The sequence below is a fragment of the Stegostoma tigrinum genome, chromosome 31, assembly GCF_030684315.1.
Source record: "Stegostoma tigrinum isolate sSteTig4 chromosome 31, sSteTig4.hap1, whole genome shotgun sequence".
Lineage (NCBI taxonomy): Eukaryota > Metazoa > Chordata > Chondrichthyes > Orectolobiformes > Stegostomatidae > Stegostoma > Stegostoma tigrinum.
Genome location: NC_081384.1, coordinates 32,061,148 through 32,631,484, shown reverse-complemented (window position 1 = coordinate 32,631,484; position 570,337 = coordinate 32,061,148). Strand labels below are relative to the sequence as shown.

The 570,337-nt window shown below is 43.4% G+C and overlaps 3 protein-coding genes across 15 annotated transcripts in view; all 3 read left to right on the top strand.

Moving 5' to 3' along the window:
- LOC125466446 (myosin light chain kinase, smooth muscle-like) overlaps window positions 1-67,567 on the top strand; it is a 94,596-nt gene extending 27,029 nt beyond the window's left edge. The window contains exons 2-17 of one of the 5 annotated variants that reach the window (XM_048560963.2): window positions 18,721-18,837; window positions 21,701-21,853; window positions 24,800-25,000; window positions 28,158-28,196; window positions 29,693-29,817; window positions 32,022-32,175; window positions 33,364-33,669; window positions 39,041-39,134; window positions 44,909-45,112; window positions 46,095-46,312; window positions 51,928-52,051; window positions 54,003-54,155; window positions 58,121-58,241; window positions 61,692-61,788; window positions 63,518-63,655; window positions 64,597-67,567. In XM_048560963.2, the coding sequence (XP_048416920.2) occupies window positions 18,721-18,837; window positions 21,701-21,853; window positions 24,800-25,000; window positions 28,158-28,196; window positions 29,693-29,817; window positions 32,022-32,175; window positions 33,364-33,669; window positions 39,041-39,134; window positions 44,909-45,112; window positions 46,095-46,312; window positions 51,928-52,051; window positions 54,003-54,155; window positions 58,121-58,241; window positions 61,692-61,788; window positions 63,518-63,655; window positions 64,597-64,823 (2,471 nt within the window). In that variant the 3' untranslated portion in view covers window positions 64,824-67,567. Of the gene's footprint in view, window positions 1-18,720; window positions 18,838-21,700; window positions 21,854-24,799; window positions 25,001-28,157; window positions 28,197-29,689; window positions 29,818-32,021; window positions 32,176-33,363; window positions 33,670-39,040; window positions 39,135-44,908; window positions 45,113-46,094; window positions 46,313-51,927; window positions 52,052-54,002; window positions 54,156-58,120; window positions 58,242-61,691; window positions 61,789-63,517; window positions 63,656-64,596 lie in introns of all 5 variants that reach the window. The other 4 variants (XM_048560962.2, XM_048560965.2, XM_048560964.2 and 1 more) reach the window with 4 other exon arrangements.
- A 73,106-nt stretch (window positions 67,568-140,673) lies between these two features.
- On the top strand, window positions 140,674-426,792 carry fmnl1a (formin-like 1a). 9 transcript variants are annotated; one of them, XR_007250442.2, is made up of 29 exons: window positions 140,674-141,218; window positions 238,846-238,929; window positions 301,684-301,764; window positions 302,849-302,922; window positions 308,403-308,486; window positions 323,399-323,452; window positions 323,956-324,099; window positions 333,584-333,689; window positions 348,274-348,350; window positions 350,044-350,137; window positions 363,588-363,662; window positions 365,700-365,810; window positions 366,510-366,659; window positions 368,969-369,070; window positions 370,700-370,937; window positions 372,039-372,389; window positions 379,239-379,363; window positions 379,809-380,011; window positions 382,006-382,240; window positions 384,755-384,823; window positions 390,946-391,026; window positions 391,846-391,975; window positions 392,883-393,046; window positions 398,437-398,538; window positions 401,924-402,028; window positions 405,829-405,952; window positions 407,277-407,389; window positions 416,545-416,796; window positions 422,531-422,639. XR_007250442.2 is itself a non-coding variant. In XM_048560767.2 (28 exons), the coding sequence occupies exons 1-27, from the start codon at window positions 141,090-141,092 to the stop codon at window positions 407,366-407,368; spliced, it is 3,384 nt and encodes a 1,127-aa protein (XP_048416724.1). In that variant the 5' UTR covers window positions 140,674-141,089; the 3' UTR covers window positions 407,369-407,389; window positions 422,531-422,643. The 9 variants fall into 9 exon arrangements, 7 of the variants coding, with proteins under 7 accessions (XP_048416724.1, XP_048416727.1, XP_048416726.1 ...); XR_007250443.2 differs by lacking the exon at window positions 323,399-323,452; XM_048560767.2 differs by lacking the exon at window positions 416,545-416,796 and having other exon boundaries at window positions 422,531-422,643.
- A 116,859-nt stretch (window positions 426,793-543,651) lies between these two features.
- The window catches only part of LOC125466374 (supervillin-like), a 137,050-nt gene continuing 110,364 nt past the window's right edge, over window positions 543,652-570,337 (top strand). The window contains exons 1-4 of the mRNA XM_048560794.2: window positions 543,652-543,708; window positions 544,345-544,490; window positions 559,878-560,124; window positions 567,783-568,266. Coding sequence (XP_048416751.2) covers window positions 543,658-543,708; window positions 544,345-544,490; window positions 559,878-560,124; window positions 567,783-568,266 — 928 coding nt within the window. The 5' untranslated portion in view covers window positions 543,652-543,657. The remainder of the gene's footprint in view (window positions 543,709-544,344; window positions 544,491-559,877; window positions 560,125-567,782; window positions 568,267-570,337) is intronic.

The following is a 570,337-nucleotide window of genomic DNA, read 5'->3' as shown; positions in this document are numbered from 1 at the left end:
GGGGCCTCAGTAAGATGCTGTTGTATTTGTTAAATAAAGTTAAGGTTTTGTTTACATCAGCTATTAATATTCTCCGGTGCAATAATTCTAGAATATTGACAGCTGATAACTGCAAAATACCATTTTAAATGGGATGCAGGATCAGAGAGCACTTGGAGTCCGTGTCAAAAAAGAAATTGAGGTTTGCAAGCCTAATGCCACGTTGTAGTATTGCTGGATATTTTTGATCACTATATCCCAGTTGATAAGTTTATGACCACTTGTGGCTTACCATCAGAGACAGATCAAACCAATACTTTAAATTGTCTCATTCTCCTGTCCTGCAAGAGTAAGGAGCAATGTTACAGATGTTACCACAGGCCAGCCTTGCAAGTTCAGAGAAATGGAGGTTTGGGAACAGGCCACTTGTTCACCATCTTATAACTGAGAAACATCACAGATATAGGAAGCCAGCAGGCAAACACAGGGAAGTGTTTTAAAATTAACCTTTTGCAATCAAGTGGTTTACGTGAAAGTTCCTGATTTTGCTAACTCTGGCTTTTTTTTTAAACTTTGCTTGCTGGAAACTGTTAGAAAAGGTGTTTTGAGTAACTCACTTTTGCAGTTACTGATTCAGTAAACAGTGTGGGTTTTTTAAATTTTGCAGCAGTTCATTGTGATTTCTGACCAATTCGATTTGTGTTACAATTATGAAAGGTGTAAAACAAAGCTGAATTAGCAAAACCAAACTTTCAACTTCAGAGTCAATGAAGAATAATTCAAGGAGTTGCTTTCAATATCGAAGAACAATTGGGAAGCTTCAGACTGTGAACAATGTTTGCCATTTAAAATATCAAGTAATTAACAGGTTGGTGCCTTTGCAATATAACAAGAACTCAAAGCTTGTTTTCTCTTAAAAAGAAAATTGCATTGGACATAGCATTTTGTCACTTGCAGAATTTATTAATTATAGGAAGTACAAAACAGACTTGCTGGTCTAAATTCTATTCAACACAAATGTTGAGTTAAAAGTGGATATTTTGAATTTAGTTGACTTGATTTAGTTTTCATCTTGATCAATTGGGTCAGTGGGCTGAGGAGTGGCAGCTTGAGGTTAATTTAGATCAATGCCAAATATTACATTTTAATAAAACAAAGGACAAGACTAGTACAGTTAATGGTAGGGCTTTGGTTATCGTTGTAGAACAGAGAAACCTAGGGTTTTGGGTATATAATTCTTGAAGTTTGCATCACACATAGATAAGGTGATTTGAGGAGGTGTTTAGCACACTTTCCTTCATTGCTCAGACTACATACAGCCTCTCCCTGTAGAACAACCCCAGCAACATCCTTTTGTAAATCTTTACTGCTCCCTTTTTTCTTAAAAGAAGTGAAGTATGTTTCACCCAGCATGTTCTTTGTTGTAGTGGGATGGTTGTAGATTCTTGATTAGCAATGGATCCAAAGGTTACCAAGGACAGGCAGGAGTGTAAATTAAAAACATGGAGGTACCCTTTTTAAGCTAAGACTTCAGGCTTGGTCTGTTTGTTCAGTGAAAGTAAAAGAATGTGAGATGAACTGAAAGAAGCATAGCAGAGTCCTTCTGGTCCAAAAGCAAGACATAGTGGATGTTGCAGTAAAAGCTACTGAAAAGCCTCAGCAGGGCAGGCAGCAGCTGTGTTCAGAGAAACACAGTTCATGTTTCAAAAGTTTCATCAAAACTTTGGAAAAGTGTGTTTCCAGCATTTGTTTTTTCTGTTTTGAGCTTGTGTCCTGACACAGTTGTCACTGGATAAATTTTACTTGTGCTACAAAGTAAATTTTTTTCCAAGTTTGCTGATTTGCAAGCTGTTGGTTTGAGGTTTTTTAATAGACTTTTTATTCTTGTAAAAACTTTAACGTACCCTGTCAGTCTTTAGCTTTGCACTGCATTCATAATGTATCAGCTCATGGGACAACATGATTAAATACAATCAAGACTCTGTGGGATACTTTGCTCCCTTACATTACAAATTACATCTGTTTACAGTACACACTGATGTTCACAGCCTTGTGTTCATTTTCTAGGAGTAGGGAGAAGAAAAATCCACAAGGGTCCATTAATGCCTTGCTCAGCTCTGACATTTGCTGAATCGTCCAGGCTGGCAATCTGGTTGAAGTGCCTCCCATTGATAACAGGAGTGTAATGAATTCCTTTGGGATAGTAAGAACTGCTGATGCTGGAGTCAGAACCGTGTAGAGCTGGAGGAACACAGCAGGCCAGGCAGCATCTTAGGAGCACAAAAGCTGACGTTTCGAGCCTAGACCCTTCAGCTCTGAAGGGTCTAGGCCCGAAATGTCAGCTTTTGTGCTCCTAAGATGCTGCCTGGCCTGCTGTGTTCATCCAGCTCCACACTTTGATGTTGTTTAGGACGACGATGACGCTGAAGTTTAAAATATTTGCTTAATTACGCCATCCATTGAGGTAAACATTACAGTTTACACTTTAAATGGAAAAATTGCATGCTCCTTTAGGTCACCATCAATTATCTAAACATAAACTTGCAAATTGGGAGTTGTGAAATAGCAGTGAGGTTCAATACGCAGCACATTGGTGTAAAAGGAACACTGTGTGCATGCCCTTTCACCTGATGATGAAGTTTGCAAACTCTGTGGTGTAATCAGTCGTGAAAGTAGCTTTTGGAAATGTTCAGCAGATTGGGCAACATCTGTGCTGGGAGAAGTGAGTTTAAATTTCAGGTCAATGATCTTTTGTATCAGAACTGCAAGATATTTGTGATGTAGGTGGTGGATTGGCCATGCTAAATTGTCCATGATGTCCAGAGATGTGTAGGCTAGGTGGATTAACCATATAAATGTGGGTTATCAGGAATAGGATCAGGGGCTGGGTCTGGGTGGGATGCTGTTCAGAGGGTTGGTATAGACTTGATGGGCCAAATGGCCTGTTTCCCCCTCGGTAGGGATTCTTTTTATTCTAAAGCATTACAGAAACAGGCTCTTGATGGTATATGTACAAAAATCTTAGCCAAGTTGAGAAGGCTTTCACTTAAAAGCATAATGAGATTCTTGGCATGGGTTGCAGTGGCACATCTCTTTGCTAACACTCTGCTACAACCTCAGCTGGAATACTGGTGTTTATCCTTGGCACTTCTTTGTAAAATGAACATCCATCAGAAAGGGATGCTAAGATTTGCTAGATGGAACCAGGCCTACAGTAACCCTGTTACAGGGAGAGATTGAACAAGTTAGAGTTGCTCTCCTTTTTACAGTGATGCAGATTAAGGGGAGATTTGATAGAGCTGATCAAGTAGCAACAATAGCATGAGGTGGCAATTGCATTAGGGGTGGTCAGTTGAGAAGTTACCAAGGCATAAAATGAGATTTTACTCAATCTCTCACTTCCTGGGGAAGTTTTCAGTTGTCTGCTGCCGAAATATCCAAGCTCTGACATGATCTCTGTTGGAGACTTCCCCAAAAGATCCTGGGAGCTGTAGAATTCTTCACTGAAAGTGGAAACATTCCAGGCAATTTCCATCAGGGCTGCTTCAGGGTCACAACTCACATCTTCAATTCTATCCTGGAGCTCTGATGTTTTGACCCCCGGAAGATTTGAACAATATGATTGGCAGAAGAACCACCAAGTGACACTAGGGAAAATTCCAACATGAGTATTGATCTAAAATGTCATATCTAGTTGTCTCCACAGATACAACCAGATCTGCTGAATATTTAACGTCTTTTTCCTTTTGCAATGTCAGGAACTTCTTTTTAGAGTGAGTTGTGAGCTGAAATTTTATGCAGAAATACAAAATTAAGTGGTGAAATTATTATAACCTGGGATGCAATACCTGACAGGGTGATGGATACACTAGCTCTGAGCAATGTGGCCTGGGTTCATGATCCACTACTTCAGAGCTATGCAATAACATCGCTGAACAGGTTGATTTTAGAAAGTACCACTAATGGGAACTGGATAAATGAATTAAAGAAAAGAGCCCTATGAGGAAAAAATATTTGGACAGCTTGACTTGTGTTGTCCTGGGCCATATGGCCTCTTGTTGTAGCATTCTTTCCTTTTTTCAAAAAGCTTTGAAGTGAATAATAATAGTTTACTTAAACAGTTTATTCATATGACTCTGTCACACTAAATGTGAATGATAGGGAAGAAAGATTGTTGGAGCCAGTAAAGTCTTTACATTGAACAAGGTTCTCAATAATTATATAGAGATATTGGAAGACGCATGGTCAGATTTTTCTTGCAGTTGAATCCGTTCTTTTGAAAATTGCCAGACAGCTGGATTTAAGTGAAGATAAAATCTATAAGAAGATCAGGAAGTGGAATGTTCCATTGAATGGTCAACTCTGTGCTGCAGTTTTTGTATTTTCTTCAATGTGTTTATTTAGATTTGTGCTCGTTTCTGTTAGTGTTTCATCTGGCTGATTTTTTGTTTGACTAGTTATTATCAATGTGACTCCTTGTATTGGAACCTCGTCCATAAATACTGTCCCTTCTCTTTCTCCAACTCACTTCAAGCATGTTGTTGAACTCTTTTGCTGTTTATTGTATTAATTTTGCAGAAATTGGGTATTTTGATTGCATGGCATAGGTTAGTCTTACAGCGTGGAAAAATACCCTTTTGGTCCAACCAGTCCATGCTGTACACAATCCCAAATTAAACTAGTTCCACCTGCCTGCTCCTGGCCCACATTCCACCAAACATTTTCTCTTCATTCACTTATCCAAATGTCTTTTCAAAGTTGTAACTGTGCTCAAATCCACCACTTACTCCGGAAGCTAATTCCACACATGAACTACATTTTTTAGAAGGAAAACAGACTTGCCCCTCATGGTTTTCTTTAAAGACTTTCCTCTCTCCTTTAAATATGTGCCCCACCATCAGTCTTGAATGTCCACGTCCTAGGGAATAGATATTACTATAACTTTTTTTTAAATCTACGCCCCTCATTATTTTATAAGGTCAGCTATCAACCTTCTATGCTCTAGTGAAAAATGTCCCACACTATCCAGCCTTTCTTTGTAATTCGAACCCTCCATTCTCAGCAGAATCCTGGTGAATCTCTTCTGAACCCTCTCCGGTTTAATAATATCTTTCCTATAACTGGCAGTTGTGTGTGTGTTTTTTTAATTTGTTTTATTTATTCATGGGAGGTGTGTATTGCTGTCTCTTGTCTGATATTCTTCATACATAATCATTCACTTAACCTCACTTGCAAGAATGTTGGTGTTGAAGTTTTGCCTTGCTAATAAGTTGTAGCATTGCTACATTTTGTCTTTCTGCCACTATAGTTATAGTGCAGACAGAACATGGATTGGAGGTCAGTCCCTGGCCTTGCATTACTCTTAAGGCCTTGACACCAGTACCCCAGATAAGCGTCAGTACAAAGTCCTTTGTGTTGGGATGACTGTGTGCATTGATGTCCCTGGGCTAGTAATCCCAAACCATAGGCTCATAGTGTAGGAAATATGGGGTTCAAACCCCACTGTGGGGAAACTGATGAAATTTCAATTCCATGAGGAAAATCAGGAGCTGACAGCTAGATCATGAAGCCGTTAGCAAATGTTCTAACTTTCCAGTTGGTTCAGTAGTATGGAGGGAAGGACATCGGCTGTCCTTACCTGGCCTGGCCTATGTAAGAACGTAGACGTAGGCCATTCAGCCCATCAAATCAGTTCTGCCAATCAATTTGATCATGCCCAATTCATCTGTTTATCATGGCAGATTTCAGGTCCACAGCAAGGTGTAGTTAGGTCCTTCTCAATGGCCAAGCAGGGCAATAGGAAATGGCAACATATGCAAAGCCTTTTCACTTTAAAGAAAAGCATACTAATGCCAAGCAGGACGAAGCCCATTTGCACCATCCGTCTACTCTCCATTGGCAAAATCTACTGCAAGAGCAGCTTGGTTGCACTTGCACTCGATATTAACCTGCTCTTTCAGATTGGGCAGCACAGTGGCGCAGTGGTTAACACTGCTGTTTCACAGCACCCGGGGCCTGGGTTCATTTCCAGCCGGCCAGGTGGATTGGCCATGCTAAATTGCCTGTAGTGGTCAGGGAGGTGTAGGTTAGGTGGGTTGTGGGTGGGATGCTGTGAGGTTCAGTGTGGACTGGTTGGGCCGAAGGGCCTGTTTCCATACTGTAGAGATTCTGATTGGGTTCTGCCTGGCCCACTCAGCTCCTGACCTTTGTCCCGAACAAAGCTGCTCTTTTAAAAGCAAGGTAAAGGAGCCCATTCCCAGAGCTGTAGTGAAAATGGAATGCTCTTGATGTCACAGTCCAACAAATGCTGCATGAGTAAAACTCACTCTGGGCCAGTAAGATGTGCTGGTTCAGGAGATTATATACCTCAGCAAGCTGTAGACAGGGTTCTTTAGTAGTGATCAGAGATAATGGGAACTGCAGATGCTGGAGAATCCAAGATAACAAAGTGTGGAGCTGGATGAATACAACAGGCGAAGCAGCATCTTAGGAGCACAAAAGCTGATTTTTCGGGCCTAGACCCTTCTTCAGAGAGGGGGATGGGGAGGGGAACTGGAATAAATAGGGAGAGAGGGGGAGGTGGACTGAAGATGGATAGAGGAGAAGATACGTGGAGAGGAGAGTATAAGTGGGGAGGGGATAGGTCCGTCCAGGGAGGATGGACAGGTGAAGGAGGTGGGATGAGGTTGGTAGGTGGGAAATGGGAGTGTGGCTTGAGGTGGGAGGAGGGGATAAGTGAGAGGAAGAACAGGTTAGGGAGGCGGGGACAAGCTGGGCTGCTTTTGGGATGCAGTGGGGGAGGGGGAGATTTTGAAGCTTGTGAAGTCCACATTGATACCATTGGGCTGCAGGATTCCCAAGCGAGGTGCAGTTGTTCATAGCAAACCGAGCAGAGGTGTTCTGCAAAGCGGTCCCCAAGCCTCCGCTTGGTTTCCCCAATGTAGAGGAAGCCACACCGGGTACAGTGGATACAGTATACTACATCGGCAGATGTGCAGGTGAACATCTGCTTAATATGGAAAGTCATCTTGGGGCCTGGGATAGGGGTGAGGGAGGTGGTGTGGGGGCAAGTGTAGCACTTCCTGCAGTTGCAGAGGAAGGTGCTGGGTGTGGTGGGGTTGGAGGGGAGTGTGGAGCGGACAAGGGAGTCAGAGACCACTCTCTCCGGAAGGCAGTCAAGGGTGGGGATGAAAAAATTCTTGGGTGGCGGCGTTGGATTGTAGATGGCGGAAGTGTCGGAGGATGATGCATTGTATCCGAAGGTTGGTGAGTGGTATGTGAGGACAAGGGGGATTCCCTTAGGGCGGTTATTGGGGGTGGGGGTGGGGTGTGAGGGATGTGTTGCGGGAAATGCGGGAGACACCGGTCAAGTGCGTTCTCGACCACTGCGTGGAGGGTTGGGGGGTGGGGAAGTTGCGGTCCTTGAAGAACACGGACATCTGGGATGTGCGGGAGTGGAATGCCTCATCCTGGGAGCCGATGTAGCGGAGGCAAAGGAATTGGGAATAGCGGGTGGAATTTTTGCAGGGGGGTGGGTAGGAGGAGGTGTATTCTAGGTAGCTGTGGACATCTGTTTCTAGCTGGTTGCCTGAGATGGAGACTGAGAGGCCCAGGAAGGTGAGGGATGTGTTGGAGATGGCCCAGGTGAACTGAAGGTTGGGGTGGAAGGTGTTGGTGAAGTGGATGAACTGTTCGAGCTCCTCTTGGGAGCAAGAGGCGGCGCAGATACAGTCATCAATGTAACGGAGGAAGAGATTGGGTTGTCTCACCGCTCCCTCCGCTCCAACCCCAACCTCACCTCAAACTAGCAGACAAGGGAGGCGCAGTGGTAGTATGGCGCAGTGACCTCTACATCGCCGAGGCCAAACGCCAACTCTCCGACACCACCACCTATTGCCCCCTTGGTCATAACCCCACCCCTGAGCACCAAACCATCATCTCCAATACCATCCATGACTTCATCACCTCAGGTGACCTCCCACCCACAGCCTCCAATCTCATTGTTCCCCAACCCCGCACAGCCCGTTTCTATCTCCTTCCCAAATCCACAAACCTGCCTGCCCTGGCCGACCTATTGTCTCCGCCTGCTCCTGCCCCACCGAACTCATCTCCACCTATCTGGACTCCATTTTCTCCCCCTTGGTCCAAGAACTCCCCACCTATGTTCGTGACACCACCCACGCCCTCCACCTCCTCCAGAACATCCAATTCCCTGGCCCTCAACACCTCATTTTCACCATGGACGTCCAGTCCCTATACACCTGCGTTCGTCATGCAGATGGCCTTAAGACCCTCCGCTTCTTCCTGTCCCGCAGGCCCGACCAGTCCCCCTCCACCGACACACTCATCCGCCTAGCCGAACTCGTCCTCATCCTCAGCAACTTCTCTTTCAATTCCTCCCACTTCCGACAGACAAAGGGGGTGGCCATGGGTACCCACATGGGCCCCCATCTATGCCTGCCTTTTTGTAGGTTACGTGGAACAGTCCCTCTTCTGCACCTACACTGGCCCGAAACCCCACCTCTTCCTCCGTTACATTGATGACTGTATCGGCGCCGCCTCTTGCTCCCAAGAGGAGCTCGAACAGTTCATCCACCTCACCAGCACCTTCCACCCCGACCTCAAGTTCACCTGGGCCATCTCCAACACATACCTCCCCTTCCTTGACCTCTCTGTCTCCATCTCAGGCAACCAGCTTGTAACTGATGCCCACTTCAACCCCACCAACTCCCACAGCTACCTAGAATACACCACCTCCCACCCACCATCCTGCAAAAATTCCATCCCTTATTCCCAATTCCATCGCCTCCGCCACATCTGCTCCCGGGATGAGGCATTCCACTCATGCACATCCCAGATGTCCGCGTTCTTCAAGGACCGCAACCTCCACCACACCCCCACCCCCGCAGTGGTCGATTTAATGCCCTTGACCATGTTTCCCGCAACACATCCCTCACACCCCGCCCCCACAACAACCACCCTAAGAGAATCCCCCTTGTCCTCACATACCACCCCACCAACCTCCGGATACAACGCATCATCCTCTGACACTTCCGCCATCTACAATCCAATGCACCACCCAAGAATTTTTCCATCCCCACCCTTGACTGCCTTCCGGAGAGACCACACTCTCCACGACTCTCTTGTCCGCTCCACACTCTCCTCCAACCCCACCACACCCGGCACCTTCCCCTGCAACCGCAGGAAATGCTGCACTTGCCCCCACACCACCTCCCTCACTCCCATCCCAGGCCCCAAGATGACTTTCCATATTAAGCAGATGTTCACCTGCACATCTGCCAAGGTAGTATACAGTATCCACTGTACCCGGTGTGGCTTCTTCTATATTGGGGGAAACCAAGCGGAGGCTTGGGGACCGCTTCGCAGAACACCTCCGCTTGATTCGCTATAAACAATTGCACCTCCCAGTCGCGAACCATTTTAACTCCCCCCTCCCATTCCTCAGACGACATGTCCATCATGGGCCTCCTGCAGTGCCACAACGATGCCACCCGAAGGTTGCAGAAGCAGCAACTGATATTCCGCTGGGGAACCCTGCAGCCCAATGGTATCAATGTGGACTTCACAAGCTTCAAAACTTCCCCCTCCCCCACTGCATCCCAAACCAGCCCAGCTCATCCCCTCCCCCCACTGCATCATTAAACCAGCCCAGCTTGTCCCCGCCTCCCTAACCTGTTCTTCCTCTCACCTATTCCCCCCCCCTCCCACCTCAAGCCGCACCTCCATTTCCGACCTACCAACCTCATTCCGCCTCCTTGACATGTCCGTCCTCCCTGGACTGACCTACCCCTTCTCCCCCCCCGCCCCCCCCCCCCCCCCCCCCCCTCCCCACCTATCCTCTCCACCTATTTTCTCCTCTATCCATCTTCGGTCCGCCTCCCCCTCTCTCCCTATTTATTAAAATTAGCACCGCTTCAATAATTATAGAATCCCTACAGTGTGGAAACAGGGCCTTCGGCCCAACAGTCCACACCGATCCTTGGAGCATCCCAACCAGATCCAGCACCCTAAAACCTACACACCCCGAACATTATGGGCAATTTAGCATGGCCATTAAACCTAGCCCACACATCTTTGGATGGTGGGAGGAAACTGGAGAACCTGGAGGAAACCCACACAGACATGGGGAGAATTTGCAAACTCCACCCAGACAGTCGCCCAAGGCTGGAATTGAACCCAGGTCCCTGGTGCAGTGAGGCAGCAGTGCTAAACACTGAGCCAACTCTGATTATCTTGATTCCAATTAATATTACTTTAGCTGTGTATGCCATCAATAAATTCAGTAAATAACTAATTAAATTTAGTTAGAAATGGCAGGGCGGTGCAGCATGTGGGAATCTGCAGAATGCAGCAATCTGGGAAAACTAAGCTGCACAATCATGGAAATTGTTGAGCTGGAATCTGGGTTGTAGCGATTCAGGAGGGAACACATTACCTGAACAGTTTATTCTTTTAATTTGGCAGATCTTTAGAGGTGGCCAGTGGTTGGGAAGAAGTGCAATCAGGCAGGTATGGGGAGAGGTAATTCTCCCCCGACGGTTGTGATGGACTTTAGGGGAGCCTCCGATTTGGTTCCCCATATGTGGGTCTTTCTTGATTCCCTTACTGATTTTAATTTTTGTTTTAAAAGAAACCTGAATAAACTGCAGATGCTTTAAATCAGGAACAAAAACAAAGTTGCTGGAAAAGCTCAGCTGGTCTGGTGGCATCTGTGCCGGAACAAGGAAAAACCGTCAGTGTTTCAGGTCTGGTGACCCTTCCTCAGAACTGTTCTGACCTGAAACATTGTCGGTTTTTCCTTTTTCCGGCACAGATGCCACCAGACCAGCTGAGCTTTTCCAGCAACTTTGTTTTTGTTCCTGAAATAGAAATCTGCCTGTCTTAGCCTTGAATATATTTTGCAGCCCAGCCTCTACGGCCCTCTGTTAAAGAATTCTATACTCCTGACAAATATCGGAGAGAAGCAATTCCTCATCTTGTGCCCTTACTCCGATTCCGACTTGTGGTCCTTGACACTTCTTCACAGGAAATTGCCTCTCCACATCTACCCCGTCAAATTCTTAAGAGTCTTGGATGTTTCAATCCAGTCTTTTCTCATTGCTCTAAATTCCAATGAGTACAGGCCCGACCTACTCCTCATGCCTCGATACTCAGAATCAATCTTGTGTGAACTTTCTCTTGACTGCCACCACTGTCTGTATGTTTTGTTTTTGTTAGCTGAGGAGACCCAGCACTGTTAGGTGTTCCAGCTGTGGTCTGACTAACATAGTTTTAGCAAGAATGCCGCCCCCGCCACACACACACACACACACCCCCCCCCCCCCCATTTTATACTTCATTCCCTTTTGCCCATTACCTGATGAGCTTACAGGCTACCGTTTTTATGCATGAGGATCCCAAAAATTCTCTTCAACCTGCATCTTCTCGCAGTCTTTATCTCTAGTTAAATAGTACTAATTTTCCTTTGCGCACTTTAGCAGGAAGCACAGCACCCCATCTCCAAGGAGGTGGCCCATGTGGGAACCAGCAACTGAAGATAGATTTAGAAACCAGATTCCCAATAGAACCAGGAATGGTTTCCCAGAAGAGATCATTAAAGTGTTTGGGTGCAAATTAAAACTCGGAACATCAAAGCTGATCAGCTTTAGATTGTTTGTTTATATGCTGATTGGGGCCAAGCAGATAAGTGAGTAAAACATCGCACTCAAAGCATTATGTAGGAAGAGGGGATTTCGATTTGTAGGATTTTGCCATCAGTACTTGGAGGAGTGAGCTGCTTTGAGGTTAGGTTCCACTTGTACTGTGCTGAGGCTAGTCTCCTGGCCAAGTGTGTATATGTGTAGGTGGCTGATGCACCTAGGTGAGGAATGACCACAGTTGCCTTCATTTTACTTTTAAATTTGCTCTGTTTTTTAAAATTTTAATCTTAGCCAAGTTTTAAAAAGTGCAAAAGCTAAAAGATCAAAACTAAAAGGGAGCCAATTCCCATTTTCTCGGTTAAAGGAGATTGGCGTTCCAATAACCAGTATCCTTAAAATGCAACATCGAGTGAGCAATTAGGAACTTGTCGTTGAAGAAGGCAAAGACTAATGCTTTTGCAGATCTGGAGTGCCAGAATGAAAGGACCTGTGTCTGAATGTTTAACCGTTTTCCTGCTTATTTGTCAGTGTACATATCTTGAGTTTTCCACGAATGTACATTTTGTTCCCCCCACCCCAAGTTGCTTTCTCTCTCCTCTCCCTTTGCTCAAAGGCTCCTGTTGATTCTCTGTTAGTTTTCTCCTCTGCGGATTCCGGTGGCTCTCCTTGTTTCATTTCAAACTGAACTGTTGTAGGCAACCTTTCACCCCTGTGGATGTAGACTCAGTATGAGTAAAACAAGAGACCTTGGCACTGTGCCGAGTTTCACTGCCCCTTGCTTGATTGAAAGGATATTCCAAGGCAACTGGCTTTCAATATTTCTTGTGGATCAAATAACCATGGGAAGTATTTTGGATCAGACATATCTTTATTCCATGAATTCTCAGGTATTCACAACAAGTGATAAAAGTTGAATATTGGTAGTTTGTTTTGAATATGTGCATTACATGGTTTTAATGCAGGTTGGGATGGGGGTGGGTGAGTGTGGACAAGAGTTGGGGCAGCACGGTGATACTGTGGATAGCGTTGTTGCCTCAGTCCCAGAGACCCAGGTTCAACCCTACCCTCGGGCAACTGTCCTTTGACTCGTTCACAGGATGCAGGCATTACTGGCCAGACAGCATTGATTGCCCAGAAGGCAGTTGGGAGTTAACCACATTGCTGTGGGTCTGGAGTCTCATGTGGGCCAGACCAGGTAAGGATGGTAGTTTCCTTCCCTAAAGGACGTTAGTGAACCAGATGGGTTATTCCCCTGACAATTGCCAATGGATTTCTGATCATCGTTCGACTCTTAATTCTAGATATTCATTGAATTCAAATTCCACCATCTGTGGGATTTCAACCCAAGTGCCCAGTGTGTTATCTGGGTCTCTGGATTAACAGCCCAGTGACAATACCACCAGGCCATCGCCTCATCTGTCTGACTGTTGCATTGACATGCTTTCCCATGTCTGTGTGGGCTCCCTCCCACAGTCCAAAGATGTGAGAGTTTGGGTGGATTGGCTGTGTTAAATTGCCCAAGTGTCCAGGGGGGTGCAGGCTGTGTGGGTTAGCCATGGGAAATGCAGGGTTACAGAGATAGGTTTGGAGAGTGGTAAAGGGTGGGATGTTGTTCAGAGAATCAGTGTGGACTCAACAGGCTGAATGATCTGCTTCCACACTGTCGGGTTTCTCTTTATTTGAAATCAATAAAGAAAGATTGGCATATTGGTAAAGTACAGTGATATGGATAAAACTAAGAAAAGCTGGATAGGAAGGATAAAGGAATTGTCTTTGAAAAATATACAATAGCATACTGGTCATCACAGGAAATGTAAGTCTTTAAAAACAATTTAGAGTTTCTTTATTTGAATGCATGAGGCACCTGGTGAGAAGATAAATGTATCAATGACACAAACAGAAATAATGGTTTCTATCTAATCTCCATTACATAAACATGGTTCCAGGTGATCGAGGGTAGGACATATTTCAGGGACTGACAAAAGGACAAAGCGGGGTGTGCAACTTCTGATTGTTACAGATCACATTTGCAAGAAAGGATCACATTTTGGAAAGCTATGGAATTGAAATTATGAATAGCAAGATTCAAAGGCTCCAGGTTTGAGGTTCTGTAAATTCCTCTGTGCTGCAGCTTCCTGCAGATAACTTCTATTTAGCCTGAGATCAGCCGTCATTATTTTGAATAGGCAAGCAGCCTGTACAGGCCAGAATGCCTACTCCTGCTCCTATTTCTTGTCTAGTCAGTGGGAAAACTCCTCTCTACTGGGTGGAGTCCTATCTAGTACGAAGGATGATTTGGTCTCCAACAGTCACAATCATCCCTCTTGCAGGACATCTCTGGAGTTCCTTAGGATGGTGTCCTAGGCCCAAGCATCATCTGCTTCATCACTGAGCTACATTCCATCATGTGATCAAAAGTGTGGGACATTTGCTGATAATTGCATCAGATTTAGTGTTACTTGCAACTCCTCCGATGCTGATGTACATATGCAGGAAACCCAGGACTCGATCCAGGTTTGGGATTAAAAGGTAGCAAGTGACAGCTGTGCAACAAAACTACCAGGCAATGACCATCTTAAACAACCAAGAATGTAACTATTGCTCCGGACTTTACTGACATTAATTACAGGAGTTTCAGTAATTGTAACATTCTAGAAGTTGCCTTTGACCTGTACCTGGAACTGAAACAGCTATACAAGTATTGTGGCTACAAGAAAACATCAGAGGCTGAGAACTGTGGTCAGTAACTTGCCCTCCTGTCTTAAAGCTTTTCCACCATCTACAAGCCAACAATGTGTTTATTAGTGTGTACTTCTCAAACAATAATCATGTAGCTTGATTCCATTCAGGACATAACCATCCATTTGAGTTGATATCCCATCCGTCACCTCTAACATATACTGTCTTTGCCACTCAAACTCAGTGGCAGTAGTGTGTGCTGCCTGAAAGATGAATGGCAGAACTCAATAAGACTGCTTAGATAGCAGTGTGAGATTCCAATCCCATTGCCTCCACCATCTCAAGCACAAGTCGATGGTCAGGAACACCACTACCACCTGTGAATTCTCCTTCAAACCACACCCCATCTGGATGAGGAACAATATCACTGCTCCTTCACTATTATTGGTTCAAAATTCTGGCACTCCATCCCAAACAGGTATGAAAAACCGCAGCTGAAAAAGTTGGCTCACCTCTTTGAGGACGGTTAAGGATGGGAAATAAATGCTGGCCCAGTCAGTGACACCCCTAACTAAACAATGCGAATGCAGGCAATGCAAAACATTGAAATGTGGTCAGTTTCAACAATAGCTTCAAATCCGTGTCAAGCAATTCCATGCTGGTGGAATACACAGCATAGCTTCAGTATGCAGCATCTGCGCGGTGGCTGTGGAGTTGTAGAGATTGTTGCACATCTCCTGCTGGAATGTGCCTTTGCATCTCTCTCTAGACTACCTTTGCAGTGGTTTTTGTCGAGGTTCATCCCAAGCAGTTCTGTGATGTGGGAATCTGCTCTTATGGTCTATTTCCTCCAGATGCACACCAAGATAAGCATCAACTGCCCCTGGAGGGGCATCACCTTAGTGAAAGCTGCTCTTTTGTCTGCCTGTAGCCTGCTGGTGGTGTACAGCAAGGTCGTGCTGTAGACTGGCACGTTCCAAGGTCCAGGACTACATGCTGAGGGGCACGTTAAAGCTTGGGGCAGCTGCTGCCAAGGGGCAATTTGGACCCTCTTGGTGCCTCAAATATATGAAAATTTGTGTATAAGTCAGAAATTCCTTTTGGTTTATTTGATAGAGTAAAATTCCAGTGTTTGTTTCTTTAGCTACTGTACAGAACTGAACTGCTTCAGTGACTGTCTATATTTTTATGAATAACATTTATATTTTTAAATAATAAAATCTGGGTCAACTAATGTTTAAAGTGGAACTTCTGTAGTGCTGTTTGAGCTCTTCCTAGTTGTGTATGTTTATCTACATACATGCAACTCATTCATTGTATGTTCAAGTTAACACCGTTCATTAACAGCATGTATAAGGCTGTTCAGTTGTCCAGCAAAACCTGACGTAATGAATATCTCCACTGCACTCACACCCCTTGTAACTAATATGCACACTAATTTTTGAGGTGGAGGTCATGTCGCTCATGGTTGGGATTTGTTTTCTTATCCATTCCAGGTGGGAGTGTTGCCATCTTTGGTCTCCCTCTTCTGTTCAGTCTGCAATAATATCCAAATTGTTCAGGTTGAATTCCCAAGATAGCGCACATTGCCAGAGATTGTAGAAGTTGCACAGGACTTCCTTTTATTGTATCTGGTTTGCTCTGACAGTAGAGGCATACAGTAGATGAGGTAGCCATTCAGCCCATTGTACCTAGGTGAGCTGTGAAAGTTGTATCCGATTGCTTCTATTCTGGAGACACAGCCCAGTTCAGATTTGAAAGCATTGAGGTTTCAGGGCAGGCAAACAATTGTGCAGCAGCTACATAAAACAATATATCAGGAATATCACCGATTTGAAGGAAACTCCTTTTAAATAGCATAGTTGCTCAAGAGGGTAGCCAAGCACACTGTTGCAGATGGAGAGCAAAGTTGTAAAATATATCAATGAAAGTCGACTGTTTATTGAAGGTGTATCCAAATACTCACCCAAGAACAAGCAAGAAAATTACACACGGCAGAGGTCAAAATTATCCCTGGATGGTGTACCAGGTTTATTACAAGAAATAGTTTTTGTACTGCATGAGAAAAGAGTTGCAGTGGGAGAGATCCCCTGAGGTTTGTCCAGAGGGAGGAGGGGAACTTCTTCAGGTCAGGCATCCCTGGAAGAGGCTTTGCGGTGAGGTTAATATTGTAGCAGAGATGATGGGAACTGCAGATGCTGGAGAATCCGAGATAACTAAGTGTGGAGCTGGATGAACACAGCAGGCCAAGCAGCATCTTAGGAACACAAAAGCTGACGACGTTTTGGGCCCCACTGCAACTCTCGTAATCTTTTTGGTCTTGATCTTCTCTGAAGGAGGGCCTAGGCCTTGAAACGTCAGCTTTTGTGCTCCTAAGATGCTGTTTGGCCTGCTGTGTTCATCCAGCTCCACACTGTTATCTCGGATTCTCCAGCATCTGCAGTTCCCATTATGTCTAAACATTTTTTCATCTCGTTTTCTGGGGGTGGGGGGGTGGCGGTGACAGTCTCTAATTTGTTGATGCTATAACAAAGAATGACACTTCTATCCATCCAAAATTTGACTTGTGTAAAAGTTGGTGACTGATTTTTGGACCAAACATGTCACCTTGGAAACTCGCCAGATGCTTTTACTGTGTTTCTATGTAAGTAATGTTTATTTATTAAATATCAAATCATTTTCTTAAAGATTTGGGCTTTTTTTTCTCTGTTTAGTGGCTCACAGGAGCCAAAATTCTCAAGCACACTGGATCCAACTGTGATAAGCCAATTGCAGTAATGCTGGCAAAGTGCCAACTGTTCTAACATTGAGGAACGTACCTAGCCAGTGCCAACTTAGCATTGGTGCTAAATGCACCTGTTACTCTTGTGTGCATCTTCACCCCCCATTTTATCTGTCTACAGCTGATTTTTGCTGTTTTCCCTTGCTCCCAAGTAGGATCAAGAAGATTTCTAAATGATAGGGGCATTTTTGCCATTTTTGAGCTTTTTAACTTGGAAGGCTTGAACGTAACAGTTATTGTAAAACTGCAGTGTGTTGTATAAGATGCACAATGGTCTAATCCAGTCCATGGGTCATGCCTTTTTGCTACTAAGTCCTTTTTTTTGTTAAAGCTCTAAATCCCTCTTCCCCTCCCCACCCCACCCACCCCGATTCCACCTTCAAGATCCTTCATTAGGAGAAGGTGATGGTTTAGTGGTATTATTGCTGAACTCTCTATCTAGAAACTCAGCTCATGTTATGGGGATCTATTAGAATCCCACCAAGAGATTCATTTTCTTGAAAAAAAAACAGAATTAAAAATCTGATGACCAATCATTTATCAGCTTTCGTTCGAAAAATCCATTTGGTTCACCTGATGTCCTCACCCACATGTGACTCCATATGCACAGCAATGTCATGGACTCTCAATTGCCCTCTGAAATGGCCTAGCAAGCTGCTCAGTTATATCGGTTGCTATAAAGTCTCCACAAAACAACGAAACTGGATGGACCACCTACCATCAGCCTAAGCATGAGAAAAGATACAACAGTAGAAACATGTGAGGCCTCTCTGATGGGTCTAGGCCCGAAACGTCAGCTTTTGTGCTCCTGAGATGCTGCTTGGCCTGCTGTGTTCATCCAGCCTCACGTTTTATTATCTTGGATTCTCCAGCATCTGCAGTTCCCATTATCTCCAACAGTAGAAACAGCCCTGTTGACACTGACACTTCCAAATTCCTGCTCACTAACATCTTGGCGAGTGTGAAAATTGGGAGAGCAAGTCTCAAACCAGTCAAGCAACAGTCTAATAAAGTCATTCTCCGAATCCTGCCTTACAGGTGATGATCCGGTAAAACCCGCTCCATCCCTGGATATGTGCTGTCCCACTTGCAGGACAGACCCAGAGGTGATAGCACAGTGGCATATAATCAGGAGGGAGTTGCCCTTGAAGTCTACATCCCACAAATGAATCAGATTTAAACTTTTTTTTAACTTGGGTTTTTGCTTTTGAACATCTGCCCAGACATCTTGTGGCTTAGTATTAACTTTTTTGCTTTATTTCACACCTAAAAGGTGTTGACAAGTTTCATGTAATGAAGTGACCTAATACGGTTTTGTTGAAGGAAAAATACTTCGTGGAAATTCAGGATGGGGCTAGTGGGTTAGTTATGTTGAGAAATGTGTAAACATGTGCAGTGCTGTTTGGATGGAAGTCATGTCTGGCTAAGTGATTGTATATGTCAGGAAGTGGGTTTGAAATGCATTTGGCTGTTTGTCATAATTTTTAGCCTGGGCCCACAGTACAAATGGTCATTTGCACTCCACTGCACTAACAAAAAAAGTCAACATTTTAATGTGTTTAATGTAAAGTTTAATGGATTATTGTATTTTTGACTGACCCATTTGTCTATTATGTACAGAGTGCCCTGTATTCACACAACCCCTAACAGATGTCACTGTGGATGAAAGCAGCACCATCACGCTACAGGCAAAAGTTACTGGATCTTCTCCAATCACTATCACTTGGTATCTAAATGGTGAGGATAAATTCTGGTGATTTCTTTTTTTCCCTTCAAGCCTGCATGTTGGAGGCTGATCTCGAGCCTGTCCAATCTAAAAGGATGTCCACTTCTGCTGTACAGGAGTGCAGAAGAATCAGACGTTGGCTGTATAAATAAAATTGCACAAATAATATAATATTTTACCATTTCGGTTGAAACCTACCCTTTCTCATTAGCTCATGACCACTTGATTGACATTTTCCATCAATTTCAACCCCTAAGAAGTTGTGCAAAAGGGGCTCAAATATTTGTTTTTATTTATTAATGAATTGTAAATACTTTGCAGACCAGATATTTAATTTCTTGGCATTAAATTCATTTTTTAAAAAATTTCTCAAAAACAAAATGTAAGGAACAAAGATTTTTAGGGGCTAACTTCAAATCTGAGTGACCGGGTTTAGAGAGGAAATGTCTCTACCCAGCGAACAATTTGAATGCTGTAAAAGTATGAACTAACATTGGAATGTTGTTTTGATGGACTGACTGTTGTTGATTGTTAATGCATTACAAAGTTGAATGTCCTTGATGTCAAGATGATCTTCATATGATAGCCTTTCCTTCATTGACTTCAGAATATTGGAGCGCTCTTTGTGTGAATCCATCAATTATTGTACCAAATCAGCTTCATTAATCATGTATCATGCCTACCCATGATACCAAAATTAATTATTGACTTCATCACTGTCAAACACTTTCTGACAGTTGAATCATACCTTCTTTCCATTTTGTTTTCATCCGTGGGTGTCCAGCCTACAGATTTCTGACATGAATACTCATGCTTACAAATGTTAATACCATATTACCATTAGTTTTTAGGACTTTCATGCAAATATTATCTTATACTCCGGTATTTTGTATCATGTGTTCTGATTTGTGTACAGATCTGTTTGAGTACATTTGTAAGGTGAACGTGTATATAACCTGTGGACTGCCGTTACTTAGATATGAGCATATGAATTAGGAACTGGTACACATTTATTGCAAATTTGTATTCTGTTTACTGAATAATTCTTTTTTATTTTTGAGGTACAGGTTACAACCACTGTTCAGAGACATGAAAGTGAAATGTTTTGTCTTCTATTCTTCAGGACTGAAATACAAAGCAACAAATTAAAAAGGAACAACAATTTTTAGACATAAGAGGCTACTGATGGATGGCATTGAGATGTAGTGAGAAATTTTAATTTTACTTTAGATTAAATTCAAATCAGGCATGTTTGTTGTGATTGGCTGAGGCTTAGCGTGGAGATGCAACAAATGTGATTAATGGGTAGATATGTAGTGAAAAGTTCACTATCAGTTAAGTAACTGAAGTCTCAGTTTCTTTTTGGTGACACTTGAATGAACTCCAATTAATATAGATTCAATATCTGCTCATGAGTGACTAATTTTCTGACGGAGCCTTTTGACACCAGTTAAGCCACTAATTTCTATAATCAAAGGACCTGATGCCTGTTTTTAAGAATGCCCCTGAGGTGACGAGTAAATGTAGCAGTGGGACCAACACTGAAATTGATTTGGGAGCAGGAGCCTCCATTGGTAATGTAGCATAACTCATGCCTATTTTACTCCCAAAAAACATTTGGTTGCACATAAAGGAAACAGTTGTGTCATGGTTTCAATTCCTGCAGAATTCTCAAAGTTTGTGGGGTGTTTTGATGGTCACTGTGTGACCAATAACGCTGTTGAACATGGTGCAAAATGAAGTCTCTATCAGCATTGAGGTGATCAGTGCTGAACAGCATCTATTAAAAATAGTTGTGATTTCTTGGTGACAATTGATATTTTTTTCTGCTTATTTACTTGTGTTATTACACATGTCCTGGAACAGATGGCACTTGGGCAAGGGCTCTTGCCTCAAAGATGGAGATGCTATCGCTGTGCCTCAAAAGCCCAAAGTTCTTGGTTGTAATACGTGTCTGAAATAAGAGGCAGGTTTGAAGTTTCTGCAGGCACAGTCATGACACTTAAAAGACTTAATTCCATGAATAAGAGGTTTGGAGGGATATGGGCCAAGCACAGGCAAGTGGGGCTAGTTTAGTTTGGGATAATGTTTGGCAAGGACTGGTTGGACCAAAGGGTCTGTTTCCATGCTGTATGACCCTGACTTGGGTAGTTGCACTGATTTTTATTTTATTTTTTTAAAACCCATCCCAGTGAAATGAGGAATATATCAATGAGTTATTTTTAAAGAAAAAAAACTGTAAACCAGTGCTTCTCAAGCAAATTTAACATAGAATAATGTGATTCCTGATCCCAGCAGAAAATAAACATCAATGCAGCGTGGTATTGTTCAGTTTATCGTTCTTGGTATTTGTGCATTATGCATCAACTTTTAATACAACACAAATCTACACTTCAGCTTGTCTTCTAAAATCCTGATTTATTTCATGCACCTTCAGGAGTTTCAGTTAAGGATTTGACAACGTCCCTCTTTTCCTCGTCCTTTGCTTGTGCAGGATGGCTTTGCACATTATCTACTGTACTGGGCCCATATAGAATTTAGCAGCCATAAATCTGGGCAGGTCACTTTTTTTTGTTTGGAGACATTTGGCAATTGCTGCTCAACTTGAGATTAACCCAATACCCACTTCTTGCCTTGCATTTTTGTATCTGTAATATTGAGGTCTCCCCAGGGCCCGAGTCTCATTACTCACCCTGCCTGCTTTTTCAATCCCACTGGGACACTGTGACCCACACTTTAGGAAGTGCTGCTGTAAAGCTTCAATGTACACAGTGAAGTAAGTAATGTAATTTATTCATCTAACTTGGTTGGAATGCACAAATTGTTGGCCAGTCTATTTTACTGACGCCAGTGCTTGAACACCTCTGGTTTCAGGTCAAACAGCAAAGTTCGGCAAGTCTTCTTTCAGCAATGGAGTCGCTCAGTGGGTGGTTGAGGACTGTTTGCCAGAGGATGCTGGAATATATGGATGTGTTGCAGAAAATGTTGCAGGGAGAACTTGCTGCAGTGCTACAGTGACAGTCCGAGGTGAGTGAGGACAATTGACAGCTCTATTGCATGTACAGTGATTGAAACTAAATAAAAATCCTAGACTCGTGGGGAGGCGTTGGGCTAGTGGTATTATCGCTGGGCTGTTAATCCAAAGACCCGGATAACATTTTGAGTTCAAATCCCACCACAGCAGATGGTGGAATTTGACTTCAATAAGATACCCGGAATTAAGAATCTAATGCTGACCACGAACCCATTTGTCAATTGTCAGGAAAAACCCATCTGGCTCACTAATCTCCCTTTGGAGAAGGAAACTGCCATCCTTACCAGGTATGGCCTACATGTGACTCCAGACCCACAGTAAAGTGGTTGATGCTGAACTGCCTTCCTGGGGTAATTAGGGATGGGGTAATAAATGCTGCCTAGCTAGTGAAGCCCTCATCCTGTTAATGAATACTCCTTTTGTAGGTCACAAAATACTGTTGATCATTACACATGGAACCTGAAATGAATTCTGGCCACAATTTATTTTAAGTCAAATTAACTTCTTTCTTTGATTTCAGATCATTAAATATTGTATATGGAAATAGATCAGGACAACATGGGAAATGAGGAAAATGACATTACATTTTTACTTTCCAAGCAGTTCTTAAAATCCTCATTTACAGATGCTGTTTTTCACCCTCTGTGTTCTGTTTGCCCGTATTACTACTTTCACACAAACAACACGTTTCCACCGCTCCAATTTTATTTCATTCCTTATGTTTCTGTTTCTTGTACTGAAATTTATTTGTACCTTTTTTTTTGTTTGTTTATTACCAGACTGAAACCTTGTCATGTTCAGCTGGCTAGACTCTGTTCCCCCACCTTCCTCAATCTTTGCTCCTCTAACATTCTGCACTAATCCGATTACACATTAAGCCACGACCATCCATCACACCTGCTGTCCCTAACTTGCATTGGCTCTTGGTGTCTAGTACCTCAAACAATCAATTCTCACTATATGTCGATCCTTTCATGATTTTTGCTTCCCATCTTTTCTCTAATACTGTAAAATCTCCTGTATTTGCTATTGTTCTGAATCTGGCTTCTCCCTGTTGATCTCCTACCATTTCCCTCACTCCCCCTCATGATCTGTCACCCACCGTGATGATGCCAATCTTTGAATAGAAGGAAATTTCACTTTTTTCTAGCTATTCTTCCTTTTTTGAGCCAAGGTTTAGCTGACTCCCATCCTCTTATCACATCCTTTATTCCTTATTCCTCTGGGAAGTACCTTTTAAGGACACAAGATTTGGGAGCAGGAGTAGGCCACTCAGCCCTCCAAGCCTGCTTCACATTTGATGAAGTGATACCTGATGTGGTTGCAGCCTCTATTCCCCACCTTTTTTTTCTTTCTTGTGTTTTTTTTCATCCATTTCTTAAGTCCTTGAACAGAGTTCCCTAAATCCATCCTCATCATAGGATGTTGGGATGTCATGTTGCAGTTGAACAGGACATGGCTTAGACCACTTTTGGAATATCGCATTCGATTCTGCTCTCCCTGCTATAGGAAAGATGTTGTGAAATTTGAAATGGTTCAGAAAAGATTTACATGGATGTTGCTGGGGTTGGAGTGTTTGAACTGCAGGGTGTGGCTGAATAGGCTGGGACTATTTTCCTTGGCATGTTGGAGGCTGAGGGGTGACCTTCTAGAGGTTTATGAAGTCGTGAGGGCCATGGCTAGGGTGAATAGTCAAGGTCTTTATCCCAGGGTAAGAGAGCCCAAAACTAGAGGACATAAGTTCGTGGTGAGAAGGGAAAGATGTATCTAAAGGGGGAACTCTTTCTCACACGGGGTGGTGCATGCATGGAATGAGCTGCCTGAGAAAGTGGAGGCTGGTACAATTTCCTTTAAAAGGCATCTGGATGGGTATATGTATAGGAAGGATTTATAGGGATGTGGGCCAAATGCTGGCAAGTGGGACTAGATTAATTTTGGATATCTGGTCAGCATGGAAGAGCTGGACCACAGGGTTAGTTTCTGTACGATATAACACTGACTTTATTTCCCCACAAGTCATGTTCTGATCTGTCCGGTGAGTTTGTTGTTCCAGCCACAGCAAAGAATTATCCTTAGTTTTCAGGTTCCCTTGCCTGACCGCCACCTGCAGCAGCTAAGAACATTCACACGAGGATTTGACACTACATTGGGATTATAAGTCTTCAACAGATTTGGGATGAAGGATGCTGAGGTGGGGACAAGGGCAGGGGAAAACTGTCAATGATTTGATAAGATGGCCATTGTAAGATTGTGACCTCCTTCACAACGTGGGGCATCTGACAGGTACACCCCTAAATTCATTTTGCTGCAGGCCATCTGTGAATTGAGTTTATTTGTATTGAGACATTAGCTTTGGCCATACTATTCACATGTGTTGGATTTCTTTTTTTTTTGTGTGCCCCTCTCTCCCTCTTAGCCATTGCTGCAATATTCCTTCATGCCTGTGTAGGTTTCCTCTGGGTTTCATTCCACCATCCAAAGATTTTCGGGTTAGGTGGATTAGCCATGGGAAATGCAGCATTACAGTAATCGGGCTGGGTTTGGGCAGGATGCTCTTTGGAGAGTCAGTTTGGACTCGATGGGCTGAGTGGCCTGATTCCACACTAGGCATTCTATGATTATGTGCTTGTTCCTTTTGGATATAGCCCAGCTCTGCTTTCTGTTTCAAGCAGCATTTGCTGCTGCCCTAATGAGAGCAAAACAAACTCACTAATCTTTTAATCTTTCGGCATGTGACCTCCTCAAATGAATAACTGGTTCATTTAATCCACACAGTAATATGAAAAAAGATAATCCAATAATGCCAGTAAAGGAACAGTGCATAAAGCAGTGGCACAATAGTCTTTAGATGTTGATGGCCAGATTAATTCATTCTGCTGAAGGTTTTCAATTAGAACAGCACAAGATAGGTACTAAGGGCACATCCTCTGTTTTAATAGACTTTGAAACTCTTCAGCGACTCCATTTGCCCAAGGAAATGAGAAACACTAACTGTGACGGTAGAATCAGTGACAGTCAGACTATATTTGAAGAAAACCATCATGGTGCTGGAGCCAAGGCTGAGATGGCCCAGTTTTCAACCCTCAACTTCAATATTCAAGGTGACCAACAGAGTCCAAAGAACAGAAATCTTCCTAAAGGTAATGTTCAGGATTTGTATTAAAATATATCCATTTTATACTGTATTTTTCATAATAACAGTGCAAGGAGATGTCTATTCCTTTTTGTGCACCTACAGCTGGTCAAATGCACCTTCGTCCAGCTTCTCCCTCTTGCTCTTGATTCTTTCTTCACCAGTTTTATGCTCAATTCTTTCTGACCACGCTTCCCTACTTTTGGGTTACAGCTCTAAAAATGCCAATATTCTTCGAAGGCAACATCTGAGTTACCAATCTTCAGTAAGGCAGAATGATTGGTAAGCCATAGAGGGCAACCTTATCAATAGACATTGCCAATTGTTGTCTCAGAGTCATACAGCACAGAGACAGCGAAAAACAGCTGGTCACAGTCATACAGTCAGGAAACGGACCTTTTTTTTTTAGGTTGAACCAGTCCATGCTGATCATAATCCCAAACTAAACTGGTCACACCTGGGTTTGGCCCAAATCTTTCATTGAATTCTTACAGCATGGAAACAGGCCCATCAGTCTAGCAAGTCCATCATCAAAGCGTCCCACCCGGACCCATTTCCACTCTTCTCCACCTTCTCCCTCCCCCCCCCCCCCCCCCCCAACCCACCCACCAACCCACCTAATCTACACAATCCTGAATACCATGGGCAACTTAGCATGGCCAATTCAACTAACTCCCACATCTTTGGACTGTGGGAGGAAACCGGAACATCTGGTGGAAACCCACGCAGACACTGGGAGAATGTGCAAACTCCACACACAGTCCCCTGAGGGTGGAACCGAACCTGGGTTCTTGGTGCTATGTGGCAGCAGTGCTAACCGCTGAGCCACCGTGCTGCCCTATCTGTCCAAACCTTTTCAAATCGTGAACTCCTCCAAATATCTTGACTGTTGTAACTCTCCCTGCATCCACCACCTCCTCTGGAAGTTCATTCTACACATGTACCACTCTGTCTTTGGGTGGAAAAAGAAAGTTGCCACCATGTCGTTTTCTAAATCACTCTTACCCCTTTCACCTTTTTAAAAATATGCCTCCTAGTCTTGAGATTCTGCCACCCTAGGGAAAATACACCTCCCATTCACCTTCATCTATATCCCTCCTGCACTGGCATAGGTGTTGGTGGCATTCAAAAATTACCAATGCTCATTGATTGGAATACATGTCATTGCCTGTGCATTGCACATTTAAATAGTGCACGACTGTAATGCACGAAGTAAAGTCTGTTGATAAGCTAATAAAATGTGAGGCTGGATGAACACAGCAGGCCAAGCAGTATCTCAGGAGCACAAAAGCTGACGTTTCGGGCCTAGACACTTCATCAGAGAGGGCTCTCTGATGAAGGGTCTAGGCCCGAAACGTCAGCTTTTGTGCTCCTGAGATGCTGCTGGGCCTGCTGTGTTCATCCAGCCTCACATTTTACTATCTTGGAATTCTCCAGCATCTGCAGTTCCCATTATCTCTGTTGATGAGCTGTTGGCTTCCTTATCAATTGCACGCACAAAGTGTATAGAAAATTTACAGCATTGAAAGGGTCTGTTGAGTCTGTGCCAGCTGAAACAAAAGCTACCCAGCTCAGTCACACTTTCTACTCGATCCATAGTACTGTAAACTGCAGCTCTTTGGAAATGTTTGGTTATGTATTCAATATGCCATGAGAATTTCTTCCTGAACACACATTCAGGTGGTGAGTTCTATAGCCTAGGATCATCCAGGTGGTAAAAAAAAATCTCCTTGGTTACTGTTGAATCCTTTTCATAATTCTGATAATCAATTATCTTTATTTTACAGAAAAATCTATTGTGGAATATTAAAATAATTTACAAGCTGATATGGTGTGCATTTTGTTTACGTGGCATTTAATCAGGACCAAATTGGCTTCCTGTGCTACCTTTCCATTTTTTGTCCTAAACTGGTTTGGAATTCACATCCTTATATAAAAATGAAGATAGTAACAGCAGGATTTTTAAAAGGAGAATTACGAATGGCTGTTTCTTTTAAAAGATTTTTTTGTAGCATTGTTAGTATAGATTTCAGTTTGTTCTGTACAGACTGGATGAAATGCCAACTGTCTGTGTAGAGTTTGCACGTTCTCCCTGTGTCTGTGTGGGTTTCCTCCAGGTGCTCTGGTTTCTTCCCATGGTCTGAAGATGTGCAGACTCGCTGGATTATAGGGGAATGGGTCTAGGTGGGATGCTTTGAGGGTCAGTGTGGACTTGTTGGGCCAAAGGCCTGTTTCCACACTGTAGGGATTCTGTGGATTGAAGACTTGCTTTCAAATTCTTGATTTGGGAATATTACAGGATCAAACCCTGCCCTGTCCCCATTTCGGTGTCACATTTTGGGATGGGAATCACAGCCCCAGCTGCTGAAGTCTTCAAGACTCCTTTTTAGGTTCTTTCCATTTATCAGCTTTCTTCATCAAGACTATTGCAGATACTGGTCTGTCATGTCAACGCAATGCAGAAGAGATTGGTGCTCATTACATCATTTGATAGAGGATGTTTTGCACCAGTTTGTGGGCAAAGCTGGAAGAGCCTCAGGGCAGACGGACTCTACGTTGAGCACGCTGAGTTATTTTGAGGAAGGAATCAATCAATTAAGACCACCCTGAACCATCTTTGCAAATCTGGAATCTTACAGGGAGGCTGCATGTTGCTCAGGTCAAGGTATAGTTGCATTGAAGTTTGAGTCTGGCTTCCTAGACAATGGAGAAGGTTACAAGCCCTAAATAAAGCAGAAGCAAGACTTGCAATGTTAGTTTTAAAGGACTAAATTTGAGGAAAAAGCAATGAACAATTGGAATTCTTCTACCATTTTTTTAGATGAGGCAAGGGAGTGAACCTGAGAGTTAAGTAAGATATTAAGTTTTTTTTGAGTTTTTAAGAAAAGACAGGAGTTACGAGAGGTAATTAGATGTGATTGGGGAAAGCTGTGAAATGTATGGTTAACCATTCAGAACATTTTTATCCAAAAACTGCTTAAACTCAAAGGGTTAACTGTTTGTCTGCAAGAGTATATGTGATATTTTGTATTTAAATAATTTTTCAGTAAATGTTTGAGTCAATACATTCACTTACTCCTTCGGTCTGGTATCAAACTCTTCAATGGTGTTCCTCTTTGTCATATCCTCTTCAATCTTCTTTTTAAATGTTATTTATGTTTCAGATTCATCCCCTTCAAGGAAGAAGCTGTCTTCTAAACCAGGTGATTTTTGGTTTCCCTGTATTTGTGCTGGTGGGTTTGTGACTGCATGTTTATAGGTGGGCCCACTGTGCTGGCTACAGTTTCTCAGGTACAGTGACCTCTGAGGTTTGCTCAAGGGGTTTTAACAGAATGAATGAGCTCCTCATGAAGCTCTTCGCATTTGTGGAGAGAAAGCAGAGTCAGCATATACAGGCCCAGTGACCGGCCTTCGGAACGGAGATGGAAAAGATCACTCCAGTGGAGAGGCTACTGGACTGAAATGTTATCTCTGACTTATCACCACAGATGCTGCCCCTCCTGAGTCTTTTTTTCAGCAATTTTTTTTTTCCTCTGATTTCCAGCATCTGCAGTTCTTATGCTTATGTTCTTATGATCAGTACTTGGGACTCCACTGTTTGCAGTCCCTGTAAATCACCCAGATGAGGAGGCTACATGTGATGTTTCCACGTTTGCTAAAACTTCTTTTTAAAAAAAAATAGTTGGGAAGCTAAGCTGTAGAGGCTAAAGGACCTGTTAAGTGATGGAGCATTGAGTGGATAGTGTGAAATTATCCACTACTTCAGAGGAAGAATAGAAACAAGATTCAACTTTTTTTGTTTTTGAAAGTGAGCGGCTGGTAACTATTTGTGTTTGAAGAAATTTATGGGGTCTTTTACATAAAATGCAATAAACGTTTTGGTATTGCAAGTGGTTTGAGAAAAACAGGAACAAATCTTGCTTCAACTATAATTTTAAAAGCTGGTAAAGTTGCCACAGTCTTACTAGGCCATGGGGCTGCACTGTCATTACAGAGAGATATAATTGGGGGTCGCCACATCTCATAGAATCTGAGCATTTCCTATAGTGTGGAAACAGGCCCTTTGGCCCAACAAATCCACCAACCTACCTACCTAATCTCCACATCCCTGAACACTACAGGCAATTTAGCATGGCTAATCCACCTAGCCTGCACATTTTGGATAGTGGGATGAAACCCATGCACACATGGTGGGGCGGGGGGGGCAAGAAATGTGCAAACTCCACACAGACAGTCATCCAAGGGTGGACTGGAACCTGGATCCCTGGTGATGAGGTTGCAGTGCTAACCACTGTGCCACCATACCACCCAGGCAGGAGGTGACGTTGAGAAGGAGAGTTCTCCATGGTGACTTCAGCTTGTGCTGGAATTGAACCCACACTGCTGGGATCACTCTGCATTGCAAACCAGCTGTCCAGCCAACTGAGCTAAACTGATCTCCTGCACAATTGCAAAGGCTTTAGTGGTATCTGTCAGACGTCAGTTCTGATATCCTTACCTAGGATGATATCCAGTTTGATTTCAAGGAGGCGCAACAAAGGCGCACTAGGAATATTTTGAGATAGGAGGGCCCTCTTATGAGGAGAGATGTGGCCAGTTTTATTATGCATCTTGTGAACAAGTGTCTTCTTGACATGATTTTGTAAGTGAAACAGTTTGAGGGAGTTTGATCTTTGTTTGTCTTTTTATGTTACAGCAGAGCCGCCTCAGTTAATGGATCCCCAGACGTACTCTGAGGTAAAGGCAGGACAGCAAGCAGAGCTGTATGTTGGGGTTGTAGGAACTCCACCCATTGCTGCTATATGGCTGAAACAGAAAGATCAGGTACTTAAAAATTGAGTCCTTGAGCTACTGGTTTACATTGACATACAGTCTAGTAGTTGCTGTAGAACTTGGAGGAAGACCAGTGCATTCAACTGCTCAAACCTTCTTTTTCCTTGGATCATATAATTGTAGAATCTGTGCCAGCAGCTGTTTATTCCTGCAGTCACTCTTGACTCCAGCTTGCTGTCAATTATTGCTTCAATCAATTTAACAATCTATTTCACAATCAACTTCATGTTTCTGGTTTGTTTGGTTTGGTCACGTTTACCTAAGTACAGTGAATAGCTTTGTTTTGCGAGCAGCACAACCAGATTATAGCAGACAAGAACACCCTGATTATAGGGTGCTTAGACACAGTGAAGCATACAGGTTACTGCAACACAGGAGATGCACAGAGCAAGATCAACATTATTTGAAGTTAGAGAGTCCAATCATCAGTCTAATAACGGCAGGGAAGTAAGTTGTTCTTGAATTTGTTGGTGAGTGTTCAAGCTTCTGTATCTTCTGTCTGATGGAAAATTGAAGGCCACCCAAAATATCAAGGTTTTTTCGTGCTCTCTCGTGCTTGCTCTTGCATGTGCGCACACACCCACACCTGTACACATGCCCCATCTCATGCACAAACACAAATGGCTTAGATTCAAATAAGCCTCACTGTTACAGGGAAAAGACACAAGCTTGGCAGCAAGTTAAAATGCAGAGAGAGCTGGTAGCCTCCTATATTAGAAAAGCGTGCATCTCAGAATTATTATTCACATTTTCTCTCAGCCAGTGCAATCTCCCACCATTTTTTGGTATGGTCACGTCAGTGCTTTCTTAAATTACTTTTTCATCCCCTTTCATGATCAAGTCTTCCTTCAGCACTACAGTCCTTTCACTGCCATTCAAATCATTCTTTCCCTACAATCGAGGAATTCTGTAATTCCTCACCCCTGCTTGTTTTTTTTTTACAATCGTGAAGACGGTGAGCTTGATTCCTGCTTCACTTCTGTTTTTTTTTGATCTTTCTGCTTCAGTTAAAGATCTGAATGGGTGTTAATGGCAGGGTGTGAAAATTCCAACAAGGAATTCTGACTGGAACCCAATCTCAAGAACTGGAGTAGGCCAGTCGGCCCATCTAACCTCTTCCATTATTTAATGAGGTTGTGGCTGATCCGTGGCCCAATTGCATATACCTGCCTTTGGTCCCATGTCTCTTAATTTTTAAAAAAAATTTTTGTTAAGTGACAAGTTAACAACTGATCCAGCATTGACAGCTGTTTGTGGAAAGAGTTTTAAACATCTACCACCCTTCTGTGTAAAAGTGTTTCATAACTTCACTCCTGAATGGTCTGGTCTGGCCCTAATTCTCAGACTATACCCGTACTTCTAGAGATCCCAGTAAGTGAAAATAATTTCTTTATCTACCCTGTCTTTTCCTGTTAATATCTTGACATTGTCAATCAGATTACCCCTTAACCCCTCAATTCTAGAGAAAACAGGCCAGTGTTGTATAGTCCGTCCTCCATAACTTAACCCCTAAAGCACAAGTAACATTCTTGTAAACTACAGTCAGTTCCCTCTAAGGTCAACATATCCTTCCGAAGGTGTGGTGCCCAGGTCTGCGCTCGGGACTCCAAGTAGGATCAAAGCAGGTTTTGTATAACTGCAACATAACTTCTGAACCATTGTACTCCTGGCATCTAGATATAAAGGCCAGCACTCCATTAACTTTCTTCGTTTATTTTCTGCACCATGGATGGCATTTTAAAGGGCTATGCACTTATACAACACTTGAATTAGAATCATAGAATCCCGACAGTGTGAAGTAGGCCATTTGGTCCAAATAGATTCCACACCAACCCTTCAAACAGCATCACGCCCAGGCCCAGCCCCCCTACCCTATCACCATCATCATAACTCTGCATTTCCCATGGCCAATCCACCTAACTTGTACTTTAGAGGAAACTCATGCAGACTCTGGTAGAATGTGCAAACTCCACACAGACAATTGTCCAAAGCTGGAATCGAACCCAGATCCCTGGTGCTGTGAGGCAGCAGTGCTAACCACTGTGTCATATGTCACCAGACATTTATACAACCCTTCAGCTGTTTTGTTGAAGGTGCGTGTGTGTGTGCTGTTGAAATGCTCTTTTAGGTCGTGTTACTTTTTTTTAAAAATCAGGACTATTTCACCATCTGTTCCTCTTGTCCACTAATTTTAGATCCTGAACAGTTCTCGAACTTCTGTAGACACAACAGACACTGGGACCAAACTGGTGATAAAAGATGTGCAAATGGACGATGCTGGAAATTACACACTGGTGGTGAAGGATCGAAATGGGAGTGTGCAGCATCAGATCAGCCTGGCTGTTGTAGGTAAGTGGAACATTTCACATTCTTCTGAGGAGGATCATTCTTTTCCCCCCTTTAATCATACACAGGATGAGGGCATCACTGATCAGGCAGCATTTATTGCTCAGAGGGCAGTTATGAGTCAACCACATTGCTGTGGATGTGGAGTCACATGTAGGCCAGACCAGGAAAGGATGGCAGTTTCCTTCTCTAAAAGGCATTAGTGAACCAGATGGGCTTTTCCCCAACAATCGACAATGGATTCGCAGTCATCGTTTCGATACTTAATTCCAGATATTTTATTGCATTTAAAGTCTACCATCTGCCATGGTGGGATTTGAACCTGGGTCCCCAGAATGTTATCTGAGTCACTGGATTAACAGTCCAGTGAAAATACCACTTGGCCATCACCTTTCATATTATCTTGAGATAAAGCAAAGCAATGCACTGTTATAGAAACATGCAGCATGAAAACAGATCCATGGTCCATGATGTTTCCACCTGCCTGCATTTGGCCCACGTCCCTCTAAATCTTTCCTGTTTTCTTTGAAAATGTTGTAGCTGTCCCTGCATTTACCAGTTTCTCTGGCAGTTTTTCATACATGAACCACCCTGTTTGTGGGGAAAAAACTGGCCCCTCAAGTTCCTTTCTTTTTATTTAGATCTTTCTCCTCTCTTACCTGAAAATTATGCCCTCTAGTTTTGAACTCCCAAGCCTAGCGAAAAGTCCCCTCACAAATTTTATACACCTCCTAAAAGGTCACTCCTCAACCTCCTACGCTGTAGTGGAAAGAGGTCCGAGCCTATCCAGCGCCTCCTTATAAATCAATCCCTCCATTCCCAATAACATCCTGGTAAATCTTTTCTGAACCATCTCAAATTTTATAATATACTTCTAGTAACAGGGTTACCAAAATTGTACATAGTGCTCCAGAAGATTAACATCTTGTACAACATCAACATGATGTCCCAACTCCTGTACTCATTGAATCTGCCAGCTTGTTGTACAGGAATGGGAGGCATGTTTATTTTTGTGTGTAAGCACAGTCAAGGTCAACTCACCGTTTGATTGCATGCGTACACATTGTGCATGATTGCAGCTTGACTAGGGCAAATGTGATAGAACAATTCAAAAGACAACTGAACACCTCTGTAATGATGGTGGAACAAATGCCAAATCATGTTTAAAGTGCAGTTTCCCAATTCCCTCAGACAGGCCAGAGCCTCCGTCTGGAAGACCCCGTGTTTCGGAGATCTGTGGGAGCTCTCTCTCGCTGTCCTGGTCTGGTCCATGTTACGATGGTGGGAGCGCTATCCAGTCCTATATCATTGAGATAAAGCAGACTGGAGAGTCGGAGTGGAGAAGATTGACTGATTCGTGTAGTAGCACCTCCTATCAAGTGAACGGTCTGAAGCTGGACAGAGAGTACAGTTTTCGTATATACGCAATGAACTCTTGTGGCATTAGTGAAGTGGGGGAGGAATCCAAACCTGTCAAGTTGATTGAGGATATCAAAGGTAAGAATTTGAGTCCAAAGAAATTTCCTTTCATCCAACTGGACTGAACTGTTCAAATTTTTAAATGTACACATTTCAATGAAAATTTGATGTGGAAAAAGATTTTAACTCCACAGCATTTTCCAAATAGATGGGATTAGGAATAAAACTGTGTGGCAATTATATCTAGAGTTATACAGCATGGAAACAGACCCTTCGGTTTGACCAATCCGTGCTGACCGTAATCCCAAACTAAATTTGTCTCACCTGTCTGTGCCTGACCCACATCCCTCCAATAATTTCTTACTTACTTATGTACTGATCTAAATGTTTTAAACGTAACTGTGCTCACATCCGCCACTTCCCCTGGAAGTTCATTCCACACACTAATCTCTCTTTTTTTCAAACAAAAACCTCCTCATCTCTTGTTTTAAATCTTCCTCCTCACACCTTTTTTAGAAATAAGGCCTCTAGTCATGAAATTCCCCACCCTAGGGAAAAGACCCCTCTCATTCACTCACCTTTTTTACTCATTTCATGGCATTGTTGGCTGGACCAGCAGTTTATTGCCCAGAGGGCAGTTAAGAGTCAACCTTCTTGGTCTGGAGTCACATGTAGGCCAGACCAGGTAAGGATGGTCGATTTCCTTCCCTAGAAGACATTAATGAACCAGACAGGTTTTTCCTGAAAATCGGCGATTGGTTTCATGGTCATCATTAGATTCGTAATTCCAGATATTATTGAATTCAAATTCCACCATCTGCCGGATTCAAACCCAGGTCCCCAGAACATTAGGAACAGGAACAGAAGTTGCTGGAAAAGTTGAGCAAGTCTGGCAGCATCTATGAATTTTTTTTTACAAAATGAATTAATGTTTTGGATCCAGTGACACTTCCTTGGAGCTGGACCCAAAATGTTAACATTTTTTCTTCATGGATGTTGAGCTTTTCCAGTAACTTCTGTTTTTGTTCTTGGTTTACACCATCTGCAGTTCTTTCGGTTTTTCCCAGAACATTACCTGGGTCTCTGGATTAAGTCTAGTAATACCACTAGCCCATCACCTACCCATTTCACTCGTTATTTAATGAACCTCTAAGGTCACTTCTCAACTTGCTGTGCTCCAGTGGAAAAAAAAGTCCTAGCCTATCCAGGTAACAAGATTCTCCAGCATCTGCAGTTCCCATTATCTCCAGCCTCCCCAGCGCCTCCTTTATAACTCAACCACCATCCTGCAAGATCTCTTCTGAATCTCTCCAGCTTAATATCCTCCCTATAACAGGGAGACCTGTCTGAGGAAAGCAGTAAATTGTGTTTTAAACGTGATTTGGCATTTGTACCACCATCTGTTACAATTGTGTTTGGTTGCCTTTTCAATTGTTCAGTCGAAATTTTCCCCAGTGAAGCTGCGGCCCTACACAGTAGGCCAGAAGAGACCCCAGAAGTGTCCTGTACAAGTTCAATGTTACATATCCACTCCTGTCCTCCAAATTCATTCTTCTGCTTCATCGCTGGTGGTCCCTATGAATGAATCACAGCATCATGATGGTGTAGAAGCAAGTTATTTCAGCCCACCATGGTCTCACCAGCTCTAATATGAAGTGCTAGTCTCCTACTTTTTTAACACCTACTCCTGCACACCATTCGTATCCAGATAAACTTCCAATAATCTTAACTTTTATAACCAGAATGAAGATGTGGAAATCTTTTTAATGCAAGAAAACTTCAAAGTTGCAGCTATCACACAGTACTGGTTGGCCAGGAAATGCTCCTGCTCTTGCTGTCTGTCATCGGTTTATTGGAAGGATTTGATAGTGGTTGATCAGTTTCTTTGGCCAGGCCACAACCATTCTCCCATGTGTCTGCATGACTTTCCTCCAGGAGCTCTGGTTTTCTGCTCACAGTCCTCCTGCAGACTAGGCAATTGGCTGTGTTAAAATGCCCATTGTGACCAGGGATATGCAGGCTAGAAGGATCAGCCATGGGAAATATAGGATGGAGGGGTGGTGGATGGGTCTGGGTGAGAAGCTTTTTGGAGGATCGGTGTGAACTTGATGGGCTGAATGCTTCAACACTGTAGGGATACTAAGATTAAAAATGTCGTGGAGTGGGATAGAAACCGAGTTTCTGGCTTGAAGGAAGGCACGCTACTGCTGTGTCACCAACCTTCATTCATACAGCCCTCAGTCACCTGAGTGTTGAATCAGAATTGAGTTGCTGGTTGCGGTACCTGTCTGGGTCATCTGTTTTGACTCTATTCATTAATCTAAAGTAGCAATAACGGATCTGACTAGGAATAGCTACATCCAGAAAAACAGGGATAACAAGGTGTAGAGCTGGATGAACACAGCAGGCCAAGCAGCATCATAGGAGCAGGAAAGCTGACATTTCAGGCCAAGACCCTTCATCAGAAATGGGGGAGGGGGAGAGGGTTCTGAAATAATAGGGAGAGAGGGGGAGGCGGATTGAAGATGGATAGAGGAGAAGATAGGTGGAGAGGAGACAGGCAGGGATCAAGCCAGTAGAGGTAAGTGTAGATAGGTCAGTCCAGGGAGGACAGACAGTTCAAGGGGGCGGGATGAGGTTAGTAGGTAGGAAATGGAGGTGCGGCTTGAGGTGGGAGGAGGGGATAGGTAGAGGAAGAACAGGTTAGGGAGGCGGGGACGAGTTGGGCTGGTTTTGGGATGCAGTGGGGGGAGGGCAGATTTTGAAGCTGGTGAAATCCACATTGATACCATTGAGCTGTAGGGCTCCCAAGCGGAATGAGTTGCTGTTCCCGCAACCTTCGGGTGGCATTGTTATGGCACTGTAGGAGGCCCAGGGTGGACATGTCGTCTGAAGAATGGGAGAGGGAGTTGAAATGGTTCGTGACTGGGAGGTGGAGCTGTTTATTGCAAACAGTGTAGGTGTTCTGCAAAGCGGTGCCCAAGCCTCTGCTTTGTTTTCCCGATGTAGAGGCGGGAACAACGGATGCATTATGCCACATTGGCAGATGTGCAGGTGCACATCTGCTTGATGTGGAAAGTTGTCTTGGGGCCTGGGATAGGTGTGGGTGCAGGTGTAGCACTTCCTGCAGGGCAAAGTGCTGGGTGTGGTGGGGTTGGAGGGGAGTGTGGACCAGACAAGGGAGTCATGGAGAGAATGGTCCCTCTGGAAAGCAGACAAGGGTGGGAAGGGGAAAAATGTCTTTGGTGGTAAGTTTGGATTGCAGATGGCGGATGTGTCGGAGAATGATGCGTTGGATCTGGAGCTTGGTGGGGTAGTATGTGAGGACAAGGGGAGTCTCTTTTGGTTGTTATTGCGGGGACGGGGTGTGAGGGATGAGTTGCAGGAAATGCGGGAGACACAGTTGAGGGCATTCTCGACCACTGCGGGTGATTGGCGGGGGGTTATACTGCGGTCCTTGGAAAACAAAGAAATCTGCGATGTACAGGAGTGCCTCATCCTGGGAGCAGAACGAGGCAGTGCCAATACAGTCGTCAGTGTAACGGAGGAAGAGGTGGGGTTTAGGGCCGGTGTAGGTGCGGAAGAGGGATTACTCCACATAACCTACAAAGAGGCAGGCATAGCTGGGGCCCATGCGGGTACCCATGGCCACCCCCTTAGTCTGTAGGAAGTGGAAGGAATTGAGAGAGAAGTTGTTGAGGGTGAGGATGAGTTCGGCTAGGTGGATGGGGGTGTCAGTGGAGGGGGACTGGTCGGGCAAGCGGGACAAGCAGAAGCGGAGAGCCTTTAGGCCATCTGAATGGGGAATACAGGTGTATAGGGACTGGACGTCCATGGTGAAAATGAGGTGTTGGGGACTGGGGAATTGGAAGTTCCGGAGGAGGTGGCGGGCATGGGTGGTGTCACAGACGTAGGTGGGGTGTTCCTGGACCACGGGGGAGAAAATGGAGTGCAGATAGGCGGAGATGAGTTCAGTGGGGCAGGAGCAGGCGGAGACAATGGGTCAACCAGGGCAGGCAGTCACGAACCATTTCAACTGTCCCTCCCATTCCCCTGACAACATGTCCATCTTGGGCCTCCTGCAGTGCCACAACGATGCCACCCGAAAGAACAGCAACTCACATTATGTTTGGTAACCCTGCAGCCCAATTGGGTCAATGTGGACTTCTCAAGCTTCAAAATCTCCCTTACCTTACGGCATCCCAAAACCAGCCCAGCTCGTCCCCGCCCCCCCCAACCTGTTCTTCCTCTTACCTATCCTCCCCCTCCCACCTCAAGGCGCCTCCCCCCTTCCTACCTACTAACCTCATCCCACCCCCTTGACCTGTCCGTCCTCCCTGGACTCACCAACTTTCACCATGACTCCCCACCTTTACTGGCTCCATCCCCACCTCTTCGATCTGTCTGTCTCCTCTCCACCTACCTTCTCCTCTATCCATCTTCAATCCACCTCCCCCCTCTCCCTATTTATTTCAGAGCCCTCTTCCCCACCACCATTTCTGAAGAAGGGTCTAGGCCCTAATCTGCTGCTTGGCCTGCTGTGTTCATCCAGCTCTACACCTTGTTATCTCGGATTCTCCAGCATCTGCAGTTCCTATTATCTCCAGAAAAATGGGCATGGGCTTTCTCAGTGCAGATGGTCAGACATCTACATATCATGTTTTTGTTAGTAGCTCTCTATCGCAGCCTCCGAATGCAATCAACCTCCCTAAAAGCTAGGAGAAGGCATCTCCGAAATACTCAGTGTTGACTAGTAAATGCAGGAAGGCTGCTTTCCATCTCTCTGTAATTCCTGCTCCTCTTCCTCCAATGAAACTGGGAAGATAGGAGTGCTGTTAGTGGTGGTGGGTGTTGAAAACAAATCTCCAAATTATTGCCATAAAATGTTCATGAGCATGTCAATGACAACTTGTCGAAAATGATCAATGGAATTGGTTCAGAAATGGAATGTTGAATGAATGTTCTTTTAAAAAGTCCGTTTTAAAACTTGTTTGCAATTACTTCTCAGTATCCAGTAACAGCCCGTAAATTGCTGAAGAGTTTTTTTAACTTCTGATGAAATTTCTCCAGAATGAAATAAAATGACTTCTTGGCTCATGCCTTCAAGATGGAATTCCCTCTACCTGTTTCTCAAAGTCAGAGTCTATCACAATAAAGCATTGTATAATTATCAGCTAATATATTGTCTTGTGGGGCATACAGATTAAAGTCTGGGTTACAGTATTCAGGTTATCCTTAAGTTGAATGTAGGCAGTTCTGGCTGATTTTGTAAGGAAAACAAGTGACAGCAATAGTAGGAAAAGCATTGGAAGCATAAAGGTTAGTGACCATATCACTCCCAAATGGTCCTTTTTCCCAAGCCTGTGTTGCATGGAGGACCGTGTGGGATGTTACAAGTTGTTGCCACCTTGCTGTTATTTTAATGCCTTTTTTTGGCCTCTTTTTGAAGAGAAAGAAGAAAAAGAGGAGTTAGGCACTCATGTGACAATAAATACAACTCAGAAGCTGACTGATCTCTACATACAGCAGGAATGTCTTGGAGTGTGAGTATCAACACTGCCAGTCTGTGCATATCTTATTTTTTGTTTTTAAAGTGACCAGTAATACTTCATACACTGTGTGTGCGTGTGTAATAGATATATAGAACTGATAAAACATTGTGCAGCAGTCATTATAAAAATAGTTTCACTTAACTAAATATTGTATCTTCCATGTGTTCACTTTGCTTCCAACTATCTCAAACTGTTCGGAGATGCAAACAATATACCTCATGCAGATTTTTTTTTCCACTGAAGCATCTTTGTCTTGGGGTTTTTTAATGATTTCCACCTTTCATTGATATTGGAAGGGGAAGGTGCTTATGTTGCACTGTACTTTTTCCTAAATGCCACAATGAAGATTTTCAAGGGCTAAGTATACCCAAACCCTGCCAGACCGGTTGACTTTCTCCAGCAATGTGTTATTTTTTATTTCAGATTTCCAGCATCTTTGGTTCTTTTGTTTTTATATATATCTTGGAAATGCTTGTCTCCTCAAATCACTTTGCCCATCGCAAAAGCAGGAGCTGGGGTTATAGAGAGAGAGAGAGATGGTATAAACTGATGGAGGGAGAGGTATGATGAAACATAGAACTGTATAGCACAGGAATGTCCATTAAGCCCATGCTGTTGTGCTGAACATGATGCTAAATTAAACTAATCCCTTCTGCCTGCCCTTGGTCCATTTCCCTCCATTTCTTGCACATCCATGTGCTTACCTAAAAGCTTCTTAAATGCCCCTAATCATATCTGCTTCCACCACTATCCCTGGTAGCACTTTCCATGCTCCCCCTACTGACTGTGTTAAAAGTAAAATAAAAATGCCCCTTGCATCTCCTTCTGAATTTGCCCCCGTCACCCCCCCACCTTAAATGCACATCTCGTAGTTTAGACATTTCAAATCTGAGAAAAAGGATTCTATCAATCCTGTCTCTGGATCTCTCAATTTTATATAATTCTATCAAGCCTCCCGTCAGCCTCCGCTAACAGAAAATAACCAGAGATTTTCTAGCCTCTCCTTTTATGTTTCATACCCTCGCATCCAGGCAGCATCCTGGTAAACCTCGTCTGCACCCTCTCCAAAGCCTCCACACCCATCCTGTAATGTGGGGACCAGAACTGAATGCAGTACTGTGAGGCCTAACCAAAATCTTGTAAAGCTGTTACATTTCTGATGGTGTAATGTACTGACGGAGGGAGAGACCAACAGAGACTCGATGATGGTGTTTGGTGTTGAGAAAGAAACTGTGTGGCCCTGTAACCTCGTGCTGTGTTTTCTTACATTATAAAGTCACTGTGTTCGATTGAATGATGCCTTACTGATCTTCTGCAGCGGCCCACAATTAAGTGGCGAGTTGGATTAAAAGCCTGAATGACATGATGAGCTGAATGACCTCTTTCTGTACAGCAACTTTTTTTTGTCTTTTCTATGATTCTTCGTCTGATTTCTGGACAACTGTTACCTCAGTGCTCCAGATTTCTGGACTGCAGACAGGACAATCCCTCTCTTTCCTCTCCCCCCCCCCACCCAAGTTGAATATAACAACAATGCTATGATTTACTGCAAATACTAATGTTTCATAAAACTTGTCTGTCATTACAACTACCTCTTGTTGATTGCAAGATTTGTTTTGGGGTGGAGTGATTTGAAGAATGACAATATTGTTAGAATTACTATCACTTCAGTGGTCTATTGGAAGAAGTAAACAAATTGCATTCATAGAACACCTTTTTTTTGCAGCTTCTGGATGTCCCAAAGGGCTTCACAGCCAATTAAGTACATTGTCATGTCTTCAACAACCAATTTATGCACAGCAAGCTCCCACACAATGGTGGTGGCCAAATCTATTTTTTAATGTTATTGATGACAACATCTACCCCTCCCCAATCCAAATGTGCCTTTTTAAAAACATGGTACTCCCTGACAGTCAGACATAACACAAAGGATAAGGGATAAATGGGGCGGCATGGTGGCTCAGTGGCTAGCACTGCAGCCTCACAGCGCCAGGGACCCGGGTTCGATTCCAGCCTCTGGCGACTGTCTGTCTGTGTGGAGTTTGCACATTCTCCCCGTGTCTGCGTGGGTTTCCTCTGGATGCTCCAGTTTCCTCCCACAGTCCAAAGATGTGCTAGGTGGATTGGCCATGCTAAATTGCCCGTAGTGTTATAGGGGGATGGGTTTGGGTGGGATGCTCCAAGGGGCGGAGTGGACTTGTTGGGCCAAAGGGCCTGTTTCCACACTCTGGGAATCTAATATTAATCTAATCTAATTTAATCTAATCTAAATGTTGACTAGGAGAGATTCCCTGGTTGGTTTTTTAATACGTCTGCCCAAAAGGACAGACAGTGAGCATCTCCAGGTTAACACCCTCTTGGTGTTGCTCTGAACTTGCAGCTTAGTTCATGTCCTGCAATCTCTAGGGTGGGACTCCAATTTACAACATTTCAGACTCCGGCAAGACCAGGCCACCATGACACGGTGTCTGAAGAGGGGGAAAAAGTTGCTGGATAACGTAGGACTGACAAATACTTTTTTATTTGGTCACTTGGAATTTCCTTGCAGAAAAATATAGTTTAAATTTGTCTACCTATTCACTAATTGGAAGGAAAAGTACATAGTGCACTTTTCACAAAGAGGCCACTCATGTACGTCATTTTAGAATTATGCGTCCAATGTGAAAATTGCCTTCAGATCATCTACAGGAAATGCCCACATCCATATCGGAAAGTTGTTCAGTCTCTGCTTTTATATCCAAGAGAAAGGTAACTCTCTCACGGAGGACTGTAATCTGACATTCGACATCAAGGAAACCCCTTCAGCAAATAGACTTGTTTCTCTTGCGTCTGTCAAGAAGTTGATTTAATCATCAGCATGGTGGTGGGGAGGGGCAAGGAAATATCATGGTCCAGGACATTGCACGTTACTGCCACCTGTTAATATTGGTGCTGGGGACTGCTGATAAGCTTTCATATCTAGGCTCTACATTCCACAGATATGTCACTTGATGCGCAAAAACCACAGCTATTCTGCTGGGCAGTGAATCAAATTTTGAATCTGACTCAACACTGAACTGCAAATCTACCAACCTTGTGTCTTCAGCACCCTGCTGTACAGACGTGAGCCCTGAGCAACATACATTAGTGAGGCAAAAAGTTTTTAGGGGAGAAATGCAGGGAAGATTAGTTTTCTCACCCAGCAAGTGATGGCTGCCTGGAATGTGCTGCCAGTGGATGTGGCGGAAGCAGAAATGTTAGCAATGGTTGAAACATGTCTTGGTAGACACCAGGATGGGAGGCAAACAGAAACCACACATGGCCCATAAATAGCAGGCCTAGGTAAGGATCAGGAATCAGTGCAGGCTCGGTGGGCCGAAGGCCTGTTCCTGTCCTATATAGAATTGTATGGTGTTGCATATTGATTGCTGAGGCAATGATGCCTGTCCTGGCTTGGTCATGCTTGTTGATGGTTGATGCACAGACTTTTCCTATAGTGACCTGGCCATTGGGTCATGACCTCCTCGGTATCCATGCATCTAGTACAAGGGCACCTACAAGCAAAATATGAAGACCACGCGCTGACAACTGGGACACAGATGCTAACAAGCTTTGAAGGCTAAATGCAAAATATTGTGGATGCTAGAAATCTGAAAGCAACACGCGAAAAAACAGAGTATTCTTTCATTTCTAAAAACTGCAAATAGTGGATGCTGTAAGTCAGGGACAAAGACAAAGTTTGCTGGAAAAGCTCAGCAGGCCTGGCAGCATCTGAAGGAAAACAATGTTTTGAGTCCGATGACCCTCTACTGTTCTGAGGAAAGGTCACTGGACTTGAACCGCTAACTGTTTTTTCCTTCACGGATGCTGCCGGACCTGCTGAGCTTTTCCAGCAGCTTTGTTTTTGAACCTTTTTTGCCTGACACTTGTACTACAGTATAGAAGTACAGTGAAATGTTTCTACAATGGCTGCCATGCTTGGGTACAAGTACTAGGTACAAATCATAGTTTTTTTTTAAAAAGTGGCCTTACACAAAGACGATTAAAAGCGAGTATGAGCATTACTTCGAGGTGGTTACAATGTAGTGTAATGCTGGAGAAACTCAGCGGATCAGAGTGGCAACTGTGGAGTGAAAGGCCAGTAACATACTGGACTTAAAATGTTAACCTTTTTTTGGAGTCCGATTGGGAAAGCATTGTTTTCTTCTCCAAACAAAATGACTTGGCAGGCAGTAAAGAGAGCTGAGAGAAAGAGGCCTGCTGTCTTCCTCTGCAGAAAATGTGACCGACTACCGAGCCACAGCAGATCAGGTTTATCAGAGTTGATAGCACAATGTAAGTTGTCATCTCCCCAGAGAGAGGGTCACCTGACTAGAGATAATGGGAACTGCAGATGCTGGAGATTTCAAGATAATAAAATGTGAGGCTGGATGAACACAGCAGGCCAAGCAGCATCTCAGGAGCACAAAAGCTGACGTTTCGGGCCTAGACCCTTCATCAGAGAGGGGGATGGGGGGAGGGAACTGGAATAAATAGGGAGAGAGGGGGAGGTGGACCGAAGATGGAGAGTAAAGAAGATAGGTGGAGAGAGTGTAGGTGGGGAGGTAGGGAGGGGATAGGTCAGTCCAGGGAAGAAGTCCAACCTGTCTCTGCCTCCCTAACCGGTTCTTCCTCTCACCCATCCCTTCCTCCCACCCCAAGCCGCACCCCCCGCTACCTACTAACCTCATCCCACCTCCTTGACCTGTCCGTCTTCCCTGGACTGACCTATCCCCTCCCTACCTCCCCCACCTATACTCTCTCCACCTATCTTCTTTACTCTCCATCTTCGGTCCGCCTCCCCCTCTCTCCCTATTTATTCCAGTTCCCTCCCCCCATCCCCCTCTCTGATGAAGGGTCTAGGCCCGAAACGTCAGCTTTTGTGCTCCTGAGATGCTGCTTGGCCTGCTGTGTTCATCCAGCCTCACATTTTATTATCTTGGGTCACCTGACTATCTATCTTTTGTAGGAGTTATTCATTACCTGTTAATCGAGGTGACTGTGTTTTAGGCTGCCTTTTCCATTTGGAAGCTGATGTCACTGAGTTGGACCAATCCAACTCCTGATTTAATAACAAAAGAGCAAAGGGGGAGTGTGGAGCATCAAGAATAGTTCAAAGATGATTCAGGAAAATCTCCGAACCATGATGTTGATTTAATCCACCAGTATCCAATTTTAGTGAGCAGTTTGGCAATCCAATTGTACCTATCATGGGATAAGTACCACATTACATACAGCAACCCAGCTGTCAGTGAGAATCACAGAATCCCTACGGTGTGGAAGCAGGCCACAGTCCATTGAATTCACACTGACCCTCCTAAAGAGGGTCCTACCCTGCCCCCTGTAACTAACCCACCCACCCTGCACACCTCTGGCCACTCTCTATGGGGCAATTTAACGTGGACAGTCCACCTACCCTGCAGATCTTTGGACTGTGGGAGGAAACCCACACAGACACGCAGAGAATGTATAAACTCCACACAGTCACCAGAGTGTGGAATTGAACCCGGGTCCCTGGCACTGAGACAGCTGTGCTAACCATGGAGCCATCCTGTCTCCTTTATCGACTTGGGGATGTTTGAACAGACAACATCTAAGCCACCTCAAATTATCAATTTTTAGATTGCTCACCACAGCCAAAGGATCATGTCTGTAAGTCCACAATACAGGATTTGAGATCAGATTGATATGTTATGACTACTTTTTTCAACCTGTCTCTAACCAAGCTATTCTTGATCATATTTCAGAGGGACATTTGGAAAAGTTTACAAACTGTTGCAAAAATCCACAGGAAAAACTCGAGCAGGCAAGTTTTACAAAGCTCGTACGATTAAAGATAAGAAGAGTGCACGTGATGAGATTGAGATAATGAACTGTCTGCACCACCCAAAGCTGGTTCAGTGCCTGGATGCGTTTGAGAGTCGGACTGAGATTGTCATGGTGATGGAATAGTAAGTTATCCTTGTGCAAATCTATCAAAGTAATAAGAGACGCTCCTAACCACAACAAAAGAATGAAAATAGCTGCATTAATCCCTGTTCAAATAGAAACATCTTTGGAAGTGAATGGCCAGATTTTATACTGGTTTACAAACCTGTTCCTTTTCAGACTAGCTGTTAATAGCAGCAGCAGCTCTGGAACATAGGAGCAGGAGTAAATCCATTCAACTCAACATTCAAGAAGATCATGTCTAACTTGTCCCTTTACTCCATTTGATCCCATTGTTGATCCCTATGCCTCGGTCCCCTCAACCAATTAAACATATCAGAATCAGACTTGAAATTTTGTATTGACTGAGCATCAATAGCACCTTGTGTTGCATTTCTGCTACCCTAGAGTGGGAAAAAACATCCTGTTTTCAGTTGGAAAGAGTTAGATTACTAATGGAGCCTTCGAGGAAGTGATTATTGCTTTGTAGATAACTGTCCAAATTGGTTTGAAATGTTGTTAATTCCAATTATGTTGTTGCATCTCATTTGAAAGGACAAAGTAACAGCATTGTAATGTAATTTTTTTAAAAAAGTGTTTGGAGGGTTTCTTTTAAAAACAAATTTAAACTGTCTTAAATGTAAGAGACTAAATCAAAACCCAAACCTGTCAGGATTGCATAACAGCTCTGTCAACCTCTAAGTCTTGGAGTGGGACTTAACTCAGAGTCCAAACTTTGCCTTTTTAACTGCTATCACTGAGCCAAGACAGATGTGATGTGGTCACACCTTACTTCATCTACAAAGTCCAGTGTAGATCCTGACCACAAGTTCAAATGGATTTGCTAGTTGCAATTTTGAGGGCAAAATTAATCTCTACAAAAGCAGGTGGGCAACTTTAGACTTGATGTCAGAGAAGTAAGGCATTTTATATCTTTTTTTGGTCTGCACATTCTATGATTTTAGTTGTTGCTGACCTCTAATACAACTGTGTGATATTGTACAGTATTTCTGGAGGCGAGCTCTTTGAACGTATTGTGGATGAGGATTTTGAGCTAACTGAGCCTACCTGTGTCCTGTATGTCCGCCAAATCCTTGCTGGCTTGCAGTTCATGCACCAACAAAGCATTGTGCACCTGGACCTCAAGCCAGAGAATATCGTGTGTGTCGACAAGAATGGCACGCTCATTAAAATAATTGACTTTGGACTGGCACGAAAACTTGGTGAGTGAAGCAACACCTTTTTTATTTGTCTATTCAGCCACTTCATGCTGACTTCTTACTCGAGCATCCTTTTAATCTCGAGCATTGCACATGTAAGTGGTGTGAGCAGAGAATCAGGCCTACAATGTTGTAGTCTCAATTCTCTAACTCTAGCTACACACACACACACACACACACACACACACACACACACACACACACACACACACACACACACACACACACACACACACACACACAAAACTCCCTCCATTGGCTGTTCACCAGTGATTATCACAGTGCCTTACTGGCCTTAAGGTAATCATTTACGATTCTGTAACTTCTTGATTTACATTCCCACAGACATTACCATGACGGGTTTAGAGTCACAATTAACAACAATTTTGAGCTAGTTTTGCATTCCCAATCTTCTCTCATAAGCAGGGAAGACAGGTCTGAATTGAACAGTTTCCACTTTGATATTTGGGTTTATGATCACACTTTAATTACCACATGCAGTAATAAATTTGTAGCATTTTCTTGATAGTTTGTGTGTTTAGGATATATCCATGAATTAGACAAAAATATGACTGTATGTACCAATTAGAGACAGTTCACTGATACCAGAGGGGAAAATGGGCTGTTGATTATAGAATGTGTCAATCTCATTAGAGTTTATGAAGGCAGCATCCTGTTCTCCAGCTAAGATGTTAGCAAACTCTTCCCTAGATCTTCATCCTTTTCTTCTAATCCATCTCCCACCAAGAGAAAGCAGCTGCTTGAGGACTGTCCTCTGTCCCTGAGCATTGGTTGATTACAAGCAATGTCTAGGGGCTGATAGTTTTAAGTTGTGTCAATTGTCTGAATTATTTTGGCCAATGACCATGGAGCAGCTCTTCATGATGTTGGATGACCAATGTCTCCTTGTCCATCTCCTGTTGAAAGTTAGTTTCCTTCCTTCTTTGAACAAAGCCTTCTTTTCACCAACACCAGATTAGTAATAGAGTAACTGAAGACACACATGCCAAGGCACTGTGTTTCATCACCCTTGCTGGGTAACATTGTCAGTATGCCACCGGTGAAGTGTTGGTGTTCTGTCCTGCCTGTTATTTAGATGGCTCAGTTTGGGATGTTTGGTACTACTTCTGGTAAATAACAAGCAGATAGAACACCAACGCTTCACTGGAGGTGCATTGACAATGTTACCAAGCAAGGTGATGAAATGTCTGCAGCCAAACCCCCTGGCTCAGTGAGCAGGTCTGCAACCTCATCCGCAACCCAAGCTACAAATCTTCTCCAAAAGTAATAGAATAGTGCTCTACCTGAAATCTTTTTGGCTACCTTTTTGGAACAAGGTTATTTGCTACCGTTTCAAGAGATTCCACACTTAAAGCTGAAAGAACTCTGTTTAAAAAGGGTCCTCGTTTTCCCACAACTTCACAAGTTGCAGCCTGATCTCCCTTAGCTATTGAAGTTCAGCTGATTGGTAAAACCTCGCAGTTAAACTGGACACGCTCACTATGATTGGAGTCTTCTTTCAGATTTGGTCAAATTATTTTCCTTCAACCAAACCCAATGAGTGGATCAGAATGCTTGTGAAAGCTTGATTACTACCTCATTTAAAAAATTAGATCAAGAATAATTGAAGTCAAGGCATTTCATGGCTCACTATTGGGTGTTAATTTTGGCCATATCCTGGGGGGAAGAGGTGCAAGTTCTGATGTAAACTAACATGTTCCATCTCACAGTCAATATTGGGAGAATGCGTTGTCAGCCTTTTATCTCTTCAGCCATATAAACAGGCTCATAGTTCAACATCAGTCACTCCAGAAGATACAATCCTGAAGGGTTACAACTTGTAGTTGTACAGAAATGAAGTAATTGAAGCGGAGTGCTATGCCTGACTTTTGCCATAGGATCGGTGCTGATTCAGTACTTACCATCTTGTTTTGTGTAACCAGGTTCTTCAAGCTTCAGTACCTTTTTGCTTGTTTCACCACAATGTTGTGTGCTGCAAGCTACTGGAAATGGTGTGATGTGTTTGTGTGTGAAGCAATGAGTGTTATTACCTTAGCTTGTGTTTTCCTGAATAGGTGGGTTTGAGGTGTGATCCAATCCAAGTGTTTAAGCTTTTAAATAAATAAAAACTATTTTTATGAGTAGAGGAGTCAGGGTTTCTCCTTCAGGAGTGAAATAAAGAAGCATCTTACAAGCGAAAATAGTGATTTACAGGATAATAAAGTGTGAAGCTGGATGAACACAGCAGGCCAAGCAGCATCTCAGGAGCACAAAAGCTGACGTTTCGGGCCTAGACCCTTCATCGGATGCTGCTTGGCTTGCTGTATTCATCCAGCTTCACACTTTATTATCTTGGATTCTCCAGCATCTGCATTTCCCATTATCTCTGATACAATAGTGATTTACAGTTGGCTTTCTAAGGCTTGGGTGTTTTAGATTAATATTAGGTGAGGTATCAAGGAATATGGAACCATCTCATGCAAGGTCTGTGATTGAAACACGTTTTAAAAGCACTCATTTTAAAGCTTGAATTTTGAACTAGTGGTACGAGTTTGGTCTGTGTTTGAGATAATGGGAACTGCAGATGCTGGAGAATCCGAGATAACAAAGTGTGGAGCTGGATGAACACAGGCCAAGCAGCATCTTAGGAGCACAAAAGCTGACGATGAAGGGTCTAGGCCTGAAATGTCAGCTTTTGTGCTCCTAAGATGCTGCTTGGCCTGCTGTGTTCATCCAGCTCCACACTTTGATATCCACAGCATTGCATGCATGTCTTTCAGTGAAAGACCACCTTGTTCAATTTCTTTCAACATTATCAAGCCACATTTTTGCCAATTTGTCCAGTAATATCAGCAGTTGGGATCTGAATGAATTGTTTTTCTTTTTTTTGGGGGGGGGGGGGTGGTGTTACGTGCAGGTGTTTGAATAGCCAACTTCTCTTGATCCTAACAGAACCTGGTGCAAAAAATTAAATTGCTGACTTTTAAAGTCTGTATGACCAGTTCCACCTCCAGCACAACTACCAATCAGCAGGCTAATTGATCTATCAAGAGTAATCTAGAGAGATTAGCATTAGCAATTCCCATCATCCCACTACATAATTCTGTACCATTTTGATTTTAATGAAGCCACTGGATTTCAAAAACACCAGACTCCCCTGCCATTCTCAATTAACATTAGCAGTTGTGCTTTCTTCATTAAATAGCAAAAATCATTGAACCTGTTTGCTCAAGTAGTAAGCATTCCTTACATAACAAACTTAATATCCTGGAGTGAGCTAAACTGGGTGAGTTTGTACATTCCTAGTTTATGATGAAGGTGGCAAAGCAGGTTTTTAAAAAGCAGATTCTTTTGATCAGAAACTGTTTGTGTTGACACTGCTTAATCGCCACATCCATAGCACAAACCCCACCTCTTCCTCCGTTATATTGATGACTGTATTGGCGCCGCCTCTTGCTCCCCAGAGGAGCTCGAACAGTTCATCCACTTCACCAACACCTTCCACCCCAACCTTCAGTTCACCTGGGCCATCTCCAGCACATCCCTCACCTTCCTGGACCTCTCAGTCTCCATCTCAGGCAACCAGCTTGTAACTGATGTCCATTTCAAGCCCACCGACTCCCACAGCTACCTAGAATACACCTCCTCCCACCCACCCTCCTGCAAAAATTCCATCCCCTATTCCCAATTCCTCCGCCTCCGCTGCATCTGCTCCCATGATGAGGCATTCCACTCCCGCACATCCCAGATGTCCAAGTTCTTCAAGGACCGCAACTTTCCCCCCACAGTGATCGAGAACGCCTTTGACTGCGTTTCCCGCAACACATCCCTCACACCCCGCCCCCGCCACAACCGCCCAAAGAGGATCCCCCTCGTTCTGTCACACCACCCCACCAACCTCCGGATACAACGCGTCATCCCCCGACACTTCCGCCATCTACAATCCGTCCCCACCACCCAAGACATTTTTCCATCCCCACCCTGTCTGCTTTCCAGAGAGACCACTCTCTCCGTGACTCCCTTGTTCGCTCCACACTCCCCTCCAACCCCACCACACCCGGCACCTTCCCCTGCAACCACAAGAAGTGCTACACTTGCCCCCACACCTTCTCCCTCACCCCTATCCCAGGCCCCAAGATGACTTTCCATATTAAGCAGAGGTTCACCTGCACATCTGCCAATGTGGTATACTGTATCCATTGCACCCGGTGTGGCTTCCTCTACATTGGGGAAACCAAGCGGAGGCTTGGGGACCGCTTTGCAGAACACCTCCGCTCAGTTCGCAATAAACAATTGCACCTCCCAGTCGCGAACCATTTCCACTCCCCCTCTGATTCTTTAGATGACATGTCCATCATGGGCCTCCTGCACTGCCACAATGATGCCACCCGAAGGTTGCAGGAACAGCAACTCATTCCGCTTGGGAACCTTGCAGCCCAATGGCATCAATGTGGACTTCACCAGCTTCAAAATCTCCCCTTCCCCCACCGCATCCCAAAACCAGCCCAGTCCGTCCCCTCCCCCTTCTGCACCACACAACCAGCCCAGCTCTTCCCCTCCACCCACTGCATCCCAAAACCAGTCCAACCTGTCTCTGCCTCCCTAACCGGTTCTTCCTCTCACCCATCCCTTCCTCCCACCCCAAGCCGCACCTCCATCTCCTACCTACTAACCTCATCCCACCTCCTTGACCTGTCCGTCTTCCCTGGACTGACCTATCCCCTCCCCACCTATACTCTCCTCTCCACCTATCTTCTTTACTCTCCATCTTCGGTCCGCCTCCCCCTCTCTCCCTATTTATTCCAGAACCCTCACCCCATCCCCCTCTCTGATGAAGGGTCTAGGCCCAAAACGTCAGCTTTTGTGCTCCTGAGATGCTGCTTGGCCTGCTGTGTTCATCCAGCCTCACATTTTATTATCTTGGATTCTCCAGCATCTGCAGTTCCCATTATCACATCCATAGCACTATCTAGATTGAGAATAAGAGTAAGGCACAGGGGAATTTGGAAAGTTTTTTCTTTGACCAGGCTGCTGTTGTCACTCTTCAGCAGCTACTCAGTAGTACGGTGTATCACTGCTGATGTTAGTAATCGTTGGGCGACGTAAGGAAGCAGACTCGCATTGGCACCTTTGGATCTTTGCCAAACCATTTAGGCTGGGCCTGACCTGGACTTGCTGAGGCAGGACCAATCCTTTCAATTTTAAGGGTTAAGCACTTCCAAATAAAACAAGTAAACTGCTCAAAGTAGAACCTGGCCAGGAGACAAACTGTTGGAAAACCACAGAATCCACTTTAAAAATGGGTGAACGGCCTCCTATTTGAACTCCTGGATTGGATTGAAGCCTGAACGAAGCGGTCTGTGGGCCCACCATGGGGATACAGCATATATTTCTCGTTTGGAATTTCCTGATCTTTTGATCTGGATTTTGTTAATATTCACATGCTCAAATCTACCCCCTAATTAGTACCCAATATGTTGACCAGCTGAGCCACACTAAGATCATTCCTTTTCTATGTCCTTAGCACTAATCCCGTGGCACCACCTGCTGGTTTTGTACAGTATTGCTAGCTTCATTCCTGTTGCCTTCCCTCATTGTCTCTGTCTCTTTCTCAACAGATTGTAATGGCTCAATGAAAGTAATGTTCGGAACACCAGAGTTTGTTGCACCAGAAGTGATCAATTATGACCCAATAGGGTTCACTACAGATACTTGGAGCATTGGAGTTATCTGCTACATCCTGTGAGTGAATCTGATCATGAGGGAAATGACAATTAAGTCAAATTCAAAGTCTTGCTGCCTGTTCTTTTATTGCAATTTTGATTACCTTCGATTTTAATCTCTTTCTGTTGTACATTTAAACGCAATTGAGAACAAAAACAAAAGTAAACTAAAAACAAGGCTTCTGTTTTTGTTCCTGATTTACAACATCTGCAGTTCTTTTGAGTTTTTTAATTCTTATGGTGAAGAATGTTGGAATTGAAGATGAAACTGCTTCTGATTTCAAATAATTGATTTGAACTGTTGAGTGAGTGAAGATCTCTTTGGGCAGACGAGCAATATAGGACATGAAGGAGAGCCTCTTTGAGTTTGGGGCTGAGGCATTGAACTGCTGGAAAATTTCTGTAGCTGTTGCACCCAAAGGGCTCTGGTGTTGGCAGTGGGTAGTGCTCTCGCTGTCACTCAAAATACTGGCTCAGGGTCAAATCCCACTCCAGCACATTGACTTAAACTGGCACTGGTTGGGGTGCTGAGGGGAGTGCTGCATTGTTAGAGATTGTGTTTGAAACACAATGTTAAAATGCCATGCCAACTGCCCTCTAAGGATGTGTAAGATCCACTGGCCCTGCATTTAGAAAAGGGCACCTAGCTGAAGGGAGAGACATTGAGCTTAGATGGTTGGTCTTGAAAAGCACCAACGTCTGAAAGTGCTTTACAGCCAGTTCATTACTTGTTTGGAGTTGTCACTCATTTAAGAAACATTGCTGTTTATGGGAATTTGCTGTCATGTGATAATGAGACCAAGTAATTGGCTTATGTGATGTGTTGGAGGACCAGCTTTCACTTTTTAATATGCTGCAGCTCAGGAATGGGATTTGAACCCAGAGCTTTGTGACCCAGCAGCCGCAGGAGACGTGTGGGTGGCAGTGGGTAGGGGGTTGTCGTTGCAGAGCATGGTGGAGTGATGGTGTCCCTATGTGGCAGCTGCCTTTGTCCTTCCAGGTGGAGGTCTTGGCTTTGGGAAGTGCTGATGGAACAAGTCTTGGCACATTGCTGGGCACCTTTTTGTTGATAATACATATTTGGCAGCCACTGAAAGCTGGTGGTAAAGGGAGAAGTTAATTTGAGGCAGTGAAGGTGGCACTGATCAACAGTCTGCTTCACTTTTTTGCCCTGGATGCTGATGAACTTCTCAAGTGTTGTTTGAGTTAAACTCCTGTCTTTTCCAGGCTACTAAAGCACATTATTCACTAGCTTTTCCTAGAATCCCTACAGTGCAGAAACAGACCCTTAGAGCATGCACCATGATGACCCCATTTCCCCCCCACTCCCCCCCGCCAATCTGGGCATCCCTGAACACTACGGGCAATTTAGCATGGCCAATCCACCTAGCCTGCACATCCCTGGACTGTGGGAACAAACTGGAGCACCCAGAGGAAACCCACACAGACACGGGGGGGAATGTGCGAACTCAACACACAGTTGCTGGAGGGTGGAATGGAACTTGGGTCCCTGTTGCCCATGTGTGATGACCTCTTGCAATCCCCACAATGTGGAAGTGAGCCATCTGACCAGCACATCTTTGGACTGAGAGAAAACCAGAGCACCTGGTGGTACCCCACATAGACATGGGGAGAATCTGCAAATTCCACGGACAATCCTCCTGAGGGTGGAATCAAACCTGGATCCCTGGCACTGAGGCAGCGGTGCTAACTGCTGAGCTGCCATGCTGCCCAACTTGAAAATAGTCTTTTGAAGATTATCCAAAAGCATGGAGTCATGATGGAGTGCTCACTACAGAATTCCCAGCCTTTGACCTGCCTTTTGTAACCACAATATTTGTAAGAATGGTCTGGTTCTGTTTCTGTTTCTGTTTTTACATTAAAAAGTAATTGCCTGTCACAAGTGCTACATTGGGTGTACAGTGCTCTGGAATATCCTAATTTTGAATCTAATTCATGGACCGTTGCAGGTTGAGTGGATTGTCTCCGTTTCAAGGGGACTCTGACACAGAGACCCTGACCAATGTCACCGCTGTTTCTTGGGAGTTTGATGAGGAAGCATTTGCTGAAATCTCTGAAAATGCAAAGAATTTCATCAGCTCTTTGCTACAGAAGAACATGAGGTAAAGAAACTGTTGATCCTTTCTAACTCAACTAAAGTTTTTTCGACTTTTCAAGTCCTATTTCAAGGAAATTACATTTTTTCCTTTTAACTTCTACCTCCTCTCCTTCAAATTCTTTTACTTAATGAATGGCTGTTTGCAGATTAGTCATTGGACATTTTAATTTTGGAAAGCATTGGTAAAATTCTAGTGTAGAGGAGACCACCATTGTGAGCAGCGAATGCGGTGACTAGATTCTGGGAAGTGCAGTTGCAGTGTTGCTTCACCTGGAAGCTATGTTTGGGCCCTTGGATATTGGGGAGGGAGGAGGTAAATGAGCAGGTGTTGTACCTTCGGTTACAGGGGAAGGAGCCGTGGGGGTGAAATTATTTTTAGTTTGTTCTCTTCCTCAAAAAAAAAATGGGCAAACAGCTGGAATGGCTACGTGTAGGTGTTACTTAAGCTCCCTCTTAACATAAGGGAGAGTGATTAAAGGAGATGTCCCCACAGAGTCTGATTTTAGATTTACCAGCTTCCACTGTGAACTGAAATTGCTCCACTGATCTCTAAGCTGATTTGGGATATTCCTAAAGTTGGATCCATGTCTCCTAATTCCAGAATTGAGCCCAAATCAAGTCACTACTTCAAGTTCTGTTCTGGCTTTGAAGAGAGGAGTACTGTATTATGGTGTTTCAAAGAAACACCAAACGGTTTAGACTGCAGTATTTGTGTTTATAGCACTATGTCAAGAGCCTCAGATCCAATTGATGTGTAAATTTTTTATGATTTAATGTTCATCATATGGACATAGGAAATGGGAGCTTGAGCTGCTGTCAGGCCTGCTGTGTCATTGAGCAAGACTGTGGTTTGCCTTTACACTTGACTGCAGCCTCCTAGAGTACCAGCATGTTCCTTGATTTCCCCCAACAATTTCAAAAATCAATTAACTGTGTTGAATATACTCATCGACTCGGGTTCCTGTGGCGAAGTGGTAGCGTACCTACCTCCTGAGCCAGGAGGCCCATGTTCAAGTCCCACCTGCTCCAGCAATGTGTAATAACGTCGCCAAATACATTGACTAGAAAATCTACACATATTGGCTGAGCATCCAGAACTTTCTGGGTAGATGGACAACTTCACAGATTCTCAATCCTCTGTGTAAAGAACTTTCTCTGCAGTCTGTGATTAAATTGTAATTATTGCTGTATTCCGAGACAATGCTCCCACTATGAACTCTCCAGCCTCCCGGTTCTAACCCCCTTAAGAACTTTACGTTTTAAAGAGGGCCTGTTTCAGGAATGTTGGCCTAGTTTGGACAATCGCCTTGCTCCAGAAATCAGTCCTAGTGAACCTTAATTGCACTTAACCCAAAGACAACTTCGTGCTCTCTCTCTCTCTCTCTCTCTCTCTCTTTTTTTGAGGAAGAGAACAAACTAAAAATAATTTCACCCCCACAGCTCCTTCCCCTGTAACCGACAAAGGTGCAATGCCTGCCCATTTACCTCCCCTCTCCCCAGTATCCAAGGGCCCAAACATACCTTCTAGATGAAGCAATACTTCACCCGCACTTCACAGAATCTAGTCTACTGCATCTGCTGCTCACAATGTGGTCTCCTCTACACTAGGGAAATGAAGCATGACTGCTTTGCAGAACATCTACATTCTGCTCGCAAAAAAGACCCTGAGCTACCCCGTTCCCTGACCACCGTCTCTGTCTCAGGCTTGCTGCAGTGTTCCAGCAAAGCCCAACGCATGCTGGAAGCACAACACCTCATTTTCCATTTGGGGACCCTGCATCTCTCCAGACTCTGTATCGAGTTCACTAATGCTAGGGCCTAAACTCCCATGTCCCAGCCCCCTTACTACACACCAGGCCTTGTTACCATATAGTCTGCCATTACACAGCCCCTATTAGCCACTAAGAGTCCCCATTCACAACTATTCACCCTCTCAGCAGATAGTTATCAACTCCTTTGTCTATCCAACTGCTCTCTCTCTCTCTCGCGTGCGCGCTCAGATACTGCCACGCCTGATCTTTTTCAGCAATTTCTGTTTTTTGTTCCTGATTTACAGTATCCGCAGCCACCATCCCAAAATAAGTTTTTTAAAATCTTGCAAATGATATTCGATATGACTGTGTCACATTGAGGAAGTCACCCTCAATCATAAATAAAAACCAAAAGAACTGCGGATGCTGTAAATCAGGAACAAAAACAAAGTTGCTGGAAAAGCTCAGCAGGTCTGGCAGCGTCTGTGAAGGAAAAAACAGTTAACGTTTCAGGTCTAGTGACCCTTCCTCAGAACTTCACAGATGCTGCCAGACCTGCTGAGCTTTTCCAGCAACTTTGTTTTTATTGCCCTCAGCCGTCTTGTCCTGTTTGTAGCCTTTGCCACACTATCGTTTTACAACTCCTCCACTGCAGTCCCTGGCTGCTGGAAATTCAACGGGTTCTGTTTTGAACTCTGGTCCTAGCTGGAAAGTTACCTTCAGTAGCTTCTCCTGTCACACCGCTTCCTCTGGTATCCTTCAAGGATCTCTACTTGTCCCTTTCCTATTTCTCTTCGCCTGCTGCGTCTTGGTGTCATCTCAACTAGCTCTGTTTCCATGTGCATTTTAACACCATCTGGTCCTTTCTAACCTCCTTCACTGCCTTTTTAAGTGATCCGACTGCATTGCTTGCCAAGTCCTGGATGAGCAGAAATGTCTTCCTTGTGCATATTGTGAAAAATCAATTGGATCCTTGCCCCAGATTCATCTAGCCCCCCATGACCTCCATTCTCCTGTCTGCAAAGTGCCCAATGCTGAATCAGGTGGGGTTGCCAACCTTGGTGTCATATTTGACCCTGAGAAAAGCATCCAACCATACATCTCTGCCATCAATAAAGGTGTCTACTCCCGCATGGTGTCCAAATCAACCCTTGTCTTGGCTCATTTGCTACTGAAACTTTTTTGTTTTTTAATGCCATCGCTCCCATTTGGCCCATTCCTGGTTAGTCTCCATAGATTTACCATCGTCTACATCTTGGTTACCATGTCTCAACTCCTATCAAAAATTGCTTCAACTTTCACCCCTGTACACTGACCTGCATTGGCACTCTGCCAAGCAGAGCTTCCATTGTAAAATTCTCCTTTGTTGGTTTTCAAATCCCTCCATGGTCTTTATAGTCTCCTTTGACCACACAGCCTTCTGAGATATTTGCACTTGTCCAGTTCTTGCCTCATGACCAGCCTGATCTTAATCACTCCATGATTGCCTTCGATCGCCTTGGCCACAAGTCCTTAACACTAGAGTTCCCTGGTCACTTTGATCTATTGAAGCTGGCTCTCATAGCCTCTAATTACCTTCCTCAACACCTTCCTATCTGTGTCTGTATCATATTTTGTCTGACCACCTTATGAAGCGCTGCAGAAAATTGTTGCAACTGCCTGCTGCACCTCTACGTTAACTGCATATGATGCATGGGATAACAGTGTGGAGCTGGAGGAACACAGCAGGCTAAGCAGCATCAGAGAAGCAGGAAGACTCCTGAAGAAGGGTCAGCTTTCCTGCTCCTCTGCCTGACCTGCTGTGTTCCTCCAGTTTCGCACTGTTATCTCTGACTCCAGCATTGGCAGTTCTTACTATCTCTGAGTTTGATTGATAGATGGGATAGTAGCCACCTTTTGATACTGACACTGTCATCTCCTCATTATTAAACAAAAAAACTTGTGCTTTTTTTTTAGTTTTCCTACCATTTTGGATAACTTTACCTTTCTACATGTAGCAGCTGGAATATAATGTCCCTGCTCGCTTAACCTGTGCAAGGCCCTCTGTCCTATACATTGTTTACATGCCATCTTCATTCTGTATAGTCAGTGAACTGGGATGGATCACAGTCAGATCCTCATTAATGTTGGCAGTAAATAGCTGAAACCTATTCAGTGCCACATCATTTATGGTTAAAGGTATTTTTTATAGGCTTACTTTGTTTTTGCCTGCATTTAGGAGACGGTTAACCTGTGAGGACTGCCTCAACCATCCGTGGCTACAAAGCACAGAGCAGGGAGTTGCTAAGACGCTGTCAAAAGAGAGAATGAAACGGTTCCTAGCCAAGCAGAAATGGAAGGTAAGGACTGCGCCAGTCAAGTCAAGATTGTTTGGCTTCTCCTCATTGTTTGAAGGCTCACTATATTTCAATGAGGTATTCCCTGGCCTGTCAACTCCACTCACTTGTTGTATAAACCAGAAGTAGAGTCTACAATCATCAATAATAAATGAGAAGAGGTTCAGAAAGAACTTGAATAGTGAGGGCATTGAACTTGCACACCCATGAGGGGGAGGGCATGATGCAGAATAACCTGGGAGGAGGTTGGTTCTGAACGTAAGCGTGACTTATAAAGTTGCTGTCGAGTTGCCTGTTCCTGTGTTGTCATCAAATGCTAAATAGTAATAACGATGGAACAAAATGGAGACCTACGGTCGGAATCTGAAACTTAAGTTCTGGGAAAGCAGTTAGCAGCTGAGTCTTTCTTTGCAAGAGATTTTAATATGACCAATTTAAGTTTTCACTAAACTGATGAAGATAAACTGCAAACTCTGAAGGACTGAAAAGAAAGAAAATACAAGGTTTTAATAAATGTGAGGTGATGCATTTTGGAAGGTCGAATTTGAAAGCTGAGTACAGGATTAAGGATAGGATTCTTGGCAGCGTGGAGGAACAGAGGGATCTTGGTGTGCAGATACATAGATCCCTTAAAATGGCCACCCAAGTGGACAGGGTTGTTAAGAAAGCATATGGTGTTTTGGCTTTCATTAACAGGGGGATTGAGTTTAAGAGTCGTGAGATCTTGTTGCAGCTCTATAAAACTTTGGTTAGACCGCACTTGGAATACTGCGTCCAGTTCTGGGCGCCCTATTATAGGAAAGATGTGGATGCTTTGGAGAGGGTTCAGAGGAGGTTTACCAGGATGCTGCCTGGACTGGAGGGCTTATCTTATGAAGAGAGGTTGACTGAGCTCGGTCTCTTTTCATTGGAGAAAAGGAGGAGGAGAGGGGACCTAATTGAGGTATACAAGATAATGAGAGGCATAGATAGAGTTGATAGCCAGAGACTATTTCCCAGGGCAGAAATGGCTAGCACGAGGGGTCATAGTTTTAAGCTGGTTGGTGGAAAGTATAGAGGGGATGTCAGAGGCATGTTCTTTACGCAGAGAGTTGTGAGAGCATGGAATGCGTTGCCAGCAGCAGTTGTGGAAGCAAGGTCATTGGGGTCATTTAAGAGACTGCTGGACATGTATATGGTCACAGAAATTTGAGGGTCATACATGAGGATCAATGGTCGGCACAACATTGTGGGCTGAAGGGCCTGTTCTGTGCTGTATTGTTCTATGTTCTAATAAAAAACCTGAAGTAAGGAGGTAGGTTAGGGATTTTATTCATGTGGTAGCATACACATATAATGAACAGGTTATGTGGGTACTCTGTGTGATTGCTTCTGGTTCGAGACACACATTCCAAGGGAAACATTTCAACTTCTACCTGTCAAGCCTCTGAAGTGTCTTCTCCCTTTTTTCTAAACTTGACTGAGTACAAGACCGACCCACTCTCTCAACATTAGACAAACCCTCCATAACCTGGAAATGACCTAGTGACCTTTTTCCGCTCTGTCTCCAACAGGAGTATTTCTTACATAAGGTAACCAAAAGTGTTCTCAGAATTCTAGGTTGTAGTTTTATTTTGCCTTGTATAGTCTTTAGCAAAGACTTTGTATTTAATTGTGCTCCTTTTCTGTTGAAATAAAGGCTGTCAGCCCATTTGCCTTCCTCATTACCCGCTGAACTTCAGTAATTTCTCGACATTCATGCATGAGGCTCTCCAAATGCCTCTGTGCTGCAGCTTTCTGCGGTCTTTTCCTATTTAACTAATATTCATCTCTTCTAATCTTCCTGCCAACGTATATAACTTCACACTTTCTCACAATATGTTCTATCTGCCAAGTTTTTTGCCCATTCACTTAACCTGCCTTTTATATCTCTGTAGGCTCTGTTACCCTCCCCTTCCCACCTATTTTTGTGTCATCTGCAAACTTGGTGGTAGTCCATTCATCCAAATCATGAAATCTATTGTAAATAACTGTGGTTGCAGTACTGATGTGGCACTGTTACTTACAGGTTGCCATCCTGAAAGTATCCCCTTCCTCCCAATTTTCCATCTTCCATTTAATTAGTCAATCCTGTATCCATGCTAATGCACTAGTTCCATCATCATGGACTCTCTTACCTTGAGTAGCTTGACATGTGGTACCTTTCATCAGTTGCTGAACAAACAGACCTTGGAGTGAAGGTTCATAGTTCCTTGAAAGTGGAATCACAGGTAGACAGGATAGTGATGAAGGCATTTGGTACGCTTGCCTTTATTGGTTGTGCATTGAGTATAGGAGTTTGGATGTCATGTTGCAGCTGTACAGGACACTGGTTAAGTCACTTCTAGAATTCTGTGTGCAATTCTGGTCTCCCTGTTGTAGGAAGGATGTTGTGAGACTTGAAAAGGGTTCAGAAAAGATTTATAAGAATGTTGCCGTGGCTGGAGGGTTTGAGTTATAGGGAGAGGCTGAATAAGCTACAGCTGTTTTCCCTGTAGTGCTGGAGGCTGAGGGGTGACCCTGTGGAAGTTTTATAAAATCATGAGGGGTATGGATAAGGTAAATAAACAAGGTGGTTTTCTAACAGGACGGAGGGAAGGAGGAGAGAGTACAAAACTAGATGGTATTGCTTTACAGTGAGAGGGGAAAGATTTAAAAGGAATCTATGGGGCAGCTTTTTCATGCAGAAGGTGGTGCACATGTGAAATGAGCTGCAATAGGGTGTGGTAGAAGCAGGTACAATTGCAACATTTTAAAAAGTATCTGGTTGGGTAGATGAATAGGAAGGGTTTAGAGGGATAAAATCCAAATGCTAGCAAATGGGACTAGATTAATTTAGGATAGGTTGGCATGGATGAGTTCGACCAAAGGATCTATTTCTGTATATCTCTGACTCCAAGAACGCTTTTTGCCATACTAAATATATGATATCTACTTGGTTCTATTTAATCGACCCTACTTATGTACTGTTTGAATTAAAATTTGATCACACAATTAATCACTCTATGCTGGGTATTGATCAAAATGCATAGAAAAGCTTTCTACCCAGGCAGGACAGTTGATAATTAAACATGACGACAGGTTTAAGATATTTAGCAAAAGTGCAAGAGGAGGAGAAAAATGTGTTTTCTTGGCTAAGAACAGGAAGGCACTGCCAAAAAGACAATGGAGTGGATTTAATGGTAAATTTCAAAGATATTGAATGACCATTAAAAAGGACAAAAATTGGAGGGTTTGGACAAAGTAGGGCAGTGAGAGCAACTGGGTCGTTCTATCAAGCTCACACAAGCACAAAAAGGCAAGTGCTCACTTGCTGTACTGAGATTTTCTGGTTCTGTTTTATTTCAAATTGGATCTGCTTGTGCTCCTGTAGTGATTTTTTAAAAAACTTTCTTGTAGAGAAAGTGTCTAAAATTATTTTGTTTTAAATTTTAGAAAGCTGGGAAGGCACTTCTTGCCCTCAAGAGACTAGCCTTGCCATTGAACAAACCAGACAATGCAGAATCTGCACCCACTTCTCAAGACAAAAATGGTAAGCCATTGAGCTCCTCTTCTCGGAAAGAGCAGTTACTTTTTCCTACACAACCATAGTTCCACTGAAGATCAGCAGATCCATCTGGATGGCACTCGGTATCAGGAGAGAGTACATTCCAAATCCTAGTCTTTGGTGTAAAGATAACAAAGTGTGGAGCGGAATGAACACAGCAGGCCAAGTAGCATCTTAGGAGCACAAAAGCTGACGTTTCGGGCCGAGACCCTTCATCAGAAAAAGCTTTTTCTGATGAAGGGTCTAGGTCCAAAACGTCAGCTTTTGTGCTCCTAAGATGCTGCTTGGCCTGCTGTGTTCATCCAGCCCCACACTTTGTTATCTCGGATTCTCCAGCATCTGCAGTTCCCATTATCTTTGGTGTAAAGGTGTTTTCTTTCCCCCTCTCATTTCCCCTAATGGTTCTTCTGGCAATCAACACAAATTAAGTTTAACCTGGGCCATCTTTCTTTTTTGTTTGTTTTCTTTTGCACTTCAGCCCCTGTAAAGTGTTTGTTTATTCTATATAAACACTTAATTTTTTTTACACATCTCCATCATATCTCCTCACTACCTTGGCTGTAAGGGGAAACAACGTCAGTGGCTGAGTAATTGTTCAGCCTTGGAGCTGGTCTCCTAATTTCTAAACTCTTCTATAAAGCCTTCCTATCCTTCTGGTGTCCAGAATTTGAAGCCATGTTTAGTGTTTTATGTTCAGCAAAAAATAACTTTCTTCTGTACTTTATGCCACCATTTATAAAGATGATTTTAAAAAAGTCAGGCTTCAGTACGATATACATTACAACCAGTGCCTGAGGACAAAGGTCTGAGATAACACTGTGTGGAGCTGGAGGAACACAGGCCAGGAGCATCAGAGGAGCAGGAAAGCTGACATTTAGGGTCGGGACCCTTCAGAAATGGGGAGGGGGAAGGGAAAGCAACTAAAAGTAGAGAGGGGTGGGGCTGGAAAAGGTATGTGGGATGGTGCAAGGTGATTGGTGGGGATGGGTCAGTGAAATAGGATAGGTGGGAGAGAAGTTGGACAGGTTGTTAGGTCAAGGAGATGGGGTGAGAGGGTTGGTCATGGAATGAGGTCGGTTGGGAGGAGCGGCAGGGAGGTTTTAAAACTGGTAAATTCCATGCTTAGGCTGACACTGTTTTGTCATTCAATTACTCATTTGGTCATTCAGATAATACAAACCATTACACTTGTATGAATATGGCCTTGTATATAATTTTTTTGAGGTACTCCTGAGATTTGTTCCTTCCCCCAACGTGACACGTGGGTCTGGCTCCTGGACACTTCCTGTGGGCCTCAATCCCAGCGAGTTTCATTCAACACAGCCTGACGGCCTGTTCCTATCACCTCTCTTCCAGCTGTTTTTCACTTGCGCTCTCTCTCTCTCTCTCTCTCTCTCTCTCTCTCTCTCTCTCTCAAGAACTCTGTTTTCCAATGCAACTCCATCAGTCTGTCTACCTCTCCTGTACAGGGATGACCTTGCTGGCATTGAGGGAGTATGCACACCACAAGGACTGCAGTGGTACAATAAGGCAGCTCACCAACATCACCTCCCCAGGGCAATGAGGATGGGAAAGCAGCAAACGGTGTTTGTATATCATGAACAGAATGTGAGTGGGGGTGGAAAATCAACTTTAAAGGGATAGACTGGAGTTCTTGGCTGTTGTTGTTGATATCCACTGTACAATCATGTTCTTTATTGTTCTCCTTTCCCAGTATTGAGCCCAACTCACCAACAGGAGGTGCTCTCCTCCCTGGATGAGCAAATTCAGAGGAAACCATTTTTCAGTAAAGGTTTGACGGACTTGGAGGAACTGGAAGGCAGTGCATCCTGTCTGCAGTGTCACATTGAAGGTGAGCAACATTGGGAGTGTTGGTCAACAATAATTAGAGACCAAGCCATTAGCTTGACCTTGCTCATTAGTGAGGAGGTTAAGCATCATTTCAATACTTTGCACAGGTAGCTTGGTGATTTTAAAGGGGAAATATACTTGCTTTGAAGTTTGCTATCATTCCTGTTGCTCCAAGTTCCCAGCCCATGATAATAACAGATGAGCACCAAGAAATTCTCTGAAATGATCACGTTTATTCCCCACAACCTACATCAAATACTAAACTCCAACTGTTGTTTGTGGGGCATTAATCACCTCACTTCGAGAGAAATTCGTTGCGAAGCATTTTCAAATGGTTCTGAAACAAAGTGCTATGCAAAAGCAAATGACTGTCATCTTGGGCTGCAACATGCAATTGTAGAATCATAGAATTTTACAGTACAGAAGGAGGCCATTCAATCCATCATTTCTGTACCAGCTTCTGAAAGAGCTACCTAGCTAGTCCCATTCTCTAGCTCTGTCTCCTTTTGCCCTCTTAAATTCATCACTTTCAAATATATATCCAACTCTCTCCTTCAACCTCCCATGGAATCTGCCTCCACCACTCTCCCAGGCAGCACATTCCAAATCCTAACAACTGAGTAAAAGTTTCTTCTCATCTCACTCCTAACTCTCTCTTGCTGACAATCTTGAAATTGTAACCCCTTAATTACTGAATAATATAACATACATAACACGATAACACTTACACCAGAAATGTATCATTCCATTCAATACTCTGCTCTAGCTTTACAAATGATGAGTGACGGGGAGCAGAGCCATTTATATACAGAGTGCTTAACTGGCATACTTCAATGATCTCTGAAACTAAAGCACTATCCTTTTACACTTGACCTGGGAAAAATAGATTCCTTTTTGAATTCTGTTGTCAACCTGTATTTTTTTTTTGTTCCACTGACACAGGTTACCCTGACCCTGAAGTGATTTGGTATAAAAATGAGGATCCAATCACAGAGTCTTCACACTTCCAGATCGACTACCAAGAGGATGGGAGCTGCTCACTAATAATTATGAATGTCACTCAGGTGGACTCAGGGTATTATACATGCAAGGCGATGAATGCACTGGGGGAGGAGACCTCTTCAGCCACACTGACTGTTTACTCACTAGATGTGACCCAATGCAGTTGAGTGTTGATCCAGTCTGTTTGCTCCCTGGACCCTAACCTCCAATATTGTGATGGAAATAGAGACGTCAAGCAAATTTGTTGATGAATCTTGCTCTGTGAGTGGAGATGAGTGCTCAAATTCTATTAGTTGGAATTTCTGATCAAGGAGAGAGTTCTGAATATTTTTGGGAAGACACTGAAATGCTGAAAATCCTGCACGTTCACACTGCATAATTATGCAAGTAGTCAAGGTATTGAGGTTTATACTCCTCATGGTTTGGTCCCTCAGTCCGTCCTCTTCAGTTACTAGTCACTGCAATGAAGACTAATTACTAAGGTGTCTCTAATCTGGAGCGTAGAGCCCATTTATAGTCAAGGTATAGAGACAATAAACCATTATACTTGCCTTTCTCCTTTTAGGGCCAATTGATCAACAAGAGGCGTGTTGCATTTGATTTGCAGAATGAAAAGCAGTTTGATTTAAATGTTTGCAGTTACACTTCTAGTAGTTTCACAGAAAAGTTGTAGGTGTTGCTGCATAAGACAGTATAACAGAAACAATGCGTTAGTGATCTAACTGTATGTGTTTGAGGATTGCTAAGCACAGCAATCTCTCATTTGAAAATGTGAGGATTAGCATTTCCAACTGAATTTTTTAACTTTTTTATTTGTGAAAATTTAATGTGATTCTGAGTGGATTGAACCATGATTAAGCCCCAGTGAACATTGTTTTTAAAATAATTCAAGGTGAGCTGAGAAGCTTGGAGCCAGATCCCAGAGAAATGAAACAGTGCCCACAGGTAGTTTGTTGGTGGTTATCTTTAGTGGGTGTTCTGTGCCCCAACTCTGGACAACACATTGCAAGGGAATATTTCAGCCTCGGGAAGAAACAGATAAATTTACTGGGAAATCTTACTTGATAGTTTTTTTGCAAATAATTCTTGTTTTGCCACAAGGAAGTGCCTAAACATTCAGCCCACATTGATTATCTTCATCTCCGTTTAGCCAGTACCAAATGCTGTGAGCTTGATTCTGATTGTTGCACCACCCCAGAGAATTATCTGTTGTGAACAACTTTAACTTGGGCTTGAAATCCGTTCACATCAACACCAACACATGCTGAAGTATTGACAAGTAGACTGGAGCATACTTTGGGGTAAAGATTGTCAATAAGCAACTGAAGATAAGCGGTTATTCTTCGTGTTCTTTTTCTTTCAAAGAAACCTGTTTATGTCGTTGCAGATCTATCCTTTCCTTGATAGCTGCATATCGCAATCTCTCTGGATCTTCGGTACTATCCATACAATGCCAACATTCTCTGGTCTCATACTCACTCTCTCTCTTTAATTTCACATCTGTTAGTTTGTGTTCCTGCAAACCTGTTCATGTGATCTTCCTTGCAAACATATCCCCCCCAAAAAAAATTTGCAATTCATCTGTTATCTTTTTCTCTTTTGAAATAAGACACCTTAGTGATAAAAGCTATGCTTTTAATGTAACTAAATCACTTATTAAGTCTCGTGTCAATAAAATTCTTGCTTTTAGGTCACTTATGTGAATATGAAGTGGTGTTTCACAGTGAAGGGTTTCTGCACTTGTTAATTAGAAATCCTGTTTCTAATACGTAAAGACGCCTCGTATAAACATTTCAGAAAATGTAAATATGATAGCACTTAATATCCACTAATTGTCGAGTCAACATTGTATGACTGCCCTCATTAATATCTGAGCATTATAAAATGGATTTTGTCAAATTTTAGACATTGAAACTTGTATTAAACTCCTGACGTTTTTAAATTTTATTGCATCAGACAAATAATGACCTTTAACTGTACTACCCTTTGCTCTCCAGTTAGGAAAGCTGCTTACTTTCTAATCCAGTGTGAATCTTCATTATCCAATGGACATTCTGTTGAATATAAAATGTGTTACTTTAAACATTTTAACAGACCTATAAAGTATTAAATCTTGTGCAGGACATAACACATTTTGCCCACATACTTAACTTGCTTGGAGCTGTTTTTTTGCTTAAAATTTTGTACCAACATTTTAAAATTGCAAGGTGAATATTTGCTATTTTGTTTCATGTCAACTGCAGGGTCCAGGCATAAGGTCACTCTGGAACAACTTTGTTACTTTCCATGAGACAGATTCATTCACTAAATGACTGTGGGCAACATCACATTTTACTCCATATTCATCACAAAAGTGATGTTTTGGAACAAGGTTGAGGTCAATGGACTTTCTTCACCTTTTTGGCTGGTATGCCTAAAGTTAACTGATAACCACAATCTCCCTAAAATGAGGAATGTTGATATAATTGGTACAAAGATAAATTTAATCAAATGGGACTTTGAAGCTGCAGGGTATTGTTGCAATGTAATGATTTCACTGTCAAGGATTACCTGGCAGGAATTTGGGTTGCAAGCTCTCTGAACCACTGTTTAAACCTCGACACATTATACAAAATGAGCTTCACTACCTCCTTGAGTGCATGGAGGAAAATGTCACAAATGTCTTCTGATTGAAGCTATCTGTTGCCACTTCGAATTTGAGAAACATTTGTAAGAGGCTGGGGTTGGTATCCCCTTTTGAGGGATCTGAAGGATTAATGAAAGCTCGTGGGAATATACTTTGGGGATGAACCCTGTGAAGTATAGTTGGTTTATATGTAAGATGTCCAACATTTTTAAGATGCTTGAGATAATCGATTATTCAATTCAGTGGATTACATGTAAACATTTAACTGTATTCCTCAATTAAATATTCAGCCTTTTTAAAAATGTGTGCAATTCTTGATTTAGAATGAATTATATTCCTGGGTTCCATGTTAAGATTGCTGTCACCTAATTCACTGATCGAGTCATTAAGCAGAGAATTAATGAGCTTGGATTATCATTGATTCATTCGCCTCACTGGGACTTCAGTTGATGATAATTGTGTAAAATATCAAACTGTTGTTCAAATTTGACTGCTATTATTTTCAGAAAAGCATAAGGTAACATAACTGAAAACAGTCTCCGTAATTACAGCTTGGGCTAATCAGTATGATATTCCAATTGAAGTCAGCGCTGTGATCAAAACAGGTCAATGGCTGAGGTATGTCAGATAGTGTTTTTTTTTCAAAATAGTTCAGTTTGTATTGCACAGCTATTGGGGGGCCTCAGTAATCCCTGACCTGTTAACTCACTTAGTTAACAGTGTTTGGTACTCCGAATCCACAACACTTTGGACTGAGGTGGTGTCTCCTGATAATGAAGATCAGAACAGTGTCACTGAACTCCCATCTCATCATTGATTTAAAGGCTGCCAGCCCTGAATTACTGATGTCTGCCTACTTTCGCTGAAACTTCCTTTCAGGAGTTGTGGGCATCCTGGATAAGGCCTGTATTTATGGCTCATCCAGATTTGCCAATGAACTGAGGGGCTTGTTTGGCTATTTCAGAGGCAGTCACAAGTCAATCTGGAATCACATGTAGATCAAACTGGGTCAGGATGGGAGATTCCTTTCCTTTTTATTTAAGCACATCTGTGAATCCATAAGTTTTTATACCACAATCAGCAAGTTTTTCATGACCACCATTACTGAGGCTGACTTTCAATTTCAGATTGATTGATTTGGATTTAAATGCAACAGCCACGGGTGGGATTTGAACCAACATCCTCAGAGCATTAGCTGGGGATTCCTAGCCTAGTGATAAGCTGAGTTGTCTTCCTCCCTGTGATTTCTTATCCAATTCCTTTTAAACAACAACTAAGTCCATTGAAATGCTGGAGAGTGACCAATTGCAGCGTAGGAGTGGAAGTTGTTTTTCTCATTCGCATTTAAATCTACCCCCTCTAGTTCTTGACCAATCAAATAATAGGACCAGTTTCTATGTATCCACTCTGAGCTCCTTCAGGAATTTTGAGGTTACCTGTTGCCCAGGATTGGAGGATTTAAAATCTGACTCCAAACTTCTGAACAGCTACACTCCTGTATTGTCTGATCTGTCGCCTTTCATTCTTTGAACATCTCAGTGACTGAGAGACCCTTTTTATGGGATGTTAGATAAGGTAGGAGGGAGGAATAGGGGACAGGCTCATGCTAGGCAGAGGTAGTGTATCTCTGGGATCAGGAGGCCTGGGTACAAGTCTCACCTGTTCTGGAGGTGGGTAATAACACCTCTAAACAGAAAATCTCTAAGACAATGGTCCTGGAAGGGTTAATGTTGGAGACTGCAATTAAGCTCCAGCTCATCTAACAATGTCATAAAGCTCGTGGGAGAAGCATGGCTGGTGTGGGTGAGTCTAGCTTGAGGTCTCTGGTGGCCGGTGTATCATCCCTAACTCCTGATGGGCTAGGTAGACAATAATTGAAACTCGTGCTAAAATGCCATGAACAGTATTAGATATGAAGACTTACCTGCAGTTTATCCTCTACCATTGTTAGCAAAATGTGCCTTGGGCTCAGTTTAAAAATGAGAATTGTTGTCCATGCTTTACCCCAATCATTAATGGATTCTGATGTGCTTTGTTGCACACAAAACATGGGGTCATTTATGAAACACCATTTCAGAGTTCATGCACGTCTCATCAACCATATTATCCTCTTTAAATCGTTCTGCTACTTCATCAAAAAAAAACTCTAAGATAGGATAGCATGTTTTGCCTTGAGAATCTGAGCTTGCTTGTGTTCATTCCAGTAAATATGCCCAAATAATGATTTTGAATTTTAAAATCTAAAATCCAATACAGTTTGTCAAAAATCAAATGTATTTAACAAGGTAGCGCAGTGATGGAAAGCTTTTAATGGGTGCATGTCTGTCACTTGGAGCATTGAAACATGATGCAGTGAGAAGGGAATTTTAATATTGGTCATGTTTTTGTAACAATTAGCATAAACAAGGATATTAGAAGAAGTGCAGGATTATAACCTCCTTCAGCTTGATTCTGAAACATCATTCAATGCTGGATGGACGTGGATAGGACATTGTGATGAATTGGTAAAAACATCACACCAAACCCATCAATGAAAAAGAAAACTTGCAAATTGATTTCTTTGAATTCAGTTGTGTTCTTGTCTTATCAGTTCTCTATTATAAAGCTGACTCTTTCTATACCTTTGTCCCCCTACAACCACACATCAACGAATACCAGTCACGGTTGGACATAGAGCAGTTTTTCCGCCGTCTTCGCCTCCATGCTCCTTCTTTAACCGGGAACCCAACCCTCCTTCCACTGACCCCTTCACCCGCTTCCAACACAAGTCCTCCTCCTGGACACCACCCCCAGGCCTCCTACCCTCCCTCGACCTCTTCATCTCCAACTGCCGTCGAGACATTAACCGCCTCAACCTCTCCACCCCTCTCACCCACTCCAACCTTTCCCCCGCAGAACGGGCAGCCCTCCGCTCCAACCCCAACCTCACCATCAAACCCGCAGACAAGGGTGGCGCAGTGGTAGTATGGCGCACTGACCTCTACATCGCCGAGGCCAGATGCCAACTCTCCGACACCACCTCCTACCGCCTCCTCGATCATGACCCCACACCCGAGCACCAAACCATCATCTCCAACACCATTCACGACCTCATCACCACAGGGGACCTCCCACCCACAGCCTCCAACCTCATTGTTCCCCAACCCCGCACGGCCCGTTTCTATCTTCTTCCCAAAATCCACAAACCTGCCTGCCCTGGTCGACCCATCGTCTCAGCCTGCTCCTGCCCCACCGAACTCATCTCCACCTATCTGGACTCCATTTTCTCCCCTTTGGTCCAGGAACTCCCCACCTACGTCCGTGACACCACCCACGCCCTCCACCTCCTCCAGGACTTCCAATTCCCTGGCCCCCAACACCTCATATTCACCATGGACGTCCAGTCCCTGTACACCTGCATTCCGCATGGAGATGGCCTCAAGGCCCTCCGCTTCTTCCTGTCCCGCAGGCCCGACCAGTTCCCCCTCCACCGACACTCTCATCCGCCTAGCTGAACTCGTCCTCACACTCAACAACTTCTCTTTTGACTCCTCCCACTTCCTACAGACTAAGGGGGTGGCCATGGGCACCCGCATGGGCCCCAGCTATGCCTGCCTCTTTGTAGGTTACGTGGAACAGTCCCTCTTCCGCACCTACACAGGCCCCAAACCCCACCTCTTCCTCCGGTACATTGATGACTGTATCGGCGCCGCCTCTTACTCCCCAGAGGAGCTCGAACAGTTCATCCACTTCACCAACACCTTCCACCCCAACCTTCAGTTCACCTGGGCCATCTCCAGCACATCCCTCACCTTCCTGGACCTCTCAGTCTCCATCTCAGGCAACCAGGTTGTAACTGATGTCCATTTCAAGTCCACCGACTCCCACAGCTACCTGGAATACACCTCCTCCCACCCACCCTCCTGCAAAAATTCCATCCCCTATTCCCAATTCCTCCGCATCTGCTCCCACGATAAGACATTCCACTCCCGCACATCCCAGATGTCCAAGTTCTTCAAGGACTGCAACTTTCCCCCCACAGTGATCGAGAACGCCCTTGACCGCGTCTCCCATATTTCCCGCAACACATCCCTCACACCCCGCCCCCGCCACAAACGCCCCAAGAGGATCCCCCTCGTTCTCACACACCACCCTACCAACCTCCGGATACAACGCATTATCCTCCGACACTTCCGCCATTTACAATCCGACCCCACCACACAAGACATTTTTCCATCCCCACCCTGTGTCTGCTTTCCAGAGAGACCACTCTCTCCGTGACTCCCTTGTTCGCTCCACACTGCCCTCCAACCCCACCACACCCGGCACCTTCCCCTGCAACCGCAGGAAATGCTACACTTGTCCCCACACCTCCTCCCTCACCCCCATCCCAGGCCCCAAGATGACATTCCACATTAAGCAGAGGTTCACCTGCACATCTGCCAATGTGGTATACTGCATCCACTGTACCCGGTGCGGCTTCCTCTACATTGGGGAAACCAAGCGGAGGCTTGGGGACCGCTTCGCAGAACACCTCCGCTCAGTCCGCAACAAACAACTGCACCTCCCAGTCGCAAACCATTTCCACTCCCCCTCCCATTCTCTAGATGACATGTCCATCATGGGCCTCCTGCAGTGCCACAATGATGCTACCCGAAGGTTGCAGGAACAGCAACTCATATTCCGCCTGGGAACCCTGCAGCCATATGGTATCAATGTGGATTTCACCAGTTTCAAAATCTCCCCTTCTCCTACTGCATCCCTAAATCAGCCCAGTTCGTCCCCTCCCCCCACTGCACCACACAACCAGCCCAGCTCTTCCCCCCCACCCACTGCATCCCAAAACCAGTCCAACCTGTCTCTGCCTCCCTAACCGGTTCTCCCTCTCACCCATCCCTTCCTCCCACCCCAAGCCGCACCCCCAGCTACCTACTAACCTCATCCCACCTCCTTGACCTGTCCATCTTCCCTGGACTGACCTATCCCCTCCCTACCTCCCCACCTACACTCTCTCCACCTATCTTCTTTACTCTCCATCTTCGGTCCGCCTCCCCCTCTCTCCCTATTTATTCCAGTTCCCTCCCCCCATCCCCCTCTCTGATGAAGGGTCTGGGCCCGAAACGTCAAAAAGCATTTGTGCTCCTGAGATGCTGCTTGGCCTGCTGTGTTCATCCAGCCTCACATTTTATTATCTTGGAATTCTCCAGCATCTGCAGTTCCCATTATCTCTTTCTAATCCGTTTTGTGTTTTCATCTCTGAGCAACAGGATCACTGTCCCCTTTCATTCTAGCTCCTTGGTTTTATTCTACTTGGAAATGTAAATATGAAGACTTTTACTCCTGTTGTCTGGACAATGCTGACAAGGCTGAGTCTTTCCTAATCCCCAGCTTTGCCCTCAATCTTTAACCAACAAAAACCATCTCTCTCACTCAGATCTTCTATAAGTCAAACTTAAAAGCCTCTCTCCTCCATTGCAGTGAGTGAAATTTTCACTCAACTGGGAGGCTAAAGCCTGGATCTGTATTCTCGAGAGTTTTGAAGAATGAAAAAATGATCGCATTGAATCTTAAAGGGCATTACAGGACACATTTAGACAGGATGTTTCCCCTGACTGTAGAGTAAGGGGACAAAAATCTCAGAATAGGCAGTAGCCCATTTAAAACAAAGATGAGGAATTTCTTCACACCGAGATGATAAATCTTTTGAAATTCTCCACCCAGACTGCTGTAGAATGGAATGCATTCAGCAGGTTCAACCCAGAAATCAGAGATAATGGGAACTGCAGATGCTGGAGAATCCAAGATAATAAAATGTGAGGCTGGATGAACACAACAGGACAAGCAGCATCTCAGGAGCCCTCTCTGATGAAGGGTCTAGGCCCGAAACATCAGCTTTTGTGCTCCTGAGATGCTGCTTGGCCTGCTGTGTTCATCCAGCCTCACATTTTATTATCAAGCCAGAAATCAGTAGGTGTTTCCTGGAGATCATTCACATTTACAGATCTGAAAAGAGTGTAGCAAAGGTGGTCAGTCACAGAACAGAGAATGGTACAGCTCAGGAACAGGCCCTTCAGCCCACCACATCTGCGCCACCCATGATGCCATGATCTAGAATAGTGGAACAGGCTTTATGGGATGAATGGCAACCTCCCATTCATATATTCCTAAAAGGGTCACATGTTCCCTGAATGATGATCTCGATACCCTGTCCTTTTCTCATATACTGAACGTTACTGGGTTGCTTTATTGTTTTGTATTTGTTGCATCTAGGATCATGTTGATTTTCAAGTTAAGAAATGTAGATGACTTGGAAAATTGAACATCCTGGAAATGCTATCTAATTAGTTCCCTTACATCCTACGTGTGCACCATATACACATGATCTTGCATTTAAATGTTTCAAATTAACACCTCATGGTACAACTGATGTTGATACTAATATTATCCCAAGCCAAAGAATTTCCATGTTTTTCTTCGACCACATTTTAGGTCATGGGGCACTTTTCTTCCTTACTTTTCTCTTGCTGCTTCTGCTATTCTAGTGTAGCCTTTTGCACTTCTTCCGCCTGGACCAATCCTTTGTTTCATAGTTTTGTGCCATTGTCACTCCTTTGGTCTTAACAGCAGCAGCATTTTTACCATTTGATCACTCCTGCCCTCCACCTGAAATACTATCTCTATTACTTTTTTTTTACAGATGCTGCCTTTTCCATTTTTATACCAAACTAACTGGGACCTGCTTGTAGGAGGTTAGCAATTCTCCTGAAGTCCAGCATTTCCAATTCTGTATTAAACTGCTCGACTGTCGCTATTGTTTATTTTCCACAAAGGCTGCATATTGATTGTCCAGCAATGCCATCGAGTTCCAGCAGATGGCGATGCTGTACCACTGATACAGATCCAGCTTTAAAAAAGACCAATCAGAACATGTTTGCACATTTTTTTTAAACAGGTCGCCCAGACAATATTAATCAAACTGAATTCCCAGGCAAACAAGTTTTCATAACACTCCATTCGTTTCAACCATCTCTTTTGTTTCTGTACCCAATTGACGTATCAAGCTGCTCATCCGTCAATAACAATTAAATCAGCATAAATGTTCTCCAATTAAACATTGGGAACACTGAAGTTATTGTCTGTGGTCCACACTCCCAACTTCGTTCCCTACATACCAACATCAGTTTTGCCCCTGACAATACGAAACAGTCTGTTCATGTTCTTGTTGTCGCATTGACTCCCAAGATCACACTCTGACCTGTTCTGTGCCAGAGAGATAGCATTTCCTGCACTTCTACCCTTAAACACCCTCCCTCCGACAACAAGGATAGAGTCCCCCCTGACCCTCACATACCACCCTACCAACCTCCAAATCCAATAAACTTTCACCACCTGCAATCAGGCACCCACCACCGAAAGGATATTCCTCTCCCCTCCCCATCTACTTCCAGTAGGGACCACACTCTCCAAATCCCCCTCGCCCTTCCACACTCTACATTCCCCACCACACCTGGCACCTTCCCCTACAACTGCAGGGAGTGCTACACCTGCCCCTATTCCTTCCCCTCTCACGTCCCTCCCCAAACAATCATTTCGTATCCAACAGGGATTCACCTGTACGTCTGCTAGCCTGCTTCCATTGCTCCCGATGTGATCTCCTCTACGTCGGAGAGACCAAGTGCAGACTCAGGGATTGATTTGCAGAGCATCTACGGTTGGTGTGCTCCAGTTAACACCACCTTCCAGTTGTCAGCCATTTCAACCCCTCTTCCCACTCCCTTGGCGACATGTCCATCCTAGGCCTCATCCAATGTCACAATGAGACCACACAAAAATTGGAGAAACAACACATTATATTCTGCGATAATGGGAACTGCAGATGCTGGAGAATCCAAGATAACAAAGTGTGGAGCTGGATGAACACAGCAGGCCAAGAAGCTTCAATGTAGAATTCACCAGCTTCAAATTCTCCCCACCCGCAGACATATCCCACGTCCAACCCTCCCTCTCATCCCCACCTCCTTGACCTGACACAACCTGTCCATCTTCCTTCTCACCTCCCCACCCCACCTTTCCCATTGACCAATCTCCACAACCTCCTGCCTATTACCACCCCACTCACCTTACCCCAAACCTAAACCCCTATTTATTTCTGAGCTCCTTTCCCCCTCCCGAACCCTGATGTAGGGTGTAAATCCGAAATATTGACTTTCTTGGTCCTCTGTTGCTGTGTTGCTCCAGCTCCACGCCGTATCAACTGTTCAGTCTGTATTCTGTGGTTTGGTTGGAGAGCGAGATGCGTACATATAGCAGGATTCTTTCAATGTAGGGCCAATCATTACCTTTCAATTTGAACACAGTGAACGCCAGCCACTACAAATCAAGACAGCCATGGGGCTGTTGGAAAGAATGATCTCCTCTTAATCATGCCATCTTGCTTCACTTCCTAACAATGGTGCAAGCTATCTTATTAGCATATTCACATTAACTCTGTAGAATACAGCCTCCCACATTCTACCCTCTATAAACCTGAGATAATTGAAACAACTCCACAGAGCCTGGTATTCTGTCACCCCCCTTACAAATGAACAGTTCTTGGCTATAGTACTACCTCAATACACTCACCCTTTTTATCTGTCAGTCAGGGCCCCAGGTTAATTGGAGCAGGTTAACAGCCCCAAACAGGGCATGCATATTTCATGACATTCATGTGGCAGACCTTGTTACAATCACTGTTACAGTCAGAGCAAGTTCTGCTGCTCATGTCTTAGCTCCCTCCAAATACTATTCACGTGTCACTCCTCTGTCACCTATCCAAGTAAGTTCCTGGTCAAGTATTGATTGTAAAATTCTCAGCCTTGTTTTCAATCCCTCCTTAGCCTCCTGCCCTCGTGCCTGTGTGATCTTCTGCAGCTCGATGGCTGTCAGAAATAGCTGCACTCTTTTAATTCTGGCTTCCTGAGCGCCCTTGATTTTAATCACTCCACCAAGTGTCAGATGTACTCTAGAATTAGAATCAGGTTTATTGTTACATGTACTCAAGTACCAGAGTACAGCGAAGCATTTACAGTGTCACCCCTCATGGCACCATTTTAAGTACAAAGTACCTAGTACAAATATTAGATACAAAATAAAGAAAAAAAAGTTATATTACCATACAGTTATGCATTTTCGAAGTTAGAAAAATAAGAAATAGAGTTAGAAAGATAAACATCACATTATCTAAGGGCATGGAATACCCTGCCTGTAACAGTAGCAGATTCGCCAACTTTAAAGGCATTTAAATGGTCATTGGATAAACATATGGATGGCAATGGAATAGTGTAGGTTAGATGGGCTACAGATTGGTTTCACAGGTTGGCACAACATCGTGGGCCAAAGGGTCTGTACAGCATTGTAATGATCCATGTTCTATCTTTCTAAATACAATTGTTGCTATTGCTGTTTTGGGAGGGATGGCGGGATGGTTATTTCTGATGATTGTTTAACCACTAACTGTACTGTGAAGACTGTAGGCCATGATTAGTGAAGGTGTTGGACAGTGTGGGATGACCACTGTCTTCCTATGGAGGCCATGAGTGATAATGTCAGTAAGAGAGTGTGGGCATGAATAACCGTCGTTAGTGACGTGAAAACCGGGAGACACAGCTCTGCCTGAGTTGAGAACAATTATTACACCGTGAAAGGGGCTTCAATGTCCATTGATGTTGGGTGCACCTTTAGAGTGAATATTGACCACTGACTGGGTGGAGGGGGAGAAGGTGCAGGCAATGATGGACGTGGGTGACTGCTGGGTGCTTGGGGAAAGAGATTGACATTTATTGAGAGTGTCAGAAAATGAGAGAGATCTCTGACTAGGGATGAGAGATGGAGGCTTTTAAGCATAAATTGAGCATGTTATTTACTGCCATCCTGAAATCTTGGTAACTTTTGAAAATGCTCCCTGAAGATTCTTTCCTTTGGATCTCTATATATATTTCCTGTCATTTCTTTTCATAGTGTTTTCTTCAAAGGAACTTGCAACAATCCATCACTATCACCCGACCTAGTCGTTTATCACTGCCTCATACCAGAAAGAGTCTTAATCAGCAGCGGGGGAATCCAAGTTTGACTGAAAGTATGAATAATATTTAGCAGAGTGCACACTGTTCTTGCATCGGCCGGTTCCTGTCAGGTGACCAGATCGTACATTTTGTTTGCCAGCCCCTCAAATACCATATGAAGTTCAAATGTGCATGACAAGTGATTTGTGTTACCTGATTATGAAGATGTAGCGAAAAGGTGGAAGCCATTTTACACCAGATCAAAACACCAACTGAAGCCTCCAACAGGAGAAGCTCACCAAAGTAAATTGTATCAGGTTGAATTTATCTGTAACAAGTAATGAAAATAACCTGACAAATTTCCAGTTTCCAACATTCTTTCAAAGGAGCCTCAGCTATCAGGGTGCATTTGTTGCGATACATATTGGAAAATGTAAATGGAATAACAAATTCTCGGAAATGAGTACATATAAAATTATGATTAGCTGCAGAATTTGTTTGAATTCATTCTTACAGGGGTGAAACTGACAAGGATCAGCATTAGTCATTCCTGCCTCGTTACTCAGTATGTGTTATTCTTGAACCACTGCAGTGTGCAATATCCAGTTCTGGTCTCCCTGTTATAAAAAGGATATTATTATGCTGGAGATGGTTCTGAAGAAATTTACCAGGGTGTTGTCAGGAATGGAGAGGGTTTGAGTTACAAGAGAGGCTGGATAGGCTGGGACATTTTTCACTGGCGTGTAGAAGGCTGACAGGTGAGCTTATAAAATCATGAGAGGCATAAATAAGGTGAATAGCAGTTGTCTTTTCCCCTAGAGTGGGGGATTTCAACACCAGGAAGCATTTTTTAAGAAGAGAGGAGAAAAATTTAAAGAAGACAAGGGACAATTTTCTTACAATGTGAACAGTTTGTGTATGGAATGAACTTCCAGAGATAGAGGTGGATGTAGGTACAGGTGCAATGTTTAAAAGGCATTTAGTTGGGGACATGATTAGGTAATGTTTGGTTTGGGCCATGTGCAGGCAGGTGGGACTAGTTTAGATTGTGGTTTATGATCAACATGGACATAGTGGACTGAAGGGTCTGTTTCTATGCAGTATGACTCTATGGCTCAGTCCTAACCTTGGACAGTAAAGGTTACAAAAGGAGTAATGCACACACTGGAGCTCACACATGAGCTAAGATTTTCACAAGGGCACACCTCTCCATTCTTCAGCAGCCAGTTCTATTTAAATGGGTTGCATTTTTGCTAAACCATGGAAGAGATTGATTTTAGACAAATCCATTAAAGATCTAATTTCAAGGCTTACGTAAGACAGTGTATAACATACCTAGCCATGTGACCAATTTAAGTAGTACAGGAGCAGCTTTCACTTCCTACAGAACAAGCCAAGGTCAAAATTCAACATGGCAGCATTCCAACAGCTCAACACCAATTCCCAAAGACAATTCCAGAAGATACAAGACAAGGGCTGGGAAGAGAAAGCCTGACAGATCCAGCAATATGTTGGTTATCCAGAAATGCTGAGATGTTTTGGAAGTTCACAGGGCCATCTCTTGATCAAGGTTAAGTGGTCAAATTCCCCTTCACATATTGGGGGGTGGGGGCGGGGGGTAACTTCATTTCTTTAAGACTATGATATTGTCAGTCAATGCTAGAAAAGAGATTTTCAACAAAGCCCCAACCATGAATCCACAGTGACTGCTGTCTATCTCCAGACTACAGACACAGCATGGGTCTGCTTTATGAAGGGCTCAGGTGATGAGTTCCAACTGGGCAAGACATTGCCTGTTACCAAGGGAACTCATACTCAGTGAGCTCCACAAGGAGATTAATTAGTGATTCGTCATAGGCCTTGAAGGGGTTATCACACACCTTAATTAGTAATAAATCTATCGGCATTTCCTCACTGTTTAGACTGATCTTAAAAACTTGTTAAGTATTTGAAACTCAGAAGTAGATTTATTGTGAGTTTTGATGCAATTAGTTCTGTGTATACATTAAAAACCTGTTGGATGATAATTTAACGCAATATTTATTCAGTGGCCAAATTCACTAACTTCTGAATATTTGGTCTGTCCACTATTAGATTGGACATAGTTGTCCAAATATCCTGTTGTTAAAATATCCAGCATCTGGCTTCCAGTTATGATCATCATCATTAGCAGTCCCTCGCAGATGAAGGTGGCTTGGGACTAGATTAGTTTAGGATACCTGGTCAGCGTGGGCAACTCAAAGACTCCACGACTCGCTTCCACTCTGAGGATGAGTCCATGGGTGGCTGTACGGACCAAAGCGACTTTCGCGGGCTCTGCCATACTTGGAGCAGGTGGTGGTCAGGGGAAGGGGGGTGGGGTGTTGGTGTGGCAATGCGCTCCTTTCACTGTCATAGCCCAACTTCAATTCTTACCTGACAGCAAGTCTCGAAGTGCTCGACCCATTCCTGGATGCTGACTGATCGAGGATGCTGCTGTGGGTGCATCTTTCTTCCCAGCAGATTCGCAGGATCTTGCACAGACAGCATTAGTGGTGCCGCTCCAGGGTCTTGCGGTGTCTGCTGCTGACTGCCCATCTTTCAGAGCCAGGTAGGAGGGCAGGAGCCCCCACAGCTCTATAAACCATGAGCTTTGTATCAGACCTGATGTTGTTGCCCTCAAGCACCCTTTTCCTCTGGCAGCTGAAGGCTGTGCTTGCACACTGGGCATGGTGCTGGATTTCTTCATCAATAACTGCTTTGCTGACAGGACACTCTTGTGGTATTGGAAGTGGTCAATGTTCATTAAGGCCTCACCGTGGACCTTGACATTTGGCAGTTCATTTCACAATGCAGGGTCAGGTTGGTGGAGGTCCTTCATTTTGCAGATGTTCTGGGTGAGACTCATGCTCTCAGTACCTCTGTAAAGGTGCTGATGATGGTTTGGAGTGCATCCTATGAGATTGTGCATACGCAGGCATCAGCTGCGCACTGCAGCTCGATGACATTGCTTGGCACAATTTTGGTTTAGCTTGAAGGCATCGAAGGTTGTATAATTTCCTGCTGGTTCTATAGGTTAATCCCACTCCCATGTGGAGCTTGTCAACAGTGAGGTGAAGCATTGCAGCAAGTAGATAGAGAAGAGTGTTGGGGTAATGATGGAATGCTGATGGACACCAGCCTGAACAGGGAATGGATCAGTGGTAAAGCCATTTGTCATAACCACAACTTCCATGTCGTTGTGGAGCAGGTGAAGGATGGTGACAATCTTCATGGTCAACCAAAGCGGAGAAGCATGCCTCATAATGCTCCCCGTTGACAGATAAGACAATGCTATTCACTAACATGAGTTTAAGGACCACCTAAAGCAACATGCTCTATATCGTGGATTAATGGGCTGTGCCAAACCACAATTCTTCATTCAGTAAGCTCTTAATTTGGAATGTGCCAGTTTGGAGTTCTTTGAGAAGGTGACCAAACAGGTGGATGAGGGTAAAGTGGTTGATGTGGTGTGTATGGATTTCAGTAAAGCATTTGATAAGGTTTCCCCCGGTAGGCTATTTTAGAAAACACGGAGGCATGGCATTGAGGGCAATTTAGCAGCTTGGATCAGAAATTGGCTAGCTGTAGGAAGACAGAGGGTGGTGATTGATGGGAAGGATCTGCTTTGGGGCTACAACTGTTTGTCATTTTTATAAATGACCTGGATGAGGGTGTAGAAGGATGAGTTAATAAATTTGCAGATGACACTAAAGTCAGTGGAGTTGTGGATAGTGCGGAAGGATGTTGTGGGTCACAGAGAGACATAGATAAGCTGCAGAGCTGGGCTGAGAGATGGGAAATGGAGTTTAATGTGGAAAAGTGTGAAGTGATTCACTTTGAAAGGAGTAACAGGATTACAGAGTACTGGGCTAATGGTAAGATCCTTGGTAGTGTAGATGAGCAGAGAGATCTCAGTGTCCATGTGCATAGGTCCCTGAAAGTTGTCACCCAGGTTGATAGGGTTGTTAAGAAGGCGTACGGTGTGTTAGGTTTTATTGGTAGAGGGATTGAGTTTCCGAGCCATGAGGTCATGTTGAGGCTGTACAAAACTCTGGTGTGGCTGCACTTGGAGTATTATGTACAGTTCTGGTTGACACATTATAGGAAGGATATAGAAGCATTGGAAAGGGTGCAGAGGAGATTTACCAGGATGTGGCCCGGTATGAAGGGAAGGTCTTATGAGGAAAGGCTCAGGGGCTTGAGGCTGTTTTCACTAGAGAGGTGAAGGCTAAGAGGTGACTTAATGGAGACATACAAGATGATCAGAGGATTAGATAGGGTGGACAGTGAGAGCCTTTTTCTTCGGATGGTGATGGCTAGCATGAGGGGACATAGCTTTAAATTGAGGGGTGATAGATATGGGACAGATGTCAGAGGTAGGTTCTTTACTCACAGAATAGTAAGGGCGTGGGATGCCCTGCCTGCAACAGTAGTAGACTCGCCAACTTTAAGGGCATTTAAATGGTCATTGGATAGACATATGGATGATAATGAAATAGTGTAGGTTAGATGGGCTTCAGATTGATCTCACAGGGTCGGCACAACATCGAGAGCCAAAGGGCCTGTACTGCACTGTAATGTTCTATGTTCTATGGAAGTTGTTGAATGGCGCACAAGCTGATGTAGGAAAGAATGATGGAACTTGTCAACAACCTATTAGAATTAATTAGATTCTTTCATTTGCTGCTCTAAGGGTCTTTCTCTGTTCTGTGAGTGGAGAAACAGGTGCTTTCAAGCAACATTCTCAGCTGGGGGGGGGGGGGGCCTGTTTTGTTTGCGCAATTGTGTAAAAAGGTGACATTGACATTTATTTTTCTGAAGAAGGGTCTAGGCCTGAAACAGCAGCCTTCCTGCTCCTCTGATGCTGCTTCGCCTGCTGTATTCATCCGTCTCTGCACCTTGTTATCTAACATTGAACCAGTCATCCATTTGTTTCAGTCACTATCATTCACTGTTCAAACCAAATCCTCTCAGCAGACAGCAGAATGTTTGATTAAGTAGAGTCAGAATTCCAATCTGAAACACTCACAAACTGCTTAAGGACCCACTTGTATGAAGTGAGCACAGACATTGATACAGTACTTGCCCATACCTAAAGCTTTGTATTTCCGGAAGCTATAAACCAAAAAACAGCTTCTTCTATTGACTTTGCATAATATAGTAAGGTAAGTTGAGGTCTTGTGATGCAGTGATTGTGTTCCTATGTCTGAGCCAGGAGGTCCAAATTCAAATGTCATCTGCTCCAAGCATGTGCACTAATATCCATGAACTGGTTGATTAAAAATATTTAGACTGAGAGTAATTTTTTTATTATTCATTCATAAGGCATGGACATCACTGGCTCAGCAAGCATTTATTGTCCAGCCCTACTTGCCCAGAGGGCAGCTCAGAGTCAACCACATTTCTGTGGGTCTGGAGACACACGTAGGCCAGACCAGGTAAGGATGGCAGTTTCCTTCCCTAAAGGGCATGAGTGACTGAAATGGGTTTTTCTGACAACCGAGAATGGATTCACTGTCATCATTAGACTCTTATTTCCCGATTTTTATTAGATTCAATTATCGCCATCTGCCACGGTGTCGTTTGAATCCAGATTTCTGGTACATTGCCTTGATCTCTGGATTAATAGTTCAGCGATAATACCACTCAGATATCGCCTCCCCACTACGTACCTAAGTTTAAAAAAGTGAAGCACATTTTTTCTTTGGAAAGGCATCTTTTCTGGTGGGTGGAAGAGATAAGGAATTAGACATGCAGCATTTTCCCCTCCAGTCTTTAGCCAAACCAGTTCACTTCTTGTGATGTCAAACAAATTGCTCAGCACACTGAAGCCTAAAGACCCCATCAACACTTTGGCTATGTCACTGAAGGTTTATAGTCCAGCATTATCTTGGCTTTTTACCAAGGTGTTCCAGTTCACCTACATCATTGACACCAACCTGACAAAGTAGAACATTGCTCAAATATGCCTTAACAGCAAAATGCAGAACAAATCTAATCCAGGCAATTATAGACACATCAGCCTCTTCCCAATTATCAGTACAAATGATGGGAAGCGTGGCCGACAGTGTTGTTAAGCAGTGCATACTCATTAATAAACAGCTCCCCAGTGTTCAGCTTGGGTTCTGTCAGGACTACTCAGCTCTGGGCCATATTACAACTTTGTCCAAGCATTGATGAAAGAGTAGAATTCCAGATATAAAATGAGAGCGATTGCTGTTGATAGCAATTAGGCAGCGTTTGATGGAATGTGCTATTAAAAGTGCTTATCACATTGAAGTTACTTATTGAAGTCACTTAAAAGTTCTGTCTAGCTAAAAGGAAAGTTTGTGACTGTTAAGACCATCTCTGTCCCAGGACATCATTGCATGAGTTCCTTAGGGTAATGTCATAGCTTCAACCATCCTTAGCTGCTTCATTAACAATGTTCCTTGGCATTCACCACATGAGGTCAGAAGTAGGAATTTTTGTTGGTAATTGCAAAGTATTCAGTTCCATGTTGCAGGACAATGAAGCAGCCTACACCTACATACTAAACCCGGATTACATTCAGGGTTGGGCTGATAAATGGCAAGTAACATTTGCCATTACACAAACAGGCAATGATGTGGCAACAGGAAAGACTGTAATCATCATCCCTTGACATTCATTAGCATTATTGTTGTTGACTTCTACACCATCATTCAGTTCCCATTTCTAAATATCCTTGAGAAGATGGTAGTGAGCTACCATCTTCTATGGTGTGGCTTAGGTACATCACATGAATGATATGTGGTTGATCTTCTGGGTTGATGGTAATGGCAGAATGGGGGATATGCCAGGCCAGGGCTTATAGCTTGTGGGTGTACTGCTGATGATAGCACACAGATCTCGAATAGATGACTCACTTTGAGTTGCTAGATTTGTTCAAAATCTATCTCACTTAGCATTGTAGTAGTCACACACCACACTACTGTATCCATGGCCTATGGGTCATCTCCATAAAGTTTGAGTGGTGGTCCATCTGGTCAATACTGTCACAAACAGATAAACCTGTGGCAGATAGATTGCTGAGGAGCAGGTCAGGTCAACACCTGCCATAGAGTGGTCCAGCAGCTAAGTTCTTTACCACATGGCCATTGTGATCAATATTGGTGTTGCCAGGTCAATCTGACACTCTTACATAATTCTTTAATGCTATGAAGAAGCTGAGATGGTTAGAAAGCTGTATTTGAAATGAAACACTAAGCACTTCCTCATACTATGTAAACATCATAAGTTTCCATCAGAGACCCCCTGTTGACAAATTTATATCAACCGATGTATCATCACCGGTCCACAGCAGCACAAGAGCTTGTTTGAAACCACCACATCCGCTCAACTTCCTCCATTGTCTCAGTTCCCACTGAGTTAAAATAAACAGTGTACATATTCTCATCATTAGGTTAAATGACATTTTACTTGAGCATACACAGAATGCAGCATGAGCAGCCATTTAATGCAGCTTTGAGTTCCACCTAGAGCAGACCTCTTCTGGAGTCCATTGAACCCTAAACCAAGTAACTGATGTCTTTGTGAAACTAGCTTTCTCTCTGAAGGCAGGCAGCATGCCTGTATTGTATTCAACACTGGGAACTGTCTAGGTATACCATACATTGGGGATTCCCAAACTGGGAATTGGGATCCCAAGTGGGTTACCAGCTGAAATGTGGCAGTTACAGCATCCCACCTTATTCCCAACCCCACTACTGCCATGCTTCCGTTGTTCTCATTGAGGAGTCACAATAATGGTAAAGGCTTGCAAAACAGAGGAAGAAAGATTGGAAGCAGTAACATTGAGGTTTACAGCTCAGAGATCATATCTGCTTGGCTCATTACTGCAGCAACAGAACTGCTACAAGCACTTGTATCTATGTAATGCCCTTAACATCATAATGTTCCAAGGCACTTCATGAGATCTTTACAAAGCCAATTTAGATGCTGAACCACAGAGGCCTATTTTAGATCGGATGTCCAAAAGCTTCGTCGATGTGATCTGTTTTAATGTAGAAATAAAGCACATTCTGTTTTCCCATTCTCGGATATCTTACAGCCACCTTGAGATTAGGTATTACATCTGGCATGGTGATGCAGAATGAGCACTTAATGGCGGTCAGTAAATGTCAATGGTCTATATCAGATTGAATATGCACAGTAGAGACATTTCATTAAGAACCATGACCTGAATGTTTCATTTGAACAACTAGTATGAGGCAGCCTGCTCCAAGGAGCAAATCTAATAATAAAGGCAAATGCTCAGATAATAGAGGATACACTGTAATGATACTTTTAAACTCCATAAAGTTAATTCAACCTTAGATTTGTTAAGAAAAACGCTAAACATTATATTCTGTCAGCTGTAACACTGAGGTGGCTGGTGAGAAGTGGGAGAGAAGATTATGGAAGAATGAAAGGTGTTTGTATGAAGCACAAACCCTGAGCTGACCCATTGAACCAAACTGACTTTTTTCTGTATTTGCTGTGCAACAGTTTGAGTTGTTTGTAAGAACAATCATTGATGACAAATAATAGGGGAAATGTTTAGTTATAAAGAAGAATACATTCTCATTATTTAAAGGAAAGAGTGTAAATACATTTCATTTGTAGGTGCCCCTTTCTTTAGCAAAAGTAATCAATGCAGTTCCGAACAGCTCTGCCTAACAAGTGAGAGTACAACTGCAATACAGTCCAGATGGCTTGTGCAAATTAACAAATGTCCACAAGTAACATTAAGTAACTTGGCAGGTTGTGTCAATGAAGCAATTAATGTCCTGGGGTGCCCATCAATTATGGAAAGCATCAAGCAAACTGGTGGACAATTGTGTGATGCTATTCTGTGGTCATTCAGCCGTACAGCAGAGACTGAACTGAGGGCCAAACTGTCAAGTGGACGATCCCCATGAGAGTCAGCATTTCCAGAATCTGTGCCAAGCACATATCACTGAGCAAACCCATAGGATCTCCCTGACAAAGTGTCCTGTTTTGTTCCGAACTCTACTGAATAACTGTTCTCCGCCAAAGCAAAATACCACTAATTGCAAATAGAAATTTAGCTGGCACTCTGGAAATTTAAGGTTGTGTAACAATTAATATCCTGTAGTACCCACTGAGTAACATGGTACTTCAAGCAATCTAATGGGCATGTCGTAATAGCCCATACTTACCTATAAACATACCAAAGAGGCAAACATGGTCAAGCTAGGCCCTGATGCAAGACCCAGGGGATAGTTCTCAGGCCTGCTCCTTGCTATCTTTGTTCATCTACAATCCAATCAATCAGCATCCTCGCCTTCTGCTGTATAAGTTGTTCTTTACTTTCTAAAGTTGTTTTCTTGCATTGATGAATGCAAGACAAAAAACATTGACTCCATTTGTCTTTTTAACAGTAACGGCCATTTCACACTCACTATTCATTCATTCTTTTTCAACTCCCTTCTTAAGATAATTTGGCTCTGAATTTGCTCAAGCTGAGGTCACAGCAGTTGTTGCTGGGGTTATTCCCAATCGTGTCCCCCAGTACAGATGATACCATGCATAGTTGGATCAATGGGGAGAGCACCTTATTAGCATTGCACAGTCACAATTACCATATGGCTTGTTCTACAGGGTGTCTGCTTCTGCTAGTCTGGCAAATTATCCTCTTGCAACCTCACAGAAGGCAGACTTATGAATGCTGTTTAAATGTTAATGCTTCAGAATGGCGAACCTGAAGCCTATTAGCAAGAGCTACATACCACACATATCTCGGCCTTCGTTCATTGCACACATCATGTGCCTGTCCTTAACTGTGCATCAGGATGGGAAACCTCCAGCTTTGGTCATTATATCCTGTGCATCCTGCACTATTTCAAAAGACGCTCTTCCCTGATGAGGCAGTGGGAGAACTCCCAGAAGTTAGATCACTGCTGATTCCTCAGGGATGGTGCAGATCTTCCATTGAAGTTGATTCTACCGAGTTTCACTGCCAATCCCCGCCACCGCCCCCCCCCATTATTTCTAACTGTAACAATGAAGAAGGCTGTATAAGCAATGCATGCAGATATTTGATAAAATTCTCGCCTGTTTCGAAACTAGCCTAATTCTCACTTTCCTCATTATACTTTTCATTCCCCCGAGCCTTTCCCGAAAGACAGACATCGTTGCTGGCCCTGCCACTGTTTGCCTGAGGCACTCGTAAAAATCTGATACCTTCGTCTTCATCAACTTCATAAGGTTCCATCTTAAATTGCCCAATCAATTTTTAACATTTCTTTGAAATCTATTTCTAGAAACTTTTATGCTATTGAGTCCATGGAATAAAATCTTTTTTCAGAATGTAAGTCAGCTATGTCAGTAGGCTCCCCTGACTCATGCTAATTCTTACAACTTAAATTAGATAGTTATCAAAATTTTCACATACAGGCTGTGTGTGTCATTCTTAAGATCAGGTATGAAGACCTAGAGGAGGTTATTTTGCCCCCCAGTTGGGCATCAGAAAGATTGGCATTGATAATTGCTACCTCAAGCACCACTTCGCAAACTATCAGGAATCCAGAGTTCCAAATGTTAACCTGCCCTATTGAATAAACCGTGAGTCCCCTGCCAAAACAGCAGGGTCCTCTGTACAGGAGGATGACATTATTAGAACCTGGTTGCAATTTTAACTGAATGATCTGAGTTGAAAATCATTATGGATTTCCCAATGAGCTGAAGGCAGCAGGAAGATGAATGAGGGCCAGATGAGGCCCAGTGAGATTTTTATTTCGAAAACCACAGACTGCAAATGCTGGAGATCGAAAGTGAAAACAGCAAGTGCTGAAGAGAAAGAATTCTGAAGAAAAGTCAGAATGCCATCTCTGTTTCTCTCTCCATATGTGCTGTCGGAGCTGTTAACCTTTTCTCTCTACTTGGCTTTTAAGATCTTCCAAGGAAGCTCTTCACTGCCTGACAATGAAAGCTTGAATCTGGCCCATCAGGGACCCAGAACATCACAAACACAGACAGCCCCAGATGACAAGTCTGAAATTTTGTAATAGTGGACAACCTCTTGGCTACTTGACTTAATTTCACTTCTCATTGATATCCTGCCTGAAGTGGGAAGTTAGCCATTGTTTCAATGAGGCTCAGGTATTAAAATAGCCAAGACCTCATTTCTGGATCAGTGGCTGAGTTTTCAATTCATTTCACTTCCCTAAATACATCAGAAGTTAACAGTGAGGCCACCGGTGGGCAAAATCGCGCAGACTTAGATTTTAAATATGGGCCAGGGCCATTTCCATGTCCCAATCCTGATAGCATCTAAGGTCCATCCGTTTTTGAGATCTTGCCAGAGGCTGTCCATTAAGATGCCCACTCTGGGAGCTCTGTCCCAGTAAGGACGGCGACAGGGCTGTACAGATGGGAGGCTCACTGTGAGTGCCAAGGGTCTAGAAGGAGCAGCCTCACTGCAGGAAATGGGTGCTGCCACTGCTGAGTATAGCAAAAGTGTTAACACGAAATGGAGTTACCCAATGAAAAAATATGTCATCAAAAACATACTTTGGTCACAGCTCAAAAGGGAGAAAAAAAACAATAAAAACATGGGACATAATAATCTGTCTCATCTTGTATAGTCTAAAATGTAGGTATTTTGGTTCAGCAATTAGCACTGCTGCCTTGTAGCACTAGGGACCTGGGTTCAATTCCAGTCATAGGTGACTGTCTGTGGAGGTAGCAATTCTCCCTGTGTCTGTTTGGATTTCCACCAAATGCTCCAGTTTCCCTCCACAGTCCAAAGATGTGCAGGGAAGGTGGACTAGCCATGCTAAATTGCTCCATAGTGTCCAGTGATCTGTAGGCTGGGTGGATTTGCTGGGGTAAATGTGGAGCTAAGGCGATATGGTAAGGGCCTGGATAGGATGCTCTTTAGTGGATCTAAATAAGCTCCTTCCACACTGCAGGGATTCTATGAAGCCAAGAGTGACCAGTGTGTTCATTTCTAAATTTTATAATTTCTTTCTCCGTGGGAGGTGCCAAGTCTTCATTGTGGATGGACAGCCCCTCTATCACACAATTGTTGAGGGAGAGGAAAATGAAAGGAAACTTTATGGATTTTTCCCTCAGCTGGGAGCTCCTCTACCAATGGGAAAATCCCAACAATGTCACCGTGTAAGAACTTTATTTACAGTGCTTTAAAATGTCCATTGCATGTTTCCAGCTGTTCCCTCAGTTTGTTCACTTCTCTTTGAGTACACAGCCAGGCTCAACCAATCAAGCAAACAGAGCCCTATAATCAACCACAGAACAATTGAACAACATAGCCATCGACTTTCAACTAGTGTGGGGGCTTAATTGCTGATAATTAACTTCCTGATGCCAGTGGGTGGGTAACTGATGCCAATCTCATCCCAACCCTGGAAAGATCACTTGGAAGTGGCAGCCCATTGGGTAGTAGAACTGAATGTTTTGCGATAATTTCCTGGAGACTATGTTTGTCTCATTTATGACTGTCCTGTTCCAGTTTCTGCCTAAGGTATTGATTGGAGCAGTTGGGAGGTTAGCATCCTCTAGAGAAAGAAGCTTCCCAGCTCAGCTGATAATAAAATGTGAGGCTGGATGAACACAGCAGGCCCAGCAGCATCTCAGGAGCACAAAAGCTGACGTTTCGGGCCTAGACCCTTCATCAGAGAGGAAGCTTCCCAGCTCAGCTGTTCTGTTTCTAAGGAAAAACCTTTCTTGTGAGTCCAACACAGTACCTGGAATGCTGTTCTGGCTGTTATTGTTTGAGAAGTCCATCAAAGAGTTTATCAATGTTAATTGATCATATTAGAATGCAATTGCATTTACGTAGTAACCCATGGAACAAAGAGAAACAGTGCACTCCACCCATTTTGTATAACACTGTTAATTTGGTTTACACTTCTGGTGAAATGCAAACATGAAAAATTAATGGACAGAAAAGGACCAGTTTGTCTCTTGATCCTGAGCTAGGCAATCATTGTGTGTCCGAGCATTAGGATCTTACCATACTCGTCACTCCCACTAACAGCCACGTGATCTCCAGAGAGAGGTACAATAATGATCAAGAAAGATGATAAGACCAAGGTGAAGGATGGTGAACGCGATAAACTTGGTGTGGATGCTGCCGTTGAACATTGAAGGAGTTAGTTGGACATGGTCATTATGATTACTACCCATTGTTTGTCAGCCTAGATTTAAATATTGTCCGAGCGTTGTTTAATCATTGAAGAGGGTATTAGCAGAACTGAACCCTGTGAAACCGTTAGTAAACAGTCTTATGTCTGTCATCATGATGGAAGTAATGTCATTGATAAAGTTTCTGAAATGCCCACCCTTGTATCAAGTATGACTCCTGCCACTGGAGTTTTTGTCCTAATACAACCCTTTGACATCACTTTTGCTGTGGTTGCTTGCCAACATATCATACTGAATGCTGCCTTTGTGTCCAGAGTACATTAAATTTGTCATTTAACTTGTATAACCATATCTCAATCAAGTCTCAACGCATCTCTGGGCATAGAACGTTCAGGCACTTGTAGGAGTGTTCAACACTGTCATGCCCAAGACAATTTTTAACTTAGTTCCACATCTAGTGACAACATTTGTCATTGCGAATGAAACTGCTACGCCAAAGTACAGACTATATAATGTAATATTCATAAATGACCTTTACTTGGTAAGACATCCTAATATTCAACCATAAGGGATTAAGAAATTTTAATATAATTTAAAGAGATACACTCATGAACCAGGCCATGCTGTTGAAATTCTGGGGGGAGCTTTTGCTGTAGATTTTAAAAGATTTGGAAACAAACACATCTGGATGATTTCCAGTGTTTGCATTGCCAATGAGAAGTCTCACCTCTTTGCTGCACATTGGGAAATCACATAGGTCTATATTCCACGGCGAATCACAGGCAGCTTAGTCAGTATTTTGCCGTCGAGATGGACCACAGACACAGCATCCCATTGACAGTGGAAACCCGTTCTGCACTGATATTCTGCACATAGTGTTTAATTTAACTGCAGTGAGCTATGGCTTTAAACTCATTATAGGCGCTAATAATAGACAGAATAAACTCATCTTCATTAATTAATGATGAGGAAATATTTAGCACTCAAAGCTGTTGGGTTAAAAGCACTTAACTAAAGGCTAGTCTACTTCATTCTCACTCAAATGTACTTAAGCAATAGATCAGATTACAATGAATCAACTGTAGGACAAAGTGCACTTTAACAGGAAAGTACATGATCTTGACAAATACATATGTCAGTTTAAAAATATTTGATATTGTTTTCCTCTACTGGTTTAGACTCATGCGCAAGTTTTATCGAAAGAAAGTTCTGGTTGTCACGCCCTGTTTATGAACCTATTTTAGTTCTAAATCTGAAGGTTTTGAAAATCACCAGTACAACGATGGTGTACATGACTGGAAGAGATACAATAAACCTAGTAAATGAAGTAAACAAGTAAATAGCGGAATTGCAAATGCTGCTCAGTAAGTAGCTCTGATGCCTGTGAGTCAGTATATTGTGGGTTTAATTTCCACATTAGGGACTTGAACACTGAAACAACATTAGCTTTCAGAGAAGTGTGAAAGAAATGTTGCACTATCAGAGGTGTTGGTCCTTCGAGGAGATGGTAAACTGACATCCTGCCGGCCCTCATGAAAGGTCCTGTGACAGGATTCAAAGAACATCTGGAAAATTATTCAACATTTCCTGGTCAGTATATATCCCTCAATCAGCACCATTGAAATCATTATCTGTGATTATCACGTTGATGCTAATGAGCTTTCTGTGTGGGAATTAGCTGTCACATTGTTATACTCTAGTGATAATGGGAACCCTGCCGCATCTTCACCATCCCCCCAGACCTTCCACTGACTGAGGACGAACGGTCAGTCCTAAGCAAGGGGCTCACCTTTGTCCCCCTACAACCACACATCAACGAATACCAGTCACGGTTGGACATAGAACAGTTCTTCCGCCGCCTTCGCTTCCACGCCTACTTCTTCAACTGGGAATCTAGCCCTCCCTCCACTGACCCCTTCGCCCACCTCGAACACAAGTCCTCCTCTTGGACACCACCCCCAGGCCTCCTACCTTCCCTCGACCTCTTACATTGATGACTGTATCGGCACCGCCTCTTGCTCCCCAGAGGAGCTCGAACAGTTCATCCACTTCACCAACACCTTCCACCCCAACCTTCAGTTCACCTAGCCATCTCCAGCACATCCCTCACCTTCCTGGACCTCTCAGTCTCCATCTCAGGCAACCAGCTTGTAACTGATGTCCTTTTCAAGCCCACCGACTCCCACAGCTACCTAGAATACACCTCCTCCCACCCACACTCCTGCAAAAATTCCATCCCCTATTCCCAATTCCTCCGCCTCCGCCGCATCTGCTCCCATGATGAGACATTCCACTCCCGCACATCCCAGATGTCCAAGTTCTTCAAGGACCGCAACTTTCCCCCCACAGTGGTCGAGTACGCCCTTGACCGCGTCTCCCGCATTTCCCGCAACACATCCCTCACACCCCGCCCCCGCCACAACCGCCCAAAGAGGATCCCCCTCGTTCTCACACACCACCCCACCAACCTCCGAATACAACGCATCATCCTCCGACACTTCCGCCATCTACAATCCGACCCCACCACCCAAGAAATTTTTCCATCCCCACCCTTGTCTGCTTTCCAGGGAGACCACTCTCTCCGTGACTCCCTTGTTCGCACCACACTGCCTTCCAACCCCACCACACCTGGCACCTTCCCCTGCAACCGCAGGAAATGCTACACTTGCCCCCACACCTCCTACCTCACCCCTATCCCAGGCCCCAAGATGACTTTCCACATTAAGCAGAGGTTCACCTGCACATCTGCCAATGTGGTATACTGCATCCATTGTACCCGGTGTGGCTTCCTCTACATTGGGGAAACCAAGCGGAGGCTTGGGGACCGCTTTGCAGAACACATCCGCTCGATTTGCAATAAACAACTGCACCTCCCAGTCGCAAACCATTTCCACTCCCCCTCCCATTCTTTAGATGACATGTCCATCATGGGCCTCCTGCAGTGCCACAATGATGCCACCCGAAGGTTGCAGGAACAGCAACTCATATTCCGCTTGGGAACCCTGCAGCTCAATGGCATCAATGTGGACTTCACTAGCTTCAAAATCTCCCCTTCCCCCACCGCATCCCAAAACCAGCCCAGTTCATCCCCTCTCCCCACTGCACCACACAAGCAGCCCAGCTCTTCCCCTCCACCCACTGCATCCCAAAACCAGTCCAACCTGTCTCTGCCTCCCTAACCTGTTCTTCCTCTCACCCATCCCTTCCTCCCACCCCAAGCCGCACCTCCATCTCCTACCTACTAATCTCATCCCACCTCCTTGACCTGTCCGTCTTCCCTGGACTGACCTATTCCCCCCCGCTACCTCTCCACCTATACTCTCCTCTCCACCTATCTTCTTTTCTCTCCATCTTCGGTCCGCCTCCCCCTCTCTCCCTATTTATTCCAGAACCCCCACCCCATCCCCCTCTCTGATGAAGGGTCTAGGCTCGAAACGTAAGCTTTTGTACTCCTGAGATGCTGCTTGGCCTGCTGTGTTCATCCAGCCTCACATTTTATTATCTTGATATACTCTAACCGTGCTTATATTTTAGTAGCTCCTCATTGGTCATTATCTTTGAGAGGCCTAGAGGTGTGAAAAATGCGATCTACATGGAAGCCTTCCTTCCTTCTCATCTACATTTCAGACCCTTGATGTAAAAATATATGAAATGACTCTTAATAGACAGGATGATCATTGCTTTTGCGGCTGAGACCATTATCAAACAAACCAAATGGAAGAATGAAAGTATCAGCTTGAGGCTGTGTATTCTTTCGAGATAAAAGTCTTCACACAGCCACTGCCTGCAGCAGGAAGCCTTCATGCTAGCAAGCTCAAGCACTGCCTAACTGTCCAAGGATATTTTGTTCTGCTAGGCTTGGCACTGACCCATCACTGCCACTCTACAAAGACCAGATATTTTAAATTCAAAGCCTTTGGTAATTAAAATTAAAGAATTCAATAAAATTGGGTCCTTGTGCACAGTTTGGTGCAAATGTTTGAGGGAAAGAAACCCAAGATGCTGGAAATCAGAAACAAGATCAGAAATTTCTGGAAAAGCTGGGCAGGTCTGGCAATATCTGGGGAGAACAAGCAGAGTTAACATTTCGGGTCTCGTGACCCTTCCTTACAGCCTCTGACATGTTAATTTTGATTTCTCTCTGCAGATGCTGCCAGACCCCACCCAGTCTTTCAAGCAATTTGTGATTTTGTGTCAAATATTTGAGGATTTGGTTGCAGAACTTTCTCAAGCAAATGCCTTGATCGTGATAAATGGTGAAATACTTTATGCCCATGATCAGATTGTCAGAAAATTTCAGCAAATTTGGCTTCTTGCAGCTCAGGGTGACAATTTAAACTCACGAAATAGATACGGACAGCAGAAATAACTGCAGACTCAAAATGGGATGGAAAGCAGACGTTGATAATAATCATTGTTGAGAAATTAGAGATTGGGATGGTGCAAGCCAACATGTGACAGGATAGATATCATCTCCAATGATGAGGTCAGGAGCTGAAAATGGCACAAAATGCAAAGGGACTAAAAGGAAGTGAGAAGGGTCAGATTGTTGCACAGAGATATTAACGCGTTAGTCTCCTCTCCTGTGTCAACAATGTTGAAGGACTTTGGAGCTTTCAAGATAAAATTTTTGATTATTTTGAAGGAAAAGGAGATTAGAAATACTGAGTGATCTTTTCAGTTCAGTGACAGCCACAGTGACTGAGTGGTCAACATCGCTGCCTCACAGCACCAGGGGCCCAGGTCGCATGCCAGCCTCAGGCGACAGTCTGCATGGAACCTGCACATTCTCCCAGCAATGAGTGTAACAATGGAGAGTAGGTTTCTACAGACAGCCAACCATTTCTGACAGGGCTGCACCTGGCTGTCTGCCCACAGAGGTAGCCAGTCGGTCACATGCCTGAGGCAGCTGAAGAGGTGTCTAGGCCCGAAACGTCAGCTTTCCTGCTCCTGTGATGCTGCTTGGCCTGCTGTGTTCATCCAGCTCTACACCTTGCTATCTTGGACCACAACCATGAAGCTTTAGTCCTACACCTTGGTGCCTGTCCATGTTGCAAACTATACTCCATCTAGACTTCTCCCACTCCAGTTATACTCTCTCCCACCCTCTTCCATTGGATAGAAGGTATAAAGGTTTGAATACATGTATGAACAGATTCAAGTACAGCTTCTTCCCCCGCTGTTAGCAGAGTTTTCATCAGACCTGGCAAGTGTTCATGTTGATTGTGCTCTCGGCACCTTCTCTGTGGCTGGAACACCATACTCTGCACTCTGTTCTGTTGCCCTGATGCACTTTGTGTGGTACAATCCACCTTTATAGCACGCAAAACAACACTTTTCACTGTATCTCAGTATATGTGACGGTAACAAACCAAAGTCAAATTCAGGTTGCCCAGGGCCGCTGACAAACCTGCCTGTTGCTCCTGTAGTGCTTGTGTTTCTGTACAAAGTCATGACTTGGCAAGTCCATGGCCCTCCCTGGTTGGGGCTGAGCAGGCACCGGGTCTCTGGCAGTCCTTTGAATACCAGCACCCTTTGGCATTTGTCCCTCAGCCAGCTGCAGACAAATGGCAGTAAAGTGTTCAACAAGAGGTCTTCACCACTCCAAACGAGATAGCCTACACAGACCAAAGTATCAGTTGTTCTAGGTGCACGAGCAGCAGCAATTATTTCATGTGGTGGTCTTTGTATTGGCGTGCTGATTGGCATGTGCAGGATCTCCGAACAAGGCTGCATGGCAATGCAGCTTAGAGGGCACAATGGTGCAGGAAGGAGCTTTGCCAACGCTGCCTCTGAGGCATCTGTGCCCTCTTCCTCAGAAGTGAGGGTATGGGTATCTCTCAGAGGGTGGCTCACTTCACCAGAGTCACAGTGGGCATCTCACCTGAAACTTACAACACACAAAGCAGAGAATGTCACAATCAAAGGGTAGAGACTGGAATTTGTTGCAATTATACGTAACAAGTCTTATTGGCAAGATTCAAGAACCTCTCTCATATAAGGAACTGAAAGTTGGGCACCTTACCACTCATGCAGGCCCTTTCAGGTCCATTGTGACTCATTCTCTCACTGGAATGAGTAAAGGAGGGGATGAGTGGGCTGCACATGGATTGGATGGTGAAATAACAAAGTGTACAGCTGGATGAACACAGCAGGCCAAGCAGCATCTTAGGAGCACTAAAGCTGACGTTTCGGGCCTAGATCCTTCAACCGAAATGTCAGCTTTTGTGCTCCTGAGATGCTGCTTGGCCTGCTGTGTTCATCCAGCTCCACACTTTGTTATCTCGGATTCTCCAGCATCTGCAGTTTCTATTATCTCTCATGGGTTGTTTGGTTCTTTGTGTTGGCATAGCAGGGGTTGGCGAAGTGGTGAGTTCCTCCAGTTGAGTGAGTAGGCAGCACAGAGGCCATGCAATGTTAGGAGTGTAAGGAAGTTGCATTACAAGTGATAGAGTCATTATTGATAATGCTCACGGACCTTGAACAACTGACCCAGTACAAAGGCCATGCAGGGTTACAGTGTAAGGAGGTCAAGAGTGGGTGTTTTTTCAGACAGCTAAGATGGCACTGAGGTAATGGCAACTACTGCCCGGCCTGGCAGGCTCTGGGTCATGACATCTCCCAGTGGTCCTGTGGGTAGAGGACGGCCCTCTTTTGTACCAGCCCATCCTCCACATCTTCAGGTCCCGGTCAGCAAAGCAGAATCCCAATTAACCCTTTACCTACCATGCTGTGGAAGTACATGTGAACTGTGTAGGGCATGGCAGCTCAGGGACGTCAGCACTTAACCAAGTACACCACAGCATTTTAACATCCCAGTGCCAGGGATGTTGAGATATTAGAATGGGAAAATCGGGCCAGCAACAGCCAAAATGAGGTCCCAGATGGGTGTAGATGACAGGAATCAAGGTGAATTTGGGACAATCATACAAGAAAACTCTTTAGGTCTCATAGAGAGAAACCCTTCACCACACCTGTCAAAAATGCACTTAGCCAAAACACCGTAAGAATCCAATTTTTCTGTAAAACACTCAGTATTTTACTGACATGAAACGTGACTTAGTCATTATATGTTGCCCCTATAGTTGATTTCTCTGAAACAACGGTCAGGGTTTTCTCAGAAGGACATTGCTCCCAGTGCCGGGCCACAGCCCATGTAGACAATCATAGACTTGTCACAGAGCCCTCATAGAGTCATGAAACAGACCCTCCAAGTCTAACCAGTCCATGCCGATCATAATCCCAAACTAAACTGGTCCGACCTGCCTGTGCTTGGCCTGCAAACCTTTCAGATTTATGTACTTATCCAAAATTCTTTTAAACATTGTAACTGTACCTGCATCCTCCACTTCCTCTGGAAGCTCATTCCACACACAAACCACTCTCTGTGTTAAAAAAAGTCCCTCATTCTTTTAAATCTTTCTCCTCTCACCTTAAGAATATGCACCTTAATGTTGAAGTGCCCCACTCTAGGGTAAAGACACCTGCCTCTCACTGTATCTATGTCCCTCATGATTTTATAAGCCTCTCTAAGGTCACCCCCTCAATCTTCTGTGCTCCAGTGAAAAAAGTTCCAGCCTGTCCTTATAACTTAATCTTTCCAGTTCCAGCAGCATCCTGGCAAATCTTTTCTGAACCCTCTCTGCCTTAATAATATCCTTCCTGTAACAGGGTGTACTCCAGAAGAGGCTTCACCAAAATTCAGTACAACTTCAACATAACATCCCAACTTCTCTACTCAAAGGACTGAGCAATGAAGGCCCAGGACCTGGGTGGCTATCTCTCCAGAGGATTATCGATCACCAGTGGGCACACCAGTTACAATGTTTAAATTAAAGACAGTGAGCTGGCTCTCCAACCTCTTGGTCCAAACTGTCTTGAGTTACAGTATCTGTGGATCACAAGGGATATATAATCAATGAACTAGAATCGATTGTATGACTTTAAACAAACGCCCAAGGACAACTATTCCCTATTGCACTCTTCATAGAAATGCCTTGACCAGTTAGCATCCACTTGTAAACCAAAAAGCACTCTTTTCCCATGCAATACAAAGTGCCACTGAGACTTGGTACGCTTGCAATCCTGACCTGATGACAGCAAGGTGGAAAGCTTCATTTCTACATTTTTCTGCAATATTCGTTACATCGAACCATCTGTGAAGTCAAATTCAGTGCTTCATGGGAAGTTACTGGGTGGCATGGTGGCTCAGTGGTTAGCACTGCTGCCTCACAGTGCCAGGGACCCAGGTTCAATCCCACCCTCAGGGGACTGTCTGTGTGGAGTTTGCACATTCTCTCCTTGTCTGCATGGGTTTCCTCCAGGTGTTCCAGTTTCCTCCCACTGTCCAAAGATGTGCAGGTTAGGTGGATTGGCCATGTTAAAATGCCTGTAGTGACCAGGGATGTGTAGAATCAGGTGTGTTAGTCATGAGAAATGCAGAGTTCCAGGGAAGAGCAGGGGGTCGGGGATGGCTCTGGGTGGGATGCTCTTCGGAGGTTTGGTATGTACTTGTTAGGCTAAAAGGCCTGTTTCCATAGAGTCGATGCCTGTTTTGAAGGCCATGCTAAATCGCCTGTAGTTTCGCCGGAAATATGTAGGTTAGGTGGGTTATAAGGGTCTGAGTCTGGGTAGGATGCGCTGAGAGTCTCAAGTCCACTCTCGGAGAGGCCGAAGGGCCTGTTACCACACTGTAGAGATTCTATGATTCAAAAATAGTTAATTATACCACAAGCGCATAATGTGTCTGAAAGGAACCTCTCAGAATTCAACTTCAAGTTTGTTCAAACATCTTTTGGGGAGAAAAAGAAGGTATAAAGATAAGAAATGAATCATCACAGGATAAAGGCGTAATGCAGAAACTTACTCATATTGTTCACTGGCTCTGAAAAGTTCAGAGTGCAGGAATGTGGTTGGCAATTTCATCTGTTCTAGTGAAAAACAAACCCAAAGTGAATGAGAGACAGAGACTGTTGACAGACAGAGGGCTTGAAGTCAAAGCTTTAATTCAGGAAATTAATTATAGGAGTTGGGACATCATATTGAGGTTGTACAGGACGTTGGTGAGGTCTGTTCTGGAGTTCTGTGTCCAGTTCTGATCTCCCTGTTGTAGGAAGGATATTATTAAGCTGGAGAGGGTCCAGAAGAGATTTACCAGGATGTTGCTGTGACTGAAAAGTTTGAGTTATAAGGAGAGGCTGGATAGGCTGAGATGTTTTCTTCACTGGAGCGTAGGAGGTTAAGGTGTGATCTTAGAGAGGTTTATAAAATCATGAGGGTATAGATAAGGTAAACAGAAAGGGGTCTTTTGCCTAGTGTGGGGGATTTCAAAACTAGGAAATGTAGTTTAAAGTAAGAAGAGAAAGATTTTAAAAAGTCATGAGGAGCAGTTTTTTTCGCACAGAGAGTGGTTCGTGTGTGGAATGAACTTACAGAGGAAGTGGTGGATGCAGGTATAGTTACAACATCTAAAAAATAGTTGGATAAGTACATGAATTGGAAATGTTTGGAGAGATGTGGACCAGGCATAGGCAAATGAGATTAGTTTAGTTTGGGATTAAGGTTGGCTAGGTGGTTCAAAGGGTTTGTTTCCATGTTGTATGACTCTGACTTGAACTGAAAGATATGGGAATCAATGAGGAAACATAATCATGTTATTGCGATATTTGCTTTCAACTTTGTTTAAAGTCTTATTCAATCAAATTTCTTACCTGCTGTTAGACCATGAAACTGATGTGGTGGATCAGTCTGATTACTTCATTCTTAATCTCACTTGTACACAGTGCAGAAAGTTAGAAATCTGCCTCACCAGTGACAAGAAAAGACAAATTACACTTATCTTTCAGGAAGTGCTTTTGGGTGTTACAATCGGTGTATTTGCATTTTTTGTCATAAGTTTTTCTGATTGGCGTTAGGATGAATGTTTTTCATGGGTTTTTAACAGTTTGACATTGCTGTTCCTAGCTGCTTGTCTAGGAAAGGGGCAATCTGCAAATCCCCCCCCAAGCCACACATAGCCCTGACTTGGAAAAACATCAGTGTCCTTTCATTGGTGCTGAGTCAAAATCCTGGAACACTCTTCCTTACAGCTCTATGGGTGAACCTACACTCCAAGGACTGCAACAGTTCAATAAGGCAGCTCACTACCACCTTCCCCAAGGCATTTAGGGATGGGTATAGCCAGCAATATCACATCTCATGAACAAATTGCACGATGAACAATTGAGGGGGTGCTTTAACATGAAGATGCCCTTTCGCTAGCATCTTTAATGTTCGAGTAATGAACAAATCAAATAGTCACGCAATATCTGTGTGGAGTACATTGAGGGGGCATAGTGTTATTTCCTGTCCCTTGGCAGCTGGGGTGGATGAGCTATAGGCAAACATGGAGTGTTGGGCCCCTGGCCTCTCACTGAGATTCTTCCTTCAGGCCAGTGAGTTGTCCTGCCTGACACCTCAGGAAATTGGAGACCAACTGGAACTTCCAGTCTTTAAGTGCCCTTGATGAGACTCAGAATTAGCTCAGTTTGTATCAATCTCATACGGGTGGTGACACTCAGTCCCAATCTACCTTAGAAAAAATGGCTGCGTCTTGGAATAGTGTCACTCTGACAATGCTGATATTTTCAGGCCATATCCACCATCCAAGCTTGCCTCGATGGAGCCCAAAGCTTCAGACCTTCCTGTTTCAGACACACTTTCAATGAATTACAGCATTGCAGCAAATATTTTATGATCAGCTCTTGGAAGTGCAGCAGCGAATCAGAGGTAAAGAGAGAGGGAGATTTCTTTTAAAACTCCGCTCATGGTTTGGCCTGGCAAATGGTTCTGAACATTGTACAATCATCAGCAACATCCTGCTTCTGAACTCTTGATGGAGGGAGGGACACAGATGAGGTAGTTAAAGATGGTTGGGCCTAGGACAGTCCCTTGAGGAACTCTTGTAAAGATGTCCAAGGGCTGAGATAACTGACCTCCAACAACCACATACCTTTGTGCTGGGTATGACCCTAACCAGTGAAGTGTTTTCCCCTTCATTTCCATTGAGTCCAGTTTTGCTCAGGCTCCGCTACACTTCACTCAATCAAACGCGACCTTGATGTCACTATTAGTCTCTCTCACTCCTCTGACTAACCCTTTAGCTTTAAGACTCTGCTTGTTGCCTTTAATAGAACACGCAACATGTCTCCAAAACAATGAAAGGAGGCCCTTCATCAACATTTCTCTGAGTGAGTGTTTGGGGGTGGCACCAAAATAAGAAAAAATCCAACTCTGGTTCCTATCCCTGAGATGAAAATTCAACCCAAAATGTGTGCTTCAATGTGTCATTAGCAATCGATATAAAGAAAGATGGATATTGTCTGATGTACAAATAACTCAACTCAGACATCATTTTTCACCTTCAAATATGGCTGAAAAATAAAGAGGGCCAGTATAAAATGAGTCTTAATATTAGATAAGGCTATTCAGTTCCCTGAGCCTGTTCTTCCATTTAATTAGATCATGGGACACTCTCTTCTACAACCATACTGATTCACCTTATCTCCATATCCCCTGACATCTGAAGTTTCATTTTAGCTCCCGCATTTGCAGTGTTTTGGAGAAAGAATTCCAGACATTTATTATCCTTTACATGAAAAAATGCTTCCTGATTTCCCTCTTGACTAGCTCTAACTTTTAGATTATCATCTCTTCATACTAAATTTAAAAAAAATACAGAATTGGAGCCAGGCATCAGGAGCATCCCCATCAGTGAAATAACAAGAGACAGTCCTGCCTTGCTTCTGCTGGGGTAGGCTCACGATAAGAATACCCATGGGCACTTGACTGACCAGTTGTGGACATCCCACCCCTCCCAAGATGCCAATGCAGCCACCAGAAATTGAGCATTAATAGGTGACGGGAGTAAGGGAGGGATGTGAATTATAGGGAGGGAGCTGCTGACTGGGGACAGATGAAGGCAGAATGTGTGGGCACTTCTGTCCTGATGATGGGTCAAAATTACTGAGTGCTTTTGAATAAGGGTCCCTTACACCCCACTCCACCAGGTTTAATAGTGGTTGGACAGAGGGCCTGAGCGAGTTTTCTAATTCAACAGTAATTGGGGAGCTGTGAGATATTGTTAATACCTTCAGATCCAGCCTAGAAGTAGCCACGTATACAGAGATCCATCAACATGCAAACCTTCACAGCTATGGGGGCGCAGGTCACTCCTAACCCCTCTATCAGGTGAGAGTTGTGATTGCAATAGTTGACTGATTTCAGTAAAGCCCCCATTATTGAAACTGGTCCTCATTGACCTTCAGACAAGAGAACTGCTCCCTGAGCAAACTGCATTGAAATGGTCTTTCGCTCAGAGCCCTTTCCTCCAACTGCCTCCTCCTCCTCCTCCATCTTCGAGCAGCTTGTGTGTCTGCTATTCACTCCATCCCTCAGCCACATTTCATTGCAACATCAACGCCTCCTTGTGTATTCAGGCCTGCTACAAACTGGATTGTGCAGAAGATTCGAAGCAGCTGCCACCTGCAGGTTTATTGAAACTTGAAACAGCTACGAAAAGCATCAAGAACTTTAAGTATTATAGTATCAGTCGCCAATTAGCATGTTAGTAATTAATGATCTCTTTCAATAGCCTTGAAGGGGAATATTTTCAGAGGCTCAGCTTTTATTCAGCTGTCTTGGTGTAAGAAAAGACATTGTCTGGATTATTGAGCTGTAAAACAACTCATGTTAAACTAAAATTAAACCAAGAACTGTGGATGATGGAAATCTGAAGTAAAACCACGTATCTCTGGAGAACTCATCAGGTCTGGTAGCATCCAGAGAGAGAAAGCAGACTTAAAATTTCAAGTCCAGTGCTCCTCCTTCAAAATGACTGTTGCATACAGATTGACATCATGATTTATACCTGCTTTGAACGCATCTGGTAGAAAATCACTTCACATATTAACCCCTGCACCGAAATTAGATCTTGTGCGTTTCACATCACCAGCCTGTCCGTCTGCTGACAGATGCCTCTACAGGTCCCAATGACTAAGTACTAAGAAATCCCCAGTTTCTCAGCTGGAGTGTTTGGAAAATGGACAAATCTCACATTATTATGAAACTGCAGCCATTAGGTTATTGTTTGGAAGTGTAAAGGGAACATTAGTTCTGCAGCTGATCACAATTCAACCACTTGTGCCTCAACTGGGAACATTTCCATGGTTCAAATGTATCTGTCTGATCTGAAAGGGGATTCATTATTTTATGTAGTTTATAAAAAGACATGAAGTTATCTGTTTTTATAGAATAACAGCTTTCATTACTGCATTACTAAGAACCCAGGTTAACAGCCACTCCATAATCTGCATTGTTACCATTCTCATTAGCTATAAGCCATTACTTATAAATCTACTTTAAATAAATCACATCTTGTTCAGTAAGCGACACAAAGTTTAATCATCATTCTGTGCTAAGGGTCAGCTGTCAAATTCTAACAAAAACCCTGTTCTAAATTAATGGCTGAAGCAAATAGTATCAATGTTTCTGAGAAATTAACCAAACATACAAGGGAAAATGGAATAGAGATAACGGGAACCGAAGATGCTGGAGCGTCCGAGATAATGAAGTGTGGAGCTGGATGAACACAGCAGGCCAAGCAGCATCTTAGGAGCACAAAAGCCGACGTTTCAGGCCTAGACCCTTCCTTACCTTAGGGAAAATGGAATATACTGCTTTCCTTATAGACTTAGATGAAGATTAGTAGGAAGAGGATTGAGTGGAACATCATGTTAGAATGGACTGGTTGGGCCAAATGGCCTGTTTCTGCGCCATTTATTCCATGTAAACGTATGTAAAAAGATACTGGGGGTCTACATTTTTCGGCACTGCAAATTTTGGCATTGTGTACACAAGCATAAAGTAACTGAAGTTGGTGATTCTGTCCTTCCAGCCTATTCTACCGTTCAGTAATTGGGCATCAGTGAGCTCACTGGTCTTGTTTGTGATATAGAGAGATGGCAACAGTGTGGGATTAATTCCTGTACCAGGTGAAGCTCCTATAAAGACTCCACCTCACTTGTGGCATGGTGACCCTCAGGGTAAACATACTATCACTCATCTCTCTTGTAATGAGAGAGCAGCCCTATGCTCCTCTGGGACTATAACAACTTGACTTGATTTTTTTAAAACAACAATATAACTCTACGACTCTGTCTGTCTACGTTCCAAATTCCACATCCCCATCTACCATTGATAATCTTCTATTCCCTGGGGGAGATACTAAACTCATATTTTGAGTCAGTGTTTACTGTGGAGAAGGATATGGAAGTTAGAGAACGCAAGGAAATAAATAGTGACCTCTTGAAAAGCGTCCATGTTACGGAGGAAGAGGTGCTGGATGTCTTAAAATGCATAAAGGTGGATAAATCCTTGGAGCCTGATTAAATATAGCCTAGAACTCTGTGGGATGCTAGGGAAGTGATTGCTGAGCCCCTTCCTGAGGTATTCATCGATAGCTACAGGCAAGGTGCCAGAGAACTGGGGGTTGATTAATGTGGTACCACCACTTAAGCAAGGTATTAAGAAAAAGCCAGAGAACTATAGACTTTGGTGGGGGGCAACTTGTTGGAGGGGATTTGAGGGTCAGGATTTATATATATTTGGAAAGGCAAGGACGGATTAAGAATAGTCAAGTTGCTTCTGTGCATGGGAAATCATATCTCATGAACCTGATTGAGTGTTTTGAAGATGTATCGAAGAGGATTGGTGAAGGCAGAGTGGTGAACATAATCTATATGAACTTCATTAAGGATTTCAACAAGGTTCCTCATGGTAGAGTGGTTACCAAGGTTTTATCACATGGAATACAGGGAGAACTAGCCATTTGGATGTGCAACTGGCTTGAGGTAGAAGGCAGAGCACAGTGGTGGAGGGTTGCTTTTCCAACTGGAGGCCTGTGACCAGTGGTTTGCAGCAAGGATCGCTGCTGGGTTCACTGCTTTTTGTCATTTATATTAACGATTTGGATGTGAACGTAGGATGAATGGTTAGTAAGGTTGAAGATGACACCAAAGTAGGAGGTGTAGTGGACAGTGAGGAAGGTTAATTCAGAGTATAACAGGATCTTGATCAGATGGACCAATGGTCCGAGGAGTGGCAGGCAGAGTTTAACTTAGATAAATGTTAGGTGTTGCAATTTGATTAGGCAAATCAAGGCTAGACTTGAACAGTTAATATAGGGCCCAGGGGAGTATTTGTGAACAAAGAGACCAAAGGGTGCAGATCACAGTTCCTTGAAACTGGAGTCGGAAATAGACAGGGTTGTGAAGAAGGCGTTTGGCACTCTTACCTTCGTTTTTCAGAACACTGAGTATAGGAGGGCACGTCATGTTAGTGCCGCACAGAACATTGGTGAGACCACTTTTAGAATACTGCATACGATTCTGATTGCCCTTCTATAGAAAGGATGTTGTTAAACTTGACAGGGTGCAAAAAAGATTTGCAAGGATGCTGCTGGGACTAGAAGGTTTGAGTTACAGGGAGAGGTTAAATAGGCTGGGGCTTTTCTCCCTGGAGCGTCGAAGGCTAAGGGGTGACTTTATAAGGGTTTACACACGAGGGGCATGGATAAGGTGAATAACCAAGATATTTATCCCCAGGGTGGGAAAGTCCAAACCTAGATACCATAGGTTTAAGGTGAGAGGGGAAAGATTTGAAAAGGACCTCAGGGGTAACATTTTCACACAGAGGGCAGTGCATGAATGGAACGAGCTGCCAGAGGAAGTGGTACAGGCTGTTTCTTTTTTATTCATTCATGAGATGAGGGCATTACTGACCAGGCAGCATTCATTGCCCATCACTAATTGCCCTGAGAGCAGTTACAAGTTAACCACATTGCTGTAGGTCAGGAGTCACATGTAGGCCAGACTGGGTAAGGATGGCAGTTTCCCCAACAATCGACAATGGATTCATGGTCATCACTAGACTCGTAGTTCCAGACATTTTGTATCCGGATCTATTGAATTCAAATTCCACCATCGGCTGTGGTGGGATTTGAACCTGGGTCCCCAGAACATTATCTGAGTCTCTGGATTAACAGTCCAGCGATAATACCACTAGGTCATTGACTCCCCATGAAGCTGGTACAATTACAACATTTAAAAGGCATTTTTAAATGTATATGAATAGGAAGGGTTTAGAAGGATATGGGTCAAATGCTGGCAAATGGGATATCTGGTCGGTATGGATGAGTTGGACTGAAGGGTCTGTTTCTGTGCTGTATGACTCAATGGCTGTATCTATGATGCTAAGTGTATAAGCAGTATGTTATTATTTATCTGTGTAATCACAGGCATTGGGATAGAGAAAAAAAATACTTTTGCTGAAATTTTATACATTTTAATTCCCAATAAGAATATTTCTCTTCATCCTCTTAAGACAATTACAGAACACTACAGCAATAATCTCAAAGAGCTCTCTCATGCATCACCTAATTTTGTATGAGGTGGAGGTCCTGTAGGTGAGTTAGCAGCTTCTCTGAGGCAGCGGTCTCTGAGTGCAAACCCCACTTGGCGAAGAAGTGCTCCCTATGTGACCTATCCGTTTGTTAGTTGACAGAGAGACCTGTAGTACAGCCCCAACATTGTTACTGCACCCTTCCTGTTTCTGAGCTCTGCCCATATTGTCTCACTGCTCGAGTCCTCCATAGTCCCCTCCTTCAGCACAGCTGTGATATCCTCTTTGACCAGTAATGCAACTCCTCCACTCCTTTTACCTCTCTCTCTATCTCACCTGAAGCATCTAAATCCTGGGATATTTAGTTGCCAATCTTGCCCTTCCCTCAACTAAGTCTCAGTAATCGCAATAACAGCATACTCCCAGGTACTAATCCAAGCCCTAAGTTCATCTGCCTTACCGACTACACTTCTCGCATTAAAACAAATGCACCTCAGACCACCTGTCCCTCTGCGTTCATCGTCTACTCTGTGGCTTCCCCTTAGTCATACGACTTCATTATCTAGTTCTGCATACGCTTTAGTTACTACCTCCTTATTGTCCACTAACCTCCTCGTTTGGTTCCCATCCCCCTGCCACATTAGTTTAAACCCTCCCCAACAGCGTTAGCAAAAACAGCCCCGAAGACATTGGTTCCAGTCCTGCCCAGGTGTAGACCGCCCGATTGTAATAGTCACACCTCCCACAGAACCAGCACCAACGTCCCAAAAATTTGAACCCCTCCCTCCTGTGCCATCTCTCAAGCCATTCGTTTGTCCTGCCTATTCTTTCTGTTTCTACTGTGACTAGCGTGTGGCACTGGTAGCAATCCTGAGATTACTACTCTGAGGTCCCACTTTTTAACTTGGCTCCTAACTCCCTAAATTCTGCTTGTAGGACCTCATTCCATCTGTTACCAATATCATTGGTACCTATCTGCACCACAACAGCTGGCTGTTCACCCTCCCCCTTCAGAATGTCCCGCAGTCGATCTAAGACATCCCTGACCAGTGCACCTGGGAGGCAACATACCATTTGGGAGTCTTGTTTTTGACCCCAGAGCCACCTGTCTACTCCCCTTACAACTGAATCCCCTATGACTATGGCCCTTCCACTCTTTTTCCCGACCTTCTGTACAACAGAGCCAGCCACTGTGCCATGAACCTGGCTACTGCTGCCTTCCCCTGGTGAGCCATCTCCCCCAACAGTCTCCAAAACGGTATACCTGTTTTGGAGGGAGATGGTCGCAGGGGACACCTGCACTGCCTTCCTGCTTTTTTTCTGCCTTTTGGTCACCCATTCCCTTTCTCCCTCAGCAATCCTAATCTGCGGTGTGACCAATTTGCTGAATGTGCTATCCACAACTTCCTCAGCATCGCAGATGCTCCAGAGTGAGTCCATCCGCACCTCCAGAGCCGATCTAACAAGAGCTGCAGCTGGACGCACTTCCTGCATAAGGAGTCAGGGACATCAGCCACGTCCGAGCTCCCACATTGAGCACGAGGAGCAGAACACAGGTCTGGCATCTCCTGCCATTTTTACTTTTAACCTTAACATAGTCCTACAATAAAATCAAACACTAGATAAATGAAATTTTAAAAAATTGTACCAAAACTTTACTTACCAGCAGAGTAGGAAGGTCAGAGGAGGAGGACGGGTGGGAGACACTACACCTGTAGCATCTCAAGTGTAGCCACTGCCCAAATGTATCAGTTCACTCACTTTCTGAGAGCACAATTCGACCGCTCCCACTCAGCTCTGCTGCCGAAACGAAGAACTTACCTCCCAGCAGGCCCCTGGCCCTCGCTCTCACCGCTCCCGCTGCTGCTGCAAAAAAAATGCAGTAGCATCTCTGGATAGATCAATGCCTTGCTATGTTATTCTGATATTCTTACAATTGCAGAAGAGAGAAATGTCAATACATGTGGAAAATAAAAATCAACTGTAAGTTTGACTGCATTTGAGAGCTCATAATTCTATAACTTGAAGCTCTCTCTTTTCTATCCCATCTATGACTTTTAAAACCTCCGTCCAACTCATATTCATTATATGATTGATCACATCTTTGTTTTGCATTCTTTTTAACCTGTATTACAGGCCATAACAATTCACCCAGCTTTCCTCAGTGATGAACCCAGAAGACCTGATTCCACAAGCTGGCGTTTTATAAACTCATTCACTACCTAGGCCAGCATTTATTACCAAACTCTAATTGCCCAGTGGACAGTTAAGGGTTAACTACATTATTGTAGGTCTAGAAACCATGTCCTGAAAGACATTAGTGTATTTCCGAAACGATTAACAACACTCATTTTTAGTCTCTTAATTCCACATGTCTCTTGAATCCAAATTCCATTTTCTGCCATGGTGGAAGAGTTAAATGTAAAGGAGAGGATTTTATACATCAGTTCTGCAAGCCATTGGTGAGAACATATTTTAAGTACTGTGTGAAGTTTAGGTCTCCTTATTGAGGGATGAATGTAAATGCATTGGAGGCAGTTCAGAGAAGGTTTACCAGACTGAAGCTTGGAATGAGCAGGTTGTCCTATGAGGAAAGATTGAACAGACTGGGCGTGTTTTCACTGGAGATTAGAAGAGTAGGGGGTGAGTTGATTGAAGCTTATAAGATCCTGAATGTTGTTGACCAGGTGACCGTGCAAAGTATGCTTATTCTTGTGAACTGATTTAAAATTAGAGGCCACTCTTTCATGATAGAGATAGGAGGAACTTTTCTTTGTCTGGGGAATTGTGCAACTTTGGAATCCTCAAGAGGGAATGGAGGCATGGTTATTGAATTTTTTAAGGTGAAAATAGACAGATTTTTGTTAGGCCTGGGAATCATAGTTTATCAGGGAGAGATGGGAATGTGGAACCTGAAACAATCAGTCATGATCTTATTGATTGATGAAGCAGACTTAAAGGGCCAAATTACCTTCTGCTCCTAATTTGTATATTGGTATGTATGTTTGCATCTCCTTACAGAATACTGAATTGCCTGGACAAGGTGAATATTGGGAAGATGCTTCCATTGGCAGGAGAGACTAGGACCTGAGGGCACAGCCTTAGAGTAAAGGGAAGTCCTTTTAGAACCGACATAAGGAGAAACTTCTTCAGCTGGAGAGTGGTGAATCTATGGAATTCACTAACACAGATGGATGTGGAGGCCAGGTCATTGAGTACGTTTAAGACTGAGATAGATAGGTTCTCGATTATCGAGGGGATCAAAAGTTATGGGGAGAAAGTGGGCGAATGGCTCTGAGGAACTTATTAGCCATAATTGAATGGCGGAGCAGACTTAATGGGCCGAACAGCCTAATTTATGCTCCTATGTCTTATGGTCTTATTATGGTTCTTGTTTAGCAGTAAGCGATAGGTTATATAAATGTAGTTCAAAAATGTGATTTGTTTGTTTAAACACCTTCCACCTTTGAATGGACCTGATGCAACACAAAATCTGGAATCTACCCTGTTCTGAGAAACCAGCAGTTTCTATGTGGAGTGTGGTAAATAAAGGGATTTGTGTCATTTAGCAGCTGTAACTTATGTCAATATTAAACAAGTCTCAGTGATTATTACAATACAAGTGGCCATGCAAACATTTAAAATGTATCTCTGATATTTTAACAGTATTGTTAACCCTTTCAAGAAGACAATTCACCATCACCTCCTCAGGGGCAATTAAGGAAAAAATGGTGTTAGCCTATCCAGTGATACCCACTCATACATGTGAATGGATGAAAATCAAAGTGAAGAGATTGTTGACTCATTTAAGCAAGTAGACAGGAAATTCAGTATGTGCATTGCATGCATATATGGTAACATTACTGGAAGTGATTTCCTAGTATTGTGTACAGGACAGCTATAATGAAGTGATGATTGCTGGAAATAGTTGCGTGACTGTACACCACAATATGGAAATTACGAACAGTATTGCACATTCACTTTGTTCTCCCTCACTGTGTTGATTAGTATCTCAGTGTAGTAATGAGGGATTGCTGCCTTGCCAGAGATGTCATGCTTCAGATGAAACATTATCATCTATAAATTGCATTCTGCTTTTGCAATGAGACTTGAGCCTCACTACCCTCTGTTCCCAAAACATGGACGGCCCTGAATTTCTCTCCCTACACTTTCTGCGGAAAGCATTATAAATAACCACATGTAAAGAGAGAGAGAGAGAGAGAGAGTGTGTTCTTTAACAACGTTTAACTCTCAGCTAGAGCTGTGATGTTCTGAAGAGGGGACTAGGCCCAAAACATCAACTTTCCTGCTCCTCTGATGCTGCTTGGCCTACTGTGTACATCCAGCTCTACACCATGTTATCTCAGATTCTCCAAGATCGGCAGTTCCTACCATCTCTTGACTGGTCCTCCATCCTGTTGCTTTCTGTGTAATATGTGCTGACACTGAATGATTATCTACATGAAAGCACTCTGCGCCTTGTGCTCAGTGATACTTCAGTGATGACAATGTGTGATATAAATGCAGTGAGTAGTTAGGTTTCATTAAAAAAAAAGTCAAAATGCTGTTGCCTGAAAAGAAGCAGATTTTACTGAGCACATTAGAACAATTTCATCAAAAGCTCATGAAAATAAAATCAAAGTAACGTTACGAATGAATGAAGCAAAAGCCTCTGGGAAATAAAATGAGTTTTAGAACAAATTATTTTTGACATGCGTTGAGTTTTGTTAATATTCTATAGATAGCTTTAGTACCTTTGTTCCTTAGGAGTAATACAGTTTGATCAAACATGACAGTTTTAGGCTGTTAAGTGGAAAGTAATATACATGCCACACAAGTGCCAGTTAATGATTACTTCCACTAAGTACAAATTCAACTATTGTCCTTTTACTTTCAGTGGAATTTCCATTATTGAATCCCTATCGTAAACATTGTGAGATGTTACTGTGAATCAGAAACTTAACCCGTGTACCCTTTTGTGGCGAAAAGAACAGGTCAGGGGCTGGGAATCCTGTGGCGAGCAAGTCACCTTCTGATTTGTCTGACTATCATTTACAAGGCACAAGTCAGGATTGTGGTGGAATGCACCCCACTTGCTTGGATGAGTACGGCTCCAACCACAGTTAAGAAGTTTGGCACCATCCAGGGCAAAGCAATCCACTTGATTGGCACACTATCGAAAACCTTCAAGTTTCAACATTCATATCCCTCACCATCATATGCACATTACCCGCAGTGTGTATTAGCTACAAGCTGCACTGCAGCAACTCACTACAACTCCTTCAACATCATCTTTCTAACCCATGCCTTTACCATCTAGAAAGACAAGGTCAACAGAGACATGGGAACCAAAACAAAGTTGCTGGAAAAGCTCAGCAGGTCTGGCAGCATCAGTGGAGAAGAAAACAGAATTGACGTTTCGGGTCCGGTGACCCTTCCTCAGAACTGATGGTGGCTGGGAAAACATCAGTTTATATACAGAAAATAGGGAGGTGGTTGGGGTAGGGAGTAAACGATAGGATAGAGCCCAAAGAGAGAGAAAGACAGTTGGACAGACAAAGGAGTGGCTAACGATCAGGCTGGGAGGGTGAATAGTTGTTGATGGGGACTGTTAATGACTAACAACAGGGAGTGTGCAGTGGCAGGCTATGTGGTAACAAGGCCTGGTGTGTGGGGTGGGGGCTGGAACATGGGGGAGTTTAAAATTATTGAACTCAATATTGAGTCTGGAGGGCTGTAGGGTTCCCAAGCAGAAAATGAACTGTTGTTCCTCCAGCTTGCGCTAAGCTTCACTGGAACACTGCAGCAAGCCGGAGACAGAGATATTGGCCAGGGAGCAGGGTGGTGCATTGAAGTGGCAGGCAACAGGTAGTTCAGGTCGTTCACCCTGAAACAATCAGTCATGATCTTATTGATTGATGAAGCAGACTTAAAGAGCCAAATGACCTTCTGCTCCTAATTTGTATATTCGTATGTATGTTTGCATCTCCTTACAGAATACTGAATGGCTTGAACAGGGTGAATGTTGGGAAGATGCTTCCATTGGCAGGAGAGACTAAGACCTGAGGGCACAGCCTTAGAGTAAAGGGAAGTCCTTTTAGAATGGACATAAGGAGAAACTTCTTCAGCCAGAGAGTGGTGAATCTATGGAATTCACTATGGAGTTCAGCAGAGACATGGGAATGCTACCAACTGCAAGTTACCCTCCAAGCCTCACACCACATTGCATCACTATAAAAGAGATAACAAAGCGTGGAGCTGGATGAACACAGCAGGCCAAGCAGCATCTTAGGAGCACAAAAGCTGATGTTTCGGGCCTAGACCCTTCATCAGGAAGGCTTTCCTGGTGAAGGGTCTAGGCCCGAAATGTCAGCTTTTGTGCTCCTAAGATGCTGCTTGGCCTGCTGTGTTCATCCAGATCCATACTTTGTTATCTCAGATTCTCCAGCATCTGCAGTTCCCATTATCTCTGACCACCCTGTATCATTGTCCTTCCGCTGAGCCCAATTCCTGCACCTCCCTGTCTAAAAGCAGTGAGTATACTTGGGCTACATGAACTACAGTAATTCAAATGGGCAGTTCACCATAACTTCTCCAGAGCAATTAATGTTGAGCAATTAATGCTGAGTAATAAATTGTGGCCTCGCTGCAGAGGCCCACATCCTATGAATGAATATTTTACAAAAAGCTGGTGCCCATTTCATTGCCCAAGACACTCATGGGTTTAAAGTGGATGGAACAGTATTCACATTTTAATCTAATAATAATTCTGGATGAATTTATTTTGTGTTGTGTTGTGTTAACAGAGAGATTATGCTGGTTATTTTCACCAGTTTAACAACTTGGCTAAGGTTATAGACAGTGGAATTTCATGCTAATATTACACAGTTCAATTCAACCCATCACTATCACTGTAATGACTGTCCATCATTCTTGGCTTATCCATCATAAGTTTGTAGATAGGAATTTGCAAAGTTGACAACAAACCCATAAAGTTAGCCTGTTGTTCTCCACAGTCCTCCAGTGGTGAATTCACGCCACTGATTTCTGTGAAAATAGTTGGATGCATGGATGAGCAAAGCAAGGGTTTAGGAGCAGTTCTGTGGCATATACATAAGAACAAGGAATCAGGGACTAATGCAGAATGGAACAACACAAGCAATAACATTACAAAAAGGAGCACAGTTATGAAAAATGGTTTTGGGACCATAGGTAAAAGTTAACACGGATGGGGAGGGGTTTGAAAGCAAGATTCAGAGTTTTAACATTGAGGTATTGCCATTGGAAGAGCCCAATAGTTTAATGAACATCGGGGTTTTTGACGAAGTGTACATGGGAAAAGTTAGATTAGGGATGGTAGGTGCCAAGAAATAACATGGGCAGTCAAAAACCGATGCCTAAGAAGAGGAATGGAATCTGGTTTAAATTAACTGTGCCTGTTACGTGAATACAGATGGATAGAGAATAGCACTACACAAGATTAGCACAAGAAAAAAAGTCTTTTCAGGGATAAGTAGCACAGGCAGCCTTATTTGATTGACAGTGGATAGCTCGAGAGGAAACTAGCTCCAACACAGATATGTTTCATCTACTGAAATGTGTATGTAGTAATTGTCCCTTTTAATTAACAAGTAGAAGAAACATAATTTAAAATAACTTTATATACTGATTAAATGGTTTATACATTTGGGAGTGAATGACAGCTGTAGTTTTATTGAAAGATCCAGAGATAATTTCAAAAACCACAAAAGTGGAGCTTCAAATGACCTCTGAACATCATCGGAAACTAGAGATTAAATCATAGTCCCTTTAAGCACTGTTCTGACCAATGTAATGTTCATAACGTATTCTGTCTTGGGAGAAAAAAATGAAAGAGTTCTAATGACAGTTAAAAGCAGAGCCGATGTGACACTGATTTGAGACTGAGAGTCAATACCATCACTGCAGCCTAACACAATCAAACAACTCCCTGAATGGTCCAATAGAGAATTATTTTGGAGATGAGAAGCAGATGATAGGACTACAGGGACGATTGTCTGTATAATTATGTCAGGAAAAGAAATTACCAGGCTTTTGAGACTACACTGTAAATAATTACAATACATTGAATGCTGGAGACTTGTTACCATGCCTGTTCCTGTTGGTTTAATTAAAAGGATTTATAGAGTTTTGGAGATTTCTGTAGTGAAAGAGGCCATTCAGCCCGTTATTTATACAGAAGTGTTTTTACAACTAGACTACTCCTCCTCCTTCACTTTCCATTTATACCCCTGTGATTCTTCTTCAAATTCATGCCTATTATCTTCTTAGACAAAAACAGAATTTGTTGGAAAAGCTCAACAAGGCTAGGCAGCATTTGTGGAGAAAAATCCGAGTTAATGTTTCGGTAAGTGACCCTTCCTCAGAACTGGTTCTGAGGCAGTTCTGAATAGAGATCATTCGGCCCGAAATGTTAACTCTGATTTCTCTCCACAGATGCTGCCAGACCTGCCCAACTTTTCTAGTAGTTTCTATTTTTATCTCTGACTTACGTCATCCATAATTCGTTTGATTTTTATCTATCATCTTCTTAAATAGTATCCGAAATACAATTCCACTTGTGATAATATCTCCCAGATCCTAATGTATTTTGTTTGAAACAAGTTTTCTAAAGTCCTTTTCACTTTTCCTGTGTCAACCTTCAATTTATGCCCTTATAAGCAATTGACACGATCTCTTACTGGACTCTCTGAATCCTTTGTAACTTTGAATAGGAAGAGTTGATCCATTATTAATTTTCTGTTTCCTGCACAAAACAGGTTTTGTCTTTTGAATGTTGATATGTTTGATACTCATAGAATCCCTATAGTGTGGAAACAGTCTTTTTAGCCCATTGAGTTCATACCAACTTGCTGAAGAGCATCCCACCCTGCCCTATCCCTGTAACCCTGCATTTCCCAAGGCCAATCCACCCAGCCTGCACATCCCTTACCACTGAGCCACTGTGATTCTCATAAAATCCATCTAATTTCTTTTCAGTCACCCAGTGTATTATTTAACACTGTTGAATGGTATCACTGTTCTCTTCTTAGACACAAGGCATTATTTCTAGACAATTAATCCAGTGACCGAGCCAATTTTCTGGAGATCAGGTTTGAATCTGACCATGGCAGATCATAGAATTTGAATACATTGAAAAAAAATCTGGAATTGAATAACGAATGATGTCCATGAAATAATTGCTGTGAAAACCCATCTGGCTCACTAATGTCCTTCAGGGAAGGAAATTGCTATCCTTACCTGATCTGATCTATATGTGACTCCAGAATCAGAACAATATGGTTGACTCCTAACTGACTTCTGGCCAATTAGGAATTGGTATTAAAGCTGGCCTAGCTAGCGATGACCACATACCACATTTGAGTTGAAAACAATTTCCTTCTCTAAAGGACATTATTGAACCAAATGCGATTTGACAGCAATGGTTTCATGGTCATCATTAGACTTTCAACTATAGATTTTTTGGGTTGGGGTTTAGTCGAATCTAACCGTCTGCTTGGGTGGGACTCAAACATGGCTTTCCAGAGAATTACCATTATGGTATTGCAGTGGATATCCAGAGACTCAGGTAATATTATTGTTGTCACTATTCATTGTGTGAAAACATCTTTTTTTCCTCACACCACCCTTGCTTTGTTTGTTCATCACTTTAAATTTATGCCTTTTTGATCTTTCATAGAATCCCTACGGTGTGGAAACAGGCCCTTTGGCTCAACAAGCCCACACTGAACCTCAGATCATCCCGCCCAGACCCATCCCCCTATGACTCACCACATCACACATCCCTGAACACTGCAGGCAACTTAACATGGCCAATCCACCTAGCCTGCACATCTTTGGACTGTGAGAGGAAACCAAAGCACCTGGAAGAAATCCACGCAGAGACAGGAAAGATGTGCAAACTCCACACAGTCGCCTGAGGGTGGAACTGAACCCAGGTCACTGGCGCTGTGAGGCAGCAATGCTAAACATTGTGCCACTGTGCCACCCTTGTTCCTATTATGAGTGGGAACAGCTTCTCCCTAATTAATCTCCTCAAATCTCCTCTCCATTTTCTTCTCTGCATGGAGAACAGTCCCAACGTCAGCAATCTATCGGCATCGCTGAAGATTTCCCATTCAAGGCAGCATTTTTATAAATCCGGGCATATATCGCTATGGCTTCATTGGTGCTGGGTTTGATTCCTGGGACTCACTGCTTAACAGCATTTTGGAAGCATCTCGATAACAACAGCAGCAGTGGTTCAAGAAAATAAACACTGCCACCACCTTTTCAAAAGCAACTCGGAATGGGCAAGGATGTCAAGAATGATTTTATTGAAAAGACTATTGGATAAATGAGGGTTGTTGTTCAACGCGTGACGTTATCCTTTTTGACCACAGTGTACGGGCCATTGTAAGAATCTGAAATATCAAGCACTGCCTTGTTTCTTTATGGACCTTTGCAAATTGTCAGCATGAAGCCCCATGTTGATTTCCATTGAATTAGTTTGCACCAGTTCCGTATCTCTCAGGCAGATTAATACTCCTGATTTCACTGTGGGGTTTAGTGTAAACTGAGACGCTGAAGTTGGCTGGATGAGTGCTGAGGGAGATGGTTCATTTTATCTGAGGCCGGTGACACACTGGGTGTTAATTTACTGATAGTAACTTGAATCTCTCTGGAGACCACAAGCCTGGACCAAGTCAGATGAATTATTCACTTTATGGTTCAGGTGCTGCTACAAACCATCCTGCTGTTATTCTTGGGCTATTGCAAACACTCAAGTTTCTATCAAGCCTTCATTTGTGTTGGATTATGAGGAGATGAAAAGTAGACTACTGCATAACGAGGAACTCCAGAGAAAACCACACCAAAGCCCAATAATTTCAGTCACCCTTTGCAACCTGTAATTCAATTCAGTGCAAAATCTAAGGTCAGAATATTCAAAGAGACAGTCATTAAAAATGCTAGGAAAATAAATAAAAATAGAATTTGGTATAAGTTAGCTTTAACAATTAACTTAAAAGGGTACGGTCACAATGAGTGGACTGTTTTCGATGTACCATTCTGATCATAGAAAATAGAATTCCTGTGGTGTGGAAACAGGCCTTTTGGCCCAACAAGTCCACACTGACCCTCAGAGCACCCATCCCCCTATAGCCCACCTAGCCTGCACATCTTTGGGCTGTGGGAGGAAACCGGAGCACCCGAAGGAAACCCTTGCAGACACGGGGAGAATGTGCAAACTCCACACAGACAGTCACCCTGGAGTGGAATTGAACCTGGGTCCCTGGCGCTGTGAGGCTGCAGTGCTAACCACTGAGCCACCGTGCTGCCCTGTTGCAGGATAAAAAGTAAATAGTAAATAAAAGCTTGTACTTCAGAACAAAGCTTTGTCTCATCTCAGCAGGATCTTAAAATGCATGACACACTGTGAAAGGTTCCACAGTTCTGTCAGTATATAACATTGGGAAGTTCTATTTATGTAGCATCTTTAATCAGAGAAAATTTCGAAAGCACTTCACAGTATCAATCACAACTTGATGCTGAACCACAGAAGGAGATATTAGAACAGGTGAGCAAGAGTTAGATGAAGGAGATAGGTTTTAAGCAGCATCTTAAAGGAAGAAAGAAAGGTTACAAGACAGAGATAATGGAAACTGGCGAATCCGAGATAACAAAGTGTGGGCCTGGATGAACACAGCAGGCCAAGCAGCATCTTAGGAGCGCAAAGGCAGACGTTTTGGGCTGAGCCCCTTCATCAGAAAAAGCTTTTGTGCTCCTGAGATGCTGCTTGGCCTGCTGTGTTCATCCAGCCCCACACTTTGTTATCAAGGTTACAAGACAGGCAGGTTTGGGCGGGCATTAAAAAAAAACCTGGAGCTTAAGTGTTTAAAGGCATGGCCATCAGTTGTGGAGTGATTTAAGAAGTCAGAACTGAAGGAGCCCCCAAGGATTATAGGGTCCGAGGAGGTTATAGAGACATGGAGGAGACCATGCATGCTGGGATTTGAAAACGAGGTGATATTTTTAAAATCAGAGATAATGGGAACTGCAGATGCTGGAGAATCCAAGATAACAAAGTGTGAAGCTGGATGAACACAGCAGGCCAAGCAGCATCTCAGGAGCACAAGAGCTGACATGTCCTCCCACCTCAAGCCGCACCTCCATTTCCGACCTACCAACTTCATCCCGCCCCCTTGACCTGTCCGTCCTCCCAGGACTGACCTATCCCCTCCCTACCTCCCCACCTATACTCTCCTCTCCACCTATCTTCTCCTCTATCCATCTTCGGTCCGCCTCCCCCTCTCTCCCTATTTATTTCAGAACCCTCTCCCCATCCCCCTCTCTGATGAAAGGTCTAGGCCTGAAACATCAGCTCTTGTGCTCCTAAGATGCTGCTCGGCCTGCTGTGCTCATCCAGCTTCACACTTTGAAATTTTTAAAATTTCGATTTTACTTAACCAGGAGATAATGTGGGTCAGAAAGCAATGATGGTTTACCTGGACATGGAGCAATTTAGAATACTTAAGGTTGAGTTTTGGCTGAGTCCATCTTTATGGAACACTGTGGGAGGTTGGCTGGAAGAGCATTCAGATTGTTGAGTGTAAAGGTAATAAAGGTATGGATGAGGCCTCCACCAGTAGATAAGCTGAGACTGGGCTGGAGACAGACATTGGGAGAGTGTTGTAGATGGACAGGGAGCAGAATCTCAGCTTTAATGTTAAATAAGCGTCAAGTTTGCAAACCATCTGGTTTAACTTCAATTGAGAGAGGTGGTGATGGAGTGTACATGTGAAACGTAATACTGCATTTGTTGTGTTTATGCCAAGGATGAGAAATAAGATGGGTCAAAGGATGACTCAATAAGAGACACCAAAGATAATGGGTGGCATTGGTGGCACAGTGGCTCAGTGTTTATTACTACTGCCTCACAGTGCCAGGGGCCTGGGTTTGATACCAGGCTCAGGAGGCTGTCTGTCTGAAGTTTGAATGTTCTCCAAGTGTCTGCATGGGTTTCCTCTGGGTGCTCTGGTTTCCTCCCGCAATCCAAAAATGTACAAGTTTGGTAGATTGGCCATTCTAAATTGCCCGTAGTGTCCAGGGATGCACAGTCTAAGTGGATGGGGTGGGCCTGGGTAGGATGCTCTTCAGAGAGTCAGTGCACACTCAATGGGCTTACTGGCCAAGTTCTACATTGTAGGAATTCTATGATAATGGTGGAGGAGCAGTAAGAGTGGATAGCCAGTGTTCATCTGGCTACACCTGAGTAGATAGACTATAAACAAATTTGAGCAGAAAGATGAGAGTTGGGGGAATAGGGTGGGGTTAGGCTTTCTGTAACTTTATTATCCTGTAGGATTTGGCTTTTACTCTGCTACGTGGGAAGAAGCTAGATATTTGGTGATTACCTGTTATGTGGTTAAGTTCAGTTCTATTCCTAGGATTTAAAATGTTGGAAGCAACTGGTGGTAAGGTTAAACAAAGCCTGTAAATGAATTATACAAATAAATGAAAATAGAAAACAAATGACTGAACTAAATTAATTAACAGCAAATTGAAACATATAAAAGATAACAGGATCACAGTTGTGACATGTGTGAGCATCTGGATGCCAATGTAATCCAGGACTAACACATCTGCAGTTAGTGCTAGAGGAAGTTCAACTCAGTACTGAAGTGGAATGAGAGGCACAACTACTGCAACACGTCAGAGAAGAGAACAGTTACTTGTATATTTTATACCAGGGGCTGTCACACCACTGAGAGTACCGTCTTCATTGGAATTGATGAGAGCTCAGTGCTAGGAGAGGATGGTTGTAGCTGAGTGGAGGACATGCTGTGAGGATGTAATGTATGTTGTGGATAAACGTATTGTACTTAGATTTCCAGAAGATGTTTGAGAAGGTGCAACATTAAAGGTTATTGAGATAAATTAGAAGCTCATGATGTAGGGAATAGCATGTTGACCTGGAGAGGAGAGTAGCTAGCTAATAGGAATAAATAGGTCTCTTTTTTATTGGCCAGATGTAGGAAGTGGTATGCTATTGGGATCAGAGCTACAGCCGGAACATTTTGTACTTCACATACATGACTTGGATGCCTGCACTGTCCAAAGGTATCATTGCTCAGGTGCTGGTTTAAAAATAGGAATGAAAGTATATTGTAAAATGGACATAAAGTGGCAACAAAGATCAATAAATTGGTTAAATAAGTGAGAAAACATTTGTTAAATTTAGTCTAATGTGGGAAAATATCTAATTGTCCATTTTGATAGGAAACCTTTTTAGAAGACTAACCCAAATCATGAGAGAAATGTAGAGGAATCTCCGTGTTGTAGTGTATAAATCACAATGGTTAACATGCAAGTGCAGTATGTAATTAGAAGAGCCAATAGAATATGTTTCAGAGATAGTAGGAACTGCAGATGCTGGAGAATCTGAGATAACAAGGTGTCGAGCTGGATGAACACAACAGGCCAAGCAGCATCAGAGGAGCACGAAAGCTACATTTTTTTTCTGAATCTATATTTTCTGATTTTTTCTGAAGAAGAATCTAGGCCCAAAAGGTCAGCTTTCCTGCTCCTCTGATGCTGCTTGGCCTGCTGTGTTCATCCAGCTCTACACCTTGTTACCTTAGCCAATAGAATATTATTGTTTATTATGAAGTGAATTGAGTACAAATGTAGGGAGCTAATGCTTCAGTTATCCCTGTCTTGGTGAAACTATGTCTGAAGTATTGTGTACAGAGTTTATCTCCTTATTTAAGGATGGATGGAAACGTGCTGAAAGCAGTTCAGTGTAGGGTCACTACTGTAATACCTGGAATTCGGGATTTGTCTTAGGACAACTTGGATATGCCAGGCTTGTATCTGCTGGAGTTTAGAAGGATAACAGGAATTTGGTTGAAGCATATAAGCAGTTTGGAATGGAAGCTCAGTGGTTAACACTACTGCCTCACACTGCCAGAGATCAGCCTTGGGTGGACTGCCTGTGTGCAGGTTTGCTCATTCTCCTTGTGTCTATGTGCGTTTCCTCCCACAGTCCAAGGATGTGCAGGTTAGATGGATTGGAAAATGCAGGGATAGGTTAGTGGGGTGGGATGCTCTTTGTGGACTTGAAGGGCTGAATGGCCTGCTCCCGCACTGTAGGGATTCTAAGATCCTGGGAAGTCTTGACAAAGTGGATATTTCCTCATGGGAGAATATCACTCGGGGACCCTGTTAAAAAACAAGGGTACAAGAGAAAATGAGATAGGAAGAATTTTTTTAGGTTTTTTTTAAACTTCCATGTCAAGGAAGATATATTAATGGGCAGCTAACCTATTTAATGTGCTGGCTTGTTGGTCAAGGGAGGTAAGCTGACAGGGAGCCATGGAGAAAAGCCTGTCCCTCTTCAATCATCCACAGTCTGATTACTTGTGCATATATCCAAGGTTTATTGCTCAGTTATGCAACATACCAAAATTGGCTTAATTATGCTGAAATTTCTAAAATGTGTTTAGAATCACACCTAGCATTGCCTCGAGAGTACGCACCGAGAAAGCACAAAGTCCAATTCTTCTCATTGAGATTCATCCGTTGGGAGCACAAGTCAAGGATTTGAGCAGAGGTGAGCAGCTTGTGTAACACCTCCTAGTTATTAATATCCCTCACATAGATAGTGCTATTTTGCTCAATCATATTTTGCCTGGAATGCTTTATATTGATAGATAATGGATAGTAGAACAGCAGTTATTTTAACTAAGTATTTTATTGTTGGCTAATGATAAAACTATGTACTGGATGCACAGAGTTTTATTGCACACCTGACCTGATGGCAGACCAGCTTAAATTGATACATATGTGAGACTTGACCCCCGTTAAATGTAAGCACATCAGTATCTAATTTAACTTTGGCTAGTTTGGGTGGCTGAGTAACTTATACTGGAAAGGCAGGTCAGCCATTCTAAAACAAAATTAAACGTCCTTTCCTGACGTTTTGATACTATTTGAATTTCAGTTCAGCCAGTGGGCGTTCCTAGAGCTCAGCAATCTCAACTGAGAGAAGGAGAAGTGGGATCCAGCAGGTTTTTAGTCCCTTTCCCACTCCTACTTCACTCCCAACATAGACCACCACTTCCCTCCTCCCTCCCCAACCTCAGTGATAATGTGACAATGGATAAATAGTCATTTGTGCCTGAATCTTTGAGGTTGATGATTTTTTTATAAGCAACTATTTTCTCAGGCTGTTGAGGGCTTATTGGTCATGGTTTATGCTGCCAGTAGTTGAGAGGCTCAGAAAGCTTTCCCACAATCTCTGTGATCAGCCAGAATTCCTCTTTCGCTGTTCTCATTAAACTGCATCACAATTCTCTGAAAATCACTTTAATTTCACAAAGACAGATTTCCTTCACTGAACACTGAGAGAAGTCTTATTTGGTAGATATTGTATAATGGACATTTCAACTCATTTGTTCATTGTAGACATCGCTCTCAAAAACTTCAACTCACAACTGCAGACATAACCAGATGCAGTAAAGTGAAACTTAATCAGGAGTCTCACTCTTAGTGAAATCATAGACCAAGGAATACTGTACCAATGTATTAATCACTTATTATAAATTTTCCATATCATACTTTCATGGTTGAAGTGAATGGGATGCATTGTTTCTTTAAGACATTTCCTTTCAGTCATTGCAAAACAATTGCATCTGCCTTCTTGTGTAAAAGAGAAGTATTAAAATCCAGTTGACTGTCTAAAATGACTCACCAGTGTACCACCGTGCTGACAACAGTCAAGGAGTGATGATTACCTGACAATGAACAATCCAAGTTATGTAGGGAGCCCAATAGTAATGGATATCTGATCATGTATGCTAAGTGCTGTAATCTACTCCTGGTCTTCACAATCTGTCACTCACTATGTAAGTGAAGATCAGGCAATGCACAAACAGATTTGTAGATTTGGAATCTGGCACTAAATTACAGCTTCAAGATTCTGTTTCTAACATAAGGAGAGCTGGTTGGCTGAGTTGGTTGGATGGCTCACTTACACTGCAGAAGGACAGTGTGGGTTCAATTCCTGCACCTAGGTTACCATGAAGGACCCTTCTTCTTGACCTTGTTCCTTGCCTGAGGCATGGTGACCCTCAGGTTACAGCTGCACCAGTCTCTATCTCTATTGAGAGAGCAATCCTATGGCCTGATAAGACTTTGACTTCATCTTAATGTTAAACTGGTGGTAGCTGGTTGTATGAAAAACTATCAATGTGTTCATGTACACAACATATGATTCTCTTCATACAAGAAGAGTCACATGTGAAGTGACTACCTTAATTCTTATTAACTTGACCACAAATTTATTTATGGATTACTTATGGTTGACTATGAATAAATTTAGTGTATGCTCCACTATACAAAGAACATTGGATAATCGTGAGTGATTACAAAATAGAAATATCATTAATGGGTTCAAATTATATTATTAACCTTTATAGTAGTTTATATATCAACATAAAACTCAGCAGGAATTCAGGAGCTAAATACTTCACGATATTGTGGAGATGCTCAGCACACTGAGTAAGTACTGGTCAGTGTGTTACATCCAGCTGACTGAACTAATAGACTTCACTATGGTACTGGGATACAGTTTCAATTCCTGATTTGTTCTGCGTTGACTGATTTTGACCAGGGTATTGGTAATCCTACCTCAATTAGTAAAGCTGGGAATGGAATTTGTTGTGGGGAGGCACTGAACTTATCAAGATGTTTGCCCCAACTTCTGCCCGGTGATGGCTAGGAGACAGTGCCGACTTGGGTGCCACATACTGACAGATCAGACTGCTTGTAGCTAAAATAATTTCCCTGCACCTCTTAACCATTCAGGAATGGAAGTGCAGTGCTTGTTGAAATTGTACCCCTGCAACAGTCAGCACCTTCAGGTTAGAGGAGATGTAGATAATTTCAGTTGACATTTAAATTTGTGCATGCTAGCTTTACATTGTTCCAATCATTGAACAGAGCAGGGTATGTGACCTAATTTATCGTTCATTACTTTAGAAGGATTTAGCGTCCCTAAAGTATATAGCAAGGATCAATGGTGCTGCAGTGTTTCTGATAGCCTTTATAAATTGGTTCACTGTTACTTGTTAGAAAGTTGATGTTTTGGCTGCATCTTTAGTCCCTATAACTAAATTAAATTGAAATAAGAACTATATCTTGCTCTTAATAGTCTTGCAATTGATTTTTTTAATTTAAAACCATCACATACCCTTTAAGAGATCTCTAGAAGTTCTCTTTGCCAATTTGGGTTTTACATGTAAATCAATGATATTGCTCCTTTTTTCAGTAAGGCCACGTCCATTACCCAGCATCAACCCCAGATGTACTTCAACTATTCTGATATTCTCATCAGTGCTGTTGCCACCTCTAGACTTGAATATTACAATGCATATCCCGATGGTGTTTTACACTCTATCTTCTGGAGACTTAATGTTGTCAGAAGCTCTGTTACTGTGTCCTAAATTGCACCATGTCCCATCTACCCAACGCTCCTGTGTTCACTGAATTATATTTGGCCCTGGACCAGCAAAGCCTCAACTTTAAAATTCTTTTCCCTCTTTTCAAACTCCACTGGATTCCTACCTCTCCCCTTCACTATAACCCCCACCAACCCTGAGATGTTTGTGGGTTTTATTTCAGAATCCCTGCCTTTAATTGTAGTGCCACTCAGGCACTTGCCTGAGCCCTAACGACTTGAATGCCTTTGTCTAGCCACCCCACCTCTCTACGTCTCTTTCACCAAATAACAGCCTCCTTGAAGTCCCAATCTGTTTGATCATGGTCAGTTTCTCCCATCTCTACTTATGTGATTCGGTGTCAAAATTTTGTTTGGTAACACTGCTGTGAACGCCATGGGATGTGAATGGGATGTTTTACACTAAGAAGGTGCTATATAAATGCAGTTTGGTAAAAGGGAAACTTTGTGAGGAGCAGCCATCATTGCTTAGTTCCACAAAGTAATGTGTGTTTCACAGCCTACAGAAGTTTTCTAATAAGATGTCGGATGAGCGGTTGAGATCTCATGGTGCAGTGAACCAGAAATTCCAGGTTATAGTGCTATTCAAGGACTTGGTGACCAAAAAAGTACATCTGTACCACAACCAAACAGCTTGATTATCATCCTGTAGCAAACACTAAGAGCTGGAGGTTTTCCTAGCTCATCATGTATATGTATTTATATGGCACCCCTCAAACTATAATTCTCTGCTAACATGGCTAGCAAACTGTGCCAGGGAAGACCTAGCCTTGGAAACAGCCATAAGTATGTTATTGTGATCAGAGATAATGGGAACTGCAGACGCTTGAGAATCCAAGATAACAAAGTGTGGAGCTGGATGAACACAGCAGGCCAAGCAGCATCTCAGGAGCACAAAAGCTGACGTTTCGGGCCTCTCCCCCCCTCTCTGATGAAGGGTCTAGGCCCGAAACGTCAGCTTTTGTGCTCCTGAGATGCTACTTGGCCTGCTGTGTTCATCCAGCTTCACATTTTGTTATATAAGTATGTTATTGGTCTGCTTCAGACGTCACTACACAAGAGAAAAGAAGAAGTAAAGTGAGGCATTTAAGCAAAGCCATCTGCCTGAACTGGGCATGCAAAGTGCCCCACAGTATTATTGGACAGACAACAATCTTGTCCTGTTCTGGCCAATTCTCCCATCCTGTAAAAGAGATTAGCTGCTTGTTGCTTCATTTGCTGTTTATGGAACTATTGTGTTCAAATTGTCTACTGCATTTGCCAATAAATTGAGTGACCAATAAAAAGCAGAGAGAGATCAGGGTGGGAATAGTAACAAACTAAAGAGGGTGCAAGAGTACCAAAAGAGACAGTGATCATATGTGTGCCCTGGGATCAAAAAGGTTTATTTAAAATAATGATAACTTTGCTGTTAATAATAAAGGAAGATTGTTGTAAAGTGAAAACATCTTTTGTTGCCTGGAGAGAATTTGTGCACTTTCCCGTCTCATACTTAACCTCAGCAACCACAAGTGCAGTAGGTCAAAGAGGAAGAGAAATGCACCTCACTGCCTTTAGCGACAAATAGCAATTTAAGCACGAGTACATATAACACAATAAATGAAACAGATAACACAGAGGGAAACTTCGTAGTCGTTGCAGAGAATTCAATTCGAATTAGAAATAGACTTAGAAAAGGAGGAAGAGAAATCATATTGATGGAAAACAATGAAAGCAGTGAAAATATACAGCAGAAATAATGTAGCAGAACTAATAAAACAGCAAAAGTACAAAATGCTGGTGGGACTGATCTATGAATCTCCAATAGTAGTGTTCAAGGCATGGGGTTGGAGGGGGGAAACGGGGGTGCAGTGCAGGTTATCTGGATGTGTGATAAAAACAGACAAAATTAGGGAAACTTGTAGAAAAATCAATGATTATACTCATTGTGAACATAATTCCACATACACTGGCCTAAACTGACAAGATCAAACATGCAGCCATGTGAACTAAAAGCAGGAGTAGTCCATTTGGCCCTAAACCAGCTTCACTATTCAATAAGATTATGGAATGCTCTGTTTGTATTTTGAATTCCACATTGCCATCTTCTCCTGATAACCTTTGATTCTTTTGCCTGTAAAAATCTATCAATATCTACCTTAAATATATTCAAATATCCCACCTCCACATACTTCGGAAGTGATGCTGCAAAGTTTCACAACCCTCTGACAGAAGAAAATTCTCCTCATCTCTGCCCTAAAAGGGAGAACTTGATGTGGAAGTTCTGGTGTTGGACTGGGGAGGACAAGGTCAAAAACTCACAACATCAGGTTGTAGCCCAACAGGTTTATTTGAAGACACAAGCTTTCAGAGTTTTTAAACCATGTCCCCTACTTCTGGTGTCATCTACAAGAGGAGACATTCCACACCGATAAGACCACTGTGGAAGCTACACACTTTAATCAAACCACCCCTCACTCATCTAAATCCCAGTAAAAACAAGCCCAGGTCTGTCCATCCTGGAATTTACATCCTTCTTTCAGTAAGGAGTCCAAAGCTGTACACAGTACACTAGATGTGGCCTCACCAATACTTTGTCCAATTGAAGTATAACACCTTTACTTTTATGTTCAATTCTCCTCATAATAAAGGATAGCATCCTGTTAGCCTTTTAAAATTACTTGCTGAAATTGTATACTAACTTTCAATGACTCATGAGTCAGAACATCTAGACCTCTCTGCATGCATGCATTCTCTGCTTCAGCAATATGCTGCTTTTTACTCTTCCCGTCAAAGTGAACAACTTCACACTTTCCTCAATCATACTCCATCTGTCAGATGTTTATCCAGTCGCTCAACCTAGCTGAGATAACAAGGTGTAGAGCTGGATGAACACAGCAGGCTAAGCAGCATCAGAGGAAATGTCAGCTTTCCTGCCCCTCTGATGCTGCTTGGCCTGCTGTGTTCATCCAGCTCTACACCTTGTTATCTCAGATTCTCCAGCATCTGCAGTTCCTACTATCTCCACTCAATCTATCTATACCTGTCTGAAAATTCCTTATGTCGTCTTCACAACATGCATATCTATGTAGCTTGTTAAACAATGTTTTCATTCCCCTCATCTACCTCATTGGTAAAAATGATAAAACGTTGAGTGTCCAGATACATGTCATACTCCACGCATCATATCCTGCCAATCAGAAAAGACCCATTAATACATCATCAATGTTTTTGTCAGCCAATCTTTTATCCATGCCAATTTGTTATCTCATCCACCATATGCTGCTACTTTGTACAATGAGCTTTCATGTGGCAGCTTGTCAATTGCCTTCTGGACATACAAGCGTAGCACATCTACAGACTTCCCTTTATCCACAGCGTATGTTATTTTCTCAACGAGCTTCAATACATTATTTAAACATGGCTTCACTTTCATGAAACCATGCTCACCTTTTCTTAATCGCTGAATTTTTTAACTCCCCAGATTTAACTCCTTAATGATTGATTCTAAACCTTCCCCACCTCAGATAGCCAATGGTTTTCTTTTTTCTGCTTTCCATCCCCCCTTCTAGAGCATTTACTACCTTCCAGTTTAACAAAACCTTCCCAAAATCTAGCTTATTACGGGAAATTAACACCAGCATATTTACTATCTCATTAACCATTGCTTTTAAAGTACTAGGATGAAATTTATCAGGACCAGGACCCTTGTCAGTCTGCAGCTACATCAGTTCACTCAGTACTATTTCCCTGGTGATTGTAATTTCACAAGGTTCCTCTCTCCCTTCCACCTCCTGATTTGCTATAAATTCTTTGTATTCTTCTTGTAAATACAGAAGCAAAGGATTTATCAATTTCATTAGCCAGTTCCTTATTGTCAGCTATTAACTCCCCATTCTCAGTCTCTACATGTTCAACACTCATCTTAGCTACTCTTTCCTTTACAACTATTCGAAGAGACTCTTACAATCTGCATTCACATTTTTAGCTAACCTTTTCTTGTACTCTATTTTCTTTCTCCAGATTAACCTTTAAGCCATTGTCTGCAGTTCATTATATTCTCTTCAACTATCTTTGCACAATCACATACTTTCACCTTTCGCAAATCATAAAATCGCAACTGTGTAGAAGCAGGCCATTCAGCCCATCGAGTCCAACTGACCCTCCAAAGACCATCCCATTCAGAACCCCCCCACCTCACGTATCTCTGTGATCCTGCATTTCCCATGGTTAACCCAACCAGCCTGCAAAACCTTGGACACCATGGGCAATTTAGCACAGCCAAACCACTCTTTGGACTGTGGGTGGAAATTGGAACATTTGAAGGAAACACAGACATGGGGAGAACACGCAAACTCCACAGAGGCAGTCACCCAAGGGTGGAATTGAACGTAGGTCCCTGGTGCAGTGTGGCAGCAGTGCTAACCACTGAGCCACTGTGCCACCCTTTACTTTGATGCTCCTTAGGCTGTGGGTCTGCCCCTTAGAATTTTTTTAATAATAGAAATTTTGCTTATTCTGAGTATTCTGAAATATATCCTCAAATGTGTGCCACTGTTTTTCAATTGATCTACACTCTAAACCAGTTTCTAAGTTCGCTCTAGTTAATTCTGCTTTCATGCCCCCTTTACTTCTCTTCAATGAATTTAAAACATCGGTCTCAGATCCACTTTTCTCCATTTTGTACACGATGCAAAATTACCGTTATTGTGATATCAGTGTGACATTATGATTCATTAATACTGTAATATTATAAAATACCAAGTTTAAATTAACCCACACTTTGGTCTCTCCAGAAAATGCCACTCTAGGAAACTACCTCGAAAGCATTCCAGGAACTTCTGCCCCAAGCAACGATTGCTAATGTGATTTTTCTAGTGTGTTTGCAGATTAAATCATCCATGATTACTGCTGAATCTTTATGAATTTTTTTTTGTCTGATGTTATGGCTACTGTTAGAGGGATTCGAGACCATTTCCACTTGTGAATATTTTTGCATAATATTCTTCATCTCCGCCCAGATGTATTCTACATCCTGAAAGAGTCATAGAGTAATACATCATGGAAACAGACCCTTTGGTCCAACCAGTTCATGCCAACCATAATCTCAAACCAAACTAGTCCCGCCTGCCTGCTCCTGGCCCACATCCCTCCAAACATTTCTTATTCATGTACTTATCCAAATGTCTTTTAAACATTGCAACTATCCCCACATCCACCACTTCCTCTAGAAGTTCAGTTCATGCATGAACCGAACCACTCTCTGTGTTAAAAAAATGCCCCACATGTCTTTTTTTTCAGTTTCTCCTCTCCCTTTAACAGTATGCCCCCTAGTCTTGAAATCTCCTAATCTAGCGAAAAGATCTTCAAAAAATCACTTCTCAACCTCCTACGCTCCCGTGAAAAAAGTCTCAGCCTATCCAGCAACTCCTTATAATTCAAACCTTCCATTTCCGGCAGCATCCTGGTAAATCTTTTCTGGACCCTCTCCAGTTTAATAATATCCTTCCTATAACAGGGTGACCAGAACTGGACAGTGTACTCCAGAAGTGTTCTCGCCAATGTTCTGTACAACATCAACATGATGTTCCAACTCTGATACTCAAAGGCCTGCACGATGAAGGCAAGCGAGCTAGATACTTTCTTAATCACCCTGCCTACATGTGGTGCAAACTTCGAAGAATTATGTACGTGAACCCCTAGGTCTCTGTTCTTCAAATAATCTCCTGGACGAAGGTCTAATGCACCAATCCCTCCTTGACTAACAGTGACTCTGCAACCTTTACCTACATTTTCAAACTTCTTGAATGCCATCAATATGCGGGAGCAAATTCTTGTCACGCCTGTTTGCTGATATGTTATATCTTCAGCGTCTTTTCCTAGTAAACCTAAATTGGAAAACCAATTAAAATAGGTAATGAATCAGCTTTCAGCACTTTTCCCGTTGGAAGATTATTTTGCCAGTGCCTTACAGTTATGACTTCCTTCCAGTAATTCAGAGGAAGTGACTGTCTAATGGAAGGGTGAGATTTTGAGGCTTTTTAATGTTTATGGGCAAAACTAGTAATAAATTCCTATTATAAGATAATAAAATGTGAGGCTGGATGAACACAGCAGGCCAAGCAGCATCTCAGGAGCACAAAAGCTGACGTTTCGGGCCTAGACCCTTCATCAGAGAGGGGGATGGGGGGAGGGAACTGGAATAAATAGGGAGAGAGGGGGAGGCGGACCGAAGATGGAGAGTAAAGAAGATAGGTGGAGAGGGTGTAGGTGGGGAGGTAGGGAGGGGATAGGTCAGTCCAGGGAAGACGGACAGGTCAAGGAGGTGGGATGAGGTTAGTAGGTAGCTGGGGGTGCGGCTTGGGGTGGGAGGAAGGGATGGGTGAGAGGAAGAACCGGTTAGGGAGGCAGAGACAGGTTGGACTGGTTTTGGGATGCAGTGGGTGGGGGGGAAGAGCTGGGCTGGTTGTGTGGTGCAGTGGGGGGAGGGGATGAACTGGGCTGGTTTAGGGATGCAGTGGGGGAAGGGGAGATTTTGAAACTGGTGAAGTCCACATTGATACCATATGGCTGCAGGGTTCCCAGGCGGAATATGAGTTGCTGTTCCTGCAACCTTCGGGTGGCATCATTGTGGCAGTGCAGGAGGCCCATGATGGACATGTCATCAAGAGAATGGGAGGGGGAGTGGAAATGGTTTGCGACTGGGAGGTGCAGTTGTTTGTTGCGAACTGAGCGGAGGTGTTCTGCAAAGCGGTCCCCAAGCTTGGGGACCGCTTTGCAGAACACCTCCGCTCAGTTCGCAACAAACAACTGCACCTCCCAGTCGCAAACCATTTCCACTCCCCCTCCCATTCTCTTGATGACATGTCCATCATGGGCCTCCTGCACTGCCACAATGATGCCACCCGAAGGTTGCAGGAACAGCAACTCATATTCCGCCTGGGAACCCTGCAGCCATATGGTATCAATGTGGACTTCACCAGTTTCAAAATCTCCCCTTCCCCCACTGCATCCCTAAACCAGCCCAGTTCATCCCCTCCCCCCACTGCACCACACAACCAGCCCAGCTCTTCCCCCCCACCCACTGCATCCCAAAACCAGTCCAACCTGTCTCTGCCTCCCTAACCGGTTCTTCCTCTCACCCATCCCTTCCTCCCACCCCAAGCCGCACCCCCAGCTACCTACTAACCTCATCCCACCTCCTTGACCTGTCCGTCTTCCCTGGACTGACCTATCCCCTCCCTACCTCCCCACCTACACCCTCTCCACCTATCTTCTTTACTCTCCATCTTCGGTCCGCCTCCCCCTCTCTCCCTATTTATTCCAGTTCCCTCCCCCCATCCCCCTCTCTGATGAAGGGTCTAGGCCCGAAACGTCAGCTTTTGTGCTCCTGAGATGCTGCTTGGCCTGCTGTGTTCATCCAGCCTCACATTTTATTATCTTGGAATCTCCAGCATCTGCAGTTCCCATTATCTCTGATAATAAATTCCTATTTCTGGGTGACATTAACCATTACCTTGTTAATGATACCTTTGACATTGTTGGGGCTGAAGCAAGTGCCACCCAATCCCTGACCCACTGCATGCATTCTGCCCTTGCTGTTTACCCCTCAGCAATACTCTGCCAACACTGAGGAAACAGCCAGCTGCTCCTGCAAGGGGCAGTATTCTATCCACAGCTGGCTGCCCAAAGCTGCCCACTGCCCCTAGTCAGATGGCATGCCAGAAGATAGGTTTTTAATTGGTGATGTCAGATAAGATCACACTGCTGCTGTTAATGTGACACTGGAAAACTTTCAAAGTCCAGCACTTTCAACCTATGTGATCTCTTCACCAGATATAGTTTCCAGACAAAGCAAGTTGGGAAGGGTGGTCAGAAACGGGAAATTGTAATAAATTCACATGATTGAAGGACAATTTGCAGTCTGCTGTACAACATTCAACATTAAAATCCTCACAATAATAATTTAAAGGGACATCATTTTAAGGACAGCAAATTTGGTGGGTTTGGAAAAGACAAGTTTGTATTTTTATTCTTAACATTATTCCTTGGAGTAGGGCAGAGTAGACAAGACTGTGGCAGATAGTGCCAGATGGGTCAAGGTGAGAGGTCATCTACTTTGAATGAAAGAAAGACAAAAGTGGTTATTTCCTGAATGGTATCTACTAAGTGAGGTACAAGCACAGGTTCAAAGCACAACTGTAAATGTTACTGGAATGCTTCCTTTATCTCGAGTGCTATCGCTAACTCTGTATCGCTATGGGTATGAGAGTAAGAAAGTGCTGTTTTAGTTGTACAGAGACCCAGTCTAATCTTATTAAGAGATCCCTGCTCAGTTTTAGGTACCAAATCTCAAAAAGTATGTATTAACCTTGGAGTGGGTACGGCGCATTTTATCGAGAATTATATCAGGACATAAGGGGTTAAATGACAAGGACAGGTTGCCCAAATGTGGTCGGCGTTCTCTTAAATTTAGAAAGTCAAGAAATTATTTGATTCATTCACCAGTTCGGATGAAGGCACCCAACTCAAAATGTTGACCCTGCATTCTTTTCACAGATGCTGCCGGACCTGCTGAGTAATGCTAGCAATTTCTGTTTTTGTTAATTATCTAATTAAATGACAATGGCAAAAGGACTCAATAAGATAGATGCAGAAAAAACTGTGTGCTGTATTGAGAAAGTGCAGAGGTAGTAGGCCGAAAAGTAAATTAGACCTGAGTGATTTGGGAGTGAGATCAAGAAACACTCTCAAACAGCCATCAGCAAAACTCTACAAATTTCTCGCTTTAATGGTTATTAAGGCTCAGTCAGTTAAAATTCTCAATACTGGAAGAGGTAAGATTGATTAGTTATCAGTTTTGGGACATTTGGAGTAAAGATGAATAAACAAATTGAGGCCCAGATCAACAATTATGTAGCTCTAGAGGGCTACCCTCTCATTAGAGAGAGTCAACTGGCAGTGACTTAACCTGAGGGTCACCATACCACAATTGAGGAGGGAGGTTGTGAAGGCGGGATCTTTAGAGTAACCTGAGATAGTGTGGGAACAGAATCTAGGCTTTTGGTTTCACTGTCTGTTATAACCCAGCTATCCAGCTAACTGACCTCTACTGAGTCATACAATTGAAAGATTGAACAGATTAAGGAAGCCGAATGGCCCATTGTCATTCCTATGGTCAAATGAATCCACTTCAAAAATAATCCATTAGCTGTGAGGTGTTTTGGGATATCATGAGGATATGATATGGTGCTATAGAAATGTAGTTTGTCATCTTTTCTCTCTGTGACCCATCAGCAAATGGTGCACATGGTAAATGAAGAAAATGGCAGAATTTCATGGATTTCCTTGGGTTGATGAATGATGCTCTATATATTCTCAATAATACTGCATCCATGCTCTTAAATAATTTAGCAGTGATTATTTTTAATAATAAGGACTCCATTGCATCTATAATACATGGCTATACAATCATTGATTCTATGTACGTATGCATACGAATTTGAAGCTGCCTGTTTATCAGGATTTAACAGCATTGAAACAGTCACGAATCATAACGACAGTAGGAAACCTACAACCGCAGGAGTTTCACTAAGTTAAAGCGAAAAAAATGATCTTTTCAAGTTTGTCTGCATAATTGTTATTTCACTACAGGGTGCAGCTATTGATCGTATAATATTTAGATGTAGAATACAGCTCCGCATTTTACTTGTTGGATATACTTCTCCAGACTGAATATTGACATTGATGCAGTAGCATAATGAGGGAAAATTGTAAAGGCCAGGAATCTGAAATTAAAGACATGCAGGGAGCTGGCACGCCATCACCCATTTTACACAAAGTCAAAAACCAAACCCCTTGCCTTGAAATTTCTATTTCCAGATGTTGCCTGGTCTGCAACATATTCTGTTTTTAAAACTGGGACTAACACAGAGACTAATCTTCCCATTCAAATAATGTCACATGCGGAGATAAATATTCATAGTTGGAAACACTGTAACTGATTGCTCACTTTAAAGGGATTAGTTTGTTAATTTCATTGTTCCCGTTGTGTATTTTCCCTCACTGGGTTCACGGGAGTTACCTTTGCCTTTACTGCCTGCATTGTCACCTGGAGAAGCTGAAGAGCTGGAACCTAAGGGCAATGGAGGCAGAATTGTGTGGAGTGGGAAGAGCGGACCCTTGACTGGGGGAGGCTCAAACGATTCTGAAAAGAGGATAGCAATTTGGAGATTAATAGGAAAGTTGGTCTTTAGGAAGATTTACATTCAGTCATAGTCATAGAGATTTACAACATGGAAATAGGCTCTTCAGCCCAATTTGCCCATCCCAGTTTTCACAATTAATCCAGTCTCATTTGCTTGGATTTAGTCCTTATCCATCCATGCCTTTCCCATTGGTATACCTTACAAATTATGATTTGGAAGAAATACAAACTGTTAACCCTCAATATTGAACTTCCCACTCATTTTGAAGCAGCTTCTGTGCAATGGTTTGTAATCAAGTGAAAATTGATGGGAGGCCTGAAGCACAACAATAGCGCCAGGAACGCCGGATCGATTCCACCCTCCGGCAACTGTCTGTGTGGAGTTTGCACATTCTGTCCGTGTCTGCATGCGTTTCTTCTGGCTCCAGTTTCCTCCCACAGTCCAAAGATGTGCAGGCTAGGTGGATTGGCCATGCTAAATTGCCCCATAGTGTTCAGGAATGTGTAGACTAGGTGGATTACAGGGGAATGGGTCTGGGTGGGATGCTCTGAGGGTCAGTGTGGACTTGTTGGGCCGAAGGGCCTATTTCCACAGTGTAGGGATTCTATGACAACTCAATCTGACCCTGAAGAGGAAGCATGCATTGTCCAGCATATATTTGGATCTTTCTATATAGATCCTTCTATATCTTTCTATCTTTCTATGTGGTAGGCACCACATAATACAAAATCTGTTTTAGACACAGATAATATTATTTTGATTTATCATTGCAAGTTCTTGTTATTGTAATGAGTGTCCTTTTAAGTTACCTTGTTAATGAGTTGACAGGTGAAGGGGAGCTTATAGACATAAAACAGAAATTGCTGGAAAAACTCAGCAGTCCGGCAGCATCTGTGGAGAGAAATCAGAGTTAAGGTTTCAATTCTGAGAAAAGGTGACTGGATGCAAAAAGTTAACTCTGATTTATTTTCACAGATGCTACCAGGCCTGCTGAGCTTCTCCAGAAACTTCTGTTATTGTTTCTGATTTCCAGCATCTGCAGTTCTTGTGGTTTTTGTTTAGCTTGTAGACATGTTGCGTGACTAGTGACAGAGGGCTGTCCTTGTATCACCTTTATTGATTTTTAAAGAGTTTTTGAAATGAATGTTTGATAACATTGGAAAGGTTAACATATGTTGCAGTTCACTGCTTGTCTTAAAGTGGCAGATTGATACCATTCAGTAGCTTGCTAAGTTACAGCAGAATCATAGGGCTGAATTTTCATTGAAGACTTTGCCTTTCTGGACCATTTCTATGTGTAACCTGCCTGTAGTGCAGTGCATCTCGGAGGTTAACTCTCGGGAAAGGGATTAGTTACCTCATCCTCTCCATGTTTGGTATCCAGTTTGACGTGGTAGGAAGATGGGAGGTGAAGGAGATCTGGTCTGGGAGCTGCTGGCCTCCAGTGTTGTGGACCTTAGCGGTATATCATTGAGGCAAAAGGTTGGAACAGAGAGTCAGGTGAAAAGACTGAGGGAACCAGCAGCCATCTCTGCACATTGGATTTGGCCAATGCCTGTGTATGGTACACCTCTGCCTCCACAAACTTGCTTGTTGCAAACAGGTCACATCTTCTTTTCATTCCTCTCCAACCTCCTCTTCCACAGGCAACTACTTGGAATGGCTGAGTTTTTGACATAGTGTCGGGCCAGCGTGATGCTTTCAATATTGAATTGTCAATGGAACTCTGTTTCTAATTGCTCACTCAACAAAGATTTATTAGATACTTGCCACTATTTGGCTGGGCTCATGGTCTCTGCTCAGAGCTTCCCTTGGGAGGAGCTGGGAAGCTTGCAGAAAACCAGCACAAAGTACTTCTTTCTGACTTTCAACTCTGGTCTCTTGTGCTAAAGGAAAGATGTTGTTGAATTTGAAAGGGTGCAGATAAGATTTACAAAGATGTTGCCAGGGTTGGAGGGTTTGAGCTTTAGGGAGAAGCTGAATTGACAGGGGTTATTTTTCCTGGAGCTTAGAAGGCTAAGGGGTGACCCCATGGAGGTTTATAAAATCATGAGGGTCTGGGATAGGGCAAATAGACAAGGTCTTTTCCTGCGATGGGGGAGTCCAAAACTAGAGGGCATAGGTTTACACTGAAAGAGGAAAGATTTAAAAGGGACGTGGGGGCACCTTTTTCATGCAGAGGGTGGTGCGTATATGGAATAAGCTGCCAGAGCACATGGTGGAGGCTGGTAGAATTACAAAATTTGAAAGGCATCTGGATAGGTACATGAATAGGACGGATTCGTAGGGATTTGGGCCAAATGCTGGCATATGGGACTAGATTAATTTAGGACATCTGGTCAACGTGGATGAGTTGGACTGAACGGTCTGTTTCTATGCTGTACATCACTATGACTTCACTCACTGCCCAGACTCCACATCTGACTCTAAAGACCTGGTTACATTCCAACAAAGAGATTTACAGTGTGGAAGCATCAAGCCCATGGTATCTGTGCCAACCAACAAGAGCCAATCTGGATCATCCCAATTTCCAGCCTGAAACCTTGCAAATTAATTCAGAGTCAACCACATTCATGTGACACTGAAGTAGGATTTACGCCACAGTTCTGTTATCAAAGGAAATCAGGGAACAATCAGGATCATAAAACAATGCAAGATCTTTATGGTTACTTTTACTGGTATGTTTGAGATTTGTATTTTGTTTATTCAGGGAATCCCTAGCTGCCCTAGACAAGAAGATGTTGAGCTGCCTTCTTGAATTGGTGCAATCCATTTAGTGTAGGCAAAACCACAAAGGCATTGGGGAGGGAGTTCCACGATTTTGACCCGGCGACGGGATGGAACATCAATTTATCTCCAAGTCAGGACAGTGAATGAGTGGGAGAGGAACTTGCAGGTGGTGGTTTTCCCATGCACCTACAGCCCATGTCCTTTGAGATAGAAGTGGTCATGGATTTGGAAAGTGCTGATGGGAAATTTGTGAAGTCTGGAGTGCATCTTGTAAATGTTATATACTGCTGCTACTGAGAGTGGGAAGCGGGAAGTGGAAGGACTGAGTGTTTGTGATCATGGTGACAATCAAGTAGCTGCTTTGTCCTGGATGGTGCAAAGCTTCTCCAGTGTTATTGGACCTGCACTCATCTAAGTAAGTGAAGAGTATTCCATCATAATCCTTACTTGTACCTTGTAGACAGGCATTGTAGAGTTGCAAGGTGAGTTACTCACTGCAGGATTCCTAGCCTCTGAGCTGCTGTAGTAGCCAATGTGTTTATCTGGCTAGTCCAGTTAACACTCTGGTCAATGGTAACCCAGGAATTTGATAGCGAGGGATTGACTGATTGTACTGTAATAAAATGTTGAAAAGACAGTGGATAGATTCTCTTTTGTTGCATTGACATTGGCTGGCCTTTGCCTGGTGCAAATGCTACTAACCACTTGTCAGCCCAAGCCTGGATACTGTCCAGATCTTTGAACATATCTACTTCAGTATCTGAGGATTTGCGAATGGTGCTGAACATTGTGCAATCATCGGCAAACATCCCCACCTCTGACCTTATGATGGAGGGAAAATTATTGATGAAGCAGCTGAAGATGGTTGGGCTGGTTTTGGGATGCAGTGGGTGGAGGGGAAGAGCTGGGCTGGTTGTGTGGTGCAGTGGTGGGAGGGGATGAACTGGGCTGGTTTTGGGATGCGGTGGGGGAAGGGGAGATTTTGAAGCTGGTGAAGTCCACATTGATACCATTGGGCTGCAGGGTTCCCAAGCGGAATATGAGTTGCTGTTCCTGCAACCTTCGGGTGGCATCATTGTGGCACTGCAGGAGGCCCATGATGGACATGTCATCTAAAGAATGGGAGGGGGAGTGGAAATGGTTTGCGACTGGGAGGTGCAGTTGTTTATTGCGAATCAAGCGGAGGTGTTCTGCAAAGCGGTCCCCAAGTCTCCGCTTGGTTTCCCCAATGTAGAGGTAGCCACACCGGGTACAGTGGATGCAGTATACCACATTGGCAGATGTGCAGGTGAACCTCTGCTTAATGTGGAAAGTCATCTTGGGGCCTGGGATAGGGGTGAGGTAGGAGGTGTGGGGACAAGTGTAGCCAGTCATAGTTGGAGTGCAGAAGCTGTATCTGGTCCTGCACTGATATAACATCTTTCACGAATTTAAGGGCATCTCAGAATAATTTTAGTGCCAATTAAATATTTTTGAAGGGTAGGCTGTTGTAATGAAGGAAACACAACAGCCAATCACCACAGAACAAGATCTTGCCAACAGCAAACTGTGAATGGGAAGCAAAAGTGCTCTGTTGCAGTCTGGGCACTGTTGCGTGGCATTTGCTCCAACAGCCTTTGGTCTCACATGGAAAAGTTTTCCAGCGGTGGTTGAAAGATAACGAAGCTGTGTGCCCTCGCGTGGTGCAGGAATCTCGAGCCATAATGAACGTCCCAGCCACCAATAACAGTCATTTCTAACGGGAGCCAAGAACGGTAGGGAGGGCTCTAGGACCATGTGGACGCTCTTGTCTCTCGCACCAATGTTGCTGAGACAGGCAGCTCCTGGGCAATGGGTACAGCGAGATCCTAGTGCCCAGCCTGAGCGCAGCCCAACTGCAACCCCGGGGACAAGCTTTGCAGGGAGGGGCCACCAGGAGTTTGCAAACTGCGGTTGAGTGGGGTGGTGAGAAAGATTGGGGGGTGGGGGCAATAAACAGAAACGCTCTACCCCTCACCAGGGATCGTGCTTTGAAATCAGTGGGTGCAGCCCAGTGCAGCCGATCAGCCTGCATAGTCTGGGACGGGGCGTTTAAATGCAGCAGCTATAACAGGAGCGATCCGCATAGTGCCATGACTGGCAATGTGCAAAATAGATTAGAGACCTTGACCAGCTTCCACACTCCCTTCAACGCGCAAGGTGTCTGCAATCCAGGGCACAAGCTGAACGCAACTGCAGCAGGATCGAGACCGAGAGAGAGACAGTACAGAACAGGAACCCCAATCTGTCGCTGCTGCTGCTATTAGTAACTGTGCTGCTTGCTGCTTCATTGTGAGCCTGACTTCCTCTCTCTCTCTCTCTCTCCCCCTTTCTCTGTCTGTCGCTCTGTGTGTGTAAGACAGAATACACACTGCCGTTTCTCCTTCCTGTGGATAAGGAGGAACACTCTAAAGCCATCAAACTGATACTGCCGCTTGTGACTTCTCCAGCAGATGTGAAGACCAAGCAATGGATTTTACTGGCTGGGAAATAATACGGAATCACAGGGCTGGAGAGCAGAAAGTGGAGACTGTCTCTTTCTTAAAGGATTTTCTTTTTTAGAGTGAGCGTGTCGCTTTTGCTTTTCGTGTGATTTTTATTTCTCTCTCTGGCCCCTTCTCTCTCATTTTCGCTTTTTTTTTTGAAAAAATAACACGGACTGTCACCGGTGCTTAATCCTGGATAGTGTGAAGTTCAACGTGCTGAAGCATTTTGCCGGCTCCAGGATGGGGAATGCAGCCGGGGGGATGGATATGTCCCCGGGGAAAGAGATCAGGTGCCCGCAGGCGACTGTTCCAAAACAGCCCATGCCGGTTAACGAAGGGGAGCTGGAGGAGAGATTCTCCCATGTGTTGGTGAGTAAGACACACACTCACTCAGTCACACACACTCACAGAGACACAGGTAGAGTTGCCAGCCCTCTGCAGGATTGCTGGGATAAATTTAGGACGATTTAAAGACTATCATTTTCTTTGATTTTTTTTGCCCCAGGGATGTTGGACATGGGGATTGTATTTGGGTATGTTTTGGAGCTGCTTTGCAAGGTGAGGCAGTGAAGATGGCTCAAATGGAAATCTTCAGGAGAGCAGCTGGTCAGAGTTGGCAATTTACACAATGCACACCTGGGCTGGGGAAACAGCCTGTAAAAACCCGAAGAAAGCAGATGGATTTGCATCCCATACCTGAACTGCTTTAAGGGGAGAGGTGAAGGAGACTTCAACCCACAGTTTAATAAATTTAAACACCATCCCTTAAACACCGTGAATGCAGACTCCAATGAAGTTTAAGGTGGTCTTTAATCTTTGATTTAGTACTGTAAAGATAGGTGTATGTTGGACGGTTGGGTGTGAATCCAAAGGCTATGTCTGGGTCAAACACCTGTTCACTTCAGTTTAAATATTGAATATGTTAGAAGCATATTTAAAGCAGAGAACACCACCATTCCGAAGCCCAAGTTTACACAGAAACCTGGTATGTTCAAGTGAAACCATTTAGTGTTTATACAGTTAGTGCCTCTAACCGAGTCCTGGCCAGTTCCAGTTGCTCTTTTACAGTATTCATAGGAGAACTGTAAATGTAAACTCTATGCAACAGTTTTAAAACAGCTCCTATTTTTGTATTGATTCTTCAGTTGCTGTGTATGGGTTCCTGTTGCATCTGCTAGTGAAATCTTAACCCAACTACATGGCCCACTTAAATACTGTGATAGCATTTAAGGTCAGTCAGACACAATCCAAAAAGCATTTGTCATTATAAGAGTGGGAGAGACCAGAGGACAAAAGCAAGTTAAGCAGCTGTACAGTCGCTTTTCTGATAGACATTTCTTGGGCAGTAGTGTTCTTTGTCATACTGAGTGATAGATTTATCTGCAGGACCGACACTTTTACACGTGTAGAGATAATCCAGGATAATGAGTTCCATGCTCTGTCTGACACAGTCCCGTTACTGTGATCATAATTGAGGCACAAACTCATTTCAGTAGATGGATCCACTGCTCAAAGATCTTGTGGCTAAATTGTCTAAAGTCTGTCTTTAAGCTGTGGTCACTGTATAGACATGAATTTGAATGTTACTGTGGTAAAATAGCCCAAAGGAGAAGAATAATAATTGCTCTTTTGATTACTGGCTGACTCGTAATCTGACCCTTTTAAGTTGTTTAATTCAAGTTATCAATTTTTAAAGCATGAATTTTCAATTAGCTGGCTTATTTACAATGCTTGATTCAAATTATAAAGTGATTGTCGTTGAATAGTGAAAAATGTATTGAATTAACAAAGTCAGGCTGTATCCCTGGTTAAAATCTATGAAACAGGTTTCTCATTGGGTAAAATGCATCTTTAATAGTTATTTATCCTGTCAGAAAAGTCCAAACATATTCTGCTGTAATGTGTTGAAGATTCTAATTCTCATTTGCTAAACACTAGATACAGTATTAAGAGGTTTTAAGGTGTGCATGTCAAGGCAATGGTTATTATGAAGCAGGAAATGGTAATTCTGTCATAGGCAGGGGCATTTTTTCATCTACTTTATGTGGCCGCAGTATGCACCTGTACACACTAAAATTGCCTGTGGGCATGTTTGTCTTATATCTAAAGCAATGACCTTGTCGGGGAACAAATCATTACCAATGGTAATTGATGCGACATATCACAGTATTAAGATTAACTGTGGTGTGATGCATTTTTGTTGCAAACTCAAATGGCATGATATTAAGTTGCAGTCAAAGCAATTGTAGCAAGAATGGACATATTACAATTTTGACCCTAACGACCGCTGTCACTACAAAGGAGCCTGGGAAATTTGTCAGCTACCAAAGGCATGGATATCCTATCGCTTATTGTAACTTCCAGTCACCAGTCCTGGTTCAATAACCAATATCTATTCATTGTTATCCACCGTCCACTAAGGAAGCCTTGCATTTGCGCAGTGCCTTTTATTGCCCCAGGATCACTGGAACATGGGAGTTGGAGCAACAGTACCCCATTTAGCCCTTCAAGCCTGCTCTGCTATTCAGTTAGCTCATGATTAAACTGACTGTGATCTCAACTTCCTTTTCCTGTTCACCTCTCAACTTCATTGTCCATCTAAAATTTATCCAACCTAGTCTTGAACCGATTAAACAATGTACCTTCCAGTAGCCTCTGGAGAAGAGAATTGTGCAGACTAATGATCCTGTGAGTGGAAAACTTTCTCCTCGTCTCTGTCTTTAAAGGAAGACCTCAAAATACCGCACAGGCAGTAACTCTTAAAGCTTGTTCACTTCCCTCTACAGGCAACTTTCACACCAGTTTCCACTCACAAGTACTTATTCCTGAGAGGATTCTGTACTCTTACAATGACGCCTAGTTGCAGTAGTAGGAATGATTGATATTAATGTTTGAACTGGTACTATCACAGTTTTGCAGTATGATTTACTAAAAGTTGGGAATGACTGAAATTTAATGTTTCATTCTGGCTTTCGAAGTGATTAAAGCATTCAACATTCAGCTATTGTAACCCTTTCATTTCAATAGAAACACAGTGACCAAAATGGACAAGAAAGTATTAGTTTGTTTCTTCTTTCATTCTCTGAGTAACCTATCCTATGTAGTATCTACTGTTCCCTGACTCAGAATGCCAACAGTCCCTGTTTTTACATTTTAATCTGTTTTTGTGTTAAATCAGCTTCTGGTACATCTTGTCTTGAGTCAATTCACACTTTACTGACTTCATTCTTGCGTTCTGTCTGTTTCTGCTCAGCCTCGTCCATGGTGTGGCTGACATTGAGAAACCAGTAATGAATAGGCTGTGTCACTTTCTTGGGGAGTTTCTGCAACAACAGAAAATAAGGACATCCTTCTCTTTAAATATTGTTGAACCTGAGCTCTGAGGCATATTTGGGCTGCTCACATTGTCTGCAGTGTGAAGCACTGGATTTGGAGGACTGGCAGAAGTGTTATATTCTGATGTTGTATTGTTGCTCCATCTCCTTAAAGGCTTGTTAAAGAATAGGGTCCATCATCCAGGGTTGCTTAATGAGTGTCTTTAAGAGGTTTGAGCTAGAGCACATTCACCCAAAACAGTGACAACGCTTCAAAATTGCCTCTTTGGTTGGAAATGTTTGTAATCAAAGATAGATTTTTGATCAGCAAAGGAACGAAAGGTAATAGCGAGCGGGTGCGTAAGTGGAGCTCAAAAGATCAGCCATGATCTTCTGGAATGGCGGAACTGGTCAGATGGTCTGATTTCTTATGTTCTTCTTGTGTTCTTGTGAGAGCACCTGTGTATTATCTCAGGGACCCTTTTTTAAATTCATTTATGCAAAGTGTGTGTCACCGGCCAGGCCAGCATTTATTCTTCATCCTTAGTTGCCCAGTGGGCAGTTCCTAGTCAACCACATTTCTTGTGGGTCACATGTATCATAGAATCCCTACAGAGCAGAAGCAGGCCATTTGGCCGATCAAGTCCACGCTGACCCTCTGAAAACATCCCAACCAGACCCACCTCCCGTGCCCTATCCTTGTAACCCAACACTTTCCACGATCCAATCCACCTAACCTGCATATCTTTGGAATGGGGGAGGAAACTGGAGCACCAAGAGAATGTGCAAACTCCACACTGACAGTCACCCAAGGCTGGAATTCAACCTGGTCCCTGGCACTGTTAGGCAGCAGTGCTAACCACTGAGCCACCATACTGCCCAATAGCCATATACTGTAGGCTGTATCAGTTAAAGATAACAGATTTCCTTCTCTAAAGGAGATTAGGGAACTACCTAATGAGTTTTTAGTGACAATCAAGAATAGTTACATGATTGCCAGCATGCTAACTTTATCTAAAAGAAACTTTAGATTCTTGTTGAATTCAAAGTTCGCAGTGAGATTTGTGCCCATTTCTCAATTTGTACCCAAACATTAGGCTGGGATTCTGGATCATTAGCCCTGTGTCACTACGTTCCCCATGCCGGTTTATGTCTGAGGTTATTGGGGTCCTCTTCACAAATACTTTGAAAGCTACTTTTTTAGGTCTATGACAACAACTACAAATAACTGCACCTATCACCCTTGAAAGGAGCTGCTATCAGATACACCTGGCACCCTAATGGGTACTGGCCTGTGTAGAGCTGGCAGTATTGCACATTTCACTCTGCTTGGCACAGCCTGTGAGAAAAGTAATAACTAATTGTCACAGTTTTCAATTTCACACTTGGATGGGGAAAGGATAAAACCCAAAAATGAACAGAGAAATGTCCTTATGGGTGCAGTTAATGGAATGAGGATTATTTGTACATGCAGCTAAATGGATTCTCTCGTCACTTTGCTCGTCTGTGGGAGCTTTGCTGTTTGCAAGTGACTTGCAATTTCTACCAACACCAAGACATTGACAGATATTTGAAAGAATATAAGTACTTTTGTGTAGCTCTTTACAATAGCCTTAGCTCATGAAAGGCATATAAATGCCGGTTGTTTCTTGTCAGAGACTACTTAGCGATGGTGGCTATGAAAAAACCCAACTGGTTTATTATTGACCTTTCTATTGAAGGAACCATGCTCTCATTGTGCAGTTTGTTCTACATATGACTGTACCCCACACAGCCATAAAGTTAACTGGCCCGTTAAAATGTCCCGGCAAGTCATTCTTGGATTAAAAAACCGTTAGTGTTATTGGAGTACATTGTCAACGTGGACTGCAGTGGTTACATCACAGGGTGAATTTCCAACTAGTAGCATCCACATTAGCACTGGAAATTATTATAAAATAATAATCCAACCTCGGGATTAGCATAATAACAGAAACTGTTAGAAATACACAGCAGGACCCATGGATGGAGACAAGACAAGGTTAAATTTTAAGGTAGGTATCTTAACCTAATTTGTCCTTTTTCTGATTTAAGAGGCCCCCATTCATCTTGTGCCTTTTTTTTCAATTCCAGATTAACTTCTTTGATTCGCTTTGGCATTGTGGTTATTCTGTGCAGAAGTTTCCCTTCAAACAATGTTGTGTAAGACTTTCTTTGGGAGCTTTATTGGACAAATTAACATAAACCATGACCCTAAATTACAAGCGGCACATGGAAACTAGAAGCTTAACAGGTCACAGCCTTATTTAGGTCCATTCATTTTTATGTTATTGTGACTATCCTGGAGCTCAGAAATCTAACTGTTAAAGTTTTAAAATATAATATTTATTTTCTGTCATTTAAGTGTGTCAACTGCTGCTGGTGCTTTTTTTTTCAGAAGAATTAAAGACATCAAAGATTATTGAGAAATAATCTGTTGTCCTTGAGCAATTTCTAAAGCTGTATATATAAATATATTGTCGGCCTGTTTCCTCTAATTATCTCATTCTTTAATTGTTTCATCTCTTAAAAATACTTGATGTGCAGATTAGGCTAGATAGGTAGCAGAAGACTGATGGATGCTGAATCTGTGACATTGATCTGTAATTGAAGTGCAGATTGCACTGCAGAGTTCGGCAGCTTGGAACCACATAGGACTAATAATAAATGTGTGAATTTGTGCTGAGGTGGCCCCCTGGAGTTTAACATGTTGGAGCCAGACACCATTCAGGAACATATCATGGGACTATGACAAGTGCGCGTGGTGTGTTGCACACTTAGTCTCACGAGAGTACAGTGCTGCTGGCAGACACTGGGGGTGGTGGTTTGGTGCTTTCTTCAATGGGGGAAATTCCTGGGATGTTCACTTACTGCTAGGACTGCAGATCTGGGTTATCACAGTTTCTGATATGTATGTCATACGTGCAACTATTGCACGTTGAAGTAAGGTGGGAGGAGAGTTCAAGGACAGTCAAACTCCCAACCACGCTCCAAAGAAAATGTGCAGTTACAGGTTGTAAATAATAAAATTTGAAAGCAATTAATAGATCCCATGAACAAGCTATGAGAACAGATTTATGCTCTCTGCTTTAATTTCCTCTTTACGTGCGCCATTTCTTAGTATTCAGATTTTAACAAGCTGCAAAACAAAGCAACCTCCTCTGACTGAAGAGCATTTTGTATTTTTATGAATTGGGCAATTCTCAGTGTTAAAATCTATCCATGGCAATTTTTTTTCCCCTTTAGCTTGCTCTCAGTGCCAACCAGCATCTGGATCCAAGGCTTCTTACAGAGTTGCTGTAGCACTGAGTGAATGAGAAACAGACCCTACACCATGAGTTACTGATTTAACCAAACCATTATGCAGGCACAGTTTGGCATGCAGAGATAGGAAAATCAACTTGTTTGCACTGTAGGCCAGTGATCACAGCAATGCCCTCATCAGCATTGGTTGCCAAAATAGGTCTTGATTGGCAAGGGCAGCAAGTTTTACATAAGTCAGAAGTGAAAGGGGAGGTGGCCTGATGGACCTTAATCAGCGGAATACTGGCTGAGTGTCTCAGGTTCCTTATCCATGGTTTGGGGTAGATTTCTAACCTGCTAGGTTGACATTGCATCAGAATTTGTAGCACCTCTTGTAGTTGCATGTGAAGATTTCTTTATGTTGAGTTGTCTGCCTGGAGGCAGGTCTGGACCACAGCTCTGGGTTCTCCGCTATGGGTTGAGCGAGGAGACCAAATTCACCCCCATCCAAAGGGGAATAAAACCTTGTGATGTTGGCTCCAATCTGCTGCTATGCCAGCCATTCTTCCACCTGAGCTAACCAGTTACCCATGGAATCTGAGATGCTCGGGCAGATACATTTTTACATTGTGTTGTAGGCAGGAGCTATGCAATTTCTATTTATTTAACCCTGCTCTTGCCATCAGCATGTGTTGGTGGGAGTTTCAAATTTTAAGCTGTTTGGTCATGTTATGGATGCATCTTCCTTGACCATTAAGATCTGAAGTGAGACTTCAACTTCAGCCCCTGGCTCAGAGACAAGATGCTCTGACTGCCTCACAAGATCTGCCAATATAAAGATTCTGTGAAGCTTTAGAGTAGATTTGTAGCTTGGGCTGTGGATGTTATGGTTGGTTGGCTTCATCCACGTGGATAAGGAGAACTACCAATTCGATTGGGACAACACCAAGACCCTAGGACAAGCAAAGCAGAGACAGGCACAGGAATTCCTAGAAGCCTCGTACTCCACGAAGAAAGCCATTAACAAACACATAGAGCTCGACCCCATATACACTCCACTGCGAGGGAAAACCCAAAGTGAGGTAATCCAGCTCAACGGACTTCAGCGTTCAAATAACAGGCGGGAAAACACAACAGCATTTCATCGGAGGCTGCACTGGTAATGTTGCCCAACGAGGGAATGAAACATCTGCAGAAAAACAATGAACCAGCTCGGTGACCAACCACAATAATGATTCTGATGCTGTAATCCCAATGTTCAGCTAGTAGCACTGTCACATGCGGGTCAGAAGATTATGGATTCCATTCCTGAACTTTAAAGTTGGCATAAAATTTAGTTTGGCATTGCAGTGCCATGCTGAAGAGTGCTACACTGTCAGAGGTGCTTTCTTTTCACTGAATGATTACACTAAGACCTTGTCCTCCCTCCTATCTGTTGAAACGATTACCAGAATATATGGTTAAAATTTATCCTTCAACTATGATCTAAAGCTAGACTTTCTGGTCATTATCAAATTGCTTTACATGGGACTGAGCAGGTTACATTGCAAGTGACTACAGTTCAAAGTAGCCAGACATTTTGGGGTGGCATGGTGGCTGGGTGGTTAGCACAGCTACCTCACACTGTCAGGCACTCAGGTTTGATTCTATCCTCTAGCAACTGTCTGTGTGTGGTTTGCATATTCTCCCCGTGTCTGCATGGCTTTCCTCTGGGTGCTCCGGTTTTCTCCCACATCCAAAGATGTGCGCGTTAGGTGGATTGCCCTATGTTGCCGCATAGTCTCCAGGGATGTGCAGGCTAGGTGGATCAGCCATGGGCAATGCAGGGTTACAGGAATGGGTTGAGTCTGGGTGCGACACTCGTCAGAGGGTTGGTGTGGACTCACTGGGGTAAATGTCCTGCTTCACACTGTAGGGATTCTGTATTTTGGGATAACTTGAGGACATGAAAAGCACTATATAAGGTGGAGTCTTTTCCTTTATAATGTCCAGTAAACACATGCTGTCCTCGCTGTGTCATTCCATTCAGAAACCATGGAGACTTGAGGACCACTAGCTATTATTTCAACAATTATTCAAACAATATTCTTATATTAGGTATGAAGTTAAATGCATTTTAATGTGTAGTGGAAGGGCTGTGGAGGATGCAGTATTATGCTACACAGAGTAGTACTGAAGTGACTGAGTTACGTATATAAGGAGCGAACAAAAGCAAATTGCTCGGAAACTCATCAGGTCTGGCAGCATCTGTAGAGAGAGAAACAGAGTTATCATTCCGGATCTAATAACCCATCTGTTGTTCATTTCAGATCTCCAGAATCTGCAGGTTTTTGTTTTCATTCAGGTTTATAAGGAGGTTCATTTTGAAGATCAAAACAAATGACACTCCAAATGAGACTGGAGCATTTTAATAAGTGAATGGAAGTGATGTAGACTGTTTGTTTTGACAGAATGTGACTACAGTGAAAAAAATATTTTTTTGCACAGGATGCTTCACTACATAATGACTTCTAACTTGAGGGCGTGAATGGAATGACACACTCAACTGTTACCCACATCTACTGCCTTCTAGTTTTTAGTTTGGTCTTGAAAATGTCTGCGATATGTTTCTGGTGTGTGTGGTGAGAGTGGATTAGTTTCAAACTTTAGAACATAGAACACTACAGCGCAGTACAGGCCCTTCAGCCCTCAATGTTGCATCGATCTGTGAAACCAAACTGAAACCCATCTAACCTACACTATTCCATTATTATCCACATGTTTATGCAATGAGACACTGTCATGAAGGAGTTGGAGAAACTTCCTGTTAGTTGAAGATATGTAGTAGCTATGTGGGTAATGGTGACAAATGATACCAGGCAGCAGAACCTTTCTCGATTTGCCTTTGGGGATCAGAGAGGAAATTCTCATGGTTTTTCTTCCTTTCCTCTGCATTTTGCCTCTTGCTTCTTTTTTCCCTGAAATCCCTGTGAGACCAGGGTCGGGTATTCATAGTATACAGAGAGTCATCTTTCCACTGGGGCTGAAGGTGGGATGTTATGTGGGAGAGAAGAGGTGGTGTGGGAGAGGGAAGATACTGTGAGGGGGGGAGACGGAATGGGAGGAGGGAGGTGCTGTGAGAGAAGGAAGGCAGATTGAGAGAGGGGAGGTAGGGTGTTCGGGGGCAAGGTGATGTGGGAGGATACGTTGGTAAGTTCCTGTTTGCAGCTGATGGTGCAACATCATGCACCTTCATATTTAAAGGCTGAGTATGTTTTAACATCAGTTAATTCCTCCGCATATTGTAAATAGAGAAATGGTCTACCTAGGGTCGAGCTAAGGGGAGGTTCTAACTTGTTCTACTGTATATTACACCTTTTAGAAAATCCGCTGTTGCCTTGATATTGCACTTTAGCAAAGAGGTTGAACAGGCAGTTGTTAACAATGGATAGTCAAATTCCCTAGTTATTGTTTAAACATTACCATTGAAAGACCAGTGTTAGAAAGCCATGCTTGCAGCTACTGAATGATTTCTGGTTTATAAAACACGAAGGCAAGACCAATGACTGTTGAAGTAATTTGAAAGTTCTGTATGTTTCAGAACAATCACTTATTCTATAGAAGTAAGAAAACAAGATGTCACCAAGATGAAGCAGGGCCTATACATGACTGAGAGCTTGACAGAAGGCCTTGTCCTTGCTGATAAAGTGCAAACAAGAAGTGAGGACTGTCTTCATTTGTGCAGTGTATTTTTCATAATCCGTGACAAGATGACGTACTCAAAACTTTTACGTCATGATAGTTTGTGTAGACTGACAAAGAGTACAATTCACTGCTGCAAATATGTAACTCAGAACAGAAGAAAGATGTTTTCAAGTATTTTACATATCAGTTGCTTCAATAAGTGACAATATGTGCAGGCAAAGACAGAACATACATAGATTCTGAAACTTATAGTTGCTGAAAGAAAGAAATTCCATTTGGAATATACTTCAGGATATCCTAAAGTGTTTTACAATCAATTCAGTACTTTTCAAATATAGCCATTGTTGTAATGTTAGGATACAATAGCCCATTTACACATAAGCTCCCATAAGCAGCAACATTAAGATGGACAGTTCTTTTAAAACAATAAGAAAAACAGAAATTGCTGGAAAAACTCAGCTGGTCTGGCAGCATCTATGGAGAGAAATCACAGTTAACTCAATCTGAAATGTTAACTCTGATTTTTCTCCATAGATGCTGCCTGACCTGCTGAGTTTTTCCAGCAAATTCTGGTATTGTTTCTGATTAACAGGATCCACAGTTCTTTCAATTCTTTTTTGAAAAAAGCGAAGTTGATGGAGAGATAAATATTTAGCAGGACACTGGGGAGAATGCTTTTGTTGTTCTTTCAAACAGTGCTATAGGACATTTTACATTCTTCTGAGAGGGCAAGTTGAAACTCCATCTAAAATCTGCCAACATCTGTGACTGCTCTACTATCAGAATGTGCACCTCTGAAGTGGAATTTCAACCTGCAACTATCTGGCTGCAGGTCAGGTACATGATCTCATGTCTTGCAGTTTTATTGGGTTTGCAGAGAGCAATCTGTTCCATGTGCTGAGTTTATTGTTCTAAGTGTTATTGTTAGGTAAACTGCTGTCCCTGAATCTGAAACTTGGACTAGGTTATGTCCTGTTGTTTCCAAAACCTTTAGGAAGTAAACTGATTCTTAGACTTCTTTTGGTGACCTAATTAAAGACTAACACAATCAAGAGGAATGGCAAAGTTGGTCCAGGCTATTTTCGCCAAGAGGTAAAGGATTTAAATCTTAGGGATATGAGCTAAAAAATTGAGAACAAGAAGAAAATTCTGGTAATTATTCGTTTCTGCAAAGATGAACGCACAATGTGAAATATTAGTTTGATAACTGAGCCCCACTCCAAGCCTTGAGTAGATCATCAAGATTGACAGCTGTCTGCCTATTTGGTGATTGTTGCATTGCTAGAAGGGGAGTTTTAAATGAAATCCTAAACTTGGGACATGTTTGTCTGTTTAGTTGAATGTGAAAGATACAGAGGCGTATTTTGACCAAGGTTGTCTGAGCCTACATGTATCCCTCTGATAACACCACCAAAATAAATAATCTTCCATTGGATGAAACGTCACAGACATGAACCAGGTTTCATTCTCTACAGATATTTACTAGACCTGCTGAGCAGTAGCTACAGTCTCTTTTTTTGGTTTGGGGTTAACCCACTTTGACATCCTGCTGTGCAGCAGTAGAATTTACATGCCTAACAATAGACATTACGTTTTGGTAATTCTGTTGCTGCGAAGTGCTTTAGTTTTGTTTTCTTGTTGGAAGAGCATTGAAGCAGATGCTGTTGTGCTCTCGTTTGGTAAATGAGCCTAATCTTTGAAATGACCTGTTCCTGGGGTGAGATCTGAAATCTTTTGAAGATTCCTGAAGGAATAACCCTAAATGATTACACTCCTGAGTGAGAAGGGCTGATCGGGAAGACTTCCATTACTCAACTCCTTCTTACAGTTGGTCAGAAGGTTAATTTAGGAATGATCCCTTCCCAAATGAATACCTTTTCCCAACCTAACTGTATTTGTTTCAAAAGGAGAAAACTTAACTGGGCTTTCTTGAGACATAGAAAGTTTTTTGAGAAAACTATGCATGACATATAGATTGTGATATGCTGTAATCATTAAGATGACTGATTCTGGAAATGCTGAATTTGGGACAGTTGAGTATTTGTTCAGAGAGTCTTTATTCTGCAGCTAAAAGGAGTATGTCCAGTTTTCTTCAAAAAATGTAATAAAAGCAAAATACGCTAGATGCTGGAAATCTGAAGTGAAGACAGAGAATGATGGAGAAACTCAGTAGGTGTGTCAGCATCTGTGAAGAGAGAAACAGAGGTCACATTTTGAGTGTAGTTATGAGTCTTCTTCACAACTCTTCACCAGCAGTTTGTGAATTTGGCTTTGTTTTGAACAGAGAGGCTGTCTTTATATCTGCACACACAGGGGTGCTTAATGGAAGAAGCTCTTAGCTTCACAGCACACTTTGACAAAGTGGAACTCAAACCCCAAGTAGCACACCAGCCCACCTGCACTCTAGCACACAAAATATGGGATTATAGTTGATTTTTAACCACTTTTCTTGTGTGCTTTTGGAAAGGTAAAGTACAAAACATGTCTTTGTGGGTTATTTGCTAGAATATGATAATGAGCTGAAAGAAAGGCAGTTAGGAGTCAGAGTTTCTGCTGAGAGGGGGATTAATTGCCCCTTATTATCTCTGAAGCTACAGGAGATCACAGTTCAGTTTTCTTCAGTGTTTTCTTTCCCTTTGAAGTGCTGATATCTGAAGTACCCTTCACACTTTTTAGGTGTGGCATTCCGTGATTCATCTTAGGACTCAGTGCATTTTGCATAAGGATTTCCCAGACAGCCACTATGTGTACATCCTCTGCCATCTTTAGGCTGATGTATTGTTCTATTCAAAACACATGTTGTCTTTAAAACTGTAGTATATCCATAAGACATTTGGGGTTATGATGCATTGCCGTGACATCTTGGAGAAGAAAGAAATTAAAGGATTAAAACATAATGACAGAAACAATAACATCAGAAGTACAGAATTTGGCCCCTTGAGTCAGCACCGCCAAACTGTATGATAACCTTACTCACCTGCCTGCCACTCATCTGTTTGCAATGTAACTATGTCCCCCCATAACTAAGGTGACCAGAATTATGCAGAGTACTCTAGATGTGATCTCATCAATGCCCTGAAGTATTTTCTAATGATCTTATTCAGAGTTCTTATGGCAGACCTCTGGGACTTGAAGCCAGGCCTCCTGGCCAAGAGGGACTAGACAGCCTCAAATTTCCCTATATTCTATATCTGGCAGGAAGGGCTGAAAATCTGTCAAAATGGAACCTAATTATTGGGACTAATCAGTGATTATTTAAGTTAGGTGTAATTGTCTTAATGAATCCTAAACTGCAAGGCCCTCTTGAGACCCTGTCCTGAGAGGCAGATTTTATGCTGCATTGATGTTGTGAATGATTGGTATTTACATTACATATGTGATATTTGAGTGTCCAGGTCAAAGGGAAATCTTATTTTTAATGCTGCTGTAACACACGCAAATGGGATCTGACAATGACAAGGCTTTCTTTTAATGTGATATTTGCCTGTTGATAGCTGTTTAAGATTGGCCTCCAGCGAAGGCATTAAGTTGGCCTTTGAAGTTGATATTATTGCTTTCTGACTGAATGAAATTGTCCAGAAATGTCTAAAGTGGTAAGTAGATGCATAACGTGTAGTTTTGTTTATTATATTAAAATATCATTTTTTTAAAACTTTCTCCTGTCCTTCAATTTGGCTATTGTCAGCTCCAATCACAAGCAGGGCCCTCCAGAAGTTTAGAGATTGTTAGATGAAGAAACCCCAAGCTGAATCTGCTTCGTCTTCTTTCATTCTATTGATCATATAATACACTGATTGTGGGGTCTCTGGTGGCACTGCGGTAACGTCTCCACTTCTGCGCCAGGAGGACTGGGTTCAAATCATATCCAGTCAAGATATGTGTAATATTCTCTCTGAATAGGCTGTTTAAGGAAATATCTATAATATATCAACAGAGGAATGCTGACTAACCACAGAAATCAATCTCTGATGATTGGTCTATAATAGATCCAGATATGAGGTGGTAGACAGCAGTGGAGACCATGGGGCCTGTATTATCTGTTCCTGCCAAACATGCCACATTTACCATATCATGACTGCACTGGTCCTCACTGCCTTGTTAATTTTATATTGCTGTGTTTCTGACACTACAGCTGTCAGGCGTATTCATTATAGAGATAACAAGGTGTAGAGTTGGATGGCCACAGCAGGCCAAGCAGCATCATGGGAGCAGGAGAGCCAACACCTTGGGCCTAGACCCTGGTCTATGCCTGAAACGTCAGCTCTCCTGCTCCTCTGATGCTGCATGGCCTGCTGTGTTCATCTAGCTCTACACCTTGTTATCTCAGATTCTCCAGCATCTGCAGTTCCTACTATCTCTCAGGTGTAAAATTTCTTTGGGATAGAATACTCTGATCATTCTATGTACTCAGATCTTTCAACACTGCTTTGGCCGTGTGCAATGTCATGTTGCTGCTAGTACTTTTCAGTTTTAACCCATTGAAAATATCTCCTCTGCGAGTGCCTCATCGCTGTAAGATTGTTATTATGTTTGTCTCATCAGTATTACTACATGTGAAGGTCTTCTTTTTGCTCTGAATCCTTCTTATTAATGAAATGCTGCAGTCCAGCTTTTGAAAGTCACATGTTGTCAGTGATACAAATTAACCTAAAGCCAAAAACCTACAAGCAGTTGCATTTGCCTTTAAAATGATCAACACAATTAAATCCCGTGGCAGTAATGAGAAGGGATTGCTTTGTGTAGAAGCCTAGACTATGGTGTAGAATAAACTGAACTGCTTAGGTCAGTCATTGGCTGTGTCCTTCTGACCTGGCCTCACAAGCTGGACATAACCAAGTGTTTCCTCCCGAAAGGAGAGATCAAGAGATGCCTACCATTCTTACTGGATATGGCTCCTTACCATACAGTGATGAGAGTTAACCAGTTATTGCTATTTCAGGGGCAAGTGTTACATAATAGTGGGTAATACTTGCAACGAGAGGCAGAGACCCAGTTCACGTGTTTGATGACAGCACTGCACACTGTGCATGCTCATGACATATAGATACATTACAGCAGGCATGCTATCAGCTGAACATTAAGACACTTAGTGCTGCAGGATAATCACTTAGTAAAAGTAGAGTGAATACTTCTGGAACAATTTCTCTCTTCACTTTTCTTTTGATGTAGTGTCAAGTTGAAATTGTAAGAACATTAGAACAACAGTTCTGGGATACCACCCGAAGTTTGCAGGAACAGCAACTCATACTCCAATTGGGAACCCTGCAGCCCAATGGTATCAATGTGGACTTCACCAGCTTCAAAATCTCCCCTCCCCCACTGCATCCCAAAACCAGTCCAACCTGTCTCTGCCTCCCTAACCTGTTCTTCCTCTCACCCATCCCTTCCTCCCACCCCAAGCCGCACCTCCATTTCCTACCTACTAACCTCATCCCACCTCCTTGACCTGTCCGTCTTCCCTGGACTGACCTATGTCCTCCCTACCTCCCCACCTATACTCTCCTCTCCAACTGTCTTCTTTTCTCTCCATCTTCGGTCCGCCTCCCCCTCTCTCCCTATTTATTCCAGAACCCTCACCCCATCCCCCTCTCTGATGAAGAGTTTAGGCCCGAAACATCAGATTTTGTGCTCCTGAGATGCTGCTTGGCCTGCTGTGTTCATCCAGCTTCACACTTTATTATCTGGGATTTACTGGGAAGGGGCTCGGCAGCAAAGGACAACCTTGCCATGGATCGGGAGGATCTGCCAAATCTAATCTGATGAGGCCATTTTAATTTTCTTCTTTCCATTTCCTGGATGACACCTGGTCAAATTGAGAGGCTGATTGACAGCTGACTGGGAAATCATGGCCCCCTTGAGGAACCTTGGAGACTCTCCATGCGAATTGAGAAGGAGAGAGGTTGTGAGGAGGTCTGCTGGTTTCAGGGCTGGGAATGGGAGAGAGCACAGGTTCAGCAGGGCTTCCTCCTGAGGCTGGGGATCGAGCTCCCACTGTCCCATAAGGATACCAGGAGAAAGCACTACTTCCTTCAAAACAGGCATCAACTCAACAGGCCTTTTGGCCTAACAAATCCACACCAAACCTCCGAAGAGCATCCCACCCAGTCCTATCCCCATCCCCCTACACTTCCCTGTAACATTGGATTTCCCATGGCTAACACACCTAATTCTATACATTTTTTGACACTATGGGCAATTTAGCCTGGCCAATCCACCTAACCTGCACGTCTTTGATCTGTGTGAGGAAACTGGAGCACTCAGAGGAAACCCATGGAGACATGGGGAGAATGTGCAAACTTCATACAAACAGTCCCCCGAGGATAGAATCAAACCCAGGTCCTTGGCCCTGTGGGGCAGCAGTGCTAAGTACTGAGCCATCATTGGACTGTGAGAATTTGACTTAAGTGTATTTGTGAAGTGTTTTACCTTTCTATGATATGATATTCACATGATGTAAAACCCACTACCATTGGGGGAAGGTGGTGGTGGACTAGTAATGTCATTGAGTAGTAATCCAGAACCAATCCAATCCTCTGTCCCCAGAGGCCCAGGTTCATATTCCAGTGGGCATTTAAATTTATCTAATAAGATTCAGGATTAACGGTGACAAAGAAGCTATAATTGATTGTTGTAAGACCCATTTCATTCACAAATGTCCTTTAAAGGAGGAAATCTTCTAACTTACCAGATTTGGCCTACATTGGATAAGCATATGGATAATGATGGGATACTGTTTGGGGAGGGGCTTAGATTAGTTCACATGTCAGCGCAACATCGAGGGCTGAAGGGCCTGTTCTGCGCTGTATTGTTCTATGTTCTATGTTCTATGTGACTCCAGATTCACAGATTCAAAATGGTTGCCTCTCTTCTGAAGAATTCATACCCGAATCGAAATATTCTGTTTTTCTCTGCAGAGTTACTGCGAGACCTGTTGAGTTTTTCCAGCATTTCCTGTTTTTGTTTCCAGCATCTGTGGTGTTGTGCTTTTATCAGTGCGATTGACTCTTACCTGCCTTCTGAAATGGCCCAGCAAGCCGTTCAGTTCAAAGGTAATTAAAGATGGATAGCAAATGCTAACAGTGCTCTCATCCCATGAAATAATGCATTAAAAATGAAAAGTATTTGGTGTGCATGTTGCAGGGTTGACACTCTCCAGCTGTACATAATTTCTAATCTGCTATGATCCCTCAGTGTGGTCATTTAACGTCCAGGCCATGTATCCAATCTGCACAATGGGTGAGTTTCGCTGGACTTCTGTTTTACTGCAGACATTCAGAAACTTTGCTTTCACTCTGGGATTGGGACTGAAATCCAGGCCTCATTGTAGGCGGGAAAGAATGTTTCTCCTTTCTGACCATTAATAACGCCATTGTGAACGGCCCATAATTTGACTCATAATAAATGAGGACAGGTTGACCTGTGTATTCCGTGCAGTTATATGTGATCCCTCTCTGAATGGCCAAAACGAAAGAGCACACTGGTTACATAGAGACTATCCCTCTTAGATTGGCACTCAAGAAGTAATGATCATTCTTCTGCGCTGGTGTCCCCACACTAAAGCAGAGATACATGTACCCCAGCCCAATAACTATGTACTTGAAAGAAAAAAAAGTTAGTGGGAGAGTGAGCCTTTCCAACACAGAATTGTTGCACATTTGGAAAAATTGCAACATTTATGATGTGCAGCATCCAAAACAGATTTGTCAAGAGTAAAGGGATTAATTATTGAGCCTTTTGCAGAATACTAGCCACAGTGTTGCACAAATGTAATCACATTAGCTCCATGTGACGTCTTCACTGTGAGTGTGACGTCTGGTCTGGCCCTCCTGAAAAGAAATGGCAGCAGTTTTCATTCAGATTCGCTCTGCCCATGTTAAAGAGCAGCCCAAGGCCATTGTTCCTCTTGGCAGAGGATGTGTGTTTGTGTGTGTATGTGTGGGCAATGCGTAAAGGAACAAGCGTGTCACAAAGTGGGGAAATGCAACACGAACCATAACCAGTTGCGACAAGATCTGAAACTAAGAAGAGGAAGAGCAGCAAGTTGAGGCCCTGCTACATTGAAGGGCGGCTGCTCGTGATCTTATCTCAAACAATTTTACATGGCACCGAGTCAAACCTGATCCCCACCCGCCCCCCACCCCCCCCCCCTCCCCGCCTTGCCCCCGACTGCTTAGTGTTTAAAAAATATAAAAACAGAACAAATTAAACTGCTGTCTAATTTCCACCCACTGAGGAGCAGTGTTGACAAACAGTGGCATGCCGTTAATCCTTCCAGCCCTTTGTCCCCCATTTAATCAAACTGTGGGCTCTCTATCTCAATTCCATGTACCGATCTGCACTGCTTACTCCCCAAACTTCTTATAAGAATTATTTGATTTGAACTGTCCCAGCATCCAGGAATGTTAACTTTTCAGTGCTGACTGTGTTTTTGCATAACAAAGTGCTTCCTAATTTCACTTTTAAATTGTCTGGCTCTTATTTTGAGAGCATAGCTCCTTGCTGTGGTTTCCCCATCAGAGGAAACCGTTTGACCTTCTCCAATCCCTGGAATCAATCTTATCCTTGTAGGCACTTCAGTTAAATCCTCCTAATAGACGAGGGACACAAGTTAAGTCCATGTTGCCTTTCTTAATAATTTAACCCTTTAAGCCCTGGAGTATTTCTGGTGAATTTGCACGTAATTTCCAAGGCCAATATTTCCTGCCTGAACTGCAGTACTCCAAATGGGGGTTTACCTGGAGTCCTGTACAATGGAAGCATTACTTTATAACTCCCATTATTCCAGCCCCAATTTCAGATAGAGAATTTCGTTCCTCTGAACTTAGAGTCATAGAGATGTACGGCACAGAAACAGGCCCTTCGGTCCAAATCGTCCTTGCTGATCAGATATCCTAAATTAATCTAGTCCCATTTACCAGCATTTGGCCCATGTCCCTCTAAATCCTTCCTGTTCATGTACCCATCCAGATTCCTTTTAAATGTTGTAATTGTACCAGCCTCTACCACTTCCTCTGGCAGCTCATTCCATACATGCACCACCCTCTGCATGAAAAAGTTGCCCCTTAGGTCCCTTATAAATCTTTCCCATCTCATCTTAAACCTTTATTGTCTAATTTTGGACTCCCTTACTGTGGGGAAAATGCCTTGGCTATTTATCATATCCATGCCTCTCATGATTTTATAAACCTCTAGAAGGTCACCCCTCAGCCTCTGACGCTCCAGGGAAAATAGCCTCAGCCTATTCAGCCTCTCCCTGTAGCTCAAACCCTCCAGCAGAAAGGAGATATGGATGTGAAGGGGGGCACTTAGCTCTTGTGATTGCTTCAGTAACTCTATATTTCCCCCTGGCTTGTGAGAACAATACAGGAAGGATAAGGCAGGTAATAAAGCTTTCCAATTCGCAGAGGGCAGTCAGTGTTGGTGTGGATTGTGGGTGGTGTCATTAAAGAGTTTGACACGCTGCAAAACATCCCACCTTCAACATTAGACATCATTCTGGATTGACTCAGACGTCTGTACCGGATTACTTTAGGGATTTTTCTTTTGCATCATTCTGGAGGTGGGCTGGTTGTTATCATTCAACTGCACAAAATTCGGATGGAAACGGTAGAATGATTCATTTTGGAACAGACTCAAACAATGCAGGAGCCTCTTGAGCATCAGCATTCAGAGCAAGCGCTGGAATCGCTCAACGTTTTGCTTTGATCGATCTATTCGCTTGTGCGCACATTGTGAATCGTTTACTTTTGATTTAAGTAGTACATTTGCGTATTTTACCCTCATCTTCTGGAGGTGTTAACTGGGCCCATATAGGCAGACATATGGCTGCTCCTTATGTGTGCGCCAAGGCAGTGAGTGCCAATGGGCCATTCAACTTTAACAGTATTGTAGCTGAACTCAGTCTCACCCCCATGTTTTTGCCAAGCCTGCTAGCAGGTCTGACAGGATACTGGAATGATATAGAATTTAAAAAGCCAGAAACAGGCTGTTTGGCCCATCAGATTAAGCCTAGTTAGATGACTGACTCCAACTCCTGTTCTTTCATGTTCAGACTTAGTTCAGGCATCCTGCCTGCATTCTGCTTAAAATTGTCTGCTTTGGCAAAGGTTGGGATTGGAAGCTGGGAACTTTCTAGCCAGCCTATCTTGGTTTAACTGGATCACCATAATAAGAGAGTTTAAGAGGAACAGAATATTCCAGTGATATGAGCCTGTGCCAATCAGCATTATCAGTGTCGCAATGTAGGCTGTTGCCAGTGATTAACAATGTGACTCAGCCTCTTCACTCACCTGGTGTCACCTTTGACGCAGGATATACTTCCAATCTCCTCCTTATACCAGCAGTGACTGCCCATCTCCACATGGCCTGGTCTTAATTCATTCGCTGTCGGAACCTGCGCCCACTCCTTCATTGCTGTGATTGTGTGGACATACATGGCGACTGGTCTCCCAGATACTGCCCATCACAAACTAAAGGAAGTCCAAAATTCTGCTACCTGTGCCCTAACTCCCTTTCATCTAACACCACTGTGCTCATTGGCTTCCATTCAATCAAAATCTTGCTTTTAAAATTGTCATCCTCCTTTTCAAACCTCTGCATGGCCACAGCTGTCCTTGTCTCTGTAATCTCATCCCTTGGAGACAAATATGTCCTCTAGTGTTAGCCTCTCGTGTATGCCTATTGATAATAGCTCCATGATTGACAGCCATTAGTTGAGTAGAGCCTGGAATTCCCTTTGTACACCACTCCAAGTCGCTACCTCACTTTCCCCCTCTCAGATACTCCTCAGAACCTCCATCTTCCATTGAAGCTTTGTTCCTATGAGCTAAAAGCTCTTCACGAGGCTGTGTGTCATTTTTATTTTGTAATGCTCCTGTGAAACATCTCAGGATATTGTGTTACATTGAAGGTGCTTCCCAGTCTTAGATTGGCCATTTGTAGGAGTGTTGAAGTGAAGATTCTCCCGTGCACAATGGATGAATTGTAGAGTGAATCATCTTGAACTGCATTTCAATGAATCTCTGAGGCCAAATGCCAAACCCCTCTGCAATGGACTGGGAGCTATTGGCAAAGCTGCTAAGTGCCGTAAGGGAATTTTAAAGAGTGAAAAAGGTTATTAGCTTTCAAGACAGTGTAATGTTTGAAACAGGGATATTTCTGTGGATCTGTGGGGTAAATTCAATCTATTAAGTATAGCCAAGCAGTGCAGTGTCTTCAGAGCTATTAGCATAAATTTATGGACCACAGCTGGTGGCTCAGAGGAGCACCAGGAACTTGGGTTCGTTTCGGCCTGGGGTGCCTGTCTGTGTAGAATTTTGCGCATTTTCCCTGTGTCTGTGTGGGTTTCTTCCAGGTGATCCAGTTTCCTCCCACAGTCCTGAGATATGCACTTCAGGCAGATTGGCCATGCTAAGTTGCTCAGAGTGTCCAAGGATGTGCAGGTTAGGTGGGTTAGCCATGGTTAATATAAGGAGTGGGTGGGATGCTGTTTGAAAGGTCAGTGCAGAATCAATAGGTTGAAAGGCATCTAACTGAACTCTAGGGATTCTGTGAACCAAATGGAGTGTAAGCTGTACATTTACAATCTTCATTGTATATTAAGGACAAGATAATCAAATGAATTTTGTGTGATCTGACTGTGATACATCTCTCAAATTTCCATGGTTACTGCTGTTCAAGCACTGTTGCTTTGCATAAAGGTCATGTAAGCAGTGTAAATGTTGATTTCTTGGTGATGACCAACTACTTGTCACAAACCACTTTCCATCATCATTGTGGTGTTCATTCAATGATGCAACCAGTGGGGGTGTTTATCAATACTGATTTTAGTTAGAATTAGAATTAGGTTTTACTGTCACATGTACTCAAGTACAAAAGTACTGTAGAGTGAAGGTGTAGAATGATGCCACACACAGAGCCATGTCAGGTACGAAGTACCTAGTTACAGGTCTTAAGTACTAGGATAGATTAGGTACAAAAGTAGAGAAATGAAGGAAAAAGTTAAACATTCTACATTACAGTTTTTTATTGTATAAATTAGGAAAATAAAGGAATTAAGTTAATAGATAAATATTTCAGTCCTTCTATAGCCTGCAGTCACTTCATATTGGGCGCTTTCCACCATGCCTGGTGATCAGTTAGTAAAGAGTCAGCAATCTCCATTTACACTCCATTTGGTTCACAGAATCCCTAGATTTCAGTTAGATGCCTTTCAACCTAATGATTCTGCACAAACCTTTCAAACAGCATCCCACCCACTCCTTGTATTAACCACGGCTAACCCACCAATCACTTGAGTCTTCACGGAGTAGAAATTTAGGGATTGACATTGCCTCTTTTACAGCCAGCTTGACATTCAGTTCAATTAAGTCAGTGTCTGCAACAGCAGATACACCCCAAAATGAGTGACAGAGAACGAGAAATCGATTACTGTTTATTGTTGATTTGGAAACAGTGCATACAGGTGAATTTAAGGTCAGCATTGAATTTGACAGAAACAGAGATTGAAGCCTCATGTCTGAAATACCTCTTGAGGTTTGATGATGTGAACCGATAAATTGTATGTCAACTTTCTCATTCTTGAAATGTCCTGAAGTGATTCAGAGTAAAGGAATGATTTTTGAAGTAAAGGCACTGTTTGTAGGCAGACAATGTATCATTTAACAGCAATTTAAATAATGCTCAGTTTCATTATGTTACTTGAGGGATAAGGACTAGCCTGGACATGAGGAAGAACTGTACTACTCTTCATATGTAGTGAGTCATTTATTTCCACCTGAAAACACACAAGGGTTTTTGTTTCATGTTGTTTCGGAATCAGAACTATCCTCGTACCCCACAGGTGGCTTGGGAAACCTGGAAATCTGGCCAACATTGAGACTGATTGTGGTGTCAACCTATTTGTGTAACTAGGAGTTATTAGTGAGATAGAAAATGACAGCTACTGGAGGAATATATGAAGAGTGATTTGATGGTAAAATGGGGAAAAGTGCAAAATTTGGTGGAACATGTGAGTTTACTCAAAGGTTACAACATTTCTATTTGATTATATATTACATATTGTTGCCTGGAATGCAGTAGCTTTGGAATTGGAAAACCAAGGAATTGCAGTTGCTGGAAATCAGAAATGAAAACTGAAATTGCTGGGAAAACTCAGCAGGTCTGGCAGCATCTCAAGAGAAACCAGAGTTAATGTTTTTAATACTTCACTGGATCCAAAAGGCTAACTCTGCTTTTTCTCCATAGATGCTGAGTTTCCCAGCAATTTGTGTTTTAGCTGTGGAACTGATTGTCTTATTGCATTCCACTGTGTTCGTATAACGTTGGGTGCGAGGTATAGTGTTGTGCTGTTGGATATGTGAGATCGGAAGAATGTTATGATGAACATTGGATCAATCTGAACTGGGGTGTTGTGTCACATTCTGGACACCACCCTTTAGGAAGTGTGTGAACCCTTTAGAGAAAACCCAGAAAAGGTTTATAAAGATGGCTTCATTGATGAGGCATGTCAGTTATGTGGATCCATTGAAGAATCTGGAGTTGTGGTCCAGGAGGAGAAGGTTGGGAGGAGATTTGGCATAGGTAATCAAAGTCATAAGGAGTCTGGCTGGAGTAGATAGAGAGAAGGTGTTGCAAATATTGAAAGAAACAAGAACCAGAGGATCTCAACACAATATAGCAAGTCCTAGAACCAAGGATGACAATCGGGGAATCCTTTTAACACATAGGATGATCTAGATCTGGAATTCACTGCCTGAGAGTCTGGTGGAGACAGATATAATTGTAGTTTTCAAAGAAGAATTGAAGAGAAAACATTTTGCAAAGCCTCAGGGAAAATGTGGGCATGGAGCTGGAGCCAGTATGGTAACTGTGGGTCAGCTGTGCTCGAACCATGTAGTGATTGCTGGGCACTGGGATCTAGTCTGTTGACTGTGAAGGACAGATTTTGAGAGGAGCAATGCTTTGAAATGAGGAAGCATTTTCCATATGTAATGAAGAACATCAAGAGACTGTTCTGTCAAGAAAACGATGTTAAGAATTATGGGGAAAGAGAATAGGGAGGGGCAGCGTTCCTGAGATCTGCCCAACTTGTCCTCAGCTAACATTTATCTATTCCAGCACGTATGTTGTATGTAGTTGTTAATCATTGTGGTACTGTTCCGAGAGTCCTTCCTGGTGGTGGAGGATGGCATCTTTTAAATTTGATCAGTGACCTTCTGGAGAAGTGACACCTGATTGCGTTCTCTGTGTCAACAAAGTTAGTCGTGCAACAGTATTTCACAGGAATGTTTCCAGGGTGGCCTGTCTAATAACAATTTAGCTTTAAATTTATGAACTGAATCCATTCAGATCTGGGACCTATTTTTTGTTATTATTGCCAATTTTCTCTGCCCTCCTGATAACACCAACATCATTGGTTGGCAGAAACCCTCTGGCATCTCTCCCAAGAAAGCATTGTCCTTACGTAATAATGAGCATCTGGGTACTGTTCTATCAAGAGAAAGAGGATGGGGTTGGATAACAGGGAGGAATATTGCTATTTTATTGCCCAACTTAGCCTTAGCCTTAGCTAACATCTATCTGCTCCAGCACAGATTGCTGGTTTTAGTAGTCTGAAGTCCTAATAGCCACTGAGATCCCTGACTACTAAAGACAATGATAGTTCAACCACCTGTCTCAACAGGGATCAATTAACCTGGTACAAGCCAGAGATGGAATCTGTTTGCCAGATAAACTAACTGATCCAATTGACTGCAGGTGTATACAGCATCTGTTTATATAAGGAATCATTCAACTTCTAAAACTGGTCCCTAGGGAAAAGAAGCAGATTTTATAAATCAACATTGTTAAGTGAGCAAAATTTATTTTCTATTACAGAAGTTGCCACATTGCTGGGACCAGACTTAGTTGTATGTTCATGCCTGACATCGATGTCTGAATGTTGTTAAGGGCCAAGGTATGGACTGTGTGCAATAGTGTATAACCTATACATCGTAGAATAGAGTCCTAACCTTTGTTGTCAGTGTGGCTGTTCTACACATAACTTGGATATACTTGTTTTCTCTCTCACTCTCTCATTCTCTTTCTCTCTGCCCCACATCTGTCCTGGTATCTCACACACACTTACAGCTACATACAAGTGTTGGCCCTTGACATTGCACAGAGCCATTATAGAGGTATTTGAGAGATTTCAGCTAACAATAATTGCAAACTATCCACCTTTCCATGAGGTAACATCATAAGCCCAGCATCTGCCCAGAAGGACACAAACAAACGAGCTATCTTCGTTGCATAAAGAAAGGAATTGATCCATTCGGAGTGCAGTGAAAAATAGCACATGAAGCAAGGAAAATTATCACTTTTGAACTGTAACTTGCTGCCAATTAGTCAACACATTTCTGTACTTAGCACTAAGAGAATCCTGTGACATTAAATGTGTGCACAGTGAGACACTCACAAACTGATTCTGAATCTCCAGATGGAAGACGAGACTGTGTTAGTATTACCAGGGGACATTTGTTCCTTTCAGATACACCTGGGAGATTCTGTTAATTTTTTTTCCTCACCAAACATTTGAATGTATATTTACCAATCATCAAATTGCACACTTTTTAGAACAACAACATCAAGCCCTTTGATGAATAGTTTAAAAGAAAATAATCCTAATTGCAGGAATACTTTACCAATCGACTCATTCTAGTTCTACCCAATTATATATTTGAATGAAATTCATAATGATATTTTAGATCAGGCTATCACAGGGCTAAAGCAGTACCAGGCTGGCAAGCCCACTGAGAGAAGAGGGTGTTGCTGAGGCTGGTAAGTGAAAGCAAGAGACCTTCAACAGGGAGTTAGTTGCTTTTGGTGACATTATCAAATAAAGACGCCTGATGCAGGTAGGACCATTAGTGTTGTGTAAGGGAGTTTGGACCCTAGAGCAACCTTGTGATGATGTCACAAAACTGTGCCTTATTGGGCATAAAGAGCACATTGTGGGCGGAGTTAAGAAGTAAATGAGAAACACTTGGAGATATAGGCCGAAGCCTGGAGTCCAATCAGTTGAATGTTAGAAACATGTGCAGAGAGTTATGTGGAATAGAATGATCAGTACTAGGTGGTACAGTTTATAGAGTAGCTTTTCAATTATGGAACAGTAAAAGTAAAGCCTGATATATTTCTGAATACAAGTATTGAAGTATTCATAAAAAGAAATAGCTCCTTTGAAAGTGGAGTCGCAGCTAGACACAGTAGTTGGTCATTGCATTGACTATAGGAGTTGGGAAGTCGTGTTGAGTCTGTATAGGACATGGGATGGGCCACTTTTGGGATTCTGCATTAGTTATAGTCTCCCTGTTATAAGAAAGACGTTGCTGAACTTGAAAGAATTCAGAAAAGATTGACAAGGATATTGCCAGGGTTGGAGGGTTTGAGCTATAGGGAGAGGCTAAATATGCTGGGACTACTTTTCCTGGAGTGTCGGAGGAAGAGGGGTGACCTGATGGAGGTTTATAAAATCATGATGGTCTCTATAGGGTGAACAGCCAAGGTCTTTTCTCCAGGGTAGGAAAATCCAAAACCAGAGGGCATAGGTTTAAGGTGAGAGGGGAAAGATTTAAAAGGGACCTAAGGGTCACACAGAGGCTGATGTGTGTATGCAATGAGCTGCTTGAGGAAGTGGTGGAAGCTGGTACAATTATGACATTTAAAAGGCATCTGGATGGGTGTATGAATGGAAAGGGTTTAGAGGGGATATGGGCCAAATGCTGGCAAATGGGTCTAGATGAGTTTAGGATATTTGATTGGCATGGGAAAGTTGGACTAGACGGTCAGCTTCCATGCTATATGTCTCTGTGACTCTAAAAACAGATGCCTCAGGTAGTTGTCGCATTGCTTTTTGTTCAGGAAATGTTGGCAGTCACGGTAGCTTCTGATATTGACGCAAAACTGAAGGAACTGAGCCCTAGGTCTCTTGCCTTCCCTGAACATGTAGAGGTACTTTTGCTTTAACTCTCTCTGAAAATGTTTCCAACAAAACCATTCCCCCACAGTGTATCACTGGCCTCATAACAAACAAGAGCTTTCTGAGGAACACTGTTAATTTTGCCTTTGTTTACTGTTGCCTATTGCTTATTTGGACTTATGTTTTTTTTTGTCCGGATGACATTCAGCACCATTAGAAGAAAACGGGGAGAGACTATTCAGAAGACCAATGGAGGGTATCAGCGGGAATTAATTAATGTTGGATGAATCCTGGGTTTTGAAAGGGATTGAATGGCCCAAGGATGAGCAGAGGTTATGCAGATCACATACTCTGTGAAATAATGTTTTCTTCCTGAGTCAGATGTATTTGTGGAATTAATGAGTACAGCTGGAGAGGAAAGAATTAAGATAATTAGCAGAATGGTTTCTTTTGGAGAGATGCATGGCTTTATGATCTGGATGCACAGCTTGAAACAGTAACTGCTGGAAGGAAATTGGATAAACACTTGAAAAAACAATTGCAAGGCTTTGGATGGAGGTTGGGGAAATGGAACTCATTGGTAGTCACTTACAAAGAACAAGCACAGGCTTGAAGGGTAGAATGGCTTATATTTGTGCTGTGTTTTTGTATAATTATCCAGCATTGGATTGAATGACTGGCTGATATCCAGAAATCTCACAGTGAGAATCCTAGCAGACAACTAATTAATGCATCTCAAACTATTCTCACAATTGTTTTTGTGGAGGTTCCTCTCCATACAGCAAGGATTTCAGAAAGCAGTATTCATGTATCGCAGCCTTCGAGGTGAGAGAATCTAATCCTGCTCTTTACTAAATATCTTGTTTTCTTTATTTGCTCGTCTCTCCTGAGTGGCTTTTATTTCTGGAGTTGTTATTGTATTGGATTTATGTGCAGCAATTGATCAAAAGATGAATTCCGTTGGTGAAATGAAGTGTACTTCAGACAGACTGCGTTTTTATGGATGTTCGCCTCACTCCTTGGTGCAAGTTGGGTGTCTGCAGTAGGATTGAAGATTGGTTCTCGAAATGTAAATTGCCTGTTTTGGACTGCGAAGCTGTTTGCAATCTAACCTGTCTTTCTAAGGCCTGACCTTGAGTGGATTGAGAAAGGGTGAGTATGATGGACAGTATCAGTCTAGCCATTCTGCCAGTGCTGCAATTCAGTGTTAAATATAATTAGGTAACAAATGATTTACGAGGAGAATTTTATTCTGACCGCTTATGCTTTAGTTGTGAGAAAAAGCAAACTTGCAGTTTTGCAGAGTCTCATCATGTCCTCTGGATGTCCCTAAGCACTCTACAAATAAAGGATTATTTTAAGAAATCGTTTTAGGCAAGCACATAAACCAAGCAATTTTTGTGCAGCAAGACTCCACAGATAATAAATGAAGGAATGATTTTGTACATTGCGATAGTTTTTGTTAATGTTGGATAAGGGGTAAGTGTGAGATCCTAGACCTTTTTGGATAGAACCACGGAGAGTTTAGATCTGCATGTGTAATCAAACAGGACCTTGGGCTAAAATCCAAAATGTGACATACGCAGTTACGGAGTAAATTCTGTCCGATCCAATATCATGCCCAAATTGCTCCATTCATGACCAGCCCCTATTTTGTATCTTGATACTTGAAGGAGCCAAAGATTAATGTGAAGATCAACATAAGGCAGATAAGCCCAGGATGAATAGTATAAGTTGTAGCTGAAATTTCTTAGTCAAGATAGATTGTAAATTTGAGGTTCTAAACATTGTGTAACATTAGATTTGGTAAATGTGGAAAGGCTATTTAAGTCAACTGAGATCGGGAGGACTGTAGGAAATGCATATAAGGATGATATTAGATATCAGCAGGTATTTGAACAAGTCTCCAGAAGGGCTAGTGAGTGCACTTTCTTCAAATAATCGAAAGGGAGCTATTAAGTGTGCCCAACAGTATTGTACACCGAAGGTTGTCGGGTTATTGAATGGGGCTCTTCTGTTTACTGTGGTATCAAGGATCTTTTTTCTCGTGGATCAGAGAGGAAGTTAAGAGATTTACCTTGCTAGGTTGGCATGAGGTTTTTTTTTGTTTTCCCCATTTTTTTGCCTTTTGCGGAAGTTTATGTTGGAGGAAGGGAGGATGGGTCGGATGAGACTCCTATGTGTGTACATTGCCTGGTAACACTATGGAAACTGCCATCCTTACCTACATGTGACTCCAAACCCACAGCAATGTGGTTGACTCTTAACTGCCCTTTGGGTAATTAATGCTGGTCTGACCAGTGATACCCATATCCTGTGAGTGAATTTGAATAAAAGTATAGAAAGCAGTTTGGAAGGCAAATGATATGCTGGCTTTCATTGAAAAGAGATTGGAGTACAAAAATGAAGGCATATTCTTATAACTGTATGGGACTTTGAGACCACACGTGGACTATTATGTGCAGTTTTTATCTCCATATTTAAAGATATATTTATTCTTGCATTGGAGGCACATATTCACAAGATTGGTCCATGGAATGAAAGGATTGTTCTATGATGTGAGGTTGAATAACTCGAGTCAATGGAATTTAGAGAATGAGAGATGATCTGATTGGATTGTACAAGAATTTGAAGGGCTTGACAGAGATGAAATATGATGTTATTTCTGGAGATTGATCAATCCAGAACATGGGGGCACCATTTCAGGATAAGGAGTCAACCAACTTGGACTGAGATGAGGAGCAATTTCTTCATTCTCTACTCCAGAAGTTGGTGGACGCTCCAACACTGGATATACTTAAAGGTGGAACAGGTAGAGTTTTGGCATCTCAGGAAAATGAAGGATGTGGGAGGAGAATTGGAAAAGGAGTTCAAAACTAAAATTAGCCATAACCATACTGAATGTGAAGCACGCTCAATGGGCTCCTGCTCCTATTGTTGGTGTTCTGATACTATATTAATGTATCAAGATTGTAAATATACTTTATTGACTGCAAAACTTTTTGGGACATCGTATTATTCCAAGTCGTACAATAGACGGTAAATGCAAGATTTTTTTTCTGTTTATCCCTAATGTGTCCAAGGAAGATGCTGTCTTGTTCTGTCTTCATGATGCTCAGGGTACCTCACCCTAGTCAGCTGTGTTCCCAAATGGGTTAGCCATGGAAACTGTGTAGAATTTTTGATGATGGAAGCATCTTGGCTGAGCCCTAAGTTTGCCTTTGGAAGATACTAGGCAATGGAATCTTCCATGTGTTGCCATTTCTTTCAGATCGTTAGTGTATGCCTGTTTATCCTCCCTTACCGTCACAACAGAATTGTGGTCATGTGTAACTGTGGACAAGTGGTGTTTGTACTGGAAATGTGGGATCCTGTAGGTCCAACAGATCCAAAATGAGGAGCAATTGTAAAAGTATCTTTAATGTTACATGGATAATGAATGGAAATGAAAACTGTAACTGGTTTCTTTTCGCTCCTTGGAGAAGGTCCCTCATCGCCATATAGGTTAACAGCTGCAACAGCACAGACCCAGGATCAAATGTCAAACCAGCCTTGTGTGTATTGAATAAAGCATCTGCTGCTGGTTCATTTGTTAATGCCATTTAACATAGACTCAGTAGCCTCAATCATTTTCAGCTCCTGCACAGTGTCTTGAAATGAAGAAAACTGCTTTTGTGGGCTTCTACCCGAATCGTAAGCTAAATGCCCAAAGGCTCTTGTTCCCCTATGATGCAAAAGACAAACCTTGGCTTAGATACTGGGCATGGAATGACTGCGGCAGCAGGGCCTATCTTTGCAAAGTGACTTAGTAAAGGTAATATTCATTCAATGTGAATTCTAATGTGTGAGAAAAGCACCTCAAGGAGTTGCCTGCCTCTTGTCAATACCCATTTGGATTCAGCCAATTTGTAGTCAATGAGAGAGAAAATGTATATTTTGTAAAATTATATGACAGAATTGTTTTGAGAACTCCTTCTTCCAGCACCCCTCTCAGCCACACGCACATGACCTTAGAGAAATCAGAACTAGACTTAATCCTGCCTTACTCCAGATCCTAACCTGCGCAGTTTCCGACTAGTTTCAATAGTTCATCATTAGGAGAAACTCCCTCTACCCAACTATATCCATTAATTTTCCCACTCCTGATAGATGCTGCATTTACTCTCATATCCTACCTCACAAATCAATACAGGTGAAGTCAAGAGGGTAGGTCTAAGTCTCTGGCTGTGGTCATAATTTAGCTTTAGATTGTGACCCTAGCATGTTTTCTCTGATCTATAATTAAGATGCCTTTTCCTGGTCCTGCGTTAATAAGCCCTAGATAAACAAACTTCACACAAACAATGTTACAGTTTGTTTCCGTCAGCCACGCTCTGATTTACCTGCACTTCACTCAATCTAGTCTACTTGCTCACAATGTGGTCTCTTCTACATTGGGAGATGAAATGCAGCCTGGGCAACTGCTTTGCGTAACAGCCACGTCCTGTCTGCAAAAACGACTCCTGGTCAATGTTTCTGTCTTGGGACTGCTGTAAAGCCCAGCAAAACTCCAGCACAAGCCAGAAGAACAATTTCTCATTGTTTGCTTGGGACCATCCAGCCTTCAGGACTCAACATCGAGTTCAGTATTTTTAAGGCCAGGATGCCTCCTTCAATGTTCTTTACTCACCCTCACACCCCTGACCCTGTCATCACTTAGGCTGTTTTCATCTTAGATGACCCATTTTCACTCACTCATGGTCCCAATTAGCAGTTTTTCTTTCTTTTGGGCTCACCATTATCCATCCCTTTGTCTGCTCAACCACTGCTTTCTGTCTCTGGGGTTCATCTTGACCCACTGGCCCCTAACCCTTCTTCAACATGTATACCACTTTTACCTAGCTACAGTCAGTTATGAAGAAGGATCACTGGACCCAGCTCTGCTTTCTGTCCCCACAGGTTTTGCCAAATCTGTTGAGTCTCTTCAGCAATTTCTATCTTATCTTTTGATGTAATGGGATTAGAGGAGGATACAGAGAAGCCCTGAACTTTATTCATTTTTATGGATTTTTATTCCAGAACCTGACAGTGTGTTGTAGAAAATGAGGAAAGCTGTCAATGCACATTTGGAATGGACAATGTGGCTCAGACTCATGGTGCTTGTGACTTATCTTGCTCTTGGTCATTAATCTCTATTGGAAACGGAATTTTTTTTTAATGTAATGCTTCCAACTTCTTGACGTAAAGTATGAAGTGCAACAGACAGCTTGGGCAGAACAAGGGTCCCACAGTTGTCAGCTATTTCATGGAAATGGAGGCATGAGTGGCAAGGATTTGTTGCCCATTACATTTGACGTTGAACTGAGTGGCTTACTGGGCAATTTTAGAGGGTAGTTAGAGGTCAATCACATTGATCTCTATTGGCATCTCCTTGGCAGCTGTAACATTGTATCCTGCACTCTGTTCTATTACCCTGACGCACTTGTATAGTACGATCTGCCTGTAAAACACATAAGAAAACACTTTTCACTGCACCTCCGGTACACATGACAGCAATAAATCAAATCAAACATTGCTGTGCATCTTGAGGTATATGCCTGCTAGACAAGAATAGAATGGCAGCTTTGCTTCTCTGAAGGATAGGTATTAGTGAACTGGTCAGTATTAGATGAGCTAATCTTAAGTAAATTCAACTTTTATCATCTTCTTTGGTAGGACTTGAACCCATGATATCAGAACATTAAGCTGGGCCTCTGCACCACCATCTTTAATGATGTTGGTTAAGGAATAACAATTGATTAGGACATTGACACAAACTTAACTGTTCTTCAAATAGCATTTTGGGATCTTGTATACCCACTAGAGATGCTGGTGGACTCGTAATTTAATGTTTTGTCTAAAAAACGATCCTCAAAACAGTATTCCTTCCGGGCATTTGTGACAGTATCACAGTTTAAGCTCATCTTTTGTTGGCAGATTGAATAAATCGATACCTAATAAAACATAAAATAAAATGTCTCAGTGTTAGAGAGGACACTGGTTTTTAAGTGAACATGCAATGTCTTTGAAACAGTGTAAGTTCTAGCCATCAGTCAAGTTATCAATGATTTTACTGTGCTTCTCTCTCCACTTAATTGGGTGTCTGTCTTGGACTCTTGAGATTTTGCAATGCCTGTAGTTTCAGTGGTACCTTTTAATTGCATGCGACTGCCTGCGCATTGAGAAAATGATGATATTTTTCACTGACTATCTGTGCAGGTGAAGGAGCAGTGAACCCAGATTTGGGTTCAAGATAACGAAATGTGAGGCTGGATGAACACAGCAGGCCCAGCAGCATCTCAGGAGCACAAAAGCTGACATTTTGGGCCTAGACCCTTCATCAGAGAGGGGGATGGGGTGAGGGTTCTGGAATAAATAGGGAGAGAGGGGGAGGTGGACCGAAGATGGAGAGAAAAGAAGGTAGGTGGAGAGGAAAGTATAGGTGGGGAGGTAGGGAGGGGATAGGTCAGTCCAGAGAAGACGGACAGGTCAAGGAGTTGGGATGAGGTTAGTAGGTAGGAGATGGAGGTGCGGCTTGGGGTGGGAGGAAGGGATGGGTGAGAGGAAGAACAGGTTAGGGAGGCAGAGACAGGTTGGACTGGTTTTGGGATGCAGTGGGTGGGGGGGAAGAGCTGGGCTGGTTGTGTGGTGCACTGGGGGGAGGGGAAGAGCTGGGCTGGTTTTGGGATGCGGTGGGGGAAGGGGAGATTTTGAAGCTGGTGAAGTCCACATTGATACCATTGGGCTGCAGGGTTCCAAAGTGGAATATGAGTTGCTGTTCACAGGTTTGGGTTCACATTTTTTTGGTCCAATTTGCAAAGTGACACAGATTGGATTAGATAGATTACCTTGACTGAAAAGTGCCTTTGAACAAGATAGAGAAATAAGAAGGCATTTCCACATGATCTGAATTTATAAAATTGCATCTAAGTTTCCGTGACAGTTGCTAATTCTGTTCCATGCTGCTCTGAACTTGCAGGTTCAGGTGCACGTCTTGGACCCTTGTTTAAATGGCTTCATTGACGGACTTGCAGACATTCTCTGGAACCTAAGTTTTTTTTCAAGCTGATGTAGGGAATGACTCAGACGATGAAAGATGCACAAGTGAAAATTTATGATGGGAGGGTTGGAGTGATTTTGCAGCAATACCTAGGCAAAAGGAGTCTTGTTGAAGGTCTAAATAGATTGTGCAAAGCACAGCTGATGTGAGAGAGTAGGAAGAAAGAAAAGGGACATTGAGAAGTTATAGGATGGCAAGTTTGAATTTCAAAACCAAATTGTAGCAGGAGGGAGGAAGCAAAGTTATTTTCTTGTCGGTAAAGTATTTTGGGACATCCTTGCAATATGGAAGTTGTTAAATGAATGAACTTGTTAAAGAAATATTTTTGTTCTTTCCTCTTTCACTTGTTTTCTTTCTCTTTCATTCTATGCTTTCAGAGCGGGAAATGCCTTTTGTTTTGTTTGCACTACTGAGAAATATATGTTTTACCTAACCTTGCTTCTAAAGCCACTGTCATTTTTCCTATTTATCTGATGAAAACGACTGTTACTAATACTTGAATTTAAAATGGAGACTAATTTTTATCCTCATGCTTGATCCAATATTCCCAGCGTTACTGCTGGCTTTTCAGGAAAAGTAAAATTAGACTATTTTTTAATAATACACACCTGAGAGACGCACTAGACTCTTCATCTATGCAAAACAAGGCACCTAACAATTGGTGAAGTCTTCTCCAACATTGATTTGCGGTTAGGCAGCCAGAACCATTGAGCGTTGCACTCAAAAAATGCAGAAAAGCAATTGTTTCAGAGATAGTAGGAACTGCAGATGCTGGAGAATATGAGATAACAAGGTGTAGAGCTGGATGAACACAGCAGATCAAGCAGCATCGGAGGAGCAGGAAGGCTGACATCTCGGTCTAGGCCCAAAATGTCAGCTTTCCTGCTCCTCTGATGCTGCTTGGCCTGCTGTGTTCATCCAGCTCCACACCTTGTTATCGCAGGAAAGCAATTGCTTTGTTTCCAGGAAGACAAGTATCCAAGCTGAATATCAAATCAAGATTCCCAGGCCATTGTGATAACTTTCTGTGAGCACTGAAACAAGAGACCCTGATCTTGAGTGAGGTTAACTAGTTGCATTGAAATCTTGGTTTTTAAAATAAGACGACATTTTTCAATGAGTTATTTGTGTTGTATCTATATTCACTGGATGACAAACACTCAAAAGGCTGGAATGGTCACAGCAAAAGTTATTATAGTGACTTATGTAAAACATGTACAAACTAATATTCAAGCCACCAAATAATTGTATAGTAGTTAGGTTATCTGCCAAACAATGGGACCGTTGTCTAATTAAATTCTGCGGGGGAACCACATACCAAACCTAGCTTTTTCCCTTCTGTGGTATTATTTTCTTATTTGCACAATCAGTTTCCTATAATTTCAAGCTAGCGCTGCAAGCCCATCTTTCTATGACTCACCTGCTGCCTTTAGGTCTAATGACATCCAGCCCAGTCATTTCAAAGATGGTGAAACATCTAAGGACTCCGATAAAATCATAAGTGCTGAAATTAAACTGGCAACAGAAAACATGACCCTCACACCGCAAGATAACGAAAGAAAAAGAGAGGTTCAAGTATGAACATTTTCTTTTAGTGACTGGTTGGTCTGTTCTGTCTATGTTTTGCTATTTTTTATTTGAGTTTGTGGCCAGACAGCTCTCTTCAACTTTTACTGCGCCCAAAGATGTAACAGCTAATCAAATTCATACGTAAATCAGTCCCATCCTCCTCTGAGGTTTATCGGCTGCAAACACAATCTGAAGGAGGCTGTGGTTTGGAGAAAGGAGCATTCTGAAAAAAAATCAATTACACCTCGGGCTGGTCATCATCAGGGAAGGGGGGGGTGCGTGAGGCAGGTAGGGGAGGAAACTCTTTTAATCTTTCAGCAATTACAGTTGTTTCTGATTTCCAGCATCCACAGTTGTGGATGTGACCCAGGATGTGCAGGTTAGGGTGTTTTTGACTATTTAAAGGTTCTCCTTGCCAGCTCCACTCTTGCAAAACTTCTTCAAAAACATTAACTCATCCAGAACTCTGCTACCCATTACTCTCATTTGCACATTCTCTGGTTTCCTTCTACAGTCCAACGATGTGTGGGATAGGGAGACTTAGCCATGCTAATTTTCCCCGTAGTGTCCATAAATGTACAGGCCAGCTGGGCTAGGAAGTGCACGGTTCGGGGGACAGGGTAAGAGATTGGGTCTGGGTAAATGCTTTTTGCGCGGTTGGTGTGGATTCAATAAGCCGAATGGCCTGCTTCCACACTGTAGGGATTCTGTGATTTCTAATCTTCTTTAGTTCTTCTGCTAACCCTTTAAGTGTTGGTTAGTCTTCAGAATAAAGTTCCGATGAAAGTAGAACATATTAAGCAGGAGGACTCATATTTTCCCTTTACAAAGGCTGATGTGATTGTGTTTCTCCAGCATCTTTTAATCAGAATCCTAGCTGTTAGTTGCTATTTCCAGGGTCTCAGGACATCTGTGTGTCCCCTACCTACTACTTCTCTTACTTCCTCCAAATTGCGTACCTACGGTAACCAGCCTTTTTATCTGGTGACATGTTTGCGCGTTTTGCAATCATTTTCACATCAGGCATCACTGAGGAGATATTATCACAGATCACTACAGCACACGGTGTTTATTCATGGAGCAACGGCAATGACTGCCCTTGGAGCAGTTTACCTCGCACCAATCACCTGATTCTCCCTCAAGCCCTGTACATTCATCCTTTTCAGATAACTATCCATTTCCCTTTTGATTGCCTCAGACTAAATAGTATACCAGATGATGAGAGGCATAGACAGAGTGGATAGCCAGAGACTTTTTCCCAGGGTGGAAATGACTATTATGAGGGAGGGTAGGTTTACAGTGACTGGAGGAAGACACGGGGGAGATGTCAGAGGAAGGTTCTTCACACGGAGAGTGCAGGGTGCGTGGAATGCGCTGCCGGCAGTGATAGTGGAGTCAGATACTTTAGAGACTTAATCAACTCTTGGATAGGCACATGGATGATAGTAGAATGTAGGGTGTGCAGGGTAGGACAATAGATTGGCACAATATTGTGGGCCGAAGGGCATGTACTGTGCTGTACCTTCCTGTGTTCTATGTTATGAATTACTAAAATTAATTTGTTTGATTATAAACTGAGGAATTGCCTGATCTGCCAGCTTTGTAAGTTTTGACAGTCAAAGGCATGTAATGAGATTGTTGTTGTGTCATGTCAGGTACGCACATCTGCCCTGATATTCTGAGAAAATATTGGAGTAAAAATGGTTTGAAATAAAGTGCTCTAAGACACCCCTTGTTGTTAATCCCTAATAGTTCCCATTAACAACTATTCATTCTCCCAGCCTGATTGTTATCAACTCTTTGTCTATCCATCTGCTGTTCTCTCTCTTTTAGGATCTATCCTATCGTTTATTCCCTACCCCATTCCCTCCTCTCTTTTTCCAGCACATAAACTGATGTTTTCCCAGCCACCATCAGTTCTGAGGGAGGTCACCAGACGCAAAATGTTAACTCTTTTTTCCCGTCACAGATGCTGCCAGACCTGCTGAGCTTTTTCACACCTATCACCCCTCTAACCTCCAGATTCAATGCATCATTCTCCACCACTTTGGCCATCTGCAATCTGACCCCACTACCAAGGATATATTTCCCTCCCTACCCGTATCTGCCTTCTGTAGGGACCGCTCTCTCCGCTACTCCCTCGTCCACTCCACACTCCCCGCCAGCCCCGGCACCTTTCCCTTCAACCGCAGGAGGTGCTACACCTGCCCCTACATCTCCCCCGACACTTCCATCCAAGGACACAAAAACACTTACCACACGAGACAGATGTTCACCTGTATATCACCTAATGTGGTCTATTGTATTGGCTGCTCCCGATTGTGGCCTGTTCTACATCAGTGAGACCAAGCGGAGGCTCGGAGACCGCTTTGTAGAGCGCCTGTGCTCAGTTTGCGACAAACAACTGCACCTTCCAGTCGCAAACCACTTCAACTCTACCTCCCACTCCCTGGATGACATGTCCATCCTGGGCCTCCTCCAGCGTCACAATAACACCACCCAGAAACTGGAGGAGCGACACCTCATATTCCGCCTTGGGAGCCTACAACCCAATGGTCTCAACTTTACCAGTTTCAAAATCTCCCCACCCCTGACCTCATCCCATGACCAAACTTCCCTCTCATTCCCACCTATCTGCTCCTCCCCCCTCACTGACCAATCTCCACCACTATCTATCTGCACTTACCTATTATCACCATTCCACCTACCTACCCAGCCCTGCCCCTCCTCTCTTCTTTTATTTCAGAGCCCCCTTCCCCCTCCTCACTTTCTGAAGAAGGGTCCTGTCCCAGACCATCAGCTTTCCTGCTCCTCTGATGCTACTTGGCCTGCTGTGTTCATCCAGCTCCACACTGTGTTATCTCAGGCTCCAGCATTGGCAGTTCTTACAATCTGTCAGCTTTTCCAGCAACGTTGTTTTTGTTCCTAATTTAAAGCATCCGCAGTTCTTTTGGTTTTTATTAAGGGATTGATAACAATCTGGCCAGGATGGTGACTAGTTGTGAATGGGGATTGTTAGTGAATAACAGGAGGCAGTGTGTAATGGCAGACTATGCAATAACAAGGCCTGGTGTGTAGGGTAAGGTTTAGGACATGGGAGAGTTTAGGCCCTAAAATTATTGAACTCAATATTGAGTCCGGAGGGCTGCAGGGTCCCCAAGTGGAAAATGAGGTGTTGTTCTTCCAGCTTGCGCTGAGCTTTGCTGGAACACTGCAGCAAGCCAGAGACACAGATATTGGTCAGGGAGCAGAGTGGTGTGTTAAAGTGGCAGGCAACAGGTAGCTCAGGGCTGCTATTGAGAGCAGAATGTAGATGTTCTGCGAACCAATCACCCAATCTATGAAGCATTTTGCCACGTGTTAAAAGTAAGAATTCAGTTGTACAGGGCACTGGTGAGACCATATAGTATACCCCATATGGAAGCAGGCTATTCCCACCCAGACCCATACCTTATCCCACCTTATCCCCTTAACCCATGGCCAACCCACCTAGCCTGCACATCCCTGGGCACTATGTGCAATTTAGCATGGCCAGTCCACCTGACCTGCACATTGTTGGACTGTGGAAGGAAACCAGAGCATGCAGAAAATGTACAAATGAGAGATATGGGCAGCAGAGTTCTGGATGAGTTAATGTTTTTGAAGACTGCAAAGTTGGATCTGGCAAGGAGAGCTTTTAAATAGCTGAATCAGGGGTGGAGGGTGTATTAAAAAATGTCGGAGAACTTGAACAGCAGATAAGCTGAAGCTGTTCTCATGTCTCAAACCTGCAGAATTAAATCTTTGCATGAGTTCTCAATCAATCAAAACTCACTGCTGTATCTCACTGATTCATTCTTTCCCAAGTTCTCAACATTGTAAAATACCTTAGCTTTATAGCCCAATGTCCATGTCTGTCTCATTGCCAGTGTGTGAATATTAACAGGGAGCATTAGATCAAGGCTACATAATCACAGGGGCCATCATTGTTAAGCCCAATCCTGTTCTCGTTTGACTTTTGCATTTTTGAAATTGCCAAAGGACTCTTTAGATAATAACCAGGAGCAGAAAACCTTTGCTGGTTTTCCATAACTATTAGATCCAGAGACCAGCTCCCCATCCACAAACAACTCAGCTGTAATTGGGATTGAACTTGGGACTTTTGCTGCTTTGTGCGTTATCACTGACAGATTAAGTTGAGCTCTTCTCGGCATCTCAGCCAACTGACTCAAGAATTGTTTTTAAAAAAAAGTTGGATTAGGGACAATTCTGGAGAAAGACAATCAGTTGCAAGTTAAAGATATTGATCGTAACTGGAATAAGAATGAGCGAAGGAACTCAGGGTGTAATATCTAAGCATATAGGAGAGACAGGTTCCATATTGTGACACAGGATCCCCAAATGAAGGCCTTTTCCTTTCAAAGTACAGAGCTGGCCAGTTTATTTTCTGCCAGTTCACAAACAGAACATGTGTATTTTGATAGGAGCGAATTGCTGCATCGTTCTGTGCATAGATAAAATGGAAAATTAAAATTAAAGTGATTAGAGTACATCCATGTCTGCAGTGGTTCCTCATATCTTGTAAGGGCCTGCTGTGTGACACCTCTGCCACCTGATCCAGAAATTCAGGTCTAGGGTTTTTCTGAACTCTCAGGCAAGTTTCTGGATTGTGAATTAATGTTTACTTCATCTGGAAACTTTTAATTTGATTGTGTGCACGAGGCAAAGAATGCTGTCCTGGAAACAGTGGCGGGTGATTGGAGATGACAGCAGAAATATGAAGGGGAATGATAACAGCATTGCCAGCCTCTGCGAATGGAAATAAAGACTAATAGCAATGCCTGAAGGTCAAAAGTGGACAAAATTTAGAACTGCAACTCACCTGGAGTATTGGGAAATGCTGTAGTTCTGCCAATTTGAAGGGAAAAAAACCTGTAGAGAAGCAAGAGAAACAGTCTTGACAAGAACATCCATTGGCCTATATACATTGAACTGTGAAAATAGACTTGGTGCTTTGGGTTTGGATGAATTGAGGAGATATGGAGCTGGAGAAAGACGTGAGTCTGATTATGGAAACTCTAAAGAGTTTTGACAATATTTTAGTGGAGCGGTGCTGGGCTGGTTGGAAATAACGGTTGTGCAATTAAATTGAGCAAGCAAGGAGTGAGATTGAATGGCAGACATTTGAGTTGTTTCAGTGGCCTGTGAAATATTGGAGCTGATTATGGCAACTGACTTGTTTCAGGAAGCCTTCAGTTGCTGTTTTTTTGGGAAATAGAGAGATTTGGACAGAAGCAAGGTGTTTGGGTCATAGTCGGTAGGGTTTGATACCTACTATAGAGAGCTCATAGAATTCCTACATTGTGGAAGCAGGCCATTCGGTCCATTAAGTCCACACTAACCATTTAAAGAGCATCCCACCAGACCCACCCCAATACCTTATCCCTGTAACAGTGCTTATCCACCTAACCTACCTAGATACGATGGCCAATATATCTAACCTGCACATCTTTGGACTGTGGGAGGAAACCAGAGCACCTGGAGGAAACCCACACAAACATGGGGAGAGCGTGCAAACTCCACACAGTTGCCCAACAGTGAAATCAAACTTGGGGCCCTGGTGTTGTGAGTCAGCAGTGCTAACCACTGAACCTGTGTGTTGATGATTGTACTTATTGAAACAGAAATTTATTGAGGCAGAGTCATGATATGAAGCTTAATTTAAAAAAAAATGTTTTGTGAAGCCTTTTAAAGATCACTGATCAATTTCCTCAAATTTCCTGTTACATAGATCCTTCCACATTTTGGTGTCAGTCTTGCTTCAGTGACAGCACTCTGAACTAATTGAGTCAGAGGACCTCAGGCTGACATACTCCAGTACAGCGTGGAGAGGGAGAATGAGTCAAAGATGTGATGGCAAAAGAAGACCCCATCTACTGTTAGATGAACTCAAGATACCCCTTGGCATGGCATTGAAGGAGCTCAATTTTTATTAGTGAACAAATACTTAATAAAAAAAACACACTATCTACTCATAAATATCAGTGGTGTTTGTGTGTTAATTTGCTGTGCCTAGATTGGCTGTCATCTTTCCTTGAAGAAAACCATGATTACTTTTCAAAAATACTTCACTGGATGTAAACCACTTTGAAACATCTGATGACCATTGGAAAGTGTTACATAATGTTTCTTTTTAGTGAAATTAATAGAAGTCCAGGTCAGTCAATGTTATTGGGTTGGGAAGCCAATGGACTGTAGATCATAGGCACCATTTTTAGAATAAGTGATAGAATAATAGAATAAGCAAAAAAAACGTCGTCCATCCCGAGAATAACTCAGTCATAATATATGATTCCTGAAAGGGTTAAAAGTTACTACGACTTTATTAAATGAGTAACGTATTTGTTGAGAATTTTTTTAAAAACCCTGCTGGAGTTTCAGTCTGGGCTTCATTAACAGTTTCTCTACAGTTCGTTCTCCTTTCTGATGATTTTTATGTTACCACATCCGGGAACACACCCAGTCCTGTTTCTCTACTCTCAATATCTCTAATATGTGCTAGATATTTATTCAGCACAGCAAGTTTAAATGTTTTTTAAAATAGCCTGACACCTTTCAAATTAGGAATAATCAGCACCAGTAACTGGTAATCTCAGCACTTTCAAAATGATAAGACGCTTGCGTGTCTGTGGTGTACAAATGGGAGCAGTAGACTTGTGTTCATGAGGGGGAGATTGAACGAACTGGAATAAGACTGTAAACCTCTTCTTTATAAAATGGTTCAACATTTCTCCACCTATCAGCCAAAGAAAAAAAATTATCTCATGGTCTGTTTGATGCGATGGTAATAGGGAAGAAGGTGTTATAAACAAACATACATTTAAAACAGGAAAATACATAGGCAGATGTTTCTTTATAGTTTCTTTAATGTTGAAAATACACCAAGGAGCAATATCAAACAAAATAGACATTCAAGCCAAGTAAGAAGAGATAAGGCCAAGTTACCGAATGTTTGTCAAAAAGGTACAGGTTCTTAGAAACACCTTAGAAAAGGACAGTGAGCTAGAGAGGTTTGTTGACAACTTCCAGAGTTGGAGGAATGCAGGTTTAGCAGAGGACTCAAGATAAAGAGGTTAGGGAGGGCCAATGCCACAGGAGAGAATATAACATGAGGATGGAGAGAATATAACATGAGGATAAGAATTATAAATTTCTATCCTTGAGTGAGCAGGAGCTAATGCAGGCCATTTGAAATCAGTTTGCATCTTGGAATATGAGTTACCTCAAATACATTTCAAAAACAATTCCTATTATTTTCTGCTGTTTTAAAAGCACTGCCTCATTGATTGGGGCATGGGTACTGGGTGTTTCTTGGCCATGACTGAATGTTGAAGTATTTACTCCTTATGGAATCATAGCCAACTCTGGTCCCGTTACCATGGATGCACTGCAGAAAGGGATCAGCCAGGAGTCAGTGGGAATGAAGATGCCAACTGATTTATTTTCTGCACTCCATGATTCTGTGATGCTGAAGCTAATAGTACTTCACAGGGAGACTGAGGATACAACAGAGAAACAGGTCATTCACACCGAACATTCATTCTTTCTACACTTCCCATTCCATCTACTTTACCTCATCCGTCACCATTTCTTTCCATTCCTTTTCTCTCATCTATTCATCGGGCTTTCTGTGGAAAGCTTCTTAGGATTTTGCCTCAACCACTTCCTGTGATATTGAGTTCCACATTCCAACTGCTTCTTGTGTAAAAGAAAATCTTTAATTCCTGACTGGACTGATTAACTATCTCATGGAAACGTTTCCTCTGTGTAAGCCTGACACATCTGGAATTTTAAGGACTTTAGTTGGCTGATTCCTGAACCTCTTCTTTCTTGATAGTTGTGAACTCCAAGTTCTGGTCTGCAAGGTAATGACTATAACATCTATTTTTGTGATGTTCTTTGAACTATTAGCATTGGCCATGACACTAAGGTAACTCCATCATTGTAAGGTTTGGAGATAGTTTTTTGTGAGATGATCAGCCTGGATATCTAAATTCAAATTCAAAGAGGTTTACAGTCTTATTCCAGTTCGTTCAATTTAGCTGGATCATATGAAGCACAATTGGGTCCGCTCATACCTGCCAAAAGTCTCACCACTCGAGTAAAATCACCACAGATGATTTTACTCGAGCATTCTATTAGCCATTTTAGTCTGTCTTTGTACCCAAGAGCTATCCAGGTTAATGTCACAAGACATATAGAACATAAACCAGTATGTTTCTGTAGAGGTAATGATGTTAGTCAGATGTCATGAAGAATATCATGCTGGATACCCAACCTAGGAAGAGTAAAGATTATTCACCAGGATAATACACAGAAGAGATTCAGCCAAGACCAATCCAAGCCAAGAGAATACACAATAAATGGGAATATACTGAGAGGAGTAGATGAAGTGAGAGATCTTAGCATGCAAGTGCATAAGTCCCTACCTGTGGCAGTACAGTTAGATAAGGTGGTAAAGAAGGCTTATAGAATGCTCCCCTTCATTGACAGAGGTATAGAACACAAAAGTAGGGATGTAATGATGAACATGTGTAAGACACTAGTGAGGCTGCAGCAGGGGTACTTTGTGCAGTTCTGGTCACCACATTACAGGAAGAATGTAATTGTTACGGAGAGAGTGTAGGTATTCCAGAATGTTGCCAGGGCTGGAGAATTGTAGCTACGAGGAGAGATTGGAGAGGTTGAGGTTGTTTTCCTTGGAACATATTTGTCTGAGGGGTGACATGATTGAGGTATTAAAAATTTGCGACACTGAGAGGTAGAGTAGATAGGAGGAACCTGTCTCCCTTGGCAGAGAGTTCAAAAATTGGGACTCAGATTCAAGCTAAGGATTAGAGGGGACATGAGGGAAAACCAGAGGGTCCTGAGTGACTGAAATTTGCTGCCTGTGTTGGCTGTGGGGTCAGAGACTCTAAACTGTTTCGGTACAGATCTAAGTACTTCTTGAAAATGGTACAAACTTCAGGGCAATGGGGCATGTGTGGGAAGATGTGATTAGAAAGGGCATTTAAATGTCTTTGGGTCAGCATGGACATGATGGGCCATTGGCCCCCTTCTGTGCTGTATCATTTCTATGGTTCTTGACTGGGTAATTTTGGATTTTGCCTGACAACTGGTTTAACCATTTATCAACAGATTTAGCTGGATCATATGAAGCACAATTGGGTCCGCTCATAACTGCCAAAAGTCTCACCAACTGCAATATATCTAATGGTCTCATTTTCCTCTAAATCATTTTAAACCCCTCTTTCACCTGACTCTTCTCTGCCAATAAGTATGAGAAACTCATTAGTTCCTTTGTCACTCAGGATGACCTCACCCGTTTAGAAAGATCTCATCAACAAGTGGGAAAAACATATTTGACCTCATCCTTTGCAACCTGCCGTCTGCAGACATGTCGATGACAGTTAGAGTGACCACCACACACTACTTTTGGAGACAAAATCCCACCTTCACTTTGAGAATAATCTACATCGTCTTGTGTGCTGAATGGGACAGACTTCAAACAACTGAAGATTGGGTATCCATGCAGCGCTGTGGGCCGTCAACAGTAGCAGAACTGTTCTCCAGCACAATCTGTAACTCCATGGCCCAGCATATCCCCCACTCAATCATTACCATCAGGCCAGGGAATCAACCCTGGTTCAATAGAGAGTGCAGGTGGGCATGGCATGAGCAGCACCATGCACACCCGAAAATGAGATGTCAACCTGATGAAGCCACCAAACAGCATAAGCAGCAAGTGATAGACGGAGCTAAGCAATCTCACAGTCACTGGACCAAAATCCTGGAATACCCTCCCTAATAGCATTGTAGGTCAACCCACAGCAGGGGGACTGCAGCGGTTTAAGAAGGCAGCTCACCACCTTCTCAAGGGCATCAAGGACCTGACAACCATTTATTGTCCGTCAGCGATGCCCACATTCAACAAATTAATAAAAAAACCCTCTGTTTCTCTACCCATTGGGCCCAAACTCTTCCAAGGTCCCGAAGCACTGGCCTGAAACCTGCATCTTTCTGCAGTTTTCTCTCTGGGGAGGGAGGCAATGGCCTAGTGGTATTATCATTGGACTGTTAATCCAGAGACCCGGACAATGGTCTGGGGACCCGGGTTCGAATTCCACCGTCTGCTGTGGTGGGATTTGAATTCCATAAATATCTGGAACTAAGAATCTAACGATGACAGTGAATCGATTGTCGATTGTCGGAAAAACCCGTTTTGTTTACTAATGTCCTTTAGGGAAGGAAACTGCCATCCTTACCTGGTCTGGTCTACATGTGACTCCAGACAACAGCAATGTGGCTGCCTCTGAACTGCCCTCTGGGCAACTAGGGATGGGCAATAAATGCTGCCTCATCAGCGATACCCACGTTGTCCACAAGATCAATCATCTCTTCCATACACTCGATACCCTCTAAAATGCTGCTCTCCTAATCATACAGATTATTAAGCTCTTCACAAGACGACGTTTGGAAATACCACTGGAACCCTTAGCATGGAGACAAATCTTTGACTTTTGATAAAACATATTTATGTTGTGAAATGTGCAGAGCAAACAACTTTCTACCATGTGATGGTATGATTTTAAAAGGAATTGGCTTTAAGCTGTCATACACCTAAACAGGTAAATGTATTTTTAAAAACAAGTACTACCTCTTTGTTTCACTGTTCTATTTATTATTTCTGAATCGCTGTTTCCTGGCTCCCATCTATTAGGCTGCCATTCTCTCTTACAATTGTGAAATGTGCACACTTATTTATATTCTTGGGGGATCAGTGCCACTTTTTGTCGCTGTTTTCCAGTCCACGTGGCCCTTGCTATCCGTCCGATTATTGTGACGTTGAGTTTATTCATATCATAGATGCCTACAGCACAGAAAAAGGCCTATCAAATCCGTGTCGATCAAAAAACCCATCTAACTATTCCAGTCCAACTTGCCTGCACTCGAACCATCACCTTGCATGCCTTCTTATTGCAAGTGTACAGCTAAGTACTTCTGTAATGTTTTGAGGGTTTCAGTCTCCACCATCCCTACAGGCAGTGAATTCCAGATTCCCTCCACCCTATTCTCTAAACCTCTGCCTTCATCTCTTAAATCTATGCCCTCTGGTTTTGTTCCCTCCACAAAAGGGTAGTATTGCTTTCGGTGTACTCTGTCTATGACATTCATTATTTTAGTCCAAATTATAGTCCTCCTTAGTCTCCTCTGTTCCAAGGAAAATAACCCCAGTCTGTCCAATCGCTCCTTCATAACTCTCCTGCACAGACAACATCCTAGCAAATCTCCTCTGACCTCCCACTGCAAATTATTTTTCCCATTTCCTTTCCACTTTTCTCCCCTTTTTCCTTCCTGGGAGGGTAGAAGTTAGTGAGTGCAGACAGTTGTTCAGGACATCAGCGCCAGCAGTCATTCTTTCTGTGTGAATTTCAACAGTGATATGCAGACATTGGCTGCTGGGTGACAAGGAGAACACTGCAGTTGAGAAGTCGTCACTCAATTTCCATATCCCTTTTCTTGTCTGGAGATAGCGAAAGCCTTCAAAGCTTCTCCACCTTGCCCTAATCAGGGAGAAACCACATTGCCCTGTATTAAAGGTTTGTTCTGATCTGTACTGCTCTGCACCACATCAATAACTTGACACACATTTTCTGACTGAGCTATTGAAAATCCAGGGACCTCCACTCCTCTGACATTTTTTTCCTATCTCATTCTCATTGTTTTCTTCAAACTTTTCACCCCTCTAGTTCTGATCTCCAGCAATCTCCTCCATTATACTGACCTTTAGTTTTTTTCATTCATTCATGGGATGTGGGCATCGCTGGCTAAGCCAGCATTTATTGTCCATCTGTAATTACCCTTGAGAAGGTGGTGGGGAGCTGCCTTCTCCAATCACTGTAGTTCGTGTCATGTAGGTGTATCCATAATGCCCAAGGGAGTTCCAGGATTTTAAACCCGTGTCAGCAAAAGTGTAACAATATAGTTCCAGGTCCGGATCATGGTATTCCCATGCATCTGTAGTCCTTGCTACCTGGTTGGTCGAGGTCATGGGTTTAGAAAGTGTTACCAAAAGAGCCTTGGAGAGTTGCTGCAGTGGATCTTGTACATGCTACACACTGCTGTCATAATCATTCATTGGAGGGGGGACGGGTTGGTGGTTTGCATGTGACGGATAGGGTGCCAATCAATTGGGCTGCTTTGCCTTGGATGGTGTTAAGCTTCTTGTGTTACTTGAGCTGCATTCACCCAGGCAAGTGGAGATTATTACATCACAAACAGAAGTAGAAACAACTGGGAAAACTGAGCAGGTCTGGCAGCATCTGTGAGGAGAGAAGCAGAGCCGACGTTTTGGGTCCAGTTTCCCTTGTTCAGAACTGATTGTAGCTAGGAAAAGGTTGCTGCACATGCCAAAGATGGGATAATAAGGGGAGGAAGGGGGAGTGAACAATAAGTGGAGATGGAGCCAGACAGTGAAAGAGAGAGAGATACAGTTGAGCAGGGAAAGGAATGAGTAAATGTCAGCCTGGAAGAATGCATAGCTGCTAATGGGCTCTCTCAGGGGCTGACAGTGGGTTGTGTGTGGTGACAGCCCATGTGATCATGAGGCCGGTGTGTGGACATTGGGTCAGAACATGGAAAAAGTGCTCAAGCCCTAAAGTTGTTGAACTCAATATTGAGTCCTGAAGGCTGCACAGTTCTCAAGTGGAAAATGAGATGCTGTTATTCCAGCTTGCCCTGGGCACTACAACAAGCCTGAGACAGATGTTGGCCAGGGAACACAGTGGTGTGTTGAAGTTGCCAGCAACCAGAAAATTAGAGGTTTTTTTCATGGACAGAAAATAGGTGTCTCACCAATGTAGAGGAAATCATATTGACAGCATGTGATTCTATCACATTCCTGACTTGTGCCATGCAGAAGGTGAACATGCTTTGTTAAGACAGGCAGTGAGCAAGTCTCTGACCTATTCTTGTGACAACAGTATCTGCTTTGCATTCTGACTCAAGTACTGATGGAAAGGGCATTATCAGTGACCTGTGTAAACTTTAGAAGAAATCCTGTTGGAGAGAAGTGTCTTTGGACTGTGTGCGCCCTCTTACTTTAATATTACTGGACTGAAATTGTATAGTGGGCTTGATTGCTGCAGACATGTGATTGACAGTAACTGTTTCACTATTAAGTGATGACTCTTTGGATCTATGACCACGTCGTAAGGTTTAGAATTGGATTTATTTCCATTCCAACAACTAGATCCTTGCATTCATCCAACTGCAACTCAGTGACAATGGGTGATTCATCTTCCTTTTTTCATGCACTTCAGCACTAGCCATTTGTAGTTTGTGCCCACATATCGTGGGCAAAGGAAATGGTAATAGATGGCAAAGCACTTTAGAGAATTTAATAGCTCTGTTTCCATTGGATGTGGCCACTGTGAGACACTGAGAGTGGTTGAGAAAGAAGCTGGGAGATAGATTACATGGGAATTCAGTGATTTAGGATATTTCTGCCAAGTATGGATCATGTAAGAGTTTCAGACAACCACTGTTGTGATTAAGCCAACTGCTTAAACTGGTCACCTCATTATAAGAAGGATGTGGAAGCTTTGGAAAGGGTGCAGAGGAGATTTACTAGGATGTTGCCTGGTATGGAGGGAAGGTCTTACGAGGAAAGGCTGAGGGACTTGAGGCTGTTTTCATTAGAGAGAAGAAGGTTGAGAGGTGACTTAATTGAAACATATAAAATAATCAGAGGGTTAGATAGGGTGGATAGGGAGAGCCTTTTTCCTAGGATGGTGATGGCGAGCACGAGGGGGCATAGCTTTAAATTGAGGGGTGAAAGATATAGGACAGATGTCAGAGGTAGTTTCTTTCTCAGAGAGTAGTAAGGGAATGGAACGCTTTGCCTGCAACGGTAGTAGATTTGCCAACTTTAGGTACATTTAAGTCATTATTGGATAAGCATATGGATGTACATGGAATAGCGTAGGTGAGATGGGCTTGAGATCGGCATGACAGGTCGGCACAACATCGAGGGTTGAAGGGCCTGTATTGTGCTGTAATGTTCGATGTTCTATGCTTGGAGACCTTTCACCACGTGACCAGGCTGTGAAACAGTTGTCAATTTAGGTTCATTTTGGGATAAATCAAAGACAATCGGTGCCAATCAATGGACAGGGCATCATGGAGGAAGGCAGCCACAGTAAGCCTCTCCCCCTCCTCTAGCTTCTACACCAGCCAGCCCCTTTTCCTGTGATCACCTGAGAATCACGCTCCTTTCCCCATATCACTTACCTTGATTCTACTCCCTCTGTGATCCTGAGATTTTGGGTGTACACCTCCAGCAGAAACCATGGCCTTCTCAATGGCACTGGTGAGTTCCAGTCTTTGATTGGCTTGCAGTTCTCACTAACTAGGTGGGGCTTCCACCCCAAGGGTCCTGATTGTAGGGAAGGCCCTATAGTAGGCTTGACTGTGCCTGATTCATGCTTGGCTCTGAGATAATGGGAACTGCAGATGCTGGAGAATTCCAAGATAATAAAATGTGAGGCTGGATGAACACAGCAGGCCAAGCAGCATCTCAGGAGCACAAAAGCTGACGTTTCGGGCCTAGACCCTTCATCAGAGAAGGGGATGGGGAGAGGGAACTGGAATAAATAGGGAGAGAGGGGGAGGCGGACCGAAGATGGAGAGTAAAGAAGATAGGTGGAGAGAGTGTAGGTGGGGAGGTAGGGAGAGGATAGGTCAGTCCAGGGAAGACGGACAGGTCAAGGAGGTGGGATGAGGTTAGTAGGTAGATGGGGGTGCGGCTTGGGGTGGGAGGAAGGGATGGGTGAGAGGAAGAACCGGTTAGGGAGGCAGAGACAGGTTGGACTGGTTTTGGGATGCAGTGGGTGGGGGGGAAGAGCTGGGCTGGTTGTGTGGTGCAGTGGGGGGAGGGGACGAACTGGGCTGGTTTAGGGATGCAGTAGGGGAAGGGGAGATTTTGAAACTGGTGAAGTCCACATTGATACCATATGGCTGCAGGGTTCCCAGGCGGAATATGAGTTGCTGTTCCTGCAACCTTCGGGTGGCATCATTGTGGCAGTGCAGGAGGCCCATGATGGACATGTCATCAAGAGAATGGGAGGGGGAGTGGAAATGGTTTGCGACTGGGAGGTGCAGTTGTTTGTTGCGAACTGAGCGGAGGTGTTCTGCAAAGCGGTCCCCAAGCCTCCGCTTGGTTTTCCCAATGTAGAGGAAGCCGCACCGGGTACAGTGGATGCAGTATACCACATTGGCAGATGTGCAGGTGAACCTCTGCTTAATGTGGAATGTCATCTTGGGGCCTGGGATGGGGGTGAGGGAGGAGGTGTGGGGACAAGTGTAGCATTTCCTGCGGTTGCAGGGGAAGGTGCCGGGTGTGGTGGGGTTGGAGGGCAGTGTGGAGCGAACAAGTGAGTCACGGAGAGAGTGGTCTCTCCGGAAAGCAGACAGGGGAGGGGATGGAAAAATGTCTTGGGTGGTGGGGTCGGATTGTAAATGGCCGAAGTGTCGGAGGATAATGCGTTGTATCCGGAGGTTGGTAGGGTGGTGGTGCCCCCTCTTGCTCCCCAGAGGAGCTCGAACAGTTCATCCACTTCACCAACACCTTCCACCCCAACCTTCAGTTCACCTGGGCCATCTCCAGCACATCCCTCACCTTCCTGGACGTCTCAGTCTCCATCTCAGGCAACCAGCTTGTAACTGATGTCCATTTCAAGCCCACCGACTCCCACAGCTACCTAGAATACACCTCCTCCCACCCACCCTCCTGCAAAAATTCCATCCCCTATTCCCAATTCCTCCGCCTCCGCCGCATCTGCTCCCACGATAAGACATTCCACTCCCGCACATCCCAGATGTCCAAGTTCTTTAAGGACCGCAACTTTCCCCCCACAGTGATCGAGAACGCCCTTGACCGCGTCTCCCGCATTTCCCGCGACACATCCCTCACACCCCGCCCCCGCCACAACCGCCCCAAGAGGATCCCCCTCGTTCTCACACACCACCCTACCAACCTCCGGATACAACGCATTATCCTCCGACACTTCGGCTATTTACAATTCGACCCCACCACCCAAGACATTTTTCCATCCCCTCCCCTGTCTGCTTTCCAGAGAGACCACTCTCTCCGTGACTCACTTGTTCGCTCCACACTGCCCTCCAACCCCACCACACCCGGCACCTTCCCCTGCAACCGCAGGAAATGCTACACTTGTCCCCACACCTCCTCCCTCACCCCCATCCCAGGCCCCAAGATGACATTCCACATTAAGCAGAGGTTCACCTGCACATCTGCCAATGTGGTATACTGCATCCACTGTACCCGGTGCGGCTTCCTCTACATTGGGGAAACCAAGCGGAGGCTTGGGGACCGCTTTGCAGAACACCTCCGCTCAGTTCGCAACAAACAACTGCACCTCCCAGTCGCAAACCATTTCCACTCCCCATCCCATTCTCTTGATGACATGTCCATCATGGGCCTCCTGCACTGCCACAATGATGCCACCCGAAGGTTGCAGGAACAGCAACTCATATTCCGCCTGGGAACCCTGCAGCCATATGGTATCAATGTGGACTTCACCAGTTTCAAAATCTCCCCTTCCCCTACTGCATCCCTAAACCAGCCCAGTTCGTCCCCTCCCCCCACTGCACCACACAACCAGCCCAGCTCCTCCCCCCCACCCACTGCATCCCAAAACCAGTCCAACCTGTCTCTGCCTCCCTAACCGGTTCTTCCTCTCACCCATCCCTTCCTCCCACCCCAAGCCGCACCCCCATCTACCTACTAACCTCATCCCACCTCCTTGACCTGTCCGTCTTCCCTGGACTGACCTATCCCCTCCCTACCTCCCCACCTATACTCTCCTCTCCACCTATCTTCTTTACTCTCCATCTTTGGTCCGCCTCCCCCTCTCTCCCTATTTATTCCAGTTCCCTCTCCCCATCCCCCTCTCTGATGAAGGGTCTAGGCCCGAAACGTCAGCTTTTGTGCTCCTGAGATGCTGCTTGGCCTGCTGTGTTCATCCAGCCTCACATTTTATTATCATGCTTGGCTCTGTAGGTTTTCCTTGGAAGAGCCAGTACAGTCTCTCACCAGCTCAATACCTCAGGAAAATCGCGTCTCCTAACTCATAATGATGAAAATTGTCTAAAACACCCCACGTACTAAATAGTCAATTTGAAAATTAATTTTGATACTGATACCTCTTAATTATTCTAATACTGCTGTGGTCCTCATTCATTGAGTTTTTGTCCTTGGTTGTTCCCATCTGACAAATTTACAATCCTTTACAGTCCCCTGTCCCATGCATGCTCCTTGTGCTGAAATCAGGATTGCCTTGTGTCTTATAGAATCGTAGAATTTTACTGTGCAGAGGGAGGCCATTGCACCTATCGTGTCTGTACTATCTCCCAAAAGAGCTGCCCAGCTAGTCCCACTCTCCAGCCCTATCTTTGTATCATTCTAACTTTGTCCCTTTCAAATATACATCCAGCACCCTTCTGAAACCTCCTGTGGAATCTGCCTCTACCACTCTCCCATGCAGTGCTTTCCAAATCCTAATAATTCACTGAGTAAAGAAGTTGCTCCTCATCTCACCCCAGCTCTCTTGCTGACCATCTTGAAATTGTGACCCCTAGTTATTGACATATTAACTGTTGGAAACGAAATGTCCTTTACCCTGTGAAAATTGTTCATTATTTTTATATCTCAATAAAGTCATCCCTTAATCTACTCAGTTCCAAGAAGAATAAGCCTAACCTTTCCAATGTTGCACTGTATCTAAAATCCTTCATTCCTGGTATGATTCTTATAAATCAGCTTTGAGCTGCCTTAAGGACTTTGAGATCCTTCCTTAAGTAAACTGCCCAGAAAGGAACATAACACATCAAACGTGGTCTGACCAATGATTTGTAGATGTCCAGCATCATATCCTTGCTTTTATATTCTATACTTCTATTTCTAAACCCAAGGACCCTGTAGCTGCATTAATAACTGTTTCAACTTGTCTACTTTCATTATTTCTCAGGATTTCTGAGGAACCCCTCCCTTATTCAGTTCTTTCTCCTTTACTCCCATAACAGTGATGAGCTGAGTTTGGACGATGCAGCCAATTATCCACGTCCAATCACACTGAGTCTTAGCATGACTCCGCATAGCAATCCAACATTCTCACCTCACCAGTGTTTTACATGGTACCATTCTTTTGTTTGCTATTAGCTTGAGACCTCCTGTCTTCAAGCATGTGGCATTTGTTGCTTGACCTTTGAAACAGATGTAATGTTCAGTGATGCAGTTGACAGTGACATGTTCTGAACATGTGGACAGTGTGTAACCACTTGATTGCTACATTATCTGAGTCACAGCATTCGCTGCTTTCGCCAGTAACATCAAAATGAAGAAGGAAGTGATTACATTAGCAGACCAGCAGGACTGAAAGCCACAGCTGCATATTCCACACTCAAACAAATAACTTACTCAATAAAATCCTGGTGAAAAGGTGAAGTAATGATTGATGTCTAATAGATTTGATTCGTAAATATTCATGAAGTTGAAGAGAACTATACTTTCCAGCTCATTAAAGGCATGTTTGTATTCTTCTGTTTGGGTATTTTGGCTTCCTGTGTCTTTGAACATTTAGCTTAGATTTTGAGAATGTTACTGAGTGATTGTTGACATTATTGGTTAGTCATTTCTGAGTCAGTATGTGTTTTGGCTTTGTAATTGCTGTGAAATTCACCTGTCTAGCCTACTGCAAGGGTGAGAGGAGCCTCAAGTAAGGGTTGAGAAGTTAAATAATATCTTAAGACGAACTGATTTAAATGAATAAGATGGGAAGTCCAACAAAAATTAGACAAACCAATGTTCCATCTTCCTCCTGTATACACATGCCAGGTGTGGAAGCAGAATTCATCCCCTAATGGTCAGCTATGGTTCTGGTTTTTGTGTACTCGAGATTTCAAAATCATTTTCACTGTCAAAGCAAATCTGTTGACGGGAAAGCAAAGTGACTACAGATCACCAACCCAAAGTTCAGAATTTCATGGATTATTCTCTTCAGAAACATCAAGTGAAGACCCAGGAGTAAAATTGATACAAGGCACTTGCCATCTTACAGGCGTGTTTCAGTGTTAATTCACATTGTGCAAGTGCAATTCATCCAAGAAGTAAATCTGCAGTATGAAAATAGGCATTTGATACTTTAGCAATAATTTCAGCCTAAGAATGTAGTTTGAACTCCTGCCTATCCAAACCGGACCAGCTGAAAATTCTTCTGGCCAGCAATGGCAGGATTGCAACATTGGAAAAATTCCTGATTCCCAACTCCTGCCTCCATGACGAAAAACCCATTCTAAGTGAGAAGTCTTGCGATAGATATCAAAAAACATCAGTTGCTTTCCATTGAACACAGCAGGCCAAGCAGCATCTCAGGAGCACAAAAGCTGACGTTTCGGGCCTAAACCCTTCATCAGAGAGGGGGATGGGGTGAGGGTTCTGGAATAAATAGGGGGAGAGGGGGAGGCGGACTGAAGATGGAGAGAAAAGAAGATAGGTGGAGAGGAGAGTATAGGTGGGGAGATAGGGAGGGGATAGGTCAGTCCAGGGAAGATGGACAGGTCAAGGAGGTGGGATGAGGTTAGTAGGTAGGAAATGGAGGTGCAGCGTGGGGTGGGAGGAAGGGACGGGTGAGAGGAAGAACAGGTTAGGCTGGGCTGGTTTTGGGATGCAGTGGGGGGAGGGGAAGAGCTGGGCTGGTTGTGTGATGCAGTGGGGGGAGGGGACAAACTGGGCAGATTTTGGGATGCGGTGGGGGAAGGGGCGATTTTGAAGCTGGTGAAGTCCACATTGATACCATTGGGCTGCAGCGTTCCCAAGCGGAATATGAGTTGCTGTTCCTGCAACCTTCGGGTGGCATCATTGTGGCACTGCAGGAGGCCCATGATGGACATGTCATCTAAAGAATCGGAGGGGGAGTTGAAATGGTTTGCGACTGGGAGGTGCAGTTGTTTATTGCAAACCGAGCGGAGGTGTTCTGCAAAGCGGTCCCCAAGTCTCCGCTTGGTTTCCCCAATGTAAAGGTAGCCACACCGGGTACAATGGATACAGTATACCACATTGGCAGACGTGCAGGTGAACCTCTGCTTAATATGGAAAGTCATCTTGGGGCCTGGGATAGGGGTGAGGGAGGAGGTGTGGGGGCAAGTGTAGCACTTCCTGCAGTTGCAGGGGAAGGTGCCGGGTGTGGTGGGGTTGGAGGGGAGTGTGGAGCGAAACAGGGAGTCCCAGAGAGAGTGGTCTCTCCAGAAAGCAGACAAGGGTGGGGATGGAAAAATGTCTTGGGTGGTGGGGTCGGATTGTAGATGGCAGAAGTGTCGGAGGATGATGCGTTGTATCCGGAGTTTGGTGGGGTGGTGTGAGAGAACGAGGGGGATCCTCTTTGGGCGGTTGTGGCGGGGGCAGGGTGTGAGGGATGTGTTGCAGGAAATGCGGGAGACGCAGTCAAGTGCGTTCTTGACCTCTTGTGGGGAGAAAGTTGCGGTCCTTGAAGAACTTGGACATCTGGGATGTCCATTTCAAGCCCTCCGACTCCCACAGCTACCTAGAATACACCTCCTCCCACCCACCCTCCTGCAAAAATTCCATCCCCCATTCCCAATTCCTCCGCCTCCGCCGAATCTGCTCCCAGGATGAGGCATTCCACTCCCGCACAGTCTGCTTTCCGGAGAGACCACTCTCTCCGTGACTCCCTTGTTCGCTCCACACTGCCCTCCAACCCCACCACACCTGGCACCTTCCCCTGCAACCGCAGGAAGTGCTACACTTGCCCCCACACCTCCTTCCTCACCCCTATCCCAGGCCCCAAGATGACTTTCCATATTAAGCAGAGGTTCACCTGCACATCTGCCAATGTGGTATCCTGTATCCATTGTACCCGGTGTGGCTTTCTCTACATTGAGGAAACCAAGCGGAGGCTTGGGGACCACTTTGCAGAACACCTCCGCTCGGTTCGCAATAAACAACTGCACCAGTCGCGAACCATTTCAACTCCCCCTCCCATTCTTTAGATGACATGTCCATCATGGGCCTCCTGCAGTGCCACAATGATGCCACCCGAAGGTTGCAGGAACAGCAACTCATATTCCGCTTGGGAACCCTGCAGCCCAATGGTATCAATGTGGACTTCACCACTTCAAAATCTCCCCTTCCCCCACCGCATCCCAAAACCAGCCCAGTTCGCCCCCTCCCCCCACTGCATCACACAACCAGCCCAGCTCTTCCCCCCCCCCCACTGCATCCCAAAACCAGTCCAACCTGTCTCTGCCTCCCTAACCTATTCTTCCTCTCACCCATTCCTTCCTCCCACCCCAAGCCGCACCTCCATCTCCCTACTAACCTCATCCCACTTCCTTGACCTGTCCGTCTTCCCTGGACTGACCTATCCCCTCCCTACCTCCCCACCTATACTCTCCTCTCCACCTATCTTCTTTTCTCTCCATCTTCGGTCTGCCTCCCCCTCTCTCCCTATTTATTCCAGAACCCTCACCCCATCCCCCTCTCTGATGAAGGGTGTAGGCCCGAAACGTCAGCTTTTGTGCTCCTGAGATGCTGCTGGGCCTGCTGTGTTCATCCAGCTTCACACTTTATTATCTTGGATTCTCCAGCATCTGCAGTTCCCATTATCTCAGTTGCTTTCCATTGAATAGTTTCTCCTTCAGCTTCCTAATGCTTGAGATTCTAAGTCAAACTAAGCTGCAGAAAGGTCACCGTGCTATGCGAGTTCCAAAATCTGAATGGAACAGCAAATGAAATGCAATGAATGTCTCGCTGATGTAATTGTATGCCCTTCACATCATAGAGTTAGCCAGGTAGAATATTAACCAAGCCTGAAAAATGAATTGCTGTTTTTGAGGCTGACCGGAAAAGAAGATAAATGATGGAAGTCCTGTAAAACTGGGGTCCTGTTGTCTTGTCGACTGGTTACCACTGTACTCCCAGGGAAGTAATTCAAAAAGGAGTGGCACAGTGACTCAGTGGATCGATCTGCTGTTTCATAGCACTATTGGATCCGAGTTTGACTCCAGCCTTCAATGGCTGTCTGTGTGGAGTTTGCACTTTCTCGCTGTGTTTATATCAGTTTCCTCTGAGTGCTTTGGTTTCCTCCCATAATCCAAAGATTAGATGGAGTGGCCATGCCAAATTGTCAGGGACGTGCAGGCCAAGTGGGTTCAGTTCACTATGGTAAATGTAGGGTTAACTGGGGCTCCTCGGAGAAGTGCAGCAAAACCATCCATGAAAATTTGATGATAGAATATCCTGATATCTCCAAATTGGGAGTGCACCCAGGATTTTGACCACATAGGTTATCACAGGCATGTGTAACTGTATTCTCACCTAATGTGTCCACTCCTGGTTTATGTTCAGACACTTGTCCCACGTCTTCCTTTTCTAATCCTTAAGGATTAGTTAAGCTAGGGCCAGCTAGAGTCAACTAAGTTGAGAGCAGCTACCTCAACAGAGACTGAGCACTGAGTCTGGCACAATTTAGTCCATTTAACTTGACCATTACCAAGTGCGATAGCAACAATGTTATTTGATGATGTTGTGGTTTGTTGAGAATTTTTATTTCAGCAAGCATATTTCTCTAGTGCTACAGTATAGTTGTAAAAGGTTCAACTTTGTTCTAGGTGCTATTTTCAGAATTTGTTTCTGGAATGCCTTAAGGCCGCATGTTAGTACGGCATTTGGTTGAAGGTAAGCAGGTACAATTAATTAGGATAAATAATTTAAATGCCATTTAACTGATATTTCAAAACCCAAAACTGTGTGACTAATGCAGGGAAATGAAAGGAGTCATGCCTTGATGTATATTGTTTGATGCTAATGAAAATTCATCAAAGACCTTTATAATAACCAAACATTTTCACATTATAAAACACCTTATGGAAAGTAAAAGAAATCATTTTTAATAAAACCTCATTCTCATTTATGTTATAGGAGTTTCCAAATAATCTACTCAGGCACCAAACTGATGTCTTACCTACCCTTAACATTGAAACCCTCCAAACAGATATATTGGATAACAAGTGAAGAGGGGACTCTGTAGAGTCCAAACATGCACAACACTGCACTAACTTCACATTATTACAGTTATGCAACTCTCCATTGAGGCTTGTAACTATAGTAAAATATTTTTTAGTAAGAGCTTCCAACTCACTAAGGAAGCTTCAGGACAATCCAGGTCTAACAACCTGCTCTGACAACTCTGCTCACATTTTGACAAATTTCCCACAACAGCTGAGACAATGCACAACATTCTAAAGATATCCACAACATTTTAAATGGAACAACCTACACCAATCTCCCAAAATTAATGAATGCTTTAAAAATATTCCAGGACTGACTCTCACTGGGGTACAGGGTCCCACACACACGCTGACTCTCACTGGGGTACAATCCCACATGCACACTGACTGTCATTGGGGTATGGGCTCCCATACACACACTGACGCTCACTGGGGCACAATCCCACACACACACTGACTCTCACTGGAGCACAGGTTACCAAACACACACTGACTCTCACTGGGTCTCATTGCGAACTGTATAGTAAATGGAAAAGCCCTGGGGAAAATTGATGCACTGAGAGATCTGGGTGTTCAGGTCCATTGTACCCTGAAGATGGCAACACAGGTCGATAGGGTGGTCAAGAAGGCATACGGCATGCTTTCATTCATCGGATGAGGTATTGAGTACAAGAGTTGGCAGGTCATGTTACAGTTGTATAAGACTTTGGCTCGACCACATTTGGAAAACTGTGTACAGTTCTGATCACCACATTATCAAAAGGAAGTGGATGCTTTGGAGAGGGTGCAGAGGAGGTTCACCAAGATGTTGCCTGGTTTGGAGGGCACTAGCTATGAAGAGAGGTTGAGTAGATTAGGATTATTTACATTAAACAGTCAGAGGTTGAGGGGGGACCAGATTGAAGTAAAAACAATCATGAGAGGTATAGACAGGTTGCATAGCAAGAAGCTTGTTCCCAGAGTGGGGGACTCAGTTACTAGGGGTCACGCTTTCAAGGTGAGAGGGGAAAAGTTAAAGGGAGATATGTGTGGAAAGTTCTTTACTCAGAGTGTGGCGGGTGCCTGGAACGTGTTGCCAGCGGAAGTGGTAGAGGCGGGCACGATAGCGTCACTTCGGATGTACCTAGAAAGAAATATGAATGGACAGGGATACAGATCCTTGAAAAATAGGCGACAGGTTTAGGTAGAGAAGAACAAAGAACAAAGAAACCTACAGCACAGGAACAGTCCCTACGGCCCTCCAAGCCTGTGCCGATCAAGATCCTCTGTCTAACCTGTCATCTATTTTCTAACAGTCTGTGTGCATTTGCTCCCCGCCCATCCATTTACCTGTCCAAATATATCTTAAAAGACGCTAATGTGTCTGCGTTTACCAACGCCGCTGGCAACGTGTTCCAGGCACCCACCACCCTCTGTGTAAAGAACTTTCCATGCATACCTCCCTTAAACTTTCCTCCTCTCACTTTGAACTCATGACCCCTAGTAATTGAGTCCCCCTCTCTGGGAAAAGACTCTTTGCTATCCACCCTGTCTATACCCCTCATGATTTTGTAGACCTCAATCAGTTCCCCCCTCAATCAGTTCCCCCTCAATCTCCGTCTTTCTAATGAAAATAATCCTAATCTACTCAACCTCTCTTCATAGCTAGCACCCTCCATACCAGGCAACATCCTGGTGAACCTCCTCTGCACCTTCTCCAAAGCATTCACATCCTTTTGGTAATGCGGCGACCAGAACTGCACACAGTACTCCAAGTGTGGCCGAACCAAAGTCCTATACAACTGCAACATGAGCTGCCAACTCTTGTACTCAATACCCCGCCCAGTGAAGGAAAGCATGCCATATGCCTTTTTGACCACCCTATTGACCTGTGTTGTCACCTTCAGGGAACAATGGACCTGAACACCCAGATCTCTCTGTTCATCAATTTTCCCTAGGACTTTTCCATTTACTGTATAGTTTGCCCTTGAATTTGATCTTCCAAAATGCATCACCTCGCATTTGCCCGGATTGAACTCCATCTGCCATTTATCTGCCCAACTCTCCAGTCTATCTATATTCTGCTGTAATCTCTGACAGTCCTCTTCTCTATCAGCTACTCCACCAATCTTAGTGTCATCAACAAACTTGCTGATCAGACCACCTACACCTTCCTCCAGATCATTTACATATATCACAAACAACAGTGGTCCCAGCACAGATCCCTGTGGAACACCACTGGTCACAGGTCTCCAATTTGAGAAACTCCCTTCTACTGCTACCCTCGGTCTCCTGTTTCCCAGCCAGTTTTTTATCCATCTAGCTAGCACACCCTGGACTCTATGTGACTTCACTTTCTCCATCAGCCTGCCATGGGGAAACTTATCAAACGCCTTACTGAAGAGGATCTGGATCAGTGCAGACTTAGAGGGTCGAAGGGCCTGTTCCTGTGCTGTAATTTTCTTTGTTCTTTGATCCACATCCAGTTCTGAGTCAAATAGTCACAGAGTCTTACAGCATGGAAACAGACCCTCCTGTTCAACTTGTCCATGCTACCATGTTTCCTAAACTAAACGAATTCCATTTGCCTGCATTTGGCCCATAATCCTTCATAACCTTTCCTAACCATGTACCTGTCCAAATGTCTTTTAAATATTGTAACTATACTTGCATCTACCATTTGCCCTGGCAGTTCATTTCACATTGGAAACACCCTTTGTGTGAAAATGTTGCCCCTCAGGTCCCTTTTAAATCTTTCTTTTCTCAACTGAAAATTATGCCCTCTAGCTTTGAGCTCCGCTACCCTAGGGAAATGACCTTTGCTATTCACCTTATCTATGCTTCTCATGGTTTTTTAAACCTTTATAAGGTCACCCCTCAACTTCCTACGCTCCAGTGAAAAAGGTCCCATTCTTTCCAGGCTTTCTGATGAAGGGTCTAGGCCTGAAACGTCAGCTTTTGTGCTCCTAAGATGCTGCTTGGCCTGCTGTGTTCATCCAGCCCCACACTTTGTTATCTCCTTATAACTGAAACCCTTCTGCATCTTTGCCAAAAACCAATCAATAATTCATGGTTCATATCTTTGAACTAAGTTTTGATGAAATTCATTCACCATCTTTTGAAATATATTGTCTACTGACTGACAAAAAAAGGTGAAAACATTACTGTTGAAAACGTTATGTCTCTACCTTCATGGCAGAAGTACTTAACTTGCTGATGTACATTGCATATGTGTATGAGCTTTATATGTATAAATCTACATTCATATGGTACATATAACTTATTAAATGCCCTAAAGCACTTAATAGAAGCATAATCTGACCAACATTGATGAGCCCAAAGGAGGTTGATAAGGAGACAGGTTCAAAAATTTAGGTGTTAAGTAGGACCTTAATAATGAAGAGAGAAGTGGTAAGGATTATGGAGGGATTTCTGAGCTCAAAGGCTGAAAGCTATCATTATACACAGGATATGGACACAATATAGGGAAGCGAACACATTATATGGTAACTGCACACATCCTGCTCTACAAGTATTCTATATGAAGAAATTACTTATTAAGTAATACAAGCGGAAAAAAACTTTTGTGTCTCTGCACAAAAACAGAAGCAAGTCAAACTGCTGTCCGTTGGGTTTTAAGTTGTTTCCTTTCCCAATTCTGAAATGCTATCGGAAAGCTTTCAAAACTAATTGATACTGATTTCTCAAAAAAATCTCTGGACCTGTGTAACTTGATCAGTTTGTCTTACAAAGTTCCTCTTCTGAATCGAAAGGAACATTGCCTTCTTGAAGAAAGTAATTGGCAAACATATTTCTTTTCCTTTGTTGCTCCAAATAGCTGTACAAACAACGTCAATCCCATTGAAGCCTGTGGATGATGACTCGTGCAAGCCCAGTAGCTTATAAAGTGGCCTCTTCTGGCTCTTTGCTTCCTGTCACCATACTTCTATCCTCAACACTATATCATTTGAGAAGCATAAATAAATAACAATGAGCAAGAATATTCTGTGTTTAGTCTTTTGATTTAGGTGATGTGATTGGATAGAGAGCACCATATTCTTCTTGACTTAGAACTTTTGAAGAAATAGGTTCAAGTTATTAAAAAAGGGGTCACTACCTGATACCTTGATATAAGTTGCTTCTGATTAGGAGTGTTTTTGTCTGACGATGGTGCTGGTCTCTGATAACGCTCACTTCCTTTTTTTTGCATTCGTGCCTTATTTCCATCATCCCTTTTTTGCTTAGAGTCATGGAGTCATAGAGGTTTACAGCCTGGAAATAGTCCTTTGGCCCAGCTGGTCCATTGCCGCTCAGTTTTCACAACAGAACTAGTCTCATTTGCCCACAGAGATAGTAGGAACTGCTGATGCTGGCGAATCTGACATAACAAGGTGTAGAGCTGGATGAAAACATCAGCTTTCCTGCTCCTCTGACACTGCTTGACCTGCTGTGTTCATCCAGCTCTACATCTTGTTATCTCATTTGCCCACGTTTGGTCCACATTCCTCCATAGCTATCCTCCCCCATGTACCTGACCAAATGTTTTTTAAATGTTGAAATTGCACTCTCCCCCACCCCTACCTCTGGCAGCCAGTTCCAGACTCTCACCACCCTCTGTTTGAAAAAAAAATAATGCCCCCCCCCCGATCTTTTTGTATCTCTCCACTCTCACCTTAAACCTATGCCCTCTAGTTTTAGACTCCCTACCATGGGGAAAAGTTGTTGGCTGCCTACCTCCTCTATGCTACTCGTGATTTTATAGACCTTTATAAGGTCACTGTTCAATCTCCTACACTCCAGGAAAAAAAAGTCCCAGTCTCTCCAGCCTCTCCTTGTGATTCAAACCTTCCAGCCCAGCTTACGTCCTAGTAAATCTTGACAGTGTCTTTTTTAGATCTCCAACTATTTCTCTTTCTCTGACAGTTTCTTTATGTTAAATGCATCTATTTTGTGCCTGTCTCTCATTTACCCCACTTTCTGTCTACCTCCCTCTCTTCCCCATTTTGATCCCTCTTCCACCTTTCTCAAATCAATCTCTCTCTCTCTCTCTCTCTCTCATTTTCCTTTTACTTTTTCTTCATGCTAGTTTGTGCTTGCTGTCTGCCTATTTCCACCTGTCTGCCCAATCGGTCAACACTAAGTCCCCACAACAGAACAGAGACAGTAGGAAGAGAAAGAATCAGTATGTTTGTCTGATCTTCGATTTGAGACTAGTAATAGTGGCTGTACACAAATCTGTGGCTCAGACTGTCCCAACCAAGAAAGGATGCAAGTTAATTAGAGACAGCATTGGGGAACTTCAAAGGAGAAATTAGTTCCAAAGGGTTTATTATAATCTTGGATGAACATATTATCAGTTTTATTGTTTCAGTGTTTTTCTTTTGGCATTTAATTCTCATTTATAGAAGTAAATGACTAGTGACTGCAAATGGTTTACAGGAAAAGTTTGATCTTGTTCTTAGAGCTGTGAATTTGATTGAAAGTATTCTCATTTTGAAGAAGGTTTTTCTCATGTTTCATGAAGTAACTAAAGGGTACAACTACATGCTTATCTAGTCACAGACCCATCGACTGCTAGCACTATGCTTGTGTCAGAGATAGCCAGAAATTGAAGGGGAAATCTTGGCTTATTGTGAATGATTGTAATGATCATCCAGTTGTAGACATGCTAGGCTGAAGCAACATTCCTTCCTTGCTGTAAACCTCTAAAATTCCTGGATGAATTTTTTTTTGTATTCTTTTATGGGACGTGGGTGTCATTCGCAAGCACAGCATTAGTATCCCATCCCTAATTGCCCTTGAATGGCTTGCCAGGACTTTTCAGAGAGCAGTTAAATGTCAGCCATGTTACTGTGGGTCTGTAATCACATATAGGCCAGACCAGGTCTGTACAGCAGATTTCCTTCCCCAGAAGACATTGGTGAACCAGATGGGTTTTTCTATCGATTGGTGATAGCTTTACAATCACTATTGCAGATTTATTTGTTGAATTCACATTACAGTAGCTGCCATGATGGGATTTGAACTCCTGACAACAGCGTTTTAATCTGGGCCTTTTGTTAATTAGTCCAGTGACATTACTGCTAGGCAATTATCTCTGATCTATGAATCTTAGTTCCATACACTGAAGTATTACAGATATATTCTTGATATTCTCCTGCATGTTTCATTGAGCCATAGAGTTATACAGCATGGAAACAGACCCTTTGGTCCAATTTTTCCATGCCAACCAGACATCCCAATCTGGCTTAGTCTCATATTTGGCTCACACCCCTCTCAACCCTTCCTATTCATAGATCATCAAATCCCTACACTGTGAAAACATTGGCCCAACAAGTCCACACCGACTGTCAGAGCATCCCACCCAGACCCATCCCCCTATAACACACCTAACTTACACATCCCTGAACACTACGGGGCGATTTAGCATGGCTAATCCACCTAACCTGCACATCTTTGGGCTGTGGGAGGAAACCAGAGCACCCGGAGGAAACCCACGCAAGACACGAAGAGAATACAAACTCCACACAGACAGTCGCCCGAGGGTGGAATCAAACCTGGGTCCCTGACGCTGTGAGGCAGCAATGCTAAGCACTGTGCGTCACTATGCCACCCCTCTTCAACACTTACTCCCTCCATCCTCACTGATGTATAGTGGCAGCCGCATGTACCATTTGTACACATCTAGGTGCCTTTTAAATGTTGTAATTGTACCAGCCTCCACCACCTCCTCTGGCAGCTAGTTCCATACATGCACCACCCTCTGTGTGAAACTGTTGCCCCTGAGGTCCCTTTTAAATCTTTCCTATCTCACCTTAACTCTATGCCCTTTAGTTTTGGACTCCCCTACCCTGGGAAAAATTCCTTGGCTATTTAGCCAATAGAGGCCATCATGATTTTATAAACTTCTATAAGACCACCCCTCAGCCTCCAAAGCTGTAGCCAACATAGCCCCAGCCTATTCAGCCTCTCCCTATAGTTCGAACCCTCCAACCGAGGTGACATGCTTGCCAGTCTTTCCTGAACGTTTTCAAGTTTAACAACATATTACCTGTAGCAGACAGACCAGAATTGAATGCAGTATTCTAAACGTGGCCTAACCAATGTCCTTTACTGCCACAACTTGATTTCCCAACTCATGCACTCAATAAACTGATCAACGAAGGCATGCACGCCAAACACCTCCTTCACCAGTCTACCTGCGACTCCACTTTCAAGGAACTATGCACCTGCACCCCTAGGTCTCTTTGTTCAGCAACATTCCCCAGGATCCTACCACTATAAGTCCTGCCCTGGTTTGCCTTACCAAATGCAGCACACCTCACATTAATCTAAATTAAACTCCGTCTGCCACTCCTCAGCCCATCTGAGCAAGGCCTGTTTGTACTCTGAGATAATATTCTTCACTGTCCACGACACCGCCAATTTTAGTGTCATCTGCAAACTTACTAACCATACCTCCAATGTTCACATCCATATCACGTACATAAATGACAAAAAGCAGCGGTCCCAGCACTATGTAAATGCAAATTGATATTGATACAAAATACCATGTCAAACCAAATCATATTTATTTGTGGAACAAAACAAATGTGGATGGCATTACAGTTTGTGGATGACTCTTCAGAAATGATTTTGAGATGAAGAGTAAGTGCAGCCGGGCAGGGCAGGTGACTGATGACTATTTTGGAGCAATGTGAAGTGATTAGAGGGCAGGAGCAGGAAGTCACTTCATCGGGCTCTCATTAAAGATTAATGAGGTTGTTGCAGGAAGGTTGCAACAGTTATGCGACAGATTCTGAGGAACAGCACAGGAAGCCACACAGCACAGCCGAAAGGGTGTGATCATGAAACACAGTTGCCTTCAACCACAGAACAATCTAGAAAAAAGATTATAGCAATGTACGTTAACCTTCAAAATAATGACTGATGTAAAACAGTCAATCTCTCCTCAGGTCATGGGCCATTATCTCAGAATCAGATGCAAGGACCCCTCCATATTGGACAAATATAGCTGAGAAATGGTTGTTGGTGATGATTGTTTATTCAAAGCTTTTGACAGACTTATTAAAATGCACATTACAAGGGAAGAGGTGAGGGATAAAGGCTAGGTGGGCAGGGTGAAGCTGTACAGAATGCATCCAAGCCTACAACGTACCAGGTACTTTGGAAGCACAGATTCAACTCCAAGTAATTGACATTACAGAGGTCTGTATTGGGGGAATGGGCGGACTAGTTGCTGAATGTGTTGTATTCCTGTGTTCCTGTGATCTGACAGAAGCTGGATATGATGGAGGGTTATATAAACATGTTCTCAGATCTTTAGAAATAATTGGAAATTTGGGAAAGGATAGGGAGTGGCAATACTGTTGAAGGAATATAATTGCAACCAGAGGAAGACGGGTTTTCAGTGAGTTTGATAAGACAACAGAAACATTATAAGTCGTGTTGAATTGTTAGGTATGCCTTTGGCCGTGAAAGGGTGAGGGTACCTAAGTGAGATGTTTTGTTTAAAAAAGCAATGGTTATTCCATCATATTCAAGGAGCAGTCACACTCTCTCAATTGTGCATCATGATTCTACCAGTACAGTGTTTAAGCACCAATTTATACTGTTACAAACATCCGCTTGGCCAGTCTGTTTCATTTTGATTAAATCTTTTCACCTTACTCTCTGTTTTTGCTCTTGATCTCTGTAATCGTATCTTTGCTCTTCCTCTGATCTCACTTCTGCAGTGAGTGTAATGAGGTAAGCCACGTGGACCTTGGAGGATATGAGTTCCCTGATTGGGGCTGTTAGTCTGAATCCACTTCCATTGGAATACCCTGCAACTCATATTCTCCACCTGCTGCATTTTTCAATGATAAAGCCAGTTGTAGTGTCAGTGTGAAATCAGTTGGGCTTCAGTTCAGAGGAGCTTTTGCATAGTTACATCATTAATCTCACATCCCAAATGGTCTCTCAGCATCTTATTAAGGTTTAAACAAAAGGCACGACCAATTCCCTGGTTCTCGAATTGTTCAGTAAAACTGATAGCGTCTCAGAGGATATGTGGGATAGTAATATTCCTGAACTAAATCCATCACCTCTTGAAAGGTGTTAGTATTTGGAGGCTCCAGGAAATCTTAGGCTCCTAATAACCGAAAAAGCAGTGGGTTCGCAAGCTGTCAGGAGAATTACTTGTTGCTTTTCATCTACTCCAGTATAATTTGCCCAGATAAAATAACGCATTTTTCTAACGTACTTGGCCCAGTCTTTGATGGCAGGATTGCATGAGTCAAGCTTTCCAAATAACACACGATGCCAGAAATAACAATTGTTGGGAACAAATTTCTTCATGAGCGTGTTTTTCTCTCAGCACTGAAATAACTCCGCAGAGGCTGGTATCCCATCACCAAGTCACTTCTTATTTACACGTGGAGAGTCCTTAACATTGAACCAGCTCCCTCAGGGCCAACTCTCAGATTGAACAGATCCTCTGATACTCCTTTTGTTAACAGTCAGCCAGGCTTCTCTGATTGCGTCAGATTAACAGCCCCAGTCAAGGAACTCATATTCTTGCTGACCTCATTACAATCACTACAGTGGGATGTAACCTTTTAGTTCAAGGGTCGAAAGACAAAAGTGAGGAAATGTTGCCAGTTGTGCAGAGCGTTGATAATACTTGTAACTACAGTGAACCTCTACCTGTGGTTTTGGGCAGCTTTGCATTGATAAATGGTTTGATAGGGTCAGGATAATCAAATAACTTCTGTCTTCTGGGGACAGTCCAGAATAAAGAGCATAAAATTAGAAAAAAGACCTTCTAGGAATAAAATTAAACACAAGTCATGGAAATCTGGAACTCTTTCTTGCATTAGGCTATGGATATGAGGTTAAATGAACTTTTCAAGGTATAGTTAAACAAACTTTCGTCAGGAAGAGATTTTGAAAAATGCAACAACAGTTAAATAGAGGAGGTGCAGATCAGCCTAGATCAAAGGAAATGACAAAACAGTTTTTGAGGGGCTTCACCTACTCTGATGCCCCAACATTTTTGATAAAGAACTATCACAACAACTCATTAAGAATCTGCCATCAATACCTCAAGTACCTCTGATTCATATTTGAAATGACTAGGCAATCAGGTATTTCCCTTCACTGGCGCTGACCCTTCTTTGCAGAATTTTCCATCAGGCGCGGTACAATTTCTTGCCACAATATGTCCAGGAACATTGGCTGGCATGCAGCTGATGGAGCTGTTCAGACAACCAGAGATAGCATCTAATTCTGTCAGATGTTTTTCTGTAAGAATTCATTGAAGAATCTGTCAGAAGGTTGTTCTGTGACATCATTAGCTAGACACATTGCATTGAAACTTCAATTAGGGTGTATCTTCATGACACAACATACCTATTACAGTGAATTGCTTATCTTTGCTTTGTGGAATAAGCTTGAAGAAAGAGCTCTTGGTAAACAGTACAATGTGCTGCATTGCCCTTGTACCAACCTGATTTTATTTTGCTAAGACCTGGCTGCTGTACTGCTTCATAGTCATGGCTGATGAACATTTCCAATTTGTCAGTTTTAAGTGGTTATTGATCTCTGCTCATGACATTGACGAAGGTGAGTGGGAACAGAGCCTCTTAAAGCAGACCCTACTTCACCTAAGCAAACTCTTGCTAAGGGAGGAACACACTTTTGGCTTGCTGGTCTGCTGAAACTGAATGGATGTGAGATCCCTATTCACCTGTTTGATAAGGGGAGGCAGTGATATAGTGGTTATGGCATTAGTCCAGGCAGAACTCCAGGCTAATGTTCTGGGGATAGTAGGAACTGCTGCTGCTGGAGAATCTGAGATAACAAGGCATAGAACTGGATGAACACAGCAGGCTAAGCAGCATCGGAGGAGCAGGAAAGCTGACGTTTCGGGCCTAGACCCTCCTTCGGAAGATCTGAAGTGTCTTCGCTGCTTTCACCTATCAAAACTTGTCAAAACCTTGAAGACCATAACATTAAAGTCCATAGCATGTTCTTACTTGTAAGTTAAAGTGTGTACTTTTTTTAAAATAAGACATCATTCAGGAGATATAGGCTTTTCTGGTGAGACCAGCATTTATTGTCCATCCCTAATTGAGGTGATGGCGGTGAGCTGTCTTCTGGAACTGCTTTGGTCCATATGCTATAAGTGTATCCTCATTGTTGTCAGGGAGCAAGTTCCCCAGGATTTGACCCAATGACACTGAAGGAACTGTGATGTATTCCCAAACCAGGATGATGAGTGTCTTGGAGTGGAGCTTGCAAATGGTCATGTTCCTAAGTATCTGCTGCCCTTTTCCTTCTAGGTGCTGATGGGTTCGGAAGGAGCCTTGGTGAATTTCTGCAGTACATTCATAAATTCATTTCCCAGATATTTACTATCTTGTCAACATTTGCTGATTTTATTTGGTGGTCTAAGATCCTTACCTTAATGGGTTTCTTAAAAAAAATCCTTTCCAGTGAATATTCCATTGTTACTTCCTTCCTGCATAGACTATAGAATCATAGAATCCCTACAGTGCATAAACAGGCTATTCAGCCCAACGAGTCCACACCGACCCACCAAAGTGTATCCCACCCTGACCCATCCCCCTAATTTTTCATTCCCCATGGCAAACGCACCTAACCTAGACATCCTTGAACACTATGTCTAAGTAGCGTAGCCAATCCGCCTAACTTGCACACCTTTGGACAACATAAGGACATACCTGACCTCTGCTCCATACTTTTTAGGCCACTGGGGGTGGAGATATGGGGGAGTATTGGATCTAGATCCTTCCACCAGATGGAGCTTCCTAATGTTGTGCCACTGTATGTGCCACCATGGTACTGGCACTTCCTCAGTACCAGGTGCAAAATCTCAGTGGGTCTGGCAGCATCAATGGAGAGAGAAACAGAGTTAATGTTTTCAGACTGATGTGACTCTCCAGAAATGCTCCAATCTTTTCTGTCTTTGCTGCAGAATTACAACATCTGCTGTATTTTCCTTCTTAAGTCCAATGCTGAGGGATTATTGTACTATACCACTGCTATCTTTAAGAAAAGCACTAAACCAAGGCTAAGTTTGTCTGTTCTGGCTGACTAAAAGATCCCAAGCATATTTTGGGGGAGAAAAGCAGCTCTCCTCATCAGTATTGTTCCCTCAATCAACAAAACTGAAAATTACATTTCTGATCTTTTGTTTCGTTTGTTTACTTATCTTGCTGTGCCAATTGGTTGCCACATCTGCAACAAAGACACGGTGACTGTACTTGGTTGCAAAAGAAGCACTTTAAGGATTTTTGCGAGCTTGTCAAGTTTTCAAGAGGTTTATTAAAGTGCAAGTTCTTTTTCTCCTCATTTATTTATATTTCTGTAGATTGCAAAGAAACAGGGAATGAAGGGGCTTTTGTGAAAGGGGCGCCACCGATATATGGTAACAAAACTACTAGAAACAGTAAAGGAAGCTGAGTTAATCCGGTTAAAGTGACATTGCCAAGATTGATGAACACTTCATTCCCATGGGGCCTACCAATTTTGAAAGGCCTGGAACGTAAGAGTGAACACTATATGCTCCTTCTCCAGGAAAATCTAGGTGCAGACATAACTGTGGAAATGGACTCATCATCTGTCCATTTACCCTATTTAAGACCTCCTTGGCCAGGCCCAGCAGCACTCTCACAGTGGGACTGCACTTCTTTGACTTGCTTCACTTGTCAGCTGTCCCAAAAACGCCATGGCATTCCGTCCTGCAACCCCAGTGGGAGCTCCCTTGGTGGGATTGCTGTGTGGGAGTCTCTCATTGTCTATTGGCGGTTCGGCACTGACAGTGTTGCCAAGCAATACTCCCATACACAAGAGTTTTATTCACTAGTAGAATGTGGGTGTCGCTAGTCGGACCCAGCATTATGGCCCAGCCCTAGTTGGCCCGATGGCTGTTCAGAGTCAACCACATTGCTGTGGGTCTGGAGTCACATGGAGGCGAGACCGAGTAAGTTTGTTCAATCAATTTGTGACCTGGGGCAATCAGAGTCTCCCAGGGATATAAGCTATGCATTGTTGCTACAATGTTTCTACATTGCTAGCTGTACTTCATTCCCCTGCTCCTGATAGTTGATGCAGAATGGAGGACCTCCATGTTTATTTATAGGTACCTTATTGTAATTGGCTATCTCCAAGTGCTTGCTGCACTCCAAGTGCTGATTTCCCACACTTTGCTGTTTCCTCTTCCATCTTTAACTTCCCATACATTGCAGGGGCTGATAATCCTGCTTGAGGTGAACCTTTATGATCTGACATAATTAGATTGTTGATCGGGAACTTCATTGCAGTGTTGACCTGCTTTTGGAATCTTACAGTCTGAGCACTGTGGAACTGAAACACTTCCACAAAGGTTGCTGGTGCATTAAATGTAAATCAGCACTCAAGAGTTTAAATTTAATTTTAAAATTCAAGTTTAGATAGAGGCTGTAGACCACCTCAACCTTATTTATTCTATACCCATTTGCAAGCGATTCTGATGACTTTCAGTCTCACTGGGTTTCTATGGAAGCATTATAGTTTCTAGTGTGGGAATTTATGTCCCAGGAGTTGCCCACCTTGATCCATAACAGCACCTACTGTACCATGCAGTGATGGAGCTGGGGTAAACTCTTGGCTGTAGACATAGATGCATGTAAACTACTATTTAGCATAGTATTCTATTTCTAAGAATGTCACCTCCCCCTCCCTAAACCCTCATTACAGCCTTGAGCATTTAAACTCCTGATAAAACCATCCAGGCTGACTGCAGTAACCTTTAATTGATTACATGAAGGTTCGAGGCACCTTGCGGAACATTTTGATGTCTCCAAGCGTGCAGGGTGAGTGTGAGTGTGCTGCTCAGTGGTCCTGAGTAACTAAGCTTGAAAGGAAATAACAATATAATCGAAACCATCTATGACCTTCCAGTGGTATTGTATTCTCAGGTTGGAGATTGCTTTGACCGGTGTCTCTAATAATAGGTAAGTCAGATGGGAGGAATTTATTTTTGGAAATATGACTTCCAGCATCAAATGGTACATCTTTGACTATGTAGGTCAGCTTAAACATCATTAAATATTCAGAATTTGTCAAATCTTGAAATTGCAGTAAAGGCAGAAAAATCCTTCACTAATAAAAACATAAGTTGCTGGAAAAGCCTAGCAGGTCTGGCAGCATCTGTGAAGCAAAAGACAGAGTTAACATTTTGGGTCCAGTGACCTTTCCTCAGAAATGGTTCTGAGGAAGGGTCACCAGACCCGAAACGTTAACTCTGATTTTTCTTCTTCACAGATGCTGCCAGACCTGCTGAGCTTTTCCAGCAATTTCTGTTTTTGTTCCTGATTCACGGCATCCGCAGTTCTTTTGCGTTTTTAATTCCTTCACTAAATTTAATAAGTTATAAATAGTGGGGGATAAATGTGAGGTCACCTCCTGATCAATCAACCAGCATTATAAATAGACTGACAACAAAGCCCAAGCATCAGAGCACTGAGAACAAGCTGGATCCTTCGTGCTTGAAAGAATGCAGTTGAAAATTGGATCATCGGAGATGTTCACGACTGTTGAATGGGCATCTAAGTGATATATTCAGTTTGGATGGTTAGACAACAGCACCAGGAGGGGTTTGCAGAGGAGATATTGCTAAAACGGAAACAAAGGACTGACACTTGTAAGTTTCCCTTTCTGTTGAAATCAATCAACGGATGAACCTGACTTCAGAGTGGAGGGGATATATGTGGTATTAGCCAAAACTGAGTGAATTAGCTGACTGGAGAAAGGTTTAATAAGGGCAGGCAAACAAGTTTGTGCTATTTGGCTTCCCTCATAAGCTTCAATTTTGTGAGTGCATTTGACAATCTCTGAAAATACTGACTCATTTGGGAATGTGGCTTACAGGGAGAGCAACCATCCAATCTCTTACACCAACCACACTTGATGTGTGTTGGCATATATGTAGAGGAATCACAGCCAAGTAACCACCCTGTGCTTCACAGGAGGGAACTGTGGATAGCAGTAAAGAGTGGCTGATTTTCTTTTCATCTTCCTGTATCTCTTGAAGCTGGGATGCTGAAGCCAGATGAAACAACCTTGCTGTCATTTTTGCAATGCATTGGGGGAACCAGTGCCCTGTGGTTGTCACTAACTGTATGAGGAATCCCTTCATCGACAGAACTATGCCCCACACTGGTCACAGTTTTCAGTAGCGTGGACAAAAGCCAGAGGAAATAAAATTCAAAAGAGAACTAGCATGTGCTGTGTGCCAACTCACAATATTATTGCTGGTTTAAAGCTGTAACTGGTTTAGGTTGGGTATCAACAGCTTCTGACTAATTTATATACTGGGCCAGAAAAGACTGAATCTTCATTCAAAACACAGCTCCAAGCAGTATCTTCCTCTCAATATCTGTCGGAGCAACCAGTTCCAAAGGGCATCATTTCAACTGTGGGGCAGCTTGGTACTTATATCGCATATATTTTTGCAATGCAACCTCCATATTTTTGAAGTTTTATTATCACGTGTATTCAAATGAGCCGACTGAAAGGTTTGTAAGTCGCCACCTACAGCACCATCTTGGTACAAAGGTACCTAGGTACAGCTTCTTCAGTTTCACATTAGTTACAGCGTTAACAATGTCACCAATACTTAGCGCCATCTTAGATACAGAGAACCTAGGTACAATCCTTAGCTACAGAATAGAGAAATAAATAAAACAGTTACATCACGGCTATGCACAGCATAACCGCAGGTCAGAAAAACAGGAAGTAAAGTTAAAAAGATAAACAGCACAGTCTCTCTAAGGGCTTTCCCTAGCAAACCAGCAGTGAGGACCTCCACATGGCCTGACCACTGGCTGCTGTCATGCTCCATAATGGGCTGCTGATCATTGGCATCCCTACTCCATGTCACTGGTCACTGGTATCCCCTCCCTGGGTCAGTGGTGTCCCCTCCCTGGGTCGATGGTGTCCCCTCGCAGGGTTGATGGTGTCCCCTCTCCGGGTCAGTTGTGCCCCCTGTCCTGGTCACTGGTGTCCCCTCCCTGGGTCAGTGGTGTCCCCTCCCTGGGTCGATGGTATCCCTTCGCAGGGTCGATAGTGTCCCCTCCCTGGGTCGATGCTGTCCCCTCTCCGGGTCAGTTGTCCTCTCCCTGGTCGCTGGTGTCCCCACTTTGGAGGCTGGGGTTCAGAGGCCAGGCTGGGTGTCTGAGACCAAGAGTCTGAGAAGACAGAAGAGTCAGATATAGTCAGCAAGATCTACAGCACAGGTAGAGGCACTTTGACCCATGGAGGCTGCACCAGGATCAATCTCTGATGGAGTTGACATATTTTAAGACTTGAGCTTTTGACAAAAAGCAAAGGCTGCACAAGTAGGAGAATGTGCAATATCTTTATTCAGATACAAGAATATAACAGCGTGATTTTCATGCTGTGCACACTCTACAATCACCTAATAGGCAACTTGGGACATTGTATCTTTGGGGGTCTGAGCTGGCTTTTCAAAGGTTTCCTGAGTTTCAATAGTTTAGAACAAATTCACTTTAGACTTCAATCAACTTTCTCTGAACTGGTCATCCAGACCCTTGAGATGTCATTGACTGTTAAACCAAAGATAGCCATTTAGCTGATTGAGTCCATACCAGCCAAGTTTATTTTGGGCAGCAGCTTTGGATGTGTTGTTATCTGAAAAATTGAGATAGTGTCATAGAATCACGTGACAAATTTATTATTGAAAGATATAAAGGGCTGAACTGGCAATCTGGGTTTAATTGAGCCTGGAATACTTCAGTAAAAGTCTTCTCTTTCTACCTGTATTTGGTGTCTGATGTGAGTTGTGTCTGTGGTGAGCAATTTCAGTCCAGTTCTTAATGTTTATGGCATCCAACAGTGTAAACCCACATCTTAAAGGGGAGATGACAATGTCCCACTAGTGGGGTTTAAATTCAGTTTAAGTTAGATTGGTAGCGGGATCACTCTGATTGAAGGGAAGCAACGCTGGCAAAAGGAAGTAGAAAAGTAATCAGCAAAATTAGAAGGCAGATGAAGCGAAGCCAAATATCAAGTATTAAATTCTGAATGAACACTGCATTTGCAACAAGGTTTACAAAATAAAATAAATGGTAATTATCTAATTGCCATTACAGATATGTGAACAGGGTGACCGAGTTTGGAAATTGAATTTCCGGGGATTTTTGTTACTTAGCAAAGATAGGCAAAATGGAAGAGGAGGTGCTGTAGTGCTCTCCCTAATGAACAAGATCAGTATGGTCGAAAGAGGATTTTACATTGAAGAATCAAGATGTAGATTCAGTTTGGGTCGAGTTAAAAGACAAGAAGGGGCTGCAAACAGTCATGGGATTTGTTTATATGCCATCAAATAGTGGTGGTAATATTGGGTATGGTATAAATCAGCAAATTAACGCGCATGTAATGTGGGTAATATATTAATAACGGGCAACTACTACGCAAGTAAAGACTGAGTAAAACTTATGTTGTGGAGATAAATTCCTGGACTGCATATGAAATGAGTTCTTGGAGCAGTGCATTAAAGAAACAACTAGGACTCAGGCTGTTTTGGATTTAGTAAAATGTAATGAAGAAGATCTATTAATAACATTACTGTTATAAGGAGCCTATGGGGAAACAGTGACCATAATGAAATAGAATTTCAAGTTAGAAATAGCAAGAGCTGCAGATGCTGGAGTCTGAGATAACACAGTGTGGAGCTGGAGGAACACAGCAGGCCAGGCAGCATTGGAAGAGCAGGAAAGTTGACGTTTCGGGTCAGGACCCTTCTTCAGAAAAATTCTTCATATTTCGAGTTAAATTTGAATAGGATATTCAATCTGAAGAAAGGATACGATGAAAATATGTGGGACAAGCTGGCTTTAGTGGATTGAGAAAATACACTGAAGGCTTTGACAGCAAGCGAGAAATATCTAGTACCTAAAGAAGTACTAAATGGTCTGTAACCAGTATAAACTCCTGTAAGACACTAACACCCAGTGAGGAACGTGATAGAACTATGGCTATCAGAAGAAATTGCCTATTGAATTATACCAAAGGTAGTTTGATATAAGGCCTATATAGGTCTATAAAATTGCCAGAAAAACGAGTAAACCTGATGATTGGGAGCAATTTAGATCCTGGCAAAAGATTAGCCAGGACAAATGTGGGCCCATTATAGGTGACCACAGAGAATGCGTAGTGGAAAATAAGGAAATTGTGCAGAAATTAAGCAATTACTTTGCATCTATCTTCATGAAAAAAGGTGCAGAAAATGTCCAAGAAATGCTAGGCAACTGAGGGACTTGTAAGACTGAGAAATGAAAATAAATTAGTATTATTAAAGGGGCAATATTTGAAAAGTTAATTGGAATTAAGAGCAATAAATCCCGTAGACCACAAGCTACATTCCAGAGTGTTGAAACTGGTGACTACAGAGATAATGGAGGCATCGGTAAGTATCTTCCAAAATTCTGTCAGTTCTGGATAGAGTATCACAGACTGAATTGTGGCACATATAACCCTACAATCCAGGAGGGAGGAGAGTAGAGAATTACAGACCAGCTAGATTGATGTCAAAGGGAGGGAAAATGTTAAGACCCATTAAAACTGGCACTTACAAAATGATCATAAAATTGGGCATTGTTAACATGGATTTACATCAGGGAAATCATATATGACAAATCTATTGGGGATTTTACAGGATATCACTTGTAACGTAAGGAAAGGAGGATGTGGTCTATTTGGATTTTCAGCGAGCTTTTGATAAGGCCCCAGACAAAGATTCATGAACAAACCAACCGAAAATTCTTCAACAGGTAGGAAGCAGCGAGGAAGAATAAAACAGGTCAATCTCAGGATGTAGGCTGTTAGTCCCACTCAACTGCTCTCAAATTACACAAATGATTTGGATGAAGAAAATATATTTTTTCAAACTTTCAAACAACATAAAAATAAGTGAGAAGATATGTTGTGAGGAAGATGCAAGGAGGTTTCAAGTCAATTTGGACAGTTTATATGACTTAGCAAGAACATGGCAGATTAAATATAATGTGAAGTAAGTGTGAAGATGACCACTGTGGTAGAAACACAGCCATATCCCTGCCATTTCCCCAGTTCAACTGGCCTGTTGTCATGTAGGAGCCAGGTTTAGATTTATTCTGGACTGTTTCATTGATAAGTTTTGCTACCTGTTTGCTGTCAATGGCCCAGGTTTACCCCAGAGCAGATCCCTCTTGTTTCACCAGCATTATTTGGTCAGAATTTCAGTGGAGGGACCATATATGTGTGGAATTTCCGTTTGAGTTGTTTATCTGAGCAATGAAAATTGCAGGCCAAATAACGATATGAAATAAAATGAGCTAATTTCAAATTGCTCAGAGAGGGCAAATGTTGGCTTATGTTATAAATTAATTTTTGTCACATAGGTGAAGAGTGGTTTCGATAGGGATGCTGCACTGTTGGGGCTGAGTCAATGGGGCATGTTACAGAGCTACGTCTTGAATGCTTGATGCTGACTTTGGATGGATGACCAGAAACATCTCTAGTTTAACATTGGAAATTAAAAACCAAAGTTGTTACTACCTCTATGTATAATATTCAAGTGAGTAATTTATCTGTGATCATTGCCATTGAACCAGGAAGGGCCTAGTATGACATGGCATCGGCCTGATTCCCAAAGACTCTGTTGAGGGAGAGACATTATGTTTTGCCTTAACTTTCGGGATACTTCACACACTATATGAGTAAACATTCCCTTCCAAAGGTGGCAAGAATGGCAGATAATTGGGCGAGTTGACACTGGGATGGGACCTCCTGCTGCAGATTTCTATTTTAGTTGCCCAGCAGAAGTACAATCAGAAAAGGCTTTCTCTCCAGCTAGGCCATGGGTTCCACTTCATGAGACTTTCCACAGTTGGATTAGTCTGAAAATGGGAAATCTATATCTTGGGGAGGAAAGTTGAACAAGAACAAACGTTTAATGCAAATGGCTCTGTGTGGAATAGACGTGTCTGACTGTTCTTCTATAAGTGGAGGAACAGTTACCACTTTTTTACCTCAAAAATATTTGTGTTGTTCTTGGCAACTTGTAAGGATTCTTCTTCATTTAACTCCTTAATTCAGTTGTCACCTACTTACTGAGCTTGTTCCTTTCTACATTTACGTGCAGTGATAAAACATACCAAATGAAAATTGGGAACATTAATATGCACACAACTGCTCAGGTTTCTGTGTAAGGAATGTATTGATAAAATATACCTTAATTGATCAGAAAGGTCATTGCCAGATGGGTAAACTGACAATGTCACTAACATGGGGATCTTCAGCTTTCACAAAAGATTTTTACATGGAGTTCAATGTTGGGATCATTACACTAAAATGTCGATTTGTCATGTTAGTATAAGAAAATAAACAGGAAGAGTAGAAAGTGATTTGACCCATTGAACCTGCTTCATCATCCGCAAAGATCATGACGTTTTTATTCATTCATGGGATGTAGGGATTGTTGACTGGACCAGCATTTATTGCCCATCTCTAGTTTCCCTTGAGAAGGTGATGGTGAGCTGCCTTCTTGAACTGCTGCAATCCACTTGTTGCAGGTAGACCCACAATGCTGTAAAGATGGAATTCCATGATTTCAATGCAGCGACAGTGAAGAAACGGTGATATATTTCCAAGTTAGGACAGTGTGTGCAAGTGGTGGTGTTCCCATGTATCTGCCTCCTTTGTGCTTATAGATAGTAGTGCTGCTGAGTTTGTAAAGGGCAAGCTACGAGCTTTGATTTTCGGCAGCACATCTTGGAGGTAGCACACACTGCTGCTACTAAGCGTTGGTGGTGGAGGAAGTGGATGTTTGTGGATGCAGTGCCAATCAAAGGAGCAGTTTTGTCCTGGATGATGTCAAGCTTCTTAAGTGTTGTTGGAACTGCATTGGGCCAGGCAAATAGGGAGTATTCCATCACACTCTTGACTTGTATCTTGTCAATAGTGGATAAACACTTAGGAGTCAAGAGGTGAGCTATTCTTTACAGAATTCCTAGCCTCTAATCAGTTCCTGCAGTCACTGGTTTAGTTGGCTAATTCACTTCAGTTTCTGGTTAAATAGTAACCCCCAGGATCTTGATAGCGGGGTATTGAGTGATGGTAATGCCATTGAATCTCAAGGAGTCGTGATCTCATTGTGGCCTTGAGTCCACATTGCCACCTGTCCCCCATAACCCTCAACACCTTGTAGGTCAAAAATTGATCCAACTCAGTCTTAAATACATTCAATGACTCAGCTTCCACTTCTCTTCTGGAAATGGAATTCCAAAGATTAACCACCCTTTGAAAGGAGAAATTCCTGCCACAAACTGATTTGCAGGATCTATCAGTGGCACCACATCTCTAACTGGTTATTACTGTAACCAGGTTAGACCAGTTAATTAACTGATTGCAGACAAGGGGTAGCAGTACTCGAAGGATCCTGTAGTTCATTGGTGAAGAGTTTGCACACCACCCACTCTCAGCTTCCGGTAGAAGATAATTTCAGAAAAATGAGTGGAGAATCAACCAAATCTGCAAAACTGCTTGCATTAGGAGAGGGCATGAATGTGATAGGATGTGCCAGTTATCTCAATTGAAATAATAGGATCTGGGCCTACTTTTGTGGAGTAGGGTGTTTTGTTATGGAGGCAGAAAATCTGCCAAATGGTGACCTCTTCTCAGCATGCTATTTATCATGAGGTATCCTCCTTGAGGGGCTGAATGGCCTACTCTTGTCCACTATTTTCCTCACTACTTGTTAAACTTTCCCTAGCAGCTAAAGGTGGACTCATTGCAGATCTGCATACCAATTGTCCTTTTAGCTTTTAATGCCAAGTAGACAATGAATGTAAAGGGAGTTAAATAAGAAATACAGTGAGGACAAATCAAACTTCAAGCAGTGTGGCTGTGTTCCAAAATCAGCGTTTATCATATCCCCTCACCATTGAGGTGCTGGCACAAATTCTGGTATCAGTTGGAGAGACTTGGGTAACAACCAAATTTGAAAATATTTTGCTGACCTGAACTTACAGATTTCATTCACAAGCTGGCTAGGATAGATATTGAAATGTAAGACAAGGAATTGATTTTTTTTTCAAGAAGAGTAAGAAGCTCTATAATGCATGTGATACACAAGGTGACTCTTTCAGACTTGGAACAAAACTGAGAAGCCTTATCGTTTTCATTGCCATTTTCTTCCCTGTTATTTGTAAGGTCACCATAGCCCAGTAGTACCTCATTGAAGTCCCCACTCCTCATGTTTTAAGTCACAGGTTGAACCACTGTTGTAGCTATTTCCAAGCTTCTCATCAATGTTGTGTCGACCTCTAGTTGTATGGGTTGTGGAAGATATAAGCTTTGAGGACATTGCAATGCCTTGGAGAGGGGTAAAATAACCAGAGCTAACTGTTGAGTGCCTTGTAAGGTAAACTGAATGTTAGTGGATGCTCGCTGAAGATAGAGTAAGGGATAGCTCTGATGTCTTCCACGATCTGGCAGCGTGACTGCTTTGGTTCACAGTTAAAGGATCGCTATTTGGGTGATGACCTCAAGGACTTCCACTGTCCTAACAGTAAGAATGCCCCAGTAAAAATCAATGTTTTCGGGAACTTAGGATAGAGAATATATGTAATGCCACTTAAGGTCATTTGCTGTTCAGAGTGGCACACTAGCTGATTTTCAGATCTGAGAGAGAATGTTGTGGAAAACAATAGATGCTCCAAATTTAGGAATAAGAATAGAATGAGGCCATTTTGCTTGCTCTGATATTCCGTGACATCATGTTTGATCTTTGGTTTGACTCCATTTACTATGTTCAATCTCATATCCTTTGGTCCCCTTACCTACAAATTACCAATCTTCGTCTATGAATTTCCAACTGACCCATGAATTCTCAGACATTTTGGGAATGGGAATTCTTGACCCAAGCCACTTTGGCTGAGAAAATTGCTTCAGGATTGTGCCCTACACCACTTCATTATTGGTTTAAAAGACACGCTATTGCTTCTCGATCAGATCACTCCCCAAATTTCAGCTCATCAAATCCTGAAGCTGCAAGTGAACTGAGGTATCAGTAAGTAATTAACTCTGTTGTTGGGAGCATTTAATGCTCTTTTACAATCACGCAAATGCTATAAACGCTATGCACCAGTGCTGAACTGCTCATAAATGTATTGGATACCTCACCAGTTGCTTCTACCAAACTGTACTCTTTCCTAGTTAATAATGCGGAGGAGTCTGTTTCAGACGGGGCTGTGAGTCAGTAAACCATTTCACCTGGGCTGCCAACTCGATTGCTTTGTTCACAGTACTAGCAATGGCTCAATTGGCTGCAATCTAGTCTCTCGGGCAGAAGGTCATGGGTAAGAGGATCTCGCTTCACAGACTTGAGCACAAAATCTCATCAACCAGTCAGGCCCAGTACTGTGGGAGTGCTGCAAGTGGGAGTTGCTGTCTTCTAGCTAGGAAATTAAGCTCTTGACCTCTGTCTGTCATCTCAGGTGATTGTCAAAAATTCTCCTTGAGAAGAGGAGTGGGGAGTTATTCTCGATTTTCTGCCTGACATTTGTTCCACAGCCAACACCAAAAGCAAAGGGCGAGATGGCAATTTGGCTGCTTTTGTACATTGCAACATAGTGGCAGCTGTGCAGGTAGGATTTTTGCAGAGTTTCTAGGACTAAACAAGGCCTCACACCTAAAATGCATTGTCTGACCTGAGACGATACCTCTAGTATACTAGTAAAACCTTTAGTTATCTCGGGCCAGTGACTTGAAAGAAATTCTGGGATTTACGTAATAATCAATCGAAACCTGCATTTCGTTCCTAACTGATTAAAGATTTAATAGACATCTTAAGTTTGTTCAATACAATTGCATCAGTTCTATGACCCTTTGATCTTATAAAATCTGTGCCTGATGCCATCTCTCTCACTATCACCTGAATGAGGAACAAGACTCCGAAAGCTTGTGTTTTCACGTAAACCCGTTGATCTATAACCTAGTGTTGTGTGCTTTTTGACCACATTAAAAGAAGATTCAAGTGGGAACTGATTCCAGGATTCCTGCCCATTCCAACGGTCCCAGTTGTTGGTGATATATGATATCTGTGCAGCAAGCTGCTTTCACCACCTGGATGGCTCCATTGCATGGGTGGCATCTCTTCCCCGTTACTGTTTTTGTGGGGTTGAGTCACATCTCTGTGACTTGTGGTTCAAGGATCTCAGAGGAGTCATGAACCATAGTCTGGATTTGGGGAACTTTCTGAACAGTGACTTTGAAGGTTCTTATGCATGCCCCCTCCATGAGTCATGCTAAGTCATTCTGCCTACCCTGATGACCCCGCATACTTCCCATGACAAGTCACATGCCCCTTTCCATTCAACTAACTTGCACTTTGTTCGGACTGTATAGTAGTACTGGCATGTGTGGGTTGACTCCATGCCAAAAAAAAGTAGGATTACGCTTGTAGAACTATTTGATAACTGTATGATACTATAATAAGCTTTTATTTCTCTGATCAATTCTATGATTGACTCAATGTGTATTTGCGCAAGACAAAGAGGTGGTAGGTGTTTATAGTTCCTGTTCTTTAAGCTTTAAATTTTTTTTTGATTAATACTTACAAGGTTGTCAAAATTACTGAATTTAAAAATGTATTTCTTTTTTTAAAGCAATCTCACATATACCATTATTACTATGAGGTTCACTGATTCTAGAATACATTGGCTGTATGGGCGTTGAAAACCCATGAGTTGGTATGACGAGGGTGTGGACTCTGAAGGCAGGTGAGCAGCGAGCCCGAGGATTAGCAAACCCCAATGGGATGCTGTCCCAGAGAGATCAAGTGGGGCTTTGAAACAGCCGGCCTTAATGCTCAGCCTTTTCTCAGGCTGGTTCTGACCTATTTCTGAGACGGTGGGCTCAATTCTGTCTCTGAACCGAATATGTAAATTGAAATCTGACAGGGCATTTCTGCTGAGGTTAAATTTCCCAAATTGTGCTACGCACCTCTGTGGTGAATGTCTGTTCTTCAAAAATGCTTCTTGAGCATCATGTGCTCTGTTTTAATCTCTCGTCACCTGATGCTGTTGTCCCACTGGCCTTCAGATTGAGTCAAGTGCAGATGATCCCAACCCAGACGCGGAGATATGGAGGAGCAGTGCAGACATTACATAGTCACCTGTGACTGCTCTGCGTTTGGGTAATGGGCACATACCGATGTGAGCACCATCCTTGTCCCAAGTGATGAATTTATTGTCTAGTCAACGGGTTCACATGTGTCTTCCCTCTTTTACACCGAAAGGCGTGGAGATGTTGGGAATACAGGCTTTGTGATAGATGCAGTCAGGTGGGAGTGGGGGAGGTGGAGGAGTTTGAAAGGAGGCTGAGGTGATATCATCATTCTGTGTGGCAAACAGGAAGCAATGGAGGTTTTCGGAGGCTCGATAACATCAACTTGGTTAACTGACAGTTTCTGTCAACCACTCCATCACTGCACGGACTGTTATGACAGACCTGGCGGAGAGGGTGAAGGCAGCAGAATGGGGGAAGTGATATGGAGCTGAAGACAGGAAACAGAGAACAGAATGTCCATATGTACAGCTTCCTGACCTCAAAAGGTTCTGCTGAAAATACATTCAGATTCAGCAGATGTGTTTCTGGTGAATGATGCAAGAGGCTAGGAGGAGCTGCCCTTTAAATATAAATACAATGTGTAAGTGATGAAGGCAACATGTGACTGAGAACATTGCATTTGACAGAAGTGCTTAACTCTTCAGCATCAGGAATCCAAGGTTTCGAGAGTAACTTTTTAAATTGTGTAAACCTCTTTTTACTATCACTGAGGAACTAATTACTCATGTCCTGAGGGCCACTATTGCCTCGGAACTAAATCCAACCAGACACAGCAATATGGCGTAGTGGTATTATCACTGGATTATTAATCTAGAGACTCCGATAATGCCCTGAGGACTCAGGTTCAAATCCTGCTGTGGCAGATGGTGGAATCTGAATTCAGTTAAAATCAGGGATTAAGAGTCTAATGATGATGATGAAATTGTTGGGGGAAAATCCCATCTGGTTTGCTAATGTCCTTTAAGGAAGGAAACTGCCATCCTTACCTGGTCTGGCCTGCATATGACTCCAGACCCACAGCAATGTGTAGTTGACTCTCAACTGCACTCTGGGTTATAAATGCAGGAGCGGTCAGCGATGCCCACATCCTGTGAATAATGAATAAATTTTTAAAAAGCACCATGATGACAAATGCCGGTATAAGACCAGGAGGTTTGTAATGAGAGATCTACCTTCTGGCTTCCTGTCTACCATTAGCAAGGCCAGGAATTATCTCCTGTTGTCTAACTGACAACAACAGCTCCAAGAACCTTGATACTATCCAGGACAAAAGCAGCTGCTTGATCAGCATGCGGTCCATCACATTACACTTTGTGCCCCATTGTTTTCCATGGCACCTTTAGCAACACCTTCCAATTCAGTATCCTGTACCACCTGGAAGAATGACAGCAGCAAACCCTCAAGAACATTGCCATCTGTATCTTCCTCTTCAAGTTATATTTCATTATTCCTGAGCCGAAATCCTGGAATCCCACTGTAATGGCACTTCCAATACACAAGCTCACTAACACCTCCTGAAGCACAATTAGAGAGGGGCTGTGATAAATAAATATATCGTGGTGCTTAGCATCTTGTGAATTCATAGAGAAAAAAAGAACAAAAACTGAAGTTACTGATAAAGTTCAGAAGGTTCGGTAGCGTCTGTGAAGAAAAACAAAATCAGAGTCAACATTTCGGCTCTGGTGACTCTTCCTTAGAACTCACTGGGCCTCATACTGGACCCAAAATGTTAACTCTGATTTATTTTTCTTCATAGATGCTGCCAGACCTGCTGAGATTTTCCAACAACTTCTGTTTTTGTTCCTGATTCACAGCATCTGCAGTTCTTTTGGTTTTAATAGAAAATAAGATTGCCCCAGTGTTTGTTGATGTTGGTAGCCTTCCCTATTTCAAGCACAGCCCTCATTAAATTCCAACCAGTAACTTTAGTACTCAATGAAAACCACATCAGCATCAGTGTATGGTTGAAGACACATCACCCTGTGAATCTTACAGAACATTTCAGTAGGTCATTGCACCTCCAAATTTTCTATTGGAGACTTTCTAACAATCCTAATGAAATGAATGAGCGGCTAACCTGCCTTTGATGAGAGTGCGGAATTGAGTGGATGGAATGTTGTTCAGGAACTGAGAAGGTTTCGACTTGTCTTCGGATATTGCTGTGCGATGTGAGCGGGAGTGGTCCTGATCTTGGATTGAGACATCACAATCCTTAGCTCCTGGAAGTGAAAGGGAATGGCAGCAGTACCAAAGCCAGGGGTGGCAGGCTTGGCTGAGTCATTGTAAACAACCGAGAGGGCGCAATTGATTTGAGGCATGAGCTGTCACATCCTTGTAGGAACAGATATCAGCTAATCAGCCTCCCGAATAGGTTCAATCTGTTACATCATAGTTTAATTGGACCTCAGAAACCTATGTATCTCCCTGAACTTTACATCCTTTGATATGCCTATTTAACAAAGAAAAAAAACTATCAATCCCAGATCTGATTCCTCACTTCTGCTTTTAGGAGGACAGTTCCAGGTTCTTGTGACATTTTTCTGTGAAAAAGTATTCTGATTTGGAATGGCTGAACTCTCCATTTAAAATTCCGCCCCCTTGTTCTGGATTACCAAGCCCAAGGATTTATCCAGCCTGTTGTTTTTCTATTTAAATAGTTCGTTTGGATCACCCTTCAACCTTCCACATGCAGGGCAGTAAAACAGAGATGGCGGTATGGGGGGATGCCAGTGGATGAATAATTCAGAGCTCCAGGCTCAGTCAGGGTGGCATGGTGGCTCAGTGGCTAGCACTGCTGCCACGCAGCACCAGCGATCTAGTTTTGGATCTACCCTTCGGTGACCGTCTGTGTGGAGTTTGCACATTCTCCCTGTTTCTGCGTGCGTTTCCTCAGCGACCTCTGGTTTCATTCCATAGTCCAAAGATGTCCAGGTTGAGTGGATTGGCCACACTAAGTTGCCCATAGCATCCAGGGAGGTGCAGGCTACATGGATTAGCCATGGGAAATGTAGGGTTGCAGGAATAGGATAGGTGCAATGGGAAGCCCTTTGAAAGGTCATTGTAGACTTGATGGGCCAAATGGTCTGCTTGCACAATGTAGGGATTCAGTGCTCTCAGGGAAGAGGTTCAGAATTTAAATTCAACAAATAAAATCTGGAATTGGATGCTGATATCAGTGATGATGATGACCATGAAGCCATCATTGATCCTCGTCAAATTATCAAGTTTAATAATGTCCTTCAGTGAAGGAAATCTACTATCTTGACCTGGTCTGGTCTACATGCGACTCTAGATCCAAATCAATCATATTGACAATTAAATGATTCCGTAAGGGATAGACAACAAATGTTTACCTTGCCAGTGAAGTCTACGTCCCATGAAAGAACTTTAAAGGCAGTTCCAGCTATGTTTGTGTAACCCGCCCTCTAGACTCTGGTATCATACTGATAAATATCTAGGCTGCCTGCTCTTCAAGCCCCAGGGGATACAAATCAGATCAGGACTGAGGTAGAATCAGAAAAGGCAATGCTAAATGTGTAAATGGAGAATATTTGGAACAGTTTGACAAATGGTGAAACTGTGAGGGTCTTCACAGTTGAGATGTGAGAACGCCAGACAATGAACAAGTGAGAGAGTGTAAGGGGTTCAAGGTGATAGTCAAAGCATGCAAGTAGGGACAGAAAAGGAAGAGAGCAGAAGTGAAATGAGGATACGGAAACGTCAGAGCAAAACCTGGCTCATGATGGGACGCAGCAGGGCAGATCACTGTGGGCTCAAGTGCCCGAAATATAGAGAACTATAAGGGAGAAATGAGATGTTTCGTGAGAGGAATCAAAACAGAAGCATGAGGCCAGCTCAGAGATAGTAGTGTTGGCCTAAATTAACTAGTCAGACAATGTATTCACCAAGTCCTCAGTCTGCACTCATGGTCCATGTGTTCGAGAACTGCAAGTGCCTGAGAAGGCTCATTCTGAAACTAAGGGGATACAGGGGACTGAACTGTGCTAATTTGAAGAATGAGGTGGAAGATGCTCTATGAAGTAAATTGTAGTGTGACAGCTCGAGAGACCAAGTGTACTTGACTGAGAATTGAGGCTTTCTCATGTCTACTAATTAAGTTATACTCCTCTGTTATCACTGCAGTTTCAGGACTAGTAATCGCGATTATTGGAGTGCTGTGTACAGTTTTGATCCCCTTACTTGAGGAAGGATGTAATTGCATTGGATGCAGTTCAGAGAAGGTTCACGAGATTAATTCCGGAGATGAAAGGCTAGTTTTATGAAGAGAGATACACATTATTTCCCATCAGTTATGTTTAGAAGAATGAGAGAAAAATCTGAAATAGCCGTATAAGATGCTGAAGGAGGTTGACAAGTTAGACGCGGAGTGTGTGTTTCCCTTTTTGGGACTATCTAGAACAAGAGGTCATAGTTTCAGATGAGGAACGCAGATGTAAAACCAAGATGAGGTGATTACTTCTCTTAAAGGGTTATGAATCTGTGGAATTCACCACCTGAGAATACAGAGGATATGTGGACACTGAATAAATTGAAGGAGAAAGAAGACAGCTATTTAATTAGCAGTGGGTTGAAGGGTTATGGGGACTGGGCAGGAAAGTGGAGTAGAGATAGCAAGAACTGCCGATGTTGGAGTCAGAGACAATGCAGTGTAGAGCTGGAGGAACACAGAAGGCCAGGCAGCATCAGAGGAGCAGGCAAGGTGACGTTCCGAGTCGGGACCCTTCTTCAGAAATGGGAGAGGGGGAGGGAACTCAGAAACAAATAGAGAGGAGGGGGTGGGGCTGGGGAAGGTTGGTGGGATGGCGATAGGTGAGTGCAAGTAGGCAGTGGTGGGGATTGGTCAGTGGGATGGGTGGGAGAGAAGATGGACAGGTTGTGACAGGTCAAGGAGGCAGGGAAGAGAGGGACGGTTAGACATGGGATGCGGTCACAGGTGGGGAGATTTTAAAACTGGTGAATTCAATGTTTAGGCCATTGGGCTGCAGGTTCCCAAGGTGGACTATGAGGTGTTGCTCTTCCAGTTAGCATGTGATGTCTCACTGGAGGAGGCTGAGATGAGATCAGCCATGATTGTACCAAACTGGCAAAGCAGGCTTAAGGGTCAAATGTGTTGTGAGGTCTTATGTTCTTATATTATTAGCAGAAATGCATTGTTATGATCTGATCAAAGATCAACATCTTTGAGTATAAATTTGCTTTGGACAATGACGTATAACCTATGAACTGGTGGCCTTGAGGTCAGGGTGCTGCCAGCTGAACCACACTGACATCTCTGCTCACAGTTTTCACCCTACAATTACAAAATGATAATTAGTAGTAGTCGAGACAATGTTGAAGTCTAATCATAAAGGCTGCCACAAATTGGATAAGAATGTTCTAATTGAGCATGGCCAACATGGATTAGCGAAAGGAACATCATGTTTTACAAGTTGCTTGCGCTTTGTGAAGATGTTAGTCATAAAATTGATAAAAGGGAGTTGATGGATGTATTTGGAAAATATGTTTGGATTTTCAGAAGGCCTTTGATAAGATCTTTATAGGATATTGTTTGGCAAAATAAAAGCATATACTGTAAGAGGTACTGTACTGGCATGGATGAAGGATTGTCAAAAAGGCAGAAAATGGAGGGTAGAAATACATAGACCTTCTCATACTAGGAGGCTCTGACTGGTGGGATACTGTAAGGATCAGAACTTAGGCTCTAGCCATTCATAATATATGTTGAATGTAATGTTTTCAAATTTGCAGATGACGCAAAGCTAAGCAGGAATGTGTGTTGTGAGGAAGATGTAAAACATTCTCAGGAGGAAATGAACAGGGGTGAGTGATTGGGCCAGGAAAGGGCAGAGGAGAAATAATGTGGAAAAATGTCAGGTTACCCACTTTGCTAGGAAGAACAGGTATACAGAGTATTTCTTAAATGGTGAGAGGTTGGACAGTGTAGAGCTTCAAAGGGACCTTGGTGTTTTTGTCAATAAGTCACATGTAGGTGCAGCAAGCTATAAGGAGAGCTAATGGAATTTATTGCAGGAGGATTTGATTTGAGTACAGGAGTGGTGAGGTCTTGCTTCAATTGCGTAGAAACCTGGTGAGATCCCACCTGGAGTCTTCTGTGCAGCTTTGTTCTCCTTATCCCAGGAAAGATAGTATGGTCATACCACATCAAAGGTTCATAAGATTTCTTTCGCAGGATGACAGAACTGTCTTCCAAAGAGAACTGAGATTATATTCTGCAGAGTTTCGAAGAATTACAGGTGACCTTATTGAAACCTACACTAAGACAAAGTGTAGACGCAGGTGAGATGTACCCCTGGTTTGGCAGACTAGAACCAGGGGACACAATTTAATAATAAACATGGAAAAAAAACCTAGAAAACAGGTGCAGGAGGAATCCATTTGGCCGTTTGAGCCTGTGCCATTTAGGATGACATTTCAGACCATGATGAAATTATTTTATTCAGCATCCTTTACCACTGAGGGCTGAGAAGCTCATTTTAAGGATGTTTAAAATAGCTTCTCATATCTAGAGGAGGTGGTGGCATAGTGGTGCTGTCACTAGCCCATTAATCCTGGGAACCCAGGTTCAAATCCAGCTGTGGCTGGTGGTGGAATTTTAATACAACAAAAATCTGAAATTAAAAGTCTAATGATAACCATGATCCACAGTTAATTGTCAGAAAGACACATCTGGTTCACTAATGTCCTTTTGGGAAGGAAATAGCCATCCTTACTTTGGTCAGGACCCACAGATGTGACTCCAGATCCACGGAAATGTGATTGACTCTTAACTGCCCTCTGGGCAATTAGGGATGGGCAATAAATGCTGCCTAGCCTGCGAAGCTCTCATTCCATGAATGAATTTTTAAAAATTTTTGATTACCAATGGCATGAGGAGTTATTGGGATGCCGTTGGGTAAAAGGCATTGAGTGTTTGATCAGCAATGATAGCTATAAATAACAGAGCAGGCTCAATAGATTGAATGGCCTGCTCCTGTACCTATATATCCATGTTCCAATCTTTCACTGCCAATACAATAACATTTTCCCTTTTATGTCCAGGTATGGAACATGTGAATATTTTAAATGAATTAGCATGAAACAATTTATAAACTGCAGAGAATTGTATTTCTTGAGAAGTAGCCTAGCCTCACCTCTGCAGATCTCTCATTTGCTATCAAGCAGGTCTCTATTTGTATTGTTTTCATACAGTCAGTGCTTGAAGTGCGTTTGCTATTTACAGGATATCTGTATTTAGCATTTGATGAAAGGAAACGTTTGTATTGTGCAAAGCAGAGAGACACCAATGGACAAAGAGACAGAATCGACTCTGTTTCTACTGGATGTTATTTTTAAATTGAGGGAATATTTGGTCATGGAAGGATCTGCTGCTGATTTTTTTTTTCTTTAACATTGTGGTAGTGAAATGACTTAGTGCTCAGCCCCACTGTCGGCTGTTTGTGTTCATGATGGGAGATGGGGAGGGTCAAAGGTGTGTTCCCACGATCCTCTCTTTCCTCCTGTATAGTATTTCCCACAGGCAGATCTAGGTCCAGACACAGCCAGCAGTATTGCATTGTATCAGTAACACACTGCAGGGTGTTCACTTACAGAACAGAGTGGAGATTTTACCTCTGACAAGGAAGATGCTTCTTATAAATAAACAGAAGGTGGAGAAATGGAGAAGAACGAAGTTGCATTAATGTAGCACCTTTCACAACCTTAAGAAATCCCAGAGTAATTCACTGCCAATGAAGTACAGTACGCGAAAATAAACTCACTTTCATAAAATGGAAGTGGACAGCCAACTCTGGCTTGCAACAACAAAATACATTTCCAGGTAACAAAGTGTGGAGCTGGATGAACACAGCAGGCCAAGCAGCATCTCAGAAGCGCAAAAGCTGACGTTTTGGGCCTAGACCCTTCATCATGAAGGGCCTAGGCCCGAAACGTCAGCTTTTGTGCTCCTGAGATGCTGCTTGGCCTGCTGTGTTCATCCAGCCTCACATTTTACTGTCTTGGATTCTCCAGCATCTGCAGTTCTCATTATCACATTTCCAGATAATCTGCTTTTCTTTTAATCATTCACGGGATGAGAGCATCGTTGGCAAGGCCAGCAGTTAGTGCCTATTCCTAATTGTCCAGAAGGCAGTTGAGAGTTAGCCACATTGCTGTGGGTTGGAGTCACATATGGGCCTTCCCCAAAGGATTTCAGTGAACCAGGTGGGTTCTTCCAGCGATCAACAATGGTGATCATCGGATCTTGATTCCAGATTTATAATGAATTCAAATTCCGCCATCTACTGTGGCCGTACTTGAACCTGGATCCCCAGAACATTCCGTGGATCTCTGGATTAACAGTCCAGCGATAATACATGGGGCCATTGGTGGTGTTTGTTGAGCAGCAAATATTGGCCACAAGCCTGCGTAAAGCTCCTTTGCTTGTCTTCAAACAGTGCCATGGGATCCTCTGTCTGCCCATAAGAGACAGACAGGACTTCAGTACAGCTTCTCTTCCAACAATCAGCAATGAAGCACTTAGTCAGGGCATGATGATGTCCTCACGTGTCCCGAATGAGAATTAAATTTATAATTTTCTGACTTTAGTGAACCATTGTTCTCATTTCGAGATTGTAGTTGTGCTTCTCACATATTCAGCGCTGCTGTAGCAGAGAGTGTAACATTTTTGTTTCTTTTGCCTCAGTAATTACTGTTTTACTGACTTGCATGGCTCTCTCTGGAAAGTTCCATCACTGTACTCAGGACAGCTAGTGCTACAATATAACTGCACACTATTACAGTGGTCTTGAGAATGGTGAGGTGAGCAGTGGGAGGAAGATGAAATCTTCTCCTTTACTTTGCACATGGTCTGTGGCACATAGATACTCATGATAAGTGGACACAGGTTGGCAACAATACGTACCATCTACAAGATGCACTGCAACAATTCACCAAGGCCCCATTTGACAGCACATGCCAAACTACTAACCTCTATCACCTGGAAGGACCAGGACAGCGGATACTTGGCAACACCACTGAGGGGTGGTGTGGTGGCTCAGTGGTTAGTACTGCTGCCTCACAGTGCCAGGGATCCGGGTTCAGTTCCACCCTTGGAGGACTGTCTGTGTGGAGTTCGCACATTCTCCCAGTGCCTGTGTGGGTTTCCTCCCACAGTCCAAAGATGTTCAGGCCAGATGAATTGGCCATGCTAAATTGCCCATAGCGTTTCAGGGATGTCTAGATTAGGTGTGTTATAGGGGGATGGGTCTGGATGGGATGCTGTGATGGTTGGTGTGGACTTGTTGGGTCAAAGGGCCTGTTTCCACATTATAGAGATTCTGTGATTCTTCTTTAACCGCCATTTGCAAGTTCCCCCTCAAGCCACACACCATCTTTGTCCTTCACTTGTCACTTGGTCCAATTCTTGGAATTCCCTTCCAAACAGCATTTTGGGCATACCTGTCCCTCCCCCAACAGATTGCATTAGTTCAATTGATAGTTGACTACCACCTTCCTGTGTGACGCTTCTTATTCACTCATGGGATGTGGGTGTCGCTGACTGGCCAGCATTTATTGCCCATCCCTCGTTGCCCTTGAGAAGGTGGTGGTGGGCTGCCTTTTTGAACCGCTGCAGTCCATGTGCAATAGGTAGACTGCCTTTAGGTATAATGCCTTTAGGGAGGGAATTCTAGGATTTTGAACCAGTGACAGTGAAGTGATGGTGATATATTTCCAAGTCAGGATGATGTTTGGCTCGGAAGAGAACTTACAGAGTGTGGTGTTCCCATTGTATCTGCTGCCCTTGTCCTTTTGATGGCAGCAGTCCGTGGGTTTAGAAGGTGCTGTCTGAGGATATTTAGTGAATTCCTGCAGTGCATCTTGTAGATAGTACACACTGCGTTGGTGGTGGAGGGAGTGGATGCAGTGGCAATCAGTTGGGTTGCTTTGTCCTGGATGGTGTCGAGCTTATTTATCTCATCCAGGCAAATGGATTCCATCAAACTCCTGCCTTGTGCCTTGTAGATGGGTTGACAGGCTTTGGGGAGTCAGGAGTTGAGTTACTTATTGCAATGTTCCTAGCCTCTCTGAACTGCTCTTGTAGCCACTGTTATGTCACTGATTTGGAATGCAATGAAAGTCTAGCAGTTCACAAGATTCTGGAATGGAATACTAAACCACACATGCCCAATGAATGCAATACAAGCACAAGCTCCCTAATATGAGGCCTATTCTCTGTGCCTGGTACAACCATTTTACTAGTTAACAGTAAATGACACTGAAGACCCTGACGTTCAGGGCATTTTCTTGAATCATAGACTCCCCTACAGTGTGAAAGCAGGCCATTCAGCTTAATAAGCCCCCATTGAACCTCCAAAGACCGTCCTACCCAGACCCATCTCCCTACCATATCCCACTCACTGCATTTCCCATGTCTCATCCACCACATCCCTGGATCCTTTGGGCAATATAGCATGGCCAATCCACCTAGCCTGCACATCTTCAGAGGAAACTGGTGCACCCAGAGGGAGCCCACACAGACACGGGGAGAACATGTAAACTCCACACAGACAGTCCCCGTAAGGGTGGAGTTGAACCGGGTTTACATGGTGCTGTGAGACAGCAGTGCTAACCACTGAGCTGAACTCTTCAGTGGCATAAAACTTTGTACCGTTTCCAACAGAGACTATGGAGATCTTCTTTTCAGTTTATCAAGCGACTGCACCTGCCTTTCTTCAAAGGAGACAACAAGGTGTAGAGCTGGATGAACACAGCAGGCCAAGCAGCATCAGAGGAGCAGGAATGAAAGGACCACAAAAAGAGGCCAAGTAACTTGGGCCCACACTCTCTGCACTGTCTAACAGTGAGAGGTGATCTGATTGATTAAGGTAATGGACAGGGTAGACACCGAGAGGTTCATTCCTAACTGGAGAATCTAGAAAAGGGACTTTGTCTCAGGATAAACTGTCGAACATCTAAGACTGAGACTCAACCACCAGGTCTACATGCAAAGTTCCTCTGCCTATCTTTATCAGCTTCACTTGAATTTTGATTGTCTCCCCTGTGGATTATTCATTGTTGATTCTATTCTAGTCTGAGGTAAATAGGTTTTTGATCTCCCAGAGAATCAAGGGATAGACAGACTCAATAAGGAAATGGTAAGGAGGCAGAAAACCAGCTTAATGTGGTATTGAACAGCAGGGCAGGCTCGAAGGAATGAATAAACCTATTGCCAATTTTGAGAGTCGTATTAGATCTGTCTTTGCAACAATACCCAGAACAGGAAGTGTCTAAACACTGACTTTAAGTCAGTCAAACAGCTACGCTGATGGTGTTTGTTCTATGAAGAGCTGTAGGCAGTCTTGGACAGACAGTCAAGTAATTCAGATGTTGTTCAAATTCCTGAAAATTTTACTTTAAGAACTGATAACTGTAACAGTAATCATTGAGTTTTCAAATTGTCATAAACACCCAACTCCTTCAGAAAAGTTTTTATTTCATCCTTCCTTAGTGCAGCACATGCATCACTCCAATTCCACAACTTGTTCTCTAAGAAACCAATACATCACTTAGTATATCAAAGAATCATTTGCAGGGTTTGAAGAAGGGTGACCAATAGCGTGACAAGCCAATTAGAGAGGAGGGTGTAAATCATTCTTACCAGGAACATCCATAAGCCAAAAATAATTTTTTAAAAATTAACCTGACAAACCCATCAACACAAATATAGCATAAGATACAATTTTCACGAACTTCTCTCATTTTTTTGAGCATTTATTCGTGAGAGCTGTTATCTGAGGATTCCATTTTTGGATGTGTTTTCTCACTTTTGATATATGCAAACTCCTACAGTTAAAGAAGCTTGTATAGGCTTTTCCAAGTGGAGCTTAGCGAGGACGCCCACTTGTAAAAATCTTCTGCTTGCTCTTCACAATTGTACAATCTCCTTGTTTCTCTGGAATCTTTTGATCTCTTGAAGGAGATTGCTAGACCGAGGACACTTGGAGATTTTGTTTAATGCAATTAAACCTGGCTTGGGTAGTCCTGCATCAACTGGGGCCCGAACAGGCCCCACCAGTAAATGGAAGTATTCATAAAATTATTTTCATTGCAAAATGGTCAAAACAGTCTCAGGGCTGGAAAATACCCTAAACAGTAAAAACAATTTGAGAAGAAGCTTTGTAAAGAATGGTCTTCCATAAACATCACACAGAAATCAAAAAACTAGCATTGCGTTGTTGGTAAGTCTTGGAGTGACTTCATACCAAATGGGATGAGACTTTTATAACTGTGCATGTCAGAGTGAGGTGCTGAATGCTCAGTAATCTCTTTGTTCCATATGAATGGCATTACTTATTTAAATACCTTCTTGTTTTGAGTTGTTGGAAATTTTGTTTTCAGTGCAGTTAAACTGGAAAGGCTGCAGAAAAGATCTACTAGGATGTTACCGAGATTGGAGGTTTAAATTATGAGGAGAGGCTTAGATAGGCTGGGACTTTTTCACTGGAGCGTCGGAGGCCGAGGGGTAATCTTATAGAGGTTTGTAAAATGATGAGAGGCATGGATAAAGTGAAGAGCAAAGGCCTTTTCCCCATTATAGAGGAGTGCAAAACTTGAGGGCACAAGTTGAAGGTGAGAGGAAAAATTTAAAAGTGTCTTGAAAGGCAACTTTTTCCTACAGAGGGCAATTGCGCATATTGAACAAGCTGGCAGAAGAAGTGGTGGAGGCAGGTACAATTACAGCACTTAACAAACATTTGGACAGGTATATGAATAGGAAAGGTTTAGAGGGATAGGGGCCAAATGCAGACATGTTGGACATATTCACTTTAGGAAACTTATTCAGGATGAATGTTTTGGGTCGAAGGGCCTGTTTCCATGCTGGACACCTCTATGGCTCTATCTCAACCAGAATTGTTAGTACAGATCCGACCGTTCATCTTTGAGAGCTGTTTCACAGCTTATTAGACCTTGCTGAACTCATATAATATTTAAACCCCAAACTGTTGATTTTAACCTGCTCTTAGAAGTCTAATTTGAAATTTATGGAACAGTAGGGACAGCTCTTTACAAATCTCACGGCTTCCACTATTGAAACTGAATAAACCAGTGGGAAAGAAATTTAAACACTACAGGCGAGTTGGTTAGACTCTGCAGATTGGACCATCTATCTGTGGGCCTCAGGCTGCAGTTTGCACACTCCTGTTTGATGAAATTATAAAGGAAGAAGCCTTTGAAATTTTAAACACATAATAATAAATCAAAAATTCTATTCATAATGTAAAAGATGGCAACAGGTATGTGCTATTTGGCCTCTCAAGCCTTCTCTGTTATTTGAGAAGATCATGCCTGATCTACCTTAAATACATCTTTCTGCTCAAACCAAAAATCCCTTAGTTGCCTTAATTCCCAAAAAATCTATTGACCTGTCCAGAGACTTTCATTTAGAGTCAGAGAGATGTACAGCATGGTAACAGACCCTTCTGTACAACAAGTCCATGCCGACCCATTTCATCTAAAGCTGTGTAAATCTAAGAAATAGGAGCAGGAGGCCAAGGGGACACAAATCTGCTCTACGCTATAAAATGATGGTAGTTATCATATGCCTTGCAGCTTGTAAAGTTCAACAAAATATCCATTAGATTAAAACGACAGAGTGTGTACACAGCACCTGTGGATTTTGTACAAGTTCTGCAGACAACCTTATTCCATAATCTTAGAAAAGGGGTTACAGCTCTGTCCAGGAATCTCTCATGTTCTACAAGTTCCTCAGCCATGATTGTAACACTCCTGTCCTCCATTTCTCTGCAGAATTGTATGAACCTGCCTCCAGACAAGGTGAAGTTGCTGAGCCAGTACGACAATGAGAAGAAATGGGAACTTATCTGCGATCAGGTAACTAGAGATTAATCTGCACTCGGATTTCACTTGGATCTTACAGTGTCTTACTACATCAACTAAACAGTGATTGATTTAAATAATATAGAAAAGAGAGGTTTGTTGTCAAAATATGTCATCTTGTACTCATCAGGACAAATACAAGAATGCCAAACTTCAAATGATCGCAACAATTTCTACCACAGGAGAATATGACTGCAATTGTCTGGAATTTTGGCATCCTTAAGTTTGCCTTGATGAAAAACTTATGCGACAGTTTACAGCAATACTCATTAATGAAACACATTGCTGGGGCAAAGTTTAAATAGGTAGCAATTGAAGAATGAGATTTAGTTACATCTGACAGTTTATCAATTTGGTCTTTGCTTACATAGATTTAGATGGTCAACATTCCTTCGCAACTTCCATCAGTCTTCAATTCTTTGAGATTAATTGAAAATGTTATCAGCTCTTCTGATCTCAGATATTGAAGGTTGTCTAAGGATCCAACATCACTGATTCACTTTCCTTATCAAAGCAGCCCAAGTTCGCAAGTAATTTCCTCCACTGACAGGTCAGGAGCCAAAAAAGTTTATACATGGAAGTGGTCATTCTACACATCATGCCATTGTGCTATGTTCATGTAATGTAACACCACTCCCACTGCCCTCCTGTATTTCCTTAGCTTTATACAGCTCGGCTTCAAATGCTTAACTTCTTTCCTTGCAAAATACATTACTGTCCATTTCGTCTATTCCCTGTGGAAATGCATTCTCTGTTCCACCAACTTTCCATCTAAAACCTATTCTCCTAGCCTTCTTCTCACTGTCACATTACGATATTACTTTTGTGATCCTTTATAATCATAATTCCCTAACCAGAGATATTGTCTTCCTTGATTCACCTTTTTAAACCACTTCGTGAGTTTTCCTTTAAATCCCCATGAAACTTCCTTTCATCCATTTCTTCATCATCTTTCCAGTCCTGGCAATACATTTATGAATTCATGCTGCGTACCTCAATCTACATGAAGTGGACACATTACTCTAACTGGCTAAACATTAGCTGGTAGAAATGTATTGCCCTCTTGTCTTTACATCCTCTATTTTTAAAGCTTTTAGCATTTTTATTGTGTTTTCAGCTGCATTGGTATTTTCAAAGAAACATGTCATTGAACCCCAATGTCATCCCCCAAAAAGAAGTAGCTAGTGGGGTAGTAGAAGTTACTGTGATTGAGATCAATAAATGTTTACCGGGGCAGGATATAGAATGATATGGAGAAGCAATGGATAAATAGAGATAATGTGTAGTTCCTCAATAGTCTTCTCAAGAAGCAGAAAGGTCTGTTCCTATTCACATCTTCCTACTTATACTCATCCTTCAAATATGCTTCCTTTTCTCATTATTTCTGCAATGTACAGAACCTCATGTTCCTTTGCACCGAATTCTACCTGCAATTTGTCTGCCCATTCTTCCACCCTAACGTATCCCTTTAGATTGATCTGTTTTAGTCTTTTTTCAAGATGGGTCATGGTTTCAGACTTGGGGGTAAGAGTAGGAGTAACTTTCAGAAACCAACTCCCTGGCCCACCCCTGTCCATTCCTCTGATGAAGGGCCACTCAGCCTGAAGCATTAACTCTGCTTCTCCCAACAAATGTTGCCTTTTCTGCGAAGATTTTCCAGGCTGCTTTGCTTTTATTTCAGATCTCCTGTAGTATTTTGCTCTTCTATTAGTCATTTAGAAGTATTTTGCAGACCATCTTTTTACAAAACATCTTGAGGAGATTTTCCCCTTTCTGGAAACAGTGAGAGAGGTGGTGAGAGGGTGGGATAATGGGCTTCTTGAGCCCGCTCCCTATTTTGTATGTTATTTCCAGCGATGACGTACTTGACCTGCTACCAATCAAAGCCCATAAATGGTCAATTAATGCCTCAACTCACACTACACAACTGGTCAGAGAGAGAACACAGCGTTGTCTCTTGGAGCATTCCAAATTCAATCCTCTAATCTCAGTAACACTGATATATCTCTGTTCTTTTACTAAGCTTTTGTTTTATATATATTGTACAAGAGTGCTGTGTGGTTTTGGGAACAATGTAATGTTTACTACCATTCTGTACTTGCTGGAACTTGCATTATAGGACTGTCATTTTATATCTTTCAATGTTATTGGTTTCTACATGAATCTTCACCTTATCCTGATACATGGCAGGCAGTATCCAGGACTCTATTTGAGGCTGTATCCCTGCTTTAACCCTTCATGAGTGCTTTGAAGTGATTCACTTTTCTCCCTTTAGAAACATGTTGCTGGGTAGTGTTTTGGCTGTTTTTAAATCTGCCCTCTTCTAATTGCATAGCCAAAGACAAATAGATTAGGAGTTTTAATCCCTGGTGCCTGTTGATTTTAGTACGCTACAATAGGAACATTAAGGTTGACATTAGGATTTGCGAGTAGGAAATTAAGTAAACCACATGCCAGATCATCATCCAGTGACATCCACAGAAGCTATGTAGACATTGGATGGAAAGAACACAAACTCCACTGTGATGTGCTGTATCAGCAAAATCTGCTGGCCAATAATGGCCAGTTGGTTTGGATGACACTTAGCACCCAAGCATCTACAATGTGTCAATACCTCCAGGAAAAGATGTCAATACCTTTGCATAAAACATAAAGATTTGAAAAAGTGGAGCTAAGACATTAATACAGAACTAACTATTTAGAGTCATAGAGCCGTACAGTATGGAAACAGATCCTCGGTCCAACATATCCATGCCAACCAGATATCCTAAATTAATCTAGTCCCATTTGCTAGTATTTGGTTTGTATCCCTCTAACCCCTTTCTATTCATATACCCACCCAGATGCTTTTAAAAATGTTGTAATTGTACCAGCCTCCACCACTTCCTCTGGCAGCTCATTCCATACTCTGTGTGGAAAGGTTGGGCCCCTTAGGTCCTTATTAAATCTTTCCCTTCTCACCTTAAACCTATGCCCTCTAGTTTTGGATTTCCGTACCCTGGGGAAAACTCCTTGGCTATTCACCCTATCCATTCCCCTCATGATTTTATAAACTTCTATAAGGCCACCCCCTCATCCTGCAACCCTTCAACAAAAATAGCCCCAGTCTATTCAGCCTCCCTCTATAGCTCAAACTCTCCAACCCTGCCAACATCCTTGTAAATCTTTTCTGAACCGGTTCAAGTTTCACAACACCCTTCCTATAACAGGGAGACCAGAATTGAATGCTGTATTCCAAAAGTGGCCAAACCAATATCCTTGGAAATTCAAGACATAAAGCCCATAAATGAGGTTAAGGATGAAAATTGAATCATTATGGCAGGGCTATAAGTGGATGTCCTGTTGACCCAATTGAAAATCCTAAATGAGGTGCAGGTTTCCACTTTGGCAATGGTGCTTGGAGCAATATCAGTGTGATGAGAATGTTTATATAATCACTTTCTGCAATGCAGCACAGAATATATAAGGCCGTGAATCAGTCACATCTTCCTCCTTCTGCCCAGCATCATGTCAAAAGCCCCTTGCAGACTTCATTATGCTTTAATAACTCTTTTTTTATATACTCGACTTTTTGCAAAGGAAAATCAATTGATCCTTTTAAGCATTTGCTATCTGCAGAATTCCATCAAGCCCACTGGTGGAATTAATATATTCTCCACATAACACTGTTTCAAAAATCAGATCATTATTACTACTCAGCTGTAGCTCTGTGGGTTTTAGTAGCTGCTTGACTAATATTTGAAAATGCAAATGATAATTCTCATGTTCATATCCAGCTACAGCAAACAGAATTTATTCAAGGACGAGCTTAACCAACAAAATATTTAAAATCTAGGGTTATATCTGTGATTCTCTGCATGACAGATTCCAAAGCAAAGCTGGGACCATTACAGAGACGCACCAAAATATTATCTCAAACAAATCACTTCTGTAGATACCTGAAATAGAAAATTATCAGGATAGGGTTGAAAGATCTTCCTTTAAAGTACAATTTTTTTGCCCTCTTTTCCGAAGGAACTATGAGTTATCTTGGGCTGCAATTCCATTGCAATTTTTCAGCATCCATGTCTAGGTGGCCTTTCTTGAAGAGTGGGCTGAGACAGAGAATATCTGAGAGATAGTAGGAACTGCAGATGCTGGAGACAGCGTCAATACAGTGTGGAACTGGATGAACACAGCAGACCAAGCAGCGTCAGAGGAGCAGGAAGGCTGATGTTTCGGGCCTAGACCCTTCTTCAGGGCCTAGCCTGCCTAATGTTTCCTCACAACACAATCCACTCATTCCAGGTAGAGTCCAGTAAACCTTCTCTGAACTGCTTCCTATGCATTAAATCCTTTCTTAAGTATGGTGATCAGTATTGTACAGAGTACTTCAGATGCAGCCTCACAAACATCCTATATAATTGAAGCATAACATCAGGCAATCAATGGTTTTAACCCAAGTAGACCTGGCAGCAGGAGTGATTATTGATTGGGTGCATTCTGTATTGGGAGTCATGGCTGGAGCCCTGAAGTCAATTGGGAAGCAAACTATCTTTTTCATTAGAATATGTTCAGTAGGCCAGGACTCCTAGGATCATATAAACCCTACAGTGTGGAAGCTGGCCATTCAGCCCATTGAGTACACAACAACCTTCTGAAGTGCTTCCCACCCAGACCCACCCCCTACCCTATCCCTGTAACATTCCCCATGGCTAATCCACCGAGCCTCAACATCCCTGGATACTATGGACAATTTAGCAAGGCTGAATCCACCTAAACGTGCAAATCTCTGGACTGTGAGAGAAAACCAGAGCATGTGGGGAAGCCCATGCAAACATAGGGAGAATGTGCAGACTCCACACTAGCCATCATCCTCGGGTAGGATAGAACCTGGGAACCCAGCGCTGCGACGCAGCACAGCTAACTACTGAGCCACCATGCCAAATCAGTACACCACTGTGGAGTATGGATAGATAGTAAACATAGCTGTGTAGACAGACTGTATTGGAGATAGCAAGAACTGCCGATGCTGGAGACAGCGTCAATACACTGTGGAACTGGAGGAACGCAGCAGACCAGGCAGCATCAGGGGAGCAGGAAAGTTGATGTTTTGGTTTGGGACCTTTCATCAGTAGCGGGGAGGGGGAAGGGAGCTTGGAAATAAATAGGGGACGGAGGGGTGGAGCCGGGGGAAGGTAGGTGGGATGGTGATAGGAGAATGCAGATAGGGTTAGTAGGGAATGGTCAGTGGGATGGTGGGGTAGATAGAAGATGCACGGGTTGTGTCAGGTCAAGGAGGTGTGATGAGATAGAGGGTTGGATGTGGGACGAGGCCGGGGTGGGGAGATTTTAAAACTAGTGGATGCTATGTTAAGGCCATCAGTCTGTAGGGTCCTGAGGCGGAATATGAGGTATTGTTCCTCCAGTTCGCCTGTGGCACCACTGAGACACTGGAGAAGGCACAGGATGGACATGTGACCGAGAGAGTGGGAAGGGAATTAAAATGCTTGGCAACTGGAAGGTGGTGTTGATTATAGTATACAGAGCACAGGTGCTTCACAAATCAGTCACCGAGTCTGCACTTGGTCTCACCGATGTAGAGGAGGAGGCATCAGGAGCAACAAATGGAGTAGACCAGGGTACAGGATGCACAGGTGAATCCCTGTCAGGCTGTTTGTCTGGGGCCTTGGATGGGGGTGAGGGAGTAGGTGTAGGGGCAGGTGTAGCACCTCCTGTGGCTGCAGGGAAAGATGCCGGGTGTGGTGGGGTTGGCGGGGAATGTAGACTGGACGAGAGATTCATGGAGTGAAGTTTAATTTCTATTTATCTTTTGTATGGGGTGGTGAAAGCAAATTTAGAACTAACTTTCAAAAAGAAAGTGGATAAATAATAAAAGGGGGGGAAAAATTACATGGTTGTGGGGTTCAAGCAGAAGAACAGGGCTAATTGGTGAGCTCGGACAAGGAGTTGATACGGGCCTCAGAGATAGCAAGAACTGCAGATGCTGGAATCAGAGATAACACGGTATGGAGCTGGATGAACACAGCAGGCCAGGCAGCATCAGAGGAGCAGGAAAGCTGACGTTTCAGTTCGAGACCCTGAAACAGGCCTAATGGGCCAGATGGCCTATTGCTGTGCTGTATAATCTATTCTAATAGGGAACTGCAGACCTTTGATGAGCGTGAAACATACACGGCTGTGGATTTGTCTGGACAGTGCCTTGTGTATTCTCAACCCCTGAAGGTTAAATTGGTTGAGATCTCTAAACCATTTTGACTTCCTCCTGACTGCCATAGCCAACCAACAGCAGCTCAAATCTCTTAGCCTCCGAATGTTTTAGCATTCCCTGAGGGTTATCAGGATTGCATTTACACCTTCTGGGAAGCCAGGTAATGGAGGTGGATCTTTTGTGTGCTCTGGTTATCAGCCAGATGATGATTCCAGCCAGTGCTGTTAACCAACAAATACTGACCAAATGGCTGTGTCCTCCCTTGGCTTCCAGCATCTCAGCCTCTAGGGTGCGAAATTTCAATGTTTAAGGTAGCCTGGAAAAAGTGATGGTTTAGTTGATTGCATCAGACATTCATAAGCCAACATATTCCACTCCCTCATTACTGCAAGAGAATGGTTCCTCCATGGGTATTATTTTGAGCCAAAATTTGTAACAGTAGTTTTGGATCTTTGGCTTGGCTGAGGATCCTATAACACATTGTGAAATCCTGCAGAACTCCAAACCTCTCTGCCTCGTCCTCTTCCGTCATTATAAGGGCAACTAGGAATGGGCAATAAACATTGGCCTAGCCAGCAAAGTGACACCCTCATCAAATGCAACCAATTCTATAAACAATTAAAGTATAGCACTCTTGAACAAATGGATGAAAGTGCAAAGAAAAGGAGCATTATTCATTAATGTGTGAAGTATTTTAAAAATTAGCGCAATTTTCAAATTGTACAGAACCTTTGTGGAATCTTGAACAAAAACAAAGTTGCTGGAAAAGCTCAGCTGGTCTGGCAACATCTGTGAAGGAAAAAAACACCGTTAATGTTTCGGGTCCGGTGACCCTTCCTCAGAATCCTGATTGAGAAGCTGTGGATGGAATCTTATAGGGACTTGAATGACGTGGGCTATGGTGGGAAACATTGTAGAGTTGTTTGAGAAGTCCGACAAGGCTTATTTTGATGTTGGGGATATTTTACTGCATCTTTTAATTACATGCTGGAAGTTGAGACGAGTTTCTGATTTCAGAGTGATGAGTTGTCGTTGTGGAGGATTACAGCTTGTTAACAAATTTATTAACTACACATTCTGCCAAATTAATGATCAGTTTTCTATTGTACGTCCGCCCTGAACAAGCTATATACTAAGAATTCTTGACATGGTCAGAGCAGATTCTTGGAGACTTCCACTTACAGCTAGCTGTGAAGAACACCAGGTTTCTCTCAGGGCATGCTCCATGGGCACTGGCTACCTGGACATTAGAATCTGACACGTGCTAGCATCTAACAACCTTCCTGGCACATCTCTGGTTCACTTACAGTATGCTTCTGCCCTTCGATGCTGAACTCCAGGATGCAACTATCATTATAATGCTGCATCAATGCTAATGGGCTGAACCGAGCGGCAGCTCGAGGTTATTCACCTGCTTCTTAGCTCTTACCCACTTTGACCAGGCCTTCCTGCCTTGTCTTTTTTGTACCTTGCCTCTCTGTCAGAGTTAGGAAGTTCCTGTCGCACTGTGCCGTTTAGCACAGACATGAAGCTGGGAAGTTTGTCTTGGTTATCTCAGTCAATTCAAGAAGGATAACCTTAGGTCAGGGTTCATGTTCGGGGGCATGGCCTTTTAAAGACTGTGCCTATGCAAGGTTTCTGGTGCCAGCAGTGTGTTCTGCGTACGTCACAAGGTGGAATGGGGCCAAATCCAAAGAAGAGGGTGCTAGGGGGACGGGGTGGGACGCTAATGAGTGAAGATCGGTCAGGTGCGGTGAGAGACCTTGCCAGAGCACAGAGAAATATTCCGTGAAGCTCAACAAAACTGACACTAAGACCAAACACACTATAATAGCCCAGGTGGGTGCCTCTTGGAATCCCTGCTGACATCAGAGAAGGATATTCACCTGAATAGTAGTGGGATTTCAAAAATTTGACCCCATATTCTGTGCTTAAAAGTGTCTGCATGTTCTGCACATTAGCGAGGTTTTTCCATGGTCAACTTGGATTTGTAGTCAGTTGCAGAACCGTAATCTCTCTGAGCATAGCACAGTTGGGTGGTGAATTGTTGAGAATTGAACACTGGAAGCACAAAGCTATATGGAAACCATGTGGAGACAGGAAATGGCCTCACTATTTGCTGCATAAGGCCACAGTAACGTTACCACAGAGTCTTTGTGTCTGTTAGCTATTGTTGCATTACCTAAGGTCATTGATTTCAGATTCATTCTTGCAATTTCTATCCTCCTTCTAATGAAGTTGCATACTTACGTATTTTAACACAAGGAAACACCCAGCAGTATCCTCACTGAAACAGTAACTTTGTCACGTGTGACTGAAGGCTTTGAGTGACAGATGGCTGATTGACTATAACAGGCATCACGGCTGGGTCTCTTGCCCTCCCCTGAATGGGCATCACTGTTTACAGGCCTCTTTGACAGAGATCAGTTGAAAGCGACCAGGAGCAAGGGGCTTGGCCTCTTTTATCCCCCTGGTCTGAAGACAATGTGAAGAACGATGCAGTGCCAATCTGAGATTGAAACTGAGGGCTTGCCCTTGTGTGTTAAGTCGATGAAGTAAGCCTGTAAGCCTTTGTGGGAGTGAACGCTTGCAAAGTATGAAAACTTGAGGCACTGACCCATGTATCTCTGTGGACAGGGGAGTGCAGGGAGCTCTGAGTGAATGTAAAAGCAGGGATATGAAAGACTCTTTCCCTTCTGCTTCCCATCCTGCAGTTGATATACCATTGCCACAACTGGATAAGCCGATGGTGGAAGAATGCATTGGTTTGGGATGGAGCCTGGCAAGTGGACGGCATGGGAGGCCACAGGTCACGCCTGGGAGGAGTTGGGGTGGGGGCAGTCACCAGAGACAGGGGAGAGAATGACCACAATGGCAGACGTGAACAACTGATAAGATTTGGAGCCAGGGCCGATGCTTTTCTTTCTCTTTCTACCCTGGAGCACTGAGGCCAATTGGGAATTCAACTACCTTTCTGATTAGAATATAATCAATGGGTCAGGCATCACTGTGGCTTTGCCGAGTGTGTGTGGGTAGCGAGTGTGGATGTGGACGGAGAGTCTGTGTGTATGTTCTGTTCATTTTTTACATGAGGTGGAGAAAGAATGTTCTATCGTGACTTTCGAAAGGAAAACATGTCCTTGAGAAGCTGACTACCTCCTCCTGTCCTACGAGACACAGTTAATTTCCAGACTCAGCATCTCCTGTGTCCCTTTTGCAGTCTCCACGCGCCTGAGTCCGTTTTAAATCAGTTGCTCTGGTTTTCTTCGATCGCTCTTTTTCGAAGCTCTTGGGGAAGGTTTATTCCATAACAGGTGCTATGCAAACTCATGTTATCATAAAGCAATTAGTTGTGTTTTATATTTTGCACTTTGGGATCCTGCTTTAAATATGTTGATGGAGTGTCCATCCTGTCTGAGGCAGGGCATTCATACCACTAAAAATAGTAATGAACCTGAACACGCTGCATTGGGGATACATTGTCTGTTTTCAACCACTACTCTACCCTCCTCTGACCCCACGTCTTACCTGTTAACAGTTAACATCAGGGCGAATATTTCAAAATCATTTCCTACTCAAGATTGATCAACTACCTTCATTCATGCATCAACAAATCGTAACTTATCGTAAAGCACCAGGCCCCTGACCCAGAGTTACTGGGTCTAGCTGATGGCTGGTTTAATATGTAACACCGATCCCAGCAGCCTCTCAGAGGCAAAGAAATGCAGCCAGCAACAGAAGTATGAGGTTGTTCTTCCTTTGCTTTCGCTGTCGTTCTACCATTTAAAATCAAACTAGTAACCTGCCTGACGTTCAAAATCAACTTCACTGTTTGTGGCGCAAACAGAAATAGCTGGCAAAAGTCAGCAGATCTGGCAGCATCTGTGGAGAGATAGCAGAGTCAATGTTTCAGATCCAGTAATCCATCTCCCAGTTTCCAGCATCGCAGTTCTTTTGTGTTGTTTTATTTAGCGTTCACTCTTCATGGGCCTGGGTGAGGTGTACATCTGGCACATTTATTTTTATCTTTGCTGGCTGTTGTCATTTGCTGTGCTTTGATGCGCTCCTGGTTTTCCCAATGCATCGCCCCTCAATTTGTGTATCATTCGGTGACAATAAATGAGTTAGAAAACTGCTGAAGAAGGGTCTAGGCCCAAAACGTCAGCCTTTCTGCTGCTCCTCTGATGCTGCTTGGCCTGCTGTGTTCACCCAGCTCTACGCCTTGTTATCTCTGGCAAACTGTTGTGTTGTTTTGTATAACGGAGAGCTGGAGATCACCGAACGCAAGATCGGAGAGGGCTCAGGTTTGATCTGGAGGTACTCAAATTGCATACGTCTCAGTCATTAACTTTACTGGTGAAGTGGGAAAGTGCTCGTGCATAGATGTTCTTTGAGTACTGTCTCGGGTTTGGCTATGATGCTCCTCACTGACAGAAACATGTACATGCTGAATGGCCACTGGATTGGCAGTGACATTTGTTGGACTGCCCCACAGCAAAAAAAAGGTGTCCTGAGGAAGATTGGCAAGTGAATTCCAAGGAAGAGAATGTAGAATATAAAATACAACTAACTGTTTGACAATGATCTGAATTTACACATGGAATAAATCTTGCCCAAGCGTTTTGAAGAACAGTGATCAAAGAAAACAACGTGAAACATTGTTAGGGTTTCTCAGGCCAATGATATTCGCCCACGGGTTCAACTCCTGGCTATTCACTTTGGGACCAAGAAGGTGTAAATCCAAATATCTTTTCAGAGTTGAAGATCCAGAAACAGTGGAGTTTCTAGGAGAATTAAGGGTTGAAGTTCACAGATCTCTAAACTATTGTAATCAACTTCAAAAAACAATGGGAGAGACTGAGGGGACGATAGCCATTGTATATTATGTAAAAATACCAAGCAACGACTGTGAGAAACAGTACACAGGCCAAACTGGAAGAAAGCTGACAATAAGTATGCACGAACATCAACTAGCCACCAAGAGACATGACCAGTTCTCACCGGTCTCAATACACACGGACAAAGAAGGACACAAATTCAACTGGGACAACACATCCATAATAGCACAAGCCAAACGGGACACGCCAGGGAATTCCTGGAGGCCTGGGATTCGAACCGGAAATCCATCAAGAAATATATTGAACTGCACCTGACCTACAAACCACTGATAAACAGAACCGGAAGTGATGCCAACCAGCCCAGCAATCTGAGGCATATAAATAACAAACGGGACAGAACACCAATGCTTCATCGGATGCACGCTGATGGTGTTAACTAGCTGGGTGGTAACATGACTGCAGCCAAACCCCAACCCCCACCCCCGGCTCGGCGAGCAAGTCCACAATCTTAGTTTGGGTATGTAGACACTTCGAAGGAGTTCAATGCAGGTTCACAGAAATATTAACACCATTCCAAGGATTCAAGTATAAGTATTTATGACACAGGTTAGACTGTATGTCCCCAAAGAGGGAAGATTAAGGGGTGATTAAATTGAGTATGTTTTATGATTTTCAAAATAATTAACAGGCTAAATAGAGATAAACTTTGCCTGAGGGAGTCGAGGGCAAACTGACAGTAGGAAAGATTTTTGTCTCCTTGTGAAGGCTGGAATTGGAATACAAAAGACATTGTTAATTTTTGCCATCCAGAAAACGATTCCCTGTACCTTCCCAATGTCAGGCAGTTTGCATGCAGCTCTCTTGTTGGTCAGAAAGGACTTGGTTGCAAAATGCACGTGCATCAGTTCCTGATTTCTGAGCCTCCAATGTAAGGACCAGAGAAAAAATTACTTTCCTCCTGCACAGTGCTTTATTGTGCAGGAGCTAGCGTTGAGTGCCTCCTTGAAGAGCTCAAAACCACTGGGCAAAGTCTGCCGCAACTTTCTAAGAGGCAAGTGTAAAATGTTTTGACGTTTTCAAATGTCGCTATTGGATAGTACCTAATAAAGTATGTGGTGTTTTTAATTGAATTGCTGATATAGTGTACTGACCTACAGTTGAACATTGCATTGACTAACTTTTTGTAAGGGTTGATATGCATTAGAGTATTTTTACCAATGGAGAAAGTGCCAAAATGCATCAAAACTGTAGAGAAATATACTGGGAAAAGACCTATCACAGGATTTAGATCTATAGTTATCTTTTATCTTCGGAAAAGATGGCACTGTTTTTGAACATTAAAACAAAAATGTAATCACCTGTTACACCTCATTGATTGACAGACAGTCAACATTGAAATGGAAAAGTTACACCATCTTTTTCAATTTGATGCAATAATTGATTTCAATTGTTGTGGTTATTATGAATGCTTTTCTCTGTGCCAAAGGCTCAGAAAGGCATAGCTCAGCGGGTGGGCTATTTATTACTGATTAATAGGTTAAAGAGGGAGTGGTAATGTAACGTGTCTTTTACGCAATTGGTGATGTGCACAGAGCTGGTTGTTTGTATAATGTAGTGGCCATTTAAGAGATGAAACTTTCTTTCTGCAGGAGAATTTTTTTGAATATCAGGGACAAATTTCTGAATGAGAGCTTTATTGCATAGCCACAGGATTTTATTTTCACATCAGCAGTTCAAATAATTCCTACCACTAATTGTTGGCTCCTGGGGCTATACATAGAGCATAGTGATAATGGGAACTGCAGATGCTGGAGAATCCAAGATAACCAAGTGTGTAGCTGGATGAACACAGCAGGCCCAGCAGCATCTCAGGAGCACAAAAGCTGACGTTTCGGGCCTAGACCCTTCATCAGAGAGGGGGATAGGGTGAGGGTTCTGGAATAAATAGGGAGAGAGGGGGAGGCGGACTGAAGATGGAGAGAAAAGAAGATAGGTGGAGAGGAGAGTATAGGTGGGGAGGTAGGGAGGGGATAGGTCAGTCCAGGGAAGACGGACAGGTCAAGGAAGTGGGATGAGGTTAGTAGGTAGGAGATGGAGGTGCGGCTTGGGGTGGGAGGAAGGGATGGGTGAGAGGAAGAACAGGTTAGGGAGGCAGAGACAGGCTGGACTGGTTTTGGGATGCAGTGGGGGGAGGGGAAGAGCTGGGCTGGTTGTGTGGTGCAGTGGGGGGAGGGGACGAACTGGGCTGGTTTTGGGATGCGGTGGGGGAAGGGGAGATTTTGAAGCTGGTGAAGTCCATATTGATACCATTGGGCTGCAGGGTTCCCAAGCGGAATATGAGTTGCTGGTCCTGCACCCTTCGGGTGGCATCTTTGTGGCACTGCAGGAGGCCCATGAGGACAACTGCACCTCCCAGTCGCGAACCATTTCCACTCCCCCTCCCATTCTTTAGATGACATGTCCATCATGGGCCTCCTGCAGTGCCACAATGATGCCACCCGAAGGTTGCAGGAACAGCAACTCATATTCCACTTGGGAACCCTGCAGCCCAATGGTATCAATGTGGACTTCATCAGCTTCAAAATCTCCCCTTCCCCCACCGCATCCCAAAACCAGCCCAGATCCTCCCCTCCCCCCACTGCATCCCAAAACCAGCCCAGCCTGTCTCTGTCTCCCTAACCTGTTCTTCCTCTCACCCATCCCTTCCTCCCACCCCAAGCCGCACCTCCATTTCCTACCTACTAACCTCATCCCACCTCCTTGACCTGTCCGTCTTCCCTGGACTGACCTATCCCCTCCCTACCTCCCCACCTATACTCTCCTCTCCACCTATCTTCTTTTCTCTCCATCTTCGGTCCGCCTCCCCCTCTCTCCCTATTTATTCCAGATCCCTCAGCCCATCCCCCTCTCTGATGAAGGGTCTAGGCCCAAAACGTCAGCTTTTGTGCTCCTGAGATGCTGCTGGGCCTGCTGTGTTCATCCAGCTTCACATTTTATTATCATAGAGCATAGTGGATGAGGGTATATGGTAGTCATTGAGGTGACATGAGGTGCTGCGGGGTCCTGAAGGGACATCGACAATTATGCAGGAGATGAAAGTGGCATGAGTGATCTGAGCACACATAAGACTATGATTGGGCAAAATGAGAACATCGGAGAAAGGAGAGACACAGGCTGATATGGGGGAAATGAATGTGCATGGGTGATTTGAGAGGACATGGAGGATCTCGGCGAGCAAGGACGGGACATTAGAGTGTGTGCAGCAACACAATGATGTGAGTGAGTACAGGATTTTTTAACAATGCTGGAGGTGAACCAAAGTCTCTAAGATCTGGGCTGGGAGAGTGTTCCTTTTGGACATTTCTTTCAGACATTGTGATCCAAGTTCACTTTTGCCATACTGTCATAAAGGTTCAGCACTGAACCTTCAAGTCAAAGTCCCTGATAAGTTGTAAGAGGAGTGGGTAAACATTTCACAAAACGGGCAAAAGAAATGTTGGAAGTGCTCTGGCTAAAAGCATTAGATGATACTTTGGTTACTCTACAATTGATAGATTTCTTGTAGTTGTCAAATATATGAAAGTATGTGGAGCTAAGTCAGGCAGGTGCAGACAGAATACAGATAAACTGTGATCAGAGTGAATTGTAGAACAAGCCCAAAGCACTCACTGTCCTGCTTCTGCTCCCACATGAATCACGGCTAATGGTGAGATGTGCGTTAACTGCGAAAGTCAGATTGTCAGCTCCGAAGACTAACTGGGCTTCAATGTGAAGAGAACAGGAGGTGGGGAATATTCCAGCCCTCTGTGGAGTAGAATTCCAGCACTATCATCAGCAGCTTCTCACCCTCAGAAGGAGAACTAGGATCTGTCTCATGTTTAAATTATGATATTTGATATTTTAATTACATAAATACAGAAACCCACCTGCAATCACTTTCATATAGACTCACACACACGTGTACACTCTCTCACACACACGCTGTCACAAACTCTCTCTCTCACACACACACACTCACACACACACACACACACGCGCTGTCACACACTCTCTCTCACACACACACACATTCACTCACTCACATACGCACACAAACTCGCGCACACACATACTCATTCACACACGCACACGCATACACACAAACGCACACTCATACTCACTCACCTGCACTCACATATATTAACTCACTCACATATGTACACACTTTCACTTAAACTCACACTCACTCACTCACTGTCTCACCTGCACTCACATATACTCACTCTCTCAAATATATACACATTCTCACTTAAACTCTCACTCACTCACTCACAAACATAGATACACTCACTCTCTCACAGTCACATACGGTCAGGTTCCCATACACTAATGCTCATACACACATACACATACGCACAGACCTCACACTCACCTGCATTCACATATACTAACTCACTCACATATATACACACTGTCACTTAAACTCACCCTCACTCACTCACAAACACATATACACTCACTCTCCCACAGTCAGACGTGGTCAGGTTCCCATACACTCATGCTCCCTCTCTCTCTCTCTCACGCGCGCGCACACACACACACACACACACACACACACACACACACACAGATTTTGTGCTGCATTGTCACAGCTTGGCAAGATATCATGTGGAAAAGATGAATTTGAATTTGTCAGTGAAGGAATTAGAAAGAGCAAAGATAAATCCTTTGAAAATGAAATGTGGGGATTAGTATGTTTTTCAGCAGCCTGACTAAATATAAGATTTCCCTTTAGAGTTCCCTAATTACCAGTTGCTCCAATAAAAGCAGCAAATGCCTCAGGGGCTTGGTGAATTTACTTTGTTTAAGGATTAGACAAACACACAGACCCCGCTAGCCCTGTTGGTAGGCACTGACTCAGACTCCAGCCGCGGGTGAGTGGGTAATTCTGAGAAGGGCAGGTAACTCTCTCAGCTGGCTGTTTCGTTGCAGATTAGCCTGAATGCCATTTATTTGCTGCTATTGTGTTGTCTCCACTTGTGCCCAGTTCACTGAGTGAATTCATTTGGAAAATAGCGACATGTTGAGTCCATCTGAAATGTCAAGGACAGTGACTTTTGTAGAATTAAGAGGGACTAAGGTCACTTTTGGGATTTCCTTTCGAATGCAGACCACACCAATGGGATAAATTTCAGCTTCATGTACCCACTCTTAAAAAACACACGCACAGCCTCAGCCCCACTCATTTTTTGGTTCCAAATTGTTCACCTAATGAGGGACATGATAAACAATGGTACAGGTAGGGGGTGCTCTGTGCACCTTGGCCTCAGACAAGCTGTTGGGCAGAGCAGAAAAGAAAGAATTGCAATTTGTTTTCAAGACCCAGTCCTCAGGACAACTGCTTTTAGTAGGTACAGCTCACCTCTGAGCCAGCTGATTGTGGAGTTCAAGTTCAACTCCAGAGATTCCAATGTAAAATCTACACTGCACTCAAAAGCAGTTGAGGGATTGCTACTGTCAGACATGCTGTCCTGTGGGTTAGTCACTAAACTGAGGCCCTGCCTGCTGTCCCAGGTGAATATTAAAGATTCCTTGCCCCTATTTTGAAGCTGATGGGAGTAATTCCTAGTCTCCTAATTAATTCTTGTTCCTTAACCAAAGCCACTAAAATTGTTTTGTTTTCTTTTTGCTGTGTTTGAGACTTTGCTATTGTGCAAATTGACTAATGTGTTTCCTACATTATAACAAAGACAACGATTCAAAAGTGCTCTTCACTTTGGGATGTGCAGAGGTCGTGAAAGGTGTTGTCTAAATACAAGTCTTTGTTTCTTTTCTTCCATTGGTTACATTTTTTGGTGATTACATAAAATTGCATGTTATTTAGAGCGCAGAAACTAGTGATTTAGCCCAGCAGGACTGTGTCAGTGTTTATATTCTACTGTTATGTAGACAATGGCTTACCTTTTATACTGTGGTTATGAAGACAAGCACAACAATATTGTGCACAATGCAGTCCCATAAACATCAAATAAATTAATGATCAGCTAGTCCTATGTTTAGTAATGTTGTTTGAGAAAGGGCACTGGGAGAACAGCCCTCATTTAGTGTGTGACAGCTTGCTTTACTTTGTATCTAACAATACCCGAAGCACCTAATGCTAACAATGGCCGCCTGAAATAGGAAACTGTTCAATTTGCCTTCAATAACTGTGCTCACTTTAATGAACACTGAAAAATGCATTTTGTTCATCTGAACTCTCCACATCTCCAAGGTGTGCTCCAGCTTTAGATTGAAAGAGCGTGTAGTTAACCTGACCCTGGGCCTGGGCCCACAACTGCAGGAGTTGGTTGCTAGGTATTCTTCATGTAGCCCGTTCATATCTGAAGTTCACTCTGTGGACAAGTATTGAATTTGAGGATTTACTGTGTCAGGAATTGCAGGCAATGTGCGGCACAGCACAGCAAAGCTTGAATAGTATGCCACTGTGCTGCCTGAATTGTAAACTACGCATTAAATGGATGATAGCATTCCCCAAATAGTTGAAAACAAAACTGAAAATGCTGGAGAAACTCAGTACATCTGGTAGCAACTGTGGAGAGAGAAGCAGAGTTAAAATACTGAGTCAGACATTTATATTTCCAGTATCTGCAATATTTTATTCTCTCCAGATTTAGTAACTGTGACATATTGTACTGAATGGGACAGGAAGATTCCAAGTGTGATTCACAGCCTCTGCCCAATTACTTGATTAATTGTGTCACACTGCAACTGACTTCTGCACCTATCAGTCAGGAGATTGGAGATAAAAGGCCCAAAGTTCCAGTTTGCTCAGAAAGGCCAAGAGACTACAGGTCAGTTTGCCTGTGACTGACCTTGTTGCTAATATACTGAATGCAGATGCCTTTCATTTTGGACCAGAGTGTCTATCTTCAGCTCAGAGTGTCAATTGCCTGAATGGTAAGCTGCTTGTCTTCATGTCAGTGAGTGCTGGTGTCAACACATACCAGAAAGAAGAGCAAGAGAATACCTTGCAGCTCACTAAGCATGCTTCACCATTCATGGCTGATTCTCTGCATCACCTCCACGTTCCTCCCGGCTCCCCATTCACCAAAAATCTGATTTCCCCAGCCTTTCCCATGTTCAATGATGGAGCATTCACAGCCCTCTGGGGTAGACGATTCTGAAGATACACTGCCACCTGAATAAAGAAGTTTCTCCTCATCTCACTCCTAAATGATCAATCCCTTACATATTCTGCGTTCTCAGCCAGAGAAATAGCCTCTTTGCATCAACCCTGTGGAATCCCTTCAAGTCTTGTACACTTCAATGAGATTACCTCTCATTCTTTGACACATCAGAGACTAGAGACCAGAGACGAATTTATTCAAGCTGTCATCGTAGCACAATCCACTAATCCAACAAACTAATTTAAGTTTTGCTGTGCAGCTTCCATTGCAAGTGCATTCATTTTTAGGTACGGAGAACAAAACTGTCCGCAGTGTACTATGTGCGATCAGACCAAAGCCCTGTAAAATTGTCAAAGGATGTGCTTGTACTCTAATGTCCTTGCAGTAAAAGGTAACATTCTTTTTGCCTTCATAATGGCTGGCAGTATCTTCATGCTGACTTTGTCTTCCTTGCAGAAGTTTACATACTTTCTGAACTTCAACCTCTGAAAGTTTTGCACCTCTTCTTAAATTATACAGGTTTTCTAATCTCAATAGCAAAGTAAGATGTTGCTCCACATTGTATACCAGCTGTCACTTTGTTGCCCAATCATTTAACCTGGTTTCATCTCTTTGTACCCTCCTGCAGTTGCACTGTGGCGTACGTTGAGAATCACACTTGGAATTTACCTGTCCTATTCAATACTATATGATACAGTTACTAATTTGGGGAAAATAAAATATTGCCGATGCTGGAAATATAAAAGGAGTCATTTCTGACTCTGAATTTTAATTCTGCTTCTTTCTCCACAGATGTTGCCAGATCTGCTGAGTTTCTCCAGCATTTCCAGTTTGTTTTCAGCCATTCAGGGAACTCTATTCATTTAACATGCAGTTTAAAATTCAGGCAGCACAGTGGCATATGATTTCAGGCTTTGCTGTGTTGTGCCTACAGCTCTGATGTAGCTTTGCATCATCAGCCAACTTAAATACATTACTATCTGACTCTGTAAGTAGCTGAGGCTCCAACACTGAGCCTTTGTTGTTTAAAGTTTGCCAGCTTGAAATTGCCCATTTATTGCTATTGTGCACTTTTTGTCCATTAACCAACTCTCCATTTTTGCTAATATATTATCCTCAACTCCACGAAGCCCTGTCTTTTGTGTGATACCTTTATAGAACATGCCTTTTGGAAATGCAAGTATGCTACATCGACTTGTTCCCTTTCATTTATCTTATTAGTTACAGCCTCCAAAAAAAGTTAAGACATTTGCTCACACAATTTCCCTTTTGTGAGATTGTATTTATATTTTTCTGATTATAATATGATATTCTGAAGTGTTGACAGTTAAAGGTCCTATTGATGCCTGATGGTTTGTAGTTTCTTGGTTTCACATGCCCTGAATAATGGTGTTACATTCATTAATTCACAATCTGCAGGAACTATTCTGGGTAATTTTGGAAAAATATTACCAGTGCACCTATTATCTTTACAACAATCCCTTTTAGAACCTTAGGCTGTAGGCTTTCAGGTCCTTCTGCTATGTCAGAAGTTATTCCCTTGAACTTTTCAAATTATTTCATTCAGTTAATTACCTTGTGTTCTTTGTACAAACTAGTCCCTAGGACGACATCTATTTCTGGTGTTTTCTATTGTGCAGACAGACACAAGATAATTGTTCAAAGTCTTTGCTTTTCTTTTCTTCACTGTGATAATGTAGCCTGCCTCTGAGTCTCAGGGACCAATGCTTAATTTAGCTGCTGTCCTTTGCAAAAGCTCTTAACATCTGATTTTATATTCTCATCTAGTTTAATTGCTTTTCTTCATCTTTTTGTTAACCCTTTGCTGATGTCTAAAACTTTCCCCTTTCCTTGTGTTTCTATTATGCATTATAATCTTATAAGCCTCCTCTTTAAATCAAATTCTATCCTTATGTTCTGTAGTATGTTACAGATGGATCTTTCACCCTGGTGAGCTTGTGCAGTGGAATGTATTTTGTTGTTGCAAAAAAAAAGCCACATTATCAGAGCTTTCCATCTTATATTCATCAAGTCAGATGCAATACCAAGTTTCAAAAAGAGCACAATATATTCTGCATGACAAAGAGGTGCTGATTGGTTTCCAGTAGATTCTGATTGATCAATAATTTACCATGGGTAATGCACCATGGAACAGTTACCCAAAAGGCTTTTCTAAGTTTAAAAAACACTTTTTGTTGAATATTTTGAGTGGATTCTTTACCTTTGTTTTAACTGTTTATTTGCTGGCATCCCTTTTCATCCATTTACCTTCTCAACCCTAGCCAACCCAGTCATTCAGGGGAACAGAGGGCTGCTTGTCTACAGATCCTTGAAGTCTGGCAGGAAAGGTTAGTAGGGTGGTTAACAAGGCACATGGGACACTTGCGGACTGTGTGCGCCACTGCATGCTGCCCTTGAAGTGGCTGCAGGGGACAAGGCATAGAGACTGCCCTTCTGGAATGTGATTTTGCAAAAGAAGTCAGGAGAGAGATGCAGTGCTTCTTGTTGAGGATCACCCAGAGCAACTCCGTGATGCAGGACTACGTGGTCTACAGTCTGTACCCCAGGATGCACACTTAGACAAACATAATTATGCCTGGAGTACCGTCAACTCTATGAAAGACACTCTTTGGTCTGACCAAAACCTGTTGACATTCCATTGAAAAGAGCCGACCTTGACTGAGTTTCTCAGACTGGCACATTCCACAATCTAGGACTACATACTGAGGGATGCACTAAAAGGTCGGGGCAGCTGCTTGCAAGATTAAGTGGGGAAAGATCACTGTCTAAGATCTTTATGCCAAAGTATCATGGGGTCTCATTCAGTTTTCGGACCCTCCTGATTCCTAAAATACGTGTAAATAGTACCTTGCTTCATTAAGAAATACCTTTGAGTTTGTTGTAGCAATTGAGGAAGTCAAAACCCAATGTTTGTTTTCTTGTCTGTACTCAAAGACAGAACAGATCTGAACTGTTTTAGTAAGTGTGTATGCATATAAAGATTGCTTTGTGAGTAAAGTATACTTTGCTAAAATAAATAAACACATGTGGGACCCTTGCTTTTGTCAAGTGAGGTATAGGTTATAAGAGCAGGGAGGTTATGTTGGAGCTCTACAGAACTTTAGTTAAGCCATAGTTGGGGCATTATATGCAGTTCTGGTCACAACACTGTAGGAAAAATGTGATTGCACTGGAGGGGATGCAGAGGAGATTCACCAGAATGTTGCATGGATGGAACATTTCAGCTATGAAAAGAGGCTGGATAGGCTTGATTTGTCTCCAAAGGGGAAACCTGTTAGAGGTGTATAAGATTATGAGGGGAATGGACAGGGTGACTATTGAAGGGTCAATAACAAAGGGGCATAATTTTACAGAAACAGACAGGGGGTTTAGAGGGGATTTGAGGAAAAACATTTTCACCCAGAGGGTGGTCAGGGTCTGAAATGCCCTGCCTGGGAGGGTGGTTGAGATGGGAAACCTCACACCTTTAGTAAGTACTCGAATGAGCCCTTGAAGTGTCATAACATTCAAGGCTATGGGCCTAATGTGAGAAAGTGGGACTAGTGTGGGTAATAGTATATTTTTGGCAGGACAAACTGAACAGACTGAAGACCTTCTTCTGTATTGTATAACTCTATGAACCTCTCATAATTCAGTAATTGGCTTTGTTTAAGTTTATGATCCTTGTTTGGGACTATATTATGCCACCCTCAAGCTTAATATGTTAAAATGTATTTTTTGTCCCCAGGGGATCTTTTACTATGAGATGAATAATTAAATCAGTTTCATTACACAATATTTAATAACAAATAATTTCATTCCGAATGTGGAAGTATTCTCCAAGTTCATATTCCAGACAATCTTGGCCAATGTGATTTGTCCCATCTATATGTAGATTAAATTCAGCTGCAATTAGAACAATGTCCTTGTCCAAATCTCCAATTATTTCTTGTGTTATGTTTTGACCATGATAGTAAGTATTGACAAAGGGCCTGTAAATCGTTTCCACCAGCATTTTTAGACTTCTGCTATTTCTCATCTCCACCCATGTTGATTCTCTATCCTGTTTGACCGAGTCAAGAACATTTCTGAATACTGCCCTTATTCCTTACCAGCAGTGCTACTCTTCCTCTCTTTCTATGTTGGCTATCCCTTTCAAATTCTGTAGTTCCCAAATTTAATCACCTTGCAATCATGTCTTTGTAATGATGAATATATTAAAAATATTTATCTCTATTTAAGCCACCAATTCATTATTCTTATGAAAAATGCTTAATGAATTCAGATAAAGAGCCTTGAATTTTATTTTTATTTGCAATTCAGTAATGCAGCAGTGTTACGACATTCACTCTCCCCTTCCTTTCTCACTTTGTCTTGATCCAAACCAGTACTCTGCTGTTTGTCCTCAATATTTCTCTTTTAAGATTTCTAAATCTTCCTTCACTTGACCCTCCTCCTTACCTGACACCACTGCCCAAACATACAATTCAGCAATTTCCCGGTCTAGTTTTAAAGGACCCTATCTCCTGGTCAGTGACCCATGAATTGAACCCCTTACATGCTACACTTCAAACGTGCATTTAAGTGTCTAACCTACTTGAACCTATGCTGATTGGCAAAATAATCACTCAACAATCCAGATTTATTACCATTAATCTTGTCCATTTCAGTTGGGACTCCAACACTTTACGCTCACTCAACAGAGCATCATCTGTGATTTGGTCATGTTGATGATAACGGTCTAATAATTGATCATCTGCGAGGGATTGATTAATTCAAATGGTTAGTTTATTTAAAACAGCAAGATATTTTGCAAGTTATTACAGCAAGCTAACCAATTTCATGGGGTACAGCATGCAATCCTAAAGCAGGTTATTGAGCCAGGCAAAGTCATAACAGTGTGTACAAACATACAGCGCATGGGATTCTTAATGGTCAGCACTCTTAAAGGCTCAGTACACATGGCCCTTCCTTACTAATAGAATGTTTACCTGTTTACAATGACAAGTAAGCCTGTGGCTTGCTAATATATAGGCAACATGCACAGATCTTGTGATGGTGACTTGTTCTGGAGATGCCATTGACTGTCCCGATTGTCAGTGATATTGTCTGTCATTAAAACCAAAAGAACTGCAGATACTGTAAATCAGGAACAAAAAGAAAGTTGCTGGAGAAGCTCAGCAGGTCTGACAGTGTCTGTGAAGGAGAAAACAGAGTTAACATTTCAGGTCTGGTGCCCTCCCTCAGAACTGATGGTGACTGGGAAAACATCAGTTTATATGCAGAAAATAGGGAGGTGGGTGGGGTCGGCAGTAAATGATAGGATAGAGCCCAAAGACAGAGAAAGACAGTTGGACAGACAAAAGAGATGCTATATCAGGCTGGAAGGGGGAATAGTTGTTAAAGGGGACTGTTAGTGACTAAAAACACGTGGTGTGTATTGGCAGGCTATATGGTAACAAGGCCTGCTATGCAGGGTAGGGGTCGACGACATGGGAGAGTTTAGGCCCTAAAATTATTGAACTCAGTATTGAGTCCGGAGAGCTGTAAGGTCCCCAAGCATAAAATGGGGTGTTGTTCCTCCAGCTTGTGTTAGGCTACGCTGGAATACTGCTGCAAACCAGAGACAGATGTTGGCCAGGGAGCAAGGTGGTGCGTTGACGTTTCAGGCAACAGGTAGTTCGGGGTCTTTGTTTCAGAGTAGAACGTAGATGTTCTGTTCAGCAGCCGTCAAGTCTACACTTCATTTCCCCAATGTAGAGGAGACCAGATTTTGAGCAGTGAATGCAGTAGTCTAGATTCTGGGAAGTTATTGTCTGTTGTTTCTGTTTATGTTAAGTTTCTCTTGCAGTTCTGTTCTACTTTGTCCTTATCCTGGCACACTGCAGCCATGTTTTACTCCATACTAGTCACTTGTTCTTCAAGCTGGACTCGATGGGCCGAATGTCCTTACTTCCACTCCTATGTCTTATGGTCTTATGGTCTTAAGCTGTTTCGAGTGTGTATGTTGGCCAAAGTCAAGGTTGAGGATCCTATGTCACTGCATGATAGCTCCCCACAGCTGTCAGTGTTGCAGTCACACCATCTTGTCCCTGACTATTGACTAATGCCAAAAGTCTACATAACCTATTGGATGTGACTGACTCCTGGAGGAAAGTGTTAAAAAGATGTAGTTCTCCTGTTCCTGAGTTTCTTCATTTTATGATTCCAGCTGATGTTACCACCAGACAAGACAGATCCCAGACTAAAATTTAACTTGATGGATCATATTTTATTTTGTTTATTTAACATGGTGGTCTTTCACTGAAATACATAAACACAATGATATAGGTTTTGTTTTAACAAAATAGAACAGAAATTTATGAAACATAAGAAATGAAGATAAGTAGATGAACCAAACTATTTACATATAACACAGTTTCAAAGATTTCACAGCATACAGCAAAATAAATTCCATCACTTCCTAAAACCGTCACTTTACAGTGCTCAAATACCCAGGGAGGGAGAGATCCCTTTTCTGCCATATGTATAGGTTTGATTTAATTGTTCTGTTCAATTCCTGAACTTGAGAATTTGAAAACCATTCTCTTGATTATTCATACCACTGAGCTTAAATTTTCTTAGCTGCAAACAATCCTTCCAAGGTTCTAAGCAAACACTTCTGACCTGGAATTTTTAAACCCTGACACTGAGAGAAGCTATTTCCTAGATAGTCTGAAGTAACTCTTTTCTTCAGGAGATTCAGTTCTTTCATCTAACCAACCTCACTTGTATTGTGGATCAGAGATAATGGGAACTGCAGATGCTGGAGAATTGCAAGATAATAAAATGTGAGGCTGGATGAACACAGCAGGCCAAGCAGCATCTCAGGAGCACAAAAGCTGACGTTTCGGGCCTAGACCCTTCATCAGAGAGGGGGATGGGGAGAGGGAACTGGAATAAATAGGGAGAGAGGGGGAGGCGGACCGAAGATGGAGAGTAAAGAAGATAGGTGGAGAGAGTATAGGTGGGGAGGTAGGGAGGGGATAGGTCAGTCCAGGGAAGACGGACAGGTCAAGGAGGTGGGATGAGGTTAGTAGGTAGCTGGGGGTGCGGCTTGGGGTGGGAGGAAGGGATGGGTGAGAGGAAGAACCGGTTAGGGAGGCAGAGACAGGTTGGACTGGTTTTGGGATGCAGTGGGTGGGGGGGAAGAGCTGGGCTGGTTGTGTGGTGCAGTGGGGGGAGGGGACGAACTAGGCTGGTTTAGGGATGCAGTAGGGGAAGGGGAGATTTTGAAACTGGTGAAGTCCACAATGATACCATATGGCTGCAGGGTTCCCAGGCAGAATATGAGTTACTGTTCCTGCAACCTTCGGGTGGCATCATTGTGGCAGTGCAGGAGGCCCATGATGGACATGTCATCTGGAGAATGGGAGGGGGAGTGGAAATGGTTTGCGACTGGGAGGTGCAGTTGTTTGTTGCGAACTGAGCGGAGGTGTTCTGCAAAGCGGTCCCCAAGCCTCCGCTTGGTTTCCCCAATGTAGAGGAAGCCGCACCGGGTACAGTGGATGCAGTATACCACATTGGCAGATGTGCAGGTGAACCTCTGCTTAATGTGGAATGTCATCTTGGGGCCTGGGATAGGGGTGAGGGTGGAGGTGTGGGGACAAGTGTAGTAGGAACCATTTCCACTCCCCCTCCCATTCACCAGTTTCAAAATCCCCCCTTCCCCTACTGCATCCCTAAACCAGCCCAGTTCGTCCCCTCCCCCCACTGCACCACACAACCAGCCCAGCTCTTCCCCCCCACCCACTGCATCCCAAAACCAGTCCAACCTGTCTCTGCCTCCCTAACCGGTTCTTCCTCTCACCCATCCCTTCCTCCCACCCCAAGCCGCACCCCCAGCTACCTACTAACCTCATCCCACCTCCTTGACCTGTCCGTCTTCCCTGGACTGACCTATCCCCTCCCTACATCCCCACCTATACTCTCTCCACCTATCTTCTTTACTCTCCACCTTCGGTCCACCTCCCCCTCTCTCCCTATTTATTCCAGTTCCCTCTCCCCATCCCCCTCTCTGATGAAGGGTCTAGGCCCGAAACGTCAGCTTTTGCATTCACTTGTTTTGTGTGTGGTCTTCAGAAGCTTTTCAATCAATTCCTGATTCTCCTAAACCAAAAAGAAGCCAATGCTTTTCTATGTTTGGTCTGTCAGTACTCTTACAATACAAGCAAACTCACATTATCGCTGCAGGAGGAGCCCAGTCACCTGCTCTCTGACTTAAAAATCATAGTTCCAGAAAGACCGCCAAGATGACAGTTAAACCTTATGATAAATATAAACCAAAATTCACGTCACTCGTTCAAAATTCAAACACTAAAATAAGTAATGTTAAGGTATATATAAATCATACACCTTACATCACATCTCCTCCAAAAGAAAAGATGATGTATTTTTAACAGGAATTTTCATTATCCATTAAAAATAATCTCAATGCTATTTCTATGTCACATTAACAGTACTGATTTGTTGACATTAAACATACACAGCAATCAGATTTTTACATATGTCCATGTGCTTCACTGCACTCAGCGTCCTTATATGTTCTCTTGATAAAGCGTCTGCTATAGCATTTTCTTTTCCAGGCACTTGAGTGTTTTTCAAATTATACAGTTGGACAGTTAAACTCCACCAAAAAAACTGTAAGTTCTTGTCCTGAAATTTTTCAAATATTTCTACGATTTAAAAACCAGATCCCATGTTTACAAGGCAGGTGCTGTAACCAGGTGAACCATGTGGCTCTTAATTACATTGATCTGACCTGTAACTTTAGCACAATACTGAGGCAGTGCAGCATTTCTGTAGCTGCAATACCACAGATAAGATATAATCATTTACCACAAAGAAGAGAGAAAAGCTGTCTGGTATTCTAATCAAAACAACTACAGGCTTTTTTTTCCCATGGTACTTGTAGGTCTTTGCTTTGTTCTTTGCCACATGGTGATACTTCAATCATGTCATTCCTGCATTTTTAATATATTAAATGTGCTAATCTGTTGGTGCAAATGACTGTAATCTACCCTAATTACAAATGACTAATTTACAAATGTGGGAACTGCTCACCATTGTTAAACCAGCCTATCCTAACATTGCTGTACAACTGCATGAGAGACAACCAATGAAATTATCGATCTGTATTTAACCCCCTGAGGGGAAAGGTGCCCTCAAACTGATATGTGTGCCAATTATTGTATCAGTGATAATGGGAACTGCAGATGCTGGAGAATTCAAGATAATGTAATGTGAGGCTGGATGAACTCAGCAGGCCCAGCAGCATCTCAGGAGCACAAAAGCTGACGTTTCGGGCCTAGACCCTTCATCAGAGAGGGGGATGGGGAGAGGGTTCTGGAATAAATAGGGAGAGAGGGGGAGGCGGACCGAAGATGGAGAGAAAAGAAGATAGGTGGAGAGGAGAGTATAGGTCGGGAGGTAGGGAGAGGATAGGTCAGTCCAGGGAAGGCGGACAGGTCAAGGAGGTGGGATGAGGTTAGTAGGTAGGAAATGGAGGTGCGGCTTGGGGTGGGAGGAAGGGATGGGTGAGAGGAAGAACAGGTTAGGGAGGCAGAGACAGGTTGGACTGGTTTTGGGATGCAGTGGGGGGAGGGGAAGAGCTGGGCTGGTTGTGTGGTGCAGTGGGGGGAGGGGACGAACTGGGCTGCTTTTGGGATGCGGTGGGGGAAGGGGAGATTTTGAAGCTGGTGAAGTCCACATTGATGCCATTGGGCTGCAGGGTTCCCAAGCGGAATATGAGTTGCTGTTCCTGCAACCTTCGGGTGGCATCATTGTGGCAGTGCAGGAGGCCCATGATGGACATGTCATCAAGAGAATGGGAGGGGGAGTGGAAATGGTTTGCGACTGGGAGGTGCAGTTGTTTATTGCGAATCGAGCGGAGGTGTTCTGCAAAGCGGTTCCTAAGCCTCCGCTTGGTTTCCCCAATGAAGAGGAAGCCACACCGAGTACAGTGGATGCAGTATACCACATTGGCAGATGTGCAGGTGAACTTCTGCTTAATGTGGAAAGTCATCTTGGGGCCTGGGATAGGGGTGAGGGAGGAGGTGTGGGGGCAAGTGTAGCATTTCCTGCGGTTGCAGGGGAAGGTGCTGGGTGTGGTGGGGTTGGAGGGCAGTGTGGAGCGAACAAGTGAGTCACGGAGGGAGTGGTCTCTCCGGAAAGCAGACAGGGGTGGGGATGGAAAAATGTCTTGGGTGGTGGGGTCGGATTGTAGATGGCGGAAGTGTCGGAGAATGATGCGTTGTATCTGGAGGTTGGTGGGGTGGTATGTGAGAACAAGGGGGATCCTCTTTGGGCGGTTGTGGCGGGGGCGGGGTGTGAGGGATGTGTTGCGGCTTCCTACAGACTAAGGGGGTGGCCATGGGCACCTGCATGGGCCCCAGCTATGCCTGCCTCTTTGTAGGTTACATGGAACAGTCCCTCTTCCGCACCTACACAGGCCCCAAACCCCACCTCTTCCTCCGTTACATTGATGACTGTATCGGCGCTGCCTCTTGCTCCCCAGAGGAGCTCGAACAGTTCATCCACTTCACCAACACCTTCCACCCCAACCTTCAGTTCACCTGGGCCATCTCCAGCACATCCCTCACCTTCCTGGATCTCTCAGTCTCCATCTCAGGCAACCAGCTTGTAACTGCTGTCCATTTCAAGCCCACCGACTCCCACAGCTACCTAGAATACACCTCCTCCCACCCACCGTCCTGCAAAAATTCCATCCCCTATTCCCAATTCTTCCGCCTCCGCCGCATCTGCTCCCACGATGAGGCATTCCACTCCCGCACATCCCAGATGTCCAAGTTCTTCAAGGACCGCAAGTTTCCCCCCAGAGTGGTCGAGAACGCCCTTGACCGCGTATCCGGCATTTCCCGCAACACATCCCTCACACCCCGCCCCCGCCACAACCGCCCAAAGAGGATCCCCCTCGTTCTCACACAGCACCCCACCAACCTCTGGATACAATGCATCATCCTCCGACACTTCCTCCATCTACAATCCGACCCCACCACCCAAGACATTTTTCCATCCCCACCCCTGTCTGCTTTCCGGAGAGACCACTCTCTCAGTGACTTCCTTGTCCGCTCCACACTGCCCTCCAACCACACCACCCCCGGCACCTTCCCCTGCAACCGCAGGAAATGCTACACTTGCCCCCACACCTCATCCCTCACCCCTATCCCAGGCCCCAAGATGACTTTCCACATTAAGCAGAAGTTCACCTGCACATCTGCCAATGTGGTATACTGCATCCACTGTACCCGGTGTGGCTCCCTCTACATTTGGGGAAACCAAGCGGAGGCTTGGGGACCGCTATGCAGAACACCTCTACTCGGTTCGCAATAAACAACTACACCTTCCAGTCGCAAACCATTTCCACTCCCCCTCCCATTCTTTAGATGACATGTCCATCATGGGCCTCCTGCAGTGCCACAATGATGCCACCCGAAGGTTGCAGGAACAGCAACTCATATTCCGCTTGGGAACCCTGCAGCCCAGTGGCATCAATGTGGACTTCACCAGCTTCAAAATCTCCCCTTGCCCCACCACATCCCAAAACCTGCCCAGTTCATCCCCTCCCCCCACTGCATCCCAAAACCAGTCCAACCTGTCTCTGCCTCCCTAACCTGTTCTTCCTCTCACCCATCCCTTCCTCCCACCCCAAGCCGCACCTCCATCTCCTACCTACTAACCTCATCCCACCTCCTTGACCTGTCCGCCTTCCCTGGACTGACCTATCCCATCCCTACCTCCCCACCTATACTCTCCTCTCCACCTATCTTCTTTTCTCTCCATCTTCGGTCCGCCTCCCCCTCTCTCCCTATTTATTCCAGAACCCTCACCCCATCCCCCTCTCTGATGATGGGTCTAGGCCCGAAACGTCAGCTTTTGTGCTCCTGAGGTGCTGCTGGGCCTGCTGTGTTCATCCAGCCTCACATTTCATTATCTTGTGTGCCAATTATGATTGCTGCTGTGTTTGACCTTTTGAGGTCAATGCTAGAAATAGGTTTGCTTAGGAAACAGTTCATTGAACATTAGCCAAAAGCAGCTTATTTCTTTTCAGAGATGTCAGTATTTCATTACCAATATGTCATCAGGACTGATTCATGGCCACTTGTGTGAGGTACCAATAGGTGATCTGTGCATGAGTGTGTCAGCTATGTTACTAGATGAGTAATCCAGAGAGTATGAGTTCAAATACGACCACATAATACTTTGAGAATTGGAATTGACTCGAAAAACCTATAAAAGTGACCATGAATCTTAATTACCCTTTGATGTGATCGAGCAATCTATATCCAACTGCAAGAAGCCACATTTTTACCTTCTCAGGGCAACTAGTGATGAATGCAAGGACCAATAATGGCTGTGAGGTCCAGGTTCTGAGAATGACTTTTTTTTAAATTATTGTTTTGAGTGGTGGGAAGAAAATTGGTGTTTGATGAAAGAGAACTTTAATCTTACTTGTGAACACCTACTATCTGTTATAGTCAGCATCCTCATGCATTGTTTCCTGTGAAGATAAACCCCAGTTTAGAGGTTCAATTTGGAGTCAGGCCACTGGTTCCCGATCCTGATCTGAAAGTGCAATGAGAAACTCCGCCTGGGATTTCTAGCCACCAGGACGTTCACCATAACAATGTAAGATAACTTCTAAATAAAAAGCTGAAAGAACTGCAGATGCTGGAAATCAGAAATAAAAACAGAAATTGCTGGAACAGGTCAGCAAGTTTGGCAGCATCTGTGGAGAGAAATCAGAGTTAGCATTTCAGGTCCAGTGAGCCTTCCTCAGAACTGATAGCATAAGACAACATATCCTGCTTTTCTATTTGAAGAACTCTGTAGTTGGTGCAGTAGATGGGAATGTTAAAAAACAAGAGCAGGAGAAGGTTATTCAGTCCATTGAGTCTCCTGTACTTACTTTGCATACAGGTCACAGCTGATCATCACAGTCAAATTATTTTTCCTAGTATTCCCATATCCCTTGTTATCACTAGTATTCAGATGATTCAAGTATTTTGGGAAATGCAAGCCATTATGTTAAAAATATTCAATTTCCCTGCAGAACTGGTGCCCATGCTCATTTCAAAGAAATTTCAATCCCAAACTGCCCATTCAGCCTCATGGTGGTTGTGTTGTACATAAATCTGCATAATCTTCAATGGTCCTTTCCTACCATGTTCCAGCCTTCTGCTGTTCTTCCCCTGTTGTCTCATTCATACACTAAGTTTCCCATTAAATTCATGCATGACCTCTGCCATTGTGTGTGGCAGTGAGTTCCTCGTTTTTACCAAACTGTTCTAAAAGGTCAGTGCTGAAGGAGTGCTCCCACAGCAGGCAATCTTTGTTGTGGTTGTTCATGTTAGTGTTGGGACAATAAAAACAATTCCTTTACACTAGGCTCTTCAGGTGGATATGAAAGAAGATGTAGCATTAAATGAAGATACCAAAAGTTCTTCCTGTCTATGATTTCAATGCTCCCTTAGCTATCATCACTGAAAGCAGAGGGTCTGGCATTGCATTCATTTGCACTTCTTGCTATTTTGCCATCTGCAAGTTGACTGCTGGGTGTGGGCTCATTCTCTGTACAGGAAATCCGTCCTTGGGCGTAAGAAATGCAACGTTGAAATTTGTCGACAGCGTTTACAGCAATGTGGGAACTAGAGAAGACTTCAGGGACACAGGGGGAGATTAGTCATCTGCAGGTCCCAGATACAAATCAATGTGGAGAAGTGTAAGGTGGAGCTTTCTGTAAGAGACAAAATGTGAGAAATGCAAATGTACACCCAGTGGAAAAAGGTGAGAAGTTGTGGGTAATTGTGAGACCTAGGGATTAAGTGCACTATTTCTGAATGTGCAAGTGCAGAGATATAACTCTGTTCATTGAGGTCAGCAACATATTTCATATTCTATATACAGGAACATCAAGTCCAAACATGGGAAGTAGTAACAAATTTGTGCAAAGCTGTGGTTGGGGCTCAGTTATAGCAATGTGTCCAGTTTTAGAAGAAAGTGTAAAACAGAAAGTGCATGCAATCGTGATAAACTGGGATCACATTAAGGGTTGGAAACTATTGAACTCTGTGTGAGGAGATTGTTGAAATGCTGAGATGGAAAAAGTTCAGAAGAGCTTACAGTGAGGTTTCCAGGGTGGTACAAGCTTTTGTAGCCCATTTCCTTTGGTAGTCGAATCAGTGTGAGAGTTTGTCAATCTCAAATTGGCAGAAGGTTAATCAAGGGAGTGTTTGGGTTTGTCTTTCTGCAGGAGCTTATGGAACATGAAATACTTCTATCACAAGGAAGTGATAAGGCATGGAGCATTGCATCTTCCCAAGGAAAATTGGATACATTTCGAGAAGATATAAGGTTCTGAGGAAAGTGCAAGACAATTATTAAAAACCCAACTGGTTTGCTAATGTCCCCTTCTATAGTGGCTCTCTTGCTTTTATTAACTAGTCTGGCCTAGATGTGACTCCAAACTAACAACAATATGCTTGACTCTGAAATGTTCTGGCAAGTCCCTCTAAGGTCACCCAAACTTCACTGTGGGTATACCTACCCCAGGTGTACTGCAACAGTTGAGGAAGGTGGCTGACTACAACCTCTCAATACTGGATTATTCAGAGCCAACCACATGCCATCAACCAAGAAATAAAAACTTGGAATGGACTCTAGCTGACTTTCCCCATTCGACTGGCGAGTATTTTGTCGCATACCCAACAGATGGGTTGGGCAGTATGCCATTTCTCACAGATTGCCCAGCCTCCTCCTCTGGACTATAGTTTCTAAGTATCAGAATGCCACCACACCCTCTGGTTCACTCAACTACAGTGCCATTGTGGATGATAGGATACCCTCTTCAATGAGCCCAGTGACTGGATAAGACACAAAGAACTACACAGAAACCTGCAAACAGGAAGCAGTTGAGGCCAAAACATTGAATGTGTGCAAGAAGAAGATAGGGATAAAGGGATCAAAGTGTATGGGGCAGAAGTAGAAACAGGGTACATAAGAACATAAGAAATAGCAGCAGGAGTAGGCCATCTGCCCCTCAAACCTGCTCTTCCATTCAATCATGGCTGATTGTAGATTAGGGGCGACATGGTGGCTCAGTGGTTAGCACTGCAGCCTCACAGCGCCAGGGACCCGAGTTCAATTCCAGCCTTGGGTAACTGTCTGTGCAGAGTTTGCACATTCTCTCCGTGTCTGCGTGGGTTTCCTCTGGGTGCTCCGGTTTCCTCCCACAGTTCAAAGATGTGCAGGCTACGTGGATTGGCCATGCTAAAATTGCCCATAGTGTTCAGGGGTGTGTGGGTTACAGGGGGATGAGTCTGGGTGGGATGCTTCAAGGGGCATTGTGGACTTGTTGAGCCGAAGGGCCTGTTTCCACACTGTAGGGAATCTAATCTAATCAGCTCCACTTACCTGCCCACTCACCATAACCCTTAATTCCTTTACTGTTTAAAACCTACCTATTTTTGTCTTAAAAACATTCAATAAGTAAGCCTCAGCAGCTTCCCTGGGCAGGAATTCCACAGATTGACAACCGTTTGGGAGAGGAAGTTCCTCCCTGGCTCAGTCTTGAATCGGCTCTCCCTTATTTTGAGGCTATGCCCCCTCGTTTGAGTTTCGCTTGCCAGTGGAAACAACCTCTCTGCTTCTATCTTATCTATTCACTTCATCATTTTATATACTCCTATTTTCTGTGCTTCTGTAGAAAGTAAAGCCATGTAGTTCAATGAACATTTTAAATCAATGTTGCGTTTCAGAAATAGGTGAGCTACAAGGACAGAAAGGAAGGGTTTTTATATTGCTTGTGTTGTTTCTGGTAATTTGGGCCTGCCCAGTGCAGAATCTGCCCCTGGTACTTGGATCCTACTGGTGAGACTTCCTATATCTGGGAGAGGAATGAGGAAGCTGAATGCTTAATGACACAGTGTCAGGATTTGGCTGTATGACAAATGTGTTGAACAAGCCACATGTTTGCACTCTCCAGAGATATGTGATTAATGTAGCACAATACTAAAATATGAAAGCAAAGGAGAGTCCTTCTCATCTAGGATTCCAGGTACTTTTTGCTGTGTTAATGGTGTTAATACTGTTGAATTCAATCAAGTTTTACACATCAGTCAAGGTTATAAATATCTTGTTTATCATCCTTGGGAGGTTTACAGAGGTTTCCGGTTCTAAATGGATTATGTAGGCTCTGCATGGCTATATTGAAACTTGCAAAATGTTTGATTTATCCATTAATTCACCCACTTACCTGTTAATACAATCTTCGAACATAAGATCAAATGAATTAGGAGCAGAAGTAAGCCATTTGGTCCATCAAGCCCGTACCATCCTCTAATAAGATCACGGTGATCAGAATGCAGTCTCAACTGCATAATCTCACCTATTCCTGATAACCATTGACCTGCCTGTTAATCACAAATGTACCTCCCTTCACCGCAAGCACATTCAATGATCCAGCTGTGTCTGGGGAAATGTTCATACACCCATGGGTGTGCAGCAGGGTGAGTGGGTGAAGGGTTTAATGTTAGAAGTGAGGGAGTTAAGTATAGCTTGCAGACTGAAAAATCCTCCTATTCTGACACTATGTGCTGAATAAACAGCCTTGCTGATGACAAGAGCTTGAGAAAGTCTTCCTCCTGGCCTCCATAGCTACTTCTCCAAGGAGTCTGCCTGCCTGCATGATTATTTCTAGTCCCAGACTTATTTCTGTTCCAGCATTGACCACATCTCTCAGCGGTGCTAAGGGTCTGAAGAGCTGCCAGTCAGCCAGAGGTGGGAGGTGGCATCCTCATCCTGAAAGCACCAGGAATGTTGATGGTAGGTTGTCGAATGCCTGATTGGGCTTCCTACAAATAACCGCTGCCAGGTTATCGCTGCCTTTCTATCCAAATGTGGGGTCAGTGCTGGACACAGCCAAATGGGAGGGTCCACACCAAATGCTGAGAAACACCACTTGTCACATTCTGACAACCTGAGTATGTTCCTGTTATCCTTGTTCCGGCTCCTAACTCCCAATCAATTACCAAGCCCTCTGGAGTTACTCCTGACACTTATTTCCAAAGATGTTGTAGACTTACTCACCGAGCCGGGGGTATGGCTGCAGATGTTTTGTCACCCTGCTGGGTAACATTGTCAGTGCGCATCCGGCAAAGTGTTGGTGTTCTATCCCTTTTGTGATTTATGTGTCTCAGTTTGCTCGGGGGAGGCGGGTGTTGGCATCACTTCCAGCTCTGTCTGAAAAACAGATTGGTTTTTTAAAGCTGAAGAACATGAAATCTACAGGTCTCATTTTATGAAATGCCCACTTGGTGGAGAGACAGTAACGTTAGTGTCTTTCATTCATTGTATCTAGACTGCAGCAGAGGTGGACATTTACCATCCAGAGATTCTGCAAAGTGAATGTCCTTTCCTTGCTGTACCCAGCCTGCCTCACCTGATGTCATGCCCTTTGGCTAGTCTCCCAGCTTCAATTTATCCATAACTCTTTAACCTTCTCCTAATCATTTACTACCACACAGTAATCACTCCCATCCTTTACAAATTCCACCAGCTCTCTATACCCAAAATATTGATTTATAGAATAGTTTGGTCTTCTTTCCAATCTCTTCGTGAAGTTTTCCCTTGTTTCCTCCTACTTTAATGTTCTCACATGCACTCTTCACTGCTTTGATACTGAGGCATTTAAGAGAAATCTAAATAAGTGCATGAAGGAGAAAGGATAGTTGATTGAGTGATGCAAACTGGTGAAGGAGAAGCTCATAAGCACCCGGGTTGATCTGTTGTGTTGACTGGCCTGTTGCTATGGTGTGAAATCTCTGTAATTATATGTAATAACTCTCATCCTCAACTCCCACCCTTCGATCAGTAGCTATTGTCCATTCTGCTGCTGTCCCCTGAAATTCTCTGCTGAGCTGCCTCCACCTTCCTCACAAGAATCTACGCAAACCGTCTTCTTTGTGCTTCTCATTCATATAATAACCTGTGGGAACAAATCCCCTTTGCCTCAAATTGAGTGTCCACTGTATCCTCTGGAGGACCAGGAAGTGACCATTCACCCCATAAAACTGTTCCGACATTCCATCCATTGACCCACCGCAGTTCCCTGTATCATTTGTGCAAAAGCCTCAATTTTGAAATTTTCAAATGAACACCAAGTTCGACAGACTGTCCCAGGAAAAATGTTCTTGGACATTTCCTTGGACGAGAGAATTGAGTAATTTATATGTACATACTGTGGCTGCAGTGCTCAGGGTCTTTTTATATTGTCTGTTCCAAGTGTGACTGTGGTTGATGTTAACATAAATTAGATGTAATGAAAATTTGAGCTATCTTCTAAGACTCCGGTTGTGTTAATATTCAGTAAATTCATACCTTCGACTTGATTGGTGTTGCTGAAAAATAAAATTGATCAACCAACTTAATAATTGATTCCTGAGATAATGAACCAATTTAATTTTTGATTTGAAAGCTAGATTTTTTTGACTATTAATAATTTTTCAGACAATCTGCTGCAAAGCTTCTCACGATCAAAATTAGTATTGAGTGAATGGAACAACTAATGCGGTTCCTAACTGAGAGGATAGGTCATAGTGTTTGGCCTGCTTCTAACTGTAGCAGAAACGAAAGGAAACTCCCTGCTATGACTTTGTTATAGCCTTGCTCCTGAGAAAATAAAAACCTAAATTCAACTAAAATGATGTACGCGACTCACTATCCAACTGGAATTCTTGAGTGTGAAATGTACCGTAAATTAAATTAAGGTGAATATTCCTACTTGGTTCAATAATGATTAATCACTCCCGATCAACACTATCTGTATTCACTTAAAACAAATGAGAAAAGCTACCTGTTAACAATTGAGATTGTGCACCAGTCAGCCACCAAGATTTATTTCCAAAGTTGTCAAAAACCAGCAACTCTCCAAAAATGGACAAACAGAATTTCTCAAATAATTTATTCCTGGCTTGTTCAATGAACACATTAGTTCCTCATCTACTTGACAAGTTCTACATCTTTTATGGACAGATTTGTAAGAAGTGTATCCTAATATTAAAAAATTGGCCAAGATTCTTCAGCCTTATCCAATTTGATTGTTCTTCATGAATCCAAAATATCTTGCAATCTTTGAGAGAAAATTAATTGCTTTTATTAATAGAAGCATCAGCAATTTACTTTTTACAGAGAACACTGTATCCTCACAACTCACAAATATCATATCTTTCACACAACATTTTGTCCCCGGGAGTAAAAATTGGGTCAAAAAAAGTGTGGTGTAAACTTTCTAAAAATAGCGTAACCTGCTCATTGGGACCTCTTTACAGGTTGGCCCAAACATTGACAAAAGTATCAAATTTCAAAGGTGAGATCATAGTGTCTTCTGTTGACATCAAGGAAGCATTTGACTGAATGTAGCATCAAAGAGCCTGAGAAAAACTGGCAATGATCTTTGCATAGATTAAGGCATACCTGGTACCAAACATTTCCTGGCTAAAATGAGCTCTGAAGAAGAGTTACTGGATCTGAAATGTTAACTCTGCTCTCTCTACACAGATATTGCCAGATCTGCTGAGGTTTTCCAGCAATTTCTCTTCTTGCACTTGGGACCATCATTGACCAGGAAGTGAAGTGGACGAGCCATATAAATACTTGTCTATGAGAGTGGGCCAGAGGCTAGGAATCTGTGATGAGTAACTCACCGTCTGCCTCTCCAACACATGCCGACCATCAACAAGGCACAAAACAAGAGTGTGATGGAATTCTGTCCACTTAACTGATAGGTTCAGCTCTAACAACAATCAAGATGCTCAACACCTTCTAGGACAGAACAGCACGATCAACCATCACAATCTCTTCATTACCAGTGTGTACCATCTACAACATGCACAGCAGTAACTCACCACAACTCCTCAACAGCACCTTCCAACCCTGTGACATGCATCACTGAAAAATCAAGGGTAGCGGATGCATGGGAACACCACCATCCATCTGTTACCCTCCAAGTCACACATCATCCTGACTGGAACCATAAAATCCCTACAGTGTGGAAGTAGGCCATTCAGCCCATCAAGTCCGCACTGACCCTTAAGAACATCCCACACCGACCCACCTTCTCCTTGTATCCCATGGATAATTCACTTAGCCGACACATCCTTGGAAACTATGGGCAATTTAGCACAGCGAAACCACCTAACCTTTGGACTGTGGGAGGAAACTGAAGCATGCAGAGAAAACCCATGCAGACACATGAGAACTCCAGGCAGTTGCCCGAGGGTCGAATCAAACTGGGGCCCCTGGCGCGGTGAGGCAGCAGTGCTAACGATTGAGCCACATTGTGGCCCCCTAAAACTATATAGCTCTTCCTCCATGGTCAAGGGGCCTGAATCCTGTGCTGTGACTGTGGCTGCTCTCCAATGACTGGAGTATTTCAAGAAGGCAGCTTGTTACAACCTTCTCCAGAGCATTTTGGAATGGGCAATAAACATTGTCCCAGATAGTGATGGCCATGCCCTACATACAAATTCAATAAGAAATGTGGAGGAATTTTACCTAAAACACATTCAACCAACTCCCCTTGCTACAAAATAAAACTCTACCAGTGAAATAGAGCTTTTTCTACAACTCTATAGAGCAGTAGCTACAAACCTTCAGTGGGAGACAGGGCAGCATAGTGTGTCACTGGGTTAGTATTCCAGAATCCCAGGCAAATGCTCTCGAGGAGGTGGGTTCATATTTATTGCAAATGGCGAAAATTTTATTCACTTAAACCTGGAATAAACAGCATCCCTTATGGCAACCAAGTAACCGTTGCCAATTGTTGTAAAAACCCACCTAGTTCACTACTGCCCATCAGAGAACGAGATCTGCCATCATTACCCGGTCTGGCCTACATGTGACTCCAGAACCACAGCAATGTGGCTTTCTCTTAACTGCCCTATGGGTAATTAGGGATGGGCAATAACTGCTGGCCTAGCCATTGATGCCCACACCCTGTGAACAAATTTTTTAAGAGCGGCATGTTTTTAATTTCATGACAGTGATTCTGTATTGGTCCTGGAGGTGGTTTCCCTGCCACAGATAATGTTTGAGTACCTCATCTGTGCTGGGTTTGTGAACTCGGCCACATCAAGTTACCTGATTTCTGCTAGCACATGTTCAAGCTGGGGATCACTGAGGGGTGTGCTGATGAACAGGGTAAGCAGCATTGCTGTTATAAAACACCAAAGCTACACATTGACTTCCTTTGCATACCAAATCAGTAACTGGTCAGTTCTGCACATCCAGCTCCTGACTAATTGACTTTGCTTCAAGACTCTCAATGAAGCAAAATGAATATTTAATATTTCACTGCAAGGTGATATAGGCTGAAGGAGAAATGTGCTGCTCTGTCCTGTTTGGTGCCAGGCTGCATGCAGTCTGTCACAGTGTGATAACTGTTTACAGAAATATCCTGTTCATTGCTGAGCACAATCACTCATTGCAATAAATGACAAATTGAAGGTACCTGAAGTTAATTATCATTTAGCAGAAAGTGAAACATTCCAGAATATGTCAGAAGTGAACTTATAAGATATCGTATAATTGTCAGTTTCTAATCCTTCACTTGCGTGGGAAGCTTGGTTCACTTATTTCTTATGCACAATCTTTTCGACAGAACACATTTCATGAGGAGGCAGGAGTGAGGTTTATATCCAAACAGCAGATTGGCAAATGAGTTATATCAAGCTGCAGGAGTACAATATAAACAGTACCTGACATTTTGTCCACTTTTTTTTTGCAGCTTAATGTAAGAGAAGTTAGTATGTTCAAAGAAAAAGAAACTAGAATTCTTACCATTTTCCTTTGGCTCCCCTGAATGCATTGGCTTTCAACCATCTCCTCATACCTCAGCCAATGGAATTCTTCTTCTTGCCTAAGCCCAGATTGTCACTGCCAGTATCATTGAGAATCGAGGAAGGCTGGGGGGTTTAGGATGCTGCGTAGGCAGCTCTGATCTGGGGTGAATGGAGTTGACATATTATTTGCACCCAATTGACCACCTGTAATTGTCATCTAGTTATACCTGGAAGTTGATGGTCACTTGGTAAGTGATTGGTAAACATCACTCTTTTTTGATTCATTCACAGAATCAGGGTGCCTCTGGCTAGGCCAGAATTTATTGCTCATCCCTAATTGCCCAGAGGGCAGTTAAGAGTCACGCCACATTGCTGTGGGTCTGGAGTCACATTTAGGCCAGACCAGGTAAAGGTAGAAGATTTCCTTCCTGAAAGGACATTAGTGAACCAGATATGATTTTTCAACAATCGACAATGGATTCATGGTCATCCTTAGATTCTTAATTCCAGATTTATTGAATTCCTATTCCAGCATCTGCCATGGCAGCATTCAAACCCTCATCCCCAGTATACTCCCTGGGTCTCTGGAATAACAGTCTAGCAATAATACCGCTAGGCCATTACCTCTCCCTTATTGAATGCTGTTGTCTCCCTGGATACAGGATAAGACTTTACATGAGGCTTTGAGACAGATTCATCATCAGGTAGTTTCAGTGGTCAAGTCAACATACTTCACTGATGATGTAAGCTGACCTGTTTACATGTTAACATTAACCCTTTGCACCGCTGTTTACTGCAATGACTGATTGTATTCCTGACTTGTACCATCACCAGTTCCCACCCAACTTTGGTTATGTTTTCAGAGTTGTTATTAGATAGAGTAGATGGGACCTGAACCTCAGCCTCCTGTCTCGGAGGCAGGCACAATACCACTGCACCACAGAAGCCCTTAACAACATTTGTGGATTTCTTTTTCTTCAACCTAGGACATAGTCTTGGAACAGAAGCTACTATGTCTGCAGGCAGCAGGGGGATGTGAACCCCTCTTTTTGCAGAGAGTGGAACCTGAATATCCAGTCAATGGCAGGACCCTGAGGAGAATTGATACTCAGAGGGATCTTGGGGGCAGTCTATAGCTCCCCAAAAGTGTTTAGGGTGGTATAGAAGGCATTTGGAATGGTTGCCTTCGTCAGTCAGGACACTGAGAATGAAAGTTGGCAGGTTATGTTGCAGCTAAATGCAACCTTAGTTCAGCCACATTTGGAGTATTGTGTGCAGTCCTGGTCACCACACTACAGGAAGAATGTGATGGCTTTGGAGAAGGTGCAAAAGAGATCTCCCAGGACGTTGCACAGTTCAGAGTGTATTACCTCCAAGGAGAGGTAATGGGGGTTGGGGGGGAGGCGCAAAGGTGTGGGGGTGCCATGAAGCGGGTTTGTTATGAGGAGATGGAAAAATGGAAGTGCTTACTGTGAGAATTCCAGAAAGTGGAATCTAATTAATCATAGAAATGGAAAAAGGGAGGCCATTCAGCCCTTTGAACCTGCTCTGCCATTCATCATGGCTGATCACCCAACTCCGTCCCCCCTGCTTTCTCTCCATACTCTTTGATCCCTTGAGCCCTCGGAACTGGATACATAGATCCTTCTTTAAAGCATTCAGTATCAGTCCTAAGCAAGGGGATCACGTTTGTCCCTCTCCACCCACACAACAACGAATACCAGTCACTACTTTAACCGGGACCCTAACCCTCCCTCCAGAGTTGTGAGAGCATGGAATGCGTTGCCAGCAGCAGTTGTGGAAGCAAGGTCATTGGGGTCATTTAAGAGACTGCTGGACATGCATATGGTCACAGAAATTTGAGGGTGCATACATGAGGATCAATGGTCGGCACAACATTGTGGGCTGAAGGGCCTGTTCTGTGCTGTACTGTTCTATGTTCTATGTTCTATCTGGACTCCATTTTCTCCTCTTTGGTCCAGGAACTCCCTCCCTACACCCGTGACACCACCCACGCCCTCCACCTCCTCCAGAACTTCCAATTCCTTGGCTCCCAACACCTCATTTTCACCATGGACGTCCAGTTCCTATACACCTGTATTCCTCCTGCAGATGGCCTCAAGGCCCTCAGCTTCTTCCTGTCCCGCAGGCCCGGCCAATCCCCCTCCACCGGCACCCTCATCCGCCTAGCCGAACTCATCCTCATCCTCAACAACTTCTCTTTCAATTCCTCCCACTTCCTACAGACAAAGTGGGTGGCCACGGGTACCCGCATGGGCCCAAGCTATGCCTGCCTCTTTGTAGGTTACGTGGAACAGTCCCTCTTCCGCACCTACACAGGCCCCAAACCTCACCTCTTCCTCCGTTACATTCATGACTGTATTGGCGCCGCCTCTTGCTCCCCAGAGGAGCTCGAACAGTTCATCCACTTGACCAACACCTTCCACCCCAATCTCAAGTTTACCTGGGCCATCTCCAACACATCCCTCACCTTCCTGGACCTCTCAGTCTCCAGCTCAGGTAACCAGCTAGAAACTGATGTCCATTTCAAGCCCACTGACTCCCACAGCTACCTATAATACACGTCCTCCCACCCACCCTCCTGCAAAAATTCCATCCCCATTCCCAATTCCTCCACCTCTGCTGCACCTGCTCCCAGGATGAGGCATTCCACTCCCGCACATCCCAGATGTCCACATTCTTCAAGGACCGCAACCTTCCCCCCGTAGTGGTCGAGAACGCACTTGACCGCGTCTCCTGCATTTCCCGCAACACATCCCTCACACCCTGTCCCCACAACAACCGCCCAAAGAGGATCCCCCTCGTCCTCACATACCACCCCACCAACCTCCGGATACAATGCATTATCCTCCGACAGTTACGCCATCGACAATCATACACCACCACCAAAGACATTTTTCCATCCCCACCCTTGTCTCCCTTCCAGAGAGACCACTTTCTCCGTGATTCCCTTGTCTGCTCCACACTCCCCTCCAACCCTGGCCACTTCCCCTGCAACCGCAGGAAGTGCTACACTTGCCCCCACACCTCCTCCCTCACCCCCATCCCAGGCCTGAAGATGACCTTCCATATTAAGCAGATGTTCACCTGCACATCTGCCAATGTGGTGTACTATATCCATTGTACACGGTGTGGCTTCCTCTACATTGGGGAAATCAAGCGGAGGCTTGGGGACTGCTTTGCAGAACACCTCCGTTCGGTTCGCAATAAGCAACTGCACCTCCCAGTCGCGAACCATTTTAACTCCCCCTCCCATTCCTTAGACGACATGCTCATCATGGGCCTCCTGCAGAGCCACAATGATGCCACCCGAAGGGTGCAAGAACAGCAACTCATATTCCGCTTGGATGAACACAGCAGGCCAAGCAGCATCTCAGGAGCACAAAAGCTGACGTTTCGGGCCAATGGTATCAATGTGGACTTCACAAGCTTCAAAATCTCCCCTTCCCCCACTGCATCCTAAAAGCAGCCCAGTTCTTACCCTCCCCCCACTGCATTACAAAACCAGCCCAGCTCGTCCCCTCCCCCCACTGCATCCCAAAACCAGCCCAGCCTTTCTCCGCTTCCCTAACCTATTCTACCTCTCACCCATCCCTTCCTCCCACCTCAAGCCGCACCTCCATTTCCTACCTACTAACCTCATCCCACCTCCTTGACCGATCCGTCTTCCCTGGACTGACCTATCCCCTCCCTACCTCCCCACCTATACTCTCCTCTCCACCTATCTTCTTTTCTCTCCATCTTTGGTCCGCCTCCCCCTCTCTCCCTATTTATTCCAGAACCCTCACCCCATCCCCCTCTCTGATGATGGGTCTAGGCCCGAAACGTCAGCTTTTGTGCTCCTGAGATGCTGCTTGGCCTGCTGTGTTCATCCAGCTTCACACTTTGTTATCTTGGGTTTCACCACTTTCCGAGACAAAGAATGCCACAAGCTCGCCACTCTGGTTGAAGTCATTTTTTCTCAACTCGGTCCTAAATCGCACTCCCCAGATTTTCAGTCTATGACAGAAAGCCAAAAGAACTGTGGATGCTGGAAATCAGAAACAAAGACAGAAATTGCTGGAAAATCTCAGCAGGTCAGGCAGCATCTGTGAAGAGAAATCACAGTTAACATTTCAGTGACTATTCTTCAGAACTGATGGTAGGTTGGAAAATCTTGGTTTTTAATATCTTCTATCTTCTGCATTAAAACCAACATTTTTCTAGCTGCTCAGAGATAATGGGAACTACAGATGCTGGAGAATCCGAGATAACAGAGTGTGGAGCTGGATGAACACAGCAGGCCAAGCAGCATCTTAGGAGCTGCCTTCAGTTGTGAGGAAGGGTCGCTGGACCCGAAACATTATCTCTGATTTCTCTTCATAGATGCTGCCAGACCTGCAACTTTTGTTTTTGTTTCTTGGTCTGTGACCCCTGGCTCCTGATATATCTGCAAAAAACGGGACCACGTTTTGGGAGGAATGTAGCAGTATGAAAATCATAGATATGATATTGAGAGAGGGAGGAGTTGCTGAGGGTTCAAAGAGATTACTCTGAAAGGATCCCAGAATGCCAAGGAAGGATTCAGCCAAAAGGTTAAGAATATTAACTGTGGGAATTTGTGGCCTATGTTGATCTGTGAGGATTGGTGTGATGGATAAATGCATTGCGATAGGACCTGGGCAGTGACATTTTGAATGAGTTGAAGTTTACAGAGTGTGAAAGATGGAATTCCATTGTGGAGAGCATTAAAGTCATGACAGAGAATGAATAACCCTTGGAATGGAGCTCTAGATAGCCTGGTGGAGAAAAACAGCTGAAATAATGTCAGCAACAGTTGGTTACTGTGACCGGGGTGCAGGTCTTTCTGGATGGTTGGGTGAGATTGGATTGAATGATATCCTTCATCTGTGTCTATCTTGTAACCAAGTGAAAAGTGATCATCCAAAGGGTGTTGTCTGGAAAATGATGACTTGTGTTTGGTTGCAGGGGATTGTGTGGCTCTGTCCCTGAGCTGGAGAGATGCCTTACAGCTGTCACATGAATGAGTTATATTGCATGAGTGCACAAGCACAGTGCCAGCAGACCAAGGCAAGAGATTCCCATGTGAGTTCACAGTACCTGCAGGTAGATGATCTGATCTGGTAGAAGGCTTACCAGATTGGGATTCTATGAGCAAGTAATTCTAGATTCAGTAATTGCCATCTGTTTTGCAAAGGTTGTCTCACTGTAATAACCAAATGTGAACAATCGATGGGAGTTAATTAAGGCTAATTGACGTACCTGATCATTTTTCAACTTTTCAACCATTCATGGTTGACAAAGAAAGACTTGCAATTCTAAAACACCAACCATGACTCAGGTCATCTCAATGCACCTTACAACCACTTTTTAAAGAGTAATCGCTGCTATGATGTAGGAAAGCAGCAGGCCATTAGTGCACAGCTAGGCAACCATGAACATCAATACAATTGAGGCCAGGTAATGAAGATTCGTGTGGAGCCGTGGTAGTGCCTTTGCATCTGGGCCAGAAGGCCTGGGTTCAGGTCTTGCCTGCTCCAGAGGCGTGTCATAACGCATCTGAACAGATTGGTTAATAAATCTTAACAATTAGAAACTTTGTTACCCAGCAGACTATCATTTGTACAAGTTAAGTGATAAGATTCATGACTAGATAATGAGGGCTGTTTTAGGTATGATGGTAGCATCCCTGCCTGTGAGGGAGGAGGCCCAAATTCAAGTCCCACTTGCTTCAGAGGTGATAACATCCCTGAACAGATTGTTTAGTCAATAACTCGCGACCAACTAATCTGTGGTGCTGATTTAACCGATAAATAATTTCCAGGACAACATGAGTGATGTGTTTCAGGACCTTAAAGCAAATTTGTGACGATTAGATCATGGAGCTGTGCATCAATGGGCAAGAATACGGCCGTTTGGGTGATGTTAGAACACACTACACTGTAGTCATTGGCTGCACATCACTGGACTGTAACAAGTGAGACTGGAAGACTCACATAAGCACTTGGATATGTACAAACGTGTGGAAAATGGATTTGTCCTTATCTAATATAATCAGAGCTCGGTATATCTAGATTACCAAGTATAGCAGTACTTACTATTGATGTATAATAAATAATGTCACATTAAAGACTTATCTTGAAGACAGCCCATGACTTTGCCTTCTCGTTGACCAAATTCATAGTGTGACATCAAACCATACACTAAAAGAGCTGACTGCCTTCCTATTCATCAGAATAATGTGATGGATTTTTTTTTGTCTGCATATAAGACAATAATAATTTTCCTGAAAGATGGTTGCTCTGACTTCCTAACTACAGCATTGGATTTTCTTTTTATTATTTGATTTTTGTCTTAATTTTTTTGTCATTTATTTATTTATTTTTGCGTTCAAGGCCAGAAACAGGACTTGAACACACAACCGGTAACTGAGACTGAAGTGTCACTAACTGAGCCACAACTATAAGAGATAAGCAGTGTTGTGTACCCTGTTTCTGATAGCACTTTTATTAATGATAGCAGCAAATGTGGATTTATGTTTGTGGTTGAGAGAAAGCAAAAAATTTATGCTACAATTAGGGATATAGATGGGAGCTGTTGTCATGGTGAGAAAAACTCTCTGAGCTTGAAGATGCAGCTAAATTATTATTGTTGTTATCCCACTTCTCATCCTAACCCATCCACAACTTATGCCCTCCATGACAACTGAATTCCAGTATATGGCCCTAACTACCTTTACCTCCAAATAAAAATGGAAAGAACTGTGGATGCCGTACTTCAGGAACCAAAACAGAAGTTGCTGGAAAAGCTCAGCAGGTCTGGCAGTAGCTGTGAAGAGAAATCAGAGTTGCCTCCATCCCTGGTTCCGTGGTTCCTGAACGCAACTCACCCATACCCTGGGCAAACCTCAGAAGCCATGTGGAAATAAAAAAGAAGTAACAATGTAATATAGCTATCACTCCTACACACTTGACAGTAAACTCCAACACATGAAACCTATTCCATGCTTTTACGTTCCCTCCAGTAATTAATCACTTGTAAAACAAATTTGGTTTAGACTGCACATCAAAGCTAACCTTTAAACTGTCAGATTAAAATTTAAACTCAGAGTCCCCTTTGAGATAATTTAGTCTTTGAAACTCAGCCAGGCATTCATAATTACATAATAATTGTCCTTGTGGAAATATCTCACAGTGAGTTCAATTGAAATTGCACTAGCAGATGCTTTTCTTCCTAATCAGTGCCTTCAATCAATATAGTCCAGCAGATTTTTAAAATTTAGCTTTCACTGACAACTTTAGCCAATTATTTTTAATAATGTCTACTGTGTGTCTAACTGACAGTTTCCTGCTTTCCGTCTCCATCCTTTTATGGTTAGGGATACTGCATTTGCAGGTTTCCAATCCAACTAAGGACTTTCTCAGAATTGAGGAAAACTTTGGAAGAGGGGTGGAGTTAAAGAGGTCACATAGTCAATTAGGCCTTTACAGGTACAAACAAAAACAGAAATTGTTGGAAAAGCTAGCGGGTCTGACAGCATCTTTGGAGAGAAATTATAATTAGCATTTGATAGGAGATGTAGACTATTTTCTAAATGGGAAAAAGCTTCAGAAACCCGAAACGCAAAGGGACACTTGTGCTTCCCTTTGTTACCCTTCCTCTGACTCAGACAGATACTGCCAGACCTGGTGAGCTTTTGGAGCAATTCCTTCTTTTGTTTCTCATTCACAGCATCTGCAGTTAGTTTGACTTTTACTTCGACAAGTGATGGTTTCACAAATTTGGCCATCCACCTTCTTTTGGCTGTCAAGATTCTGAGCTCAAACTTCAGAATTTGAGTTTAGAGGGAGCATTGCGCTGCAAGAGGGCTTTATTTTGGATGCAAGATTTTAAGTATATATAATTTATAGAAGAGTCAGGAACTTTTCCAGTTATCAAAACCAAAGTTCACACCAAAACCTTACAGAAACTAATTAACTAGTCATTGATCTCATTAGCTTGAGGGATATTACGTAGTAACTAGTTGATACATTTGCTTGCATAACAATATATCTGAAAATCAAACAGCTATGATACATGCTGAGGACATGAAAGATACTGCATGTAAACACAGGTCTTTTTGCTCAAAAATAAAAACAACTGCGGATATTGGAAATCTGAAATAAAAACATAAAGCACTGACACTCAGCAAACAGCATTTGTAAAGAGAGACAGAAAAGAAACAATAATGTTTCAGCCCAGGAAGAAACAGGGTTATCACTAATGGAGCGTCATCAACCTGATAAATTAACGCTTATTTCTCAGCAAAGGTGTTCCTGGGTCAATTGAGTGTTTTATTGCTTGGTTCTGTTATCGTTGCTTTCTCTTTCATTCTCAAAATTCCATTGGAGCATTCTTGCCATGCATTTACTTTTCATGTTAAGTAACGGTTTAGTCGACTGAGTTTTATAGGTGCAGTCAAGATTTTGTGGGGGACTGTCATCAATTGTTTGCAGGCAGAGATCTCTATTGAGTGCAAGATAGCAGTTACAACTGTGAGAAATTCATTCAGTGTATTGCTGCTTCATATTAAAGGGCTAGTTGGTATGCAGACAACCACTTCAAATCGGATGGACCACTTCTGCCTCAAAGACTGATTCACAAGTGCTAATTCATCCAGCTGTTGGAAATATTTAATACTGGCTACTGAGCTGTGAAGCAGACCTGGTGCTAATTGTCTGGAGGCTGCTGACTAGGAAGGGAACATCATCAGCCTTTCTGCTATAAATCTCATCATGGGAAGGCGCCAGGCTATATTCTTGCCTTTGAATCCAACTTTGAAGAACGGTTATATTAAGTTACAGTATTCCTTTGTTTCTGTTCAAAGTTTGAGACAGGGATATGGTTTGTCCGTAATTAGTCTTTGAGTGAATCCTTGTTTTACAAGAGCGACAACAAGGTGAAGCTAGGGGAGATCTTGTCATCGTCAGTGGTCCCACACAGATTTTGCTAAATTATGGTAAGGATCAATGACCTGGTGAAAATTCCTTGTTATCTTTACTGCGATGTGGTGTTTGCTCCTTCTTCATATAGTGTAGCTTTGAACAACAACTTCAATTTATATAGCACTTTTAAAATGTTATAGGAAGGATATTATCAAGCTAAAGAGGATTCAGAAAAGATTTATCAGGATGTTTCCTCGGATGGAAGGTTTGAGTTCAAGAAATCCAAGAAATGTTGGATAGCCTGGGAGTTTTTTTCACTGGAGCGTAGGAGGTTGAGAGGTGACATTAGAGGTTTATAAAAGCATGAGAGTTATTGGTAGGGTTAATGGTGGGTGTCTTTCCCCTACAATGGGGGATTTCAAGATCGGGGGCATATTTTTAAGGTGAGAAACTTATAAAAAAACACGATGAAACAAATTTTTTACACAGAGGATGGCTTACGTGTAGAATGAACTTCTTGAGGAAGTGGCGGTTGGGGGCGCAGTTAATACATTTAAAAGGCGTTTATATCAGTACATGAATAGAAAAGGTTTGGAGGGATATAGGCCAAGAGCAGGCAAGATGGACTAGTTTAGTTTGTGATTATGTTCAGCATCAACTGGTTGGACAGAAGGGTCTATTTCCCTGCTGTAAGACTCTGTGACTTTATAACATCCCAAATATAACTGGTTAACAAAGTGTGGAGCTGGATGAACACAGCAGGCCAAGCAGCATCTTAGAAGCAGGAAAGCTGACATTTCGGGCCTAGACCCTTTTCTGATGAAGGGCCTAGGCCTGAAACGTCGGCTTTCCTGCTCCTCTGATGCTGCTTGGCCTGCTGTGTTCATCCAGCTCTACACCTTGTCATCTCGGATTCTCCAGCATATGCAGTTCCTATTATCTCAAATATAACTGGTTGTTCAGTTAACTGGGGAAATTTTAAGACAGGTAACCAAAAACTTAATGAAAGGTAAGTTTTAAGAAGTATAATAAAGGAGAGAGGCAGAAAGCTTTCGGAAGAGACTACCACAGCTGAAGATCTAGCTAGCTAAAGGCGTGACTGCCAGTGGTGGAACCCACTGCCTCATTGTCAGGATATTTGTAAGAGGCATGTTCATAATATGGTCACTGTATCATGGCACATGAGCTGCAAATATAAAGGTCTCAGAAATTGTGTTAATCTGAGTCATTGAAGCATGATATATTGTTGTAACTATGCTACTGCTTGTAACCATATTGCTTAATGTGTGCCAGTGACTATAATATTTGTACGAGCAGTGAATTGTAACTACGTCTGCTGGATCTTACCATACCACATTACCCACATCCTAGTTATTTATGTTGTGGAGATGCTGCCATTGGATTGGGGTGGGCAAGGTCAATAATTACAGGACACCAGGTTATAATGCAACAGATTTATTTGAAATTGCAAGCTTTCGGAGCTCAACTCCTTCCTCGCTGGGTATGAGAGAGGGTATAAAATAGATTTAGGAAGTAGACTACTGACTAAAATGCAAAATCCAGATTCATTTCAAGTCATTGAACTGAAATAGTTAAAAGTTTTATCAATGTATACAAGAGGTGACATCTCTGATCAAACAATGCATTTTAGATGTAAAGTCTTGCTTAGAATCTGTCTGTGTTTTAAACTGGGGTCAGATTTTATTTTTTTCGCGAAAAACAGAATGTATCTGCAATTACACAAACATCTTGGGAGACATAATTTTGTGTGTGTGTGTGTGTGTGTGTGTGTGTGTGTGTGTGTGTGTGTGTGTGTGTGTGTGTGTGTGTGTGTGTGTGTGTGTGCGCGTGCGCGTGCATGCTTGAGAGAGTGTGAGCATGAAAGTGTGTGTGAGAGATTTTGCGTGTATGTGTGAGTGTGTGTGTATGAGAGAGATGGTGTGTATAAGTATGCGTGTGTGCGTGCGCGCAGGCGTGTGTGTGTGTGTGTGTGTGTGTGTGTGTGTGTGTGTGTGTGTGTGTGTGTGTGTGTGTGTGTGCGTTTGTGTGTGTGAGAGAATATAGTATGGTGGAGTTATGATGGACACCTGAAGATGCTGAAGGATGCCCTCATAAAAGCAGGGTATGATGCTCAAATCATTGATTGCTAATTCTGTCATGCCACGGCAAAAAAATGTAATGATCTCCTCAGAAGACCGACTCAAGATATGACCGATATGGTATGCTTCATCGTGCAGGACTTCCTGAAAGCAGAGAAACTACGTCACGTTGTTTGCAGCCTTCAGAAAACTATCGACAATGATGAGTACCTCACCACAAACTCCCCCACACCTCTGCTTCTCACCTTCAAGCTATCGCCAAACCTTAAACACACCATAGTTCGCGGCAAACTACCTAGCCTTCAGGGCAACATCAACCACATCACCACACAATCCTGCCATAGCAACCTCTGCAAGACATGTTAGATCATCAACGTGGATCACACGTGGGAACATCATCCACCACATACGTGGCACATACCCATGTGACTCGGCCAGTGTTGCCTATCTCATATGCTACAGGAAAGGATGCCCCAAGGTGTGGTATATTGGCGAGATCATGTGGACATGATGACAACAGATGAATGGACAGTGAGCAACAATCACCTGCCAGGGGTATTCCCTGCCAGTGGGGGAGTGCCTCAGGAGTCAAGGACATTCAGCTTCCGATCTTAGGGTAAACATCCTCCAAGGTGGACTTCGAGATACACAACAATGCAAAATTACCAATCAGATGCTGATAGACAAGTTCCAAACCCATGAGGATGGCCTCAGTCATGATCTTGGGTTCATGCCGCATCACAGGTCCCCCCACCACACTACACACACACACACACACACACACACACACACACACACACACACACACACACACACACACACACACACACACACACACGCGCACTTTGGGGCGGAACGGTGGTTCAATGGTTAGCACTGCAGCCTCACAGCACCAGGGACCCTGGTTTGATTCCAGCCTCGGGCGACTGTGTAGAGTTTGTACATTCTCCCCGTGTCTGTGTGGGTTTTCTCCAGGTGCTCCGGTTTCCTCCCACAGTCCAAAGATGTGCAGGCTATGTGGATTGGCCATGCTAAATTTCCTGTAGTGTCCGGGGGTGTGTGGGTTATAGGTAGATGGGTGTGGGTGAGATGCTTCAAGGGGCGTGTGGACTTGTTGGGCTGAAGATCCTGTTTCCACACTGTAGAGAATCTAATCACTCTCTCTCACACACGCACGCATTAATTATTTCACCCAACATGCTTGTGTGGTTGGAGATTCACTTTGCTTTTCTTGAAACAAATTGAAATCTGACCCCAGTTTAAAACACGGACAGATTCTAAGCAAGGCCTTACTCCTAAAATGCATTGTCTGATCTGAGATGTCACCTCTTGTATACATTGATAAAATGTTTAATTATCTTGGCACAATGACTTGAAAGGGAGCTGGAGTTTGCATTTTAATCAGTATTCTCCTTCCTAACTGATTAAAGATTCAGCAAGAGGTGGCCAGTTTTGGGGTTGTTACCTTTCTGCTTATAAATTCTGTGTCTTGTACCCTCTCTCGTACGCTATGCTGAAAGAGCTGAACTTCGAAAGCTTGCATTTTCAAATAAACCTGTTGGACTATCACCTGGTGTCATGTGATTTTTGACATTATTTGTATTGTGAGTAATAATATAAACATTGCCACATCAAGTAAAGATAGCTTACTGGAGGCAAAGTAAACATCAGAGCTATTAAGATCAGCTATGCACAAGTGACTAAAGTGTAGAGATTTACAAATACTATAGGCCTGGCAGAGGTTACGGATAGAGGAAGGGAAGGAACAATATGTAGGTGTCTTGAAACAAGAGTGAAAATTGTGTGAAATAACACAGTAGAGAGCTGTATGAACACAGCAGGCCAAGCAGCATCAGAGGAGCAGGAGAGCTGACATTTCGGGTCGAGACCCTTCTTCAGAAATGAGGGAGGGGAAGGAGATTTTGAAATAAATAGGGAGAGAGGAGGAGACGGATAGAAGATGGATGAAGGAGAAGATACGTGGAGAGGAAATAGACAGGTCAAAGAGGTGGGGTTGGAGCCAGTGAAGGTGAATGCAGGTGGGGTGTTAGGGAGGGGATAGATCGGTCTAGGGAAGACGGACAGGTCAAGGAGGTGGGGTGAGGTTGGTGGGTAGGAGATGGGGGTGGGGCTTGAGATGGGAGGAATGGTTAGGGAGGCAGGGACTAGCTAGGCTGGTTTTGGGATGCAGTTGGGGAAGGGGAGATTTTGAAGCTGGTGAAATCCACATTGATACCATTGGGGCTGCAGGGTTCCCAAGCGAAATATGAGTTGCTGTGCCTGCAACCTTCGGGTGGCATCGTTGTGGCAATGCAGAAGGCCCAGGATGGACATGTCGTCCAAGGAGTGGGAGGGGGAGTTGAAATGGTTCGCAACTGGGAGGTGCAGTTGTTTATAGCGAACCGAGCGGAGGTGTTCTGCAAAGTGGTCCCCAAGCCTCCGCTTGGTTTCGCCAGTGTAAGGAGGCCACAAAGGGAACAGTGGATACAGAATACCACATTAGCAGATGTGCAGGTGAACGTCTGTTTGATGTGGAAGGTCTTCTTAGGGCTTGGGATGGGGGTGAGGGGGGAGGTGCAGGGACAGGTGTAGCACTTGCTTCGATTGCAGGGAAGAGTGCCGGGGGTGGTGGAGCTGGAGGGGAATGTGGAGCAGATAAGGGAGTCATGGAGAGAGTGGTCACTCATATTCTCCTTGGGAACCCTGCAGCACAATTGTATCAGTGTGGATTTCACCAGCTTCAAAATCTCCCCTCCCTCCCCACTGCATCCCAAAACCAGCCCAGCTGGTGGTCACTCTGGAAAGAATATAAGGGTGGGGAGGGAAGAATATCTTTGATGTTAGGGTCAGATTGCAGGTGGCGGAAGTGTCGGAGGATGATGCTTTGCATTCGGAGGTTGGTGGGGCGGTTTGTGAGGACGAGGGGGATTCTGTGTTGGTTGTTATTGCGGGGACGGGGTGTGAGGGCTGAGTTGTGGCAAATGCGGGAGACACGGTCGAGGGCATTTTCGATCACTATGGAGGGGAAGTTGCGGTCCTTGAAAAAAGAGGACATCTGGGATGTCTGGGATTGGAATGCCTCATGTCAGATTCTCCAGCAACAGCAGTTCCTTCTATCTCTAAACATTGTGTGAAGTTTATTTGTTTGAAATGTGGCTTAATAAAAGAGTCATTCATCAATTTGGAGAATTTGAGACATATGCCACTTATTGTTGCGATATTAAATACTATGTAATCAAGTGGCTAAAAGATGCGAGGAGTCATATTTATGCAAGTCTGTAACCCAACATTAGTGCACCTTTTTTTAATTGCAGATACTATTAAGGCTGAAGGTTCTTTAGCAGCATACTCACCAGTGCTGTTGCAAGGGTGCAATATGGTTGGAAGGTGAACACCAATCCTTTGCTAATGCTTTGCTCCTCAACAGCACTGCACCTGAATTTCCTGATTAAAAAAACAAGAAAAAAGCCATAGGTCTAGCAATAGGTCAGGCAGTACCTATGGAAAGCATAGAGGCAGCACAGGAACAGATGGGTCCAACCAGCCCATAATCCCACCGGCCTGTGCTTGACCCATATCCCTCCAAACACTTATTATTCTGTACTTACCCAAATCTCTTTTAAACGTTATAACTGTACACACATCCATCACTTCCACACAAAAACCACTCTCTGCGTAAAAAAAATGCCCCTCATGTCTTTTTAAAATCTTTCTCCTCTCACCTTTATTGTATGCCCCCCTAGTCTTGAGCTCTTCCACCCGAGGGAAAAGACATCTGCCATTCACCTTATATACACCCCTCTATATGGTCACCTCTCAACATCAAGTTAAAAAAAATTGGGACAGGTACATTGATGAGAAGGGTTTAGAGGGACATGGACCAAATGTGAACAGTTGGAACTGGCTGAGACGGCACCTTGGTCAGCATGGACAAGTTTGGGCCGACGGGCCAGTTTCCATGCTGTATTCCTCTATGACTCTATCATAAGTTCCAGTGAAAAAATTCCCAGCCCCTCTCTATAATTCAAACCCTCCATTCTGAGCAACATCCCAGTAAATCTCTTCTGAACCCTCTGCAGCTTAACAATAGGACAACCAGAACAGGACACAGTGTTGCAGAAGAGGCCGCACCATTGTCCCGTACAACCTCAACATAATGTTTCTGAACAATGGCTGTTGCCACAAACCATTTCTGATACTTGTGCCTTGCTGATACAAAATAAATGGAAAAAAAATTCAGAGAAGTTTGCCCTCAGATTGTTCTTTCACTGCAATGCTATTTGCATTCTCCAGGAGCAAGCTGAAAATTGCAAAGATTTTTGTATCAGAGATCTGTATTTGTGTAATGAAGGTGGGTCCCTCATGGGTTGGTACAGTTGCTGTGCTGTGAGTTAAAGGTCTCGTCTGTTTTATAAGTCAATTGATCAGGAACATGTGATCAGAGATAATGGGAACTGCAGATGTTGGAGGATCCGAGATAACAAAGTGTGGGGCTGGATGAACACAGCAGGCCAAGCAGCATCTTAGGAGCACAAAAGCTGACGTTTCAGGCCGAGACCCTTCATCAGAGAGGGAGATGGGGTGAGGGTTCTGGAATAAATAGGGAGAGAGGGGGAGGCAGACTGAAGATGGATAGAGGAGAAGATAAGTGGAGAGGAGAGTATAGGTGGGGAGGTAGGTCATCCCCGGAAACACTTTACCCTGGAACCGCAGGAAATGCTACACTTGCCCCCACACCTCCTCCCTCACCCCCACCCCAGGCCCCAAGATGACTTTCAACATCAGCAGATGTTCACCTGCACATCCGCCAATGTGGTATACTGCATCCACTGTACACGGTGTGGCTGCCTCTACATTGGGGAAACCAAGCAGAGGCTTGGGGACCACTTTGCAGAACACCTACACTCGGTTCGCAATAAACAACTGCACCTCCCAGTCACAAACCATTTTAATTCCCCCTCCCATTCCTCAGACGGCATGTCCATCCTGGGCATCCTGCAGTGCCACAATGATGCCACCCGAAGGTTGCAGGAACAGCAACTTATATTCTGCTTGGGAACCCTGCAGCCCAATGGTATCAATGTGGATTTCACCAGCTTCAAAATCTCCCCTCCCCCCACTGCATCCCAAAACCAGCCCAGCTCGTTCCTACCTCCCTAACCTGTTCTTCCCCTCACCTATCCCCTCTTCCCACCTCAAGTCGCACCTCCATTTTCTACCTCAACCTCATCCCGTCCCCTTGACTTGAACGTCCTCCCAAGACTGACCTATCCCCTCCCTACCTCCCCACCTGTACTCTTCTCTCCATCTACCCTCTCCTCTATCCATCTTCGGTCCGCCTCCCCCCCTCCCTATTTATTTCAGAATGCTCTCACCATCCCCCTTTTCTGATATAGGGTCTCGGCCCGAAGCATCAGCTTTTGTGCTCCTAAGATGCTGCTTCGCCTACTGTGTTCATCCAGCTTCACACTTTGTTATCTTTGATCAGGAACATGTTATGATCTTGATATTGATCACATGGAAGAAATCTCCCTTCTTCATTATTTCTGTTTCTTTTACACTTAAATCTCTAATGTGCTGATAGTTTACTCAATTATAGAACAAAGGACTGTCCTGATTAAGTTCCTTCAGATTCTGTCCAAGTACAAACCCTTATCTCTGTTAGTGGTACGTTTATATCTGATTTAGTGAGATACAGGTTACTTTCCATCAATATTTGGTGCTTCAATCATATTCCAGCTGAATGTGGTGACTGGAAAGTGTCCTGGAATTTTGGAACATGTCTCTCTTGTCCTAGAAAATAGGCAACAGGTACGATGTGGCTGGGGCAGTGTTCTAGTGCCAGAAATGCTGATTGCAATCTCCAAACAGGCTTCTAAATGTCACAGGATGTGATTACCTATTTTGGGAGGGAGGCTCTTTAAAATGGAGAACTGCATCACTGTAGGGGTATAGCTGGATATAGCGTGCATCAAAAACACTCACAGAATCCCTATAGTGTGGAAACAGGCTATTTGGCCCGTCAAGTTCACACCAATCCTCTGAAGAGCATTCCCACCCAGACCCACCCTCCTACCCTAGCCTGCACATCCTTGAACACTGTGGGCAATTTAGCACAGCCAATCCTCCTAACCTGCACGTCTTTGAACAATGGGAAGAAACGGGTGCACCCAGAGGAAGCCCACACGGACACAGGGAGAACATGCAAACTCTACGCAGACAAACCTGGGTCCCTGGAGTTGTGAGGCAACAGTGCTAAACATTGAGCCACCATGCGCCCAACCCCTCCCACTAATAACAAGAAAAAGGGAGAATTATGGGCAAATCTATAGTCAAAGAGATAACAAGGTGTCGAGCTGGATGAACACAGCAGGCCAAGCAGCATCAGAGGAGCAGGAAAGCTGACGTTTCGGGCCTAGATACTTCTTCAGAAATGCGGGAGGGGAAGGGGACTCTGAAATAAATAGGGAGAGAGGAGGATGCGGATAGAAGGTGGATAGAGGAGAAGATAGGTGGAGAGGTCAGACAGGTCAAGGAGGTGGGGATGAGGTTAGTGGGTAGGAGACGGGGTGGCGCTTGAGGTGGGAGGAATGGTTAGGGAGGCAGGGTCGAGCTGGGCTAGTTTTGGGATGTGGTTGGGGGAGGGGAGATTTTAAAGCTTGTGTAGGCCACATTGGTACCCTTGGGCTGCAGGGTTCCCAAGTGAAATATGAGATGCTGTTCCTGCAGCTATCGGGTAGCATCACTGTGGCAATGCAGGAGGCTCAGGATGGACACGTCGTCCAAGGAGTGGGAGGGGGAGTTGAAATTGTTCGCAGCTGGGAGGTGCAGTTGTTTGTTGCGAACCAAGCCTCCACTTGGTTTCCCTGATATAGAGGAGGCCACAACAGGTACAGCAGATACAGTATACCACATTAGCAGATGTGCAGGTGAACATCTCTCAGGCACAATCTGAGCTCCTTTTCATCATTCAAATGTTTGATGGCCAACCAGAACAATTTGATGCTGGGATCAAGCAGTGGATATGGATCTTGATTGGAGAAGCTTGATTCTTCAACTAATACGTGGAACTTTGTAGTAGGAAAGCCCTTCAGATTTCTTCAACAGGCTTTCCCATCTTGATTTTCTGTTTGTAATCCTGTCTGAAGTGGGAGGGCGAACAGCCAGTTGTCGTGGTGCATATAGGCACCAACGATATAGGCAGAAAACGGGATGAGGTCCTACAAGCAGAATTTAGGGAGTTAGGAGCCAAGTTAAAAAGTAGGACCTCAAAGGTAGTAATCTCAGGATTGCTACCAGTGCCACGTGCTAGTCAGTGCAGAAATGAAAGAATAGCTAGGATGAATGCGTGGCTTGAGAGATGGTGTAGGAGGGAGGGGTTCAGATTTTTGGGACATTGGGACCGGTTCTGGGGAAGATGGGACTATTACAAATTGGACGGTCTACACCTGAACCGGACTGGAACCAATGTCCTCGGGGGTGCTTTTTCTAACACTGTGGGGGAGGGTTTAAACTAATGTGGCAGGGGGATGGCAACCAAATATAGATTGGGAGAAACTGTTTGAAGGTAAATCCACATTTGATATGTGGGAGGCTTTTAAGGAGAGGTTGATTAGTGTGCAGGAGAGACATGTTCCTGTGAAAATGAGGAATAGAAAAGGCAAGATTAGGGAGCCATGGATGACAGGTGAAATTGTGAGACTAGCCAAGAGAAAAAAGGAAGCATACATGAGGTCTAGGCGACTGAAGACAGACGAAGCTTTGCAAGAATATCGGGAATGTAGAGCGAATCTGAAAAAAGGGATTAAGAGGGCTAAGAGAGGACATGAGATATTGCTGGCAAACATGGTTAAGGAAAATCCCAAAGCCTTTTATTCATGTATAAAGAGCAAGAGGGTAACTAGAGAAAGGATTGGCCCACTTAAGGACAAAGAAGGAAAGTTATGCGTTAAGTCAGAGAAAATGGGTGACATTTTTAACGAGTACTTTGCATCGGTATTCACCAAGGAGAGGGACATGACGGATGTTGAGGTTAGGGATAGATGTTTGCTTAGTCTAGGTCAAGTTGACATAAGGAAGGAGGAAGAGTTAGGTATCCTAAAAGACATTAAGGTGGGCAAGTCCCCAGGTCCAGATGGGATCTATCCCAGGTTGCTGAGAGAAGCGAGAGAGGAAATAGTCGGGACCGTAACAGATATCTTTGCAGTGTCCTTAGACACGGGTAAGGTCCCAGAGGATTGGAGACTTGCCAATATTGTCCCCTGAGGGATAGGATCTATTCCCATTTGGAAGAAAATGGGCTTATCAGTGATAGGCAATATGGTTTTCTGCAGGGAAGGTCATGTCTTACCAACTTAACAGAATTCTTTGAGGATGTGACAAAGTTGATTGATGAGGGAAAGGCTGTAGATGTCATCTACATGGACTTCAGTAAGGCGTTTGATAAGGTTCCCCATGGCAGGCTGATGGAGAAAGTGAAGTCACATGGGGTCCAGGGTGTGCTAGCTAGATGGATAAAAAACTGGCTGGGCAACAGGAAACAGAGGGTAGCAGTAGAAGGGAGTTTTTCAAATTGGAGACCTGTGACCAGTGGTGTTCCACAGGGATCTGTGCTGGAACCACTGTTGTTTGTGATATATGTAAATGATCTGGAGGAAGGTGTAGATGTTCTGATCAACAAGTTTGCTAATGACACTAAGATTGGTGGAGTAGCTGATAGTGAAGGGGACTGTCAGAAATTACAGCAGAATATAGATAGACTGGAGAGATGGGCAGATAAATGGCAGATGGAGTTCAATCCGGGCAAATGCGAGGTGATGCATTTTGGAAGATCAAATTCAAGGGCAAACTATACAGTAAATGGAATAGTCCTAGGGAAAATTGATGAACAGAGAGATCTGGGTGTTCAGGTCCATTGTTCCCTGAAGGTGACAACACAGGTCAATAGGGTGGTCAAAAAGGCATATGGCATGCTTTCCTTCACTGGGCGGGGTATTGAGTACAAGAGTTGGCAGGTCATGTTGCAGTTGTATAGGACTTTGGTTCGGCCACATTTGGAGTACTGTGTGCAGTTCTGGTCACCACATTACCAAAAGGATGTGGATCTTTTGGAGAAGGTGCAGTGGAGGTTCACCAGGATGGTGCCTGGTATGGAGGGCGCTAGCTATGAAGAGAGGTTGAGTAGTTTAGGATTATTTTCATTAGAAAGACAGAGATTGAGGGGGAACTGATTGAGGTCTACAAAATCATGAGGGGTATTGATTCGGTGGATAGCAAAGAGCTTTTTCCCAGAGTGGGGGACTCAATTACGAGGGGTCGTGAGTTCAAAGTGAGACGAGGAAAGTTTAAGGGAGATATGCGTGGAAAGTTCTTTACACAGAGGGTGGTGGGCACCTGGAACATGTTGCCAGCAGAGGTGGTAGATGCAGACACGTTAGCGTCTTTTAAGAGATATTTGGACAGGTACGTGGATGGGCGGGGAGCAAATGGACACAGACCGTTAGAAAATAGATGACAGGTTAGACAGAGGATCTTGATCGGCGCAGGCTTGGAGGGCCGAAGGGCCTGTTCCTGTGCTGTAGGTTTCTTTATTTCTTTGTTTGTTTCTTTTACACAGGGAGGTGTGCCGGATAATGGTGACTTTATACGCATTTCACTGTAGTCCTGTATTCATTTACTCAAGTACACATACAATAAAATCTAAATCTAACTCTAAAATCTCTTGTGAATGTAAATAAGAGGCAATTCTTATGTCTCTTTTTGAAGTGTTAATGATGTCTTAATGATGATGAGGACAAAAAAAACAGTAAAGCATGGTCCGAGAGAAATAAGATACAAGCTGTTAATTACCCAGTTGGATTTTGTACAGGGGAGAGCAGGTTTCCTGTTTAATCTTCAATAGAGCTGGTTCGCAGGTCGAGAACTGATTAGACCAGAGCAACGCAATTATTCCTTCCTCTTTCAGATTCTCTTCTAACAGGTCATAAAATGGTTAGAATTTAGATTGTTATTTTCTATTAGATAACAAAACATGGGAATTAATCTGAAAAGCAGAGAAACAGTTGCTAGGAACTTCTTAGTAGAGGTTGAAGGGTTAAAGGGTTTTTGCTCTTGGTAGACCTTCATTGCAAGGTGACACATTTCCTTGGTCAATGATAGTAAGGGGTGGGTAGAGTCATAGGAAAAAATGTTTTTTTAATTTCAAGCATATGATTTATTGATAAAAATATCTTCTGTATGTAATACGTAGTCACAAACACAGTTGGGTTCTGTTACAGTAGCATTTGAAGAAAAAAAAACAACATTGGAGTTTAACCCTATCCAACAAACAAACCAATGACATATCTTGTTTGTGTAAGATTATATTTTCATACATCTGAGGGTCCGATCATCCACTGGAAGTTGCAATGACTCTGTTGAAGTGAATGGAGCAGAGCATTGGGCAAGTTCCACTTGGATGGACAATCTATGAGTTCAGATTACCAACCAGGCAGCAACATTAAAAATTACCTTCCAGAGGGAGATTGCAAAAATGCAAAACATGTGGTGTCAACAAGTAGGATCCTGTGTAGGCGGTATTAACACAGTGTGGAGCTGGAGGAACACAGCTGGCCAGGCAGCATCAGATGAGCTGTCCATCTTCTCTCCCACCTATCTGCTCCTCCCATCCCACTGACCAATCCCCACCAGTCCCTCCCTGCAATAACCTATCACCATCCCACCTAGCCCCATCCCTTCCTCTCTGTATTTATTTCAGAGCTCAGTTCCCCTTCCCCATTTCTGAAGAAGTGTCCTGACCTGAAACATCAACTTTCCTGCTTCTCTGATGCTGCCTGACCTGCTGTATTCCTCCAGATCCACACTGTGTTATCTCTGACTCCAGCATCGGCAGTTCTTACTATCTCTGCAGATGCAGTAAGATTTGATTTGATTTGTTGTAGTCACATGTACCTAAGTACAGTGAAAAGCTTTGTTTGTGAGCATTTCGGGCAAGCAAGGACGTACAGATCATTGAGTGCTTAGACAGAATGAGGTATGCAGGTTATGGCTGCGTGGGAGGTATGTGAAACAAGATCAATATTAACAGAATCAACATTATTTGAAGTTAGAGAATTCCATTTATCAAACTAATAATGGCAGGGAAGAAGCTGTTCTTGAACCTGTTGGTGCATGTGTTCAAGTTTCCTATCTTCCGCCTGATGGGAGAAGTTGCAGGCGAGCATTACTGGAGTGGGAGGGGCCTTTGATAATGTTGGCTGCCTTTCCATGGCAACAAGAAAGGTTAATGCAGTTCATGGATGGACGGTTGGCTTCCTGTAGTTTCTTATGATCCTGGGCAGAGCAGTTGCTGTACCAGGCCATTATGCTGCCAGACAGTGTGCTTTCCATTAAGCATTTGTAAAAGTTGGTGAGAATCCTTATGGACATTTCCTCATGAATATCTTTATTACAGGTCAATTTTATCCAAATAGTTGCAGTTCAATTAATGTTCTAGTTGATCCCCAGACTGAGCAGCTAGTGTTCAGGCCAATGACAATGCTTCAATCTTCTCGCATGGTGAACAATCCCCTGACTGATGTTTCATGCATTGCAGGAACGATTCCAAGTGAAGAATCCTCCATTTGCTTACATCCAGAAACTAAGGGGATTCCTGGACCAGGGTGGGGTCAGGAAGGTAAGAACCACTTTATTTTCTTCAGGCCACAGGCTGGATCAGTCAGGGGAGCTACTGCCTGCCTTGTCGAATGGAGTGTTGGTGTTTATTCACGCAGATTGCTGCTGCACCAAACGGTGTCTCTAAAAACACATGAAAATGTTTGGAGTTCTGTCTGTCGTACCTGGAAGTGAAGTTCTTCAGATTATATATCATCTGAGCACTAATATGAGCTTGTTGCCCAGTGTGGATACATTTAGTCAGGTTTCAGACTAGGGAAATGGACCTGCGGATGATGGCAGTGGCTAAAACAATTGGGAAGTACCTCAGCTTTGCTGCATGCTCTGTCATTTATCCTGGAATAGGCGGGAGCAACTTTCGAAGCCCCCGCACAAAAGGTGAACATGAATGACGCGCACAGCTGTTCCATTGTTTTTCCTTCCTGCTTCCCCTGTTCCCTGGCCTGAGGGTTTGCCTCACACCAATGCTGTAAGCCCGAGGAGATGTTCAGTGATTGTGAGGTGCTGATTTTGCACAGACTCCTTAGACAGCGGAAGCAGGCCCTCTGGCCCTACTCGGCTATGTGACCAGCTCCTTTATGTTTTCCAGTGTAAAAGAACAGAGGGAAACAAAGCCCCAACGCCACACCAAGGTGCTGTTAGCCAACAAACCGTGAGTGAAAGAGAACTCACCAGGCAGGAGAATGAGAGGGAGAGGTTACAATGAGAGTTTTCACAGGATGTGGGGACACACTGTCTTCCTCCGCTTGGGGTCTGACACTGTTTTGATACTCCAACCCCCCACACTTCCCCTACCGACGAAGGGTTCTCCCCTCTCTCCTGGACTTTGTACAAGCTGTGCCTGCATGATCCTGCAGTCAATCACCTGTTACCCACCAATTTTGCTGCTGGAACAGACTCTGCTGTTCAGAGTGAATGATCTCTCACTATCTCACTCTCTGTGCATGAAACACACATCCTGCAGTGTTTCAATAGGAGAGGTATCATTTCAGAGCACCCTACATCTGACCGAGGAATAACGTCCTATTCCAGATACACACCATGAAGAACTTTATTGTTTCTCTTTTTCATGCTCACTGCTGCAGTTCAAGAGGCGGGTGCAAGAATCAACCCAGGTCTTGCGAGAGCTAGAGATTTCATTGCGGACCAATCACATTGGGTGAGTGACGTCTACTGACATTTTAAAAAGCTGTGGGTTTTTTTTTGGAAAAATCATTATCATTGAAATAAAACAGCGAATGATAGTGTGCAGGCCTTCATTTTTCAGAAACCTGCCCCTGGATTGTGTTCCAGCCACAGTATGTTTGTGTTGTGCCTAGTATTTCAGGTTTTCGTGATGCTAATGATGATAACCTTTGACCTTTCTCCCAAGAAGGTCAATCTGTTTTATTTCAGAGGATGTGGTCAGTACTTGGTTGTCCATCCCTAATTATTCTTGGGAAGATGGTAGTGAGCTGCCTTCTTCAACTTCTGCAATCCATACAGGTGTGGGTGGACCCCACGTTGCTTTGAGGAAAGGTTTTTGATCCCAGAGACAGTGAATGAACTGCAATATGGTTGCAAGTCAGGATGGGATACAACTTGGAAGGAGAACCTGCTCATGCTCTCATACATCATAAGAACCAGGATTAGGAGTAAGCCATCTGGCCCCTCAAACCTGCTGTGCCATTCAATGAGATTATGGCTGATCTTTTCATGGACTCAGCTCCACTTACCTGCCTCCTCAATATAATCCTTTGCTGTTCAAAACTCCATCTACCTTTGCCTTAAAAGCATTCAATGAGGTAGCCTCAACAGCTTCACTGGGCAGGGAATTCCACAGATTCCCAGATTTTTGGGTGAAAAAGTTCTTCTTCAACTCACTCCTAAATCTCCTCCCCCTTCTTTTGAGACTATGCCCCGAATTCTAGCTTTTACCTGCCAGTGGAAATAATATACCATCATGTGCCCCCGTCTTTCGAGATTATACGGGGCAAGGATTTGGAAGGTATCGTAGCGAGTGGCTGCAGTACATTTTGCACACTGCTGCGACTGAAATGAGACGTTAACTTCCAGCATCAGGTTTATAACATCCTAGAACCCTACAGTGCAAAAAGAGGACACTTGGTCCATGATGTGTGCTCCAACCCTCCAAAGAGCATCCCACCCAACCACAGCCACCTTATCCCTACAACCCCACATTTCCCATGGCTAATCCACCTCATCTGCACATCCCTGAACACCATGGAAAATTTACCATGACCAATCCCCCTAACTTGCACACCTTTAGACTATGGGAGAAAACCAGAGCACCCACAGATACAGGGCAAATGACTGTACACAGACAGACACCCATTGCAGCCAGGTCCCTGGTGCTGCGAGGCAGCAGTGCTAACCATGTGCCATGCTACTCAGAACATAGATTCCACACTTCCTGCATGCCAATTGAGCACCCCATCATCTGACCCAACCCCTCTACGTCAACATGTGACAATCAGCGTCTTCAGCATAGCACTTCCTCTCTACTGCACAACATATATTTATATCTATATTACAGAATGCCAAGCATACAAATCCACCACGAATGTCAAAAACATCGGAGAATAATCTATAAAAACCGAAAGAACTGTGAATGCTGTAAATCAGGACCAAAAGCAAAGTTGCTGGAAAAGCTCAGCAGATCTGGCAGTTCTATGAAGGAGAAAATGTAGTTAATGATTCTGGTCCGGTGACCCTTCCTCAGAAGAAGGGATTGAAATAATAATTCTGCTTTCTCTCCATAGATGCTGCCAGACCTGTTGAGTTTCTGTAGCAATTTATGTTTTTGTCTCATTTTCAACTCAATGCATGCAGGTATGGATGACTCTCCCTTTGAAAGAATGGGAGGGCCCTCTTATAAGCAGTGGTAATGTCCCTAGCCCTGGACTGAGCAGCCTGGGTTCCAATCCCAAATTCTCCAGACGTGTGTACGACATCTCTGAACAGGTTGATTAGAAAAAAACTAGGTTAAATAGCAAAAAAAAAGAGAAAGAGCTCCCCCTCACTGTTGATAGTTTGTAGTGCCCTGAACAGGAGGTGATGGCCTAGTGATGTTATTGCTGAGCAGTTAACCTGGAAATCCCAGTAGTGTTCTGGGGATACAGGTTCAAATCATGTCATGGCAGATGGCGGAATTTTAATTCAATTTAAGAAAACTCTGAAGTTAAAAAGTCTAATGATGGCCGTGAATCCGTTGTTGGTTGCCTGGAAAAACCTAGCTGGTTCATTCATGTCCTTTAGGGAAGGAAACTGCCATCCTTACCTGGTCTGGTCTACATGTGACTCCAGACCCACAGCAATGTGGTTTACTCTTAATTGCCGTCTGGGCAATATGGAGGGCTATAAATGCTGGCCTAGCCAGCGATGCCCTCATTCCATGAATGAGTAAAAAAAAATGTAAATATTGGATTGACTACATGGATGTCTTACTGATGGTTGTTACTAGTTATAAAAAAAAGTCACGGTGATTTTGATGATAGGAAAGTTATTAAGTTGTGCGTTGGAGCATAGAAAGGAAAGATAAAGAAGGGAAACAACTTAAAATGAGACATTGCTAATTCTGCCACTTCCTACAAATGAGCCCGTTGTATACTTATGTTCTCCTTTTGGCCATGGCTAATACAGACATGGGGACATTGGTGGAGGCAGTTTGCAACTGACTGTGACCAGCAGTCTGTTCATTTTTTTTTCTGGAGTACTTGAATCTAGGCCAAGGGTAGGGACACTATCATTGCACCAACTTGGCCCAGCTGTAATGCTTATTTTTGTCCTATATTTTCCCCTAAATCACTTGTAATATATATATTTTTTCAGTCAGCTTGCATCGATTGGTATTAAGAATAGCTGTAAGCTGAGGAACAGCAGTGTTAGCAACTGTACAGATGGATCTCAGAGGCTGAATGGGCATCTGCAAAGGTGCTGACACTGTAAGTAGTGCAGTGAGGCAACAGTTCTTAAAATACACACAACGATGCACAAAGGGAAAAACCCGGAGGCAAAAGGAAAAGGCAAATTATGAAAGGGTGCATGCAGAGAATAGAAACAAAAAGAGAAAGATTTGCATGTAGGTAGCACTTTTCACCACCATCAGCTGTCTCAGAGCACTTTACACCCCTTTAACTGTTCAAAATAATGTCTCCATTGTAATGTATGGAGCATTTGCAGACAAAGTGTGCACAGCAAGCTCCCACAATCTGAGTTGTAAGTGACCAGATCATGTGTATTGCAGTGTTGACTGAGGGATAAACGATCTGGGGGCTAACCATCATACTCTGCTCCGGGCCTTTTACATCCATCAAGCAGGCACATAGGCCTCAGTTTGCTTTCTCATCCAAACGAAAAAGCTATAGCAGAGATAGGAGGAACTGCAGATGCTGGAGAATCTGAGTTAACAAGGTGTAGAGCTGGATGAACACAGCAGGCCAAGCAGGATCTGAAGAAGGGCCTAGGCCCATAAGACATAGGAGTGGAAGTAAGGCCATTTGGCCCATTGAGTCCACTCTGCCATTTACTCATGGCTGATGGGCATTTCAACTCCACTTACCCACACTCTTCCTGTAGCCCTTAAACTCTTGATCTCACAAAGAATTCTCAATCTCTGCCTTGAAGACATTTAATGTCCAGGCCACAACTGCACTCCGTGGCAATGAATTCCACGGGCCCACCACTCTCTGGCTGAAGAAGTGTCTCCTCTTTTCCATTCTAAATTGACCCCCTCTAATTCTAAGGCTGTGCCCACGGGTCCTAGTCTCCCCACCTTACGGAAACAACTTCCCAGCGTCCACCCTTTCTAAGCCATGCATTATCTTGTAAGTTTCTATTAGAGCTCCCCTCAACCTTCTAACCTCTAATGAGTACAATCCCAGGATCCTTAGCCGTTCATCTTATGTTAAACCTACCATTTCAGGGATCATGCGTGTGAATCTCCGCTGGACATGCTCCAGTGGCAATATGTTCTTCCTGAGGTGTGGGGCCCAAAATTGGACACAGTATTCTAAATGGGGCCTAACTAGTGCTATATAAAGTCTCAAAAGCACATCGCTGCTTTTATATTCCAACCCTCTTGAGATAAGTGACAACATTACATTCGCTTTCTTAATCACAGACTCAACCTGCAGGTTAGCCTTTAGAGAATCCTGGACTAGCACTCCCAGATCCCTTTGTACTTTGGTTTTATGACTTTTCTCACCATTTAGAAAATAGTCCATGCCTGTATTCTTTTTTTTCCAAAGTGCAAAACCTCACATTTGCCCGAAACATAAGCTTTCCTGCTCCTCTGATGCTGCTCGGCCTGCTGTGTTCATCCAGCTCTACACCTTGTTATTTCAAAAAAACTGTAGCTGCAGTAATGCAGCACTCCATCGGTGCTGCCCTGAGAGTGCCAGCCTTAATTCATGTTCTCAATCCCTGAAATTAGATTTGAATTGGGACACCCAGAGGCGCAGCTTCCTCGAAGGTTAATACTACGGGAGTGGCATAGTAGCCCAGTTGTTGGCAATGCTGCCTTGCAGCACCCGGAACCCATGTTCAATTCTATCCTTAAGTGAACTGTATGCGTGGAGTTTGCATGTTCTCCCTGTATCTGCATGGGTTTCTGCTGGGTGCTCCAGTTTCTTCCCACAGTCAAAGATGTACAGATCGGGTGGATTAGCCATTGCTAAGTTGCCCGTAGTGTCCAGGGATATACAGGCCAGGTGGATTAGCCATGGGAAATGCAGGGTTGCAAGGATCCGGTAGGGGCCTGGGTGGGTTGCCATTCAGAGGAACGGTGTGGGCTTGATGGGCCGAATGGCCTGCTTCCACACTGTAACATTCTATGATTTCTATCAAAGGCACAGGGAAGCTCAAGTTGATATTGATGAATATAGTGTCAAAATAGAACAAAGATTACAAATGATGTTTTCTTCCTAAAGTTTAACAGGTGTCTTGACACTGCTTGGAGCTTGTCAGGGATTTTCCCAGTGTCCTGGTCAAACAACCAACAACATCAAGAATATGTCACTGATCTCATTTGCTATTTGTGTGCAAATAGGCTTGTATGTTTGTTTCAATAACAGTGGTGAGTGTTGGCTGAAGTGTGTTGTGATGTGTTCCTAAATTACACTGTAAATATTCTTCATTATGTGACTTGGCACCCACTCAAGTGAAGGGTGAGTTGCTGGTTGTGTTTCTGAAAGAATGAAATGGTTTATGAACCAAGTGGAATACAAAACCATTGAGCATAGGTCCAGAGCTACAAAATCTGTGACTTCAAATATACCAGCAGTCTCTTAAGCAAACTCTCTTCCCTACTCCCAACGCCCTGTTCCAACTTATTTGATACCTGCACCTTCAGAAAAAATGTTGGTGCGTATTACTGTTCAACTTAATGTGCGCCACATTGTATTAGATTTGTGCTGTGTAATCTGAACTGTTTCTGAGAGGTGAATTGGTGCAATTAGCTGTACTTATTAGACTACAAGAACCTATAATTCCATAATGCTGAATCTTTTGGCATTCAGATCCTAGCAATGCATAAGGAGCATATTGGCTGAATCCAGGATCATTTTTGATAACTTCTGGTTGAGGCACCATCCCAATGCACTCAAATCTGATTAACTGCTGATTTTTCCTTCTTCATAGTTGGGTGCAGGAGTTTTTGAATGAGGAGAACAAGGGATTGGACGTGCTGGTGGAGTACTTGTCCTTTGCGCAGTGTGCTGTCACGTAAGTACACTGGGATCTTCACTAAGGGTTTCAATCCACGGTGTTATAATATCTATGAAAGTTAATTGTGTTTTGTTTTTGGAAATCATTTATTGTCTGGTGTAACGTCAACCATAGTTCTTCCCCTTGGGTTGAAGGCAGGGCTGAGTCACTTACCGCTGTCACTGTGATAATGGTTTTTATTAGGAGAGCTGATCCAAAACATGCTAGCATGGAAGCTAGCAACGAGAAGGAACTTTTGAATGGTTGGCCTCAAGTGTAGAGGTGTATTCAAGAAAATTTTACTGAAATGGATTGAAAGATCAATTTGAAAAGTATTCAAACAAAGACATAATGAAGGAATAACTGGATCAGGAGTTGATCTCTGAAAACAGCGATGGCTTTTTCAAAGGACCAATGGAGAGGAGAGATAGGACAAATGCCCTCCAACAACCAACAGGCCCTTTGTAGAGCTTGTTAAGAGGCCTGTGTGTTTTCGAAAGCAATTTTCATTTATTTTGAAACAATGTACATACATCAGCGCAAATATTTCTTTACGAAATAGTGCGGATGGTGGAGGTTGGCGAGTTGGATGTTGAATGTTGCTAGGATTTGGATGAACAGCTATGGATGTGAGTTTGCTCGCGGAGCAGGAAGGTTAGTTTTCAGACGTTTCATTACCATTCTAGGTAACATCATCAGTGAGCCTCCAACAAAGTGCTGGTGTTATGTCCGGCTTTCTATTTATCTGGTTAGGTTTCTTTGGGTTGGTGATGTCATTTCCTGGGTTGGTAATGTCATTTCCTGGGTTGGTGATGTCATTTCCTGGGTTGGTGATGTCATTTCCAACCCAAAGAAACCTAACCAGATAAATAAAAAGCGGGACATAACACCAGCGCTTCGTTGGAGGCTCACTGATGATGTTACCTAGAATGGTGACGAAACGTCTGAAAACTAACCTTCCAGCTCAGCGAGCAAACTCACATCCAGAACCTCAACCTGAGCTACAAATCTTCTCAAAACTCGCATGAACAGCCATATCAGACTCGAATATGTTAACCTCCACAGATACTGCCAGACCTGCTGAGTTTCTCTAGCACTTCCTGTTTCATTTTAAAATTCCTTTAGCGGTTTGCTTTGGAACAAATCTTTAGGGTCACCTGACATGAGCATGATATCCGTCATTACCTTGTCATCCAGGGCCACTTTCTGTCTTGTTCCACCTCCATGGCCTTCGTAGGATCTCCCTGCTGTAACCAACAAGTCAGTCACATCTCCTGTGCTTGCAGACTCGTTAATTCAGCAATTCGTGCTGAGTGATACAGATCAGAGGATGATATCAAAACTCAGGCTTCGGGTTTCCTGTCCTGTTTAATCCAAGGTGGCAGCTGGGCTTGTTGAACTACAACATTGCTTCCTGCTCCCAAAGTGACTTTTCCATTACAAACTTGTGTCTTTCCTAGTTAAATTATGATTGTGTTGTTTCTTGTTTTCAGAGCTTCTAGACACACAGTCATAATGGTTGAGTGAGGATGTTTTATTCTCTGTTTTATTCCTACATTCACAGAAAATTGGATTCACTGGCCGAGCCAGCATTTAGTTACCCTTGAGAAGGTGGTCGTGAGCTAGCTCTTGAACTGCTGCAGCAGTTTTACTGTGGGTAGACCCACAACGTGTCAGGGAGGGAGTTCTAAGATTTTAACCCAGCTACACTGAAAGAGCATTGATATGTTTCCAAGTCAAGGTAGTGTGTGGCTTGGAGGGGAAATTGCAGGTGGTGGTGTTCCCATAGATCTGCCCATATCCTTTTGAATGGCATTGGCCATGGGTTTGGAAGGCATTATCGAATGAGCCTTGGTTAATTTCTGCAGTGCATCTTGCAGATGGTACATACTGCTGCTGCTGAGTGTCAGTGCTGGAGGGAGCAGATGTTTGTGAACATGGTGTTAATCAGTCAGGCAGCTTTGCCCTGCATGGTGTCAGACATCAAGTTGCCATCTCAATGGTAAAGTTTAGGTCAAGTGCTTCCTATGTACAGAGTCATAGACTTGACCCGATATCACACTGCCTGGTGAAAGTGAGTGATGTATTTGTAAAACTCACATTGTGGCATGAAGACCTTTGTGCTAATCAATGTTTGCAGAGATTTTCACTGTGATAAGTTGTTCAAAATTTCATTCAATAACACAGAGTTTCATTTGCATTGAGTGCTCAGTTTTGCTAAGGTAGTAACACTCTGATCCCTAAGTTACATCGAAATCAAGGCTGACACTTGCAAGCTGCTATTTTTCAGAGAAGATGTGACGCTGATCTACCGTCTATCTTTCAAATAGACAGCTAAAGCAATGATGGGATGACTAGGGGTTGTATTTTAGCAGTGAGATCAAAGGGCCTCTGTTTGAATCTGAGTTGCGGTCTGAGCATTGAAATGGATAGCCATAGTCATACAGCATCAAAACAGACCATTCAGTCCAACCAGTCCATGTCGACCGTAATCCCAAACTCGACTAGCCCCACCGGTGTGTGCATGGCCCAAATCCCTCCAAACATTTCCTATTCATGTACTTATCCAAATGTCTTTTAAATGTTGTAACTGTACCCTAATCCATTACTTCCTCTGGTAGTTCATTCCACACATGAACCACTCCCTGTATATAAAAAAAATGCTCTTTCTGTCTTTTCTAAATCTTTCTCTTTTCATCTTAAAAATATATCCCTGAGTCTTGAAATCCTCCACCCTAAGGAAGAGACCTTGGCTGTTCTCCTTATTTATGACCCGCATGATTTTATAAACCACCATAAGGTCACCCCTCAACCTCGCACACACCATGCTTATCTAGTCTGTCCAGACAACTCAAGCCCTCCATTCCTGGCAACATCCTGGTAAGTATCTTCTGAACTCTCTCCAGCTTAATAATATCCTTGTTGTTTTTGTTCTTGGTTGTTGGCTTTCTTGATCATCCATTTTGAAGAGATATCTCCAAAACCATTCATCAGGCATTTCTCAGGAAATGTCCGGGCTGCATTTTTAACCCACCTCCTTTTCACTTGCCTGGCAAACCAATGTTCCGTTACTTGTTTGTAATTCAGTCCTGATATACCATTGTGGTGCACAAGCTGTGGCAAGGTGGGGAGATGGAACGATGGTAGTGGTGGTTTGTGACAGTTGAAACCCAGAGATTTACATGACCCTGATAACTGGTTTTATCCATAGTTTCACCAGAATGTCTACAGTTAGGGTGAAGGCCAGCTCTCGGGTTTACAGCAGGGTTACCTTGTATTAGCTTCACCTGGAAGCACAGGCCTTCAATATTTCTAAAAAGGAAATTTTGGAAAAATTATAACCAATAGATCCAGTATCTCTGCAACTACCTGTTTTAATAGTCTAGAATGCAGGCTATTAGGTCCAAGTGACTTTATCTGTCATTGATCCCATTTGTTTGCTGAACAGTTTTTCAGAGGTGATCATGTTGTGTTAAGTTTCTCTCTCCATTTTGCCACTTGATATTCAACTAATCTTTAGATACTTCTTGTGTCTTCTGCTGTAAAGACAGAATCAAAATGATGCATTACAATGTTGTGAAATCCCTCAAATGGGCAGCACGATGGCTCTGTGCTTAGCACTGCTACCAAACAATGCCAGGAACCCAGGTTCAATTCCATGCTAAGGCAACTGTCTCTGTGCAGTTTGCATGTTCCCTTCATGTCTGCGTGGATTTCCTCTGGGTGCTCTGGTTTCTTTCCCACAGTCCAGAGATGTGTAGGCAAAGTGGACTGGCCATGCTAAATTGCCTATAGCATCCAGGGATGTGTAGGTCAGGTGGATTAGCTATGTAGAATGCAGGATAGTGGTGATAGGGTGGGATGGTCTCCAAAGGGTTGATGTGGACTCAATGGGCTGAATGACCTGCTACCATACGTTCGTGATTTCATGATACATACTAAGCAGAGAGTTCCACAAGTTTTTTTAATTGTAGCTTCAATTTTGTTCTTCCAGCAAACTGTGGTTGTGAATGATTGACTGTCAAGTCAAAACAGGCTGATAGCACCATAAGCTGATATTCATCGTTCTGCAGGCCAGGTCATTTGATTAACTAACATCAACTTGCAGTTCAGCTTTGACCTTCAGCTGAGTATTAGCCTCGGTGCCCATCAGAAAATATAGCAAGTGTCTGAATCTGAAAGTGATAGGTATGTCGAAAAGTAAGTGGCTTCATGTGGTGATAACTACTATATTAGCTGGTGTAATTTTGAAAATGGTTGTGAAATATTTGTCAGTCTTGCCAGAGAAAAATAGAGCAGGGTTGCCTCATTCTGGCAGCTACAAGGACACCTGAACGAACTGGTATAGCAGTTCCCTTCAAGCCCATGTGAAAACTCATCTCTGTTCCATGGTACCTACAGATCACCTTGGGATGCATGAGAGTTGGAGAGGATAGCGTTAGGTCTCAGGGTAACAATTGTTGGTTGAGACTTTCATCAGCTGCTGGGCTGAGACAAGGAGATGAAATGGATAACAAAAACTGAAAGAACTGCAGATGCTGTAAATCAGGAACAAAAACAAAGTTGCTGGAAAAGCTCAGCAGGTCTGGCAGCATCTGTGATGAAAAATCATGAGTTAACGTTTTGGGTCCGATGACCCAAGGACGGGTCACCAGATGAAATGGACAATTCTGCAGAGGTGGATGTGAGCCATCTTTCACAGTCGGGATATAGAGAAGTTAATTTGCAGATCAAACATTACCGCAGATTGTAAATATTCTGTTTCTGCCTGACCCAGAGGCCTGGGATAAGGCTGGAATTGCTGCCAAGGGAATATAGTTCATGGCAGTGGCCAAAGCCAGGTTTTGGGCATTTTGCTGCAATGATTTGGGGAAAAATTGGCTACTATCCAATGCTCAATGTTGGAGAACTGATTGAGAACCCTGAGGCTGTGGAGAGATTGAAAAAGGTGGTGGTCAGTTCGGAGCTACGATATATTACAGCTTATTATTGCAGGCATGCCTCATTAGCAAAAAAAACTAAACAGGAAAGAAAATCTTCCAGGATCATTGAGCTCTGAAGGTTCAAGGATGATAGTCATAGTTAACAATTGTCCCTGTAATTATGCTTGTATCAGAATCTCTCTGAGAAGGAAGGTCTGATCCCATTAGAATTGATCACTTTTCATTTCCCTCTTGCACATTACTGCATTTCTATTCTCTCATAGGTTACTCCTTGTTATGCAACTTGCAGAACCTAAGAGTGCAGGAAGTAATCTTCTCTGAAATGATACCCTTCTAGGAGGTGCTAGTGCTGAACAACTCAGATTGTTAAAATAGAAAAGCAGACAGATGTATTGTGGTTCAACCATTGGGGGTTTTGACTCTAAACCTGAAGCAGTATTACATATCCTTTTCAGTTCTCACTCACCAGCCAGCTCCCAAAGATGCAGCAATTCTGTTGAAATGCATTTTAAAAAAATATTTATGAACATATGAGACTGCTTCCCAATTCAAAAAGATCTTGTTTGATCTAATTATCTGCATTCCTGCCTCCCCCATGACAATGTTTCATCCCTTTGCTTATCAAAAATCTATCTGCCTCTGCCTTAAAATATTCAAAGATTCTGCTTCTGTCTCTGTTTGAGAAACAATTTTCCAAAGATTCACAATCATCTATTAGGAAAAAAATTCTCATCACCTTTGTCTTAATTTATTTTTAAACAGTGAGCCTTCGACTTAGATTCTCTCACAATCAGAAACATCCTTTTTAATGCAACCAGTTACCCTTATGTCTTTTGAAAGGTTGCCTGTTATGCTTCTAAGTTTCATGAGTATAAATCTAGCCTGTTTAACTTTTCTTCCTAAGACAACAGACCTATTTTACGCCTTTGTCTAGTAAATCTTCCACGAAATTGCTTCCAACATATTTAGATTCTCCTTTAAATAAGTAGACCAATACGCAATACCCCAGATGTAACCTCACCAGGATCCTCTACAGCAGAAACATAGCCTCCCTATTTTTGTATTCAATTCCCCTCTCAATAAACAATAATATTCTGTTGGCTTTCCTAATTACTCACTGTACCTGCTTAATAATCTACAATTCACACCCAGATCCCTCTGCATACAGTGCTCTGCAATCTCTCACCATTTACATCATATTTTTTTTAATTCTTCTGACAAAATGATCAATTTCACATTTTCCCATGTTAAACCCCATTTGGCAGATACTTGTCCACTCAATTAACCTATCCATATCATTTTTACCGCCTACTTAATACCCTATTCATAATGTACTTTTATAACGACTTTTGAGGAAAAGCAAATTTAGCAACTTGGCCTTCAGCCCATTTGTTCATATCAGTTATGTAAATATTGAAAAGTTGAGACCCCAGCACTGACCCCTGTGGCACATTACTCTTTACATCAGCCAGAGACAGAGACTCATTTATGCCTACTCTCTGTTTTGTGTTTGCTTAGCAATCATCTATGCATGCTAATGTGTTACCCTCTTACATCATGAGCATTTATTTCCGGATGTTACCTTTGATACAGCATCCCCTGTCAAATACCTTTTGGAGAACAAAGCCTTGCCAAAGTCTTAATTGAATTGGATGGTTTATTAGCATAGAAAACTGTTAAGCTCTCCCTTTAATCTTCCCACTTTTCTGACGTGGTGAAACAACCAAGACAATTTCCCAAAATAACTGAAGCCTGTATATTGCCTTCTTCACCCTTGGGAAGTTGCATTGAAACTATTCTGTGACTTGAATTTCTCTGTCTTCAAGTTGTGGCCTAACCAGTCTTCGTTTAGGTTTATCATCATGTCCTGATTTTGTATTTTACTCATTATATGTATTTCTATAAATAGCCAGAATCTAAGTTGCATTTTTAGTGTGTATTCAATTTGCGGTCCTGGTTCTATCTTAGCCTACATCTCTCTGTTCCTCTATATTTATTTATATTTCATACTTATCTCCCATTCTCTAACCTTTGTATCTTCTCAGAATGATAAAAGAAACTGTGTTAATGAGGCTGGACAATGAGTGTCAACAGTCACTGGGAGCAGTAATGATACCAGATTGTTCTCTCCATTGCTTACCCACCCAGTAACATAGAGGCCAAACGCCTGAAATCAGTAACTCAGACAGACTGGAACTAACCTTGAGCAATGTTACCAGTATTACCAGAGTTAGAGGTGCACCTGAGGACTGAAGTTACATGTTGTATTAATATGCTACAGTGCTTTTAAGGTGCACTATTTTCTAAATTCTGTGGAGGCTGGGCTGAACTTTTGCGGAGCCCTTTAAAAATGGTGGATGGATACTAATTATGGCATTCACATGCTCATTCACATTTCGAGCAATTTTTCACCCTATCAGTATACGGGTCTAGGTAATCAATTGGCCCACTCTTGTGAGATGTCGAGCCCTCATCCCCACAATTATAGTGTAACTGGAGCTCTTTTGTCAATACACATGGTTCCCTGCCTATATGAGGAGGTGAACTCCACTCGGAAACTCATTCTAAGTTAATGCGAATGGTGACATGTATGTAGGTGAAGGCACACACTTTTCACTGTATCTTTACATTGAATACATGTGAAAATAAATTGTTCAAATCAATTCAATTCTGAACAGAGGGAGACAATCACCCGGTCCTGAAATTCTTTAATTTAACAGGCTTTGAAATACTCAAGTAAGAGTTTTAATGCGACTCAAAAAATTGCAGATGCTGGAAATCAGAAATAAAAGCAGAAATTGCTGGAAAAACACAGCAGGCCTGGCAGCACCTGTGGAGAAAACACATTCTGAATAAATGCCACTGGACTTGAAACATCAACTCTGTGTTCTCTCCACACATGCTTCAGATCTGTTATTTTTTCCAGCAATTTCTGTTTGTATTTAAGAGTTTTAATGTTTCGGTGCAGTATTTGTAAGTTGGAAGTATTTTGCAGCTGTGACTGAGGTGTTCCTGCCCTACAAAGCTGCACTGGCAGACTGGAGGCCTGGGACCTAGTGGTGTGTCACAAGGATCGGTGCTGCATCTGCTGATTTTTATCATTTATATAAATTATTTGGATGTGAACCTAGGAGATATGATTAATAAGTTTGCAGAAGACACCGAAATTGGAGGTGTAGCGGACAGCGAAGAATGTTATCTCAGAATACAATGGGATATAGATTAAATAGGCTAATGGGCCGAGGAGTGGCAGATGATGTTTAATCCAATAAACGTAAGGGGCTGCATTTTGGGAAGGCAAATCAGGGCAGGATCTATTCACTTAATGATAAGGCCCTGGGGAGTGTTGCTGAACAGAGACCTTAGAATGCAGGTTCATGGTTCCCCATAAGTGGAGTTGCAGGGAGATAGGATAGTGAAGGTGGTGTTTGGTATGCTTGCCGTTATTGGTCAGTGCATTAGGAGTTGGGAGGTCATGTTGTGGCTGTGCAGGACATTTGTTTGGCCACTTTTGTAATTCTGCATGCAGTTCTGACCTCCCTGGTGTAGGAAAGATGGTGTGAAACTTGAAAGGGTTCAGAAAAGATTTAAAAGGATGTTGCTGGGTTTGGAGGATTTCAGCTATAGGGAATTTAGAGGGATACGGGTCAAATGCTGGCAAATGTGACTCATTTTTACTTAGCATATCTGGTTAGCATGGACGAGTTGGACCAAAGGCTTTGTTTCTGTGCTGTACATCTCTGTGACTCTATGACCATTATATTGATCAGCATTGCTCAAGTGTTGAGATGGCTTAGATAATTTTTACCATTGAAAAAAGTGCTATTGTGCATTCAATACTGAAGGAAATACTTCTTGGGATTTGTAGCATCATCAAGCTGAAGTAATTTTTATGCCCTTTCAAATTGAAAATGATGCCTTTTGACGTCTTTCACTAAAGAGAGAAAACATCAGCCATCAGCTCTTGATCTTTGATCAACAGGACTTATGGTGCAGCCATCTGAGCATTCAGTTTCATTTTGGCCATTTCCTAGCATTTATGTTGTAACATAACCTTTTATGAATTCTTGACTAAAATTTCAAACACTCCAGAACCATATATCTCAGCAGGGGACTGTGCTCACATTTTAATTGACAGTTTTCAAATGATATTGAAAAGTAAATGACCTTTAATGAATAAATATTTGTTTTTACAAATGATTGACCAATTGTATGGGTTTAGTATTGTTCTGGGTAGCTTTTATGAATAAGATTTTTTTATGAAAATGAAGTGTGCTTGAATGGCAGCTTGATTAGATTGCTGAAATTTCAAAGACATCCTGACCTCTGACCACATGAGTGACATTGAAAATATGTGAGGAACACAGAGGGTGTGTGTGGGCAGGGAAATATGAATGGGCATAGAGGGGACATGGTAACAAGAGGAGGAATATGTGAAATGAGCAGTCGTGTAAAGGACATACTAGTGTAAGGGGGCATGAGTGATATGAGGGAGTATGTGGGATTTAAGGAAGTACAGAGCGCATGTATGATGGGTACATCATATGTATGTCAAAAAAAAACAACAGGCTGATACCCCAGAGAATGGAGGCAGTTGTTCGAGTCTCCTCATCTGCCTTCTTGAGTGCCTAGAATTAAAATACGGTGAAATATAAAAGATGGGTCAGCAAAGTCACTAAGTTTCTTGAATTGACCGTTTATCAATCTTCATAAAAGTCTGGCCTGTTATCTCTCCCTTCCAACAATCTGTTCTGCCACTCTGGGGCTCAAGCTAGGGTATGGCTGCACTAGTATCTCATTGTGGCCCTCATAAATACGGCTAACAATGAGAAGGTGTCGGACTGTGTCCATCATTGCCCAATCTCTGCATAAATGCACTTACCTGGATAACAATCAGAAATGCTCCCTGCCCCTTCATGACATTATTCCCCCTTGTTTTTCTCAATCTGTATGCAGTGTTTCATCACAACATTGTCCTTCAATGCATTTACATTAATGATATAGATGAAGGCATTAAAAGTAATATGAGCAAATTTGCTGATGACACAAAGTTGGGTGGCAGTGTGAAATGTAAGGAGGATGTTATGAAAATACAGGGTGACTTGGACAGGCTAGGTGAGTGGGCAGATGCATGGCAGATGCAGTTTAATGTGGATAAACGTGTGGTTATCCACTTTGGTGGCAAGAACAGGAAGGCAGATTACTATCTAAATGGAGTCAAGTTAGGTCAAGGGGATGTACAACGAGATCTAGGTGTTCTTGTACATCAGTCAATGAAAGCAAGCATGCACGTACAGCAGGCAGTGAAGAAAGCTAATGGCATGCTAGCCTTCATAACAAGAGGAATTGAGTATAGGAGCAGAGGGGTCTTTCTGCAGCTGTACAGGGCCCTGGTGAGACCGCACCTGGAGTATTGTGTACAGTTTTGGTCTCCAAATTTGAGGAAGGTCATCCTTGCTGTTGAGGGAGTGCAGCATAGGTTCACAAGGTCAATTCCCGGAATGGCGGGACTATCATATGTTGAAAGATTGGAGCAACTGGGCTTGTATACACTTGAATTTAGAAGTATGAGAGGGGATCTGCTTGAGACATATAAGATTATTAAAGGATTGGACATTGTAGAGGCAGGAAACATGTTTCCACTGACGGGTGAGTCCAGAACCAGAGGACACAGTTTAAAAATAAGGGGTAAGCCGTTTAGAACAGAGTTGAGGAGAAACATCTTCACCCAGAGAGTGGTGGATATTTGGAATGCTCTGCCCCAGAAGGCAGTGGAGGCCAACTCTCTGGATAGTTTCAAGAAAGAGATTGATAGGGCTCTTAAAGATAGTGGAATCAAGGGTTATGGGGATAAGGCAGGAACAGGATACTGATTGCGGATGATCAGCCATGATCATATTGAATGGTGGTGCTGGATCGAAGGGCTGAATGGCCTTGTCCTGCACCTATTGTCCACTGTCTAATGTCTATTCAATGTATCAGCATCATCCAATTAGATACAACTGCAATCATTGGGTTCTGTTCTTACATTCTGCTTACTGTCCAAAAATTACTTCGTCAGTGTTTCTGACTTTGCCAGCACAGTTAAGAAGCCAGTAGTCAGAGCAACATAGTTTCCCTCCCCATTCCCTTACCATCACCTCTGTCATCTCTCAAGGATCCATTATTTACCTTCACCAATTTCCCACTTTTCTTTACCTCTTTACTCCCTACACACTGGATCAGCAGCAATTTCTTCCAAGATAAATACCAGGAAGATAAAACCATTTTCTTGGGTTCCCACTGCACTTTTTGCTTCCTCGCCAATGACTGCATTCCTCTCACTGGCGACTTTCTGAGGCGGAACCAGGCTGTTTGCAACTATGGTGTTACATTTCACCCTGATATGACATTCTGACCATATAGCTGTGCCATCATTAAGATTGCCTGTTTCCAATTGTGTAACGTTTCCCAACTCAGTATCTGCTTTAGTTCAGCTGTTGTTGAAAAGTCCTCAGCCATGCCTCCGCTCCCTCTGGAAGTGGCTGTTATAGTGAATTCCTGGCTGACCTCCATGTTCTTTCCTTTGTAAACTTGAGGTCTTCCAAATCTCAGCTGCTCATGTCCTAGCTTACACCATGAACCATTCACCTCTCACCACCCGACACACTGGTGAGAGGTCTTTGCTGGTGCTGGGTCAAAAAAAGTTTTGATTTTGAAACTTCCATCATTGTTTACAAATCACATCCTTTCCTAGCCCTGTCATTGCTTTCATTCCCACAACACTCCAAGATATCTGCGCTCATTTAATTTTTGAGCACCCCTCATTTTAATCACTGAATCATCGATAGCCGTGTCTTCAGTTGTCTATCCCTATGGGCTGGGATTCCCTCTTAATGCCTCAACACCTCATTTTGCTCCTTTAACAAAGCTCCTTTGGTAATTAGACCTAATGTCTCCATATGTGTATCGGTGTCGTTTCTGTTTGATAATGTTCCTGTGAAGAACCTTGGGATATATAGCCATGTCAAAGGTGTGATATAAACATGAAATGATGTTGCTAATACCCTCTTCAAAAGTTTCTTCTTTGACCAAACTTTTGTTTCCCTGCCTTCATATTGCCTCATAAGGCTTATCATGTTGCTATGAAGTGACCTGGGTTAGTGTAACATTCAAAATGTAGAAATACTCACTGTTAACAAAGTCTTGTGGACCCAACTGATGTAGTCCCATCAGCAATACACCTGAGATCCACGAACCAATTGCAGCTTAAGGACCGATCTAATGGCTACCATTGCCAGTTTGGTTCATGCAGGTCCCTGGGTTGCAAACAGGTACCATTCCAGAATTCTTTCGCAAGTTAATTTGTATATAGGTTGGAACTCAAATCAGGATCATGTAAAGCAGCTGTTTTCTAGTACAGGAAATGTTCAATTGTTGGGTCTTTAAAAATTGAAACCAAGTATGAATCACTTTCGTAAGTACGAGCGCTCCTAAGTCAGATGTTTGAAAAAGGGGCTCCTTGGAAACTGACCACTAACTAAACTATGAAAATGGTTGCCTCCCAGGAGATATTCTTCATGTGTGGTAGTTGAAAACTCTGCACTACAATGGACATTATAATATCCAAAAAGGAAGAAACAGTAAAACTGGAAAATGACACGTACTTGACTTGGTTTGATTTATTATTGTCACATGTACCAGGTGCAGTGAAAAGTTCCGTTTTGCTTGCAGTGTAGGCAGATCAGGCCATACAAAGTGCATCAGGGTAATAGAACAGAGCGAAGAATACAATGTTACGGCTGCAGAGAAGGTGCCCAAAGAGTGAGATCAACATTAAATTTAAAATTTGATAGGTCCATTCAGAAGTCTAACAACAGGGGGGAAGAAGCTGTTCTTAAATCTGTTAGTACATGGGTTTAAACTTTTATATCTTCTGCCTGATGGCAGAGATTGGAAGAGATTATAATTGAACTGGAAGAGGCCTTTGTATTGGCTACATTCCTGAGGCAGCGGGAAGTATTGATGCATTGAATGAGAAGTTGCCTTGCATGATGGCCTGGGCTGTATTCACAACACTTTGGTTTCTTAGAGTCCTGGGCAGAGCAGTTGCCATACCAAGCTGTGATGCATTCAAATAGAATGTTTTCTATGTTGCATCTATAAAAATTGATGAAGGTCTTTACGGACATACTGAATTGCATTAGCCTGAAATTGTCTTGTATATCTCAAAACGGGGCATCATTATGACCAGTGCAATCATTTCCAATTATTTGTGCTTGTTAATGATTTTCCCTATGATTTTCTGAAAAACAACTTTTCATATTTAGAAAAACTCTAATTGGACAGGGATTACTGTCTGTGATGTTACTATATGAGCAACTAACTCACTTAAAAGAGGAAAGTCGTATTTGCAGTTGAATTAGCATCTCTTTTTGAATGGCAAGGAGAGAAATTTAGACTGCAGTTGTTGACAATAATTCTGACACCTACAAGTGTGAGTGACGTCGAAATATGTGCTACATGAGTGAAGGAGCCATTGCAATGTACTATTAATATCAGAGAGCCACATCTATTTATTTCAGAGATTCAGAAAGTGCCCTGCAGCTTGCTCAATGTTCAGTGGTTATGAGTTATTAAGCATTGTTATTTTTCACTGCAACTGACTGCCTTATGCACGTTGAGCAAGCATTAAAATTGTATACTAAATATTTTACTGCTGGCAAAAAAAAATGAGGCAGTAAATAATCAATACATCGTAAAACCACATGAGGGCTTTTACTTCTAACATCCATCAACTACATTGTTACACTCAAACCAGTCAAATTGACACCTTTGCTAGTTAGCTGTAAGAAAACAAATTAAAAATAGTGCTGGCATATATTATGAACAAACTCGCAGCAAGCTGAAGGTCACTCATTCAATCTCTGGGTTCTGCTGGCCTTTATAAACCAATTGGACATCATTCTTCAGGTCCATGGCTTTTTAATGGCCCATTTAGGAGCTGCACTGGTATATAGTGCTCTGTAACAATCTCCAATTGAGTCAAGTTTGATTATCTTGGGTCAGCAGTGGTGCATTGAAGCCCAAACTCAAATGTGTTTGTTGGTCGTATTCTGCATTAAAAAATTCTTGTGAAATAAATTATATTTTAGCATTAGAAGAAAACAATACATCAGAAGTAAAGAAAAGTGACTTCCTTTATTCAATAATATGTACTGCAGAGAGATTTACTTTTAAAGTGGAGGAATATTTCATAGGATCTCTAATCGCAGAATTGTTGAAAGCCTGTTGTTATAGAATAGACAGGGTACCGATAATAATAAGTAAAGATTTACATGCGGAATCTACGTTAATGATTTACTTGAAAAGAGTGACATGATCTGTGGTGAATTAACTCAGATTGAATAATGTTTTGCATTGAGTGAGCCTCAATTCATTGGACTACGAGTTAGCCAGTGTCAACGCAGCGTGGAGCTGGAGGAACACAGCAGGTCAGGCAGCAGGAGTAGGAAAGTCAACATTTTGGGTTGGGACCCTTCTTCAGAACTATCTCCAAGTTAGCCACTGTTCCTCTTATTTAACCCCTGTGTTCATGTGTGGGTATTGGATGAAAGTTGAATTGGACCCTATCTTGTGGCCTCACTTCACCCACAAATTCCTCCCACCCCATTAAACAAGCCAGGCCACACTGGCGTCGTAATAGTTAACACTGAGTTGTTTTGCAGGTAAGTTCAAGGCAGGCAGCGATGCAATGGGAGAAAGAACATTGAACAGCACAGGACAAGGCCCTTTGGCCCACTACGTCCATGCTGACCATGATGCCATTCTAAACTAATCCTATCTGCCTGTGGGTGCACTTGAGCTGACAGTGGTCTGCACAATTAATATATTGCCTGCTGTCCATAATAAAAGCATTTCTTTAGCCTAGCTCAGTCTATCTATAAAGCTCAGTTTGGTGAACCGTGTACTGACATTTCAACAACCTACTCCCGTCTTGTTTTTCAGATCATTTAAAGAAACTGCATGGAATTTTGTGAGGAGTTTGAGTTATGTTGAAAGGTACTTTTGACTAATGCTCAGTGGGTGGGCTCTCAAAATACTAACTCTTTCAACGTTCTGTTCTCCATGGATGTCTCTGTATTAATACTGCTTTAAAAAATTAAATTCTGCTTCTAAAAGTATATAGTTGATAAATGCAATTCATCTATAACCATTGCTAATTTAGCATGATTGCAAAATGAAGTAAAATTTGTAGTTCGGTGTGTTTTAAGGGGTGAAAAAATTGAATCTCTTTTCAGCTGGTTACAACTGAGCAGAATGTCAGTGTATGCATAAATGAAGGAAGCTAAATTTAAACCCTTTTGCTCACCATTGTAGTGGAATACACCCAGACATGAATTATTTGAGCTGAAAGAGTTACTATTTTTCCAGTTTATTCTTTCGAGCAGTCTTGGGCAACTCATTCTGGGAGAGCTGGAATGCTAGACTCAGGACAATGGCGAAGGCTTTGTTTTCTGATCTAACCAAAGGCTCGTGCTGTTTTGCTTTTCTTCACGCCTCAGGCACGACATGGAGAGCACAGACAATGGAGGAATTGCTTCTGAAAAGAGCAAACCCTTAGACAGATCTGTGGAGGACCTCAGTAAAAGCAACTCTTCACCTACCCATGGATCGTCCAGAACTAGTAGCCGTCATCTCACTGTCAGGTGAGGAGGGAACAAGGGGTGTGGTCTCAAAGTGGTTGAAATGATCGCCGTGCCATTAGTTTTCTTGTTTGACTGGAAACATTTAATGCCAACTAGTAGTGCAGCAGGATGATTTTGAAACCAAAGCAAGCTCAACTGCCAATTACTAGGGCTCCTAACAACAATATTTTGTAAGTCAAGTTTATTCTACCATATTCTGAAAGTTTTGGGTGGTTTTATACATTTGAGTCGGTGAAACTCTGAATCTGGCATGCGTAAAGTTACGATCTGTCCTTCTGTGTTTAGTCTGTAACTTTATAACAGAACAGGAACACTTTGAAATGATGGCATGAGCTTTGGAGGGCAAGGTGGGTGTAACTTCCAGCTGCACATTTTAGATAGCGAACCAATACAGCAATTCATACACCCATCAGAGTGCAAAGGTGAATAGTTACCGCGTTAGTGCTGATATTGAGAACACAGTGGTAACTGCAGGGATAAAGCTGTCTAATCTGGTGCACAAATGATGGGTTAAAGCTACTTTTTAAGGATTGGGCCAATGTAACATTTCTTCCACCAGGGGCCCACACTGCTCAGCTTCCTGAGTCTCTGAGTGAAGCCACGGGTTTAGTAGCAGAATAGAGCACTTTGGTGCTATAGGTGCAAAACGCACTGAACATTGTTTAAGGCAAGCTGAACTCATTCTAAACCAAGCTTCACTGAAATCAGAGAGAGGAGGAAAGAGATCTTAGTCACACTGATATGCATCATATTAGAATAGAAAATAAATAGAAATTTATTGTCACATGAACTCTTGCATGAAAAATACAGTTTTATATGTTGCCGCATTGCAGCGCCTTAATCAATGACAGAAGTCTTACATCTTAATTTTTAAAAAAATAAAACTAAGACAAAGCTCATCACAATTCAGCCAATGACTCCTGAACTCAGGGAAAGCTGATTAAGGAACGACTGAATAATGTGAAGGCGCAGCCGGGATGAGGCTGTGATTCTGGGACAAGAACTCCATTCGAGGATGAGACTACTTCTCTTCAAAGAGACCACCTGCTAGGCTGCTGGAATACCTGGAAGCTGAAGATAAAGAAGACCATCATGTTGGGACAAGACCACCACGTCAGGCCTAGACACTGGGAGAGCACCACGCTGTGCCAAAACTGCCACCACTCCTCCTTCAGGCGCCCAGGCCTAGCCACAGACCCGAAGCTTCAGCCTAGCCTGCGGTTCTAGGCAGGGGACATAAGCCCAGTGCCTGTTCCTTGCTCACCAGAGATGTCAGGCTGGGATGGAGCGGCATCCAGCTCAATACTGTTGCTGTGCAGGAAGTAACAGGAAACTGTGGCAGCTCATTGCTCCCTCTGGTCCTCCAATCCAGTCTAACATGTCAGACATTGCTGGGGCGGCTCTGGAGGAATTGCTCGGTTTGGAGACAGGACGATAATTTTCCTGACAACAGATATTCTTCCAAACCTACCGGGGTCAAGGTCTCAAGATTAAAGCCGTTTGAAGGATGAGGAGAGGATTAGATGAAGACAGTTAGCACTTTGTTGGGGTCATTTTGACTTTGTGCAAAAATGGGCACCTGTTAAACAAAAGGCCATTTTATGCCTTTCCTCATTTTTCTTTTTATTTACTTCAAAGGTTTGCAACTTGGGCCTGACTTACTTTCACCTGTTTTACGTAGACACAAAGTTAACTTAACCCTGTCTATTTACATATTAGAAGGCCCTTATCACCTGGGTCCAGACTTTTGATACAAATAGACAATAGACAATAGGTGCAGGAGTAGGCCATTCGGCCCTTCGAGCCAGCACCACCATTCGTTATGGTCATGGCTGATCATCCACAATCAGTATCCTGTTCCTGCCTTATCCCCATAACCCTTGATTCCACTATCTTTAAGAGCCCTATCAATCTCTTTCTTGAAACTATCCAGAGAGATGGCCTCCACTGCCTTCTGGGGCAGAGCATTCCATATATCCACCACTCTCTGGGTGAAGAAGTTTCTCCTCAACTCTGTTCTAAATGGCTTACCTCTTATTTTTAAACTGTGTCGTCTGGTTCTGGACTCCCCCATCGACAGAAACATACTTCCTGCCTCCAGATTGTCCAATCCCTTAATAATCTTACATGTCTCAATCAGATCCCCTCTCATCCTCCTAAACTCAAGCGTATGCAAGCCTAGTTGCTCCAATCTTTCAACATATGATAGCCACGCCATTCCGGGAATTGACCTCGTGAACCTATGCTGCACTCCCTCAACAGCAAGAATAACCTTCCTCAAATTTGGAGACCAAAACTGTACACAATACTCCAGGTGCAGTCTCACCAGGGCTCTGTACAGCTGCAGAAGGACCCCTCTGCTCCTATACTCAATTCCTCTTGTTATGAAGGCTAGCATGCCATTAGCTTTCTTCACTGCCTGCTGTACCTGCATGTTTGCTTTCATTGACTCCATTTACATAGTAATCTGCCTTCCTGTTCTTGCCACCAATATGGATAACCACACATTTATCCACATTAAACTGCATCAACTGTGCATCTGTCCACTCACCTAGCCTGTCCAAGTCACCCTGTATTCTCATAACATCTTCCTCACATTTCACCCTGCCACCCAGCTTTGTGTCATCAGCAAATTTGCTAATATTACTTTTAATGCCTTCATCTATATCATTAAAGTATATTGTAAATAGCTGCGGTCCCAGCACCGAACCTTGTGCAACGCCACTGGTCACTGCCTGCCATTCCAAAAGGGACCCGTTTATCATTACTCTTTGCTTCCAGTCAGCCAGCCAAATTTCAGCCCAAGCCAGTATTTTCCCCCCAATACCATGTGCCCTAATTCTGCTCACTAATCTCCTATGTGGGACTTTATCAAAGGCTTTCTGAAAGTCCAGGTATACTACATCCACTGGTTCTCCCTTGTCCATCTTCATAGTTACATCCTCAAAAAATTCCAGAAGATTAGGCAAGCACAATTTCCCCTTCATAAATCCATGCTGACTCTGACCTATCCTGTTACTGCTATCCAAATGATTCGTAATTTCATCTTTTATAATTGACTCCAGCATCTTTCCCACCACTGACGTCAGGCTAACCGGTCTATAATTCCCTGTTTTCTCTCTCCCTCCTTTCTTAAAAAGTGGGACAACATTAGCCACCCTCCAATCCGCAGGAACTGATCCTGAATCTATAGAACATTGGAAAATAATTACCAATGCGTCCACGATTTCTTGAGCCACCTCCTTAAGTACCCTGGGATGTAGACCATCAGGTCCCAGGGACTTATCAGCCTTCAGACCTAACAATCTATCCAACACCATTTCCTACCTCATATAAATTCCCTTCAGTTCATCCATTACCCCAGGTCCTTCAGCCACTATTGCATCTGGGAGATCGCTTGTGTCTTCCCTAGTGAAGACAGATCCAAAGTACCTATTCAACTCTTCTGCCATTTCCTTGTCCCCCATAATAAATTCACCCGTTTCTGTCTTCAAGGGCCCAATTATAGTTTTAACCATTTTTTTTCCTTTCACATCCCTAAAAAAGCTTTTACTATTCTCTGTTATATTTTTGGCCAGTGTGCCTTCGTACCTCATTTTTTCTCCACATATTGCCTTTTTAGCTATCCGCTGTTGCTCTTTAAAAGCTTCCCAGTCCTCCAGCTTCCCACTCATCTTTGCTATGTTATACTTCTCTTTTATCTTTATACAGTCCTTAACTTCCCTCGTCAGCCACGGCCGCCCCTGCCTCCCCTTAGGATCTTTCTTCCTCTTTGGAATGAACTGTTCCTGCACCTTCTTCTTTATATCCAGAAATACCTGCCATTCTTGTTCCACTGCCATCCCTGCTAGGGTATTGAACCATTGAATTTTGGCCATCTCCTCCCTCATAGCTCCATAGTTCCCTTTATTCAACTGCAATACTGATTCTTCCTTCTCCCTCTCAAATTTCAGATTAAAACTTATCATATTGTGGTCACTACCTCCTAATGGCTCCTTTACTTTGAGGTCCCCGATCAAATCCGGTTCATTGCACAACACCAGATCCAGAATTGCCTCCTCCCTGGTAGGCTCCAGTACAAGCTGTTCCAAGAATCCATCTCGGAGGCACTCCACAAACTCCCTTTCTTGGGGTCCAGCACCATCCTGATTCTCCCAGTCTACCTGCATGTTGAAATCTCCCATAACAACTGTAGTGATACCTTTGTGACAGGCCAATTTCAACTCTTGATTCAACTTGCACCCCACCTCCTGACTACTGTTTGGGGGCCTGTAGATAACTCCCATTATGGTCTTTCTACCCTTAGAATTCCTCAGCTGTATCCATACTGACACTACATCTCTTGATTCTATGTCCCCCCTCGCAAGGGGCTGAATATCATTCCTCACCAACAGGGCCACCCCACCCCCTCTGCCCGTCAGTCTGTCCTTTCGATAGCATGTATAGCCTTGAATATTCATTTCCTAGGCCCTGTCTACTTGAAGCCACGTCTCAGTTATCCCCACAACATCGTACCTGCCAATCTTCAACTGAGCCTCAAGCTCATCCACCTTATTTCTCATGCTTCGTGCATTCATATGTAATATTTTTAATTTGTTACTCCCCTCACCCTTCCTATCAATCCCTATTTCACCTGACCATTCTGTATGAACCCTTCTTGAGTTTTCTGCTCGGTTGATTCTGTTGTCTTACCTAACTTCTCTTATTTTCACTTTCCCTTTAACATCCTTCTTAAATTTCCAGTATGTCCCCTCCCCTCCACTACTTAGTTTAAACACACTTGCGTTGCAGTGGCAAACCTGCCTGCCAGAATGCTGGTCCCCCAAATGTGACATAACCTCAGCCATGTGTTCCATTTCCCCACGAGTTTTGCTGAAGCAGTGAGAGGAGATGGGGACAGTTTGCTGAGACAGCAAAGACCCTTGTGCCCCTTAATTCTGTAAGAGCAAGGAGACTTCATGATGGAATTAGTGCTAACATTGTGTCAGAACTTAACAGATCACATCTGCTGATACAAATAGGTGCAGTGCAACCTCAAAGCATGGAGTCTTCCTCCAAAGAGGACGTGGCTGAAGTGGTCTGAAGGGGCAGCTGAATCCTCTTGAATCACAGGCCCAGATATGTGGTTCCTCCAGCCCTCCCTTCCACTGCTTTCCAGTCACTAATTTATCATGGTGAAACACTCTGTTTTCAGTCGTTATCCACTTGACACAGTGACAGTACAGTGTTCCCTGCTTGGCTGCACAATGAGAGACCCAACATTAAATAATGCAGATAGGCATATTGTATGATTGCAAGTATCTAATGGAGATAAATAGGCTTTTTGCCCTGAAGATATCTTCAGTTGTGAATAAAAGTAAATGAACAGCAACTTTTTGTGCCAACGTCTTATTTTGCTACCGTGGCCCACTCTGATGTTGAGCCTTTAAACATGATAGACAGCTGAATATCAAGAAATGTTGCTGTCCCCTCCTCCTATCACTGCAGTTATTTTCATCAACCTCTGCAGCAGCTGGGCCTTGACCCTGGACCTTCTGGGTGGCATGAGGCTCAGTGACCCAATGGTTAGCACTGCTGCCTCACAGCGCCAGGGACCCGGGTTCAAGTCCACCGTCGGGCTGTTTCTGTGTGGACCTGAACCCAGGTCCCTGGCGCTGTGAGGCAGCATTGTCCATGTGGAGTTTGCACATTCTCCCTGTGTCTGCATGGGTTTCCTCTGGGGGCTCCACTTTCCTTGCCCATTCCAAAGATGTGCGAGTTAGGTGGATTGGCCAGGCTAAATTGCCCATAGTGAATGTGCAAGCTGGGTGGGCTAGCCATTGGAAATGGGGGTTACAGGAATAGCGTAGTGGGTGGTGGCTCTTGGGATGCTGTTGGGAAGGTTTGTGTGGACTTGATGGGCTGAATGGTTCGCACTGTAGGGGTTCTATGATTCTGGCTCAGAGAAAGGGGCACTATCACGACACCGCAACAGCCCACCAGATGCAGAGGTGTGAGGCCTATTGCTTCCCCGAGCCATCCATTTTCAGCCATTAAAGTAAATAGGTTGGGAGACATGAAACTAATTTTCTTGCTGATCCTGCCATCTCAGACCACTGCTCCCATTGCACTCACAATCCCCAATCCCTGATCCACAAACGGGTGTGCCGTGGGGCAGCCGGCCACCCTGTTACTGCTGCAAGTATGTGAAACACACTGATATGGGTGAGGCCTCTGAAATGCCAAAAACACAGCTTGCATTAAGTAATGTGTTAATCCTTGTCACCCCAACATGCTCTTACAGAAGGCTGGGCACACATTATTGATATAACATCCGGCAGAAGCCCCATTAGAGGGTGGAGCCTGGATGGATACTAAATAGGAGGCCCAACAGATACATTTGAAACATCTGAGGTAAAAGATAATCTTGGGACACAAGTTTGGGATAACAGATCGTTCTACAAAACAAGTCAGCCCTGTGTCCAGGCTCATTAATCAATGTGCTCGGGTCTTATTCAACGAGAACGGTTCATGAGCTTCAGCAGTTGTATAGCTGATGTGTTAATATTAACCTCTTTCTGTGTTGCTTTCATGCTTCTTGGGGATGTGTCTTCTCTCGGTGGGTACATGAAGAAAAAAATCAAAAGCTAACCAGAGAGCAGTATTGCTTTAAATTCTGGAAGCCATGTAGGTTCCCTCTAAGCAATGAAATTCCCCTAAGAATCTCCATGTTTGATGTACTGCTCACCCACTGTGCTGTCCTCTTTAGCCCATGTGTAATATAATGTTCAGTCCACACAGATCTGCTGTATGACGTACTGTACAATCTGTTGACCTCCCCTCCCTCGATACACACGTAGGATAGCTAACCGGTGCAGGTGTGTGTGTGTGTGTGTGTGTGTGTGTGTGTGTGTGTGTGTGTGTGTGTGTGTGTGTGTGTGTGTGTGTGTGTGTGTGTGTGTGTGTGTGTGTGTGTGTGTGCGTGCGCGCGCGCGGGCTCACTCCACAGCAGAGTGACAGATCCTTCAAACCACAAAACTCACCATTTGCCTTCCTCAGTGCACCACATACCTGCCCGTAAATGCCTTCAAGTATGAGTCAAAGAGGCCAACCCCTTCTTGGCCAATAGCCAATCACCTGCTTTGCAGATGGTCCATGGCACCACAGAGGCAGGCTGGCTTGAACCCAGCTATGAACAATGTTGGCTCATAGCTCTGTGATTTTTTTAAAATGCTTTATCTGTACTTGTCACTCACCCTTAGGAATTTACCAGAGACATATAGAGTTCTCCAGTATGGGTGAGTAATGAATTTATCATTGCAGACGTCAGCAGAAACTATGGCTGCTCATCGTCTTGTCATTGGCCAACGAGTGAAAATATGCCAGAAATAAGACTTAAAATATCATGGCAACCATTTGACCTGTTGCCATGGTGTAAAGCTCATATACTTTGCCCCAGTGCTGTTGTACACTTATAGATTTTTCTTTTGCTTAGCTTCTACTTGCAAGTGAATGGTAACAATTAGAAAACAAAGGAATCTGCTCCACATTTAACCCGAATTCATTGTCAAATGTTCAGACAGACCAGACGTCAGCTTGGAATTATTCTCTTTCTGTGGTCTCTTTTTTGCTTGACCACAAAGATGGAAATAATGGGCAGTGCTTTAATGGGGCCTGTTCAATTGGGAAATGCGGTGGGCAGTGGAATTAATTAAGTCAGAGCTGAAATGTAGATCTCCTGACGATGAATTGGAGGGTAGAGATTAAGTCAGAGACATTATAGTATCTGTTTGGGAACTTCACTCCTGTCATCATTTGAGCTCCCTGGGACCAGCCTGTAGTATACCTGAGTCATACGGCCACATGCAATAGGAGTATTCGGCTATTCAGCCCATTGAGGCTATTCACCATTCAGATAAAATCATGGCTGCTCTTCTTGCAGCCTTAACTCTACTTTCCTGTTGCCCCCTCCATTAGCCTTACCTCCTTTACCAAATGAAAATCCCTCCAAACTCAACCTTGAATATATTTGATGGCTAACCACCAGTGTTGACTCTAAAAGAGACACTCACTAACTTCTGGGAGAAGAAGGTCGTCCTCCCCTCCACCTCAGATTTCCTGCTTTGATCTTGATCTGGAATTGGTCTGTTAACACAGACAGTGGGTCATGTCATGTGCCTTTTTCTACAGTTGCTCTCGTGACTAGTACGTTTTGAGCAACCTGCAGAAGTTTAGGAGAGTTCGGCTTGGTTTGACAACTTCTGGATCAGGCAGATGACCTCTATGAGGCGTTCCAACACTGCAGTGGAGGAGCATGCCTCTGGAGCCATCATCAAGCACACTTGTTCAAGGTGTGCTTTTGCTGCTTTGCCTGGGCCTGAGCAACTTGTGCAGTCTATGTTGTAGCACTGTGCCACCTGGCCATGCACTGTGACTGGGTGAACAGAGTGCATGAGCCATTCCTGGATGCTAGGGTCGTGGAGAGATGTGTGAGGGATACAGGGCATGATCTCTCCTGCTGTTACCTGAGAACCTGTGGGGAGGAGGCTACTGCTAGACTGAGGGGCTGACCACCATACAGGCTCAGACATAGGTGCGGTGGAGAGGGGGCTCGGATGTGCTGGGAGTGAAGTGCCCTGACTAGAAAAGTATAATGAGGTGTGGGAATGTGGGAGAATGGAGTGGTTTGAGGGGATGCAGGAGCAGGAGGCCTACAGGAAAGTTAGGCTTACACTGTGGAGTCTCTGTTTGTTCGAGAAGCTCCTTGTTGCCAAGCTGCCAAAGCATCACTTGACTGCAACATTCACCAATGAAAACACGGCCTGTCTCAATCTTACACCTCCTGTGACTGCCCACCACCCCTTCAAAGTTTAATTAGAATCACACCTGTTTAACCAGAATTAGTGCCCTGTCCGTTTCTGCTTTTAGAACCCTGCTATTAAATTCCACCTTATTTATATTCATTAACAGAATGAGGACATCACTGGCTAGGCAGCATTTATTGCCCATCCCTAATTGCCCAGAGGGCATGTTGCGATGTGTCTGGAGTCACATGTAGGCCAGATCAAGTAAGGATGGCAGTTTCCTTCCCTAAAGCACATTAGCGAACCAGATGGGTTTTTCTGACAATTGGTAATGGATTCATGATCATTATTAGATGCTTAATTCCAGATTTGTTTAAAATTGAATTCAATGGTGGGATTCAGACCTGGCCCCCAGAACATTATCTGTGTCTCTGGATTAACAGTCCACTGGTAATACCACTAGACCATCGCCTCTCCTATTTCCTGTACCTATACTCGATCAATCCACACAGATGTTTTCAAACTCCCTATTCGATCTATGTTGCTGTCCCGGGTTATTTAAAAGTCACTGATCTTCCAGCCATCAGTCTGAAGCAGATTCCACAGTCTGTTTCTCCCTGTTACCAATCGTGCATTAAAAACACAAACCCAGTCGCCTGAAACTCATAGGTCATAATGCCTGCTCATTGTGTCTGTCGCAGGCACACCATGCACAGTAGAAAAGCACTGAGGAACTCCCGGATTGTGAGCCAGAAGGACGATGTTCATGTCTGTATAATGTGTCTACGTGCCATCATGAACTACCAGGTAAGAGGAAACCATGTGGTCTGTCATGTACGAGTTTTGGCTTTAGATTGGATTGAGCTCCTGTATTTGTTCCTATCTCAGGAACTTCTACAGTGTGCTTCTGCCTGTGTCAGTGTTATCAATTTCTTGAGCATCACTCTTTTTAATGAAGAATTTATCTTTGTTTTCTAATGAAAATATAATTTGATAAATCTCCCCCTCTGAATTAGTGCGTGGGTATGCCACACACTGTAATCCCTACCTCTTCAGAACTGCCCCGATCTTAGGTGAAGCTGATCAAGTTGGATTCATGCTTCGATGACAGATTCTGACCTTGGGCTGAGAAATCTCCAAATCTTAATTCACTTTGGAAATCGAAGCGCAAAATCTAGTAAAAAGTTATCAAGTGCTTTATCTTCGAGCCGTCGATATACAATCAATTATGTTCCAGTGTGTACACATTTATTAATATAGAGAACGTTAACCCTAACCCTGACCCTGACCCTAACCCTAACACGATCAAAACATACAAATGACTACAACTTGAATGACTCACCCAAGACAGCCTCAGTGTGCCATCCAGAGTGATTTTTTTTATTCGTTCATGAATATGGACGTCATCCTGAACAGCACAGTCAGCGGCAGTATCTGAGCTTACCTTCAGCTCGGTCACAGGTTGGGTTTGGGTTTAGACAGGTTAGAAGCAAAAGAGAAGGAATGACTGAAAGCAAGATTTTCTCCAATATGTGGGTGAAAGCCACTGAAGAGACTATAAGAACTAGCAGCAGGAGTGGGCAATTCAGCCCCTTAAGTATATGGAATGATTAGATTAGATTCCCTACAGTGTGGGAACAATCCATTCGGCCCAACAAGTCCACACCGTCCCTTGGCGCATCCCACCCAGACCCATCCCCCTATAACCCACTCACCCCTGAACACTACGGGAAATTTAGCATGGCCGATGCACCTAGCCTGCACATCTTTGGACTGTGAGAGGAAACCGGAGCATCCAGAGGAAGCCCGCACAGACTCAGGGAGAATGTGCAAACTCCACACAGAGAGTCACCCGAGGGTGGAATCGAACACGGGTCCCCGGTCCTGTGAGGCTGCAGTGCTAACCACTGAGCCACTGTGCCTCCCCCCTAATGATTATGGGTGATCGCCTCTCGGCTTCAACTTCACTTTTCTACTTGCTCTTTACAACCCTTCAACCTGTAACTGATCAAAAACCTGCTTATTTCCTCCTTAAACTTACTCAATATGCCAGCAATGCACACACTCCGGTTTAGTGAATGCCACAGATTCATGACCCTTTGAGAGAAGTAATTTTTCCTCATCTCGGTTTTAAATCTGCTACCCCTTATCCTAAAACTAAGACTATCGTTCCACACTGCCCCACAAAAGGAAATTTTCTCTAATTTGTCAATCCCCATTAGCGTTATACCTCAATTGGATATCCTGTCATTCTTTTTAATTCTAGAGACTATAGGTCTAAACTGCTCAATCCTTCTTCAGAGAATAAACCCTTTACTCTGGAATCAATCACCTCCTCTGAACTGCCTCCAATGTAACTACATTCCTCCAGTAAGGAGACCAAAATTGTATAGAGTGCTCCACATCTGATCTCATTAATGCCTTGGACAGTCATGGCAATGCTTCCCTACTTGAATACTCTATTCTTTTGGCAATAAATACTAAAATTCCATTTGCCTTCCTTAATATCTGCTGTACCTGCATACCAGCTTTCTGCGAGAAATGGCAAAAATACTAATTAAAACTAATGGTTCTAAAGTTATTATAGCCTCAAAAGATTAATACAACAAAGCTGAACCATGCAGATGGCTACATGATGTACATTTTTCTAATCTTTTGTCCTGCCTTTCTTTGGGTTGACTTTGAGTAGTTTGGGGCATCCAATCCTGGAAAAGGCAGAGAGAATGTGAAATGTTACTTGCCAGGAGAGTACTTGAGATAAAAAGCTACAGCCATAAAGCAAGATCTAGGATCAATATCCCTGGTCTCCTTTATAATTCGTATCTGCCAAATCTTGCCTACATGTGTCTGGCATGCTATGATGGAATATCAAAAATGTGAAACAACAAAAGGAGGCAAAGAGGATACTTAATACAGGATTTTAAAATGATTAATGATTTTGAGGGTGATGGGAGACTATTTGCTCATTAGGGAAGTTATATTAAGGCTTGTCAGTTGAAAAAATGTAATGCTAAGGAGTGGGGATAGAAACAGTTTTGTTTTGTACAAGGTCTTGATACAGAATGGAATGCTTTAGCGCAGAGACGGGTTAAAACTGAGACTATTGTAATTTGTTTTAGCTAGGAAAGGGAAATGACAGGGGCAGAGCAAGGCACATGGCTTCGACAAAAGAATCAGCTGATGGAATTAGAGATAATGGGAACTGCAGATGCTGGAGATTCCAAGATAATAAAATGTGAGGCTGGATGAACACAGCAGGCCAAGCAGCATCTCAGGAGCACAAAAGCTGACGTTTCGGGCCTAGACCCTTCATCAGAGAGGGGGATGGGGGGAGGGAACTGGAATAAATAGGGAGAGAGGGGGAGGCGGACCGAAGATGGAGAGTAAAGAAGATAGGTGGAGAGGGTGTAGGTGGGGAGGTAGGGAGGGGATAGGTCAGTCCAGGGAAGACGGACAGGTCAAGGAGGTGGGATGAGGTTAGTAGGTAGCTGGGGGTGCGGCTTGGGGTGGGAGGAAGGGATGGGTGAGAGGAAGAACCGGTTAGGGAGGCAGAGACAGGTTGGACTGGTTTTGGGATGCAGTGGGTGGGGGGGAAGAGCTGGGCTGGTTGTGTGGTGCAGTGGGGGGAGGGGATGAACTGGGCTGGTTTAGGGATGCAGTAGGGGAAGGGGAGATTTTGAAACTGGTGAAGTCCACATTGATACCATATGGCTGCAGGGTTCCCAGGCGGAATATGAGTTGCTGTTCCTGCAACCTTCGGGTGGCATCATTGTGGCAGTGCAGGAGGCCCATGATGGACATGTCATCAAGAGAATGGGAGGGGGAGTGGAAATGCATCAAGAGAATGGGAGGGGGAGTGGAAATTTCCACTCCCCCTCCCATTCTCTTGATGACATGTCCATCATGGGCCTCCTGCACTGCCACAATGATGCCACCCGAAGGTTGCAGGAACAGCAACTCATATTCCGCCTGGGAACCCTGCAGCCATATGGTATCAATGTGGACTTCACCAGTTTCAAAATCTCCCCTTCCCCTACTGCATCCCTCAACCAGCCCAGTTCGTCCCCTCCCCCCACTGCACCACACAACCAGCCCAGCTCTTCCCCCCCACCCACTGCATCCCAAAACCAGTCCAACCTGTCTCTGCCTCCCTAACCGGTTCTTCCTCTCACCCATCCCTTCCTCCCACCCCAAGCCGCACCCCCAGCTACCTACTAACCTCATCCCACCTCCTTGACCTGTCCGTCTTCCCTGGACTGACCTATCCCCTCCCTACCTCCCCACCTACACCCTCTCCACCTATCTTCTTTACTCTCCATCTTCGGTCCGCCTCCCCCTCTCTCCCTATTTATTCCAGTTCCGTCCCCCCATCCCCCTCTCTGATGAAGGGTCTAGGCCCGAAACGTCAGCTTTTGTGCTCCTGAGATGCTGCTTGGCCTGCTGTGTTCATCCAGCCTCACATTTTATTAGCTGATGGAATTAGCCTTGGGCTGAACTAGAAAAGAGCTGTCACAGACAACTCTTTGTGCACAGTGCTAAGGGCCAGATCTCCCTCGAAATATATTAAGAAGGTAACCTAGATCCTAACTTCTTCTAATTTTAAAGTGAAGTGCTGTGCTCTAGTTGCAATTTGATTGGTCAAACTACTCGGCATTAAGATTTTTGAGAAGATTTGTAGCTTGGGTTGTGGGTGAGGTGATAGACCTGCTCCCTGGGCTGGTGTGTTTGCTTGCAGATGTTTTGTCACTTTGCTAGGCAACATCATCACTGCACCTCCGGTAGAGTGTTGGAGTTCCATCCCACTTTTTTCTATATGCTTCATTTTGGTTGGCATCACTTCCGGTTCTGTTTTCAGTGGTTTGTATATGGGGTTGAGTTCAATGTGTTTGTTGATGGAGTTCCGGTCGGAATGCGAGGCCTCCAGGAATTCCCTGGCATGTCTCTGTTTGGCTTGTGCTAATATGATTGTGTTATCCCGCTCAAATTTGTGTCCTTCTTTATCCCTGTGTATTGAGACCAGTGAGAATTGGTCATGTCTCTTGGTGCCTAGTTGGTGTTCGTGGATCCTTATTGCCAGTTTTCTTCCAGCTTGGCCTATGTAATGTTTCTCACAGTCCTTGCATTGTTTTTTGTGTATTACATAGGTTTTATTGGTTGTGAGTATGGGATCCTTTTCATTCAACAGTAGCTGGCGCAGGGTGGTTGTTGATTTTTGGGCTACCCTGATACCTAGGAGTCTGAGTATTTTTGTGAACATCTCTGATGTACAATAGGGTGACTGGTGTGTCTGGCCGTGTTGTATCTTCCTGTTGTGGTCTGTCAGCAGATGGTGCTTTTTGTGACAGGAAGACACAACATGGCCAGACACAAGCCACCCAACAGTACATTAGGGACATATCAGAGATGACCACAAGACTACTCAGATCCTTAGGTGTCAGGGTAGCCCACAAACCAACAATGACCCTGCGACACCTACTGATGAAGGTAAAAGATCTCATACCCACAGCCAATAAAACTAACCTAATGTACAAAATATCATGCAAGGGCTGTGAAAAACATTACACAGGCCAAACTGGAACAAAACTGATGATAAGCTTGCATGAGCACGAACTTGCCAACAAGAGACACAACCAATTCTCACTGGTCTCCATACTCAAAGACAAAGAACATGAATTCAACTGGGACAATACATCCATATTAGCACAAGCCAAACAGAGGCTTGGCAGGGAATTCCTGGAGGCCTGGCATTCCAACCAGAAACTCCATCAACAAACCCATTGAACAGGACCCATATATAAACCACTGAAAAACAAAACCAGAAGTGATACCAACCATCCCAGCAAAATGAGGCATACAAATAACAAGCAGGACTGAACACCAACACTTTACCAGAGGTGCACTGACAGTGTTACCGAGCTGGGTGACATAACGTCCGCATCACCAGCTTGGCAAACAAGTCTTACTTGACACTAAGCAAACAACAATTTATTCAACTGCTCTCGTTAATATACAACAAAAGAAAGAAGAAATTGGACTAACTTCACTCTATTGGAAAACCAAACAATAGTAACTATCACTAACTAACTTTTCCAATACAGTAACATGGATACAGTATACAGTAAAAGCAAACAGCAAATGCATGTTGGTGCATTGATTGCTACTTGTATGCACTGGTTCCTGGATGTTTGAATCTGGCAAGAGACAGAGCCAAAATGTGCTGCCAAATTATTAAAGAAAAGTGTCCGTATCTACAGTGGTATTCCTAACTACATGGGAGCCACTTAGGAGTAATTGGTGGTCCTTCCATTAAGCCTATAGGGTTGGGTATGTGGCATCATCCCTGTGTGTATAGCTCTTTGGACAGGTCTTGAATTTGAACATTGCTTGATGTCTTGTGAAATAAGAAAGGGCAGAAATGTAAATTGGGCATCTGGCTCACTACCAAACATTGTACACTGCTGCACAAAACCATAATCTACCCAGCCATGTGCAGCATGCATCTGTCATAGGTAAAGGTTAGTTCAGTTGTGTGGATGGCTTGTTTGCATGCGGTGTGGTGCCAACTGTGTTTGTTCAATTCCCACATCGGTTGAGATTACCATGAAGAATTGTTCTTTTCAATCCCTCCCTTTGTGTGAGGGGTGGTGACCCTGGGGTTAAATCACCATCCTTTTTCTCTCTTGAGTGAGTGAGAGAGCAGACCTGTGGTTTGATGAGGTTATTGTGACTTTACCTATTATCTTTTGCCATTATTTCAGACAAGGCATTCCAAAATGTTTAAAATTATGAAACAAATGAGAGAGTCCGGTTTCTTCTAACCAGAAGACCAGAATTTACAAGTACCTCCGAATCTACAACATTTCCTTGCCAACAGTTATGCTCTATTGGACCTCAGGAATTCCTGTTTACTACAGTTAGACTTAGTGGATGTACCAAGACAAGCCAGGTTAAACACAGCACATTACCCCAGTCCCCGACTTCAGCCACAGAATAGGACATAGTGGATTACCTGGTCCAATGCCTGTGTTTGCGCAAAAACCTAGCTATGATTTGCAGCTGGTGAAGTCCCTAGGTTAAAGATTTCCTGATTTATAAATTGCAGATTGTAAAATAAAAACAATTCTGCTCCGGTTGTATTTTCTCAGGGATGACGGTGTCACTGGTAAGATCAGCATTTATTGCCTGCCCCTAACTGTACTTGAGAAGGTTACAGGAGGGCCATTGCATCCAAGTGGTCAACACATACTCACAGCAGAGTTCGTCAGCAGTTCGGGATTTGACTTGGTGTCAGCGAACAGCTGGTGATAGCTCTGGATGACGTGGTTTGGAAGGAAATTTGGATTGAATTGAATTGAATTAACTTTATTGGCACCCGCGCTCAGATGAGTACAAGGAAAAGTTTATAGTGGCCTCATTACAGTGCCACCTTGGGTACAAAAGTGTAGATACTTCTGGTCAATTTCTTAAGAAAAAACCAAAACAAATCCCGACCTGAAACATCAGCTTTCCTGCTTCTCTGGTACTGCCTGACCTGCTGTTTCATCCAGCTCTACGCCTTGTTATCTTAAATTAGAAAAGTGCGCAGGTCTCCTCCATCCTTGTTGAGGTTACAGATTTGGAAAGTGTTATTGAACAAGCCTTGGTGAGGTGCTGCAGTGCATCTTGTAGACCGTACTCACTGCTGCAACTGTGCCGAGATGGTGGTGGCAGTGAATGCTGAAGGAGGTGGATGGAGGGCTGAATGTGCTGGCCGCACTGCTCTGCACAGTTCAAGCTCCTTGATTATTTTTTGGAGCTGCACTTATTGTATTATTTTTTCCGTTCAAATGTCACATTTTGTGTCCAATTTCCAGCTCTTTGAACAGATGTTACTCCTAGCCCATTTCCCCTGTTCTGATTGGAGATTAGTTCTCAAAGATGCTGATTAGCTAAAAGAGGCCTGCTGACTTCACTCGAACACTTAACCAATCAGTAGCTCTGGGGACCAGAATTTCCTTTCCATTTAGTAAAATGTTTTTTTCGATTACTTATTCTCACCTCACTGAATTTCAATGCTAATTCTTGTCATTTTTTTAGTGAAGCCCCTTACCCTGCCTCCCACTATCATTAACAGGCGGCACAATTGGACTCTTTGATATTCCTTCCCTAAAGCCCTGCACGCCCCTTTTAAATCTTCAAAAATCTCACAAAACCCACTGTTTTTCATCAGCCTTTTGGTGACTGGGAATCTCTCCCCTCCTCCACAGCTCAGCATCTGTTCCATTTAGCTATTTTAAATCTTTGCTTCTCCCTATCCTAGGACTCACTTGTATTGCTGAATAAATTCTTGGTGTTGGATGGCACCATTGATGAGATTAATTCAATGTCGACAATGATTCAGAACCTGCACTGAAAGAGACAGCAATCAGATGCAGAACTGGAGCACTCCAACCCTCAAACAAAAGGGCTACCTGCTGTGAGATATAGCCAGTGAAATGTGTTATTGGGCTAAACCTTATTCATTTCAGTCAAAGCTTAAAAAAGGAAAGGGAATTACTGAATGTCAGACAGCGATGTGTGAGGAGCTAAGGCGCAAATCTTGATGATGTTTAATTGGCAGCATGTTCTACTTAATGCAGCATTATCGAAGCTGGCAAATATTTGCCCTCTGGAGAGTTCAAATAGGATTTAGCAATTTCCAAACAGAGTAATTGTGCTGGAGCTGGAGATATGCTTCTGTGAGTTGGAACGAAACAATTAACACATTCCCGGCCTTTGCTGGCTCTGGTTGCTCAAAGATTTAAAATGCTGTGGAGGTTGCATTACGAACATGTGATCATTCCTTTCTCACTGTTTGCCTCTTCATTTTCATTCCAGAGGTAGGTGTGTCCATCTGTTGGACCACATAGAGCAGAACAAAAGAGCTCAATAGCTCCTTCCTGTTCCCAATCTAATTATAATTCACTTCATTATAAATTCCAATGACATTTTTAGCCTGAATATATTTGCATCTGTGATCGTGCTGAACACTTGACCTCATGTAATTTGATCTGCTTCCAGCCTTTCTTGGTCTTCATTTTGATTTGTGAGTGTGTGACAGCACAAACACATACACATGTGTAAGATAATAAAATGTGAGGCTGGACGAACACAGCAGGCCAAGCAGCATCTCAGGAGCACAAAAGCTGACGTTTCGGGCCTAGACCCGTGTAAGACCCTGTTTTGAGCCGAAATGTTCACTCACAATTGTGCATATCTGCTTGTGTTCACACCCATTCCTGTAAATTACACACACATTCACGCTCGTAGCTCCATACAAATACAAGCTCAGATATGCACATGCACATATGTAAAATGGAGAGACCTAGGTGATCAGGTGCACAATTCTTTGAAATTTGCATTACAGACAGTGTGGTTTAGCACACTTGTCTTTATTGCTCAGATCTTTGAGTACAGGATATCAGACATCGTGTTGAGGTTGTACAGAACATTGGTGAGGCCTCTTCTGGAGCACTGTATATAGCCCTAGTTATCCTATTATAGGAAGGATATTATTAAACTGGAGAGGACTCGAAAAGTTTTACCTGGATGTTGCCAGGAATAGAAATTCTGAGATGTAAAAATAGACTGGCTAGGCTGGGATTTTTTCCACTGGAGCATAGGATGTTGAGGGGTGACTTTATTGAGATTTATAAAATCATCGAGGCCATAGATAAGGTGAATGGCAGGGGTATTTTCCCTGGGGCTGGGGAATTCCAAACTAGTGGGTGTATTTTTAAGATGACAGGAGAAAGGTTTAGAAAGGACATGATGGGCAATTTCTTTAAACAGCGAATGATTCATGTGTGGAAAGAACTGCCAGAGGAAGTGGTGTTTGCAGGTATAGTTACAACGTTCAAAAGACATTTGGATAACTTCACAAATAGGAAAGATTTGGTGGGATTTGGGCCAACAGCATGCAGGGGGCTAGTTTGGTTTGGGAACATGGTCAGTGTGTGCTGGTTAGACCAAAGGATCTGTATCCATTCTGCATGACAAATAACTGTTCTTGCACGTGTCCACTCACACACACACACACGTGCGCACACGCACACACACACACACACACACACACACACACACACACACACACACATACACGTGCACACACATACACGTGCACGCACACCTACACACACTTTCACCTGCTCATGTACACACTGAGTCAGAGTCTTACAGCATGGAAACAGACCCTTCCTCCCAACTAGTCCATGCCAAACATAGTCCCAAATAGACTCGTCCCACCTGCCTGTTCCTGGCCCTCCAAATCTTTTCTATTCATGCACTTATCCAAATGTCTTTGAAATGTTGTAATTGTGCCCACATCCCCACTTCCTCAGGAGGTTAATTGCACACGCAAACCCACACTCTATATCAAAAATTTACTCCTCATGTCTTTTTTAAAATCTGTCCCCTCTCACCTTAAAAAGGTGCCCCTACGCTTGAAATCCCCCATGCTAGGCAAAAGGCAACTACCATTAACCCTATAATATCCCTCAAGATTTTATAAACTTCTATAAGGTCACCTCTCAACCTCCTATGCTCCAGTGTTAAAAGTCCTAATCTTTTCAGCCTTTCATCTCTACATTTATCACATTGGAGTGTATCCACACATGCACCGACACAAATAGATGTGCACACTCAGTCACACTTTATTTACCGACACTTACTCATATGTGTTCTTATTATGCATGTGTGTTCCACAAAACATATTGATGCTAGTTTGGCTTCTGAGAGACCAGGAACCTGCCAGCCTTTACTCAGTAAGACTGATTCAATTCCCCTGTATTCTGTACAAATTCACAGCAGTAGCCTCTCCCATCTTCAGTGGACTTCTGATACTGTCTCTGAGGAACTACAGCAATGGGGGACTGAAATTAAAGGGATGATATTGTCTGGGCCAAACTCCAGCAAGAGGGCAGAATTATCCTAAGGAGCGGAAAACTGTAGACTCGGGTTAAGTTATTCCTTTAGAACATAGAACGTTACAGCACAATACAGGCCCTTCGGCCCTCGATGTTGTGCCGACCTGTCATACCGATCTCAAGCCCATCTAACCTACACTATTCCATGTACGTCCATATGCTTGTCCAATGACTAGTTAAATGTACCTAAAGTTGGCGAATCTACTACCGTTTCAGGCAAAGCGTTCCATTCCCTTACTACTCCCTGAGTAAAGAAACTACCTCTGACATCTGTCCTATATCTTTCACCGCTCAATTTAAAGCTATGCCCCCTTATGCTCGCCGTCACCATCCTAGGAAAAAGGCTCTCCCTATCCACCCTATCCAACCCTCTGATTATCTTATATGTTCCAATTAAGTCACCCCTCAACGTTCTTCTCTCTAATGAAAACAGCCTCAAGTCCCTCAGCCTTTCCTCATAAGACCTTCCCTCCATACCAGGCAACATCCTAGTAAATCTCCTCTGCACCCTTTCCAAAGCTTCCACATCCTTCTTATAATGCGGTGACCAGAACTGTATGCAATACTCCAAGTGCGGCCACAACAGAGTTTTGTACAGCTTCACCATAACCTCTTGGTTCCGGAACTCGATCCCTCTATTAATAAAAGCTAAAACACTGTGCGCATTCATAACAGCCCTGTCAACCTGGGTGGCAACTTTCAAAGATCTGTGTACATGGACACCGAGATCTCACTGCTCATCTACTCTACTAAGAATCTTATCATTAGCCCTGTACGTTGCCTTCCGGTTACTCCTACCAAAGTGCATCACCTCACATTTGTCTGCATTAAACTACATTTGCCACCTCTCAGCCCAGCTCTGCAGCTTATCTATGTCTCTCTGCAACCTACAGCATCCTCCGTCACTATCCACAACTCCACCGACCTTAGTGTCGTCTGCAAATTTACTAACCCAACCATCTACGCCCTCATCCAGGTCATTTATAAAAATGACAAACAGCAGTGGACCCAACACCGACTCTTGCGGTACACCACTAGTAACTGGTCTCCAGGATGAACATTTCCCATCAACTACCACCCTCTGTCTTCTTTCAGAAAGCCAATTTCTGATCCAAACTGCTATATCTCCCACAATTCCATTCCTCCGCATTTTGTACAATAGCCTATTGTGGGGAATCTTATCAAACGCCTTGCTGAAATCCATATACACCACATCAACCGGTTTACTCTCATCTACCTGTTTGGTCACCTTCTCAAAGAACTCAATAGGTTTGTGAGGCACGACCTTCCCTTCACAAAACCGTGCTGACTATCCCTAATCAATTTAATCTTTTCTAGATGATTATAAATCCTATCCCTTATAACCTTTTCCAACACTTTACCAACAACTGAGGTAAAGCTCACTGGTCTATAATTACCAGGGTTGTCTCTACTCCCCTTCTTGAACAGGGGAACCACATTTGCTATCCTCCAGTCATCTGGCACTATTCCTGTAGACAATGACGAGTTAAAGATCAATGCCAAAGGCTCGGCAATCTCCTCTCTGGCTTCCCAGAGGATCCGAGGATAAATCCCATCCGACCCAGGGGACTTATCTATCTTCACCTTCTGAAGGATTTCTAATACCTCTTCCGTGTGAACCTCAATCCCACCTAGTCTAGTAGCCTGTATCTCAGTGTTCTCCTCGACAACATGGTCGTTTTCTAGAGTGAATACTGTTGAAAAATATTCATTTAGTGCTTCCCCTATCTCATCTGACTCCACACACAACTTACCACTACTATCCTTGATTGGGCCTAATCTTACTTTCGTCATTCTTTTATTCCTTAAATGCCTATAAGCCTTAGGGTTTACCCTGATCCTATCCGCCAACAACTTCTCATGTCTCCTCCTGGCTCTTCTGAGCTCTCTCTTTAGGTCTTTCCAGGCTACCTTGTAGCCCTCAAGTGCCCTAATTGAGCCTTCACATCTCATCCTAACATAAGCCTTCTTCTTCCACTTGACCATAGATTTCACCTCCTTTGTAAACCACGGCTCCCGCACTCTACAGCTTCCTCCCTGCCTGACAGGTACATATTTATCTAGGACACTCAGGAGCTTTTCCTTGAATAAGCTCCACATTTCTAATGTGCCCATCCCCTGCAGTTTCCTTCCCCATCCCATGCTCCCTAAATCTTGCCTAATCTCATCATAATTGCCTTTCCCCCAGCTATAACTCTTGCCCAGTGGTATACACCTATCCCTTTCCATCACTAAAGTAAACGTAACAGAATTGTGATCGCTATCACCAAAGTGCTCACCTACTTCCAAATCTAGCACCTGGCCAGGCTCATTTCCTAGTACCAAATCTAATGTGGCTTCGCCCCTTGTTGGCCTATCTACATACTGTGTCTGGAAGCCCTCCTGCACACTCTGGACAAAAAACTGACCCATCTATAGTATTCGAACTATAGTGTTCCCAGTCAATATTTGGAAAGTTGAAGTCCCCCATGACAACTACCCTGTTTCTCTCACTCCTATCGAGAATCGTCTTTGCTATCCTTTCCTCTACATCTCTGGAACTATTCGGAAACCTATAGAAAACTCCCAACAGGGTGACCTCTCCTTTCCTGTTTCTAACCTCAGCCCATACTACCTCATTGACAAGTCCCCAAACATCCTTTCTGCAACTGTAATACTGTCCTTGGCCAACAATGCCACACCTCCGCCCCTTTTACCATCTTCTCTGTTCTTACTGAAACATCTAAATCCCAGAACCTGCAACAACCATTCCTGTCCCTGCTCTGTCCATGTCTCCGAAATGGCCACAACATCGAAGTGCCAGGTACTAACTCATGCTACCTTCTTGACCACTCTAATCGACCTGCGTTACCACCTTCAGGGTACAATGGACCTGAATACCCAGATATCTGTGCATCAATTTTCCCCAGGGATTTTCCATTTACCGAATAGTTCGCTTTTAATTAGATTTTCCAAAATGCATTACATTTGCCTGGATTGAACTCCATCTGCCATTTCTCCGCCCAACTCTCCAATCTATCTATATTCTGCTGCATTCTCTGACAGTCCGCTTCACTATCTGCCACTCCACCAATCTTAGTGTCATCTGCAAATTTCCTAATCAGACCATCCATACCTTCCTCCAGATCATTTATGTATATCATAAACAACAGTGGTCCCAACATGAAACCCTGTGGAACATCAACGGTCACAGTTCTCCATTTTGAGAAATTCCCTTCCACTACAACTCTCTGCCTCCTTTTGTCCAGCCAGTTCTCTATCCATTTAGCTAGTACACCCTGGACCCCATATGACTTCACTTTCTTCATCAGCCTAACATGGGGAACCTTATCAAACACCTTACTGAAATGCATGTATATGACCTTCTAAGCCCTCGTCTATCAACTTTGTCACTTTCTTTGTCACTTTCTTAGAGAATTCTATCAAGTTGATAAGGTGTGATATTCCCTGCACAAAACCATGCTGCCTACCACTGATAACCCAATTTTCTTCCAAATGTAAATTGATATTATCCCCTCAGCATCTTCGACACCACTGACATTAGGCTCATCAGTCTATAAATACCTGGATTATTCTTGCTACCCTTCTTAAGCAAGGAGACAACATTAGCAATTCTCCAGTCCTCCGGGACCTCACCTGTGCTCAAGGATGCTGCTAAGGCCTATTCCACGAGTTTCTAAGCAAGATTAGTTTGTAGTCATCAGATAGGACAGGGGACAATTAGATCAGAGTTTGGAGCTGTAATAAGCCTCCATTTTAATGTCAAAAGGTTCAGCTTTAACCATGACAAATTTCTGGTGAACGTGGGTCATGTGAGCGCAAAGTTCAAAAAACCAGTTTCCACATTAAGGTGTACCACGAAGGTTGCTCTGTTGTCGGTCACTTTCTTAGATCACACCATTTTCAGTTAAAGCAATTGCATGTGATAATGAGCAGCCTCATTTTAGATCCTGAATTTCTCGAAGTGGATCAGACCTCATGCCTGTACCATTCAGACTTTTCCAGCGTGAATGTAGCCAAGTAAGTCATCATTACTCAAAACAAAATCTCTGAATTATTTACCTGTTGGTGTGACAATGGAAATAGGATCAGGAGTGAGCCATCTGGCCCATCGAGCCTGCTCTGTGACCGCAAGAGGAGCTAGAAAACTCGGGGTTACACAGCTAAATTAGGCCGTGATTAAATTCTATCCCTTTGTATTTGCATGTGAACATCTTTCCTCCTATGAAGTAAAAGGACAGTGAGCTCTTTCTTTGTGCTGTATACACTCTCTTCCCCTTTCCTCATTCTACCTGGTATGTGGATCCTTTGAAGTATATTTCTGTTTTTATTTCAGTGTCCAGTGCTGAAACTGTTTTAATATTATTGATGTTAATAAACACTGTGAATCAGCTGTTGCCACTCTCTGCTGTTTTTTTTCTTTCTAGTCTGGATTCACCTTGGTGATGGAACATGAGCAGTGTGTGAATGAGATCACACTCAGCCTCAACAATAAAAATGCAAGGTAAGACATCCAGAATAATGAGTATCAAGCATGTTCTTAATTACAGAGATTTTAGCAGTGCCAGTTTAACCCTATTTAGCTATTGATTCAGAGCCATTGTATTTCCAGGTGTCGCTTGAAGGACATCAGATGCGAGAATTTGGGCAATTTATTTAAATCCCTCCTTAGTGGGGACTTTGTGATGCAGTGATAGTGTTTCTGCTTCTGAGGCAAGAGATGAAGGTCCCATTCCTACCTGCTCCAGAAGTGTGATGTCATATCTCTGAATCAGATTGGTTAGGGGAAAAAAATAATTCCTCTTAAATGCAGAGGAATTGAGGTTAATTGTGTTGTAATAATTCAGCAGTAATTGCAATCCTGATGGAACCCAGAATCAAACCTAAAACCTATGTCCTTGTTATCAATTAGGAGCACTCTGTGCAAAGAGTAATTCAAGTGTCCTGTCCTTTGTTACCCCATTGTATATGGGGACAATTTATATTCTCACCCCTGGGCACAATTACAAAATCATTTCACCTGGCAAAACAAACCAATGGTAAGCCCAGATCCTGGCATCACAAAGGCATGAAGCCATCGATGTGACTCGTCCCAAACTTTGATTAAAAAATACCCGCTCCAACTCAGGGAACATGATACTAGTGAGGGCACATGCTCTATATGATTAACAGTCCGTCCACCACCTTAAACATAATTCCTTCACCAATAAAGTGTACTGGCTGCATCTCCAGGATGTACATCAGCAAATTGCAAGGACATCTTCTGCAGCAACTCCTAAATCTGCTCTGTCATGGATTTTCTGCAGCTTTCCCTTTATTCGAGGGCCATGAGTTTCCGCGCAGACAAACATGTGACTAAACAGGCTGATTTGCCATGTGCAGAGCTTTGGGTTCATTAACCAGGACTTTCCACAAGGTAGCCATTGCCAGAGATCAGGATTTGCTTCCTCTGCAGTTTAGGTGGAACGCCATGCTAAATTACCCTGTAGTGTCCAGGACTGAAAACAAAAAATGCTGGAAACCTCAGGGTCAGGCTGCGTCCATGGAGAGAGAGCAAGCTAACATTTTGAGTCTAGATGACTCTTCATCAGAGCTGATGTGAAGTGTAGAGGGGTCAGTATTTATGGAGTGGTGTGGGGCTGGAGTGCTTGGGGAGAAATGGTGCTGATATTGCAGATTAAGTGGTTGAAATGTGAGAATGGTAGAACAATGATGTTACTGACTGCCAAACAAGAAAGAACAGACAGTCCCATTGGAGTGAAGGGAGCAGAGAGAGGACATAGTGACATGATTCCCACTAAGCTGTGCCCATGCAGAGGAGCCTGGAAGGTACCACAAACAGGCTTTGTTTCATCTAAATGCACTCGCTCAAACAAGTGAAAAATGGACCATGTTTTGGAAAAATTGCCAAAGCACAATAATTAATTTTAAATACATTATTAACCGACGGCATGGTGGAGCTGATTTCATTAAATGTTGTTTCGCCGCCAATTTCTTTGTGAGAATACGTGTGGGTGATAAATGGCAGCTTTGCCAGGAGTGCCCACGTCCCCAGAAAAAAAACTTCTGAAAGTCCCCCCGTTATCTCCTTTGTAATGTGTCTATCCTGCTATCTGTTGAGCAGACCACTGCAACAGTCTCCTTGCTGTTTGATGGGACTGAATGTGAACTGAACACCTCATGTTTTCTTTGTGCAGGACAAAGGCACTGGTGTTGGAACTATTAGCTGCAGTGTGCTTGGTGCGAGGAGGGCATGACATCATCCTTGCAGCATTTGAGAACTTCAAAGAGGTAGCAAGCTTCACCATGTGTTTGTTGTAACGTGTGCTGAGTTGCCTGTGTGACTCAGATGTGTGAGATATTCACTAATGTAATTATCTATCAGGATTGAACCTAATTCTAGGACCTGTAATTCTCAACCTTCTTATTGCAAGTGCTGCCCAGTATTCTAAGTCAGTTGGGCAGACTCCAAAACTCCTACAATCAGTTGTGAAAACTCACTTACGTACGTTTGGTGTTGAAATATGTAGCACTGCTTCCCATAATCCACCTAAACAGACCAAAGGTTTAACATCCCATTGAAAGGATAGGACCTCCAGTGATGCAGATTCCTTCTTTATCGCACTATCGCTGCTGATCATTGTTGTGGAAGTCTTTGTAAAGATATGGATTTCACCTTTTGAATGCTTGGAGAATGAACTGCGGGGATATGGGAAAGAGAGAGAAGTGAGCTGGTGTGTTGTGTTCCATGGAGCTAACTGGCTCTAAAGAGTGGTGCAGACTTAATTCCTGATGAACGTTTCTTTTTGGTGATTCCTGCCCTGTGCCTCTTGAACAATAGCTGGCATCTGATTTTTAATTACTTTTGTGTAGTGTTGGCAAATTGCACACAGCAAGTTTCCATAAAAAGCAGTGGGAGGAGTGACAAATATTGCTTAAGAGATAAATATTGGCCAGGACACTAGGGAGAAAACTTCAGCTCCTTCTCTAGTTCCATGGAATCTTTTATATCCACTTGAATATGTTTACCATCTTGTCCAGAGGAGATGGTTTTGACTGCACTGAGTCGGTATTGCATTATCAAGCTCATTTCAGTATGGCTGAGTAATTCTTTCCAAAGAGGTTGTTTTCACCATTAATTTGCCAATAGTCCTCCACTGTGGCAAAAACAGAAACCATGCCATCTCATTGCTGTTGCTACTGTGTACAAGTTATGCCCATTGCGTGTTTCACTGCCTCCTGTCACAGAGTCACACAGCATGGAAACAAACCCTTTAGTCCAACCAGCCCATGCCGACCATAATCACAAACCAAACTGGTCCCACCTGCCTCCGCTTGGCTCATATTCCTCCGAACCTTTACCATTCACGTACTTATCCAAATGTATCTTATACACTGTAACTCTACCCATATTCATCACTTCCTCTGGAAGTCCATTCCACACTTGAACCACTCGCAGTGTTAAAAAAAAAAGTTGGCCTTTATGTCCTTTTTAAATCTTTCTCCTCCCACCCTAAAAATAACAACATAACATCCTCACTCTAAGAAAAAGACTCTTGTCATTCACCTTATCTATACTCCTTATAATTTTATAAAGCTCTCTAAGGCCACCCCTCAACCTCCTATGCTCCAGTGAAAAATGTCCTAGCCTATCCAGCCTCTCCTTATAACCTGGTGTTACCCTTGATCAGAAGTTGAACTGGAATAACCATAAAAATACCATAGAGAAGATCACTGTCTAGGGATATTGCAGCGAGTAACTCACTTCGTGACTCTCCAAAGCCTGTCACCATCTACAAGAGACAAAAGCAGAAAGAGATGGAATACTTCCCTGGATAAGTGTAGCTCCGACAACACTGAAGAAAGCAACAGTCCTTAATCACCACCTCTTGCACCACTTAAACATTTGTTCTCTATACTGCTGATGCAGCAGTGTCTACCATGTGGAAGGTGTATCCAACAACTTCACGAGGCTCCTTCAGCATTTTCCAAGCCTGCCCCTTGTAGCGCCAAGAAGGAGTGCCAGCAGATGCCTGGGAAAACCAAAGCAGCGTATTCCCCTCCAAGCTGCTCACCATTCCGACATGGGCCTGCACTGCTGTTACTTCACTGTTGTTGGGTCAAAATCTTGGTGTTCTGTCCCTCATGGCTTTGTTGGTCTACTTATACCGCATGGACTGTAGCAGTTCAGTAAGGCAGTTCACCAGCACTTTCTCAAGGGTGGCTCGGTGGTTAGCACTGTTGCTTCACAGCACCGAGGACCTGGGTTCAATTCTGCCCTTGGGCGACTGTGAGTGGAGTTTGCACATTCTCCCTGTGTCTGTGTGGGTTCCTACTGGGTCATCTAGTTCCTTCCTGCAATCCAGAGACATGCAGATTAGGTGAACTGGCCGTGGGAAATTGCCCATAGTGTCTAGGGATTTGCGGTTTAGCCATGGGAAATGTAGGGTTTTTGGGATTGGGTGCCCTTCAGAGGATTGGTATGGGCTGAATGATCTACTTCCACACTGTAGGGTTTTCTAATTAGGGATGGACAATAAATGCTGATCCAGCTAATGATACCCACATACTGTGAAAGAATTTAAAAATGTCTTTGGCTTGAACGAGTTTATTCCTTACCCCACCCCCCCGAAAATATTCCCAAGAGGGATTTTTTTAGTGAATTGTGAACTTTTCATCTGTCCGAATGCAACAATGTAAGATTGTTTTGCTGTCTTGAAACTAGCCTGAAAATGTTGGAGAGGGCAGATCGAAATGTACCAATAAGCCCCATTTCTTTGTACAGGATCTGTGGGATTTAAAAATATGTATTATCCTTTGTACATCCTGCCGGAAGTTTCAATCTGTAGATGCCAAAAAAAGAAAGAATGCAAAAATGAAGCATAGATCTCTCAGGTCTTCTGGAGCCTATTGCATATGGTTTCAGCTCATTAGTGGGTACATTGCTTTTGCACTCTCTGAGTTCCAGTTGCCCCCACTGTAGTCAGTTATTGGTTGAAATGATGAGCATCTAATCAGCTGTGGGGCTAGTGCATCAGCCACACAATGTACATTCCCATCCCTGTGCCCGGAGAGCTGACACAGGCCAGCAGGTCTCTTTTCCCTTGACGTCTGACCTCAGGAAGGAGCCTTCTGCCGACATTCGACATCTGCACATGGTCCGGTTACGTTAAAATTTGTCGCTATGAACAGGTAGGAATTCTGGGGAAGGGTTATCCCCACAGTGTCCGCAGCCAGGAAGACTGGTAATCATCCAAACTGCTCTTCTGTACCTTCAAATGGACCTCCAGCCTGGATCTGTAGCAGACATTTGCACGTTTTTACAAGGTTTCCTTTGGGGCCTCTCGCTCCTGCCTGTTACCAAGTGTGGGTCTCCATCCAGCACTCCCTACGACACAGCGACTGTGTAGGAGCTTGGGTACAGAAGTTGCTGCAACCTCCGAACTGGCTGTGTTTGAAATGTCTTTTGGCAAATAAACAAACAGCTGGCACTTTTGCGAAATGAAAAGTGAGTGTCACCAGAGATCAGAGCTGCCCACGATCCATGAACAAACCTGCGCCTGGCCAATTCCCAGATAAACTAAATAGAATGTCTTGTTTGAGTGATGCTGCTTTCACAATATCCCAATTCAGAGCTGCCACTAAATGACACTTACTGTTATACAACGTCAAATAGCCACAAACTGCTTTAAATCCATAACTAGAGCTCGCAGTGAGTGCAATGAGTTATTATTAGGTCTGTCCAGATGCCATTTTCTATGTGGCAGTATTCTCTTTTTTTTAAAATTTCTGTATTTGTTATTGGAATACAGATAAAATTGGTTATATTTGTTGACCATCCTTGACTTCCATTGAACTGAGTAACTTGCTTAGCCATTTAAAAAGGCAGTTTAGAATCAACTGCATCACTTTGGGTCCATAAACCAAGCCAGCAGATTTCCTACCCCAAAGTACGTTATAAGACGATAAGATTTTGTAGCATAATTAGGCCATTCAGTCCATTGGGCCTGCTGTGCCGTTCGATCATGTTTCTCAACACCATTCTCCTACCTTCTCCGCATAAACCATGATTCCCTTAACAATTAAGAGCCTATCCATCTCCATCTTAAATACACTCAATAACTTATTGCCACAGAATGCTGAAGAGGCTGAGTTCCACAGATTCACCATGTTATGGACCAGACCGGACCGCCTCAAAATATTTCAACAAGATACCCTGGACCCTAACTTTTCCTCATTTTTAAAGGCATACATGAAGTGCTGTGCTCCATTTGCAATGCGGCTGGTCAAACTACCTGAAGTTAAGCAAAACACATTTTGTTTAAACATTACAGTTAAAATACAAACAAAAGAATGAAAACTTAGAATAGCAGCTCTATTCGAAAATGCAACCAAATAATAGATGCAGTAACTATCGCCATTTAACTGTTCCAATGTAGTAACATCCCATTAAAACAATCTTTGGAGAAAAGGAAAATTCAGAAAAATAGATTTGTCTCACAGGCAACCCAACAGCAGAGAGAAACCCCAGCTTCTAGCTATAACCGAGAGAGGGAAAATATCACTCCTACTTTTTCAAGTCCACAGCTGCAACTGCTCAAAGCAAAGCTTAAAACTAAATGAAAAGTAGAAAGTGTGGTCTGTGAGAGCTGACCACACCCAGCCAGGCTGCCTCCATTGTTCCAACTTTTAACAGGAAAAAACAAGTCCTCACACGCTGTTTACTCTAGTGGTTTTGGTAGGTTACTCAGTATGTCCGCCTTCAAAAAAAAGGGACAAAATATCCTCTTAGAGCCACAGCATCATCACAACCACCCTCTGGCTGAAAGGATTCCTCCTCATCTCCGTTCTGAAGATTCATCCCTTTACTCCGAGTCTGTGTCCTTGGGCCATAATCTCTCCTGCTGTGGAAACATCTTCTCCACATCTACTCCATCCAGACGTCTATAAATTTCAGTCAGATCCCTCCTCATCCTTCTAAACTCCACAGAATACAGACCCAGAGTCTTCAACCATGCTCATATGGCAAACCCTTCAGCCTCTCCTGTAGACCCTTTCCAAGACCAGTACATCCTTCCTTAGATATGGGGCTCAAAACAGCTCACAACATCCCAAATACGGTCTGCCAGAGCCATGTACAGTGTCAGCAGTACATCTCTGCTCTTTGATTCAAGCCCTGTTGAAAGTAATGCGCTAATATTGCATCCTCAGTGACCTGCCTCAAATGTGGGAGCTCGAGGGCATGGCTCGTGTCTGGAGGATGATGATTTGATGACCAGGGCCTGGGGCTGGAGTCCCACATACACAGTGATGAGTTGGGTGCTAGGGAGTTGCACTGTTCAGGCCTGCACTTGAAAGTTGAATGCCTGGGTGAGGTGTAGAGCACTGACACAGCCTGTTGCTTCCACCCTAAAGGGAGCATGCACTTTCAGATGACTAGAGAGGCTGGGGTACTTTACAGAAGTCATAGACTGAAGTTTGATGAATCAACAATGCTGGACAATTGACCTGTTTCTTGTCACAGCACAAACACAAAGGAAGTGACCGCAACTGTTCTCAGTCGGCTGCCCCATTCTCTCCCAGAAACAATCAGCAAGAAGGGATTGCTGTTAAAATTTGAGATGGAGGAATGGGTATTGTAATTCAAGATGGAACAATGGCTGTTGCAAGTCAGTTCATCTCTTTTTTTCTTGTGTCTCCCATTCAGAAGTGTGCAATCAATTGAAAAAGCCATTGATGATCTTGTCTGCTGTCCACATTTGTCAATTTGTTTCAGATTATAAAAGGTGTCTGAAAACAATTCTGGAGTTTTTACTATTTCCTCAGGCTTCTCACATCAGGTGTCTGACTAAATGCAGCAAACCTCTGCCAAGTTTCCACAAACCTGTGATGCCGGAAAACTATAATGACCGAAATCTCCTGGCTCTGACAATGATATCATGACTGCCACTGAGCTCTGCATGGCTTCAATGTTGCCAGCTGATATGATTCTCAGTGTATCCAGCATGAATGTGTTACTGCACTTGTCAGAAATTCCTCTACAATAATCCATTTATGTTAAATGAGTGAACAAAGAGTGAACATTGTAACTTTATTTTGACCTGCTACCTGTTTTATAAAGTGCTGAGTTTACTGAGTGCCCACCAAACTCCACATTGTCCTGCATCCTCACATTTAGGAATCAAAGTACATTACACTAACCTAACTTCCCCTAAACCTGCCCCTACGCCCTCTCCTGTCCATCCCTCACTTGCCCAACCTGCTATGATCTAACTGCTCTCGAAATCCAATCCTGGCATTAAGGAACATCTATTCCCCTATCCCCCCATTATTCACATCTAATTCCCTTCTCCCTCTTATCCCCTTTGTCCTACCGTCTCCCACCTTGGCTTTATTCCCTTGACTGTCCACATGCCATTTTCTCCAATCAAATTATTGAAGAGGAATGTTGGTGTCCTGCAGCTAAACATATTTGTAAGAGTTATTAGTTACACAGCAGATGTAAAGGGAGTTGTGCCTGGTCACTGTGTTGGAAATGCTTGAGGCTGACAGAATAGGACTTATTCCAAACCTAGATCATGTTTCTTTTTACTAAGCAGAAGAAACCTATACAAAACCTGATACACAGAAAATATTGTGGTTTGTGATGACTCAGGCATTCCTAGACAGATTGATAGCTTTATCTTTTTTCTGTTACTGTGATGGATAATAGAACACAGTTGCATCGTAGCTTAGTCAAGGAGCTGTGAACATAAAAAATCTGTTTCGCTGTATTTTTTCATACAATAAATCAAGTCCATCTTCGCCTAATTTGAGCAATGTAAAACTGTCCCACACTTCATTGTAAGTGCTTCAGTTCCTCTGTTATTTAGAGTAAAGCACCTGTCATTTTGCTAGTTTGTTTTAGGCTGTGATATTGGGTGTTTCACATTGATAACAATATAGACACTGATGTGGAAAGCCATTTAACACATCTTAGTTAATCTGTTCCGAAAAGTTCTTCAATCCTTTTCACCTGCCAATTTTCCAAACTGATTCCTAGGTTTTTGCAAACGCTTGGTCCATTTTCTTGTTCATTCACAAGATTGTAGGTCACTTGATAGACCAGCTTGTATTGCCCATACCTAATTGCCCTTGAGAAGGGATGGTGATACCATTGAATGTTAAGGGTGATGGTTCAGTTCCGTCTTGTTGGAGATGGTCATTGCTTAGCAAGGACTTGTAATCAATATTACTGACCACTTATCAGCCCAAGCCTGAATATTGTTCAGGTCTTGTTGCATTTGGACACAGAGTGCTTTAACATCTCGGAAGTCATGAATCATTCTAAACATTGTGCAATCATCAGCAAACATCCCCACCTCTGACCGTATGATGGAGGGAATGTCATTGATGAAGCAGCTGAAAATGGTTGGGCTGAGGACACTTCCCTGAGGAGCTCCCGTAGAGATATCCCAGAGCTGAGATGACTGACCTCCAACATCCACAACCATCTTACTTTGTGCTAGGCATGACTCCGAGCAGTGGCGAGTTTTCCCCTGATTTCCATAGTTTTGCTAGGAATTCTTAATGCCACACTAGGGCAATTACTGCCTTAATATTAAGGGGAGTTGCTCTCCCTTCACCTCATGTGTTGAGCACTTTTGTCTGTGTTCGAACCAAGGCTGCAATGAGGTCAGGAGCTGAGTGACCCTGACGCAACACAAACTGGGCGTCACTGAGTAGGTTATTGCTGAGCAGGTGCTACTTGACAGCACTGTTACTGTCACCTTCCATCACTTTACTGATGATCGCGAGGAGATTGATGGGGCAGTAATTGGCAGAGTTGGATTTGTCCAGCTTTTTACATATAGGACATGGGTCTAGGTCTGAAACGTTAGCCTTCCTGCTCCTCTGATGCTGCTTGCCCTGCTGTGTTCATCCAGCTCTACACCGTGTTAGCTCAAGTTTTCACAGCGTCAGGTAGATGCTAGTGTTGTAACTGTACTGAACAGCTTGGCTAGCGGAGCAGCAAGTTCTGGAGCAGACATTTTCAGTACTACTGCTGAAATGTTGTCAGGGTCCGTAGCCTTTGCAGTATCCAGTGCTTCAGATTCATTTCAGTTATCATATAAAGTGAGTTGAATTGGTTGAGAACTGGTGTCTGTGATGCTGTTGACTGCAGAAGGGGTCTGAGATGGATCATCCACTTTGCACTTCTGGCTTAAGATGCTTTCAACTGCTTTGTCTGTTTGCACTGACGTGCTGAGCTCACCCATTATTGAGGCTGGAGATATTCATAAAGCCTTCACTTCCAGAGAATTAATTGTCCACCACCATTCACGACTGGTTGAGGCAGGACTGCAAAGCTTAGATCAGATCCAGTGAGTGGGGAGCCACTTAGCTCCGTCTATCACTATACATTTCTCACTTCAGCTCAGGACCTCTTGAAGGAGCAGGGGTTTAACATGCTGTAACTCCTGCTGCTGGGGAATATTTCCAATTGAATTCACAAGGCAGATCCCACAACCCCCCCACCCCCAATCTCCTACCCACCAACCTCATCCTGCCTCCTTCACCTGGCCATCCTCCCTGGACTGACCTATCCCCTCCCTAGCTCCCCACCTACATTCACCTTTACTGGCTCTAACCCCACCTCTTTGACCTGTCTGTCTCCTCTCACCCTATCTTCTCCTTTATCCATCTCCCCCATCTCGCGATTTGTTTCAGAATCCCCCTTCCCCTCCCCCATTTCTGAAGAAGGGTCTCGGCCTGAAACATCAAACTTTCCTGCTCCTCCGATGCTGCTTGGCCTGCTGTGTTCATCCAGCTCCACACTGTGTTATCCCACAGCAATGGCTAGCTTCAACTGCATACGTATAGCACATGTTCCCTTTTTCATGACCGTATGTAGTGTATTGGAAGTTAGATGTGGCATATTTCCAGTTAGTGAATTAGAAAATGGGTAAAAGGCATTGGGTTGATCCTGTGATCTCAATTTAATGTTTTGCATGAGGCGTGACTTTTAACTTTGTATGTATATTAGTGAAGGAATAGATTAAAACGTCACTTAGAAAATACTGATAACACAGTGTGGAACTGGAGGAACACAGCAGGCCAGGCAGCATTAAAGGACCAGGAAAGCTGACATTTTGGATCGGGACTCCCTCTCCATTTCCGAAGAAGGGTCCTGACCCGAAAGGTTATCTTTCCTGCTCCTCTGATGCTGCCTGGCCTGCTGTGTTCCTCCAGCTCCACACTATGTTATCTCAGACTCCAGCAATGGCTGTTCTTACTATCTCTTAGAAAATACTGGTAGGTTTGGGCAGTATCAACACGGATTCATGAGGGGAAATCATATCGCGAGTTTTTTGAGATGATAACTAGCAGAATAGAAGAGGGGTTGGGGAAGCTGGTGGAAACCAGTGATTGTGGTTATTTGAATTTTCAGAAAGCTTCCATTGAGGTCCCACGCAAGAGTCTAGAAGTAAAATCGATGCACATGGGATTGAGGGTAACATAGTGGCACAATGGAGAACTGGTTAACAGACCCGAAACAGAGAATAGGAATAAATGGTCATTCTTGAGTTGGCAGTCTGTGACAAGTGGGTGTAGCACGGGTCAGTGTTTGGATCAACAACTCACATGTGAGAACTGAATGTTTGCTGATGACTCAAAACTAGGTGGAAATAGAAGTTGTAAGGAGGAGGCCAAGAGGCTTCAATGGACATAGACAGGCTAAATGAGTGGGTAGGTTTGCAGGAGATGAAATATAGTGCGGATAAATGTGAAGTTTTGCATTTTGGTATGAGAAACAGAAATGCTGGGTATTTTCTTAAATAGTGAGAGATTTGGTAAGTTTCTGAACCAAAAGGGCCTGGTTGTCCTTGTTGAAAAGTCACTGACTGCTAACATGTGGATCCAGCAAATAATTAAGAATGCAAATTGTATTTTGTCCTTTATTAGAAAAGGATTTCAGAACAAGAGGTCTTGCTGCAATTGTATAAAACATTGTTGAGGCTGCACCTGAAGTATTTGGTCTCCAACTTTGTTCACCTTACCTAAAGAAGAACATACTTGCCATAGAGTAGGTGGTGCAAGGTCTCCAGACTAATTCCTGAGATGGTGTGATTGTCCCACATGGGAATAGATAAGGGAGTTCCCTGGATTAAAAGAATACAACATGACCTTGTTGAAACATGTAAAAATATTACAGGGCATGAGAGGATTAATGCACTCAGGACATCTCTGCTGCCTGGGGAATGCTGAAATGAGGAGAAATTTCTTCATTTACAGGATAGTGAACCCTTGAAATGTTCTACCCCAGGGGGCTGCAGAAACTTAGTCACTGAGTATATTCAGGACAGAGATCAGTAGATTTCTCAATATTAAAGAAATGGCATCAAGAATTAGGGTATCAGGCTGGAAGATCAGCCATGATCTAGTTGAACTGCAGAAAGGGCTGAATGGCCCACTCCTGCTCCTATTTCCCTTGTTCTCTGTGCCTAAGCAGGGAAGCTAAGTGTTTTTTCTGATTGTTGTAAGTGCTTTGTTTCCTTCATCACTGAAAGAAGCAGATGTTCAACAAGTAAATGTACGTGCGCCTGTATTGTGGGTAGAAAAATGAGAGCAGGAAGTGAAGGCATGGTCACCTTGGAAATACCAACAGCATACACTTATTAACAACAAACAATGGTGCCCTCTACTGGCAGCTCTTTGTAAAAACTGTTTTCCATCAGTGCCCAGCATCTCTGGAACAGTGACCCCTCATTTGTAAGTTCTCATTATGAATGGTATGCAAGGGAACTTGTTAAAAATGGATTAGCTACAGTAAATAATGGTGCCTAGAGGCATAATTAGTCTGAAGGTATATGAGTGCCAAGCTCTTCATTATCTCAGTCATTGTTCAGCTTGTCCAATTTAAACAAATACTTTCATGTTTATTGCTATCATTAGAATTATAACTCCATTGGTTGACTGGGTAAAATAGAAAATATTACTGAATTCATCATCTTCAGAAGAATAACATGGAATGTACAGGAAAGAGGAGGGGAGAGAGGGCAAGGCCTCATCTGTGCTTTAGGTGTCAAAATTTAGTGACTTGCACTGCTGTGGTGTTTTACTGTGCTAAATTTATAAATGCACAGTGTGGTTTAAGGCAGTGACTGGAATATTCAAAGGGAGATTCAGCCATATCTCACAACCTGCTCCCATGTTGTGTGGTACACATGGTTGTCCAAACCTGAAAAGTAGTTCCTTGTGTTAGTTATCTCTTTAACATCTCTTCCTCCTGATCCAGCCAGCTGATGATGGGCAATGATGAACGGTCAATAGCACTGCCATTCTGTGCTGACCAACGGCTGTGCCTTGTGTCTACCACCTACCCCCTGCTCAAATTCCACATTGTAGCAGGAGAGGTCCTCCACAGTCTGACTTCATTTCAAAGCTGTACGCTTGACATAACAGGAATGAGTGATAATCCTTGGGAATATGTTAAAGCAACAAATTGTAACAAAACAGTTATAAATTATTATATAAGTGACACCATAACATATAAATAACTAAGAAGAAAGAACAAAAGATAATTTTATTCAAAGGGAAGAAAGCAGGAATATAAATCAGAAAATAACACAATTTTATTCTAACACAGACTGTAACATATGCACACTAAGTCTCTGAATAAGATTTAAATGGAAGGAACCTCCACTCAGCCACTTCATCGATGTTGTTTCACTCTTTAGTCTTTAGTGGTTAGCTGTTGACCACTTGGTGGCTGCAGCAGTGAATTCTGGGAGCAGTGTGCCTTCAGGCCAAATTCCATTCCAGCCTTTCAAGTTTTCAAAGTGAAATATCTGAACTTAGCAAAACCTGCTTGCTCTGCATAAAAGAGATAATGAAGTGTGGAGCTGGATGAACACAGCAGGCCAAGCAGCAACTTAGGAGCACAAAAGCTGACGTTTCATCCCTTCATCAGGCTGTTGACTCACTGAGGAATGGGAATAATTATTCCTAAATTACCTCACCATCATCCTTCATGACTACCATATCTCCTCAAACATCTCTTCCTAAGGCAAAGGGTTTTGCATTTTTGACACTGAAAGCCTGTCAGTTCTTTTGTTTTAAGCATCTTTAGTTACAACAGCTCCAACAGAGGCTCTCGTAAGATGGTATTGAAGGGAGCTCTGTGTGAAGGATAATAAAATGTGAGGCTGGATGAACACAGCAGGCCAAGCAGCATCTCAGGAGCACAAAAGCTGACGTTTCGGGCCTAGACCCTTCATCAGAGAGCCTCAGGAGCACAAAAGCTGACGTTTCGGGCCTAGACCCTTCATCAGAGAGCTTTCAGGAGCACAAAAGCTGACGTTTCGGGCCTAGACCCTTCATCAGAGAGCTGTGTGAAGGATGTTTGGAGCCAAAGGAAGGAGGGATTAATGTCAGAGTGTGTTACTCTGTACATGGCTATCCCATCATCAGAGTTTGCACTTCTGCTTTAACTGATTCTCTCAGTTCCTGTTCTGCTTAATGCAGGTGCACAGAAAGCCGACGTCCGTAAAAAACTTCCGCACACATTAAACTCAAGAGTCGAAACACTCATCATCTCTCCACTGATTCACCTGAAATATACAGTGGGCTGAATTAACGGTTACATTTAACATTTGCTTTGTAGTTATTCCCTCTTTTTTCACAAATTATTAATATCCCCGAAATTTGTGCAGCGTACCAGTGTGCTGGAATGAGGAAGCGATGGTTTTAGTAAAAGCCTAGTACCTCACAAGCCTTTAATAAATCAATGACACCTTTCTTTTGTTCTATTCATTCATGGGATGAGGGCATCGCTGGATAGGCAGCATTTACTGCCCATCGCACAGGGAAGTTTGGAGTCAACCACATTGCTGTGGGTCTGGACTCACATGTAGACTAGACTAAGTAAGAATGGCAGTTCCTTTCCTAAAAGACGTAAGTGAACCTGATGGGTTCTTCCTTCCAATTGACAATAGTTTATTAGACTTTTAATTCCAGATTTTCTTATTGAATTCCAATTCCACCATCCGCCATGGGATGATTTGAATCCATGCCCCCAGAACATTACTTGGGCCTCTGGATTAACCTGCAATACTAATAGGCCATTGCCTCCCCTGTCAATGTCTATGTCAAAAAATACAGAAAATTCAGGAATAAAGACACATGAATAGATCTAGTTTATTAATATAAGATATGCTACTGGGGGGGGGGGGGGAGTGCTGAGATCAAGATGTTTGTCCCATGTATATATAAAACAAGACTGACTCCACTTCGAATCTGAACCATTGAACGTAAAGTCGCATGGAACATCCTGTGGATGCTAATGTAAATGTAAATAAAAACTTATTGAGCTCTTGCAAAGCGTGCAAGGAGGTGAGGAAGGGGTGTTTGAGGCAGCTCTTCATGTACTTTGGTGAGATTCAGCTTGATGGGCCAAATGGTTGCCACTCATTCCAGAGAACCTTCCGGAACTGAAGGTCTGTGTCATCTCTTGAGGAAATGTTTTCCACTCCCCTGCATTTTAACTATAATCTCGATTCCTCGTTTCTTTTGATATATTTATCCAACTCTGTTTTGCAAGTTACATTGCGGAATGTAACCACTGGCTGCATGAAAAATATTCTCCTCGTCTATAAACCCAGAGCAACCCATGTCGACAAGTTACTGAAGTATAATTGTAATTCTGAGTGAGGGGACTGTTACAGTAATGACTTTACTGACTCTCGCTGTGTTCCCCCAGGTCTGCGGAGAGAAGGTGCGATTCGAAAAACTGATGGAGTATTTCCGAAATGAGGACAACAATATTGACTTCATGGTATGAGAGTTTGGGTTGGAACTTCTCAGCAGCCAGCACAGGGTCTGATCTATAAACACAGGAGGTCACTCCTATATTATTGAATGTTGGGGCTAGTTCTGCAGGCACCTATGTCCCCAGTTAACTGGAGCCAGCCCAGCTGACCTGTGCATATTCGCTCCAAACATACTGAGCACACACGCTCTCTGATTGTACTAAAAACCTGTGTACTCGTTCTGCTCACACGAAGAAACAGCAGGCTGACCCAGATCACACCCAGAGCCTATAGATTTATACTGTTCACACGAGGAGCCTACACACTGACCAAGTTCACACGAGGAGCTTGCACACTGACTATGTTCGCACTCGGGGCCTACACACTGATCAAGTTCACACTCGGAGCCTACACACTGACTAAGTTCACACGAGGAGCTTGCACACTGACCCAGATCACACTAGGAGCCTACAAACTGACCAACTTCATACTAGAAACCTGAACACTGACCCTGTTCACACTCGGAACCTACACAGTGACCAAGTTCACATTAGAAGCCTGCACACTGACCCCGATCACTCGAGGAGCCTGCACACTGACCCAGATCACTCGAGGAGCCTGCACACTGACCCCGATCACTCGAGGAGCCTGCACACTGACCCAGATCACTCTAGAAGCTTGCACACTGACCAAGTTCACTCTAGGAGCCTTCACACTGACCAAGTTCACACTAGGAGCTTGCACACTGACCCCGATCACTCGAGAAGCCTACACACTGATCAAGTTCACACTATGAGCTTGCACACTGACCCAGATCACTCTAGGAGCCTGCACACTGACCAAGTTCACACTAGGAGCTTGAACACTGACCCAGATCACTGGAGGAGCCTGGACACTGACCCAGATCACACTAGGAGCCTGCACACTGACCAAGTTCACACTCTGAGCCTGCACACTGACCCAGATCACTCTAGGAGCTTGCACACTGACCCCAATCACTCGAGAAGCCTGCACCCTGACCCAGATCACACTAGGAGCCTGCACGCTGATCCAGATCACACGAGGAGCCTGCACGCTGGCCCAGATCACACTAGGAGCCTACACGCTGACCCAGAACACTCAAGGAGCCTGCACACTGACCCAGATCACACTAGGAGCCTGAAAACTGACCAAGTTCACACTAGGAGCCTGCAGACTGACCCTGTTCACACTCGGAACCTACACACTAGAGATGTGTACATTGATCTTGTTCATGCCTAGGGCCTTCATACTAAGTTGATCACATTAATGGCCTCTGCACTTTGCAGTTCCCCTGGTGAGCCTCTGTATACACAAGATGAAGATGGGTCCACATGACAGTTACAGTAAGGAATAATCCTTCAAAATCCAGCTGGTTGCACTCTCAAAAATCCACTGAAGGGCCATCTGACCTTTTGTGCAATGAGGCTGACCCATAATGCAGCTGGTGCACCTGAGTGACCCGTAGACATTACAACAGACAAAGGCACCATCCTTAATATCCTCCTGAATGACCCTCTCTGTTGGATTACCCAGTACACAGCTTCTAAACCCGCCCTGGCCAGCCTTTCCAATATTGACTGTGTTGGGGTCTTTTTAACCAAACAGCTTTGGAACAGTTTAGGAACAGTCAGGAGCCTGCCATAGGCCCTTTTGGACAGCCAAAGCAGCTGAATGAACCAGCCTCACATTTACATCTAACAGCACCTCCTTATGATAGTCATCTCATGTTGGTGGCCGTCTTACTAATCTACCTTTCCTGTACCTATGGCCGTTCTGTGAACTGTAACAGTCAGCACAGTCTGTGACATGTTCCGTTAAATCTCACTTTAAGCATAATGGACTTTGATTAACTTTGGCCTTTCCTTTATTTGGTGGCATCCTAGAAATACTGTCGATACAGCGACCTGTCTCCTCCATCCGCACTCACCTGGTGGGGTTTATAATCCCAATACAGTGACTTACCTTTCCTACTGTCTCTCTCTCTCCGTCTGTCTCTCACTCTCTCTCTCTCTCTCTCTCATTCTTGCTCCATCTTTCCTCAGGTTGCCTGTATGCAGTTCATTAATATTGTTGTACACTCGGTCGAGGACATGAACTTCCGTGTCCATCTCCAGTTTGAGTTCACCATGCTGGGCCTGGACGAGTATCTTAAGGTAAGAAAGCACAAAATGATAACTGGACATAGTGTCAGATGTGTGACAGTAAAGCCGTCATGGTACACGTGCCAGCCCGGGTTCACAAAAAAATACAGTTATTTCACAGAAACTAATCTTACATGAGCTCACTGGGTAAATATCAGAGTCTCGGGGCCAAATAAAAATGACTAGATTTTAAGAACAAATGGGCCCTTAACCCTTAACCCCTTAACCCAATAGAATCCCGGTGAATGTAGTTTAAGAACATCTGTTCCTTTTCCTTCAGAAATATTTCTAAACAGGCTTTGGAACTTAATTTTAGTACCTTGATGCCTACCTTAGTAATGTAAGAAGATACTTAAACAAAAAAATGCCCATTGACTTGATGAGGCAAATGGCCTATTTCTGCTCCAATTTATGGTCTTAAGTTATCTTGCTCACAGCTCAGTGAGTTCAGGATGAAAGGCTTATGTGGGCCTAATAGGCAGAGTGATTATTGTTCTACCTATTAGAGTAGAATTTGTGGACGTGACATTTCCCATCCAAATGCTTAAAAACTGGTGTGAAGTTCCTTGCTGCTATGTTCCAATACAAGCATTCCCACAAGTTAAAATACTACATTAAGGAACGTGGTACAAACATGGGAACTGTAGCCACCCTTATATCTTCTTTCCTCTTTGTGGTGTCAAATGCTAAAATTCCACGTATTGTTTGCAGAAACTAAAATCATCAGAAAGTGAGAGGTTGCAGGTGCAGATCCAGGCCTACCTGGATAATGTGTTTGATGTTGGCGCGCTGTTGGAAGATGCAGAGACCAAGAATGCAGTGTTGGAACATGTCGAAGAACTTCAGGATCAAGTAACACAGGTAGTAGGCATTCGGCCTCAGTGAAATGGAGGCGGAGGGCTGGTGCTGGCAGTTCGCAGGGTATAGCCATAAGGCATAAAAAGGGTGACACATTCCCATTCATATGAAATAATTCCACTGAGGCCGATATCCTCTCACCAGGTCACCCCTTTATTTACATGTGGGGAGTCCTTGCCACAGACCCAGGTCCCTCAGAGCCAGCTCCCCTGAGCAGAACCCCTGACACTCCTGTTTATATCTATCAGTCAGGGCTTCATAATTGGACTAGATTTACAGCCCCATTCTGAGATCCACCTGTTACAATCAGTACATCATACACAGAATCATGTGCACGCACAGACACACATTCTCACATACTCTCTCTCGCACAAGTCCATGTGAACACACGCATTTGTCTCACAGGTACACATATACTACCTCACACCAACTCATATATACATACACTCTCAGACACACACTCACACACTTTCTCACACCCACATTCACGTGTAATCACACACTCTCTTATATGGACGCACTTACCATGCACACTCTCACACACTCTCATGTATAATCTCACACTCTTGTACAGACACAGTCTCCCTTACACACTCACTCACAGTCTTTCGCGCACACACACTCTCTCCCACGGACATTTTCTTGCACACCCAGGTCGCACATTCACACTGTCTCGTACACACAATGTCAATGACACCATAGTTTTCTGCTGCCAATAGCTTTCAGTGGCCTCCCCCTAAATTGTGAGCCACTCTGTCCAGCCATGAGGGTTGATGGTCGCCTTTCACTGGCCATACAGCTCCACAGACAGAGTTTAGTGATGCAGCCTGTGAGGAACTACACATGTAGAAGCTGTTGTAATGTCGAATTAACTTAGTAGCATGAGTGGAAATGAACCTTCTATTTTCTGCAAAGTGCATCGATATCCAAACGATCCTGGACTAGTTGGATATTTGCTTTGTGATTGGGATTTGAACATTTACAGAAGGTGAAAATTTAAACAAATCAGTATCTTTTGTTTGCATTCATGGACCAATGAAGAACCTTGAGTATTTGACGCTGTTATAAATGCAATATAAAAGTTATTGTTGATAAGTCACAGAGAATTCCATTTATCTCAATCATGGAAAACAATGGTTTACCCCCATCTTTCTTCCTCAATGTTAGTAAGGAGGAATTAGTGAAAGAATGTAAATGCATGGCCTAGCTTCTATTCTAAAATTGATGGAGTCAGGAAGTCTGGACATGTGTTCCTCTCCTGTCAGGTACATCTGCCTGTATGTCTCCCTCTTCCTGTGGAAGGAGTCCATAAGGGAGGCGTGGAGATGCCCTGAAACTACAACATTACTCCCCATGTTCAGGCAGATGGCCACAGGGCTCAGTGTCTTCTTTAGTCCCCAGTTACACTGCAGTGCAGTGATGCCCAGGACTGTAAACGCAAACGTGGTTGGCTCACAATCCCAGTGGGAGTTGCCCCAAGCTCACTGGGTCAGAGGAAGAGATTCTTATTGACAAGGGGCAGTTGGATAGCAGTCTGGGTTGAGAGGATTCAATTACAAGGGAAAAGCTGCTCACGTTCCCCTGAGTGTAGAAGATTAAGGAGAAATCTCATTGAGATGTTTGGGTGGAAAACCTATAGAAGACCTCAGAAAGGTGGGCCATGAACAAACCCTTAATGGTTTGGACATACAGACTCAATGGGATTGAAAGGTCTCTGCTGTAGTCTCTGATGCTAATGGGCCTCACCAGTGTCAGGAAGTTCAGAGGACTGTACAATCCCCCACACCGACTTGAAATATTCCGATGACCAGAATGCCTCACGTGTCCATCCCCAAGGTACTGCTCATCTTGTTGCTGGAACCTCCGAATCCCTGAGGAAGTCCTGACCCTGCGTATTGGGTGGGCTAACAACTCACTGAAGCCTTGGTGTTCCCATGGCATCCTTTTTCTAGCTCAAGGACAGTGGTGCTTTGCAGGTGGGAAGAGTGTGCCAGAATCAGGGAATTACACAGAGCAGAAGGAGACCCTTCAGCCCATTGTGGAGATGCTAGCTCTTTGGAGATACACAAATTGTCCTCGAGCCCACTGTTTTCCAGCAGCCCTGCAATTCTTCCTTGAAGTACACACCTTTTTGAAGTGTACCGTTGATCTGATTCCTTTCAGGCAGTTGAGAGGAATGAGGTCCATTCTATTACCTCAGCCTTATAGTCTGGGTGCGTGAGGATTAAGGGAAGGGAAATGTTAAATGACATTTTAACAATTTTGGTGTGTTGTCCTGTTTGTAATTCAATATCCATCTTTGTGTTGTTCAGCTGACGGAGAAGCTGCAAGATGCTGAGAATGATTCCATGATGAAAATAGCAGCATTGGAGAAACAGCTTATACAGTCACATAAAGAAGTGGAGAGTCTCAAGGTAAAGGTGCTGGGTGTGAGTGAAGTTATGAGCTGTATCTCTGTGGTGTCAGAGCAGAGTGTGCTGTCTGGACATGGACTATAGTCAATATGTCTCCATGGCCAAAGTGAAATGGGGAGGCTGAGAAAGCCCCACTAGCTCGGGCCAAGCATTAGAGGCCTTTAAAATCAAATCTCAGGACTATGGACTGGGAAAATGTGCGCTGCGTGCCGAGACAAAGAACAAAAAATGTCACATGAGGCCAAAACTCAAAATTGTGAGGCAGAACCTCAAGTCTTAACTCTTGACAAAAAAAAGCCCAAAGAAATGCAGAAGCTGGAAATCAGAAGCAGAAATTGCTGGAAGAAACTCAGCAGGTCCAGTGGAGAGAAAGCAGAGTTAACGTTCTGGGTCCAGCAAGCCTCCTTCAGAATGGAACACAACCAGGTGCAAAACGCTAACTCTGCTTTCTGTCCTCGGATGCTGCTGGACCTGTTGAATTTCTCCAGCAATTTCTGTTTTTGTTTAACTCTTGCCTGCCTAGCGGTAACAGGGCCTTAGGGACTGTTAAACTAAGGGCCTTTTGTTCAGTTGACTCTCAACCTTGCCTGATGTTAACTTGTGCTCTCGAGCAAGGAAACAGGGTCATCCGCAGACACAAAGCGGGGACATTTATGAAATACGGTAATGGAATCCATACCGGAGTGTAACATTATTCAGAAGGGAGACAGTAGAAGCAGCCCACTGTCTGACCATACGTGGGGAAAGCCCTGACTGGCCCTTGTACCAGACTGTAGTAGCCTGAACCCCTCTGCTAGGCCTCACCTTCCCTCCCTCTGCTCTCCCCTCTCTGAGTGAGCAGCTTCATTCCGGCAGCAAGCAGGACTGGTTTGAACTCGACTCCAGAAGCATTTCAGGTGGAGCTTTGAGGCTACCTAGCCGTACGAAGCTCAGAGTCCACAGATCAACCTGCTTTGGGCCTCGCTACCCTGCCTATCAACACCTGCCTGCTACCTCTGATCCTATGGCCCTTTGAGAGCAGCGTTGAAGCTCAGTACAATATAAAACTGCTTCTGTTCATGTAACAGAGAACAAAGCCAAGCCCTGGGTGGTAATATCAAAGAGTGGAGGAGAGATGCTGTGCCAAACCAACGGCTGGAAAGACCAAAAAACTCAGCACAGGCCTTCAAATGAAGCTGATATAGTGCACTGCTGTCAGTGAGGTCTGTGTTAGAGTGGTAGCATGCTCCCCTCTCAACCAGAAGTCCCACCCCAGGGCACAATGTCCTTAAGGATTGTCACCATATTGCTGAATAGCAGTTGATTACCGATCTGTGAATCCTTACGATACACCGAGAGTGAGAGGTTCCTGCTCAGTAGGAGCAGTGTGGCAACTGCCACGTTAACAACCTTCCCCATTTAGAGAGGCCATGTGCTGTGCCAGGCTCATTACAGGGAACTGGCATGCAGCAGGGGTCTTGGGCGCTTATCACCTAAGCAGGAGACACCCATATCTTTATATGTAGGAACATGTTTTCTGGCCCACTCCCCATGTGAGATGCTTCTCATTCTTTCTCCTCTTGCTTTGTCGGATTTTGTGGATGGCGGGGCGTGAGTTTGATTTTTACTGTAAGGTTTCCTACCCGACAGGAGAACTTCAGCCAATCAGCAACGAAGATGCAGACTCTACAGGCGCAGATAACAGACAGAGAGCGGGTGATCCAACAGCACACAACCTTGGAGCAGAAACTCTCCCAACTGGAGCAACAAGGGCTGATCAAAATCCAGCGAGGAGAAAATGGAGATCTGGACATAGAAATCATTCCAGTAGTGGTGCACCAGACTGTCGCAACTGCGTCACCAGAACCTGGGCCCAAACCCAGCAAAGGTGCCACTTTAAACCGTCACCCCCCCCCCCCCCCCCCCCCAGTCCTTGTCCCTTATTCCCATTCCCCTGTAGGTTCAACACTTCAGATCCAGCCTTCAGGACGTTAGTCTGGCTCCTCCCAAATCTTCTCATGATGTTGGGGGCAAAAAGCTGAACTTGTTCTCATTGGAGAAATGATGGCTTAGATGGGGAGTGGGGGAGGTCAGGAAGAGGGCTTTTTGTTTATCAAAACAGTTGACAGATATACAAACGGACCATAAAATACTAGAAAATCGCAGCAGGTCAGGCAACATCTGGGGAGAGGAACAGTCGATGTTTCAGCTTGATGACCTTTGACCATAACTGAGGAGAAACAGAAAGTTAGGAATATTTAAGACAGTGGTAGTGGAAGGAGAAAATCTGCAATTGGCTTGGGATTATGCAAATAACTTAATTTGGAGAGCAAAGTCCCAGGTTTACAGCTCTCCAATCAAAGCCACCTCGAAGATGACAATCCTGTCATTACTTTTTAAGGCGGCTGCATTCACAGTGGGAATGAGGATGACTTTCCTGATTTCTCAGCCCCTTTCCCAGCCACTGAACCCAAACCTGATGGTTCACGGATCTCTGCATTCATTGAGATTCCCAAGCTTGTGTATTGAACAGCCACCTTCAGTGGCTCCTGCTTCCTGAGTCCCATCACCAGTGAGGAAGTGGCAATCGCGGTGAGGAATGGTGGGAATTTGGAGGCTGGGGGCCACGTCTGGGTCACGGCCTGGCTGAGACAAGGGACCTGACTTTTTACATTTAACACAAGAGGCCCCTTCCTTCCTGGGACCATCCCTCCCTGCTAGCTCAAACAAGAATAGTTCAGGCATAGTGGGCTGAATGGCCTCTTTCCACATCATTAAAAATCCCTGATTTTATGATTCATCTGGGGAGCTGGTGTGGTGAGATTGGAGAGACACGAGTGGAAATGCTCGTTCTCACATGGCGGGAGGGTTCAAGATGGGTCATCTCCATCCCCAGGTAGACAGGAGATGCTTCACTGGGAAGGGCATGTTGGATTGGACAGTACTTAAGGGTCAGCACTAAATTTTGTTTCTCTCCTTTCTCTGACAGATGCTCCTCCAGCTCCGACAGTCACTGAGAATGCTGTTGAAGTGACCAGGCCAAGTGCCCACCCGTCTCAAGCCCCATCGGAAAAGAGTCTCAATGTGCCCCCTCCCCCGCCCCCTCCCCCACTGCCAAACCTGGCAGAGACTGACGGCGTGCCCTCAGCGGGGGCACAACCTCCTCCACCTCCACCTCCTCCTCCTCCTCCTCCACCCCCAGGTGCTAGCGTCCTTCCTCCTCCCCCTCCACCACCCCCACCGCCAGGAGCACCACCGGCCCCAGGAGCACCGCCGCCCCCAGGAGCACCACCAGCCCCTCCTGGAGGCTCTGATGCCATGCGCATTGCAGCAACAACAGGTAGGGGGCATGAGGGTGTTGTTGAGGTTGGTTTGTGTGTGTGTGTGTGTCTGAGAGAGATGGTGTGTGTGTGTGCGTGTGTGTGTGTGTGTCTGAGAAAGAGAGAGAGAAAGTGATGGGGTCTGTGTGTGTGTGTGTGTGAGACAGAGACAGAGAGAGATGGGGTGTGTGTGAGAGAGAGAGATTGTGTGTGTGTGTGTGTGTGTGTGAGAGAGAGAGAGAGATAGAGAGATGGGGTATATGTGTGTGTGTGTGTGTGTGAGAGAGAGAGATGGGGTGTGTGTGTGTGAGGGTGTGTGTGAGAGAGATGGGATGTGTGTGTGTGTGTGTGTGTGTGTGTGTGTGTGTGTGTGTGTGTGAGAGAGATAGAGAGATGGGGTATGTGTGTGTGTGAGAGAGAGAGAGAGATGGGGTGTGTGTGCGTGTGTGAGAGAGAGAGAGATGGGGTGTGTGTGTGTGAGAAAGAGAGAGATGGGGTGTGTGTGTGTGAGAGAGAGAGAGATGCGGTGTGTGTGTGTGAGAGAGAGAGAGATGCGGTGTGTGTGTGTGTGTGTGTGTGTGAGAGAGAGATGGGGTGTGTGTGAGTGTGTGTGTGAGAGAGAGAGATGGGGTGAGTGTGTGTGTGTGTGTGTTTGCATGTGTGTGTGTGTGTGTGAGAGAGAGAAGAGAGAGATGGTGTGTGTGTGTGTGTGTGAGAGAGAGAGAGAGAGAGATGGGGTGTGTGTGTGTGAGAGAGAGATGGGGTGTGTGTGTGTGAGAGAGAGAGAGAGAGAGAGATGCGGTGTGTGTGTGTGAGAGAGAGAGAGATGCGGTGCGTGTGTGTGTGTGTGAGAGAGAGAGAGAGATGGGGTGTGTGTGAGTGTGTGTGAGAGAGAGAGAGATGGGGTGAGTGTGTGTGTGTGTGTGTGTGTGTGTGTGTGTGTGTGTGTGTGTGTTTGCATGTGTGTGTGTGTGTGTGTGTGAGAGAGAAGAGAGAGATGGGGTGTGTGTGTGAGAGAGAGATGGGATGTGTATGTGTGAGAGAGAGATGAGGTGTATGTGTGTGTGTGTGTGAGAGACAGAGATGGGGTGTGTGTGAGAGAGATGGGATGTGTGTGTGTGTGTGAGAGAGATGGGGTGTGTGTGTATGTGTGCACGAGCGAGTGTGCATGTGCGTGTGTGTGCTGTGAAGGTGCATTCCCTTTGTTTGTGTTGCTCTTTGTTTGAAATTTGTTCACCCAGAGACTGGGTGAGCCTGTGAAGTTCTGCATCGCAGCAATATTGAATGTTTCAAAAAGATGCAGTTCTAACAGCTGAAGGGATCACATTTATGGGGAGAAAGCAGGAACAGGAGCCCAAGTTGGATGATCAGCACAATCATATTGAATGGCTCAAAGAACCAAATGGCCTACCCCCCGGTCCTATTTTCTATGTGTCTATCAGGCTGAGGGATTTTTTTTCACTCCCGCAATGAAATCATCTCATCTGCATCAGGGGAGGGAGCAAAGATTCTTCATTTGATAATGGTCATAGAACTGGTGCAGTCTGTTCCTTTGCAGGACCCTCTGCTAACAATCTCCATCATTGTACAAAATGCGGAGGAATGGGATTGTGGGAGATATAGCAGTTTGGATCGGAAATTGGCTTGCTGAAAGAAGACAGAGGGTGGTAGTTGATGGGAAATGTTCATCCTGGAGACCAGTTACTAGTGGTGTACCGCAAGGGTCGGTGTTGGGTCCACTGCTGTTTGTCATTTTTATAAATGACCTGGATGTGGGCGTAGAAGGATGGGTTAGTAAATTTGCAGACGACGCTAAGGTCGGTGGAGTTGTGGATAGTGACGAAGGATGCTGTAGGTTGCAGAGAGACATAGATAAGCTGCAGAGCTGGGCTGAGAGGTGGCAAATGGAGTTTAATGCAGACAAGTGTGAGGAGATGCACTTTGGTAGGAGTAACCGGAAGGCAAAGTACAGGGCTAATGGTAAGATTCTTAGTAGTGTAGATGAGCAGAGAGATCTCAGTGTCCATGTACACAGATCCTTGAAAGTTGCCACCCAGGTTGACAGGGCTGTTAAGAAGGCATACAGTGTTTTAGCTTTTATTAATAGAGGGATCGAGTTCCGGAACCAAGAGGTTATGGTGAAGCTGTACAAAACTCTGGTGCGGCCGCACTTGGAGTATTGTGTACAGTTCTGGTCACCGCATAGAACATAGAACATAGAACAATACAGCACAGAACACGCCCTTCAGCCCACGATGTTGTGCCAACCATTGATCCTCATGTATGCACCCTCAAATTTCTGTGACCATATGCATGTCCAGCAGTCTCTTAAATGACCCCAATGACCTTGCTTCCACAACTGCTGCTGGCAATGCATTCCACGCTCTCACAACTCTCTGTGTAAAGAAAGCATTATAAAGCATTATAAGAAGGATGTGGAAGCTTTGGAAAGGGTGCAAAGGAGATTTACTAGGATGTTGCCTGGTATGGAGGGAAGGTCTTACGCGGAAAGGCTGAGGGACTTGAGGCTGTTTTCATTAGAGAGAAGAAGGTTGAGAGGTGACTTAATTGAAACATATAAAATAATCAGAGGGTTAGATAGGGTGGATAGGGAGAGCCTTTTTTCTAGGATGGTGACGGCGAGCACGAGGGGGCATAGCTTTAAATTGAGGGGTGAAAGATATAGGACAGATGTCAGAGGTAGTTTCTTTACTCAGAGAGTAGTAAGGGAATGGAACGCTTTGCCTGCAACGGTAGTAGATTCGCCAACTTTAGGTACATTTAAGTCGTCATTGAATGAGCATATGGACGTACATGGAATAGTGTAGGTTAGATGGGCTGTAGGTATGTCAGGTCGGCACAACATCGAGGGCCGAAGGGCCTGTACTGTGCTGTAATGTTCTATGTTCTATTTTAACCAGGACTCTGTCTGTCACCCAAGGGTGGGTCTGAGAAGCTGGGGATGAGCTGTCATTTTAACCATTGCTTGTGCAATGGAGTGTCTTGCTGGGCTGCTTCTGAGACAGAGTTCGAGATCAAATGGTCACAGGCCGATTGAACGCTGGCACAAACATAGCAGCATGTAGTTTCTACCCAGGGGGTTGTCTGTGGATACTCCATGCATTGGTGGAACTTGCAATATCATGACCATGTAGGAGGCCCAGGTTGGAGGTGGAAGCAAGAAAGGGTTTATTACTGCAAAGGTTGTGGGAGCAGGATGCATTATTGACAGGCCCAAAGGGGCAGGAGCACTGAAGCCATAAGGATGGGAGTGGACCTTCCCATCATGCCTTTGCTAGGACCTCTCCTCCACAGATTCATCCTATTGACACCAGAGATTCCAGCCTCGCGCGCAGGCTAAAATACAAAGGCAGAGAATGAATCAAGGACAAGCAGATGAAAAAAGCCAGCAAAATTTGTGCATGACTTGTGTTGGCCTGACACATCTTGATTCCACAAAATGGAGGTCTAACACCACCAGTATATTCATTTCTAAATGTTATTGGTTCTTTCCATCTGGGCGGAAATGTCAGGCTCATGATCCAAGACAGGAAGCGAAATTTCAGAACCACCCTGGAAAATCGGGGATGGTTGGTCACCCTGATATCTGGTGAGAAACTGGCAGCACAGGTATAGATGTTGGTTTTTTGTGACATCTACTTTCAATTGTTCCAAATTTATTTGGACAAGACTGAGTGTGTGTGTTTGTGTTTCAGTAGACTTGTCACACAATCTAACTGTCATGCTCTTGGATTTGTTTTCAGTTTGCTATGATTGGAGTATCTGTCTGTCATAAAAATACACTTATCGTTTCATTTTTACTGCAGTTGGTGACGTTTGGCTGCGCAGTTTTGCTTTCAGTATCTTTATCTATTGTGCCAAATTCTCTTCCTCCTTTGGGGATGATTTTCAGACGGTCTACAATGTTCCTATTGCATTTAAGACTGAAAGAATAGCCCTAACAGTCACAATTCTAACTTTAAGAAAGCTTTAACGGATGCTTTCTCTTACCACAGCCTACCGTAAGCACCCAGTTCAGGTGAATCTCCACTGCCATGTAGTAGAGATTGTTCCTTCGGTTCCTCATCTAGATATGCAAAGTCCCTAGTACTCAAGCCACTATGCTTCAATGGCTGTGATTGCTTTCTATCACTGATCATCTGCCACTCTTCCTACTGAGGCACAAACAGTTTAAAGCAGTGAATGGAGTAGGTCACAGGCCTCAACTTGACAGTTGCTGTCTGGAATGGCTGCTTTGAGGTACATTTAAGAAAATGGCCCTGAGTTGATTTGGGGTTCTCGGTGGCAAAATATGTACCTTATGAAGATAAGAACAGTTCGGTTCACCGTCTTGGGCTGCAGTCCTAAGGTTTGAATATAAATAAAGCAAGGTTATGATGCCTGGAATTCAAGCCATGTAACAACACTTACACAGCAGCCAAGATCTCTGTGTTACAGTCAATCTCTGCAGTATGCGCTAAAACAGGTTTACCCAGTGGCACCATAGCCCCCTCTGAGGACCCACTAAGGACTGTATTTTCATGTGCTGCATGTGTCGGTGATAGAATTGTGAAAGGGAATCCGAACCAACAGAATTATATCTAAAACCCAATCAAGTTGTGTTGCTTTGTAAAATCATGAGCAAATGTCATCAATTTTACACAGGCTGTGTCTAAGAGTCAGACAAATACCAGAATTTAGAAGTACAGATAGGTGTTGACTCATGACTTCACAAAGCTTTCGGTCTTTACCTACTGCAGTACCAATGTTTTAAACCAATCTTTATGGATTGATGTCCTGTTGTCTAGCATTAGAACAGAAACTCTTGAAATTCCCCTGCCTGTGCCTTTTTGTGGAAAGTGGTTTGTGCCTTTATGATGCTAGCAGTTCAAGAGGATTTCATACAATCCTGTTAATGCATCCTTACTGAAAACAATCATCTTCTTTCAATCTGTTGGGAACTGAGGAGCTTTTCTCACAGCCCTCTGCTCACTGCTGTTGATGGTTTTGTGCACTCTAATTTAAATTCTTCTTCATCCATTCTCTGCCCAGAGACAGAACTGAGCCCCATTGCTATGACCTCCAACCATTGCAGGTAAGGAGGCAGGTCCCAAACACACTCCATTGAGAATGAGCACCATGCTGCATACTGTTGACATTAACCTAGACTGAACTGGGCATTCAGCTGACTAAGCTAAAAAATAGCCCCAAAGCCTTCCCCCAGCTCTCAAAGATGCAGAGCTGCTGTGATAACATGCATTTTTACATACTTCTGTCATTTGGAAGATTGGGTAATGAAGGTAGAGTTTTGAATCTCTTTCCATCACATGGCTGACCAGGAATCTCTCGCGTTTTAACCGCCTTCCCCTGGCAAATTTAGGAAGGATGTGCAAGTTGATAGTAAACCTGTTTGGCTATGTTTTGAAAGGGACATACATCCTGGCTTTTGGATTCAAACCCAAAGCTTCATCCTCCGCAGGGGAGGTGATAGCCTCGTGGTATTGTTGCTGGAATGTTAATCCAGAGAGCCAGATAGTGTTTTGGGGACCTGGGTTTGAATCCCACCATGGCAGATGGTGGAATTTGAATTCAATGAATATCTGGAATTAAGAATCTAATGATGACCGTGAATCCATTGTCAATTGTCGGGAAAACCTATCTGGTTCATTAATGCCCTTTAGGGAAGGAAACTGCCATCCTTACCCTGTCTGACCTACATGTCCAGACTCACAGCAATGTGGCTGACTCTGAACTGCCCTCTGGGCAAATAGGGATGGGCAATAAATGCTGCCTGGCCAGTGACAACCTCATCCCGTGAATAGTGGAAAAGACATCTCAGCTATCAGTTTTGATGGCATCCTTCCAGCTCCATCAGGCAGCCAGGCAATTTAACCCTAACTCTAAGTTTAACCCTAAACCTACCCCAAACCCTAACCTTAACCTTAACCCATCGTTCCATCTACATAAGACATGGGGCAGGAAGCTAGTTGAACCCCAACCTTAATCCTACCCCAACCCTAACCCTAACCTTAATCCTAACCTTAGCTCAAATTCTAACCTGAACGCTCACCCTAACTGTAACCATAACAGATCAACCCTAATTGTAATCCTAACCCTAACCCTAATTCTAACCATAACGCTAATCTTAAATCTAACCCTAAATCTAATCATAACCCTCACCCTAACCCTGTTGCAAGTTAAATCCACTGGGTATGTGATAACTTCATATGGTGCACCTTTCCAGATGCCTGAAGGTACGACAAAGTGCCACATATGAAGTCATTATCAGGTGTTGTGATGGATATTGTGTTCGATGTTGGCACCTGTTGCCAAGCAGCTGTAAAAACTAATCATCAGGATGGTGTGGGCCCACAGCTGATGTCTGAGATGAGGTACAATGTCTTCACCCAGACAATGGGGAACCTGTGGAATTCTCTGCCACAGAAAGCAGTTCAGGCCAAAGCATTGAATGCTTTCAAGAAGGAGTTAGATATTGTTCCTAGATTTAATGGATTCAAAGGGTGCAGGGAGAAAGCAGGAGCAGGGGACCATGTTGGATAATCAACCATGACCATATTGAATGGCTTGAAGGCCTGAATAGGCTAGCCCTGCTCCTATTTTGTATGTTTCTATAAGTGAAGCAGTGCTCATGCTGTCTACATTGAAAAATGTAGCCAGCCTCGATGTTGTGGTAACTTGCAGCATTTTCTTTATCAAAAGTCTCTACTTTCCCACAGCTTTCAGGAAAAGACTAGGAATTAAAATAATTTCAGAGTATTAGGAGTTGTTGGGATCTGTCAGTAATTGTGAGATTTGCTTGGCTGACGTTGTTCTACAGCAATCAATTCATTGTATGTGTCTTTCTGCAGGTCTGAAGGTAAAGCAGCCAATCAAGACCAAGTTCCGAATGCCAATCTTGAATTGGGTGGCGCTGAAACCCAATCAAATCACCGGAACTGTCTTCACAGAACTGGACGACGAAAAGCTGCTGCAGGTGAGACACTGCTCCTGACGCAGAAAGTAGACCCAAACTTTTATACACTTCAGCTGCAGCGACAGAATTTGCAAGTGATCCACTTGGCTCTTTTGGAAGCACTTTGCATCAGGAGTTTAAAAGATCAACCTGATCCCATGTTAGGACCCTGGAGTAATGCCAATCTGAAACATCAACCTTTGGGTCTGCTGTTGAACCACAATCAGATAAAACATGCTGGCAGGTGAGCAGCAAGTTGTTCCTGGCCTGCATTTTCTGCCTCAATCAGAATTCCCAGAGAAACTCTCATTTCCTCTTCCTGGCACAAAATGACTGTCCCAGCCACATTGAGGGCTTCCTTATTTTAAGAAAAAATTGATGTAAATCTGATCATTGTTGAGAGCTAAAATTGGAATTGCAAAAAGATCAATTGGTTCTGCTCTTCACACTATTCACTGATTTCTAGGAGCTGAACATGGCAGAGTTTGAGGAGCGATTTAAAACTAAGGCTCAGGGCTCAGCAGTGAATATCAACACCTTAAAAATGAAGGTTACACAGAAGGTGGTGAGTAAGGTGTCACTGATTGAGTCAAACCGAGCGAAGAATCTGGCCATTACTCTGCGGAAAGGAGGCCTGAGCTCTGATGAAATCTGCATTGCCATTGACAAGTAAGTCCTTTTGTGATTGTGTGGGGAATGGAGAAAAATCAAGTGAGTTATAGTGACAAAGTATGTTTGGACGGGTAGGAGATGGAAGGATGGTAACTAAGCAGAATTTGCTTGAAACAATTTGAGCGCTTTGAATGCCTCTTATTGTGCCTTGACTACAGAAAGCTGAATTTGGGTAAGAACTTTGCAAGGTATTAGTGCCTGGTGTTAAACGTACAGATGGGATCTGGTTTAGCAGTGGAGAACAATATGAGACATCTCGCCAACTCATCTCACCCCACCACTGTTGCTGAGCTCCAGATCAAGAAAGTGGCTTTGATCTCCTGAAGATAGCCAACAAGCACCATGACAGGGCAAGATAGTGGAGGTGCCTAGGGAAACCTTCACATCACTTTGCAGGTTACGTGGGAAGCAAAGTTTGAGGTGGGCACAGAAAGATGGGCACGATATTTGCCTGATGCCCAACCTTTCCCCTTTCTAAGAATGTTACCAAAGAAATTTCAGAGCCACTGTCTGTGTGCAATATTTATGTTTGAAAAGATGGAATGTGAGATTGAAAGATAGATATTCATGCTCCTAGCAGCTTGTAGAGGTACCCATTTGAGAGTAATTGCAATCCAGCCCCATTCTAGGCTTGATGTAAACATGGAAAGAAGAGCTTAACTCATGATGGGAACGGAGAATGACTGCCCTTGACATCAAAGCAGCATTTGATATGTGTGGCATCATGGATCTCTGGGCAAAACTGCATAATATTGATTTAGTACTTCACCCATCACCTGTGGTTCCACACACGTGTGGCCACATTGATATTTAAGGGCGCCCTAGTCTCTCCCTGGTTGCTGTTTTGCCCTTAATATACTTATAGAATCTTTTTGGTTTCTCTGCAGCTCTATTTACTAAACCTATCTCATGTCCCCTTTTTGTCCCCCTAATGTACCTCTTTAGTATACTCCAACTGCATTTATACTCCTCTAGGCTTTCACTTGATCCCAGCTGCCTATACCTGATATATTTATTTGACCAGCGCCTCAGTATCTCTAGTCATCCAGCATTGCCTACACTTACCTGCCTTGCCTTTCACACTAACAGGAACATACTGGATTTACTGGAGATAGTAAGAGTTGATCTCATTTTTAAAGGCTTCCCACTTCCCAACCATCCCCCAATCAATTTTTGAAAGTTTGAGTCTAATATAATCAAAATTGGCCAAATTAGAGCTTTAACTTTTTGATCAGTTCTATCCTTTACGGTAACTATTTTAAAACAAATAGAATTATGGTCACTTATCCCAAAGTACTCCCCCATAAACACGTCCATAACTTGCCATGTCATAGTTTCCAACAGTGGGTCAAGTTTTGCTCCTTCTCTAGTAGGCACATCTGCATATTGAATATGAAAGTTCTTCAACACATTTAGCAAATTCCTCCCTTTCCAAGCCCTTAACCCTATGACAGTCCCAGTTTATGTTTGGTAAGTTAAAATCCCCAACCATTACAACCCTGTTATATTTATACATATCTGAGATCTCCCGCTTCTCAATTTCATATTGACCACTGGGGGGCTTATAGTACAATCCCAACAAGGTGAGTTCCCTTTCTCATTTCTCAGTTCCAACCAAATTAACTTCACAGGACGTTCTCCCAAGAATATCCTCCCTAAGTACAGCCGTAATGATATCCCTAACCAAAAACGCCACTCCACCTCCTCTCTTGCCTCCTTTTCTATCCTTCCTATGGCATGTATACCCCAGAACATTAAGTTGCCAATCCTGTCCATCCCTGAGCCATGTTTCTGTATGTGATAGTTATCTGTTTCTTGCATGAGTAAACAGTTCTGACCACATTCGTTTTCATTCCAGCTCTTCATCCTGCTGTGTGTGCACAAAGCGAGTTTTGTGGTGTGTGTGTGTCCGAGTCTTGCCGCATACATCTGTGGCTCTCTTCCTTCTTGTGACTAACACATGCATCATTTTTCTATCCTGTGTCGCCCAGATTTGACTTGCAGTCACTCAATCTGGATTTTATTGAGCTGCTGACTCGCTTTGTACCAACTGATTATGAGCGGAAAGTGCTGCAGCAGTATGAGGCCGATAAGAAACCGCTGGAGGATCTGGGGGAAGAGGATCGCTTCATGATCAAATTCAGCAAGATCCCACGTCTCACGGAGCGACTAAACATCATCATCTTCATGGGCAACTTCAGTGATAGCATTCAGCTACTGACGCCGGTGAGCATCTCTGCCTCTACCTGAGATTCATAGGCCATTGGAACAGAAGGAGGCCATTCAGCCCCTTAAGCCTGTTACACCATCCTTTGAAATGGTTGGTGCCCTTTGACCTTCCTCCAAATACTCTCCTTTGCCTTATCTCCCTTATTGAGTTTGGCTAACAATAATCCATCAGTCTCAGATTTTAAATTATCAGATCAACTAACTTGCATCAATTTGTCCTGCGCTGGCAATAGGTTGCCCTTGGTGGAAGAAATCTCTAAACATCTTCTATATATAGAAATGTTGTCTAATTTCACTCACATAATCTTAGGCACCCCAATGAGTAGAAATAGTTTATCTCAATGTACATTATTTGTATGTCTAAATATCTTGAATATTTTAATCAAGCCACCCCTTACCTTACTAAATTTGAAGGAATGCAGTCCTAGTTTGTTTGTCTCTCCTCATAATTTAAACATTGGCATCAAGGTTTTATTCTGGTAAAATTCCCCTAAGAATAGTTAGGTAATGTCATCATAGTCTCTGAGGGCTGCTCTCTCTTTAGAGAGAGATGACCAGTGTTAAATTTAAGCTGAGGGTCATCACACCTCAGGTGAGGCGGGAGATTGAAAAATAAGGACTGTCATGATAAGCTCACCCAGCACAATGAGTAAAACTTCACTCTTGGTGTCACACTGCATTCCATAGCAACCATCCACCCAGTTGAGCTAACCATGTTTTGTGATCAAATGGGCATTCCAACCACCCACAGGCAGCAGAGGAATTGGGAGGTATTGAGGAAATGGTTTTCATTTGTGTCCACGCGAGGAGCTAACAAGCAGGGTAGATGTAGGGGAAGCAGTGAATATAATATATTTGGATTTTCGGATAAAGTACCATACATTAGGCTATTTAGCAAGATAAGAGCCCACAGTGTTGAAGGTATTATATTGGAATGGATAGAGGATTGGCTGACTGACAGAAGACAGTGAGTTGGGATAAGCAAGGTATTTTCAATATGACAACTTGTAACTAGTGGAGTGCCACAGGGATCAGTGCAGTGGCAGTAATTATTAACAATCTATATTAGTGACTTCAGTGAAGAATGTGACTGTACTGTTGCCAAGTTTATGGATAACACATATGTAGGAAGGCAGCTGGTGAGGATAACACAGATTCTGCAAAGAGATATTGGTTAAGAGAGTGGGTAAAAACTTGGCAGGTGAAATATAATGTGGGGAAATGTGAGCTAATGCACTTTGGCAGGAAGATTAGAGGAGCTGGGTATTATTTAAATGGAGAAAGACTGCAGAAAGCTGCAGCACAGCAGGCTTTAGGAACCCTCGTCCGCAAATCACAAAAAAGCTAGCATCCAAGCTCAGTGGGGAGTAGGAAAATTGAATGGAATGTTGGCCTTTGGAGTATAAACATAGGGTGGCTTAGCGAAAAGTGTAGAAGGCACTGATCAGACCACAGCTAGAATACTGTGAACTGTTTTGTTTCCCTTATCTAAGGAAAGATATGCTGGCATTAGAGGCAGTCCAGAAAAGTTTCATTAGGCTGATACCAGGTATGGAGGGACTGTCTTATGTGGAGAAGTTGAGAAGATTGAGCATGTATCTGTTGGAATATAGAAGAATGAGAGGCAGCCTTATTGATCTATATAGGATTCTTAGCAGACTTTGCATGGTAGATGGGGGAAGGTTCTTTCACCTTGTCAGAGAGTCTCGGACCAAAGGGCGTCATCTCGGAATAAAGGATAAAACATTTAAGGCAGAGATGAGAAAGGATTTCTTATCTCAGAGGGTAGTGAATCTATGGAATTCTCAAGCTCAATCATTAAGCATATTCAAGACTGAAACAGATATTTTTAATCAGTAAGGGAATCAAGGGTTATGCAGCAAAGGCAGGAATGTTGAGTTGAGGATTATCAGATCTTCCATGATCTTATTGAATGGCAGACCAGACTTGATGGGCTGAACAGCCTACTTTTGCTCCTGTGTCTTATGGTCCCATTCTGGTTTCATGTGGAAGCTGAGCCCATGACTCCAAACGGTACTGCCAAGGAGCAGCACATAGTTGGAGAAAAGGAGTTGGCCAAGCAAGTGGGACTCCTGAAATAACCATGTGGGGACTGTAAGAGAATCTCCTGGAGATGCTCTGTCTATGATCAGAAGGTGATACTTAATAAAACTGAAGACAGCTTTGGAATTTTTAGGAAAATTTGATTTTAAACAAATGACAAGTTTTTTTTGCAAAACCTCACAAAATGCTTTTAAATGAAAATGCTACTTGCTCAAAATTAATGCAACCAAAGCTACTTCTTTATAACATGCTGCCATTAATTAATGATTCATTATATGCTGAATAAACTAATGTTTTTGCTGGCAATAACCTGATCTTCCCATACTGGAACCTGTCACCCTCCAAGATCTCCCTCTAAGAACTCCAGGTTGTACGTCTGGGTTCCAGGGGCATCATCCGTAACTCATTTAAGTTCTGAAAAGTTGATTTCATTGTTTTCTCTTGCAGCAACTGAATGCCATCATTGCTGCATCGATGTCCATCAAATCATCAGTGAAGCTGAAGAGAATTCTGGAGGTAAGATTGTATGAAGCTAAGCTTGTACACATGGTGGGAGATCACTAGTAGCATCTTGCTGATTTCACCAGCCAAGGGTCAAGTGAAGGGGAAATGGAACAGACTGCAGAACACCAAACATGACCAGTATTTTAAGAGCCGTATGTTGTACCTCCTTCTGTTGATCAATTTTAGTGTTTGAGTATGAACACTGACCTACTGCTTTCACTAATGTCAGCAAATGGAGACTCTACACCACCCTTAAGATTTAAAACCTTGCATTTAACAGCTTTGCATGAAATTGCATCATGGTTTGGCCAAAGGCACAAAGCTTTGGTGAGTTAATGCCCATTTATATTAACAGGGAAAGGAGTTTAATGTGTGAATATGTTCAAGGATTTCTACAGCATGGTTTCTACACCTTGGTGTAGCCATTAAATCCCAACCTAGTTCTGTTCCAGCCACAGACATGAAACCAAAAGTGAGCTGACCCACGTGAAAGCGGCACATGGAGGAATTTGGGAGAAACATGTTAATCAGTTGTATAGATTATCAGTTGTACTGTCTACCCTGTCGATGTATCCCATTTTGACATCAGACCAAATGTGTAAGTCTTGTGCCTGGTGTTAGTGCACCCTGTAATTATTAAAATACAGTTATTAATTTAAATTCAAAGGACTGAAATGCACTTTAATTTGATCACTGGATTCTGAACAGGATAACAGGTGGAGCATGACACAGAATATACATGCCAATCCTTTGGAACTCATCATTGTCCAAGATGGGTTTCTCAGATTCTGAGTTTGAGTCTCTATGGTCATCGCTGGGATGGTGATCTCTCAGTAATCAATTACTAAAGAGCCCAGTAATCTTTGGTTCTTCTGGTGGTGCACATTACATTGGCAGACTGCAGGTAAAGGATCCCAACTAGTGCCAAATTCCAACCATTGTAGCAGTCCGTCTAGCAAACGGATCAAAATATAAGAATCTGGGACAAGAAAAGTGATTCACTTCCTCATTAAACTGCATACTGAATAATTTCATTGCTTTCACCTCTGTTATGTTACCTGTCAATTATTCTGCACCATATGTTGTTGTACATGGGTCTGAAGGGGTTAATATTGAGGAGCACCATAAGCTCCACTAACTGTGGTATTATCATATAGGCTTGTGGACAGAACAGTTTAGGATTTCAAAGGCATGAGATCTAAGATCTGACCCTCCTCAAAGTCTCTGTAACAAGGTTTCTATTGTTACAAACACACAATAAACCATATCTTGTTAAGGTTAAAAGACTATTCTGATTAGACCAGGGAATAGTATTCCTTGACAACACCTGAACAGTCAGACTCTATAACTTCCAGAACAACAGCAGCAATCTTGATCGTGAGCAACAGCTAATACAGAATAGTGAGCTGACATGCCCGTACAAGCTAGTGTTTTTGGACTACCTAGCATTTTTGCTGTCCTATTCAGAAACATCCTGACATTTCCGTGCTCCACTGCCTTCTCATCAGTCAGAATGCTGAGTTTACAATCTTTATCTTGAATTACCAACTTCTCTATGACCTTGTCACATTTATCTTGCCATGTCTTTGAACCTTACATAAAGCAGAACCCACTCAAAATAATTTATGTCACATTATTTTCCACTTACATTGTTTGCTCCTATATTATTGAGATTTTCTGTGATCATTGACCCAGCATTATGGTATTCCATTCCTCAAGCTTTCCAACTTGGCCCTATTGGAAAGATTCCTCCAGATCTTCATCTTCAGAATGTTCACAGAATTGTGCCCAATCTTAACATCCATCTTGTTTCTTCCCTGCCCTCCTACCACCTACACAGACCCCCTGTTGACTCCCCTGCCCTCTGGAAAATAACTTGATTCATTTCACTGGACTTGTTTGTTATTTAATTTCAAGTTGTATTATTCCAAACAAAACGTTGCTTTACAATTACAAAGGAAGAGGTTGCACTTTGAATGAGATCAGGTGCAAATTGCTCTGGTTTTTTGAAGCAATTCAAGGTTCCACCCAAATACAATTACATTGTTACAAATGTTCCATCAACCAACACAATAAAATGTAACAGGGCATTCTATTTTCCTTGCATTAAAGATATACCTTGATGTGCGAACTTATGATGAGGATAAGGAATAGTCCTTTCGACCCTCGATCCTATTCCCCCATTCAATAAAATCATAGCTGAAATGATTACTCCACATTCCCACTCGTCCCTGATAACCTTTTGGCCCAAAGCTCCCCAGAAAACTATTTAGTTTATGACTTTCAATGCCATTATCACTTTGAATAACTATTTCCATCACATTTAAAAGAAGAGCGTTCCATAGACTCAGGAACCTCTTAGACAAAAAAGAATCTCCTCATCTCTGACTTAAATGATGCCTTATTTTTAAACATTGCCTCCCTCCCCAGGATCTCCCACAAGAGGAAAATCCTTCCCACATGCAACCTATCAAAAGCTTTCAGGATCTTGCGTTTCTACCAATATGACTTTTATTATTTTAAACTTTACCCAGTCTGCCCAACGTTTCCTCAGAAGACACTTGACCATTCCAGATAGATGGTCCAGTAAATCTTCTCCTTACTGTTTCCAACATGTGTATCCTTCCTTAAGTAAAGAGACAAATACTGTATGCACACTGTCTCATCAGTGCACTTTATCATGTTTTGTCTTCAATTCCCCTTGCAATAAGCAGTAACAGCCTGTTACTAAAATTAGCTGCTTTATCTGCACACTAACTGTTAGCAAATCATGCATTAGAATACCTAGATCCCTCGTGCACCTCAGAGCTGTACAATCTCTCACCATTTACATTGTATACTTATGTTTTATTCTTCTTACTAAAGTGAACAATATCACATTTTCCCTCATTATACTCTGCAAGATCTTTGCCTAATCACTTAACCTAATATGGAAGCTAGAAAACTTGGAGAAATAAATAGTGATATCTTAAGAAGTGTCCATATTACGGAGGTATTGGACATCTTAAAACACATCAAGGTGAATAAATTCCCAGGACCTGATAAAGTGTACCCCAGAACTTTGTGAGAACCTGGGGAAGCATTTGCTGGACCCCTTACTGAGATATTTGTACCATCAATAGGCATGGGTAAGCTCCAAGAAGACTGGAGGTTGGCTAGTCTGTTACTATTATTGAAGAAAGGTGGTAAGGAAAAGCCAGGGAACTATAGGCCAGTGAGCCTGGCATCATTGATGGATTAGAAGTTTGAAGGGATTCTGAGGGAAAAGATTTACATGCATTTGAAAAGACAAAGAACAATTAGGTATAGACGACACGGCTTTGTGCATTGGGAAATCATATTTCACTAACTTGATTGCGTTTTCTGAAGAAGTGACAAAGAAGATTGGTGAAAGCAAAACAGTGGATGTGATCTATATGGACTTCAGTAAGACGTTCGACAAGGTTCCTCATGGTAGACTGGTTAGCAAGGTTTTATCACGTGGAATATAGGGTGGGGGGAGCCTGCAATTTGGATACAGAACTGGCTCTAAGGTAGGAGACAGAGGGTGGTGGGGGGTTGCTATTTAGACTGGAGACCTGTGACCAGTGGTGTGTCAGAAGGATCGCTGCTGGGTCCACTGCTTTTTGTCATTTTTATTAATGATTTGGATGTGAATACAAGAGGCATGGTAATTAAGTTTGCAGGTCAACCAAAATTGATGGTGAAGTGGACAGCAAAGAAGGTTACCTCTAAGTCCAGCAGGTTCTACATCAGAGGTAGTAGGAACTGCAGATGCTGGAGAATCTGAGGTAACACAGTGTAGAGCTGGATGAACACAGCAGGCCAAGCTCCTATGATGCTGCATGGTCTGCTGTGTTCATCCAGCTCTACACCAGGCTCTACATCAGATGGACCAATGGGCCGAGGAGTGGCAGATGGCTTTTAATTTAGATGAATGTGAGGTAATAAATATATTTTGGAAAGGTAAATCAGGGCAGGACTTAATGGTAATGGTGTGGGGAGCGTTGCCAAATAGACCTTGGGGTGAGGGTTCATAGTTTTTTGAAAGTGGAATCACAGGTAGACAAGATAATGGAAGAGGCATTTGGTATGCTAGCCTTTATTGGTCAGTGCACTGAGTGTTGAAGTTGGGAGGTCATGTGACAGCTGTACAGGACATTGGTTATGGCAGTTTTGGAATACTGCGTTCAATTCTCGTCTCCCTGATGGAAGAAAGATGTTGTGAAACTTGAAGGGGCTCAGAAAAGATTTACAAGGATGTTTTGGGGCTGGGAGGGTTTGAGCTACATTGAGAGCCTGAAAATGCTGGGGCTGTTTTCCCTGGAGCATCGAAGATTGAAGTGTGGCCTAATAGAGGTTTATAAAATCAGGAGGGGCATGGATAGAGTGAAGATGCAAGGCCTTTTGCTCAGGGTGGGAGTGTCAAAACTAGAGGGCGTAGGTTTAAGGTAAGAGGGGAAAGATATAAAAGTGTCCTAAGGAGCAATGTTTTTACACAGAGGGTGGCACGTGTACGGAATGAGCTGCCAAAGAAGCTGGTGAAGGCTGGTACAATTATAACATTTAAAAGTCATCTGATTGGGTATATGAGCAGGAAGCGTTCAGAGGGAGATGGACCAAATGTTGGCAAATGGGACAAGATTAATTTAGGGTATTTATTTGGCATGGACACGTTGGACTGAACTGTTTCCGTGTTGTACACCTCTATGACTTTATAGTTCTTTCAATCCATAAAATCTCTTACAATCTGCTTTTATGTTGCTCGTTTAGTTTTCTCTCATGCACTGTCCCTTTTTCCTCTTTCTACTCTTGCAGTCAGTCCTTCTTTATTTTGACCTGCCACAAAACTTTGATAATCGCACGCTTTTATTTTAAGTGTGATCCTTTTGGTTAACCAGTGTCCTTGCCCTGGAATTTCCTTTCTCATTAGAAAGTATTTGATCTGCATATTCTGAAATATCTCCTTAAAATTCTGCTCCTGCATTGCTGATGATGATCTCTTCCCTTAATTTGTCCATTCACTTTTATTACCTCTGCTTTCATACCCTCATGTTGATCTTATTTAAGTTTAGAATGCTTGTCTTGAACCCATTACTCTCAGCATGAACCCAGCAAGGTTCAGGGGCAGACCATTCTAATGGTAAAGATTCCCCCTTTCTCAGTCCTGGCAGCTGCACCTCATGAACTGGAACATACTCCAGTGTTTGAGCCACACATTTATGTACCAGGTCTTATTTATCAGTGGCAATTTGTTGCAATTTTAAAAATATAGCTGATAATGGATTTGGCAAAAAAATCACATTAACCCACCACTTCATGGTCATTTAGTTTTAAATTACTTGATGAGAAACTGTACATCACAGAGTCACAAAACTGTTCCAGTGCAGAAGGAGGCAATTTAGCCCATTTCTCTACACTAGCTCACTATGAGCCTTCAATTCTTTAGCAGCTAAATTGTTGTATACTAGTCAGCTCCTTCGTAAAATGAAAGTGCTTTGACTTTAAAAATATGTTTTTAAAGGCTCCTGATCGCAGTTAATTTGAAGAGCCCCTCCAAAGGGTATATAGCAGAAATCTGTCGCACTCTTTATTCTGAACTGTGAGATCATAACCAGTTATTTTGAGTGGGGTTAATTCACAATACACAATGTTATTTTTTAATCAACTTACTCAGAGATGCTATTGCATACCTCTGGAGCAGGTAGAACTTGAACCCAGACCTTCAGGTCCAGTGACAGGGGCACTATCGCTGCACCACAAGAGCACACCTGCACTCCCCCCCCCCCAACCACCATGAAATGTTTTATACTGGTGAAACCAATTTTGGTGAATTGTGCCACTCAAATGAGTGGAAACCTTAGGCTGCAATGTCTCATATTCAAGTTTTCACTAATTTCCAACTAATGTCCTGTAATCCAATTTTCTTGACACATTTTGAAGCCTGTGTTTATCAGTGCAAAACTAATTAACAGAAAACGAGACTTGTCTGTACCAAAGAAAACCTATGAATTTTGTGAGATAATTGTTGTAAGATACAATATTTTACTATTCAACTTGTGAATAACAATCTATTGTAAAAGCAGACCATTAAAATTCATCGCTGATCTTGTTCTTTCTCTTGTCTCCTGCAGATCATTTTAGCATTTGGTAACTACATGAATAGCAGTAAAAAGGGAGCCGTTTATGGCTTTCGATTGCAGAGTCTTGACTTGGTAAGATTATGGGAACTGTCATGAAATTATATTTTGATGAATCTAGCGATTGGTCTGATGTATTTTGCAATGTCTGATAATCCACTGAATAGTCTAATGAATGACTGATCATAATCAGCTATCGTCTACAATATTAGTTTCACTAGTCATCATGCAACCAATTGATACTGATCAATGATTGTAATTCCATCGATGCTAGGATATCTGAAACAAACTCCCAGAATTCTGGAGAAACTCAGCAGATCTGGCAACATCCATGGAGGGGAAACCAGAGTTAACATATCAAGACAGGTACAGGACTTGAAATGTCAACTCTATTTCTGTTTCCACAGATGCTGTCAGACCTGGTGAATTTCTCCAGCATTCTCTGTGTTGTTTCAGGTTTCGAGCATTTTTGGTATTTTACATTGATACAAACACATTACTTGATGTCATTCTCACTGTTTAAAATCTGAAAGCATTTATTCTGAAAGGATGATATTGAAGAGTTTGCACAGTTGGAGATCAGATAATCCAGTTAATTAAAGCAGAGTTTAGACTGAGCAAAACCTGTGGCTGTTAGTCTGTATAGTGTGTGGGATGGCTGTATTAGTGAGTGTACGCTGTGTAAATTAAAAAGAAATTATTAACATGTTCTTGCTTGATTATTGAACGAGTTGACATTGATGTTATTGCATTATTGGCTGTAAGTTTTGAATGAGTTGGTGCACATTTAGTTAATTGGTTTGTTGGCTGGATACAAATCAGTTAAAGCAGATTATAGTTGGGAGGACATGTAACTTTGATCCCATTAATTATTGTGTCTCCGTTTGCCTTCAGCTTCTCGAAACCAAATCAACAGACAGAAAACAGACGCTAATGAACTACATTGTGGACATAATCCACACACAATATCCTGAGCTCAGCACCTTTCATACTGAGCTGCTGTTTGTCGACAAAGCTGCTGCAGGTAATAAAACCAAGTCATCTGAACAGAATGTTGACCACCTTATAGATGGAAAAGGAGTAGCTACTGATTTACAAACTGGGAGCAATTATTTAAGTACACAAGAAGGAAGAGCAGAGATGAGGACACACTAAGTCGGGGAAACAATGATGAAGGTGCACCAAGTGGGCGGGAGCAGCGACACAAGTGCACCAAGAGGGGAGGAATCATAATAAGGTACACCAAATGGGAGGAACAGTGATGAGGGTGCACCCAAAAGGGAGAACTATGATGAGAGTACACCAATACAAATGAAAGTTTGAAGCAGAGGAACTTTCAAAAGTTAGATTGTATTAATGATTAAAGCTAGATCATGTGAATATGACACTTCTGCTGTCGGGGACAGGAATGTTAGATTGTGTTGGTATTGTAGAAATGAAGGGAATGTGCTTTTGTCACCTTCTCATTGAAGGCAAAGTGATGAATTTTCACCAGTATGGTTTGTATATTTTGTTGTAGCACTGACTGTGTTAGTGCTGTCTGGTTGATGTGAATTCTTATGAAACAAAATAAGGGAAACTTCAAATGGCTGGTGGGCACAGGTGGGTGCTGTTAACAACCAGTGGCCTCAGTGCTCAGTCTTACCAAAAATAGCTGAAGACGCAAAGGCAAGAGAAGACTGTTAAGCTCAATCTCCTGCATGTTGTCCTAGAAATAAGGGACAAACAATGAAAATAAGGGATAATCCCTTAGAAAATACATAGTTGGCTGCCATGAGTGATGTTGCTAATGAGGAATCAATCTGCTTTTGTTCCTATCTTGGGCAAATCATGTTGTACTTGCCTCTCCTCTTGAACTGTTTTAGTTTCTTTGATTAGAATGTAGGTGACATTCCCAAGTGAGGTTTTCCCACTTGCTGTCTCTATCGCAGTGTCACTGGACAATGTTCTACAGGACGTGCGATCGTTACAACAGGGAATGGAACTTGTCCGGAAAGCTTTCATGGTAGAGGATACCAGTTTACTCCTGAAAGAGTTCCTGAGCAGCAACAGTGAGAAAGTGGACAACTTACAGAAGGATGGCAAAACTGCACAGGTAGGTAGCAACAAGCTCACTCAAAGGGTGGTCTGAAAGCCCATCTGGTTGGCGAGCCAATATATCCACTCGCTGAGGTCATATTGCACGATGCACATGAGTAATGCCTCAGATTGTTAGCTAGTTTTGACCATCATTATCAATATACACTAAACCACTCAATAGCTGAAAGACAGCTACAATTCTCAGCATTCAGTTACCGGAGATGAGTAAGGGAAATAGAACAGTTCCTTTCGCCAGATGTTGATGGAAAGATGCAGATGTGGAAGCAGGGATTTGGGCAGCTCCAGCTGTTAGGTTGTTCCATAACTGAAATCCCAGACACTTCTGTCACAATCCCACTTCTTTCAATAATAAACTTACAGAGTCATAGCCATAGAATCACACAACACGGAAATAGACCCTTCGGTCCAACCAGTCCATTCTGCACATAATCCCAAACTAAATTCGCCCCACCTGCCTTTGCTTGGCCCCTATCCATCCAGACCTTTCCTATTCATGAACTTATCCAAATGTCTGTTAAACATTGTATCTGCACCCATATCCACCAATTTCTCTGACAGTCATTCCACACATGAACCACTCTCTTTGTAAAGCAAATTGCCTCTAGTCTCTTTTTCAAAATCGTTTTCCTCTCATCTTAAAAATATGCCTATAGTATTGAAATTCTCCACCCCAGGGAAAATTGCCATTCACCTTATCTATATCCCTCATTGATTTTATAAACCCCTATAAGGTCATCCCTCAATCTCCCACACACCAATGAAAAAAAGTCCCAACCCATCCAGCCGCTCCTTAACACAGAACAGGCATTCCTGGCAAGATCCTGACAGTTCTCTTCTGATCCCTCTCGAACTTAATAATTCCTATCATAGGGTGCCCAGCTCGGGACACAGTACTGCAGAAGGGGCCTCACCAATGTCTTGCGCATAACATCCCAACTCCTACATTCAAACTTGTTGTCACCCAATGTGTTCACTTGTGAAGTGAAAATTTCAAATTGTCCCCGATATGATATTGATGGCTCTTGAGCCTGTGGCAATCTGTGGACAAAATTTAATTGAGCTGATGGAGGTTTTGCCCTGCCCTTACCCATTTTGGAGGCTGGTGAGATCACCACACCATCCCACTCCCACAACCGCCACCCCACCCAACCATCTGGCCTCTTTAGGAAAGGGCCAGTGTACTAAACACATCACCTCAATCAAAGTGGCAAGTGAGAGGCCTACCTCAGGATGAAACACCCCAGGGAGTGAACCCATTCCCACCACCAACCCCGCCCCAGAACTCTCCAAACCTACACCCTAACCCTACTAGCTGGTCAGGGCTGGCATTTCTCCATTGCAGGCATTGCCACCAGGTTAGATGGTAACTCTTGGTAGTACATCCAACATGGAGGCTCGTATCAGCTTTGGGGACCCAGGTAACAGGTAAATGGGGTTGGAATGGAGGTTGCTGGGTAAGGATGTAGCCCAGGACTCAGACGAAAGGGCAGAGGGTGGCCATCAGCAGACTCCCCTCTTCCTGATGCCAGCTCCCTTGATCAGGCACTGAGGACCTCTCAATAATGTGCTCCACCACTTGATAAACTGCAAGCAAACAAGACTGGGTTTGCTTCCCAGCCTGTTTCCATGGTGACTGCCCTGACTGAATGCCAGTAGCACCAATTGCTACTCCTAAGACCATAGGATGTAGAAACAGAAAATTGGCCCAACATGCCTACTCTGCAATTCAATCAAATCATGGCTGATCTCTTATTCATGCACTTTACCCTCCTGCCTAATCTCCACAACCTTTGATCCCCTTGTTGAGTAAAAGTTTGTCTATCTCCGCTTTAAATACAGTTAATGACCCAGTCCTTATAGACCTTTGTGGTAAAGAATTCAACAAATTTTCTACCCTCTGAGAGAAAAGAAAATCTCTCCTCATCTTTGTCCCACATGGGCAACCTCTTACTCTGAGATTAAGCCATCTGGTCCTAGACACTCACAAGGGGAAACAACATTTGGATCTACCCTGTCAAGGCACGTAACAATCTTGTATGTTTCAATAAGGTTGCCTGTCATTCTTCTAAGTTCCACTGTGGGGAGATCAAACTTATTCAATCTCTCCTCATAAGAAAACCCTTCCAGAAGCAACCCAGGGAACCTTCTCCAGAATATCTCCAATGCCAGTATATCTTTCCTTGGAAAAAGGGTGTATTCCAGCTGTGGTTTGACTGGTGACTTGTGTAGTTCTAGCTCCCTATTTTTGTATTGCACTCCTTTTAAGGTAAAGGCCAACATAGCTTTTTGCAATTCAGACTCCAGGATCTACTAGTCCTTCTGTGCTACAGCTTTCTGCAGTCTGTCTCCATTTAAATAATATTCAACTCCTCTATTATTCCTGATAAAGCACATAATTTCATGTTTCCCCACATTATATTCTATCTGTCAAGTTTTTGCCCCCTCACTTAACTTGCTGAAATCCCTCTACAAACCCTTTGTGTCATCTTCAGCACTTGATCTGCTGCCCACTTTGTGTATTCACAAACTTGACTATGGTACCTTCATTTTCCCCACCCAAGTCATGAATATGAATATATATTATAAATAATTATGGCCCCAGCACTGATTGCAGTGGTACCCAGTAGTTACAGGTTGCCATCTTGAAAATGACCCCTTTATCTCAGCACTTTGTCATCCTCTAGTTAACCCTGTATCCCTGCTAATAAACTACCCTGATGCCATGGGCTTGGATCTTATTAATTAGCTTTCTATGCTGTCTCTTATTGAACGCCTTTTGGAAATTCAAATGCATTGCATCTACTGGTTCCCCTTTATCAACCCTGCTTTTTACCTCCTCAAAGAAAGCTAATAAATTTTGGCAGACATGATTCCCCTTCATAACACTGCTTGATTATATCAAGTATTTCTAAATAGTCTGCTATGACATCCTTTATAATGAATTCTGTCACTTCCCAATAATAGGTCTAAAGGTCATGGCCTATTAATACATCAGCAGTTTTCTAATCCTGTAGGACTTCTCTAGAATCTAAGGATTCTTGGAAGATTACTGTCACTAATCCACTTCTTTTAAATTTCCAGGATGCAAGGTTATTAGCGTTTAGACCCATTGCTTTCCCTAGTACCTTTTCTCTAGTGATAGTTATTGTGTTTACTTCCTCACACCCCACTGCCTCCTTTCGCCCCATGAGTATATGATACTTTTGGAATACTGCTGATGTTTTCTATGGTGAAGCCCAATGCAATTTTTTCTCAACTCCTGTGCCATTTACAACCATAGAACCATAGAAATGATACAGCACAGCTCATCTGACCCAAAGACACCCAGATGCCCTCTCTAATCCCATCTTCCTGCATACTGCCAATAGCCCTGCAAGCTTACCGCATTTAAGGTGCAGATCTAGATAGTTTTTTAAATAATTTAGTGTGCCTCCATCACCAACTGATGCAGCGAATTCCAGACACCCATCAGCCACTGCGTAAAAAATTGTTCCTCATGTCCCTTCTAATCCTTGTCCCACTTGAATCTATGACCCTTGGGTTTTTGCACTCTCTGCGAAGGGAGACAGGTTTCTCCCCTCTACTCTATCTCAACCTAATTTTGTCATGTCACCCCTCAGCCTTCTCAGTTCCAAGGAAAACAACCCTAACCGCTCCAATTTCTCCTCGTAGCTACGATGCTTCAGCCCTGGCCTCATTCCAGTAAATCTTCTCTGCACTCTGTCCACAGCAATTGTGTACTTTCTCTTATGTGGCGACCAGAATTGCACACAATACTCCAACTCTGGCCTCACCAGTCTCTTATACATCTTTATCATTATATCCCTACTTTTTTAATCTATACCTCTGCCAATTCCATATGTTGTCTTTACAACCTTATCTACCTAAACTGCTACCTTTAGGAACCCTTGCATTTGCATGTCAAGATCTCTCACTTCAACTGCCCATCTCAGTAATTCCCATCGACTGTCTATTCACTTTCACTGTTTGACTTTCCTAAATATATTGCCTCACACTTATCAGAGTTGAACTCCATCGACCACTTTCATGCCAACCCCACTAACCCATCTATGTCATTTTGGAATTACAGCTATCCTCTATACTGTTCACTACACAGCCAGATTTTGTGTCGTCTGCAGATTTCCCAGTTTTGCCCCCACGTCCAAGCCCAAATCGTTATTGTATAAAACAAACAGCAGTGGTTGCAACACTGAGCCCCTCAGAAACAGTTTTCCATTTGTTTGGGCAGCCATTGACCTTAACCCTTTGTTTCCTGTTATCAAGCCAACTCTGGATTCAATTCGACACATTACCTTTTATCCCTTGGGCTTTTACTTTGCTATGTGGGACCTTGCTAAAATCCATGTAGACAACGTTCATTACACTGCCCACATTGATCCTCCTTCTCTCTTCCTCAAAGAATTCAATCAAATTTGTAAAGTATGACCATCCCTTGACAAAGCCAGGTTGGCTATCCCTTTTCTGATGAAGGGTCTAGGTCCAAAACGTCAGCTTTTCTGCTCCTCTGATGCTGCTTGGCCTGCTGTGTTCATCCAGCTCCACACCTTGTTATCCCTGATTAATCCATGCCTTTCTAAGGAACAGTTTATCCAATGTCTCAGGATTAATTCTCACAATTTGCCCACCACCAGTTTCTGGTTACCCATTATTATTATCCCAGCCTCATTCTCCAAGGAGCTGATCTTCACTTTGCCCTCTCTGTTCCCTTTTATATATTTAAACAAGTTCTTACTATGCATGTTTGCATGGTTTGCCAGTTTGCCTTGTCATTTATTGTATGTTCTACACAGCTTCTAACTAGGCCTGTAGGAATACCAATGCTGTTTAGTATAAAATGGGCAAATGGCGGAGAAACTCAGCAGCATTAACAGAGTTAATGTTTCAGCTCCAATACCTTTTGTGTCTTCTGTCTCCAGAGATGTTGTTAGACCAGCTGAGATTCTCCAGTGCTTTCTCTTTGCATTTCAAGTCTCCAGCATCTGCAGTACTTGGACTTTAATTGACTGATTTAAAATTGCACTTTGTGACAGACCCAAGCATTGCGTAAATCTGAATGACTCTTTGTGTGGTGACTCAACCAGAAAGAATGGTGTGCTGCAAATGCCTGCTATTGTAAGTGAGGCTACCGCCTATCTGCAGCCAGGAAAATTTCCATTCAGAAGAGCACAGACCCATATCTCTTCAAGGAGATAGGTGACCTTTTTGTGCAGGTGCTCAGTATCCACATTCCCCAGGAGGTGCAGGGCAGTCCCAAATCCCAAGGAATCGTGCAAGAAGGATTTACCTTTGTTCTAGTTCATTTTGATCATCACTGCCCCAGTTGCTGATTCGGACTAACTTTGTGCTCATTGTTTTCTTCCACAGGAAGCTTACCAGTCTGTCATTGAGTACTTTGGTGAAGATATTAAAACAATGCCTCCATCCATGTTCTTCCCATTCTTTTTGAGATTCATCAAGGCTTACAAGGTATAGAACTGAACAATGAAGCGATTTCTGTACGTTTAGTGGCCTAGAATGGTGTGTATAGACTTCAGTGTTTGCTTCAGAATGCGTTGCTCCTTCCTGAAGCCCACGTCTGGGCAATCCCATCATTATTCTAATGAAATTAGAATTTTTTAACTTATTGTACAGCAAATATTTTATTAGCCAGTACCTATGGAACCAGGAGTGTACCAGTTGATCAAATATTCCAGTTGATCAAGAGGTCCACATAATCATTGTAAAAACACACACTAAATAATAGAAACATAATACAGGTGGTATGCGCATCACAGTTATACTTTACTTATAGCATAAATCACTTCAATAATAATGCGACTTTGACTTAAATAGAACTTACTGGCAGAGAGCCTTCTCATTTGGCGTAATGGACTACGCCAACATTGTGATAATATGGTAAACGTCACAATATTTGAGGCATATAGTTCTGGCAGGTTCATCAAGAGTCCTGCTTCACAAGGTGCCAATTAAAGCAAAGTTTCTTGGAAATATTGTCTGCATTATCGCTATACCCTCTACAGGTGATTTTTATGTAGACCATTTGATCCTTCAAGCCCCCCTTGCCATTCAGGAAGATCATGACTGATCTGACTGTGGCCTCCACTCCATTTTCTTGCCTATCCCTGATACTGCTTGATTTCCTCTGTCCTTCAGCATTCTGGAGGAGAATGTCACAGACTGATGACTCTCTGAGAGAAATGGTTTCTTCTTAACTCCCTCATAAATGGGAGGCCTCTTATTTTTATACTGTGTCCTAGTTCTAGTCTATTCCACAATGGGAGTATAGACCACTTTGACACTGAGAAAATGTCGCATACCAGGTAATTTTACATGCCACAGTCTATGGTCAATTAAGAGAAACTCGTTTCACTGGCAGGAAAGGTAATACCAGAGGACCTACACTTATTAAAATTGAGAAAAGACCCAGACATGTAGTCACTGCTTGAAAGAGTGGCAGAATCTGATTTAGTTGTGACTTTTGAGATTACTTTCAAAATGTGCTGTTCTAAGAAACTATCAGAACACAGGTCATGTTAGGAACAAAACAAAGTTGCTGGAAAAGCTCAGCAGGTCTGGCAAATTCTGTAGAGGAGAAGACCTTGCAGGTCATATTCGACTTGGTACTGTGTAATGTGACAGGGTTAACTATCAAACTCAGAGTATTGACATCTTTGGGTAGTGGCGATCAGAAAATGATTCAATTTTACATCCACTTTGAAAGGGAGGTTGTTGTGTATAAAATTGATGTTTAATTAAGATTAAAAGATTTAAAAAGTGCAAGTATGTCAGCATGAGCTAGCTGAAATGTAGTGGGATATTAAGCGAACAGATGCATTACTACACGAGTGTTGGCAGACATTGGAAGGGATATTTCAGAATATTCAGAATAAGTACATTCCTACCATAAAGGAAAATTCCCAAAGGAGGACCTAGCATCGGTTGTTAACTAAAGACATTAAGGAGACCATCAAACTTGAGGAAAAAGTGATAAAGGTGAACAGCAGTTCAGATGACTGGTCAGAATATACAGAATGTATACAGAAAATGACAAAAGGGTTTTCAGTACAAATAAATAAGAGAATGAGCAGAAACAAGCTAGAAATAAAAGGATAGAGAGCAAGAATTTCTACAGGTATAAAAAAGGAAAAGAATAAAGTTGGTTGACTTGAGGGTGAAAATGTAGAATTTATGGTAGATAATAAAGAACTGGCAGATGTAATGAATAAATGTTTTGCTTCTGACTTCACTGGAGAGAATGCAGAAAGTATCTCAGTAATACCTTTAAATCAGGAAGTGAATGGAAGAAAGGAAGCTGGTAAATTATAATCACTAGGGAAGTGTTAGTGAGCAAATTGATACAACTGGAGGTGGGTAAGGTTCTGGATCCAGATGGACTTCATCCCAGGCTTTTTAAAAAAGGTAGCAAATGAAGTCTAAGATTTATTGGCGTTGATTTCCCAAAATCCAGAATGCATTTGACAAGGTTGCAGATAAGGGGTTATTGTACAAAGCAGGAGCTTATACTGTGATGTCCTGGTACAAATACAAGATTGGTGGGCTGGCAGAAAAATACAGAGTATGCATAAATTGGTCTTTTTCAGATTGGCAGGACATGATGAGTGGAGTCAACATAGATTACAATTTATATCAACAAATTAGATGAGATTTAAAGTATGGTGGGTAAAGTTGCAGGTGACATGTTGATAGGTCAGGAAATATGCTGGGAAGATGACATAAGCAGGTGATATCAATAGATTAAGTGAGTGGGCAAAATTCTAGCAGATGGAGTATAATATGGGAAAATAGAAACTAGTTTACTTTGACAGGAAGAATAAGAACACAGAGTATAATTTAAATGGTGAAACACTGTGGAATTCCAAGGTGCATATTGATCTAGGTGTTTCGTTGCAAAATTTAAGTATGCAGCTAAGGCAAGTGATTTAAGATGGCTCGTAGAATGTGATCTATATTACGAAAGGAATTAAACATAAAAATAATGATTTATGCTTCAGTTATACAGGGCACTAGTGAGAATACATCTCGAATATTCTGTGCAGTTTTGGCCTGCTTACTAAAGGAAAGCTGCTACTATGTTGAAGGTGATTCAGAAGATGTTTATACTCAATCAATACTTGGAATGGGCAGCTTGTCTAATGTGGGTAGACTTGGCTTTATTTCACCAGTGTTTAGGAAAGCAAGGGATGACTTGAGTTGGACTAAAGGATCTGTTTCCATGTTATTTGACTCTATCTGGTTGCTCTTAACAAGGTGGGTGTGGAAAGGATGTGTAGTCTTGTTGATGAGTCCAGAACTAAGGGAACACTGTTTAAAAGTAGGCATCACCTCTTTAAGGCAGAGATGAGAAGATTTTTCTTGCCCTCAGAGGGTTGTGCAACTTTAGTACTATCTGCCTCGGAAGCCAGTGGAAGTGATTTTTAAGAGAGACATAGATAGATTCTTGTTAGGTGAGGGAATCCAAGGTTAATGAGGATAGAGAGGAATGTGGAATTTGGAACACATACTGGACTTTAATTCATGATGGAACAGGCTTGAGGTATCAAATGCTATTTTTCTGCTCCTAATTTGTATGGACTTTGATAAACAATAAAGAAATTGTAGGAAGAATTGTCAAAAAAGGGACAGAATGATCATGTGGCATTATGTGGTTAGTCTTTTCAACCAGCTGGCACAGAAACAGTGGACCAACTGTCTTCTTTCTGAGCTGTAAGATTCTATGAAACATTGTAAATTGACATCAAAGCAGTGGTTCAAAGCCATTTTGATTGTAATTATACGAAGCCAGCAGGTTCATGGCAATACCTGACAATTCCATTTTCTTTTGCAATCTCAGCAAGCTGAGCAGGAAAATGAGAGCCGAAAGAAGCAAGAAGCAATGGCCGTTCAGAACACAGAGGACAAAGTATCATCGTCCAACAGCGACCAGCCAGATGTGAAGGTAAGGCCTCTGTCTGAGCTGAGTGGTGGATTGGTTTGTTTTACAGCGGTTTGAGAAAATATGTTCGGAGAATCATTGAATCCCTACAGTGTGGGGACAGGTCATCAGCCCATTGAGTCAATGCCGAGCCCCTGAAGAGCATCCCACCCAAACCCATCCCCGTACCCTATCCCTGTAACCCTACACTTACCATACCTAACGCACCTATACTGCACATTCCTGGACACTATGGGAAATTTAGCATGGCCTAACTTGCACATCTTTGGACTGTGGGAGGAAACCAGACCACCTAGCGGAAACCCACACAGACATGGGAGAATATGCAAAACTCCACATGGACTGATGTGCTTGAGGCTGGAATCAAACCCACATCCCTGGCACTGTGAGGCAGCAGTGCAAACCGCTGTACCGTTTCTATTCAAAGAATTTGTTAAACAAGGGGAGCAGACTCATTTCAAATGTTAAGGGCATTGAATTAGCAACTCAGCTTGAGATTGAAATTGTGTAAGAGCTACCGATGGGCCATTTGGCCTGTCTCCTGGCAACTGATTTGAGAGCTAAAATAAAGGCCTACCTGCCTTTCCCTTCATAGCCCAGGAAGATCAAAACAACTTGAAGTCTAAGGTTCCCTGTAAATTGGAATCCAGGCCCTGAAATTGTCACCTGAACTTCTGGGGTGTCTGAAATTAGTGAGTCTCTGTGAAGGGTCATTCCCATTCTATTGTCCTGACTGAGTACAGCAATACTGGTCACCATTGGCTGTGTTTCTTTTATACTTAGTTAAATCTTAGAACATTTTTTCTTTAACATGAAGCTACTGATGGTATTGTTTTACTTTAATTATTTCATGGTATGTGGGTGTCAGTGGAAAAACCAATGTTAATTACCCATCCCTAATTGCCCTTAAACTGAGTGGCTTTATCGGCCACCTCAGAGGGCATTTAAGAGTAAATCTTTTAAGTCAGACCAGATAAGAATGGAAGATTTCCTTCCCTAAAGGATATCAACGTACCAGATGGGTTTTTGCCACAATTGGCGGTAGTTCTCGCAGCCATCATTACCGAGGCCAGCTTATTATTTCAGATTTTTGTTTCTTAATTAATTCAAACTCCACAAGCTGCTGTGCTGGGATTTGAACCCGTGCTCAGCAGATCATGAGCCGGGGCTGCTGAATTGATACTGGAGAGGTATTGCCACCACTTGCCCGAGTTGTGCTGGGAACCACTATCTAGTCTAACTACCAAGACTTGATCCTTCAAAGAAGCAGAGAATGTCCCTCAAGACAGTGATCTCCTCACTAACAGAGGAAAGATTACTACTGATTGAGGCAAATTACTCAAAGCTGATTACGGAGTACAGTGGAGTGGTAGGTTGCTATGACAGCTCATACAATGACAGAAGAACACAGTTCTGTATCTACAACAGAATTACACAGTAGAGGCCCTTCAGACCATCTTGCCTGTTCTGGTTCTACGACCTAATTATGATCTCCTGCCTTTTCCCCATATCCCTGCAAAGTATTTTTATTCAGAAGGTCATACCATGCTGTTTTGAATGCATCAATTGTATCTGCCTCCACTACATTTCCAGCCAGTGCATTCCACACCCAAATTACTTGCTGAGTGAAAGAGGTTTTTTCTCACATCACCCTTACTTTGTATCACTTTAAAATATATCCACGTGACAAGGTCATTTTCATTGTTGGGAGACCAACAAAATAAGACTGCAAGTAAAGGCCTGACACCCCAGTGAGGATCAGGATCCACAGAGTAACTCACTGCCTTCCACAGACAGGTCCGGGACTGGTATTGTCAGCTACCCAGAAGTGGGTCCCATTTGCTGGGCAGCAACATAATGGAGTGGGAGCTCAAGATATAAAAAACAATACAGTCTGTCACACTTCATACACCACTCAGTTTTCTGCGTCACACTTCTAAAAATACTCAAAGAAAGTCGCCTGAGATTCACATACTGAAATCTATTGGGTAGCAGTTAATGTGCAGCAAGCTCAAAGGGTGTGGTGGGAGCTCCATGTCCCCAGCAAAGTGGCCTACACCTGGCACTGAATCAAACACAGGCCTCTGCTGAAGTCTATCGGGCCACCATGGAAATTCACCCTCTATTAGGATTGAAATTCCAAGCACCTACGTTGTCAGCAGTGACACCATGGTACATTACTCATGTGTATATCAGGTTGAAGGGGGTGCAATGTGCAAGTACGGCAAGATTGTTAAGACTGTGTAGCGATGTTGAGCATTTCTGTTGCTCCTGGCTTTGCAAGCCTTCTTTTTTATTCTAATAAATTAACAACTGTGTCCCTGGTTGAAGATTTCTGGCACTGGGCCAGCCTGTAAGTGACAAATAAGTTTCTTTGACAAGCAGGTCACCTGCACAATAAGTTCCACAAGCTTTACAGTTGGGTCAATGCATGTACAAACTTGGATTTGATTGTGCCATGAATAAGTTGGAAATAATTGTACACGGTATTTCTACCCTTGAGTTGTCAGGGGTATTTAAATCCTGATAATCAGGTGATGAAAGAATAAACGAGAACAAGCCTGTGAAAGATTTTTACCAAAGGGTGTCACAGTGGCACTGTGGTTAGCACTGCTGCCTCACAGCGCCATGGACCTGGAGCAAATCCAGCCTTTGGGTGACTGTCTGTGTGGCGTCTACACATTCGCCACCGTGTCTATATGGGTTTCTTCAGACAGTCCCAAGATGTGCAGGTCAAGTGGCTTGGCCATGTTAAATTGCCCCATAGTATCCAGGGTTTTGCAGGCTTGGTGGATTAGCTAGGGGAAATGTGGTGTCATGGGAATAGAGTGGGATGCTGTTAGGTGGGTCACTGCAGGCTCCATGGGCCAAATAGCCTCCATCTGCACTGTGAGAATTTTATGATGATAACAAAAAAAAAGGTGTATCTCTCTTGACTTCACTCTACTGCAGTAGGTATTTTCTAATCAACCCATTCAGATGTTGTAACATATGTCTGGATGTTTGATTTGATTTATTACATGTACCAAAACACAGTGAAAAGCATTGTTTTGTGTCCTGTTCAGGCAAGTCATACCTTACATAAGTACGTCAGGGTAATAGAACAGAAAACAGAATATAGGGTTACAGGTACAAAGAAGGTGCAAGAAATATCAAGTTTAATATATCAGAGGTCCATTCAAAAGTCTGGAGTAGATGAGACATGAATTCAGGCCTCCTGGCCCAGAAGCAGGGATATTACCACTGAAACACAAGACCCCCACTGTACTGGTGTATACACTTAAGGAACCACCCAGTCAAATCCTCCACCTGTATGCACTTCATACCAATTAAAACAATTAACATCGAGTTTTTCAACTAACAAACTGCATATTTCAACTAGTGTTTGCCTAACTAGGTGTAGACCTGGATAAACATAGCAGGCCAAGCAGCATCTTAGGAGCAGGAAATTGTCAGGCTCTCAATTTGTCCCTGTTTGAACTCTGTACCTAATAAACAAAGTTTGAGTTTTCAGCTCTAAAGAAGCACGCCATTCAATGTGATGAAATCATTTCAACCTAATAAGACAGCATGCCACTCATCTGAGTGCAAGTCGCTTCATAAGAGATCTGCTCTTTTATCTTACTTAAAGAGGGAATGATTTAACAGAGAAGTTTACACCCAACCCGTATGCTCTTTTCTAAAATGGTTGACTCCAAGTCTTCTTCAATTTCACAAATGATTTTATTTTCTGCTGATTGATTCTGATGAAAGTTGCAGCTTCACAGCCATAATAAGTGAATTGTTGTTTTTGTTTTCTGTAGCCTCTTCCCACGAGGAATAAAGTCCCTCACATGGATCTAATGGCTGAGCTGAAGAAGAAGCAACAGGGTAAAGAGAGAATGATGTATGAGGGCAAGGACGGAGCAATTGAGGATATTATCACAGGTAATTAATCAGAGGAGAATATCAGCTAGTTGTCATGCATGCTGACCTGGGAAAGTAAAATTCGAACACTAATCCTTAAATGGGTGGCTAGGAGGGACTGAAACTCTCTCCACACCCCAAATAGCCACACAGTGAATCCTTTTGCTGGCTCTTTCATGTCACTTCAGTGCAGAAAATGTTACTACACAGTCACAGTTTTGTGGAAATCTGCAAAAGACATGGGATGCTGAGGAACACTTGATGTTTCGGAATGAAAGATTTTTGTCAGACCAGGAATACAAGGGAATACTGGTCGATACGTGGAGGTTGATCAGCCAGAATCCATTGAATGGTGTGGCAGGGTTCGAGGGACAGAATAGCCTGCTGTTCCGTTGGCAGTGTGATAGTGCCACTCATCAAGGTGACACTTTCCAGCCAGTGGTAACTGAGCTCATTGAAGGAAGTCCCAAGTAGACCCTGAGTTAGAAAAATATGGAGAAAATACACAGTTGACTTTAAATTTGGGAGCGTTCAGATAAGTGATAACTCTTAATTCTTCTTAAACCAAGTAGGGAGGTCAAGAACGAAGTACAGGTAAAATTGTGTCTTTTGTATTTAGCTGTTACAGCACTGTAGTAAGCTCTCTGAAACCTGGATATCTTTACCGCTGTATGAGTTACTGTTGGGGTCAGTGGTTAAACTGAGAAATCCCTGAAAGTGTCGCTTGTTTCTCAGCTGTTGTAAAGTTGTAGAAAGTTAAACCTTAGTTCAAATGGCACATTGCTCTTCTAAAGGGAATTTTAGCTATTATTTTGAATTATTTCCAATATCACTTGTGTCCAAACTTGTGTTTTATTTCTGTAAAGCTGGATGAGATGAATGAAATGTGATTCTCTGGCCTCATAACCATTAAAGAAACATTAGACAGACATATCATTGCAAAAGCAAAATTTAGATTGTTTGTAAACCACTTCTATTGAAACAAAAGATTTCTTGTTTCAAATTTTGGGAGGAAGGGAAAATGTGGCTCTTTCTTAGCCATTGTTAATATGTTGAGTTGAAAACTGTCTCTATGACTCTCACTCTTTCCTTTGCTCTTCTTTATATATCCCTCCCTATCCCCTGATTTCCTTATGTCCTCTCTCCGCTCTATGTTGCTTTGCATTTGCTTGCTGTCTACGCCCTACTTTCATGATTTTAATCACATTCTCTTCTGCTTGTTCTTTATCTCCATCATGCTTGCTCCTTCATTCCTTTCTTATCATGTCAATCTCCGTACCTCTGTCCCCCTTCCTTTCGAACACTACATTGGCATCATTCTTCCTGCATGGACTCTCATGGACAGCACTGAAGACTGTCCCCTTCACTGCACGGACTGCCAAACGCTCTTCTCGACTATTCTACGATGCCTCGTTTAACGATGAAAGTCCGCCTTAGTGAGCTCTGCACTTTCTCTAGGTAACTGAACCGCAGCATTAATGTTTCATGCTTTGAAATCCATCAGGGAACATTATTACTCTCCAATACATTACAGGTTGGAGCAAAGTGCATCGTAGGTAACTTGACAATTAGTGTAGCAAATCCATATAAAGTTTCGGCTGTACCCTCAGGTAGTTTAATGGAATAATGCACGTTATCTAAAGTGCTAATTTAGAAATTAAGTGATGCAATATTAATGTGAAATAACTTTATCTAATTTAATAGACAATGCAAGCATTACAATAAATGACAAAGGTAATCTCATATGAATCATTTAAGTCTTTCACTACTAAAATCGTGCCACATAATTTGAGCTTTATGTGATGATGTCATTGGGAATGAATTCCTTTTATGTCGATGCCGTCGTATAAATTGACCTCTGAAGTTTCGAGAAACCATTCCAAAATGCAGTAGAGGCTTTGACTCATGTACTGTATAAAAGTGAACCACCAGCAGGAGGCAGTGGTCACCTTGTTTATTGTTCAGCACAAAGCTATTGTTCTGTGTGGCCATGTCTTAATCTTCTCCATGGCTTTGCAATTGTACCCAGTTACACCAGAAAGTAAAACATCAACTCTTGAGGTGAAAAGTAGAAGCAGATAACTAATGTGAGTGTAGCATGTTATGGTTATAAAGGAGGTTTGACTTCTACAGCAAGCCCATGCAAGAACACGGATTTTTGCAGCTGACAAATTAGGTCATCTGGTACACCAGAGAGACTGCATGTCATGATAGTTTAGAATTCAGCAAAGTAGGACCAAAAGCTTGATTAAGATGGGGAAAATAGAGTATGAGAGTAAGCTTATAAGGAGCATAAAAGCAGACTGTTAGAGCTTCTATACATATGCAACTAGGAAAAGATTAGTGAAGACATATCTAGGTTCCTTACAGCCTGAATGGGAGAATTGATAATGGAGAACAAACAAATGGTAGAGCTTTTATTCAGTCTTCACATAAGAAAACACCAATAACTTCCCAGAAGATGTAACAAAATAATGTCAGGCATGAGCAATTGAAAGAAATTAGTCTTAATAAAAATGTGCTGGAAAATTAATGGCCCTGATAATCTAGATCTCTGAGTACTAAAGGTGTTGGCCTTGGGAATAGTGAATGCATTCATTGTTATCTTTCAGAAATTCTATTTGTTGTGGGACAATCCTAATAAATTGGATTCTACTCTTTGAAAAAAGTAATGAGGGAGAAAGTGGGAAACTATAGACTGTTTATCCCAACATTAGTAAGAAAGAAAATGCTGGCGTCGACCATAATGTATGTGATAACAGGACCCTTAAAATACCAACTGAGCTATACAAAGTCAGCATGGCTTTTGGGAAAGGGCAATTGTGTTTGACAAACCTACTAGTGTTTTTTGAGAGTATAATTAGTAGAACAGATTGGGAAACGCTGCAGATATGCATATTTGGATTTTCAGAAAGATTTTGATCAAGTCTTAGATAAGATATCATTGTGCAAAATCAAAGCAGATGGCGTGGATTGAAAATTGGGTAGAAGGCAGAGAACAGAACAAATGGGGCACATTCAGTATGTAAGGCTGTGACAAGTGGGATATGTCAGAGCAGTGCTTGCATCCCAGCTATTCACAATATATATCAACAGTTTGGATGTGGGAATTGAGTGTAATATTTCCAAGTTTTCTGATGAGAGAAAACTAGATGGGAGTGTCAGTGGTAAGGAGGATATAAAAAGGCTTCAATGTATTTTGATCTAGTTGAGTGAGTGGGTAAATACATGGGAGACGCAGTGTAATTTGGGTAATTATGGAGTTTCCATTTCGGTTGGAAAAACAGAATAGCAGAGTATTATTTAAATTGTGAGAGATTGAGAAAGGTTGATATGCAAAGGGACCTGGGTGTCTTTTTACACCAGTCACTCCAATTAAACTTGACAGTGCAGCAAGCAGTTAGGTAGGCAAGTATATGTTGCTATTCATTGCAAGAGGGTTTGAGTACAGAAGCAAGGAAGTCTTACTGCAGGTTAGGGCCTTGGTGGGTTCACACCCAGAGTATTGTGTGTCGTTTTGGTGTCTGTCTCGAGGATTATAAAATTATAAGGAACACGGATCGGGTGAATACCCAAGGTCTTTTTTCCCCAGAGTTGGGGAGTTCAAAACTAGAGGGCTTAGGTTTAGGGTGAGAGGGGAAAGATTTAAAAAGATCTGAGGAGTAATGTTTTCAGGCAGAGGGTGTTGCGTGTATAAAACGGCCGGCCAGAGGAAATGGTGGAGGCGAATATGATTATAACATTTAAGAGGCATCTGGATGAGTACATGAATTTGAAGGATTTTGAGGGATATGGGCCAGATGCTGGCAAATGGGACTAGGTCAGATTGGGATGTCTGGTCAGTGTGGACATGTTGGGCCAAAGGGTCTGTTACTGCGCTATACGACTCTGAGACCTTACCTAAGAAAATAGGCCATTGAAGGAATGCAATGCCAATTCACCAGAAAGATTCCTGGGCTGCGGGTTTGTTGTATGAGGAGATTTTGGGCAGACTAGGCCTGTATTCACTGGAGATTAGAAGAATGACAGGGCTTCCTGTTGAAGCATATATAAAGTTCTGACAGGGCTGGAGAGACTGGATGCAGGGACGATGTCTCTTTGCCACAGCATCCAGAAAACGGGGTTACAGTCTAAAGATACACAGTGGATCATTCGGACTGAGATGAGACATTTCTTCACTTGGTGGTAGACCTGTGGAATCTCTACCATAGAAGGCTGTGGAGGCCAATTCACTGATTAGCTTTGAAATAAATAGATTTTTCAAAGCGAAAGGCGTCAAAGGATATGGGGATATAGCGGGAGTAGGATGTTGGAAAAGAGGATCAGTCATGATCCTGTTGAGTGTCAAATGGCCTGTTTCTGCTCCTTTGTTCTAGATTTCTATAGGATCTGCAGTATTTGGTCCCAGTGGTTCCTCTGTCTGGAAGTTCCCAACTCTGAACTTCATTGGTGAACCATTGTGCATTGGACACGGAATCAGTTGATGAGTCAGTGATTGCACAGTGTTTGGTGATTGTCCAGGCATTCTAACAGTTTTTATAAAAGCTGTGTTTGTAAGGAGTTTCCTTCTCAAGGAGCGCATAGAGTTTTTTACAGCACAGAAAGAAGCGCTAGTCATCAGACCTCCAGCCATTCCAGTCTCACATTCCAGCACTTGGCCAGTAGCCTTGTATGATATAGCATTTCAATGTTCATCCAAAAAGTTCTTAATTGTCTTGAGAGATTCCAAATGGACTGGCCATTCAGGCAGTGAATTCCAGGTACTCACTGATCTCTGAGTGAAAAGATTTTTCTTTACACCCTACTTAAATCTTCATCTCCTTCCCTTAAAACTGTGCCCCTGATTACTGACCTCTCTACTAATGGGACAAGTATCTCTCTCTCTGCTCCAAGAAAAACAACCCTAGCCTATCCAGTCTCTCTTCATAGCTGAATTGGCCCAGCCCAGGCAACATCCTCATGAACCTCCTCTGCACCCGCTCCTGTGTAAACACATCCTTCCGATAGAGTGGTGACTGTAACTGCACACAGTACTCCAACAATGGGCAAACTGATATCATATACAGCTCCATCATAACCACTTTGCTCTTGTATTCATTGTCTGAACTAAAAGACAAGTTTGTCATGGTGATTCTAGTGACCTGGTTTCTATGAATTAACTGATCTAAGTGTACATGGAGGGAGAGATCAGCTGTTCCTGATGGCTTTCCACTTGGGATAAGAAGACTTGTACTCATTTTCATGATTTTGGGATATTTGGAACACTTTACAGCCAATCAAGTACTTTTGAAGTTTGTAATGTCAAAAACGAAACAGCCAGTTTGTGCACAGCAACTTCCCACAAACAGTAATGCAAAAGTGGCCAGATAAGTTGTTTTGGTGATGTTGGTTAACAGAAATATTCACCAGGGCTCCAGGGATAACTCTACTGGTCTGCTGCAGAATACAGTCCTGGGATCCATGAGGGCAATGTCATCTTGCTTCAACATCTCACCTCAACGATTGTACGCCTGACAGCACATTGACAGTGCTCAGGCCTGGAGCATGCCAACTAAGTAGACAATCAACTAAGCAAGTAAAGATTTAAATGGAGGAGCAGGCTCCATAAGCACCCCATTTCTCAATCAAAGGGAAGCCCAACATATCAACGTGAAAAAAAAATTCAAGCATTTGCAAACATTTTAAGCTCAAGGTACCTGGGAATGATATGTGAGGAGCCCACTATCACAGATTCTAGCCTTAAACCATTTCAGTGAGCTGAATATAACAAAGGCTACGGGTTTCAATACATTTCGGCTGCTGTGGCAACTAAACTAGCATCTGAATGGGGTCTGTCAGCAGATAGGGATCTAGATGTTCCAGTGCATGAACTGCCAAAGGCAAGCACGCAGTTAGGAAAGCTAATAGAATATTATGGTTTATTGGAAGAGGATTTGACTACAAAAGTTGGGATATTACGCTGTTGTTGTACAGGGCATTGACAAAACCCCATCTGGAGTGTTGTGTGCATTATCTGTCTCTGAAATAACTTCACCAAGGCCAGTTTCCTATCACCAAGCCATCCGTTATTTATACGTACATTGTACATGACACTGACCCTGCTAGCTCAGAGCCGGCTCCTAGAGTGAATGGAACTCCTGACACTCCTATTTATACCTGTCAGCCAGGGCTCCCTGATTAGCCCAGGCTAACAACCCCAATAAGGGATAATGGGAACTGCAGATGCTGGAGAATCCAAGATAACAAAGTGTGGAGCTGGCTGAACATAGCAGGCCAAGCAGCATCTCAGGAGCACAAAAGCTGACGTTTCAGGCCTAGACCCTTCATAGGGAACTCATTCTATGATGTCCCCCTGGCTGACCTCATTCCAATCACTGCAATCTCCTTTATTTAAAGAAGGATGTAATGGCATTGAAAGCATTTCAGTGGTTTACTAGAATAATGCCTGATATGGGCAGGTTGTCTTTTGGGGAAGGATCGGCAGGCTGGGTTTGTACCTGCCAGAGTTTTGAAAAATGAGCTAACTTAATTGGAACTTATGAGTACCTGAGGGGTCTTGACAGGGTAGAATGGTCCCCATTTGACTCAGGGTCTTTGATACTGCACTCAACCAAATGCTGCCTCAGTGTCAAAGATAATCACTCTTACCTTAGCTAAGCAGTCCAGCTGATTTTTCCAGGTTTTAAACCAAGGAACCAGAGTGTGTTGTCCCTTGTGGAAGAATCTAGAACTAATGGTCACTATGAAAATATAGGCTGTCTAATTTAATTCGGCGATGAGGGGTTGACTGTTTTTCACAGGGTGGTGACTCTTTGGAAATGGAAGTGGTGTCTTTGAATATTTTTAAAGAAGAGGAGGCTAAGTTCTTGACAAGCAATGGAGTGGACGATAATGTTTGGCTGGCAGGAATGTGCGATAATTGGATCAGCATGATCGTATTGAATGAAATTGTAGGATAAAGGGGCCAGTGGCTCCTCATTTGTATCTACCCAACAGAATTGAAAATGGCCCCAGGTGTGTCCTACCCACATGAAGCAGACATTCACTTTGGCCAATCACAGCCTCATCAATGACCTCTCAAAGTCCTCTAACATCAGCAAAATGCTAGAAGGTGTCGTCAGACAGCACTATTGAATTCCCCTCAGCAATAACCTGACACTCGGTTTGGGTTTTAGCAGAACCACTTGGCTTCAGACCTTATTACAACCTTGGTTCAAACCTGGACAAATGAGCTGAACTGCTCAGCTCAAGTCCGAGTGACCCCCAACCCCCACCTTTGACACTGAAGCAGCATTTGCCTGATTGCAGTATCAAAGGCCCTCATATGAAATGGGAGCTAGAAACAAACTGACCACTTTCTGATCCAGTGTGAGATGAAATAGTTTGTTGTGTTGAAGGCTGATAATCTGAGCCTCACAATATCTCTGCAAAAGTTCCTCGAGGCAATGAGCTAGGCCCAACCATTTCAGCTGCTCCTTCATTGTCCTTTCCACCATTGTGAAGTTAAATGTTTGCACTGATGTTTGCACATTATTTTTCCAATTTTCAATTCCTAAGTGACTGAAATGATCGATACCTAGATGTAGAGTCAAAAACTCTATAACACAGAGAAAAACCCTTCAGCCCATCAAGTCTGTGTTGGTTAAAAACAAGCAGCCAATTATTCTAATCCAATCTTTCTGCATTTGGCCTATGGCCATGCTCATCTTGACGTTGCAAGTGTACATCGAAATACTTCTTCAATGCTATGAGGGTGTCTGCCCCTACAGTCTTTATAGGCAGTGAGTTCCAGATTCCTACTACCCTCTGGTTGAATACATTTTTCTTTACACCTCCCTCTAAACGTCCTACCCCTTACCTTAAAACAATACCCCACCATGGTCATTGATCCCTCCATCAAGGAGAAAAATTCCTTCCTGTCCACCCTGCCTATGCCCCTCAGAATTTTATATGTCTTAATGATGACCCTCCCCAGTCTCCTCTGCTCCAAGGAAAACAGCCCCAGTTGATCCAATCTCTCTTTATAACTAAAACTCCCCAGCAAAGGCATTGTCCTGGTAAATCTCCTCTGCATCCCTTTCAGTACAATCACATCCCTCCTATAATGTGGATTCCAAAACTGCACAAAGACTGAAAGACAACTTTGGCAACAAGTGGTAAGTATCACTTCATAGATGCTAGACAAATTACCTCCAATGATTCAATCCACACTGCCCTTGACATTCAACCATTGTCAGAGCCCCCAACATCTAAGTTGAAACTGGAGACGGATGAGGGAGTTGCCATTGACGATAAATTTAAATAGAACAGTCATATACATATATACTGAGAATATGAGAGCAGGTCAGAGGTTGGAAATTCTACAGCAACTAACTCACCTCCTAACTTCCCAAAGTCCCAGCACTACCCGTGAAGATGGCATCTTCACACTTGCCTGAATGAGTGCAGCTCTACAACACGACAGCTTAACTCCATTCAGAACAAAGCAACCACCTCAATCAGCAGCCCTTCAGCATTCACTCCTTACACCAGCATGGACAAGACTTCTACAACAACATCTGACAAAGCCATGCCCCCTCTAGCCTAGAAGATATATATGGTAACATACGTAGTAACATCAAAATGTACAGGTTCCCCTCATGCCATGACATCCCGACCTGGAAATATATCACCAATCCTTCACCATCATTATCAAAATCCTGGACTCCCTCCTAACTGCAACGTCAGGACAGTTACACAATGTGGACTTCATCTGTTCGATGCAGTGGCTCATTACCACCTTCTTAAGGACAATCAGGGATAGGAAATGGTGATCAGAGATAATGGGAACTGCAGCTGCTGAAGAATCCAAGATAACAAAGTGTGTGGCTGGATGAACACAGCAGGCCAAGCAGCATCTTAGGAGCACAAAAGCTGATGTTTCGGGCCTAGACCCTTCATCAGAAAAGGGGGATGGGGAGAGGATTCTGAAATAAATAAGGAGAGATGGGGAGGCAGACTGAAGATGGATAGAGGAGAAGATAGGTGAAGAGGAGACTATGGGTGGGGTGGTAGGGAGGGGATAGGTCAGTCCGGGGAGGATGGACAGGTCGGGGGTGGGATGATTTCCTAGTAGGTAGGAAATGGAGGTGCAGCTTGAGGCGGGAGGAGGAATAGGTGAGAGGAAGAACAGGTTAGGCAGGCGGAGACGAGCTGGGCTGGTTTTGGGATGCAGTGTTGGGAGGGGTGGGGGCGCAGATTTTGAAGCTGGTGAAATCCACATTGATACTATTGGGCTGCAGGGTTCCCAAGCGGAATACGAGTTGCTCTTGGGAGGGAAATGGGTCTAGTCAATGTTGCCCGTATTCCATGAAAAGAGAAACCAAAATTGCTACTGCAACTTCAACAATGTCTTAGCACCCTGCAGTCTTGACTATTCCAACTAGTCTCCATTTTACATTCTCTGTAAATTTGGGTTCTCCATCACCTATAATGCCTCTTTTTGAACTTATACCAACATCCTATTCACTCCTACTCCCTGTTCATGGTTAATTAATCCTTGGAAGTTAGCTTTTCTGGTGAAATCATTCCATCAGCAAAGAATGGAGAGCCACTTTCTTGAGCTGCTGCAGCTCACTTGATGTTGGTAAACATTATTTGGAAGAGTATTCTAGTTTTTTGATAATGTGCTCAATGATCTGTGTTAGTCCCTAGTTCAGTGCTGCCTACATTCTTATCCTCTGGTCACCTTGCCCCGGTAGCATCCTCTTTCATTAAACACTTCATGGTTTCAGTGCTTTTCCAATTCTGGTCTCCTCTGCAGCCTCCATTATAAATGCTTCAACATTGGAAACCTTGTGTTCAACTTCATGTGCTGTAAGCTCTGGAATAGCCCCCAGGAAACATTGGAACCTTTAATACCTCCTTATCCGACTCATTATCAAAATTTGTTTCCTGTGAAGCACCTTTGAACATTTAACAAAGCCCTAGAGCTCAGGAAGAGGCCCTTACACCCAACAAGACTGCACTGATACATGAGCCTGAAGCTGGATGAACACAGCAGGCCAAGCAGCATCTCAGGAGCTCCTGAGATGCTGCTTGGCCTGCTGTGTTCATCCAGCTTCACACTCTATTATCTTGGATTCTCCAGCATCTGCAGTTCCCATTATCTCTGCACTGATACATGATGTCTTTCTAAACTAAAATGTTTTGCCTGTGTGTTGTGTATATCCCTGCCTATTCATATACCTGTCAAAGGTGCCTCTAAGTTGTTGCTATTGTATCTGCCTCTACCACCTCCTCTAGCAGTGCATTCCAGGCACTTACCAAACTCTGTGCAAAAGAAAACACTAATATCTCCTTTAAGTTTACCCCCTTTCACCTTAAAAGTTTGTCTGCAGTCAAAGTACTTTATAAATACAGGTTATTTTAAAATTTGACACTCCTGTACGCGATGCTGAACAGCATTTAGCACAGCCTGTATGTTACAACAGGCAACAACTTGTACTATTCCAAAGTACTACAACGCTCAGAATCACTCATTATAGGTGTGGGACATTTAGTTACAAGGTATAAAATCATTCCATTTTACAACGTGTAACAACTTGTGCTTGTTTTCATCTGAACTGATCTAGGCCTACTTCTCTCAGTAACTTTGTGGAGTTCTCTATATGCTGTGATGTGTGCTGGCTCTCTGAGGTTTCTGCTTCTGAGTGCTGTGTTTCCGCTGCCTGATAGCTGCTCTTCATGAAGCGTGCTGCTGCTGTTGCCTAGCATCGGGGCTGCTGCTGTCGTCTGGTTTTGCTTCCTGCATTTGTGCGCTGCTTCTCTGCTTCCCTGTCCTGCTTTCCCTGCTATACACCACCTAGCAGGCATGACACTTCAAGGTAAGCCTCAAAGGTGTCTGATATCATTTTACTCAGTTTCAATGCGAGCTGAATTTTGATCAACTGACAAATAAGTTGAATCAATTAGGAGTGGTAATGTGGGGGTAAAAACAGGCAGTTTTGGGGACATGTTGTGGTACGTGATGTTGTTGGGGATAGGCAACTGGTGGGTAACAAAAAGGGTGTTCTGACCAGGAAGAGGTTCCTGAATTTCTTATGCTTCCAGATGGCAGACCCCAAACTGTTGCATTCATGGGTGAGGAGGGATGAATCATAGAGTCCATCCAGTATGAAAGCAGACCATTCAGCCCATTGAGTACATGCTGACCCCCTGGAGAGCATCCCCACCAGAAACACCCACCTGCCCAATCCCTGTAACCCTACATTTCCCATGGCTAACACAGCCAGGCTACACACCCCTGAACACTACGGGCAATTTAGCATGGCCAATCCACCTAGCCTGCACATCTTTGGACTGTGGTAGGAAACCGGAGCACCCAGAGGAAACCCACGCAGACACGGGAAGAATGTGCAAACTCCACACAGACAGTTGCCCAAAGATGGAGGCAAACCTGGTCCCTGGTGTTTTGAGGAAGCAGTGTGAACCACTGAGCCACTGTGCTATAATGACTGCCACCTCCTTCTTTATTGTCCCACCATCTCAGTTGAGTGGGAACAAGGTTAACGAGAAAAACATGTCTTCCCTTATGGATACTTTACTCTAAGACCTAAATGACTTACCCTTTAAAATGAGGCCATTTAACCAGGTCTTCTTGAAACAACAAAAAGAGTGAGTTTATTGGTTACTGAGCGTTAGTGACAGAACACACATACACTTAGAAATGAGGTAAAAAAGATAAAGGTTCAAAAAGAAAGATATGTGGGTCAGTCTCTGGATCACTCACAGAGCAGAATAGTTGAATTCTATGGCTGTGTCAGAGTGGAGGTTACTGGTAGTATTCATATCAATAATTGGTCAATTATTTTTGAGATTCTTTGTTTTGCATGCTTTCTGAAGTTCCAATATACAGGGTGAGAAAGAATCTTTTGTTTCTGTTTTAACTGGTTTGCAGCACGCTGTTAGAGAAGATCTGTACCTTGAAAAGACAGGAATGACTAGAGGACAGTTCTTTGATTTTCACAGCATCGTAATGCCTGAACCAGACCTGGTACACCCAAAAACTCTGAATCCCACTGGTTCATTCCAGTAGAGTTGAAACTGGATTTTTATCCTTTTGTTTTGTATGTTCCTGGTAAGTAAAGCAGACATTTCTGGAGGAGGTGTCTTTCTGCCAAAAGAGGAGAAATAGTCAGCTCCTCATTACTCCTGTTCAAGTCTCTCCCTGTTTGAGGTTTCCGCCCTAACAGTTTACATGTGTGCGACTGTTCAGACTTTACCAAGCAGTACTGAGTTTAAATTGCAGTTTCTTCTGCAGGAGTTCTCCTTTTAAAGATGACATTGTTTGAAGTTAGAAGTTAAGAATGTCTACAAATGCTTCAGGGTCTTATCCATTGTCATTACTGGGGTGGTGGATCATAGGGGAAAATCGGTCATGCATTAGTGGGTGTTGGGAATGAGACAAATTACGTGTCTACGTCTATATTAGCCTGTTAACATCAATTAGTATTTCTGTAATAGTCTGTTTCTATGTCTGAGAATGATATGCATTTACACCCACATTAGCTGTGCAATCCTTTTACTCTATTAACATTAGACATTAATATAAATATAGAAGTTGTTCAAATAAGATTTTGACTGGCTTGGGTGAATATAATGTAGCATCAGATCAAGAAAAAGATCAGGATCAAATTTTACCAGTACGACTCAATTTGGTTTTCAAGTGAATTTATTTTGTGGATTGATTCTCATAGTAGCTGTAGGTGAGATTAGCGTGAGATCCAATTTTTACATCTAGGTATTGTTGGAGGCTGTGTTTGTTTGTGCCACTTCGCTAGAGGGTGTGCTTTATGCAGATATGCATCTGCAATGGAGTGCCTGCAATGAAGTGGCCACTGGGCATTGTAGTCAAGGATACAGGCTACAGAAGGAGCCACCATTTCCTTCTTTCTCCAACTCGTGACTCCCAGGCGCAATAGTCAATATTTAGAGCCTTCCATGTCATGCTTTCAGAAGCAGAGCCTCTGGCACGCCCCTGGTTACCTGGCTTCGGGTACCTCACTCTACAGAAGGTCCTTAGGTATCCAACCACATTCCATTCTGCATCCACTAAAGCTGTCCCTGTACGATTCCTGTCAGCTTGCTTGGGAGCTTTGCCTTTGAACAGATTGGTGCAGTCCTGATTTTGTCCAGGAAAGTTATGCCCATAATGTGCCTTGGACATTATTGCACTGTAATCAGTATCATTGATAAATCTGTATAGTTACTTTTCACATACCATTTGATTACCATTTCATAGACCTGGTTCAAGCTCCTGAACCGGAGTCCAGGGAGGCAGTGTAAGAGAACGCTGAAAAGTGCATATAAATTCTGTCTGTAGCAATCTTTCATTGAGAACATCAGCACGTTTAATTAAACCTGGTGCACAGATGGAGTAAGCAGTGGAAAATCTAACATCTCTCCCTGCTTCTTGCAAAGTTCGAGCAATATTGAACATTTGCCATTAGGTGTTTTAATTTCTGCTAGAATAAGTGCAAGAATTTTAGAGAAGAGCTATGCTTTGTGCACAAGGGAAAGCGAAATCGCAGTTGATGATTACTGGCCAAAAATAATAAAGAGGAAGAAGGTAAACTTTAAGGGTAAATTTGCAAGTAATATCACAATAGTCAAGCAAGACACTCTTTAAAGGAGGAAGTGGGAGTGAACATGGGCCCCTTAGAGAATGAGGCTCGGGAAATTATAATGGGGAATCAGGAAATGGCATAGGAGATGAATAAATACTTAGTGTCAATCTCCACAATAGAAGACACTAATAATATTCCAAAACGTGTAAATATTCAATGAGCAAAAGGAGGAGAGTAGATGAACAGAATAACTATTACTAGAGAGCAAGCAGAAAACAGATGGGAGCTAAGGATGCTAGCACTGCTGCCACGCAGCACCGGGGACCTGGGCTCAATCGCACCCTTGGGCAACTGCCTGTGTGGTTTTCCTCTGGGTGCTCCGGTTTCCTCCCACAGTACAAAGATACGCAGGCTAGGTGGATTGGCCATGCTAAATTGCTCTTAGTGTTCAGGGAGGTGTAGATTAAGGTAGGTAATTGTAGATAATTCATCTCAGAGTAAGAGGCCACCAATTTAAGACAGAGAAGAGCATTTTTTTTCTCAGGTAGTGAATCTGTGGAATTCTTTACCACAGAGGGTAGTAGAGGCTGGGTTATTAAGTGTATTTGAGACTTAGGTAAACAGATCTTTAATCACTAAGAGAATCAAAGCCTGTGGGGAAAAGGCAGGAAAGTGGTATTGAGGATTATCAGATCAGCCATGATCCCATTCAGTAGCAGAGCAGACCCGATGGGCTGAGTGGCCTACTTTTGCTCCTCCATCAAATGGTCTTAGTGACCTCATAGAATCGTGGAATCCCTACAGTGTAGAAGCAGGCCATTCAGTCCATTGAGTCCACACCAATCCTCCAAAGAGTATTCCACCCGGATCCACTCCTATCCTATCCCTGTGACCCTACATTTCCCATGACTAATCAACCTGACCTGCATATCCCTGGACACTATGGGCAATTTAGCATGGCCAATCCACCTAACCTGCACATCTTTGGACTGAACAGGTAATATCCCTCTTAGAAAGTAAATTGCCTTGCTGTAGTGGGTAATGATTCTGAAGAAGTTAATCTTCATGTTACATTTGGTACTGCTTTTCTACTGATGGCACACACAGCCTGCGGATGGAGAAAAAGGGATTCTCCTCCAGGTTTAAGAGGAGCAGATGTATCTGTACCAGATTGTAAGGTCCCCATAATTCTGCCTGACCAAATGTAGTCACACTTAGCAATATCAAGCAATAAACCTCCTTGTTATCTAAGAACAATAACTCTTCTGGACATATTCTACAATGGTGTCTACTTTATAACTAATCATTACTTTGGTCAAAAGCAATGCAGAAACAGAAGATTGGTGATAGCAAACTATGACAAGGAACCCTTACCCAGTGCCATGTTTTCGTAAATGATAAATTCCAAGTGTGCTCATCTGGAAGGTACAATCAACATGACCATTTTAATGAGATTGATCGGTTTTATGTCAAGACTGACATGGACCCTGTAAGAAGTGATGAGCCACCAATCTTCCCGCTGTAATAACGCACTAATTCAAATGTTTCCCATCTTTGCTACAGGGCACAGCAATCAATGGGCTTCGGTGAGGCATCCTTTTACTCAATGAATTAAGTATTGTCCTCTCTTCAGAGCTGGTTTTCACTGATCTGTTTTGTTTCAAGCATAAAACCTCAGTGACCCATTTTGGTATTTGGATAAAAAATGCTGTACATCAGCCCATTTCCCAAGATTAATACCTGTATCAAAAAAGCATTGGACCTCTGCCAATATGGAGGGAAAACTTGTCCTTCTTGCAGATACAATTTTGATACAAGTTCCAAATAAAAGAATTTAATTCTTCTAATTTTTCTTATCTTGTGGCTCTTGTTTTGGTTGAAAGCACCTGATGATAACTTATCCAGTTAACACTCCTAATGACTACTTGGCTCAGTGTGGTTTCTATTGTCTTGATCTCATTTTCCCTGATATCCATATTTTCTAACAGGGATTCACACTAATGCAAAACAGAAATTACATCTGTTTTATTGTCCTCAGTATTCCAACAACATGAAGCCAATCTTAGCACCCAACAGCTTCCATGGTTAAGATCAGGGGAACACAACATTGACCAGGGATTTGAACCTGATCTGTAAAAACCACAGTCCAGCATTTAGGTAGTGCATTTTACCAAAATCCTTTACAGCCAAATATTTATAGAGCACTGTCACTGTTGTAATGTAGGAAAGATGGCAATCAATTTACGTACGATAATCTCCCACAGATAACAGGGTGATAATGACTAGACACATTCAAGAAAATCAGCCAGTGAAGGATGGTACTGGAGTCAATCTTTACTCAGTCTAGCATTTATTTACAGACTGAAACATTTCAAGCTTATACCTCAACTCTATCACACTCCAGTTTCAGTGAATTCCCTTTATAACTCATCACATTAATAAAATAGTGTGTATACATTAAGCAGGATTGTCTATTTTAGCAATGTTGGCTGCAGGACAAATATTGATCAGGGTACTGGAACTAACTTCCCTGTACTTTTTCAGAATAGTGCAGTGGGTATTTTTCTCTTTCCAGGAATGTAGTTGGGTTCTGGGTTTAATATCTCATCCATAATGCAGAACCTCTGACAGTGCAACATTCCCTCAATGCAATAGTTTCAGCGTAGAATTTATGCTAAAATCTCCGGGCTGAAATGTAATCTCATCATCTACGCACTCTGCAAAGAGTGTCACTATTTTGGTACTTACTGAATATTGGTTCCGACAGCTTTCAGTGTAGTCAGCTGTGCTATTAATTAAGTTAGCACCTCAGTTTGGTATGTCACGGTCTGAAAAAGTATTGCCATTGGACTTTTATAAAAATACTTCATTTTGGGATCAGGAAAGGGAGTTTTCATGTGGTCAAAATGAGAAACACTTGCATCTGGAAGCTACAGTTTTCCTCCTACTCTTCTCTGCTCCAGCTCATTCCAAGTTCATCTTTCTCCCGCAGATCTACGCAACCAGCCATACAGACGAGCAGACGCCATGAGGAAAAGTGTTCGGAAGAGAATGGACGAACAGACCCTTCGCGTATCCGGAGAAGTCTCGTTATAACCAGTTGCCTGACGGTCAGGGGAGGGGAGAGTCAGATAAATACCTGGGTGAAGAAGCTGGCACCGGTTGTGACTTGCAGCCATAGCTCTATACCATGCTGTAATCCCAGTGCTCCTGAGATGCTTCTTGGCCTGCTGTGTTCATCCAGCCTCACAAATTTTATTATCTTGGAATTCTCCAGCATCTGCAGTTCCCATTATCTCTTAGTAACAGACCCCTTTTGTATACACAATGTAATTCAATTGCTTGATGTAGATAATTTACCAGTGCAAATGTCTTTGAGGGCCCAAGGTGGATAGGATTAAGGATAGAAGATTCCAAACATAGCTGAAGTAACAAAGGCTGAGAATTCTTGAATATATGGGAAACTAGAGGGGGAAAATATGACTGTCACATCAACTCCATCCAGCAACACGCCCCCAGTGGGTTTCTCTTGGTTATTGACCTTAAAAACAGAACTGGACATGTTTCTTGGTTCATACGTGTTATTTACGTATCTGCACTGCTTTAGCCACCTTGCTTTGCATTTTCTGCATTTAAGACAAAAGATGTAGTAATTAAAAACTGCCCCGAAATTAACAGGAGCATTTTCACTGACACACGGACAATCACAAGGAGACTAAAAACTGAATTCAGGGTACAAGATAGGCTGGACTCTATGACATTAAGAAGTGAACGTCTTAATTCCAGTTTATAGAGATCTCCCTAATTTACGAAGGTGAAATTGCTGAAGGGTGATTAGTCGCCAATCATTCAGTGACAGACGATTGTATTTGGCTGTGTTGGTTATAGATTAGCTATTAAAAAAGGTAGCCATATGATTTTTTTCCAGAAGTCCTCTAATGCTACAAAAAATACGAGTATATAGGATGAGAATTCATTAATTGTGTAGGATGAACATCTTAGTCTGGTCAAAAGCTATGGCAGAATCGAAGAGAAACAGCTTAGAAATTCAGGGATTCTTCACCCAGAGACTGACTAATGCTCTAAAAATCTCAGACTATGTTGAGTTTGCATCCAACGTGCCACTGAAATTAGGAGTACATCTTAGTACTGGACAGTTCACAACATAGCCATTCCATATGTAGATCAATAGATCTCAGGTCTCAGTAAAAGAGTAGTTCTTTCACATTTAGTTCCAGATTAGGGCTAAGAAGAGATTTTCCAGCAAATGACAATGAAGAACTTCCAAAGGCCTTTTCCATATAGTCTCCACTGGGGCACAGAGGGGAGCTGCACTGTCCTCATCTGTGCTGTAGCTCAAACCTGCTTTTTCACACCTTTCAAGTGAGCTGGTCATACATGAGTTGGCCAGAGTAGATATCTGCATTTGCACGTGGTTTCTGCTGGGATAGGGAGGAGGATATTCAGGCCTTTCCCACTCCTAATTGAAATTATGGAGTTAAAGGGAGAAAGGTAACTAAAGTAAAAATGGGCTGTTGTGGAGAATTGGTATCAAGATAGCCTCAGAAGTTTGGAATCGCCAGCCCTGAATTCCATGGGTTCGTCTCTAGTGAAGCCCTCAGGATCTGACCATTTGCATCATCCACAACAATAATTCATCTTAACCAAACATTATGATGGAAGATCAAGAGATAAAAGCTGTTGGAGTCATGATGCACACTCTAAGATAGTCATTAGGATACACAATCCAGTCACTTTCTACCTGTGATTAAGCTAAGCACATCATTTCAAAGTCATCAGGTCCCTGATATCTAATGCACCCAACAGATAAATCTGTTTTTACTTCTCCATGTTATTAGATTTTTTATTTTTACTTTTTATAGGGTATGTTAGTAGTAGATTGCACTTGAAAAGATAAATTGTGGCATTATTTCTTGCAGCAGTAATTTCACTTGTTAAAATCTTTGCAGATCAATGTAAATCTTTTTTTTTCTAGTTGTACATGAGGTTGTAAATCTTCCTACTAAATTATCATTAAGTATTCAGTTTAGACCCATTCACATCAACACATCCTGTTTAAATGCAAAGGAGGATCAATGGAGGGGTTAGGAGCGTAACTGCGCATTTGATCTGCCTTCAGTCTGTGGGCTGCAGGTGTCAAGGCAAAAGGGAGAGTGTTTTCCTCCAGCATCTATGACAATGAGGTAAGCTGAAGGGACTCAAAGCAATGGGAACAGTAATTAAATTGGCTGTTTTCTTCTGGATTCTATGAAAATGTATCAGATTTTGTTGTTGGTAGTGCTATATAAATGCAAGTCATCAAGTGATTGTGACTTGCCATGGAGCATAGCCAAAACAGAAATGATGTTGATTGCACCTTTAGAGACAAAATGTTGGTAATTGTTGCTTCTCTGACCGGTTCTGCTCAGCCCCTGAGGATCCAAGTCCAGAAGTTGATCGATTCAACAGCAAGGCTAGGAAATTGGTACTTTTTGACTGTTAAACTAAGTCTGTATCAGTGACCTTCCTTTTATTAACGTGTGACTGTGACATGTAGACAGTGCCTCCTATCTGATTTGGCCTGTAGGTGTTTGTAACAAACACATGACTGAGGGAGGAATTGCTTAAGTAAATTGAGATGAGGCTAAAATGTACAGAGCAAAGTAACCCCGAGGGTATAGACAGTAAGAGGAAGGCTCAGGTAGAGTAACTGAGTGAATAAGAATGATTGAGATAACATATGGTGTGTGATAAAAGCATTTTTATCAGACATCTTGTACATTCTTGACATGGCATCTGCTTCAGTGGGAAGTGCCAATTGCAGTAAAAACTGAAAGAACTGTGGATGCTGTAAATCAGGAACAAAAACAGAATTTTCTGGAAAGGTTCAGCAGGTCTGGCAGCATCTGCGAAGAAAAAGAATCAGCGTCAATGTTTCAGGTTCAGTGAGCCTTCCCAAGAACAGGAAAGGTCACTGGACTCAATGTTAACTCTGACTTTTTTCTTCACAGATGCTGCCAGACCTCCTGAGCTAGTGCCAATTGCATTGTTGATCCATTGGTGTTCACAGCCCATTCAAATGGGTCCAAATTGGTTTGACAGCACATCTAGACTCTCCAGTAAAGGTCTAAGTCAGAACATTTAGCTGACCAAAATATCTGTCTTGGTGTAAGGAGAAAATCTGTGCAGACAATTGAAAGATGATGGAGATAAAAACACTGCTATACGTCACACATATAGTGAGATAGAAGGGTTTACAAGCTTTATTGAGAAACAGGACGGACCCAGGATGAGCAGGTTGTAGCTGAATTCCACTGAGGCTTTGTGCACTGTGGTTTCCTTCAGAAACATTTTGATGTTGATGATCATATAGACATTGAATATCCAAATATTGCAGATGTTTGTTGAGTTGGTAAAGAAAGGACAGTCAGTCATTGCCGTATTATAGTGGAATACCCAAAAGTTCTCAACCCATGTAATGGCCCGAAATGTCTTAAAATGGTGAAGAAATCAGTCTAATTCAGTAACGTGGTTTTTTCAAATCATCCTTTTTTTTCTGCGGCAGGAATTGAATTAAGTTGTGGCTTTTATGTAAGGCAGTTCTAAATACAAGTCAATACGGTATTTTGTAACTCACTTTGTAAATATTTTGTGTCATAGGAAGTCAAATACTGAATTCTGAAGCAGAAAAAAAATGCCTCAGCCATAGCCCACGTGAACTGAACAAAAGCAAAAATCCTTGGGATGCTAGAAATTTAAAATCGTGACAAAAAATGTTGGAGAAATTGAGCAGATGAGGCTGAAACCATGCATAGTCACAGATCTGAAGCCTCAACTCTGTTTCTGTCTTTGCGGATGCTGCCCTACCTGCTGCGTAATTCCAGTATTTTCTGTTTTTATTCCACAAGGCCTGGTAGTTAGTTTATTCTTGCAGTCCTTAACAGGCTGTACTTAGCAGCCCATCAATCCCATTGCCCTGAGTGTGTGACATAAGTAGATCATGCTTACGTTGGTCTTCGCCCTGTTTGAGCAGAAACCTTCTATGCCACTATTCTTTTTCTTTGCATCTGATAATATTCAGAACAAATTCTCCACCTGCTTGAATCCCATTCAAGACCTAAAGTGTAAACTTCAACAAGAAGAATTGTGTACAAATGGATTGTAAAAGAAATGCATACATTATATTTCAGAGATTATACAAAAAATGAATGGATAATTTTTTTATGCACTAATAATAAATGCCTGTATTTCAAAGATGTGTTGTCGATGGGATTATTTAACATTGAAGGAAGGGTTTACTTATCGTAAATGACATATTTTTAAGTCATCTTTAACATTTTGAATAAATATGAAAGATTTCTTTTTGACCTGCCTTGTTGAAAGCCCTAAATCAGTAATCTTTTGTTGCAAATCCTGGAAATTGTAGAGATATTATTGCCTCAACTTTTCTTTTTAAACATGTGTTTAAATAGAACGTATGATACAGAAGCAGGCCATTTGGCCCAGCTGTTACAAGCTGGTGTTAATGCGCCACACAAACTGTTTCCAACCCTATTTCATTCCAAGCTATCAGCAAACCCTTCTATATTTATTTGTGTCAGTAGCTTTCTTTTCTTTAAATGAGTCTGTGTGTCAACCGCTGTTTGTTCCACTGGGGAGATCATTAGATTTGTGGTAAAGTCATTGGTCACATGGTCTGGAGGCCCAGCCTAATGTCCTGGGGACATGGGTTCAAATTCCACCACAGTACCCAGAGGAATGAAAATTGAATCAATAAAATCTGGAATTGGAAACTAATTTCAGTAACTGTGGTTGTGAAATCATCATTGATTGTCATAAAAATCCATCTGGCTCATGAATATTTCCATCCTTAAATGGTTTGGCCAAATCTGTCTCTAGATCCACAGTATTGTGGCTGACTCTTAACTGCCGTCCAAAATGAAGTAGCAAGATTTTCAGTCCAAGTACATTTACAGATGGAAAATAAATGCTGACCTTGTCATCGATGCCCACATCCCATAGAAGTATATATATTTTTAACAAAAATAAAGATGTTTCTTCTGAAATCCCCATTGGATTGATCTGTATTTACTTGCTCTTGGTCCCTAATTTTGGTCTGCTTCCATAAGTGGGAACGTCTGTACGATTTAAAGTTGACTTAGTTAATATTGTTTCACTTGAACATGTTTGAAAAATAGTGGCAAATGTAAGTTTCAATTCAGCATTGTTTACCACAGCCTGTCTGCTGACAAGCCTTTTTCTTCATTCTCCTCTCTCACACTCAGCCCTGAAGTCCCCCTGTTCCTACTGCTCCGCATGGTATCTCTTCACCTTCATCCCTTGCACTCTGTTCTTACTTTTGAAGCTTGCAATGTTTGCTTCTCATGGGGCTCCGATTCTGAAAGTGCACTGAATTCCAGGCCTCCGCCTAGTGGCAAAGGCTGTATGGTGCAAGTAGTTCTGGCTAGACTGATCTGTTTCAACCACAAGGTGGAGCCTGATCAATTAAAACTTCATCAGGTAAGAGCCATTTTAACATGTATTTATAGTTCTTCATCTTATGCTACATTTTTTCCATATTTTTGAATGTACTTGATTTTAAAGGCCATTTGAACATGAATGTAGGCACACATACCATTTTAACTTAATGTTTTAAAGTTATTTTCCGCAGAGAACATTCCTGGAGTATCTAACTGTACATTGTTTATATGATGTTTAATGATTTATTTTAGTTTGCACATTGTTTCTTCTGTTAATAGAGTACTGCACATCTATGTTGGAGATATTTCAACCTGCATGTTTTTCCAAGCAAGAAATGTCTAAATGAGACTGACTGCAACTTTAACAGTCATTTCTGTTGGGGCTGGTGTTTTACTTAGTGTTTCACTTTAGGTTGTGACTTAAAAGGATCATAGTAACAACTTTAAGTGAGGGCTTGCTGACATCTCCCGAACCCCCAGCCCTTTCACAATTTTAGCAAATACAAACCTTCTATTTTCTTTAGAATAGACCCAAGCCTGTTTAATATCCCGAGTTATCCCCTCACCTCATATCACCATCTAAACCCTTTTCTTGTATCTCTTTAATATCCTCTTTGTAATATAGTGACAGTACACCAAAAGCAACCCATTCAATGTTCTATACAGCCTAACATTCCTTCTCTGGTTTAATTTTTCACCCCTGCTGAAATGGATACCAGTACTTTATTTGTTTCTTTTTTAAATAACCTCTTAAACCAGTATTGCTATCTAATTTGCTTCCTTTCTGAAGAAATGTCACTAGATCTGAAACGTTAACTCTGTTTTCACTCCTCAGATGCTGCCAGACCTGTTGAGTTTTTTCAGCAATTTCTGTTCTTGTTTCTGATTTCCACTGTTCTTTGTTCTTTTGCTTCCTAAATTCTTTTCTAAGGAGCATGCTTTTGTTTAATATTCTTCCAACCAAAATGCACCTCCTTACTAGGAACAGCTTAGAAATTCTTTAGCCAATTGCACAGCCATTCTGAGATAATGAGAACTGCAGATGCTGGAGAATTCCAAGATAATAAAATGTGAGGCTGGATGAACACAGCAGGCCAAGCAGCATCTCAGGAGCACAAAAGCTGACGTTTCGGGCCTAGACCCTTCATCAGAGAGGGGGATGGGGTGAGGGAACTGGAATAAATAGGGAGAGAGGGGGAGGCGGACCGAAGATGGAGAGAAAAGAAGATAGGTGGAGAGGAGAGTATAGGTGGGGAGGTAGGGAGGGGATAGGTCAGTCCAGGGAAGGCGGACAGGTCAAGGAGGTGGGATGAGGTTAGTAGGTAGATGGGGGTGCGGCTTGGGGTGGGAGGAAGGGATGGGTTTGAGGAAGAACCGGTTAGGGAGGCAGAGACAGGTTGGACTGGTTTTGGGATGCAGTGGGTGGGGGGGAAGAGCTGGGCTGGTTGTGTGGTGCGGTGGGGGGAGGGGACGAACTGGGCTGGTTTAGGGATGCAGTAGGGGAAGGCCTATCCCTGGCCCCAAGATGACATTCCACATTAAGCAGAGGTTCACCTGCACATCTGCCAATGTGGTATACTGCATCCATTGTACCCGGTGCGGCTTCCTCTACATTGGGGAAACCAAGCGGAGGCTTGGAGACCGCTTTGCAGAACACGTCCGCTCAGTTCGCAACAAACAACTGCACCTCCCAGTCGCAAACCATTTCCACTCCCCCTCCCATTCTCTAGATGACATGTCCATCATGGGCCTCCTGCACTGCCACAATGATGCCACCCGAAGGTTGCAGGAACAGCAACTCATATTCCGCCTGGGAACCCTGCAGCCATATGGTATCAATGTGGACTTCACCAGTTTCAAAATCTCCCCTTCCCCTACTGCATCCCTAAACCAGCCCAGTTCGTCCCCTCCCCCCACTGCACCACACAACCAGCCCAGCTCTTCCCCCCCACCCACTGCATCCCAAAACCAGTCCAACCTGTCTCTGCCTCCCTAACCTGTTCTTCCTCTCACCCATCCCTTCCTCCCACCCCAAGCCGCACCCCCATCTACCTACTAACCTCATCCCACCTCCGTGACCTGTCCGTCTTCCCTGGACTGACCTATCCCCTCCCTACCTCCCCACCTATACTCTCTCCACCTATCTTCTTTACTCTCCATCTTCAGTCCGCCTCCCCCTCTCTCCCTATTTATTCCAGTTCCCTCTCCCCATCCCCCTCTCTGATGAAGGGTCTAGGCCCGAAACGTCAGCTTTTGTGCTTCTGAGATGCTGCTTGGCCTGCTGTGTTCATCCAGCCTCACATTTTATTATCTTGCACAGCCATTCTACAAGTTTATGAATGTCATCTTTTATTTTGTTGCAGTCCTCCCTTATACTCACTACCATACGTACTCAAGCAAGACTTGATTCCTGATTTTGGTCTACAGATCCTTAATTTTTCTTAAATCTGGTGTTTGTTTTGGGAGCAGAGTTGGTGCGAACAGCCCAATGAGTGTGTTTCACGAAATGTAAGAAATACGTGCAGATTCCCTGGGAAATCCATCCACTGAATTCAGCAACCACCTGTCATTACCATTATTATCAACAGTTCCAAAGTATCAGCTCAACTTTCAACCCTCAACTCATGTAAAAGCTGAAATCTCATCTTGTGCGAAAAAGACTGAACTCAAAACTGTGGCTTTCACAACATACATAAAAATTCAGCACCTTCAACCAAATTTGTACTTGTTCTGATTCTTGATTCTACATTTTTCATTTAAATAGGAATCAAAACGTTCTGTTCTGATGAAGGAAGACAACTCTAAGCGTCATCCTGTTTTCTCTGCACAGATGCTTCTCCATCAATCTCTTTTTGTTTTGTTTCAAATCTCCAACATCTGTAGTTTTTTTGTGTTTTGTCTTTGAGATTTCTGTTCTGTTGTTCTTTATCCATTCTGTTATTGGTTCCACATACTCTGACCATCGTCCTGAGTCCACAATGTGGCACCTTACTTTTTATTTATACTCATTTAATTACAGATTCTGAAATCAAATTATTATGTAACCATTCCAGCTCAAGCAGGTTTTTAATTTCAGTACAGATTCTAATAACTCAAAATTTATTTTCCCCTTTTTAAGAACTTGTAAAAGATTTTAAATTTCTCTGATAATTGGAAGATGAAATGATTTGTACTGAATTATCTTGTGCTTTTTTAAAACAATACTTGCTTCTTGGAATGATGTATGAAAGAATTCTGCACCCACAGAGCAATCAGTGTGCTAACAGGGTTTAATTAAAACCCTGAGATAACAAGGTGTAGAGCTGGATGAACACAGCAGGCCAAGCAGCATCAGAGGAGCAGGATGGCTGACGTTTTGGGCCTAAAACCCTCTAGCATTTAATTCCTTTGCATTTGCATGTGTAAACTGGACACAAACCAACAATGTGGTGTAAACATATATAGCACTTTGGTTGTATGTGAGTTAAAAACAAAATTACAATAGCCCAAGACCCCACAATCATTATGTCAAATCCTCTAATGGTGTAAATATGTTCCAATCCCCATGACTTTTATGCTTCTTTTTAATATTGTGTTTATTCAGGGCTGTCAATATTGTGAGCAAAATCTCAACTGAAGCAGAAAAGAGAGTTACTTTTCCCATCACTTCATTGTGGTTTTTGATTTGTTTTTCCCATGTCATCACTGAGTGCTATTTGTTATTTACAGTTCATTCCAATCCATTTTGATGCCAGTTACATTAAAATTTAAGATTTTTGAGTGCAGATTCTTAAACAAAGCATGGAATTGGTCTGGACTTGTATTGCTTGCATTTTGAAATTTACCTGCGTTTTCTTGGGAACTGATTATTTTTACTAATTTATGCATATTTTGAGTTTGGATGTGTTCTAATTAAATTATGATGTGGAGGTGCTGGTAACGGACTGTGGTGGACAAGGTCGGAAATCACACAACACCCGGTTACAGTCCAACAGGTTTATTTGAAATGCCCAGTATGAAGTACCAGATAAACATTGAACTGTATCTCCAATATAGAATTTGTAGAGCACTTGACATGGTGCATGTAGAGAGGTTGTTTCTGCAGATTGGATAGCCTAGAATTTAGGGTCCACAGTCGAAAAGAGAATAGTTCCAACTTCTTCAATCAATCCTCATAACTGAGCCATCTTAGAAAAGATCTCTGCAATCGTTTTGGACTGGGATGTAGAGAACTCAGAGTTGTGAAGTTTTGGAATTCTCTATCCCAGAGGGCTGCAGTCATTGAGACTGAAATTGATAAGACTTTTGGGTAATAAGACAACTCAGTGATACAGGTGAAGGGTGAGAAAGTTGAATTGATGTCGATCATCTGACCGAATGATGTAGCAAGCTGAAGAGTGTGTATGGCTTCTTTTTTTTATGTATATATATGATTCCAAGATCTTCAGTTTTGCCTCTCGCAGTACTTCACAGAACTCTACCAAATGTACCATGTGATCTTTCCATAAATGGTTAAAAATCACTAAGTCATCTATAAAGACAGCAAAATTAGTCAATTCTGCCACAACTCTCTGTTAAGTCTTTGCAATGTGGTGGGTGTATTCTTCATTCCAAAGGGCATTACTTTAACTTGATGCAGCCCATTTGGGGTTACAAACACAGAAACTTCTTTCACTCTCTCCAGCAAAGGAACTTGCCAGTGACCATGAAGTAAATCTAACTTTGTGATGCAAGTGGCTTGTCCAACATTTTCTACACAGTCCTCCAGCTTTGGATTTAGTCATGGTGTTGACCTTCCATTAATCCACGTAGAAATGTTGAGTACCAAAAGGTTTGGGAACCAACATGATCAGCAAACTCTACTCGCTTTAACTCTGCTCAATGATGTCTTCTTGGATCGTCGCTTCCACTTACGTCTGTACCTGTGCTGCTTTGAGAGGATTAAGCTGTAGGAGTGTTGTTTTATCAGAAAAGCAGTCCTCTCCATTCTATTCTTATGTCCTCATATTGCTGCAACAAGTCTTTCAATTCAGTTCTCTCTTCCTGAGAAAGATAGCTCACTATCCTATCCCACTCTCCAAGGACTTTCTCATTATTTAATTTACTTTGAGGCATATCAAAATCCAAATCGTCTGGACTTGATTTCTCGCTCTGAGGGATAGGTACCCTGTCATAAAAAGATTTCAGCATATTCACATGACATTCCTGACAGTTTTTTTTGCCTATCTGGCATTTTTACCAGATAACTCACTTGACTCAACTTCTCAATCTGGTAAGGCCCACTAAAGCTTGTTTTGCAGGGATCTCCTACCACCGGTAGCAGCACCAATACTCTATCCCCATGGACATATGTATGAATTTCTTTTCTGCTTCTTGCTTCATTAGGTGCTGTGCCACCTTCAGATGTTGTCTAGTTAGTTCATATACTCTGTTTAATCTTTCTGTCACCTCAGATACATAATCCAACTGTGAGATCTCTTACTTCTGAACTATCAACTTTTCCTTAATTAATTTTAAAGGCCCTCTTCTCTTGTGTCTGAATATCAGTTCAAATGGAGTAAACTGAATCAATTCATTTGGAGCATCTTTAACAGCAAATAATATAAATGGGATACTTTTATCCCAATCATGTGGCTAATCCTGGCAATAAGCCCTCAGCATGTTCTTTAGGGTCTGATGCCACCTTTCCAATGCTCCCTGGGATTCAGGATGGTACGCACTTGATTTAAAGTGTTGGATGCGTAAACTATCTATGACCTCCTCAAATATTTTGACAGTAAAATTGGATCCTTGATCTGATTGAATCTCCCTGGGTAGTCCATAATGGGTAAAGAAGACAAGCAACTTCAGCACAACATTTTTTGCCCTAACATTCCTCAATGGAATTGCCTCCAGAAATCTGCTAGACACATCCATTATGCTTAGCAAATACTGATCTCCCCTTTTGCTTTTAAAGAGAGGATCTACACAATAAATTGTAACCTGCATGAAAGGTTCTTCAAATGTGGGAATTAGCATTAAAGACACTGTTTCTATCACTACCTGTGGCTTTCCGACCATCTGACAAAAGTTACCCTCCTCGCTCCAGACCAACCTCAGGGAATCTCTCTCCCATTGCAACTCTCTTGTAATCTCTTCGGCCTTGAAACTGCTCGACCATGTCCTGAAGCAAACCAGGTACCACAGCCACATCACCTTCCTCAGCACCTGCCTACGGAACCAGATCATCCCCAAGGGACTACAGTCCACATTTCAGCCTTCCCAATTTGGCCCCAACCGTGACCACCTCTACACCCAGAATATTCAGACCCTTCAGAAGCGGTTCTCCCTGCGAGTCCTGAAACAGACACTTGCAGCCATGCGCCGGCACCTCCAGGCACTGCAATCCAGCCTGCCCCAGCTCAGAGCCTCCCTCTCCCAGACCTGCAAAGGACCTCTGCTGTTTTTCATCCTCCGCAGGATCCACAGACTGAACACCCAGTTCCACTCAACTTTACTGGACACCAAAAATCGTAAGTACAACCAACTCACTGGCCCCTGCCACCCACAAGAGGATTCCTGCGCCTCCCAAATCCCGACTCTGTCTCTGCCCCTCCCCAACCATGCACCCGCCGCCATTGACCATGAGGACACGGCCGGAGACCCCACCGATGACGTCACATCCGCCTCCGCCGGCCACAGAACTTCCGGAACCGCTGCTGCAGTCACCACCTCCACGTCCAGGTACAACACCCCACACACCACCCTCACCTCAGCTGCTGCCGCCCACCCCGATCCTCCAACCGCCGACGCAAACCCGCCCACGGTCGACGCCGACGGAACCCCGCCCACGGTTGACGCCGACGGAACCCCGCCCACAGCCGACGCCGGCGAAACCCCGCCCACGGCCGACGCCGACAGAACCCCGCCCACAGCCGACGGAACCCCGCCCACAGCCGACGACCTCATCGCTCCACCCACAACCTCCACAGCCTGCAACCCCAGAGGAGACAGCCACACTGAGCCCTGCCGCATCTTCACCATCCCCCCAGACCTCCCACTGACTGAGGACGAACGGTCAGTCCTTAGCAAGGGGCTCACCTTTGTCCCCCTACAACCACACATCAACGAATACCAGTCACGGTCGGACATAGAGCAGTTTTTCCGCCGTCTTCGCCTCCATGCCTACTTCTTCAACCGGGAACCCAACCCTCCTTCCACTGACCCCTTCACCCGCTTCCAACACAAGTCCTCCTCCTGGACACCACCCCCAGGCCTCCTACCCTCCCTCGACCTCTTCATCTCCAACTGCCGTCGAGACATTAACCGCTTCAACCTCTCCACCCCTCTCACCCACTCCAACCTCTCCCCCGCAGAACGGGCAGCCCTCCACTCCCTCCGCTCCAACCCCAACCTCACCATCAAACCCGCAGACAAGAGTGGAGCAGTGGTAGTATGGCGCACTGACCTCTACATCGCCGAGGCCAGACGCCAACTCTCCGACACCACCTCCTACCGCCTCCTCGATCATGACCCCACACCCGAGCACCAAACCATCATCTCCAACACCATTCACGACCTCATCACCTCAGGCGACCTCCCACCCACAGCCTCCAACCTCATTGTTCCCCAACCCCGCACGGCCCGTTTCTATCTCCTTCCCAAAATCCACAAACCTGCCTGCCCTGGTCGACCCATCGTCTCAGCCTGCTCCTGCCCCACCGAACTCATCTCCACCTATCTGGACTCCATTTTCTCCCCTTTGGTCCAGGAACTCCCCACCTACGTCCGTGACACCACCCACGCCCTCCACCTCCTCCAGGACTTCCAATTCCCTGGCCCCCAACACCTCATATTCACCATGGACGTCCAGTCCCTGTACACCTGCATTCCGCATGGAGATGGCCTCAAGGCCCTCCGCTTCTTCCTGTCCCGCAGGCCCGACCAGGCCCTCTCCACCGACACTCTCATCCGCCTAGCTGAACTCGTCCTCACACTCAACAACTTCTCTTTTGACTCCTCCGACTTCCTACAGACTAAGGGGGTGGCCATGGGCACCCGCATGGGCCCCAGCTATGCCTGCCTCTTTGTAGGTTACGTGGAACAGTCCCTCTTCCGCACCTACACAGGCCCCAAACCCCACCTCTTCCTCCGGTACATTGATGACTGTATCGGCGCCGCCTCTTGCTCCCCAGAGGAGCTCGAACAGTTCATCCACTTCACCAACACCTTCCACCCCAACCTTCAGTTCACCTGGGCCATCTCCAGCACATCCCTCACCTTCCTGGACCTCTCAGTCTCCATCTCAGGCAACCAGCTTGTAACTGATGTCCATTTCAAGCCCACCGACTCCCACAGCGACCTAGAATACACCTCCTCCCACCCACCCTCCTGCAAAAATTCCATCCCCTATTCCCAATTCCTCCGCCTCCGCCGCATCTGCTCCCACGATAAGACATTCCACTCCCGCACATCCCAGATGTCCAAGTTCTTTAAGGACCGCAACTTTCCCCCCTCAGTGATCGAGAACGCCCTTGACCGCGTCTCCCGCATTTCCCGCGACACATCCCTCACACCCCGCCCCCGCCACAACTGCCCCAAGAGGATCCCCCTCGTTCTCACACACCACCCTACCAACCTCCGGATACAACGCATTATCCTCCGACACTTCCGCCATTTACAATCCGACCCCACCACCCAAGACATTTTTCCATCCCCTCCCCTGTCTGCTTTCCGGAGAGACCACCTCTCCGTGACTCCCTTGTTGGCTCCACACTGCCCTCCAACCCCACCACACCCGGCACCTTCCCCTGCAACCGCAGGAAATGCTACACTTGTCCCCACACCTCCTCCCTCACCCCCATCCCAGGCCCCAAGATGACATTCCACATTAAGCAGAGGTTCACCTGCACATCTGCCAATGTGGTATACTGCATCCACTGTACCCGGTGCGACTTCCTCCACATTGGGGAAACCAAGCGGAGGCTTGGGGACCGCTTTGCAGAACACCTCCGCTCAGTTCGCAACAAACAACTGCACCTCCTAGTCGCAAACCATTTCCACTCCCCCTCCCATTCTCTTGATGACATGTCCATCATGGGCCTCCTGCACTGCCACAATGATGCCACCCGAAGGTTGCAGGAACAGCAACTCATATTCCGCCTGGGAACCCTGCAGCCATATGGTATCAATGTGGACTTCACCAGTTTCAAAATCTCCCCTTCCCCTACTGCATCCCTAAACCAGCCCAGTTCGTCCCCTCCCCCCACTGCACCACACAACCAGCCCAGCTCTTCCCCCCCACCCACTGCATCCCAAAACCAGTCCAACCTGTCTCTGCCTCCCTAACCGGTTCTTCCCCTCACCCATCCCTTCCTCCCACCCCAAGCCGCACCCCCAGCTACTTACTAACCTCATCCCACCTCCTTGACCTGTCCGTCTTCCCTGGACTGAACTATCCCCTCCCTACCTCCCCACCTACACTCTCTCCACCTATCTTCTTTACTCTCCATCTTCGGTCCGCCTCCCCCTCTCTCCCTATTTATTCCAGTTCCCTCTCCCCATCCCCCTCTCTGATGAAGGGTCTAGGCCCGAAACGTCAGCTTTTGTGCTCCTGAGATGCTGCTTGGCCTGCTGTGTTCATCCAGCCTCACATTTTATTATCTTGGAATTCTCCAGCATCTGCAGTTCCCATTATCTCTGACATATATGACAGGTATGGCAAAATTCAACCACATCCTTATGTAATCCAAGCCAATAGAATTGCTTTTGTATCTTAGCCTGAGTCTTCCTCACTCCTAGATGACCTCCTACAGGTAATTCATGTGTTACTCACAATGGTTCCTGTCTGTATGCTACCGGCAACACAATCTGGTGCACATCTGCCCATTTCTCCTTTACACTAATCTGCCACAGTTTCCATTTCCACCTAGGATGCTGTCCTTAAAATAACATTTGGGAATACATTCTGATTCCTTTTACAAGAAAGCTTTATGATATAAACTATTTATTGTCTCATTTTTTTGTTGTAACTCCATTAATCTTTCAGAACTAAACACCTCTTCCTGATCCTCTAACTGTTGGGGCTTTTCTTTACCATTTCATCAAAGGATGTCAGCTAACTTGACCTCAACTCCATCTCTCACTTTGGTTATTCCTTTTTTCTGTAACTTATGTCTGTGGGATCTTTCTACCACACAGTCTGGAAAAATTCAACACTTCAGTCCCCAGGTTTTCCTTCAGCTTCTCTACTACAAGGAGCATCATTCCCACCTTTGATCCCGCTAGATTGTTTCCAAGAACAAACTGTATTCCTGGAATAGACACTCTTTTAATCACTCCCATATCACTTCCCCAGTCTTGATTGGACTTTTTCTAACCTAACCTTACATTGGGGAATGCTAAATCTCTCTCCATTTATTCCACACATTACCACTCACTCGGGTCACATTTCAGAAGGAGTGCAAATACTTTCATCTCTTACTATTAGACACTGGTTAGCTCCTGTATCTCTCAATATTTTAACTTCTTTACCTTCTCCTCTTGTTCTTCCTGAGTAAATCTTATCTGTACAGGTGAAGTCATTGTAGAGATTGGGTACTAAGTCACTATCCAGCCCGTAACTAGGCTGTGCACTGTCTTGCAGCTCCTCGACTTCTTTTGGGATTTAATTACTATATCAACTAATCCCACTGGTTTAGTCTGTTTTACCATGTCTCTTTTCCCAGTGCCTTTCTTAAACCACCAGCACTCTGACTTCATGTGTCTCACTCCGTTACAGTGAAAACACCTGAGGCCCTTCACCTCCTTTTCACTCTCGGGTTTTTTTTTTCACCTGTGATAACCTGTTCCCAGTGTGATCCACGATAACAAAGTGTGGGGCTGGATGAACACAGCAGGCCAAGCAGCATCTTAGGAGCACAAAAGCTGATGTTTCGGGCCTAGACCCTTCATCAGAAAAGGGGGATGGGGAGAGGGTTCTGAAGTAAATAGGGAGAGAGGGCGAGGCAAACCAAAGATGGATAGAGGAGAAGATGGGTGGAGAGGAGAGTATGGGTGGGGATGTAGTGGGGGGGGATAGGTCAATCAGGGGAGACAGACAGGTCAAGGGGACGGGATGAGGTTAGTAGGTAAGAAATAGGGGCTTGAGGTGGGAGGAGGGGATAGGTGAGAAGAAGAACAGGTTAGGGAGGCGGGGAAGAGCTGGGCTGGTTTTGGGATGTGGTGGGGGAAGGGGCGATTTTGAAGCTGGTGAAATCCACATTGATACCATTGGGCTGCAGGGTTCCCAAGCGGCAATCCACTTCTTGTTTTTCTTTGAAGAATCTCCCTCTTTCCCAATTTCTATCCCTCATGGAACAAAATTGCTGTCAGAAGCTAATCATTGATTTATGCCCTAATGTGCATTCATCTGCCATCTCTGCAGCTCTTCTTGCTGTTTGAACTTTCTGTTCCTCAACATGAGTTCATATCATTTCTGGAAGTTAGTTTTTAAACTCATCCAGCAGAATAATCTCTCTAAGTTCCTGAAATGTCTTTTCTATCTTTAATGCTCTCACCCATCTATCAAAGTTGCTATATTTAATTCTTTCAAACTCAACATAAGTCTGACCTGGTACCTTTCTTCTATTTCTGAACCATTACCTATACGCTTCTGATACCAACCTGTAGGCACTTGAAATAGCATGTTTCACTCCTTCATAGTCTCCTGACTCCTCATCTGTCAGCACTGCAAACACCTCTCTAGCCCTGCCTACCAAGTTAGTCTGAATTAACATTCCCAACACAGTCTCTGGCCAATTCACCTGACTAGCTGATTTCTCCAAAGGAAATAAAAGCAAACCTTCAACTTCTTTTTCATCGAATTTTGCTAATGCTTGTACATATTTGTGTATATCCCTACCAGGCTGTTGGCTATGATGAGTTTGCACATCCTCATTTCTATCTTGTACATTTTCTCCTGCTACTTGAAGTCTTTTTGCATCAAGTTCCAACTTCATCTTTTCCAACTTCCAAACATTCTTTCCCTTTCTTCTGCCCTGGCTCTTCTTTCCTTTTCTTTATCTTCTAACTCTGATTTTTTTTTTTCTAACTCCACTGCGCTTAGGTATACCTGAATGCTTGACTAACTCCTTTATAATTTCAGATGTCCTCTTCTCCCTAGTTAAACCCAATTCTAGCCTGTTTGCTAAGTCTAAGACTATATCCTACCTCTGCCTTTCTAAACTTTCTTGGCAAATTTGGGAAGCATCTTCAAATCCCAGAACCTCTTTAGCAATGCTAAGAGCCATTTCACTCACTTTTGATTTACCCAACCACAAGTAACCAAAATTAAACAGATTTTTCTCGCCTACGTTTTATTTAAAGATCTAAGACAATTATCCCAAAGTCTGTTTAAATCTGTTCAAATCTATCAGATCCTGTGTGCAAACTGGCCGGATCCTGGACTTAAGCTTCCAAACTGTTACAGAGAAGGGGAGGTTAAATGAAAGAAAATCCCTGATATTCCTGTTGTAGGTAACAAGTAATCATTTATTTATTTAACCTAACTGTGGACAAATTAACAGAACTACCAACAAACTGAACAGTTGCCCCCCAACTCCCAAATATTCCTTAACTGAATAAAATTCTACTGGTATGCTATTCCAATAAACATAAGTTCCAATTATATAACCCAAGTAATGAGAAAAAAAATTAAAACTTAGCCTCTCAAAGTCCACACAGAATGTGTCTTCCAGAATGCTGTGTCTTCTCCACTGTCTCTCCAGTCATAAACACCTTTCTTCTGTTGTTCTCAGGTCATAAATGCCTTTCTTCCACTGTCAGGGATATTTTCTCTGTGAAGACTCTTAGCTAGAAGTGTCTTGGTACCTTTTATGGATAAGATGGTTCTTTCTTAGAGAGCGTAATGATTTCTTGTGAGAGCTAGATGTTTATTTCTCAGGTGGCGGTTTGCCCTCCTCCAATTGTCAAAAACCCTCTCCTTATATACCTTGGATGACATGTTAATTTTCTTACAATAGCATTGGTCCAAGCTTGTCAAAACCATCAGATTTAAATTCAATTGGCTTTCATTCGCTAAATGCTTGGTTTAAATTAATTCGTTGATTCCAGGCCATTGCCAAAACATCAAAACAATCCTAAGGTCTCCAATCAGACAGGCAATTGATACATGTTTCTAAAATGTTTTCATTTTAGAACTTGTATATCTTCGGCTACATACTTTTACTTTTTCTTTAAATTTCTAAGCTTAGAAAAGCACTTTACCTCTTAAAGGAACCATGAACTGTTCTTCCTTATTATTTTTTACAAATGCTAGCTTCCTGCCTTCCAATTCATGATTACTCTACACAATTTCATAACAAAATCAAAAGCCTACATCCCAATCTTAAAGACATAGCTTTTAGTTTTGTGCTGTTTGTAATTTGGCTTACATTTTTGATCTATGTCAATGCTTAAATGACTGCCTATGAAGTCTCAAAATGAATCTTAAAAACTAAGAACCCTAAAAATACACAGTTGGTAGACCAAAAGATGATAGCTCAATGTTTCAGATATAATGGGAACTGCAGATGCTGGAGAATTCCAAGATAATAAAATGTGAGGCTGGATGAACACAGCAGGCCAATGCTCCTGAGATGCTGCTTGGCCTGCTGTGTTCATCCAGCCTCACATTTTATTATCTTAGCTCAATGTTTCATTGTGGTTTCCCTTCTAATGAAAACTTTATCCAGCACTTTATCCATATTTAGGGATGCAACAGCATACTATATACTTAAGTAGTTTCTTTTTTTATTTGATCACTTGTAATTCTGTTTCTGATAAAGTATGCATTCCTTACATGCCCCCTCTTAGAAATTTATACCCTGGTTTAGAAATTATACCCTGTTTACTGATAGCTCCTGTTTACCAGGTGTTTATGAAACTTCACAGTTTGCTACTCATGCCTATTCTAACTTGAAATAAATACACTCAATTCAAAGATTACTATCTTATGACATCACCTAACCACTTTCAGGATGTAATTTGCCTTGTAACCATTTCAACAGCCGTGTTTCCACCTTGTCTCTGTTAATGACAATCGCAACTCCAAACCTGCTTTGACAAATAAGTGGGTTACCATTTTCTGGCAACTGTAAACTTGAGAGTTGGTTCTGTAGGCATTGCCAACCCAAAAACAACGAATGGTCCAAATACACGGGACAATTCTCAAATAGGAGCCTGGCTATTCCTCCACAAATGCAATCTTGAAGTTGTATTAAGAATACACACTTTCAGTCACTGTCGCTGTCCAAGTATCTTACTAACTTAATTAGGCAGAAATCACACGACACCAAGTTATGGTTCAACGGGTTTATTTGAAAACTCAAGCCTTGTGAGCCTCAGTCCTCTTCAGGTATTAGTGAGAGAGGTGTAACAGACACAGAATTTATAAGTGAAAGATCAAAGGTTTACATCATTGAAGAGTGTAAATCCCCAAATTTACATATACATATTAATTAATTAAAACCTTCTAACTGATTAAGGATTTAATAGCATCTTAGATTTGTTCAGTACATCTTCATCAACGGTGTGTCTCCAGATTTGTTGAGAACATACCGGTTTAATCTCAGCTTCTTGCTGGGATGGGGAGAGAGATGCAGCCAGAAGTTAGGAAACAGCATGGGGGTTGAAAACATTGGCTTCAGCCTTCCCAATGTTTAATTAGAAAACATTTAAGACCATAACAAATAGGGCCATTTGGCGGCTTGAACCTGTTATGCCATTCAATTTGATCATGGTTGATCTCTCATTCCTCATGTCCTCTTTCTTACCCATTCCCCATAACCAATGATTCTCTGACTGATCAAGGATCTATCTTCCTCAGCTTAAATATACACAAGGACTCTACCTTCACAGCTTTCTGTGACGAGCAGTTCCAAGGACACTAAAGCTTCCTAGAAAAGAAATTCCTCCTCGGCTTAGTCTATACTGAGAATCTCCACTAAGAGGAAGCATCCTCTCAGCATTTACCCTGGATAAACCCTTTAAGATTTTATTTCTGTAAATGAGTTCAGCTCTCAATCTTCTAAATTCCAACGATTAACCTTTGTTCATAAGACAGTCCCTCCATACCAGGGGTCATCCTGAACATAATTGAACTTCCTCCAATGAGATGATATCTTTCCTTAAATAAGGGGATCAAAACTGCTCACAGTACTCCAGATGTGCTCTCACCAGAACCTTGTACAGTTGTAGTAAGACTCTGCTACTCTTATACTCCAGCCCCTTGAAATAAGGGTCAAAATTCCATTAGCTTTCCTGATTACCTGCTGAACCTGTGTACTAGCTTTCTGTGCTTCAAGTACAAGTACCCCCCAAGTAATTTCCCACAACTCAACCCTCACACCCCGTCCCCGCAATAACAACCAAAACAGAATCCCCCTCGTCCTCACGTAACACCCTAGTAACCTCCGGATCCAACGCATCATCCTCCAGCACTTCTGCCATCTGCAATCTGACCCCACCACTAAAGACATGTTCCCTCTGCACCCTTATCTGCTTTCTGGAAGGACCGCTCTCTCTGTGACTTCCTTGTCTGCTCCACACTACCCACTAGCCCCATCACCCCGGGCACCTTTCCCTGCAACTGCAGGAAGTGCTACAGCTGCCCCTACACCTCCCCCCTCACCCCCATCCCAGGACCCAAGAAAACCTTCCACATCAAACAGATGTTCACCTGGACATTGGCTAATATGGTATGCTGTATCTGCTGTTCCCGACGTGGCCTCCTCTACATTGGGGAAACCAAGCGGAGGCTTGGAGACCACTTTGTGGAACACCTACGCTGGGTTTGTGACAAACAACTGCACCTCCCAGTCAAGAACCACTTCAACTCCCCCTCCAACTCCTTGGACGACATGTCCATCCTGGGCCTCCTGCAGTGCCATAATGATGCCACCCAAAGGTTGCACAAACAGCAACTCATTTTTCGCTTGGGAACCCTGCAGCCCAATGGTATCAATGTGGACTTCACTAGCTTCAAAATCTCCCCTCCCCCAACCGCATCCCAAAACCAGCCCAGCTCATCCCCGCCTCCCTAATCTATCCATCCTTCCTCCCACCTCAAGCCCCACCCCCACCTTCCAGGTACCAGCCTCATCCCTGCCTCCTTGACCTGTCCGTCTTCCCTGGACTGACCAACCTCTGCCCTAATTCCCCATCTACACTCACCTTTACTGGCACCATCCCTGCCTCTTTGACCTGTCTGTCTCCTCTCCACCTGTGTTCTCCTCTATCCATCTTGTATCTGCCTTCCCCTCTCTCCCTATTTATTTCAGAATCCCCTTCCCCTCCCCATTTCTGAAGATGGGTCCAGACCGAAACGTCAGCTTTCCTGCTCCTCTGATGCTGCTTGGCCTACTGTGTTTATCCAGCTCTACACCTTGTTATCCCTAAGTCCTTTCACTTTGCATTTTATTCTCTGTTTAAGTAATATTCTGTTCTTTTGTTGTTGCTTCCAAAATGAACAACTTCATTTTTTTCCCACATTTGTGCTCATCCAGTACAGGATGGAGGATAAGCAAGCTGATAATCTAATAGAGCTGGTGAGGAGCTAGGTTGGGACAACAGCAGTGTAGCTAATAACCAATGCCATGCTTTAGGTGCCGTCAGTGAGGGGCAGTATATTGATGAGAACTCGGAAGAGGCCAAGGATAGATTCTGTGAACAGCAGAGGGAATGATGTGGGAGCAGGGAAAGATGTCTTTGTAACTGAAATCTGCCTCCGATTGGACAGATAAGAATGAGACCACCTGGAAGACAATGGAAAGATGTTGGCTGAGGATCGTGTGGTTAACTGTGTCAAAGGCTTTGGACCGGTGGAGAAGGAAGAGAAGAGCAAGTTTACCTTTGTTTTGGTCACATTTGAATGCGTACCTTTCTTACGTGTATGGAAGCATTAATAATATTGGTAATGTGTACAAAGTCTCCTTTTCTCTTGCACACAGCGTTCAGCCAGAGGATATGATTGAACTACCACTGTGAATCTACCAAAGTAATGTGACACAATTGCATCTTAATGACACTGAAAGCTATGAAATTTCAAAGATTGAACTGTAATTACCAATCATTTTACAAAATTGGCTTGAATTTGTTTCCAGACATTAAAGTGTCTTTATCTCAGTTACTGACTTTTTTTTCTTGTACCTCACTGGTGAATTGAAAATAGCAAAGGTAAGTTAATGTTTGTAAATTGCTCCTCAATGTCCAAACTCTCGTTTCTTTTCCAGTTCATTAAATGATCAGAAAAGACATCTTTTGCTTCTAACACTGGACACACAGGTGATATTCAAGTTCTGATTGCTGTGGTATGGTCCTTCCTCGGGGAGATTTACCTCATCAATGGACCTTTAATGACCAGTGTTTGAAATGTTCATTCACTGTAGTCAGGATCTAGCTGACCATAGCTTGCAAATGTGAGGTGAATATAAATATTTTTTCTTCAGCTCATCACAAATAAGTATCTCATCCTCAACAAAGCTATAAAACCAGAATTTTGATTTAATGCCAATGAATATAGATATTGAAATTAAACTTTTTTTTAAAAGTAGAATCATCGGATTTTACCATGCAGTTGGAGACCATTGAGCCCATCGTGTCTGTACCGGCTTCTGAAAGAGCTACCCAGTGTATATTTAATTTATTCTGTATTATAGCCTCCATCAGTTTTCCACTAATGGTTGGACTCCAGAAGTTCCTGGCCAACAATACAAATTATTTTTCTGCAAGAAATATAATGCCCTTTTGTTCAACCTCATCAACAGAATCTGTGTGTTCACATCTTCCTCTGCATCTTGTTCCCCAACCTTTCTGATCACTTTTCTTTCTATATCCTTTTACAATCCTACAATTTCATTTTGTTTAGTTGCAATCAGGACTGCATGCCATACTCTGTGTGCAGTTGTACCAAGTATTTATAACATGGCAGATTACCTCACTGTATCAAATCCATATTGTCCTTTTAATGCATTGTGACATCTGATGTGTTTTGCTCACCGCCAGCGAACATTAACTCATTAACTTCAATTTATTTTCAGTCAGGAAGCCTGAATCTGCTTCCTTTTCCATGCACATTATTATCTTACTGTTTAATGCAGAACCTATCCCTGGATTCCTTTTTGTCTCCATGTGAAGAACTATGCATTCATCTGGGTTGAATTTGATCTGCTATGTTTCTATGCAATCCCCAAGTACATTCAAATCCTCCTGTAACTTAGCCTGCTCCATTTTGATGCCTATCAGCTTCACAGTTAGAATTGTAGCCACTGTTCCTGGGACTGTAGATGCAGATCATTAATGAAGATGTTAAACACCAATGTTTAATACATACAAGTACTTAACTCGCCATTAAGAATGCACTCTGTCAACTGCAGGCTAAATTTGTGACTTGCAGCTGTTGATTTTCAAACCTCATTGGGAAATTTTCCCCAAGTATTGTTATAGAATATGCAAGATAAAGTTTGATAATGGCTCTTGGGACATGATTTAGCTCCCACAAGTGAAATGTTGTGCAACTTTTATTGATTCGGTGATATCTGGGTTGTTTAAAAGCATATTTGTTAAATTCAGTTTGCAAAGCTGATTGTTTCCTTCCCTGTATAGGGTGGCATGACAAGAGTGCTGATTTGTGATCACCTTGCCTGGCCTTGTTCAACCATCTCCTCATCTCATTTGTAGCACTCCTTCCCTCACATCTGACACATGGCTAAACACATCAAGTGAGGAATAACAGCTGAGGACAGACAGACTGATAATAGAAAATGTTCTACAGAAATTACTGTCTCATCACAGACCTCAAAACTTGTTCACCCAACTTGGGCCTTTGAAGGTGACAGAGAGCGCCTGAAGAGTGTTTCTGGACTGGCAAAAGCCTCTGTGCAAACACCCCTACATCAGCACATGCCATACCTTGTGCTTTAACTCAGGACTGCTCCCCACACTTTGAGATACTGGTCTGGAATATCTCCGACTCTGGGTGTCTGTGCATACAATGTCCTTGAGGCTGCTTGCTCCTTATCAGAAAATAATGCTCTTCCACTCCTGGTGTACTGTAACACTCATTTATTTATATCCATCTATGTAAGCTCTCAAGTATAGCTCCCCAGTGTAGTATCAAAGACCTCTCTCTCTTCTCATCCTTACTTTAGAGTGGTTTAATCACTTCTGCTGATATCATGTGATTAGGCCTGATGTGGAGGTGCCAGTGTTGGACTGGGATGAACAAGGTCAGAAATCACACGACACCAGGTTATAGTCCAACAGGTTTATTTGCAATCACAAGCTTTTGTAGCGCTGCCCCTTCATCAGGTGGAGTGGATCCACTTTAAAGGAACCCACTTTCCAGGATGAAGGAGCAACACTCCGAAAGCTTATGGTTTCAAATAAACCTGTTGGACTATAACTTGGTGTTGAATGACTTCTGATATCATGTGTTTAGTTACAACATCCTGATTTACATAAATCTTGTTATAGCAAAACTGGGGGTCCACAGGACTATCCAGACTACAGCTGTGGTGTTATCCAAACAATAACTCACATTATCGAGGGGTCTGCTACTGATAAACTTGAACATAGACTTAAAGAACCCCATATAGCCACTGAAAAGGTTATTGCTAGGTTCTGTGACTCTGTACGTTCTAAATAAAATAATTACTGCAAACTTATGAATTGTGTTGATGCTTGAATATCTTAGCTCCTTGCATGCATCACATCTGTATGTTATGTTCAGTGTTCCTTTTCATACATTCCATTCTAAAACTATATTGTGTCTCTCTTGTTCAGTGTTAAAGTAGTAGGCCTAAACTAGAACTTGCATTTCAGCAAAAACGCAGTAAAATACAGAGGGATCGAGTACTGCACTGTGAAAGGTGCTGACCATCAGATGAGCTGTTAAACCAAAATTCTATTTAGCAATTCAAGTCGATGTTGAAGACAAAAACAAAATCAGTAATTGCAGTAAAAACACAACATTTGTGGAGAGAAAGCAGAGTTAACGTTTCAGGTCCAGTGACTCTTCTTCATAACTGATGGTATTGAGGCAAAAGTTGGTATTCATGCAGAAGATTGGGTGGGAGAGGGGGTTGGAGTAAATGATAGGTGGAAATATCGCCTAAAGAAGGGAACAACAGTTGTTTGATAATGGGTTCATACCTGACAATTTTTTGTTTAGAGCACCTTCCCCCATATCATTCCCCTAACACCACACACCAGTCTTCATCATCACGTGGGCTATACTATACACTGTCAACGGCTAGCAGACCCCATTAGCAGCTATTCATTCTCCCAGACTGACCTTATGCACTTCTTTATCTGAACAACTCTTCTTTGCTTCCTTTGGGTTCTATCCCCACCCCATCTTCCACATAAATATTAACCTTATCTTAGCTACCATCAGTTATGAAGAAGAGTCACTGGACCCAAAATGTTAACTCTGCTTTCTCTTCATAGATGCTGTCAGACCTGCTGAGTTTTTACAGAAATTTCTGTTTTTGTTTCTGGTTTTATTTCTTCAACCGCAGTTCTTTTGGTTTTCGTCAAAGACATGATGCTAGTTTTCAAAGCAGAGAACTAATTTGGATGACTATGACGTTGACGGTATTCTTTCTCATTTAATATGCCGCAGCTTGTAGGATGTATCTCGTACAGACTTAGTTAGCTCAAGCTTTCTGCAGTTGTTGGGGTCAAATGATACCAGCCAATCACCAAAACTACAATGAATTGGTTTCAGGTTGCCCAAATGTGGCTTATAGGAGATTGAGTCCAAACTTGCCTTGGCTGCATCTTTTTTGACTATAGCCCCAGTGAAGCAGATCAGAGTGAGCATGATACCAGCTACAAGCCGTTCCCACTGAAATGGCATAGTTAGAGGACTTTAATTTTCATATTAGGAGGGTAATGCAGATAAGGCTTTGGGGCCTTAGAATTAGGCCTTCCAAAATGTTCAAGGGCCAACCTTTAGAGGAGATGTCAAAGAAAGATCCTAATTATCAATTCAAGGTGATGTTGAAGAACGAATGACAATTTTCAAACTGGAGAAATATTTTGAGATAACATGGTGTAGACTCTAACCCAAAACATCAGCTTTCCTTCTCCTCTGATGCTGCTTGGCCTGCTGTGTTCATCCAGCTCTACACCTTGTTGTCTCAGATTCTTCATTATCTGCGGTTCCTACAATCTCTGGAGAAATATTTTGGTTGACTTTTGCCAATTTGTCACAAAGAGCAAATGGTCAGTAAGGATTAATATTTAGGCTGGTATCACCCCATAGGCTGCAGAGCAGAGGCAAAAAGATTCTATTGAACTTTGTCAGTAAATCCTTTGAAACTTTTCAACGTGATTAAAAGTAAACAGTACCCCAAAATTTAGCACATTTTGGTGTCGATATTTTGAGTCTGTGGGCATTGGTATTTAGAGCACGTGCCCTACAACTCAATGAAGCCCATTTTGAAGATTCAGCTAGAGGGTTACAGGCACATTTCCACTCATATCTTCAGTGGTAGTATCACTGTGAAAGGGTGAAAGTGGCAGGGTGGGGGCATTCCACATTTAGCCATCTGCAATGTGTGCCTGCAGCTATTAAATCTTGAAATAGGACTTGTCAGCGCAACCAAACTGGTGACAAGTCAATTATTATTTGGAAAATGGCAACTCGTGATTTAAAAATTTCTCTTTAAACAGACTTTTCCCATCCTCCCCTTACAGCTGAAGTTTGGAGATGGTGCAATCTCCCATCCCGTGCACCTCAATGATCTCACCATCAAAATTTTGATCAGGCTCAGTACAAAGGCAGGCTGGTAGGCAAAAGATCCAATTTGGAATTCCTGCCTCAATTCAATACCTGAATAATCAGCTTAAACAAACTTAATTGGAAAGACCTTTCCTTGAAGTTTAACTGACAGATTAAAACATTCTTGTCATAGGGGGAGATAGGCACAATTAAAAATGGACTAGTGTAAACATGTTTGGTGATTGAAAGGCAATGTGACAGGTTGTTATAAATTGAGGCTGTTCACTCTCAAGCTCCATTTGCAAATCAGTCTGTACTTCCTTCTCATGACATTTCAAATGCCTTTGAATGATTTATGTGTCTCTCTCCTGCAACTCTTTTCACAGGGGATTTCCTTGGTGATTGCTTACATTCCTAGCCTAAAAATTGAGTGCTACGTTGATTGTCTTGATCTTTACTCACATCCGTCAATCAGAAATAACCGTTCTCTAAGGTGTGATTAAACTGGGTAATGTGCAGAAATAATTCCTTCACTTTATTCAACCATTCAATCAAAATGTAGACCGTACATACAGGCATTGTCACAATTCTTTGATGCCTATCTTCCTGCTACAAATATAATGGGCATCTGATATGAATTAAATGTGCTCATTTACTTGAACAGATTGTATCAAACTATAAAGAAGATTCAAAACCATTTCTATATCTTTGAGAATAATCTCAGATCTCCTGGCCCAAGTCCTCTAGCCTTTGGATCATCAGCAACTGGACATCCAGTGGGAGATGTATATTAGGGACATCTGTGAGAATTGCTCTTGGACTCTGCCTCCTGGTCTGGCTCAGATGTGCATGATTCACCAGGAGATATCAGACAGATAAGAACCTGGTCAAACACCTGAGCAAATCCAAAACTAACCCCTGTGACTACCAACATGAACTACAATTACCAACCCTGACAACAATTAACACCACTGACCACCCAGCAACTCATGCCACACTTCCTCCAACAATCATCTAATGCACCAATTGACTATTCACTGAAGTAGCCCCTGAACTTATCATAACCTTTTCCCATCCATCTTTTCATTCTGCACTCCCCCAAGCTGAACCAAGTTCAGCTCTGACTGGACTCAGTGACCCTCCAGCAATCCGACTGACTTCTGTCTCCTAACCAATAATCCCTCCCACCCATTTAGCACTCTCCAGCCAGAAGCCACAGCCAACTATCTGACTGCACCAACTGGCAGCACCTGACTATTGCTCATTACTGATTCACTCACTCACTGCCCACTTCATTCATTACCCACCTCTCTCACTGCCCACCTCACTTACGACTCACCTCACTCACCACCCAATTCACTCACTACCCATCTCACTCACTGCCTACTTCACTCACTGCCTTCCTCATTCATTACCCACCTTACAGCCCACCTCATTCACTATTCACCTCACTCACTACCCACCTCACTCAACACTCACCATTCACCTCACCCACCCACCCAACTCACACCTCTATGCAACTCATCCAATTACACACTGACTAACATAATCACTTGCCATTCTCTCATCTATTCCCAAACTCACCCTTGAAGCCTGGTCCTTTGTACTTACCTGAATATGCTCACTCATGTCATAAAATGGGGTGGGTTCTCATAGTTCCCAGTCAACTCTGCTCTACTGTAGCTCTCTGGGACACACTGTGGAAGAGCTCAGGATAAGTGTAACATTGCATCAGGTCAGGCAAATCTTCATGGGAAGAGGCAGTCACTACTAACCTGAAGATACAGTCTGATGAATTAAGTTTGCAAAAAGTGCTATGTTGGGCAGGTGCAGTAGACATTGTGCAGCATAAAGCAAGACTCAGCACTCAGATATGAGTTGGAAAGCCAATCAGTCTATAATTGATGGGATTGTTTGAGGGGGATTTATCAATCAGAGTAGCAGAAGGAAGTGCCTTTAAAAAAGGAGGGATTATGCTGGAGGAAAGGGAGAGTCCAATTGTACGTGTACATTACACATCACATTCATGAGGGGAAGCGATGGCATTGTGGTATTATTGCTGGACTCTTAGCCCAGGGAATGGTCTGGGAATCTCTGGTAATCACTGCAAATTGTGGAATTTGCAAACAATAAAAATCTGGAAATAGAAGTCTGATAATGGCCATGAATCCATTGTCAATTGTTGGGGAAAAAGAAAATATCGGTCACTAATGCCCTTAGGGAAGGAAATCTGCCATCCTTACCTGGTCTGGCCTACATGTGACTCCACAGCCACAGAAATGTGGTTGACTCTTAACAGCCCTCTGGGCGAATTAGAGATGAGCAATAAATGCTGGCCTAGCCAACAATGCCCTCATCCCATGAATGATTAAAGAAAAAAAAGTCATAACATTAGCTGAGCTGGATGTGATCAGGTAAACAGTAACTGAGGTTGTTCACTGCTTGAAATTGACATTTGATACTGCCATTGAAAGCAGGTGGGGGTGGGGACAGAGATAATAACATAATTTCAGAAATCAGCTTACCAAGGTGAGACTGTTTATTTAAGGTCATTTTCTACGTTTAATGAAAATCAGAGCAATCAGCTGAAATCAAATCCATTTGGTTTCTTTTTTTTGGCCACCAGTTTTGTCCGGACCTCTAAATCACATATTGACTTGCTGAAGGATAATTCCACAGACATTAGCAGTCCCAGGTATTGCAACCAATTTGTACAAATTTCCAGAAACATAATGTATGAATCTAAGAAATTAAAGTGATTAAACAATTCAGATAGAATCTTAGGCAATAACACAGTTGTGCAAAAGGAACAAGCAGAGTGAATGATTACATTAACCCAGCTTCAAAATTAGAGAAATGTTATTGCTATCTGAGAATGTTGGAGGCATTTTTGACTTCAGCTAAAAGTATAAAATGACTAATATTGATTTATCTCATTTTACATCTCTCTCTATTTTAATTTCCTATAACTGCAATTGAAATGAAATCAGAAGGGATATATAATGGGTGGCTGACAAAATATCTCCTGTCAAAGTCAAAATTAACCCCTTAGTATCAGTAATGTTTGATGAATGACGTGCTGGGAAATTGTATGGCACAGGGAATGAGACATTATGTTCACCTCTGGAACATGGGCTCACAGTGAATTTGACTGACTGCACTTCTCCATCTTCTGACTGTGGGGCTGTTATGAACAAAGAGTTTGACCAACCTCAAGCAAGTTCTTAGATTGCAAGCAGGGCTGTACCACAAAGTTGGTACAAATTAGCATTCGTACACATGAAGGCCAGAGGAAGGAATAATTGTGTCATGTAACAATCACAACAGTACAGTAACTAACTTTACACAGTTGCTGAATCGCATCTGCCCTCCCACCTTATTATAAGATTTCCCTTTTGTGCATTTCATTCCTCCTTCCTTCCTCTAAATTCTTACAAAAACTATTTCCATCCAGAGCCTTTTACAGTTCAGATTAAGGATTGTTGGCCTGCAGCACTAATTCTGTTTCTCTCTCCATGTATGCAGCCAGATCTGCTGAGTTTCTCCAGCATTCTCATGTTTGGCTGATGTGGAAGGAAGTGGACAGAAAAGAAAACAGGAATAAGTTGTATTTATACGGCCCCTCTCACCACCTCACTGCATCACCAAGTGTGTAACCAGTTTAGTGCTTTTTATGAAGTGCCATCATTATTTTGATGTAAGGAAACACAGCAGTTACTTTTGTGCACAACAACCTCTCACAGACAACACTGTGGGGTGGAATTCTGTGCCCCTTCAAGAGGCAGGCTGGCATTTGGGGTAGGAAGTAAAATTGGGGACAACAGTGGTACCATGCCTGCTGCTTAACTGGCCAATTTATGCCTTTATGTGACCAATTAGTTATTACCTAATGACTCCACCTTCTGCCATGCCCCGTAGTCAATTGAGGCCAGACCAGTTTCTTGTACTATCCCTTCCTATATATTGCCCCAAACTCAGCCTCCCTGTCCATTCCAATGTTGTCCCCAACAGACCACTCCATACTGAAGTCTAGATCTGAGGCATTCAAGTCAGACCCTGACCTATACAGGAAATCTAGGTATGATCTTTGCAAAGCCATCAGGGATACCAAGAGACAATACCAGCCTAAACTAGAGTCCCAAACTAATCGCACAATATAACAGGCTAAAAAGTGAAGCCGAATATAGAACGGCTGATAATCATATATCCCTCCCCAAGGAGCTTGTTCTATGCTCATTTTGAACAGAACGTCAGTGAAAATGATGCCCCAATAGCCTCGGGTGCACCTGTACCCACAGTCACCGCTGCAGATGGCAGATCAGCCTGCTTGAGGGTGAACCCAGGGAAAGCGACTGGCTGGGATGGAATCCCCAGCCGTGCACTCAGATTCTGTGTAGACCAGTTGGTGGGAGTATTTGCAGACATCTTTAACCTCTCCTTACTTTGATGTGAGATTGCCACCTGCTTCAAGATGGCCACTATCATCCTGGTGCCAAAGAAAAATCCGGCACTGTGCCTTCTCTGACATCCATCATTATGAGGTGCTTTAAGATGTTGGTTACAGCACACATCAACTCCAATCTCCCAGACTGCCTTGATCTGCTATTGTGTCAAATAGGTCTATTGGTAGACACCATTCTCTGGCCCTGCCCTCGTCCCTAGAACATCTGGACAACAGGAACACCTACATTGGACTCTTATTGATCTTGGCTCCTGCTTCAACACCATAATTCCAAACAAACTCATCTCTAAACTCTGAGATCTAGGACTCTGCTCTCCCCTCTGGAAATGGACCCTTGACAACTTGCCCCACAGACTGTAATGAGTAAGGATAGGCAACAATAGGGCAGCAGGGTGGCACAGTGGTTAGCACTGCTGCCTCACAGCACCAGGGACCCGGGTTCGATTCCACCCTCGGGTGACTGTCTGTATGGAGTTTGCAAATTCTCCCTGTGTGTGTGTGTGTGTGTGTGTGTGTGTGTGTGTGCGCGCGTGTGTGGGTTTCCATTGGGTGCTCCAATTTCCTCCCACAGTCCAAGGATGTGCAAGTTAGGTGTATTGGCCATGCTAAATTGCCTGTAGTGTCCAGGGTGTATAAATTATATGGATTAGACATGGGAAATGCAGGGAGAGGGGTGGGATGTTCTTCGGAGGGGACAATGTGGACTTGTCGGGCAGAATGGCCTGCTTCCACACTGTAGCGATTCTATGATTCTATGAACACCTCCTCCACCATAATCCTCAACACTGATGCCCCGCAAGACTGCATCCACAGGTACAGGCTTTGCTCCTTATGCAAACACATGATATGTGGCCAAATTCAGCTCTAACCCTATTTACAAATTTGCTGATGACAGCATCCTAATGGTTTGGATCTCAAACAATGACAAGACAAAGTACAGGAAAGAGATAGGCAGCTTAGGGACATGGTGTAAAGACGACAATTTCTCCCACAACATCAGCAAAACAAAGGAGCTGGTCATCGACTTCAGTAAGTGGGGTCTGTATCAATGGTGCTGAGGTCGAGGTAGTCAAGATCACCAAGTTCCTAGGAGTAAGTATCATTGACAATCTATCCTAGTCCATCCACATCAATGCAACAGTTAAGAAAGCACATCAATGCCTCTGCTTTCTCAGAAGGCGAAGGAAATTCGGCGAGTCCGCAATGGATCTTACCATTTTTTTTATAAATGTGCCATCGAAAGCACCATATCGGAGTGCAACATAACTTTGTATGGCAACCACTCTGCCTGAGACCACAAGAAGTTATAGAGGGTTGTGAATGCAGCAGCGACCATCAAGAAAACCAGCCTCCCTTCCGTCTATACTTCCCGCTGCCTCGGGAAAGCAGCCAACATAATCAAGGATCTCTCCCACCCCAGTCATACTTTCTTCCATCGAGCAGAAGACACAAAAGTTTGAAAACACGTACTAACAAATTGAAGAACAGCTTTTTCTCCGATTCGAACGTTGCGCAGAGATAGTAGGAACTGCCGATGCTGGAGAATCTTAGATAACAAGTTGTGAAGCTGGACGAACACAGCAGGCCAAGCAGCATCAGAGGAGCAGGAAATTTGACGTTTCGGGTCAAGACCCTTCTTCAGAAAATTTCCTGAAGAAGGGTCTTGACCCCAATTGTTGTGCAGTGTTGTTCTTCAAAGTTCTACTGACAAAGAATCCTGGAGTTGACTTCTTATAGTATTTTCTGTCTTTCAAGACTATGGTGTGACATTATTGATGATCCTTTAGATTCTTTCATCTAAAATATTGAGTATTCCTCTGGTGCTATCAAGTCTGTACCTTGCCACATTCGTAGAAATACCTTCCCTGTTCCTCATTACATTTTGCATCGTCTGACACAACTTTCCAGCAGTTAACTCCCTAAATTTCTCTGCAGAGAAATCGTTTATCTTGGTGGTATAAGGTAACCAGCTAGTAAACAGGTGTTAGAACAGTTTTATTTAAATAGTTTCAACTCCTTCTTTTCCCAGGCATGGCTAACTGCTTTCAATTCCTGCATAACTGTTTGTCCCTGTCCCTTAAGTTTATTCCAGACAGAGTTATTGGGGCTTCTTTCAATCCATGAGCAGTTATTAAAGTTTTGAAGTTTACAATATTGGCCACTTTTGGAGTACAGAATACAGTCTGGTCACCCTTCTATAGGAAGGATATTAATTGGAGAGAGTGCAGAAGAGATTCACCAGGGTGTTATTGGGTCTGGAGGGTTTGAGCGATCAGGAGAGGCTGGATAGGCTGGGATATTTTTCACAGAGTAGAAGGTTGAAGGGTGACCTCATAGATCACATCTATGGATCTCTCTGGTGCCACAGTAGGGGTGTATTTTATGGCATTCTGACTTTTTGCTCCCAGTGATGCCTTCTTGTGCTGGGTTTCTGACATTGCTGTGGGTATAAGGAACTGTATAAATGGTGTAGATTTCCTGTTCCAAGGCTTCTGTTCCTCTCTGAGTGTAGTTCCATTGTGCCTGAAAACTGTGTCTTGCCTTATCATCAGCTATATGGGATTCTCGAGAGAAAGATTTCAACAGACACAAATCATTTTGATAGGGATTCCCCAACAATAATACAATCTCTGATCAATTCTTTTCCAAATCTCTAGATTCACATCTTATCGCTAAACTATAAATCTAATTGATTAAATCACCTACTTATTCACCCAGATTCTGTCCAAAATCTTGTTGGATTTGAGGTTGAAATAACAGGTGAAAATTTTTAAATCTTCATCAAAACTGGCTGACGTTCTGGCACTCACATAACTGCTATCACTTCAATAGAAGAAAGAAGTGAATTGGTTTGGCATGCTTGTTTTCATCAGCCAGAGCATTGAGTACAGGAGTTGGGATGTCTTGTTGGTAAGGTTACATTTGAAGTACTGTATGCTGTTCAAGTCGCTCTTCAAGAGTGCAGAAAAGATTTACTTCAATGCTACCAGGATGGAGGGTTTAAGTTATAAGGGAAGGCTGGATAGTTTGGGAGGCTAAGGGTGATCTTATGGAAATCTATAAAATCACAAGAGGCTTAGGTAAGGTAGATAGCCAACAGTTTGTCCCCATGGTAGGGGAGTCTAAAACTAGTGGGCATAGGTTTAAGGTGAGAGAGGAAAGATACAAAAGGCTCCAGAGGGGCAATTTTTTTGCACAGGGAGTGGAGATTGTCTGGAACAGGCTGCCAGAAGTAGTGGTAGAGGAGAGTACAAATTTAAGAAATATTTGGATAGGTACATGGCTGGGTTAAGTGTGGAGAGATATGGCCCATGTGTAAACAAATGGGACTCGCTTAATTGTGAAAAATGGGTGGCATGGACATGTTGGACCAATGGGCTTGTTTCTGTGCTGTAAACCTCTATGATTCTATAATTCAACTTGCTTCAGACTTGCTGTCTAACTCTGAAGTGATTCTTCATCTTAAAAGTCTTTCCATCCACATTGCTCATTCAGCACTTTGTTTGGTTCATTCCTGTGTGTAAACTTTCCTGGCAAAGAAATATCACATCATATAGCTTCCTAATCTTGCTAGGCATTTTGATTCCTCCCTTTACACTTTGTTGCTGGAACAGAGGTTTTCCCTTGCTTCTGAGCCTTGCCACAATACATAGACACATGGAAAATAAGAGCAAGAGAAGGCCAATCAGCCCATCAAACCTGTACACCATTCGAGATAATCACAGCTGATCCTCTATCTCAATGCCATACTTTCTCTCTCTCCCCCTATTGGTCCTTGATAATTTTTGCCTCCAAAAATCTATAGATTTCCTTCTGAAATATATCCAGCAACTGGTCTCCACAGATTTTTGTGGTAGAGAAGTTGATAGTTTCACTATGCTCGAAGTTAAAATTCTCACTTCTAGACCAGATATATTAGCTTAAAGCCTTGCAAAACAGTTAAAAGTCCTATATTAAATGATTACTGTCTTTACATTTCCAAAGGAGTATTTTTGCAGCCCTTCTTTGATTTCCTCATTGGCCTCAAGCATATTCGTTCATGCGATGTGAGAGTTGCTGGCTAGGCCAGCATTATTTCACATCCCTAATTGCCCAGAACATATTTAAGAGTCAAGCATATTCCAGTTTGCCTGGGGTCACAGAGAGGCCAGACTAGCAAGCACTGCACAATTTTTTCCCCAAAGATCATTAGTGAATGAGATGGGATTTCACAACAAGTCACAATAGTTACCTAGATAATAAAATGTGAGGCTGGATGAACACAGCAGGCCAAGCAGCATCTCAGGAGCACAAAAGCCGACGTTTCGGGCCTGGACCCTTCATCACCTCTCTGATGAAGGGTCCAGGCCCGAAACGTCAGCTTTTGTGCTCCTGAGATGCTGCTTGGCCTGCTGTGTTCATCCAGCCGCACATTTTATTATCTTGGATTCTCCAGCATCTGCAGTTCCCATTATCTCTCATCTACAATAGTTACCTAGTCACTTTTATTTATTCTAGATTTATTTTTAATTAAATTCAAACTTCCTTGTCTATCACTGTGGGATTTGAACCCACTTCCTCAGAACATTATATTTTGGATTACTAGTTCAGTGACATTGCCCCACCACTCCTGCAATCCATGTGTGATGGCATCACCCAAATTCAGAGATGCAGAATTTTCCTGTTTTGAGTCTAATGATCTTGTGTCATTTGGTCAGCCAGCTCAAGGTTTTCCTCACCCAATCCTCCACCTCTGCTCAGCTCACCAGCATGAATCAGAAATTGGGTTAAGCTCACAGATTTGATGATTTGATTTGATCCAATTTAGTTTGATTTGATTTGATTCATTTTGTTACATGTACCTAGGTACAGTGAAAAGTTTTGTTTTGTAACTGTGCAGGCAGATCATACATACAAAGAACAGAGGGTGAAAGAACAGAGTGAGGAGTACAAAGATAAGGCTGCAAAGAAGGTGCATAAGAAACATGATGAATATTAGACTGAAATTTGAGAGGTCCATTCAGAGGTCTAATAATTGCAGGGAAGAAGCTGTTCTTGAATCTGTCAGCATGGGTTTCCCCCAGGTACTCCGGTTTCCTCCCACAGTCCAAAGATGTGCAGGCTAGGTGGATTAGCCATGCTAAATTGCCTGTAGTATTCAGGGGTGTGTGGGTTATAGGGGAATGGATCTGGTTGGGATGCTGTAAGGAGCAGTGTGGACTTGTTGGGCCAAAGGACCTGTTTCCACGTCATAGGGATTCTATGATTCTATGAGTACCACCTCGTATGTTGGAACCTCAGAACCTCAAAATAATCCATTTTGGTCTCCAGGAATCCATTTATTTTATAGATCGGTTCTAGAGTTCTCCCATTTCTAGCATCTCTCCCAGCTCTTCTGAAGTCGTACCTTCCGATCAGTAAATTCTTGAATGTTTTTTTCTGGACTCTTCACTTCCATTACCAGCTTCCATTAGCTATAAACATGTTGTCAGGTTTCAAATGGAAGGTCTAGTTAGCAGTGATTACTGCATGTTTTCCAAATGCTTTCCAACAGTAGGCCCATTTCAAGACTTGAAAATGATTGCAATAGTTCAGCAAAAACCATGAGATCAAAGCAGGGTTGGGGTTAGAAGACCCATGTGAGCAAACGACAAGGCAAGAATGACTGTGAGTAAGGGGGAATGAGGTAAGAGTTGTGCAATGGCCATTAGGAGTCCTGACCCTCATTTTGGGAAGCTCTGATGTAGGGGCTTCCATATCAACTCCGAATCCTGAAACAACTTGCCTAGGATCACTGTCCTCTCTAGTGGGTTATAACTATAACTCCTCTTTTATAGGGCAACCTGGAATTCCGGCTCACATCTCAGATGGATTCCTCTTTACTTTGCCTTGAGAAAGACAGATTCTCAAAATGTCAAAGGAATTGGAAGAACTGATCCACCTCTCCACAAAGTGGGAAAAAAAATCACCTCAAGATTACCCATGTCCTCGACATGGATTTCTAAAAAGGTTTCTGTCAGATTATAATGTCTCAAATATTATTAGGGTCAGTGCATAATTCCTTAGTAATGCACTCTTGCTCTCATTCTCAAAGAGAATGAAGTTGGGTCTCTAAGTTAACAATCTAGAAAACCACGCAAGACAATATAAATTTTAAAATCTGGAGATGTTTGTTAAAGAATCAAGCGTGAAATAAAGAGTTTGGCAAGAACAGCCAATCACAACATCAAATAGTTCTAAGAAAAGAAAGAAAACGCAATCTACTTTTGATTAAAGAATCTGATATTTAAATTTAATAATTATTAGAGTAAAATAATTCAAGAAGGATCTTCATCAAATACTAAAACAGCATTTACTGTCATTCACAAGTGAAGGCTCTGGAATTATTTTGATGACTCTGTTCCAATTAAGAGGAGAATTATCTTTACTGATCACTAGTAACCAAGAGTAACAATGAAGTCAATTCAGCAAGTCTGCAAATTTGATGGCTGCTCAACATAACTATTGAGTGTCCAGGGCTGCATAACTATTTTCTTATATTATCTTAATTATCATTAGGCTCAGGATTTTTATGCTCCAATTATGATTTTCATCCCCAGTAAGTATCTAATTTAGGTTCTCCTTGATTCTATGAAAGTTTATACAATTCTCTACTTTGATGTAAGGCCTGACTCTTTATGATCCTATGGAAGCCAAACTTGTGATAGCCAACTTTTCATCAGTTATGAGTCTGGGTTTTAAGATTATGATGTAACTCATGAGTTTACAAACTCAAGTTGATTATGGTCCAGGATTATCAGTATAAACTCATTTTATCACTGCGGGGTTTCCTAATGGTTTTCAATGAAAATGGACAATTCGATTGCCAGATTCCTGTGGTCAGACATTGTAAATTGGATCAAGAAATGAACTCTTTTTGATATTTCAAGTTCTTAGTTATAGAGAAATAACTTTTATAGCCATATATCCCTTCATTATGGCCAGAGTTTTTCATATGGATTCCTTCAAGGCCACCTCTTAGCCAGCACAAGTATGAGCAAAGGTCTACAGATGTAACCAAGTGATATCCACAGGCTAAATGTCAGAACTAACCAAGTGAAGTTTAAGAGTACAGGAGACAATTTCAGTACTGCAAGATTTACAGCAGTCTAAGCGTGTTCTGCAAGAATGCTTCTCTAAATCATCCCAATACCAATCTTAAGCCTCATTGAAGTTCTGGAGATGTATATGAAGCTCATAAGGCTGAGCTGTTCATGTGAGATAAGAAAGAATATTGGTGCCTGAGGAGCTAACTAAAGCTTGACATGTCTAGCGTCCTGAAAACCAGCAATCAACACATGAAGCTGCTTGGGTGGGGTGAAGTATTCAGGTGGAATACAGTGGTAGAAGATGAATTTTAAATGTCGGTCTTAGGGATGCAGCAAGCTAGTTCAATATTGTGATGAGTCACCATGCTGAAGTTTCTGTTGGAGAGAGATTACTATTTTGGAATAAAAATAAGGATGATTACCTCAATTTCAAAGGGAACTGGAATGATGTATGGGAATACACTAGAAACATTTCCAGATATGTTTGAGACAATAGCAATATCCATTCAGTAATAGATATAGTGGCAAAAGCTACCTCTGTTGTCACATCTATAACACCTTGAGCCACAGCCTGAAGTCAATCTGCAATGTGCCAAATATTATTTCATTCAGTTTAATAAAACTATGTGGGATTCTTTTAACAATTTTTAATAATTCTTTTTAACAATGGAATGGAATGTCTGAATTGCAGAGAGAGGCTGAATAGGTTGGGAACTTTTTCCACTGGCGTGCAGGAGATTGAGGGGTGACCTTATAGAGGTTTATAAAATTATGAAAGATATAGATAAGGTGAATGGCAGCTATTTTTCCCTAGGGTGGGGGATTTCAAGGCTAAACAGCATATTTTTAAGGAGAGAGGAAAAAAGTATGAGGGGCAATTTTTTTTCACACAGAAGGGTTCATGCGTGGAATGAATTTCCAGAGGAAGTAGTGGATGTGAGTATAGTTACAACGTTAAGAAGATATATAGGGAAGTGCATGAATAAGCAATGATTGGAGGAATATGGGCCAAGCGTATGGTGGTGGGACTAATCTGAGAATATGGTCGGCATTGGGTACATTTAAGACTGAAATAGGGAGGTTCATGGTTGTCAAGGGGATCAAGGGTTACGGGGTGAAAGCAGGAGAATGGGGTTGAGGAACTTATCAGCCATGATTGAATAGAGGAGCAGACTCGATTGGCCGAATTTCTGCTCCTATGTCTTATGGTCTTATGGACTGATTGGACCAAAGCATCCGAATCTGTATTGCATGACTCTATGACTCTGTAACTGAGAGCCTGGTAAAGGAAGGAATTAGTTCCATGCCCTGAAACTGGCCAAGGAACTGTACTCAATTTGCCAAACTAAACAGCAATATTGGCAACTTCAGGTGTCATCAGCAAGGTTCCTATGTGCAGACAACAGTCAGAAAACCTAGAGGCTACGATGATTACATAGGATCCACTTCCCAAAGGGAAACACTGTCCAGCTGTGCTGATTTCAAGGCACTTGTACCCATTATCTCCACCCTCTGGCATAGGGTTGAGCAATTAAACTCAGTCTTAACTATCTATGTGCAAATCTCCATGAGAACAACCCAGTCAGTTATATAAAATGTATACTTTGAGAAATATAAGCTACAACAAATCAAAGTGGTGAAAGCTAAAAACAGGAATGAAAGTCAGATCCAAAGGTGTGATGATGAATATTTATTCAGGTACAGACAAAATTCTAAAGAATAATTTTCCTGGAGAGAATAGGGCACACAAAATTACATGGAGTGATCAAAGCAATAACTTAGAAACAGTTAAAGAAAAGCCAGATGAACACATGAAGGAGAAAGAAATTGAATACGCTGAGATAGGGAGGAGGAGTTTGTGTGAAACATTAATATTGGCATGAGCCAGTTGGGCTGAATGGCCTGTTGCTGTGCTGTTCTGTGCAATCTACATATGTACCATTTACACAGGGAGTCTTGGGGCGGGGGTAGGCTGGCAGGGATGTTGCTATACACAGGGATTTAGATCAGCTGATCCTGACTTCATGCTGAGCTACTAAAGCTATTTCTGACTGGTATTCTCCAGTGTCAAGTTCTACACAGTCCTTACATGGTCAGTCAGGCCTGGAGTGCAGGTAAGACTGGCTGTTCAAGACTGAGAGGCTTTGAAGTGCGAGACACACTCAAAATGGGAGAAATGTTACCTGTTTTTCAGACGTCTTGTGTAGAATGACCCTCCCGTGGTGCATCTGTAAGTGATTCCATTATTACCACTTCTGTGCAGGGGGGAGTTTGTGAGAAACTATTACAACAGGCATCGACTGTAACAGCTAAAGGAACAGTTACTTCAAAAGTGAGCATTAAGTGTGGTTTTAATTATAGATTGGGAGATGATATCTGTTCCTCAGCAAAAGTACAATATAACAGTCATTAGGAAAGAGCAGCTAAACCTTGGTCAAACCAAATATTGTAATCGTTCTGTGTCCTCTATCAATGTTGTGGGGCTTTTTCTTTCAGAAGAAAATGTCCAGCAACTTTTGAACAGCTCCTGATAAGCATGTGCAAGGTCTGGGGAATTACTATCCACTGTGCATTGGGAGTTGTCACTCCTTCCCTGAACCAGATAGGTTGTGGTTTTTGATGCATTCCAAAGACCTGAATATACAAACAAGGCTGAAACCACCACTGAAGAAGGGTCTCGGCCCAAAACGTCAGCTTTCCTGCTCCTCTGATGCTGCTTGGCCTGCTGTGTTCATCCAGCTTTATACCTTGTTATCTGAGAGTCTCCAGCATCGGCAGTTCCTACTATCTCTGAAACCACCATTGACAGATTGCAGTGCTATTCAGGATGCTATCTTCCAGATGAAACCTAAAAATGTGGTCCAGCACTCTCTCAACTTAATATTTAACTCTCAACCATGGAATCAGTGATTGTTAGAGTTCAGAAGGAGACTATTCAGCTGCTCATGTCTGTGCTGTCTCTTTGTTTTCAGAAGCATTCACCTAGTGCCACTGAACTGCCATTCCCCATCACCCTGAAAAAGTTTTCTGTCTGCGTTCTAATGTAATGATTCACAGAAAATAGTTGTTTTTAGGATTGGAGGAGAGTAGACAGCAATATTCCCCAAGATCCACTAAGGGTAGAGAAAAGTGACATGAATTCTGGAAGGCAGTAACATTTCAAAATTTGCTGTGATATCAAACGGGGACATACAGTGAGACTGCTGAGTTGAGATTATGGAGAGGTGTAGTGCAGTGCTAATCTCACTGGACAAGTAATCGAGGGTAGTCTCCTGGGGGTGTAGGTTTAAAAACCTCAGAGCAGAGAAAGAAATTGAGGTTCAATAAAAGACTAGAATTAAACACTGGCCCAATGGCCACCATTGGCTTTGCTGTTTATCATAAAAACCCATCTGGTTCACTAATGTCCATTTGGGAAGAAAGCCTTCCATCCCTACCTGCTTTGGCCCACGAGTGACTCTAGACTCATTACGATGTGGTTAACTTTAACTGCCCTCTGAAATGGCCTTGCATACCACTCAGTTGAAGGGTAATTATGGATAAACAATAAATTCTGACCTTATCAGTGATGCCCGAAGCCTATGACTAAACAAAAAATACATAAATAGGTTAGAAAAACGGCAAATGGAAATTAATGCAGAGGAGTGTAATAACTGGAGTTTATAAAAAGTGGAGGCATATCATAGGAACCTATAAAATTCTAATAGGGTCAGACAGGGTAAATGCAGAAAGGATAGTTGTGCTGACCAGCACGACCAGAGCCAGGGATCATAATCTGAAGATTTGGGGAAAGCCATTTAGGGCTGCTATGAGAAGACATTTCTCCACCCAGAAAGTGGGGAGCCTGTGAAATTCTCTGCCACAGAAGGCAGTTGAGGATAAAATATTGAATGTTCTCAAAATTGAATTAGAAATAGTTTTTAGGGCTAAAGGGATCAAAGGATATACGAGAAAGCAGGGGCAGGGGACTGAGATGGATGATCAATCATGATCATATTAAATACTCAAAGGTCCAAATTGCCTATTCCTGCCCCTATTTTCTATATTTCTATGTGATGCACTTTGCCAAAAAGGAAAGATCAATTTCAACATCCTGACATCTATGAAAGATAGAATCCCTACTGTGTGGAAATAGGCCATTCATCCCAAAACATCCACACTGATGCTCTGAACAGCATCCCAGCCAGACTCCCCACCCCGCATGGTAAGGGCACTATAGACATGTGGAGACTGTTTAAGGAACAGTTGTTGCGAGTGATGAGTAAATATGTCCCTCTGAGACAGGCAAGAAGGGGTAAGATAAAGGAACCTTGGATGATGAGAGCGGTGGAGCTTCTTGTGAAAAGGAAGAAGGTAGCTTACATAAGGTGGAGGAAGCTAGGGTCAAGTTCAGCTAGAGAGGATTACAGGCAGGCAAGGAAGGAGCTCAAAAATGGTCTGAGGAGAGCCAGGAGGGGGCACGAGAAAGGCTTGGCAGAACGAATTAGGGAAAACACAAAGGCATTTTACACTTATGTGAGGAACAAGAGAATGGTCAAAGAAAGAGTAGGGCCGATCAGGGATAGCATAGGGAACTTGTGTGTGGAGTCTGAGGAGGTAGGGGAAGCCCTAAATGAGTTTTTTGCTTCTGTCTTTACGAAAGAAACGAACTTTGTAGTGAATGAAACCTTTGAAGAGCAGGTGTGCATGCTGGAATGGATAGAGATAGAGGAAGCTGATGTGCTGAAAATTTTGTCAAACATTAAGATTGACAAGTTGCCAGGCCCGGACAAGATTTGTCCTTGGCTGCTTTGGGAAGCGAGAAATGCAATTGCTTCTCCACGTGCAAGGATCTTTGCATCCTCGCTCTCCACTGGAGTCGTACCTGAGGACTGGAGAGAGGCAAATGTAATTCCTCTCTTCAAGGAAGGAAATAGGGAAATCCCCGGCAATTACAGACCAGTAAGTCTCACGTCTGTCGTCTGCAAGGTGTTAGAAAGGATTCTGAGGGGTAGGATTTATGACCATCTGGAAGAGCATGGCTTGATCAAATGCAGTCAACACGGCTTTGTGAGGGGCAGGACATGCCTCACAAACCTTATCGAGTTCTTTGAGGATGTGATTAGAAAAGTTGATGAGGGTCGAGCTGTGGATGTGGTGTATATGGACTTCAGTAAGGCCTTTGATAAGGCTCCCCATGGTAAGCTCATTCAGAAGGTCAGGAGTAATGGGATACAGGGGAACTTAGCTGCTTGGATACAGAACTGGCTGGCCAACAGAAGGCAGCGAGTGGTAGTAGAAGGAAAATATTCTGCCTGGAAGTCAGTGGTGAGTGGGGTTCCACAGGGCTCTGTCCTTGGGCCTCTACTGTTTGTAATTTTTATTAATGACTTGGATGAGGGGATTGAAGGATGGGTCAGCAAGTTTGCAGACGACACAAAGGTCGGAGGTGTCATTGACAGTATAGAGGGCTATTGTAGGCTGCAGCGGGACATTGACAGGATGCAGAGATGGGCTGAGAGGTGGCAGATGGAGTTCAGCCTGGATAAATGCGAGGTGATGCATTTTGGAAGGTCGAATTTGAAGGCTGAGTACAGGATTAAGGATAGGATTCTTGGCAGTGTGGAGGAACAGAGGGATCTTGGTGTGCAGATACATAGATCCCTTAAAATGGCCACCCAAGTGGACAGGGTTGTTAAGAAAGCATATGGTGTTTTGGCTTTCATTAACAGGGGGATTGAGTTTAAGAGTCGTGAGATCTTGTTGCAGCCCTATAAAACTTTGGTTAGACCGCACTTGGAATACCGCGTCCAGTTCTGGTCGCCCTATTATAGGAAAGATGTAGATGCTTTGGAGAGGGTTCAGAGGAGGTTTATCAGGATGCTGCCTGGACTGGAGGGGTTATCTTATGAAGAGAAGTTGACTGAGCTCGGACTTTTTTCATTGGAGAAAAGGAGGAGGAGAGGAGACCTAATTGAGGTATACAAGATAATGAGAAGCATAGACAGAGTTGATAGCCAGAGACTATTTCCCAGGGCAGAAATGGCTAGCATGAGGGGTCATAGTTTTAAGCTGGTTGGAGGAAAGTATAGAGGGGATGTCAGAAGCGGGTTCTTTACACAGAGAGTTGTAAGAGCATGGAATGCGTTGCCAGCAGCAGTTGTGGAAGCAAGGTCATTGGGGTCATTTAAGAGACTGCTGGACATGCATATGGTCACAGAAATTTGAGGGTGCATACATGAGGATCAATGGTCGGCACAACATCGTGGGCTGAAGGGCCTGTTCTGTGCTGTACTGTTCTATGTTCTATGTTCTATATCCCCCAGCATTTTCTACGACCAATCCACCAAACCTGCATATCTTTGGACTGTGGGAGGAAACCAGAGCACCCAGAGGGTATCCACACAGTCACAGGGAGAATGTGCAAACTCCACACAGGCAGTTGCCCAAAACTGGAATTGAACCTGTGTCCCCGGTGCTGTGAGGCGCTAGTGTTAACCTCAAAGCATTTCCCATTGTTGGATACGCAACAAATAATCCATTTTTGATGTGGTAAAATTGCATGGTGAACCTATTCTGATAGTGGTAGAGGCCAATTCTATCACAAGTGTGGCACATGAACCTAAAGGTATCCTCATGGCTGCTGTTTTCAATGTTGGAATGGGTAGCCAAGCACTCTAATTACTAACCATTGCTGCTTGTGGTACATGCCAGCTACCAGGAGGTGTCACTATTTTCCTCTAACCTCAATGAGTGATTCCCAGATATGATAATGTCACATATGTGATCAGGCCTTCATACAGACAAAATGTGTGGGTGGTGGAAATGGAGATTAGCAATGATTTCAAATAGAAATTAAATGGGCAGGCAAGGGAAATCAATTTTCAGGGTTCCAGAAATAGATTCGGTAAAATGAAACTGACTGGGCTGCTCTACAGTGAGTTGGCATAGACTCAGTAAGAAAATAAGAAATAGGAACAGGAGTAAGTCATTTGACCTCTCAAGCCGGCCCTGACATTCACCAAGATCATATGTAAACTGCCCCATGCCGCTTTCATGCCTGCTCAGTGCGTCCATTAACTTCCATGATATTTCAAAACTCTATCTACCTCCTCTTTAAATACTTCCTGTGATCTAGCCCCCACATCTCGCTGGGATAGGGAATTCCAGACATTCCTTACACTCTGAAGAGAAATTTTTTGATTTCTCAGACTTTTATGAGTGTCCCTTTATTCTGTAACAATGGCCCCAGTTTGAAACTCCCCCATCAGTGGTAACATTGTCTCAAAATCTATCCTGCAAAGGCTCCTCAGAAACTTGTCACTTTTATTTATTTTCGTATTTCTTTATTTCTATTCAATTCAATTGACTGAGTGGTCTCCTTATATGCTGTATGACTCTACAATTGCACTTTCGTTAATAATGTAACGGCTGCCATCCAGCCAATGGGTTTGCAATGTAGAACGATGCCGACAGAGTGGGTTCAATTTTGCCTGATGTTACCATGAAGGACTCTCCTTCTCAACCTCTCTCTTTGCCTGAGGTATGGTGACCCTCAGATTATACCATCATCTGTCATCTCTCTCAAATAAGCGAGCAACATTATATGCGATAAGGCTATAGCGACTTCATCTTTATGGTAATGGATGGAAATTGCTTTGGAACATCCCAATGTTGCACATTTTCTAAACATAAGTCCTGTCCTTCTTTATTAAAGTGACCATCCACCTTTAATGAAATGCCTCAGTAAATCACTCAATTTTGTGAGTTCTAGCCTGCCTTACTTATGTTTATGTGGGGGCATGGGTACAACACAAGGCCCCTAGTTCCTGTCTTCATGCCTAACCATAGAGCGTTATGGTTCATAAATAATATTTATATCCCTACCAATTGTTCATATGTCAAAACACTGATGCCAACGCTCTGGTTTAGGGTTTGTCTACCTGTGAGAAAACAGTCCTTTCCAAAATTCCTAGCCCAGGTATTTCAAACAGGACCAACGATCTACCAAGGAATTTTTGTGAGAATACAGCTGCATTGCCGCATCTTTGTAGATGGAATACAGCCCATGATCCAACAGTGGATGATGATTAGTATTTATTTTAAGAGATGGTGTCAGTGTGGTCATAGTCCATGAGTGCTGTTTTACAGGCGTGAAATAGGATTGAAAATTCATCAGTGTCAAGTGTCAACTTTACTGTTGAAAAGGGTGTCAGTAGAGATGGCATTATGGAAGAACAATCTTTGTTTCAATCAAAACTATTAATTTTTGGAACTCTGTAAAAGATACTCACACTTCATACACACACAGTGAGAATATTTCTTTGGACAAAGTAATTTGTGTTGCCTCTTCAGCACCAAGTAAGTGTTGCACCTTATGATGTCAATATAGCTGCTCCAGTGAGATAGTGTACCTAAGTATTGAAGAAAAAGAAGCAGAAATGTATTCAGGCATTCAATCTGATCATGGCTGATCTTCTTTCTGCCTTATTCAGCCATCCCCCATAGCCCTAAAATCCTTGACCTCAAGATTAGTCTCTGTCAGCATTAATGCCACTCGATAATCCACAACATTTTAAGGTAGGCAATTCCAAAGATTTACAAACCACTGAGGAAAGGAATTTCTCCATATCTCAGTACTAAATTATCAATGTCTCAAATAATAACTGAAAGAACTGCAGATGCTGTAAATCAGAAACAAAAGCAGAAGTTGTGAGAAAAGCTCAGCAGGTCTGTCAGTATGTGTGCAGCGAAATCAGAGTTAATGTTTTGGGTTTCTGTTTTTTGTTTCTGAACAATCTCACAGCTTGAAGCTGTGCTCCACGTTCTCAAGTCCAGGGCTAGTGAAAACGTATTACTGCCTACCCTGCTGACCCCATCAGAATCCTGTATGTTTCAATGAGCTTCAATCTTAAATCAAAACTCAATCTTCTAAATCACAGAAATTTTCAGCCCAATTTATTCAGTCTCTTGACGTCAGACAATTCTCTCATCTTAGAAATCAATCCAGTAAACCTCTGCTCTCACACCCTCAAGGTGCTCCATGTCTTTCCATTGATGTAGAGATCAAAACTGTGATTAGTGCTCTTGTATATTTAATATACCTCAGAGTAATGCAGTTTCTACATTTTTTAAAAGTACAATCATTTAACAGTATCTCTGCAATCACAAAGTATCTGTAGTCATGCCTGTCCTCGTCCAACTTCTGTGATATCTGTCACTTTACTCTGAGGCGACACCTAGACTGAACCAAACAAGTATATTAAATGGAAATCGGTCACCAGACTCAAATAGTCAAATACAGATAATTAAAACTATCATCCACCTATGATCTTATCAAAGCCCTGCACAAATACAAAAGATATCCTTATTTTGTGCTCCAAACACCCTGCAATTAAGGTCAACATGCAAAGTGCCTTCTTAATTGCTTTCTGTATGTAGAAGCTAACTTTTTTCAACCAAATCACTTTGAACATCAATGTTTGGAATTCTCATGTCTTTCAACAATATTCTGTTTTTCTTTCTTATTGGCAAAGTGATTAAGCATTCACTTCCCCACACTGTACACCATGTGCCACATTGTTGTCCACTTACATCTTCTTCAGCTGTCTGTTCACAGACATCTCCAACCTATAACACCATGATCTACTCCATGGGTGGGGCATGGAGGCAGGTTCTGAACCCGCACCATCTCAGACACGGATTGAATCCATGCTCATGGCACCAATCTGATGTATACTAGCCATACAGTAACTAAGCAGCTGGGAGTCAATTCAATCTCTCTGCACTCTCTCTCTCTCTGTCTTTTTCTCTCCAAGTAGCCCCCTTTGATATAAATATCCACACTCAAGGAACAATCGCCAGAAGAAGGCCATTCAGCCCATCATGTGTGCGCATGATTTCTGAATGAGTATTACAATGGAAAACCATTCTACACAAGAGGCCAATGAGGGTTACCAGTTTTGGTTGGACACATTTCTGGAGCATCTATCATGTTACCACTAGCCTCCAAACGGTCAAACACCCCTTTAGAAACACATTCAGCAATAAGTTAACAAAAGTCAACTTAAGAAATTTTCAATTTTTAAGTTTGCTATGACTTTCCTCACAGGTTGTTCTCCATAGTGGCTTGTAGTTTAATGTACAAGATTCCTGGAATATTAATGGCCACAATGTGCTGTCTTGTTAAAGGAGCTGTTTCTAGGAAATGTAATCATGAGAAATGGTCCTGAACACTTCCAAATCCAGTTTAGTTACCTGTTAACTGTACTCTATCTTGATTGTGACTGGTTGCAAACAGCAGGCCCCCAGTCAGTGCCTCATGATAAGAAGTCACATGAGTACTCTAAGCTAGGCAGCACATTGGTAAAGTATATCATTTTCATCCCAAATTTGCTCTTCGCATTCCACAGCAGAGCCTAGATGTGAATAGCGTCCCAACTCAATGGTAAAAAGGAGAGCAACACGCAAGGAGGCCTCTTTCTATCTAGCTGGGGAATGTTTCAGAATATGTTTATAACTAGCTTTCTGTCTTTATTCCTTTTGACACCTGTCCTGGGAGATCCGATTTCCTTCAGGCAAAAATCAAGCGCTAAGAGTTGTTACTTAATTCTTACCAGCTGCTGTTACTGAGCAAGCACAATGCTTCTTATTGTTCCACTCTCCAGTTCGGTTAAAAAAGTGAATAAACCTTGGTGTTTGGAAATATGGATATGACACAATGTGGTGAGTTTGGTTAGTGTTTACTGAGAGGTGCTTTCATTTAATGTAATTAGCAGAGGCCTGGGACTAACAGGCTGTAATAAATTGTGTAATGTGCCTCAGGAAGCCCAGAGGTTAAGAGGTCAGGAAAGGAAACATGCTGAGAGTTGGAGAAACAAAGCTCATCAAGGTGATTTACAATTGTATGTTTTACCAGTACGTCTCTGTCTCCAAGTAGGGAGGGGACTGGGGCAGGTTGGTGTTTAAGAGAATATTGGATTATTATGTGAAAAGGAGGAACATTCAGGCCACGTAGAAAAGGCCAGGGAATTTCACTATGGAAATTGCGCCTTCGGATAGCCCATCTGAAGATCCTTTCTGAGTCCTAGCTATTGTTTTTCCAAGGCACATCGCATAAAGGCATGGAAAAAAAAATCAAAAAACGGCAGATGCTGGAAAACAGAACTTGCTGGATAAAGCTCAGCATCTGTGGAGAGAGCACAGAGTCAACATTTCAGATCCAGCGACCATTTATCTGACAAAAGCAACTGGACCTGAAACATGAACCCCCTAGACGCTGCCAGACCTGCTGAGTTTCTATAACAATTTCTTTCCTTGCTGTCACAGATGTGCAAGCCATAAGACAAGCCCAACCTGAGCTTTCCATTACAGTCAGTAAAAGGGAACATGAAGGAAATAAACATAGGCTACAGTTGACACCCACAATGCAAACCAAATGCTAGTGTCTTGACATTGACAGTCCAGGATGGTCTTCTGCACGAGCTTGCATACATTGTAACCGAGTGTCAGTCTGAACCTGCCTGCCTTATAGAGCCCAGTGCAGCTGAGCTCTCTCATCCACACGGAGAGCTTCCTCCAGATCAATGCCCTCATCCTTCTCTTTGGAGAACTGCTCCCATTCCACTAGCACCTCAGCATCTATCCCATCACCTTGTTACCTCAGATTCCAGATTGTTACCTTAGTGATAGTACCATTATGCCACCACTCAGTCAGTAATTAAGGCAGGGAACAAGCACCACCAATCGCATGGAGATTTGTCAACCTGCAGAGTATTTTTAGGGTGAAGGGTGAAGATTGTTCATGTTGCTCAGGCTTCATCAAATCCCCAAGAACAGACAGCGCTCCCTGTGCAAGCATTTAGAAGGCGAGGGTATCAGCTGAACAAACTTCCTGTGTCTGGTTTCACTCCTAAATCACCCGATCAGATGTTTCATTGATCTCTCCAGTGGTTTCCCTGTATTTATCTCTGTGTCACACATCTTCGTATCTAAATGTGTACTCCTGGCTGTTCCAAGTGAACTTTAATGAACTCAGCCCGTGACGCAACTTTTTGATGTTTCTCAGGAATCAGTCCCTGGGTGGGTTAATTAATTACCCAAAAGCAGGACTGTTGTCTACTGATCTTAGGTCATTAGTGCTTTAATTCCTTTGAAGTTAGGAATTGCTCAACAACCAAAGACCAAAGCCCACCTTGCCCACCACCAACCACCCTGCTATTTACATAACACCTTGAGAGGGGAGTTGTTGACTCATCACAATAACCAATCTGTATTCATAGAATCACTACAGTGTGGAAACAGGCCCTTTGGCCCAACAAGTCCGCATCAACCCTCACAGCCTCCCACCCAGACCCTTCCCCTATGGCCGACCTAACTACACATCCCTGAACACTACGGGCAATTTAGCATGGCCAATGCACCTAGCCTGCACATCTTTGGACTGTGGGATGAAACTGGAGCACCCGGAGGAAACCCATGCAGACACAGGGAGAATGTGCAAACTCCACACAGACATCGCCCAAGGGTGCAATCGAACGCGGGTCAACGGTGCTGGTAGGCAGCAGTGCTAACCGCTGAGCCAGCGTGACGCCCCATATTGATTGGACAGACCAAGAGATGACAGGAGGGAAACACCAATGGAGAAACTTTTGAGAACTTATTCCTTACAAACTCTATGTGTCACCCTTCAAAATACTCAGAAGGGCCAGATAGCCTGAGAAAATGATGACGCTGTTTGCATTTGTGAATTTGGAACCATATGAGTTTTCCAGGATTTATGTAGAACTTGGGCAGTGCAGAGTGGAGCAGGATGACTTCAACTTTTTTTTACCTTCAGTCAGGGGACGTATGCATCTCTGACAAGGACAGGATTTATTGTCCATCCCTAATTGCCCATAGAAAGTCACCTTCTTGAACTACTGCAGTCCATGGAGTGCACTTACATCCACAATGTGTGAGAATGTAAATTCCAGAATATTGATCCAACCACGCTGAAGGAATGGTGATATAACTTGAAAGCAGGATGGTGTGTGGCTTGGAGGGGAACTTTGAGGCAGGGATGATTCCATGCATCTTTCTCCACCTAGATAATAGAAGTTGCAGGTTTTGAACGGACTGGAAAGGAACATGGTGAGGTGCTGCAATGCACCTTGTAGATGACATACACAGTTGCTGCTATGTGTCAGTAGCAGAGAGAGTGAATGTTGAAGACAGTGAATGGATTGCCAACAAAATTAGCTCCTTTGTCCTGGATGAGCTATCTGAGTGTAGTTGGAGCTGCACGCATGCAGGCTAGTGCAGAATATTCCATCACGCAATACTGGCAGCTCTTATAGGACATCGCCACTGAAACAAATATTTTCATTTCATTTAATATCATGTCAAACTGGGAGGACCAGAATAGCTTCTGCTAGCTCAATGGAATGAATGGAGCCTGCTGATGCACATTCCTCCTCAGGTCTTCCTTGCTCCCTGCTTGTTATAATGCACCTGTTTGCAGTAGTTTAGTACCTCGAGTTCCTTCCTGAACTCAGAGGGTTGATTTCAAAGTTCCAGTACATTAGGTAAATATGAAAGGCTGTGAGTTATACATTCAACCACACTCTAAACTGGATATTGTTATGCAGTGTGTACAGAAGGTTAATTTATTGCAAATATAGCAACCACACTGTGTCAAAACAGAACAGTAACTCTAGGAATTTGGTCTTTGACTGATTTGTTCAAGTTATAGATAAAATGCAAATCCAGATCACCAAAGTTTTGTTGCAACCAGTTTCTGAGCAGAAATTATTGAGATATGAGACATTGTACATAACATGTTCCGATCCCAGGCTAAATTTATGCTCTGATCCTAGGTGTGACTTTCCACATTTATCTTATGATATGCTTACGTATTGGCAATGTTTTTGTATAAAGTAGACATAGCTTGATACCTGAGGTACTTACTAAGAAAATAAAACTATAGCATTCAAATCTTTTGAGCAAATAAACCACACAAAGTCAGAAAGTAAAACGATCAACTAGATACCCTTCTGAATTTTTTGGAAAACTGCTTCAATGACTGATCACTTCCCTGTGGTTCAATCTCTTCTCCTGAGACTGTCTTTCATTGGACGCACAATGCTGCCCTCCTCCTTTTCACTACCAGGTTACAGTATTTTGGTAGACAGCAAGTTTAATTAAGCTGGCACCACATCTGGGTTTCTCCAAATTCCAGTCTCTTGAGCTATACTGAGAAATTAGTGACATGTAGACATTCTGGAGCCCTAAGTCCCAGCTGCACAAAATAGTTTCAAGAACATCAATGAGCACCCAAATCCTCAGAGCCTATAGCAATTCTTCAGCTGTATAGAGCTCTGTTCTCTCACTCATCTCTCTCACTAAACTTAAACTGACTATTGAATGGCCGATTTTATTGACATGAACTATTTTGAGTGACCTATTACAGGATCATTTGCCTGAAGGGAGTAAATCCAAACAAGAAGGGCTGTTCACATTTGACTGGGTTGACTGGCTTCAGAGCCTGTTTATAAAATGTTCATTTTGATTTAAATTCTCTTTGTCTGTCTCAATTTGGTTTCTATGACTTAGTCAACCCTTGGTTAAGAGATCGCTATAGTCAGTGTTTTTCATTTTTAAGACCACTTTAATCTCCGAAAGGCACTGAAATGCAATTGGAATATAAATAGTCCATATTTTATCACTAGTGTAGTTGAAAGTCCTGCGCTTCAATGGTACAATCTGCTAGTTTACACTACACAAAAATAGTGGTTAATTTTTCTGATGTATTTAATAAACACAAGAAAAGATTTTATCACAAATATGGAATAAAAGCAAAAGAAAAGAGAAAGAAAGTTATGTTAAACTTGTATAAAACATTAGGTTTGCTCAGCTGCAGTACTGCATTCAGTTCTGAATGCCACACTTTAAGAAATATCGGATCATCGCAAGGTTACAGCACAAAAAGAAACTATTCAGCCTTTTGTGTCAATTCTAATCACATTTATTAGCAGCTCATAACTGACCTCTTCGCTAGGTGAAGCAGAACTTTCTCATTCATTCTATCCAAACACCTCATAATTCTGGGCACCTGAATTATGTCCCTGGCCTTCTTCAGTTTGAAGAATAACAAGCCTTACTCTATCAAATCTTTCCTTACAGCTGCAATTTTGAAGCCCTGGTAGTGTTTCTGTAAATCTTTCCTGGACTGTCCCCAGAGCAATTATGTCCTTCCTGGAATGTGGTGAGTCGAACATGCTCCCCTGTTGGCCAATTTTAAAATTGTCCTTAACACCAGCTAAGTACCGGTTTGAAGCATCAGTTTAGAACTCAGGCTTCCGAAGTGGAAAAGGGAGTTTAACATTTCAGATTCCCAAAGTTTACACAGTTTGTGACAAATCTTCCCTCTAAAGTAACTGCTGGATTTGCCTATATAACAATTGTAACCAAAATCCATCATAATTACTCACCCTCTAGGATGTTAACATTTTAAGAGTTTTATAGTTTAGGACAGGCTGAATCATACATACAAATGCAGCCACCCAACCTTTTTTAAAAAAAAATTGGGTCTGTTTTAATTTTAGAAGCACATCTGTGAAGACCACCTCCCCCCGCCCCCAACCCCTGTGCCTTGGTCATGGTCATAAATCCTTTGATCCTCAAGGACAAGTTCACCAGTACCTGACACCCAATGCCAATCCGATTTACAATCCTTGTGCTCCATGTCTGCTGCCAAGGTGAAGTTAAAAATCTTCTAATGTTCAAAATTCAGCAAAAGCCTGCATGCATATAATGTCTTTCATGAAATAAAACATTCCAAAGTTTTTCACAAGATTGTAATCAAATGCCAATTTAACTGAAGAAGCAGCCATTCGGACAGGAAATTAAACACTCAGCTAAGGTTCAATATTTGAAGCAGAATTGATGTAGTGACTGGAACCAGTTAGATCTCATTGATTACAAGACACTTGATTGGGGTTGTTAACTTGGGCCAATCAAGGAGCTCTGGCTGACAGTATAAAGAGTGGATTAAGAAACTCCTCAGTTCAAAGACTGACTCTAGTCTGTGTATTGTGCACATGTTTTCTAAATAAAAAGGATGAAGTTTGGTGCTAGAACCATGGAAATTGCCCTGAATGGATTTGAGCTGAGCTTGATGCAAGGTCAAGTCTGTGACTTACAAAGTTATGGTTGGTGAGGCAGTCCTGAACAAATGTGTGAATTGCCTGAAAGCAGTCACTTTGCAAATGGGGCAGCAACAAAAGATACCTGAACTGTCAGAAGGCCTGTAAGAAACAATAAGTTCTCTCCTCCATATAGTGTCAAGGAAATTTCAGAGTCCAAGATTCATGCAGCCTCAATACTGTTACTGCCAGAAGAGGAGGAGGAAACTCTCCCAAAACATTCCAGATGCAAGATATGGACTATGGTCTGGTACACACTGCCTGTGTCTGAGTCCAAATCAGAGGAACTGGACTTGGGGTGGGAGTGAATATTGCACGAAAAGCTGCAAGAGAAAGACAAGGCCCACATCCCCAGACTTAGAGGATTGACTGACTGAGATCTTTGATTGGGCTCATTAACCTGGGCCAATCAGGAAGCCCTGGCTGACCAATATAAACTAGGGATTCCAAATTGCCTCAGTTCAGGGACTGACTACAAACTGGCTGTACTGTGCACATGTAAATAAGGGGTAACTTGGTGTTGCGATATCAGAATCTGTGCAGTTCTTTCAATCTTTAAGGAGGATAGTCAGGTAGAGAGGAGGGATCTTGAATAAGAGAACATCAGGATGTAGAACTTAGGTTTCTGAAAGCTTGACCACCAATTCTCTTCTGGAGAGAAGCACAATTGAAAATTCCAGAGTTATCAGAGGGTTGGAGATTCTAAGGCAGTTCACTGAGGTGGGGATAATTCAACCTCTTAACATGATTTGATTACAGTGAAGGGAATTTTAAAATAAAGGCTTTCAGGGAACATGAGTCAATTGGCCAGAGAAGGTGTTGCTAATAAATCTGGCATATCAAATAGAAACTGTGAAATGTTGTTTACCATTCATAGGTCTACTGTTTGCTCTCAAAACAATATCACTGCACCCACTAAACTGCCAGATTATCCCAGCAACCACACAGGATGGAAAAGGCATTGTTCCCATTTAATTCTACTTCTAACAGAAGCACAGAACTTGACAGTAGATTGTTAGACAGTTGGCAAAATTGCACCAAGAATGTTTAGTAAAATGCCTTCTCCAACTTGACCATGTTATCGAAAGGGATGCATTCTTTACATGCTACATACTTGCCTTTTTGTACATGCTCTAGTACAGAGTCTGATGTCAGGACTGTAGATAATGTCATCTTGGAATCAGCTAGGATATTATGCAGCTCCCTCCTCTCTCTAATCTTATATTAAACCTTGATTTATTTGCTGGTGTGCGCCTTAGTGTCTGAACAGTGTGATAAGGGGATTGTATCTGCAAAAATGTGTTGGGGGTGCCCAGAGGGCTATCTTCATGCCGCTGAGTGAACAACTGCAAAAACATTTCCAGAAACAATTTAACACTTGTTTACACGAATCCATATAATAAACAGCACCTTTTTATGAGTCCCTGGGTCAATGGAACTACACTATACCAGTTAGATGACTCACTGAATGGGAGGAGAGTAAAACTATTGAGTCCTCTCATGCCATAATGTCAAAAAACTCAGACAGATGTATACTGATCACACCAGTCTTTCACTGCAGCCTCCGGTCATGGTTACCTGCTTTTATTAAACAGATGGAGTAGAGATTGACTCTGATAACAATTTGAAGCACCTCTGTTTCTCTTGTCAAACTTCATTAGGTGTAAAATTTGGAGCGGGACCAGCTCTGTGCTTTTAACAGTTCCAGGTGGCATTGGGAAATAACTGGCAAGCCAGCACATGAGGTTTTCTGCAAATCTCAGGAGGAGAAGGAGATGTTTGTAGGTCTCCAGGCAGAAAAACACTCCACTTTTAGTACAAAGCAGAACAAATTCTCCTTATTTGTACCTTTTATCCCTGCCCAGAGTATTTCAGAGCTCAGGGTGGATGTTGGCTGAGGTTAGGTAAAGGAAAACAGGAGAAGTGTCAACAACTCTCTCAGAAATCTGGAACCAATCTCGGCACAGCAGAGCTGATTGAAGGCAGTCTTAGTAAGGGTGTCCAAAAGTACAAGAGGTTTCAATAAGATAGACGGGGAGAAACTGTTTGCCACGGCAGGTTGGTCAATTATCAGTTTTGAGGAATTGACAAGAAAAAATCTACAGAATAAATGTGCAGTTTTATTTTAGCAAAACTACTTATTGTAATCTGGAATGCACTGTCTGAAGAGGCCATGCAATCAATTAAAACAGTCAGAAAGATGTTTCATAAATAAATGAAAACAAGTAGCAGGGCTATTGGGAGAGAAGTTTTCTCTCAAAAAACAAACAGAGACCAGATAGGCAGAGTGGCTTCTTCTTGTGCTAAATGACTGCAAATTTATAATTTTTTTATAAAAATCAAAATCCACTTGGGAGCCATTACATGCTCAGTAAAATTTGTAGCCATCAGGCTTTTGATTTTTGAGATTCTAGGTAAGAAACTATAGTTATTAAAATTTTGGGAATGTTGAAAAATTTCACTTCATGAATAATGACAGGAGGTGGCATTGGAGAATTTCTTGACACTGGGTACTTGAGACAGCCCACAAAGGAAATGTAGAAAGTTATTAGGGCCTCAAGGTGGTGACACGTTGGCTCAGTAGTTAGCGCTACTGTCTCACAGCGCCAGGGACCCAGATCAATTCCAGTCTCAGGCAACTGTTTGTGTGGACTTTGCATATTCTCCCTATGTTTCTGTGGATTTCCTCCTTATGCTCCAGTTTCCTCCCACAGTCCAAAGATGGACAGGGTAGGTGGATTGGCCATGCTAAATTGCCCATTGTGTCCAGGGATGTGCAGGCTAGGTAGATAGGCCATGTGAAATGGCAGGTTACAGGGATAGGGTAAGGGTGTGTGTCTGGGTGGGATGCTGTTCACAGGGTCTGTGATGACTTGAAGGGCCACATGGCCTGCTTCCATATTGTATGGATTTTGTGATTCTATGAAGAAGCTTAACACTATCCAAGACAAAGCAGCCTGTTTGATCGGCACACCATTGAACACTCACTCCCTCCAATAAAAGTGCAGAGTGCCAGCAGTGCAGCAATTGACCAAAAGTCCTTTAAATATTCTCCAAACCTGTATCACTGAGAAGTGTATAAGACACATGGAAGTTTCTTCCAGCTGTACACCACCCTGTTTTGGAACTATATGACTGTTGCTAGGTCAGAAGCCTGGAACTCCCTTGCTCATATTTCTGAGGGGGTGTCTGCACCACATGAATTGCAGTGGTCTGAGCAAGCTGCTTTCCACCATCTTCTCAACAGCAATTAGGATGTGCAATATTTGCTGTCCTCGCCAGTCACACTGACATTTCAATGAATTTTTTTTCTTAGAAATATCTCATTCAGCATTTTTATGAGTAAGCCCTCCTCTTACTTGCTTCTTTGGGATAGTCAAATCCGACTTCCGTCGGTCTTTCCTTCGTGACTCAGTCCTGTGAACTGTCACTGCATTGACTCCATGGTTTGAATGTTTTACTGGTGACTGGACGATCAACATTGAACATGGTATTCAAGGCTTCGTACGTCCAGTCTTAGGTTGACATCTTCTGACTTATATTCAACCGACCCCAAAATATAATTCAGCATCTGTCTGCTTTTTATTGCTGTTACGTGTCAAATCTCGTACCATCATAAAATCCTTTCAGTTTTAGCTGTCTCCACATCATCGAGAGTTACTTGTGCCATCTGTATTAAATTTCACTTTCCACTGTTTTATCCAGTCACATTTCATCAAAGGTTTGTTTATTTTTAATTAACATCTGTTACAGCCAGGTTCTGAATCAAGGTAAGTTTAGCAATCAATCATTCCAAGTAAAATATAAGAACAAAAAAAATTCAAAGGACAGAATAGAATCAAGCTCTGATCATTAAGTTAGGATCATTTCATTATCAGGATTCAAAGTTTAATGGTCGTTAGAGTTTATTTGTTGTATGATTAAATTACAGCATTGAACTATTCTTAAACCATCAATGAAATGAAACAATAAGAACACTCTCATTTTTCTATAATTCATTGTGCTGTCTCACCCCTGTGGAGTAGCTGCAATCTGTCTGATTACATATGGGTTTAATCTGTATTTCATAAATGTTGCTTCTGGTAAAATGGTGGTGGAGTAGGACTTCTGATCGTAAGGCTCGTCCACTCCGTCTGCTTTTCTTTTCATTTTTTATCTTCGCTTGTTTTTTCCCACCCCTATTTCATTTTACTTACCTCTTGCTGAAGAGCTCGTTCTTAGTGATGGCTTCACAGCAGTGAGGGGGCACAACGCATGGACCCGAGTAGGCCCAGCGTCGCAGACTCGTGGCAGCAGTGTCAGAGGCAAGTTTGACTTCCTGGCAATTTCTGCATCATCCAGGTGGTCCTAGTGTCACCTTATGGCTGCTGCGGTAGAGGTGCATTGGGGTACAGAGCGGCATCTGCTTCTAGCGCAGGTTCATGGAGGCAGCAGCAGAGGCACGTTTGGACCCAGCATGAGACCCAGTGGCCTCAGCAGCGGCTGCATTAGTGAGGTGGGCCCAAAGCAGACTAGTGGGCACGGTGGAGTTGAGTTGGGGCCAGTTCCGCACCCGGCAGCATCAGTGACGTCTGTGTTGGGGGGTCCAGCAAGGACTCATAGTGGCGAGGGCATCAATGGAGGCAAGGCAGTATTCCAGCAGCGGTAGGGTGAAGGGCCTCGCACCTGGTCACCAAGCCTATGACTCATGATGGAGCAAGTTGCTTTCCACCACCATCTCAACAGCAGATAGGATGTGCAATAAATGTTGTCCTCATCAGCCATTCTGGCATTCCCAGGAATTTTTAAAAACAGTAGCTCATTCATCCTTTGCATGAGTAACCCCTCCTCTTTCTTGCTTCATTGGGACTGTCGAATCTGACTTTCCTTCATGACTCAGTCCTATGAACTTTCAAAGTATTGCCTCAATGGTTTGAATGTTTTACTGGTGACTTTATTTCTTCATTTTTCTACCTTTATATTCTATACTTTGGTTTATTTTTCTGCGTTTCAAGATGGTGGCGGAGTGTGGCAACACGACACAATATTTTTCATGTATGTTGTAACATGATACAGGTGATGATAAAATAATCAAATATTTCTGTACTTACACTTTAAACCCAAACTCCTAGTTTTTTGGAACTTATAGCAGTCTATTTATTCGCTGAAAATCTCGAGCAGTGTTTAGAATCTAGAGTGCTGGGTATGCACATGAGCTGTACGAGCTGACAGGAGACATGACCCAATGCTCTTTTTCTCATTTGGTATCATTTGTGATTACTGGCTGGTTTCCAGACATTGATTTTGATGGTGGCTTTCCTGTCGGCCTGTGAATTAGCCACCACGATGTGTAAGCACACTGGCACAGGCTCAGTACTGTTGGACTGTACAAGCTAATCCAGATGCTCAGGCAACAGCACACATTTTGCCAATGCACCTACTGAACTGGTTTGTTTGCCCAAGGGTCTCCACCTCTACGCTGATCCTCACTTTACTGTGCACTTGGGCTGCCATCATGGATTCACCAGAAATGGTCTTCAGAAATTTGAAGGCAAAAGCAGTAGAAGTGACATGAATTTTTGTACCTCGTGTTTTGAATTAACAGCAATTAAATACTTTATCAAAAACAATTAAGTTATTTCATGTCCCAATCTAGATTCAAGCCCTTCCATAGCAAACAATTCTCTTTAAAGGATAGGGCAGACTTTCGTGCTGCATTGAGCGAGATGGGCAATTGTAACTAAGTTGGAGGGAAAAAGTAGCAAAAATAGGAAAAATGCAGATTCTTGACATCAAGAAAACAATTTCCAATGTTTCCCTCAGAGTTTAAATATTGCATTCTGGTTCTTGCTGATGAGTGACAACTACTTTATTTCCTCGCATTTACATTTAACTATTGATGAATCTCACTTCATTTCTATGCAGCTTCCATTTCTCTCCTCCGGTCCCAAGAAACAAGACAGTGTCAATTCCCAACATGGAAGTCTGAGCAGTTACCCAGTGGCAGTGGCTTGCAACTTGCTTCTCCACGTTTTATCCAACTCTGTCTTCACCATGACATCCTTGAAGGGTCCCCTGGCCTCAGCCACCCTTCCTGAATGGGCATCAGAAAACCACCAGCCTCACCACACCACAATGGCTGCTTCTGGACTAATCCATGCAGCAAGCACTTCACTTTGGAGTTTAGGGTCATTTATGGCCTGCATCCTCTCACCACTTTGGCTGCAGGGTCACGTATGCATTCATCTGGACAAGATGCGTCTTATAGCTGTTGTGTTACTTTCTTAATGCTCACTCATTTTGCACTTACCTGGAGACTGTAAGCCCCTGCGGCTTCCCTTGGTTGTTAACACAGAGAGAAAGATTGGCAGTTTTTTTTACTGTTTGGACCTGGAAGAGTCAAGGAAGTGAACATGTTGCTCTGCTGCACCATGCTACATCAATGTCACATTTACAGAATACACAAACAACTTACATGGCAACGACACTGCAAACAAATGGGCACGTCTGAAAGTCAAAGGGGACCAGTCTTTAGTGGGGTCAAAGGGAATCACGATCAATCTAAAGGCTATCATTGCAGTCAATCAATGGGCTTGTCCGATTCCAGTTCAGGGGATTGGTCACCGCCAATTAGGCCCTTGGTGAAAACAGATTCCCAGGGATCTGTGACCTTGAAGCCTGGGGATCGAGCCCTGGTCAGTCCTGTAGGTCGAGTGCAACCAGTTCACAGTTACATCAGTCAGGGTGTTGTGGAGGCATCAGTCTGGATGATGGACAGTGTAATAAAGGGAGGGAGTGAGTACGATGACAGCATATGGAAGTGCAGTTTGCGCAAGATGTGCAGGAGAGGTGGTGAGCTCTTTCTAATGAGTGAGTAGGAAGTACAGAGGGCTTTGGGAAGATGAGGTGGTGAGAGACGCTGAATATTATGCATATAATAATGAAAGAGTTGTAGTTGGTGAGCCTTGCTGTGGAGCATGTGAAGTGGCAAAGTTGGAGGAGGTGGTGTCCCGGTGAGTGTGAGGTAGCAGGGGAACAAAATGGTGGAAGTAACCATTGGGGAGCATAGAAGATCATTGAGCTTCTTCCTGCATTGCAGTGCACTCCATTACACCTGGCTGTGTACTAAATCAGGATTCTCGCTCGTTTGAGGCTGGGTGATCCTGGTAGATTTGGCTGCCTTTAGCATAAAAAAAGGGACTGGCCTCCCCTCCACCACTGAATTTCCAGCACCACCTGTTCACAAGATGGGGAGCAAACTTACCTTTCTGGGCAACTATTTGGGGGATAGTTCTAAAACACCACAGTGTGAAGGCTAGTTCCAAACATTTTATCTCAATCTTAAATTTCTCGCTGCAGAACTATATCCCTCTTTCTACCTGCTGACTCTCCTTCCCTCCATTATTCACTCCCAAACTCAGGTTGTTCTGTTGATGTTCAGTGACATTCTTAACCGTGGCACCAAAGAGGCCAAGATTTGGCTTTGACTACACCCCTGAATCATCACTTTCCATTAGACCACAGGAGCAGAATTGCCCATCAAGTCTGCTCAACCATCCAATTAGATTGTGGATGATCTCATAATCCAAAAACTCCACTTTTCTGTCTTTTCCCCATAGTCTCAATTCCCTTACTGGCTAAAGATGTGTCTATCTCAGCCTTGAATTTATTTTATGACCCAGGCTCAACAGCCCACTGTGGTAAAAATATTTCACAGATTCACTACCGTCTAAGAGAAGAAATTTCTCATCTCTGTCCTAAATCTGTGACCCCCTTAATCTGAGTTTATGCCGTCTGCTCCTTGACTCCCACAGGGGGAAACAACCTCTCTGTAACTAAGACTCTTCCACAAGGGGAAAGAACCTTTCACATCTAACTTTAAGGTACACTCATAAATTTATATCTCAATTTTGCTACAACACTTTCACTGCTGCAATATTGAAGCTGTGCATAATACATTGGCATAGCCTGCATGTGAATGGACATGTAACAACCAAACTATGCACTTTACTATTATATTAATGTAAAAAAACATTAAATTTTGGGGTTTTGGACACTCAAGGTTAAAAAAGACAAATGATGATGGGTGAGCAGGGTTGAGTGTGGGACAGGATACCGGAAGCAGAAATTTGAGAAAGCTCAGTTTACAAAGGATGCAGGATGGGAGGGCAGCCAAGAGTAGTTGGAACAGTTAGGTCCGCAGCCAACAAAGGTATTGAAAGAGTGTCAGCAGATGTCTGATGAGGGTTTCCAAAACTAGAAGGCAGTGGTTAAGGTGAGAGGGGAAAGATTTTCAAAAGACCCGAGAGGTAACACTTTCACGCAGGTGGTGGTGCGTGTATGGGTCAAGCTGCCAGAGCAAGTGGTGGAAGCTGGTGCAATTGGAACATTTAAAAGGCATCTGGCTGGGTTCATGAATAGAAAGGGCTTCAAGGGATATGGGCCATATGCTGCAAATGGGACTGGGATGTCTGGTCAGCGTGGATGTGTTGGACTGAAGAATCTGTTTCCGTGCTGTATAATTCTATGATATTGATTACTAGAGGTAAGTGTTGCTACTGAAGTAAGAGAGGTCATCAATAATCAGAACAGAATATTGGGTGGAGAGTAAGATGTACTTGGTTGACTCCTCTACTAGCTGTACATTCCTTCTTGACTACCTAGTGTTCACCCATTCTTCTTGCCATTTATACTCTTCAATACTCACATTCATTAAAGTGCTATCCATGTAGCCCTCAGCCTCCTGAGTGCCCCTCAGTGAACCAGCTGCAGCTCAAGTCCCAAAGGTGGAGCTCATGCCCTGAAACTGACAACATTTCCTGCACAAACAGTTATCCAGGACACAGGAAGCAACTTGCACTTCTCACATAGCACGGGATATGCATCCTTGGGGCTGAAGCAGCCCAACCATCCCTCTATTCACTAGTTAACCTTGCTACTGTGAAAAATATACTAATATACCTCACTACTACACCTATATTTTACTCAGACATAGTCTCCTAGCCATGCATCACTTACTCTGTATGTCACTAGCTGCCATATTCCAATTAGCAAAGAGTTTAAATGTCTCGCAGCTTGTTTGGAAAGCTGCAGAGAGAGGATAAATGTCTGAGGTATTCGGTGTCGAGGGATAATGTAGGTAGGTAAGTATATAGGCTGGGTAAGATTAGTGGGTACAGGGTAAGGTACTCTGGAGATAGGGAAGATGAGGGTTTAAAATGGGTGAGCTAAGTGAATAATGGGTTGGGTGATAGGTGGGTAAGATAACAGGTGGATAGAGTAGCAGATGGGGAGGTGAGTCAGGGGTAGTCAGGTCTTCCCAGGGTGTTTGTCTGAGTGGGGCTTGTTGGGCTAGGCCAGATGAAGGGTACTTTGGAGTCAGTTGGAAAGTTGGATGATGAGGTTGGGTCAGGTTGTGTTGTTGAGGGTAAACAGGTCAGGAGGGTTTAAATTAGACTAACAGGGCATGGAAATCAGCGCAGAAGGTCAGCAATCAGAGTGATTGAGAAGGTAGAGATTAAGTCAAGTTAGGAATAATGGGAAGGACAGGTACGGCCAGGTTAATGAACATGCCAGGACTGTGTTTATTTAAATGCAAGAAGCATAATAGGTAAGGTACATGAACATAGAGCCCGGTTGAGAGAAGGGCAGGACTGGCGGCTGAACGTTTCACGGTTTCAATATTGCAGGCATGATAGAGAGAGATATAAAAAGGTAGGGAGACAGCATTACTGATTAAGGAGAATGTCACAGCTGTACTAAGACAGGATGTCTCGGAGGGCTCATCCAGCAATCACTATGATGGTATCAAACTATAGACCTCCCAATAACTAGCAGGGGATAGAGGATGTACATCATGGAAAGATGTAAAAACAACAGACTAGTTTTCTGAAGAAGGGTCTCAGCCTGAAACATCAGCTGTCCTGCTCCTCTGATGCTGCCTGGCCTGCTGTGTTCCTCCAGCTCCACACTTTGTCATCTCTGACTCCAGTATCTGCACTCCTTGCTATGTCAGGATAGTTGAAGTGGGTGATTTTAATTTCCTCAATATTTACCAGGATTCCCTTAGTGCCGGGGTTTAGATATGGCAGAATTTGCAATGTGCATCCTGGAAGGATTTTTGAAACAATATGTCAATAATCCAACTAGGGAAAGGGCTGTACTGGACCTTGTATTGGGGAATGAGCCTGGCTAGGTGATTGAAGTTTCAGTGGGAGAGCATTTTGGGAACAGTGATCATAGTTCTGTAAGATTTAAGATATTGATAAGGACAAGGCCAGTCCTTGTGCTAGTTCTAAACTGGGGGCAAGGATAATTACAACAGTATCAGACAGAATTGGAGAAATTAGATTTAGTGCCAGCTGTTTTAAGCGTAAATCCATATCTGACACGTGGGAGTATTTAAAGACCAATTGACCAGGGTTCAGGACCAGCATGTTCTGTGAGGATGAAAGATAAAGACAGCAAAACTTGATAACCCAGGAAGGCAAGAGATATTGAAAGATTAGTAAAAAAGAAAATGAAGTATATATAATGTTTTGGAGGCTGAAATCAGACGACATCAGATTGGAGACCGGCTCGCCGAGCTGGTGTGCTTGCTTGCAGACATTTCATCACCCTGCTAGGTAACACTGTCAGTGTGCCTCCGGTGAGCCGTTGGTGTTCTGTCCTGCTTGTTATTTATATGCCTTGATTTGCTGGGGTGGTTGGCATTACTTCCAGTTTTGTTTCTCAGTTGTTTGTACAAGAGTCTAATTCAACGTATTTATTGATGGCATTCTGTTTGGAATACCAGGCCTCCAAAAATTCCCTGGCATGTCTCAGACATAAATTCCTTGAGGAATTTAAAAGAAGGCAGGAGACAGCTTAATCAAGAATCTAGGAGGGCTTACAAGCATCATGAAATATCTTGGCAGTTAGGATTATATTAGGAACAAGAGGAACAGAGTAGGTCCATTCAAGGAAAAAGGAGGGAATTTATGTATGGAGCCAGAGGAAGTGGATGAGGTCCTTAATGAGTACTTTGAATCTGAATCCACCAAGGAGAAGGATATGGATGATGATAAGATTAGGGAGGGTAATGTTGATATTCTAACGCATGTCGATATTAAGAAGGTAGATTAATCCCCAGGGCTGATAGGATTTATCCCAGGAAACTGAGGGAAGCAAGGGAGGAGATTGCTGGGGCCTTGACAGAGATCTTTGTAGCCTCCTTAGCCACACGTAGGGTCCCCGAATACTGGAGAATAGACAATGTGAATTGTTTTGTTTAAGAAGGGCAAGAGGGATAATCAGCAAATTATAAGGTGGTGAGTCTTACGTCAGTGATAGGGAAATTATTGGAGAAGATTCTTAGGGCCAGAATTTACTTGCATTGGAAAATAATGGACTTATTGGGGATAGTTATCATGGCGTTGTGCAGGGGCGGTCTTATCTCACAAATCTGATTGAAATTTTTGTGAAAGTAACAGAGATGATTGATTAGGGTAGGGCAATGGGTGTTGTTTACATGGGATTCACTAAAATTTTGAAAAAGTTCCTCATGGTGGATTGGTTCAAATAGGTGAGTTAGTAAGTTGGATCAAAATTGGCTTGGACATAGAAGACAGAGGGCCATTGTGGTGGAGTGTTCTGCAAGGATCAATGCTGGGGCCTCTATTGTCTGAAACATATAAATGATTTGGATAAAAATATCAGTGGTCTGATCAGTAAGTTTGCAGATGACGTGAATATTGGTGGAGATGTGGATAGTGAGAAAGATTGTCAAAGGACACATAAGGATATACATCAGCTAGAAGGCTGGGCACAGAAATGGCAGATGGAGTTTAATCATGACAAGTGTGAAATGATCCACTTTGGGAAAACAAATATAAGAGGAAAGTAAATGGCAAGAACCTTAGAAGCATTGATATATAGAGGGCTCTTCGGGTGCAAGACCACAGCTCCCTGAAAGCGGCAAGGCAAGTAAATAGGAAAGACGGTGAACAGCATGCTTGTACGGGGACATTGAGTATAAAAGTTGGCAAATCATGTTGCAGCTGTACAAAATGTTAGTTAGGCCGCTGGTTGCCTTGCTATAGGAAAGACATGAAGACTTTGGAGAGGTTGCAGAAGAGGTTTATCAGGATGTTGCCCAGATTGGAGCGTATTAGTTATACAGGGAGGTTGGACAAACTTGGATTGTTTTTGCTAGAGCATTGGAGGGTGAGTAGTGACCTAATACAAATATATCAAACCATGAAAGGTAATGGATAGAGTGGATAGTCAGAGTGTTTTTCCCAAGATGGACATATCAAATCCTCGTGGCACAGGTCTAAGTGACAGGACGGAAGTTTAAAACAGATGTGTGAGGAAAATTTTTTTATGCAGAAGGCGGTAAGTACCTGGAACACGCTGACAGAGGAGGTGATAGAAGCAGATATGATAACAATATTTAAGAGGCATTTAGACAGACACATGAACCAGGAATAGAAGAATATGGACCATGTGCAGGCAAATGCTCATATTAGGATTTCAGTCTGGTAGATCTTGTGATACACCTGGTCTCTGACTCCCCTGAGAGTGAAAAGTCCCCACACATCCTCTGGCCAAGGCACTGTGCCCCATAGTGGCCCACAATTAAGCAGCAACCTCTCCACTGCCAATATAATGCCAGGATCAAAAAGCTATCTCCTACATCCAACATATTGCAGATTTTGGAAATACTGTACAAGTCACAATTCTCTATTTTGCACATTTTTACTCTACTCCCCTCAGTACCACTGAATGCATTTAAAGGTAGTAGATTTGAGGTATTAGAAAATGGAAAAAAAACACAAGGAATGATCAGCTCCATTGTTCAATCTCCTTTAATCTTTCCAATTCTCACCTTAATCCTATGTCCCCCAAGTATTTGATATTTCCACCCAGGGAAAAAGACTGATGATCCACCCTATCGATGCCCCTCATTATTTTTATAAACTTCTATCAGGTCAGACCTCAGCCTCTGAGGCTGTAATGAAAACAATCCAAGTTTGTCCAACCTCTTCTTAGAGCTAATGCACTCCAGTCTGGGCAACATCCTGGCAAACTTCTTTGGCACCCTTTCCAAAGCTTCATTGTTCCTGTCCTCACAGTTATGCTGGTAGTCAGCTAGTGAGGTTCAGAAATTAGGTCAGAGCACACACAAATAACTGTGACTTATGCGTTGCTAAACTATGACAGCATGTAAATTTGATCCTTAGAAGTTTCACTTCAAGCAACGCTAAATGCCTTGTGATAGATGAAAATACGTTCAGCAACACTAATGTCTTGTTTGGGAATGTTTCCAACCGCACAATTCATACAACTCAGCAAGGCTAAAGAAAATAACCAACTGTGACACTTTATAGTGTAACCCTGCCCTTTAATGTACTGTAACATGAACCACTCATACGGATACTGACCTTTGACCTGGCCTTTATATTTGACAGTGACAGATGGCTTGCAGACCTGGTTCTCTGCACTGATTCAGTGTTGACTGGTGTTGTTGCCCTGTTACCAACCAGTCCTGGGGATGGTGGCTCTGCAACAGATCCCTGACTGATGAGTACCTCCCATAAATGTTGATCAGCACAGTGTCCTTCAAGCAATTTACTGAGCACTGACATCTTATTTAGATATCAGACAGACTTTGAGTGACACCTCAGACTGCACATACCACTCACAGTAAACATTCAAACATTCCCCTTGGAAATTTCTTAAAGACAAAGGCAACTCCTTTTAAAACTATTTTAACAAGACAAGAAAACCAAAGTAAGCACATTCCATTGATCTGTTTGCAGTTTAAAAAATTTCAATGGCATCAATGAGGGGAGAAGTCATTTACTGACTCAGGAATAATAACAGTAACTGTACCTGTGGTTTCCCTGTGGGAAAAGCAATTTCATTACACTCATCGCATGGTGTCACATTGTTCTATTATTAACATGCAGCAAGTTTCTGTTCCCTTATTTATGGTTTATTCTCAAATTGTCATTGTAACTGTAAGAATAAAGAAAAATATTCTTCTTCACCAGTAGGGTTGAAGTAGAAGGTGACTCAAACAGAAGAGGTAAGTACTTCCATTCCAAACAATTGAGATCCCTAAAAATTTTAGATGGGAAATTTTGATCAATCTTGACAAGCTGGCTTTGGGGACAGATACAGAGAGAGAGGGAGAGCGGACTGGCCAGTTTCCCATTGATTGTAACATAGAGCATAGAATCAGAGAATGTTGCAGCTGTTTTAGCTTTTGTATGTTTAAGTTATCATCTCTTCCTTGCATTCACCTGCTCTGCCCTTTGGCTGATTTGTCCTCCATTACCCTGCCGTGCTCTAATCTGCTGCCTGTCTGCCTTGCTGTCTCCTGTAGTACCCTGTGTTCCTTTGCCTATGCTGCTTCAACTGACCCCCTTCCACCTGCCCTGCACCAATGCCCTGCTTAAGGCGTAAGTTGTGGCCCAAACCCAAATGGACACAGGTTATGTCAATTTCTTGACAGCTTTCTGGACTCAACACTGAGTTTAAAAATTTCAAGTCACAACCTTTCCCTGCATCTTGTTTCATTTGTTTACATTTCCTTTTGGACTTTTTACTTCCTTTTGTTTCTTTCTGAGATCCTTTACTTTACATTTGGATGGCGATTTGTCCAGTCATTTATACCACATGCAGATATATCCTTCCTTACCATTCCTTTTAGTTTTGTACCATGAAACATTAGTCGTTTAATCCCTCTTGCTCTTGTATCACTGACCTATTCTTCTCCCCTTCCCTCTTTTCCACACTCATAACATTTTGACATATTCTCGGCCTTGACAAGAGTTTATAGACATGTTTTTCACTCCAAAGATACTATTATTATTCTTGGAAGTTCCTTTGTTTATTCCAGAATACCAGCTTCTGCAATGCTTTATCTTTCACGCCATTCACTTTTCCTGCTGAATTCATAAATGAACATCTTTTCTCCTCCAGAAAGAGGTAGATCCTTTCGATCAGATACTCAACTCTTTTCTTAAAAACTTATCACTTGAAAATGCCAAGCTAGTTACGGAGCTTTGTCCCTAACCAGTCCTCGCAGACCGATATATCAAACTGTATTGTAATAACAGGTGGCCATGTTTTATACGGTTCAGAGGATGGTGATTATAGATTTTACATCATCCAATCTGTTGCCACATTAGTTGCACTATAAATAGATAACCATATTATTATGTGTTATTTCCACATTTCTTTAAGATACATCGCCCAAGTAAATCCCATTTCATATCCAGTTAAAAGAGAGTAGGAAATGAAACAGATAACCAGAGCCAATGCACTGCTGATTCACTTGACTTTGTCCTCTTAACTAATAAGGCATGTTCTCTTTTGGTTGAAGGTCATTCACCAGGGGGAATTAGTCTCTTCTGATTTGGCACCAGTTTCTTTGAAGGTAATTTCCACAGCAGCCATCTGCTATCGTTGCATCTCTGAATTGTCTTTCCTGGCTCTGCAGGGAGACTGGCTGTTAATTGTACAAAAACAAAGTTGCTTGAAAAACTCAGATTACAAAGTGTGGAGCTGGATGACCACCGCAGGCCAAGCAGCATCTTAGGAGCTCAAAAGCTGATGTTTTGGGCCTAGATCCTTCATCAGATTTTCTGATGAAGGGTGTAGGCCCGAAACGTCAGCTTTTGTGCTCCTATGATGCTGCTTGGCCTGCGGTGGTCATCCAGCTCCACACTTTGTTATCTTGGATTCTCCAGCATCTGCAGCTCCCATTATCTCTGCTGGAAAAGCTCAGCAGGTCTGGCAGCATCTGTGGAGGAGAAAACAGAGTTAATGTTTTGGGTCACCGGACCAGAAACGTTAACTCTATTTTCTCCTCCACAGATGCTGCCAGACCTGCTGAGCTTTTCCAGCAGCTTTGTTTTTGTTCCTGATTTACAGCATCTGCAATCATTTTGGTGTTTATTTGCTATTTGTACAATTGGTTTTATTATCAGGTTTATGTATTCTTCCATCTGAGTGACAATCTATCTGTGTTGAGCACAGTTTGGAGTTAAACAAAAGGCTGAGGTGAAAACAGGGAAATATTACAGAGAAAGATTGTAAGCATTGTAGAATCCCTATAGTTTGGAACTAGGCCATTCAGCCCACACTGAGCCTCCATAGAGCACCCCACCTTGACCCACACCCCTACATTTTCCACCTAGCCTGCACACTATAGCATTGCTAATCTGTACATCTTTGGACTGGGGGAGGAAAGTGGAACAAACCCACACAGACATGGGGAGAACAGGCAAATTTCACACAAACAGTCGCCTGACGCTGGAATCAAACCTGAGTCCCTGGAACTGTGAGGCAAGTGTTAACCACTGAGCCGCCATGTTGCACCTACACATGTCCCCTCTCAGCTTTCTCATAATGCTGCTTTGACTATTGAAGTGAACAGGCTAATAGTTAATGGTTTATGCATTTAGAGGTTTTCTATTGCAAGAGAGTGAGTGAGAGTGGTTTACCAAGAACTTTTAAAAAGATCATCAAAATATATGTGCTTAAGTGGGGGAATAATTAACTTGCAATGTTGGTGTCATCTGCAACAGGAGTCTTTGTGGCAGGAGGTTCATCTTTAGTTTGACATTGGCTCTTATCTAAGCAGGATGGTCCTGCAAAATATAGCATCGCTCTCATGGCAATTGAAGTCAAATGACTGATGTCTCTCCTCCCAGGCAGGGTTAGCTCTACTAATCCTTCCACTGTGCAACGCAGATAGTGGTAAGTGTTTAGACAGAGTTATAGTATGCCGTGAAAGTAAGTATGTTACACCCTTACTCTGCCTATCTTATATTTGCAAGCCAGTGAGCACATATTCTAAAGTAGGATTATCCATTCACTACAGTGGGAAGGGATTATTATTTCAAAATGCATTTTGGCCATAAAAATTCAATGTTTATAAGATACTTGTTGACTGTTTGAAGCTTGCTTTTGCTTGTATTTTTATTTGTTCAAGGGGTGTGGTATTTGTTAGCTGGTTATTATCCATTCCTATTTGCCCCGAGAAGGTGGTGTGTGGTATTTGTTAGCTAGTTATTGCCTGTTCCTAGTTGCCCCTGAAAAGGTGGTGATGAGCTGCCTCCTTCAACCTCTGCAGTCCATTTGCACATCTGGTATAGGTATCACCATTCATGGAAACTGCACTTGCAAAAAAAGTAGTCCTAAGAAATGGAAATGGCTATAAGCTTGCAACTGTTGAGTCTCTGGGTATTTTTTTTCTTAATTTTGTAGTTTAATTCTAAATGAGGAAGAATTACTTTATGTGTAGTCAGTTCTTGTATGTTGAAGTCAAAGGCTTAATTAAACATTAGTTTGAACCACTCAGCTTGTTTAAAATAGACTTGTCTCCAGCTAAACTTTAGCAATACCACAAACACATGCTCAGCTCAATGATCAATTATCTTATCTAATTTGTTACAAGGAAAGTGAGGGTTTTTGTTAATCTGGCATCATGGGGACTCATTCTGATTTGCTTTCTGGCGTTCCCAGTGTCTGGTCCATTGTTCCAATTAAAATATATCATTCAGGGATTGCATGAATATATGGGTAGAGTCCACCATTCAAATAAAATCTAAGTGAATATTATCGCGAAATCACTTTGTCCAATTTGAAATATTTTTCCCTGCTTGCCAGCAGACATTGACCTTGTGAGTGTTTGATTACACAAAAAACATCAGCTGTAATTAACATTTAAATTTGAACAGTTTGTGTTCACAGGTTACTTGTCCATGTAGGAAGTGTATATCACAAAATAAGTCCGATCACTATCCACACTTGATCAAAGTGACTCAGTGGTTAGCACTTCTGCCTCACAGCACCAGGAACCTAAGTTCAACTCCAGCCTCAGGCAACTGTCTGTATGGGTTTCCTCCAGGTTGGCCATGGGAAGTGCAGGGTTACAGGGTTGGGGTGGATCTGGTGGGATGTTTTTTGGAGGGTCTGTGTGGATTGAGGCTGAATGACCTAGCCCCACACTGTAGGGATTTTTTAATAGTGATGACTGGTAGCCTTTGTTAGGTTGAAGTATCACTATATAATGAATGAAAATAGGAAAACCAAGTTGAGGTACAGATCCACTTGGAAGAGGTTCTGTATTACAGTGGGAAATGCCCCCTCTCTGAGCCAGAAGATCTGGGTTCAACTCCCACTTCAAGACCAACAGCTGAGGAAGGTTTGCTCATAGCAGAGCCAAACAGATTCTGTACCAATCTGAAAATTCTTCCAAATTAGACCACAGGCAGGAAGTAAGAGTGGGAGAAAATCCTGGTCAGCCACAGGATGGAATAAAATTGGAGACATTACCATCACCATCTGGCGTTCAAGACTACAACATACATGAAAAAGTGCATATTGCCACAGCAACTCAGACTCCCTGAGTGAACTGTATCACATTTCCAACGTGCGTGATCTAACTGAGAGTGGAGCAAGCTAACCGCTGGCTGAACAACTTCTGTTCCTAATGCTACTGCAACTAAGGAACGAGAACACGAGAAAAATGTCCTCCCTACCCAATGGAGTCAATCATTACTCCAGTGATTGTTCATTGGTGGATTAGCTATGCTAACTTGCCCATAGTGTCCAAGGATATGTAGGTTAAGTAGGTTAGCCATGGGAAATGCGGGGTTACGGGGATAATTTGGGATTCTGTTCATTGGATCAATGAGAACTCAATGGGCCAAATGGCCTCTTTCCACACTGTAGGAATCCTATGATTTTACACATATCTAATGTGTAACCATGGCTAGGATCACATTAAAATCAAGCCTGCATCCTTTCTAAACTTTAGTTACCTCCATTACTGGGTCGGTTTTGCCTTTAAATTGTTTAGAAGATCATTAATAATCTGACTACATTTCAACCAGGGGCTGCATGCAGCAATTAAATCTTATATGAATCCCCCCCAACTTGATGTCTCATGGGGAATGTCAAAGGAGAATTGGTAAATTTAAGGACTGGAAAATTGGAAGTGTCCATAATAAGGTGTACTGACAATTGTACCTGGTATTACATCCCAACCCTTGAGAACGAATCTCACAAAATATGCATTCCTGTTTATATTTAATACTAAAATGATCAGTAAAATGTATGGGAGGGAGTTTATGCAAATGTTTCCTGAACTGAGGTTAATGACTGATTTTAATCAGCTGCAGTCAACCTGATATAAATTGAAGTTGCCTCTCTCAAAATATATATTAACTCAATTAATTTTAACAGAAAAAATCCCACCTTTCTTTACATTCAAATTATTCAACTGGTGAGTCTTTTAGAATAAGAATGAAAAGGGGCTAACTTGTCCCTGCTGAAAGATATTTCAGTCTTTGAAGCAAACTTTCTTTTCACCACTGCATGTGAATCAAAATTGATTTCCTAGAGCTGTGAAATGTGCATTTCACACTGGAGATTGAGGACGATTACAGTGTCATTCAAAAGCAAATGCACTTTTGTTTTAGATTCGGTGCTCAGAGGCCACTCATTCCACAAATGTTGATAAAGCTGTGAAAATAAACACGGCTTAGTAAATAAGAGAGCAGGGAGATTCTGTGAAGGAGGGTGGAGAGGCATTTTGAGAAATTCCAGTCTCACAGCCTATAATGTTGCATCAATTAAAATGAATGGATACTGACATCAACATCCAGTGGATGCTGGATTTCAGTCTATTGCAGTACAATTACAGACCTGGCACCTATCTGACAATGTGGAAAATTGCTCAGGCATGTTCTGTCCACATAAAGCAGGACAAATCTAATCCAATCATTTACCAGCCCTTCAGTCTACTCTCAATAAACAGCAAAGTGATGGAAGGTATAATTGACAGAGCGATCAAGTGGCACCTACACAAAACTAAACCATTCACTGATGCTCAGGCTAGACTCTACCAGCATCACTTGACTCCTAACCAAACATGGACAAAACAGCGGAACTGAAGTGGTGAGCGGAGAACAGCCACCACTGACATCAAGGCAGTAAGTCCCAGCAACATTGAAGTCAGTGGAAATTGGGTGAAAACTCCCCACTGGTTGGAGTCATACTTAACACAAATGAGGCTCGTTGTGATAACTAGACATCAACCATCTCATCGCAAGGCATCACTAGAAGAAATCTTCAGGGTTTTACCCTTATCCCAATCATCTACAGCTGCTTTATTGATGATTTTCTCTCCATTATAAGGTCAGAATTGAAGCCTGAACAGCATTCAGCAGCACCTGCATTCTCAGAATCTAAAGGAGTCCATGGCCACATCCTGCAAGACCGAGGCAACAGTCAGGTTTGGGCAGACAAGGGTCATGCAATGATCATCTCCACTAAGAAAGATCCAAGCATAACAAAGTGTAGAGCTGGATGAACACAGCAGGCCAAGCAGCATCTTAGGAGCACAAAAGCTGATCCTAGCATCCTCTCTTTATGTTCAACGGCATTAGCATTGCTGAATCCTCCACTAGCAACATCCTTAGTGTCACCATTGACCAGAAACTGAACTGGATAAACCACATATTGTAGCTACTAAATCAGGTCAAAGCCCAGGATTTCTGTGAAGACCATTCATGTCCTGACTCTCCATTGTCTGTCTACTATTTACAAGGCACAAGTCAAAAGCATGATACAATATTCTCCACCTGCCTGGATGAGTGTATCTCCAACAACATTCAAGAAGCAATAATCAACACAGTCTGTCTGATTGACAATCCATCAACATTCACTTCCTTCACTACCGATAAGACAATAAGACCAAAAGAAATAGGAACATTAAGCTATTTGGCCCCTTGAGCCTGCTCTAACATTCAATAGAATCATGGCTGATCCAATACTCCTTACATCCACTTTCCTGCCTTTTGCCATAACCCTTGCTTCCCCTACTGATCAAGAATCTGTCTACCTCAAACTTAAGTAGACACCTGAATTCTGTCCCCACAACTCTCTATGGTAAGGAGTTCCAAATGCCAACAACTCTCTAAGAGAAGAACAGAGAATAGGCACAGTACCACAGTGTGTACCATCTACATGACGCACTTCAGTAACTCATCAGTGCTGCTCAGGAAGGACATTCCAAATGCATGCCCTCTACTACCTGGAAGAACATGTTCAGCAGATATATGGGAACATCACTGCCTGCAAGTTGCCCTCCAAAACCTATGCCGTCCTAACTTGGGACTAAATCCTTATTTCTTCATTATGGCTCGGTCAAGATCTTGGACCTCCCTTCCTAATAAAATTGGGGTATCCTTCCACCACATGGACTCCAGTGGTTCAAGAAGAGAGCTCATCACCAACTGTTCACGGGCAATTAGAGATGAGCAACAGGTACTTGTCTAGCCAGTGATGTGCTACAAGTAAAGAGACTCTCTAACTCTGAGCATTACAAACCAATTAAAAAGGAAACAGGACAAGAAAAGGACTCTCTTTCTCATTCACCCAAAAGGTTAGAATTCCATCATGGTCAGAACAACAGAATCTCCATTCATCTACAAAGCTTAATGAACATGAAGCTGTTCACATTGTCGATGCTACCTGTAAGACTCATGGCAACAAGTGCAACACTCCAACATTGGCTCTTTGTGAACAATTCAGAGATTGATCCATATACTTTTTTAAAACATTGTACTCAGCTCTTGTTTCTCATCTGTGTGGAATGTGTTTTGCATCACAAATTCTCCTCACATTCAGTAATTAATAAACACAATGTCTTTGCAATTCAGCAAAAAAGTGGTTAAATTGGCTCCCTTTAAAATATCAGTTCTTTTGTGAGAAAAGTATCCAACAGGGAAAGGATTCCTTTTAAATTAACCTGTTATAATCAACTGAGAGGTTTGGTGAACAAAGACTGGGAGCCAGAGCAACCCTCTTCACCCGTGAGCTAAACAGTTTGGTATATTACATCCGGAACCATAATAATTGGTGAACCTAACCCAGATTCAGGTTGTAACACAATTCCTATTACTGATCACTAGACTGTGGCATCCTTTAAAACATAAACTATGTAGGGGAATCAGGCACTTACAAAGGCTAGACTTGAACAGTTGCTGACAGACATTGTCTATGTTCATGCATAACTGCCCTTAAAGTATTGTATCTCAGCAATAGCAAGTGCACTGTCAATCTCTTCTGAAAGTGGGGTGAAGGCAGAAAAACTAGAAGCGACAGGCCAAAATGGCATTGCCATTGTTGTACCCCACTCCTTAATCATGGGGATCACTTATTTCTACCATGTACATCCAAATTCATCCTCTCACTTAGTATGTACAGACATTAGTAGGGCCACATTTGGAGTACAATGTACAATTCAGGTTGCCCTGCAAAAGGAAAGATGTTACTAAGCTGGAAAGGGTGCAAAAAAAATTTACAAGGATGTTACTTAGACTGGGAGGATTTAGTTATAAGGAGAGGCTGGATTTGGCGCCACTCTTCCTCTGGAGCACAGGAGGCTGACTAGCATAGATAAGGTGAATAGTCAAGGTCTTTTCCCCAGGATAGGGGAATCCAAGAATTAAAGGGCATAGGTTTAGAGTGAGCAGAGAAAGATTTAAAAGGGACATGAGGAACAAGTTTTTCAAACAGAGTGTTGTGTTTATGGAATGAGCTGTCGGAGAAAGTGTCAGAGGCAGGTGAAATAACAACATTTAAAAGACATTTGATAGGTACATGGTTTAAATGCAGGTGAATAGGACTAGTTTAGTTTAGGAAAATTGGTTGGCATGGATGGGTCGGGCCAAAGGGCCTCTTTCCATGCTGAGTGGTTCTACGACTCTAATAAATACTGACATTCAAAAATGACTTGAAAAGGAAATATTTGCAGGGTAAGGATTAATTGGATAGCTCCTTTAAGGAGCTGACACAGAATGTCTTTCAATGTTGTTTGATTTGATAAATCTTGTGAATAATTTAGTCGCTCGAAGAAAAGCCTTCTGTTTATAAAGCACACTCAAATCAGACTCTGGTTCCTGGCACTACTAACCACTGAGCCACCATGCTGCCATTAGATCCCACCACTTCATCCCTTGATCACAGCTCTTGTTCCACGTAAATGAGCCTCACTACTCTACATTGAGTGAGTAAAATCCTCCAAAATAGAACCCAACATGATCAGGAAAGTCACAAAGCAAACCCCTCACCACAGGAATCAATCAACCCAAAACCTGCTTACTAGGTCACCGCACAAAAATAACTAAATCCCTCCCCCGTCACTCCAACAAATTTCCCTCAAAATAGCAACCTATTCCTATGACACTAGTAGCCTTAGTGAACAAAAAAGTGTTCTGAAGAAGGGTCACTGGACCTGAAATATTGACTCTGCTTCATCTGCACAGATGCTGCCAGATCTGATGAGTTTCTCCAACAATTTCCGTTTTTGGCAATCAGGATTAAGGAAAATCCCAAGGTGTTCTATATACAATTAAGGAGCAAGATAGTAGCTAGGAAACGGTAAATTCACTGAGAGACAATGGAGGTAATTTATACATGGAGCTAGGGGAAGTGGGTGAGATCCTTAATAAATACTTTACATTGGTATTTCCAAAGGAAAAGGACATGCTGGATGGTGAGTCTCCGAATGGTTATGCTGATATTCTAGGGCATATCGGTATAAAAAAGGAAGAGGTTATGGATGTTTTGAAAGACAAAGTAGGCGAGTCCCCAGGACCTGATGAGATCTATCCCAGATTACTGAAAAACACAGGTCGGGAAATTGCTGGGGCCTTGAACAAAATCTTTGTACCCTCTTTAGTCACGGGAGAAGTCGCAGAGGACTGGAGAATAGCCAACAATTTTCCTTTGTTAAAGAGGGGAAATTATAGGCCAATGAACCTTAGGTCAGTGGTAGAAATATTATTGGACAAGATTCTTAGGGCCAGGATTTTGTGAACTTCTATCAGGTCGGCCCTCATCCTTTGAAGTTTAAGTGAAAACAAACCAAGTGTGTCCAATCTGTCCTCGTATCTAATACCCTCCAAACCAGGCAATATCCTGGTAAATCATTTCTGTACCCACTCCAAAACTTTTACATACTTTTGGTAGTATGGTGACCAGAATTACACACATGACTCTAAATGCTGCCTATCTAACATTTCAAACAGCTGCAACATTACATGCCAATTTTTATACTCTATGCATTGACTGATGAAGGCAAATATGCCATATGGCTTCTTGACCACCTTATCAACTTTCAGGGAATTGTGAACCTGTATGCCTAGATCCCTCTGTATGTAGATGCTACTAAGGTTTCTGCCATTTACTGTAACTCTCCCCCCTACATTAGAATGCATCACCTCACATTTGTCTGGATTAAACACATCTGCCATTTATCCGCCTGAGTCTGTAGCCTATTTATATCCAGTTGTATTCACTAGCAACCCTCCTCACTATGAGCAATTCCCCAAACTCTATGTCATCCACACACTTACTAATCGGACTACCTACATTGTCCTCCAAATCGTTTACATGTATTACAAACAACAAGTGCCCCGGCACCCATACTTGCAGAATACCACTAGTCACAGATCTCCACTCAGAAAAATACCCTTCCATCGTAACTTTTTGTCTTCTATGACTAAGCCAGTTCTATTTTACCAGCTCACCACAGATCCAATGTGACTTTACCTTTTGTACCAGCCTGCCATGAGGCATCTTGTTGAAATCCATGTAGACAACATCCACTGCCTTATCCTCATCAATCATCTTTGCCACTCCTCAAAAATCTCAATCAAGTTTGTGAGACATGACCTTCCCCACATAAAGCCTTGCTGCCTATAACTAATCAGTCCTTTTTTTTCCAATAGTTAGTAAATCCAGCATTTGGAGTCATGTGTGCAGTTCTGGTCATCACATTACCAAAAGTATATGGAAAGTTGCTGCAGTGCATCTTGTAGACTGTACATTTGACAAATCTCAACTTCTCATTTAAAGTGACTTTGGTGCCATTGTTTAAGCCTAAGGCTGCATCTTGATGCCTTGTGGCAATGGCTGCCCTGAAAGAGGGTGTTGATGGCACAGAGTTCGTTTAAGGCACAAAGTTTAAGAAGACATTGCTCCTTATCATTGTTCTTACCCACAGCATGTTGACTGAGGCAGGTTATCCATTCTGCCCAATGTGAGCTGAAGCCACACAGATGGATCGTCTCTGGCCATTTCAAATGCTCCTCAGTACATTACCCAGGGAGTTGCAGGAATGTCTTTTGTCTGAGACGCTAGCAGACAGAGCTGGTACCTTGGACATTAACTATGCCTCCATTGGATGACAATCGCAGGAGATTTGCTACTGGTAACTCAACTGAGTGTGTCAGCCAAGTGCTTATTGCAAACACTATGCCACAGATACAGCGTGGGGCCTTCGGTGCTCTATGTTTCTGTCACAAATGGACAGAGTAACAACATTAACAGCGAGCTTGGATAGCTCATGTTTGGTGAGGGGTTTGGAATACAGCTCATTGTTCATACCAAGATATATGCTCCCTCAACTCCAGCTTTCAGATCGAAAGGTTCCCCCAGATGGGGCAAACACAGGGAGCACACTCCTCTAAACCTCGGAGTCCAGAACCAGGGGACATAGTCTAAGGATATGGGGGAGGAATGAGATGATGAAAAATTTTGTCACCCAGATAATGGGAGAGACTGCGGAGTTGTCTGCCACAGGAAGAGGTTGAGGTCAAAACATTAAATGTAGATACTGACAAAAAGATCAAAGGATATAAAGTGAACAGGGGAACAGAGTACTGAGTAGGATGATTAGCCATGTTGAATGGTACAGCAGGTTTGAAGGGCCAAATGGCCTGGTTCAGAGCCTATTTTCTATGGTGTGTTTCTGTGTTAGGTTACCTTTCTCGGTTTGCTGTACAGACTGAGGTTACAAAGTGCTAGTTTGGTTTGACTTGATTTATTATTGTCACATGTACCTAGGTACAGTGAAAGGTTTCATTTTTGGTGGAGTTCAGGCAGATCATTACCATACAAGGTGCATAAGGGTAATGTAACAGAGTGAGGAACACACTGTAACAGTTGCAGAGAAAGGTGCACAAAGAGCAAGATCAACTTTCAATTTAAAATTTGAGAGGCCCATTCAAAAGTCAATAACAGCAGGGAAGAACCTGTTCTTGAAACTGTTGGTATGTGTGTTTAAGCCTTTGTATGTTCTGCCTGATGGAAGAGATTAGAAGAGGTTATAACCGTGGTAGGAGGAGTTTTTGATAATGTTGGCTGCCTTCCTGAGACAGTGAGAAGCGTAACTGGAGTCAATGGATGGAAGGTTGGCTTGCATGATGGTCTGGGTTGTGTTCGCAATTCTCTGTCATTTCTTATGGTCCTGGGCAGAGCAGTTGCCCGAACCAAGTCATGATGTATCAGGATAGAATGTGTAGATTCATGTATCCACTCAGTTTTGGAGACTAGCATCTACATGAAAGCCTGGTTGGTTGCAGGAGTTATCAGAAGATACTAACTTGATGGAGACACCAAGATCCCATGGTCAGGTTACATCCTTAGCCAATAACGTTTCATGCTGCCGTTGTACTTAGGCATCAGTCCTCAGGGGACCAGAATGTCACAGATATGGACATGGCCTTGTGCTCCAAGTGTATCATTCCTGGGGCCTCTCAAATGGTAGCTTTTTTCTCTCCCTTGCTTGCCCCAATCACCACCAATCACTCAGTGCCTGTGGTGAAATTCAGCCTAGTCTAAAATCACCCATCACAAAAAAGTTAAATTAAATTTAAACCCTGCACACCGGACTTCCAACTCTACAACTTAATCTTCACAATATCACTGTGGACATGTTAACAGATAGTGATCCAGAGGCTTTGACTAAGAATCCATAAGATGCGACGAATTTAAATTCAATTAAGACTGGACCTGGCCATAATGGACATCTGAGTAGCTACTTGTAGTAAAATAAATATCAGAGCAGTGGGGGGTCATTCAAAAACTAAATGGGTGAGGATGCAGCGCTGACCCATTTCAACTATAATCCACCAGCCCCTACTAAACAAGTCTTTGTTTGTTGGATAATAATTATGGGCCAGGGCATACGAAAGGCTCCTGAGATGCTGCTGGGCCTGCTGTGTTCATCCAGCCTCACATTTTATTATCTTGGATTCTCCAGCATCTGCAGTTCCCATTATCACTCACACGAAAGGCTTCCTTGCTCATTTTTACACGGGATGTTTTAAAGCCACCTCAGAGAATAGGTCAGCGTGTCATACTGGGAGAAATGGAAAACAAGCCCTCTTGCTATATTTGAGAGATGAGCTTTGTGGCAGAAAGTCTTGATGCATTCGAACTGCTCAGGTAAAGCTGGGCAAGTGTCACATGAACCGCAGGTAGCTCCCTGGAAGAATGGGAAGATGCAATTATGGCAAATTTAACTTGGAGACCCATCTCAAATCAGTCAATGTGCCACAGGCCATGGCTACCATCAAGGCTTCAAGTAAACCATTAGCAACTGAGTGCCTATACTCAATAGCTGCATCATAAATGTGTACTTCTGTTTAGACCCTCCGTAAGCAGACAGGTTCCATTCATATAACTTAATGAGCACATAACAGGTCCCAAAAATACATCAATGTTTAAATGGACAATGGGTAAAGGTTCCTTTGACCGACACAAAACGCTCTTTCTTTTCCCTTTACATTCCCCTCGAACACACCCCTCTTCCCCAAACACACGCACACACCTTTTTCCCAGGAATGGAGACGTTCAAAAGGCAAGTGTACGGTCTTTCAATCAGTTGACTGGGTAGCTGCCCCGCCCACTCTGAGGCCAAAGTCTATACACACACACACACCTGTAGGAAAATCCAACACAAACATTTTCACAAACCACATTGCCTGCTTGGTGAGTTCTATACAGAGCCTGTCCTTTCTCTCCGGGAAGTCAACAGAGCGTCCCAGAGCGCGGGGACATTTGACAGTAAACAGCTTGAGGAATCTTACTATCTATGAGGAAGGAGGCAGCATTTTGACGTGTTTGTGGTGAGAGACCACAGTTGGCTGTCAGGCAGAAATCTGTATCCTGGTCTGCTTAAATCTGTGTGCGAGGGTTGGACCTGTGTGAGCAACCTGTTTGGTCACATTCCCCCAGTGTGACAAGTACAGAGTGGCAGTTTCGTAAACGGCTCTGCGTGTCTGTCTCTAAAATAAAAACCGGCGGCAGGAAGACCGCTGAGGGAACCTTCTATTTGTTAGGGCTGTGGACATTGCTTCGGCGGGGTTGCTGTGAGGATCTGGCCCTATGGCAGAGAGAGGCGAGCCACTGTGAAGTGTTTCTTCCCCAGCGCAGGGGCATCGAGTGTGAGGCTATCATCCTGCTTCAGTGGGAGGGTGTCTCGGCTGACAGGAGCTCAGGGCGCCACTACACTGTGAGTCAGTTCGATGTCTTACAAGTATTCCATCTTTTTGCTTATAAACATTGAAAAATACATCACCTTTCTGAAGCAAAAAAGTCTGTAAATCGAAAGCTTATTCACTAGTCTTGTCGAGTGAACAAGTTATCTTTAAGGTCGAACTTGCAACTTTAATCTTGCTTTATTAGAAAGGAGATCACAGTTAGGATTTAGATCGAAAGGAAAATGAATGTTGTCTGTACTTGTGCCTGTCGGGTATTTAATTGTAACTTGATACAGTAATCCTTACCTTGATTCTGTATCAGATTTCTTTTGACTTATTTGGCAAATTTTTGCTCGTGGTTTTGTTTCCGAGTTAATTAAAAATTTCCTGCTGGAATACTGAGTTCCTTCCTGCACCTGGAGGTACTGAACCAGTCATTGTCGAGGTACACTCCATTCCAGGAAAATCTACGGTAGCAAAGGAGATAGTAGGAGATAACAAGGTGCAGAGCTGGATGAACACAGCAGGCCTGACAGGAAAACTGACACTTCAGGCCTGAACCCTTTTCGGAAATGGGGGGGGGAAGGGGATTCCGAAATAAATAGGGAGGGGGGGGTGCGGCTAAGGTGGACAAAGGAGCAGATAGGTGGAGAGGAGGCAGACAGGTCAAAGAGGCGGGGATGGAGCCAGTGAAGCTGAATGTAGGTGGGGAGGTAGGGAGAGGATAGGTCAGCCCAGGAAGGATGGACAGGTCAAGGGGGCGGGATGAGGTTAGTAGGTTGGAGATGGGATTGGGGCTTGAGGTGGGAGGAAGAACAGGCTAGGGAGGCGGGGACGAGCTGGGCTGGTTTTGGGATGCAGTGGGGGAAGGGGAGATTTTGAAGCTTGTGAAATCGACATTGATACCATCGGGCTGCAGGGTTCCCAGCGGAATATGAGTTGCTATTCCTACAACCTTCGGGTGGCATCTGAGCAAGGGAGAAGTGTCTTTACCATCAGGGAGGTAAGTGCCAACACTGTGCTTTGTGAGTGTCTCAGTGATAGACGGTAATTCTAGAATCACTTTTATTAGTCTATAGTCTAATTTGGTGGGTGGCAAATGTCACCCCTTTATTTGTAAAGGGAGGGAGAAAAAAAGAGAAAGAACAGAGATTATAGACCAGTTAGCTGAACATCAGTGGGGAAAATACTGGAGTTCCAATATTAAAGCTGTGGCAGAAGCAGTGAACGTAATGCATTAGGATTTTCAGAAGGTTTTGATAAGGACCCTCATAAGCAGTTAAAATGTGTGGATGAGGTGAATGTATTGGCATGGATCCAGAGTTGGTTGCTAGACAGAAAGCAGACTGTGGGAACTAATGGGTCTTTTTTTCTGAGTGGCAGTCAGTAACTAGTGGGGTACAGAGATCACTGTTTGGCTATTCACAATTTGTATTAATCACCTGGATTATGAAACCACATGCAACATTTCCAAGTTTGCTGATGACACAAAAGTGTGCAAGATTGAGTTATGACGGGGAGCAAGGCAGTTTCAAGGTGATTTCAACAAGTTGAGTAAGTGGGCAAACACATGGCAAATATAATGTGAAGTTATTAACTTTGGTGTGAAAAACAGAAAATCAAAGCTTTACTTCAATTGTAATTGTACACCAGTCAATGATAGACAGGCAGGTGTAGCAAGTAATGAGGAGTGTAAATAGTATATTCGCCTTCATTGGAAGAAGGCCTGGGTTCCGAAATGTGGATGTCTTACTGCAATTATACAGGGCCACACCTGGACCTCATCTGGAGTAGTGCTTGCAGCTTAGGTCTCCCCACGAGGAAAGATTTACTTTTCATAGATGGAGTGCAGCAGAGGTTCACTCGGCTGATACCGGGATGGCAGGACTGTCCTTGGAGACACGGTAGTTCAACTGGGCCTGTATTCACTAAGGTTTAGAAGAATGACAGGGGATCTGATTGAAATATATAAAATTCTATAGGAATGGACAGACTAGATGCAGGAAGGATGTTTTCCCTGGTTGGTAAGTCTACAGTCTCAGGATATGGGGTGGGGTATTTAGGACTGAGATGAGGAAAACCTTCTTCAATGGGGAGTGAAGTTGTGGAATTCACTGTCACAGAAAACTATTCCTGCCAAGTCAGTGAATGCATTCAATACAGAGAGAGATATATAAAGTTTTAATTTGTAAAGATATCACAGGGTATTGGGAGAAAGCAGGTATATGGTATCGAGATAGAAGATCAGCCATGAACATATTGAAGGGTGGAACAAGAGTCTGTGTGGAGCTTGCACATTCGCACCCGTGTCTGCGTGCGTTTCCTCCCGCAGTCAAAAGATGTGTAGGTTAGGTGGGTTGGTCGGTCATGGGAAATTACTCATATTGTCCAGGGGAAATGTAGGATTACAAGGATAGGGTAGGCAAATGGGCCTGGGTGGGATGTGCTTCAGAGGGTCCACATGGGCTGAGCAGCCTACTTCCAAGCTGTATGATTCTATGATTTGTTAACAAAGCGCTTGTTGGAAGCAGCATCAAGTGGAGTGATTGTAAATGGGTTGTTACTGTGCTATGCATTTTCTGAGGCAGAATTTCATGCACTCACCTTGAAACACCTCACCCCCCACCCTTTGTGGTGTTATTTCCACTGAGCCAAATAGTTCAGCTGGGCACTATTGTTTATCTTAGCAGTACCTGATTAAAAAGGGGAAACTTCAGGCCATTGTGATTCATATCCACAACCATTGATGTGACTATGGGATGAGGGCAGGAATAATGTGATGCCTCATGTTATGGAATAACCTCCTGCCTCACTGTGAAAGCTTGGACCTGACTGATGCCCACTCAAGTGAGGCTCAGTGGACGAAAGGTGTCTAAGAAATTAACAGCCATCAAAGACCCAAACGTCAGGAGCAGAAAAAATTGTTGCAAAAAATAAAAATATGAGAGACTGGCTAAGAGGTCAGTTATTGAATAATGATTAGCTAAGGATGATATTTAATACAGTAATATCATTGATAGGATGTCAACTTACATCATAAAAAGTCAGAATAAAACTGTACGAGATGAGAAATGTCATATGAACCTGAATATTAGGTTTCACCCTTGTAATTATTCCCTTCTGTTTTCCAATACGTAAAATATATGCCACAGAGTTCATTTAGTTTGTCTTTGGCTGCACTTCTGCTTCTGGAAATGATGGTAGTGTAAGGAAAGTGTCAATCAGTTTTGTGTTTTATTTGGTCTTTTGGAGCAAACTGTTGTGGATCAAGGTGGAATTTCCTTATTCCTTTGCAATCAGACTGGGAGGTGTGGAGTAGGTAGCTGCTAATCAGATGGCATTGGAAGGACAGCCTGATGCCCTTCTGCATTGTGAATTTCACCAGCATCAGGATTTCAGAGACATGGTTGTCCAGTGGATGGATAATTGCGCTAATTAAGTGTTCTCTCACAGAATATGTTTTGCCCCAGCATATTTACTGGTGTCAGGCATTTCTGTCACCTTGTGATGCGACCGGGACAAACAATGACAGCCTCCCTGTGGGAACGAGAGTTGTGTGTGTGTTTGAAGACAGTAAAGACTGCAGATGCTGGAAGTTAGAGTCAATAAATGTGGAGATGGAAAAGCACAGCAGATCAGACAGCATCCGAGGAGCAGGACAGTCAGAAGTTTCAGGCTGAAACCCTTTGTCAGCACCAAGCCCGAAACGTTGACTTTCCTGCTCCTCAGATGCTGTCTGACCTGCTGTGCTTTTCCAGCTCCACATTTATTGACTCTAGCTTCCAACATCTGCAGTCCTTGCTGTCTTAAAGTAACTGAAAACCATACTATGAAATCACTTCTAAGGATGCTCACCTTGAAAAAGTTTTCCTGCTCCCTCTGAAGAGAGCTCAGAGAGTCTCTCTTCCACTGCACCCCACTAGTCATCTCTTCTGCCCTGAAGTCCTCATGAAGGGTTTCAGTCCAAAACTTGACTTCTCTGCTCCTCGGATGCTGTCAGACCTGCTGTACTTTTCAGCCTCACGTATATTGACTTGTGAGTGACTTTATATGTCAGTGTGTGTGTTTGTGTGTCTGTGTATCACAAAGAACAAAGAAAATTACAGCAGAAACAGGCCCTTCAGCCCCCCCAAGCTTGCGCCAATCGAGATCCTGTATCTAAACCTGTCGCCTATTTTCCAAGGATCTGTATCCCACTGCTCCCTGTCCATTCATATATCTGTCTGGATGCATCTTAAGTGACACTACCATGCCCGCCTCTACCACCTCCACTGGCAACATGTTCCATGCACCCATCACCCTCTGTGTAAAGAACTTTCCACACACATCTCCCTTAAACATTTCCCCTCTCACCTTGAAATCGTGACCCCTAGCAATTGAGCCCCCCATTCTGAGGAAAAAGCTTCCTGCTATCCATCCTGTCTATACCTCTCATGATTTTGTAGACCTCGGTCAGGTCCCCCCTCAACCTCTGTCTTTCTAATGTAAATAATCCTAATCTACTCAACCTCTCTTCATAGCTAGCACCCTCCAAACCAGACAACATCCTGGTTAAACTCCTCTTGACCCTCTCCAAAGCGTCCACATCCTTTTGGTAATGTGGTGGCCAGAACTATACGCAATATTCCAAATGTGGTTGAACCAAAGTCCTACACAACTGCAACATGACCTGCCAACTCTTGTACTCAGTACCCTGTCCAATGAATGAAAGCATGCCGTATACCTTCTTGACCACTCTATCAACCTGCATTTCCACCTTCAGGGTACAATGGACCTGAAAACCCAGATCTTTCTGTGCATCAATTTGACCCAGGGCTTTTCCATTTACTGTACAGTTTGTTCTTGAATGGGATCTTCCAAAATGCATCACCTTGCATTGGCCTGGATTGAACTCCATCTGCCATTTCTCCACCCAACTCTCCAATTATCTATATTCTTCTGCATTCTCCAACAGTCCCCTTCACTATCTACTACTCCACCAATTTTATTGTCTTCCGCAAACTTGCTAATCAGACTATCTATACCTTCCTCCAGATCATTTATGTATATCACAAACAACAGTGGTCCCAACACAGATCCCTGTGAAACACCACTGGTTGCAGTTCTCCATTTTGAGAAACTCCCTTCCACTACAACTCTGTCTCCTGTTGCCCAGCCAGTTCTCTATCCATCTAGCGACTAGACCCTGGACCCTGCAACTTCGCTTTCTCCATCAGCCTACCATGGGGAACATTATCAAGCACCTTACTGAAATCCATGCATATGACAACTACAGCCCTTCCCTCATCTATCAACTTTGTCACTTCCTCAAAGAATTCTATCAAGTTGATAAGACATGACCTTCCCTGCAGAAAACCATGCTGCCGATCACTAATAAGCCCATTTACTTCCAAATGTAAGTAGATCCTATCCCTCAGCAGCTTCCAGAACACTGATGTCAGGCTCACCGGTCTATAGTAACCTGGATTATCCTTGCTACCCTTCTTAAACAACAGGTCAGCATTAGCAATTCTCCAATCCTCTGGGACTTCACCCGTGCTGAAGGGTGCTACAAAGATATCTGTTAAGGCCCCAGCTATTTCCTCTCTTGCTTCCCTCATGCAACCTGTGATAGATCCCATCCAGACCTGGGGACTTGTCCACCCTAATGCTGTTTAGAATACCCAGCACTCCCCCCCCCCCCCCCCCCCCCGGCCCGTCCTTATACCAACTTGACCTAGAGTAATCAAATATCTATCGCTTACCTCAACATCTGTCACGTCCCTCTCTTCAGTGAATACTGACACAAAGTACTCGTTAAGAATCTCACTCATTTTCTCTGACTCCTCGCATAACTTCCCTCCTTTGTCCTTGAGTGGGCGAACCCTTTCTCTTGTTACCCTCTTTCTCCTTATGTATGAGTAAAAGGCTTTGGGATTTTCCTTAACCTTGTTTGCTAAAGATATTTCATGACCCCTTTTAACCCGCTTCATTCTTCGTTTCAGATTGGTCCTACTTTCCTGATATTCTTCCAAAGCTTCATCTGTTTTCAGTCGCCTAGACCTTATGTATGCTTCCTTTATCCTCTTTGCCAGTTTCACAATTTCATCTTTCATCCATGATTCCCTAATCAGGCCCTTACTATCCCTCATTTTCACAGGGACATGTCTGTCCTGCAATTTAATCAACCTCTCTTTAAAAGCCTCCCACATATCAAATGTGGATTTACCCTCAAACAGCTGCTTCCAATCCACATTCCCCAGCTCCTGCCAAATTTTGCTATAGTTGGCCTTACCCCAATTCAGCACTCTTCCTTTAGGACCCCTCTTTGTTAATCAATATTCTAAAACTTACAGAATTGTGATCAATATTCCCAAAGTAATCCCCTACTGAAATTTCAACCACCTGGCCAGGCTCATTCCCCAACACTAGGTCCAGTATGGCCCCTTCCTGAGTTGGACTATTTACATACTGCTCTAAAAATCCCTCCTGGATGCTCCTTACAAATTCTACTCCATTTAAACCCCTAAAACCAAGTGCATCCCAGTCAATGTTGGGAAAATTAAATTCTCCCATCACCACCACCCTGTTGCTCCTACATCTTTCCATAATCTGTGGACATATTTGTGCCTCTATCTCACGCTGGCTGTTGAGAGGCCTGTAGTACAGCCCCAACATTGTTACCGCACCCTTCCTATTTCTGAGCTCTACCCATATTGCCTCACTGCTCGAGTCCTCCATAGTGCCCTCCCTCAGCACAGCTATGATATCCTCTTTGACCAGTAATGCAACTCCTCCACCCCTTTTAAAAACCTCCCTCTTTATCCTGCCTGAAACATCTATATCCTGGGATATTTAGTTGCCAATCTTACCCTTCTCTCCAATAAATATCAGTAATAGCAATAACATCATACTCCCAGGTACTAATCCAAGCCCTAACTGCATCTGCCTTACCTACTACACTTCCCGCATTAAAACAAATGAACCTCAGACCACCTGTCCCTTTGCATTCATCACTGTAGATTCGCCAACTTTAGGTACATTTAAGTCATCATTGGATAAGCATATGGACGTACATGGAATAGTGTAGGTTAGATGGGCTTGTGATCGGTATGACAGGTCAGCACCACATCGAGGGCCGAAGGGCCTGTACTGTGCTGTTATGTTTTATGTTCTATCTGCTCTCTGCTTCGTCTTCCCCTTCGTCACACTGACTTCATCATCTAGTTCCTGTATATGTATGTCTGTTTGTGTTCATGTGACGTTTGTGTATTTGAGTTTGTGAAATAAGAACCAACAGCATGGATTTAAGACAAGTTTGGGGTTTATGGTCATTTGATGAAAAGTGAATTATTTCCATAAGGGAAAGGTTAATATCATGCACCCGGTTTAAATTTTTCATTCAGTTATAACTTGCTGAATATGTTTTTTTGGAAGTATTGACAAGGTTTAAGCGTCCTCTATAAAAGCATGGTATCTGTGCACATATAGAACCACATCAAGATCCGCTGTTGAACAGACAACATAGCTTCCAGCACATTTCTGTTTGTCAGATTACTGATTTCTTTGCATGCATGCAGCCAGCCATTAAATTCTTGGATTTCAGATTGAGACTTGTGTTTATGTGGCAACTTTCAGTATGTCAATGGTCAGTAACCAGTTAATCTGGTTTTGCTGGCATTGGTTGAGAAGTACATGTTAGAATGGGAATTTCCCTAGCATATTTCATGCAGTGTTGCAGCATCTTTTACACTTACGAGAACAGCTTGATGTGGCTTCAGTTTAACACTTCATTGAAAAAAACTGTGCCTTTACTATCATGGCCATCCTTCAATGCTACACTTAAATCCCATCTTACATTTCTGCCGTCCATACTAGGACTGGAAGGTCATATGGATCAGTTGTTCGCACGCTGCCTTACAATGCTAGTGTCCTGTGTTTGATGCCAGTGTTGGGCGACTGTGTGGAGTTTGCACATTACCCCTGTGTCTGCATGGGTTGCCTTCCACAGATATGCACGTTAGGTAGATTGGATGTGGAAAATGCAAGGTTACAGGGATAGGATAGGATGTTCTTTGGAGGGCCATTGTAGACATTTTGGGCCAAATGGCCTGCTTCCACACTGTAGGGATTCAATGAACTGGCTGCATTTTGAGTAAAGCACAAGACTGCTATGATCTGAACTAGACTGTCATTTCTGAAAAGCCACAAGCCAATTCAACATCTACGAATGCTCCAAAGAAGACTCATCGGGCAAAAATGTTAATTCTGCTTTCTGTCTCTCAGATGCTACCAGACCTGATGAGTTTCTCCAGTAATTGCTGTTGTTGTTTTAAAATATAGGTTGGTTTGTATGAAATACAGTTTATGTGTTTTGATGCATGATTTCCTTTCTGAATGCTTAACACATCTGAAGACAATTATTAAATGCATTAATGTTGATCTCTAAAGGTTGCAGGAACAGCAAGTCATATTCCGCTTGGGAACCCTGCAGCCCAATGGTATCAATGTGGACTTCACCAGCTTCAAAATCTCCCCTTCTCCCACCGCATCCCAAAGCCAGCCCAGTTCCTCCCCTCCCCCCACTGCATCACACAACCAGCCCAGCTCTTCCCCTCCCCCCACTGCATCCCGAAACCAGCCCAGCCTGCCTCTGCCTCCCTAACCTGTTCTTCCTCTCACCCATCCCTTCCTCCCTCCCCAAGCCGCACCTCCATTTCCTACCTACTAACTTCATCCCACCTCCTTGACCGATCCGTCTTCCCCAGACTGACCTATCCCCTCCCTACCTCCCCACCTATACTCTCCTCTCCACCTATCTTCTTTTCTCTCCATCTTCGGTCTGCCTCCCCATCTCTCCCTTTTTATTCCAGAACCCTCACCCCATTCCCCCTCTCTGATGAAGGGTCTAGGCCTGAAACGTCAGCTTTTGTGCTCCTGAGATGCTGCTGGGCCTGCTGTGTTCAGGCCTGCTGTGTTCATCCAGCTTCACACTTTATTATCTTGTAAATCTGATGTTGTTTTTCACCTTTATCTTTTTGGACTCACGTCTTATTTCTAATCAGTGTTGCATTGTTAACTCTGCTCATGTTTACTAATTAATAAATTCACACTTTGTTAACTCAAAGAAAGTCCAGTTAACTTGACTGTTTTTAAAATTTAAGTTAATTTATGTCTGAGAGAAAAGCGCCCCCAACCCACAAGGGTATCTTTTCTAAACCTTGTTACAACCAGAAAGGGGCAGGTGAGTAAAGAAAGGGGGTCAGTTCATCCCTCCTCACCTTCCTGAACAGTTTGGGATGTCTCATCTGGAACTCATCTCATCTGACTGTTTCAGTTCTGGTCACTACATTACAGGATGGATGTGGAGGCCTTGGAAAGAGTCCAGAAGAGCTTTGCCAGGATGCTGCCTGTATTAAAGGGCATGAGTTATAACAAGAGGCTAGAAAAACTTGTATTATTTTCTTTGGAGTGGCAGAGGCTGAGAGAAAACACGATAGAAGTCAATAAAATTATAAGATGCATAGATAGGGTTGACGGTCAGAATCTTTTTCCCAGAGTTAGACAGTCTAACACTAGGAGGCATGCATTTAAGGTGAGAAGGAGAAAGTTCAAAGGAGATGTGAGGGGCAAGTTTTTTTACACAGTTGTAGGTGTCTGGAACATGCTGCCGGTGGTAGTGGTGGAGGCAGACATGATAGGAGCATTTAAGGGACTTCCAGATAAGCAAATGTATATGCAAGGAATGGAGTGATACAGACCAAGGGCAGGCAGAAGTTTAATTTGGCATCATGTTCAGCAAACAATCATGGGCCAAAGGGCCTGTTCCTATGTTGTACTGTTCTATGTTCTAACTGTGACAGATTTTGGAACTTTGCCTGAGGTCTGGTTTTACCAAGTTAGACTGAATTAGCACAACACCTTTTCTATCTTTAGTAAACATTAGAAACCATGTCTGTCAAGTTGTGATCAATGAGTGTATGCCTTATGAATGTGATTGCATTCTGAATTATGTGGACTCAATTTGGTGGAATGTTTGTGGATAGATTTCATTTGTTAATGATCCATTCAAACCCTGGAGATTTGTGGTGTAACTAATGGGAAATGAGCTATTTACTTTGGCAATCTCTGTAGTCCCAAAGATGTGACATAAAGAAAGGGAGAAGGAACACGCATTCAATTCACTTATCATGAACATAGGTCATCCCAAAATGATTTACAGTCAACAAAAATGTTTTAAAGTGTAGTCACAGTGATTACGTAGAAAATAAGACAAACTGTTTGCTGCACCAAGATTCCTAAAACAGCAAAATGATCATTAGCAGATAATCCACTTTAACGAAATTGATTGTGCAATAAATAGTGACCATAGCTCCACTGCTATTTCACAATAGTTCCATGAGATATTTTACCATCTTCTTTAGGCAGAGAGAAACTGAGTTTAATGTTGCGTTAGAAGGACAGCATGTTAGACCTATTATTATTTGCATCATGATGATGGGCTGATTGATCTGATGCTGTTTTGGAAATTGCAATGAATCTGAGTAGCATTTTGCACATTACAAGTGACAGGCAATGACCACCTCCAACGAGATCATAAGACCAAAAGACACATGAGCAGAAGTAGGCTATTCGCACATTGAGCGTACTCTACCATTCAACTGGATCCTCAATCCCACTTCTTTGCCTTTTGCTCATTCATAATTCATTAATTCCCTTACCAATTAAAAATCTACCTCAGCTTTCAAGAAGCATAACACTCCAGCCTCTCTATCTCTCTGTAGTAATGAATTCCACAGAGGCGCTACCCTCTGAGAGAAGAAATTCCTCCTTGTTTCTGCCTAAAATCTCTGTTTTAAATAAGAGACAACCTGCCCCTTACCGCTTGGCATTTAATGGCATTACCAAAGCTGAATAGTCCACTATCATCAACCTGGTGATCACCAAGGACCAGAAACCGATCTAGGTGAACCATATAAATATTGTGACCACAAGAACAGGTCAGAGACTACGAATTTTATGGCAAGTGAGTCACCTCCTGTCTCAGCAAACAATACAAATTAAGGAGAACGATATAGTTTCTCCTCTTGCCCGAATGAGTGCAACTCCAACAATATTCAATAACTTTGATACATCCAGGTCAAAGTAGCTCAGTTGATTCAACCCCAATCTTCAAAATCCAGTCCTTCCACCACCACTGCACAATGGCAGCAATGTATAACCTACAAAATGCATTGCAACAACTCATCATGGCTCCTTAGACCAAAACTTATCCCACCTAGAGGAACAACGGCAGCAGATATTTAGAATCACCACCATTTGTAGGTTGCACTGCAAGCCACACACCATCCTGACTGGAGCAATATTGCTGTTCCTTCATTGTGATTGGGTCAAAATCCTGGAATTGCCTCCCAAACAGCACTGTATGGTGTACCTACACACAAGACTGCAGTGGTTCAAGAAGGCAGCTTACCACCATCTATCAAGAGCAATTAGAGATGAACATTAAATGTTGAAGTAGCTAGCAATGTCTATGTCTGATGAATGAATATATTGAAAAAATACTCCCTCACTGTGGTTCCACATTCTTCTAATCTCCAGGAGTAGAAGTGAAGAAATGCTAAATGGAGACTGCTGGGAATAGGAAAGATGAGCTATCAACATGTACTTTTAGTGGAAAGTGTTGTTGCTGGTGGCTATTTCCCATTAATCACTCAATATGGTTAGATTGATGGCCCGGTGAAGTGATTGAAAAGGGTGTACAAAATTAGATTTCATACTTTAAGCAATCAACAACTGGGCAGATTTTTATTAAACCCTTTGAAAATAGTACAGGTACAATGGGCCAAATAGATTCCTTCAATGCTGCATCTTTCTACGTAAGCTTCATAATTTCCAACCAACAAATCTTTTCGCTACTTCAGATTATTACCCACAGAAAATAAAGATATCAACTAATTGGTTCATCATTCACAGGTGATTTCTCTATTGTAAAATGTGTGGCAAAATCCATTGCATATACCACAGCTTCATACGTGAGATTAATTCTACTGGGCTGTCTAAAATCAGTACTTTATGGTGAGATGAATTAGCTGTGGTTAATTTAACAAGAAACTAAAATGATGTTTCTTTGGAAAGTCTATCCTTTTTATAAGTTATAAAATCTAACCACCGTTGCTGCAAAAGTATGTGATGAGAATTAAAGCTGTTAGATATGATTGCAGTTCCTGCAGTGTTGGTTGCATTTAGTGAAGATTCATCTGTGAAAATAATGGAAACGGTAAGAGGTTTAGGGTTAAGATGATTTTGATGTGCAGGCTTTGTACGGAAGTCAGAGATGAATCTGCTCCATTTGGTCTGTGCAGCGATTTGATCAAAGAACCCTAATTTCAGTAAAATCGCTTTACAATTGTTGTCACAATCAAGTTCCTTCTTAGCTAAGTGATAAGGACAGTCCTGTATGGGACTGAACCATGGAAAACAAGAAGGTCCCTCAAATGAAATCCTGTTCTGTCCTAAATTAGCAAATCTCAGAAAGATTGTTAACATAGACCTCAGGGCCAAGGTTAGTGGTCATTATTGCTAATCTATGATTCTGGATCAAAGGGTCACATAATGGCTCATAGTATGATTGTCACACAGAAGAATAGCATGCACTAACCACACTCTGACAGAGCACATTCTATTGAGCGATTCAATTGAATAAAAAGTCAAGCCCATTCCTAAAGAAATATAGCCCATTAACCTGTTCCTCCAGATGAGAAGAGATTGACAAGCTACATAGTCACATAAAATAAGAACTGAAAAAAAAATTCTTGGGTTTACCATCATTTTTTCATAACAGCACGCTTTGCTTATTTTCTTATGAAGCAGATTTTTATTGGAATATATATCAAATGTGTACCTTGTATGCAAGGGTTATGTGTTAAAACATGCTTTTGTTATCTGTTATGCACTCCTCTTACTTATGCATATATAAAATGTATGTAAAATACCAGAGATAGTGAGAAAAGAGCCTGAGCTCGCCTAAGAAATAACATGACAATGCGAGGAAAGTGCAGTAGAGGACAACAGACAGGGAACATGGGAGGTGCTCACAGAATGGAAAAGAGCCAAAGAGATTGTTACATGAAGGTAGAGCTATTTTAAGTTTTGTGCATGAGTCTGTGAATATGGTATATATAATAAAAAGGAATTTATAAGCTCTTGTATCGTGACGTTATATAATTATTTTATCTTCCTTTTAATTATCTCGAAGAATGATACTTCAGTAGAGTTTCATTCTGATTTTGTAGTCCATTAACTCCAGTAAGATGCTGGGAGGTACAGACTTACTGTTTGATTGGCAAGAGGTGAATCAGCAAGCTGAGGCTGCTCCAGGTATTTGTTTCCTTTTCAGAGTCGTTTTACTGTCAGTTTTCCTCCATCCTTGGCTTGTCGGTGCAGAGATACTTTGATTCTGGATTTTATGTGTAGACTTTTGTTTTGTTGTTTTTGGAAGTACAAACTCATGTTAGTTAATCTGAATCTGGAATACATAGACGGTGTTACCATAATATAAAACGTGGACTATGTGGTTTGAGAGAAAACAGTAAAATTGATTTGGAACACTTTAAAATGTCCACGAAAGCCACACTCAACAGGAATTTACAAAGGAATATCTAAATAGCATGGTTAAAACTATTTGCCACACATTGGAAAGGCTATTCAAGGGGTAAATACGTGGACATTATAATCCTGACGATGAATTTTATAAGATAATAAAGTTTGGAGCTGGATGAACACAGCAGGCCAAGCAGCATCTCAGGAGCACAAAAGCTGACGTTTCGGGCCTAGGCCCTTCATCAGAGAGGGGGATGGGGTGAGGGTTCTGGAATAAATAGGGAGAGAGGGGGAGGTGGACCGAAGATGGAGAGAAAAGAAGATAGGTGGAGAGGAGAGTATAGGTGGGGAGGTAGGGAGGGGATAGGTCAGTCCAGGGAAGACGGACAGGTCAAGGAGGTGTGATGAGGTTAGTGGGTAGGAAATGGAGGTGCGGCTTGGGGAGGGAGGAAGGGATGGGTGAGAGGAAGAACAGGTTAGGGAGGCAGAGACAGGCTGGGCTGGTTTTGGGATGCAGTGGGTGGAGGGGAAGAGCTGGGCTGCTTGTGTGGTGCAGTGGGGGGAGGGGAGGAACTGGGCTGGTTTTGGGATGCGGTGGGGGAAGGGGAGATTTTGAAGCTGGTGAAGTCCACATTGATACCATTGGGCTGCAGGGTTCCCAAGCGGAATATGAGTTGCTGTTCCTGCAACCTTCGGGTGGCATCATTGTGGCACTGCAGGAGGCCCATGATGGACATGTCATCTAAAGAATGGGAGGGGGAGTGGAAATGGTTTGCGACTGGGAGGTGCAGTTGTTTATTGCGAACCAAGCGGAGGTGTTCTGCAAAGCGGTCCCCAAGCCTCCGCTTGGTTTCCCCAATGTAAAGGAAGCCACACCGGGTACAGTGGATGCAGTATACCCCATTGGCAGATGTGCAGGTGAACCTCTGCTTAATATGGAAAGTCATCTTTGGGGCCTGGGATAGGGGTGAGGGAGGAGGTGTGGGGGCAAGTGTAGCATTTGCTGCGGTTGCAGGGGAAGATGCCGGGGGTGGTGTGGTTGGAGGGCAGTGTGGAGCGAACAAGGGAGTCACGGAGAGAGTGGTCTCTCCGGAAAGCAAACAAAGGTGGGGATGGAAAAATGTCTTGGGTGGTGGGGTCAGATTGTAGATGGCGGAAGTGTCGGAGGATGATGTGTTGTATCCGGAGGTTGGTGGGGTGGTGTGTGAGAACAAGGGGGATCCTCTTTGGGCGGTTGTGGCGGGGTCGGGGTGTGAGGGATGTGTTGCGGGAAATGCAGGAGACGCGGTCAAGGGTGTTCTCGACCACTGTGGGGGGAAACCTGCGGTCCTTGAAGAACTTGGACATCTGGGATGTGCGAGAGTGGAATGCCTCATCATGGGAGCAGATGCGGCGGAGGCGGAGGAATTGGGAATAGGGGATGGAATTTTTGCACGAGGGTGGGTGGGAGGAGGTGTATTCTAGGTAGCTGTGGGAGTCGGTGGGCTTGAAATGGACATCAGTTACAAGCTGGTTGCCTGAGATGGAGACTGAGAGGTCCAGGAATGTGAGGGATGTGCTGGAGATGGCCCAGGTGAACTGAAGGTTAGGGTGGAAGGTGTTGGTGAAGTGGATGAACTGTTCGAGCTCCTCCGGGGAGCAAGAAGCGGCGCCGATACAGTCATCAATGTAACGGAGGAAGAGGTAGGGTTTGGGGCCTCTGTAGGTTTGGAAGAGGAACTGTTCCACGTAACCTACAAAGAGGCAGGCATAGCTGGGGCCCATGCGGGTGCCCATGGCCACCCCCTTTGTCTGTAGTAAGTGGGAGGAATCGAAAGAGAAGTTGTTGAGGGTGAGGACGAGTTTGGCTAGGCGGACGAGGGTATCGGTGGAGGGGGACTGGCCGGGCCTGCGGGACAGGGAAAAAGCGGAGGGCCTTGAGACCATCTGCATGCGGAATACAGGTTTACAGGGACTGGACGTCCATGGTGAAAATGAGGTGTTGGGGGCCAGGGAATAGGAAGTCCTGGAGGAGGTGGCGGGCGTGAGTGGTGTCACGGACGTAGATAGGGAGTTCCTAGACCAAAGGGGAGAAAATGGAGTCCAGATAGGTGGAGATAATGGGAACTGCAGATGCTGGAGATTCCAAGATAATAAAATGTGTGGCTGGATGAACACAGCAGGCCAAGCAGCATCTCAGGAGCACAAAAGCTGACGTTTCGGGCCTAGACCCTTCATCAGAGAGGGGGATGGGGGGAGGGAACTGGAATAAATAGGGAGAGAGGGGGAGGCGGACCGAAGATGGAGAGTAAAGAAGATAGGTGGAGAGGGTGTAAGTGGGGAGGTAGGGAGGGGATAGGTCAGTCCAGGGAAGACGGACAGGTCAAGGAGGTGGGATGAGGTTAGTAGGTAGCTGGGGGTGCGGCTTGGGGTGGGAGGAAGGGATGGGTGAGAGGAAGAACCACACAACCAGCCCAGCTCTTCCCCCCCACCCACTGCATCCCAAAACCAGTCCAACCTGTCTCTGCCTCCCCAACCGGTTCTTCCTCTCACCCATCCCTTCCTCCCACCCCAAGCCGCACCCCCAGCTACCTACTAACCTCATCCCACCTCCTTGACCTGTCCGTCTTCCCTGGACTGACCTATCCCCTCCCTACCTCCCCACTTACACCCTCTCCACCTATCTTCTTTACTCTCCATCTTCGGTCCGCCTCCCCCTCTCTCCCTATTTATTCCAGTTCCCTCCCCCCATCCCCCTCTCTGATGAAGGGTCTAGGCCCGAAACGTCAGCTTTTGTGCTCCTGAGATGCTGCTTGGCCTGCTGTGTTCATCCAGCCTCACATTTTATTATCCAGATAGGTGGAGATGAGTTTGGTGGGGCAGGAACAGGCTGAGACAATGGGTCGACCAGGGCAGGCAGGTTTGTGGATTTTGGGAAGGAGATAGAAATGGGCCATGCGGGGAATTTTATAGCTCTCACAGAACAGACTTCTACCCTACAGGTAAAGACTTGAAACTGAAATTCATTATTAAAAGTATGAAACCCTGTTATCTACATTAAAGGTTAGCAGGGAACTCTGACAATCAAAACTCTTTGTTTAAATTGTATCGGTCCCATCGTGGTCAATAGCCAGGATTGACACATTCCTATGACTGGGACAAAAGCACATCAGTTTAAAAATTCAGAAATCTCTTATATCAACCTCAGGATTGAAGTGAAAGGAATTTACTTACCCCTTCAGATTTGATTGTTGCAACTATTTTCACTTTTCTTTTCGATTATTCAAAGCCAACTTTGCCAAGAAGCAGAGCAAGCTGTTCCAGATCATAAAGTTTGCTAACACACTCCATTCCCCATCCACAACAGGGAGACACAACTTGTCTAGGGTCAATATCACATGGTTTTACCAGAGCATGTACCTGCCAAGTTGAACAGCAAGATTGTGTTTAACAGTGCAATTCCTAAGCCCCAAGTGCAAAAAAAACACATTTTCCTCAATCAGAATCTGAGTTGTGTTCCAATTTTTCATTTCAGGACTTGCCCTTTCTATCAATGATCTATAGTAATGTAACCCTTATTTCTGCCATTGTTTGCTGGCAAAATTTCCATTTTGTCTACAAATGATACTTTATTAAATTCCCTCCTTCTGCACTGCCTTCTAAGGTTTAGCCATCACCTGTTCCTGTTTTATTTTTATTATCTCTACATTCCTTATGTTAGCTATGGCTCACTTGGTAGGATTGTTTGCTTCTGACTTTAAAGCATATAGGCTCAAGTCCTCAATGTCCTCAAAACAAATAAGTCGGTTACTTTCTCTGTTTTGTGATTTTTGCTGTGTGACAATTGAGCCTCACGTTACAAAAGTGACAACAATCTAAAAAGTGTGGGACATCTGCTTGTCATAAAAGGCACTGCATGAATGCAAGTATATTAGTTCTTCAGTGGATTCAGCTCTGTTGATCTTTCTGTTTTTAGTTAAGTGGGCCTAGCTCCAAAGGCCCTTCCAAATGTTAAAAATATGTACCTCCTGATCTATGAGAGCAGAACAGATCCATTGACTCAAACTTGTTCTTTGCTCAGTTTTTGTCACAATGTATGTGCGATGTTGTATAAACTCTGTTGCCTGTATGAATCACAGTCTTTGGAAGAGATATGTTTGGAGCTGAGCGAGGATGATGAAACCAGATGGGGCGAGTGGACAATGTTACTTAAAGTGATCTTGTTCCTTGGTGGCCAGTGGGTTCTCATTTTCTGTGATCCTGTTGCCAGTCATTTTGTTTCTGGAGATGTTCAGGAGAAGGCATGTTCTATTTCTTTTGGAACTTGATTTTATTGATAATACATTGAATTCTTCACTTACAGGGTTGTGAAACATTGGAATTCTCTACCCAGAGGAGTGTGGATGCTTTGTCATTGAATATTTTTAAGGCTCAGATAGATAGATGTTGGGGTAGCATGGTAGCTCAGTGGTTAGCCCTGCTGCCTCATAGTGCCAGGGGCCTGGGATCAGTTCCAGCCTTGGGTGATTTTCGGTGTGGACTTTCCACATTCTCCCTGTATCTGTATGGATTTCAACCAGGTGCTACAGTTTCCTCCCACAGTCCAAAGATGTGCAGGTTAGATTGGCCATACTAGATTTCGTGTAGTGTCCAGGGATGTGCAGGCTATGTGGGTTATCCATGGGAAATGCAGGGTTACAAGGATAGAGCAGAGGGGTAGGGCTGGGGTGGGATGCTCTTCAGTGAGGACTCAATGGGCCTGCTTCCACACTGTGGGGTTTCCATGATCCTATGGTCCCTCAGTGAATCAAGGCAAATGGGGACCAGACTGGAAAGTGGAGTTGAAAGGTCAGCCAGGATCATATTAAGTAGTGCAGCAAGATCAAAAGGCCACAATGTTTACTGTTGCTCTTATTTCTGATGTTCTTGTGAATATTATATATCAACAGCAGCGATAAAACTGACAGTGACAGGCAATGGAGCTAAAGTGGAGCATGAGTTTGACAAGACAACCAACAACAGAGCCATGTATTATCTTCAATTCTCACCAATGGATTTGTTTGTATTGCACAACCTGAGTACAATTAGTAGAGGCGAAATTTTGCAGCTTTCGAATGGGAAAGACCATGATAACAATTTGAAATGTGCTTGGGTAATTTTACACAAATAAACACAAAGATAAGGAACACTGTAAATCATACACTCCCCTTCAAGTAAAGCAAATCAGCTGCTTGATTATGTTTGTACATGCAATTACCTATGTGTGTCAAAAAAGTGTGACTTCAATATAGTGTATTGGTGTCAATGTGACTGAAACTTTAGCAGCAAGAGGCTTCAGTCTTCAGAAAACTAAAACTTCCTCTGCTCTATGCACCATCAGAAAACATCTACCTCTCTTTCCTATTCTCCTTAATAAAATTTGAAGAGTTCATCTGTTGCAAAAGGTGTGGCTTCACTAAACTGAGGAAAAAGTATGGAGATTTTTTGTTAGATTTTACAAATTCTTGCAAGCTTCATAGTTCCTCAAAAGTAAATTTGTAGGTAGACAGGATAATGAAGAAGGTGCTTGGTATGCTTGCCTTTATAGGTCAGTGCATTGAGTATAGAAGTTGGGAGGTTATGTTGCAGCTGTACAGGACATTGGTAAGGTCACTTTTGGATAATTGTGTTCAATTCTGGTTTCCTTGCAACAGGAAGGATTTTGTGAAACTTAAAAGGGTGTAGAAAAGATTTGTAAGCATGTTGCCAGAGTTTGAGTCATAGGGACAGGCTGAATAGGCTGGGGCTATTTTCCCTAGATTAGATTAGATTCCCTACAGTGTGGAAACAGGCCCTTCGGCCCAACAAGTCCACACCGCCCCTTGAAGCATCCCATCCAGACCCATCCCCCTATAACCCACACACCCTGAACACTATGGACAATTTAGCATGGCCAATCCACCTAGCCTACACATCTTTGGACTGTGGGAGGAAACCGGAGCACCCGGAGGAAACCCACGCAGACACAGGGAGAATGTGCAAACTCCACACAGACAGTCGCCCGAGGCTGGATTTGAACCTGGGTCCCTGGTGCTGTGAGGCTGCAGTGCTAACCACTGAGCCACCGTGCTGCCCTTATGCGGCTTCAATATTTCCTCCATAAGCCTCCAGACCTGTACAAACCAACCTCCTGTTTCGAACACCTGCCTGTGCAGTCTACAGTCCCTATTGCCCACATATTGTCAGCACATCTACCAGTGAACTACAAACCTAACTATCAGAATTTACCCTGTTCATAGAATTTTACAACATAGGAGGAAACTCTACCTATCATGTCAGCCCTGTGTTCTTCCTTGAAAAGTAACAACAAAGTATTCTTCTCCCAACCTTCCCCAATTCTTAGATAATAAAGAGAGTTGGAGGCTGAGGGGTGACCTTATAGAGGTTTATAAAATCAAGAGGGGTATGGATATGGTAAACAGACATGGTATTTTCCAAAAGGTGAGGGAGTCCAAAACAAGAGAGAGTATGTTTAAGATGAGATGGGAAAGATTTAAAAGAGACCTAAGGGGCAACTTTGTCATGCAGAAGGTGGTGTGTATATAGAATGACCTGCCGGAGGAAGTGGTGGAGGCTGGTGCAGTTACAACATTTAAAAGGTATTTGAATAGGATGGTCAGAAGGATTTGGGCCAAATGCTGGCAAAACTAGATTTATCTAGGGTACCTGGTTGGCATGGATTAGACTGAAGGGCCTGTTTCTGTGCTGTATATCTCAATGACTCTATGACACAGCAACCAAGTTGGAACCAGAAAATCAGCCAGTCCTCTCACTTCTGTGCACTGCTTTGTGACTCCTGTATTCCATATATCATTCCAAAGACTGAGTTAAAAGCTTCTTCCTCACTAAATCTATTCTAATTGTACCTTTCACTGGTTTATGTCCTCTGATCTTTCCTGACTGCCATAATTTGAAGGAATAATCTGGGTTTACCCAATCTATTACTTTTAGCACTGCCTAACCTCCAAAAGGCCAGCCCTCAATAACTGGATCACAGCTGAATTCTTCTAATCCTCATGTGTTACTCGCAGTAGCACTCTAATACTGCTCAGTGTAATTACTGGGTAGTTATTGTGTTCAAAATACTATGAGACAGTTCTTTAAACAAAAAGGTGAGGTTACCACAGTTTCACTCTGTCATTTGCAACTATTGTTAGTTTAATTGAGCATCAACACACCTCAGGCGAGGGGAGATGAGAGTCCTTCATAGTAACCTCAGCTGGTGTAGGAATTGAACCCATGCCATTGGTAACACTCTGCATTGCAAATCAGCAGTTCAGCCAACTAATCGAACTGACTCCTTTAAATAATCGATATGCATACAATAAGAGGACCTTGCCTTTTTAGGATCTAGTCATAGAGGAACGTACATAATTCATTCAGCTGGGTTCATTGTCAAACCGAAACTCAAGTGAGCTTTGGAGTGATTGTAATGAGGTCAGCCAGGTGGACCTCCTAGGAAAAGAGTTCCCCGATTGAGGGTGCTAATTTGGCCCAATCAGGGAACCCTGGCTGACTGGTATAAACAGGAGTTTCAGAGGTACTGCTCACTCTGAGAGCGGCTCTGATGAAGCTAAATCAGTGCCAACGACTCTCCATGTGTAAATAAAGGGTGACCTGGTGACAGGGTACCAGCCTCTGTGGAGGTATTTCAAGTTTTTGATCAGACATGCAAAACAGTCTTTGGTCTGCCCTACTGACAGCCAGAATAAGCATTTGAAACAAAACAAAGTGTTTATTTTATTCTCAAGTCTGTGAAATTTGGATTCTTAGAATCTGGGGAGGTGTAGAACTCTTTATATGCTGTGGGATTTATAGGAGTTAGTATTCTCCAACATATAGACATCTAAACATAATAATCTGCAAAATCAAATCAACAGATAGCGCCAGAAGTTTTAGTTTGTTCACAAAATGTTTGGAATCCTATAGGCTGAACTGTATGTGCGCTTAGTCCCATACAGTCTTCCTATGTTCTCATCCATCTCTAGCAGCTCCATCAGAATCAAAAGGTTGGTGCAGAGTCTGGACTGTCACAGCCATAGTACGTGCGAGGACAACATTTCTCATTCTTGACTTACTACTGAGCAGCTGCCACAAAGGTCATGGATTCTGAAGCGCATCGGTTTTTGAGGGCTTTTGTGCCACAGTGGGACTGTATTCAATTTTGAGCCAGGAGGCCCAGGTTCAAGTCGCACTTACTCCAGAGGCATATAATATCTCTGAAGATCAAGTATATAATATATAAAATAAAGGACCAAGTTGAATTAATCCATGGCAAATTGCAGTGAGAATCATTGGGCTGACAAACCATGGTCCCGAAACGGATCCCCCTATGATGGAAGGGAGAGGATTGCTGGAGGTTGGGCACGGGGAGTAGGGAGTAATTAAAACTGAAATGCATCCATGCCATTTTTACATCTGCAGATGTTTAAATTTCCACTGCAGAGAGGTGGGGGTACTTCATTAACAGTACATTGGGTATCCAATGTCAAACTTACTGATGCTGGAAGGGTCACCGAGAGGATCACTGAGCTAAAATGGAGGAAGGAGCTATTCTATGGTGGGATTCTTAAGGGGCTTGACAGGGTAAATGCTGAGAGGATGTTTCCCCCCGTGAGAGAGTCTCGGCCTAGAGGGCATAGTCTTAGAATTAAGGAGCCCCCAATTTAAGACTGAGATGAGGAAGATTTTCTTTTCTCAGAGGGTCATGCATCTTTGAAACTCCTTGCCATGGAGAGCTATGGAGGCAGAGTCCTTTCTGTATATTTAAGGCTGAGATAGATTGTTAATCCATCAGGGAATTAATATTTATGGAAAAAGGGAAGGAAAGTGGGCGTGAGGAGTGTCAGATCAGCCATGATCCAATGGGTTGGTGAAGCTCGTGGGGCTGAATGGCCTACTCCTGTTCCTATGGCGGTGGTCTTACGGTTCTATTACGTGGCTGGCTTCAGCACTCTCTGCAGGCCAGGCAGAACCCTTTGACCACACTCAGCCTCAGTAATAAGCTTCCTGAATATCAAGGGATGACCTCTTCATTTCCCGATTCTACTGTCCACTTCTGATTGCTGACCTCCCACTCATTACTCAACTGGATCTTTCCTCACTCTCTACCTTTGCAAAGCTGATTGTATGCCTCATTCCCCCACACCCCAACACACACACAATAATCCATGCTCCTCCTCCCAATTCTAGAGACAACTCCCAATAGTCCTTTTGCTACCGGTGTTCCTCTATCCCTTACCATCAGACCATTCACTTGGCTGGAGGCTAGGTGGAAGATTGAGCTATAAGACACAAATAAAGTGGTAATGTTGCAATTAACACCACCTCTTGCATCTTGCTGAAGTCATTGACAGCTTTTAGCCTCAATCTATCTCCCCATAAACATTAGGGCACATGAGATTATCAGAAAATGAACATGCAAAAATGAAAGATTGATGTCACTCTCATTTGTTACTGGCTCATGCTTTCGCTCACATTGTATCCTAATCACTATCCAGGTGGGTGGATGATGGCCCTTTGTTCTCTTCATTCATCTTATTGAAATACTCCTTATATATTCCTACCAGTTTAAGCCAATGTCCTCAGATCTTGAAAACATGCAGATAAATAAGCAAAACTCTAGAAAATATTTCAAAATGCTGGTGAAAGCTTTAATGCTAAAAATGATTGCCATAGACATTTCAGTTTTTTTTCCTGCTGATGACCTATCTTGCTTATAATCAGGATCAATGTATATCCTGTATGCATCAAAAAGATGCAGTTTCAGAAAAGTTGATATAAGGTGCTTTACACCTCATTTTAAATCCTCCCTTGCAACTGACCCAAGTTACAATTAGCCCGAAATGTTACACTGGCAGTGTTGGTGTGTCTGTCAGTATGGTAAGCACTGAGCGAGACAAACAAATGCATTCTATTTGATTAGTCCAGTATCAAAATCACAAGCAGTGCTTATTGCCAACATTAGACTGACAGTGATCACAATTCTTTTCTTCAGAACTGCATTCTTTCAACCAGGATACAATAAATAAAATAACAAAATATGGAAGCTCCATAATTTTAAAAAATGACACACTGAGCAAGTGAATCAGAGCAGGTGAATGTGTGCTGCACTTATGGAAAGATGACATTCTTGCATATGACTCTACTCTTGTTTTAGTTTTTCCCCTGCTTATCTTAATTGTCATTACTCTTTCTCTCCAGGGTTGCTTTTTCTTCCTCAATCTGAGCTGATTATTAAATTTTTCTATCTGTTTCTCATTAGCAGTGAGAGGAGAAGGGTCTTCAGAGTGCCAGTCTCTCATATACTGACAAGGCCGCTGACTGCCGTAGCTCTCAGTGCCCACTAGAACTTCACTTCCTACCAAAACTCTCTGCCCTTCCTAACAGATGGCACAAATATTACGGAAGCAGAATAGAACTTGCTGACCAAGACCAGGGCAGAATGCATCGCCGGGTACAAGGTTGAGCGACACTGTGAGTTAGCCGAAAAAATTAGCAACCTTGGACAAAAAGACCATTGTCAGTTTCAAATTCTTGAGAAAGGGAAAGGAAAATGAACCTTTGGAAAATTGATATTCTCTCCCCGAAGGGTCCGAAGCATTGGAGAGTCTCGTAAGCAGGTAGACACCGGACAGACATTTCAAACTTCGGGGAGTATAGGACTGCCTAAAGAAATCGTTTTGTATAATACCAGAAGAGGACACCATGGAAAAGAAGAGTTCTTTCTATGTCCAAAGTTTCAAGACTAGGAATGAGGGATGGAAATCAGGGTACAGACTTGGCGATTCTCACTTCCATGGGATTGATGTCTGCGGGAAAGAGAAGGTGACAGATGCTTTAGAGAAATCTCTGCCTCTCCCACAGCGATCCTCTATCTTTGAGACCCAAATCACTGGGCTACCTCCACGGGCCAGGTTAGTATTTGTGTTTTCATTCAACGTGTGAGTGGTTCCTGAAGTTGATGCAAAGGAATCCTGTGTCTCAGAGAAGATTAATGTTCTTGGAGAATGTTGTCATGTGGGCTTGTAGTTCCAGTTTATTCAATGTCTGCAACAGAATATGTCATTCTAGTCAGCTCCATTGGTTGAACACTGAACTGGAGATTAATAAACTGTTGGCTTGTTCAGCATGTTATCCTGAGACAGTTAAGCAACACTCAAGAGAGCAGGAGGTTGTAAGGGATTGCATAGTCCTCCTGCCACAGTGGGATGGGAATATCCCCATCATCATCATCATCATCAAGTCAACACACCACCTTGCCTTGAATCCTTCATTGTTTCTGGCTTAAAATCCTTCAACAATATTCCTCACAGCGTTGGTCGAGTACCATCGCTACATTAAATGTTTCAAAAGATCATCTCCAACTCAACTTGGCAACTACCTATAAGAAATAAATTGCCAGTGATGCTCACATCCCAAAGAATGCTTAAATAAAAATAAAATATGTCATTGGGAACTCTTGACCAGTTTGAAATGCCCCATGCTACCTTCTGGTAAATGAAATGAGTGACTTTAGTATCAGAGATAATGGGAACTGCACATGCTGGAGAATCCGAGATAACAAGGTGTGGAGCTGCTTGGCCTGCTGTGTTCATCCAGGTCTACACCTTGTTATCTCTGACTGACTTTTGTTCTGTCTCTCTCTTTGTTCTCACTCTCTCTCCCTGCCTCTGTTTTTATGTCTGTCTGTCTCTGTTTCACTTCTGCATTTCTTTCTCTCTCCCAATTCTTCTCTGTATCTACTTGTCTGTCTTTGCATCTGCCTTTCCCTTTCTGTCTTCCTCTCTGTGTCTCTGCCTCTACTCCTCCTTTCTTCTGTACATTTCTCTCTTGATTTAAAACTGATTGTTTATCTCTCTCTCTCCCCCCAACTTTCTATCTCTGCTACTCTTTTACTTCTTTCTTTCTCTTTGCTTTTTGACTCTGTCTCATTTCTTTTTATGCTGTCTTCCACTTTTTCTCTTTGACTGTATATCGTTCTCCTACTGTTTCTCCTTCGAAATCTGTTTTGTCATCTCCTGTTTCACTCTCATTCTCTCTTTCCCTGTGTCTCAAACAGAAGTTTCTGTTACATTTGTAATTTACATGACAGTGATCCCAAAGAAGAAAATAAAACTTTCTATCATAAGATGTGGATGCTTTGGAGAGGGTTCAGAGGAGGTTTACCAGGATGCTGCCTGGACTGGAGGGGTTATCTTATGAAGAGAGGTTGACTGAGCTCGGACTCTTTCCATTGGAGAAAAGGAGGAGGAGAGGGGACCTAATTGAGGTATACAAGATAATGAGAGGCATAGATAGAGTTGATAGCCAGAGACTATTTCCCAGGGCAGAAAAGGCTAACACGAGGGGTCATAGTTTTGAGCTGGTTGGAGGAAAGTATAGAGGGGATGTCAGAGGCGGGTTCTTTACACAGAGAGTTGTGAGAGCATGGAATACGTTGCTAGCAGCAGTTGTGGAAGCAAGGTCATTGGGGACATTTAAGAGACTGCTGGACATGCATATGGTCACAGAAATTTGAGGGTGCATACATGAGGATCAATGGTCAGCACAACATCGTAGGCTGAAGGGCCGGTTCTGTGCTGTACTGTTCTATGTTCTATGTTCTATGTTCTATATGGCTAACTAAAAGCCTTTACATTCAGCAGGACTTATACAGTATAGATGTCCATCAAAGGAACATAAACCTGGTGCAACATAAATTTTCATACATTAATCATGGTAACATTTTTAGTCAGGCTGCAATATTTAATGTCAGAGATAATGGGAACTGCAGATGCTGGAGAATTCCAAGATAATAAAATGTGAGGCTGGATGAACACAGTAGGCCAAGCAGCATCTCAGGAGCTCCTGAGATGCTGCTTGGCCTGCTGTGTTCATCCAGCCTCACATTTTAATATTTAATGTCACGCAGCTTTCCTTTCTAAATAGTAAATCCATCACTTGGAGTTTAATCATAAAGGACAGGTGATATAATTTGTTGGAATGTTAATCTTTCATTTCTACCAGTGCTAGGTTAATGCTTCACAAAGACGTTCTTCCAGCTATGTGTAATGTCTGCGCAGCTTGAGCTGTTGGGCAGGTGCCACAGGTAATTAATGTCCCAGTGGTTTTACATTTCTGCTTCGAGTCCAGAATTCAGTGGGGAAGGGGTAGGGGGAGAACTCTGGGCAAAATTACCCTTGGCATTTATTCTCCATTTCAAAAAAATCTGGGATGAAAGGTATTGAGAAAGAGGGCCCGTTTGGAGAGGTCTTGGTTGTGAAACAAATCACTGGGCTCAAGTTGTTTAATTGTGTCGGCCTGATAAATCCCATTTGTTTTGTGTGAGCCATGATGCCGTTTATCAGTGTCGGGCAATGGATAGTGATGTATTGCAGGCATCCAGTGGACACTGGTATCAAACAGCCAGCTAACTCCATGTGAGTTCATTTACTGAAGGTAAACATTATGCCCTCTCACTTCAAAGTTTCTTGTTAACATAAGAAGAGATACATGTGGAAAAAAAAACAATTAACCAAACTTGATTTGGGGATGCAAGGTCTAGAAAGCAGATGCTGATCTTAAAGCTGCCAGGTTGGAATCAATTTCTCTTACATTCCATCACCTGTAATACTTTTCTACTTTAATACTTCTGTAAACTACAAATCCCATCTCAAAATGTTGATTTATGGTCAACTTGATGGAGTTCTACAGAGCAGTGACAAAGGGTAACACACAACATTTCTGATTGGCATGGCTAACAATAAATTTACTATCCACCCTACCACTTGCTCCATTTTCTCAGCCTTCCAATTTTTGCTCCTCGTTTACTTATTCGATAAGCCTAACAATAAAGTTAGTTTACAATTCTCAGCCGAGCCACTGGGTTACAATTCCTACAAGGGAGTTCTGGGTTACAATTCCCAGCAAAGGCTCTGGTTACAATTCCCAGCAGGGAGCTCTGGGTTACAATTCCCAGCAGGGAGCATGGTGTAACAATTCCCAACAGAGGCACTGAGTTACAGTTGAGGAGGCACTGGCTTATAATTCCCAGCAGGGAGCACTGGGTTCCAGTATCTAGCAGAAAGCATGGGGATTTACAATTCCTTGCAGAAAATACTGGGATACAATTCCCAGCAGTTAGTGGTAAGGCCTATTGCTCTGCAATTCCCAGCAGGAAACACGGAGTTACAATTCCCAGGAGGAAGTAACCGATAATGGTCAAAAAATGGGAACCATGCCTGACTTCCCTCTACCCCTGCCACTTCCTAATTCGAATTTTCAAGTATTTTGATTCCCTAAATGTGTTGATTTGTGAAGATTTGGTCCAGGGAAGTCAGCATGTAAAACATATAATTATAACAACTAATAAATCCAAATGGGGAATTTAGGAGAAATTGTATTTACTCAGAGTAATTAGGATTTAGAATGTACTACAAGGAGGATTGAGACAAACCAACACATGCATTGAAGGGTAATCTCAGTAAACGCGTAGAAGACTGTAATAAAAGCAAAGTTGCTGGAAAAGCTCAGCAGGTCCGGCAGCATCTGTAGAGGGAAAAAACAGAGTTAACGTTTCGGGTCCGGTGACCCTTCCTCAGAACTGATGGTGGCTGGGAAAGCATCGGTTTATGTGCAGAAAATAGGGAGGTTGGTGGGGTAGGGAGTAAACAATAGGATAGAGCCCAAAGAGAGAGAAAGGTAGTTGGATGGACAAAGGAGTGGCTAACGATCAGGCTGGGAGGGTGAGTAGTTGTTAAAAGGGACTGTTAGTGACTAACAACAGGGAGTGTGTAATGGCAGGCTATGTGGTAACAAGGCCTGGTGTGTGTCTGTGTGTTGTGGTAGCTGGGATGTGGGAGGGTTTAAGCCCTAAAATTATAGGGTCCCCAAGAGGAAAATGAGTGTTGTTCCTCCAGCTTGTGTTGGGCTTCACTGGAGCGCTGTAGCAAGCCAGAGATAGAGATGTTGGCCAGAGAGTAGGGTGGTGCACTGAAGTGTCTCCGGACCCGAAATGTTCACTCCATTTTCTCCTCCACAGATGCTGCCTGACCTGCTGAGCTTTACCAGCAACTTTGTTTTTGTTCCTGATTTACAGCATCTGCAGTTCTTTTGATTTTTACGTAGAGGACCGTGTTGGTTGAGTTAGTTGACCTGAGTGAGGGTGCATATACAGCATGAGTTGTAGCAAGGTCCTGATGCCCTAAAAAGCCTGTTTCTGTGCTCAAAGTATTTTGGAATTCCCCAGCAGGCCCCAGTATAGCTCTGAAAGGAATTTTCTTTTCTCTGGTAGCTACAATCCACCAGTACCGCTTCACAAACCACCAACAATCCGGAAGGTCTCCTGTTACAGCAGCAATGGCACACAGCGTCCTGTGGTGGATACGAGAGTCTCTGTGGGCTGTCTCCGCAGCAGTTTCCTGGAGAAGAGCAACAGCTGCAATGAGCTGAAAGTGTAGGTGCCGAGGTTTGCTGTGCTGTTCCCTCTGACTTACACGTTGCTACATTTCAGTTGCGAGCATTAATCCTGAGCAGCTCTCCTGGTTTGAGATAATGGGAACTGCAGATGCTGGAGAATCCGAGATAACACAGTGCGGAGCTGGATGAACAGAGCAGGCCAAACAGCATCTTAGGAGCACAAAAGCTGACATTTTGGGCTTAGACCCTTCATCAGAAAAATTTTCTCTGATGAAGGGTCTAGGCCCAAACGTCAGCTTTTGTGCTCCTAAGATGCTGTTTGGCCTGCTCTGTTCATCCAGCTCCACACTGTGTTTTCTCAGCTCTCCTGGTTTGTTTGGTCAGCATTGTAAGCCATGTAGGACATTATTTTAGTTCACCATTAGAATCTTTACACACCCCCGCAATGTAACAATGATCAAAGAGGTATATGTTTTCCTAAGTATGTAATCACTGAGGATAAATTCCTGAGCATAGTTATTGAGTAACTAAATCCCAGTTTGCAGCCTAAATTATTTTGTTGCTTATTTAGGTAACAAAGAAAGCTTACAGCCAGCAAGTATTGCCGTGTCTGGCTTACAGCTGCATTACCACGTGTCTTGTCTGCTACAGAGGCAGAATTTAATTGCATACAGTGTTGTTCAACATATTAGCAATTAACAATAAGTAGATAAGTGAAACATATGGCCAATTGCATTTCAGAATAGCATTAAAAAATTGACTTCTAGACATTGTGGTTGGACATGCGACCTCTATCCATGCTTCTGGCAATTAATTGTGAACCCTAACCTTTCAGTGTGTTTGTCAGTACAGCAGAATGTGCAAGAGCTTTTATTGATTCATTGCTGTGAGTGTTTTGCTTCCTTGGTTATTGAACAATGACAGATGTTTCTTAGGTGAATATACACGCCTGAAGTATATTTTATGTGGATTGCCTTTTCTACGAAAACTGCTGCAAGTATTTACAACAATATCAAGACATGTGGCTAATATTTAGGGACTCAACTTCATTTGCTAAAAGTAATGTGTTCCATTGTTTGAAATTGTTAAAGACACTAGCACATGAGCATCTTTAAACATGCACGTAATCACTGGCCAACTTACACTCGGAGACCCCTGAATGACAATTACTAGAGCTCACTGACACTGGCTCCAGGTGTTAAGTGCTCTGGTTGGTTTTGAAGGAAACATTAATCTGTTGAGACATATGGGAGAGCTGGTGAACTGCTGATCCAAGCTCTTAACAGATTCCAGAATCCCTAGTTGCCAGCTTTACTGATTCTCAGTGGCTTTGAAAAATGGATTACACAGACTGGTGTGAAAGGGAAGATTGCACCATTGTGACCTTTTAACAGAGAGTTTTCTCAATCAGAGTCTTTGCTTTAACACGTGAGAATCTAGAATTAACAGCAACTGAAGTATGAGTTGATCCTAATCCTTATTCTACATCTCCTCAACTAGAGATAAATGCTGATTTTTTTTTTACTGATGCCAATTAGTTCCCTTTCTCATTCCCTTCCTTCATTTCCATGAAGATGTACAGGCAGTGCAAAATAAGCTTAATTCACTGATGAAGGGTCTAGGCCCGAAACGTCAGCTTTTGTGCTCCTGAGATGCTGCTTGGCCTGCTGTGTTCATCCAGCCTCACATTTTATTATCTAAGCTTAATTCACTGTTTGGTTTTATATATTATATGATACTACATGTCCCTAACTGGTTGCTACCATCTAGGGCTCAGCTCACACAATAACTTACCTCCTTCTGCCTCAACAAGCAACGTTCAGACCAGTTCACAAGTGGGCTCCATTGTCTCAGATCATAAGAATTTCTCTGGGGCCTATCTGGTGGGATAGCCATTTGAACATGTAGTTTGCAGAGGCCACTCTAGTGAAGTCTCAGGCTGTGCCGTGACTCAGATGTCACTGTTGAGACGATGAGTAAGCAGCTTGTTTATCAACAAACGTATAAATCCACCATAGGGATCATAAGATACTCACTGACAATTGAATAATGAAATGTCTTTAGCCAGAAAGTAGGCGGTATTTGGAATCTACTAACGCAGCGATTACCTGACAGGAACAGGAGAGATGACTTTGTGGCACTATGGTAGTGTCCCTACCTTTCAACCAGGTAGGCCCAGGATCAAGTCCCACTTGTTCTGGAAGGAGTTGGGGGTAACACATCAGAAACGTTTGATTAAAAATATCAACAGCCCAAGGAAGGGCTAAGTGCTATTTGGCCCTGCTCTATACTAAAGGTTCATGTGATGCAGTAGTGATGTCTGTCCTCTGAGCAGGAGACCTGAGCTCAAGTCCTACTTGCTACAGAGGAGTGTAATCCCACCTTTGAACAGTTTGATTGGGGAAAAATGTCTTAAGGCCTTTATAGGGAATTCAGGTAGAACTATGATGGAGAATAGAGTAGAAGGATATGCTGACGAGGTTAGACAAAGTAAGGAGGGAGGAGACACAGGTGGAGCATAAAGGCATGGAAACATTGTTCTGTGTGCCTTTTTTTAGCGTAAATTCCACATGACTGCCTTCAACCAAGTTGGATTACCCATGTAATTTTAATAAACACTTAGTGTACAGGATTAATGTAAATGAAATGCCCTGTTTACTCCTACATTCCAACTACTATATATCCATGGTTTTCATTAGGGTCCCTTCATGAAACCTTCAATTTCATTTTTCCTTCTTATTTTCCCCCCCTCACCATTAATCATTTCCCTTCCACATGCACACAAACATGACCACCCCCACTTTCCATGTTGGTTTCTGTAAGGCAACTACGGGGAGGTCATGGACCGTTTACCAGGAGTTTAACAGGAATCTTTTACAGAACAAGTTTGACCAGGATCCTGCTACTTGTGACATAACCTTTAAACTAAGCAAAGTTCTCTTTATTGTGAAACACATTTGTTTGGAGGGCAAAGCAAAAACAGCTGAGCAATGCAGAAGGATAATTAAATGTAGATTATAAAAAGCTTAAAGGGAATGGGTTGTGACAAAAACTCCAAATGATAAGTGACACCTCGGATGCAGAACTATTAAAAATCCTCAGGCCATTTTTCTGAGAAGTGCGATGACTAAAGAAAAAGTGGCGGTGGGATAAATGATGTTGATTGATCACTGTAATGACTCCACTTACAACATGTGTACAAGAGTTTTATACACAAATGGGAATGAATGGGAGTGTTCGTTCAATGTCCCTTTGCTGAGGAGCACACTGGCAGGTAGTTCTGTAGATACCTTTAAACTGGGTTTTCTGATGTAGCGGCAGGGGCGCTATATAGCCAGCCATTATATAACCAGCAACATACTGTTAGCATTAGGCCAGTCTTTGTTTTTAAGCTGAATGCAACTTTCACCATCTAACCTGATGGGAAATTTGGTCCACATCTCTAGAGCATTAACAGTGGATTGCAAATCATTAGGCTAGTAACAATACCACTGCCTCCCCCTAAATTGTAATTCAAATATCATTGTGGGTGAATTTGAGCCTATACCTCCAGAACATTAACCCGAGGCACTTGATCACAAGTACAATGGTATTATCATTAAATTGCCACTGTCTTGTGCAATGCAATCATTTGGTTCCATTCATGACTTGGCTGTTTTACTGCTTTGAATTTTCTTCTAACCGCTGTTACTTCCAGCATGGATATTAACTGAGTGAGCAAAGAGCATTCGGATGCTGTACTTTGTTCATGTTTTATTTATTTCAAAAATATACTTTAGTCTTAAAAAATATCTTTATTATGTATACATAGTCACAAATGCAGTTTGCTTCCGTACAGTAGCATTACAGTGAAACAAAAACATTGGAATTCGACTCTATCCAACAAACCAGACACATTGCTTCCAAGTACAAGACTATATTTGCATGCATTTAAGGCATGGGAGGGGTTCTGATAACTAAACGGACCCCCATTTAACTTTGGCGGAAAGACATCAGATGATAATCTTTCCCCGTTGCAACGTGGCGGCAGCTGCCCCAAACTTCAGTGCGTTCCTAAGCACATAGTCCTGGGCCTTGGAATGTGCCAATCTGCAACACTCGGAGTCAGCTCCTGGCTCTGTAAGATCAACAAGTCTTGGGCATACCAAAGAGTGTCCTTTCACCAAGCTGATGGTCCTCCAGGTTCATGTTTAATTCACGCAGCAAATCCCAACAGATTAATCCCTTCCTTCCTTCTGCCTTTTACTTTCCTCACACATTGAATTGCTTTCCTCTTCACATTCATGCTGTCTATATTTTGCTCTCTCTGTCTTTCTCTCCTCTTCCTTACCTAGTGCTGATGAAGGTAACATAACACAGAGCCTTGATTTAGCAGCAGTGCCCAGCTTGGAGGTACGTCGGAGGCCGAGACGGTACATTGGCCCAGGTGTGAATCGCAAAACATCTGATCGTTTCAAGACACAGCCCCTCACAGTGACTGAACGGTGAGGTACAACTGGGCACGAGGCTCCCATACAAGTGAAACTTCAATAATTCAATTAAATGGATGGAGGTTTTATCCCAGCTTTCATTCTCATGATGAATAATATTTGAAGCAGAAAACATTTGAACTGACTGTTCTGCAATATTTTTAACCGCACTGGAAAAACTATGACAGTTCCATTAATCAATCCTGCCCTCCCCCATCACCAGGTTTCTTCAAGGTGCTGGCTCTTCCAAGGCTGCAGGTTCACGTACAATCCTCAATAACGCATGCTGATAGGCTGTTCAACTGTTGAGGCATCACAGTGATGCCCTATTCTTATGTAGATGCAGAGATGGATATTTATTGATTTGTGGGCAGTGTCAATGATCAGGAGGATGGGAATGTTAGTCCCACCCTGCTCAAGGGACTTTGAACCCAGATATCAAATCCAATCCCCAGCCACAACTGATATCGCCATACAATATGGATAGGATGTTAAAAGTGGGGACTTTCCAGACTGGGAAGCTGAGTGCTACACTGAGCTAGTCGGAGATTTAACCAAGTTATGATGTAACATACTATCAAGCTAATCAATCCAGCTGCTTGCAATGGAGCAAGCCCTAGAGGGCATGACTATATGAATGGGATGACTGGGTGGCAGAGTTTTTGTATGATATCTCAAACAAAAATGTAAATTAGTAGCTAAAAAGGCCATTCGGCTGCTCAAACCTGCACTGTTATTCAATCAGATCACGGCTGATGTTATAACCTCATTCCCAACTACCTCAGTAACCTTTCACCATTTGTTTGTCAACAATCAATGTACCTCTGCCCTAAAAATTTGGAAGGACTTTGGGTGCATCTAGATGACTCATTGAGTGACAGTCCTGAAGTGACAATGTGACAGGATTTATACGGGAATATGTGAGGCCTAATTTTAACCCAAGCACTCTGGCAAACACTCCACCTGATATTTCAAGCAGGTGTTTGTATGTTTTTCGAAACATTAACCAGGAAAGAAAGCACATTATTCAATTAATTCCTGTCTTTTGCTATAGAAATTTTGACAGCTATTCAACTACTGAGGCAACACAGTCATGCCTCATTCTTACCAGATGCTAGGTATGAATGCTTACTGGTTAGTAGGCAGTGCCAATGAGGTGTGCCTGAAGTTAGATACATAAGCCTTTCCCTACTGCCTGTTATATAACTTGTTTTGGAAACTTTAACAACCAATGCTGAGTAGCTAACTTCTCCCCACCTCCCCCCACCCTCACACACCTGCCTTTTTCCCTAATTTGCCATGCAACTGAACCTACCCCCTACGATTTAGTTTAAAGCCCTGTCCTTAACCCCAGTTATACAATTCACCAGGACTCCCCTTCCAGTGTGATTCAGGTGAAGGCCGTCCCATTGGAACAACTCTCTCCTTCCCCAGTAATGGTGCCAATTTCCCAGAAATCAAACCCTTTTCTCCCACAGCAATCATGCATTTACCTCTTTCATCTTGTTGACCCTGTGCCAACTTGCTTGTGGCTCTGGTAGTAATCTGGAGATTATTATTGTTTTGGGTATGCTTTTTTAATTTAGCCCCTAGCTGCTCATATTCCCTCAGCAGAACCTTGTTTGTGCTTTTACCTGTATTGTTGTTAGCCATATTGGCCATGAGAACAGGATCATTCCCCTTCCATGCCAGGTTCCTCTGCAGCCCTGATGAGAAAACCTGAACCCAGGCACCAGGCAGACAACACAGCCTTTGGGACTCTCAATCCTGGTCACAGAGAACAGTGTTTATTCCCCTGACTATACTATCACAGTTACATTTCTCTTTTCTCCTCCTCTTGAATGACTCCCTGTTCCGTGGTGCTGTGGTCAATTTGCTCATTCTCGCTATAGCCCCCACTCTCCTCTACACAGGGAGTAATAAACCACTCAAGTGCCTCAATTAGCCACAGGCCCTGGCAAGCCTTCCAACCCAGAGCAGAATACGTGTAGTAATGGGAACATAGAGCATTGAACAGGACAGGGGAAGATGGTGGGAATCTCCCCAGCACCAACCCATCAGTTTCTCTTTTCTTCCCACCACCTTCTTCTCAGGAGGGGGAGATTTCAAATGGATTCTCTAATCTTGCCCTTCATCCCTGTTTGTGAATACAGTTAGTGAAAGATAGGAGATTTCAGTGACCAGTTGCATTGTGATTCAGCTGACCCAGATCATATCTTTTTTTATAAATGAATTGTGATTTTTATTTGGTGTCTGTGAAAAGCTTATAACACGCAAGATTGGTGTATAATACTGAGTCAACCATGTGTGATAGCATCGTCTAGAAGCACAATTGAAATTGCCATCAGCGATGCGAGAGTACAGTACCATTGCTCAGTGTCACCTTCTGACGTGTAGTTTGTGAAGATTTAATTATTAAAACTAAGATTGTTACAATGAGGCAAAAAATATGAGTTTTAGATCTGTTTCTCAGCATCCTTCTGTGCAGGTTGTATCAGTGACTGATGTTCAATATCTCTCTTCTCAATATTACAGAGATTTAGTGCTGAATGCAAGCAAGGCTAACACTGATGGTGAGTACTATATCTGCATTTCCACCCATCGTTAATCAAATTGAAGTACTGTGTTGACTAAAGTGTCTTGGTTCTGCTAACGTCTTCATCGGGTAGATTTGTCTCCGCCAACCTGTCTTGTAATACTGATCTATGGGGCTCACTGCTATTAAGTGGTGAAGGATTAAACATCAATAAGTCTTTGGAGTATTTAATAATAGCAAAATAACAGGCTGCATTAGCTTAAGACTGGTTAACTGTATTAACACAAAGGACAAGATGTTGCTATTTTGTAGTGAATAACAACTAAGTTAGATCTCTTCTAATCAATCCATTCAGAGGTGTTATTACACACCTCTGGAGCTGGTACGGCTTGAACCCAGGTCTGTCTAAACTTATAAGTAGGGACACTGCCACTGCATCATAAGTGCCACTCTTTGTAACCTGTAGAAGATATTTTCCAGTCAACACAAGAGCTCTGTTATTCTCACTAACAACAGAATGAAATTTCATCTCATTGCAAGAAAACCGTCACTCTGCTAGATTCGAAAGCAGCCTCCAGAAATCCATTTCACTTTCCCTTCTGACAGAGGGCCAACTCTTGATAATACAAATAATTGCAAATCATTTTCAAAAAGTCTTCAAATAATATACTACGTAGAAAACTCATTCAAAAGGTCAGTACATGTGCATACCTGTCCCAGTCTGCAGTAAAATCAGTGAGTAATCTTGAACAAGGAAATCAGTCATATTAACACATCACTGCCAAACATATTGAAAACTTCTGAGTTACAGAATTGTTACAATGCAGAAAGAATCCATTTGGCCGATCGTGTCTACACTGGCCATGCAAATGGACGGTTCATTTACAGACATTCCCCCATCTTCGCCCCATAACTCTGCAGATCTTTACCTTTTCAGAATAATTCCCTATTGATGCTTCAATTGAATCTGTCTCCATCACAGCCTTGGACAGTGCATTCCAGACCCTAATCATTCACTGAACAAAAACATTTTCTTGATATCGCTTTTTCTTCTTTTCCAATTACTTTAAACACACGCCCTCTTGTTTTTGATTGTTTTATGGTTGGGAAGAGTTTCTCCCTAGCTGCAGAAATTGCTGGAAAAGCTCAGCAGGTCTGGCAGCATCTGTGGAGATTAATCAGAGTTAATATCGCAGGTCAAAGGTTCTGAGGCAGGGTCATTAACTCTGATTTCTCTCCACAGATACTGCCTGACCTGCTGAGCTTTTCCAGCAATTTCTGTCTTTGTTTCTAATTTATAGCACAATTCTTTTGGTTTCTCCCTATCTGTATTGTGTAGACATTTCCTGATTTTAAATACCTTCAACAAATCTCCTGTCAGCCTTCTCTTTTCTAACGAAAACATTTTTAATCTATCTTCATAACTGAAGTTGCTGATCCCTGGAATAATTCCCATGAATCCTTTCTGCTCTCTGCTCAATGTCTTCACTTCTTTCCTCATGTGTTATGCCCCAGACTGGCTGCAATATTTCAGTTGAGGCCAAAATAGGGTTTCATATAAGTTCAACGAGCAACATAGCAACAGCGTTTGTTCATGCACTCAGAGCCTGCATTAAGAAAACGTAGGGTGCTGTATGCTTTACTAATCATGCTGTCAATCTATCCTGCCCCCATCGATAACTTTTATGCTCATTTACATCCTGCTCCTGTACTCCTTTTGAAATTGTGCCCTATATTCAGCTTTAACCTAATACAGAAATAGAAAGCTAGCCTCATGAGTGAATCCTCCAAAATCTACGCTTTCTCTTTTTTACTTACTCTCATGCAAAACAATGTGTAGGGTCGATGTGTCTCTGGCCCTTCAATGACCCTTCTCTTGGTTTCTTCTTGCAGAGGATGACAAGATGGATGCAAAATCAAAGCTGAGTGTAGCTGCAAAGATGACACTGTTCAAAGTAGGTGCCGGTTTGTAGAATATTCACTAATCATTCGAGGAGAGTTTAGTACCTTATCCCCTGTTTATACCGGCCAGCGGAGTGTTGTAACCCTCGTCCCAGTTTCTTATGAACTCTCACTGCTTTTGTTGAGGTTGGAGGGTGAAAAACGTTGTAAAATAGGAAAGCATACAAGTTAAACACTACCTTCAAAAGGGGTTAAATTCACAGTATGGCAGAAGGATTTTTAAAGCAGCATATTTCAGACATTGTAAAGTTACTTCAGACTATTCAATGGTTGTCAATTATGTCAGTTGATTAGAGCGTAACTGAGACATTTACCAGTCAGTTTACATGGTAAAATTCCATTGCTCAGCGTCAAAAATAACAAAAAGAATAAACCAGAAAGTATCAGGCCAGTCAGATATGATGCCACCTGCTAAAATATAAACATTGGCCTGAACTGCAATTGAGATAGATCAGGATGGTTTTCCCAGCTGAAAGTTTACTCAAAAGGAACCAGAATGAGAAGTTGTATAATCTGTCACTGGTGCAATGTTTTGCCAAGGAAATCCACTGCTGGAATTAGCCGAGTTGTGTGGAATTATTCTGGCTCTTCTCGTTATGCTGCCTCTCTCCCTTTCATATTTCCATTAGGAACTGGAGAAAGGATCCCCTGCAGATTCTGCTGCAAAGTTGCGTCCTCGCAGCAACAATGCAGCCGTGGAGCGTAGGCTGCGACGTTCGCACGACCGTTCTCGGACTCAGCCAGTGACCACAGAGGAAATGGTGGTGGCAAACAGGTACGGAATAGATCAGGAATTTTCTGAAGAAGGATCTAGGCCCGAAACAACATCAGCTTTCCTGCTCCTAAGATGCTGCTTGGCCTACTGTGTTCATCCAGCTCCACACCTGGTTATCTGGAATAGATCAGGAGAAGGCTGTACTATTTAGAAAAGCTCTAACCCTAACCCTATTAGGGTTATCACAAGAAGCAGAGAGAAGTTGGGAGGGATTTCCAGAGTATGGGGCCAAGGCAATTGAAGGCACGCTACCAAGGTCCAAGGCTACCAGATCAACCCCACCAAAAGAATGGTTAACTGGTCTTTCGTGTAATTTTGTGGCATCTTGCTATGCACAAGTTGGCTGCTACATTGACCTAAGTAACATTTGTTGCACTTAAGAAATCAAGGGCTACAGGAGAGTGCAGGGAAGTGGAGTTGAAATGCCCATCAGCCATGATTTAAATGGCAGAGTGGACTTGATGGGCCGAATGGCCTTACTTCCACTCCTATGTCTTATGGTCTTACCAATGATTGAGCAAATAAATTTGGGGTTATGCATGAGGCTGGAATGAAAAGTGCAGAGATCCCTCTGAGGCTTGGGGAGCTAGAGGAGATTGTTGGAGGCGTGAGGCCATGACGGGTTTTGAAAACAAGGATCAGAATTTTAAAATGAAGGCAGGAGCTAGTATATAGCAGAGAGCACAGGAGGTAAAAGGATGATGGAACTTACCACTAACCAAGGCAAGGGCAATACCTGTGGACTTACCAACTTTAACAGAACGCATGGACTGACTAAAAATGAGGACCAAATCCTCCTCACCCCAGTCAACCTCACTCCAGCAGATCAACTTCACCAAAAGAATGGTTAACTAGTCTTTCGTGTAATTTTGTGGCATCCTGCTGTGCACAAGTTGGCTGCAACATTTGTTGCACTTAAGTTATCCATTGACGACAATATACTTCATAACATAATGAAGTCATGATATGGTGCTAAATATAACACGAGATAAGCGCATGAAATGGGGAAAGGTATAGAAGGGTATGTCCATGAGGTTAAACACAGTGGGATATGAGGAGATTCCTGTGGTGGATAATCACCAGTTTGGAACTCTTGGCTAAATGACTTTTTGTCTGCTGCAAACACATGTGACACTTCGTAACATATTTTTACTTACAATGTTTGATAGTGTATGTGAGTTTGCTTGCTAAGCTGGAAGGTTAGTTTTCAGACGTTTCGTCACTTTTTTTTATTTGAAAAAATATACTTTATTCATAGAATGTACAAAAAATAAAACATTTATACACCTACCCAGTCATGCAAGCCACTCCGGGTTACCCGGGGGTACGTACACCAACTAAAAGGAAAAAAAAACAAAACAGAAAAAAAAAACAAAGCAAAGAAATCGCCCCGGCAGTCGTCACCCGGCACAGTCCCAGTTGGCCCCCTGACCAGTTGGGGAAGGCGCCAGCTGGGCCCGGTTACCAGATAGGATTCTTTTCCCTTTTCTGGACGAGGGGGCTCATACGGTGGTCTTTCCCCACCGCGCCTTGGCGGCGGCTGCCCCAAGCTTTAGCGCGTCCCTCAGCACGTAGCCCTGGACCTTGGAGTGCGCCAGTCCGCAACACTCGGTCGGGGTCAGTTCTTTCAGCTGGCAGACCAGCAAGTTGCGGGCAGACCAAAGAGCGTCTTTCACCGCATTGATGGTCCTCCAGGCGCAGTTGATGTTGGTCTCGGTGTGCGTCCCCGGAAACAGCCCGTAGAGCACGGAGTCCCGCGTCACGGAGCTGCTCGGGACGAACCTCGACAAATACCACTGCATCCCCCTCCAGACCTCCTGCGCATAGGCACACTCCAGAAGGAGGTGATCGACAGTCTCGTCCCCCCCGCAGCCACCTCGAGGGCAGCGTGCGGTGGTGCAGAGATTCCGGGCATGCATAAAGGATCTCACTGGCAGAGCCCCTCTCACCGCCAGCCAAGCAATGTCCTTGTGCTTGTTTGAAAGTTCTGGCGATGAGGCATTCTGCCAAACGACTTTGGCAGTCTGCGTGGGGAACCACACGACGGGATCCACCCTCTCCTTTTCCCGAAGGGTCCCGAGGATACGACATGCTGACCACTGCCTGACGGCCTTGTGGTCAAAGTTGTTTCCTTTCAAAAATTTCTTCACGAAGGACAGGTGGTACGGAACGGTCCAACTACTCGGAGCGTTCCGCGGCAACGAGGCCAGGCCCATCCTTCGCAACACCGGGGACAGGTAGAACCTCAGTAAGTAGTGACACTTGGTGTTTGCGCACTGAGGATCTACGCACAGCTCGATGCAGCCACACACAAAGGTAGCCGTCAGGGCGAGGGTGGCGTTCGGTACGCCCTTTCCCCCATTTCCCAGGTCTTTGTACATGGTGTCTCTGCAGACCCGGTCCATCCTCGACCCCCAAATGAAGTGGAAGATGGCCCGGGTGACCGCAGCGGCGCAGGTCCAGGTAATAGGCCAGGCCTGCGCCACATACAACAGTACCGAAAGCCCCTCGCACCTGACAACCAGGTTCTTACCTGCGATGGAGAGGGACCGGAGCGTCCACCTGCCCAGCTTCTGCTTAAATTTGGCGATACGCTCCTCCCAAGTCTTAGTGCATGCCCCAGCTCCACCAAACCAAACACCCAGCACCTTCAGGTAATCTGTCCTGACGGTGAAGGGGACGAAGGAGCAGTCGTCCCAGTTCCCGAAGAACATGACCTCGCTCTTACCCCTATTGACTTTGGCACCCGAGGCCAGTTCAAACTGGCCGCAGATGTCCAACAGCCTACTCACCGACCGACGATCGGTGCAGAAGACGGCGACATCGTCCATGTACAGGGAGGTCTTGACCTGAAGGCCTCCGCTGCCTGGGATAGTCACGCCCTTCAGGCTCACGTCCTTCCTGATGGAGGCGGCGAAGGGCTCCACACAGCACACGAACAAGGCAGGAGAGAGCGGGCAGCCCTGCCTGACTCCAGATCTAACAGGAAAACTGTCTGATTCCCACCCGTTGATCGAGACTGCGCTAACCATGTTAGCGTAGAGCAGCCGGATCCAATTGCGGATGCCCTCCCCGAACCCCAATTTGGAGAGGACGTCCCTCATGTAAGCATGAGAGACCCTGTTGAAGGCCTTCTCCTGGTCCAGGCTGACGAGGCAGGTGTCCACCCGCCTGTCCTGTACTTCGGCGATCGTATCCCTGATGAGCGCGAGGCTCTCAGCGATCTTCCTGCCCGGCACAGCACAGGTTTGGTCAGGGTGAATCACCGACTCCAGGACAGACCTGACCCGGTTGGCAATGACCTTGGCCAGGATTTTGTAGTCCACGTTCAAAAGTGAAATGGGACGCCAATTCTTAATTTCTTCCCTCTCCCCCTTCCTCTTGTAAATGAGGGTGATGATGCCCTTCCTCATGGACTTGCACATTTCCCCTGCCCGAAGCGCACTATCGTACACCTCCAGCAGGTCCTGGCCGACCAGGCCCCACAGAGCAGAATACAGCTCGACCGGTAAGCCATCACTTCCGGGAGTCCTATTCCTCTGCAAGGACTTGAGGGCTCTGGTCAGCTCGTCCAGGGATATCGGCCGGTCCAGCCACTCCCTCGTGCCGTCGTCTAAGACCTCCGTGATAGACGACAGGAACGACTCGGAGGCCGTGCTGTCCGTGGGCTTCGTGTCGTACAGTCCGGCATAGAAGGATCTGCTGATCCTCAAAACGTCAGGCCGAGACGACGTCACCGAGCCGTCGTCCTCCTTCAGCCGGCTAAGCACAGAGCTCTCTTTGTGCAACTTCTGAAAGAAGAAACGCGAGCACATCTCGTCCTGCTCCACGGAGCGGACCCTGGACCGGAAGATTATCCTGGAGGCCTCCGCGGCGAAGAGCGAGGCTTGCTGGCCCCTCACTTCGCGGAGGTCCTCCGTGACATCGACCCCCATCAACTGCAGAAGGAGCAGGTTCTGCACCCTTTTCTGGAGTCGCGACAGCTTTCCCCGCCTCTCTCTTGCCTTCTGAACACCCTTGAGGACAAAGAACCTCTTGATGTTCTCCTTCACCGTCTCCCACCAGTCGCCTGCAGACTCAAAGAGGGGTTTCACGGTTCTCCAACCGGCGTACTCCCTCTTAAGCTCCTCGACGTTCTCTGGGGTCAACAGAGTCGTGTTGAGCTTCCACGTCCCCTTGCCGGCCGGCTGGTCGTCCTGTAAGTGACAGTCGGCCAACAGGAGGCAGTGGTCAGAGAAGAACACCGGCTCGACACCGGTGGACCTGACCGAGAACGTCCGTGACACAAACAGGAAGTCTATCCTTGAGCGGATAGACCCGTCTGGCCGCGACCAGGTGTACCTCTGCTGCGCTCCGTCTGCAGGGGTGCTGAAGACGTCGAGCAGCTTGGCGTCCTTCACCGTGCCCATCAGGAATCTGGACGTGACGTCCAGTTGAATCCCCCCACCCGCTGTCCCCACGCCGGATCTTCCATCTGCATCAATGATGCAGTTGAAGTCTCCGCCTAGGATGACCGGCCTGGACGTAGCCAGCAGGGGTGGAAGCCGCTGCAGGACGGCCAACCGCTCACTCCGTACCACTGGGGCGTACACGTTGATCAGCCTCAGGGGAGCATTCCTGTAGGTGATGTCAGCCACTAGGAGGCGCCCCCCCCACCACCTCCTGAACTTGAGAGATGGTGAAGTTGTGCCCCCGCAGCAGAATAGCCAGGCCTGAGGAGCGACAGTCGTTACCCCCCGACCAGATCGAAGGCCCACAGGTCCAGGCGCCGGACCATTTCCCGTACCTGCCGAGGTGCGGTATCCCGCAGTCCTGCAGAAACATGAGGTCCGCCTTGATGGTGGTCAGGTAGGCCAACGTGGACACACATCTCGCGGTTGACTTGACGCTGCGCACATTAATGTTCGCAACTCGTACCCCCATTGTGGGCAGTGACCGCAGTACCCTCCCCAGGTCCAAGGTCCAGCCCCTCCATCTGTCCCTTCATGCCCATTGCCCGGGCTAACTGCTGGACGCTCTCTGGGCTCAGGAAACCGTCTGTGCTGCCTTCCGGGTGGCATCCCCCCGCCAGGGGTGCGGAGGCAGGAGGGTCCGGCTCCGGATCAGGCTGGGGACGTGCTGTTTCCTCCTTCCCGCCTGGAAGTTCCGGGGGGCCCTCCAGTGCTCCAGCGGCACTTGACTGGGTGTCAGAGTGAGCCTCAGGACGCCTCCCGTCACCTGGAAGCGGGGTGCTGCTTTCCTTCCCCCTCGAGACCTTTAACTTCTGCTTCGGGTGGGCCCTCTCCGAATCCTCCTCGTCAGAGGAGCTCTTATAGCCCCCCTGTAGCTGCCTCTTCCCTCCTGATTGTTGCGGTTCCTGGGCCCGTCGACGCACCTTCCTCCTCGCTTTCCGGACTGTAGTCCACTCCCCTGGGTTGCCTGCCGCCGCCTCCATTGGCTCCGGGTTGTCGGGGGGGAATCGGAGCCTGCAGGGGTGCTTTGCTGGCTTCGGGCCCATCCTGCAGGGCTGGGCCCTCCTGCACGGCCTGGCCCTCCTGCACATTAGTGGGGTCCTTGCTGGGCCCTGGTGCCTTCCTCTCCTCCGGGGGGGCTGGCCCCGCATTTCCCCTGCCGGCGACATGGGCGTAGGTGGTACCCCGCCGCGGGCATGCCCTATAGAAGTGGCCCGCTTCCCCGCAAAGGTTGCAGCTTCTCTCTCGTGGGCAATCCTTTGCAAGGTGTCCCTCCTCCCTGCAGTTCCTGCAGATGGTGACTTTGCAGTCGGCCGCCATGTGACCTGACCTACCACAGGCATGGCAGACTTTAGGTTGCCCTGCATAGGTCAGGTCGCCCCTGCTCCCGCCGATCGCGAAGCTGGACGGTGGGTGTGCGACATTCCCGTCTGCGCCCATCCTCAGCGTCACCTTGACCTGCCTCTTACTCGTCCAGATGCCAAAGGGGTCCACCATGTCAGTTAGGTCCCCTTCCACCTTCACATACCTTCCGAGGAAGGTCAGGACGTCAACTGCTGGCACATGCGGGTTGTACATGTGTACAGTCACCATACGGCTCCTCTGTGCTGGTATCACAAACAGCGGGACAGCGGTCAATACAGAGAGGGGGCCCTCACCTCCTTTCTCCTTGAAAACCTCCAGGAAGCGCTCGCAAAGCTTGGCACTCCGGAAGGTCACGTCGTAAAAACCCCCTCCGGGGAAATCCTGCAGGCAGTAAATGTCCGCAGCAGCAAACTCACAACAGTCCAACAGGACCCTCTTCACGAAGAAGGTGCGGTCCACAGGTGCACCTTCATCCACCTTCTTTACAGAAACACGGATGGTGTTCCGGACCCCCTGACCTGGGGCACGAGCACTTGCCGCAGCCATCGTTGCAGGTTGGCTGCTTCCCTGAACCAGCGTTAGACCGAAGCCAGCATTAAGATCCACTGGTCGCAAGGGTGCACAGCCAACCCGACGTCCTCCTTTCACCTCCAAGACAGCACTCTCGTCCTCTCAGTCCACAAGAGAGTGGGTCTTTATTGTGTTTGAGATGTAAGCTGGTTCACTGAGCTGTAAGATTTGTCCCCAGATGTTTTGTCACCTTTTTTTTTTTTTTTTATTTGAAAAAATATACTTTATTCGTAAGATGTACAAAAAAATAAAACATATTTACACACCTACCCAGTCATGCAAGCCGCTCCGTTTTACCCAGGGGGTACATACACCAACTAAAGGAAAAAAAAACAAAACAGAAAAAAAAAACAAAGCAAAGAAAATTCCCCAGCAGTCGTCACCCCGCACAGTCCCAGTTGGCCCCCTGACCAGTTGGGGAAGGCGCCAGCTGGGCCCAGTTACCAGATAGGATTCTTTTCCCTTTTCTGGACGAGGGGGCTCATACGGTGGTCTTTCCCCACCGCGCCTTGGCGGCGGCTGCCCCAAGCTTTAGCGCGTCCCTCAACACGTAGCCCTGGACCTTGGAGTGCGCCAGTCTGCAACACTCGGTCGGGGTCAGTTCTTTCAGCTGGCAGACCAGCAAGTTGCGGGCAGACCAAAGAGCGTCTTTCACCGCATTGATGGTCCTCCAGGCGCAGTTGATGTTGGTCTCGGTGTGCGTCCCCGGAAACAGCCCGTAGAGCACGGAGTCCCGCGTCACGGAGCTGCTCGGGACGAACCTCGACAAATACCACTGCATCCCCCTCCAGACCTCCTGCGCATAGGCACACTCCAGAAGGAGGTGATCAACAGTCTCGTCCCCCCCGCAGCCACCTCGAGGGCAGCGTGCGGTGGTGCAGAGATTCCGGGCATGCATAAAGGATCTCACTGGCAGAGCCCCTCTCACCGCCAGCCAAGCAATGTCCTTGTGCTTGTTTGAAAGTTCTGGCGATGAGGCATTCTGCCAAACGACTTTGGCAGTCTGCATGGGGAACCACACGACGGGATCCACCCTCTCCTTTTCCCGAAGGGTCCTGAGGATACTACGTGCTGACCACTGCCTGACGGCCTTGTGGTCAAAGGTGTTTCCTTTCAGAAATTTCTCCACGAAGGACAGGTGGTACGGAACGGTCCAACTACTCGGAGCGTTCCGCGGCAACGAGGCCAGGCCCATCCTTCGCAACACCGGGGACAGGTAGAACCTCAGTAAGTAGTGACACTTGGTGTTTGCGTACTGAGGATCTACGCACAGCTTGATGCAGCCACACACAAAGGTAGCCGTCAGGGCGAGGGTGGCGTTCGGTACGCCCTTTCCCCCATTTCCCAGGTCTTTGTACATGGTATCTCTGCGGACCCGGTCCATCCTCGACCCCCAAATGAAGTGGAAGATGGCCCGGGTGACGGCAGCGGCGCAGGTCCAGGTAATAGGCCAGGCCTGCGCCACATACAACAGTACCGAAAGCCCCTCGCACCTGACAACCAGGTTCTTACCCGCGATGGAGAGGGACCGGAGCGTCCACCTGCCCAGCTCCTGCTTAAATTTGGAGATACGCTCCTCCCAAGTCTTAGTGCATGCCCCAGCTCCACCAAACCAAACACCCAGCACCTTCAGGTAGTCTGTCCTGACGGTGAAGGGGATGAAGGAGCGGTCGTCCCAGTTCCCGAAGAACATGACCTCGCTCTTACCCCTATTGACTTTGGCACCCGAGGCCAGCTCAAACTGGCCGCAGATGTCCAACAGCCTACTCACCGACCGACGATCGGTGCAGAAGACGGCGACATCATCCATGTACAGGGAGGTCTTGACCTGAAGGCCTCCGCTGCCCGGGATAGTCACGCCCCTCAGGCTCACGTCCTTCCTGATGGAGGCGGCGAAGGGCTCCACACAGCACACGAACAAGGCAGGAGAGAGCGGGCAGCCCTGCCTGACTCCAGATCTAACAGGAAAACTGTCTGATTCCCACCCGTTGATCGAGACTGCGCTAACGATGTTGGCGTAGAGCAGCCGGATCCAATTGCGGATGCCCTCCCCAAACCCCAATTTGGAGAGGACGTCCCTCATGTAAGCATGAGAGACCCTGTCGAAGGCCTTCTCCTGGTCCAGGCTGACGAGGCAGGTGTCCACCCGCCTGTCCTGTACTTCGGCGATCGTATCCCTGATGAGCGCGAGGCTCTCAGCGATCTTCCTGCCCGGCACAGCACAGGTTTGGTCAGGGTGAATCACCGACTCCAGGACAGACCTGACCCGGTTGGCAATGACCTTGGCCAGGATTTTGTAGTCCACGTTCAAAAGTGAAATGGGACGCCAATTCTTAATTTCTTCCCTCTCCCCCTTCCTCTTGTAAATGAGGGTGATGATGCCCTTCCTCATGGACTTGCACATTTCCCCTGCCCGAAGCGCACTATCGTACACCTCCAGCAGGTCCTGGCCGACCAGGCCCCACAGAGCAGAATACAGCTCGACCGGTAAGCCATCACTTCCGGGAGTCCTATTCCTCTGCAAGGACTTGAGGGCTCTGGCCAGCTCGTCCAGGGATATCGGCCGGTCCAGCCACTCCCTCGTGCCGTCGTCTAAGACCTCCGTGATAGACGACAGGAACGACTCGGAGGCCGTGTTGTCCGTGGGCTTCGTGTCGTACAGTCCGGCATAGAAGGATCTGCTGATCCTCAAAACGTCGGGCCGAGACGACGTCACCGAGCCGTCGTCCTCCTTCAGCCGGCTAAGCACAGAGCTCTCTTTGTGCACCTTCTGAAAGAAGAAACGCGAGCACGTCTCGTCCTGCTCCACGGAGCGGACCCTGGACCGGAAGATTATCCTGGAGGCCTCCGCGGCGAAGAGCGAGGCTTGCTGGCCCCTCACCTCGCGGAGGTCCTCCGTGACATCGACCCCCATCAACTGCAGAAGGAGCAGGTTCTGCACCCTTTTCTGGAGTCGCGACAGCTTTCCCCGCCTCTCTCTTGCCTTCTGAACACCCTTGAGGACAAAGAACCTCTTGATGTTCTCCTTCACCGTCTCCCACCAGTCGCCTGGAGACTCAAAGAGGGGTTTCACGGTTCTCCAACCGGTGTACTCCCTCTTAAGCTCCTCGACGTTCTCTGGGGTCAACAGAGTCGTGTTGAGCTTCCACGTCCCCTTGCCGGCCGGCCGGTCGTCCTGTAAGTGACAGTCGGCCAACAGGAGGCAGTGGTCAGAGAAGAACACCGGCTCGACACCAGTGGACCTGACCGAGAACGTCCGTGACACAAACAGGAAGTCTATCCTTGAGCGGATAGACCCGTCTGGCCGCGACCAGGTGTACCTCTGCTGCGCTCCGTCTGCAGGGGTGCTGAAGACGTCGAGCAGCTTGGCGTCCTTCACCGTGCCCATCAGGAATCTGGACGTGACGTCCAGTTGAATCCCCCCACCCGCTGTCCCCACGCCGGACCTTCCATCTGCATCAATGATGCAGTTGAAGTCTCCGCCTAGGATGACCGGCCTGGACGTAGCCAGCAGGGGTGGAAGCCGCTGCAGGACGTCCAACCGCTCACTCCGTACCACTGGGGCGTACACGTTGATCAGCCTCAGGGGAGCATTCCTGTAGGTGATGTCAGCCACTAGGAGGCGCCCCCCCACCACCTCCTGAACTTGAGAGATGGTGAAGTTGTGCCCCCGCAGCAGAATAGCCAGGCCCGAGGAGCGACAGTCGTTACCCCCCGACCAGATCGAAGGCCCACAGGTCCAGGCGCCGGACCATTTCCCGTACCTGCCGAGGTGCGGTATCCCGCACTCCTGCAGAAACAGGAGGTCCGCCTTGATGGTGGTCAGGTAGGCCAACGTGGACACACATCTCGCGGTTGACTTGACGCTGCGCACATTAATGCTCGCAATTCGTACCCCCATTGTGGGCAGTGACCGCAGTACCCTCCCCAAGTCCAAGGTCCAGCCCCTCCATCTGTCCCTTCATGCCCATTGCCCGGGCTAACTGCTGGACGCTCTCTGGGCTCAGGAAACCGTCTGTGCTGCCTTCCGGGTGGCATCCCCCCGTCAGGGGTGCGGAGGCAGGAGGGTCCGGCTCCGGATCAGGCTGGGGACGTGCTGTTTCCTCCTTCCCGCCTGGAAGTTCCGGGGGGCCCTCCAGTGCTCCAGCGGCACTTGACTGGGTGTCGGAGTGAGCCTCAGGACGCCTCCCGTCACCTGGAAGCGGGGTGCTGCTTTCCTTCCCCCTCGAGACCTTTAACTTCTGCTTCGGGTGGGCCCTCTCCGAATCCTCCTCGTCAGAGGAGCTCTTATAGCCCCCCTGTAGCTGTCTCTTCCCTCCTGATTGTTGCGGTTCCTGGGCCCGTCGACGCACCTTCCTCCTCGCTTTCCGGACTGTAGTCCACTCCCCTGGGTCGCCTGTCGCCGCCTCCATTGGCTCCGGGTTGTCGGGGGGGATTGGAGCCTGCAGGGGTGCTTTGCTGGCCTCGTGGCCATCCTGCAGGGCTGGGCCCTCCTGCACGGCCTGGCCCTCCTGCACATTAGTGGGGTCCTTGCTGGGTCCTGGTGCCTTCCTCTCCTCCGGGGGGGCTGGCCCCGCATTTCCCCTGCCGGCGACCTGGGCATAGGTGGTACCCCGCCGCGGGCATGCCCTATAGAAGTGGCCCGCTTCCCCGCAAAGGTTGCAGCTTCTCTCTCGTGGGCAATCCTTTGCAAGGTGTCCCTCCTCCCTGCAGTTCCTGCAGATGGTGACTTTGCAGTCGGCCGCCATGTGACCTGACCTACCACAGGCATGGCAGACTTTGGGTTGCCCTGCATAGGTCAGGTAGCCCCTGCTCCCGCCGATCGCGAAGCTGGACGGTGGGTGTGCGACATTCCCGTCTGCGCCCATCCTCAGCGTCACCTTGACCTGCCTCTTACTCGTCCAGATGCCAAAGGGGTCCACCATGTCAGTTAGGTCCCCTTCCACCTTCACGTACCTTCCGAGGAAGGTCAGGATATCAACTGCTGGCACATGCGGGTTGTACATGTGTACAGTCACCATACGGCTCCTCTGCGCTGGCATCACAAACAGTGGGACAGCGGTCAATACAGAGAGGGGGCCCTCACCTCCTTTCTCCTTGAAAACCTCCAGGAAGCGCTCGCAAAGCTTGGCACTCCGGAAGGTCACATCGTAAAAACCCCCTCCGGGGAAATCCTGCAGGCAGTAAATGTCCGCAGCAGCGAACCCACAACAGTCCAACAGGACCCTCTTCACGAAGAAGGCGCGGTCCACAGGTGCACCTTCATCCACCTTCTTTACGGAAACACGGATGGTGTTCCGGACCCCCTGACCTGGGGCACGAGCACTTGCCGCAGCCATCGTTGCAGGTTGGCTGCTCCCCTGAACCAGCGTTAGGCCAAAGCCAGCATTAAGATCCACTGGTCGCAAGGGCGCACAGCCAACCCGATGTCCTCCTTTCACCTCCAAGACTGCACTCTCGTCCTCTCAGCCCACAAGAGAGTGGGTCTTTATTGTGTTCGAGATGTAAGCTGGTTCACTGAGCTGTAAGGTTTGTCCCCAGATGTTTTGTCACCATTCCAGGTAACATCAACAGTGAGCCTCTGACGAAGCGCTGGTGTTATGTCTCCGCTTTCTATTTATCTGGTTAGGTTTCCTTGGGTTGGTGATGTCATTTCCTGCATTGGTGATGTCATTTCCAGTTCTTTTTCTCAGGGGATGGTAGATTGGCTCCAAATCAATGTGTTTGTTGATGGAGTTCTGGTTGGAATGCCATGCTTCTAGGAATTCTTTTAAGTTCATTAGCTAATGAATTTAAAAGCCCCTATACAGACAACAAACAAAACAAACGTCATCTACAAAATACCTTGCAAAAACTGTGACAAACACTACATTGGACAAACTGGCAGAAAGCTAGCCACCAGGATACATGAACATCAACTAGCCACAAAACGACATGACCCACTATCACTCGTATCCTTACATACAGATGAGGAAGGACACCACTTTGATTGGGACAACACATCCATCCTAGGACAAGCCAAACAGAGACATGCACGAGAATTCCTAGAAGCATGACATTCCAACCAGAACTCCATCAACAAACACATTGATTTGGAGCCAATCTACCATCCCCTGAGAAAAAGAACTGGAAGTGACATCACCAATGCAGGAAATGACATCACCAACCCAAGGAAACCCTAACCAGATAAATAGAAAGCGGGATATAACACCAGTGCTTCGTCGGAGGCTCATGATGATGTTATCTAGAATAGTGACGAAACGTCTGAAAACTAACCTTCTAGCTCAGCGAGCAAACTCACATCCAGAACCTCAACCTGAGCTACAAATCTTCTCAATATTTGATAGTGTTTATGTCTTCATCACACTATAGTTTTTCACCTCACTTTGTATTGACAGTAAATTCAGATATATTATACTTGGTCTCCTTATCTGTGTCATTGATCTACAGTATAAATAGCTGAAACCCAGTGCTGATCAATGAGGCACTCCACAAGCAACATCCTACCATTTTGGAAAAAAACCATTCATTCCTATTCTCTATTTGTTGACCATTAACGAATTTCCAGTCCATTTCCAATGTATATTCTCAAACCCATGAGCCCTAACCTTGTGCAACAGTCTCGAGTGAGAAACCTTACCATTGCCTTCCTAAAATACATATGTATTACATACAGTGCCTCCCCCTCATCATCCCTGCCAGTCAAAACCTCAAAAACCTCTAAAACAGCTATTTAAATGTCATTCCTGTTTAATAAAATCATGTTGAAAGGCCAACTCCTGATCCTAGTTTCCTAAAATGTGCTTCCTGATTTTTCTGCTGAATGGCCTAACTGTCATTTTAAGTTTTGGGTTTTCTTTTACATGTATGATCTCCCACAAAATGACATATTTTCTCCTTACCTACCTAATCAAATTCTTTGATTAATTTGAATAACTTGACCGTCAAGTGACATAGCTCTTGTATTGCCCTCTGAGAACTTGTCAGTCTTTAACTTTCAAATGTGGCTCTGGATAGTAGATTTTGAGAGGAAATTTGAATATGGATGGCATCATGTTCAAACACAATAGCATGATAATTACAGGCTAGAAGCATGAGTTTTCCAGAAGGTGCCACTTCATGGTTAACATGAATGGGAGGCCCAGCAGAGAGATATTAATTTGTGGTTGGCAGAAAATTGAAGGATACGGTTAATACCGTGAAGGGCTGCAACAAATCAAATAAAGCATTCATAAATGAGTAGAGTGGGCACATACTTGAGTTGGGTACTTTGATAGGAGGTCTTAGGAGACATTGTAGTCCTTGGAAAAGAATGTCTAAATGGATTGGATTGAGTATTGGCTATCTGACAGAAGGCAGAGAGTTGGGATAAAAAGCTCTTTCTCGGAATGGCAACCGGTGATGAGTGGTGTCCCGCAGGGTTCAGTGTTGGGGCCACAGCTGTTCACCTTGTATATTAATGATCTGGATGAAGGGACTGGGGGCATTCTGGCGAAGTTTGCCGATGATACGAAGATAGGTGGACAGGCAGGTAATACTGAGGAGGTGGGGAAACTGCAGAAAGATTTAGACAGTTTAGGAGAGTGGTCCAGGAAATGACTGATGAAATTCAATGTGAGTAAATGTGAGGTTTAGCACTTTGGAAAAAAGAATACAGGCATGGACTATTTTCTAAACGGTGAGAAAATTCGCAAATCAGAAGTGCAAAGGGATCTGGGAGTGTTGGTCAGGATTCTCTAAAGGTTAACTTGCAGGTAGAGTCTGTAATTAAGAAAGCGAATATAATGTTGTCGTTTATCTCAAGAGGGTTGGAATATAAAAGCAGCGATGTGCTTCTGAGGCTCTAGTTTGGCCCCATTTAGAATACTGTGTCCAATTTGGGCCCCACTCCTCAGGAAGGACAAATTAGCCCTGGAGCGTGTCTAGCGGAGATTCACACGGATGATCCCTGGAATGGTAGGTTTAGCGCATGATGAACGGCTAAGGATCCAGGGATTGTACTCATTAGAGTTGAGAAGGTTGAGGGGAGATCTAATAGAAACTTACAAGATAATGTATGGCTTAGAACGGGTGGACACTAGGAAGTTGTTTCCGTTAGGCGGGGAGACTAGGACCCGTGGGCACAGCCTTAAAATTAGAGGGGGTAAATTTAAAACAGAAATGAGACGACATTTCTTCAGCCAGAGAGTGGTGGGCTTGTGGAATTCATTGCCACAGAGTGCCTTGGAGGCTGGAATGTTGGATGCCTTCAAGGCAGAGATCGACAAATTCTTGATCTCAAAAGGAATCAAGGGCTACGGGGAGAGTGCAGGGAAGTGGTGTTGAATTGCCCATCAGCCATGATTTAAATGGCGGAGTGACTTGATGGGCTGAATGGCCTTACTTCCACTCCTGTGTCTTATGGTCTTAAATGAAGTGGAAAAGCAAAGGTGTCTCAAGGTTGAGATTCACCAATTAGTGAAAATAATGCTACCATTTTACACATTTGGAAACAAGAAAACAAAACCACTCATGCTTGTTTCTGAATGGGTAGACTTGAAAATCAGAGAAATGTGTTAGAGATAGTAAGAACTACTGGAGCCAGAGATAATACAGCGTGGAGCTGGAGGAACACAACAGGCCAGGCAGCATTAGAGCAGCAGGAAAGTTGGCATTTCGGGTCAGGACCCTTCTTCTGCTCCACTAATGCTGCCTGTCCTGCTGCACTTCTCCAGCTCCACACTGTGTTATCAAAGAAATATGTTAACCTTGTTTGAACCCTGGCTTGTATGTATTTGACATTCTGGAAGGAATATGGAGAAAAAGTAAATAAGTGAAGGCTAGATGAAGATCAGGCCAGAGCTAAATGAGTGGTAAAGTAAGATCAAGGGGCTGAATGGTTTAATACTGTTCCTAACCCAAATGACAGCCAAGTGAAAGAAGGGATTACATTTGAAGAATGCTTTTCTTCACATTTTTCATTTTCTGCTTCTACACTAATTGATAAAAACTCTGCTGTTAGCCTCCCTAGGGCACAGTCACCAAACGAGCAGGATGCAGATGGAAAAAAGAGCGGTGCAGTTGAACAGGAGGTAGAAGAGAGAGGTGATGAGAATTCCAGGCTGAGCCTGAACCAGAAGATGGCCTTGTTTAACAGTCTGTGTCAGCCCATGCCTAAGAAGATGCCAACAGTGGAAGGACGTAATGGGCGCAGACAGAAAGGGGCTCGGTATCGCACACAACCTGTCACCTTTGGTGAAGTCCAGCTGGTAAATATTGTTTTTATTTCAATCTTACTAAGATGGTGAAGCAGAACAATTTCCTTCTGTGATTCATGATTTAAAACAGTCCATAAGTGTTTGAACAATAATTAATGACTGTACATTCTTGCGTCTGAAAGGTTTCAGGCCTTATTTGGAAGTTTTATGTAGGATCATAAAACTAGGAGCAGAAGTTGGCTATTCAGCCCCTCAAACCTGCTCTGCCATTCAGTAAGATCAGAGCTGGTCTGATTACACTATAGTCGCACCTACCGCAGGTAATCTTTCAACCCCGAGCTGATCAAGAATCTGCCTCTTCCTTCTTTCTGCTTTCACTGCCTATTGAGGAAGAGAGTCCCAAAGACTCTTGACCATTTGTGAGATTAAAATTCTGCTCATCTCTGCTTTAAATGGGTGTCTCCTTATTTTTACACTGTGAGTCCTGGTTTTAGAATCTCCCACAGAATGTGATGGGGAATCTCAGCAGGTCTGGCAGCATTTAGATCTTTCTCTACAGAGAGATTTGTTTCTGTGTTTTTGATTCAGATTTCCAACATCCAGTTCTTTGCTTTATAAAATCATCTCCATATCCACCTTGTCAAGACTAATTAAGTTTCCTCTTACTCTACTGTATTCCAGCAGATATGAACCTGACTGGTTCAACCCTTTCCTCATAAAACAAACCTCCCCTCTCTAACTATCACAGCTATTCCAGGTAGTCGAATAGCCCTTGTCTGAATTGCTTCCAAACTGGTTGCATCCTTCCTTAATTAACAACACCAATACTGCACACAGTAAACAATTCCCCTCAAAATGAACAATAATAATCCAATAGTTTTTAATTAGTTGCTGTACCTGCACATTCACCTGTGATACATGAACTCATGCACCTAATGTGTTAAACATTACAGTTGCAGAACCCATTATGGCTTGATTGTCCGGTATAATATGTTCACTAAGGCATGCAGACTGTGCAAACCCAATCTGTAACCTGCACTAGATGAAGGGCAGCACAGTGGCTCGGTGGTTAGAATTGCTGCCTCACAGCACCAGGGATCTGGCTGCCTGTGTGGAGTTTGGAAATCAGAGCACCTGTTTCCATGTGCATTTCCTCTGGGTGCTATGATTTCCTCCCACAGTCTGAAGATGTGCAGGATAGGTAGATTGTCCATGCTAAATTGCCCGTAGTGTCTAGAAATTTGCAAGCTAGGTGGGTTAGCCATGGGAAATGGGGCTAAGTCTGGATGGGATGCTCTTTGGAGGGATATTGTGGACTCGGTGGGATGAATGGCCTGCTTCCACATTTTAGGGATTCTATAAATATTATCGGGGATATTATAGCTAACTGCCTTGTACAGAGAGGGAAAAAATCGCCAATATTTCTATTAAGCATTACTATTTAATGATTCCTACTGGAAAATGCATGGGCATTGATTGAGAGTGGGAAAGACGCTACCTTGTGATGCCCTCAATAGTCAAATAGTCTACTGGCACCGTACAGGGTAACACTTGTACATTAGTTAAATGAGCAGGGATTGTGACATTGACATCCCATATTGAACTACACCCCTGCATAGGTCAGTGTGTTAAAAAGGGAAAGAAAAGATATTAGTGTGAAAAACTAAATTGACTGGAAAATCTATCTGTAAAAGAACCGCTGTGCTTTCAGTCCAGCAAGCTGTCCTTTGATCAACACTTGTTCCCAAGATATTTACACAATGTCTCTGAGGGGAACACAACGATACTTTGAAGTGGTTAACCACAGAGACTGTGGTGAGTTCAGGAACTACAAACTCCTGGGAATGTGCCGTTGCCGGTTTGTGATTTCTGTTTATTCAACTGGAATAAATAGACAATGCCATTTTGGTAATGTAGGAATGAGCACATCACAACGCAGGTTAAAAAAATAAAGTTAATCCAATCAGTCAGCTCAGGATGCAAACGTCCAAATACTCCAACCTCATGGTCAGTGTGTTTTTTTTAACAATGTGTGCTCCTGGCCAATCAGGCTGTGCTCATGTATGAAAGTATATCCAGTGTCAACATGGCACAGTTGCCAGCATTTGACACAACAGGTTGAAGGTCCAAAACCTACTGTAGCTGAGCACACACCCTGCATTCAATGCAGTACTGTTAGACTGTTACTCTATAACAGACTCCTACTACCTATAAAGGATCTCTCAGCTTGTTTTGTGAAGAAGTACTGAGTTGTCCCAGTGTTCAGGTCAGCACCTCTCTCATGATCACACTCACCAGGAACACTGTCACTGGCTGTTTGTTCATTTGTTGTTTTTGTGATCTCACTGTGCCAACCAAGTTTCCCAAACTAGTACCATTTGCCTTCACTTGGCTCACATTCCTCCAAACCTTTCCAATGCATGTACCCGTCCAAATGTCTTTTAAATGTGTAATTGTACTCTCTTCTACCACTCCCTCTGGCATTTTATTGCATGCATACACCACACTGTGTGTGGGAAAGTTGTCCCTCAGGTCCTTTTAAATCTTTCCCCTCTCACCTTACGTCTATGCCCTCTGGTTTTGGGCTCCCCTAACCTGGAGAAATGATCTTGGCTATTCACCCTATCCATGCCCCTCATGATTTTATAAGCCTTTCTAAGGTCACCCCTCAGGGACCGACGCCCCAGCCGATTCAGCTTCTGCCTATGGTTCAAACCCTCCAATCCTGGCAACATCTTTGTAAATCTTTTCTGCACACTTTCAAGTTTGACAACATCTTTCCTATAGCAGGTCGACTAAATTGAAACAGTATTCCAAAATTGGCCTAACCAATGGCCTGCAGAGCCACAACATCATTCCTGGTCGGCACAACATTGTGGGCTGAAGGGCCTGTTCTGTGCTGTACTGTTCTATGTTCTATGTTCTATGTTCTAAACCCAAAGAAAAATAGTTTAGCTAAAGGGACAGTCATATATTGTCACTTCAGAATTCTTTATTTCCATGAATTTTGAAATTGGCAATAGATGCAAGATATCTTTTATCTATGACCCTTCATGTGGTGATCACCCCCAAGATTCTCACTGGTAAAGATCACACACCAAGTCTCAATTAAGGGAAATCTGGAAAAGTGACAGAAACTTGGTCAAAAATAAAGGTTTGAGGATACTTTTCAAGGTAGAGAGCAAGGCAAGGAAGAGAATTCCAGAGAGTGAGGTGGTCATTACTGAGTGAAAAGGAGACAGGTCATGGCAGTGTAGGATAGCTTAGGACAGGATGGAGTAGGATAAGACAGGCTGAGCCCATGCGGTTAGCCAGACTCAGGGAGACAGGCAGCATGACCTGGTACATATGGTCAGATGAGGATGCAGAGCTGAAGGAGACAAGACCATGACATGGAAGTTTTTAATGCCAGAAGCTGAGGAATGAGGAGTGTGGCTCAGAAAGCAGACATGAGTTTTGGAATGGAGGATATTGAGTTGGGATGGGGGTGGGATTTTGGGTCAGAGGGAATGGGGCTTGGGATGAGAGAGAGGGAGATATGGGATGGGAGAGTGTAGTTCAGAATAAAGGAATGGGGTTTGAAATGGGGAGAGAGATTTTGGTTGTGCAACTGGGAGCATGGATTGGAAGGAGTATGATTTGGGATGGGGGAGTGGAGTTCGGGATGGAGTACTGAGTTTTAGAATGGGGGAGTTTGGCATTGGAGGGAGTGAGATTTTATAGGGTATAGTGAGGTTTGTGGAGGATGAATAGATTTTGGGATGGAGGAAATGGGGTATGCCACTGAGGAGTGGGGTTTGGGATGGGTAGCGTGAGGTTTGGAATGGAAGTTTTGGGTTTAGCTTAGAAAAGTGGGGTTTTATACAGTGCAGGAGGCATGTAACAGATTTAAGATAAGACCATAAGACATAGGAGTGGAAGTAAGGCCATTCAGCCCATCGGGTCCACTCCGCCATTTAAATCATGGCTAATGGGCATTTCAACTCTACTTCCCTGCACCCTCCCCGTAGCCCTTGATTCCTTGTGAGATCAAGAATTTGTCGATCTCTCCCTTGAAGGCATCTAACGACCCGGCCTCCACTGCACTCCGTGGCAATGAATTTCGCAAGCCAACCACGCTCTGGCTGAAGAAATGTCGTCTCATTTCTGTTTTAAATTTACTCCCTCTAATTTTAAGGCTGTGCCCACAGGTCCTAGTCTTCCTGCCTAACGGAAACAACTTCCCAGTGTCCACCTTTTCTAAGCCGTGCATTATCTTGTAAGTTTCTGTTAGATCTCCCCTCAACCTTCTCAACTCTAATGAGTACAATCCCTGGATCCTTAGCCGTTCATCATATGTTAAACCTACCATTCCAGGGATCATTCATGTGAATCTCTGCTGGACATGCTCCAAGGCTAGTATGTCCTTCCTGAGGTGTGGGACCCAAAACTGGACACAGTGTTCTAAATGGGGCCTAACTAGAGCTTTCTAAAGCCTCAGAAGCACATTGCTCCTTTTATATTCCAGCCCTGTTGAGATAAATGACAACATTACATTCGCTTTCTTAATCACAGGCACTACCTGCAAGTTAACTTTTCGAGAACCCTGGACCAACACTTCCAGATCCCTTTGTACTTCTGCTTTACGAATTTTCTCACCATTTAGAAAATAGTCCATGCCTGTATTCTTTTTTCCAAAGTGCAAAACCTTGCATTTGCTCACGTTGAATTTCATCAGTCATTTCCTGGACCACTCTCCTAAACTGTCTAAATCTTTCTGCAGCTTTCTCACCTCCTCAGTACTACCTGCCTGTCCACCTATCTTCGTATCATCGGCAAACTTCGCCAGAATGCCCCCAGTCCCTTCATCAAGATAATCTGGTGCAGTTTTTAAGGGGATTTCAGGAGGGTTTGCTTGGTAGGAGAGAGTGTTTCTGTGTACCGGGCAGGTCAGAATTTCAACTGTGTATTTGCTGTGTGGTGCTTCATTTTCCACTTATACAAACATTCAGTGATGAATAAATCCAGCCTTTGAGAGTTGGAGTATTGGCTCTGTCAGGACATTACTCATGTAAAATAAATTGGAACAGGGTGGGGCAGAGTGCTTTTAAAAAATAGCGTAGCTGCAATGAATCATTTTTGTTTGCTGGGACTAGAAAAGTCAGGTGTGTGGAATTGGCACTGGATCACGAATTTAACTTCAAGTCTAAACAACAACTTAGAGAAATATTGGAATTTGTGAAGCACTGCAGAATTATCTTCCAGGTAGGAGCCAGATCACCTGTGTCTAAATAAATAGCTGATTTCAAAAGCTTAGATCATTCAATTTGCTGTAAACTGCCCAATGGATAACGAACATGTTGGTGTTACTTTGGATGATTTTGAAGTGTTCAGACTCCCCAGGATGAACTTTGTCAAGAAGATAAACACGTGAAACATCAAATTTTAATTGCTACCCATGGAATCCTGGCCTGTGAAAGACAAGTATAATTTCTCGGAACTGGAAGCTCTCTCCATTTCTGGGAGCTTTCTTTGATATGTAGGAATGGATATATTTCTTCACCTAATACAAAATTGTGCTGTACTCCCTCATTGTGTTAACTAACTTGATGAGTTCAAATCCTTGAACTTCCAACTTTCAGTCCCTGAGGCAAGAGGTTACCAACTGATCCATGGCTGCACATTTAGACACTTGCTAATGATGTTGGTGTATAGGCAGGAAATGCTTAACATTCTCAATACAGCTTGCTTGATGAACTGGGGGAAAGCAAGTACATAATGAGTTAAGTGTTTAGCTGGTGTGCATGTTTAAGCTCTGTGGCAGATTGACACATTCCGCTGCCGGCTTCACTTGGATCCAGGTTTAATATTTCTCAGCTGGGCTGCCAGGTAAAATGCTGCGCTCATAGAAGTGTTTCACTTCAGGGAGGGGAAAGTGGACACTGTCCAGTAAGAGAGTCACAAGTGTACTTTCCGTGGGCCAATTACAAAAGGCAGTCATCTAGGCTTTTCTGATCGCAGCAGCATTTTACTTTAGGCTGAATCAGTGGAGGTAGAGTGAGGGGGCAGAGCAGGGAGAGCTGGAAAAAAACTGGGGGAAAATGTAAAAATTGTTACGAGGAAGTTTGAATCAGGTTGTTTGATTCGCTGATTTGGCTGTAGATTTTAACAGTCATGTTTCCTACAAATGCAAGCTCTATTAGAACAGCGCAATGTTTCCTAATTTTAGCTAAGCACTGCAGTCATCAATGGTCAGAATTATAGCAAGTTAGTTCAATTGCTACTAATCCAGACTCCCTCAGGCAGAACACTACTGTGTTTACGGTCTGGTTTGCGTACCCTGGTTGCTGTTTTTTCTACTTCCCTCCTGAATTCTTCATTGGTGAGTATGTCATTGTTTTGAATTTGTGTCGGCCCTTTATTGCCATTTTATCCCAATAACTTGCCATCCGCGGTACCCACAACTCAAAGGCAATACTGTCTGCACCACTGATGCTGAGGGCTTCAGCTTTCATGGGATCTCGTAGGCAGGAAAACAAAAGCATGAGCTCCCAACCTGTTAGCTGCAAGTGGTCTAACTCACTGCTGGCAAAATTAGGGATGTTGGCACTCCAAATTCAAAAGTTTCTATTTGATCACTACACCCAACATTGCAAAGAGTGTTGTTCATGTTTTGCATTAGATAAAGTGGCCAGGTAATGTAGATGACAGGAGAAAGGTTTCGAATAAGAAACTCTGGGATGGGGTGAAGGAGAGCTGTGTTGGGAGTATGGTATCTTGGGGTCTTTCCATGTGGGGGATATCTGATCACCTGGGAGAACCTTGTGTGGGGTAGGATTTCAGGAGAGACACAGGAAATTTCCCTCATCTTTAAGTGCTCAATTAGTGCTGTAAAGGCATTTAATGTCTCCTCAAAGCTACCTTCATGTTCTGATGCCTGGCAAGACTGGCTAACCGCAGTTAAACCTGGAAAACCAGAGGCTACCAGCTTCACTAAAATATTTAAATTCCTGAGTCGCACAGTGGCTCAGTGGTTAGCGCTGCTGCCTCACTGCACCAGGTTTGATTCCACCCTCGGGTGACTGTCTGTGTGGAGTTTGCACATTCTCCTTGTTTGCGTGGGTTTCCTCTGGGTGCTCTGGTTTCCTCTCACAGTTCAAAGATGTGTAGATTGAGTGGATTGGCCATACTAGATTGCCCGTAGTGTCCAGGGATGTGCCGGCTAGGTGGATTAGCCATGGGAAAAGCAGGGATAGGGTAGGGGGTGTGAGTCTGGAAGGGATGATCTTAGGAAGGCTGGCGTGGACTCAATGGGCTGATTCTTTAGAAACAGTTCATTTGCTTGTCCCTGGTCTACCTCTGTTAAATGCAAACGTAGGTAGATTTCAGGCAATTTGAAGAGGGACTGCAAAATTAAAAATAACTATTACATCTGTCAAGGTGCTAGCCTATTCATTCTTAGCTGGCAATATAAAACATAATGTTCCGTCTGGATTTGACCTGAATTTCAGGTCTCATTTCATAAACTGAAACCCTGAGAAAACCACTTAGATCTCTTTTGAGGTCAACCTGCTCTCCTCACCCTCCTCCAGACACAAACTAAGCCAAGTAAGTTAATCATTTTCAAACGTTTGTGTATTAAAGGCTGAGATTGTCAGCTTGCATCCCAGTTAACAAATCCCTGAAAAGCTTGTGTGCATCAATCATTAAAGCACGTGTCACAATTTCAGCTCCAGGATTTATCAGAACAACGCCATCAACTTCTGCCCAACTCCCCAGGACAGACACCTGCTGAGGAAACACTGTTGGATGCTTTAAGCTTGCCCTCCGCTCCAGAGGAGATTGTGAAGCTGGAGATAATGTCAGCTGTGTCCGTTCCCAGCTGTGAGGACAGCAGAAAGTTAGCGAGTGTGGGAAACGAGGAGAAACCAAAGGAGATCGAAGGAATATTGAAAACACAAGGAATCAGCAAGTTGAATGAAATTCACACCCTGCAGGAACAGCCCAGGAAATGTGAGGTGAGAAGCCAAACTGCTACATTGGCGGAGAGTGACTCTATTCCAAGTGGTCTATTTGGAGAGTACAACACAGACAGGGCAGACGTAACCCAGGAGCTGGGCAGGAGTGAAGATGAAGTGAGACTAGCTGAGAATGATGCTTCAGAGAAACCAAACTCCAGTGAAATACAAGAGGGTGACCAGAGAGAAACAACAGGTGAATACAATATTTGTGCTTTATCACTTATTTCTTTCAAATTCTAATGTTGATCTTTGCATGGCATGCAATTTATCCTGAATAGCGGCTGCATTGCTTGAATTGTCCTCTATTCATTTCCCTTATAGACAGTGAGTTTTTCTTAATTCTCCCTCAGGATGTGGCAAGGCCAATTTTTACTGCCCGTCTTTGAGAAGGTGGTGGTGAACAGCCATGTGCTTCTGTCCAAATGCTGATTGCTTCCCCATTGTTGCTGTTAGATAGAGCTCCAGATTTTGACAAAGAAGGAGCAGTGATAGATAACAAAGTCAGGATGGGGTGTGACTTGAAGTGGATCTCAGATGTCGGGATATTTCAATGTATATACTGGGGAAATAATTCCACAGAGGCTGCATCATCTCACCAGATCAACCTTTTATTTTCATATGCATAGCGTTTGACACCAGTCTGGCTTCCTCAGAGCCATCTCTGAGTTAACAGAACCTCTGACAATCCTGTTTATATCTGTCAGCCAGGACTCCCTGACTGGGGCTGTTAACCTGGTCCAAACAGGGAACTCATATTCTATGAAGTCCATCTGGTTGACCTCCTTGCAATCACTACATTGCCTTTGTCCTTTTAGCTGGTTGGGCCATGAGTTGCTGATCTAGTGTATTGAGACCTTCAAAGTGGCTTTACTCTGACTCGGGACTGAAGTTCACTCTCCATGTGCAGTCTTTATTGGCTACTCTCCATAATGAGAACCAGCTTAGGTTCCAGGAAATAAGACCCTCCTAAGATGTTGAAGACACAAGATTGGAATCTGGCTCTAAAACCCGAACACACTTGTGGACAAACCAATGCACAGAGATCAATCTCTGCAAAATGAATGCAGTGGTTTAAAAAGAAACAGCTCAGACATTCTGCCACTAGCCTTCACCAACTGTAGCTACATTCCAGGTCTGATCACAGAGAATGGATTGTGGTTTTGTAGTTAACCATTAACAACTTTCTATCGATAACCCAAACATGATCATACCAGCAGGTAATTCAGTTCCGTAATCTCTAGAAATGTCACAAACAATTGTCAGGAATTATTAACAAGCTACTCAATTGAATGCATTCATATTGGCTGGGATTTTCTACATCGGTTCTGCCTGGTCCATAACATTCTGCCATCTATAATGAGTGCAGAAGGGGAAAACCGCACTCGTTAGTTGGTAAGGCCACAAGTTTTTTTTTTGCATTTTCAGTGGGAGAAAAGTAAAGATTGTAACATTGGAATTGAAGAAAGAGAATCTCCATACACATTCCTTAAGCAGGTCATGATGAAGCTGAGAGATGCCAAATACTGATGTCAGTTAGTGTGGAGGAACACTCAAGAAAGGCAATAGTCATACACTGAAGTAGGAGAATATAAGACAGTTTAGGGTCGGGGGGTGCTGCTGATTGGCATTGTCACTGGACTACTGATCCAGAGGTCTGCACTAACACTGGGGAGGCATAGGTTTAAATACCACCAGAGCAGATAGTGAAATCTGAATTCAGTTAACACATCTGAGCGTAATAAAAGTTAGTCTAGTGTTGACTCACATAATCACTCATTGTTTGTAAAAAAACAATTTTGTTTTGTTAATGTCCTTCACAAAATCTGCCATCCTTACCTTGTCAGGCTTGCATGTGACTCCAGACCCACAGCAATGTGATTGGCCCTCTGGACGTGGCCATATTAAACCACAGAGTTCAAGGGAAACAAATGTGGGCCTTGCCAGTGACTCTCACTCCCCACCAAAACAAAACAGTAATTGGATCATGTGGTTGTTGTGCCTCAAATTTCAGTCCCTGAAAAACAAGGAAACATTCAGGAAAAGGGAATGTTTCTGAGTATCGAAACTCTTAAGTTATGAGGAGAAACCAGTTATGAGGAAAATCTGGCTTTTCCCAAACTAAAAAAGGAGCACCTGAAAGGTGAGATAACCAGGCGGAGAGCTGGATGAACACAGCAGGCCAAGCAGCATCAGAGGAGCAGGAAGGATGACGTTTCAGGCCTAGACCCACCTGAAAGGTGAATTTATTTAAAGCAATAAAGGTT

Coding starts and splice junctions, on each gene's coding strand:
- fmnl1a (XM_048560766.2), top strand. CDS start 141,090: ATGGGGAATGCAGCCGGGGGGATGGATATGTCCCCGGGGAAAGAGATC. Junction 238,930..301,683: donor GGGAACTTATCTGCGATCAG/GTAACTAGAGAT, acceptor CATGCATTGCAG/GAACGATTCCAAGTGAAGAA. Junction 369,071..370,699: donor AAGAAGTGGAGAGTCTCAAG/GTAAAGGTGCTG, acceptor CCTACCCGACAG/GAGAACTTCAGCCAATCAGC.